The following is a 576716-nucleotide window of genomic DNA, read 5'->3' as shown; positions in this document are numbered from 1 at the left end:
ACTTAGTACAGAGCCTAGAAGGTGAAATGTACTTAATAAGTAGTTGTTAACAATGAGAATCAATGAATGAAGTCTTGTAGGAAGCCAACTCCTTTGGGTGAGTTTTACATGTGCAGAAAATAAATAAGGGTAGAATACTCAATTAACTGTGTTTCTGTGACAGAAACACAGTCATTATAAGGAACAAAGGCCAATCTAACAGTTCTAACTTGGAATCAGAAGGGTAGGCTCTAAGGACCATGTTCTTGATTTCCTGATCATGTGATCCTGGGCAAGTCAATTAAATCCTCTGAGCTTCATTCACCATATAGGTTGGTACAAGAATCAAATGGGATAATGTACATGCAAGCATTCTGTAAACTGGATATCCCTGTAAAGAGTTACTGTAAAAGATTTCTCCCCAGACCATATCAATCCGGAAATACAGTCGGGGTATTAGTTTAATAAGCCTGTCATTCTCCAGGGGGTGTTTCATGAACCGTTGCCATTCCCACCATCCTAAGTGCCTGTTAGATTCCTTGTTGATGACAAATACTTTGTGTGAGCGGGGAGAGTTGGGGGGTTGGATAGTGGAGACAGGAAGTAGAGGCCGTTTGTGCTTCACTTTGCCCCCAAATTCCTAGAGGACAAATAAAATTGAAATTCTCAGAAAAGCTTTAGAACTGCCAAAAGTACATAAAGTCAGCTACAGAAACTATAAAGCATAAGCAATGATTCTATTCATTTTGGCAACGGTGCTAGGAGAAGAAAAACCTAAAATTGCTTAATAAGATAAGGAAAAAAGCAATACAAATAGTTTCATCTTATTTAGAGGCCACCTACTGCCTCCTCCCACCAATCAATTTGGTTGGTTGATTTATTATTAATTAAATAATTTGTTTATTGGTTCAACCAATAATCATAGATATATACCACTTAATATGTTCAGGGCCTTGTGGCTATACTGGCAAGCAAAAGGGAGCAGAATGTTACATCTCACAACTCACAGCCTGAGGGACACACACTGGGCTACCCTTGTGATTCTAATTCCGGTTTGGACCAACCCTAACATCTGAACTGGAGACAGTCTTTCTTCATTAAAGACGTCACCAATGGGAGATGGTGTCCTTTCTATAGAGAAAAATTAGACAGACTTTTATTAGAACATATACTCAATTTGGAATACCATTTCTGAAAAAGAATGTGTGTTCTGGAAGGAAGGATATAAGTAGTTAAATTTAAAAAGATATAAAGAAAAATTAGGACTTCCCTGGTGGCTCAGATGTTAAAGCGTCTGCCTACAATGTGGGAGACCCAGGTTCAATCCCTGGGTTGGGAAGGTCCCCTGGAGAAGGAATGGCAACCCACACCAGTACTCTTGCCTGGAAAATCCCATGGACGGAGGATCCTGGTAGGCTACAGTCCATGGGGTGGCAAAGAGTTGGACACGACTGAGCAACTTCACTTTCACTTCAAAGAAAAATTAAATCACTTGTAAGACCTAAACAGCGGAAATCAAAGTTTGCTTTCATTTCTGCATTCAGTAAAAGGTTTCATGTAGGAAATAACCTTGAATAATGTAGGAGAATCATAGTCCTAACCTAAGAAACACCTTCCTGACATTGGATGATAAAGGACTAAACTGGGAAACTGAGGAACTTGGAGACTCTCACTTCTAGGAAATCCACGAATTAAACATCAAGTTGCTTCGTTGCAGAAGCGTAAGTAAAACCATCTCTCCTGGTGCTTTTCAGCTTTGTAGATAAGTGATAGGCCAATTAAAATAGATGGCTACTAATTCCGTGTAGAGAAAATAGCATAGAGAAAATGAATTTGTTTGGGTTCTGTTGCAAAAGCTAGACAAGCTCCTATAAATCACTTCAACATTAGGGGACCCTTTTTATGCATCAGGCATGGTACTAGGTGATGGAAATCCATAAAGATTCTTCTGTTTCTAGTACATGTTTTATTTACTGGGGAGATAGAGCCCATAACTAGCCACTTTCAGATAACCCCTTACTATGCACCAGGCATTTTGTTTAGTGTTTTAAATGATTGATTTTATTTAATTTTTATAACAAGCCTAGGAGGTATCTATTATCATCTGCAGGTACAACATTCCAGAACCTTTGAGAGGTTAACTAAGTCACCAAGGGCTCAGAGCAAGTCATGGAGCCAGGATTCAAACCAGGTCGATCTGATCCAAAGCCTGTATGGTCTTGATTATTACTCCCCACTTTGTGCTACACTCCAAAACAAACATGATGCTGACGATGATAGTAAAAACCATGGCAATCACAAATGATAGTAACAATGGTTGTAATGATACTAATAACAATGCTTATTGTAAGAATGGTATTAACAAAAGTATTTGGGGATTAGAGAAAATGGAGAAATTAATTTCCATTGGTGATCACTAGAAATCTTTAACAGAAGGTCATTTTAGAAAGACAATTGTCAACCAGTAAAGATATCCCCACTTTTGTGACAGAGCAGTCATGTCCAAGGAGCTCCCTAACCAACCCACATTCCTTGCCCCTCTGCCGTGACTAGCTCTCCTCAGTGGAATCTGAGTGAAAGTGATGTGGGTCCCTCCGTTTCCAAGGCAGTTGTGTTTTTCCCACATTCTCTTTCTTCATGCTGACCAGGATACCTATACAAATGTTATCATTGCTGTTGTTTAGTTGCTAGGTTTTGTCTGACTCTTTTGCGACCCCATTGACTGTAGCCTGCCAGGCTCCTCTGTGCATGGGGATTCTCCAGGCAAGAATACTGGAGTGGGTTGCTATGCCCTCCTCCAGGGGATCTTCTCAACCCAGGGATCGAACCTATGTCTCCTGCACTGGCAGGTGGATTCTTTACTGCTGAGCCACCAGGGGAAGCCCACCTATACAAATGATGCATAGCAAAACGTAAAATTTTATTCTGTTAAGCCACTGACATTTTAGGGACTTACTTTTTGAAGCCATTGGCATTATACTAAATAATACAGAAAATATTCTGAGCAAGGAGTAGAAAATAAGCAATATCATAAAGGCATGGTGTGTGCAGGAAGAGTGAGTAATTCAGTTCTTTGGAGGATGGATATCAAGAGGAGGACAATGGCTGGAAAGGTCATTTAGGACCATGAATACCAGGCACGAAGTTCCAGCTCTCAGCAGTGGAAATCCCATGAGATGAGGCAGGTGACAAGTGAATCCTATCTCATTTAAAGTTAATGAAATGCTTGTAGTTTCCATTAGAAATATGAGCAGAAAGAAGTTTGGATCATGGAAGGCTAATTGCTCTCCTCTATTAAATAAATAAGACTATGTTTGGTTTTAGGTGGAATATACACACTCCCAAAGTCACACATATGCACAATTGCACACATGAACATACACACACATACACACATGCATGTCTGCAAAGCACAGACGTGCACACACAGGCCAGTGAGTGTATAAACACACATGCTCATATTCACCCACATGTGCACACACATATTCACACGTGTGAATTCACACACTCACCATTTTTCTCCTCAAGCAGTGTCAGATGTTTTTAAATAATCTCCTAACTGTATGTTCATGTAGTTCTCTATTCATTTCTAGAACTGCATCTGTTTGGACACCTGGCTTACATATTTTTGTGAGGAAGAAAAACATCAGTTTATAAAATCAGAGAGCATGGCTGAATACTTGTATTCTCTTTGCCTCTGTGGTCTCCCTTTCCTCTTCTTTGCCTCGTAGGAGTAAGTCAGAAATGGAAGGGGTGCAACTCAAGAAAAGAGAGAAAGCATATCTTTTTCATTTCTCTGTCTCCTTGTCTTCTTATTCTTTAAACACTTTCTTCTCTGGGTTTCTACTAACTCTCCTCAGGTGGGTTCAGAAGGTCCCGAGAGCTGCCAACACTTCTCCTCCAGTAAGAAACTTGTGCAAAAGGCCGGCTGCTTCCCAGAGGGATGTGACAGATGGCAGGATCACTGTGCGGAGCTCGGATGGTTCACCCAGGTGGAGAGGCATCAGGGAGCTGGAAGCACAGCTCTGGAAATAATTCCTGGCCTGTTGCAGCTCCTCATATTAACAATTCCACACCCTTCTCAGCTGTGAATTTTGGAGGCTGTAGAGCCCAGAGGCATGCTTTTTTTTTTTTCTTTGCAAAAGCAAATTTGTTTGAGTTTTCCAAAGCCACCATGTTACTGGGGATATTGTCTTTACTGCATTGTATTCGGCTTCCCTGGTGGCTCAGTCGGTAAAGAATCTACCTGCAATGTAGGAGGGTTTGATCCCTTGGTCGGGAAGATCCCCTGGAGAAGGGAAATGGCCACCCACTCCAGTATTCTTGCCTGGGAAATCTCAAGGACAAAGGAGCCTGGTGGGTTCCAGTCCGTGAGGTTGCAAGAGTCAGACATGCCTTAGTGACTAAACCACCACACTATTTAGTAGTATCACTGATGGCTAATTCAGCCTAATTTTCCTTCCTGGGTATGAGGCTGACTTAGTAATGGTAATCCCAGAGTAACCTCAACCAGCTTATTAAAGGGGCTCCTCAACTACCACAGTGCAGCCAAAGCTAAGAGGGCTTATGGGATAACATGCCTGATGTGTAGCCTGCAGAAATCGAGGCTCTGCAATGGGCCTGATGGAGGAGTGGCCAGTGTGGAGTGCTCAGAAATGGCAGCTTAGCTAGAGATAACAAGTGAAAGTGAAGGTGAAGTTGCTCAGTCATGTCCAACTCTTTGTGACCCCATGGACTATAGCCTACCACGCTCCTCTGTCCATGGGATTTTCCAGGCAAGAGTACTGGAGTGGGTTGCCATTTCCTTCTCCAGAGGATCTTCCCAACCCAGGGATAGAACCCAGGTCTCCTGCATTGTAAACAAGACCCTAACCGTCTGAGCCACCAGAGATAACAAACATTTCCCCTATAGGACATATTGTTTGTGTCCTTCCTCCCTCCCCGGGGGCACGAAGAAATGCCAGGCAGGCAGCTTTACTCTCAGATACCATCACTGGATGAGAAAGCCTGACAAGGCAGCAGTTGAAGCTCCACATCTAAACTTTACCTTCAAATAACAGGAAAAAGTAGCAAATGTCAACCCCCTTATCACTATAGGGTTAATTAGGCTAACCTTAGCAAGTTGCTAGATTGAAGATGTTTATTGCCAGAAAGCAGGAATTCTGTTTATCTGTTGCTTTCATGTTAGTAAGATGCTGACTACCATAGTTGTGCTGTGTCCAATGGTTATAGCCTGTTCCTTTGTCACCAAAGGAACATCAGCAGAAAAACAAGGGACTGACACCCCCAGGGGAGTATATGGAAGCTTGTGTCAAGGTGATGAGCACCTGTGTTAAATTTCAGACACTTAGTACCTGAAGAAGCTCCACAACAGAGCCTTGATGTGATTTTCTCCCCAAAATTAGTGACCTTGAGCTTAAACAGTGTACCGTATAGATGTGAGTAGATTTTAGTAATATATGTTCCAAGACACCTGGCAATGTTGGAGCACAGTTCACGGACTTGGAAAAGTTCTGTTTATGTTAGATGCTTTAATGCTCAGCTAAGTGGCCTCCAAGGGGATCAAACCCACAACTTTGGCAACAGTATAACTATATCCTGCCTAAAAGACTTTCAAATTTTTTTTCTGCATAGAAGGACCTGGAGAACTTGATAAACTACAGATACCAGGGCCTCCCTGCAGAGTCTCTGATTCGGCAAGTCTGAAATGGGGAGTAAGAATCTGCATCTTAATAAGCTCCCCAGGAGATTCTGATGCAGTAGTCTAGAAACCAAACTCCAGAAATGGAGTTAATTGAGCCAAATGCCAATTTGAAAGTTTGAACTCTCCTTTGAGGTTATAGAGAGAACAACATGGTTACTGTCATCATGGAATCTTATTTGTTATGATGAGAGTGAGAAAGAAAAAACGTAGGAAAGTGACAAAGAGAGAAAGCGGGGATGTTTTATGTTGGGTTCCCTGGAGGCCGAGGCTGACGCAGAATTCTTGTGCAGGTGAAAGGGGTGAAGGATACAGGCTAGAAGGAGAAGGAGACATTCAGAGAATGAAAGTCGGCTGAAGGCCAGTTTCAGCCGGACCCCACAGGGAGCTCTAGAGCATGAATCACACACACAGTTTGAGGCCCGGCATCAGTTTTTTGTAACTTCATATCAGTTTTTGTCTTGGGCCATGGGCCACCCCTGGATGTGGGGCTTAAGCTCCCAGACACCTCTGTTTGGGGTGGTTCCTCCCAGCAAGTAATAATATTCTAGAGAAAGAAACAGCTGTGAATTACTCAGCCAATACTTCCAGTAGGTGGGGGAAGGATGCACCGGCCCAATAAAGGACATTTTGGTCGAGCACCAATAGCATCAGATACAGGGAATGACAGAAGTAGGGGAAAGGGACAGAGAGTGGCAAACACTTCTCAGCTAAGAATGGTCCAAACAAACATAAGTTCTACTGTTCAGACAAAAACCCACATGGCACCAACAAACCAATAAGTGACTTTCTGTGGGACGTTACACTGAGTGCTCACTGTTTTAGCGTTCTTGAGCACCTGCAGATTTGGGGCTAATGTCTAGATAGCTGTTTCTAGAGTAATCTGTGTTCATGAGATTTGAGGGCACGAAGTTACAAGAGGAGATAAGACTACACACCAAATCATAGAATCCTAGAGTTCAACAGTTGAGCAGTTCAACTATTCCTCTCCAAAGCACAAGTCATCATACTCGACTTGGCATCATCTACAAATCTATTAGCAGTAAACACACATTTTCACCATAGTTAAATGGAAAGGCAATGTATCAGTCAAGATCACTGATTTAATCAAAATTTCAAAACCCTTTGTGCTGGATAAAGCACCACTAGGATAAACTGGTCTAAATCACATTTTCCATCTTACCCCAAATTCCATGCATTATTTTGTCCAGTACATGCCTTCTGAAATTAAATATGCCTTTACTATGTCATTTCACTATCACTCCAATTGCTTCATTTGAGAAGGAAATTAATTGGATAGTATTAGTTAATAGCAGATGAGTCAACATTTGCTCCAAGTATCAATACGTTTTTAAAAAATAAGTATTAATGAACCACAGATATGATCATTTATTTCAAAAGCATTGTCAGGATTTGATGGTATTTTACTGAAAAAAAAATTTTTAGAAATTCCACCATTTACCCCTTTTTAAAAGCATGCCATAACGCCATCTGAAGTGCTTTGGTAAGTCTCTCAATCACTATGGCTTCTAAAAGAGCACTATGGTGTTCTCTGTGTGATCTCCCAGTACTTTACAATTTAATTCATCTGAGACTTTACTCACATAAAGCTAATAAATGTTTCTTCACAATTCATTTGCTCGTTTAACCTGGGCCTCTATATCCTTTTAATGATCTTTGTTCTGACTTGTCAAGTTTGAAGATGGTCTTTCTTGCTGGTAAATATATAATCAAAGCAGGGTCCAAATAATTTTTCTATTACCATGGGCATATATCTATTGGAGCATTCACAGATGCACTTATCTTTTTCTTATTCTCCTTACTCTCCAGAGAGAAGCAAGGCCTTTGGGTTATATGCAACTGTTATTGAAGCTTACTTTTCACCTTGGACTTTAGCCTTTCTGATATTCTTCTCCAGATCGACTCTCTGCTCCTGTGTGCATCTGGGCCAAGGCCTCTCTCCATTTTTGAAGATACCCTTCTACTAGATGACTTTATCAGAGAGCTTCTTTTTGGCTGCATTGTTAACTTTAGGTATCACATTTCTGTTTCTTACTTACGCTCATTTGTGTTGTTACAAATTCTACTTTTCCAAGATTCCTCTTGAGCCACGTGAACTTTTGACTTTCCTGACCATGGAATGAGGCTTGCCCTTGTTATAAACCCTAGGCAAGGTATTTCCTAAAGCCTCAGATACAGTATAGAGTGTCTCCTGTGATTTTTTTAATTTAGTATCTCAAATGATTTGACTACTTCCTACAAAAGTCCCTATCATGTCTCTATCACAAACAGTTCTTTCATAATTTTGTCCACAATATTGTTTTCTTTCCTTGTTTCTTCATCTTTCTGAGCTGTCAGCAAGTCTAGAATTTATCAGATGCCCTGCCTTTGGTAGAATAAGACTTCAGCAGACATTCCGACGGTAGTATTTTCCCTTCTCTTCAAGGCCAGTTTTGTAATCTGCGTTCGGAAACCTTTATCCATATCCTCTGTCTGGTCTGTTGGTCTGCAGAATACTTCAAGAATAATATCACTTCTAATTCTCTTTTATCTTATCCTCCCTGAGAGGAAAATTTGCACTGTCCATTCTTTGTGCAGAAGGGAAAAGAACTTTTTGAGTCACAGCTGTCACCTGGGTTTCCACGCGCTGTTGAAAGTTTGCATGCTCAAAAGAGAGGGAACTCAAAGGCCAATAAAACATATATTTTTGACAAGGCAGCAAAAAATCACTTGTCATTTTCTCTTGAAAGCTCCCCATACCAATGACAGTCTCTGTCCCACATCATAGTAAAACATACATTAACTGAATGAAAGTAGGATTAATTGAAGTATTACGTGGGGGAAAACAGAGTTGTTAAAAACAGGAGCTTTGAGGCCCTGAGCAGAATTGATGTTGATTCCCAGCTGCAGTGCCTACACTGTGTGTCCTTAATAATTTTTCTAAGTCTTAGACGTTATCTATATAATGGATTTATTATTAGTACCTATCTCACAGGATGACTGCGAAAATTATTTTCAAAAGGCTGACCACAGTATCTGGATTTCAATAAAGGTATTTAATTAAAAAACAATTAACAACTGCTTAATATATGCCAAGAAATACTCTATGTATTGTTCAGTTCAGTTCAGTTCAGTCGCTCAGTCGTGTCCGACTCTTTGCGACCCCATGAATCGCAGCACGCCAGGCCTCCCCGTCCATCACCAACTCCCAGAGTCCACCCAAACCCATGTCCATCGAGTTGGTGATGCCTTCCAGCCATCTCATCCTCTGTCATCACCTTCTCCTCCTGCCCCCAATCTCTCCCAGCATCAGGGTCTTTTCCAATGAGTCAACTCTTCACATGAGGTGGCCAAAGTATTGGAGTTTCAGCTTCAACATCAGACCTTCCAATGAACACCCAGGACTGATCTCCTTTAGGATGGACTGGTTGGATCTCCTTGCAGTCCAAGGGACTCTCAAGAGTCTTCTCCAACACCACAGTTCAAAAGCATCAATTTTTCAGCGCTCAGCTTTCTTCACTGTCCAACTCTCACATCCATACATGACCACTGGAAAAACCATAGCCTTGACTAGACGGACCTTTGTTGGCAAAGTAATGTCTCTGCTTTTAAATATGCTGTCTAGGTTGGTCACAACTTTCCTCCCAAGAAGTAAGCATCTTTTAATTTCATGGCTGCTATCACCATCTGCAGTGATTTTGGAGCCCAAAAAACTAAGGTCTGACACTGTTTCCATTGTTTCCCCATCTATTTCCCATGAAGTGATGGGACCAGATGCCATGATCTTAGTTTTCTGAATGTTGAGCTTTAAGCCAACTTTTTCGCTCTCCTCTTTCACTTTCTTCAAGAGGCTCTTTAGTTCTTCTTCACTTTCTGCTATAAGGGTGGTGTCATCTGCCTGGAAAATCCCATGGATGGAGGAGCCTGGTAGGCTGCAGTCCATGGGGTAGCTAAGAGTCGGACACGACTGAGTGACTTGACTTTCACTTTTCACTTTCATGCATTGGAGAAGGAAATGGCAACCCACTCCAGTGTTCTTGCCTGGAGAATCCCAGGGATGGCGGAGCCTGGTGGACTGCCCTCTATGGGGTCGCACAGAGTCGGACACGACTGAGTTGACTTAACAGTAGCAGCATCTGCATATCTGAGGTTATTGATATTTCTCCAGGCAATCTTGATTCCAGCTTGTTTCTCCCAGACCAGCATTTCTCATGATGTACCCTGCATATAAGTTAAAAAAGCAGGGTGACAATATACAGCCTTGACGTACTCCTTTTCCTATTTGGAACCAGTCTGTTGCTCCACGTCCAGTTCTAACTGTTGCTTCCTGACTTGCATACAGGTTTCTCAAGAGACAAGTCAGATGGTCTGGAATTCCCCATCTCTTTCAGAATTTTCCACAGTTTATTGTGATCCACACAGTCAAAGGCTTTGGCATAGTCAATAAAGCAGAAATAGATGTTTTTCTGGAACTCTCTTGCTTTTTCAATGATCCAGCGGATGTTGGCAATTTGATCTCTGGTTCCTCTGCCTTTTCTAAAACCAGGTTGAACATCTGGAAGTTCATGGTTCACGTATTGCTGAAGCCTGGCTTGGAGAATTTTGAGCATTACTTTACTAGTGTGTGAGATGAGTGCAATTACAACAGTATTAACGGGTATTGTAAAAATCTTGACCTCACCAGGAGAGAGTCAGAGGCAAACTACAAAGTCATCCATACATAAAATATATATAAATTATGCCCAACAGTAAATACAATGAAGTACACAAAAATACATTAGAAAAAGAATCAGAAATAAACTGCGTTTTTGTGGGGTGGGTGGGGGACAGCTACTTTAGCTAGAATGATCAGGAAAGGTTTTTAGGCTTCTCTAAAGAGGTAATATTTTGATTGAGCCAAAATGGTGAGTAAGCATCAGCATTAGAGAAATCTGGAGAAAAGTATTCTAGACAGAAGGATGAGCAAGTGTATATAATAGCAAACTACTTCTCAGTACATGTGTTTCCCTTAAGTAGATTTTGGCCAAGTGTTTAACATGATTTTATTTATCTGTTTGGGCATTACCAATTTTCACTTCAAAATGAGCAGATTCCTCTCGATCATCCTCTGTTATGCCATTCAATAAATCACCAATATTTTAAGCTTTTGCAAAGTGCAAGTTGATGTTTTACACACCCATGTTTTATCACCGAGAGATGGGGGCCGAATGCCATGTAGATGAATTTGACTCTGGAAAGCATGTCCCTCCAATTATCTGTTAAATGCCTCGTTTTACACCCAACCTGCTGACAAAAATGAGAAAGCAAACAAATGAGATGAGTTGCAGTGAGGACACAGGAAGCCAAGAGAGCAGAGGATCTAATTGGAAGAGCTCGGGAGAATGTTTAAAATAAGTTTCAGAATAGCGATAAGGATGAAGATGATGTTATCTCTTGGATAGAAGAAGCTATTAAAATACACCAGAGTGTTTTCAATCACTTAATCAGAAAGTCCTTTTCCTGAGAACTGTCTTTTGTCCGTGTGCCATGAACAAACATAAATATTTTGGATTTCCTGCATCCTTCACCCTGATAATGGGCTCTTAACTGTAAGCTCTTCCCACCTCAAAGAAAAAGCTAAAAACAATGATAAAACATGAAAGATAGATATAATGTCTTTTTCAGAAGAATTATTGTATCCCACAAATAGTTTTTATTGTTATTCCTTTTCTAGCTTTTACTTTTTTAAAATAGGAGATTTTACATTTTTTTTACATATAATAGAGGATGCATTCTGGATTTAAAGCATGACACACAAGGTAAACATGTACACAAGAGCTGAACTTAGGGAAAAGGTAAGCTTTATGAAAAATTTTATGTGAATTTCTTTTAAGATGACACAAAATTGTAACATTTAATTTGTATATAAATTTTCATCTCACATTTAATATTTGAAAAATTCCTAAAGAAATAATTTCATAAGTTATTGATATAAAATGTTCATTTAAGGCTTAAATAGTTTTAAATTCTTAACATCAATATATGTAACTATGTCGACATGTTTTTTAACAAAATAATTTATGTTGAAATCAAGATACCAGGAAAACCCTATGTTAACAGGACTATTTAGGAAAAAATTTAAACTATGGATTTTTACAAATGATAATTAAAACAAATAATTTGACAGAAAGCACTTTTGTTGTTATGGGAATAAAGTTTCACGAGATGTTTACACCACACTTATGAGATTTTAAATAGCATTTTCTGGATCCAAATAGAGATGTGTCAATCATTTGAATCATAATAAACCAGAAGTTCTCTTGTGTTAAACAAATAAACTAAAGTGAAATTCTACTTGGGTAAAGGGTGAAATTAAGTTGAAGTGACCATATTCATGAATAAAATCACTGTGAGGTACAATTAAATGCATTTTTGCTGCTATTATAAATGACAAATTTTCCCATTATACCTATATTTTAATTTATAATTGGAAATTGAAATCCTAGTACTCCAACTGATCCCATCCCAAGTTTTACTTTGAAGTCTGACCTCAGAATTTGCGCAATAATATCAAGTAGATGATAAAATTTCAGGGGAAATTGTGTAATAATAGCACTCCTGTAGAACTCCTTACTTGCACAGCCCTGAGTCTTGTATACCAACCTGGCTTTGCTTTCCATAAGGATATAATACCCCTATCTATTTAAACCTCATGTTACCACGGCCCTAAAATACAAATCTGGTTTAATTAAATGGCCAAGTCCAACAGAAAGGATCCAATCAATATGAATAATATTCCTGCTTCTCTCTCCAAAACAAAATAGACTGTTTGAATGTTTTATGTCCAAGGACAGTAAGCCAGTGAGTGCCAGGTTCTGAATCAGATGATAAGTCAAGGGTTAAAAAGGACAAAATTATTATTTGCTTATGAGGAAAGCTGCTACCTGCTTGCTTACTGACCCTGTGTGTGCTCTTGGGTAAGATGTACTTTTCTTATAATAAGATGAGCAATGGATTTATCTGGATAGACCCTTAGAGGAATCTGATGGTCTCATTAGTAAGGTGGCTTCCTGGCCATCAACACTGCCTTCTCTTACTGAGGAAGCCACTGCTAATCAAAAGTGCTTCTGGAGAACTACAACAGGATTTGGCACTAAATTTCGAGATAATGATGGTCAAGTAGGGCTCGATTTATCCTATGCGGTGCTTTTATTCTCTTTATTGATTCCTACAAAATAAAGATGGCCGGGCCTGTTACTGAATCTGAAATAATTGGAACCGATGCTATTTACATATGATTTCATTTTTGCAGAAGTTGGGGAGTGGGTGGAGAGGGGGTGGCTGGCAAGGGAAGAAGTGTCCTTTGAACAGCTAGCTGCCTTTGGAAGAAATGTTCTGGTAGAAAACTGCCTCCAGCATTTGTCTAAAATAAATAAATAAATAAATGCCGCATCGGGTGAATCACATCAAAATCTCAAGACAATTCCAAGATGAACCAACTCAGAGAGTAAATGACCTCTTCATCTGGGTGATAAAGTTCCAGCCAAAATATTCTCTAGGCCCGAGACGTGATTCATTAGAAATATGTGCATGGTGGGGCGCCCTTCTCTCTATCTGGCAGAGTCCGGTCTGCACACTGATAAGAAGCAAATGCAAATGTCCTGATAAGAACTGAATGCAAATATTTATGATATGATATTCCCTGGGAATTATGTGCAGATAAAACAAAGTGTATTATTTTCCTGCTTCCCTTTCAGGTTTGCCAAAATGCCCTTTTTCGCTTTTGGAATTTGCATTTCTTCAAAATTGATTCGGCTTGCGTATTATGTTAAGCTATTTGTTTGCTAAGGATGGTAATTAGTTACTGTAATTACAGCAATGACAGTTGCTAAATTGTTTTTAAAGCATTACAGTGGGCCTGTGCCAGAAGATTGCAGTATTTTTTTGGATTTAAGCAGAGGCTGGAAAAACTCCCACTCTAGGGCCAGCATGGGATTTTCAACTACAAAGCTGCTTTTCCTGATTGAAATTTTTTTAAAAAGTCATTAATTTGCATTGATTGCAAGTGCTAACTTTACATGTAGGTTTATTCACATATCACAGAAATATTAGTGATAGTGGACTTTGGTGTGAAAGAGACACGGGGGACACCCGTCGTAAATAAAAGTGAAAGCTGATAGCAGAGGAAAAATGGTATAACTATTACTTGGAGCCTGTTAATTAAACTTTTTAGCCTGTTTTTAGATAAATTAAAAACAATTAAAAATGTTTCTCTGAAAGTCATTCCCAAACTTTTCTGAGTGCTCCTGGTTAAAATGGGTAATGTGGAAAAAAATAGTTGGGCCATACGCTGTTCTTGACATGTGGAAAGTAAAAGAAAAAAGAAAAGGAGAAAGGTTATTTACCCAAATACTTCTTACAGATTTAGTTTAAATGAAAATCATTGATGAGGAGAGACTTGAGCTGTAGTGCACGTCTAAGATGGCTCAGATGATTGATGTTTTATATCAACATCCCCTGAAGACAGAGGTTAAAAGCCAAGAATGTGGTTCTCTGTGCTGCGTTGTCCTAATACATGCATGTATGCATGCTAAGTCACTTCAGTCGTGTCCAACTCTTTGTGACCCTATAGATTGTAGCCCATCAGACTCCTCTCTGTCCATGGGGTTCTCCAAGCAAGAATACTGGAGTGGGTTGCCATGCCCTCCTCCAGGGGATCTTCATGACCAAGAGACTGAACCCTTGTCTCGGTCATTTCCTGCTTTGTTAGGCATGTTCTTTACCACTAGTGCCACTTGGGAAGCCCAATGTCATAATAGTACCTCCTAAAGTCTAGAAAACTCATGTGAGCTCATAGTCTGTCCCCTGCCAATTGAAGTCAAGATAATCCAAAACATGATTGCACACTGTAAGGTTTCAGGGTTTTATAGTCATATATTCCCACTCACAAATGTTACATAAATAATAAATTCTATATTTTAAATGTTGACCTTCCTCTACTGGAGAAATAACAACAATAATAATTCAACCAACATTTCTTGAGATCTTTGCACATTCCAGGCACCGTGCCAAGCCCTGTAGGTACATTCTCTCAACAACTTACGGGGCATTATTATTACCACTTCCAGTTTACGGGAAGAGATTCTGAGACTTAGAGATGTTAGAACTTGCCAAAGTCACACTTCTGGTAAAAATCGAACACGGAATCCAGTCCCCAGGCAGCTTCCATCCACGGCTTGCTCTTAATTTGAGAGGATGTAACTTTGTATTTGAATGTAAATAAATAAATAGTATTTGAAAGCCATGACCCCCTCCTTTAATCAAAAACTAAACTGAAAGCTGAAGCACCTAGTGTCGGACATCAGAAATCGAATTCTCATCTCAAAGCTTTTTGTCCTAACATTTTATTCTTATTATAGGTATAAATATGATTTCCTTGAAAATGACTCCTTTAAGTACTAATACTTGATGAGAAGTTTGAAGTTTTACACAAGAAATAGTCTCCTAGAAATTGACTACTTTTGCTCTGAAAAAGATTCAACGACTTAGTTTGTATATTTATCATTATTTAAGAACTATAAATCCCAGTTTGTGTAATGTGGCTCTTATATTTACATGAATACAGATTAAATTGATAAATAGGCATTTTATGGCATTTTGAAATTGTTTTGAACATTATCTCATGCTGTGCATGCTTATGTGTGGTTCTCATTCTGTAACAGCTGTTTCACACATGACCCCAGGTATATATCTCCAGTGTGGGATGCACATATCTCACTTGGATACACACATGTGAAAGCATAGATCAATACAACTTATACAAGTGATGTGTCCAAATAACACATTCAATGATCCCTGTTTATGAAGTCATTCCTGATATACTTTTATCCCCTCCAAGCTGTACATTATCTCTTCAATTTTCCAACCACATGACACTGTAATTTTAGCCCTTATAGCACCAATTCTTACATGACCCTGGTTCACTGTATATCTGTCTGTCTCCTCCAGTAACTTAGAGGCTCTTTGAAGGTTGAGTCTTTTGTATCTCCTGCATCTAGCACAAAGCTTGTTACCTAGTAAATACCCAAAAAGACTTACTGAATGAGGAAATTCCCTGGTGGTCCAGTGGTTACTACTTGATGCTCTCACTGCCAGCCCTGGGTTTGATCCCTGGTTGAGGAATTATTAATAAGATCCTGCAAGCCACATGGTGTAGCCAAAAAAGAAAAAAGAAAGAAGAAGACTATGGCTAAGCACTGAATCCATTCAAACAAATGCAAGAATTCAGTGGCACAGTCTTGATATCTCTCCCATGGGCCTGCAGAGTAGTGAGGATACCTCTACTTCAGACTGGGGCTTAGCTGGGTCTGCATACCTGTCTGAATTTGAGTCCAGGCTAGGTTGTTCAGCAGTAAAGAATCTGCCAACAATGCAGGAGACACAGGAGACGTGGGTTTGATCCCTGGGTTGGGAAGATCCCCTGGAGGAAGGCATGGCAACTCACTCCAGTATTCTGGCCTGGAAAATCCCAGACGGAGAAGCCTGGCAGGCTGTCATCCATGGGGTCAAAGAGCCAGACTCGAGCGAAGTGACTGAGCACACGTGCACAGGAGCATAGCCACCCGGGGCAAGTTTTTCCCATGTACATGTCAGAAGATGCCAGGTGGGTAAATGGAAATATGTGATGTCTTTTAAGGTTTAGACTCAGAACTGGTACCTTTCATTTTTATCTACATTTCATTCTCCAAAGCAAGTGAAGAGCCAAGCTGAAAACCAATGTGAGGGCAAAATATACTCTTCCCTTGGAGGTGTGGAAGGTAGATGGTGGAAGAAGAATAAATGTTTGCTGACTAATATACAAACCACAAGCATCAAATATGCATATAATAAAAGGATTTCCTTTCTTTAATGTTAAGGAATCTAAAAGAGATGAAGAAGATGGATAATTGCCTCATTAGCAAGACCCTGGAAACCATTTCATGATTTCCATTGATAATTATTTTTTAATTCAATAGTGACATGAATTTTCTTTGCCGATTCATCATTCACATTATAAGCTACATATTGGTGCTTTTCTCATTTTATCGTTTGCATGTCTGGAGAAGTAATCAAACCTCTTCTTCCATACCTGAGGACCATTAGTCAATCTTCCGCTATGTTCCCTCCTCCAGGCTGACATTTCTTTCATCCTCCCCCCTCTATATTTCACTTGTAAAACCATATCCCACTTTTGTGGCCCTTCTTTGGGACTCTCCCCAACCCATTTTGAGCCAAAAGCTATACCCAGATCTCTTCTTACCATCGATCAATCAAAACTGGAAAGGGAATCTTGTTTCCTTGGAGAAAGATACTGGCAAATTTCCAGGGGAAGAGAAACACACAGTTCATACGCCCACTCTCACATTTTCCTAACCCCTACTCCAATCTACAAACATATCAGAGTCAATTTGACTAAACTGTATTGGATCAAAGAGGAGCTCCAAAGAGTGTGAAGCCAGGCTTCAAATATCAGCTAAGCTCAGTTTGGTTACAGAAAGGAAAACATCCCTCCTGGAGTGAGACATCTTTCTTGTCCAGACGTTCAAAGAGTGTTATTCATTATGAAGTTTATGGTACCCACACAGGGAGCAGAGTTCATTACTTCAGAATTCCTGCCTGGTTTAAAGGAAGGTCTCCTGTTAGCTGCCTCGTGCTTTCCATGGCAGATTCAGCCTCAAAAAATCTAAAATAGATCATTGGACGCTCTCTAGCTAGCCTTGTTCATATGGTGACTGTAAACATTTTCCCTAGAGCCTGAAACTTTCAAGATTTTCATTCAAGTTTTCAAATTAGGAGGGTAATTTCTTTTGCATTCTAGAAAGTGAGATTTAGGATCACACTTTTTTTCATTTACTTTACCTGTTTAACCAAAGTCTACTAAAATAGAGAGATGATGTGTTAATATTAATGTACAGAAAAATCTCACTTTGGAACATAATTTAGTATAATTCATGGTGAGATGAAATGAAATGAGAGGGTATCACAAATTCTAATTTATATCAGGCATTTATATATTTAAGTTCCAAATCACAACATAAGGACCACGTGGCATATTAGTCAGGATTCTCCAGAGAAACGGAATCAATAGGATATATAAATATATAGTAAATATATATAGAGAGATTCATTTTGAGGAATTTAATCATGCAATTGTGAGAGCTTGGAAGCCTGAAATCTGTAGGGTAGACTAGCAGGCTGCAGACCAGATGATGTTGCAGCTCAGACCCAATGGTGGTCTAGAGGCAGAATCTTCTCCCTTACCCAGGGGACTTCAGTCTTTTTTCTAAGGATATGGACTGCCCATGTTATGGAGAGTAATTTGCTTTACTCAAAGTCTACTGATCTAAGTGTTAATCCCTTCTAAAAACAAACAACAATTTCACAGCTACATCTAGACTGGTTTTTGACTAAATATTTTGGTACCTTGGCCTAGCCAAGTAGACTCATAAAATTAACCATCACACATGGCTTATAATTATCTTTGCTCCATCACTTACTTGATCAATAAGGACCTACTGAACATTTACTACATACTTGGCAGTACCCAGGATCCCCAGGCACATTGCAAAATCCATGATTCTGAATTATTGTTCAAATGTATTGATTTTGGGGCTTCCTGGGTGGCACCAGAGGTAAAGAACCTGCCTGCCAATGCAGGAGACACAGGAGATGAGGGGTCTATCTCGGTGTTGGGAAGATCCTCTGGAAGAGGGCATGGCAAAACAATCCAGTATTCTTGCCTGGAAAATCCCATAGACAGAGGAGCTTGGTGGGCTACAGTTCATAAAGTCACAAAGATTCGGACATGACTGAAAGAACCTTAACACATTGATTTTCAGGAACGTTAGGAAATGACTTGGAGTCATACTTAAATTTGATCTTTCCTGAAACCTAAAAGAAATTAGCACAAATGTAAAAAACTAGTTCTTACCAGACACAAATCTCCTGGCACTTTGATCTTGAACTTCTCAGCCTCCAGAACCATTAATATTTATTATTTAAGACACCCAATCTATGGTATTCTTCTTTTAGTAATCCATACAGACTAAGACAATATGGGTATGTATATATGTATGTGTGTGAATTTGATAAAATGTTCAACTGAAATTTACTAAAGGACTGCTATGTTTGAGATACTCTCCAGACACTGACAGCCTAGTGGTAGGCCAAAAATCATAGTCTTAGTTCCCATGAAATTAATAGTCTAATGTGGGAGAAAGGAAATAAAATTTATATTATGTTTAAAATTCTGATAAGGCATCTGAGAGAGAAGGAGTAAATGCTAAAAGTGTCTTTAGCAGGGAAAGCTAATTTAGCCAAGTTAGAATAGGCGTCCCTGAAAAAGTAATATATAGATTCTGTCTTGAAATTTAAAGAATAATTGTCAGGTGGGGCTGCTCTGATGGCTCAGACGATAAAGGCATTCTTGTAATGCAGGAGACCTGGGTTCAATCCTTGGGTTGGGAAGATCCCCTGGAGGCAGGCATGGCAACCCATTCCATTATTCTTGCCTGGAGAATCCCCATGGACAGAGGAGCCTGGCGGGCTACAGTTCGTGGGGGTCACAAAGAATTGGACACGACTGAGCGACTAAACACAACACTACACAAGAAAGTCTGGAGATAGTGTATTTCAGGCAGTGGGAACAGCATATGAAAAACACATTTGAGAGAAATACAAAAGTCTAGTGTATCCTCAAAAGACACTTTAGGTCACAGTAATAATTTTAGTGCACAAGTCCAGGATTTTAGAAAGGCGAGTAACATGATAGTATTTGCATTCTTGAGTGACCGTTCTAGCTGCTGTATAAAGAATGGTCTGTGGGAAGCAAAGATGGGAGGTCACTGGGAGTGAAGTGAAGGAGCTATTGTAGCAGTTTAGAGCAAAGATCGTGGAGCAACAAAAGTAGAGAAAATAAAGGAATACACATGAGATGTGAGTCGTTGGTCAAATTCACTAAAAATAGGTCATTTTTTAATGAGTATATAATGTGGATGAAGGTGCTAAGTTTGGGTTCCTGAATTCTAGCATAAACAACTAAGTTAGACAATACAGGATGAGGATCAATACTGAAGATATGGGTTTGTTTTTTTTTAAAAATGCTGAGATGTCTCTGAGACATCCTAGATGAAATGAGAAATCATTAGATACACAGTTCTGGAGGTAGTTAAGACATATGAGTTACAATTATAAATTTAGAAGTCATCAGATAATATATGAAGGCATGAGAAAGAACGCACTCATGTTGAGTAAAGAGAAATAAAGGTCCAGGGAAATCTCCATAAAATTTAGGTCTAAAAGGAAGACCCTCAGAGAGGAAGGAAAGAAAGAAAAAGCAAGAGTATGGCAACATAGAAGCCAAGAGAAGAGTATTTCAAAAGGAGGAGTAGCCGATCATATCAAACGATGGTAGGAAGCAAAGTAGTGTAGTAGATGACCTAATGTGTCACTACATACCCCTTCCAGAACTGAGCTTCTCATTCCTTCAGGTTTTGGGAGGTTGGACAGCAAAAGACTCTCAGCTGACCCCTCCCTGTGAATTGCCTTCACCCATAGGAGACTTAAGGGCTTCCTAGGTGTTTGAGTGGTAAAGAATCTGCCTGCCAAGCAGGAGATGCTGGTTTGATCCCTGAGTCAGGAAGATCCCCTAGAGAAGGAAATGGCAACCCACTGCAGTATTCTTTCCTGGGAAATCTCATGGAGCTAATGTGTTTTCTGTACATGCTTAAGAAAGCCAAACACCTTTATTTCCCTTGGATAATTTAATTTTTATAATACTGAAAGCTTATTTAAGGAAATACATTCTCACTGCAGGCAACAACTATATCTAGGGCAAATGTGCTCAGATAGTTGGTTTTCTTTTAAACAAAATACAAATACAGTTAGTTTGGAGCTTTGTAGTTTTCTTTCCTCTTCATTTATTGAGTGTACAGAACCTTATTATATATGACTCATAATGGTTTTGCTTCTCCAAGAAAAAAGAACAATTATAACTAATATCCAATGTGAACGAGGTGCTACGTTAAGCACTTTGCATATATTTCAGTAATTAATACACGTAAAAATTCTGTGTGGTCTTTTGCCCATTATTTGGTTGCTTATTTGTTTCTGCCTTTTATCTATGCATAAGGGTGTTGTATGAATTGAAAAGATCAGATCCTTACTTTCCCAGACATATCTCAGCATGGCCATGCAACCAAGGCTTAGCCACCTGGCTTCTCCTGCCTGGAACTCCAGGTTTGGAGTGTGTGATCGAAGAAGCCATTTACGCTAGAGATCATGCAAAGGGCAGAAGGGGCACCCTGACCAGACTACTCCCACAGAGGACTTAGTTGTGTTCCTCCTCCAGCATAGCATGGCTCTGGCCCAATTTCTGAGCTCAGTTCTCCAGATTTCTGATGAATTCTATGAACTCTCCTATAAATATACTCCTTTTTGCTCAGCTTTGCAACCAAAAAACCCTGACTTGTAAGCAGTTACAACTATTACCTATATTTTACAGATGAGGAAAATTAAAGCTCAGAGAAGTATTAATAAATTGATATGCAGATATTTCCAGATTCAAAGCCAATGATCTTAGCCACTTTTCTATGATGGCTCCCTTATTTACTTATTTATTGTGTTTGATTCTTTGATTCTTTATCACTTAGACTCATTCTTATTGGCTCCACATTGAAAAGCAAAATGTTAATACAAAAGCTACAAGTATAAAATATATACATAACAGACCATCTTCCCCTGTAAATCTATTGAAACCAGTATTTACTATCATTTAATAATTATGTACTCAATACTTACTTTCATTGAGCTTAAATTTCTTGATGGAAGTGACATTATCTTATTGAATTAATGTAGAAATTTGGATCTTACAAAATATAAAATAAAACAAACCAAGCAAAAACATTCGTGCCACACTAGTCCCTATTTCTTAACATAGTTTTTCAAGAACTATGATTAGCTTCTGCTGCATCATGCAGGAGTATACACACTGCCAGGAAAAGTCTCTGCTTTCTTTCTTGTGGACATTTGCAGCTCTAAATAGAAAAGCTGAGTGACTTAGGGCACAGGTGGTGTGTTCATCTCCAATCCCTGTATAAGGTCATGGCTTTGGAAAGAAAGAAAGCGGACCAGCTGGACCTGCGGATGGTGCTGAATTTCAGAATCTGCTCTCAGCACCTGGCTTCTAGCATGAGAAAGACGAGCTCCAGGCAATGGATTCAGTGCCCTGTCTTCTGAAGACAGCGAAGGATGACTTCTGGCAGCTGCCTAGCTCAACTGACCAAGATAACTCTGATCAGAAGGGGCAAAAGAGAAAAACTCACTGATTATACTCTAAAACTGCTATCATGCATGCATGCTAAGTCACCACGGTCATGTCCGACTCTTTGTGACCCTGTGGACGTAGCCCACCAGGCCCCTCTGTCCATGGGATTTTCCAGGATCCCTGGAATGGGATACTGGATTGGGTTGCCATTTCCCACTCCAGGGGATCTTCCTGACCCAGGGATTGAACCAGCATCTCTTACATCTCCTGGCAAGCAAGTTCTTTACCACTAGTGCCACCTGGGAAGCCCTAAAACTACTATCATGCAGGTCAAACTCTGTAGAGAAAATGCAATAATATTAGAAAGGCTACAAGTCCATTTTCAAGAGAATAACGCAGAAAAGGAGATTTGGAGCAATATTTAGATTTCATATACCTTTTATCAAATTTACAAAAATGAGCTAGGCCACAGAATCTGTCAATAAATTTAAAAGGATTGAAATCATACAAAGTAAGTTTTCTGACTGCAGTGGGTTGAAATTAGAAATCAACAACAGAAGGAAATTTGGATATCTGCAAATATTTGCAAATTAAACAACAGATTTTTAAATAACCCATAGGTCAAAGAAGAAATTACAAGGGAAATTAGTAAGTATTTTGATCTGTATGAAAACAAATTTACAGAGAATGAATAATAAAGTGAACTTGAAATATTAATAAAATAATATCACAGATGATAGCTGACTTGCTTTGAGTATTTGCTGTATGTCTTGCATTCCGCATACATTTTCTTTGATTCTCCCCACAACCCAAAGAGGTAGGTATTAATATCCTTACTCTTCCTCTAAAGATGTGGACAATGAAACTTAGGAAATGGTGGGGTAAGGCTTCAACTCAGGTCTGTCTGACACCCAAATCTTGTTTCAATCACTAAATTCTGCTGCCAACACAAGATTAATGTGGGCTATAGTAGTTGCTTAATTTTAACCTAGTAATTAACTGAAAATATACAAGAGGAAGTGGCATTTTGTTTCAAGAGGTATCTTTGCATTTAGAAATCCATGTTCTTGAGCATGGAGGGTATGCTGAAGAGCATTCAGTGAAAATAAGAGGAGGTAGACAGAGGAGCCTGGGGGGCTACATACAGCCCATAGCCTCACAGAGTCAGGCATGACTGAAGTGACTTAGTACGCAAACACTCACGCACACACAGAGGCATTTTATGGACATGTGTTACCCACTGCTCAGCTGGAGAGAAGATGGGTAAATTGGTAAGAGACATTTCAAAGTTCTCCCAAGGTAAGATATGGAAACATTTACTGAATAATCACAGCTCTTGGAATACAAAGAAGAATAAAGCTGATTCTGTGCCTTGAAGGTGCCGACAATTTGCTAGAATTAGATGATGAAGATGAAAATACTGATGATTTAAGTAGGGTCCCCCAGGAAACAGGCCCCGAGATATAGATTGGAGTACAGGAAGTTTATGGGGAGTGCCCTCAGTAGTGAAGGCAGCAGGATTGGTGTCAAGATGGTCCTGTCATTATCACTCTTCAAAAGATGGCGATGATGAAATTTAGGAGGCCGCAGGCTAAGAAAGCTGTGTAGTAAGGTTTCAATTCAGCTCTGACTGACACCCAAATCTTGTTTTCAGTCACTACACAGATAAACATGTATCCTCTGTATAGCATACACAACGATGGATAAGTTTCACCTTTTGTAACCTTTCATTCCATTTCACTAAATGTTAGAAATTTCTTTTTACAGGAAACCTCAATCTGTCCCTAGCTTTAAACCACTGGTCTTTGTACTACCTTCAGAATGTCTGTAGAATTTAAAGCCTCTTTCTTCTGTATCACAGAGTTTCAATTATTTGAAGCTCTCCTTCAGGTCTTTCCTAGATTGCATCTGACTGAAGATGACGATTCTGTTCTGCCTTTCTACGTATCAACTGCTTTCCAGACCTTTCCAGACCTGCTTGCCACCCTTCTGATTCTCTTGCTAGTTAAGAACACGGATGACATCCAGATACATGTTTCAGGGTGGGTCAGTCATGAAGGGTTCAGCCTGCAACGATACTAGCCCACCAAGAGGCAGCAGGCCCCATAGACAAACCTTGGGAGGAAGCCTAGACTGTAAGATACAACTGTGACCAGATAACTTAGAAACAGGCAAAATCTAGAGTGACATTTTGAACCATCAGTTAAACAAGTGGTTGACAAATTCCATGGACAGAGGAGTCTGGAATTTTCCAGGCAAGAATACTGAAGTGGGTTGCCATTTCCTACTCCAGGGGATCTTCCCAACCAGAGCTCAACAGAGGAGCCTAGCGTACTACAGTCTATGGGGCTGCAAAGAGTTGAACGTGATTGAGAGTGTGCACACGCGTGCATGCACACACTCACACACACACACACAGAGGTGAGCTGTCAAGACTAGAAGAAGGAAGCTTTAAATTCTATAGACCTTCAAAATGTTAACACCAAAAAAAAAATTAAAACACGAAAGATTATCTCTGCAACTGAATATGCTTTCTACATTATAAAAGTCAGAAAACCAATTAAGAGTAAGTTTACTTGTGAGCACTAAGTAACTAGTATTTTATCCTATTTGAAGAATTTATAAACTACATCCATTGAAAAAAATACATGTAGCAATGAAAACACATTTTTTTAAACACCATATTAGGTGAGAATAGAATCCATCCAATACACTTTTCTATCTTTGGAACTGCTCCTTGGAAAATGCATTTTTAGAAATGAAGGTTTTATAAAGCTCAGTTTCAACAGCACTGATAAAAGAAACAAATTTGTTATAACAAAGACAGACTATGGAAGGCAAAAGAATCTAGTGAAGTCTCTATAAATTCATATGTTAACTGAATTTTTATTCTATTTATATTACAATTGGAGCCTGAATATATGAAAATTTAAATGTGAAATTCCCCAAACTGTGTAGGATTTTTAATACTTTCTGCTAAATTAATCATCTCTAGTTACAACTTCTTCCCTAAACTCTAGACTTGCATCTTCAGTTAGCTATTGAACATTTCCACTTAGATGTTTCATAAACATCAGAACTCACTGAAGTCAAAGATAATAATCATGTGGTCTCCATGTCTGAACTCAACCATCTTCCTGTGCTAATTCTATGAATGGTCCCACTATACCCTAAAGTCAAAAATGTTCTCTATTTCCCACATTCTCAGCAACAATGAAAGATCTGACATCCTTATTATTATGTCTTACTGAATCCTATTCTCTTTATTCTCACTGCTACCACTTTGATTCAAGCCCTTATTTTCCACATCTGTATTATATCTATACCTGCAACAGTCTCCTCATACTCTTCCTTCCTTATTTCTGGTCCAGGGTTTTTCTTTCCAGACTGAGGTTTTAAGTTTTAAATATATTTTAAACTTTGAGTACTCCTTAGCCTCCTTCAATGGCTTTTACTGCTCACAAAATAAAGTTCACCTTCTCAAGACATCACCCAGTGGCCCTTTTCCAATATACCTTTCCATGACATTTGCCACCTCTCCACCTTATGATTTACAATGCAACTATTCTAGAGTATACGTGTTCCTGGAAATATCTTGCTTCAAATATTTGTTTCTTTTAATGGAGTATACTTCATCCTCTTCTTTTACCTGCATAGTTTGGGTTTATCCTTTAAGACTGACTCAGCTTAAGTGCCAACTGGCAAAGAAGACTAGTAATGCAGTTTGTAGACCAATAATATAGTACAATCACTATTTCAACTTTAGCTTCTTTTAAAGGTGCTTGGGGAAGGGCGGGAGGGAGGCTCCAGGGGGAGGGGATATATGTGTGCATATAGCTACATAGCTTATTTACCATGTCGTACAGCAGAAACTGACACAACATTGTAAAGCAGTTATACTCTGATAATAAAATTAAAATCAATCAATAAATAATTTTTAAAAAGCTGTCCAGTCCCCTCCATCTCCAAGATAGGCAGCATAATCTCAACAAGGAAGTCAGATTTTTACAAAGACAGAAATAACTGTTCATTCCCAGTAGCTTCTATTTTCTGCTCTGCAAAAATACCAAGGCAGTGAATTATTAAGGGCTTTCCTCTCATGCAGAAGAGAAAATTATATAGAATATTGTATTTCAAAGAATTTTCCTTCATAGTGGCATTAATGCAAAAATGGGAAAGAGGACATGGGATGTGAGTAAAAGAAATTGTAATGAACAGCTTTGGTATGTTTTCCTGGCATATAAATCAATGCCTTCTTCTGTTCTCTTTAATTGCCCCTACCTACATGACCAAAGGGATGAGATTCTAGTAGCCATGTGTGTAGGGCATTACCTCGTCTCTTGGTTGATTACTTCAAAAGTGGGAATCTTACCAGAGTGGAGCCAACTGAGATCTCTTCCCTAACAATCTGCAACTGAGATGAAGTGAGACTTAATCTGTAACGCATGAACTCAAGGAGTTGTAGAACAGCTGTATTTTCAGAACACAGGTCTGCAACTCAGAGAAAGCTTGCCTGAAGAAACAGGTAATAAAAAATGAAGCAAACACACAGAAAAAGAGAGAGAGAGAGAAATATGTCTTAGTTGACCAATGCTTTCCTGTTTTCATTTTCATTTTTCAAGACCTGAACAACTTTCATGACTTTAGGTTCTGCATATTTATAATAATACCTCTACATTTTGTTTATTTCTGTTGCTTGCAACCAAAAGAGCCTTAAATAATAAGAAAATAATTGGGTATAGTTCCATATCTTACAAGCTTCAACCACATTCATTCTTTAATAGACATTTTTGAATGTCTTCTATGTGTCCGGTGCTATGCTGGGTACACAAACACAGACTCATAATCATCCTGGGACAAATCTCTCAGTCCAAGCCTCAGTTTCCTCTTCTATTTAATAAGGAGATAGATAATGATAACAGTAATATCAGACTCAGGAAAGGTTCCAGTGCAATCAAATATATGAAAGAACTTTATAAACTACAGATATCAAATGAATGGGTTTTCTTTATATTCATTATAATATATTTTGGTTTTCTCCCTTTTTTATCATGTTTGTCATCTCTAGGATGAGACTGTTCCCAGTTTGAGTTTTGTCTCCAAAATCTGTTCTTACTAATAAAGGCATATTACTAGCATATTTCCAAGTTGACTCCAGATCATAAAGCTTCTTTACTATAAGCATGAGGGACTCCTCAGAGGTCAGGGACACAAAGATCATCAAGGTAGACCACAGATGAAAGTTGCCAAAATCAGCTTCGTTTAGTTTCAGGTAAGCTGGCTAAGCTCCCCTTGTCAATAATCAAGCAGATAACTCTTTCCTGTTTTACAAGTCCTGTCCTACCTTAAAATCCAAAGTCACCCCAGCACTGAGTGACAAGATTCTCTGAGAGCAATTCGGCCACTTACATTTCAAAATTTCTCTACTATTTATTTCCTACTTTCTTCTTCTTTACTGTTTGCTTTAGTATACGTGGGACTTATCATCATCATTTTCATAAATTTTGTAACATGTTTTATTTAAGTATTGAAAAGCATGGGGTTTTACTTATGTCAGATAATTGTCTATATTTAGCACAGGGATGGTTAAGGTGATAGTTAATGTTAAGGTGACAGTTTTATAACTCTGTTCTGTGATTGGTTAATGAAAAGTATGAAGACCTCACTGAGTCAAGGCTTATGGAAGAAGTTCTCAGAGTCTCAACTTCTAATAGCATTGGATGTATCTAAATCTTTGCAGAAATGTAACTATATGGTACTTATACAGTATAATTACTAATAGACACCCCATACTCCTTGTCAGTTTTTCAAATATCACCCTATAAATCAATGATAATCAAAAAGCAAATCAAGGGTTTTCTAGGCTGCTAAGCAACTTACTGACTAATGGCCTAGTCCTCTCCTATGAAGGTTATCGATCTTCACTCTTCTTTCAAGTCTTATGACTTTTATCTGTGGAATACATTTTAGCCACAGCATTAACGAAAAACATATAGAAGACTAATACAGATTTCAGATTACTAATCAACACACATAATTCATCACTAAGTACTAACCTAGCCTATCTTCTTAATATACAACTTAGTTAAAACAAGAAGGACTATATAGTGTACATTAACTCCAAAGGCTTATGGCATCTCCAAAGAAAGATGGTTGTACACAATTTATTAACAGTAGGTTTCTGATTCCCAAATGGCGTGTTACTGATTATAAAACAATTTGACTGTGATCATTCTGTTGCAGTGCTTAAAGCAATGCACATTAACAGAAGAGGAATTCCTTTTTTTTTCTAGTAGAGTTAAACAGTACAAATGTAAACACTGAAAATTCCCTAGGCTGATGCAAAGTAAATATCACACTGGGTAAAGATTCTCCATATGGAACTTTGATGTGCAGGGAAAACTTAAGTGCCACCATGTGACACTCACATTTGCTTTCTGGAGAATACATCAGAAGGCAGGGTAAGGCATAGTGTTTAGCGAAAAATCTCTCATCCTATTTACTCTGAAAGTACACAACCCCACTGGTTTATAAGGCATGAGAGAGATCTCTTAAGGCAAGGAAAGGGTAAATCACTTTCAAATAAAAATGATTCTGTAAAACTTGACCATTGTTTTCTAGAGATTTGGGTTATTATATTTGGGATACCATGGACTGACACACATCAGGCTTTCCTGCCCTTCACCATCTCTCGAAGTTTGCTCAAACTCATGTCCATTGAGTTTGCAATTATGTGACTATAAATCTCTGCCCAGCACCAAACAGAAAATCGGCAGAGCCATTTTTCTCCTATGGAGTTTCTCAATGAATCCTAATCTCCAGGAACCTCCTCTGCAATTGGACCTGCTAGAACCCTGGGTTCCCTGAGATGCCTCAAGGACCATCAGAGAAAGTGGATCAGGGCAGATGCTAAGTTTCTCACTTGCCCTTTAAGTAAAAAATCTCTACTTTTATTTTCCAAGAATTTGCAGTCTATTTCCCAAGAATGATTCCTCTGCCAAGTAAGTTGGAAGCCCATTGTTCTTAACAAAATAGTTGATTGCCCCAAAATATCAGACCCAATATATGCCTCTTTTCCTTGGGCCTCTAAAGATGTGGCCAGGAAAGGAAGCCCCATTAACGCTTGCCCATCCAGCTACTGCTTCCCTGGTAGCTCAGCTGGTAAAGAATCCTCCTGCAATGCAGGAGACCCCAATTCAATTCCTGGGTTGGGAAGATATGCTGACGATGGGATAGGCTACCCACTCCAGTATTCTAGGGTTTCCAGGATGACTCAGACAGTAAAGAATCCGCCTGCAATTCAGGAGACCTGGGTTTGATCCCTGGGTTGGGAAGATCCCCTGGAGGAGGGCATGGAAACCCATGCCAGTATTCTGGCCTGGAGAATCCCATGGACAGAAGAATCTAGCAGGCTACAGTTCATGGGACACAAAGAGTCGGATGTGACTGAGTGACTTTCACTTTCACCCAACTACTGCACCAATGATGCATCAACATACGTCTAAAATTTCAGTCCTCCACAAGGTTATAGCACTTCACCTTTATGACTTTAGTCTATTTTAATACATGCCTTTTAAAATAACTTGAAAATGAGAACCATCTTTCTGCATGTGAAAAATAATGTGAAAAAATCTTAATATTAAATATAATATTTTGTGTTTTATATCCCTGTCTACTTCCAAAATGATTATGAGCAGATAATCAGAAAATGGGGAACTAGCTTAAACATTTCAAGTCTTTCTCCCCCCTTGAAAAATAAACTAATGGGAGAGGAAATATATATTTTAAAAATTTGAAGCACTCAAGAAGGACTTGTTTGATTATGAGATGGGTGATGCTCAAGTATAAAATAGTTGAGTGATTTTCCCAGCTTATAATAATAATAATAACATACCATTATTAGAAACTGAGTTACATGATATCAAACAGTATTGAAGCTATGCTAAAGGGGGAAATTCTCTGAGAAAAAGGAGATGTTCCTTCAACTGTTTTTGCTATTAATATTGGCATCTGGGCATGCCCACATTTTGATCACATGAAGTATTAGTTTTATCAAAATTCTTTCTTGAGTGAGGGATGTGTTCTAATCACTTCTTTGTTCACTGGAATAGCTTCATCTGGTTCCTTCCCTCCCCAGTTTGCCCAGGTGTGGGGGGATATTCCTCTCTTGTTCCCACCACCTCCCTCATTGTCCAGAACGTTGAACACTGGTCTGAGACCGATGAAGATGTTGTCCATTCAGAGTAGATCACGGAGCGAACTGAGCATAGTGGCAGGATACAAGCAAACTCCATTCCTGAGCGACAGTCAAGGATGCTGACAAGATGCTGCTGATGGCCTGTTCTCACTCCTTTGCTGGCTCTGGCCCAGGCAGTGGACAGGCTTGCTTTAATAATATGGATCCATGAAGCTTTTGAATACCAATTCAGAGGACATGCACTTCAGAGTCTCTTCCAGTTGGAGTGTGCCTGCGTGCGTGCTCAGTCACTCGGCCGTGGCCCACGCTTTGTGACCCCATGGACTGTAGTCTGCCAGGCTCCTCTTTCCATGGGATTTTTCCCAGCAAGAATATTGGAGTGGGTTGCCATTTCCTCTGGAAGAGGATCTTCCCAACCCAGGGATCGAACCCACATCTGCTGTGTCTCCTGCACTGGCGGGTGCATTCTTTACCACTGAGCCACCGGGAAGCCCCTGTCAGCTGGAGAGTTATAGCCAAATCTTTGACTGACTCCATTTGATAATTATTCTCACTACACCTTTCTAAAGAGGCCAGAACTGGCATTAGAACCTCTTGTAGGCTTTTGCTTTCTCTTTAATTCAGTTTTCATGCTTGGATACCCAAGAAAATTTGGAATGCCTTCCATACCTCTGGGAAATTCAAGGCTGTGTCTTGCTTTCTTCTTTCCAGACTCTTAATTCTCCCAGTTTTATTATATGATACTTGAAATTATACTGTGGTTGCCTTCTCTCTGGACCTTATAAAGCATATGAAATAGATCCTCCCTTCTCTTGGACTGAGGATTGAAATGTCTACGATGCTTCCCACATGGTACAAGGGGGAAATTCTACATCGAGAGACAGGGGCAGGATGGAGAACCCCCCATATTAACTCTGTTGCATTCAAACTATCTTTTCTCTCTCCTCTCCTCCCAAATGCAGAGGGCTAGCCTATAATGAGTTTGGATGGAAGGTGTGTGGACACGGATTACATCTGATTTTGATCATTCTTACTGCTTCCTGCACCCTTGAATCTATTACGTTTTGTATTAGTTAAGATTCTCCAGGGACTTCTCTGGTGGTCCAGTGGTTAAGAATCTGCCTTCCAGTGCAGAAGACACAGGTTCGATCACTGGTCAGGGAACTAAGATCCTACATGCTGCGAGGCAACTAAGCCCAGGCACCACATTTACAGAGCCCACATGCTCTGGAGCCCGTGCACTGCAAGGAAAGATTCTACATGCCACAGCTAAGACCCGACACAGCCAAAAATAAATACATAAATATTAAAAAAAAAAAAGATTCTCCAGAGAAATGAGATATGTGTATATACACTGAGACATTGTAAGGGGTTGGCACATGTGATTGTGAAAGCCTGGCTAGTTCATAATTTAACGACAAAGGGCAGCAGGCTAGCCACTCAGGAGAGTTGCCATCTGCTGAATAATCTTCTTTTGCTTGGAGGAGGTCAACCTTTTACACTATTCAGGCCTTCAATTGATTGGGTGAGGCCTACCCACATTATGGAGGACAATCTGCTGTCCTTAAATCCACTGATTTAATGTATATCTCATGCAAAACTATCCTCACAAAAACATTCAGAATAATGTTTGACCAAACGTCTGGGCCCTGTGGCCCAGCAAATCGATACTTATCATGAACCATCACACATTTGAACCTACAGGGAGAAAATAGCTTTTTCTATTGTTTCAGGTTTTAGTTCTAACAATTATCCACCAGGGCTAATGATAGATCTATGTCTCTTAGAAAAGAGAGAAATGATAGCCGTGGTTGGAGAGGTAAGGAAGGGAAAAAATAGTCTAGTTGAAAGACATTGAGCAAATATTCAGCAGTTATCTACCACATACCAAGCAGTATTCTAGACACTATGTTTCAAATGATTGTCACATTAGCAAATATGAAATGTGGTTTTCTTTCCCTTAAATTGTATTGATCTCAAATCTTAGAGCATGCCAAAGATATATATATACATATATATATGTATATATATATATATATGTATATAAGTTTTAGTTGCTCAGTCATGTCCAACTCTTTGTGACCCTATGCACTGTAGCCCTCCAGGCTTCTCTGTCCATAGAATTTTCCAGGCAAGAATACTGGAGTGGGTAGCCATTAACTTTTCCAGGGAATCTCCCTGACCCAGGGATCAAACCCAGGTCTCCTGCATTGCAGGCAGATTGTTTACTATTTGAGCCACCAAAGAAACCCATATGTATATATGGGCTGACTTTTAGTTGCACAGTGCAATTGTATATATATGTGTGTGTATATATATCTATACATATTTATATATATATTATATATGTGTGTGTGTATGTATTTATCTGAAGTTTTCTATCTCACTTCATAGATTCATGGTATGAATTAATTCAAGCTCTGTTGAGAGGAAGTTGAAAGGCCTTTATATTCCCCAGTATTTATTTAACTTCATTCCTAAACAGGACCTCTGGTTATAGAATGTTATTAACAAACCAAAATTCTGCCCCAAAATGTAAGACAGGATGAAAAATCTATAAACTATACGGAACAACAGTTACTTACCCTGGGAAGTAAATTCAAATTGAAATCTGTGTCCCTCATTTTCTTTGCTGTGGTGAAGACTGGAAGTACATGATAATTGCCCCTTTAGGAAATATCAGCTCAGTCTTTAGACTCAAATGCTTGCTTAGTAAATTGTTCTGAGATACCCGAAGAAGTATTTTATAAGTAATCTCTCTGAGTAATTTCTTGAACTTACATCTTTATGTGGAGAAAATGGACTCCACCTAGGACAGATTTTGCCTGTAAGTCTCTGCCAGACACCCCTCACTTTGGAAAGGTTCTTAGTCCTTTCTCCTATCAATAAGGAGATATTGTCTTTTCAGGGTTGTTAGAACAAAGAGATTGTTTTCTTTTCCTGGGAAGCCACTCAGACAGGATTAAGTAGCACAATCCAATGGCCATAACAGAGATAGATGTGTGGATCACAGGCAACCGATGAACTGCCTTCATGCCTGGAGATACGGTGTCTATCACCAGTGACAGAGAAAGCTTGACTGTTCTCAGAGGCTAACTAGAGATACTGACCGCTACTTCCATTAAGAAAGCCTTAGGCCACTTTCTACTATACAGGCATGTTGATGCCATGCTGCAGGAGAATTTCTCAAAATATCTTGTTGGCAAGTCTAAATCCATGCACAAAATGTTAATAACTTGTACTAATGGTTCTTATACACTAGCAATTTTCGAACATTTCCATTCATGAAAATGTAAAAAAAGCCTATAAAGCCTCCTTACTTAAAACCTTTCTAAATGTAAACTTTTTACTAAACAGATTGTGTCTTTTAGATACATCAGTTTTGAACATTCATTTTTTAAAAAAACCTACATTTCCAAGTATATGGAGTAGATGCTCAGGAATTATTTGTTAACTTGCTCCAAAATCCCTCACACCTTTTTGTAACCAAGCAGAACCCTTTGGGGCCTTCCAGGGGCAGACCCCTCCCCCACATCCTCTGCTTTGGCTCCTCTCTGAGGTACCTAGACAATATTATCTGAGGCACATCTCCTGAGTTGTTTTATAGATGTGAAAATGTTAGTCGCTCATTCGTGTGTGACTCTCGGTGACCTCATAGACTGTAGCCCTCCTCTGTCCATGGAGTTCTCCAACAAGAATACTGGAGTGGGTTGCCATTTGCTTCTCCAGGGGATCGAACCCAGGTCTCCTATATTGCAGATGGATTCTTTACCATTTAAGCCACCAGAGAAACCCTTTATAGATCTGAAAACCCACACCAAATGGAAGATGTTAACCATCTGATGACCATCAGTACAAAGCCCCCAGGCCTCCTGGAGCCTAAGGATTGATAATGTTAACCCCTATGACATCACCCTGTTACCTCACCATCAACCAATCAGAGAATTGTGCATGAGCTCATCACCCATCCTAAGATCTTTCTGACCCTCATCTGGCCTTTAAAAAATGCTTTCCTGAACCCCATCAGGGAGTCTGAGCGTTTTTAGCACTAGCCGTCCCTGCAATAAATACTGGACTCTTCTTCACCACAATCCAGTGTCAGTAGATTGGATTTCCTGCAGACGGGCAAGTGAACCCAAGTTTCATTTGGCAACATTCTCCACCATCTTGTTGATTGTCCTCCATTGGAATTTTAACTCTCTCTTTTTAAATTCTTCTTATTGTTTTAGGATCAAGGGGTTTATTTCAAGTTATTGCAGTTTCAGGCAGTCAGAGGCTGAACTACTATGGTTTAAGGCATTGTCTCTGTAAAATAAACTGGTATCTTGTCGTCTGAATAGGAAGGGAGATAGTTAAATACCAAATACACGGAACTCAAATCATGAAGTGTTAACACTGTCTTCTGAAGGCAAACTTTCTATAAAGTGTCTTCCTTGGAATAAATCTGAATCTAAAAATGTTATAATAGAATTTCTTAGATGTGTTAAAGAATTTTAATCTTGTAGTTGTATGACTCATATACACTAGACAACTTAACCAAAGGCCCTAACTCCTTTTTCCAAAATGTAAATTAAAATATCCATTAATAATGTTTCTCTTTTTCAAAGTGTCATTACATAAATTAAATGTCCTGATCACTTGTTAAGAAAATTGATTTTGAAAGCTGACCTTTTAGTTGCGCCATGCAATGTTGAACCAATTTAAATATTAAATGTTTGAAACAGCTTAGATACTCTCAATATCTGACTTGATAGCTAGAGGAGTTCATGTGTTAATGGAACAAATGTTTATTGAGCAGTTATTATATGCAGGCATAGAGCTAGATGCTGCACTAGTTATGATGATCAATTAAAAATAATAGCCTTTGTCCTCAGTAATTCAACATTGCAGAGTTGGAAGAAGGGGAAAGCAAGCAACCATATAAGGTCATATTTAATGTATTGAATAGAGATACAAGTGAAGTGTTACTACTGCAAAAATGAAGAAAGAGATGTGGGGCTTTTTAAAAAAGAGATAAAATTGTGACAAGTTTTATAGACTAAATGACTTTTAAACTGTACCTCGAAAGACACGTAACAGAGTGTCTAGCACATAGTAGGAGGTTAATAATTATAAATGAATGAATGAGATTTTGAGGATGGAAGTTTCTAGGCAAAAGGAATAGTATTAGAGCTCAGAAGCAAGAAATGACAAAGCAAAACTGGGACACAGAGAATAGTTGAGATTACATTTATGATCTATAAAAGGAGTAGAGTATATAAATCTACACATGGATGTTTTTGTGACAGTATAACCCAGGGCTTTTAATAATCATCCAAGGACTTTTTATTTAATTTGAGAGGAAATCATCATAAGAATATTAAATGGAAAAAAATGGAAACTATTTCTAAATCTTTAAACTTTCCCAAATTTGTTCATATTTAGTATTGTAAATTGCAAAGTCTATCTGAAAATATTGTGGAGTAAAAGCTCTCTGAATGTTCTTAAACTCGAGTGTCATAACTTTTTCATGATGCCCCAGCCAATGATTTTCACTGTGCTTCTGAAATGTTTGTTCACTTGTTAAAACCCATGTCACAAATCTTCAGTGTAGCAGCTAATATTTTACAATTGATCAAATAGTCTTGGATATATATTCCAAATATGTGGCTTAATAAAAACAACCTAAAGATTTATGCTTCATTTAATGTACTTAGCTAAACTCATGGGATTTCAAAAGAAGATAAAAAACAAAAGGCAACATGGGTTAATGCTTAGTTATCTTTTGGTTAACTCAAATAGCTTAGCAATCGAAGAACATGAAAGAGGAATCTTTGATAAAGCTCAGTTTTGCTTTTTAAAATCCATAAAAGGCAACTGCTTTTCCAGGAAGGACCATATTAACACTGGAATGCACAACTTTTAAACAAAAGCTCTTGCTAAGCTTCATTTGTAATTGACAGTCAAGATATTAATACAATTTTTTAAGCTATTGCCACTCAATGACACTAGGAAAATGAACCTAGAGTAGGAAGACTTTAAAAAAAAAAAAAACGTATTGCATAAATGAACCATCAGGGCCTTCCTTCACATTCCTTTAGGGACTTTAGGGGTTGATAAAGAGCAGGCTTGACTTTCTGGGGGCACGCTGATGATAGGTGCACATTTGACAGAACAGAGGTCATGACTAGAAATTGTCTAAGGGTATCCATTTTTTTCTTAGGGTTCTTTCTGAAACTAAATTAGGCCAAATGTTGGGTTAGCTGAAAGGTTCATTTGGGTTATGGACATCCTTGAATGAACTTTTTGGCCACCCCCAATGTTACAGTTTTCATCATTTTCTCAAGTATATGATCCAAGATACATGGATCAGTCTAAAAGGTTTCTATAGCACTATGACCACCATCACAGAACTAGGGTCCCTTATTCACCAGGTACACACCTGCCTATATCCCAAACTATTAAGATCTTATTCTTATCCCGGGGAAATGAAGCAGGGAATCATAACTCAACGTTAAGTTAGCTTGCGACTTAGTCTTTGGATGGCAGTTATCTGGCACTACCAGCGACCCTAGAGCACTTTGAGTCTCTCGGGAAATTTACCATGAAAGGGAGCAGAACTTGGACCACAGGAGGGTGAAGTGGCAGGCTGTGAGCTGTGAGAGGGAGTGGCAGGTGCATAAGTGGGAGAAGACAGAGAGGGTGGCTCAGTATTGGAAGAGCATCACCAAAGTTTCGTGGCATCAAAGGGCTGAAACAGGGTAACGGTGGCTGATGAGAGAGAGGACTTAGCCACCAACCATCATAGAACTGGGGTCCCTATCCCAAGCTATTAAGATCTTATTCTTACTCTGGGGAAATAAAGGAAGCAGGGAGCCATAACAGCATTAAGCTAATTTGCTGCTTAGTCTTTGGATGGCAGTCATCTGACACACCCTGACACATCCCTCAGCACTTTTGTCTATTGCACTCCCCAACTCTACCCTTAAAACTGCCTTCCCTGGAAGTTTACCCAAGGTCCAAAGTTCCTCTCATGAAATTAGATCTCAACACAAGATCTCTGGTGGAGACACCCAATGTGGAAAAAGCCACTTGTCTAAAGGACCTCTAACTAGTGCCTCTTAGAAAATTCTTTTAAAGTTCCTACCTGTCTTGCTCAGAGTCCTTGCTAGGTACCTGGCACTGCTTATTTTTGTTGTAACTGATTCCCAAGACCCTGAGTCACTTGATGGTCTTCCCAAACTCCTTACCTAACCCTGATGGCTTTGTCTCTTCTTTGTCTATGGGCCCTAACCTCCACTGTCTGGGCCCCTCTAAAGCTTATCAACTTGCATTCTGTCAACATAAGTGATGTGCCCTCTGTGAACACACAGATGATTAAGGCAGGAACTGGAGACATCACTAAGGGTCAACACCCGACTTGAAGGGTGGTTTAGGAGACTTTATACAGATGGAACTAATCAGTGCTTGTTGAGTATGAATTGCCTAGTCATACAATCAACAAACTGGCATCTGCAAAAAAAAAAAAAATCTTTATTTTTCCCAAACTTGAGCCCTTCTTTCGTCTGATACAGAAAACTTAATCTAGTCATTTCCAAATAGGTTCATCAAATTCAGTGTCTTTTCAGTCATTTTGGCTTTAAAATTCATCTATATTCAGTATTCCCCAAACTCACCACCTTTTACCTGAAATTGGTGCTCTGCTCTGGTGATTTCCGTGAACACAGACCTTGGGAGACTTATGTCTGTTTCTCCAAAATTGGTCTACCTCAGCTCTATGCAGACCTCCATCTCCAGTCCAATCCTTATGTGTATTCTCTCCCACAGGAGCAATCCTTTGACAAATAGCCACATTCTAAAGCAACCCCCTGGAGAAGGAAATGGCAACCCATGTCAGTGTTCTTGCCTGCAGAATCCTATGGACAGAGGAGCCTGGTGGGCTACAGTCCAGGAGTCGGCCACAAGAGTCAGACATGACTTAGAGACTAAACCACCAACCACCACCAAAGCAACCCCCAGCTTGGCTTCCTCTGCTCTGAGCCTCCCTGGCTGGATACTGAGATCCTCCCCACACCCACTGGTGCACTCAGATTTGCTCAAGCACACTATTTCTCTGTCTTGGCTAATCTCCAGACACTTTCTCCCAAGCACAGGGAAGGCTGACGCTCTGTCCCTCATCCTCCTGAGGCCACAGGGCCTCTGGGCTGTCCAGGGGGTGCTCATCGGCTCTGCCAGACTCCACAGACATCCCGGCTCAGTTGTTCTTGTGTCGCATCTCGGTACATTTCCGTGAGGCCGCCAGAGCTCTAGGGGGAAGGAGCCATGAGACCTCTCCTCTCTGTCCTCAGTGATTTTCTCAAATCCATCTGGGATCACATACTTGTGTGCGTGCTAAGTTGCTTCGATTGTGTCCAACTCCTGAGACCCTCCGGACTATAGCCCACCAGGCTCCTCTGTCCATGGGAATCTCCAGGTAAGAATACTGGAGTGGGTTGTCATGCCCTCCTCCCAGGGATCTTTCCCACCCAGGGATCGAAACTGCGTCTCTTAAGTCCCCTGCATGGACAAAACGGGTTCTTTACCACCAGCGCCACCTGGGAAGCCCACCTGGAATCACAGAAGTAGGCAAATCATCAATTCTTCCTTCCTTTCGTTTTTCCTTTTACTCCCTAGCTAGTGATTCTTTAGCTGATCTGGAGATTTTAAAGGGGTGGGCGGGGGGAGGCACAAAAAGCCAATTCTGACTCCTTGGTTTCAAATATTTCTTCTCTCACATCTGAATCAAATAAAGAATTTGGAATCTTCATTCTATGGCTCTTCTGTTAACAAACTTCAGTGGCCTCTCATCTAGCCACCTGAACCAGGGGTGTTCACTTAGTAAACAGAGATTTCAAAAATTCTCATATTTTGTCACAAATTCTATGGGAGTTAAAAAGCAACACTTTCTCAAAGTTTCATGGTCATCTTGCTGAAGTGATTGTGGAGATGGGGAAGATGGAATATTTAATTCAGGTCTTGAAGGGTGGATGCGAAAAACATTTTAAAGCTCATTAAATGGAAGTCTTGGTCTATCATGCTCTGGGTATGTGTGAGTAGGTGTGTGTGTTTTACCATCAGATTCCCCCCCCCCCCGATTTTACATATTTCCAGTGACATTAGTGGGCTTCCCTAGTGGCTCAGGGGTAAAGAATCCCCCTACCAATGTAGGACATGCGGATTCGATCTCTGGGTCGGGAAGATCCCCTGGAGAAGAAAATGGCAACACACTCCAGTACTGTTGCCTGGAAAATTCCATGGAGAGAGGAGCCTGGGCTACAGTCTACGGGGTCACAAAGAGTCAGACATGACAGATCATGCACACACAGGCACCTATACAAAGAGAAGCCCCTTTCCTTCTTCCTCCCTCCCTCCTTCCCTTCCTTCCTCTTTCCTTCCTTCCTTCCTTTTATCCTTCTTTCCCTAACTATTTATCGAGTGCCGATTTCTGTTCATGGTACCAAGAAGAGAAGAATTAGCAAAATAGACTAAATCCCTGTCTTCATGGAAATTAGATTCTTACTCTTCCCGCTTCAGTTCAGTTCAGTCACTCAGTCGTGTCCGACTCTTTGCAACCCCATGAACTGCAGCATGCCAGGCCTCACTGTCTATCACCAACTCCCGGAGCCTACCCAAACTCATGTCCATTGAGTTGGTGATGCCATCCAACCATCTCACCCTCTGTCATCCCCTTCTCCTTCTGCCCTCAATCTTTCCCAGCATCAGGGTCTTTTCAAATGAGTCAGCTCTTTGCATCAGGTGGCTGAAGTATTGGAGTTTCAGCTTCAACATTAGCCCTTCCAATGAACACCCAGGACTGATCTCCCTTAGGATGGACTGGTTGGATCTCCTTGCAGTCCAAGGGACTCTCAAGAGTCTTCTCCAACACCACAGTTCAAAAGCATCATTTCTTTGGTGCTCAGCTTTCTTCACAGTCCAACTCTCACATCCATACATGACCACTGGAAAAGCCATAGCCTTGACTAAATGGACCTTTGTTGGCAAAGTAATGTCTCTGCTTTTTAATATACTATCTAGGTTGGTCTAAGCTTTCCTTCCAAGGAGTAAGCCTCTTTTAATTTCATGGCTGCAATCACCATCTGCAGTGATTTTGGAGCACCCCAAAATAAAGTCAGTCACTGTTTCCACTGTTTCCCCATCTATTTGCCATGAAGTGATGGGACCGGATGCCATGATCTTAGTTTTCTGAATGTTGAGCTTTAAGCCAACTTTTTCACTCTCCTCTTTCACTTCCATCAAGAGGCTGTTTAGTTCTTCACTTTCTGCCATAAGGGTGGTGTCATCCACATATCTGAGGTTATTGATATTTCTCCTGGCAATCTTGATTCCAGCTTGTGCTTCATCCAGCCCACCGTTTCTTATGATGCACTCTGCATATAAGTTAAATAAGCAGGGTGACAATGTACAGCCTTGATGTACTCCTTTTCCTATTTGGAACCAGTCTGTCATTCCATGTCCAGTTCTAACTGTTGCTTCCTGACCTGCATACAGGTTTCTCAAGAGGCAGGTCAGGTGGTCTGGTATTCCCATCTCTTTTCCACAGTTTATTGTGATCTTCCCTCTAACAGTTCTCAATTTCAGCCAAGCTTCTTCACCCCTCATGTTGACAGGACTGAAGTGACTTAGCATACATGCATGCCCAACCTTTAGAATGGATGACATCAGCCTAGAATAACGTCCCTAGCCCTCCTACGGCTGCTTCCTCTACTTTATTGGTCTTGATAAGTCCCTTCTTTTATAAACACCTTCCCCAGTTGCTTTCTTTAGATTCTTTTCCTGTTAGGTAACACTTTACTGAACTTAAATCTTTCAGTTCTTGGATTATATCTTACATTATTTCTTATTCTTTAATGTACAGAGCCATCCACCCAATAGATTCTAGGTTCTTTGAAGGCAAGGACTATGAATTATGCCTTTTTGAATCCCAACATTTAGCCAAGGGCGCTGCACATACAATGTTTATGGGACAGGATGGCAAGGTCCTTTCTACTTGTGCTCTTTCTGCCGTCCATTCCAACATGATGCTAACAAGTCAAGCCAGTTACAACTCTGAGATTCTCAATTCCTTCTCAGATAAACTTCAAATGCCTTTATCCAGACTCTCCACAATTCTGGTCCTAAATTCCCTTTCCATGGAGAACTCACACAAACTTGATTTTCTTAAGAATATTTAAAATTGTGTGCTGTTTTTCTCTCCCACCAGAGTGGGAATCAAAGTGCCAATTACTTTGAGAAATTTTGTTTCTGTGTTTGTTTTTGTTCTTAAAGCAAATAATTCTTGATAGACACATCTGGACCATTTCCTTTTTGTGTGTGTATGTTGACCTGTATACTTGGCTTCATGATTGCTCTGTCATTTTATATGATAGAAGGTCCTTAAAATAGGAACGATTGCTCATTTTTTTTCTTACTTATATATTATGAATGAGGAGAAAGAAATGGAACTCTGCAGGGAGGAGAGAATGATGAAATTGCAACCTTGCATTATTTGAACAGCAATTTTTGTATGAGAAAGACTTTGAACTAAAGTTAGTGTATCTCACTCACTATTTGGTATGGAATCCCTACATAACAAATTATCATGGATTTAGTGGTTTAAAGCAACACACATTTATTATCTCACAGCTCCTTGGGTCAGGAGTCTGGGCAGGGCTGAGCTGGTTCCTCTGCTCAGGATCTCATAAGACTGAAACAAAGGTGTTGACTATGTGTTCTAATATGAAGAATTGACTGGAGAAACTCAATTCAGGTGTTGACAAAATTTATACCCTCTGGCTGGTTGACTGAGGGCCCCATCTTCTTCCTAGCTGTCTGCTGGAGAATGTTCTCAGGCCCGACAGGCTGCCTGCCGTTTCCTGCCACGGTGCCCTAGCAAGTCAGTAACTTACAACATGGCCATTTACTTCTTTAATGCCATCTGGTAGATCTCTCTCACTCCAGTCTACTAAAATTAACTCAAACATAGAAGTAATATCCCATCTCCTTTGTCACATTCAATCAGTTAGAAGCAAGTGACAATTTCTACTTATACTCACAGGAAGAGGAATATGGGGCTTCCGGTGGCGCTAGTGGTCAAGAATCCTCCTGCCAATACAGGAGGCTCCAGAGATGCGGGTTCCATCGGGAAGACCCCCTGGAGTAGGAAATGGCAACCAGATCCAGTATTCTTGCCTGGAGAATCCCATGGACAGAGGAGCTTCGTAGGCTACACAGTTCATAAGATGGCAAAGATTCAAACTTGACTATGCATGCATCCCCCACAATTTGCGAAGGGTCAACTTAGGGTATTTCTGCCACAGTGGGCCTTTGTGTGAAATTTTAAAAAAGAAAACTGTGAATATACTTTAGATAAAACTATTTAATTGTATAAAAAGGAATATGTACTATTAGTTCAACTGGTTTACTGTGGCTGAGAATGATGAATGCCATCTCATATTTAATTGATCTAATTCTTTTGGCTGACAATATTTTTACTGCCAATTTTTAATTAAATTGTTTCTCTCAGGTCTCCTTGACCTCTGGATGCTCTGTTCTGAAGAGTTATCTGGAAGCCCTCATCTAACTAATAATGTCTACCAAACTCAGAACTTTTACTAGGTACAAGCTCTTATACTATGTATTTATTGCCCTATGACAAATACTTATTTATTTGTCTTATGACAATAAATACAGGCAAAATATATTAGAATCCCTAATATACTGACCCAGTCAGAATTACTACTTCGAAAATAGAAAGTTTGTTACCCTATTCTTGGATTATTTCCCTACAGAAAGGAAAATAAGCCTTAGGAGGACTGTGTTTTATAGCATCTAGAACCACACTGGGACTTTCCTGGTGGGACAGTGGCTGGGAATCTGCTTGCCAATGCAGGGGACACGTGTTCAATCCCTGGTCCTGGAGGATCCCACATGCTGTGGGGCAACAAAGCCCATGCACGACAACTACAGAAGCCCAAGTACTTAGAGTCTGTGAGTCACAGCCGCTGAGCCCTCATGCTGCCACTACTGAAGCCCATGTGCCTAAAGCCTGTGCTCCACAACAAAAGAAGCTGCAACTACGAGAAGCCCACACATCACAACTAGAGAATATCCTCTGCTCTCTGCAACTAGAGAAAGCCCACAGGCAGCAATGAAGCCCAGCCCAATCAAAAATAAAATAAACAAATAAATAAATTATATAAAATTGAGAACTACAATGCACTCAAAGAGAGATTAAGCAATCCTGCTGGCATAGTTTGCAGACTATTAAAACATTTCTTTCAGTGGAGATACTATACTAAGTTCTGCTATTCAATGAATTCATAGGCAAAGAGGTAAATGAAGAGTTAAATTTCTGGTGTGTTAAATGCCTGGTGTGCCTTCCCCTAGAGTATGCCCTTTTTCCTTTCTTTCAGGGATAGGCAGATAATAGGTCTCTATTTTTTTTTTTTTTTGTAAAATTTTCCTATGTAATTAAACATCCTTCCTGAGAAACTATTCATAGTAACTGGTTTATAGAATCCTGTTAAATAGAAAGTATGGTATTCTGATTATACAGCCTTAGGTTGACTATTAGGAAAACACTTTACAGTTATATCTTTTCCTATCTGACTACTCAGAAACTTAATTATAGATGTGGCATATATTGTCCTGATCAAGTACTTTGTCCTGTAATATATAATGCAAATTAATATTATAACCTTAATTTCCCTATCATATTTTAAGTGTTCTCACCTCTGGCCCCTTTCATAACAGAGATCTACATAGATATTGAACAATGTGCTTCTTTTTGGAAGAAAATAAAAATTTTCATGAAATTTTGTTTTAAGAACCTCAGTTAATACATTCTTATAGCTTAACTTTCCTCTATGGCCATGAAAATTTAAACACCCTTAGTTTACTGCTGTGGGTATAAAAACCTAATTGATAATTATACAACTAAAGCCATCTCTGACACTTTTCTCTGTTTTCCTTTGGGTTAACATTTTCATCGTTTATTAAGTTACTGATAACCATGATGATGATAATGATAGCTAATATGTGTTGAGCACCGTTCTTGACATAAATTATTTCACAATATCCTATAAGGATATCCATTTTACAGATAATAAAACTGAGGTTTAGAAATTAATAGCACGCTCAATAGTCATACAGATGGCAGATCCAGAACTCAGACTCAGCTCATTCTAGCATCAGAGTATATTGGCATCTTTCCCCAGTCTACCACTATGCATTTTTAGTGATTGAATTTTATGAATTGGTGATATGTTAGTCACAGGAAAATATAAGAATCTTCAACACATTTAAAATGGAAGCATTTTAACAGTCTGTGTATGGTTGCTACAATACCTGTTTTCCATAAGTTTGATAAAATTTCCACAAATATGGCACTATATTTGATAACGAACCAGGTTAAAGTAATTTTAGCATCGAAATATTTGTGTAAGATATGATCTTGCTCTCACAGCTAGCAGAATGTGCATATCCTCCACTTCGTTAAAGGTGTCACTATATACCATGGCCATCTTGTAGGGATCTCCCTAGAGAACATAATAGCTAGATACAATGATATGCACATTACCAGTAAAGAGTATATATTCAATGAGACACCTATTTTGCAATATAAACTGAAGAATGAATATTGACTGTCACAGTATCAACAATACTCTTTCCTTTTTAGGATTATAATCTTCTTTAATGGATCAATGAAACCTGGATGCAAGATTATATTAAAGGCTGTATTAGTTTTCTAAGGCCATCATGATAAAATATCATAGTCTGGATGGCTTAAGTGATAGAAACTTATTTTCCCCAAATTCTGGAGGCTAGAAGTCCGTGATTAACATGTAGGCAGGTTTGGTTTCTTCTCCTTGGCTTGTAGATGGGGGGTTTCTTCCTCACGTGGTCTTCCCTCTGTATGTGCCTGTGTCCTAATCTCCTCTACTATAACGATATCAGTCACATTGGGTCAAGGCCAATACATATGACCTAATTTTATCTTAATTATATCTTTAAAATCCCATTTCTAGATATAGTTACATGCTGAGTACTGAGAGTTAGAACTTCAGCATATGAATTAGGAATGGGGACATAATTCAGCCCACAGCAGAGTCATACTTTAATGTCTGTTTAGGAAGTAATAAAAATATTCCATTGGATTGTTGCCTAGTAATCCTTCCCTTTTCTTGCTGTGATTCCCTAACCACAATTGTCAATACGTTATTTCAGGAAATAAAAACATGCAAAGGCTCATAAAAAGTAGCAATTTCCACCTCCAAAAGAAAACAAATCAGAAAGCAGTTAATAATTCACAAAAGGCAAAACAAATTCTCCTAAATTTGTTAAGTACTCTAGAATCTCCAAACTAGGTTTCAACAGTACGTGAACCAAGAACTTCCAGATGTTCAAGCTGGATATAGAAAAGGCAGAGGAACCAGAGATCAAATTGCCAATATCCATTGGATCATAGAAAAAGCAAGAGAATTTCAGAAAAAAAACATCTACTTCTGCTTCACTGACTACGCTAAAGCCTTTTACTGTGTGGGTCACAACAAACTGTGGAAAAATTTTCAAGAGATGGGAATACCAGATCACCTTACCTGCCTGCTGTGAAACCTGTATGCAGGTCAAGAAGCAACAGTTAGAACCGGATATATAACAGACTGGTTCCAAATCAGGAAAGGAGTATGTCAAGGCTGTATATTGTTACCCTGCTTATTTAACTTATATGCAGAGTATATCATGTGAAATGCCAGAGTGGGTGAAGCACAAGCTGGAATCAAGATTGCAGGAGAAATATCAATAATCTCAGATATGCAGATGACACCAACCTTATGGCAGAAAGTGAAGAAGAACTAAGGAGACTGTTGATGAAAGTGAAAGAGGAAGAGTGAAAAAGGTGGCTTAAAACTCAACATTCAGAAAACTAAGATCATGGCATCTTCTCCCATCACTTCATGGCAAATAGATGGGAAACAATGGAAACAGTGACAGACTGTTTTTCTTTTTACAGCTCCCAAATCACTGCAGATGGTGACTGCAGCCATGAAATGAAAAGACGCTTGCTCCTTGAAAGAAAAGCTAGACAGCATATTAAAAAGCAGAGACATTACTTTGCCAACAAAGATCCATCTAGTCAAAGCTATGGTTTTTCCAGTAGTCAGGTATGGTTGTGAGAGTTGGACCACAAAGAAAGCTGAGCGCTGAAGAATTGATGCTTTTGAACTGTGGTGTTGGAAAAGAATGTTTGGAGTCCCTTGGACTGGAAGGAAGTCAAATGAGCCAATCTTAAGAAATCAACCCTGAATGTTCATTGTAAGGACTAACATTGAATGAAGCTGGTGCTCCAATACTTTGGCTACCTGATGTGAAGAGATGACTCATTGGAAAAGACTCTGATGCTGGAAAAGATTGAAGACAGGAGGAGAAGGGGATAACAGAGGATGAGATAGTTGGATGCCATCACCATCTTGATGCACATAAGTTTGCGCAAACTCCAGAAGTTGGTGATGGACAGGGAAGCCTGCCGTGCTGCAGTCCATGGGGTTGCAAAGAGTCAGACATGACTGAGCAACTGAACTGAACTGACTCTAGAATCCACCTCATCCAACTCACACTGTCTAGTAAATGATTTTGACAGATTGTTCAAGACAAGTTTTGACAAAAGAAATCGCAGTTTCTCCTATTGAATTTTTATATGCAAATACAATATATTGTTTTAATGTGAATGACATGACTAAAACTGCTTCCCTCATAGCTCAGTTGGTAAAGAATCTGCCTGCAATGCAGGAAACCCTGGTTTGATTCCTGGGTCAGGAAGATACGCTGGAGAAGGGATAGGCTACCCACTCCAGTATTCTTGGGCTTCCCTTGTGGCTCAGCTGGTAAAGAATCTGCCTGCAATGCAAGAGACCTGGGTTCAATCCCTTGGTTGGGAAGATCCCCTGGAGAAGGGAAAGGCTACCCACTCCAGTATTCTCACGTAAAGAGTCAGACACGACTGAGTGACTTTCACTTCATAAGGGGAAAACTTTAAGGTGAAATATTTATAGAAATTATAATGAGAAAACATTATTATCCTATATATTTTCTCAAATTTAGTAATTAAAATATTAATCATTACATAAGCATATGACATAAAATGACTGTTTACACAAATCTCCTATTGAATTTTAATATAAAAGTTAGATATGTCTCATGGGCACCAGGTACTCCATTACCTTTATTTTCTGAGGGAACCTCAGGACCAGTCATCGCTTAACTGTTGTATTTGGATCAGTTCCATCTATTTCAACCTGTCAAATAAGCAAGTGAAAAGTAGCAGTGACTCAGTGGCCCCTACATTGCATAGTAATTACAGATTTGTTTAGTTTTGCAATTAACACTTAGTATAGAGGCCCTTCCTGAAATTTGTGATTGGGACTCCACAGACTTAATTATTTGCTAATTCAGCCTCATTTCTCACTTTGACTAGAATTTGGCAAAGAACTTATGGTAGCAATTTAAGTTTAAAATTGGGAATTTTGATAGCATTAAGTATTGATGAAGAGTAAGATGAATATTTTTGAATATCATAAACCAGGGGTTATTGTTAATCTTTTTTAAAAATCATAGACCACTGTGAGGAATTAATGAAAGCTACAAAGGAGAATTTGCTTACAGTAAACAAAATTTTACACTACATTTTAAAATTTAAAGATGTCTTGAATACCAGTGGAACTCAGGTTAGAATTTCTGGTTTGGAGGCATGAGTATCATCAACTCAGGGACACAGAGAGTTGGAAAGAAACCAACTCCTGATTGGATTAACATTAACTTCACACTAATGATCTAGAAGATGGTCAAGTGTTCATCCAAGCATGAAAGTTCTCCAAGTATAAAAGCCATTTATATCAGTCTCTAACACTACATAAGATGTTTGACCTTCAACAGAAAATGACAAAGTATACGAAATGTTAAAAGAAAACAAGCTTTCAAGACACAAAGTAATCTTCTAAACCAGACCTAGATATGACACAGATGTTAGTACTAACTGAAAGGAAATTGTTAAATAGCTATAATTAATATACTAAAGAATCCAATGCCAAATGTGAATGAAATGCAAGATCATATGGGCAGTATCAGTAAAATGATTAAAAGTACAACAAAAAAAGAAAGCATAAGTGCCAGGCATGTATAACACAGTAACAGAATTGAGGAATGTCTTCCATAAGCTGATAGATAAACTTAACACAACCAAACAAAGAATAATTAGATTTGGTTAGAGTTATAGAAATTAACCACCTTGAAAGACATTAAAAAATATATATGGGGGGGATCAAATTGCCAACATCTGCTGGATCATCGAAAAAGCAAAAGAGTTCCAGAAAAACATCTATTTCTGCTTTATTGACTATGCCAAAGCCTTTGACTGTGTGGATCACAATAAACTATGGAAAATTCTGAAAGAGATGGGAATACCAGACCACCTGACCTGCCTCTTGAGAAACCTGTATGCAGGTCAGGAAGCACCAGTTAGAACTGGACGTGGAACAACAGACTGGTTCCAAATAGGAAAAGGAGTACGTCAAGGCTGTATATTGTCACCCTGCTTATTTAACTTATATGCAGAGTACATCATGAGAAACAATGGGCTGGAGGAAGCACAAACTGGAATCAAGATTGCCAGGAAAAATATCAATAACCTCAGATATGCAGATGACACCACCCTTATGGCAGAAAGTGAAGAAGAACTAGAGTCTCTTGATGGAAGTAAAAGAAGAGAGTGAAAAAGTTGGCTTCAAGCTCAACATTCAGAAAACTAAGATCATGGCATCCAGTCCCATCACTTCATGGGAAATAGATGGGGAAACAGTGGCTGACTTTATTTTTTTGGGCTCCAAAATCACTGCAGATGGTGATTGCAGCCATGAAATTAAAATACGCTTACTCCTTGGAAGGAAAGTTATGACCAACCTAGACAGTATATTAAAAAGCAGAGACATTACTTTGCCAACAAAGGTCTGTCTAGTCAAGGCTATGATTTTTCCAGTGGTCATGTATGGATGTGAGAGTTGGACTATAAAGAAAGCTGAGCACCAAAGAATTTATGCTTTTGAACTGTGGTGTTGGAGAAGACTCTTGAGAGTCCCTTGGACTGCAAGGAGATCAAACCAGTCCATCCTAAATAAAATCAGTCCTGAATGTTCATTGGAAGGACTGACGTTGAAGCTGAAACTCCAATACTTTGGCCACCTGATGCGAAGAGCTGACTCATTTGAAAAGCCCCTGATGCTGGCAAAGATTGAGGGCAGGAGGAGAAGGGGACAACAGAGGATGAGATGGTTGGATAGCATCACCGACTCAATGGACATGGGTTTGGGTGGACTCCAGGAGTTGGTGATGGGCAGTGAGGCCTGGCGTGCTGCAGTTCATGGGGTTGCAAAGAGTCGGACATGACTGAGCAACTGAACTGACTGACCATAAGGGAGTATATGAGAGCTATTTTCTGTTTGTTCCATTTCGTCTTTGTTTCCATTTAAAATATTTTTAATTTTCTTAAAGATTTTCTCTCACTTATGCATTATTCAAAATGAAAGGTTTAATTTTCAAATATTTGAATATTTTCAAATAACTTTCTGTTATTGATTTGTAGTTTAATTCCCATAGGTCCAAGAACATACTTTATATAATTTCCTTTAAGTTCTGTGAAGTTTGTTTTATAGAACAAAATCTGGTCTATATTGCTGAATTTTTCCATGTGAATTTGAGAAGCATGTGTATTCTGCTGCTATTGGACAGAATGTTCTAGAAATGAATATCAGGTCACATTTGTTGATAGTGCTGTTCAGATCATTTACATCCTTCCTTATATTCTGCTTACTTATTTTCCAGTTGCTAAGAAACATGTTGGTGACTCCAGGTATAATTGTGGATTTATTTATTTCACCTTTCAGATATATCAGTTTTTCTTTCACGTAGGTTGAAAATCTTTGTTGTGTAAATACGCATTTGTACTCTTGGAGAATGCTTTCTCAAACTTCTTTAGATTGGTGAAAATTTGAGACACAAAACCAAAACCACCAGTCATAAAATAAAAAATCAATATACAAAACTTTGTAAAATCATAAAACTTTTTCTCTTCAAAAGATACTCTAGGAAATTTTTTCCAATCCACAGAGTGGGACAAAATATTTGAAAACACACATGTCTGATACAGGATCTGTATCTAGATATACAAAAAAGTGCTCAAAATTCAACAATAATAAAGCAAATAATCTGATTTTTTGCAAATGGGTAAAAGATATGAGCAAACATGTCACCATAAAAGAGATGCAGAAGGCAAATAGGCTTATGAAAAGATACTCAGTTTAATAGCTCATTAGATAAATGCAAATAAAACCACAATGATTTTTCACTGCTCATCTATTAGAATGACGGTATAGATAGTATTCAAATGTATAATACTATACAACCAGCAATCTAGGTATTCACTAAAGTGAATTGAAAACATATATTCACTCAAAAACCTGTGTATGAATGTTTATAGCAACTTTATTCATAATATCCCAAAACTGTAAACTCTAAATGTCATTCAACAGAAGAATGGATAAACAAACTGTGGTATATCCATACAAGGAATACTACTTATATATAAAAAGAAATGAACTACTAAGTCTTATGAATTAGTAGGATGAATCTTACACACATCCAAAGTAAAAGAAGCCAAAACTTAAAGGCTATATATTGTGTGTTTCCCTGCAATTCCTACATTCTTGAAAAGGCAATGTAAAGGAATAGGAATCAGATCAGTGGTAGTCAGGGACTGAGAATGGAGGAAGGGTTGATACAAAGTGACAGCATAAGGAAATTTTTCATGCCATGGGACTATCCTGTATGGTGCTACGGTGGTAAATATACAACTATATATTTGTCAAAGCTATGGTTTTTCCAGTAGTCATGTAAGGATATGAGAGTTGGACAATAAAGAAGGCTGAGTGTCAAAGGATTAATGCTTTTGAATTGTGGAGAAGACTCTTGAGAGTCCCTTGGACAGCAAGGAGATCAAACCAGTCAATACTAATGGAAATCAACCCTGAATATTCATTGGAAGGACTGATGCTAAAGCCGAAACTTCAATACTTTGACCACCTGATGGGAATAGCCAACTCATTGGAAATGACTCTGATGCTGGGAAAGATTAAAGGCAGAAGAGAAGGGAGCCACAAAGGAAGAGATGGTTAGATGGCATCACTGACTTAATGGACATGAGTTTGAGCAGATTCTAGGAGATAGTGAAGGAGAGGGAAGCCTGACATGCTGCAGTCCATGGGGTCACAAAGAGTCAGACAAGACTTAGCAACCGAACAACAATATATTTGTCGAAACCCATAGAAATAATCACCATGAAGAATGAATTTTACCATAGGTGAATTTTTTAAAAATCAACCACATTTTCAGGAGATCCCAAGATGGGATGCAGACCATAAAACCATACCAGGTAAAAAGTTAACATTAAAGGAAGCTTGGTGAAGACTCTTTGGGAACTCTGTGTAATATTTGGCAACTTTAAAGTTATATAAAAATTAGAAGTTAAAGAAAAGCGAACTACCTAGTAGCATCACATTCACTTAATACAATACCACCTCAACACCAAAAAAAAAAGAAATATGTAATCTCATAACAAAGTGAAGTTCCTACAATTCCTAACTATGAAGTTTAAAACAAAAAAGTTTGGTAGTCATTTAGAGCTCCAAAAGCATCATTTTTCCATTTTGTTTCCTGGCAGATTTTAAACGATCATTTAAAGGGAATTCATCTAGGAAGTGCTTAAGAAAGATTTTTCAATGAATTAATGAGTTAACAACATTCAAATTAACAATATTCAAATATTCAAATATCATCTTCCCCTTAGCCCCAGCGCCTTCTTCTAATTTCACAATTTTAGTTGATGGTGATTTTATCATCTCAGTGCCCCAGACTTGAAACCTTGGCATCTTTTTAAACTCTAGGCTTTCATCTCAACATTTCTCCCCACCCTACAAACATCAAGGAAGTCATCAACCGTGTCATTTCTATCCTTGCTTTTCGTTTGCTGCTCTTAATCACAGTAACAAAGCTCCCATATATTTTGTACGTGTGACTACAATATGACTTTGAATGGCCCCCTTTTATAAAGTGGTTGCCAGGTAGATCTCCCTTCCTTACTCTGACTATGGAATGATAGTGCTCCAAAACTTTCAATGATTAATCATTTTATACTAAATAAATTGTACCCTCTTTAGGGCATTTAGTGGCTTCTAGTATTTATTAACATAGGAAAACTGAACTCGTCATTGTCTCCCAAGGACAATATCATTGTTCACAGTGTTCATGCCATTCTTGCTTCTGTTTCTTCCACTGGAGTGTGTTTTTCCTGTCTGTACATAGAAATCCAGCCATCTTAGTTCACATTTCATATTCTTCGTAAAGTTTTGCCTGATTTCCTAAAAAAGTGAATGCAAACTCCCATGCCCTCCAAAACTCCATGCCATTTTGTATAAACTTCTCTTATGAGTTTTATCACATTTTCACCTTGTATTATGATCATTTAACCATCTTATTTCTTTCCTCTTTTAATATAAAAACAGGGGCTGTGATTCATCCTTATTTTTCTTTTTTGTGCTGAACCAGAAAAAGTGCTGATATGTGACCATAAGATGATAAACACAGAATAAATAATTAAATAAAATATCAATGAATGAATAAGTGAATGTTAACTAAATTGTGATGAAGGAGGAAGTGAAATTTGGACTAGAAAATGGTAGTTGTTTCTTTTCTCCTATGATGATGACTATTGGGGAAGAAAACCAGCTTAACTGCAAAGAACACCACAGGCTATTCACAATGTCTCCTGGCTACTGAATCTCCTATTTTAGCCACAGGCACACTGGTGACTTTATGACTTTTTCTAGAACTTCCATGACAACAAAAGGGACAGTCTCCTTCAGGCCCTAGAGCTGACTGTGAACTCAGGCAATGGCTCTTGATTCTTAGGAATAGAAAAGCTTCCATCAGTTTTCATGTACTGAAAGAAAAAAGCATTATAAAGACATTTGATTTATCTCTTTTACATGAAAGAAACTAGGCCATAGAGAAAGAACACTAGAGAATTTACTCAGATAATAGCAATCTCAGTAAAAAGCACCTGCTGACCCATACAAAATTAAGACATAACATGACACATACATTAAAGATACACATCAAATTAAATTCTAATACTCCAAATGACACTCTTCTTTATTAAGCACAATGGAAAGCAAGAGCCTGTGAGTGACAGATATTTTCCTACACAGCCATGGGTAAAGGATATTTTCTGGCTGAAACATCTTTTAAACATCACATTGAAAGTTCTAAACAAAGCATGCCTGCAATTTTTTTCTTAAAAAGAATACAAGTCTTTCTAACTTCTCTTTTCCTGCTGTGAAATATTTTGCATATTTACACAAAATTACTTAAAATTTTTCACTTAAATGGGCAGTTGTTGCCTAAAATCATCCATAAACACGAGAAAAATAAAGAAATCTTCAGTTATTTCTGCTACTTTGTTCTTAGGATACATGTGTTCATAGGACAATTAATATAGATAAATGAACTTTATGTGGTGGCTAAAGTTTTAGAAGACTCAAGCATTAAAATGTGAATAACTTATATGTGATTCAGTTTGGCCTTTAAAACGTTGGATTGAACATGTCCGTACTCACTTTTGACTACTTACATTTTCCCTTGAATGAAAAACAACAGTAGAAAATTTTTAAAAATTCAACTATGCATGGAATTTCACTGGATATAGATTCTATGGAGAGCCAAACTCTTTATTCAAAACTCATTATCTGGTATCATTTAGAGAAGCTATTTTTTATAGTCCTGGGTACATGTGCAAAAACTGACTTTCCATGTCTGGATTATAATAGCTTATATATTTAGCTAGCTCTTTCAATGGTTATCTATATTGTAGATTTCTCCAAACTCTGGATCACTGAAATCTATGTTAGTATCCTCAAGGCTTTTCATATTTTTGATAAATCTAAACTATAAAGACTATACATGTTCACACAAGTTTTGGATTAATTTACATTAAATGTGTAATAACCTTTAAACCCTTATTCTGAACACTGCTGAATTCTCACTTTAAGAAAAACTTCAATTTATGGGAAAAAAAAAAGAGAGTTTTTAAAGGAAGTCTCTAGGGAATCCTTTGGCAAAGTGAGTACTCACATTCTAACTTATCTGTTTTGCAAGTTGAGAAACAAGATTCTGGTTTCGGTATCTCTGGTAGAGGAGATGAGAATGAGGGCAAAGAGCATCTCTTGGACGGCCCAAGAGGAAAGGGTGAGATGAGAGGAGAGGGCAGCAGCCCGGGGTCTCTCCCTGGAAAGTGAAATGTCAGCAGGGTTAGGCCTTGCCAATATAAATACAATCACAATGATGATATAAAAAGACATGCATTTTCACCTCTATTGACTTTTCACGTTCATGGGATAATTATTGTAACATTTTCTTAAAGGGCAAAAAGCTTTTGATGATGAATACATCTCATTACATGGAATTTTACGTGTAATCCTTACATGAATCTCATTGTAATTCAATGGATGAATTACGTGTTAATGCTAGCATAACAAGCCTTTAACCTATTTGACTTAATTACAGGCATATCATCAGATTTACTGGGGAAAGGTTTCTTCCCTATGCTCTAAAAAGTCTTTTCACTTTTTTAACCCTTTGGTTAAACCTTTTGAAGGCAATATCAGCCTCTGTCATGAACAACCTGTTTCTTACAACCTCATCCTATGGATTTCACCTATAGAAAAAAGAGGGACAGAGCAGAGAAGACACCATTTTCCTTAACTTTGTGAGTGTCTGTATAGATGTTGGGGGCTCCCAGTATGCTATGTCTTTTATGAGCAAGATCTTTTTCAAATTAAGAGATGTGGTGAAATAGAAAGACTTGGGCTGGGAATTGGAAACCTAGTTCTGACACCCCCTAGGAGGGTAGCTTTAGAAAAGTCAATTAACCAGCATGAACCCTGGCTTTCTTTTCTGTTACATGGTGATATGATAACCACTTGCCCACCTGGTGAAGATCTAAAGCTATAATGTATGTGGTATTTGGAATAGTGTTGTGTAAAAAATAAAACACAATACAACTAAAGCGTATGGAAGAAGAAGAAGGATTAGAAGAAGGAAGAGAAAGTAGTAAGAAGAAGGGGAGGGGAGGGAGGGAGAGTAGAAGGAAAAGAACAAGAAGCCAGTCAACAGAAATACAACAAATTAACACTTTAAAGAGCGTTAGTAAACGTCCAACACACATGCATACAAAAACAGGAAATGAGTAGTATACCCAAGGAGCACATAAGAGGGATACCTAACTCAGAAGGGTTCGCAGAGCAAACAGTAATGAATCTGAGACTAATCAGGATAAATAAGAAAGAATTAGAATTGGAGTTGTGTTGGGGGTGAAGTGCATATGGAGGTAAAAAGATGAAAGGTCTTCATGAAAGAGATTATAATTTGTGCCTTCCTACAAAGTCAGGACCCAGCAAGTTTTTTGTTGAATGAATGAAAAGCAAAGCATATCTGAGTGTAGAGTGCAAGATGAGATGGATTGGAGATATGATGAGAAGGAGGTGAAAGTATGACTAATGGGGCTCAGTTTTAGGACAGTGACTCTGGTTACTACATGAAGAATGCTATAGAAAGGGAACGAGCAGAGAAGCCAGACAACATATGACTGCAGTGAGTCCATGGCCTTGAAGAGTCAGAGAAGCACGTGACTGTTGATCAGGTATGGGGTGTGAGGATAGTCTGAAGAAAGGGTTAAGGAAACACTGGCATCCCAGATTTACAGAGAAAGGAAGCCCTAAGCCAGAGATTCTAAATCTTACCCCTCAGTTACAGGAGCATATGTGAAGAAAGGCTTCTGAGGTCACACTAGTGATAAAGAACCACCTGTCAATGCAGGAGATGCAAGAGACTCAAGTTCAATCCCTGGGTCAGGCAGATCCCCTGGAGGAGGGCATGGCAACCCACTCCAGTATTCTTGCCTGGAGAATCCCATGGGCAGAGGAACCTGGTGGGCTACAGTCCATAGTGTCTCAAAGAGCCAAATACGACGGAAACGACTTAGCACATGGAAAGAAAGGCCAAAGTCTTAGTGTCAGTTAGCACGCTTCCTGAAAGAAGCTCCCTTAGCTGAGTCCTAACAGACAAAGAAAAGTCCACCAAGTGAACAGTAGAAAGCAGGGAAGCACTTATTTCTCATGTGTCTGCAGCCACCAGGGGGAGCTGAGTTTCAGGCTATCTGGTGACTATAGTCTTCTTGCTGAAGCTCTGCCCTTCAGCCACTTTCCTCCACTTGTGCTTGTTCTAGAGCCTGACCTGAAAGGACAACTCCACCTCATGGTAATGACAGAAGCACAAAAGGGCCAGTGGAAACATGCAAGGCTTAGAATTGGCACAGTATCACTTCTGTCCATGTGCCATCAGCCAAAGCAAGTCATACGTCCAACACCTAAATCAAAGAGGGAGCTACACTCTGCCTTTCGTGCGGGGTAATGCAAAAAGTGATATAGCAAAGGGCACAGATCCAGGGGCCAGGATGAGAAGCGATGAAGAACAAGCTCAAAAGTTCCATCTATCCCAGGGGCCTCTGCATGAACCTCAGGAGAGGGCCTTCATGAATGTAGAGAACATGAGACGATAGACAAGAAACCAGTTAAGTTTCACTTTAGTGGACAATGGAGGGGAGAAAGGGAGACAGAAATTGGGATGAAGAAAGGTGGGCATGGGCTTCATGAAGGGCTTATTGTAAATCATGGAAGGTACTAAAGTGCTAAATGCCAACAAGCACAGGGCATTCTGGGAACAGTTAAGGAGCAGATGGGCCCCTAACCCACTCTTAGGGGCATTGAGGGGAGACCTACCAGGCAGAGAGATTGGAATGAGCCAAAACTGTAGGACTACAATCCCTTTGACAAAGCTGGGGCTCACTGATCCAAGACACAGTGTCTTTGCGAAGCTATAAAATGTATTTCAGGGCTTATAAAACTCAAGGTTTCTACCTGAGCAAAGTAGCCAAGCTCTTCTGTCATGATTGGTGGATCCTGGGAAATGTCCCTTACCCCAAATTTAGAGGGCCAACAGAGTCCAGAGTATGCTGCCCAAGAACAGAGGAGAGGTCGAGGAGTCTGGTTCCATGCTGTACTGAGCCCAGCCCAGCCCACGGCAGGTGCTCCAGGGGGATTAAACTGTTTGTTCTCCTGTCAGCAGGCTAGTTAATCCTCCAAACCCGTGCCAGGGATATGCACACAGCAAACACTCTGCTCTGTGAGAGCTGTCCTGTCAGAAACCAAGAGAGCTGACTCCCCTGCAGATCTGAGCACCCCTCTAAGTCCTCTTTCTCTGCAATTACCAGAAGGGAGAATTGATCTCCCCAAAGGATGCCAGATTTCACAGAAGCCTTACTAATTCCTCCCCTTTTTACTGGCCAACTAAAAGTTGCATGTGTTGTGCATGTGTGTGTTTGTGTTGGGTGAGGGGGTTGATTGAGTGAGTTCAACAAACTCCAGAGAGGTCATACAGAGTCAGTGGCTCAATATGAATTAGCAAAGCCTCATGCCCTGTCTGGTTCCCAATCCTTTTTTATCTAACCACAGAACAAGTGGCCATATGAAGAAAACATAAAAAGCATTAACCTCTGATGAGTTACATTTATTTTTCTTGTGCATTTGGCATTCATTTTGGTTGTTTCAATTTGTGTGGCTTAGTATATAGAGTCCTGTGTGTTGTCCTCTGAATTCTGGGTCTTTTATTTCTGTTGGCATTTCCCTTATTCTTTCATTAAAGTTACAGTTTTCCATTTCAATAAAAGTGGTCTCTTGGTCTCAAATCTGTCCTTGGCTTTCATGTCATGGCAATGTGGAATTTAGCAGGATTCTCTCCCCTCTAAATAACTAAAAGTTATTTTCTCATTAGCCGTTAATTTTTTTCTTCCAATTTTATTTAGATGTAGTTTACATATAGCACTGTGTCAGTTTAAGGTGTGCTGCATAATGATTTGACTCACATACACCATGAAATGATTACTGCGATTTGATGAACACCCACCATGTCATCAGTTCAGTCCAGTCATTTCAGTCACTCAGTTGTATCCGATTCTTTGCGACCCCATGGACTGCAGTACACCAGCTTTCCAGTCCATCACCAACTACCGGAGCTTACTCAAACCATATAGATACAAAATTGAATCAATCCCGACACCATATCATACAGATACAAAATTTTAAAAATAGAAAAATGTGGTTTATGGTCTTCCTTGTTATGAAAATTCATAGGATTTACTCTCTTAACTTTCACATATAACATACAGCAGTGGTAATTATATTAATCATGCTGTACATTACATCCCTAGTACTTATTTACCTTATAACTGGAAGTTTGTACCTTCTGACCACCTTTTTCCAATCTCCCCAACCACCATAAGCCATGCTTGATCAACTGATTTGAATGTTTCGTGGGAGAATAAAATGATATTTTCTCTGGTTGGTTGTTTCTCCGGTGAAAGTCTCTGGCCTTTAAATATGCCCTAACATTGTCCACACTCAAAGTTTACAAATTTGGTACATTTCATGTCTGGGCATGACTGCAACTAGTTCTCTTTGAAATGCAGAGTTGTTGACTTCAGTGTGGCAGCACCACAGGCTGGATGCAGTGTTGCCAGAGTCACCAAAAGGCCATTTTCTGAAAAGACAGCAATGACCCCCCAAAAATAAAAGGCTTCCCCTGATGTAATCTAAGCAGCCCATGCTTATCTGTTTTGCACTAACTATCAAGCATATACGGTGAGATCCATAGATTGCCTGAGTGCAAATGAGCAGAAAGATGAGCTCAATTCCCTTTGCTGCCATGTTTTTCCAAAGACTGCAATCCACTTGAGAAGTAGGAAACAGTTCTCTGTAAACTATTCTAAAGATTACTGTTTAAATAATCATGTCAAGCTGGAAAAAAACAAATAGCATCACAATTTCCAATAAGGTGTTTTATCATTAAATAGTCAGGCTTCTAAATTGGAAAGAAAGTCGTTACATTTCATTGTGATGGCAGAGTATTAATGAGCTTCAAAGCTATCCACATCTAAGGACATTCTTGCCTGCTGTGCTTGCAGGGCTGGACCTAGAGTGTGGTGACTGCCTCGGCATAAAATTTAAGAGGGTGCCAGAAACTCAGTAGTCAAGATAAATATTTTAATGCAATAGTTATAAAACCAAAATTAGGGGAAAAAATCCACAGTGAACAAAATATCAAAATTGATTGTGAGCAAAGTGGATTGATTGTTAGGTTTCTGCCATTCAGATGGGTGTAACACCAGAAGACAGCCAGAATAGTCAATCAGTTGGAAATGTGTGATTACTGGAGTGATGACCTATATGTTCCAAGAGACTTCACAGAGAGAGAGAAAAACAGAGGGAGAAAACCTATGCATGTTTAGTGTTGTGTTTTATCCACCTTAGATTAAAGGACACTGGAAAAATGGAGAAAAGAAAGCCTACGGGAAAAGGAAAAGGAATCTGTGCAGCTATTCAAGACAGTCATTAACCTTGATCTAGTCCATCTACTTAGGGCTCCCCGCTTTGAAGAGGGGATGTAATTCTCTGACTTCAATCTGTGCTCTGCAGTTGGCTTCATTCTTTTATTGGCACCCTGGGAACGATAGTCATGTTCGTTCCATAACTCTGTGATCTCTGAGAGTCTGGCTTTCAAGTCAAAGGGACATGGAAATCGGCAATAGTTCAGGTAACTAGGCTAAAATATCTGACCTAAATTATCCTGAGAACCATCTTGTGGAATATATTAATCACTAAAATTGTATTTGGAGATAGTGGAGAGAAAAATGTTTGGTATGAAAAGACTGGGTGTTCTAATGCATGATGTGTAATGTTCAAGTGTGAAGTGTTACCCATCGCAATCATTAGAATGGGGAAAGTAACACACCAAAACCCTTCTCAGGGAGGGGGAATCTCTGAGCAAGTGGGCAAGCATGTGTCCCAGGCAGGGCAAGATGAGGCCACGGTCTGGGTGCCACTTGATATTTTATTAATTTCCTCTGTGAGAACTTCAGATCTTTTCATTATTTGTACACTTTATTGAACGAATGCCTCCCAGTCTTTTTAAGTAAAGGGCACAATTTTAAAAAAATTAAATTATCATGCACTAAAAGTTGTTCTTACCACGAATATATTTTAAAATGGGTGGCTGAAGTTATCACATAAATCTCAAACTGAAGTGAGGTGAAGAGATTATTTCTGAGAACAGGAGACACTGGAGAAAGAAGTCAGATGAAAGCAGACAAGGTCCATGTTGGTCCTTGCTCTCATGGAGCTTACTATCCTGTGCAGAAGACCGCCTTTAAGAGAATCATCATGCAAATAGATGTAGTGCTGTGCTGTACTTAGTTGCTCAGTCATGTCCCACTCCTTACGAGCCCATGGACTGTAACCCACCAGGCTCCTCTGTCCACGGGGATTCTCCAGGCAAGAATACTGGAGTGGGTTGTCATGCTCTCCTCCAGGGGGTCTTCCAACCCAGGGATCAAACCCAGGCCTCCCACGTTACAGGTGGGTCCTCTACCATCTGACTCACCAGGGAAACCCTAATAGATGTAGAAGGATAACTATTATCTAAGCTAGGGTTCAGGGAAGAATTTTCTGAGAAACTGAGATGTATCTTCTGACCTGGATGGACATATTACAGCTAACTTGGTGAAAGGGTGTCTGCATGGGAATAAGGGAAGCACCTGCAAAAAGGTGCGAAGAAAGAGCCTTTGACGATGGAAAATGGCTATTTTAAAAAAACTGAAGTATAGTTGATTTAAAATATAGTTACAGAAAAGGAAAAAGGGATAAATTATGAGTCTGGGATTAACAGAAACTGGTCAATTTTTTAAAGTTTTAAAGTGAATGCAGAGAATTAGCAAGTGATGTAGGCAGATGTGGGTCAATGCAGGAACTAGAGCTGACAGAAAAGTGAGAACTGGTGGACAAGGGAAAATCTAGAAGGACACAACTCGAAAATCTGAGAAAAGTTCACCAACAGCTTCAGTTTGGGGGACTGGAGTGCAAATGTGGGAACAAACTCTCAGGGAAGCTTATAAACCCATCTCCATACAGAGTGAGAGTATCCAGAAAGGTTTGTGAAGCTCCTGGGTGTAACAAAACCCCCTCTCTGAACCCCACAGCTGCTTGGGCATAATTTCTTCAGTCCCCCTTCCCTTTCAAATCTCATGTCAGGTCCTGTGGTCAGGAATTTCTAACTTGGGACCCAGAAGGGAAGGAAGAGTCCAGAAATCATGGCTCCCAGTCTTAGGCAGAGGAGTGGTGATGGGAACAGGAAAGAGGCACAGATCATTTAGAGCTTAGAATTTGAGATTCAGTCCTAAAATCAGTGGGAATCCATTGTTGGGAAAAGTGTAAATTCACATCTTGCATTTTACGCTGGCTGTACAATATAGTACAGGTGAGAAGGTAGCTCTGTGTGTGCGTGTGTGTGTGTGTGTGTGCGCTCAGTTGCTTCAGTCATGTCCAACTCTTTGCAAACCTATGGACTGTAGCCCTCCAGGCTCCTCTGTCCATGGGATTCTCCAGGCGAAAATACTGGAGTGGGTATTTTCTTCTCCAGGAGATCTTCCCCCCAGGGATTGAACCCCTCTTACATCTCCTGCACTGGCAGGCAGGTTCTTTACCACTAACATCACCTGGGAAGCCTAAGACGGTAGCCTGAAGAAGCAGAAATACAGGTTAGAAGACTTGTAAAGCAAGAACAATATAAAAGATCAAGATATAAGATAGGACTTTGTTATGAATTGAACATGAGTGGTAAAGAGGAGAGAGGAAGAGTAGGAATGCACGTGGGTTTCATCGTGGGTGCAATTCTCCCACTATCTTTAGATTCAGAGACCATCAGGATTGCAAGGACCTTCAGGTCCATTTGACAGGCCCAGTCCCTAATTCTGACATTACTGTCTTTATTCAACACTTCTGTCCTTGATTAGGGGAAGGATGCATGCATGCTTGTTTCAAGAATTATTGACAGTCCGTGTAATTTTCATCTCTTTGCATGAAAAAGTCACTGAACAGCACAGATTTAGGAATTATAGTGCAAACATTGTCTCTTTTTATGGCATAGGGGTTGTAGCACGAGCAGCAAGCTAGACAGGAACTAGGACAAGTGAAGATCAGCATTTGGTGAAGACAGATCCCTCCTTTCTGAAGCTGTGTCTGGATCAGTCATCAGAAGATCAAGTTTAGAGATGGGTAAGAGTGGAACTTAAAGGGGATTTGAAGGTGATGAGAAGAAACCCTATCTCTATATAGATAGAGACAGATAGCGCAGACAGCCAAGCCAGCGCTCCTCATCATCTCCTTTATCTGTCTTGGAAGCTCTGTGGATTGGCAGGAGCTGCTTCACTTCGAGAGGAGTGCTGAGATAAGTTAATTATGTGTTTGTATTTGATACCATTTGTTAGGAAAAAATGCCAACATTTTACCATTCGGCAATGTAGCTATTGTAAATGAGAAACCCTGGCGATACATGTGTGCCTTTTTCTAAGTAAATCTGAAGGTAGACTTTCAAGTTTTATAAAATCTTATCCAGTTAGTAGGAATTTACCATCTTCCTGAGACCCTGAACTTGGGGATTTCGTGAATCAAGAGTGAGATGGTGAGATCTCCTGGAAAATTTGAGGGTTGCAGCCTAGTAAGTGTGTTCATTGAGCTAAGTCACTTCAGTCGTGTCTGACTCTGTGTGACCCTATGGACTGTAGCCTGCCAGGTTCCTCTGTCCATGGGATTCTCCAGGCAAGAATGCTGGACTGGGTTGCCTTGCCTTCCTGCAGAGGATCTTCCCCACCCAGGGATCGAACCCACATCCTTTGTCTCCTGCATTGGCAGGTAGATTCTTTACCACTAACACCACCTGGGAAGCCCTGCAGCCTTGTATACATACAGAGAATAATGACCTAGGTTTGGTTTTAACTTTTAAACCAAGAAAGGATGCAACAGGACTTCCCTGGAGGTCCAGTCATTAGAAATCCACCATCCAATGCAGGGGACATGGGTTTGATCCCTGGTCAGGGAAGATTCCACATGCAGCAGGGTAACAAAGCCCATGTCCCACAACTACTGAGCCCGTGCTCTAGACCTGTGCTCTGCAACAAGAAAAGGTACGGACAGTAATGAGAAGTTCATGCACTGAAACTAGAGAGTAGTCTCCACTCACCGCAACTAGAGAAAGCCCACTCAGCAATGAAGACCTAGTGTAGCCAAAAGTAAATAAATAAATACTAAAAAAAAAAAAAGAAAAGAAAAAAGAAAAAGATGCAACGAAGTTTTGCTGGGTTTGTGTGTAAAATCAAGGAATTGACCAGAAAGAATAAAAATATGCATGTGTGCACCTGATTCAAGAAGAAAATAAAAGGGAGAGGGACACTAACATTCAGAAGAAAGGATATCCTCAAGTTAAGAAAATGTCTTAAGGGCAAAGTAAATTTTTAGTTAAAACTTTCTTCAGCCAATAAATATTTTATAATCCAGAGATATACTATGAGGGCATGTAGATCTAGAACTAGCAACAGCTTAACCACTTTTGGGGCTTCCCAGGTGGTGCTAGTAGTAAAGAACCTGTCTGCCAATGGAGGAGACATAAGAGGCACACGGGTTCAATCCCTGGGTCGGGAATATCCCCTGAAGGAGGGCATGGCAACCCACTCCAGTATTCTTGCCTGGAGAATCCAATGGACAGAGGAGTCTGGTGGGCTACAGTCCATAGGGTAGCAAAGAGTCAGACATGACTAAAGCAACTTAGCATGCACGCATGTAACCACTTTTACCCTCAAACACTTCAACTCTCTCTATTTGTGAATTTTCCTCTGAAGGAATTTATTTTTAAGTTTATAGCAAACTCCAATCAGAAATGACATTCACCTTCAAGGAAAATGTTTAATAAAAAACTTCATTATAAGATATATTAGAGTTTTATAAACATTTTATAGGCGTGTTATAGGAGATATGTGTTTATTCTTACAAAAAGGTCTAGAATAATCAATCTTCCCTAAAATATCTCAGAACTGTATGAGCATTTCGATTTTAAAATAAAAATGTGATGATATGCAGTTACAAAAATTGATTCTTCATCACTGTTATTCAGACATGCAATGCCTCTCTCGTCTTTATGACTCCTTACTTAATATATAGCTGTCAACCAATGGAGCATGAAGCATTGAATAAAATTACTTTCAAATATAAAATAACAATGTATTTGGAAAAATTAATTTTATTTTCTCTACTGAAAGCAAATTTTCAAAAATTGTGATGTATTATTCAAACTCAGAAAGACCAATAGTGAAAATTTGAGAAAAAAATTACTGGAAGCATCTAAAATAACAATTTTCAAGTTGATGAATGACACAAAACCATTTGAGAGGATCTCCTTTGCATCCTGAGTGGGATGGGAGTTTATAGCACGTGGAATGATAATGCAGTAATGCCCCAAGGTAGTCTGACATCATCAACCCTCACGGACTTCTTAACAACTCCCCCAGGTCACATTCCTGCTGCATTTCTAAGGCTGTGTTATATGAAAATAACAAAATGGAAACAAGCTCTCAAGCTTTACAAAGATTAAATGAGATAATGCATGTAAGGCTGTAACAGGATACCTAATATAAAGGAAATGCTTAATAAACAATTACCAGCATTATTTTAAACTTCCTGCCAGCCAGAGAAATCCCATTAGACCGGAAGACAATTTTTCAATTGGGGATTAAGGTGCTCTCAATAGTTTATACTCTGTCATCTTCATCTAATGACAATAAAAGAGAATCACCTCCAGACCAGCTAATTATTCTTTGTGAGTGAATTTTGGGGAGGGAATGGGTAAGCCATACAAATATCCCAAATCTGGAAGAATTTCATAAAATGCCTCCAGGTTCTAAAACTTCAAAAGCTACTTAAGAGTCCACAATAATCTGTGCTGCCTGTGTGAGCTGAATCAAACACAAGGTTTAATTCTTAATTTATAGAGTAACTCATATGGGACCATGAGAATCACCAGCAGATGTGTTTCAATCTGTAAAATAGGGGCATTAATCATATATTACCTTGTTAAAAAAACTTTCACCGAGGGCTAGAACTTCAGACAACCATTGCTCTCTTCCTTTGTCTCTTATCTTTTACTTCTTTTCTATAACTCAATATGCCAGAATAGTCTCCACAGATGAGTTTGGCCAAAATAAAGAATACCTTTATCTCACAATTTTAAAGTAAAGCAAAGTGGTTTGCATGAGGCCATGAGGCCAAAGTCACTGTGTAGTTTGTGTAATAGAAAAATCCAGAAATAGATCCACGTCCAGCCTGTTCTGATCAGGGCTCTACCTCTGGTTTTGCACAAATGAATTGTCTCTGTGACCTTCTTTACAGTCATCCTTACCTTCAGGCTAGCTTCCCAAATGGGGCCAAAGAGTATCATTACATCCAGGTGTTACAGCCACACACGACTTCCAGAAAACAGGATTTTTTTTCTTCCCCTAGTCATCAAATACAAGTCCTGAGCTTTACTTCAAATGAGCCACTTTTGTTCTGTGCCTTCTTGCAAATTGATCCTTATGGCAGAGAGATGAAACAATGCTGAGTGACTCAGCAGGTGGAGGCAAAATTACTGCTACCCACAGAGGGCTTCCCTGGTGGCTCAGATGGTAAAGAATCTGCCTGCAATTCAGGATACCCAGGTTCAATCTTTGGGTCACGAAGATCCCCTGGAGAAGCAAATGGCAACCCATCCCAGTATTCTTGCTTGGAGAATTCCATGGACAGAGGAGCCTGGCAGGCTACAGTCCGTGGAGTTACAATGAGTCAGACACGACTAAGCAACTAACACACATACAGCAAGGCTATGATACAGTGAGGAAGTGATGGATGTTGAGACAACCAAAAGTTGTACCACTTGTTAGATTCTATCAGAGGGACCAGAAAGTACTGGATTGGCCAAAAATTTCATTTGAGTTTTCATTATGCTTTATGGAAAAACCCAATCCAACTTATTGGCCAACCCAGTAACTTCAAAGGACTTATCCAGAATCTGTTGTGATCCAACGCAGTTATATTTCCCACTCCTGACGTCTACTCAAGTCCCAGATTGCCAAAGAACGGTCTGAAAAATACATTTCTTTCTCTGCTAAAAAGTGGCACTTCTCTGACAACATTGTCCTGAGACCAAGCTTGTGTATTATTTCTATTTCCTTTTCACTTAGGATGAATTATTTTCATAAGATGCCTTGGTCTTCTTTACCTTAAACAAATAGACTGCCAGCTTTTTTCTCCAGCAAAAACTGATTTATTTGGGTCAGCACAGAATTGCAATTCAAAGTCTGCAGCCACAGTGAACCATGCAAGTACCGCAAGTTAGGGATAGGAAAACTTTTATTGAAGAGGAAAGGAAAGTGAGAGCGCCGTGGTAAACAAAGAGTCCGTGGCTTTTCATTGGCTGAGTTTCGACAGCCTCTCATTGGCCGAGCTCTGGCCAGGCAAGAAAAGGAAGTCTTTCTTCTTCCAGTTGGTCTCTGCTATCATAGAGCATGATAGCTCCCCCTTGTGGACTCCCAGCTCTATTTTAATTGTGTTTTCTGTTTATTAATTTTCATAGTCCCTTATACAAATAGGCCTTTGATTAATCTCTCCCAGACTGCGGGGTATGTGGCTTAAATTGGTGTCTAAGAACGCTGATGTTCATTTATACTAAAACCTTTTATGGAAGTAAATAATTTTATAAGAACAAATTGAGATTCCAAGTCTCTGGATAAAAGTCAATGAATGAGTGCATGCATGCATGCATGCTAAGTCCCTTCAGTCGTGTCCAGCTCTGTGCGACCCCACGGACAGCAGCCCACCAGGCTCCTCTGTCCACAGGATTCTAGAGGCAAGAATACTGGAGTGGGTTGCCATTTGCTTCCCCCAGTGAGTGAGTAAGAAAGTGTAAATAAAAATCATATGGATTTGTCCCTGGATGGATTTTAGCACACAGCACCATGTGTCCATATTTTTAAGCCGATGATGTAGGAAATGCTGTAATGTCATACCACACTTTGTCTGACCCTCATTTTTAAGATTGAAGGGAATAACCCAAAGACCTTCAGATCATGAAATTTTCTCAAGAAAGAACTTGAATGAACTACTTTAACACATTTAAATCCTTTTCTTAAGAATTGCTTTACTTTGTGGAGTTTAACAGAAAAGGTAATGAGACTCTTCTTTTTCATGCGTTTAATGTGTCAAAAAGTATCATTTTGCCATTCATCTTGAAAGAAATAAATACAAATCAAAAAGAAAGACAAACACCAAAAATGCAGCTTATTGAGAGTTGAGGGAGGAAAACGTAGATTTTTTCCCCCAAAAACTTTCTCAAGCCACACAAGCTATCTGTGGAACAGAATTTTATGTCTCTGTGTGTGTGTGTTCATGTGTTTAGATAATTTTGAGTTTTCATTAAAAACTGCATAACCCTTTTGAGCTATGAACTACTTTGGTTCTCTGGTGAAACCTATGAAATCCTCTTCAGAAATATAAGACTAGTAGAGAAATGAAGTATATTAAAACACAGTGGTCAAACCAAATATGTGAAATAATAATGTATGTACTTCTTTGTTAATGTATTCAATAATCAGACTGTTATGGACTGAAGGTTTATTTTCTCCCCAAATTCATATGTTGAAATCCTATCCCCAATATGATGGTATTAGGAGATGGGGTCTTTGGAAGGTAGTTAAGATTATGTGGGCTCATGAGGGAAGGGTTTTCATAAATGGGATTAGTGACTTTAGAAGAATCACAAGGATGTTTCCTTCCTCTCTCTGCTCTCCGCCATATGTGGATACAATGAAATGTCAAACTTCTGCAAGCCAGAAGACACCCTCCCCAGAAACTGCCCATATTGCCATTCTGATTCTACAATGGTCTGTTACCAAGGCTAGGTGACCCAGCTTAGATTCAAATTTCAGACAGTCTCATTCTAGAGTCTGCTGTCTCAATCATGTTGCCATTCAGCCTAAAACATACCTGCAAGATAATTTAGCTCAAATCAATGATTTTGTAAATAAGGTAACTAAGGTTCAGAGTGCAAAGAAAACTTACATCAGCAGCTACAATTAAGGAGTGCTTGATTTTGTTTTGTGGCCTTCAAATATACGGAATTTCACAAACCATAATTATTGCTTCAAGACATAACCATCATTACTGGCCTACAAGTAGTCCTCCTTACTTTAATTAATGAAGTAATTTAAATAAAATAATAAATATTCATAAACTCACCACCCAACCCAAAGACTTGTCATTGACAATAACTTACATCTACCACCCTTGGATGGCATCACCAACTCGATGGACATGGGTTTGGGTAAACTCCGGGAGTTGGTGATGAACAGAGAGGCCTGGCGTGCTGCAATTCATGGGGTCGCAAAGAGTCGGACACGACTGAGTGACTGAACTGAGCTGAACTGATGTAGCCAAAATGTTTACTGTTCTTTTATACACACACACACACACACACACACACACTTTTTAATGACAATATAAGCCTGCTTAAAGAATATTGTTTAGTTTTAGTAGCTTTTGAATTTTATTGTACAAAGGGCTTCCTTGGTGGTTCAGTTTTTAAAGAATCCACCTGCAATGCAGGAGACCCCAGTTCGATCCCTGGGTCGGGAAAATTCCCTGCAGGGGGGCATGGCAACCCACTGCAGTACTCTTGCCTGGAGAATCCCCATGGACAGAAGAGCCTGGCGGGCTACAGTCCGTGGGGTCTCAAAAAGTCAAACACGAGTGAGCAACTAAGCCCAGCACAACACATACAATGGAGCTTATGTTTCATTCTCAGCATCACATTACTAGGATCCATCCATATTCTTGGGCACACATTGGCTAAAATAATTTTAAAACCTGACAGTATCCAACTCTATGCTATTTATAAGAAATAAGTTTGAACCCCCATCTCCTAACTGAAAGACCAGCACTTAATCCACTACTATAAAATGGCCACTCTTTCCCTCCAAGCAGCTCTTCCTCCTCTGAGTTACATATTTACTCAGAGGGAGCTCTTTGCAGGAGCCCTGAATCACAATAGTAGGTGCTGCTAACTACCACTTTTGGATACCTGTGGGTAGGGCTGGCTTCTTATCTGAAACACATAAATAAATCGGCGTTTGAGCATCTCTGGACAGAGAAAATAGAAAATCCAGCTCACAAAGTGTGCAGAGGCCAGGGGTATGGGCCTACCTGGGAAGGAAAGGTAGCTCAAAGTCAGAGCTGATTGGGCAGTGAGGAAAATCCTCATGTTGCTTTACTTGGGCTGAAACCAAAAGCCAAGCATGGCTAGACCTTTGGGGGCAGGACTCAGTGCCACGTTGCCATGGTGATTCTTCCACCAGCTCAGAGGCTCCCTCTGCTCTCTAGCAGAGCCCAGCCTCCAAGGTGGGAGGGGGTGAGAGTGGTGGGGAGAGAAAGATAGGGCTGCCGAAGCCAAGGACAGAAGAGTTCTACTATGGGAAGACCATGAGATGAAAATGCCCTTCTGCTGTGTGTGTATGCACATATGCGTGTACATCTGTGTGCACGTGTGCATGAACCCACACTGGGGAGGGAGGAGGGATGAAGGGTGATTTTTCTCTGCTATATGCCCACTACAGAAGCGTAGCTTTAACTAATTCATTTAGAACTTTACCCTCTTCTCAAATGATGATAACTCAGGTGACTTTATGTTGCAAAATTCCTTTTTTCCTGGACTATGTCTTATGAGTAGCCCCCTCCACACCACATGCGCACATGCACACCCATACACAACATAGACCCTTCTGCCATCTTTTCTAAACAAACAACAGATTGCATTGCTGCTGTTCAGAGTATTATGCCAGAAAAACAAGGAGGGGGAAAAAAACCCAACTTCTTCATCAAGTTTCAAACCAAATGTATGTGCCTACCAAGTGATATACTGCATAATTATGAGCGTTTCATAAAGGTTCATCTAAGCCCATGCCTGCAAAGATTCAGGGGAATCGCTGCCCAGCTTGTTCTCTAGAGAAGGGCCATACGCGAACGTGAGTCATCTTTACCATCTGCCCAGTGCATTCCAGAACGCTCAGCAAGTATTCTCTTTAAGGTCACTCATAATCCCCATTTTACAGATGGACAATCGGAGTGAGAAAGAGAGGTGATGTGCTGCCTTTCTCCACTGCTTCTCTCAGGATCCGCAGAAATAAGTAAGCCCTTTTTACACATTGAAATCATTAAAAAAAAAAAAAAAAAAAATCAGCAACTTTTGCCAGATAGCAAGGGCAGATTTCAGTGTGTGATCATTTTTCACCAGGAAACATGGCATCTACCATGGCTGCCACGAAGTTTTAAATGAAGAACATATTTCTTTCTCCTTTCTGTAGTAACGCAACTTGAAACTTCCAATGGCAGGTACTCATAGACCCCTGGACCAACCAACAGCTCTGGGTAAGCCCCTGAGAAGAACTAAAGCCCTATAGTAATATGGCATCTTTGTGATATTTTAGAAGTGAAATAAAAGCAAGATGTATAAAACCTATATTTTTCAGAATGGAAACTTACAGCCATAGCAAAAAAAAAATTAATAAACTAAACCTAGAAATCTTCCTCTAAGCAAGAGTCTCTGATGACATTCCCAGGGTTATGTCATTATTTCATATGTGACTTCATGCAAGTTACTCTAAACTTCCTCATTTTATCATCTGCAAAATGGGGCTATAAATTGTATCAAACTCTCAAGTGATTTTGATTATTCAATGAGTTACTGTGCACCTAGAGAACCTGGCACAGTGCCTTACGCAGAGTAAGAGTTGAGTAAATGTTAGGCATGCTCACACTTGCCAAGTTCCAATGTCTTACTTGAACTGGAAAATGACTACCTTTCCCAAGGGAAGTGTAAAGAGAGCCTACCCTTGTGAATTAGAGACAGGCATTTTAACAAAATACTGACCGTTGACAAATACATCCTCAAATGATTATCAAGCTTATATATAAGCTTTTTACTTATATTTTACTATTTTACAGCTTTACTTACATTTTACTTGAAAAAGGACCACTGTACAATTTCTAACATCATGACAATACTTTCTGCCCCAAAGTGAACTCTGCCTCAGACTTCAGTGAGCTGAAGTGGAGAAACCATATGCAGAGAAGGATCAGGTTGTTTCAGGGCATAGATTCCAACTTTGTGGCATAGATGTGGGCAGCTGGGCAAGTTGTATCAGCTTGGCAGCGGCAAAGCCAGAAACAGCTCCTTTGAATAAAGGTTTCCAGCTGACTGCACAGCTAAATGGCAAGGTCGTGAATGGCCTTAGGTTCTGGGAGACAAGGCTGTACCCACAATCGAAGATGAGCCTTTACTTCAGAGATGTACAAAGAGGAGGGCATACCCCCACCAGTCTCTTGAGTCACAAACACATATGCTTGGAAGGAGGACGGCCCTCAAATGCTGTCACCTTTAAATAACAGAGAATGGTCAGTTATTATGGAGAGTTCCATAACTCAGTGGGTGTATTCATTGGTAAAGCTCTTGAGGTAACATGATTTCTCCCTGCACACATCCTAAGAGACAAATTGCTATTCATCTCAATCAGCAACTGATAAACATGAAGTAATTAAATTAGTTTGTGGCCAACGTCATCATGGAATCCTAGATTTGTAAGCAGCTGAAGAGAATTTAGACATCACCTAATTCACTGTCTTCATTGGAGGAAGAAAATGCAGTCAAGAGAAATTTGTTGACTGGTCCAAGCCCTCATAATTCATCACACCAGATGAGAATGCAACAATTCAGTGCTGCTTCCAGAACTCACTAAGATTAATAATTCAGTTGAGAAACTATCTGTCACTACCACCCAATCTAAGGACCATGACTCAAATATTTTATCAGTTTAACCATAAAGAACACTCTATCGACCCCCACTAATTCTAGGAAATGACCAGCCACAGACTGAACAGCCTCTTCCTCTCTGGAAAAGTCCCAAAACTGTTATTCTGTTCAGTTGCAATCAAACAAGGAAAACAAATATACCTAAAGGCCAATCACAAACTTCCCCACACTCCTTCTGAAATTCTTAACCTAATAGACTGTCCCCTTTTTACTGTATTTAGTTCACTCTCCTTTCAAACCCCCTTTGAACTCCTGCAGAAGCAAAAGTGATGGGAGAGGCTTCTTTTGCAAGCATTTGAATAATTGGCATTTACTAATTTGGTTTCTTGCTTTGTGTTGGGTTTGGCACAATAGAATTTGAATATGAAAGTGTTAGTAAAAACAAAAACAAAAACAAAAAACCCTGTTCATTGAATAACAAATTGAAAACATAGATTTTAGAATTCAGTGGCTCTTCGACACCTTAACAGCTATCCATCCAAGAGCTACTTGCATTGGAGCAGTACAAAATTCACGTATGATTCTCCAGAATCTTTCTTTCTCTGTTTCAGCTGCCAAGAATATTTCAGAAGTTCTCTGTTGTCTTGTGTCCCTGAGTCACTGATCATGCAGAAATTCATACTGACTCATTTTTCACATGTAGTAAAAGTGAAACATAAACTTGTGTCCATCAAGTAATGGAAATTTGGGGAGATTGTTGTTACAACACTATAACCTATCTCATCCTGACTAATACACATAGAACGAGTGCACAAGAAAAATATATCCTTTCAATATTGTGCAAAAGAATCGACAGTTGATTTTTCCAGCTGATGACCCACATCATCTGAAGTTTAGGAAACTTTAGCCCAGGCGTGGGGACTAAAGAAGACATAAGGGAGATATAGACACAGACAACCGTTAACACAAAGTCAGCCCATGGTAAATGCTATAATAGATTAATAAATGAATTGCTCTGAGGGCTTAGAATTGGGCTGGATTAACTCTGATTAATGGAGGACTCAAGAAGAATATATCATTAAATCATTAAATCTTTGCCTTGAGATTTTCTGGGTGGGGATGAGAAGCAAGGAAAAGGAAACATTATGAACAAAGGTTCACCCTGCACTTCTGTTGGGCCACAGGGCTAAAATAGTAATTAAATAAAAGCCTACAGTTGTCTTCTGTGGTTTTGGCAACTAATAAAATAAAGAGATCATTTTGTAGTTGCTAATTGATCTCACCGGATGTAGACTTGAGAAAGATGACACTTCACGTAGGAAGCTGATGGATGGATAGCTGTTAATGTATCTGTTAAGAATCTGGAGCCACTAGATTCTAAAAACTGTACTTTAAAAATATATTTCAATGAGTAGGACTCTTAAATAACACCTTCAAATTCAAATTCTACTGTGTCAAAAACAAATTTTAGTTAGAAACCAAATTAGTGAAGGCTGTTTTATGAAACACTTGCTCTAGCAAAGCAATCATCTACCATCCCATCACTTTAATTTACATCCATGTCCACCAATCCCACACTGTGGGCTTACGACCCTCCCAAAGGGCTCCATCAATGTGGTGTTCTTCATTACTGTGGTAAACAGTAAACTCAGCTTTGTCTTATTGAGAGGTAATTTTGGGGAAGCCAGCCTTCAACAATGACCACCTTTCTAGTTGTCAATATCAGGTTAGTTACTACCTGTGACCCGGTCACTGAACCAAAGTGATGTATTTTTGTTCTGCATCACCCTATTTCAGGTACCAATTTCTATATTAGTCAAGATGAGCTGATTATACTGTGGTCACATAACCCTGAAGTCTCAGGGACTGAATACAACAACATTATATTTCTCACATACACGTCATGCCCAGTGTGGCTTTTCCTTCATCTAGTTACTCATGAACACAGACTGACAGAGGCACCGCCATCTGGAACGTTGTTATCCTCCAAAACAGAAGACAGAGACACTGCAGAATCTTTCACGGGTTTGTTCTTGCTTCAGGTTAGCACTAACAAGCACCATCTCATTGGCAAGAACTATCCGGATGGCCCACTTAACATCCTGGGGCCCAGGAACATGGGAAGAATATTTGATGATAGTAATCGTCCCTAACACACTAAGGTTGTGTAGAGATATCACCAATAAGAAAAAGGAAGAGATTGCCAACAAGGGGCTTCAAATCTGGTGGGGCGGGGGGAGTGGGGAACACCACTATCAAAACACAAGACACAGGATAAATACCATTTTGAAGTTACTTCCTTCAGGAGCTGCCTCAAAACCCAGCCACAATTATTTGCAGAGAACTATCAGCAGATTGGCTGGATTTAAACACTCTTTGCCACACCCTGCCCTTTGCTTTGCTCCAATCTAGGCAAAAAAGCAAAAAGAAAAGAAAAAAGGGTCTGGATCTTTTGTGAGTGTTCTGAATCACCCCTTCTTTACCCACTCTAATTTGAACTTGAAAGATTGGAGAGTTTGACAGAGGAGGAGAAATATTGTATGATATCCCTTACATATGGAACCTAAAAAGAAATGATATAAATGAACTTACTTAAAAAACAAAGAGACTCACAGACTTCAGGAATGAGTTTACAGTTGCCACAGGATGAGGGTGGAGAGAAGGATGGAAGAGGGGATAGTTAGGGAGTTCCCTGATAGCTTAGTTGGTAAAGAATCACACCCCCTGCATTGAAAGGTGAAGCGTTAACTCCTAGACTGCCAAGGAAGTCCCAAGAATAGGTCGTTAACGCTTTCAAAAACTGTTCTGAATTAATAGCCATCTCTTTTACATTTGTAGTAACTTAGCGAACTTTTGATTTTGATAGTTGGGAGGGATGCCTGTGTTCACAGAAGGATGTGTAAACTGTTATATTATTTTCTAGACCTTCCCTGATGGCTCAGTGGTAAAGAATCCACTTTACCTGTGCAGGAGACACAGGTTCAACCCCTGGGTCAGGAAGATCCCCTGGAGAAGGAAATGGCAACCCACTCCAGTATTCTTGCCTGGACAGAGGAGCCTGGTGGGCTACAGTCCAGAGGGTTGCAAAAGTCAGACACAACTTAGCAACTAAACCACTACATGCTATTTTCTAGATTAGTATGCAATTTGATTTACACCCTCTTGTTTCACACTTTCAGTAAGGTTGCTTATCATCATATTTTCTATCAAGTCCATATATATAATTGTTATCATTCACTATTTTAAGACCATCACACTTACATATCACTATAGAGTCCATCTTAAGGCCTTAGATTTATATAACATAAAAGTGGGGAGTATTGCATCATGGAGAAATGAAACCAACTGTCAACCAATTGAAACCAAACTTAAGGTGAAAATACCTAGAACCCATATATAGTCATTCATATGTCCTCATTCATTTGGATAGTGAAAGACCTATTGGAATTACTGTGGTCCTGAGACTCTGGCTGGCAAAGCACCAGCAAATTGAGATAAACCATCTGAAAACCATAATGAGTGACAGCCCACTTTCAGAAAGCCCCTTGTGATGCCATGTTCCCTCCACAGACCCTCTCCACCTTTGTGCTTGTGCTCAGCCATGTCTGACTCTTTGTGAGTCACTGTAGTGACTGTAGGGACTGTAGGCCACAAGGCTCCTCTGTCCATGGGATTTTTCAGGCAAGAATACTGGAATAGGTTGCCATTTCCTTCTCCAGGGGATCTCCCCAACCCAGGGATCAAACCCACATCTCCTGTATTGTCGGCATTGGCAGGCAGATTCTTTACCACTGAGCCACTTGGGAAACAAGGCCCTCTCCATAGTACTAGTCTCACGTCTATTCCAAATCCAAGAATAGCTGCAAGTGAAAGAAAACATATACCCAGAATCTAAATGCTTTCTGTCTGCCAAGAGGACAGACTGCCGAGCTGTGGGTGCTTAGGAAACCCAAGTCAGCCCTCTCCAGACTAGCCAAGGTTTGGAAAATAACAATCATACTTGCATTTTTCAAAAATAAATATTTAAAGTGTGTGCTTTCCCCCATGTACTTCACATTTCTTTTTGTCTTTACTTCCATCTTCAAAAGGCAAGCCGTGCTGGTGGTGCTCACAATTATTTCAACCCCTGAAAAGGCACCAACTTCATCTCTGGAAATCAGCCTGTCATGCTGGACACATCTAATGAGTATGATATCCAATCCTTTTTTATTGTATTGTACAAACAAAATCAGATTGAAGAGCAAGTGCTCATACCTCTGGTAAGGAGCAACAGTAGGAGCCTCATGGAGAGGCAGAGTCTGATCATATCAAGACAGCACAAAGCTGAGAGGGAAGGAGAAGAAAGTGAAGGATTTCCTGGAGGATGCAGTCTGGCATTTTAACGCTCTATAGCTGAGGCTGCAACTGTCAACCTCAAAGGAGGGGGAAGCAGTAGGAGGAATGGTACCCAGAGTCTGTACTGATGACAAGTGAAAACCAAGAACTCACAGAATGCATCCAGCAGAAAGACATTTTGGAAGCTTCACTCCCGTCGGCTAAGAGGACCTTAAAAGAAATTGGTTTTTAGCAACAACATCAGAGAAATACTCAGCAGTAAATTGCAGAAATAATGCTAGGATGAGGGAGAAAGAGACCAAAATTCAGGCCTGAAAATAATAGAATCTCAAAGGGAGATCATTTATTCCATCTGTTAATTTCCTAAACAAGGAAACTCAGGCTCGGGAAGATGTGTTGTTCAAAGCCACAGAGTTCCTAGAATATCACTTTGCAAATATGTTTTAGGTCAATTCCCATAAATTTCTGCTTTAAAAGAAAAATAAAAAGCACATGCCACTGTAATATTCATAGTTTTGAGTTCTCCCAAAAATGGACCTTAAGACAAGAACTTGTTGGCATGTTTGGGAGCTGCAGGAAATGCTGATGTGGGAGTGGGGTTGTAACATAGATGGAAAGAGTGCCAATAAAGCAATAAGACAATCAAGGGTGTATTGATGTGTTAAATCCAGCGAATTGATCCTCTTGGCACTTAGAGATAATCCAACTGGTCTTGTTTGGGAGTGGAATAGAATGAGTGCATCAGAGTTCTCTCACTTGTGGAAAAAGAAGCCAGAGTATTTTTTCGTCAACTCCCATCCATCACTGGGTGGAGCATGTGTCTAAAAAGAGATAATTCTCTGGCCCTTCCATCCTGCTCTGCACGTGGGCTGAGTGGACTTCCTTAGCGGAAGTCCTTAGACAAAAAGTTGGAGATTCTGATGACTGGATATCAACATGAATGCAGAAGATACAAAAGTCTGAAGAATATGTACAAGGTACCAATAGTGTGTGCTATACCAACCTACCATATATTTAGCTGCATTTCTGCTCACCTCTACTCTAGAGATTAAGTAGTATAGATCCCATTTTTCTCTTCTTCACTGTGTGATGTGATTCCTTACAGACACAATAAGGATGGCATACATGAAAATGCTACCCTATAACTTGTCCTTCATCCGTTTTTGAAAATTCTGCACCCTAAATGCTACATCATTGGCTTGAAATATGCATAACATATTTTATATCCAAATCCCCCTGTTTATCAGATTGTATTATCATAACGCACAGCATGAACACACAGGTGTGCAATTTATTTTGTTAGCTTTCAAACTGGTATAAATATGTCCTAAACTTCTGAAAATTATAGCATTTTAAATTTAATGGGCTATAAGAAGATAGAATTCAGAGCATGGAATTTGGAAACATGACCTAATCCTCAGTGCCTTCGTTAATATATCAAAAAGATACATAGGCATATGTCACATCAGTTTTACAAATAAACATGTATAGCTCATTGAATTTAAAAAAGAAGCCTGTATCTCAAATAAAATGGTATGTCTTCTACTGGAGTTGCCTGAAGTACTATTTGGAAAGTTGATTTCCAGAATAGTTAAATTTAAAGTCTTTTTAATGTACAAATCTCTGACAAGAACTAGAAGTCCAACCTATCACCCTGAAAAAAAGATAAAATAAATGTAGATTAAAAAAGGACTTGAATTTCTTTAAAGCTCTCAGAAAAATGTTACCATTTAGTAATGACATTCCCTATTCATTTGACCTCAGCTTGACACACTGTATTGGTCTGAACATCTGTGGCCAGACACATAAGTTCTACATCTTAACTCTTGCTTTTCTAATTTGTACAAAAATGCACAAAAGAATGCCAAGGCTAGAGCCAGAGACAATAAAAGAAGCAAATTCATAAGTAATTATAAAATCCACCTCTCCTCAAGCAAAGAGGTTACCAACACCGCCCTGCCAACTTTGATAACATTTCACGTGGAAATAGCTCAGACTTAGAGAGATGTCATGCTTCTTACCTGATTCCATGGACTCTGAATGCCTCAATTAATGATAGCTGAACCACGTTTCTCAAACTAAAATAAAATCGGAACATCCTTGTGACAGTTAGACTACCAACTAGATGGTCATATGATGGATTATAAGAGGTGTGAGTTATAGAGGGAGTGGTGTTAGATTATTTCAATACAGACAGACACATTCAGGAAGTGAGCAAATCTACAAATTAATTTTCATGAATATGTTACCTGTTCCCCATAATGTGACACTAGTGGACTCAGGCCCAGAAAGCTGGAGGGGGACAATAGACTTTGTGGTCACAGGTTTTGGCGATTCTTCATGTTCTCAGCCCTGGCCACACATTAGAATTACCTGAAGAACTATGACGAAGCACAGTACGCAAGTGTGACTGACATCTCTGAGGTTAAACTCAGGAATTGAGATAATTTTAATGTTCAACCAGAGCTGAGAATTACCAACCATTTTTGTAGTAAAGAACAATTATGCAAGGGGCCTTAAAAAACACCATTTTTAAATTAATTTCCTAAAAAGTCATGATTGAAATATTCAATTGTCTATAAATATAAACATTTGATCTTAAAGGTAGATAAGTAGTATATTGAATTATTCAATAGAAATTCACTAAGCACCTACTGTGTGCTAGATATAGTAAAAATAATACATACATAAGGATTAGTAAAACATGGTTGCTGACCTTCTGTATAGATGGAACACAGTTGTTGATAGGATGATCATAAAATGCTGGAATAAATGTCTTAAGATGCTATATAAGATACAGATGAAAAACAGAAAAGAAAGCAGCTCATTTTACCTAGGGGAATCAGAGAGAGTTTCATAGGAGAGGCAAAAATTGGACGTTCATTCAAGGAAAGTTAAATCCTGGAAAACTTGAAAAAAGTGAAATAAAGATCAAGTTTTTAAAATATAGTCTCATATATGGATGTGAGTTGGACGGTGAAGAAAGCTGAGTGCCGCAGAATTGATACTTTTGAACTGTAGTGTTGGAGAAGACTCTTGAGAGTCCCTTGGACTGCAAGGAGATCCAACCAGTGCATCCTAAAGGAGATCAATCCTGGGTGTTCATTGGAAGGACTGATGTTGAAGCTGAAACTCCAATACTTTGGCCACCTCATGCAAAGGGTTGACTCATTGGAAAAGACCCTAATGCTGGGTAGGATTGGGGGCAGGAGGAGAAGGGGACGAGAGAGGATGAGATGGTTGGATGGCATCACCGACTCGATGGACATGGGTTTGGGTAGACTCCGGGAGTTGGTGATGGACAGAGAGGCCTGGCATGCTGCAATTCACGGGGTCACAAAGAGTCAGACACGACTGAGCCACTGAACTGAACTGAACTGATGGATAAAGGACTTGAATAGATATTTCTCCAAAAAAAATATGCAAATGACCAATAAGCACATAAAAAAAAATCCTTCATATCATGAATCATTAGAGAAATGCAAATCAAATTCACAAGGAGCACTACTTCACATCTGTTAGAATGAATACTACTAAAAAAAAACCTCAGAAAATAACAAGTGTTGGCAAGGATATGGGGCAACTGGAACACTTGTGTACTGTTGGTAGGAATATAAAATGGCACAGCTATTGTGGAAAGCAGTAGGATATCTCCTCAAAAAATTAAAAATAAAATTACCATATGATCTAGCAATTTGGCATATGTCCCAATGAATTGAAAGAAAGGTCTCAAAAGAGATATTTGTATACTCAAGTTTAAACAGCATTATTCTCAATGGTTAAAACATGGAAGTAACCCAAGAGTCCATGGATAAATGAATAAATAAGCAAAATGTGATTTACACATACAATGGAATAATATTCAACCTTAGAAAGGAAGAGAATTCTGACAGATACTATAGTATGGATGAAATTTGAGGACAGTATTCTAAGTAAAATAGGCCAGTCACACACACACACACACACACACACACACAAACAATGATTATATGATATTATTTATATTAGGTACATATGATATAGTCACATTCATAGAGACAGAAAATAGAAAGGTGGTTTCCAGGGACTGGGAAGAGAGGGGAATAGAGAGTTGTCATTTAGTGGGTGTAGAGTGCCAGTCTTACAAGCTGGAAAGAGTTTTGTAAGATGGATGGTGATGATGATTACACAAAAATATGAATGTACTTAATACTACTGGACTGTACACTTAAAATAGTTAACATGGTCAATTTTATATTATGTATGGTTGTCATCATTTAGTCACTAAGTCATGTCCAAACCTTTGCAACCTCATAGACTGTAGGCCTTCAGACCCCTCTGCCCATGGGATTTCCCAGGTAAGAATACTGGAGTGGATTGCCATTTCCTTCTCCAGGGATTGAGCCCACATTTCCTGCATTGGCAGGTGGATTCTTTACCACTGAGCCACTGGAGAAGCCCATATTGTGTGTATGTGTTAGTTGCTCAGTCGTGTCTGACTCTTTGCTACCCCCGTGGTCTGTCCATGGAATACTATAGGCAAGAACGCTGGAGTAGATTGCCAGTCCCTTCTCCAGGGGATCTTCCCAACGCAGGGATCGAACCTGGGTCTCCTGCATTGCAGGCAGATTCTTTACCATCTGTGCTACCATGGAAGCCCATATTATGTGTATTTAAACACAATTTTAAATTTTAAAGGAGAAAGGCCATAGATTCCTCGTACTCTCTCAGTAGCAGCAATTCCTCTTCAGTTTGGAAGTTTATTCTGGGGCTAACCAGTGATTCTAAATACTCAGTTTTTACAAGGTGAGAGAGGTGGCCCAGGTAAGTACCAGTGGAGTGGACAAGATTAATTCAGGGTGGTTTTTGCTGGACAGAAGTGTCTACACAAGATATGGTATTCAACTATGGGATATGAACTTGGGATACCCACAGCCATATTGGTAGAACTTTAGAGTCAGTTTTTAAAAGCTCTGAATTAAATAAGATGTATCAAATACAAAAACCAACTCCAAAGAAACACAAGAAGAGATAAAGTCAAGAGTAATAAGAGATAGGATGAAAGTGAAGGATGACTGGAAATAGGAAAGGGAAGATATTTGGGGGAATTTCTGAAAATCCTGAAGGGAGATGGGATTAAGTCCCTTTTCCTATTTCCATTGTCTTATGCATTAGAATTTACTAAGGGACTGGTAGAAGTCTGGTATTTATCCGACTGCGTACCCAGCTTCTCATCTTGAGCAGCTGGAGCTTAGGCCCAAGAACGCAGGCTGGAAGACAAAACCGAGTTGTCTGACTAGAACAGGAAGAGGTCGATTTTCACGGACAAGGACAGGTGGAGAAAGAAGACTATGGCGTTGATGTCTTAGTCACTTTGGAGGGCCCCCTATCCAGAATGTTCTTCTAATTTGTAGAAGTCAGTGCTTATCCATTCAACAAATCATCTGTATATGCATTTATTACTTGTAAGGTACAAAAAACAAAGTACCAGTTCTACCATTCCTGAGTTTACAATCTAGTGGCAGAGATAAAGAAATATGCTCAGTAAATGACATGAAGATTAGAATTATACTTTATACATATGCTTATCCCCTTGCCTCCTTTCATCCCATTCCTACCACCATTCCCACCACCACTTCCAAGTGTTCAGAAATTTAATGAAGTAACAAATATATATATAAATGAATTATTTAAGCTTGTAACATCAGAATTCTGTATGTAAAAAGCCTGAGTTGAAAGAAAGCCAAAAACTGTGTAGAACAAACATCTTACTTTGTAAGTGAGAGTGTGATATCAAAAGAGATTGAATCTTAAAAAAATGGTCCAAATGAACTTATTTACAAAAGGGAAATAAAGTCACAAACGTGGAAAGCAAATTTAAGGTTACCAAGGGGGAAAGGGGAGGAGAAATAAATTGGAAGATTGGGATTGACACATGCACACTGCTATATATAAAACAGATAACTAATAAGAACCTTCCATTTAGCACAGAGAACTCTACTCAGTACCTTGTAATGACCTAAATGGGCAAAGAATCTAGAAAGAGTGGATATATGTGTAAATATAACCAATTCACTTCACTGTATCACAGAAACTAACATAATATTGTTAATCAACTATATTCCAATAAAAATTAATTTTAAAAATTTTAAAATAAAAGAAATTGTAACTAGTTTAAAGTCATAGCTAGACTCTGCATGTTCTGTTTCATCCAGGACTTTTCTTTCTTTCCCCCAAAAAACCCTTATATGTTGTCAGGCTTCCCTGGTGGCTCAGATGGTAAAGTATCCTCCTGCAATGCAAGAGACCTGGGTTAGACCCCTGGGTTGGGAAGATCCCCTGAAGAAGGGAATGGCTACCCACTCCACTATTCTGGCCTGGAGAATTCCATGGACAGAGGATCCTGGCAGGCTATGGTCCAGGGGTTGCAAAGAGTCAGACATGACTGAGCAACTTTCACTTTCACTTATAGGTTGTCAAAAGCCTTCCTTATAGCTTCAGTGAAAGTTTCTCTTTGGGGAAACATTAAACATGAGAAATACATAGAACACTATAAGCTACACCAATATTTGTCAAAGTAATAAACAGTGATATATAGCTAAAGACATTTTGAAAAAGAAGCTTAATGAAGGAAGGGAAATGCTAACTTTCCCAAATCTCAATGTATTATAAAGCCACAATGACTGAAGATATAGATAAAGTAATGGAAAAGAATAGGTAACCTAGAAACAGAGCTACGAAAATAACAAAAGTTAGTATGATATAAAATGGGTACCACCTACCCTTACATTTGTCTGGGATAGGATGGTCTAGAAAAAAGCCTGACCCAATGGACTGGAGGCCTGGGTTTTGGTTCTGTAGATGAATTAAGGACAGAATCCTAGGAAACCACAGAATAGACTGGGAAGGAAGGAAGAAGAAGGCTCAAGGAACGCAGGAGAGCTTGATAAAAACTGGAAAAAAAGGAGACTGGTAAGCAATGTGATTAATTGATAGGAAGACAAGCCTTACAGAAATCAAGATGGTGGTAAAAAGATGATAGTTAAAAGCAATAGCCATAATATTGGCAATTACGAGCTTATTGGAGAATTTATAAAAAGTGGTGTCATTAGAATAGGAGGAGCATAAACCATACTATAGCTGGGTGCAGAGCCAATGAGGACAAAGTAAAATCATCAAACTTAAAACAGTTTTTAAGAAATTTGGTGATGAAGAAATAATGGGGTTGCTTTGAGGTTAATTGATGAAGTTAAAACATGAACAAATAAGTGAATATCTGCCAAGATAATACATTTTCATTTACATGCTATGACAATTACTCCTGAGTGTAGTGTTTTAATGTCATTTTTAATAACCCTAGGATGCTAATGTCTATTATATTTTTGTAAATGGACTCAACAGATCTCACGTCCTATCCCAGTTCTTCAAGGCAGAATTATTTAACATTCACTAAGCATCAGTAACTATATTTCAAGGCTTTTTGATTTTGTCTTGTCCATGTAATCCTTGGGAACATAACCCTTGCCATGTAACTCTTTTGTCAGCCACACTCTTCTACAAATAGCCTTTAAAGATATTCCTTTCATATGCCATCTGCCTTGCAGGAAAAGCACCCTTATTATAAGGTTATAGGAAGAAATTTAGTTAACAGAGACAATTCATTGCAAACAAAAAGGCTAAGTGCTCAGAAAAGTCATATCCTTCTTGTGTAAAGATTTTCATTCAATTCCCAGGTAGTAGAGGAGAGAAGGGCATGGAACCCTGGTCTCAGGCTCCTCTACATAGCATGCACGCAGTCTTACACCTTGCTTTTGTTTATAATTCTTCCGCAGCTGTCGTCTTGCTCCCCATCACCATTTAGTCCATCTCTGCTTATTATGCATCCTTGGCTCAGCCACAATCAGAGAGCCTGTAGAGGAAGCTGTAGCCCCATGTCAACTCAGAGTAACTGTGTCCATTTTGAACATGGCTAGAGGTTTGGGACTTGACCACCTCTCAAGAAACACATGCAATCCATGTGATATCAGAATTTTGTTAAGAGAAATGACTGCCTCTTGTAGAACATCCCTATCAGCTGTTCTTGTCCAATATAGGGCAAAGATGTTGCCTGACAGAAGTTCTTATCTAACAGAGTCCAAAACTTCCCTTCACCAAGAGTATACCAGGACAATTAATCCAGCACTTGGACTCATAGTCCTCAAAATTCAAGGCTTCCCAAGACTGGTCTTGGAAAGCGTGGAATGTCAAAGGGCCTATTCTATTAATAGGAAAGTATAAATATGCCAGGAAGACTTGAATCTAGACACTGTGGTTATGCTATGGTGCCATCTGGGTGGACAACCTGGCCTGTGCAAACCTGTTAATAAGGTGTAGAGACTGTTGGTGAGCACATCCATAAGAGGAAATGGTTCAGGTGTCAAGCACAGACCTAGACAATCTCAAAAAATACTGACCCCAGAATATTCCCAAATATTATCACATTACACACTGCATTTCTGACGGCTTCTTCCTCAACCATGAGAGCATCCTGATAGCTTTGGTACATTTTGAATCCTCATCTCCCCTTTTCCTTACCTCTTTGACTGTGTGGATCTCAATAAACTGTGGAAAATTCTGAAAGAGATGGGAATACCAGACCATCTGACCTATCTCTTGAGAAAACTGTATGCAGGTCAGGAAGCAACAGTTAGAACTGGACATGGAACAACAGACTGGTTCCAAATAGGAAAAGGAGTATGTTAAGGCCGTATATGGGGAAGGCAATGGCAACCCACTGCAGTACTCTTGCCTGGAAAATCCCATGGATGGAGGAGCCTGGTAGGCTGCAGTCCATGGGGTCGCTAAGAGTCGGACATGACTGAGCGACTTCACTTTCACTTTTCTCTTTCATGCACTGGAGAAGGAAATGGCAACCCACTCCAGTGTTCTTGCCTGGAAAATCCCAGGGACGGCGTAGCCTGGTGGGCTGCCGTCTATGGGGTCGCACAGAGTCAGACACGACTGAAGCGACTTAGCAGCAGCAGCAGCAGCAAGGCCTTATATTGTCAAGCTGCTTATTTAACTTATATGCGAGTACATCATGAAAAACTCTGGGCTGGAAGAAACACAAGCTGGAATCAAGATTGCTGGGAGAAATATCAGCAACCTCAGATATGCAGATAACACCACAGTTATGGCAGAAAGCAAAGAACTAAAGAGCCTCTTGATGAAAGTGAAAGAGGAGAGTGAAAAAGTTGGCTTAAAGCTCAACGTTCAGAAAACTAAGATCATGGCATCTGGTCCCATCACTTCATGGATAGATGGGGAAACAGTGGAAACAGTGGCTGACTATTTTTCTGGACTCCAAAATCACTGCAGATGGTGATTGCAGCCATGAAATTAAAAGATGCTTACTCCTTGAAAGGAAAGTTATGACCAACCTAGACAGCATATTTAAAAGCAGAGACATCACTTTGCCAACAAAGGTCCGTCTAGTCAAGGCTACATTTTTTCCAGTAGTCATGTATGGATGTGAGAGCTGGACGGTGAAGAAAGCTGAGTGCCGAAGAACTGATGCTTTTGAACTGTTGTGTTGGAGAAGACTCTTGAGAGTCCCTTGGACTGCAAGAAGATCCAACCAGTCTATCCTAAAGATCAGTCCTGGGTGTTCATTGGAAGGACTGATGTTGAAGCTGAAACTCCAATACTTTGGCCACCTCATGCGAAGAGTTTACTCACTGGAAAAGACCCTAATGCTGGGAAGGATTGGGGGCAAGAGGAGAAGGGGGCAACAGAGGATGAGATGGTTGGATGGCATCACCTACTCAATGGACATGGGTTTGGGTAGACTCCGAGAGTTGGTGATGGACAGGGAGGCCTTGTGTGTTGCGATTCATGGGGTCGCAAACAGTGGGACACGACTGAGTGACTGAACTGAACTGAACCCACCTGCTTTCTCTATCTGCAGATTACAGTTTGCAACTCTGCTTTAGTAGCATTGTTTAAGGCCTTTCAGATTCCTGTTTACTTAGCCATTGTTTTCAGATGAACACATGAAGCATATTAGTCCCTAGGGGCCTTGCAGGTGGCACTAATGGAAAAGAACCCTGCCAAAGCAGGAGACATAAGTGATGCAGGATGGATCCCAGAGTTGGGAAGATCCCCTAGAGGAGGGCATGGCAACCCACTCCAGTATTCTTGCCGGAGAATCCCATGGACAGAGGAGCCTTGCAGGCTCTAATCCATAGAGTCTCAGAGTCGGACATGATGTGACTTAGCATGCACACTTTAGTGCCTAGAAAAATTCCTCCATCATTATGGTACCCATCTGTGATACAATTGTCCCACCTACCTCATCCTTAAATCTGCTTCTATCGACGCTCCAGTTTCACAGTAGTACTGACATCCACCTTGACTTCTATCATTTATCAGCATGTCTAGTCCAATAACTCCCAGACCTGACTCTGATGACCCCTTATCAGGAATCCTAGTACAGGTAGGGAAAAGCTGTCAGATCCTGGTCCCCCTTGGAGTACAAAATAGAAACTTACTGGCCTTTAGTATCTTCAGAAATCTTAGTGTGATTCTAAGGGAGTAGTCAAAAAAAAAAAAGGTACAAAGTTAACTGGTGCTGATCCCTTTATATGATTTCAGCTCATCCCCACAAGGTACCATCAGGACAGCATTTTAAAAGCTTTCTCCACTTGGGAATTGCTCCAAGTCTATCTTTCTTCCTTTGGTTTTTCTACAATCTCATTCCTAAGCTTCTCTCTGTCACAAGCTCAAATGTCATCATCACTTGGTTTACTTGCCTGTTCTCGCTTTTTGTTTTCATTCTTTCTCTATTTCTCTCAACTCATTTGACTTGATGACCAAGTTTTCTATTATTTACCTTGTTCATGTTCTGGGATTTTGACACTCAGTTCTACATCCCTCAAGCTCTGCGCTTTGCTCAGATCCCCAATTCCCCATGAGAGGGAATACAGGTAGGTCCCCAATCTTGGAATCATCAAAGTAAGAGAGGAAAGTGCCATTCTGCTTCTTCCCAGTGCTTATCAGTTTTGTTAACCAAACCTTCCCCTTTCTCAGAAACAGTCCACAAACTTGGAGTTAGCTCTCTTTGTCCCAGCTCTGGGCTCTGTGATATGAAGGGCCACTATCTACCACCCATCACCATAAGATCAAATGAAGAAAGAGATCAGTCATAACCCTCCTAGATTCCAATCTCAGCCCTTCCACTCATGAGTTTTATGAAACTTTGTGACTCTACCACCACGTCAGTAAAATAAGAATAATAATATCTTTATATAATACAAATACTATTAAGGAGAGTGAACCATTTAGAAATCCATGTAATTCATTCATCTATACATACTAAATGCTCAATAAATTATAGCATCATTCTTATTTCTGCTCACAGACTTTTGCTCCAAACATCATTGACACGAACCATTAAATGCTAGCATCAAGTAAGCATTGCTAGATTTCATGCAGTTCAAGAAAATAATAGAAAACAAGAAGCAAGAGCCAATGGGGTTCTCCTTCAAGTGACTCACCAAATTTGTTTTTAGAAAAAAATAATTACCTAAAGAATCTCATATCTTAGGACAACTCTTTCAAAGCTTTTTATCTGTTTGCATTTGTTTCAGGAAAATTGAACAGTCTCCCTCCCCCTCCCCACTTTACCCAGCTTCATCCTTTTCTCTAGAAAGTTATATTTTTAAAAAACACCTCAGAGACAACCTATATTAGGTGAATAATTTGGAGCCAAAAAAGTCTATTTCCTTTTGTTTTCCTCTAGTTTGATAAAGTGGCAAATATCACTTGATTTGTCCTTAAAGTATTCAGTGTTGGATTTCTTTTCTTACTGAGAAATAGGAATATACAGTTATTCTTCCTCTACTATACATAAATTCCAAATGTTATCCTAGCAGGATTATGAAATAAAAATGAATGCTTTTTTAAAGCATTTATGGAGACTGGGGAATAAATGATAGAATTTTCTTATATTTCTTGTATATGCAGATAACAGATACATTTAATGCAAGAAGGAAATAGAATTTTAATAGAATTTTTAACTAAAGATCTTGAAACAAAACTAGACATACATTTTAATTGAATTTCTGGCTCAAATTACAGCAAACCATTATAAATCATTAGGAATCAGTTTTAAAACTGCTTTCACTTTTCCCCGTATTACAAACACAGAGGTAAGCTTTTACAGCTTCAGATAAGTGTTAATAAATTACCCGAATTTCAAAATTAATGGCTGCCCGGCTGCTTTAGGGAGATATCATTGTGTTTCATGAATATTTTGATTTTGTGATTAGATCAAAATGCACTGAATTCCTAAACAGTCATAACCAAGGTCTGCTGATCATAAACTGTTCTTTTTTAATAAATTATATTCCTCACAAATCTGCTGATATGGAATAATTAGAAATTGGTTGCCTGCATTTACTGTAATATTTGCATGACTTTAGATCTCCACCTACTGATCTAGAGGCTGGCAGGAAATGTACATTTTGTACATTTCTAAATATACCTTGCCTGCAGAGATAATGGTTTATATTGTGATGGTAAGAAGGTTTTTATTTGCAAAAAACAAAGAGGTGTCACTTGCCAGTTCTGGAAGACATTGATTAGGCAGTTTATGTCATTCCTATTCAGAACTTATTATTTACAGCTTTCTTGTTTCCCTTCCTTTGTAGGAGATAAAGATCTGTATCTTGTAAACTGCTTAAAGAGTGTCTATTTTGTCTTTTTAGGGAGTCCTGAAACACATTTTATAGAATGCAAGCATCCTGAAACTAAACGTAAACTGAGTAAAATACAATATCTCAATTTATTATAATATCTCCAAGTACGATCTTTAAATTAACTGCTTCAAAAATAGTTACATGGTATTAAAAAAAAAAAAACCCAGGTGTAAATCTATCCTTTGTCATGTAAAGCACATGTATCTATATTTGAACCTGCATAACCTACACTATGTAATCTGATAACTAATCAGTCATATGGTAGAAACCACTGATTGCTAACACATAAGACTACTTTTATTCCTCTAAATTTAATGATATTTTATAAAGTTGAGTGACTCCAGGAGTTACAAGTTTGTGTTTTAGAATAGTCTATTACAATAAGATTTATGGAGCATTTCTGCAAGGCTGTTTGTGAGAGAGGTTTTCACCAAAGAACAAGAACAATTCTTGATAAAATCCAGAGAAAGACTCAGGTGAAGGGGACAGGAGACTTCAAGGTCTTTCCTATTATCATTTCAAGGCCCCAGGGGAATAAAGAAGGGACTCCTGAGGTCATGGTTTACTCCAGTGATGGTACAATTGGCTTCCTCTGCATTTCATAAGCTAAGGCCAAAAGGTTCCCTAGCCTCTTATAATCATAACACAAAGCAGTCCTTCCGAGGGTCTCTGATGTTGGTGGCCTGGGCTCAAGTCAGTTGGCTTGGTTATGATCCATGGCACCTGGCATTTCCTCAAAGAACCTGAAACCTTAGTCAGTTGTACTTACTTACCCTTCAGATTCGTTGCAATTCCTCAATTAACCACAAACACAAGAAGAAGTAAAAAGAAAGGTTACCATCAAACAGTAAGTCCACAGGACGATTTTTAATAAACAATGTTTAACCTTAAAGAAAGATTCTACCAGTCCAGCATAGTAAATGCATAAATGCTTGTAGGAAATATAGAACTAAGATAACAGTCATATTTATAATTTAAAAGCCAGGCCTCCGATGGTTTAGCACGTTAGCAAATTTATCCAAGAATCTACCCTCACATCCTGATTAGAGTCCAAGAGTGCTAATATCAAACTCAGAGCATAAACTAAAATCTAGCTTACCTCCCAGGGCTGCTATGTGGATAAATGAGATAAGGTATGTAAGATTCTGAAGTGCCTGGAGTATAGTAAACAATAAATATTATATAAAAACACAAAACAAATCACAGCCATGGAAATACTAATGTTTTTGTGGAGACAAACTTCCAGCATGAATTTTTTGTTCTCATCTGACCTCTTTTACACATTCACTCTGTTTCAGCCATCTGCAATTTCTACATAAATCTTTATTTATGCTTCTATTTGCATTGAAAATTTCAGCTGAGAATCTTTTTTTTTAACTGAAAACAGCAACTACATTAGTCATACATGTCAGAATTTGCATACACAAAGGCCTCTCCATAGCCACAAGCAGCTCTATGCTCCCCATGTAAGGGGGAATCTACACTGTAGAATCACATTTTCCCAAAATCAACCCTGTCATCAGGAAGCTTAAATCAAGTTAAAATATATTCTTCCCTCTGAGTATGTTTATGTACCACAGATGCATGTTTTTAACATTTTAACTAACTCTTCTCCAAACATCTGGTCACTATTATAAAATAAAAGAAGCATTTCTAATAATAGTGGCTTTCTCAAAAATGATTTACCGACTTAATAATTATTTTTATTGAACAACTGTTCTATGCTAGGCCTTTGGGATATAGAGATGAATAAGGCCAGGTACCACCTTCAGGAAACTGAGTCTATTGGGCAATTACAGTTCAGCATGACCAGTTTGGTGATGGAAGCATGCACAGTGTACTATGGGAACAAAGGAAGGTCTCTAAAACAGGTCAAAGAAAGCTCTCTGAGATGCTTGGAGTTTGCTAAGACCAGGAATAATGCCATGGACTGGATGGACTGTATTGTGTTCCTTCAAAATACATATGCTGAAGCCTTAACCCTCAGTATGATAGCATTTGGAGATGGAGGCTTTTGGGTGACAGTTAGAGTTAAATGAGGTCTGATGCACACACTTATCCCAGTTTGTAAGCCTTTTATGTTTGAGCCTTACCAGTTTTATCTGACATTCTCCCCTTGTTCGCAGCTGGCTTTCCTACTTGAGTGTGACAAATTATTTTCTGCCTTATGACCTTTGCATACTCAGCTCCCCTAGCTTTGAATTCCCACTCCCTACCTTCTTACCTAACCCTCCTTTCCCTCCCTTCTATCTGACTTGATCGACAGTATAAATCTATGAAGATTTACATCTATAGACCTAGGAGACATATACAAAACAATCCACCCAACAAGAGCTAAACATACATTCTTCTGAAATGTACATAGAATGTTCTGTAGAATAGACCATGCACTAGATCTAAAGCAAATCTCAATAAATTTAAAAAGATAGAAATAACACAAAATATCTTTTCTGACCACAGAGGAAGGAAATTAAAAGTCAATATCAGAAAGAAATTAGCCAAACACAGAGATATGTGGAAATTAAACAACACACCCCTAAAAAATAATGGATTAAAGAAGAAATCAAAATGGATATTAGACAATTTGAGATAAATGAAAATAAAGACACAACATACCAAAACTCATGGGATGCAGTTAAAACAGTGCTTCGAGGGAAATTTATATCTATAAATGCTTATGATAAGAGGAAGAAAGATCTCGAATCAACAACTTGAACTTTTACCTTAAGATGTGGGGGAAAAAAAGAAGAACAAACAATCCCTAGGGCAAATAGGAGGAAGGAAATAAGAAAGACTAGAATGGGAATTAGTAGCAATGTCTGAGATTAAGGTTGAGAAATATTCTAAGACCACTTCGAGGCCAAGAAGAAAAAAGTTCTTGTGGAATTATGTGGTGAGAGTTTTGAGGTCAGGTCTGGGGGTAGAGTGAAGCCATAAAAGTATATTCTGAATTCTGGGACTTGTTAACATAAATCTTCACGAAGAGTTCCCTCTTTTATGCTTATATCACGAGCATAAATATTCTGCTTATGTCTCTAGGAGCATGCTGTCCTGCTAGGATCCTTCAAAGCCTTCTTTAGTGGGCATGTTACCAAGACATCCAAGTCTCCCTGGGAAGAGTGAATTACTTTAGATAGTCCAAATATTGCTGCTGGGTCCAAGTAGAACCACAAGAACTGTCTGATTCCATCCTCACATGGTACTGGGCTAGACTGAACTTCTTTAAAATAACTCCTATGGCACATTTTGGTTACTAGGATATTGAACAGTTCCAGCGCCACTTCTCTGAAGCTATTAGATGACACCAGTCTTGCCTAAATTCTTGTATTCTTTAGATACTTACTTTGATGTCTGAAATTATCATACTAATTCATACATTTTGTAGCACAATATACAGTGGTGCTTACTAACTTGCATTCTGAATCTTGATTTCCTGAGTTCAAATCCTGGTTCTGCATCTTAGCTAATTGTCTGGCCTTGGGCAAGTTACTTAGCCTATCTGTGCCTCAGTTCCCTTATGTAAAATGGTGATATAAATAACCATGTGCAGTTTTTAAGTAATTAAACTAACAACAACTTTAAAAGTCTTTAGTAGGATGACTACCATGCAAGTGAATACATGCTGGTCATAATATTTTCTGTGAAGAATTTACACATAATCTTATTTAATTCCATAACCAACTTTGGAAGTATTTTATTCTTGGTTGACAAATTGAAAGACAGTGGTCCAGAAGCCAAAGTTTCTCATGGATCCACATGTGGAAAATGGGTTTAGATCCAGGTTTTTTCCTCCCTGTGAAAGTGTGAGTCACTCAGTCGTGTCCGACTCTTTGTGACCCCATAGACTATAGCCCGCCAGGCTCCTCTCCATGGGATTTCCTAGGCAAGAATCCTGGAGTGGATTACCAATCCCTTCTCCAGGGGATCTTCCTGACCCAGGGATTGGACCCTGCATTGCAGGCGGATTCTTTACCTTCTGAGCCACCTGGGAAGCCTTTTTAGCTCCTTAGTCCAATGCTTTTCACACTGCCGTGATGTTAAAAGGCAGCTGAATACACTGAGACAAGTTCGTGGGTTCCATAGCCAGGTAGGTTTTGATTCAACCTCAGCTTGCTCATCTTCTAGTGGTGTGTCTTTGCCCAAAGTACTTCACCTTTAAGCTACGTTTATAAGATGTGTGTGTGTGTACTTAGTCGCTCAGTTGTGTCCGACTCTTTGCAACCCCGTGGACTGTCGCCAATGGGGCTCCTCTGTCCATGGGGATTCTTCAAGCTAGAATACTGGAGTGCATTGCCATGTCCTCCTCCAGGGGATCTTTTCAACCCAGGGATCAAACCCAGGTCTCCCACACTGTGTTTCAGGCAGATTCTTTACCGTCTGAGCCACCAGGGAAGCTCCTATTAATAAGATGAGCATACTAGTCCCTACCTCATGAAGTTATTATAAAATGACTGAGGAAAAAATATCTAGCCTCATGCCTACTGCATATTATTAATGTATGATCAGCAAATGCTAATTTTCTTTCTATCACATCTCTTAGCAAGGAAAATATTCTCTCTTTACAGTAAACTGTGCTCAGGAGGATCCCTCTGTGGCTGTCGGATCAAGAGAGTCAGCTTTGAAATGCTCTCAGTGCTTTGTAACGTTAAACATTTAATACAATTGTTGTAACTAAGATGTGCTTATTATTACTGAATGGGATGAATGTGAAAAAATGAGACTTAATAGCAAGTGTGCTACAATTTTAACTCATTGAAATGCCATGTGGGGGGGCAAATTGAGGTCTCATTTTAATTTGTGTTTTGAATGCTACAAAATGCTACAAAACAAAGAGCAAATAAATTTTAAAATGAAAGCAGAACAAGTGGCAAGGGTCCTAGGGGAGATAACACATATCTCGATAATCTAGTTACGGAGAAACATCCCATACTCCCAGCCTTTCTCATGGAATTTGAATGCCCAGGTTTGTGTGACCAAGTTGAATATTTACTATAAATTAGAAGATTTATATGGATAGAGGGAAAAGTTACTAAAGATATAAAACAAAATTTCTGTAATTGCATACACTTTTCCTGTCATCAGAACAAAGCAAGAGAAGAGATTTGCAAGTACTTGCCAAATCAAAAAACTAAAGCAAAGGGAAAAAAGAAAGATCCAGTTTATATTGTTTTCCAGCTCTCCAGGGGGGCCCTGGTAGAAAAAAGGAGCAGCCCATCTGCCCTCCCCAAAACTGAAGTTTGCAGTTATTTCATTTACATTGAGAAAGAAGGAAAGTAAACAGTGGTTCAGAACAGAGGATATGGAGAGAGTGAAATGTTAGGTTTCAACAAGGGAAAATATGCATTTGCCAAGAAATCTGGAAAAATGGGATTTGATTAAAGGCAGTCATCAAAAAGATGGAAACCTCCAGGTCATTTCTAGATTTAGTTTTCAGATTGCGGACCCGGACCAGAATCATCAACATCAAAAATACAATAATCTTTTTTTGCCTTCCATGATTGCCTGCATTTGAGCTGGAAACAAGACAGCAATATCCAAGCCTTGGCTCTGTGGCCATACCTGAGTGACTCCAGAAAAATAGAACTCTGATGGTCATGATACAATATAATGCGTTTCATTCAACTTCATTGATAAAGCTCTCCTTCTCTCTTAAATTTTCAAAGGTTATTATCCACACCTTACAAAATGGACTGAGCACTTGCAATGGTTCCATTTCCCAGGCATTAAACAGGAGCCAGGGACACTTGCAGAATTATAAGAGGTCAAGGGAATATTTTATTAAGATAAACTTAAACTTCATTCTGAAGTTTGAATCACTGCCCTCTTCTTGTGTGATAGGAACACAACAGAAGATCTGTCTTCATAAGTTTTAAGTATACAATACATGATTGTTGACTATAGATATAATATTATAAAGCAGACCTCTGGAGCTTACTCATCTGAATTCTATTCACTCTTTGATTCTATGAATTTGACTATTTTAGATGACTTCTATAAGTGGAATCATGCAGCATTTGTCTTTTTCTAAGACTAATTTATCTCATTTAACAAAATAGCCTCAATATTCATACATGTTGCACTATTTCCTTCTTTTTTAAGACTAAATAGTATTTCATTGTATATATGTAAAACATTTCTTTATCCGTTCATCTCTCAATGGACATTTAAGCTGTTTCCACATTTAGGCTAGAGAATAGCCCCCACTCACCACAACTCGAGAAAAGCCCACACAGCAAGGAAGACCCAGCACAACCAAAAATAATTAAATAGTTATGTAGAACTGAAAGAGGCCTTGAATCACTAGTATAAAGTATATATTATACCACTACAAGTCTTGGTTTTGTCTATGATTCTTACTTCAAGTCAAAATTGTAGTCAGCATACAAAATGCTATCAACTCATGTTTTCAATATCTCATTTTTGTCAACTTGGAATGATACACATTGGTATAATCCTTCAAACTATCTAAGGCTCTAGCATTTAGTTAAAAATAAAAATGTCTTTAGTCATGATAAGAATGAAATTTCAGAGAGCCTAGGGCTTTCCTGGTAGCTCAGCTGGTAAAGAACCCACCTGCAATGTAGGGGACCCTGGTCAGATTCCTGGGTTGGGAATATCCTCTGGAGAAGAGACAGGCTACCCACTCCAGTATTCTTGGGCTTCCCTGATGGCTCAGTTGGTAAAGAATCAGCCTGCTTGTGGGAAATCTGGGTTTGACCCCTGGGTTGAAAAGATCTCCTGGAGAATGGCTACCCACTCCAGTATTCTGGCCTGGAGAATTCCATGGACTGTACAATCTATGGGGTCATAGAGAGATGGACATGACTGAGTGACTTTCACTTACACTTCACTTTCAGGGTATAACAGGATAAGAGACAGGCAGAAATAATAAAAATATATATTTATATTAGATATATATATAGATATATATATATGTAAGATATAAAGTAATCTGTGCCAAAAAGAAACAGTGAAATAGAAGGGGAAAGATAGGAATGCCTGAATTCTCTTTGCCCAACAATTTCTTCTGTCTTGGAAGCACTGAGGAAGCAATACATACAAGAGACAAAGATGAACGGATACATTATCACTTTAGAATTAGCTGAGTTAGGGCCCAATACCTTAGTGCAGGGTTCTCTGATAAAGCTGGTTTGGACTATGTGTTTGATGCCCAAAACCCATACAGGGCAAACCATGCCCAGTCTTAATTCCACAACTAGTCATCAGAAGTGATGTGGATTTAGAAGTTTGTAAGAAAAGAGGATCAAGAGAGACTTTTAAGAGAGCCTTGCTACAGCTTACCAATTACATCTCTTGAAGAAAATCGGAAGGAAAAAGAGGTTTTGGCACAAGAGCATATCAATTTGCAAGAGTAAATCCATCCACTAGTAAACATGGTCCTATAAATTTCTTTAATCCAACCAGAATTGGGGTATTGTAAAGAATAAGCGAGATAGAAACACTTACCTCCCCAAAAGTGTCAAACACTTTGGGAACTCAAAGAAAAGAGGGACATTGAAATAAAGCGTAAAATGTGTTTCTGACAATTATTTCTTCCCTATTTACCTCCTCACCTCATATTCCTCCATCTATCCCTTTAAGCTTTCTTCCAGGGTACACTGCATTGCTATAGACACAATCTAGGTATAATATACCACCTGTGTTCAGATTAATCTCAACTCTAAGACTCAGTTCACACTTGCTCCTGAGCTTCAGGTAGTATGCCATGCATCTTACATCTTATTTAACGCATTAAGTAATGATGAGATGATGAAACGGCTTAAATTATCTTTTAAACTTTCCTTCTCACTTCTCCTGCTCCCCATGCATATTTTTTTAAAATCTCACTTTTTAATACCACTATCCAGCCAGTTGTGCAAACTGAAATGTGGGTGTCATCACTGCCTCACTCTCTTCTAACTCCCAACATCAATGTAAAAAGTACTACCAATATTAGCTACTAAGTATTTTCCCCTCCTTTTCACTCTCTCTCCTCCATAGATGACGTTAATATTTTCCATCTACTGTCATTGGCTGTGGTCTTTCTTCCTCAAATCATAGCTTCCTGCTTGGTCTATCTAAAATGCAAATCTTGCCATGTCATTTGGAAGAAAAACTTATGACAAAGCAAGTCAGTATATTAAAAAGAAGAGACATTACTTTGTTGGCAAAGGTCTGTCTAGTCAAAACTATGGTTTTTCTAGGAGTCATGTATACATGTGAGATTTGGACCATATAGAAGCCTGAGTGCCATAGAATTGATGCTTTTGAATTGTAGTGTTAGAAAAGACTCTTGAGAGTCCCTTGGACTGCAAGAAGATCAAACCAATCAATCCTAAAGGAAATCAGTCCTGAATATTCATTGGAAGGACTGATGCTAAAGCTGAAGCTCCAATACTTTGGCCACCTGATACAAAGAGCTGACTCATGGGAAAAGACCCTGATGCTGGGAAAGATTGAAGGCAGGAGGAGAAGGGGATGACAGAGGATGAGATGGTTGGATGGCATCACTGGCTCAATGGACATGAGCAAGTTCCAGGAGATGATGAAAGACAGGGAAGCCTGGCGTGCTGCAGTCTATGGGGTTGCAAAGAGTCGGACACAACTGAGTGACTGAACAGCAATTGACATATTGGTCATCTCCTCAGGACTGTGAGAGCCTTCAGGGCAGCAGAATTGCATGCCAAAGAGAACATAATAAATAACTGTTAATATATCTGCTTATGGAAGGAAGGAAGAAAGGAAGGAAGGAAAGTAGAAACAAAGAAAGGATTATCTTTTTTAGTGAAAATCATTTTGGTAATCTATAGATATATAGAAACAATTAGAGTTAGAAAAAAACTCATGAGCAAAAGCATGAGATGTGAAACTCAAGGTAATGGGTGGAAAAACTCCGGAAGAATATATATGGCAGGAAAATAAAACTGAAAGATAAGTATGGGCAGGTTGTAAAGGACCAGAATACCAGATTCAAGAGTCTGAAATACATCAAGAAGATAGATCACTGAAAATTTTTGAGCAGGAATGACTATATTAAAGTAGCTTTATAAAAGCAATTAATGTTTATGAGTAGGATATGTTAGAGGAGTAAGTTTGGGGAAAACAGATGAAAGTGTATTGCAATACTCAGAATGACATAGAATGACAAGTTGAATTGTGGAAGTGGATTTGGAATGGAACAAAAGGATAGATTTGGGAGAAATTTCAGGGAAAAGAATTGCCAGAGAATAGGCAATGAATTTGAAGTGGAGGGGAAAAGTAGGAAAATTAGATGAGTTAAGGAATGGTGATATCATTAACAGACTATGAAATTCCCAGATAGTACTAGTGTAAGAAGGTTAATGATGAATATAGATTGAGACATTGAACTTGAAGGTTCTCTGAGAGATGTATTTGGGAGATACCTAACAAGTCATTGGAAAAATTCAGTCCTAGAACTCAAAAAGAGTGACCTTGCCTTCAGAAATAAATTAGGAAGTCATTTGCACAGATATGGGAATTAAAAGAGGAATGTGGATGTCTCTACGGCCCATCATCTTGAGGGTAAAAATTGTAGCTAAATTACATTTTATCACATTAATAGCTAAAATGTGCTAGCGCAAAACTCTCATGAGATAACACAAGAATTCAGCATTTCTCTGTCATCTCTATGCTCTTTATTCTGGATGTGTCTAGGAATGTTTTACATATAGAATCATACATTCTGCATTCTCCTGTGCAACCTCTTGTTGATGTCTACTTCCTACAAGCTGCCTGAGGGAGCAGACAGACCAATATTCAGAGAAGGTCAAAAGTAATTTCTCAGAGTTCGGTAATGGAGATGGGATGATTCCAACTAAATTTGCCAGTGTAACATTGCCTAAGAACATTTGAAGTGAAATAAAACAGGGTCAGTGGAAGTTTCAAAAACATGAAATGTGAAATTGTTATGGTAGAATCATCATCAAGGTGGATATGGAAGTCACCAAGGACTTCCTGAGACTAATATAAGGACAAAAGTTACCAGTTGCTAAAATCAACAAGGATGTTGTGTAAAGTATCCTTAACATTTCACCAGTGAAACTGGCTAAAGAGTGAAGTGAATAGACTTTGAAAGAAGTACATGAGGAATAACCTGGAAGTTACCATGAGGAGCAAATATTATATTCTCTCCCTCTCTCTCTCTCTCTCTCTCCCTCCCTCCTTCCCCCTCTCAGAAAAGCCAATATAATTCCACTTTATGAGACAAATCTAGTTGCTGTGATTTCAAAAAATGAAACTTTTATATGTGGAGGTCTATTTTCTTATCTTTTATGTACCTAGTAACTGCTAGAACACAGAAATTAACAAATATATTTTGATTTCATCTGATCCAGAGATAATGGTGCACTTATAATTCAATACAAGGCAAAAATAATTCTAAACCCAAACCCAGAGGATGCAAAATAGAGGGTAAAATGTCACAAAACATTCAGTGTTACCAATTATTCATAAGAATTCCTACACTAAGGCCGGCTCTTCTCATTCTCTTACAGTAATAAGTTGCAACACTGTAATTCAAAGACAACTTAAAGGGTCTGCAAGAATGGTGGTAGAGGTTCATTTTCCCTAGGGCTATGGACATTGTAAGAAATTTGGACTGTTCGGCTTATCAGATCTTGAGCATCTTTCGGAGTCTCTGTGCTGTTAATCAAGATAGATGGCAGACTAGTTAATGCTGCTGTTAGTGAGACTGTGGCAAAGATTAGAAGGTTATCAGACAGATATAAACAGGAGTTCTAGGATTCCTATCTAACATATGAAATTAACAACTAATAGGTATCTCTCTTTGATAGTTGATTTGATTGAGTGCATGTGGATAAAAGTCAACAAGTGAACAACTTGATTGTCTGCTGAATTAATAGAATGGAAGAACTTTAAATGGTTCTGAAAGCTAATTTAATTCAGAAACCTCAGTGAGGTTCCAGCTCTTTTGTGAAACTAGTGAATACAATGTTGGCAGTTCATTCAGAATAAAAATGTGAGCATTAGCTTCTTCTGTTCCTGAAATAAAAATTAGTGTTTAAAAATGTTTTTTTAAAGAGGGAGCATTAAACTTATGAATATGTTCATATGATCCTCTGAATAAATATTGAAAATTAAAGGAAAGCTGCCATTTGAATTTGTCTTGAGTTTACAGTCATTTCTATCAATATCTCAATCTCTCTTTTGCATTTGTCTTCCCAGTTTCCTTTATTTGTATTTCCTTCCTTAACAATTAAAACTATTCCTTCTCTAGGCCCATTTAAATTTCAATTGCCAAGATAACTCAGGTGTTTCAACCCCTGCTGGGCATTTTTGGCTTCTATTGAGGTATATTCAAATGATATAGAATAGGATAGACCATAGTATTTGTCCAGAGTCACCTCAAATCACCTTACCACTATGCTTTAACCACCTTGGCCTCTCTGTTTCCCAACCCCAAGCTGAAATCCTGCTTGGGGAAATTATATGTACTTCTTTGTCTAGCTCCTTACCTGCTTTTCTCCTGGACAGATTCTAATCAGCCTTCAAGCCTCAGGTAAAATATGTCTTCTTCAGAAAATCTCTCCCTAACCTCCCACTCTCCACCAGTTCCTGCCCCAAGACATGTCACCTGCTTTTCTTTCATAGCACTTCCACCTTTGTACTTAGCTAAGAAGCCAAGCAGCAAATTGTGGTTTAGAGCCTTTCTCCTCTACTAGATTATAAGCTCTATGAAAGCAGAGGCTAGGTGAGTCTAGCAGAGTGCCTGGCCCACAGAGTGAGCTCAGTAAAGGATTGTGTTAAATGAATGACACTACAGGACAGGGGAGAAGCTCAAGGTCAATTCCAGAGCAAATCCAAGACTGACCTCTGATTTGGAAGCTGCTAGGGCCCACTTCGGACCCCCTCTAGAAAACAAATGAAAAGTCAAGGGTCTACTCAGTTTAAACATCTGCCCTATATCAGGCTGTTTACCATGGCTCTTAGACTTCCCTTGTGGCTCAGCTGATAAAGAATCCGTCTGCAATGCAGGAGACCTTGGTTCGATTCATGGGTTGGGAAGATCCCCTGGAGAAGGAAAAGGCTACCCACTCCAGTATTGTTGCCCGGAGAATTCCATGGACTGCATAGTTCATGGGGTCGCAAAGAGTCGGACAGGACTGAGCAACTTTCACTTTCACCATGTCTCTTAGAAGTTTTTCATGAGTGAACACCTACATATGGTGGGCCTGCTATACATGAATTGTATTTTTGGCAGATTCTAAGCTATCTTGTATATCTTCTCCCTTTCCACAATTTTTTTCTTTGAAGATCTGTAACTTGGTGTTTTTGTATCCTTTTAGTTAAATCAAGCCTTTCTTCTCAGTAAAAGAATAACAGGTCAAACTATAATTTCCCAAAATTTCAAGCAGTTATTCACATGCTAGCTTGAACAAAGTATGAGACATGATGTTAAATGGAAAAAGCAATATTGGAAACTTCTTGTATTGTGTAAACCCTGTTATGTCATTCCAGATACCACTCTCTTAGTAAAAAGAAAACAATGAAGAGAAATACACAAAAATGTCAACTGTAGTTATCTCTAAGCTGTGAATTGTTGTGTTATCTTTTTTTTTTTGTATTTCCCAAGTTTTTCTTGATGATCATGTGTTATGTCTATAATCAAAGAAATTAGTTACTTAAACATATAGATACAGTCTAGCACATAGACTATACCAGGTAACAACTCACCTTCTCCCAACACTCCCTTTCTCTTCAAAGTTTCCAAGTCCATGCTCTCAATATTGTATAGGTCCTGATAGTTTTCCTTCCCTCTTTGTATGGAAAGAACATGGACTTTGGTGGCAGCCTGCCAATGGTTTACTAATTTTATCATCTTTAAAGAGTTATTTAAGCAGTTTTAGTTGACTCATCTGTAAAGGAACATGATAATAGTTCCATTTACTCCCATTTAAACAAATATCCTTGTGTTTTCCAACAAATGGCCAGAGGCACTAGTTCCATAACTTTCATGGTATCCTCAGAAAGGAATATTCCGTCTGGAAATTGAGAGAAGGAGCATTTCTGGCCTTGGGCAGTAGTGGTATTAACCCTGTCTGATGCAGTAGGAGTAAGAGTTGCTTTGAACATACAGATATTGAATGTCAAGTAACTTCACATCATGAACAGAAACCTACAATTCAACATACTAATGTTAAGAATATTGTCAACATCTGGATAGAGGCCTAGCCATGGAGGAGAGGGGGAACTGCTTCTTAGCAACAAAACAAAAAACCAAAATCATAAATTTTTGTCGTAAAGTTCAGAGGAGAATTTGAAATATTTCTAGTTGAAAGATGGTGAGTAAAGAAACCATTATTGCTAATTTTAAAATGTGGAAAATATGTCTAGAAGTCAATTTAGCATTCCATTTCATTCTTTTTATCTCCTATTATTTTTGTCTTACATCACTTACTATAAATTTCTTCTTTTTCTATACCAGTTTTCATAGGTTCCCCAGTCCTGTTTTCTTCACCAGCTTTTAATTTCCTTAATTGAGGATCCTCTTATCACAGATGTTTCAGTAATTTTCATGTCTGGACAATACAATCTTGCAATTTTTAATTAAATAAAGAATAAATTAAATAACAGCATGTATAATGCTTAATATGCCAGCCATTCTTTTAAGTGTGCTGCAAACTTTCATAAAATTCTATCAGATAGGTACACTCATGAGTGAAGACCTGAGACTCAGGGGTTAAGTGACCGGCCAAGGGCACACAGCTAATAAAGGCTGGAACAAGCTAACAAAGGCTGGAACAAGGAATGGAACCCAGTTGTTTTCAGGCGACACTCTGTCAACTATACTAACTTTCAAATAAGATGAGGACTTGTTAGACAAGAAGGGCTTTTAAAAACATTTATTGAACCTTAGAATTTTAGATCAAAACAAACCTAAAAAAAATCTAGTCCAACCCCCAAATCACACAAGGAACTAATAATATAGATGTCAGGTAAAAACCCAGGGGCAAATCTGTCTGATTTATAAGTGAAAAACTGGTCTTTTATGGTAAGCAACACATGCATAAGTCAAATTTCATTAAATTTACACATATTTTGAGTGTTCTAAGGGATCTCCTGTTCAAAAGACTCCTAAGTCTTTTTATAAGTAAAAACTCTTTTTGGCAAAGCAAATGCCCATAATTTATTTTTTAAAGATTTTCAAACATTCAACTTAGGTAAAGCACGATAAACTTGAATTTAATTATTTACAATATAACATTTTACTATAAAAATCAGTAAAGTACAATTATTATAGATCATTGACAGATGTGATTTTTAAAATATTTTTATTAAAATATTTATTACAGAATATTTTACTAACAAACATAGTCTAGGTTAAGTCCAAATCCCATTGACATTAACTCAAAACACTCAGCTGACATGCTTTCCTAAAAATAAGAAACTTAAAACTTCAGTATTAATGTCACTAAATTAATTCAACCCCAGACAAGAGTTGTTAACACCCCAAAGTTTAGTTAACCCCCTGAACCAAAACAGTCAGGAATAATTCTCCCTGATTATTCTTTTCCCTGTGTATATTTTTACATTTGTTGTAACTTAATAGATATTATGAACCAAAAACTTATATATATATATATATAATATATATATATATATAAATTGATAGATAAGATATGTACTCTCTTCTTCAGTGAATACTCCAGGACACTGTAATTAATACTGTATTGATCTAGAAATATATGTTCTGATATCACTCATTCCAGAAGTACCATTAGATAAGGCAGAAATGCATGAAACATAGCACTTACATAAGATGTCTCATCATAATAATAGTGATGCGGTTATTATTATTATCACAACATCATTGTAAGTAGTACTGGCATCATAAGAGTTTCTCCAAGCTCTGGTTTTCTTCCCTTCTAAGGGTCTTGAGTAGTTTCTTTTTTCTTCCACGCCAAGAAAGCTATGATTTCCCAAATCTCTTGGACCATGGGAAAAAGGGGATCACCTTTCTTTGGGAAGAAACAATAAAAGTGTTAATTTTCCATGTAATATTGTAAGAGCAATAGTGTCCATGTCATAGAGTTGATATGAGAAGTAAGTCATGCTCATGGCAGCGCACTAAGTGCAGAGTAAACACTTGTGTTTTACACTTGTGTAAACACACTTGTGTTTTACATAGTAAACACATAGTAAAAACTTGTGTGCGTGCATGCTCAGTTGCTAGGCTGTGTCCAGCGGTTTGTGATCCCGTGGACTGTAGCCCACCAGGCTCCTCTGTCCATGGGGTTATCCTGACAGGAATACTGGAGTGGGTTGCTATTTCTTCCTCCAGGGTATCTTCCTGACCCAAGGATGGAACCTGCGTCTCCTTTGGCTACTGCATTGGCAGGCGGATTCTTTACCATGGAGCCACCTGGGAAGCCAGAACTTATATTTACTATTCTTATAATTATCACTCATGATCAGATATAAAGAACAGAGCCTCAAATCCCTGAATAAAACTCTTTAATGTAACATTGTCTTCAAAAAACAACAACAAAAAACCATTGTTTTTAAGATCAAATTACCAATGGAGCAGGATCGAATATTGGGCATACCAACTGACATTACAGTTTCATTTATTGCTGGACTGCCTCGTCTATTCTTACTTATATGTTCATGAGGAAAACCTAGACTCTGATGTCTCTATTCTTCACCATAATTTTTCTAAATTCAAAAAAAGTAACCTATTTTAATGTATTGCCTCCCTGAAGATAAAGGTTAGCGAAAAGTGAAACCGTGTTAGTCACTCAGTCATGTCCGACTCTTTGCAACCTCATGGACTGTAGCCTGCCAGGCTCCTCTTCCATGGAATTCTCCAGGCAAGAATACTGGAGTGGGGAGCCATTCCCTTCTCCAGGGGATCTTCCTGACCCAGGGATTGAACCTAGGTCTCCTGCATTGCAGGCAAATTCTTCACCGTTTGAGCCACCAGAGAAGCCCCAGGATAGAGGTTAGGCTGTCTATAAATAAATGATTCTTCAGTTCTAGTCTTTCCATCAATGACATTTTATTCCCACAAATCATCAATAATATACCAACAAACTAACCTTTATTGAATGATTATCATTTGCCAAGCTTTGTCCTGGACATTTTAAAACACGTTTTCTCTAGATCTTATTGTGCCCTGTCGTGTATCATTATTGCCATTTTACAATAGGAGAACAGAGAGGTACAGAGGAATTAAAACCTCTCAACATCACACAGTGAGAAAGTGATGGGCTCTCTGAGTCCGTAATCCAGATGCTCTTCCCTCTAACGCACTCCTCCACAGACAGAGCACACGGACCACTGGCTCTTTTATGGGTCCTTGGAATATTCCTGATGCATGTGTACTGAAATAAACCTAGTCATCAGCAAACAGTTTCCTTAATGCCTATGTTTTCTGAATGTTTGCTTTCAAATGAAATGGACAGGAAAGAGTTACATGAATGATTCCTATCTCAGCAAGCTGTTGCTGAAACTTAGGACTCTTCATAGCAGTTCTTAGTGAAGATGTATCGCGTGGGAGTGAACTCAAATGATACTACAGCTGATGGAGAAGATCTTATAAAGCATAACCTGAGAGTAACAGTGAAATAAAAAATCAGGACTGCATCTCTGCCCCGACATAACCTATTTTGTTTTGTTCTAGAGTTGTTATATACTTATTCAAACCTTTGCATTAAACTTTCTTTTCAAAATAATATATTTATTGAGTGCTTATACTGTGGCCCACATGGAACTTAATATTTTGCATTTCAAAAAGAAATATTGATCTTCCACCATATCTCAGTAAAGGAGATATTACAATTCTGGTTTTGCCAATAGCTTGTAAGATACTGGCCCAATTCATCACATATCTACCAAGAGGAAGTACCTGGATTCAATTCTAGTCATGTGACCACCAGGCTCTTCTGGGTATAAATTATTGCTTTTTATTCCCATTTGCTATTTAAATCAAAATAATGTGAGCTTTGAACTAGATTTCCTACCTTCTTTCAGCTGAAGGGCTATGGAAGACAATCTAAAAAGTTCTCAGTAAAAAGAAATAACAGCCACGTGCTGCAGACAGGCTAGAAAACTACTTAGAAGGCACTGTCTGGCCTTCTAGTTTTGAAAGGCCAAATTTCACTAAATAAAACCTTCACTTTGTATATGTGTGTGGAAGTGATTAGTCATTTAATACTGGAAGCTCTACCTGGAACACATTTCTTAATACACTTTTTTTTTCACATGCATGATGTCTTTCCACAATTTATTGCCACATTTTATTAAACTCTTGTTACCTAGCGTGTAATTGGAATCATCACTGATACATGAAACATGAGTATACAAATCTGAAACAGAGTGGAGGCAGGTCAGAGAAATAACAGCAAAGCTAAATTTTAAAATGGGGAGAAAGATATAGGCAGTAGTGTTATGAATTGTGACACTCTTTACCAGCCCAGGGCAATTCCTTCCAGAAAAACATCATCTTACACTCTAAACCCACACCAACTAAATCCTCTGTGAATAAGAAATGATGGGGTAAAACATTAAAAACTGACCCAAAACTAAAAGAGAAAGAAAATAGGCGAATCACCAACAATAGATGCCGGTACATATGCTGACTCTACAGAAATAGAAATTTTACCAGAGTCAAATATAATTTAACTTCACCTTCTGCTGCACGTGGCTACTCTGGTTTCTTATGATGTTCTGGAAACTGATTTCATAAACTCCAACTTGTACCTTTGCTCTGAAATGTAATTATGTCTTTTTTTGGATCATCATTCCTTTCTGTGATCCCAAAACAATGCTTGGCACAGTAAAGACCCAAAAAAACATACTTTATGAATGAAAGGGTATATAAATAGGAAAGCTAGAAGTGGAATTTTTAAAAACTCTATTAAACAAAGCATTAGGGGCTCATTGCAATCTCACAGAAACTCTCACAAGGAAAATCAGGTACCAGGTTCCTTTTGTGAAATAACTGTCTCTTTTTGGGTTTCAGTCTTTTAGAAGATTCTTCTGAATTCAGTGTCCTCTTCTTTCATCTCCAGGTTGCAGACTTATTTTCAATTATCTCTGTTTCCAGGTATACTTAAGGGCCACACTAGAGATTTCACAGTAAAGATACTGTCACCTGTAGACAAAAAAAAATTACATTTATTTTAGTGAGGGACGGGCAAAGAACAAAAAAAAAATGAAATAGAGAAAATGAAGAATTTTTCTTACAAGTCCTGTCATAATCTGGCACAACCATTTCTATTTGCTAATTACTATGCTTATTATTATCATTGACACAATAAATATTGTCATCATCCATTGCTTCACCATGGCTAAGTGTAAATTATAGTACATTATTATTAATAACTGTCATCCAAGTATATACGAAGATATATAATCAATTTTTTTTGTCTGACCAAGGTCTTACAGAATTTTTTAAAATATTGTTGTGATTCTAAAAAGAAGGGTTTATGGAAGAAAATACATAAAATGTGGAAATTGTGGATAAAAAGACTCAAAGTACCCTTTATTCCATATCCACAAAGAGCCACCATTACCATTTTACATCCCAGAGGGCCCTAGTGGTAAGAACTCACCTGCCAATGCAAGCGACATGAGATACAGGTTCAATCCCTGAGTCAGGAAGACTCCCTGAAGAAGGGAATGGCAACCCATTCCAGTATTCTTGCCTGGAGAATCTCATGAACAGAGGAGCCTGGCGGGCTTGGATTGCAGTCCATAGGGTTGCAAAGAGTCAGACACAGTAGCTTAGCATGCACACATATAGAAATTGCAATAATGCCATTGCATAATGTAAGTGCTGAAGGCCCTTTCCAAAACATGACCACACAGTCAAGGACAAGAGTCAGTCAACAAGCCTCTCTTGAGTGGACCCCGTACACCAGTAGCTGTTCTAGGCGCCCAGGACTCTATTTCTGTTGAACAGAAATAGAAGTACTCTCCCAAAGAAACCTATGCTCTACTGGCTAGAAAAAAGTAAATAAGCAAAAGAAGAAGATATATGTTATGAAGAAGAAAAAGTGGCATCTGTTCTTCTGTCACTAAGTCGTATCCAACTTTTTGTGATCCCATGGACTGTAACCTGCCAGGCTCCTCTGTCTGTGGGATTTTCCAGGCAAAAATATTGGAGGGGCTTGCCATTTCCTGCTCCGGGGGATCTTCCCAGATCAAGGGTCAAACCCGCATCTCCTGCATTGGCAGGCAGGTTCTTTACCACTGAGCCACCAAGGAAGCCTTTTGTGGCACAGAGAGGTAGAAAGTCCTTTGGAAGCTATCATGAACGCAATTTGAAGGCCTCTGGGGAAAGAGGACACTTCGGTTCAGACCTAGCTCTCAGGAAAAACATTCCAAGCAAAAGGAGTATTCATATTTGAAGAGGAGAAATAAGATCAGTGTTTCTGAAATGTGAATTAGAGAAATAATGGAGAAAGATAAAGTTGAAAAGTTAGAGACGGGTCAGACCAAAGAGAGCCTTTTGGGAGTTTAGATTTCATTCTGGTTGCAACCGAATACTTTGGAAAATTTTAAACAGAGACCACGTATAGATAATAGACTCTAAATGGTCACACACAAAAAAGGCAAATTGGTAACGATTTTAAATAATAAAGTTGAGCAGTTGTAATAAAACAGATATTTTCATACTTGCTGGTGATAAATACACACTAGTATAAACTTTGCAGTGGAAAGAAAGAGGCTGAAATTTGAAAGTATAAATCAAAAGCTATAATCTCGATAGCCTTCAATTACGTATTCTTTTCTATTTATTGAAAACATTTTTGTTAATCTGACCTTTTTCTCAGAGGGGATCCTGGAAAATATCTCAGATTTAACATAATGTTCTCATTGCTATTATTTTCTAAATTGTCCATTAACTACACTTTTAAATTCTAAAGTAGTCAAGAACTATTTAGAATATTTAAATTATAAATGGTTGCATATTTGGAAAAGCTTGAATTTTATTTCAGTGTCTTTTTTAAAAAAGTGATCTATTTAAATTGTTTTGGAGAATATAATGAGGCATTTTTTTGTCACCTAATATGTGATCAGTTTTATAAATGTTCCATGAGCCACGGTGAAAACAAGGTGAACTAGTTTCCATATTTAGTACACAAAATTAAACTTGTATTATTGATTATATCAATTTTATACATACTAACTGAATCTTTAAATAATTATTGGCCTAATTTTACCTATGAAACAAGGATGCATTTAAGTCTTCTAGTACTATGTTTCTGACTGCTATTCTTTATATTTTGACAGCTTTTCTGTTTCAGTTATATATCTAACCACATTTATAAATACTATGCATAAGTCTATATTGATGTGGTTTCAATGCTTACCGTAAGTCAGTTCATTTGATTCCTTTCTCACTTAGTAGAACATATTTTTGAATAATTCTTTTCGAAAAGGACATGTGTAGTAATCTGATTATGTCTTTCTATTACCTTCACATCTTAGCAACACTGTAGTGTAAATCACTCAGCTGTGTCCAACTCTTCGTGATGCCATGGACTGTAGCCCGCCAGGCTTCTCTGTCCATGGAATTCTCCAGGCAAGAATACTGGAGCGGGTTGTCATTTCCTTCTCCAGGGAATCTTCCCCACCCAGGGATCAAACCCAAGTCTCCTCTCCTGCGTTGCAGGCAGATTCTTTACCACCTGAGCCACTAGGGAAGTCCTAACAACAGTGTATTGTTCAGTTGCTCAGTCGTGTACAACTCTTTGTGACCCCATGGACTACAGCACGCCAGGCTTCCCTGTCCTTTACCATCTCCCAGAGCTTTCTCAAACTCATGTCCATTGAGTTGGTGATGCCATCCAACCATCTCATCCTCTGTCACCCTCTTCTCCTCCTGCCTTCAATCTTTCCCAGCATCAGGGTCTTTTCTAATGAGTCGGCTCTCACAACAGCAGTGTAGCTACATATGAATTTCTTGAGCCACAGATTTTTCCCTCAAAATTATACAAACTTTCTGTCATTATGTCCAAGCATTTAATGTCAAGGAGAAGACCACGGCAGGCCTGAATTTTCTGCTTCTATAGGTAACTTATTTTCCTGGGAATCTTGTATGATTCTTTCTTTTACTTTGTGATCTTCAGTTTTCTATAGCGTATGGTTAGATAATAATCTCCTCTTCCTAATTTTGTCAGGTACACAGAGGTAGGTTTCATTCTACAGACACTCTTAGATATTTCTTTAGCTTATTTTATTCCATTTATGAGTTTTGCTTCTTTTCATTTTAGAATCATTTTAGAAACATAAATTATCTTTTGCCTAAATTTCTATTCTCTGTGCTCCATTAGTATACTCTTCTCATTGATTATTGCTATATATTATTGCTATATATTTTGGTTTCTTCTATCTTCTATGGAATTTCATATTTTTCTCCAAAACAATTTGACTTCATGCACTATAGATTTTGTTATTTCCAATTTCCAGTTAATATGCTAGCTTTGTTATTGAAGTTTATTTCCCTTTAAATCTTGCTGTATTGTATATAGCATCATCTTTTCAAGATTATATTTTTATCTTATTCAGAAATAAAATGTGTATCACATAAAATTTACCTGTTAATTTAGCAAGTTGTTTTCAAAAGTATGTTCTTTCCTGTCCACCTTGAGAATTATCATCCACCTTTTATTTTATAGAATTTTTCCCTGGATCCCCTTTCCTTCTCTTCATGCCTCCAAAAATAAGGGAAAAGCAATGAGATAAGCTATTTTTCTCTAAATTGAACTGATAGACTATTCTCAGCTCCCTTCACTTTCTTCTTCTCAGACCTTAAGTCAAGGAATGATTGATATAAATTAGTTACACCAGTTAAGCAATTCTGTGACCTGAAGAGAATAAACACAAAGTCAAAGCTATGAAAATTCCAGTGATCCAAAATGTTGAGTAGGCATTAGTCAAATGGACTGGAAAGGATTCAAGTTAAGAGAAGTTTTAAGGGAATTTTATTCCATTTATGGTTTTGCTTCTGTTCCATTTATTCTGGAGCTACCATCTATGGGGTCGCACAGAGTCGGACATGACTGAAGCAACTTAGCAGCAGCAGCAGCAGCATTAGAAGCATAAATTATTTTTTGCCTAAATTTCTATTCTCTGTGCACTATAGAGAAAATTTTCTCTTTAATTATTGCTAGTCATTTGAATTTCTTCTATCTTCTGAGGAACTTCTTGTATAGCATGGATAAGAAAGAAAGCATAATGTGTCAGGGAAATGCAGACTAATGACAGTAGGTTCTAGATTATTCTAATCATTCCTTGCTTTGCTCACAAACTTGAACTGCAGTATAAGCCAGTATTTCTAAAGGTGCATTCCACACCAAATTATTCATATGAGACACTCTATGAAAAAGAAATAGCTTCCATAATCAAAAAGTTTGGGAAATCTTACTTTTCATATCTTTCCCTTTCTAAGAGATTCATAGTGAACATCAGCATTGCACCTACTGTATGGGATTAACAGGCATACAAAACTATATATAAAATAGACACTATATTCAATTTCTTGTAATAACTTATAATGCAAAAGAATTGGAAAAAATGTTTATATATATATATATATAATTGAAGCTCTTTGCTGTACACCAGAATCTAACACAATATTGTAAATCAACTATACTTCAAAAAAAAAACTACTGTAAAGAAAAATGCTTAATCTTAACTTAGAATTTTCCACATCTTTTCAAAAATATTTACTAACAGTTCATGGCAGTTATTGGAATAAACTTTGGGAACTGCTGTTATGTTCAATGGGGAGTCACTGAATGGTTTTTATCAGCAGAAAGATATAATCAGATTCGCGTTTGTAAAGATGACACTGATTTTTGTGAGAATAAGATTGTAAGGGTGAAACTAGAGACAGGAAGATCAAGTTAGCAGTTGTTTTCATAATACAAAGCAGAACCTTAACTACGGAGATGGAGGAGTCTGTGGATGTCCTTTAGTGTCACTGGGGAACTTGAAAGAAGAGGAAAAAAATCCATCATTTGGGGCCCACAGAGAGAGACAAAAGTCAGTTACAGATGCTTTTTCTCTGTCTGTGCCCAGATATTATATAAAACCCATTTCCAGGAGAACTGTGACCAGAACTTCAACCTTCAATTTTGTCGCTTCAGATTTCTTCCAGGAAAGAATCCCAGCACATTCCTAGTTGTTTCTCACTCCTTAAACCGGATAAAGGGCAATTTTGTCCTCTGTGTCTTCTTTTGCCATCTGCAACTACATTTTTTCCTGAATCATTCTATCCGTTTTTCTTTAAGAGAGTTATCTTATTTTTGTTCTTGAAATGTTCACCGTTTTCTTTAAAGGCAGAGCACCGTCTGTAGCCAAATAGCCCAGGTCACAGAGATGGCTAGATCCATTTTATTTTTTTAGTCAATTCTACCAAATCTTTTCAATATTACTCTGGCTCCAGTTGATTTATTTTTGCTCTTGATACTAAAAATCTAAAAGTTTCTCTACATAAAAATGTTCTTTGTACCACTCCCCTCCAGCCAGGCATTCAGGAAAATAATCAATGTGTACATCCCCAAAAACAGGATTAAGAAGAACGATTAATTATTCCTGTCATATTGATTCCATTTCATTACTTGTTTTTTAGACTCTAGTTTCATTTACCCATAACTTTATAATAGTAAATAAATCCTTAATATGCATATGTGAACAAAAAGTAAAGGGATCGAGTAATTTTACCTAAGTAAGCTTATCATTATAACATGCTCATATTAAGGAATTTTCAGGTAGTCCCAAATGTTCTTACCAGAATTTAGGACAATGTTTAGACAAGAAGATCTATTTAAAAAAAAAATAAAATTTATTTTGTTCTGACCTGCTTTTGCAGAAAAAAAATAATAAGATCTAGTCTAAAACCCAAAGAATATGTAAGCTGTGAAATCTGTGACTAGTAGTTAGTTACTCAATCTCCAGGGGTCTTCCCTGTTATGAGTCAGGCCTAACTACTCTTCCTTGAAAGAGTTGTAATCATCCCCTGCTCTACCCAACCTTGCCATCACTGCAATATCAACACAAATGTTTACTAACCACCCACCCTTTCTAGGGCTTCCCTGGTAGCTCAACAGTAAAGAATCCACTTGCAATGCAGGAGACACAGGTTCTATCCCTGAGTCAGAAAGATTCCCTGGAGAAGGAAATGGCAACCCACTCTAGTATCCATGCCTAGAGAATTCCATGGACAGAGGAGCCTGGAGAGCTACAGTCCATGGCATCACAAAGAGTCAGACATGACTTAGTGACTAAACCACCACTGACTCTTTTTTATTTATTTATTTTTAATTGAAGGATAATTGCTTTACAGTATTGTGTTGGTTTCTAATAAGCATCAATACGAATCAGCCACATGTTAACTCCAACTTGAACATCCCCCTCATCTTCTTCCCCATCTCACCCCTCTAGGTTGTTACCAAGCCCTAGTTTGAGTTCCCCAAGTCATACAGCAAATTCCCATGGCTATCTGTTTTACAGATGGTCATGTATGTTTCCATGTTACTCTCTCCAAAGATCCCACCCTCTCCTTCCTCCCCTCTCAACCAGCCATGCCCATAAGTCTGTTCTCTATGTCTGCATCTACATTGCTATTCTGAAAATAGGTTCATCAGTACCATCTTTCTAGATTCTATGTATATGTGTCAGTATACAATATTTGCTTTTCTCTTTCTGACTTACTTCACTCTATATAATAGGCTCTAGGTTCATCCACCTCATCAGGACTGACTCAAATGCATTCCTTTTTATGATTGAGTAATATTCCATTAGCAGTGGCCACAGGACTGGAAAAGGTCAGTTTTCATTTCAATCCCAAAGAAAGGAAATGACAAAGAATATTCAAACTACTGCACAATTGCATTCATCTCACACACTAGCAAAGTAATGCTCAAAATTCTCCAAGCAAGGCTTCAACAGTATGTGAACCGTGAACTTCCAGATGTTCAAGCTGGATTTAGAAAAGGCAGAGAAACCAGAGATCAAATTGCCAATGCTGGATCATCAAAAAAGCAAGAGAGTTCCAGAAAAACATCTACTTTTGCTTTATTGACTATGCCAAAGCCTTTGACTGTGTGGATCACAACAAACTGTAGGAAAATACTTCAAGAGATGGGAATACCAGACCACCTGACCTGCCTCATGAGAAATCTGTATGCAGGTCAAGAAGCAACAGTTAGAACTGGACATGGAAAATAGACTGGATCCAAACTGGGAAAGGAATGCGTCAAGGCTGTATATTGTCACCCTGCTTATTTAACTTATATCATGCGAAATGCCAGGCTGGATGAAGCACAAGCTGGACTCAAGATTGCCGGGAGAAATATCAATAACCTCAGACATACAGAAGACACCACCCTTATGGCAGAAAGTGAAGAAGAACTAAAGAGCCTCTTGATGAAAGTGAAAGAGGAGAGTGAAAAAGTTGACTTAAAGCTCAACATTCAGAAAACTAAGATCATGGCACCTGGTCCCATCAGTTCAAGGCAAATAGATGGGGAAACAATGGAAACAGTGAGAGACTTTATTTTGGGGGCTCCAAAATCACTGCAAATGTGAGTGCAGCCATGAAATTAAAAGACACTTGCCCCTTGGAAGAAAAGCTATGACCAACCTAGACACCATGTTAAAAGCAGAGACATTACTTTTCCAACAAAGGTCTGCCTAGTCAAAGCTATGGTTTTTCCAGTAGTCATGTATGGATGTGAGAGTTGGACTATAAAGAAAGCCGAGCACCGAAGGATTGATGCTTTTGAACTATAGTGTTGGAGAAGACTCTTGAGAGTCCCTTGGACTGCAAGGAGATCCAACCAGTCCATCCTAAAGGAGATCAGTCCTGAATGTTCATCGGAAGGACTGATGCTGAAGCTGAAACTCCAATACTTTGGCGATGCAAAGAACCAACTCATTGGAAAAGACCCTGATGCTGGGAGAGATTGAAGGTGGGAGGAGAAGGGGATGACAGAGGATAAGATGGTTGGATGGCAACCCTGACATGATGGACTTGAGTTTGAGTAATCTCTGGCAGTTGGTGATGGACAGGGAAACCTGGCATGCTGCAGTCCATGGGGTCACAGTGTCGGATATGGCTGAGCAACTGAATTGAACTGAATATTCCATTGTATACATTTACCACAGCTTCTTTATCCATTCATCTGTTGATGGACATCTAGGGTCACTACCACTCTTTTTAAGGTTCTTACACTTTGGATAAGATAAATGTTAGGTTTAACATTTAAAAGCCATCATGAGGGTTTTTTTCTTAGTCATATATCTTCTTATGTTTTAAATAGAGAGGATCCACCATCTACTTCTACAACCTGGGCTGAAGGGTAGAAATTCTTTTGAATTGGGTGGTCAGAAGAAAGCCCTCTATAAAAAGATGGCATTTGTACCAAGAACTGAAGGAAGTGAAAGGGTAAGCTGGACAGCTATCTGGAGGAGAGGCATCCTGGGCAGAAGGAACAGGAAGTGCAAAGGCACTGAGGCAGGGAGTAGCTTCCTGATTTGAGGAGCAGTAGGAAGACAAGTCTGGCAGGAGCAGAGGTCATGCACAAGAGGACTGAGGGAGCAAGATCAGAGAAATAAAGAGACCAGACTGAGAAGGGTCTTGAAGGCATAGGAGAAATTTTACTCTGAATGAGCTGGGAAGCAAGTTAAGCATTGTAATGAGAACAATTGTTGTTCTTTCAGGAAAATAAAAACGACTCTAATGTTTCAGCAGGAAAAGATGTATGCATGGAAATTTGTGTTTAGAAAATCATTGGCAGGGCTGGAGTAATGAAGTTCAGAGAGGGCTGCTGCCAACAAGTTCTTAGGGTCATGTCTAATTTTCAGAGTCATTCAGAAGTTATGGGAATTGAAGGAACAGCTGAAAAAATACCAGCATAGAAACAAGTGATGCCCAGGACAAATAAATACAGATATGGAGTAGAAAAGACACAAAACTAAATTTTATCTCATTCTTTCTGTATCAATTTTTAGAAGATAATTGATAAGAAGTACTTATATTTATTTCTAGGTCTATTATAGTTTTTCCCTTCCAACAGTTTTTGGGTAATACTAGGCATTTTTACATACAAAATAATTAACTTTGCCAACTTTCTTTAAACTATTAATTTCTCTGGTTCCCACTCCCTCAAGTTCCTGACCACTACAATTTAACTTTCTGCTTTGATGTGTTCAACTACTTTAGATAGCTTGTATAACTGAAATCATGCAGTATTTGTCCTTATGTGACCAGCTTATTTTATTCAGCTTAATATCCTCCATGTTCATCCATGTTGTTGCATAATGCAAGATCTTCTTCTACTTTAAGGCTGAATTATAGTCCATTGTATCATACACCACATTTTCTTTATCCATTCACTTATCTATAGACATTTAAGTTGTTTCCTTATCTTGGTTACTGTGAATAATGCTACAATAAACAGGGGAATGAAGATATCTCTTTCAGATACTGACTTCAATTCTTTTGGATATATATCTAAAAGTGGGATTACTAGATCATATGGTAGTTATATTTTTAATTTTTTGAGAGACCTCTGTACTGCTTTCCAGAGTGGCTGCACCTATTTTATATTCCCACCAACAATGTTATAAGACTTCCAATTTCTCCACAACCTCAGTAATACTTGTTAAATATTGTTTTTCTAAGATAATAACCATTCTTCCAGGTGTGAAGTGATATCTCATTGTGGTTTTGATTTGTATTTTCCTGATGATTTGTGATTTTGAGCACTTTTTCATACCTGTTGGCCATCTGTGTGCCTTCTCTGGAGAAATGTCTATTCATGTCCTTGCCATTTTCTGAGTTAAAAGTAACTTTTTAAAATCTCACAGATAGAACTGATAACTTATAGAATCATAAAAATATAATAAGTATAGCACATCTGAGTACAATCAAAATTTTTGACAAATTCTCTTCTTTATCTTTATGTAAATATGAAAAAATATTCATGGAATGAAGTGATAAGCATGGTTATATAGCTTCCAAAATATGCTAATAAGTCTAAAACAAATAGATCTTTTCATATATGATGTGGGTGAAAATATAGATGACCTGTTTACCAAAATTGCAGAGGACATGAAACTCAGAACCTGAATTATATTGGTGCCATAATCAACATGTAAAGAGGTTTAAAATGAAGGACTGAAACTAAAAAACAACAACCGCGGCAACACACACATAATATTTAAACATTCTAAATATCAAGGTTTTCATTTTGAATATGAAAAGTTTCCTTCAGAGAAGCAGTGATAAAAAATAATGAATTTCAAATAGGGATTAGACTTTATACAATCATGAACACTAGGGAAGAAGTCTGATTCTGAGCTCACCGAAGGTCATCAGAGTAGCTAATCAGAAAGGAAAACTCTAAGTGAAGAGAGAAGAGTGAGGACAAATTGGAACTTGCCCCCGTTTCTTACCACCTGCAACTCAATGTCATGGGTGATCTGACAGAAGAAGTTGGTTCCCTTCTCTCTGAAGCTGTCCATTCACTAGGGCAGAACTAGGTGAAATGGAAAGAGGAGATTGCTCAGTGAGGGCTGGAGGAGTGGGCAGAGCCAAAGGGTGTCAAGCTCACAAAGTGAGTTCACGAATCCACACCAACGTGTGTGAGGTGCAGTGGCCCCAACACCCTCAGGAGCCTCATAGCATAAAGGCTGCTGCTTCACTGTGCCTTCCAAGCGCCACACACTTTCCTTAAGGCGGCCAGACAGCTAAGGGAATTCTGGAAACAGTAGTTCCAGCTTAGCTCATTTGAACTGCACAAATTCATCACAGTCTAACCTTTTTTCATTAAGAAGTTCTTTTTTATTTAGATGTTAAAAAAATAAAAACCTCATTTAACCTTCTTTAACATCTAAATAAATAGCAAAATTGTGCTTACACCTGACATGACTCAACTGTCCCTCATACAAGTGAAACATGCAAATTCTCTCAACAGAAATGATAGAAAAAGGTCTCCTCATCCATTTTGGGGTGATGTCCTTTCCACCTCTAGCTGAACGTCCCACTTGAATATCCTATAACTTAATACTGAAATTATTAACATGATTCAAGTTAAATGATAGGAGGGTGAGAGAAGGTGAAGAAAGAATTAATTAACATATAGCCTGATATATTCATCTCCATATAAGGAAATAATATTCAAAAACTGTCTATACAGCCTTCCCAATTATACTCTAGAAATGGACTAGAAATAGATCCTGTTTGCATTATAAATTGCAATACTTATTTGAATTATAATTGTTTATGAATCTCTTTCTCCACAAGATTGTGAACTTCTCCTTGAAAGAAACTATAGATGGTTCATGTGCATAATTAGCACAATGTCTGATATGTGTTCAATATATATCTGATGAACCCTGCATTGCTACAATTTTATTATTAATTACAGTATTTCTCAGTGAATAAAACACTGCTGACATAGGGCTTTTAGTTCTTTGATTTCCAAAATAAGACAGAAAAATTGGTTGATAAAGACCAGGGTAGAAATCTGAGGAGAGAGCCATCCAGCTGCCCAGGCTTCATCCTTTATAAGTTGAGAAGCCCATGGATCCAACCTTCAAGAAAACATCTATTTTTAAAAGCCAATGGAATACAGGTTTAAAAAAAACAACCAAAAGCACTAGGAATTGGAATACTCAAGTTCTAGTCTCAGCTCCCAGTTTAGCTCACTAAATGACCTTAACAGTTTTACTTAGCCCCTTTTGGTAAAGAATCTGCCTGCAATGTGGGAGATCTGGTTTCAAATCCTGGGTCAGGAAGATCCCCTGGAGAAAGAAATGGCTACTCACTCCAGTAATCTTGCCTGGAGAATCCCCTAGATAGAGAAGCTTGGTGGGCTGCAGTCCATGGGGTTGCAAAGAGTCTAACAGGACTGAGAGACTAACACTTTCTTTCTATCTTTCTGGTCTTCAGTTCCATCTAGATAATGAGAAACTGATACATATAATCTCTTAGATCTTTTCCAACTTTAATTCTATTATATATACTAAAGTCTTTTTTTTTTTTTTTACTTTCCTATTCTGAAATTTTTTTGCTACTGGAATTCTCTTTCAAATTAGACCAAAACACTCAGGCCCTGATTACCGGAAGTCATTAATCTTTACTTGGGTTAGAATGAATGCTTTGATTAGAATATCAGATTCTCTACCTAGCAATTTGGAAGTAAAAAGATATAGTAAGCTTGAAATATTATTTTTCAAAGTGGAATGACTGAATTGAATCTACATAGATCCCCACATATCCCATCCCAAGTTTGAATAGACAGAGCTTGACTGCCCACATAAGAACTATGAAGGTGTAGGGACCATGGTTGCAACAGGCAGACCCTAGGTGACCAGGAAACATCTTAAAACCATAAAGAGGAAAGCAGATCCTTGTGAAGTCCTCCAGAAAGACCTCTAGCCCTAGATTTTCTGAAATTATATGCAAATAGGTGACAAAAAGTTTGGGGACAACAAGATACTAGCCAGGAAGTGTTATCAAAAGATAGTGCCAGGAAGAGTCACCACCATGGAGACCCTATTAGGTATCAGGTTTTATTCTGACCTTTAAAGGGATCATATCCCATAATCTTTCCAACATCTCAATTAAGTTGAAATTGTGATTCTGTCTATAAATGAGGAAATAAAAGTTAAATAACTCATTCAATACAGGGACAACCATTTTTACCAATCACTGACAAAGAAGAAAATAATTTTTCAACTGATTTAAAATTCACTGGAATGAAGGTAAAAAATAGCAAGTCTTGGTAGAAAATCCCTAGACACCTCTTTCTCCCGGAGTACTAGCTCACTCCCTGCAAGAGCCTCCCTGGGATGGAATTTTCTTCTGTTGATCACTAGATTGTCTCCTAAGATATTTGACAACATAGCAATTTGATTTTAGCTTTAAAGGTATTATTTAATTTTAATAACTATTTTAAAATATTTATTTATTTCATTAATTCGGCTGCACCAGGTCTTAGTTGTATCATGTGGGATCTAGTTCCCTGACCAGGGATTGAACCCAGGCCCCCTGCATTGGGAGTGTGGAGTCTTAACCACTAGACCACCAGGAAAGTTCCCTAAAAGCTTTATTTAAAATGACAGATGTGATTGTCACTTAGCATAACTTTTAGGAATAAATAGATTATTTTTCCTGAAAATGGGATGATGGTTAATTTTTGTCTATATGGACTCAAATTTTTAAGGACTTCCATGGCCCAAACCACCCCTAGACACCAGTAATTTTTTGACCTGATTAGACTTCAGGCTGTTGCTGCCTGGCCATTACCATGAAGTATAGGTATTTGCATGTGTGTGTGTGTACCTGTGTGCATATGAGTGTGTTATGTGTATGAAATACAATCATGACTGTGGGATCTCATTCATTTTAGAAATTAAAGTTTACTTAAATTTATGTTTATACTCTATAAGTCTCTTCTTCTGTACAAATAAATGTCCATTCATTTAGAAAGGAAAGAATCTAGTCTAAAAGTACTTCTGGAGCTAGATAGCATTTCATTTGACTAACACAAGGCATCTTTTAAAACATAATATAAATCTACATAAAAGTTACATTCAACTTATAAACACTTTCTGCTTTTGAGTTTTTAGTATCCCATCCATTGTAGAACAGAATAATACCTAGACAGGTAATAAAAAGCATACAATGGATGAAAAGGACAAAGTGTGTTCTCAACAGACAAAGTAGGCTCTGAAGTTGTTAAGACCTAAACAGAAGACAAAACAAAAAAGACATAAGAGAAATAATAAAGAAACAAAAAGAAGCCTTCAAAAGTATTGATCAGGTAAGGATAGCATGATAGAATAGGAAAAAAAAAAAAACAACAGAATGAAACCAAAATTTAGTCCAGAATGAAGTCTTCCACCAGGAAAAAGGGAGCTTAAGGACTTAGTTCCATAATGTTGAAGGCCTGGCCCTGTCAGATGGCTGGAGGGATGGACTGTACCCCAGTTGCCTATACTCTGAAACTTTCTGATGAGCGGAGCAGTGTAAAGTACCACACATTTCAAATCACCAGCGTTAAAAACTTCTACCTCGTGAGAGCTGTTCACAAATATGTCCTCTAACAGGAAAAAACTCACCATGAATCTTTCTTGCAGGCAGTGCACATTTTAATGAATGCTAACATGTTTGCAAACATAATGAAAATAGTATTTCCCACAGAGCAGTGTGAGATTATTTGAATAAAATGTCTGCCTTTGGACATGAGACTCTGCCGATGATCGCGGTAGGATCTGTGCTTTATTGGGGGATTAGAAGCCACAGTGAGGTACGGACATGTGCTTTATGAGGACTGGCTGTGGAAACCTCTCACCCGCTGACATCTGCCCAGATTGCCACTGGTTTTAAATCTCTGCCTCTGAATTTTAGGAGCTGAAACTTTGGCACTGCTCAAGAGCCGCATCTCTAAATGAGAAAGTCTCAGGAGGAGATGAAATTCAATACCAGAATTTCAAATATTTTATCATTGTAGAACAGAAACTGACACTAAAAAAGGAATACAATGAAAATGACTGGATCACAGGACCCCAGCAAACTGAAAAATGGTGGCATTTTAAGATAACAGAAGTACTACACCCGTGGGAAGGGTGAACACATGTCTCCTAGACATTTGCTCTGATGGGAAGATACCTCTTCATTTTCAGGAAGCAGGTTCTAGATTCCATGGTTCTTTAATGCTGTATGAGACTGTGTATTTTTACTCAAGGAACACAGAAATCTAGAAATATTTATTTCTGCTAAAAACTGCTTCAGACTACAGCCCACATCCCAGTGGCCAACCACACCTAAAGTGCAGATCAGGTTGCAAAGTATAGTTTGGTATGTGCTTAGAGAGGTTGTCGAAGCCAGGACACAGTCCTTGAGACACCCAGTTCATTTGAAACAGATTCTTTGCATATTTAGGAGAAACTTGAATTGATCTATAGTACACGCAAATTAGTGACAAATAATGGTAACAAAGCTGATGATAGATATCAGATTTTTAGATTTTTAATCTAATCCTTTGATTCTCCAAAATTAGAATAAATTGAAGTACAATGACAATGTACAATGCTGTATATTCATTCAGGGCCAAAAGCTTGTTATCCACTATATCCTAATATGCCCATCTTGTTATCTACTACATCCTAACAACACCTCATCTGATAAATGTGTGTGTTCAAGAAATAGTTCCTGTATAAATACAAGAAACCTCCACTTTAGACTTGAAATAAGAGAGGTATACTCTCGTTACTTTGAGGTCAAGAAAAATTTTTTTCTGGGAAACCAAGAGCTTCTTCTTTGCCTTGAGGGAAGCATAAACCTGGCTTCCATGTTTTCTGTATGTCACGGGTCTCTCCATTTCCGAGAAACAGACAAAGGCTAGTCTCATGAGCTGAGCCCAATAGACTTCAACCCGTCACCTTAAACAAGGACAGGGAGCTGGAGCATGAGTTCTTGAGCTAGACTTCAGAATCCACATCTGACTTTATCAATTTCTATCATGTGAGCTGACTCAATATTGTTAGTTTGACTCTGGTTCAATTTCCCCGTCTGTAAATTTGGAATCCTAGAACGCTCTGCATATTATTTCCGGAAGTACTAAAATAATGAACTAATAGATGTAAAAGCATTTACAAGAGACCCTATCCAACAGTAAGGACTTAATAGATATTCACTATAAGTGATGGCAGGGACATGCCTTTGCAGAGGCTGGAGCTGATCTATGGTCAGCATTGCCCTATCCTCAGTTTCCAATATTCACAAATATCTTTGTCAGATTCGCCATGTTTTCAGAATTATGGCTGCATTTAAAGTAAGCATTCCTCTTTATCCATTTGACATCCACGGTTGTAGGAATAAAAACAAACTTGGGAGAGCACTTACTATTGTCCACATAATTTATATACATGTCCTTATTGGTATTTCAGTGAAGTTTAAGTATTTGCTACAGGCGTCACAGTAAATATGAGAGCTTAACTGGAAAGTAGAGACTTTCAGACTAGAATCTGTGCATTTTTCAGGAGTTAGGCATTGTGATTTTCTCCAGATTCTTGGAATAGACAGAAACAGCATGTTATCCTCTGCATCTTCTACAGCACCACCCAATGCACACAAGCATAGAGCAGAATCTCAGAGAATAGATGGATACACAGGTGGGTGAGTGGATGGGCTGTAACTTGATATATGAACGATGGCATGACATTCACCCTCCCAAATTCAGATACCAGGAAATTTTATCACAACAAATTCAGTTTAGAAACCTCTGAGTGCTTTATACCGTGATTGACTCAAGAGCACAAATGGAGTGAGTAGCATTAACAAGGAGGAGTCCATCCTAAAACAATTCAGAATGTTTTCGCTTTCTTCAACTCCCTGTTGGTAAAGCAGGCACTTGATTGCTTAGCACACCTATCTGTTGAATATTCACACTGATGGAGGGGGTAGCGATGCAGAAAACACATAACATCAGATAATCCAAAAGTCATTTATATTTGGCATAGGAATGCTTTGCATAATAATTTTGCAGCTGATTGATCCTCTTGGGTTTGTTTGTGCTGATATTAAGGCAGTTTTCATTCTGAGAAAATACCGATGGGAAATACTGGGGTGTATGGCTAAATATAAACATAAGAAAACTGTTTATTTATTTATTCATTCATTCATCAGACCTTGGATGAGAGTTTAGTTATGCCAGGCACTGTATTAGGTACTAAGAATAAAAAGAGAATGAGGTATTTATAGGAGGAACATAAATAAATATAAATAAGAGCTAGCCATATGTCATTTTAGTCCTCTGAATGCGTGTGTTATTGTGCTCCAGATTCATCCTTCAATATACAAATACATTTACCCTATCAGAAACTAAAGTTGGCTTAGACATAGATATTTTAAATGTCAGGTTATAGTATTTCTTCTGATGAAAAATTAATAATAGCAAGCATATAGAATACTACCACATTCTAGGACTTTTATAAATGCTTTGTATATACTAATTTAGCTTGACAAAAATATCTACAAAAGGGACTATTTTATCACCCCCATTTTATAGATGAGAAAACTGAGGCTCGGAAAATAACAGCTAAAGCAACAAAGTTTGTAAGTGGCAGATCTGGCATTGAATCTAGGCAGCCTGGCTCCATAACCTGCATTCTTAGTTATCATACTGTTGCCCTCTTCAATCAAAATGCCAAATGGAGTGAGACCTAAAGAATATTCTGATTCTTACATAAAAAATTAAATCTATATCTGCACCCCTAAAAAATTAAATTTTGGACTTCCCTGGTGGTACAATAGATAGGAATCCACCTGCCAATGCAGGGGACAGGGGTTCAGTCCTTGGTCTGGGAAGATTCCATGTGGAACAACTAAAGTCCACACACCACAACTACTGAGCCCATGCTCCAGAGCCCGTGAGTCACAATTACTGAAGCCCATGTGCCTACAACAAAAAGAGAAGCCATCACAATGAGAATCCCCTGCACCACACCGTAGCCCCTGTTCACCACAACTAGAGAAACTGCATGCTGCAATGAAGACTCAGCACAGCCCAAAATAAATAAATAAATAAGTTTCATTCGTTGGAAAACTTTAAACATTATGAATGTTAAAAGATATTATAAATAGATTTTGAAGAACAATAGCAACCTGCTAAAAGAAGAAATTTGCAAAATATGTCACACTGAAATAGTTGCCTAATAGGAAAGTAGAAAAATGGTACAAAGAATTCACAGAAGAAATTCAAATGGTAGTTAAATCTTTAAAGTGATGTTCAAACTAATAGTTATCAAGGAATGGGAAGTGAAAAAAAACAAATAGGCAAAAATCTAAAATTTCAACCCCACCATACATTGACGTGGATGTGGAGAAACAAGAACTCTCACTCATTGAGTAGAAATGGACAGCAGGCTTTGGAGAGCAATTTGGCAGGATCTACTAAAAGTATACACCCTGTTAGCTCCTCATTTCTATTAACCTTGAGAGGAAACCTCACCTGAAAGAATCGCTTGAATATGTAACAATATTCATTGCAACAGTGGTTGTAATTATGACAAATTGGAAAGAACTTTAACACCCAGCACCAGGGAAAGGAGTAAATAAAAGGAGATATTTTCTCAACATGGGAATACTAACACAGTAATAAAGTTATAAACTCAAACATTCATTTCCAAACCTAGATGCTCCCTGATGGTCTAAGGTTAGGATTTGGTGCTCTCAACATCTATATAGCTCAAGACTACAATATTGAATGGAAAATAAATGCAAGAAGTTTAATACTGTGCATGTACATTTGGAAAAGCAAGAAAAAAACAGTCCACATGGATACAAACACATTTTTGGAAAAATATTAAGCAAGAGCTGGAAGGACACATTTCAAATTCACGACAATCATTGAGACTGGATACAGGCCCAGGTAAGCGGAATTGAAAGATCAAAGGAAGCTTCAACTTTGTTTTAGATTTTCCATAAAAACACTCACATTGATACAAAGAATTTTTTTTAAATATAATCAGTCTGGAGTGGCAAAAATCTGGTGATTAACCTGTATACTTTGTATGTTTTACGTTGTTGTAAGATAAATAATGAAGACAAGGATATTCTCTTGGGTGATGATGTTTTTATTTAAATTTGAATGTGAACTAATTTTCATCTACTACCTGGCACATATTACTTCCTGCTTCTGATTATAATGATTTGTATGTGTGTCTTACTTCTTGTATTTGCCCAAGCTCTTTAAAGGTAGAATTCATGTTAGTGTCAGCTTTAAAGTTCTTCTAATTCACACACATGCACACACACCCATTCTCACTCCCATACTTGCCCATGTGCTCATTATTGTTGTTTTAGTCACCAAGTCACATCCAACTCTTTAGTGACCCCATGGCCTATAGCCTGCCAGGTTCCTCTGTCTGTGAGATTTCCTGGGAAAGAATACTGGAGTGGGTTGCCATATCCTTCTCCAGGGGATCTTTCTGACTCAGGGATCAAATCGGGGTCTCCTGCATTGCAGGCAGATTCTTTACTGCTGAGCCACCAGGCAAGCCCCTATGTGCTCATACATGTACACAAAATCAGCCTCTCTCAGTTTATTGTGAGCAGTGTGCTTTCAATATGAAATGAATAATGAGTTTGGTTAAACTATTCTTTCTTTGGATGACTTGGTTTGGAAATTTATTCTGCTACCCCAAAGCCAATTTTGGTAGAGATGGAGCAACATGTAGCTAATCAAATCCTGTCTCACTCTTAAATCATTGATTCAGGGGTTTTAAAGTGTTTTTAGCAGTCATTATTTTTTCAAATGGCATCTTGCTTTGAAGCATAAACAAATGAAACATAATAGGATATCTTCTCTGGTTGAACCAGGAAAGCACTTCCATACCATTCCCAAACACATGCATCCCACAGTTCTGGAAAAAGTTCCAGAAAACCTTTTTGATGCAACAAAGCAGTGTGTAAAACATTGCTGTATTTACAGTGAAATAGCATCATGTTCCAATGCACTGCTAGCAACTGGCTGGTGTAAGGAGTGTTGGTATTTTCCTGTGTCTTTTGCTACTCTGTGCATTAACGTGGCCTTCCTTTCAGCCCCACCCTATCTCTCCTTTGAAACCATTGTCTCCTTGACATGAAAAATGTACTTCAGAAAGCCTAATGGCTAATTACATCAAAGGGAAGAAAGTCCAAACCTCAAACAAGGAATGATTAACTGCATACACTTTAACGGAAGCTATCACACCCTCGAAACGACTCCTCTTCTTTAATAAAAATGTTTCCAGTAATTTATTTTCTGACAAAGTTTGTGTTCTCTGCCCAGGAGTGACTCCTGTTTTGTTCACTCCACGGTTGTACCCTATCTAGGGCTGGCCTTGACCATGGGCAAAGCAGGCAGCCACCTACATAATATGATTTATGCAAATACAGCACATTGAGGGAACAGATACCAGGCTTCATGGGAGAGGAAATCCTGCCTCCTTCAGTGATGTTTCCTGGGTTGTTTTCCGTGACATCTTAGTGGGTTTGCATGAAATGCAAAAAACAATGGCAAGGGAGGTTGTCCTATAATGAAATAACAGTGAGAAATGCTAGATTAAGCAAAAGTAACAGGTTTAATTATCAATGGAGATTTTAATACTCTGTTTTCTTAAAACAGGCACCAGGATCTATTACTCACACATGTGTCTTCCTTCTAAAAGTTCCTTGAGGGTAAAGACTATGTCTGTGATAGTCAACACCATATCCCCAGCAGTCAGCATGGTGCTGATATAACAGACACTCAATAATGTTTCTGAGTCAATTAGTCAATCACTAGCCACCATTGTTATGAATCAAATTTTACACCAACACAATGACTTGAGTGCCTACATAAGCTGTGTCTCTACACTGTCTCAAAAGAATCCCTAAGAGATGCAAGACAAGAATAAAAATCTACATCCCACACATTAGGAAGATGGGATCAAAAGGAGCATGAAAGATGAGAAAAAGGAAAGAAACTATAATTTTTGCAGCCCTGCCCTGCTTCTCTATTACTATAGGTGAATCTACTGTACGGCAGCTATATGCCAAGTTCTTGATATACATACTCCCATCATATCCTCACAGCAGCCCTATTAAGTGCCTGTTACAGAGGAGGAAACTCAGGATTTTGAGGTCAAATAATTCACCCAAAGACACACAGGGAGGCAATGAGAGCATTAGGGACTGTCCGTGTGTATTCTGATCCGTGACCTAGTTTAACTGGACTCTTCCTTACTAAATGGACATCATGCAATGAGTATTATGAGTAAAAGAAAGCAATCTTTCATGAGACAATCTTGTCTAAAATACCATGCATCTAAATTTAAACTTAAAGCAACCTTGTAAGATAGCTACTTTTCATGTGCTCTTTATAAAGCTAAGGAAACCAAAGCAGAGAAGGGTTGATTAATTTGGCAGGGATGACACAGATAGTAAGTGCTGGGACCAGGAAAAGAATCATGTTACTCTTCTTCACACTAAATTTAATTAGCACTTGATTTCAATGGACTTTGATATAGATAATCTCTTTTTTCCTAACATCAGCCCTGTGAGGTTAGGCAAGTAGGCATTATTATCCCCACATTAAAGAGGAAGAATTTGGGGCTGCGTCCAAGCTGAGATCACACTGCTAACAGTGAGAAGAACCAGAGGAGACCCAAGTCTCCAGACTCTTAGTTCATTCTTTTTTCTATTTCACATTCTTTTTTGCTCAGAACAAACTACTGGACAAGACTTACGATTGAGGCCACATACGCTATCCCAAGTCTCTGTACTCAGGGCAATAGTCAGACGAACCTCCCTGTGTGACCTTGGGTATGTTACTTAGTGCCCCCGTATAATCTCCCCTCTTCTCCTGCCCCAAAAGGCAATCCCTTCAGGGGAAATCTGTCAGGTATGGGGTTCCCTGGTGGCTCAGACGGTAAAGAATCTGTCCGCAATGTGGGAGACACAGGTTCGATCCCTGGGTTGGAAAGATTCCCCAGAGAAGGACATGGCAACACACTCCAGTATTCTTGCCTGGAGAATTCCAGGGATAGAGGAGCCTGACAAGCTACAGTCTATGGGATCACAAAGAGTCAGACACGACTGAGCGACTAACACTTTCACGGCATTGAGAAACCAAGGAAACACAGCATCTGGGGAAGGAGCATGTGATCAACTATATCAACTTCTGTTAAGAAGTCAGTAGACAAAATTTGAATAATGTTCATATCAACCTATAACAAACACCTACCAGTATTACTCACTTCACACCCACCCTCATATCTATTGCAAAAGCAAGTATCTGGCATGGCTTCCCAGAATCCTTGGTAAGGGTCTTAGAAAAGAGGAAGAATTTTCACAACCAACTTCTGACATCCCTGAGCTCCTAATCTTGTTCCTTTCTTTTGGGGTTAACCTTACTGGCGGAAATGTTGTCCTAATGAAGTCAGCATATATCTTTTCTTCTTCCATAGAAGAGTAAGATTTCCCACCGATCTGAAACTAAATCCCAGACATTTGCCTGCTGACCATGTAAGATTGTCTGGGTGAAATCATGAAAAGTGGTGCCCAGTATACAGCAAGTGCTTAATAAGTGCTAGCTGAATAAGTGTCTTTTAACAGCTTGAATAGTCAAGATTCTAACATTTTCTCATTTCAAAATGTTTTTGTGTGTCCAGAGAAGGTCATGAATAACCTCAAAGGCCATGAGCACCCATGCTCACACACAAGAGTGAGACACACTTATGCCAGGTATGACAACTGGCAACGCGGAACAGTTACTGACTCAGAGGATTGAATTATGAATGATACAGCCCAGAGGAAACCTGAAAGAACACGGTTTTAAATGCAAGGTCTGAGTGCTGATTGACACACTTTGTACGATAGTAAAATCTGGCAGGTGCATTAACTTGCATTCCTCTGATCTGTACACATCCACACTTGTCTTCTTAGGGTACTTGGTAATAAGCTTCTTTAAAGATCCCTGAGTAAGCACTGAAGATAATATCTGGAGTATGTAGCACTCAGTCCTTTTAGAATGGCTTTTTCCTGCTCCTTTCGTTTTCTTAAGAAAATGTCAGTTTAATCATTTCCTAATGCTTTGATAATGTGTTTCTTTACATAGCTGTAGAGCACTCACTTCACTGTTTTAAACGCATAAATATAGATGTAAAAGTGCCAGTTAAATGAGATTACTTTTTCCTAATGAAATAACCAAAGAGGAGTTTAAAGTTGCCTAAACTTACGTGACATTTTCAGAGCAAATAATAAAGTCCTAGCCTTCCAGTGGGTCTCTTATTTGATAGATTAGCATTTCAATATTGTATCTTGCTGGAATATAGCCAATGATTGGAAAATAGGAAATTCATTTATGTGAGGCAATCGGTCATGTCTTAGGTGGGCCTGCCTCCGGGTGAGTGGGGACTTCAGCAACATGGGACGCTGAAAGGAGGACATGGGACCAGATAGGAGGGAAGCTATTATCACGGACCCTGGTGTGGGACTGACCTCCATAGGAAGTTAGCACACTCAGTGTTTGTGGAGGCAAGTGCCAGTATAAGACATTTAACCCACTAAGTGAAGAACAAATCTAAGAGGCCACGTGGCAGAAAGACTCAACGAGAGGAAACTGTGTTTCTGCTCAGTCTGCCGTGAACATCCATTGCAGTTGGGAGCTGACATCTCCCCTTGGAGACAGAAGCCCAGTCCCTTGCAGGCTGGATTGGGGTAGGAGTAGGGGTATGAGTAGAGAAAAAAGGGCAAGCTGCTTCCACAAGGCTCAGTATGGTGAGCAGAGCAGAACGGCAGAAGCCTAGCAGGTCAGCATGAAAAACAATGGGGTCATGGTCCAGACCTTGGTCAAGAGAGATGATCCAGCAAAGGTTAGGGAAAGTGCCAATTTCTTGGTTAAGCAAGTTGAAGTTCAGGGTAGGGCCTTGAAATTTTACCAATTTTAAACCCAATCTGTTACCTATCTGAGTTAAAACTCCACTGCTGGGGTCAGCGGAAGCTCTGGGTAATCAGGAGTCACCCCAACACTTTAGATGTAGAGATTCAGTTCAGTTCAGTCGCTCAGTCATGTCCGACTCTTTGCGACCCCATGGACTGCAGCATGCCAGGCTCCCTTGTCCATCACCAACTCCCAGAGCTTGCTCAAACTCATGTTCATCGAGTTGGTGATGCCATCTAACCATCTCATCCTCTGCGTTCCCTTCTCCTCTTACCTTCAATCTTTCCCAGCATCAGGGTCTTTTACTATGAGTCGGTTCTTCATATCAAGTGACCAAAGTATTGGAGTTTCAGCTTCAGCATCAGTCCTTCCAATGAATATCCAGGACTGATTTCCTTCAGAATTGACTGGTTTGAACTCCTTGCAGTTCAAGGGACTCTCAAGAGTCTTCTCCAACACCACGATTCAAAAGCATCAATTCTTCGGTACTCAGCTTTCTTTATAGTCCAACTCTCACATCCATACATGACTACTGGAAAAGCCATAGCTTTGGCTAGACAGACTTCTTGGCAAACTAATGTCTCTGCTTTTTAATATGCTGTCTAGGTTGGCCATAGCTTTTCTTCCAAGGAGCAAGCATAGAGATAGTGTCAGTGAAACTTATCCTCGCCTCCAACAAATGCTAAGCCAAAATATTAAAAAAATTCTCCCAGTGTTGGTAGGATTCAGCTTGGCAATGGAACAGGGCAAAGCCTGCCATGGTAAATAGACAGGAACCAAGGAGGACAGGTACTCATGCACTCCTGTATTTTTATGTGAGCCCCAGAAATCCCCTAAAAGAGCATCTTTGCCACTAAGATAAGAGAGAGAGTGATGGATTAACACAGCATCTTCCATATTGCTGATTGCTTAACCATATTAAAATAGTTAAGTCATAGTACTTTGTAATACTTTTGTAATACTTTGAGACATTACAATTCAGTTTCTTTCAGTGACTGGACCTTTAAGAAAAGCTCATTAGTGTCTTCCTTGTAAGTAATGATATCTAATGATACAGGTAACACTGTCTTGTGAGCCATTGAAATATAGGTGTGTGGCCACTTACTCTGGGTCTGAATTTCAGAAAGGACAGTGGAAATTGTTTGCCCTTCACATTGGCCTTTGGAATTCTCATGCTTTTAGATTTCAAGAAATGCCTCAGAACTCCTTGTTGATAAAAGTAATATAATCACAGCTAAGTTTTTCTACCCTCTTCCCAAATTTAAACAGCCTTAACTTTCATCCAATCATCTCTCTCTGAGTCAGGAATGAAAGACTAGATACCCAGTACTTACAAGTCATGTAGATGGCCATGTCCTAGAGAATGTTGTTTTCTCTTACCTTCTGCCTTGCTGCTAAGTCACTTCAGTCGTGTCTGACTCTGTGCGACCCCATAGATGGCAGCCCACCAGGCTCCGCCGTCCCTGGGATTCTCCAGGCAAGAACACTGGAGTGGGTTGCCATTTCCTTCTCCAGTGCATGAAAGGGAAAAGTGAAAGTGAAGTCGCTCAGTCGTGTCTGACTCCCAGCGACCCCATGGACTGTAGCCTATCAGGCTCCTTCATCCATGGGATCCTCCAGACAGGAGTACCACTGCCCTCTCCCCTTCTGTCTTGATTGGCTTTCTAAAAGTATCTCTTATAAAAGATGTGGTCTTGCATTGGAATACAAGGCCTGGTAACAATGACTAGTTGAGCTGCCCATGGTCATTTTCCTCATCCCCTTTGGGATAGATATTCTCTGAGGTCAGAGGGCCAAGGAGACGAAAGTTTGGGGGTTTTTGCCCTGGCTCCTATGGTTTGTAGATCTGGTTGCCAGTGGCTGCCTTCCTGCAGAGTTTCTGCCAAGCTGCCTTGTCTCCTAGTCAGTTCTTCTTGGTTCTACTCACAGCTCTTCCTTTTGCTCCATCCCTAAGGGGTGGGAGGACTCCTGGTCATTGCTAACCCTAGAGCGTTTCCTGTTTGATTTCCCTTGACCTTGCTCACACCTTTGAAAATTGTCCCTTCATTAACATCTTGGTAATCACTTTCCGAGTGTACCATCTGTTTCCTGCCAGGTCCCTGAATGATACAGCCTCTTCTGTGTATGTATTTCATGGTTCCCCAATGCAGGAAACACAGGACATGCTGATGAATCAACATCAGAAAAAGGAGATACAGCACCTTCCTGGGTCTCCTATAAGGACTGCAAGGCAGTTGGTTACAATCGAGGGTTAAAATGGAACCCACGGATTATCTGTGTGTTTCAATTATCATTGCTACCCTCATTTTATCTAGCACAGAGAATTGGGAATTGGCTATGTCAAGACTAAGTTGACACACATCAGAGAGGCTATACAGCAGTCTATCTGCTCATTAAGAGTTTTTCACTGAGTATGTCCCACTGATCTTCCACTTCTCGCAATGCTTTTGATGTGGGTTTAATTCTCATTTCTGACAGACAGAAAGGGTCTCACACATGCAGTCCCCAATGTAATCTTCACGTGACTGTCAAAAATGCAGCTATGTGTCCCCAGGCTTAAAGTGCCAGCTCCAAGAAAGGTCAGGAATTCTTCCCAGGAACATCTACAACATGCAAGCATATACATTACTGAAGATCTTCATTTTGTCTGGCACTTTCCTTCAATCTCAAGTTTATTTGGATATCAGATTTCCAGAGGCCCAATCTGTGCTGAGCACATTCTGCAAACACAGTTCTTATTTCCTTTCTAAAGCCACACGTCCACCTGCTATGCTATGGAGACACTAATGGACCAAATTTAAAACCAAGAAATGGAATGAACAATTCACCTTAATGAAAGGCAGATTTTTTTCAGTAATTTTCACATGTAATTCTTAGAATTTACATCCTCAATAGTTTATGATTTGATGTAAAAAGCAAGATGAAGAAATAAAATCTTTTAACAATAAATCACAAGTCTTTTCTAATTAATTATCAAGCAAATAAAATGGTTCTCCATAGATTGAAGAGTTTTATAAACTTTGGGTCAAAAAATGATGTAAACAATGTATGCTTCCCTAGTGGCTCAGATCATAAAGCCTCTGCCTGCAATGTGGGAGACCTGGGTTCGATCCCTGGGTTGAGAAGATCCCCTGGAGAAGGAAATGGCAACCCACTCCAGTACTCTTGCCTGGAAAATTCCATGGACGGAGGAGCCTGGTAGGGTCCATGGGGTCACAAAGAGTCGGACACGACTGAGCGACTTCACTTTCACTTTCTTAAAAGTAATAAAATTTCAATATTCAATTGCTTTAACTGGAGTCTCCTTGAAATTCAGAATTTCCCTAGAAATGACACTTGTAGACAGCACGAACATCACTAATCAATTTTCCCTGATGACAATTCTGTGAGATGAGTAACTACTTTTCCTGATTTAGAGAAGATTGGTAACTTGGCCAAATTGTGTTTTGAGGTTTCACTGGAAGCTCCACAGTTTGTATTGCTATGGTCATGTTCAATTCATAATTCATTTTCATCTTCTCCTTCTCTTTTAAACTGCTGGACTTGAGATTAAGGCAAATTGTGTCATTTGTTTGGTCCTAAAATGAGCTGAAATTGCATAGGACCAGCTTCTTCAAGTGTGGGCTTTTGGAGTGACCACACATGGCTCAGTTCCTAGTTATGCAGCTAATTACGCAACAAGTTGTACAGCTAATTATTAGTTGCTTTACGATCTCACGCACAAACACGTACACATACACATCCCACAGGATACATATGACTAGAATCACATTTAAAGCTCCAGAATTTGTTGCCTTTGTGTAAAATATACTAACATGTATTAAACGGGTGTTGGCCGCTATGGCTGTTATTATTATAGATATTCTTTAGGAATTCTGTGCACAGTTAATCAACTACTTCCAAGCAGGGCGATGCTGTTGAATTACATTACTGGATGATGAGATTCTCACTCCAAAACTATGGAAGAGAAAAGAGCCCCCACAAGTTATTCTTTCTATGAAAGATATGATTGCTTAAACATTTTGTGGAGGAGGTTTGCAAAACACAAGTAGTTACAGTATCATGTAAGGCAGTGGCCAAAATGTTGGGTCACAGCTCCAATTTTGTCAATAAACACCCTTTTAACCTTGAACAAATCAATAAAATATTTGGGGGCTCAGTTTTCTCCCCTGTTAACAGAGGCTGGATTTAAATGAGTTCTGAGTTCACATTATGATTAATTAAATTTTATTATTGTTTTAGCATTATGATTCAACTCTTGATATCTACAGCATAGCAATTAAACCCCAGGGCTTCAGGGTCTCTGCCAGAGTGTAAATTCTCACTCTGCCTCTTACTCTCTGAACATGGATGAATTACTTACTTCCTAAGGTCTAAGTTCTTCATGAATAAAAGGGAGAGTCAGTGGCTTACTGGAGCTGACATGGGACAGGATAGCCCGTCACAACCTCACCTTCAGTGGCCCCATCCTGGCAGCTGGAATCAGCCATGATGGGAAAATTTACACCACAGAAAGGCAATTGGCAAAAGCCACAGACAGAGGTACCTGTTCTCCTGGTTGGCCAGTTTTTGAACATTTACCAGCATAGCACTGGATATAATGAGTATTTATTTAATAATGTTTTATTTAGGTTTACACCAAATAACACATGTAAATACTAAATAAACACAATACCACTCAGTATCCATATCATACTTTCCATAAGTAACTATAGGCTATAGTCTATTTTTAAGGTTACAGGAAAATGTGATACTATTCTCACATATCTTGCTGATGCTAAAAACAAGTCTAAGGCTCTATTAAAATTCACATGAGCCTGGCTTTTGCTCAGTTATTGAGTTCCCAAACAAGAAAAAGAGTTGCGCATCTAATTCTGTATTTACAGGTCTTCTGTTAAGCGCTATCCCCAATAGACAGTTTTTCTCTGTACAATTTGAACAGGGAGTTTTCCTCTTTGATTCTGGAATCTGCATAAACCTGGTAGCAGCTCAATGGTATTTTTTTTTCTAATATGGAAAAAAGTGACAATTATTTCACAGGCAATGCTGGCGTCCTCTAGTGTTCTCTGTCTCAATCCATCTTGTTCTAGCCAGAAACCTAGGAGACTCTGATTCCTCCTGCTCCCTCCCCTCTCATCCCAGTCGATTTTGCCTCCAAAATATCTCTCCATTCTGTTTGCCTTCTTCATCTCTCTTCCCCACTCCTCATCCGGGCCATAGGGCTGCTCCAAAGACTACTGAAGAGTCCCCTCCTCGCCCCTTTGTTTTTCCAGAGTGCCCATCTGCCCACGTCACTCTTTGGTGTGGAACCTAGCAGGGCCTTCCTGCTGCTTTTGGGATGAAAGTATGACCTTCCCCTGGTGCACAGGCCCCCACTCAGGCAGAGCCCTGACCACTCCTCAGCCTTCCGCTGAGAGCTGGGCTCCAGCCACAGCGGCCTTCTTCCTGGTCCTCGAATGGGCCAAGTTTCCTTCATCTGCAATGCTCTTCTTTCCCAAACTGCCTCCCTTTTCACTTTATTCCTGAGACCTCACTCAAGTCAGCATCATTTCATCTAGTAATCCCTTCTCGGTGTTCAAGGATTTGCACCTGCCTATCAAAAGAAGTCCCAATGCCTCAGAGCACATATCTGTTTTACATTCATTCCTTTTATTATTTACTAAACATCTCTCCCTCTCTCTGGGCCATGAATTCCACAGACTAAATTTATTTAATCACCATATCTTCAGTGACAAACCAGATGGCATATATTTGGTTGAATGAGAAAAAAAATTATCATAAACTGTGGTACATTCAAACAGTGGAATATTATTCAGCACTAAAAAGAAATGAGTTAACAAACCATGAAAAGACATGGAAGAAGCTTAAACGCACATTACTAGAAAAAAGAGGCTAATCTGAAAAGGCTACATACTGTATGATTCCAACTATGTGACACTCTGGAAAAGGCGATATGGAGGCAATTAAAAGATCAATTGTTTTCAGGGGAGGAAGGAATGAATAGGTAAAACATGGAGGATTTTCCAGGAGAAATATCAATAATCTCAGATATGCAGATGACACCACCCTTATGGCAGAAAGTGAAGAAGAACTAAAGAGCCTCTTGATGAAAGTGAAAGAGGAGAGTGAAAAAGTTGGCTTAAAGCTCAACATTCAGAAAACTAAGATCATGGCATCCGGTCCCATCACTTCATGGCAAATAGATGGGGAAACAGTGGAAACAGTGTCAGATCTTATTTTTTGGGCTCCAAAATCACTGCTGATGGTGATTGCAGCCATGAAATTAAAAGACATTTACTCTTTGGAAGGAAAGTTATGACCAACCTAGAGAGCATATTTAAAAACAGAGACATTACTTTGTCAACAAAGGTCCATATAGTCAAGGCTATGGTTTTTCTAGTAGTCATGTATGGATGTGAGAGTTGGACTATAAAGAAAGCTGAGTGGCAAAGAATTGATACTTTTGAACTGTGGTATTGGAGAAGACTCTTGAGAGTCCCTTGGACTGCAAGGATATCCAACCAGTCCATCCTAAAGGAAATCAGTCCTGAGTGTTTATTGGAAGGACTGATGTTGAAGCTGAAACTCCAATACTTTGGCCACCTGATGTGAAAGCTGACTTGTTTGAAAAGACTCTGATGCTGGGAAAGATTGAAGGCAGGAGGAGAAGGGGACAACAGAGGATGAGATGGTTGGGTGGCATCATCGACTCAATGGACATGAGTTTGGGTAAACTCCGGGAGTTGGTGATGGACAGGGAGGCCTGGCATGCTGTGGTCCATGGGGTTGCAAAGAGTCAGACATGACTGAGTGACTGAACTGAACTGAGCTGGAGGATTTTCAGGCAGTTACACTATTTTTTATGACATTATAATGCTATATGTATGCCATTATACATTTGTCAAAACCCTTAGAACATACAATGCAAAGTAAACTATGGACTTTGATTGACAATGACATGTCAACATAGGTGCATCAGTTGTAACAAACAGACCACTCTGGGGAGGTGTTGATAATGAAGGAGGCTCTGTATGTGTGGGGTGGGGGGACAGGAATATGTGGGGAATCTCTGTACTTTCTACGCTATTTTGCTGTCAACCTCAATGATTCTAAAAAGTGAGTCTGTTAAAAAGACAAATGGGGACTTCCCTGGTAGTCCAGTGGTTCAAACTCTGCACTTCCAGTGAAGAGGGCATGCGTTCGATCCCTGGCTGTGAAATAAGATCCCACATGCTGCATGGCATGGCCAAAAGATGAAAGAAAGACAAAGAAGAAAATTTTAAAAAGACAAATGAAAAAATGAGTGCATGAATGGATAAATGAATGAATGAGTGAATAAATTAATAGATCTCATCCAGGTCTCTCTTTCCAGTGTTTCCCATAGCACTTAAGGTAAACTCCAAATTCCTTTTCCACTATTAAGGGGACTTCATGTGATCAGAAGTCTGCCATCATTTTCCTCCTGCTCATTAAACCCCTGGGACCTTGACCCTATGTATGGTTTTCATCACACCTATTTTGGCTTTACTTGCTCTAAGGAGAGTCTTCCTCTAGATGTCATATGGCTACCGTCTTCCACTTCTCAGGTAATAAAATTAATTTGAAGATCTCAACCTGCAAAATGAAGGCCATCTCAGTGGCCCAGACAAATCACAAATCTCAACATAGGCCAACCTGCACTTACAGGAAATGCCTCACTGTCAAGGAAACTGAACACCAGTCACGGCCCTTTAAATTAGCTTTAGCTAGCTTACCTCACCCTAGAAAATAGGGCACACTCGACTTATAAAGACACCCCCACCTCCTAGCCAATCATGCCCTATTTCCACATTGCCTCTTCTACTGCTCTATAAAACTCACTCTTGCCCAAAATCCCTCCAAAAATTGTCCACTGCTCATGAAGAACTGTAGCCCCCCATTCCATTGACTGTTTCCTTTGAATAAAGGTTATCAAATTCACCACTAAATTATTTTTAGTTTTGTCAGTTGACATAGGTGTTAAGCTTCAAGAAGTCTTCCCTGACCATCAACCCACCAGTCCCCCTGATTACCTAATTTAAAACAGCTCCCTTCCACCCTGCTTTATTTTATTTATAGGACTGAACTCTGAGAAATTTGTGAAATTTTAATTATGTATTTATTTTCTTACTATCTTACCTACTGGACAGTAAATTCCACAAAATCAGGGTCTTTATTTGTCTCCTTCACTGTTGTATACCCAGCATCCAGCCAAATAGTAGGTGCTCAATAAATATTTGTTTAATGAATAAATAAATGTGCTTTGCTGCTTTTTATTTTCTTGCACTCTTTCCTTTATTTCTTCTATTCTTTCCCCCTTTCCTCACAAAACTTAAATCTTCATAATGTCCACATTTATCTCTAATATTGGTTTATTAAACTCAATCTTTTGTTGCTGGCTTTGCACCTTCTAAGGGTTTTTTTTGTTTAAACAAACCAGCTTTTTATTAAGAAAAAATAATCCTTATAACAGATGTTTAAAAACATGTTTAAGATATTTTTTCTGTATAATTTCACAAATGCCTAAAAACATTTTATTTATAAAGAAGTTTAACCTAAGACAGGACAGGGGTACTTGGTTTCACTCAGCTGTAAGTAGTAGTTGTGCCCCAAATATAACTTTTCGTTAACATAATCTGAAGCATACAGAGTAATGTAATTGGCTTTTTTTTCTTACTTATGTAACTTTAATTTTAGCCATGAAATTAAAAGACGCTTGCTCCTTGGAAGGAAAACTATGATAAACCTAAACAACATATTAAAAAGCAAAGACATTACTTTGCCAACAAAGCTCTGTCTAGTCAAAGGTATGGTTTTTCCAGTAGTCATGTAAAGATATGAGAGTTGGACCATAAAGAAGGCTGAGTACCAAAGAATTGATGTTTTCAAACTGTGGTGCTGGAGAAGACTCTTGAGAATCCCTTGGTCTGCAAGGAGATCAAACCAGTCAATCCTAAAAGAAATCAACCCTGAATATTCATGGGAAGGACTGATGCTAAAGCTGAAGCTCCAAAAGCCACCTGATGGGAAAAGTCAACTCATTGGAAAAGACCCTGATGCTGGGAAGATTGAAGGCAAAAGGAGAAGGGGGCAGCAAAGGATGAGATGGCTGAATAGCACCACCAACTCAGTGGACTTGAATCATAGCAAACTCCAGGAGATAGTGAAGGACAGGGTAATCTGGCATGCTGCAGTCCATGGGGTCACAGAGAGTCAGACATGATTTAGTGACTGAAAAAATGTTATTTGGAAAAAGTTAAGGTGCCCCTAGCATGTATTAGACATTAGGATACAAAAACAAAGCAATTCCTGCCCATGTGGGGTCTATAGTCTGAGGACGGGATTTCTAAGCTAAATTTTTCTTCGTAACTAAAATAGCAATTTTTCTTCTTTATCTCTTCCATTTACATTTGTTTATATCCATATCTTCATACAAGTTTCCACAAATCAAGATACAACTGGATTTAGACATTTTTTTTTCAATGTATCTTGTTCTCCTCTCTTTTTTCTATTTGAGACAATCACATGATCTCTTAGGAATTTGGTTTCTTTATACACAAAATTGGAGAGTTATTAGTCTTCTTTTCAGTTCAAGAATACTTAAAATATAATAATACACTAAGAACATATAGAATAGTAAAATGACAGTAAGATGTTATAATGCTGAGATATTCTATGTTTTCTGGCACAAGTTTCTCTGGAGTTGCTTTTTAATCCAAACAATCCACTGATCTTATTGCAAATTTTTCCTATTTCCATTTGCTGATAAACTTTGGTAACAATTGTTCATTTACTCATCTGTTCCATCGTTGCCCAATTCTTGGGCACATACCTTGCACAGAAATTCTTAAGACTTAAGTTAGCACACACAAAAAATCGTAGTCTTAAATGAGTGTACCTCCCATCCATAAATATGTAATCCAAAAAAGGCTGAGTATTTTCATTTAAACAGATCTTTAAGTAAACACTCACTTATGACTTTAGTCCTTGAATAGGCTAACTTAGGCTGTAATGAAATGCAAATGACTATGTTAATGCAAACGCTAGAGCTACAAATTTAGACATAAAAAAGTCAAGAAATGCAAAACTTAAGGTTCTCCTGGAAACATTAACTCACTCAAATTGTACATATAGAATATTTCCAATTATACAGAAGACAGCAAAATGCGATCCCTTAATGTACTGTATGTACAACCCAGGTAAGTTAATGCCATTATGAGAACGTTAAATTTTACAACCCCCGACTTTGCTTCAAAAGTTACTGCCTGAATATTGCATCATTCCAATCCTCATAACACCATCTTACTAAAATGAAAAGAAAACAGAAGAGGAACAAGTGTCATTGTATTTTCTATCGATAGAGGATTCTAAATTTAGGCAACACTCAATTAATAGATGAGACAAATACCTTTTTGGAACTTTCTGAAGTTTTTTCAACTGAAAAATTTCCACTTTGCTTGGATTAACTAAATGGCATATTAAGAAATTATTCCAGACTATAGATTTGTAGAAATGTATGTCAAGGCTATGGTTTTTCCAGTAGTCATGTATGGATGTGAGAGCTGGACTGTGAAGAAACCTGAGCACCGAAGAATTGATGTTTTTGAACTGTGGTGTTGGAGAAGACTCCTGAGAGTCCCTTGGACTGCAAGGAGATCCAACCAGTCCATCCGAAAGGAGATCAGTCCTGGGTGTTCATTGGAAGGATTGATGTTGAAGCTGAAACTCCAATACTTTGGCCACCTCATGCGAAGGGTTGACTCATTGGAAAAGGCTTGGAAGGATTGGGGGCAGGAGGAGAAGGGGACGCCAGAGGATGAGATGGCTGGATGGCATCACCAACTCGATGGACGAGTCTGGGTAAGCTCCAGGAGTTGGTGATGGACAGGGAGGCCTGGCGTGCTGCAATTCATGGGGTCGCAAAAAGTCGGACATGACTGAGCGACTGAACTGAACTGAACTGAACTGATAAGAAATATGTGTGAAGTTATATTTGCTCTATTTATGTGTAATATGTAAACTAGTCAAAGAAAATTTTTTTCAGCCGAAGAAAGAGAACTTTTATAAAATATAGATTTGGGAGGGAAATTTTCAAATAACTTTTTTTAATAAAATTCAGTTACTTTTTCCCCTCATCTAGAACTGTGGCCATTTTTAGTATAATTTTCTTCAGGACTTCCTAATTTTGGAGGAAAGCAGAATGTTTTGTTTAAATATTTTTGAAAGCTGAAAATAATATGCAGCTGGCCTTCTGTATCCACAGCTTCTGCACCGAGGATTCATCAACCAAAAACATTCAGAAAAAAATTCTAGAAATTCCATAAAACAGAACTTGAATTTGCCACACACTGGCAATTATTTATATAATATTTACATTGTGTTGGAGGTGAAAGTGTTAGTTGCCTAGTTCTGTCTGACTCTTTGCGACCCTGTGGACTGTAGTCCACCAGGTTCCTCTATCCATGGAAGGCTCCAGGCAAGAATACTGAAGTGGGTTGCCATTCTCTTCTCCAAAGGATCTTCCCAAACCAGGGACTGAACCCAGGTTTCCCCCGCATTGCAGGCAGGTTTTTTACTGTCTGAGCCACCAGTGAAGCATTAGATATTGTAAGTAATTAGAGATGACAAAGTATAGGATGTGTGTAGGTTATATGCCAATAATACACCATTTTTAATAAGGAATTTGAGCACTGGAAACGCTGGGATAAGAGTACAATTTCCCCACTGATACTAAAAGATGAATCTATTTCACTACGTTCTAATCGAGCTAGTATCTCCTATAAATAATCAGTGATGCGATAAAATATCTTATTAGTTGCATAAGGTTTGATTGAATAACTCTGTCTTAGTTAAATTGACGTGTTGCAAAAATAAGGGAAATGAAAGAAAGACAATAAATGTGCAAGCCAGAAAAATCTGCAGTAGTGTTGTTTGGAATGACAGTCTCTTTAGTGAAGACTGACAGGGGTCCTGTATTTCCTAAGGTCTCCAAGTGTCCCTTTTGGAACTCAATGCATGAGACGCCACACGACACAGCTCCCATACAGGGAGATGCTCTAGTAGACGAGTCTTCAAAACTGGAAAGGAAGTACAGGCATGATGACCAAAACCCCCCAAACACACTGTAACCAAAGCACACAGTGTTCTAAATTGATTACTCATTTCCAGTTAGTTCTTTGCTGAAAGCCCTTCATTACTACAGTTTTCTACAGCATTAGTACCCCCATTTAGCCAGTTCTCTTTAAAAAATTTGTCAAATTTTGAATTCCCCATATTAACCCATATTTTCTTGTCTTCTGCTAATAATTATTCAATCAGACTTCTTTTGTGAAGACTGGGAGATAAATACCCACACAGTTCGAAAACTATAGTGTCATGCCTGAACAGATTGATCTTAGACTTTATGCTACAAATAAATTGGTATGTTCTTAAATAATTACCAGGTAGTTTGTCTACCGCCTCTCCTGACTGCTGAAAAGCCTAACATTTTCTCTAGCCTGACAGCAGAGTCTCCTGGTCCCATGCCACGCCTGTTTGCTCTTTGCAGGACTTTTGCATAGAATGGTTAAAATCTGGCTGGGAGATGGGAATTCAAGCTCTAAACAGTCCACTTAACCTCTCTGCTCTTTGCCCATAAAATCAGTGTCACAGTATGGATTTTCTAAGAGACTGTATTTATCAATGTTTGTTCATGCAAGGGAAATCCCAATCTGTATCATTTATTAATTTCTTACTTGTTCATTTGTTTCCTGCCCCCTCCATTTGAAGCCTGGACTGTTTGACTGTTCATGGCAGTCTTTTTCTTTATTTGCAAAATATTTATCCTAGTATTGAAGGGTTAATGGTATACTGCCTGGAATTGTTCAGGGGCTGCTACAATTTTAAAGACTTAAATTGATGTTAAAAGTGGAGATTTCACAAAATAGAAGCAAACCAAAAAAAAAAAACAAAGAAAGAAAAGGAGGAATTAATAAACAAAGAGGCAAAGGGTAAAAATCGTTTCCTCTGTTTCTAGTTGGAACTGCTGTTTTTCACAGCTAACTGAAATATTGCAACATTTGAAAAACATCAAAATAGCTAGAATTCATAAGTCTGAGAAGAGGAAAAGAAAGCACCTTGCAAAAGTGAAGGAAGTTCAGCATTTGCAACGTAATTCCAATTGTACTTGTAATTCAGGTCCTGGAATTAACCCACTCAACCAAAGCTTGAAAAGATTCAGATTTACTCAGACTAGCAACAATACAATACTCTCTCACAATTGCCCAGCCACCCTGTCTTTTGGTGATACATCCAATACACTCTAAATTATAATTCTCAAACTCAGTTTGTTGTTAAAAAATACATCTGTGCATCATATCAGAGTTTGTCTTGTTGCAATTTAAAGGGAGGGGAGGAGACACACCACCCATTTTAATCAGACTAGGATAACACCTGAGCTCTTCCTATAATCACTGTTTGAAAAATGACTTTTACCAGAATTTTTAACTATAGAGAGGTGAATTTGGAATAGAATCCCTGTATTTTCAGCCTATTGACTACAATAAAAAGAATACCTTTCAAGGTATTGTGGTGTTTGGGGTACATTTCAGGTCATCTGAGCTGTCATTTTATTTTTCCGAGGTTGATTGCACCGGGGTTACATCTTGTGGGTGGGAGGGTGACTGGAGGGGAGATGGATTCACGGTACTGCGTGTTAGACTGCCTGTCCATGAAAGTTGTTTGAAGGTTTTCCATGCAAGCAATTTAGGAAAAGTCAGCCATTTCTACCTTTATCTAGTTTGGCAACAGTTCAAAGCACACAGAAAAAGTTCGTTTTTTTTTTTTAAAGGAAAAAAATTGTCAAGCCTTTTCAAGGATAGTTCTAATTTCCTCATTTTTTTTTTTTTTAATCATGGACATTTTTTGACAACTACAAACAAAATTTAGGGGTATCTTATATATTTTACAATGAAAAAAACTTTGTAAAATTTTAAAACAAGGCTTTATTTTCATTTACTAGCATGCAAAAATAGAGAAAATATTACTGATATAATAGTAGTGAAGACAATCAGGTTGGTACTTACCCACCAGATACACCAATCAAGTTAGAAATACAGAGGCAATATTTTGAACTTAATCTCGCAAGGTTTGTTTTTTTTAAAAAAAAAGGCCAGCAAAGCAGCATTTTTGTTATATTCTCAAAGACTGATATGTGACAGTATAAAATACCTTCACCTTCTAAATCAGCTCTTTGGTAGAGCAGAAAAAAAAACACCTCTAATTTTCCTTTTTTAATCCTATGCAAAGCAATATAGTCTCATATTTATTTAGCTTAGTGCTTTCTTTCTCTTTAAAACATTTATTAACCACAGAGACCTCAGTGACATGTAAATTTCATTTTCTATGCCCTGTAGATTAAAATACATCTGTTTCAGCCATCATTCAGGAAAGAAATAATTTTAATAGTTCATTTTATTAAAAAAAAAAAGATTTATGTCAGCATTCAGTTACGACAAGAGAAGGCAAGTGACTTGCACATATTGCTAAGAAGCAGCTTTTTTCCTTCCAGAATTTTATCCAAATTGAACAGAACTATGTCCCTAAAATACATGAAGGGAGGCAAGTAACTTTGCCTCCTGGTATGTTGTTAGTGATGATGATTCTTCACTAAAGCAGCAGGTAAATCCCTCTTTGTTAGGCTTCATCTGTGACATTCTAGTATTTGCATTATTTCATACTTAAAATAATACAATGCTTATTTGAAAGGACTTTCCTCTTGTGTTAAGGAAAAATATTTGAGGATGCATCTTTGAGTCTGGCATTTAATGAACTTTCTTTGCTTCTAATTATGTGCAGTATAGTTTAAAAGTAAACAATGTTTACATAAAATATCCAAAACTGGCAAATCTCCAGAGACAGATTAGTGTTTCCCTGGGGCTAACATGGGACAATTGACTGGAAAAGGGTGGCTGCTAATGGGTAGCAGGATAGAGGATTTCTTCATCAAGTGATGAAAATTCTAAAATTGATCATAGCGACGGTTGTACATCTCTAAGAATAAGCTTAAGGCCACTAAATTGTACACACAAATGAGTGAATCATTTGATATGAATTTGTATCTCAGTAAAACTTTTATATTACAAAAACAAACCAATGAAATCTGAATCCAACTCCATGACCTGATTCCCAAAAAAACTATCTGCTGGGTAGGCATTCAGATGTGTAAATACATAATTAAAACGGCAATCTGATGAACCTGAATCCACAAAAAATACAACTCTTTGAAAGTTGTATTGAAAGAGTTCCCTGCCTAAGAGAATCCCTTACAGGAGAGATACTGTTTGAACCACATCTCAATATCAGGGTTGAGAAGGAAGAGCTTTTCAGGCTGAGGGAACAGTGTATGAAAAGGTTGGAAGGTAAAGCAGCAGAGAGCATCAGGTTTCAAGAAAGATGTGAATACTTTAGCTGTGAACCTCAAGGAGTCAGCATCTGGGAAGAGGCAAGAGGTTTCAAAGAAGCTATGGGAAAAGGAATTGCCTGAATGTTCCCATCTTTGTTTAAAGTTATAAAGGGAAGCGAGGGAAAGAATTAACATCTGTAACTGTTGAAGGTTAATGATAAAAGCATCAAACTGTAATTAGGTGCTTATTTTCTTTATTATCTTGTTCTAATTGCATATTCTATACAGGAAAATTAGTAGCCTTGGCCTATGTTTATGCTTAGTTATTTTAATAAGGAATTCTATTTTTCTTCAAATGCATTAGTAATAGTTACATGGGAAAAGCCTGTCCAATTGTTTCTTTCTTTCTCTTGGGAGATTAACTGTTTAACCACACTCGTGATGAAGTTGGCCCCTTGAATCATGAGACCACACGTGAGACCCCACAGTCCTCTTCACAGCAGCGTATGTTCATAACACGGAGACATAAACAGCCTACTAAGCACCACTCCAACAAAACCCAAGCCTTTTCCATCCTGGCAAATGTAATTGGAGTTTTTTTAATATCAATTTGAAAGGAGAAGCACAGTCTGAGAAGAAATGTCTTTCACAATAGCAAAGCTAAAATGACTATAATAATATAACAAAAGAATGTTAATGCCCAGATCAGAAAAGGCTTATTCCACGTGGATCACGTCACTGTTGATAATTAACACCTACCTGACTCACCACAGTACCTGGAGAATGAGACCTAGACACAGGATACCGCTTACTCCAAATCCTTTGTTAGGGTCAGAGCCTTTCCACTTTTGGTCCCTACTCATGTCCTGTTTCTCAACACTGGGATCAATGAACAGACATACATGGAAATGGAATCTCACCTGTTGTCAAAAGCATCTCATGAGCCCTGTGATAAGCTCTTCACATGCACTGTCCCTCTATATGAAGTTCCACTGTTTGAAAGCAATGAACCACCCACACAAGGTCCTTAACATTAAGTATTCATGTCAGGCATCTTCTCATTAATCTTTCACCAACCCAACTAGGGAAGCGTGATTATGATCAACCCAAACACATAGATGAGGAAAATGAGACTGAACTAGACTAAGCAGCTTGCTTGGAATCAGATACATGGAGATGGCAGACCCTGGACCGGTGCCCAGGTGTGTCTGAAGCCCACATCTGAATTCTCAACCATCTCACTGTTCTGCTTATTACCCAGAAAACCCAGGCTTCATGTCAACACAAGCAGAGGGCAACTGGGAGACGAAGAAGCCCCCAAGGAACTGAGAAGCAGAGACATTAGAAATAGCCAGACACTTCAAGATGAGGTTACTTGCAAAGGAAGCTAGACAATGCGATGATATGCGGGGCATGGTTCCTCCTTGGCACCGTCACTCACGCCCACCTCCAAGCTTTCAGGGCCAGAAAAACTGGGACATCCTTGCCTGCTATGGTTGAAGATCAGCATTGCTTCTCCACTGCTATACCTCCTTCCTCTCTGATCACATTCTTTCCCTCCTTTCATTTCTTTTCATTTGATGTCATCATTCCACAAATATTTATTAAGACCTACTCTGTGCCAAATTCTCCTCTAGGCATAACAGTGAATAAAACAAACTGTGGTTTGCTGTCACACATCTTGCATTGTCGTGACATTAAATCATACACAAATGAACAAGAGTATGTATCTCATCATCTCATCTGCCTCTGGGTCACAAGAGTATCTGAAGATGTCATGAGGGAACCCAGTGTTTAAGACTCGGTGCTTTCACTCCTGGAGCCTGGGTTCAATGGCTGGTCAAGGAACTAAGATCCCACAATCACGTGGTGTGGCCAAAAAAGAAAAAAAAAAGTCATGAATTCTTGTAAGATCAGATATCCAGATTTCCTAAGTTTTAATAAAGAATATACAGGAAGATCCCTAGAGAAGAGCATGGCAACCCACTCCAGTATTCTTGCCTGGAGAATCCAATGGACAGAGGATCCTGGTAGGCTACAGTCCATAGAGTCACAGAGTCAGACACGAATGAAGTGACTTAGCACACACGCATGCATATACTACTTTAAAAATCTAGAGTCAAATTATAAAATATGTGCTCAGGAATCTTTCTTGATCATCCTGTAACAGGGCTGGGAGCCTAGAACCACTTTTAGATACTCCATGGATCTATTTGTTTTTAAAAGCCAACAGAAGGCCACGTCTCACGGATTATTAAACCTGGTTATTACTATTCATGCACACAGACCTATATAGTTACCATTGTTGAAAGAATCAATCAAATTATTAGGCTTCATCGGATTTTGTTTTTCCTTTTAAATCAGCTTATTGATCTCAAATGGAATGACAACTGATCTACATTTTTCCCATTATTAGAGCATTTAAATATACCAGTCTTCTAACAATTGAGAGGTACTAAACAGACATAACTTCCAAGAAATTCACTTCTTAAAGTGAAGAGACAATCATTTCAAGCTTAAAACAGATGGTGTCAATATTGTGCTAAGTGATATATGACCAACTCTGGGAAAATTTTGATAAGTAAAGTGGAGACACACAAAAAGTTTGTCTAAACTGTTTCCCATACAAAACTGAGGAGAAAAGTCTGTTTATTATGGAGCAGACATGATTTATATTCTTTCTTATGTGATAGTCATAAAAAGAACATTGTTTTTGAAATGTGTAGACAGAGGAATCTGATGATCTTCTAGCCAACTGTACCTACTGTCAGGAAGGATTAAAGAAAATTGGAATCCACTTCTTGAAAAACAGATTTGCTAAAATTTGGAGTATAAGGTTCAGAAATATTTTCATGGTTACCATCTCTTGTCCTCTCCCACCTCTTTTTCACTTCCAAGGTAAATTTTGGTGGAAAACTGCAACAAGAAAAAATGCTACAAAAGGAATTTTTCTGACATAGCAAGGTTGACATTAAAAAAAAAAAAAAAGAGCATATTTTTGAATGAACAGGGACCTACATAAGAAGCTGAACTTAATATAAAAGAGGAAATTCAATGAAATGAGGTTATTAACTTATTAATAGTTTAATAAAAGACTAAAGAATTGCTTTTTAAATTTTACAAATCAATTACTTCAGTTAAATTTTAAACCAGGTCTTATAGCCAAAAATCAAAGTTTTTTTTTTTTAAAGAAGGAGATCAAAATCCAACAGTTCATGTTGGGAACCAATTAAGTTTCATTTCGAAGGCACAAGAGATATTCTTGCTTTTTTTTTAATTTAAAGGTGATTCATTAAATGTTACGTTAGGCAGCTTCTCCTATTTTCAATGTTACATTTGCTAAAAGCCGTTATGAGGAGACATTTGTGATAAGAAGACATGTACCGCAATTGAAGGGTCATTTCATTGAACAGATCAGAGAAAAGTCAAAACATCTAGACCACAGTTTTGTGCTTTTGTTTCTATAAAATGTTAATATCTCTGAATTAAATTGCTGGGGGATTTTAGTTAGATGATGACACGATTAATTCTGATCAAATAGGCCGAAATATCCACAACTACCCTCATCCATGGGCATTTTGTTTGGGGAGCAAAATAAAGTGGAATCATTCCGTTCAACTTTCAGAGGCTGTTAGCCAATACTTTTAGCAATAGTAACAGTGTATTGAACCACTTTTCTGTGTCAGGCCCTGTGACACACACCTAGAATTTCCTCATTTAATCTCAAGTATATGTGTGTTCAGTGGCTCAGGCATGTCCGACTCGGTGCAACCCCTGGATTGTAGCCCACCAGGGTCCTCTGCCCATGGAATTTTTCAGGAAAGAGTACAATATTTTTATTCTCATTTTTTAAGGGAGATGCCCCGTAGGGGTAGCAGATTACCCCAAGGTCACATCACCAATTCACAGCAGGGCCAAGATACAAACCATGTTCCTGACTCCAGAGGCTGCACTGTTAACTACTGACATGGACTACCTTCTCGTGTGAGCCAATGAAAATCACCAATTGTCTTTATTACTGCCTCTTTGTCAAAATAGATCAAATAGGAGCCATCTGTTTATTAAAAAAAAAAACAAAAAACTCATCACAGACTTTTTTTATAATTTAGGAAGGAGAGTTAAAATGTATGACTGCTCCCACCAAAGCAAGTGATGAAAGCCAAGGTTGAAATATGGAATTGCATCTTAAAACATCATTTAAAAAAAAAAAAAAAAGATGAAAAAGAACAAAGGCTATTAATGTTTTAAGTGGGGCTAATTTTTAAGCACCACAATGACAGCACTTAATTTCTCTTTTTCCTAGCTTTGGGCTAGCACAATGTACTGTGGTAATATTCGGAGTTTGTGCTTCAGAAATTTCCATGGACACATTAGCTTAGATGTTTTCATTACCCACCCTCATTATTGAGTAGCATTCAATTACCGAGTGTTGTAATGCCAAAGAGCATAAAAGAGAGACAAAATCTCGGTAAGATCTAAGGGTGAAATGGCATTTTTATATTGCTATAAAGATTACTTAACTCTAGTGCAGTACTAATGATCATTTCTGTGACTAAAAACATCCCCTTATGATTAATTATGTAAACTCTCATCATTTCAAGCCCAATAAAGACTTAAAACATTTTTCATGCATCTTGTATCCTGGCGTTTTTGTTTTTTTTTTTCCCATTTATCCACATAAGAATCAACTCTAAGAATTGAAGTAACTATTTTCCATCACATTAAAATGGTGTATCACCTGGGAGTGTGCAGGTATACATGTATAATTCAGGTAAATATATGCAGGGAGTGTTTTAACATGGGGGGATCTTTTGTATTCTTCGTAAATGTTGTTTTTTGTTCTTGATTCCTATGAAAGACGTAGCTTTCTCATATTGGAAAGAATCTCTCAGCAGTCAAGTTCTTCAAACTGAATATATATGAAAATTAGAATATACAGTTAAAATCACTTTCAAATGTTGACTATAATTTTGTTTGTATCATCAATAAAATTGATGGTGGGGAGGCTTCTGTTCAACATTATGAGATTGTTTATAATAGAATACAAAGCAGCTATTAAATGTGAAGTTATATATAAATATTTACTAATATAAAAAGTGTAATATACCATTTTGTGAAAACAGAAGCCATAAAACAGTATGACTCCTATTTTTGTAAAAATGTCTTATTTTAATATATATCTTTGATCAAAAGATAAACAGAAGCATTAAGAGAGATTTTGTCTAAGGTGACAAGATTACAAATAATTAAAAATTTTTTTTATCTTGAACTACCCACATTTACTGCCCTTCCCTGGTAGCTCAGTCAGTTAAGAGTTGGCCTGCAGTGCAGGAGACCTGGGTTCGATCCCTGGGTAGAGAAGATCCCCTGGAGAAGGAAGTGACAACCCATTCCAGTATCCTTGCCTGGAAAATCCCATGGACAGAAGAGCCTCGTGGGCTGCAGTAAATGGGGTCGCAAAGAGCCGGGCACAACTGAGGGACAAACACACCTGCATCTACAAGAATCCTTCTCTCTAACGAAGATGAGTTTGCTTTTGTTTAAGAAAAAGAATTATAAGGACAAGCACTCCGGGAAACCAAATAATCTCCTTTGATGAAATGATCATTCAGAGTCTGCAAGTGGAGACATTTCTTGAATAAGACTCCATACTTACAAAAATTGGTTCAGAGTTACATCCACAGGACAAAATTCCTTCTCAGCCACACCAGGCCTGGGCACCTATTTCTCAGGCCAGATAGAGAGACAGCAGACAAGTGTCTACCCTGTGCTCACTGCCTGGAGTCTGTGGGCTTTTGCCTCCCTGGCTGCCCTATGGGTTGGAACTGTGAGGACAGGTAAGGGCAGGAAGAAGTGAAGTCTATGCCACTCTTTATTATGCAACTCTGAAGAAGCTGAAAAGCAGAACACAAAATGGGAAAGCAGAGACCAGCCTCTGCCTGAACCTTTAAATCACGCAGGGTCAGAAGGTTTGAGGTGGGGTCTTGGGGACTGCAGGGCCTCCAGGTTGGCTCACTAGAGTGTCACTCCCACCGGCGCGAAGGCTCACAGTTCACAGTTTTCTTTTCTTCTTTCCCTTCCTTCCTTCCCCTTCAGCTGGCCCCTCTGGAAGCACACGAGTCCCTATCTACTTAGAACAGGATTTCAGTTCTCAGAAATGTAGTTCTGGGTACCTTCTGAGCAGAGACTGGATATAATCCCAAATTGCATGTTTTATTATGTGGGCTTTATTTGTGTTTCTTATGAAATGAGCTGAGACACTCAAACTCATTTCAGATAGCAGCCAAAGCTAAATGGCCACATTGTCCCTGGGCAGAAGGTCAACACATCACAGGCAAAACTGTCCAGCACCTGAGTTTTCTCAAAAACTTATTCACGAAGACGAGCTGCTTTAGTCATTGTCTTCAGCATTGCCTGAATGGCAATGACTGCCTTGACAAATAAAAGAAAACAAAGCTTTTACCTTATACTTCTAGATTTCTCTATAAGGTCAAATTGTGATTAAACATAAAAATCACTTTGGAATTTCATTCATAACTAAAAAAGACAAGAAGCTTTAGCTTTCACTGCTATAGTTTTGTCAGTCAAAGAGATCGAAATCGCTTGTTCTATGGAAATAAAACAGTTGAGTTCACTTGTTGGCTGCAGTGGAGCCATTTCTGATGAGGATTTCCTCTTTTGATCAGTTCTAAGGTATAATGACAGTCTCCACAACCAGCCACACCCAGTGGGGCAATGTGAATAAACATGGTACCTTCTGCCAGAAATAAATACCAGATTAATAGCATACAGCCTGCACATCAGGGGTGATTCTACCGCCCTGGGACCCCCGGATGAGAAATTAATTAAGCTAATACATTTAAGACTAAATCTGTTTTACTCCAAATTAGCATCCCCAAAAAGTTTAGCAAAAAAACGTGAAGTGCCAAAATTGTAAACTGCATCCTATGTGTATTCAGACCCTTGGTGAAGCAGATTCAAATAAAGAAAACCTGAGATAAAGAAAGCCAACAAGCCATGATCGACTCAAGATCTCCATCTAGTGACACTATGCTGAATAGCAGGTTGTTTTCCACATTTCTGGGGAGCCCGGTGGCTGTTGCTGTTCAGTGGCTCAGCCGTGTCCGACTCTTTGAGACCTTTGAGACTCTTTGAGACCTCATGAACTGCAGCACACCAGGCTTCCCTGTCCTTCACCACCTCCTGGAACTTGCTCAAATTCATGTCTGTTGAGCCAGTGATGCCATCCAACCATCTCATCCTCTGTCGGTCCCTTCTCCTGCCTTCAAACTTTCCCAGCATCAAGGTCTTCGTCTCAGGTGGCCAAAGCATTGGAGCTTCAGCTTCAGCGTCAGCCCTTCCAATGAATATTCAGGACTGATTTCCTTTAGGATGGACTGGTTGGATCTCCTTTCAGTCCAAGGACTCTCAAGAGCCTTCTCCAGCACCACAGTTCAAAAGCATCGACTCTTCAGCTCTCAGCCTTCTTTATGGTCCATCCCTCACTTTCATACACGACTACTGGAAAACCATAGCTTTGACTAGATGGACCTTTGTTGGCAAAGTAATGTCTCTGCTTTTTAACATGCTGTCTAGGTTTTTCATAACTTTTCTTCCAAGGCTGCAGTCACCATCTGCAATGATTTTGAAGTCCAAGAAAATAAAGTCTGTAGCCTGGTTAAGTCAAATAAATTAGGCATTTACTTGATTTCCTGTTGGGAAGTGAGCTGCCTCCTCTTATTATGCCTTTGTAAAAAGTATCCTCTCCTGAGGGACCAATTTACTTCTTTTACTAAATTATTGTGATTCACCGCTGGGTCTGGTTCATCTGTTTTCAGCAAGGCCTATTTCACTGGATTCACTTTTATTTTCTAACTCTTGTGGAACTTCATCTAAGAGATTGGAGACTCTTGACGTGAGTTTAAGTCACGTGAGTAAATTGTACAGTTGCGTGTGACAGCGCACCTAGCAGTCACACAGTATGTGCTTCATGTCAGGAATTGTGCTGATGGCACTAACTGTAGCGAGTAAGAAGAGAGATATAGACCAGGCAGTAAAATAAGTCATTACAGTGAAGTGAACCGCAGGACCTCTCCCACCAGAGCCAAAATGTGCATGCTACCGGAGTCCATTATATGAGGTTTAAAAACAGACAAACCCCACCAATGGTGATAGGAGTCAAAATAGCCGCCCTCTGCAGGTGAGAGTGAAGGGAAAATTGATTAGAAACGGGCACAAGAAGATGTTCTGAGGTGCCAGAAGGTTCTATATCCCAATCTGGGTGGTGATTACATAGGCGTGAACATACATACAACACTGAACTGTATATTTGTGATCAACATACTTAATTCATGTTATACATTTCTGGTATGCATGGTCTATCACAGTAATAAGTTTGTTTTTGTTTTTTTTTAATGAGACACCATCATTGTTTTCTTACCCCTAATCCTGAGAGATAATAGCCAAAGGATAACACTCTTGTAGCCTAGTAAGAGCCGAGTCCCACACAGATTTCTTATGGATACTCAGGAAATTAGGTGAGAAGTTGAATATCTATCAAACCTGTGTGTGCTCAGTCATGTCCCGACTCTTAGCAGCCCCGTGGACTGTAGCCCTCCAGGCTCCTCTGTCCATGGGATTTTCCAGGCAAGAATACTGGAGTGGGGTTGCCTTTCCTTCTCTGAGGGATCTTCCTGACCCAGGAAACAAACCCGTGTCTCTTGCGTCTCTTGCATTGGCAGGCGGATTTTGACCACTAGCACCACCTGGGAAGCCCATCTATCAGGTCTAGACATCATTGAGTAAAGAACTTGGAGTCTTACCTCTTCTGTAATTTAACTGAAAATTTTAGGGCTACCCCTTAGGCCAGATTATAAGCACAAGAAAGCAAGATTGTAGGCACACAGATTTGGGGCGCATAGACTGTCATCACACATGAAGACAGGTCATTTCTGCGAGGAGCTATGAGGACGTCTTCTGATACTCACTAGTTGGATGAAAGGGCAGAAACAAAGGCAAGTGGAAAATTGAACAGGTGGGTTAGTTTGTAACACAACCACCACAAACAAAACCTGCTGAGCTGCTTCAGGGTGTGGCTCCTATCATTTATAAGATATGGAATGTTAGAGCTGGAAGGAAACTTTGCAATCTCCTTGATGATACCCATGTTTCAAGAGGAAGTCCAGACAGCTTACATTCAAGCAAAGCCGCAAGGACTGGTTCATGACAATGAGCCCTCCTCCACCCCATCTCTCTGACCACTAGTCTTGCATGTTCCCAGGGCCCCAAACACTCCCTAAAGCCCTGTAGGTATAACATAGTGCAAGGCCTTCAAAATCTCTGCAACTACTTTCAGAGATAGTACCTGCTAAATTCCTCCATCACTTTTCTTTCAAGTTTTTTCCCTCTTGCCTTCTTACATTCCTTCATTCTTTTGATCCTTCCTTTCTGCCTTCCTTTCTTCTTTCATTTTACCAATTCTTTATTTCCACTTATATTTTCATTAGTTTCTCTTTTTTCCCTCTCTTTTAATGGTATCCAATCAGCCCTCCACAGTCATGAGTTCCTCATCCTCAGATTCAATCAACCACTGATCAAAAAATATTTGGAAAAAAAATTAGAAAATTTTTTTCTGAAAAAAATTCAGAAAATTCCAGAAAACAAAACTTAACTTTGCTGTATCCTGGCAACTATCTACATAGCATTTACATTGTATTTACAGTGATTTACATATAATTTGCATTATATTCGATATTATAAATAGTCTTAAAATGACAAAGTATACAAGAGGATGTACATATTCTTGTTGTTCAGTTGCTAAGTCATGTCTGATTCTTGGCGACCCAATGGACTGCAGCACGCCAGGCTTCCCTGTCCTTCACCATCTCCCAGAGCTTGCTCAAACTCCTGTCCATTGAGTCGATGTTGCCATCCAACCATCTTACCCTCTGTTGCCCCCCTTCTCCTGCCTTCAATTTTCCCAGCATCAGGGTCTTTTCCAATGAGTAACCGAAGTATTGGAGCTTCAGCTTCAGCATCAGTCCTTTCAATGAAGATTCAAGATTGATTTCATTTAGGATTGACTGGTTTGATCTCTATGCTGTCCAAGGGACTCTCAAGAGTCTTCTCCAGCACCACAGTTCAAAAACATCAATTCTTTGATGCTCAGCCTTCTTTATGGTCCAACTCTCACATCCATACATGACTACTGGAAAAACCATAGCTTTGAATATACAGACCTTTGTCAGCAAAATCATGTCTCTGCTTTTTAATATGCAAATACTGCATGGTTTTATATAAGGTAGCTGAGCATCCTCAGATTTGGGGATCTGTGGGTTCCTGAAATGAATCTCCCAGGGATACTGAGGGGATACGGTGTGTGGGTTGTGTGCTTAGTCGCCTCAGTCCTATCCAACTCTTTGCAAAGCTCTGGACTGAAGCCCTCCAGGCTCCTCTGTCTATGGAATTCTCCAGGCCAGAATACTGGAGTGGATTGTCCCCCTCCAGGGGATCTTCCTGACTCAGGGATCAAACCCGAATCTTTTATGTCTCCTGCATTAGGAGGCTGGTTCTTTACCACTAGCACCACCTGGAAAGCCCATGACTGTATTTACCAGCAACCAAAGTTTTCATCCCAGTTTGCTTATCAGAAGTCAGGGAGGGATTTCTCTGGTCATCTAGTGGTCAAGAATCTGCCTTGCAATGCAGGAGACGTGGGTTTGATCCCTGGTCAGGAAACTGTGATCCTACATGCTGAGAATTGGCTAAGCCCTCGTGCCACAACTACTGAGGCTTAGTGCCGCAACCCGAGAGTTCATGCACTGCTACGCAAAATCCCAAGTGCCATAGATAAGACCCAACACCGCCAAATAAATAAATATTTTAAAAAGAAAAGAAAAAAAACCAAAGAGCAAATATGAAATTCAGACCACTGGTTTCCAGATTTTACCGGTGAAGCAGGCTCAGGGTGATACAGCCCCTGCTCTCTCTCCTGCCCAAGAATAAAATCATGGCATCCGATCCCATCACTTCATGGCAAATAGTGGAAACAGTGGCAGACTTTATTTTCTTGGGCTCCAAGATCACTGCAGATGGTGACTGAAGCCATGAAATAAAAAGACGCTTACTCCTTGGAAGAAAAGTTATGAACAACCTAGACAGCATGTTAAAAAGCAGAGATATTACTTTACCAACCAAGGTCCATCTAGTCAAGGCTATGGTTTTTCCAGTAGTCATGTATGGATGTGAGAGTTGGACTATAAAGAAAGCTGAGTGGCGAAGGATTGATGCTTTTGAACCGTGGTGTTGGAGTAGACTCTTGAGAGTCCCTTGGACTGCAAGGAGATCCAACCAGTCCATCCTAAACGAAATCAGTCCTGAATGTTCATTGGAAGGACTAATGTTGAAACTGAAACTCCAATACTTTGGCCACCTGATGCGAAGAACTGACTCACTGGAAAAGACCCCAATGCTGGGAAAGATCCTGCTGCTGGGCAGGAGGAGAAGGGGACGACAGAGGATGAGATGGTTGGATGGCGTCACTGACTCCATGGACATGAGTTTGAGTAAACTCCGGGAATTGGTGATGGACAGGGAGGCCTGGTGTTCTGCAGTCCATGGGATTGCAAAGAGTTGGACAGAACTGAGCAACTGAACTGAACTGAACCACAAGCAGACCAGCATATGTTCAGCATTCCATAGGGTCAGCTTCTCAGGCCAGTGCAAAAGCAGCTTCTGTGTCTACTGCTAGGAAGGAGACAAGAGAAGTCTCCCAGGACAGAGTGGTTGCTGGGCTTTATCTTACAACAGGGCTCTGCAGTTCTGACCATCACATGGTGACTGGCTCCAAGTCTTCAAGCTCCTTTTGAGAAACACCATCTGACTCCGAGAGGGTCTTCTTCCTCCACCACCTGTCTACACCCAAATCAATCCACAAAGGGTTATTTATGCCTTCTGGGTTCTCAGAAGTGTCTAAGAATAGAGGTCAATCAAGTAAGTTCTTAGCAATGCTTGGTTTCTATCCTCAAATAATTTAGAATCTAGTTGAATTCACAAAGATGCTGGGGAAACAGTATAAGACAGACTCATCACCAACGATAGCTTTAACAGAAAAGCTTTATTGAACACCTGCCTTGGAAAGAACTTGGGGGTTAACTGCCCCAGGAGTTCAGATAAGAGAAAAAATTACTGTGGGAAGAGGGCAGAGTTCATCACAGCAGGGAGAGAAGGACCTGATCCAATGCCCCATGGTACTTAGATAGATATAAATATATAATTCATTCTCATTCTAAAAAGTCTTTCAGATAATTCTTTAAATTGAAAAGGAGAAAGTAAAGATCACTTTAGTTTTAATATTACCAATGCCCCCAAAATATCTACCTTTAGTATTTTGGTATAATGACCTCCTGACCTCCTCTATGCATATTTTAAACTTTATTCAAATCAGGAGTAATTGACAAATACAATTGTATATACTTAAAGTCTACAACAAGATTATAGATATATACCAGTTTAAGATAATTAATACAACCATCACCTCACATAGTTTACATAGATAACTCTTAGTGTGTGTATATGTGCATGCGTGAGTGGTAAGAATGCTTAAGATCTACCAACAACTTTCAATGTATAAGACTGTATTACTAACTACAGTCATCACGCTGTATATTACATTCTTGGCTTCTTATCTGTCTGCATATTTTATAAAGAGGGAAAAAATAATTGTGCTATGATTGTAGCAATTTGGAAGGTTAAAAAATACACTTTCTAATATTTTCTAACAAAAAATATACAAGGCTTGTAATTAGTTGTGGTCATTCACATTTTTTTCCTATGAGATTTTTTTCTCTGTGTATTTTTAGTTTATTCATCGAATATGCTAATTCAAGTCTATTTTTATGACTTAACAAATATCTTAAAGACCATACTATGCTAATATTGATGTAAACCTATATCATCATTGCAAGGTCTCCATCATATCTCTGGGTTCATTTGCATATAGACTGATGATTGGAAATACGGATGCTCCATAATTTATTCACTTCACTTCTTATGAATATGTTTGTACTTTCCCACGTTTTGCCTATAAACCCATCTGAGATCAACTTCCTCACACAAACATATTCATATTCATCCTTCCCTTTGGAGAAATTCCTAGAAGAATTGCTGACTCAAAGGGCAATAGTTGTCTTTTGATCCATGGTACTAAACTGCCCTCCAGTACGAACTGAACACTTGTTTATATTCCCACCAGCTTTACTCACCAGTCCTAGATATTATCTTTCTTTTCTTATCTTTGCCAATCTGATCATCATAAAATGGTAAATGTGGTTTTAACTTATATTTTTTGATGGCTTGGTAATATTTTCCACCTGTGAACACTCCCGCCAACCTTTCTACCTGATTCATCCCAGTAAACTGCATCTCTAATCATTTCTCCCATGACTTTCTCCTGGTGCTGGATGGGACATCTCCAGGTGAATTTCTATTTGATTCCAAAGCTACTGAAGTTGTCTTGAAGGCATCCCTGGCTCCATCTGCCACTCACAAAAATGCTGGAAGTAACTGTCCATGTCCCTCCTGCACGTGAAGCTTTGTGAGGCTGAAGACAGAAGGTCTGGCGTGATTAGAGAAGTGATTCCTGAAAAGGAGTGAAAGAGGAGTTGGCCTGTCATGGGGCCGGAATGGCCATTCTTCAGCTCCACCAGCCTAGTTCAATTGTCCCCAAGAATAACTCCCCAACTCTGATGATTTTTCTTTAAACTGAACTTAACTTTGACACTGAGCCTCATTTGAGAGGCAAAAACTGCCCCCGGCTCGTGGGATCTAAATTGAGTTGGGTGAGGGGGGTCTGCTGTACATAGTGTTCTGCTATGGGGATGCGTCTCCGGTCAGTCATGCTCCCCCACGGGCGTTGGCATCTGCATAGATGTCTTCCTTCTCATGGGGATCTGGCTGTCAGTCCACACAGCACAAAGTTTTGTCGTCCACGTTCCCAGCCACAGGGGCCCTGGAGTCTAACAGCCCTCTGTTCGTCCTGTCCAAGCTGCTCTGCAAGAGACACCTACTTACCCCACACCTTCCGAGCTGCAGGCGCTGCTTTGGGGCCCTTCTCAGTTCAGAGCATCGTTAGACTGCCCCCACAGCAAGTGGAAGCACAGGGAACTCTTGTCTGGGGCCCAGGCCATCCCTGATCTCAGTTTCCCCAGTTGAATCTGGATTGCAGGAGCATACCTCACCCCCGGGACACAGGCTCTGGAGGGCCAACTTCTTAGGGACCCATCCACCTAAACCCTCCACCCTTCTGATTCCCCTTCTTTCCTCCTCACCCACCCTGGGAACTGTGATCTATTAGCATTTTTTATTTCACAACCTACTTAGCGTGCAGTTATCTAACTGTCTTATTTTTCCCCAGGCCAGGCTTTTGAAACAAATCCCAAGTAGTGACTACTGCCATTGGACCTGGGGGTGAAAATTGCAGGCCTAACTGCCAGAACCGGAGGCAGGGCTAGAAACGTTTAATGAGAAATGGGGAAGGGAGCATTTGCTTGTTTCATTGGTGGGAAGAAGGCATCCAGGTGTGAGAAATAGTGCAGATGAGAGATAGGAATGTGCTGGAGTCTGGGTCTGGCTTTCCTGGAGCAGAGACCTCCTCTGTGATCTAGAGGATGACAGAAACCTACGTGATCTGTACACAGATGTGTGGAAATTGCAACCCACTCCAGTATTCTTGCCTGGAGAATCCCACAGACAGAGGAGCCTGGTGGGTTATAGTCCATCAAATCACAAAGAGTCAGACATGACTGAAGTGAAAACATGAGCATGTGTGAGGTGGGCCCAGACCTTGCAGAATGTTCCCAAGTAAACAGAGTGATGGTGGGCATGCCAGCTTATCTCAGTGCCACTTAAAGTTCCATTTAACTTGATCACAAGGCAGCTTTTTTTTTTTTTTACTACTGAAGGAAAATGAGAGAGTGAACAAGATGTGGGCTTTGAAATCCTGGGGCTGAAGCTAGACTCAGCTGCTTACTGTTTTTCAGGTTGGGCAGCAGCCCAATGAGAATAATAAGACCTTTTTCATCAATTGCATGCATATGAGAAAACAGATATGAAGCAAATGGACCTAAAAAAATGTTCTGTTCTCACCTTAGTTTCCCTCTTCCCTTTCCTATTTTTAGCCCCAATCTTCAGACTAATTCATAACATGCCTTTGTTGTTGTTGTTTAGTTGCTAAGTCGTGTCCAACTCTTTGTGACCCACTGGACTGCAGCACACCAGGCTTCCCCGTCCTTCATTGATATGCCCTATTCTGACCTAAATGAAACTACTGCTGAGATTCCTTGGATTACTAGAAATGCATTCATGAATATGTATGAAGTGTACACACTGGTCTAAATGCAAGTGGATCACGTGTTTCATATCTTCCACAAGAAACTCTGCTATGCTTTTGAACAGTGAGATTTTAAAGAAATATTGAGGAAAACATAAACTAGTTGGCCTTACAAAGCTTCCACAGGCTCTTCTGTCCTTAGAGCTCCAGCCTCCTCTCTTCACAGCTCTTTCTCTCTCCTACCCATCTACCCCCAGGGAAGAAACCCAAGGAGGACCACAGCCAAGGGCGCCCTCAGCCAGCCAGCCATGCTGGGGGGCAGGGCTTTAGACAGGCCCGTTAAGGAGGCTGAAGCCATGGCTTTGATGTGAAGAGGTCTCCCTGGCTTGGCCATTTGGAGAAGGTATCTTCCATGGAGCTGCTGAGGTGGTAAAGACCAAAGACAAAGAACCTTCTCTCCCAGGAGACACCCCTACTTGGGAAGACCACAGATGGGTGATCAGCTCTGCTCCAGAGCAAAAGCTCTAAAAGTGGAGACTCATGGTTTACTTTTCCTTAAGGCTCTCTCTTCACCATGGGAGAGGTAAGAGTGCAAACACAAGTCTAGGATCTGGATCTAGGGAATTCTGTCTCTCACCATCCACTTAAGTCTGTTTAGGCAAATCATAATCATAACCATGAAAATAATTAATAATAGTAACCACAACAGCAACAGCTGTAGTTAATATGTGTCAAGCAACAACTCCGTGCCAGGTATTGAGCTAAGTGCTTATCACTTTCTTTAATCCTCACCACAGCCTTATGAGTTAAATGCTGCTGTTACATCTTCCCTACAGATGAGAAAACTGAGGTGCAGTGAGCTCGTGTAACCTGCCTGAGATTACAAAGGTAGGAAATTATGGAGCTTGGATTCAGGTGCAGGCAGCCTGATTCTAGAGTCTTCGTGTAGCCCAACCCCACTCATCAGAAGGAGGGACGCAGTGTCGAAGGTGCCTCAAGGATCCTTTCTTCAAGAACGTATGGGTGTGTTAAAAGAGCTGTGGAAGGGCTGGGAATCCTTGATCCCAGAAATCTCTCAGCCTCTCTCATCCTTTTCCACCTTTGAACAGGCGACCAAGGAACATCAACCTCCCCACAGCTGTGTGGCTTGGCTTGGAGCACAGTGCTACCTTGGAGAAAATTTTGAGAATGTCTCATAAGAAAAGAATGTCAGGACTCTTCTTCTACTTCCTCATCCCCTGAGCAATGCAAACATCCCGATGCATCTTTGCCACAGCAGAGACAAGATGGAACGTATCTTGCAAGGACACTTGTGAGGGCCTCATGGCTTCCCAACGAGGTGATACACACCGTCTGCCCGTCCATGAAAAAATAATTTGTATTATCCATATTGATGAACTCTGATCTTTCATGAGGAATGTCAGGAAACATCAGGAGAGGTGTGATTTATCCCCACCCCACTCCTCCAGGAGTCTCTAGAGTTGGCTGTGTCTTAAAACACACCCAACCCATTCCTTCTTTACTTCTCTCTACTTCACAATGACAGCTAAGGCTTAGGAACTCTCAAATTTAGAGCATGGAAAGCTGTCAGCAACAGTCAAGGCTATAGAACTTCTCATTTTGGCCCAGAGGAAGGGAGATAGTCTCTCACCTCAGTCATTAAACAGAAAATAGTGCGTATGTGATCAATTGCTTAGTCATGTTTGACTCCTTACAACCCCAAGGACTGTAGCCCACCAGGCTCCTCTGTCTGTGGGATTATCCAGGCAAGAAAACTGGGGTGGGTTGCCATGCCCTCCTCCAGGAAATCTTCCCAATGCAGGCATCAAACCCGAGGCTCTTACCTCTCCTGCATTGGCCGGTGGGTTCTTTACAACTAGTGTCACCTGGGAAACCCAAGTGTGTGTAGTCTGATTGTATTTAACACTCACAACAGTACTTTGAGGTATTGTTATCATTCCCATTGGAGGTAATGTTGTTGATGTCCTGCCTGTATCCCCTGAGTGCTCACTGTTATCACATGTGTCAACCACTTCCTCCTGCAAGAGCCAGCCCTTCTCTGCCTCAGGAGAAGTCTGCAGGTGCCCAGGGCAACCAGAACTGCTGTGGAGTTGATGTCACTGGAAGTAGCTCTCCATCATATAGAATGGTGCTCAATAAATAAGTACTTATCAAATACTTGGAAAATAAGTACTTGATAAATCAATATCTTCCCCACCCCTGGGTTAACTCTGAGGCATGTTCTATATATGCCAGGGTCAGAGGATCCCAGTGGGATCCAGTCACAACTGCCCACAGTGTTCACCTACCTGTGGACACACCTGCTCAGGCTTCCTTTCCACCCTTATCTCACTTTCCCTCCGCCTCTGCTTCCTAGGATCTCAACACTGTTTACACTCACATTTTTGTCTCAGGGTCTGCTTCTGAGGGTGTCCACTCAAGACATCCATGTAACAAGTAGAGCAACTGGGGCGTAACAAGTAAGTCACTAGCTCAAATAACACCACTAGTAAGTGAATAAGGACTGATTCCAACCCACAATTGACCCCACTTAATCGGTGTACAAATGTGACCCCAAACTCAGCATATGCACCACTGGAGGTCCTTGAGAAGCTTTAAGGTTTCCTGGACAGATTGTTTTGTTTTTAATTTAATATATATTACAAAAGCAATGCAATATTTTATCACATTTAAGATGCTTTCAATTGTAACATACACCAGGATTTTATGTACTGCTAGGAAAATAAACAAACAAGCAAACAAACACATCATGACCCAAAGTTATCATTTAATATTTCTATTTTACTCTTGCTAAAAGGACTCTTAAGCTTCTTTGGGCATAGTATTTTAAAATAAATTACATGTGGTCATACATATAAAGAAAAATATAAGCAAATTTAATTGGCTAAAAGATTTCTTAAATTTCTTTACAATTAACTGTCAGATTCTTCTGAATTGCTTGTAAACCAAGGTCAACAACATCCATGGTTTCCCCCATGATATTATCATCCAACCATGTCCGTGGGTTCACCCGTGATGTCATCATCCATGCCTTGGAGAGCATGCCCTAATAAATCTGTGTTTCTGCAAGGATTCTCCCCCATTGTCTGTAGCATTTTCATCCAAGTCACTGACTAAAAGTGAGAGTGAAAGTGTTAGGCACTCAGTCATGTCCAACTCTTTGCGGCCCCATGGACTGTAGCCCACAAGGCTCCTCTATCCATGGAATTCTCCAAGCAACAATGTTGGAGTGGGTTGCCACTCCCTTCTCCAGGGGATGTCCCCCACCCAGGGATCGAACCCCAGTCTCCCGCATTGCAGGCAGATTCTTTACTGTCTAAGCCACATCCATTCTTCAAATTTTATCCAGTGCCTTCTTCTTGCAGGAAGGTGTCAGGCAATGACAATTACATCCTGAGGGCTGACTGGTCAGCAGAAAGCACACGGATGGTCTCTGGTATTCATTGTCAGAGACATCACAACTTCAGACATGTTAACAATGTGAAAAAATGGAGTCATAGATCTGACAAAATGACGTATGTGCTGTGCTCAGTCATGTTCGAGTTTTTGCAACACCACGGACTATAGCCTGCCAGGCTCCTCTGTCCATGGGGATTCTCCAGGCAAGAATACTGAAGTGGGTAGCCTTTCCCTTCTTCAGGGGATCTTCCCAACTCAGAGACTGAACCCAGGCCTTCTGCATTGCAGGGGGGATTCTTTACTGTCTGAGCCACCAGGGAAGCCCAAGAATACTGGAGTGGGTAGCCTATCCCTTCTCCAGGGAATCTTCCCCACCCAGGAATTGAACTGCAGTCTCCTGCACTGCAGGCAGATTCTTTACCAGTTGAGCTACCAGAGAAGCTCAAAATAATGCATACAAAGGGCATATCACGTCTCCCATACATGGATAGTACTACTTAAGATGAGGCCAGAGTAGTAAGTAAATGTTTAAAATATGAGTTAATGTAAGCAACAATTTTAAATTAGAAATTGTACAGGCTGGGAAAGATTGAGGACAGAAGGAGAAGAGGGCATCGGAGGATGAGATGGCTGGATGGCATCACTGATGCAATGCACGTGAGCTTGGGCACACTTTGGGAGATGGTGAAAGACAGAGAGGCCTGGTATGCTGCAGACCATGGGGTCAAAAAGAGTCGGACCTGACTGGGTGACTGAACAACAACAGGCAATACACTGAAGGGGCAAAAATTGTGAAGCAAGTCAATAACTGAAGTTTGAGAAGCCCAGCATTATACCATCCCCTGGTCCACGAAGAGACCTGCAAATCCACAGTCATCTGTGTGCCCAGCAATGACTGAAGCCCGTCCACTGTTGGCGAACACTCATGATACCATGCACTGGGTCTGATTCCAGGAGTCCCTCAACAATTGTACCTACAGCATGGAATTTAATCACTTTAAATTAAAATATTAATTAATTTAAAATCAGGGAGTAGGGTAGAAGAACATACCAAAAGAACAGAGTCAGAACAACTTGATAGACCAGTTCTAATTAAGATTAATGTTTGTGAGTCTAAAACAATGGCCAACAATGTTCCTTTAAAGTCATGTTTACACTTCTTTTCAGCTGGATGTATTTTTATGGAATTGCAGGCTCTTTTATGGATGGTAGGATCACCTTTCATCACTGAAGCAGAATTGTACACCATACTTGCCAGTGTAGTACATAGCCTTAGTACTTTCCCATGACAGATGTTTCCGTGGCAGAGGGACTTACTTAGACTAATAAATAGTTATGCTCATTATCCTTAATAATCAAACTCAAACAGAACCCCAATTAAGAGATTTTTCTCACCGTTGTCCCTTCAAGACATTAACTCAAGTTCAGAAACTATAACAGACATATGTTCAAGTTGAAATCTGAGCCGAGCACCCACTAAAATGCATGATTGTCTAAATCTACAGTGATGCCTGAAGGAGGTAAGGACTGTGAAAGCAAATGATTCAATGTGTGAATGTCCCATCTGCCGGATACATTAAGGTCTACTCCCTAGAGCTAATTAAAGGAAACCAAAGGATGGAAAAGAAAGAGATCAGGTGGCGGGCCTTCCTCAGATTTTAGGTAAGTTGCATGTTGTAACCTTCTTAAGGCTCCTGGCTAAGATAGAAACTTCACATTTCTTCTCAACTGAAAGCATTCTGGTCGGCTTACAAAGATTTCTTCCCAGATCCTTCAACTGATGATGTGAATCACGACAAGGCCTAAGATGGATCAGTTGTAGGATTTAGAACTACATTTTTCTTTCTCTCTCCTTGCCCTCAAAGCAAACCAGCTGGAAGTGGGAATTTTTCTCTTTCAGAGTCTGGGTTCTTACTTTCCCCTCCTCACTGCCTTTCTGCAGTAATCACCTTTTTCTCCATCCTGTCCACTGTCACTGAATATTCAGGCATTCAAGTGGCATTCAGTGAATTAACAACCAAATGATGAACAGCAGGATGAACAAGAAGTTTATTCTGCTCAATTCTCCCTTCATTACACCAAATAAGCATATTGAACTTAGAACTATAATCACAGAATGTAGTCAGGGGCTTGTAAAGTTGCACCAGCTGCATTTTTACTTAACTCTTAAGCTTTCTCCTTTCTGTTTTTTTTTTTAAATACATAAAAAGGGAGTGTGCTTCTTCTCCAGTCGTCACCCCAACTAGATTAAATTCTTAGAGGAGAGATTCCCCCACCTTCCTCACTTTTAAACTTTTAAAGGCTCCTAGCACAGTTCTCTACTCAGAACAAGCACCCAGTTAGCACAGGTTTATAGAAGAAATGGTTTCCCAGGTAGCACTAGTGGTAAAGAACCCGCCTGCCAATGCAAGAGAGATAAAGAGACATGGGTTTGATCCCTGGGTGGGGAAGATCCCCTGGAGGAGAGCATGGCAACCCACTCCAGTATTCTTGCCTGGAGAATCCCATGGACAGAGGAGCCTGGCGGGCTACAGTTCATAGGGTTCCACAGTTGGGCACAATTGCACAAAGAAGGAATGAGTAGGGGGAAAAAAAGAATGAAAATTTTTATCATTTCACCAATCGATAAAATAAATACTTAAAATCAGAGGAATGCCACTGACTCCTTCATATCCTTTCTGGCAAAACTCCATGAAATTTTACAAAATCTGTGTGTTATGCTCTCAAGCTATAAATCTCGTGGCACTCAACCACATTACACAATACAGGAGAATGTCTATAACGGATATTTCTACATCTTCATTTTGACACACAAATTCACATGTGAACAGGGACTAAGAAAACTCTCCAATTCCCACCAGTGAATTTGGCTATGTAGTTGCACAAATACAGTTTGTAAATCTCAGATGTATTGGTTGCAGAAACAGATCTTCTTGACAGAGCTGAAAGTCAGGATGATGTCTGTGACTTGGAGGTGAGAGAGCTCCAGAAAATATGCCTGGTCCAAGTTAAGTTTCTTTGTAGAGATAATGATACATGTTGTTTCTGAGCTGAAAGACAGGGCCCACATTACTATATCAGTCTGTTCTCTAAGGATCAATTCCCGATGATGGCATAGAAACTATGAAAACGCCATGTTGCTTTTCCCTTGTCCTACCACTGCCCAGCACAATATACCTGTCTGTGCATAAATTTTGCCCAGGAGATCCACTTCTCTGAGTCGTAAACCACATGTATTCATTCATCTCTTCACCAAACATTTTTTAAACATCCACTGTATTCTAAGGATTGTGCTAAGGATGTGCTAAAGCAAATGAGACCTGATCCCTACCCACAAGAGATTTAAAACTAGTGAAAATACTGTTAAAACAGAAATATTACTGAAAAAAATAGCACATTAAACTGCCATAAATACTATCTTGTTGTAGGTTGGGTTTTTTGGTTTTTACGTCTCTGAAGACAACAACAACAACAGTAATAAGCTGCCTGCTAGAGGCTAAAATAATTTTCTCTGGATCCTATTTGCCTGCAGTTTGAGGTTTGTAACACCAGATGGCATAATTGAGTCTCGAACCAAGTCATTAAGTTCTGAAACATGAAAAGGAAAACAGCATGGCTGAACATACGTCCTTTTAAATATCATTTATCCACATAAGTTGAACAAAACAAAAATATATATCTTCATATGAGATAATTAAGTATTAAAATATTAGAATAAGAATTCAACAACTATACCATAGGCCCTTCGAAAGGACTTTTAATATCCTGATCACACTATTCTTTAATTCGATTCATTTGGAAACTCCCAGGTCTTTCTTAATTAGGCGTCAGTCTTTCCCTCATCCCCTCCTTGGCTCCTTAGCACTTGGTGCTGGTTATGCTGTGCTTTTCTGCCTATGTCCCTGGCCTGCAATGCTGTTTCAGGTTCAGTTCAGTCACTCAGTCGTGTCTGACTCTGCAACCTCATGGACTGCAGCACACCAGGCTTCACCGTCCATCACCAACTCCCAGAGTTTCCTCAAACTCATGTTCATCGAGTCGCTCGCTGATGCCATCCAACCATCTTTTTTTTTTTTTTCAGGTTACTATCCTATAAACCTAATTCATTTATTAAACTCTGTTTCAAAGTAGGGCTTATATTCTCCGTTCCTATTCTTGACATTTTTTGACCATATGAACTCTGTTTTAAATTTATTTTATAATTGGAGGAAATTTGCTTTACATTGTTGTGTTGGTTTCTGCCATACAACAATGCAAATCAGTCATAATTATATATATATATCACCTCCCCTCTTGAGCCTCCTTCCCCTCCCCTTATCCCACCCATCTAGGTCATTATAAAGTGCCAGGCTGGACTCCGTGTGTTATACAGAAACTTCTCGCCAGCTATCTGTGTTACACATGGTAGTGGACGTACATCAGTGATACTTCCTCCATTCATCCCACTCTCTCCTTTCCTTGCTGTGTCCACAAGTCTGCTCTCTATGTCTGTGTCTCCATTCCTTCACTACAAAGAGTTTCATCAATACCATTTTTCTAGATTCCATATATGTGCATTAATATACAAATTTGTTTTCCTCTTTCGGACTTCATGTGAAAGTGAAAGTGTTCGTCGCTCAGTCATGTCTCTTTACAACCCCATGGACTGTATAGTCCACCATGGGATTCTCCAGGCAAGAATACTGGAGTGGTTTGCCATTCCCTCCTCCAGGGGATCGTCCCGACCCAGGGATCAATCCTGGGTCCCCTGCATTGCTGGCAGATTCTTTATCGTCTGAACCAGCAGGGAACTTACTTCATATAAACTCTTTAATCAGTGTTTCTTGCCTGGAGACAGTTTTGCCCCCCAGAGGACATTGGCAACCTCTGCAGACATTTCTAATGGCCCCAAGTGCAGAGGGGAGGGAGGGATGAGAGTGCTGATGTCATAGAGAGGAGAGAGGCCAGAAATGCTGCAGAACATCCTAAAATGCACAGGGCAGTTCCCACCACAAAGAACTCACCAGCCCTCATTATCAGAAGTTGAGACACTCTGACTCTGCAGAGGCTACTGGAGGCCCTATGATCACAGGCATCCCATCAACCCTGGGCATGCCAAGAGAATGCACGCGTCTTCCCTCTGCGGTAGAGATTTCCATGTAACAGTCCAAGTGAATTGTCATCCGTCAGAAACTTCGCTTTGAAAGATGACCATTAAAATGGGCTTCTCCTTCCTTTAAAAGTCATAATATAGTCTAAACGTAACCGCACAAATACCATTTTTAAGCAGATCAGAATCTTAGGTGTTTCACACTTTATTAAGAATTAGTTGATGACTAGTGGGGAACAAGATAGGGTGCCAGCTGTGTGAAAAGAAGCCTTTGACTGAAGGAGGATTTTGTGCTTAGTGAAACAAGTTGGAGAAAGACAAATCCTGTAGGTTTTCACTTAAATGTGTAATCTAATAAGAGAATGAATAAATACCATAAAACAGAAACAGATTCACAGATACAGAGATCAAATTAGGGGTTACCCTTGGGGGGAAGGGTGGGGGAGGGAGAAATATGTGAAGGGGGTTAAAGGGTACAAACTACTAGATATAAAATAAATAAGTTACAAGAATGTAATGTACAACACAGGAAATATAGTCAACATTTTATTGTAAGTTTCTATGGAGCATATTCTTAAAAATATCTATTTACTAAGTTGTATGTGTGTGCACTTAGTTGCTCAGTCGTGTCCAACTTTTTGTGACCCCAGGGACTGTAGCCCACCAGGCTCCTCTCTCCATGGGGAGTCTCCAAGAATACTGGAGTGGGTTGCCATATCCTCTTCCAGGGGATCTTCCCAACCCAGGGATCGAACCCAGATCTCCCTCATTGCACACAGATTCTTTACCATCTGAGCCACCAGGGAAGTACTATATTGTATACCTGAAATTAATATAATATTGTGAATGAACTATACTTCAATTTTAAAAAGAAACTTTTTTAAAACGAAGCTCTTCACTGCAGAGGCGGGAAATAGCAGCATACACATATTTGCTTTATAGTTTTCCTTTGACAGTGTTGAACTGTACCTGAGCCCTGAGTTCCCAGGAAGCAGCTACAGTTAAGAAACAGCGCAGGGGTCCACTGCTATCATGTTCCAAGAAAGGGTGAAGCACAAAGGATCAACCTACCCTGGCAGAGATTCCTCATGACCCGGATAAGACTCACTTGCTCCCACCTTTCCTCAGGACACTTTGTTGTCAACTACAAATTGTAACCTTCCATGGGCACTTGCCATCTATACCTCTACAAGAATTAAGTCACATGCTGCTGCAGCTGCTGACCTTCAAAACCCCCTGAAGGAGTTCAGAGTGGAGAGCAGAAATGAGGCACTTTCTGCTCCAGGAAAATGGCAGGACAGGTCTTCAGATAGTTTGATACCTCAGGAGCTGATTTTATGAGCCCAATTCTTGTATCTCCTCTAGAAAAGCACTAAAATCCTTCAGGGTAACGACTGTCGTGACTAGTTAAGATTTCATGAGACTAGTAGAAACCTTTTGGGAAAACGTGTGCTTGATTGCATATATGCCCCTTCACCAGAAATCACATATATACTGACCATTCCCCTCTGCCTCTTTGGAGCAGTTTCCCAGAGCTGTCTGAGGTGTTGTTTCCTGGGCTGCAGTCCTCATTTCACCCCAAATAAAACTTAACTCACAACTCTCACATTGTGCATTTTTTTAGGTCGACATTGTTTATTTGCTTTTCTCTAAAATTCCAGGTTTTCTTCCTTTTCTTTCAGATGGTCCTCACTAGTGAACATTTTCTCCATTGTGATATCTTAAATAAAATCGTCTCCCTGGTGGTTTTTCACACCCTCCTGCCTGGGTCCCCTGTTCCTCACTAAAAAGTGACTGGACCTCAGGGCTGCTCAGAGGAAGACGATATCTCCAAACACTCTCCAGCCTATGCAAACCCTGCCGAGAGGAAAAATGAGCTGGATTCCACTTCCACATCAGCCTGTCACGATGATGCTACAAAACGTTGCTCTGGCAGATACCAGTCACTAAGCCATTTGTCATGAGAGTCTTGTCCCAGTCCAGACGCTGGGCTCTCTCCTCTGCGAAAGGAAAATCAAAATGGAGTCAGTATTGCTAAGAGCTCTCACAAAAGGAACCAGATGGACATTAAGGAAGTGTGGCTTATGCACATCTCCGCCTGGATAGAATCTGAATTGTGACCACTTATTGTCTTAAGACGGTCATCCAGAACATCTGCCCAGCGTTCTGGAAACTCAAGGTACTTATCGGACCATTAAAAATTAGTGACTGCTTGTCCCTTTGGGACGACCATTTCCTTTCTTGTGTTGGAGCTAATCAGTATTCCTGCCAGACAGCTTTAGCAACCTTGTGACATTTGCCTTTACAAGCCCCTGATTCTTTCTCTTCCCCGGAACACTAGATTTTACCCGGATGTGTGTCTCCTGAATTACAATTCCTAAGGCCCCAAATAAAGAAAGCTCTCTGCTCTTTGCAGCCTCAGTGCTGGTTATTGCTGGACACTCCCACACTACCGCTGCTGCTCCGCTGAGTTGGGGGTAGAAGGTAACATGCAGGGTAGGAACTTCATGGGATAGTGCATTGCTGTGCTTTGTCGCTCAGTCATGTCTGACTCTTTGCCATCCCATGAACAGCAGTCCGCCCATGAACAGCAGTCCGCCAGGCTCCTGTGTCCATGGGGATTCTCCAGGCAAGAACACTGGAGTGGGTTGCCATGCCCTCCTCCAGGGGATCTTCCCAACCCAGGGATCAAACTCAGGTCTCCTGCATTGCAGGCCAATTCTTTACCGTCTGAGCCTCCAGGGAAACCCAAAAATACAGGAGTGTATAGCCTATCCATTCTCCAGGGGAACTTCCTGACCCAAGAATTGAACCGGAGTCTCCTGCATTGCTAGCAGATTCTTTACCAGCTGAGCTGCTACAGCTGCTGCTGCTAAGTCGTTTCAGTCGTGTCCGACTCTGTGCCCTGGGGATAATTCATGGATGAGATGAAATGCATGGGTGGACCAACCTCCTCCAAGGACTATGAGGAATACAGCGGGCTGAGTGGATGGTAGGGGAGGAGCCAACTCCTTGGCACTTGCCATTTTCCCACCTTGTTACACAAGCCCCTTAAAGAGCTTCCCAGTTCTCTCCCCACCTAATCCCCGTGATCTTCGCCCTCTAACTCTCTTTCAAGTCTCTTTCTAATCTTTATCATTGCATAAACAGAAAGTCCTACCTGCCCTAAGACTTTCTCTTTTGATTCTCAAAAATATAGTTTGGATGTCAAAAGAACTGAAAGCTAAATATTTTTCATTCTTACATTGAAATCCTAATTCCTGCCACCCCCTACCCCTGGAATCCAATTCCCCCTAGTCTGTCTTAGGTCAGAAAGTGTGGACAGGAAAAAGAGAAGATCACCAAGATTAATACTAAGTGAAACCAAGATGCTGATTCTTTCAGAATTCAATGACCTGGGGTTTCCCAGGTAGCACTAGTGGTAAAGAACCCGCCTGCCAGTGCAGGAGAAATAAGAGACATGGGTTCAAGCCCTGGGTCGGGAAGATCCCCTAGAAGAGGACATGGCAACTCACTCCAGTTTTCTTTCCTGGAGAAGCCCCATGGACAGAGGAGTCTGGTGGGCTACAGTCCATGGGCTCGCAAAAAGTAGGACACGACTAAAGTGACTTAGCAGACATGCACACACGTCAATGACTTAATACTAAGCATTTACCCGATAAGCATTGGTAACTGGGTGGATATAGGCACAAACAAAAAGGAAGAGGGAATGATGATTCCAAAGTTTTGAGCCAGACTGACTGTGAGGATGAAAGGTAGGGACATTGGCAGAAATGGGCAAATTGGGAGGTGAGGTGGGTCTGGGAAAGATGACAGGACTTGTCAGCTTGAAGTGACAGGGAGATATCCAGGCAGAGATCTTCTGAGCTGAGGGATGCAGAGTTAGAGCTCAGGCAGTGGCTAGGGCTGCAACATTATCTCTGCAGGCTTTTGCTCAGCATCACACATCAGCAGTCACCCAGAGATAAATGGGCGCTTTCCCCATGGCTCAGCGGGTAAAGAATCCGCCTGCAATGCAGGAGACAAGGAGATACAGGTTTGATCTCTTGGTCAGGAAGATCCCCTGGAGAAGGCAATGGCAACCCACTCCAGTATTCTTGCCTGGAGAATTCCATGGACAGAGGAACCTGGCGGGCTACAGAGATAAATAACAAAGGAGTCAGAACTGTTAAAAATCAAAATGGTGACAGCAGAAACTAGAAGAAAATGAAAGAAGAGTATTTTCATAAAAATCCAAGAAAAAAAAATTGTTGTCATATTGGAGGAAACAGTCCCTGATGTCCAAACGCTGCAGAGAAGTTGAGAGAGGTGAGTTTGAGGAAAAGCAAATTGAAGTTGGTCATCAGAATATCACCAGGGATCTCGGAGAAAGGTTGTCATGGGGGGAGGGAGAGTGTTTGTTCATCAAACCTCTGAGCCTGCTCACCCTCCTGAGCCTGGGGAATCACCCTGGGAGTTTGGGAAGCTTCTAAGGGCATCATTATTTACAGGAGTCTCTGTTAAACAACCTTCTTTTTTACCTAAGAACAACTTTCTAAATAAAGGTTTATATTCCCAATTTGAGTTTGAAGAGAACTCAATGATGAGGTAATGATGAGAGAAAGCACCGGATTTGAATTCCAAGTCCTTAGATCAGTTGATGTTCTAGTTCTGCTTCTACGAATTTTTTGGTCCTTTATTTCTTCATCCAAGGGAAGGGGGGGGTGGTTATTGAAGGATTGCTACTCAATAAGTTTGCTTTGTTTTGGTTTGGTTCTTATTACAGCACAATACCTCTGTGTAAGGTATTTAATATGCAGCTGTCCTAGAAAATTGAGAAAAACGAGTCTAGAAACAGAAAAACTGAAGACTTCGTTTCAAATTCCACAATGAAATGACAAAATTCCCAGTCTTCTAAGCTTGGAATAAATTAAAGTAAATGTCTCTCATTAAGAGGTAAAAACTTACAGTTACAAAAATGAGTCACGGGGATGAAAGGCACAATACAGGGAATACAGTCAATAATAATGGAATATCTCTGTACAATAATAGATGGTAACTAGATTCATCATGGTGATTGTTTTGAAATGTTCTATGTGGTGCACCAGGGACTAACATAATGTTGTAGGTCAATTATACTTCAACAAACAAACTCATAGAAAAAGAAATCAGATTTATGGTTATCAGAGGTGGAAGATGGGGGGGAATTGGATGAAGGCAGTCAAAAGGTATAAACTCCCAGTTATAAAATAATTAGTACTAGAGATGTCATGTACAACATGATAAATATAACTAACACTGCTCTGTTGGTAAAGAATCTGCCTGCCAATGCAGGAGATGCAGGTTTGAACCGCGGATTGGAAAGATCCCCTGGAGGAGGAAATGGCAACTGACTCCAGTATTCTTGTCTGGAGAATCCCATGGACAGGGAAGCCTGCAGGGCTACAGTTCATGGGGTCGCAAGGTCGGACATGACTTAGTGACTGAGAATGCACGCGTGTGATTTATAAAAGTTGTTAAGAGGGTAAACCTTGAGCTCTCATCTCAAGAAAAAAATTATTTTTTTCTATTTCTTTAATTTTATATCTATATGAGATCACAGATATTCACTAAACTTAGTGGGATAATCATTTCATGATGCACATAAGTCAAATCTTTATGCTGTACACCTGAAACCTACACAGCAAGTGTATCTCAATAAGACTGGAAGAAAAAAACCAAACAAAATGAAGACATGCTGCCTTTCATACAGAGAGTGTGTAGACCCAAAAGAGAATCAGATCCTTTAGCACAAAATCCACCTCTGACTGAATTATTTACTCCATGTTTTTTCCATTGAGGTCTCCAGCATCTCAACTGGGTACATCTTCCATGGGACAAGGAAGCATGCCCTAGGGTGCCTAAATAAATTCGCCTTCATCGAGGCTGCCTGGAACATCAGTTATGTTCAGGTTTTGAGCAGCGGTACAGGGTATTTTTATTTTAAAAAGGTAGCGAGGTACACTGTGATAATAGAGTGCAAGATGTACATGATGTTTGGGGCAAAGCCCAGGACTTCAAAATAATTTCAAAATCATAGTAGGCCCTTTGAGGCCACTCAGGCCCAGATCAGTGGACCTTTTGTTAAACTCTTATTTGCTGTTATGTGTAATTCAGTGGGAAAGTCTGAATAGCACTATTACATTGTTCCTTATTCTCCTTTTCATTGAAGGCATAATTGTAGAGCCGACTTTACCTCTCCTTAGGACTGATGTTCAGCTTTACCAGCTGCCTTCTGTTCTCACTGTTAGTGGCCTATGTCACACCAATAGTTAAGTAGCTTGAAGATCTTGCCTGACATGCTTATTTGCATATTTGTCTTGTTCTCTTCTCCTTTGGCTTCCCAGGTGGTGCAGTGATAAAGAATTCACCTGCAAGGGAGGAGACATGGGTTCCATACCTGGGTTAGGAAGATCCCCTGAAGGAGGGCATGGCAACCCACTCCATATTCTTGCCTGGAGAATCTGACAGAGGAGCCTAGTGGGCTATAGCACATAGCGTCGCAAAGAGTTGGACACAACTGAGAGACTGACCATCCACACACTTCTTCTTTTATCGAATCTTGTAAATCTCTTTTGAAACAGGGGCTGTGCCTAACTTTTCCGGGGTACTTGGGCAATGTTCACACTAGTATCTTGCATGCAATAGGCACGTAATCAATTACACTGAACCAAACCGAAGATGGCAGAAAGCTAATTACTACCATTCATTTTAATAAGTAACTTTACAGAAACTTACTACTTATTAGTAAGCAGGAGATAGTGGCTGGGGAGAGATAAATTAGGAGCTTGGGAATAATGGATACACATTATTATATATAAAATAGATAAACAATAAGGATCTATTGCTATTGTACAGCACAGGGAACAATATTCAATATCTTGTAATAATATATAATGGAAAAAGAATCTGTATCTGTATAACTGAATCACTTTGCTGTATACCTGAAACTAACACTACATTGTAAGTTAATTGTACTTCAATTTAAAAAGGGTTAAAAAAGAAAACTTCCTATTTAAAAGTACTGTTTTAAAGGAAACTATCTCATCTTTATTCTCATAAGAAATTTTTAATAGAAGTCAAAACACAAGATACCAAGTTAAAACTAGAAATCATGTCTCCAGAATGCTTTTCAATTAGGAGATAAATCCAAAAATATTTATTGAGGACCCACTATGTGCTGGGTTTCCTTGTCGGAGCAGCGGTAAAGAATCTGCCTGTAGGGAAGGAGATACAGGAAATGCGGTTTCCATCACTGAGTCAGGAAGATCCTCTGGAGGAGGGCTGGGCACCCCACTCTGGTGTTCTTACCTGGAGAATCCCAGGACAGAGGAGTTTGGCAGGGTACGGTCCATGGGGTCGGACAGGACTGAAGCGACTGAGCAGGCACGCACAATGCGCAAGGCGCTCTTCTGGGCTTTGGAAAATATGACAGATAGATGGATAGATAGATAGACAGGGATACAGAGATATAAATATATCTCCCCACAGAGGAAGAACAGACATTTAATATAATTAAGAAGACGTTCAGGAGCCACAAAAGCAATGCATAAGGAGGCTCTTATTAGGATTAGTGAAATCCAGCTTTCCACCTGCTCTCTACAAAAGTTCCCTTTAGATGTCTCTCTGCTATTGCCATGGGTCCATATTATTAATACCTCTGGAGAAGAAAATGGGCCTAGGAAAATGCCAGAACTGAAGAGGAGCCAAATAATGGGAACAAATACTCGGCCAAAGATCTATTTAACAACTTAGCCTGTCTCACTGGGGGAGGACAAGGTTCAAATATGGCCTCATCAACATGAGAATGTTTCTTCTTTATTATCTTGGCTGCTATGGACTTGAATTTTGATGGGGCAATTTTCAGCACTTAAACACTTGATTGCTACTAATAACCAAAGTAATAGCACAACAGTGTTTAGGTTTAATTTATGGGCATTTAACATAACTTCAAGTATGTATTTCTCCAAAGGCAGCTGCTGTTTTATTGGAGCTAACTTACAAGGACATCCAATCCTTTCGGAATAATCAACAAACAATGCAAATGATCCCACACACTTATCTCGACCCTACAGATTCCCAGTAATACAGAGCTTGATGACCACGCATTACTAACACCAGTTTGACGGGTAGTTTCCCCCTGCAGTCTTGTTTTAGTAAGACTTCAGTAGTGGGGACAAGCTAAATTTGTTTTTCTTTACCCGCCGCTGGCTTTTTAAATGAGCCCTCTCACCTTCATTGCCTCGCTGCTTGTCTGCCGGTGGACAAGCGAACTTCTTCTGGAGTCCACCAGGGGCCGCTGTTCTGCAAGCAGTGACAGCAGCGGAGACCTTGCCTTCCACCGCCAAACAACGAAATTACTGGTGGATGCAACAAAAATGCTCCTTTCAAAATACGTTTTTCAACCTTGAAAACACTATGCTAAGTGAAAGAAGACAGACACAAAGGTCACATGTCGTATGATTCCGATTCTGTGAAAGATCTAGAGAAAGCAGATCGGTAGAGACAGAAAGCAGATTCGGGTTTTAGGGACTGGAGGTGTGGGGGTGAGAAAGCCAATGACTGCTTATTAATAGCTTCAGGGTTTCCTTTTGCGGTGGCTCCACATGGTGACTATGTTTAATGCTCCACATGGTGACTATGTTTAATTTCATTGAATTGCAAAATTTTAAGTTAAGATGGTCAATTTTGTCTAGTGTACACTTCGTGAGAATTTAAAAATTATTTTCCAGTGTTGCATGTTCTCTGGAGTTTATACCTGTCCTATTTCATATAGGGGGCTTCCCTGGTGGCCCAGATGGTAAAGAATATGCCTGCAATGCAGGAGACCCTAGTTCGATTCCTGGGTCGGGGAGATCCCCTGGAGTTGGGATGAAAACCCACCCCAATATTCTTGCCTGAAGAATCCCGTGGACAGAGGAGCCTGGTGGACTACAGTCCATGGGGATGCAAAGAGTCAGAGAAGACTGAGTGGCTAACACTTCAGTTCAGTTCAGTCACTCAGACTCTTTGCGACCCCATGAACCGCAGCCCGCTGGGCCTCCCTGTGCAGCACCAACTCTGGGAGTTTACCCAAACTCATGTCCATTGAGTCAGTGATGCCATCCAACCATCTCATCCTCTGTCGACTACTTCATATAAATCTCCTATTTAGAGATCATAAATGGATCCCACGAGAAACGACATCGGGTCTGTGTTTGTCAAACTTGCTTCATTCTGGAGGAAGCGCCTCACCTGAGTCCCAGGTCCTGACACCTCTCATCCCCACCTCACACCATTTCACACCCTCTTGCCCACCTCTGACTCTGGCCCTGGCTGCGTGGTCAGTGGTTAACATCCCACCTCAGCTGCACCGGGAGCTTGTCCACTCGGCGGAGCGGCCCTGCGGGACTCTGCCCAGCACAGGCACCCCCAAAGTGCCAGGACTGGTGGGCAATGCCACCTGCCTGTGTCCTTCACCAGACAGTCCTGAGGTGCATTCCAGTGGCTCCTCCAGAGGCGCCAGTGAAATCAAGCAGAGTGCCAGTCCCTCCCAGCTGTGACCCACTTGAGACCGCAGCTCGGGATGGTGCCCCCGCCCTCCCCCTCCACCCTCCGCAGTCCCCACCTCTGTTCTCTGGAGTCCTCCCCCATGAGTAAATGCAGAAACACAAGCCAGTTGCCTCAGGGTCTGCTTTCCAAAGGGAAGACCAGGACTTCAGAGAGTCTGCTGTTGACAGAAAACAGATGGAAGAAGGAGATGACTGAGGTTTTCGGCTTCTAATACAGCTCCTCACCTTGGCATTGGATGCTAGAGTCACCATCCACCATTTCTGTCACATAACCTACCATCCAACACACACACACACACACACACACACACACACACACATTGCTATCCTTGTTTCTCTCTTTCATTTTGAAAAAAATTTTATTGAAGTATAGTTAATTTACAGTGTTGTGTTGGTTTCAGGCGAACAGCAAAGTGATTCGGTAATACACACACACACACACACACACACACACACACACATATGTGTGTATATAAGCATATATATTGGAGAAGAGCATGGCAGCCCAGTCCAGTATGCTTGCCTAGAGAACCTCATGGACAAAGGAGCCTGGTGGGCTACAGTCCACAGGGTCGCAAAGAGTTGGACACGACTGAAGCAACTTAGCATGCATGCACACACACATATATATTCTTTTTTTAGTTACTTTTCCATTATAGATTATTACAAGATACAAACTATAGTTCCTTGGGCTATACAGAAGGTCTGAGTTATCTATTAATATTCTTTATATAGTAGTGTTGTATACATTATTCCCACTCTCCTAATTTATCCCTCATCCCACCCACTGCTAACCTTCTTGGTAACCGTAAGTGTACGTATGTGTTAGATTAACCTCTCTCTTCCTCATGTTACTGATCTGTATATCAGGAGTTTAGTCACAGGATCCTTTTTCTAATGGACACGATAGTATACAGATCAAAATGGAGAAATCCTAGTGGGAGAAGAGGATGGACCTTCTGAGGCTCCCACAATCCCACCTCCCTCAACGAGCCTTTGATGCACCTGCGAGGGACCCCTAGACTGGATCACGTCTGCACTTGTAGGCAGAGCTGACCTCCCCGCCTACTTCCTTGGTGCTCAGAGGGCAGCTTCCCCAGGAATGTATGTGGCCCTGAAGGGCCCAAACGTCCGAGATGAACGGGACTTGGATGTAGACACCACTTTCCTCTTCATTGAGTCATCCTGGAGAACAGCATGGGGAATATGAGACGAGAGCTAGAAGAAACTCAAGAAATCATAACCCTGTGTGTAACATCAATAAAAGCATAACTTGAAACTTACCAAAAAATAAAATTGAAGACAAGTGTGAAGGAGACACAGGGGGATGTCTTTGCTTTTCCATCTTGAGATGCCATGTTGTGGGTGGTGGGATCTGTGTGCAGATGGACCTGCTGAGTCTAGTGTGGGCTGGATCGTTAGGACTCTGGCTGGCTGCACAAAATGACAAATCCAACATCCAGCGGTTTATCCAAATCACACAAGCACAGGTCAGGAGGTCAACAGAGTAGGGCTGGTATGTCAGCTCCATTATGCTATTAGGAAGGATTTTTACTCAGCCACCCTTGACATATGACCTTTGTCCTCACTTCCGTCATTTTACGCCACAATTTTGGCATCATGTCTGGGTTCAGTGTAAAAATAAACAAGGCGATTTCTGGTCTCTTTCTTTTACCAAGAGGCCAAAGGCTATTGAGCCCCTAGAATACTTCTCTTCAGTGTCTTCTTCAGAATGCAGAGCACATTCCTTTTAAAACTCTCACTCAGGACATCTCTTCATTTACAAATCCAAGCAGCTGTCTTTTATTGAGCAACTACTGTGATCCAGGAATTCTGATAAACACTTTGCATGTATGACCTCATATCTTCCTCATCTTTTCCTCCAACAATTATTCAGTAAATGCCTACTGTGTAAAAACAATAAAACTTAGACTAAGTGCCAAGAAACACAGTCAATTGTGACCCAGAAATCTTACATTTCTAAAAATGTTCACTCCTAAGAGCTAAACCATAAATGAATGACAGGGCCTTCTCAAAAGTTTTCTATCCTGAGATAAACCACAAAAGAAGGGGAAAAATGCCAGGAACATTCTGTTAGGGAGGAGGTGTTGTTTTTCAAATTTATTTTAATCAAGGACAGAACTTTCTGTTTTCAAAAACTGACCCAAAGTGTATTTAATCAAAATTGCTGACAATCATATAATAATTTTCACCTACATGTATCACTTTCTATCTTTATTCCGAGAGCCAACTAATTGGAAAGCTCGGCTATTTTGCATATGCTTTACATCTGCAAAGAAAAAACATAGACTGCAACATAGTCCAAGTGGTTTTCTTTTGAAGTACGTGCCAGGAATTGAACAAAGCAGCCAAGGATTCTGCCCCTAAGAAGCTTATATTTGGTTGAGTACCCAGAGTCTGGTTACATTTGCATATATTTTTATGTAAAAATTACAGTGTTATTATTCTATATTCACACCTCATATATGTCACTACTACTGTTTATTTAAACATCCTAAAGTAATAATGTTAATTGATTGGACTAGTTGATTCCCAAAGCACTTACAAATGCATCCAGGCATTCATCTACACATCAAGGTAAATATCATTTTGTTATTTAGTCACTCAGTCATGTCCGATTCTTTGGGACCCCATAGACTGTAGCCTGCCAGGCCCCTCTGTCCATGATATTTCCCAGCCAAGAATATGGAGTGGTTGCCATTTCCTGCTCCAGGGGAAACTTCCTGACCCAGGGATTGAACCCTCATCTCCTACATTGGCAGATGGATTCTTTATCATTGAGCCACCAGGAAAGCCCAAGTACCATGAATCTAATTTTACAAATGAAGAAACTGAGGCTCAGAGAAGCTTAGGGATGTCTTAGGATCAGAGAGCCGGTAATCAGGGGAGTGGAGGTTGTAGCTGGATCTCCCAGCTCCTTGACCAGGGCTCCTTCTGTCCTCACTCTTCCAAGGACACAGCCTGGGAGCTCCAGGCTGCCCCAGTTATACAAATCCTGTCCCCTTGTCCCCACTGCTACGCTCACACTTGACTCATCAGGTAACCCAATTTTCAGTTCAGAGAAAGTGGTCACAGGCTTGATTGTGCACCCAGCAGTGCTGACCACTGAGTCCTCAGGCAATGCTCCCTCCCAACAAAGAGAAGTGGCAGCAAGCTTTCCAAATCAAGCCACTCTCGTCAGAACTAGAAGAGAAAAAAGGAAAAGGCAGCAGTATTCCCAAGGCCATTTGCTATGCTGGTTGATTTAGTCTGTTTATATTCCACTGACAGAGCTTTTAAAGCTCTACTTGATGAACCAGGGTCACAGGTCCAAAGGCAGAAAATATCCTCTTGTTCCTCTCGGTCTCACCATTTTTTCCTCCTGGCCTCATTTGAGCAGTGTTTTCCTCTTTGGCAGGCTTTTTCAACATCAGCAGAGTGGCCAGATCATTCTTTGTTCCTGCGAACTGTCCTGTGTACTGGAGAATGTCTCCTAGCATCCCTGACCTTCACCTACTAGATTCCAGCATTTCCCTTCCCTTTGTGATATCCAAAAATGCTGTAGATGGAACCAAATTCCCCTGGGGAGCAAAAATCACTCCCAGTTTGTAATACTGGTCTACCTACAACTAGGAGAGAAGATAGGAAAGCACAGCTAGACTGGTTTATCTTAGTAAAGACCAAGGGTAAAACAGAACCGGACCCTATGGTCCCTGCCCACACCCACCTCCCATGTCCTCTGCTTGCCTTTTGTCTGTAGAAAGCTTTGGTCAAAGAATAAGTTTAATCAGAGAAGTGAGAAATGTTGAAACAAAGGAAAACAGTCAAAGGAGACTAAACAATAATAATGTAGTCATTAAACATAGCCAAGGACATTTAGGTCTTTCTCAAGGGCTGTAGGTAATATTCTGAGCCATATCCTGTGAGCTGTCTCATAGGTATCAAAACACCAGGTGGAGAAGTTAACTACACGATGACTGGACTGTACCCAGGACATGAGCTGCCACAATTCCAAGAATTAACTACAAAGAAATGGGAACAAATGGACCCTGGAGCTGAAGATCAACTGTACCTAAAGCAATCAAGATGATGCTGGTCAGACCACTGATGACTAGTTTGAGGATGACTGTTAGAGATGACTGTGCTGTTTCTGCATGTAACCCTGCCCTCTCAACTCTGTCTGTAAAAGCTCTCACCCGCTGCTTGTTGGGGTACAGAAAGTCGACCTTTGGACAGATGTCTGCCATCCTACCCCTGCAGTTGCCAGATCTGAAATAAAGCACACTTTCCTTTCCACCAACTTGGCTTGTTTATTGGCTTTTATTAGCCAGATCCCCCTACACACACCTTTTGATAACAAGGGCAGAGTGGCTCTCCCCCATCTACTTAGTTGTGACAAGGCTACAATGCAAGAACTAAGATTTAAACATCTACTGTACACCAGGTACACTTCTAATGCTTTATTTAAATAGCTCTCATTTTTACCATATTCCTGCCGAGAGCATATTTCCAGCCCCATATTCAAAAGTGAGAAGAAAGAGAAAGGCTATGTATACAGTTCAAATTTCTTGCCCTACACTAGCTGAAAAGTGGCAGATTCATTTCAAATTTGGGCTCTCTACCTCTAAATCCCATACACCTTCAAATATACCCTCTGACTTTAATCAGTTGGTTCATCTCTGCTGCCTGTCATCTCATTGCTCCTAAAAGCTGAGCGTCTTACCCAAAGCCACAATGCTTAGAAGGTCAGTGTGTGTGCTCAGTTGCTCAGTCAAGTCTGACTCTTTGCGACCCTATGGACTGTAGCCTGCCAGGCTCCTCTGTCCATGGGATTTTCCCAGCAAGAATATCGCAGTGGGTTGCCATTTCCTTCTCCACATATCTTCCAATCCAGGGATTGAACCCCCATTTCCTGTGTCTCCTGCATTGCAGGCGGATTCTTTACCACTGAGCCATGGGGGAAGCTCAAGGAGGTCGGTGCTGGGATGCAAATGCTCTTTGTACAACTCAACCCAAGAGAAGCTTATAAACCTCAAGCTCTGAGCTTCCCACATCCCTTGTCTTTGGACACCCCACATGGGCATGTGATGAGAAAAGCAGCCAAAAACCAGAGTGTTTGGTAGAGGTTCTGACTGTGAGGTCAGACAGGCCTGGAATTAAGCCCCATCTCTTCCACTTTCCAAGTACATGAACTTAAGCAAGTTCTCTCCCTCTCTTTGTCTTAGTCCCCTCATACTTTCCATAGGTGATTGAGTTGATTAAATTAGGCAATTCAAATAAAGCACCTCACATGATGTCTGGTATATAGGAAGAGTTGAAAAGCTGTTAGCTCTTATAATTAAATTTAATTAATATACTATTTCTCCTGAGTCAGCTTTATCATCAGTGCTCCATAATGCTGCTTAAAATTCCTGTACTCTATCCACAGGCTGCTCCTGTTCACACTCCTTATCACAGAAGTTCAATATTTCTGTTAGGGGAACCACTCACCAAAACTACCCACCTTGACCAGGCACCACAGTAACCATTTACATGAGTTATTGTACAACAAGAGGTCCTGGTAAGGAACGCAGAATTAACTAACCACCAACAACCAGAAGAATTCAGGAAAGATCAAAAGGAGGCACAAGTCCATATGTCCTAACAACTTCCCAGAATTCTCCTCGCTGGAATCCATCTTGGCTGAGCAATGTGTGCACCAACAGGAAGGACCCTGAGTCAGAATGATTGCCCAGACACAACCTGGAAAGTAATCCCATCACCGTAAAATCTGGGACTGCAAGTCGCATGGCAGAGCAGTTCTCCTGGGTTCCTTGCCTCGCTGCTCTCCACTTCTCCCAATAAAGTCTTTGACTTTGTCGGTACGTGTGTGTGTGTCCTCAGACAATTCACCTCCAACAGTTAGAAAAGAGCCCACGCTCAGGCCCCGGAAGTGGTCTCCCTTCCTACAACATTTCCACAGATCTCTTCAAATCTCTAACTCCTTACTTACTATCCCTTTTATTTAAGCCAGACTGTGTCTTTTGGTTCACAATGCAGATGAAGGCCATGTGAAGTATTTTCTCCTCCACCCCATCCACTCAAAACACATTTGCAGCCCCTTGGCAACAGATATCAATATCTGTATATTTCCACATTACCGCCTTTAATTCTTTCTTAGAGGCAAAATGACTCTCCTCTCCGAAACCAATGTCTTATGTCACCTTCTAGGACATCTTCCCATCAGTGAGCCCCTTCCTCGTCCCCCAAATCTTTCCTCTCCTCCTCTCTGCTAGGTTTTTCACCTTCACCAGCAAATGCAGGAGCTAAGAGACTAGCCTTCAGGCTAAATTTGCAGAGCAATTGTAATTTTTTACCTGTACTGTATGTTTATTTGGGATGTTTTGTGAGGATATTCAGACTGAGGAAGAGATAAATCATGCCCTGAGGTCACTCTCCGTATAAATAAACTTCAATCTTCTTGAAAGAGAAATGTGCATTTACTGTCTCAGCCTCTCTCTCTCTCCCATTCACCACTCGATACAGTAGAAAACATTTAGGGTAAGTGCTCCAGTCACAGATATCCCCTCAGTGATCCTGTTTGACCTGTCCTGCATTTTTGGAGAGAAATTTCTCCCTATCTCAACCCTTCTTCTCTCCAACGTGAGAGCCAACATCTTCTTACAGGAGGACATCTACTTAGTCCCAGGGTTTATTATACCGTCCTATGGCCTGTGGCCATATGAACAAGACCAACTGATCCTATGGCCAATGAACAAGGCCCTGACTGCAGTGACTGGTTCAGTTGACAGTCAGTCTCATGACCCAAATAAGACCAATCAAATGCCTTCCTTAAAATTTTCAAACTGAAGCTGCAATAGCAAAGGTTTTTTTTCCTTGAAGAGTTGAACATGACTGAGGATGCACGCACATAAGAAGTAGGAAGCTGAAGTTGCCAGCAGCCTAGTCCTCAAAGAGAAATTTGTTAAGAGAATAAAACTGGCACACACAGAAAAACTGAGCTGAAAGACCAAAGATGGATCCATTTGAGTTCTCGTGCAACTGTTTCTTAGGCTGCTGCATTCCTGCCCTACCCATGTTTTACATGAGCCGGTAAGTCTAAACCAATTTTTTATATCCTTTGTGAACTAAAAAAAAAAAAAAAAATTGTTGTTTTTCAGTCATTAAGTAGCGTCTGACTTTTTGCAACCCCATGGACTGTAGCAGGTCAGGCTTCCTCCACTACCTTCCAGGGTTGGCTCAAATTCATGTCCATTGAATCGGTGATGCTATCCAAACATCTCATCCTCTGTCGTCCCCTTTTTTTTGCCTTCAATCTTTCCCAGTATCAGGGCCTTTTCCATTGAGTTGGGTCTTCACACCAGGTGGCCAAACTATTGAAGCTTCAGCATCAGTCTTTCCAATGAATTCAGGGTTGATTTCCTCTAGGATTGACTGGCTTGATCTCCTTGCAGTCCAAGGAACTCTCAAGCATCTTCTCCAGCACCACAGTTCGAAAGCATCAATTCTTTAGTGCTCAGTCTTCTTTATGGTCCAACTCTCACATACATACCTGACTACAGGAAAAACCATAGCTGTGAATAGATGGACCTTTGTCAGCAAAGTGATTCCTCTGCTTTTTAATACGCTGTCTAGTTTTTTCATAGCTTTTCTTCCAAGGAGCATGCGTCTTTTAATGTCATGGCTGCAGTCACCATCCCAGTGATTTTGGAGGCCAAGAAAAGACAATCTGTCACTGCTTCCATGTTTTCCTTTTCTATTTGCCATCAAGTGATGGGACTGGATGCAATGATTTTAGTGTTTTGAATATTGAGTTTCAAGCCAGCTTTCTCACTGAAAAAAAAAAGCACAATGTAAAAGTTGAAATTATGCTTTATTCTATGGGTTTGTTGAGGACTTAAGCCCAGGGGACAGCCTCTCAGATAGCTCTGAGGGACTGCCCCAAAGAGGTAAGGAAGGGGCCAGGATATATAGTGGGGTTTGCCCACACACACACACATACACACACACACACAAACCCAAAATAAAAACAAAAACCAGATAGTCATAACATCAAAAGATTGCTGTTAAAAAAACAAGACATCTCAAATTAATAAATTTGTATGCTTTTCTATGTGGTAAGATGCAAGAATCTGGGCTGATTGAAATTATCCTTTGATATGCACCTTAACTATCTAAAGCCAGTATTCTGCTTTTTTCCACCCTGAATCCCCTCAGGGTACACAGTCAGTAGGCTGCAATGGCTGATGGCTTGATGGCTGCAACATCTTTCATTTACTGATGTGGCAGATGGCATTCTGGGTCCACACCTAAAGCTAGTTTGGGTGGGTTTCTGCCACTTCTAAACAGGAGATTCCAGCTTCTCCTCTGGTTATTGCTCTCACTCTCCTTCTCTTTGTCCCTTTACTTCTTGACATCGAAATCAACCCTTGCTATCTCTCATCTTTCACCTTCCGTTCAGGGCCAAACTGATTACAATATGACTCCCATCCCTATATCTCTAGTCAAGTGGGACTAGCCAGAATGATTAAAGACCTGCTAATTTAGAAATCCAATAGCCTGTTTGAGGATTTTATCCAATTTGATCTCAGCACAGAGTTGACTGTGGGAAAGATTGAGGACGAGAAGGGGAGCGGGTGGCAGAGGATGAGATGGTTGGATGGCATCACTGACTCAATGCACATGAGTTTGAGCAAACTCTGGGAGATAGTGAAGGACAGGGAGGCCTGGCGGGTTGCAGTCCACAGGATTGCAAAGAGTTGGGCACAGCTGAGTGACTGAACAATAACAACAGAGTTGACACTATGTATCAACAAGTTTCTCCTAATCTCTCTCTCCAACTTGTCTAGATCTCAATGCTGGCTGTCACTGCTTCTCAAGCTTTTCCACAAGCCCCACTCTGCCAATTTTTTAAGGCCTGGTGTCTCTTGGAAGTCTACCACTAGTTCTCTGCTCACTTAATGTATTCTCCCTGGAACATCTCATCTCAGCTTCAACTTCTCTAAATTTCTTTATATAATCTCAGCTGTGTTCTGGCCTCTAAGCACCAGATCTCCACAGTGAACATTTCTACCTGCGTGTTGCAAAGACAGCCAACAATAACCTCATCAACCAGTTCATGACACTGCAGTTCATCTTGTTCACTTAATAAACATTTATTGACTGTCTACTAAGAGCTAAACACTCTTCTTGGTACTGAAGGCATTTCCTTGAACGAGGTTCTTACTCCAGTGAACCCTGTTTTCTGGCTACAGACTTCATTTCCTTCTTCTTTCTCTTTTCAATCCAATTGGTCTCCATTCTATACATTTTCATTTCAGAACCTGTTCTAAATTCTGCCCTTCTTCCTGTGACTACTGCTATTTCATTCTCTCACTTTTCAATAGCCTCTTGTTTGTCTTTGAGGACCTTGATTTTGCAATTTATTTTCCACACTGATGCCAAAGTTTTCCTCATAAACAGAAAACTTGTTTATTTTCACTCCTTTGCTTCAAAATCCCTGTGGACTCACTAGCACTGGATGATAACGTTCAAATTCCCTAATTAGGCACATAGAGTTCTACACAATCTGGCCAGAATCTAACTCTTCAAATTCATCACTGCTCCCCGTCCTATACCTACTCTGCTCCCTCCCACTTCCACCCAAGAGCCACCAAGCCTCTCACGCTTCTCTAAACAGCATGCACACATCTTGGCCCCTTCACAAATACCAGGCCCCATTACTTGAAAATGTACCACTTCTTCCCTTTTAATCCTTCCCTTCTTTCCACCTATTGATCTCCAGCTCTTCACTCCCAGCACTATAAAATCCCATCCCTCTGATTCAGCCTGTCAGGCCATTGCTATTTACCTCATCCCTTGGTTCTCAAGGGCTTCCCTGGTGGCGCAGATGGTAAAGAATCTGCCTGCAATGCAGGAGACTCAAGTTCGATCCTTGGGTCGAGAAGATCCCCTGGAGAAGAGAATGGCTACCCACTCCACTATTCTGGCCTGGAGAATCTCATGGACAGAAAAGCCTGCAAGGCTACAGTCCATGGGGTCACAAAGAGTCGGACATGACTGAGCCACTAACATTGTCACTTTCACTTTGGTTCTCAAAGCACTTTGGTGATAACACGGTGCTTAGATCATCTTAAAGTGTATCCACTTGCAAGTGTGTCTCTTCCTCAAGACAATAAGCTCCCCAGGAACAGGACTGTGCCTCATTCCTTGTTGCATTCCCTACAACCTATATAGAACCTGCATCTAGATCAGCATTATATTGTCATAATGAACAGGAAGACTAGCTGCATTCAGTTTTGTTTCAATTACAGTTTTAAGTAGCAGAAATTGTTATTACCAATTTCAACATAAAAAAATATATACCAGGTATGTGAGGCTTCCACATTTACTGGAAGGGCTAGAGGAGCAAACTCTAGACTAAACTTTCAAGAACAGCTCCCAGCCCCTAGAACTCCCATCATGAGGAAAGTGAGTGCTGCTACTGCAAGAAGCCACTCCTTTGGGGAGCTGCTGACAGCTATCATCTTGTCTCATCACAGTGTGTGTCAGCAAAACAGGCACTCAGCTTCCTGAAATCTCTCACTCTCCTTAACTCTGTTCCATATTCAAGTGTTATTTGGGTGCGTGTAGTTGTTGAAACTGAAATCAAACCCAGAACTTAAGCTGCAAGAGAGTCTGAGAAATGTCTTTTTCAGCTTTCTACCCTCTGCAATGAAGGGGTTACCCCATAGTGGGGTTTGGAGTGAGTGTTGAATAGCCAACCTGCAGCATCCACAAGTATCTCCTGTGTGGCAGGTACTTTGCCACCTGGGGAAGGTAGGTACTATACCCCTACTTTTCCAATGAGCAGACAGAGGCTCAGAGAGAGTAAAATCTTGTTCTGGATGACCCAGCATGTAGGAGTGGGCTCTAATTCAAAATCAAATCTGCCTCATCCCAAGACAGTGTTCTTTCTACCACACCAGTTAATTACATGTGCCTTAGTTAGTAATACCTCACATAGGTCTGCAGTAAACGAAACAATAAAATGTTAACAAAGTCTATCCCTTGTTGTTGTCATCATGTTGCCGTTGCCCTAGATCTTGGGAAATATGTGTTTGTGGAAGAAATCTTTGGCTTTTTTACCAAGGTCTAACAACAGTGTTGGGTCAGTGTAAGATTGCATGGACTCTGATAAATCTATTTTTCACTAAAAATTCCTAAATTCCAAAAGTAAATTGCATGCCATTGACTCCTGAAAGCAGCTAACCTTATTTCCTGTTGCTCTGTTCATGATGTAAAGCAAAGCACATTCTCATTCTGACTCAAGTCCATGCAAAATTACCCAAATCAATATCAGTATCACCAAAGAACAGATCTTCTGCTTCTGTGCTGTCTTTTCTGTGGCTTCCTGAGTCATTTAACAGTCAATCTCAGAATTAGGGAAGTCAGTTGAGTTGACAGATCTTAAACAATACAAGCAAGAGAAAATTCTCAGAAATATATCAAGGGCTGAGTAAGCCAGGCTACTTAGCTAGAGAAGGGCTGAGAAAGAGTGACAATGGACAAGTCACCTCCAGAGTACTGTCATATCACTACTCCAGGCAACTGAATGAAGGTCTGGGAAAGTCAGTGGAACCCAAAGAGAGAACTCTAAAGAGGACGTGACCAGGGGGCAAAACAGGGTCCTTGTCACAGACAGAAAGCCAGGCTCTCAAGCATGTAAGGGAGCATGGCAGTGTGTGTGAAGAAAAGTACTGAAGTGGAAGGTGAGAGATCCAGTACCCAATGGCGGTGTTATGGTGGCTAAGATATGTCTAATTCTTGTGACTCCACAGACTATAGCCACCAGGCTCCTCTGTCCTTAGGATTTCCCAGGCAAGAATGCTGGAATGAGTTGCCATTTCCTTTTCCAGGGGATCTTCCTGACCCAGGGATTGAACCTGGGTCTCCTGCATTGCAGGCAGATTCTTTACCAACTGAGCCACCATACCTCTTTGCAAAGACAAAGGTAGACCTAGGTAAGGAAGCAATGTTGACGTGTATAAGGGCCAGAGATTCATTTAGATAGTTCCCTGGAGCAGTAGGGAAATACCAAAAGGAGGACAGAAATCATCTTATCATCAAGGTTCAAACCAGAGAGCCCAAGTTCTAACAATACAGTAAGTCCCCTACATAAGAACCTTCAAGGTTTAAACTTTCAAAGATGCAAACTTACGTTCCATCAACATCAAACATGAGTGAAATTGCAGCTTACCCTCCATCTCCAGATGATCTTTCAGCTCTACCATCTCCCAGTCCCTCTCCCTCCTCCAGTCAGTAACTCCTCTTGCCTGTTCACTCAATGCCAGCCCCTATATTCCAGTTGTTGTACTACACACTGTATTTTTCAAGGTATTGTACTATAAGATTAAAAATGTTTTCTTTATTTTTGTGTTTGCTTTTTCATGTATTAACTCTGTGAAAAGTATTGTAAACCTATGACAGTACATTTATATGTAGCCAATTATGTTAGTTGAATACCTAGGCTAACTTTGTTTGGACTTACAAATGTGCTCTCAGAACAGAACTCATTCGTATGTAGGGGCCTTATTGTAGTTCAAGGGACATGAGAGAAACTATAAACTGGAACCACCAAAATAAGCAAGTTAGAGGCTAAGCAGAGACTATAATGTGAATGAGAAATCATTCCATTTTCAGATTACCTGACCCATTTATATTGATTATTGAATATCTGAGTTATTGCCCTGACTTTACAATATCAGGGCAATAAAATCCAAAATCCTAATTCAGAAAAATATCACTGTGATAAAACCCTCTTCTCCTTCCAGTTGACCTGCACAACCAGCTTCGCTATACCTTTTCTTAGATGTCACCAGAATCTTCAGTAGCCCTCACATCTTTATTAACTCTATATCTTTTCAATCACCCCCTTGTCCACACACTCAATATCCTGGCTCATTTGCCCTTTCTTCATCCACTCTTCTGTCTAACTTTCATCTGTGGCTGTGTTGCGGGAAGGAAGATCTCTTCCAGGGCCCAAGAGTGAGCTCTTGTCTAGCTCTCAGAAATAAATTGTCTGAGGAAACACACATGCTGATGAAGTGGAGACTTTATTGGGAAGGGGCACCCGGGTGGAAAGCAGGAGGATAAGAGAATCCAGGAGAACTGCTCTGCCACGTGGCTTGCAGTCTTGGGTTTTATGGTAATGGGCTTGGTTTTCAGGTTGTCTTTGGCCAATCATTCTGACTCAGAGTCCTTCCTGGTGGTGCGTGCATTGCTCAGCCAAGATGGATTCCAGCAAGAAGGATTCTGGGAGGCGGTTGGACACATGGCGTCTCCTCTTGACCTTTCCAAAACTCCTACAGTTGGCGTGTTTCTTACTAGGACCTCCTGTCATAAAACAACTCACGCAAAAGGTTACTATAGTGCCTGGCCAGGGTGGGTGGCCTCAGTCAGTGGGCTTCCCCTAACAGCTGAGCCCACCTCATTGATTTCTTCATACCTCTCAGAGGACGCAGAGACGGACACTGCACAAGTGGAAAGACTGGTATCAACAAAAATTCATAGTCAACAAACAAATGGGTGCCCAGAAAAAAAAAAAAAAAACCTGATAAAATCTGAGATGGGGCTAGGCATGTGTGCTTGAAAGCTCTGCAGATGATTCTGATGTGACAAGAAGACCTCTCAGAGAAGTTGCTCTCTCCTGCTCCCTCTTTTTTTTCTCTACCGCTCTCTCTCAAATAATTACAAAAATCTAAACTCCTAGCTGCCTCAATAATCTTTATCTGAAGATAAGCATTTGAGGAAGACAACAATATGAAAAAGAGAAAGACAGTCCTGAAAGGAGCAGCAGCGTCCAAAAGCCCTGGGGTGTCCCTGGACAGCCAGCACCCTGGCGGCTGTGGGAGGGAGCACCAGCAAGAATTAATATCACCTCAACGTGCTCCTCCAGAAGGCAGATCTCCAGACACCCAATGGACTCAATCAAGGGGCCATATTGCAACCAAGTAGGACCCTATGGGGTCTTCCCTGGTTAGACTCTTCCCCCACAACCTTTGCTCTAGCTCCTCTCTGAAGTATTTCCTGAGTTTTTCAGATGCTAAAAAACACCAAATGGAAGAAATTAACTACTTGATGATCATGAGCACATAGCCTCCAGACCTACTGGCGCCTAAGGATTAGTAATGGTCAGCTGCCCTGTTACCTCAACATCAACCAGTCAGAAAACTGAGCACAAACTGATTACGATCAAGTCCCCTAAGATGGCCCTCCCTCATTTTGCCTTTAAAAAAGCTCACTGAAACCCTTCAGGGAGTTTGAGGTTGGGGGTGGGGGCGGATGTGGGGACAGGGATGAATCACAGCACCTCCTTACTTCCCCTTCAGTAAACATTTCTCTGCTCCAGACTTCAATGATTTGATTTCTTTGGCCTTGCTGGGCACAGGGCACACGAACTTATACTCGGTAACAATTTGATCGTTGTGTCCTCTGGGTAAACCACTCAACCATGACCAACCCAAGTTAGAAACAGCAAGGTGAGAACAGAAGAAAATATTGCTAGAAAATAGGTGAGATTAGTGAATATTGGAATTTACTAGACATTGATGGCACCCAGCCTAGGTGGTGTCCTCTGAGGAAAGCAGCCTGGGCAGAGCCTCTCCTAACAGAGTGGAGCAGAGAGGGTCAGAGGAGCCTGGCCCGTTGCATCTTATCAAGTGTCCCCAAAGCAGTTCCATCATGTCCTGAAGAGGAAGATATGGTAAAACTCAGCAAAACTCAGAATCGACGCAAAATGCATATCCTAATCAGAACTGGATGAACCCATTGTCTGATAAATTCCAAGGATTTGGACTGGGGAAAGGGCATTCTGGGTTGGCTCTGAGACCAACAGGCTCAAACTTCCAAGAGAAGGTAGAAAAAGCATTTGGTGAAGTCTGAGAGGAAAGCAGAGAGCTCCCCACCTCCCAGTGAGAGGTCTTGAACCTCCATGATCCCTCCTTGTTTTCAGCACTATTTTTAGGGAGTTAGATGAAATCTGAGCCTTTCTTGTTATGTCAGCCAGACCCCTCCCCACCAGCACCAATAAGCACATGCGCTTTTGAGATTGTGTGTTCAGAGTCTAATATGTTCAAAACAAAGGCTCAGGGCCAGGGCAATGGGATGGCCCAGAGTGATGGGATGGGGAGGGAAGTGGGTGGGGGGTCCAGGAAGGGGAACACATGTAGACCCATGGCTGATTCATGTCAATGTATGGCAAAAACTATTACAATATTGTAAAGTAATTAGCCCCCAACTAAAATAAATAAATTTATTAAAAAAAAAAAAAAAACTTTCTGTAACAGATCCAACCTACTTTGGGGAGATTAGCCCTACTATTTAGATCCATTAACAACAAAAGTCAAAGAGACTTTGCTTCTAATCCAAGTTCTAGCACCATCTACCATACCCTCACTACCATTTTTTGAGCCCACCTTTGTGGGCTCAAAAGAGGCCAGGCTCCTCATCTATAGTATCTTATTTAATCCTCACAACAACTCTATGAATTAAACTCAAATATTGTTTTTGTCTTTCAGATGAGGAAATTAAGGCACAGAAAAAGTAAGTCACTTGCAGTAAGTCACAGTAGCTATCAGAATGTCAGAGGCCAAGTCTGACTGCCCAGTGTCTGTTGTCTTAATTACCATGGCATATGGCTTCTGATCACTCTGAAAACAGTAACAACCACACTGGAAGAAATACAACAACCCTCACTAGGCAGCAAGCTCCCTTTCTTGAAAGATAAAAGAAATCATGGCAGCTCTAAAGCCAAGTAAGCCATAGTTCTAAAGAAGTTGCATATATTTTGCCTCTCTTATATCTGCCTCTTGAGTCTGGTTTTTACAAAATCCTGTGCTCTAAACTCAGAAGTGTTTCTCTTCCACCTGTCTCAGTAACTGATGTACAGGAGAAAGTGGTCAGGATAATAACAGCTCAGTTTGGGGACATTGGCCAGGTGACCAGTGCTGTGCGTCAGTTAACACATATTACCTCATTTATTTTTCCAACAACCTTAAGAAGTTGATAGTTGTGGATTCCTGTTTTATAGATAGATATGCAGAGAAAATGGATATACAGAAAGGTTAATAACTTGCCTCACATCATATAGCTAGTAAGGAAAAGAACAAAGACGCAAACCTGGGCAATGTGATGCCATGGCCTATGATCTTGCACCTCCTTAAGAAGTTTCTGGGGCAAATGCAAACTGGATATTCCATGACACTTTTGTTTTCAGCAGAGGTTCCAAATATTCTCACAATCTGTGCAGGTCCCGCTGGGACACTGTATTCTGCCCCCTGAGCCCACTCCCCAGCTCCAGTCTGTGTAAGAGACACTCAGAAATTCATTGAGCCTTACAGGAGGCAAATTCATGGAGGCAAGTAGTGAGGATGACTTTGGGTCATGTGACCCAAAGTAACCCAGGTGACCCTTCCCTCTGGGTTGCCCAGGGCAGAAGGTAAGCAGGCAATCTTGCCCTTTGCCAGGTTAAGCCAAATAAGGGGGCTTCAAAAGAACTATTTAGGGAGTGAAACATGTAGTCTTTCGAGTTTAAAGGCTGTAGGGGCCAGCCCCTCAATTATGTCTGAGAAGTCTAAATAGGAAAGTCTGGACTACCCAAAAAGGCCTCTGACAGCCTATTCCAGAGCTGGGGGGACTCCCAAGGAACTTCTGTAAGGACCCCTGGGATAAAGAACAAAAAAATGCTGGAGATTTCTTCTGTCCACAAGAAAGACCAAGTTATAAGTGCCTCGCCTGTCCTCTCTGATCCCTGTAACCAAATCTGCAGAAACCCACAAAGTAGGTGCAGGTCACTGGGGAACCAGAATGAGAAGCTGACTATCCCCACCCGACCGACCCCAGCTTTCCCAGCAAGAGGTGAGACCAAGATGGGAGAAGGCCAGAGTTTCGACTTAACAAGACCCCATGACTATCAGGATGAAGAACAATGCTCTTCAGTGCCCCATGAAGGAATAAGGTATATTTAGATTGAAATTCTGCTCACTCACATGCTGGCCCAGTAATCTTGCACAAGGAATGTACCATTGTTAATTTTCAGTTTCCTTTAACCAAGAAAAATAAGAATTTGGGTTTCTTGTGAGGATTACATGAGATGCTGCAGACAACCTCTTCCATTGCCTGCCACGCAGTAGGCAATCACTACATGATACGTGTTATTATTATCACTGCTTGTGATGTCACGTTTCATTCTGCCAAGAAGTCTGTCAAAAGCTCAAGCAGCTTTCTACAGAATAGCTCAAACTGTAAAAGCAGCATAAAATGATGTGGACTTTAGAGAAACAGTTCTGGGCTCATTGTAGCTTTTCCACTTATGGATTATGTGATCTCAAGCATGGTATTTACTTTCTGAGACTTAGTGTCTTCATCTGGGTTTTTTCTGTCTTATTCACTGTTTTTTTCTTTTTCCTCCAGAGCCTGGATCACTGTAAGGCAGAAAGAATAAATATTTATTGAATGAACCAATTCTTCCATAAAATCATAATAATAATACTTATCTCACACTGTGATTTGGAGGATTAGAGAAGCTAGGGCATATGAAACCATAATACACTGGCATATTAATTTCTGTCTTATTCTTAATTCTCTAGGAAATTCCAGAAAATGAAGAGCTGACTTTTTTCCCCCTCCTCCTCCTCTCTCCCATGTCTTAGCAGAAGAGGCCTTGGTCTTAGACTTCCTGGCCACAGAAGGAAAGAACTTTTTCTTTAGTTGCATGAGCTTCCCTGAACACAACCCACACATAGGACAGTCTGGGAGAATTGAATGCTTGGAGGGAAGTTGTGGACAAGAGATAAGAAGGAGGCAGGTGCTTTGATGAGGAAGGAATAACCCAGGCCCAGATACTGAAAAGACTGGGGCCTGGAGGAGAACCAGAAACCCGCTCCTAAAGATGGCAGAAACCCTAATGGAGGTGCCCAATGGATGAGTGGGGATTTGATATCAGCCCCTAACTTCTCTGGTAACTTAGACAGTAAAGAAATTGCCTGCAATGTGGAAGACCTGAGTTCAATCCCTGCATCAGGAAGATCCCCTGGAGAAGGGAATGGCTACCCACTCCAGTATTCTTGCCTGGAGAATTCCATGGACAGAGGAGCCTGGTAGGCTACAGTCCATGGGGCAGCAAAGAGTTGGACATGACTGAGTGACTAATACTTTCACTTTTTTCACTTTTTCACCTCAAGGTTGGAAGGCAGGAGCAGTGGCCCAGGGACTAAGCTGGATGAAGAGAGGAGACACAAAATAAATGTCTTAGTAACAATGAGCCAAAGACCAGAGGTCCTTTCTAAGCCTCCTGGCTTGTGCAAATCCTGAAGCTATGGCACACCCACAGGGGAAGGGAAGAAGCTTATTCTTCCCCAGTAAAAATTCAAATTGAATTTCTCACCAATCCTAACTGGTCTTATTGTTGTTCAGTAGCTAAGTCGTGTCCAACTTGTTGTGAGCCCATGGACTACAGCACACCAGGCTTCCCTGTCTTTCACTATCTCCCAGAGTTTGCTCAAACTCATATCCACTGAGTCAGTGATGCCATCCAACTATCTCATCCTCTGTCATCCCCTTCTCCCCCTGCCTTCAGTCTTTCACAAAATCAGAGTCTTTTCCAATGAGTCAGCTCTTCGCATCAGGTGGCCAAAGTATTGGAGCTTCAGCTTCAGCAACACTCTTTCCAATGAATATTCAGGGTTGATTTTCTTTAGGATGGACTGGTTTGATCTCCGTGCAGTCCAAGGGACTCTCAAGAGTCTTCTCCAGCACCTCAGTTCAAAAGCATCAACTCTTTAGACCAGTCTATGGCTGGTATGGGTCAATCCAGATCTAATCTAATTTAATAAGAGAAGAAATAGAATGGTTGGACACACGAGTGTTGTGGAGATAAGTCATTAAGTCCTGTATATGCACAGCCTCTGATCTAATGTCTGGCACTTGGGAGAAGCTTAAGAGATGCTACTTTCCTCTTCTTACTGACCAGCAAATTCTGTAATCATCAAATCTGTTGATCTTGGAGATGATGGATGAAGGCTCCTGCTCAAAATAGGAACCTTCTGTTCTTTATTTCTCAACATGAGTCAAGTTCTTTGACCTCATTATCTCTACTCTCTGCCTCTCCACTCTTAGAGACAGCTGAATGTTCCCCACAAACTATACCAGCCACTGTCTTCTTATTCCTTAAAGTCATTTTGCAAATATCCATCCTTCTGCCTTTTCCCTGCATCCATCTTCAGAATATCTTCCTTTCTTTCCATTCCTCTAAGTCCTGTCCATCATCCAGGTATCACCTCCTATCTTTATTCCTTTACAGACTTCTCAGTGCCTACCAAATGCAGTGCTTGCACATAGAGGCTCCCTTCCTTCAGACATGCTTGTTGTTCAAATATTTATTCAATCATTTAACAATATTTTTTTCAAGTGCCTATTGCAGTTCAAGCTCCATCAAAGCCAAAATTGTTTGCCTAATTTGTTCACTGCTACATGCACAATGCCTGTTATAGTGATTTATATTTTTCAGATGTCGATAAATATTCATTGAAAGAGTAAATGCTGGGGAAACATTGGTGAACAAAAGAAATAAGACTCTTGCTACTAATTTTGGTTGTCTTATTAGTGATAACTGTACTGAGTTTTTCTTTTCCACATCTCAAAATTGATAAAGTCCACCAAGGGTCTGTTCTAGACGTTTTTTTCTTAATCCAGTGGCAATGCCATCCACTGCTGCAGCTTCAGCATCATCTCTATACAAGTACATCTGTCTGATTAAAGATTGATTTTTCTTCAATAACTTCTTTTCTGTCCATTTAAGTGGACCTAATCCAGAGACACACATCCTCAGGCTAAGGGTACAACCCAACTTTCACATCATCAACTAATCTCTCAAGACATATAGAAGAAGAAAAAAGAAGATCCATAGACAGACAAGTAAGGACTGCAGTTTCTCACCACTCCTAGTGGCAGAAGAAAAGGCGTTCTGTGTGAGATTTGGAATGGGCAGGAGAGGGAGGGTGTCTTGGAGCCCATGGCTGAGGATCTGGGCCACACAAGAAAAGAAACTTCTATTAAGAGTTCCAGAGTGTAACAAAATAGCCCAACCAGGTATTTCATGCATACTAACTTAGTGAATACAATCATTCTGATGTTACTGTTCCCAACTTACAGATAAAAAAATTGAGGCAGAAGGAAGCTCAGTAATACCCCCAATGTTTATGGAGTCTGTAAATAACTGGGTAGGACCCAACTGAAGCCAAAGGGAAACTTTTAACCACTCTTACCGTATTGTCCTAGTAAATACAAAGTGATAGTTGCCTGGAAGGGCAAAGCCTCCAGGCATGGGATTATCACAGACATACCTCAACCAAGACAAATACATGTTTCTAATCCCCACCTGCTTCCTAATTTCCAGACTATGTTTATATCTCAGTTCTAAAGAATTTCACCAGATTTTCTCTCCAGAATGTCAAACAGTATGTCTAAAGCTGAAATCATTACCTTGTCTTCCATACCAGTTTCTCTTCTTGAATTCTCTAGGCCTGTTAGCATTACCCCTACTTTTTCATTCATATTGTCTGAATATTAATATCTGCTTTCACTCTTCCCATTCCTTTTCACTTTACCCCCAATTAATTGTCATGTCCCATAGATTGACTTCTGTAATATCTTTAAGACATGACCTCTTAACTCCATTGCTACAGCTTCAACCCTGATAACCATTCTTCACTGCATAATAGCTATGATCCTTCCAAATGTTTATCCTGAATCACTCTTTATCACATTTATCCAGAAAATCTTTATTATAGTCGTATTCTCGGAGCACAATTCAAATCACATGCTACCATAGTCAAAAAATCAAGCCTTCCATGACACCCTGACCCCCCATAATTATATGCAAATGCACCCTGTGAACAGAAACTCCCACAGTCCCCCTCTCTTTCCATTTAATTCTCAGTGTCTGGTCTGTTGCAGTTTTCTAGTGCTTTCCTACATATCTCATGCTATGCTATGCTATGCCAATTCAATACTTTCCTTGGAGATTTTCCTCTGAAACTGTTCTGGCCTTTGCTTCTAACTGATATGTCCTTGTCCAGGTCACCTCCAGGTGTATATGAACTCCCACTCCTCAGAACCATATACTGCTTAGTTTGCATCCCTTTTAAGACACATATCACATACTACTTTGCATTTTCATGTTATGATGTAGTTACTATTCCATTACCTTGTTGGAAGTTGAGACTCTGTTAAAAAGTGCCCTTAACCAGGGGCTCTGGCATCCTGAGCAGCCCCCGACCACTTCTGGTCATGCTCAGGCGGCAAGGAATTTGCTGCCATGACGGTATTTCCTCGGGTGACAGAAACACTGGAACAGAAGCTCTCTTCCAAGCTCCCATACCACAGTGCTCCCAGCACTCTGTAACTGGTCTGGCCTTCCAAAGCCATAAGCCCTTGTTGATTCAGCTCTTTATGTTTACACAAACACACACGCACACACACACTCCTTGGCCAAGCAGTGTTCTAGCATCAGCCATGCACTGATCCATGTCTATTTCTAATGAGGATGCTGCCTCGGACATTGCCCTAGACTGCCTTTCTCCTTAAAGTGAGTTTCCTCTTGAGATCTTCATTTATAAACAGCTGTCCTCGGTCATGGTCACTTCAATCCATCAGACATAGAACACTGGATTTCAATGCAAAGTGATACATTCCCTTCCTCCAAGAATCCTCCTTGGTCCCTATCCACATCAGCTCTACATCGGTGTTTTTCGGTTTGATTTTTGAGGAGGCCACACTGCGTGGTGTGTGGGATCTTAGCTCCCTGACCAGGGGTCAAACCCCGCCCTCAGCAGTGAAATCGAGGAGTCTTCCCTGCTCGACAGCCAGGGAATTCCCTGCCCAACATCTTAATAACCAAACGGCTCCACCAAAGTTGGCCCTTTCCAAAAATAGAAGGGATGTTGTAGAGTAGTATTTCCACCTCTAGCTACCAATAACTTCTTAATGACAATTTTCTCCTCTTAGGATTCTTTTGAGTACCATATACTATGCACCTCCTTCAGTTACTTCATAGGAAATAGACCTTGAAGGAATCAGTGAATTGATAAATCTTTTCTCCTTTGGTTTCTGTGGCCCTCTCACTCACGGCCTCAGAAATTTCCCCTGCATCTAAGTACTGTGTTTCATGGTATTTATATTTAATGAAAGTAAGTGGAAGTCTCACATTTGGCCTGTTGATGTTGGGTATGTTGTTCAGGCTTTTTGAAACTCAGGCTGGGGAATCTGAACTTAACTTAGGAAGTGATGGGGAGGCACTGAACTTGAGCACTTAATTTGAAAGTAATAAAAAACTAATTCTCTGCTTTATCAAGACTATATATTCAGCCTAATGTATACCTGAGTTTTTTCGAGCAATGGATAGCTCTGTTAATTTTTTTTTTTTCCATTGCTACTGGAAAGCAATTTATGCCTGCAAGGCAGGATTGGGGTTTCAATAAACTCCTGAAAGAAAAAAAAAAAGCAGCTCCAGATTGGAGAATTTTCAAATACTCCTCATTTTTGCAAATCACATTTCAAAAGGGAGAGAATTTGCATATTCGGGGTGAAAGCCCATGGAACTCTGCCTCATGCCCAGTTTTATAGAGTAATTATTTCTACATTTTTGAACTGGCACCACCTTCAAAATATGTCAGCTCAAACTGCACACTAGACATAGGTATTAATTAGCCAGGCTAATTATCCGAACTTGTTTAGACTAATCAAGTGATGAAGCAGCTTCAATCTGTTGAATTTTTCTTGAACAACTTAACAGTGAAACATGAACTTGTTATGACTAGTAAATTGCACAAGCACAATTTGCAGCTGAAAAAGACCTTCCGCATTGCCTGACTAGGGGTTCTTTCTCACAAAGCCCAGTCCACCGGCCGACTCTGCCTCCAAAGGTACTTTGAAAAAAGGCCTTTCTGCCTCTTTCTAGCAGAAAATCAATACTGCACGCTGGAGGGGAAGACGGAGAGTGAAAACGTCCTCTTCACCTGAGTGAGTAAACACCAGCTCTGTGCTAGGGATGGCGCAGCACAGAACTGCAGGCTGTGAGACAGACTGCAAATAAAACCCTTCCCAGAGCCGAGAGCGGCCAGACCAACGCTGAGCCCTGAAGCTGGCACCGTGGAGCCCTTGGCCTCATATAATTTCATTTCTCTGCGACTGAGATCAGTGCGTGCCTGCAAAATTGCATAATGTGCCATTTGTGCAGCTGTTATCCGGCAGACCTATTCTTTGCACACCGATTAACCCGCCTGCCTCATCAATCCCCAGGAAGGGCGAGAGAAGCAAAGTTTCCAGCATCACATTGCATTCTCCGCCTCTCCTGCATCGCAAAACCCCTGCCCCTCCCACGGTGAGAAGAAAATCATAGGCCTGGAAGCTTCAGTGAACAAGAGCTTTGCGTGGGTCCTGTGTTCCCCAGCTTTCACCACTTTCTGGGAAAGATAAATGTTGTTCACATCCTTTGTGTCTTAACCTGGTTCTGTCTCCCTCTCTCCGGGTTTAAAACAAAGCTCCCTTGCCTCCTGGCTGCTCCTCTGTTTTTTCCTGAATTGCTCTGGTATTTCTGGCTTCTCCCCATGTTGAGTCAGATCCGAGGATGGGTGGCAAAAAGCTTCTAACGTCATCATGAAATACGAAAGAGGGGCAGGCTCTGACAGCTTTTAGCAGCCCACAGCCTCAGGCTAGTATTTTTCCGCTATAATGCTGATAAAAGATAAGACATTGTTCAAATGTGCCTATGCTGGGAACCGTCTAAGGCAGGGCTTTCAAAATAGAAACCGGAGCTGGTTCCCAGGGACAGAACTCACATCTTCCTTTGTTCTGCTACAAAGCTCTCAAGCACCCCGGTAGAAGGGAGCCCTCATTACTCAGGGCACTTCTGAGGAGCTGTGAGAAGCACAGAAGGAAGTGGGACTGGGAGCCATGCCCTGGATGCATCCGAAATCAAAATGAACTGCCAGCATCCTTTCCTTCCAGCACTCCCTGAGCTCTCCTTGAAGGGAACCACTTGCTTTTTTCTACTGATCTTTCTCACTAGTAATTAAACTAGATTATAGAGTAATTTCTGGACTATTCATCTCTCCTAATATTAAACTATCTATGTATATGTGTTATTTAAGTTATAGCATATAAACAAAAGGAAATGTGCATAGGTAGTTGAATTTACACTGTATGCTTTTGTGTGTGTGTGTGTGTGTGTGTGTTGTATTTGATAAATCAAAGTCCTTGGGAGCTTCGCCATTTAAAGACATTTTACTGTATGAAAGTGAAAGTGTTAGTTGCTCAGTTGTGTCTGACTCTTTGGGACCCCATGGACTGTAGCCTGCCAGTCTCCTCTGCCCATGGGATTGTCCAGGCAAGAATGCTGGAGTGGGTTGCCATGCCCTCCTCCAGGGGATCTTCCTGACCAAAGGATCAATCCGGGGTCTCCTGCATTGCAGGCAGATTCTTTACTGTCTGAGCCACCAGGGAAGCCCATTTCACTGTATATCTGCTTTCAAAACCCATAATGCTTTTGGTCATGTGGTTCTTCTCATGCATTTTTCTCCAGGTGGGACGTGTTTTCTCAGCTTAAAATGAGCATAAGAATACATTTCTTCAAATAGCTGCTGCTGCTAAGTTGCTTCAGTCGTGTCCGACTCTGTGCAACCCCATAGACAGCAGCCCACCAGGCTCCCCCGTCCCTGGGATTCTCCAGGCAAGAACACTGGAGTGGGTTGCCATTTCCTTCTCCAATGCATGAAAGTGAAAAGTGAAAGGGAAGTCACTCAGTCGTGTCCGACTCTTAGCGACCTCAGGGACTGCAGCCTACCAGGCTCCTCTGCCCATGGGATTTTCCCGGCAAGAGTACTGGAGTGGGGTGCCATTGCCTTCTCTCTTCAAATAGAAAATTGTGAAAATTTTCCTAGATTCCTATCTATCAGTGCTCCTCAAGGCTAGCTTTTGAATAACCTATGGTCCAAGGTTTGGAATAATCTCAGATAGAACTTCTGCATCCCAAAACATAGCATCTTTGCTCTGGGCTGAAGTGTACTTTGATTCAACCATCTTTGCAGCATTGTTGCCTTTTGTCCAGAATTGCAACTGCAGTTTGGGGGTGAACTATAAATATAAATATGATCTATAAATATAAATGGGGAGAAATTTCTGAGGTACCTGATACCTTTTCATCCTAATCACTGGGCAGCAGTCTCTCTCTCTCTCCTCCTCTCTCTTGTACATGTACATGTACATATACATACAAATTTTAAAAAAATCATCTTATTGGTTGGTCAGTCTCTAAGGTACTTCTGCAACATTCCCGATAAGTGCTCATCCAAATTTTACCAGAATCTCTTCACTGAGAAGAACACTGGCATCTCAGAAGTAAAATTCCATTTTTACAATATATATGTATATGTATTGCTGTTGTTGTTTAGTTGCTCAGTTGAGTCCAACTCTCTTCGACCCCATGGACGGTAGCCCTCCAGGCTCCTCTGTCTGTGGGATTTTCCGGGCAAGAATCTTGGAGTGGGTTTTCATTTCCTTCTCCATGTATTTACTGTACATGTATTTACTGTACACATATATGTACATGCAAAATACACCTAACATAAAAATTACTATCAGTGACATTTAGTACTTACAGTGGTGTGCAACCATCACCACCATTGAGTTCCAGAGGATCTTTACCACCCAAAAAGGAAATCTGTACCCATTAAGGACCCATGACTCCATCCCCATCCTCACTCCCCCCTCGCCAGACCCTAGCAACCATTAATCAGTTTTCTATCTCCCTCTATGGATTTTTCTGTTCTTGATATTGTATATAAATGAAATCCTACAATATGTGGTCTTTTGTGTCTGGCTTTATTCTTTCGGCATCAGCAGCCCTTCTGGGTACAACTCATCTCTAGTTAATTGCTTTGAGATCCATCTTCCACTTCCCTCCTCTCACCTCCCTCCCCAGGCACGCACCCATGTTGTTTGCATCTTATTCAGCGTGGAGCCAAGGGTCTGAGATGGCCACCCCCGTGGAGCACCTCCGAGACACCACACTGACAGCCCTTCTGCCAATACTTGTTTCCCGTCTGGCTGGGGCCTCCTGGGGAGCTGAAAGAGCAGCAGATCATCCTCAAACTTCTCCAAGGTTTTTTTTTTTAATTTTAAAATAAAATGCGAGAGGCGCTTTTTCCCTTCCTGACAAATTTAAGTGATAATTAGCTGGTAACAGAAAATCTCCCCTGAAGTGTCACGATGAGCTGGTAGTTAACAGAACCAGCCTCAGAACTGCACCAGGGAGCAGCTCCATGTGGAACTTGTGGCCGGAAGAGCTGGCTCTGGCCCCTGTTGCAGACATCTAGCCACATGCAGGGTATGCACACAGCATCTGCACTGCCTTTGGGTTCACAGATGCTGCATAAGAAAGAGCAGCCTGTGGTGCGCTGGGGACAGGGCTGGACTCCAAGTAAGAAGATCCAGGTTTGAATTGTACTCGCGGCCATTTACTAGCGTGACTATGAGCAAGGTATGAACCAACCCAGCCTTACGTTTAAGAGGAAGGTCACGTGAAATGTGACTAACCTCACCAGATTGTGGTTAAGATAGAAGAGAAGAAAACAGCTTCTTATTCAAGACAAGAAAACAACTTTTCTTCAAGAGAAGAAAAAAACTATACAAACGCTGTCTGTAGTCTGTGACCATAGTCTCCAGATGTCCATAACATGAAAGTATCATGAAGGCAGGAACTTGGTCCTGATTTCTGCTGCCACGCCTAATGCTTTGCTCAAGACATAGTAGGCACTCGGTAAGATTTCCATGAATTTGTGAAATGAGGAATCATGTTATTTTTCTCAGTAATCAGAGTCACACAATTAGCTGCCAAGGAGCATCATCTCTAGGTAACTATCCAGATCATTTTTATTCGTGGTAACCAAGTTACCATAAAACAGTGTCTTACCCCATTGTATTTCTTCTAAATGACCCTAGACTTGGAGAGGAAATGAGAAACACTGTTCTACTAAAGAAGAAAACAGGAAAGAAAAGGTGTCTTCAATTTGAGATGAGCTCTTATTGTGAACCTAAGAGACCTGACTCAAAACGTACCTCTTCAAGTATTCATGCTGCTTGGTCCCTACCCACTCTGTGATTATGTTTTACTTCACACCGCATCACAAAGAGAGTTTATTCACCAGTGTGTGTAATACTGCAAATGCTGTGTTTTTAACTCTAGAAGTTTATATATAAACTGGCTTGGAACCATGTAACTTCCTCTTTCTTTTCTTCCTCCTTTCATTCGTTTCTTCCTTTCTTTATTGCTTCAGCAGTAACTTAACTTTTCGTTTTCAAATAAAGTTGTTGAGATGTAAGTGACAATATTTTCGTGTAAATCCTTGACATTGTATTATTTCATCCTAAATACTTCAGATTTTACTATTCTTTTAAAGTTATTTTGTCATACAACCACAATATAACCACAACATTTTGTCATACAACCACAACAATGCTGTTGTTCAGTCACTCAGTTGAGTCCGACTCTGTGACCTGATGGACTGCAGCTCGCCAGGCTTCCCTGTCCTTCACCATCTCCCAGAACTTGCTCAAACTCATGTCCACTGAGTTGGTAATGCCATCCAACCATCTCATCCTCCGTCATCTCCTTCTCCTCCTGCCCTCAATCTTTCCCAGCATCAGAGTCTTTTCCAGTGAGTCGGCTCTTGGCATCAGGTGGCCAAATTATTGGAACTTCAGCTTCAACATCAGTCCTTCCAATGAATATCGAGGGTTGATTTCCTTTTGGATTGACTGGTTTGATCTTCTTGCTGTGTAAGGAACTCTCAAGAGTTTTCATACATACATATATTTCATACATAAATAACAGTGATTTCTCATTTCATCTAGTATCCACTCCAAGTTCAAAATAATTTAAAAGAATGAAAATGTCCTTTTACTTTATTGCTTAATTTAATTCAGGGTCTGCTCACAGCCTAATAAGTACTGGGCTTTGTTACCCTACTTCTTGGCCTTAGTGCAGCTTAGGACTGCTCAATAGGCACTCAGTGGAACACACATTTTTCATGAAACAAACATTTATTGACACCTTCTATGTGCTAAACAATGTCTTAATTGCTGGTGATGGAAATATAAATAAGATATATTATTTTTCCTTAAAACCTCAAAATTTGGGCAAACCAAAATGAATATTGAAGCAAGCAATGAAGATAGTCAAGATGAACCTACAAAGCCTAGCATTTGTTATTTTTCCTTCAGAGAAGGCTTTTCAGGCAGAGTGTGATGACTTTTCCAAATAGCAGCATGACTTTATCATTTCATATAGCTAAAAATGTGGGTTTCAAGCTCCATTGTATGAGCAAAACCCCAGAAACTTTGCTGAACACACATTCTTTTTTGTTGGTGGTGGTTCAGAACTGATATTTATGTTTAATTTTCAGAAAGAAGCTGGATATTTAAATATTCGATTAGCCTGCTCAGTGACAAACCAACCCATCCTGTAGTGGCTGTCACCTACAAGATAAAGGGTCACCTCCTTTAGCCACCTGCCAGACCCTCTATAATCTGACCTTGCCTGTTTCTCCAACCTCATCTCCTGCCTCACATCTTAAGGTTCTACCCAAACTGAACAACTGATTTTACACCTCGAAATCCTCCCATATTCCTCTTAGGACTTATGTACTTGGCCTCCTCCAGGCCTCTGCAAGGAGTACTCCCCTTGCCCTTTCATGTCCTCTGCCCCAACACCTAAGCTCTACACATCATTGAAAACTCAGTTCAGGTGGCCCTTCCTCCAGGAAGCCTTCCTCGACGCCCTGAACTTGACTGGGTACCCACTTTGGTCTTCTAGGATACCTTGTATAAATCTCGTTTAGCACATCCATAGCACATGGTGCTGAAATAATCTGCTGACAGCCTGGCATCTCCCTCTTTCCACCCCACCCCCACCCCCCATAGCACACATGACCCTCTCCAGGGCCAGGACTGGGCTCTGCATCTCAGTTTCCCCAGGGCACAGCCAAGGCCTGGCAATAGGAGGCCCTCAAGTATCCCTTGGGCAGAATTACTAGACGATTAGACGATGACTATGTGAATTAAGTACAGAGTTACAAATTTTTAAGAGATAAAGATCATGATGTTCTTTTCAATCACTTCCTAATGTTGCAGCTGGAAGGATGTAAGGGAATGTTCTACTATAGCCCTCTTTTTTGGTAATAGAAGATACAGGGGGAGAGAGGACATGAATGTTCATGGACACCCAGGATGTTATTCAAGTCCTGACAAGAAAGCCACAATGATGCCCTTTAGCAAAATAATTCCAGGGGAGTTTGTTGTTTGTTTGACAAAAGGACTCTTTACAAAGAAAGAGATGGGTGTAAGCGCAGCACAAGAGGTGATTTAGTAACCTGAAGCTAGAAACAGCAGAGGAGCTAGTAACCATTCCTAGGATAGGGGAACCAGCTCGTCCCTGTTTGACCAGGACTGTCCCAGTTTTAAAACTCAAAATCCCGTGTCCTAGGAACACCCTCAGTTCCAACAAACCAGGATGGTTGATTACCCCACCTAGAGTGGAAATAGAAAACAAAGAATAGTTATCAAAACCTAGGAAGAAAGATGGCCCCCTTCATAAGGAAGTGAGTGATCTTCGGACAAGGCCACGTTAGACTCAAAGTGACCTCAGAGGGAGGAGGTCAGGGAACAGAAACCACGCTTTCCTCTCTCCTTCTCACTTCCTGCAGAGGCTCTGCATTGAGCTCCCCGTGAACCAAAGCCAACCAGAAGCCAGGCCTGCATTGGTCAGCATCCAATGCAAGGCAGAGGGCAGAAGATGCTCACAAAGCTGCAGAGCACTCGGCTCAGCCCGCAGGCACACGGAAGAGCCTGAGGAAGACGTCCAACTCCATTTAGCAGGGACCTCAAAAGTCTCAATGCAAGTAATAGGATGGTGTTGATATTACTCAAGCCCTCAGATGCTTTTGTTGTTCAGTTGCTGAGTCGTGTCCGACTCCTTGTGACCTCATGGCCTGCAGCATGCCAGGCTTCCCTGTCCTTCACCATCTCCCAGAGTTTGCTCAAATTCATGTCCATTGAGTTGATGATGTTATCTAACCATCTCATCCTCTGTCATCCCCTTCTCTTCCTGCCTTCAATCTTTCCCAGCATCAGGGTCTTTTCCATTGAGTCGGCTCTTCACATCAGGTAGCCAAAGTATTGGAGCTCCAGCTTCAGCATCACTCCTTCCAATGAATATTCAGAAGTGATTTCCTTTCTGATTGACTGATTTGATCTCCTTGCTGTCCAAGAGACTCTTAAGAGTCTTCTCCAGCACCACAAACCTCAGACGCTCCATGATTTCCAAACAATTCCAACAATTGAGGGTTGTGAGGAGAAGGATGCCTTTAAATTCTTATGCTCCCCTCTGGCCCCCACCTCTTCTTCAATCTACTCATCACCTTGCCTTCCCATGGAGATTATCTCTAGTTTGCATGGCACAGATTCAGATGTAAATTGCAGCCCTTGCCTCAAATTCCACAAAAAACCTCCACTCACAAAGGTAGTGTTTGCGTTTATCAGATTGTATTGGAGATTTGGAGGGAGATCAAATAAAATTTACATCTCAAAGAACTTCGAGTTGAACAAAGCATCCTTGTGCTTGGAAGCCCTTCAGCCCAACCACCAGAAGACTTGATGGGCTACATAATCCTCCAAGTTGCTCAGCCTCACACCATGCCTTTTCCACACTGTCCACCTCTCCTCTCATGTACTCCTTCAATAGCACAAAAAGTGTAACTTTCGTTAGCCACTTCCTTCCAGGCTTCTACAGAACCCATCAACACGCAACTCCTCCAGATCTCACCTTCTTCCCCATAAGTCAGTATACCTGTGCCAGCTCCTCTCTTGCGATGAATTCTGCTGCCAGCTGTCAGTGGAGAAGTTTTCTAGAGAAAGCTGTGCATTTTGTTGTAATTCTTTGAGAAGGTTATTAATCAATTTGCATAAAAGCCTCTATCGATGGCTTTCTTGTCTCATGGAATCCAATTCTTCCTCTGAACATGTCACAGTGGGCAACCTCACCCAGAGTCAGCATACGTGAACATCTCGTGGTCAGAGTAACACAGTCATGGCATACTGGGCATGTCTCTTTCTTTTAAAAGGCTGATTCAGTCAGCTTAGGATCTCAGCTCTTTCAAATTACACTGAGATGAACCTGACTGTATACAAGCTGCCAGTTCAATCATAATTTTGATTTCCAAATCCCATAAGTTTCCATTTCTTCAAGGGTTATTTTCAAAATGCCATCTGCATGCCCAAGCCCTTTACAAACTTTACCTTTGCCTCTAATACAGGAGCAATTGTGAACAAAAGGCCAGATCCTTTCAAAGAAGCATAGAATGTTAGTTTCATTCTCTATACCTCTAGACTTGATAGAGAAAGGCAAAGGGAAGTGATTGGATCCAGCTCATGGCACTGGGGAAGCGCTCCCAGCTTATTCTGATTCTTTTGTGGGTAATTAGAGAATGTGCTCACTCATGGCTTGACTTCTGGGTAGAGGAAAATCTAAAGGCAACCGGGGGCAAATTAAATTATTATTAAGTCACTTAACTCACAGAGTATGAGACTGTAAATTTCTCACATTGTTTTACCTTAATTCAGACTTCAGTGTTATATATAGATACTTGCATCTTTAGGACCTACTCTCAGCCTTGCATTTGCTGACTTATTTCCTGGATTTGGTCAATTCTAAAGATTCTTAAAAATTAAACATAATTTGAAGTTATGCCTTTTTCATTACTACTATCCACACATCTTATTGTTCAGTTATAGAAGGAGTCTGTGTTTCTTTAACTTTATAAACTTTATATACAGAGTCAGAAAGGGATAAAGGAAGAAGGACCCTGTAGAGATGACTCCTTGGCTTTAGAGTTAGCTCTCTGAACTTTGGAGTTTGAGCTTTTCTTTAGAAGTTGTTAGGCTACTTTTAGGGCTTCCTTGATAGCTCAGTTGGTAAAGAATCTGCCTGCAATGCAGGAGACCCTGGTTTGATTCCTGGGATAGGAAGCTCACCCGGAGAAGGGAAAGGCTACCCACTGCAGTATTCTGGCCTGGAGAATTCCATGGACTGTACCGTCCATGGGGTCGCAAAGAGTCGGACACGACTGAGCAACTTTCACATTTTTCAGGCTGTTGTTAGCTATAGATTATAGAAGCACTACTGGAAACACCTACCTAAGGAAACAATAAATGTCTTTATGGCTTAAACCCCTTTTAGTTGGGTTTCCTGTTATCTGGCATCTCTGGAATTCCCTTGAAGAGAGACTTACCCATCATAGTCACAAGGTGGCTGCCACAGTTGCAGCCACTGCACTTGGCTGTAGTTCCAGGTAGGAAGCAGGTGGGTAGCCAGGGCAGGAGGAAAGTACTATCCCTGTATCTTACTCTCTTTTTATCGATGAGGAAAAATCCTTCCCAGAAATTCCCTCACCCAAATCATTGACCTGAACCAGGTCAGGTTTAAGAGGAGGCTGGGACAGTGGGTAATTTTATCAAACTTTATAGTGGCAGGCAGACAGGAGAGAATGTTTTTCAGCATAACTGGAACAGTTGCCATTCCTGAAAACTTCACAGTACCCAATGAGCCCCCTCCTGGGAAAATGCTCTAGACCTGCTATATTTAAACCATTCCCAGAGCCTCATGACTGTAATAATACAGAAGTATATATCAAATCAAGCAATAGCCCACATAATTCACATGATGACTATAAAGAAACCTTCCTAAAAGGAAATAATTCAAAAAGAAAACCAGAAAATGGGATGCAGGAGAAGATTCACAAGTGCTTCAAGTTGCCAACAAAATGCTATCCTAGGCCTTTCATCATCCAGACCACTTACTAATAAATCAAAAGTGGAGGAGTGAGCAACAATGCTTCCACAAAATGACAACACGCTCTGCATTGGGAATAGACTGTCCTGATGAAATTAAATTGGAAAACACACTGGTAAAATTCTCCCTTTGCTGCCTGCCCTCTCCTTAGCCACTTCCGGACCCACTACCTGAGCACAGACCCTGAGGATTCAGGTGCCAAAAGCTGAATTAGTCGAGGCAGAATTTAAGCTCCAGCTTAACAGTAAGCATTTGGTGACTCGTTGAGACATGCCTCATGAGAGAAATGTCACCAACTTGGCAGACACAAATGTCTTGAAAGAAAACATTCCAATAGAATGTACTGAAACACACAAAATCGGAGCACTGAGCCAGTCTTTCTGAAGCAATCCAAGTATATCCAGGGGGTGGGAAGGCCAGAAAGATTTTATATATATTTTATATATATATATATATAAATTACACGTATATGTAATTTGCAATTTTATTCTAAGTATCTTATACATAGAACAAAATTCCAAATTCATGTGTCTTTATTGGTATATGGAAATATCGCATCTGGGGTGGCAGCCGAACATGGCACATCTGTGCTAAGTAAATTTAAGTTGTGTATTCTTTAAATGCTTTTTGACGACATGATAGGATTTTTTTCTACCAACACTTAGCCATCCCTTCTCAATTTACTCATCCTGATCAGAGATAATCCAATCCAATCCAGGGTCTAACATTTCCCCCTGCAGTTCAACAGCTACATACACTTGCTGTTTATTTAGCTGATAGACACAGAATCACAGGAGAACCACCAGGGGCCTGTCCTTGGCTTTTTCTCCTGGACACTGGAAGGAGCATAGCAGCTAAAGGGGATAAGATGAGCGTATAGGAGGCCAAGTCCTTAGAGGCAGGAGTTAGTAAAGCACAGGGCCTATTGGAAGAGGCAGTGCACCAATCCCATCAGCTGGGGGATGCCAGCCAGCCAGCATTGGGACCCCAGGAGTCTCCAGACAGAGTGCTTGCCGCCCAGAGCTTCAGATACCCGCATGCAGCTGCCCTGGGAAACTAGTGGCAGAGGAGCTTCTGCCAGCCCGGGGCAAGCAGAGTGGAGCCCGGAGACCCTTGATTCTCAATCAGGAACATTTTGTCCCCTGACAATGGCTCAGCAGGTAAAGAATCAGCCTGCAATTCAGGAGACAGAGGAGACACTAGTTTGATCCCTGGGTCAGGAAAATCAGCTGGATGAGGAAATGGCAACCCACTACAGTATTCTTGCCCGGAGAATCCCATGCACAAAGGAGCCTGGCAGGCTATAGTCCATGGGGTTGCAAAGAGTCGGACACAGCTGAATGGCTAAGCACACAGGGCATATTTGGCAATGTCTGGAGACATTTTTGGTCACCACAATGGGAGGAGTGCTGCTAGCATCTAGTGGGTAGAAGTTACGGATGCTGTAAAGATCCTGCAACACACAGGACCACCACTCACCCTGACAGAGAATTATCCAGCCCGTCACGTCACTAGTGCCCAGGTTGATAAGCCCTGCCCTAAACCCGAGAGAGGAAAGCTGAGGCTGGGAACACAGAGGAGAGCTGCGTGGGACTCAGCTCTTTGTCATTAGCACTCAGTAAGTTACAGGGATTGTAATGCATTCATTCTAAACCCAGTTGTATTGCTAACATACAAGCTTTGAAAAGCTTGAATTTGATCAAATCCCTTTATCTCACTCTGTCCCTACTTCCTCACTTATACGCTGAGGATGATAAGAATACCTACCTGATAGGGCTGTTGTAAATAATTCATATATCATTTTCTGAGCTTCATTATGGACTTTCACGAATATTATTTACCTCCCAGAATTTTTCAAGGACAAGATGAAATAATGTATGTGGATTTATTACAAAATTTTAAAACACTACACAAGTAAAGGGTTAAAGGATTAGAAAGCTGCCTCCGTGGGCTTCATATACAACTCACTGCAAATATTTTGAGAGGGAAAAAACAGTGTGCCCATTTTCTTACTGATAATTTTCGATTCATTACAGTAGGATAACTAAGCTATTTAAAAATATATCCCCCACTCTGCTGCCCATGTAAGAGAGTAAAGGCTTCTTCAGGTGTGATTTTAAATGGGGCTCAGTCTTGGGACTTCTTTTCTCTGTCTATATCCATTTCCTAGACAAACTAATCAATCTCAAGATTTAAGTATCAGCCGATAGAAAATAGTTGCCTATTTTCTGGAGACAACCATTTTCTCCAGTCCAAAGCTCTTGTTTGAAATACAGACTCATAGATTGTCCTAAAATATCCAGTTGGCATCTCAAGCTTAGCATGTTTTAAACTGAACTCAATTGCCCCTAAATAGTCATTCCATCATCTGGGCAAAAAATGTAGGAGCCATCTGTGCCCCCATTTCTCACATCCCACATTCAATAGGTCTGTAAACATATCCAGAATCAAAAGACTTCTTGCTTCCTCCACAGTATTGATCTTTTTTTAATATTTATTTTTATTTATTTAGCTGCACTGGGTCTTCTTTGTGGCATGTGGAATCTTAAGTTGTGGCATGCAAACTCATAATTATGGCATGTGTGATCTAGTTTCCCGACCAGGTATCAAGCCTGGGCCCCCTTGCACTGGGAGCGCAGAGTCTCAGCCATTGGACCACCAGGCAAGTCCCCGCCACATTGATCTTGATCAAAGCTACCATCACCTTTCTTCTGGATTATTGCAATAGTTTCTAAATAGCCTCCCTACAGCTGAATTTCAACAGATTAGCCAAAATAATCTTATTACAAATTAGTGAGATCTTGTCAGCCTTCTGCTAGAATCCCTGCACTGCTCCCTGTTCCGCTCTGAATAAAAGCTCCAGTCCCCAAAGCATCCTCCAACATCTCCCCATCCCCACCCCTTCCTTGCCAACTTGGCCATATCTCTCACTTTCTTCCTGACTCCACTTTTCCCCAGGCTCTCGAGCCTTTCCTGGTGGCCTTTGCATTTGCAGCTCCTCTCTCTAGAACATTCTATCCTGACTCACATCAGGGCTCATAGGTCACCTCCTCACTATTCTATTTAAAATTGCAAACATCGTCACCCCCCCACCCTACACTTGCATTTGCTCTTCTCTGCTTTGTTTTTCTCCATAATAATCCTTTGCATCTGACAAGCTATTCAATACTTCTGTTACTTAATTATTGCTTTGATTCTCTTCCCCTACTAGAATGAAAAAAGCCCCAAGATGGTAAGAAGTTTTGTCTTCTTTGTTCATTACTTTATTCCCAGCAATTACATTAGTGTTTGATGCCTAGTTAAATATTTATTAGTAAATAAATGCATGGAATACTAGAACACAGAGACACACACATTCCAAGGATTAATAATAATTCTTGGAGGGACAGTCTAATTTTATGTTAAAAAAGAAAATTTTTCACTAATGTTACCTAACCTGTATAACCTTCCCATCTGACAATAGATATGCCATTTAACATTGGGGAGGGTGGGGTGAATCGGGAGATTAGGATTGACGTATATACACCGTGTATGTCTGTGTGTACTTAGTTGCTCAGTCTTGTCCAACTCTTTTCGATCCCATGGACTATAGCCCACTAGGCTCCTCTGTCCATGGAATTCTCCCAGGTAAAGATATTGGACTGGGTTTCCAGTCCTTTCTTCAGGGGATCTTCCCAACCCAGGGATAAAACCCAGGTCTCCTGCATTGCAAGTGGCTTCTTTTCCGTCTGAGCTACCGGGGAAAGCCCATATATACACTACAATGTGTGAAATAGATGGCTAGTGGGAACCTGCTGCATAGAGCCAGGAGCTCAGCTTAATGCTCTGTGATGACCAAATGTGTGGGATGGGGGGAAGGAGATTCAAGAGTGAGGGGTATATGTATACACATAGCTGATTCACTTCATTGTACAACAGAAACTAACAGAATTTTATAAAGCAATTATACTCCAATACAACAACAAAAACACTGGCTTAGAGAGAAGCTTCAATTCCCCTTAACTGGTTTCAGTCAATGTCCTGGAACTTGCAGATACGTAGAAAACAAGAACCATTATAATATCCATCCAACCAAAACTTTATCCTCTACTGCCTTCTTTTGCAGAAAAACCTCGCAAAAATCTGTAGTTAAACTTCTCCTTTACTCTGTGTGTGTGTTCGTGTGTGTGTATGCTCAGTGGTGTCCTACTCTGGAATTTCCCAGGCCAGAATACTGGAGTGGATTACCATTTCCTTCTCCAGGTGATCTTCCTGAACCAGGGATGGAATCGCTTCTCTTTGTGCCTCCTGCATTAGCAGGTGGATTCTTTTACCACTAGTGTCACCTGGGAAGTCCCACATCGAATTCGTTAGCAGAATGTTTTCTCCGATGCTTCCCAAACTCTTTGTCTGCTGAAGGGCTGTGGTGTAAGAATTTTAAGTTGTCCAGAGAAAGCATTCCAGGTGTTGGGATGGAAGAAGAGTTCTTCTAGATGCCTGTAATTTGGCCACACCTCTATTTATATCCTGTATTTTGAAATGTTAAGAAACCTCAAGAGATCCCCTGCTTCAACCCAAATGAGTAAACTACGTGTCCTGAGGTCCGCGTGGGTTGGTGTAATTGTTCCAAGTTTGGGGTCAAGTTTCTTAATCTCTAGAAGCCTCTGTTTGCTGATCTACAAAACTGAGATGTTAATACTATCTTAGTACCTGTCAGGATTAAAGATTGCTCTCTGTCTAGACTTAGCCTTTTTCACTTGATTTCTTTTAGTGCAGAGAGCAGGAAATTGTAGGACTCGAAAAGTCAAAGAGAGTCAAGGAAGTTTCCTCTCCCTTTATTTCCCATCTGAGAAAATGCTATGAAAATTCACATTTTACCCTCCCTACACTCATCTCTCTGCTGAGGTTGGACTACTCTGCTGTTTGGCAGTCAGTCCCAAGACTCGGAACTGGAACAGCTTATTTGATCAGAGAGAAAGACCCAGAGGAGTTTCTCTGTGAGGAGTTTTTCTGAAACCCTCACACAATTTTGATACTATCTGACAACTGCTTCAAAGGCAGAGGGTGTTCTGGCCCTTTAATAGGTTCCCTAAAGGAGATGGTGGCCCTATGGAGACAACCGGTCATCTCTCTCTCCCATCATTTGGGATATATTTATTTTTTGGTGTTCTGTTATTTAATAGAGATGGGGAAATCAAACCAGTATACTTTTAAACACAGAGTTTTTCCCAGGAAATTTGCAAACACTACATTCTTTTAACTACATATGGTTCTGTCCTCTTGGAAAAGACACACAGATCTTTATAAGAAAAGCAACAATCGCCACAGCCTAGTAACCCTGCATTCCAGGAAAAAAAGAAAGAAAGAAAAAGAAATTACATGGTGAGCACATGTGGTGAGGGTGCAGGCAAGGAGGTGCTTAAAGTTCCTGAAGAGGTTTTTACCACAGGAGCTAAGTAATAATCACAGATTTCACAGGAGTTCTCTAAGGTTTGAGTGAAATCAAAATATGAATTCATAGTCGAGTGCCTAAGAACTTTGTGCTTAGTGGATGCTAGGTCCCTCTGCCCCTTTCTCTTACATTCATATCGGAATGATGTCTAGTGAAGTTGAATACTTCACCAGCTCCCTAACGCCTCTCACTGTCCCTAAAAAACGGGGAAAAACATGATGATGCTCTTTATTTAAAAAGCAAGCAAGAATGGGGTGAGGCAGAGGCTGTGGAGACAGGATTTGTTTTCTCTGTGGACTGTTTTCAATGTATGCAAATGATGCCACAGGGACAAGTTAGAGAAATAGCTGGCGAAAATAGGGCTATTAAGACATTTTTGTTGCTATAGAAACAATTATTCTTTATTGAAACAGGAGCAATTAAATGAATTATGATACATCTCTTCCTTAGAATACCAACAATGAGATAGAGCTCAATGTAGAAATTTAATCCTATTTCACACATATATGTATGATATATGTGATATATATATGATACATATATGCTGCTGCTGCTGCTAAGTCGCTCTGGTTGTGTCCAACTCTGTGCGACCCCATAGACGGCCGCCCACCAGGCGCCCCCGTCCCTGGGGTTCTCCAGGCAAGAACACTGGAGTGGGGTGCCATTTCCTTCTCCAATGCATGAAAGTGAAAAGTGAAAGGGAAGTCGCTCAGTCGTGTCCGACTCTTAGCGACCCCATGGACTGCAGCCTACCAGGCTCCTCTGTCCATGGGATTTTCCAGGCAAGAGTACTGGAGTGAGGTGCCATTGCCTTCTCCACATATATGTGTATGATACATATATGTGTGATATACTTATGCAGTTACACACAAGTGTGTAATATACATATGTGATTACACTTCTGTGTATATGTAACATATATACACAGTATATGTAGGCATATGTCCTTGTGGGATGAGTGTGTTTATCTGCAAGGCCATAATTCAAGCAGTTAAATATTAAATTTTTGATGGAAGGAGAAAAGTGGACATTCACTTGTAATGCTATGCATGTGGCAGAAATATTTAATTCTCATCAATTTTCATTGGCTATCCATAGGCTTCTCCAATCTTCCATTTTCCCATGCAGGTAGGTGGAACTGTGTGACTGGTTTCTGCCCATGAAATGTGAGCAAAAGTGACATATGTCACTTTCTGTCTGGGATATGTAAGTTGTGAGTCCTCCAACCAATTTCCCTATCACAAAAACATGGAAGCAGCCTGGATCACTAAGTTCCCATGGAGGACAGTTTCCTGGGTGCTTAAGTTGAACTGATGAAGACGTAGTATGAGCGTGTGAATGTGTGTGTTGGGGGAGGAGGCTTATTGTGGAAAGCCACTGAGATTTAGGAGTTAATTAATATAATGTATTATCTGTTGGACATAATGAATTTCCCCCACCCTTCCAAGCTTAATAGGTAGAGGCAACAAACATTTATAATCTCACTGGTCAGGAACTCTGAAGTAGATCCCATTGAGGATCACTATGAGGCTGCAATCAAAGTGTTGGCCAAGGATGTAAACATCTCAATGCTCTGCAGGGGCAGGACAGTCTTCTTTCTAGCCCACTCATGTGACCATGAGTCTTAGCTTCTTGTGGCAGTTGGCCAAAGACATAAATGGCCTCTCTGGAGGGTTGCTCAAGGCCAAGCAAGTTGCTAAGAGAGAGTGAGATATAAGAGAAAGAGAGATTCCAAGATAATATAATTTAATATTATAATATCAGCCATGGTCTTTTTATAACCTGATCTCTAAAGTTATAAATGCCCTATTCTATTTGTTTGAAGTGAGTCACTAAATCCATTCCAGATTCAGGGAGATAAGGATTTCAAGCCTGTGAATACCAGGAAGTGGCTCACTGGGGCCATCTCAGAGGCTGATGACCACGTGCAGCATTACCCAGTCTGCCCTGAACAATACAATATTCTCTTCTACTACATGACATTTTTAAGCATGAGTTACCTTTATAATGAGTTACCTTCATAAAGGCTTCCCTGGTGGTTCAGACAGTAAAGAATCTGCCTGCAATGCGGGAGACCCAGTCTCGGTCCCTGGGTTGGGAAGATCCCCTAGAGAAGGGAATGGCTATCCACTCCAGTATTCTTGCCTGGAGAATTCCATGGACAGAGAAGCCTGGTGGTCTACAGTCCATGGGGTGCCAAAGAGTCGGACACAACTGAATGACTAACACTTCCACTTTTTCATTTCACTTCTATAATGCATCAACAAAAACCAAACATTAAAACCTTCTTCTATACCATGTTTAAAAAAAAAAAAAAAAAGCTACCCAGCTAGAATCTCGGTACTTTTCCTTTAAAAATAAATAAATAACCACCTAATGTGATGGCCAGATGGTAAGATTATCCTCACTTCAAAGTGCCTCATTACTCTCCAGTTCTTAAACACACATCTTGGAAGTGACTCATTTTATCCGTGCTTCATTTGCACTTTTGTCACACTCAAAGATATCTCCTTTGCTATAATCTAAACTATTGGGAGGTCACCTGACCATTCTCTCCAGGAAAAAAAGAACTTCCTACATGTTAATTGTACAGAGACGGACATGACTGAGTGACTAAGCAGAGCACAGCATAGAGCAGTAGCCACTGAAGCAAAAATACAGAGAAAACCAGGTAGTAATTCCCCTCCAAAGTCAGGTTCCCAAAGCTTACACCAAGCCTTGGAGATGCTACCCGTCAGTAATTAGCTTCACTTCTGCTCAGGGCTGCTACTGTATAGACACCTCACTGTTTCTCCTCATCTGTACCATAGCTCTTCAAAATTCTAAGATAATAAGGCAACTGGGAGATTAAGCTAGACTAGGACCTGTCAGCTCACCAAGCCAGTAGGATTTGGGTCCGTCTTATGGGATTATCACCCATCTCAGGTCACTGTCTTGATGAAACAGGAAAGGACGAAAGTGAGTATAATTACTTACTGAATGCCTTTACATGAAAGTTAAGGATAAAAACTTCAAGGAGTTTCCTCTATATTTGGAAAGAGAAGACTTACATACGTGAAAGTCCAGAGACATCTTTGGTGAGGGAAAATCCGGAGGTAAAAATAAGCTGACATAGGAGACAGGATCCAGGAGGTAGGACATAAAATCAAACAGAATAGGGGGTATTGGGGAGATAAGATTGACCTTGATGGTTAGTAGATTTCAGCTTTCTAAACAATAGTCATCAAATTCCATCCATGCCATTTTGAGAGTGGACTCACTTTGACCGTTGTACTCTTTTTAAGAGCTGGGTAAGATTCAAGTGAATCTAACAGCCTGGTAAAGTTGGCAAGTGAGGATAAATCATTTTTAATAGTTGCAGTTTGTAAAATAATGGTTCCTGTGGGAAGAGAGTGAGGAGTTTTTACCACAGCTGGGTAGTCCCTATAATTTCCTCAATTTTCCTCTAAAATCCCACATCAGCAATGTAATTGTCTGCCCCACTGTCTCCCTTCCACCCCAGATGGAAGGGAGCGAGAACAGTGAAGAGAATAATAATGTGACATTCAATAAAGTGTTCTCGCCAGAGCCCCAGGTCAGACTGAGGAGTAGGGCAGAATCCAGAGGGGATGGAAATAAAGCACCACTTCTGGGCACAGTCCTGGGTTTCCAGAGGCCAGAGTTACTCAGCAGAGGGCCCCTTTTCGGGGGCCAGGAGAGGGCAGATTTACAACGAGGGACTTGATATCGTCCTTCTTTCAGAGCATCTTCCCTCATGTTGATCTTACTTACTGGCCTTCACTCAGGTTTCATTTGAAAGAGATTGGAGGTTTAAAAAAAAAAGGAAAGGAAAATATGTTTTAAAGAGAAATTGTCTAGTGGAATATCCATCAAAGATAGACAGAAGAAAGGGGGGAAAATATCAAAACCAGAAACAAGCTCATATTCTAACAATAGTTTAGGAACCTTCCAGGAGACATAAAAGCAGTCCTGCTGGGCTTTCTGTATTTGCCTTGTCTCCCTCAACTCTTCTAGCCTCAGAGTCTATGGATGGATAAAGATTTTTCCTGATTGTATCAGGATTAAATGAAACTGCCTGTGACAGATAATCTACTAACAGTGGTCTGAACAGCATAGAAATATAAAAGCTCCACAACGTCATTAGGGACCCATATGTCTTCCAGCCACTACCCCACTATCCCCAGGGTCTGGCCTGCATCCTCACTCCCCACAAAAGTAACTAGCTCAGAGACCAAATCTGGTTTTCCAGACAGCAAATCAAACAAGGGAAAAAAGGACAGTTCTTTCGGGGTATTTCTGGGGCTGCTTGTATCAGTCAGCTACTCCCCATGATGCTGTGTTGCGTTTCTCTCATGCTCCTGGCCATCTGACCTAGGTTTGGGCAGCAGGGTGACTCTGCTTCAGACTGCAGACCTGACCAGGCTTGGCACCAGACTGTAGTTTGGACATCAGTCTATGTTTTAGATGTTCATTCTGTGGCCCAGGGTTGATAGAGTCAGCAACATGAAACATGAAACATGTTTTTCCCATGGTGGAGGTCAAATGCTCCCAGAAGGTCAGGTAGAAACATACAATGCCTCTTAGAGTCTCAACTTTGAACTGGCACAAAGTCACTCCTATCCATATGTCATTGGCAAAAGCAAGTCCTAAGGCCAAGCTCAAAACCAATCAGATGGGAAAGTATATCTTCCCATGAAAGCTGAGGGAGAGGAGTAAATATTTTCTGAATAATAACATAATGTATTACTCTACCTGTGCCAGGGGTCCCCAAGACCACCCACTGATTTGGTGATTCACTACAAGGACTTATAGGTCGTTATACTAGGTTACAGTTTATTATGGTGAAAAGATAGAAAGCAAATTCAACAGGGGGTGAAATCCAGAGGACCCTGATGCTCACTTCCCAGAGTAGCTCCCAGCGGAGTCCCCTGGGACCCACAATTCATCCACACAAAGTGATGTCAGTCAGGGAAGCTTGACTGAGTTGAGGGGTCCAGCATCAGTCATGTAGCCTGTGGGACTAACAGCAGATACTGAAGTCCCAGACCCCAAGAATGAAACTGTTTGCACAAAATATCTAGATGAGCTAGTACAGTGTGATTGAAAGCCCAGAGCATGCAAAACACTCTTATCAGTCAGAACATTACAAGAGCTCAATTCCCAGGAAGCAGCCAAGTGCCAGGCATGGAGCAGACCCTTCTTGGACATACGCAAGGTTTGAGCAGTTGGGCCCTGTTCAGTTAACACTTTCCTGCCCACCATCTCACAAAGCTTCCTCTGAGAAAGACCGAAAGGTGATAACATTGGCCACACTTAGTGCAGGGGCATCTGGGAAGCATCATTTTTACTCCAGGTGAGTACACACCAAGATAAGAAAAAGGATTGCTACTCTCAAACAATTGGGAAAAGATTTTAAGGTGCCACACTGACCACTTGAGGTGAGATGAGAAAGTGGAAGTAGAAGACAGAGTCAGGGAAATACCACTGCTTGACCAATGACAGGGCTTCGCTTGTGATTCAGCTGGTAAAGAATCTGCCTGCAGTGCGAGAGACCTGGGTTCGATCCCTGAGTTGGGCAGATCCCCTGAAGAAGAGAAAGACTACCGACTGCAGTATTCTGGCCTGGGGAATTCCATGGACTCTATCGTCCATGGGGTCGCCAAGAATCGGACACGACTGAGTGACTTTCACTTTCACTTTGACCAATGACAATGATAGCAATACTATATTTTACCTCAACCAGATGCCATTAATTATAAGACATATCATGATTTTAATACTGCTAAGAAAAAGGGGAAATGCAGCCAACTAAATAAGGATATAATGCTTTCACTTTACATATTTATCAAAAAATATGAAACCCATAAACATAGCTCAGTGAATTTTTATAATGTGAACTCATCCATGTAAACAATACTCTAAGAGATAGAACATTGCCCTGAAAGACCCTTATGCCTGTTCTCAGTGGCTACCTCCCTCCAAAGGTAACAATTATCTTGGTTTTTAACAACACTGATAATTTTTAACTAATTTTGAATTTTATATACATGAAAATGTACATTATGTACTCTTCTGTGTCTGAGTTTGCTCTACATTATGTTAATGACATCCACCCATATTGTTATATATAGTTATATATATATCTGTTATCATTGCTATGTAGTATTCTATGCATGAATATACCACATTATAATTATCCATTGCATTATTAATGAATATTTGGGCTGTTTACAAGTTGAGTATGCTACAGATAGTGCTACTATAAGCATTCTTGTTTTTATGTGATGGAAATTTAGATGCATATCTTTTGGGTTCATGACTAGAAGAAGAATCACAGGGTCAGAGTAGATATGTAGTGCATGCTAAGTTGCTTCCGTCATGTCCGATTCTTTATGACCCTATGAACTGTAACCCATCAGGCTCCTCTGTCCATGGGATTCTCCCTGGCAAGAATACTGGAGTGGGTTGCTATTTCCTCTTCCAGAAGACCTTCCCAAGCCAAGGATTGAACCCATGTCTCCTGCATTGCAGGTGGATTCTTTTACTCCTGAGCCATCAGGGAAGCCCCCCACCACGCCCCCATGACCAATGTGCACATTCAATGGATTCAGAGCCTTTTTGAAAGACCAGCACTTTCCCATTGTACTGCAACGTCACCTTGTCATAATCATCATTTAGAATTTGTTTTGTGATTGGAGAGCACTTCTGGTTATTTTGATAAAACTTATTACACATCATTGTTTTGCATTTAATAGATGCAAAAGGAAAACAAAAGCAAAATTAATTAAATATTCCTGAAACTTTCATTCCTTCAAAGTCTGACTCTTTAACCTTTCAACTCAGTCACTGATGACTGTTTTTCCACAAAATGGGGTCCTCTGTGCCACCAAGAATGCTGGCAATGCAGCAGAAGAATGCTCCATTGTTGCCCCAGGATTTTCTTCATGCTTTTATTTCAATGTGCAAAAGATGACATTAAACAACTTCTGTCAAAGCCACAGTGATTCTAAGATATGTCCTGATTTCAGAATTGTTCAAATATGAAAATATGGGTGGCTTAAAACCAAAGAAATACAGTTTTTGTCTTGGGTCAGGCTACTAGAGGCCTGAAACAGATATTTAAGTGCACGTGGTTTATGAAGGAAGTGCTTTGTAGGGAGAAAAAAAGAAATGCCCCATAAGAATGGGAGAGAAGGAGGAGGAGAATGGGAGAATGAGAAAGGGGAGGAGCTAGGCAAAAATGTGATCTCCAGAGACATTTAGCTTTTGCTGGCTCCATGCTGGGGAATGAAAAGAGGGCAAGTAGGGTGGGATGGCCTGTATCCTTTTGTAACCCATGTCGGTAAATCATTGGCTGCCAGCAGCACAGAACAAGGTGAGTTGCCATCTCCCCATGGAGTTTCCCCTCTCTTGATAAGAGCAAGTCCTTAAAGATTAATTGTGATCTTTCAGTATCAACAGCTCACTGTAGCCATAATACTTAAAATTAATTAAGCACTTACTACATCCATAACAGGTACTCTCCCCTTTTAACAAATAGGAAACGAGTTTGGAGAGGCTAGGGGTGATGATAAATACTTACAGTAAAAGGTAGATGGTAAAGTGCCAGGGTCACACAACTAGTCAATGACAGAGTTGAATATAGGCAGTCTGATTCCAGGGCCCTCATTGTTAATTTCTATAAGTGTACTACTTCTAAATAGGTCTTCCCTGTTAGCTCAGCTGGTAAAGACTACACTTGCAATGCAGGAGACCCCAGTTCAATTTCTGGGTTGGGAAGATCTCCTGGAGAAAGGTTAAGCTACCCACTCCAATATTCTTGGGTTTCCATGGTGACTCAGTTGTTAAAGAATCCGCCTGCAATGTGAGAGGCCTTGGTTCAATCCCTGGATTGGGAAGATCCCCTGGAGGATGGCGTGGAAACCCACTCCAGTATTCTTGCCTGGAGATCCCCAAAGACAGAGGAGCCTGGTGGGCTGCAGCCCATGGGGTCGCAAAGAGTCAGACAAGACTGAGCAACTAAGCACAGCACAGCACTTCTAAGTAAACTCAGACAGGTAGGTAATCAAGTGCATTATTTACATGATGGAAAGGAGAAGCCCCTTGGGAACTGAAAACGGGCCAAATAAGCAAGACAGAAAGATTATATTCAATTTTTCCAAAGGCAAAGTTTTGTTTTGTTCTCAATCCTGGTTTCTTTAGATTTCCAGAGAGATTCTCATCTCATCTTTGGTGCCACAGGAGATTGATAAGTAATTAATACCTCACCATGTACCTTTATTTGTAAGCATTTATCATCACCTTGGTTTACCCTCCTGGACACTTAGGAGTTACTCTCCAATGTTTCCCATGTGGAAGGAACAGTTAAGGCTTTATCTTGGGATCGTGGAAGATCTTTGCAACTCACATAGCTGATTTTCCTATTGTGGCAATGATTACTTTGGTTCTTTGTAGTTTTGGTTTTCATGAATTCCCTTTGACATTCAAAACCATTTTCTTCCTACATTTCTTCTGCAGCTTTAAATAGCACTTCATAGGCACAGACAGCAGAAAGCTGAGACTCACCTTTGTGTCTATTTGATTGACTTGCCCTCAAAAGAAGCACAAAAGTTTGCAAAACTGCTTAGTCTCATATTAAAATATTCATCTCATTTTTTGGCCCCAACCATTGCTGATTCATATTTCTTCTTTCCCATCCCTCCCCACCCTCCATAACCTCATCTCAAAAAATAAATCAGCATTTTAAAGTGACAAACCTCATATAAACCAAGTCAACATATAAATCTGTAGCCTAAAATACAAACCAGAGACCAAAGAGACTTGTATTAGGATCCCCAGATCATTTCTGTGGTAGCCCCAGGCTTCTCCTGCAATTAGCAATGCTAGCTCAAGATTATCAGGGCTATCCAGGGATTGTACTAAATCCTAAGGTAACTCTTCTGGTTACACTTGGCAAAGATCCAGACCCTCATAACTAACTTCATCCTTCATAACTGAACCAAGAGATAAGCAATCTAAAGCCCACAATGATTTCCTAATAGCACATATCAGAGGGGGAAAAAATGGTGCTAAATGTTGGCAAGAATGAACACTGGCAGTTGGTTAGGGGCAGAGCTTTATAAAAGTCAAGACGCTGTAAGGACAAAACTGATCTTCATCTTGAAAATTCTGTTTAGGCTTCCCTGATGGCTCAGCTGGTAAAGAATCTGCCTGCAGTGAGGGAGACCTGGGTTCGATCCCTGGGTTGGGAAGATCCCCTGAAGAAGGAAACAGCTACCCACTCCAGTATTGTGGTCTGGAGAATTCCATGGACTGAATAGTCCATGGGGGTCACAGAGTCGGACACGACTGAGCAACTTTCACTTTCATCTAGAGAAATGTAACAACTCACATCAGTGCTTCAGTGCCTGCTGTTCAGTGTCTTTCACCATGCTTAGAAAGATTCAGGGCTGGGGCAAAAGAGATTGTTGCTCTGCTGGACCATTCAAGGTAATAATCAAAGGGGATAAAGTTGACCTCCAGCATCTTCTCACTTCCTCTTTTAAGTAATTCTTTTCTTTATGCAGCCAGTGCCTCTACCTCTCCAGGGTCACTTGGTACTCCTGACCTCATTTTCCCTTCTTTGTGTGACAATTCTAAGAGATTTGAGCAGAAATTAATGTCAGAACCTTTGGAGAGCAGAGGGGCCTTCAGGGTTTGTGTTGATGATACTGCATGTGCAGTAACCAATCTCAAGAAAAACTCTGCTGATCTAGCACGTAATGGAGATGACGATATTTAAGAAGTCTGAAATCCTTATCTCTTATTCATAGTTCTGTGTTTTTCCAGTTGCCACTGTTGTGTTTTTTAATCTCAATGGGAAGGAAGACAGTTGAGGGTTGGATTCCCTAGCTGATAAATGTAGATACAGAAGAGTAAAAGGATTTGTTTCCTGGTGTGAGGAAATGGAACGGTGTTGAATTTTTTTCATGGAGATTTGAATGAATCTGAGTGCCTGTGTTTTGTAAGCTAATAGACAAATCCCCTTAATCCTGGAATAAATGATTCCAATATTTATAGAACACTTAGCAAAGTGCCTTCTCAAATATTTTCTGATTTATCTTTCTATTATTCTGTGAAACAGAATGACCTGTTTATCATTATTCCCACTTGGTGATTAATTGTCAGGCCAACACTTACATAAGAGTTAGTGGATAGGTCAGAATGTAGCCCAGTCCAATGGCTACTAGTTTATGGTCCTGCCAAATCTCTCTAATCAGTAGGGTAACACAAGGACTTGATATTTGTGCTACTAGCTGCAATTCTGAAATTTGAGCACACCCTGAAATCTGTGACAACATTTACCTCATCTTCTGTTTTTATGAACCTGGTATTAGAGGCTGATCTGTCGACAAGTCTATTCAACCAATTTCAAGACACATGAATTGCTCTTTCCTAGAGCCATTGGTTTTGCCTCAATTGGCTCCCTTGGTTCACCGTTTCTTGTGTTAAGATACAACTCACAGATGAATTATCTCCTCCACCTGGGAAAGCAGCAATATGAGACAGTGAAATGACAAGACAGAGAAAGAGGAAAACAAGACAGAAAATCTCTTTTTACTACCTACAAGTCAAAGGAGACTGCTTTTATGATAAGGTTACTCTGAATACCTTCTTTAAAGTCCTAGTAAATAACAATGAGCAATTATTTTAGTGAAAGGACCATTTTGACTAATTCAAGAGTGGACATACAAGAAGGAGTCAAATCTAAGGAAAAATATGGTTGTTATGGGAAGTATGTTGAATGAGCTATCCTTTCTTTCCTGGAAATCCTGACTTAGCTAATGGCTAGTACAGAAAACAAGCATATTCTATGCTTCATTGGTAGAGTGGGTGCTTCATGAACAGAAAAGATGAGACAGACAATGAACCACAAAGTAATGAATAATTCAATTTTATAGTGTTTTACTACTGTGGAAAAAGAAAAGATAGAGCACAATATGAGGAATCAGGAGTGATAGTATTTATAAGTTGATAGGGTAGGTCTCAGTGAGAGAGCGATACTTAACGCAAAGACTTGAAGGTGTGATGGTTAGCCAAGAGAAGCCAGTGCAAAGGTCCTGAGGCAGGAATATGCTTGCAGGTTTGAAGAAGAGCAAGGAGGCCAGTGTAGGGCTTCCCTGTGGCTGAGACAGTAAAGAATCTGTCTGCAATGCCAGAAACCCGGGTTCAATACCTGGATTAGGAAGAACCCCTGGAGAAGGAACTGGCAACCCACTCCAGTACTCTTGCCTGGGAGAATTCCATGGACAGAGGAGCCTGATGGGCTACTGCCCGTGGGGTCTCAAAGAAGTTGGATACGATTGAGCAACCAACACTTTCACTTTCAAGGAGGCCAGTGTGGCTGAGGCAGAGAGAGCAAGATGAGGCAGAGAAGGAGATGAGATTCAAGGCGAAATGAAATAAATGAAACCTTTGCCAACCTCAGAAACCACTTCAAAGATTTGGGCCGTCACTCAGCCAGAGCCGAGCCTCCCTGTTTCTGAGGAGACAAGAGGCCTGATTGCCCTGGATCATGCTGGCGGCTGTGCTGAGACCACCAGGGAGAAAGAGGAGACAAGATGAAATCGGGGAGACTGGTTTGGAGACCACTTCAGTTAGCAAATTCTCCATCTTTTCTTCTGTAGTCTAGATACAGCTGATAGAACAAGTTTTTACTACACCCTTTCAATAAATTCTTAAAAAATGGTCTAACATCTGCCTCAGAGAGTAGAGACACTTGGAATCTATTGTTCTCAGCTTTAAGACTTCAGATACATTTGAGTCAATTCTAATGAGGTGTATGAAACTGGGGCCTATTATACAGAGTGAAGTAAGTCAGAAAGAAAAACACCAATACAGTATATTAATGCATATATATGGAATTTAGGAAGATGGTAACAGTGACCCTATATGCTGCTGCTAAGTCGCTTCAGTCATCTCCGACTCTGTGCGACCCCATAGACAGTAGCCCACCAGGCTCCCCCATCCCTGGGATTCTCCAGGCAAGAACACTGGAGTGGGTTGCCATTTCCTTCTCCAATGCATGAAAGTGAAAAGTGAAAGTGAAGTCGCTCAGTCGTGTCCGACTCAGCGATCCCATGGACTGAAGCCTGCTAGGCTCCTCCGTCCATGGGATTTTCAAGGCAAAAGAGTACTGGAGTGGGGTGCCATTGCTTTCTCCAATGACCCTATATGCAAGACAGCAAAAGAGACACAGATGTAAAGAACAGACTTTTGGACTCTGTAGGAGAAGGCAAGGGTGGGATGATGTGAGAGAATAGCATTAAAACATGTATATTACCATATGTGAAATAGATAACCAGTCCAAGTTCGATGCATGAAACAGGGCACTCAAAGCTGGTCCCCTGGGACAACCCAGAGGGATGGGGTGGGGAGGGAGGTGGGAGGGGGGTTTGGGATGGGGACACACATACACACATGATTCAGGTCAATGTATGGCAAAAACCACCACTATATTGTAAAGTAATTAGCCTCTAATTTAAATTAATTAATTAATTTAAAAAAAAAAAGACTTCAGGCAAAACCTCAAGGCAGGAAAAGTCCTTAACACCCTGGGCCACTCACTGTATGATACTGGAAAGAGGTTCTCCTCCAGCCTGGCTCTCCCAAGGAGCATTGCCCTTTACATGTGCTGGCTGCAGGAACAACCTGGCCATTTCAGAATCAGCAAATATTGCTCTACACAGGTCCTAACTGCATCTCACTTATTGCTGCTTGGATACCAGGTCCTCTGTGAGGAATATTTAAACACATCCCCCACTGGGGGCTCAGCAATAAGGAATAGCCTGCAATGTAGGAGACACAGGAGACTTGGGCTTGATTCTGGGTCTGGATTCTGGGTCAGAAAGATCCCCTGGAGGAGGAAGTGGCAACCCACTCCAGTATTTCTTGCCAGGAAAATCCCATGGACAGAGGAGCCTGGCAGGTTACTATCTTTATCTTTAGGGTCACAAAGAGTTGGACATGAATGAGTGACTGAGCACACACACACAAAAATGAAAAAAACCTCTAATCTTTAAGACACCAGGGTCTAGTAGGAAAAAAGATTTGTAAATAATAACTACAATAGCAGGGAAAATGATGGCTTTGTCAAGAGATGGATGAATCAAGTGCTATGGGAACAGAAGTAGGGGCTGGTGCCTCATTCCGCCTGGCTGATAGAGAAGGACTCTTCTGAAGAGGCAGTTTTTGAGCTTTGTCTTGAACATTCCACTGGGTTTAGACAAGTGGAGGCAGGAAAACATTTTTTAGGAAAAGTAAATAGTTTGACCTGAAGTGTGAAGGCTGTCGGTTATATACATTCAAGGGGAGAGGGCTCATGGGGCTGCCTAGTGATCAAAACAAGGGCTGGGATGTAAGATGGGTGAGGGGGCACAAGATAGGGGTGGGGTCAAGAAGTGTGCTGGGTGAAGGCCACTCAGGGCACGCACGTGATGCCAGCAGTGTGGAGCCAGCAGCACTATTTAGGCAGGGGTGGGGTGGGAGAGTGGGGCGGGGGTGATAGGACCATATTTCAGATTTTAGGAAACGATCTGGAAGATGATTAAGAAAGGGGAAAGAATTCCAGAATGGCATCTTTTAAGATAAGCGATAACAGGAGCCTCTGCTAAGGCAGTGACCCAAGACACGGAAAGAAGGGGACAGAGTCAAGGGACATTTTGCAGGGATGATATAAAAAAGCTGAAGTAGGATTATCATGTAAATGGTAGAGAAAAGAAGAGATAAAAATACGCAACAACATTGCAGAAAAGTGATACCGCTAACAAGCTAGTAAACACTAAAGAGGGAGGTCAAGGTTGATGATCATGGCTTTCTGCATATTAACACTATTTCCTTCCCTTGACAAACTCTTATTACCGTGCAGTGTTTCTGTACTGCTACTACATATCTTGCTACCAGGCCTTGAATGCAAGAAACCAGATGAACAGGTAAGCAGAAAGAAAAGGCAAAACTGGGAAGGTGTAGGTGGGTCAGAGGCCACAGCCCCAGAAACTGGTTACAGTCTCAAGTGCCCCTAGAAATGTCCCAGGCAAAGTCAAGCGGGAATCCACAGTCTCTAAGACCCAGCTGAGCAGGTGGAATCATTGCTCCTGGATCTCAAGACAATGGCGTCCCCTGTTGTGTTCCTTGCCGCCCACAGAGGATGGACGACCCTGGTCAGTGGGTGTCTGTGGTGGCAAAAAGTAGGTCGGAGCCTGGGATGGAGCCTGCCCTTGCTCCCAAGAAAGGCTCTTTCTACCAGACTTGCTCTTCCACATAGATCATATTTTGTCATGCAGTGAAACCAGTATTTTCCTTTTTGAATATTTTAAAACATATCAGCACACGTGAAAAATACAGTAAGTGTTAGTTGCTCAGGCGTGACCGACTCTTTGTGATCCCATGGATTGTAGCCTGCCAGGCTCCTCTATGAAATTCTCCAGGCAAGAATACTGGAGTGGGTTGCCATTTCCTTCCCCCGGGCTCCTGTAGGGGGAAAAATACAGTACTGAGTTTTAATTACAGAGAGCAACTTCCCCTGAGAGTGGGTTCTGGAGAGCACAGGGAACAAGGTTTTCAGGCTGTGGGATTCCCTTACTGACTTTCTTGGTTCTTTCTCATCTTAGGAAGAGATGGAGGAGACAAAGAGAGGAAGAAACACTTCAGGGAGAGAAAGATGTGGGTGGACTAAAAGCAGGGAGGAAAGGCAAATCGGAGGAGAGATTCGGGGAGAGGGCGGGGAGAGCAGAGAGAGGCAGCGCCAAGGCCAAAACGCCTCAGAGCAAATTTTGCATGGAAATGAGGAAGGGAGGGAGGAAGGGAGAACAGCAGAACAGAACAGAACTGAACATAGCACAGCATAACATAGCACAACAGGACACAGCATAAGGTGAGATGGAAGCTGCGGGAGTGGACCAAGCTCGAAACCAAACGGTGATTATACACTCTCATTTCACAGGAGGCTGACCTCAAGAGTCTACCCAGGGCAAGTGAGAGAAGTGGGACCTGCAACTCCTTTTGAATGGACAATGCCTAGAATTAGACAAGACAGATGTTGCCTTATTTACCCCCGATTTTAACAGTTTCAAGCCAGGATTTCCGCTGTACATCTGCCAGCTGGCCATCCTCTCCTGCTGACCATCCCCCACCCACTGCTCCAGAATGAGCAGGCAAAGAAGCAAGTCGCCTCTCCTGCCAGATGCACCCCCCTACCCCCGCTCCCCTCTCCCCTCCCCCATCGCTCCCCTTCCCCTCTCTGGGCAAAGCCCTGCATAAATTTATAGTTTGACTCCTGGCCTCCCTCATCTTCCCTTTCTACTTCCCTCACCCCACAGCCTCACCTGTCCAGGTTCACTCACACTAAGGTATTAGGTGGCTTAATGAGTTGCCTCTCTTGAGCAGATTTGTACTTTTAGAGAGAAGGATCAGCTAAGCAAACATCTACCACAAGGGTGCGACAGGAAGCTTAGATGCCAGTCTTGCACCAGCAAGGGCAGTGATGGGCTCCTGACGATCACAAGCCAGAGAATTTTGTCTTCTCTACCCAGGCCCTGTGGGACCTGTACCTGACACCAGTTCCTCGGCTGACAACTCTTTCTGTATCTCCCGTTACCTGTCCCCCACCCAGACCTCCTTTCTCAGAAATTGCCCTATCCTTCTGGGGGCGTGGGGTGGGAAGTGACCGCAAGAACCCCTTCCACAGCCTCCCATCTGTCCCCTCTTTTCTGTCTCTCTGAATCACACCAGGTTATGGCTAGAAAGCAGCAGCTTCTGAAAGCATGTAATGAAGTTAGGCGACAAATGGGATGTCTTGATTGCTGCTTTGATGAGAGGGCCATTCCTCTAATACATAGAACTGCAGAAAGCAGTTGAAGGCATTACATGACCTTCCATCCAGCCCCTAGGACAACAATATAATTAACTTGCTTCACCACCCGGCTTCCCCTGAAAAAAAATTTAGAACTCTGGTCTATGGGCATATTTATGGCCTGTATTCCTTGGAATAGGGAGTTGTTATTTTCCATGAGCATTGCAAACATCTTTATGTTTATTTTAAACTGTCTATTCTCTGCATTCGTAATTCTTTAAGTATTAGTTATGGCTTATCTAGGACTTATGAACAAGAAACAGGCTACTACTTCGAAGCGCAGTAAATAATGTCATATGTAAGCTCCAACTGGGTAAAGAAATTGTAAAGCTGAAGAATTCAATTTAGTTTCCAACTCCCTCTGGGCTATGTAACCTTACAACCCCTTTGAGGTGGGTTTCAGAATTCCAGCAGGGTTGAACTGAAATAATTTTTAAAACATTGCTTGAATTAAGTGGGGATGGGGTCCCTAGGATTCCACAGGAGACAGTCCAAGGTTATACAATCGTTTTCCTGCAAGGAAACGTCTTCTGGATTCAAGAAACAATCCACTTCTAAATGAATGGTCTCTCAGAAACTTAGTGAACTTACGGTTGCCTGTACACACTACTATATTTAAAATGAATAACCAACTATGAAACTCTGCTCAATGTTATATAGCAGCCTGCATGGGAAGGGAGTTTGGGGAAGAATAGATGTATATGTGTGGCTGAATCCCTTCACTGTTCACCTGAAACTATCACAACATTCTCAATCGGCTATACCCCAATACAAAGGGCTTCCCCGGTGACTCAGTGGTAAAGAATCCACCTGCCAATGCAGAAGACACAGGAGACATGGGTTCTGTCCTTCAGTTGGGAAGATCCCCTGGAGGAGGAAATGGCAACCCACTCCAGTATTCTTGTCTGAGAAATCCCATGGACAGAGGAGCCTGGTGGGCTACAGTTCATTGGGTAGCAAAGAGTCGGACATAACTGAGCAGCTAAACAGCAACCAATACAAATAAACAGTTTTTTAAAAATTTAAAAAGAAAATAAATGGTCTCAGTCTATTGAAGAATTCCAAAGTCATTTTCTCCCCAACCCAGTTTCTTTATAGAGCACCCATTGCCCGTTATCATTGGAGCTTAAAATTTTCAGTTCATTTAATGTTTTCTGTACAGACTTGCTCCAAGATGCCTCCAATGACCTAAATACTGTGATCACAATCCGTTGTTGTCAGTTATCTGGGAAGCTCCCAACACAGCAAATTGAGGACAAACACAAAATTCTTTCAGACAGTCATCTGGAAGGAGAGAGGAGGACCATCCTGTCTCACAGGGTTGAAGCTGTAATTTGGCATCTTGCACTGCAAGCCTAGCTGCTTTTGAAAGGCACCCAATGAAGTGGCCAGAAGTGAAACAAAAATGGTTCTGCTCTTCTCTGTCTTGGCTGTGTTGGTGAGTACCTCTCTACAGGAGAAGAGCTAAAAATATTTTCAAAGTGATAGTAGCTCCTTGCCCTCAAGCACAAAGTGGTTGCCTACAACACATAAGCTACCTTACTGTCAAAACTCCTGCATAGCTGTTTATGCTGTTATGAGAACAAGGTGTACTCTCATACGTTATCTTATTCAATCCTCATAATAAACCCACGAGGGCAGATATTTGACCCTTATCTTGCAAAGTTGCTGCACAAGGTCGTACATCTATTAAAAAGTAAAGAGCTGGTTGGAACCAGTGGATTCTCATTCTGGTTCTTGTTTTTGCACTACTTTTTTTTTTTTTTTAACTCTGCATTGCTTCCCAGCCTGACTTTGCAGTAATCTCCTTGAGAAATCCAGAGTCACGGGACTTCCCTTAGTGGTCCAGTGGCTAAGACTTTGCACTCTCGATGCAAGGGGCCTGGGTTTGATCCCTGGTCAGGGAACTAGATCCCATATGCTGCAATTAAAGGGTCACGTGTGACACAATGAAGATGGAAAATCCAGCATGCTGCAACTAAGACCTGGTACAGCCAAATTAAGTAAATAGTTTTAAAAAAAAGAGAGAGAGAGAGAGAAATCCAATGTCAGGGAATAAGACTGCTGCCATACTGCTGAAGACATGGTTAACTGAAATGAAGAAGAGAGATGGCCAGATGTGAAAAAGCCCTTAAGGGATGAAGTGAGTTATATTTCTAGATGGTCAGAAGAACAATTTGCTTAAATGAGTGCATGATTCACTGTTAGATTATGGGATTCAATACAGATTAGGTGCTGACAGAAAGTTGCCAACTTGGAAACCAATCAAAATAAAAGTAATGACTTAGGCAAACATTGTAGGATTCTGTAGATTGCATGGTTAAGGATACTTTCATTGGATGGTTCTTAGGAGATATGACTGGACAAGTCAAATGGACTGGTCAGATTCAAGGGAGATAGGGATCCTATCATTTGCTTCTAATCTTATCTTTATGGTGTACAGCATAAAACCAAGCCTAGGAATTTCTACCAGTTCTAACCTAGCAATTTTTTTACTGACTGAGATTTTTATATTATTTCAGGCAACTGTACTTTTAACAGAAAGCACGCTTGATCACTTAGTTTTGTCTGACTCTTTGTGACCCCGTGTACTGTAGCCTGCCAGGCTCCTCTGTCCATGGGGATTCTCCAGGCAAGAATACTGGAGTGGGTGTCCATATCCTCCTCCAGGGGATCTTCCTTACCCAGGGATCAAAATGGAATCTCCTGCATTTCAGGTGGATTCTTTACTGCTGAGCCACCAGGGAAGCAGTGAGGAATAAAGATGTTTATAAAGTGGGTAAATATAAAGGTTTTTATATTATTTCAGGCAACTGTATTTTTAACAGAAAAGATGAAAGCAATTACTTTTTAATTTGAAACAATTTTGTAAGGTGTAAGCAGTAGAAAGGAACACTGGTAACCAAGAAAACTCCATGCTCTTCTCAGAAGACCTGAGGGCTGGGTAGCTCAGGGTCTGCTAGTTACAGCCTAGGGTGCAGATTCTTCCAGAAGCAAGCAGATACCCCAGGGTAGGGGCTACTCTTCACCTATTGTTTGCTCAAAGGAGCAGACATATTTTTCAAGTCACGAGAGAGGAGTATAGTCTACTCAATTTTTCTGATGTATTATATTTGTTTAGAGGCAAAACCCTGTTATGAAGAAGGGAATGGCAACCCACTCCAGTATTCTTGCCTGGGAAATCACATGAACGAGAGGAGCCTGGTAGGCTGCAGTCCATAGGGTCGCAAAGAGTCAGACAGACTTAGCAACTAAACAACAACAAAAGCCCTATAAAAGTATAATATTTTTAAAAAATCTTTGTAAAGTTTAATATGTATATAGAGAATCGCACCTATCATAATTATAGGCTCGATTTTTACAACTTGCATGCTCTAACCAGCACCCAGGTTAAGAACACTGTCAGCACCCAGATTTCCGAGTCATCTTTCCTTCAAATCAGCACTCCTTCCCCAAGGGTCACCTCTCTCCTAACTGCTAGGTTGGGCCCTTTCCTCTAAAATAAACTAATCTCCTATTAAAATATCTCATTTTGAAACATTTCTTATCTGTGTGAAAGATTAGAAAACCTCAAATACACCTCTATGCTAACAACCAGTCTGTATAGTAGAAGCACAGAAGACCTATTTTCTAAGGCTTTTGATTCTTTATAGAGACCACAGGGGAGAGATACAGACATGCCGTATTTGCAGACAGTCAGGCCTGACATCTGAATCTTCAACTTTTTCACAGAAAAAAATTCTTTTGTAAGATGATAAGCAAGAGTAAATATTTTCAGACCGTTTCAAGAAATGCTTTTGAAATCTCTCCAATAGCAGGATGGGTCAAGCTCTCCATTTCTATCCATCTTCATTCTTTTTGTTAAAATCTTGATCTATTGTTGAGCAGAAGGATTATTCCCCTGTCAGACTCAGAGCTACATACGTGTTGTTAGGAAAGTAGTTAGTATTCAAGACACCAGGAGAAGCCCTTTCTAAATTAAATGAAATTTCAGTGTGGTTATATAATACCAAATCAGATTGCCTGATTTTAACAGAGATTTGGTTAAACTCAATTTTATATGTAATTTTCTATTTGTAGAAACTAATAGAAGGAAATTGTAATAGACATGAAAGAGAACAGGAATCTTACAGAGTTTGTCATATTCTGCTATGTATTAAAATGATAACACTGATTTCATGGTCCACTATTTCATTAAATTTCCTGCTGTCATTAATGCTTTTATAATTAAAATAGCCTTAAATTTAATTCAGAACTTACTACCTATTTACAACTTTCCCCTAACATTTGGCAATCAGATTTTAGAGGGTTTTCCCCTTAAAGGGATGTGATTAACCTTTGCGCCAGAGCCTGTATTTGATTTTGGCAGCCCGGAGAAGCAGGAAAGAAGAGCTTATTTGATGGGAATTTTGCATAAAGTATTTCCTAGCAGGCAGGATTACCTAGTATGCTCTAAGGGATTTCTATTGAATTATTAGTCTGTTGGGGGGCTATCATTTCATTAAATGCAACCCTGACTCCCACCTTTTGAAGCTCACACCTTATTATTAATATATGTGTGTGCATGTGTGTATGTAAAACCATACTCTATATAAACATACATATGTGTATCCCTTCTCTATTCACTCCATTCTCCATTCACTGTAATATTTCTTTCATAGTAAATGTTTGTGTATAGATATATATATGTATTTACATATATTTGTTGTTGTTGTTTAGTCGCTGTCATGTCCGACTCTTTGCGACCCCATGGACTATAGCCTGCCAGGCTCCTCTGTCCATGGAATTTCCCAGACAAGAGTACTGAAGTGGCTTGTCATTTCTTTCTCCAAGGGATCTTCCCAGTCAGGGATTGAAGCCATGTCCCTTGCATCAGCAGGCAGATTCTTTGTCGCTGAGCCACCAGGGAAGCCTGCTTATGTAGAGGTATATATGCATTTGTGTGCATGTGTGTATATGCATCATACATATTTATTTGTGTATATATACATACAAGTATGTACATATTTTTATGTGTATTCATTATATACACATGAGTATATACATATACCATGTGTATACATATGTGTGTGTACAAACACACATGTATACACTGTGCTGTGCTAAGTCGCTTTAGTCATGTCCGACTCTTTGCGACTTTATGGACTGTAGCCCACCAGGCTCCTCTGTCCATGGGCTTCTCCAAGCAAGAATACTGGAGTGGGTTTTCATGCCCTCCTCCAGGGGATCTTCCTGATCTAGGGATCAAACCTGCCTCTCTTACGTCTCCTGAATTGGCAGGAAGGTTCTTTAGCACTAGCGTCTCCTGGGAAGACCTTGTATATACTATATAGATACAAAAAAATTGTGCAAATACATATATACACTATACAGATACAAAAACGTTTTTAATAAAGGAAATATCACAGATGAATAGAGAAGGCAAATATATATGTTTAGATATGGTATGTTTATGTATAATATGCTTATACACACACACATACATATAATAAGGTGACTTCTATAAGTCAGAAGTATTTTTCTGTAAATCTCTTTGTGCCATATGTTTATTAGTGCTGGTAATCTCTTTTTTAAGGTATTAAATAGCTATTATAATTATTGTCAAGAACCATGCAAGGTCTGAGATTCGACACTAATTACAGGCCAATGGCAACCCACTCCAGCGTTCTTGCCTGGAGAATCCCAGGGACAGGGGAGCCTGGTGGGCTGCCGTCTATGGGGTCGCACAGAGTCGGACACGACTGAAGCGACTTAGCAGCAGCAGCATGCCAATCTGTCACTGTTTCATGAATGCTGACAGAGGACACGAGAATCCTGGGTCAGAAAAAGAAGTTTACTGCTCATAACAGAAGCAGTAGCCAATGTGTCAGCACCCTGCTTGTGTGACTTCTCCGTCTTCCTAAGAGATGAAGTGGATAAGGAAACGGCAACCCACTCCAGTATTCTTGCCTGGAGAATCCCATGGACAGAGGAGCCTGGCAGACCATGGTCCATAGGGTTGCAGAGAGTTGGACACGACTGAAGCGACTAAGCAAGCAAGCAAGCAAGGGATGGAGGGAAGGACTCAGCCTGGATGACTGCACACACAGTGGGCAGAATTTACAGAAGAACTCTGAGATTGGGATATTCTTCACCTGAATAGTAAGCAGAAGGAAGCCTGCTCTTTCCGTGGGTGGAGATGTTACCTCTTCCCTTAAAGTAGCTTGCTGCAAACCAAGCCTGAGAGCTGGGTAGAATAAAGCATGGCCAAGCCAGGACCTTGAATTTTTGGCACATCCAGCAAGAATATGCATGGACACTTAGGGCTGGTGGCAGATCTTCTCTCACAAAAGTTGTATGTGAATGTTCTTGGGCTTTCAGGACTTGTATTATATGCAGCAAATTTGCTAACTCTAATTTTGAATGGCTTTTCAGTTGATTCTTTTGGATAAGGTACAATCATTATTTCCTTTGTATATATTTTTTAATGGTTTATATCAGTGTGGTCAAATAATTGTCTATTTTATTTGAAAATATATTCTTACAGTAGTGTTTACATTATCATATAATGTTGCCATCATCTGTTTATATACATATCTTTGAACTTGGATTCTTCTTTGAACAGAGGCTGAGTTTGTGCATCTCTGCAGCCCTGGTATCTTGTAGAGTGCCTGGAGTGGGCCAGGATAGATGTGGATGAATGGACAGATAGGTGGGTGGATGGGTGGATGGATGGATGGATGGATGGATTGATGTATGGAGTGATGCACATATGACTTCATCTTTGATCTACATTCTCATTATATCTAAGAATACTTCTTTCTTTGTCAAACTTGTTCTAAACAAATTCTCTGTCTAAATTTTATTAGATTGTTTCTGGATAAACGAAAGCAACAGCATGAGTTTCTGAAGTGTCCTGACAAAGATGAATTGATTTGCTTGACTTTAATGAAAACTAGAATGTTGGATGGGGCGAATAAATATGAGTCCTCACATTTGCTTTTATTTAATAAAAATATGAAACAAAGTTAACAATTTTAAGCACCACATTCTGTTTTAAAATTTAATTTATTCATTTTAATTGGAGACTAATTACTTTACAATATTGTGTTGGTTTTTGCTAAACATTGACATAGATCAGCCATGGGTGCACATGTGTCCCCTCATCCTGAACCCCCTTCCACCTCCTTCCCCACCCCATCCCTCTGGGTTGTCCTAGAGCACCAGCTTTGAGTGCCCTGCTTCATGCATTGAGCTTGCACTGGTCATCTATTTTGCATATGGTAATATACATGTTATATGTATTATATATACATATAATGTATCATATCATTGCTACTGTATCATCGTAGATATCAATGCTATTCTCTCAAATCATCCCACCCTCACCTTCTCCCACATAGTCCAAAAGTCTGTTCTTAACATCTGTGTCTCTTTTAAGCACCACATTCTTGGCTTTTATTCCTTGATTACCCACAACCTTCAAATCAAATGAAGGCTTAAAGAGCCTGTCCCTCAAAGACTTTACAATTTGCCTTAGCCTAGTAGTATTGTAACAAGGAGATCCAACCAGTCCATCCTAAAGGAAATCATCCTGAATATTCATTGGAAGGACTGATGCTGGAGCTGAAACTCCAATATTTTGGCCACCTGATGCAAAGAACTGACTCATTTGAAAAGACCCTGTGGCTGGGAAAGATTGAAGGCAGGAGAAGGGGACGACAGAGGATGAGATGGTTGGATGGCATCACCGACTCAATGGACATGAGTTTCAGTAAACTCCGGGAGTTGGTACTGGACAGGGAGGCCTGTGTGCTGCAGTCCATGGGGTCGCAAAGAGTCGGACACAACTGAGCAACTGAACTGAACTGAGCAGTATTGTGCATTGTCAAAGTGGGTTCTCAAAAGTGTACATATGATCATGTTACTCTTCTCTTTAAGGAGAAAGCACACACACATCTTTAAGAGGCTCCTTTTGCCTTCAAGATACTGGCAAAGAGCTTGACAAGAAATCAAAGACTCTCTGATCCTCCCACTTCTCAAGCTTTTCCATTTAGCATGGCATATCTCAAACCCAAGCTTTAACAATGTCAAAATGATTGGCGTTTCCCAAGCAAATCCAGGCCCCCAGGCTTATGCATACCCTGCTTCTATCTGGAACATCTTTCTGTGTGCCACTTCCTAGCCACTATTTAGCCATCTTTCAATTTTTATTTCAAATTTCACATTTCACAGAAAGCTTTCCCTGAATAATTCTCATGGAAAATTCACCATACTCATTCTTACTTCTCCATTGAACTTTAATCATATTTCGTTTGAGCACCCATAATACATTGTTTCAATTACTAAATTGCAAATCTGTGCATTCCTACCATGTCCAATTCATTATTTGGCTCTGGAGTCTAGTACAAGACCTGGCATACAGTACGTATGTTTAACTGTTAGTTTCTCTGATATCTTATTATTGGTGAGAATATTCATGAGCAATCAACTCAGAGACCTAAATCCTGTGAAAATACGTGAAGAATTGGCATGGAAAGTAATTTAATGTGTTCTGTGAATGCTCTTCAGCAACCAGTAAGTCAAAAGAAAAGGCTTGATAAGTTATATATGACAACAAAGTTCCTAGGAGTATGCGGCAGGCGGGGGGGCGGGGGCATGTGCCCACATATATCTCAGGACGTAGAGTGTTGGTAATGGCTCAAAAGCAGAGTCTGTCTTGGGAGTGCCTCTAGATACCTCCTGGAGTATGAGGGGCTGATGGCTCAGCTGAGTTCCTCTCTGGAATTTGTCATCATTCTGAAGGGTCATCCCAGTTCCCAAGCTCTCTGTGGGACTGGCTGAGGATTTCCTCATTGCCCCAAAGAACTGCCTTCAATAGACTTCTGGCTTAAAAATCTCCATCTCAGAATCTACGTCCTAGAGAGCCTCACAATAAAACAGAGGACTTACAATGTGGCAACACTTTCCGTTTGTGAGCTCATGGAATGTGCCCTATTTAAAATATTTCTCAGGACTTCTCTGGTGGTCCAGTGGTTAAGAATCAGCCTTGCAATCAGGGTGCGATCCTTGGTCAGGAAACTAAGATTCCGTATGTTATACAGCAACCAAGCCCATGGCTCAGACAGTAAAGCGTCTGCCTGCATTGCGGGAGACCTGGGTTCGATCCCTGGATCAGGAGGATCCCCTGAAGAAGGAAATGTCAACCCACTCCAGGACTCTTGCCTGGAAAATCCCATGGATGGAGGAGCCTGGTAGGCTACAGTCTATGTGGTCACAAAGATAGGACATAACTGAGTGGCTTCGCTAAGCCTGTAAGCCCATCTACTGAGCCTACGCTCCACAACTACAGAGTCAATGCACCACAAGGAGATCCCACATGACGATGCAATGAAGATCCAGTGTGCCTCAGTTAAGACTAAAAGCAGCCAAATAAATAAATATTTTTTGAAAAATAAAGTAAAAAATAAAATATTTCCCTGGTATCTTTGTGTTACTGAAGGCTTTGGGGTATTTTTAAATCTATCTACATGCTTCTGGGAGTGATATATGAACTCCCTATGACATAAAGCAACCAAATGAATGAACAAATGGACCTTGTGTTTTCATTTTCTTTCTTTTCTATTTATCTATTTATCAACAGTATAAATCCGAATGATAATTTCAATTCAACATGAGTGAACCAGTGCTAAAAAAAAAAGTGAGCTGAAATACTTATCACCAAAAAATAAAGAAACATAATTTTTTGTTAGCTCATGAACTTTTATTACAAAGTAAATATACAGTGTTTAATCCTGATTTTTTATTCAGTTATTTAAAATAAAATGCAGAGTTCCATTATTACCTCCATGTGTCCCAAGAATAGACTCTAATCTCTTCCGTTTTATTTTAAGAAATAAGGAAGCTAAGCAAGGAAGAAACAGAAGCCAAATGATGATGCTTCATCACCAGGACCTCCATCTGTGATTATCACACCTACAGGTAAACTGAAATAACCTGCCAATATAAATGAACATGCGTGTGTTCTTTTTTTAAAATTAATTAGCTTATTTTAATTTAATTTAAAAGCATTACAATATTCTGATGGTTTTTGCCATACATCAATATGAATTGGCCATAGGCATACAGGTGTTCCCTCCCTCCTGAAATCCCCTCTCACATCTCTCTCCACCCCATCCCTCCAGGTTGTCACAGAGCACTGCCTTTGTGTGCCCTGCGTCATACATCAAACTCCCACTGACTATCTATTTTACATATGGTAATGTATATGTTTCAACGCTGTTCTCTCAAATCAAAAAACAGTGGTTAGATACCACAAAATAGGTGGCAATGCCTTAACCATATGCATGTTCTCAAGCCCGAGAGCCTCTTCCAACTTTGTCAAGGAAGTTCTCACCTTTTCTCCTTTCACACAACATGCAAGTGTTCTTTTTAATTGATTAATTAAGCTCTCTTTTCCTTGACATGGACTGGTTCTTTATTTAAACCAGCAAAATATCAAGGCCAGAAGATCAATATCAACTTATTGACTGACTTCAATATTTGAAGTGCTAGAAGGAAAACAAAGCTTTCTGCAATGGTTTTATGAAACTCTATTGATAAAGATGACTTTGGATGAAGGTACATTTTCACTGGCACAGCCAATTTAGAGCAAAAGTGTTGGGAAGCAAACTGTTTTTTGAATTCTCTACTGTCTTTAAAAAAGTTACCTTCTTTGCCCTCTTTCTGGGTTTCCTTCCTTGGTAGTTCAGATGGTAAAGAATCCACATGCAATGCAGGAGACCTGAGTTCAATCCCTGGGTCAGGAAGATCCCCTGGAGAAGGGAATGGCAACCCACTCCAATATTCTTGCCTGGAGAATTCCATGGACAGAGGAACATGGAAGGCTACAGTCCATGAGGTCGCAAAGAGTCAGACACGACTGAGCAACTAACACTTGAGAACTTGAACTCTCTTTCTGGAATCTTCATTCTAGAAGAACCCAGTACAGTTCTACTATTTTGCCCTTCCTTTCTTCCTAGGAAGACAAATTAAATGTGGAGGCATGTCTGGGAGTCTGTAAGAAATTCCCAAATCATTGAAACACCTATAAAGTTTTGTTTTGTTTTTTATAAATACAGATGCAGATTCATGTCATTAGATCTTCTGACTCCTCCACAAGTCTGGGCTAAGGCCCTGGAATCTCTATGCTTAACAAGTACCCTAGGGGCTTGGGATGATCAGCTGGATTTGGGAACCACTAATCTGTGAATCTCATTCTTGTCAAGAGTTTAAAACTTCATGATTAGCCTTCTCAGAGGATTTGCCTTTTAAGGAGCATCTTAGAGAAAGGCAGTGCTTAAGTGAAGGGAATAAATCAGAGCAAAAAGTGGAGAGAATGTGGGGAAATCGGACAATCCATGTCCAACTTATCAACTCAAGCCCCACAGAAATCATCTTATTCCATCTGCCCTTTGAGGTCCACTGAGGTCATTTGTGTCTGTCTCAAAGTCCAAGATAAAGGAGAAACGGAAGAAAATAGCTGCCTCTCTTCCCTCCCTGGCAGCTCCCTCTTCCTCTTTATCCTCATCCTTTCTTCCTTCCTCTCTTTCATTTCAGGGATTTGTGTACTAGTCCTTTCCTTTCCAAAAAAGAAAAACAATCATCACAAGATGCTGCAATTTATAAAGGCATTCGAAGGACAAAATTAAACTAAAGCACTCAAAATTAAACTGTATACATAAGGGCAGAGAACCTAAAACAGCTCAGTTATAAAAGACTGCCAGAGAAGGCGGCAGCCACTTCCTCATGACTAACCCCAGACAAGTGGCCCCCATGCTCTGAAACTGCGTACATTTGTCCTCTCTGCCCACACTCTGATTCAGGCAAACAATGCTAGGTCTTGGCACCAGTTGTTAAAAATAAACTGAGAGCTCTCAGAGGAAAGACAGTCTTTGCAGGGAGACACACCACGAGGGCTTGAGCAAAGAAACTCTGCATCCCCAGCACTGGGAAATATCTCAGTGGGCACAACTGGCCCACCAGCCCCCAGGAGAAACCCAGCCCGAGATCGCTGCTTCAGAGCCTTCAAAGGAGCAACAAAGAAGCAATATTGTCAAGTTCCCTCTGTGATCCTCGTTTTTTGTCTCAGGATTTTCAGGAGAGACCACACCAGACCTGATGGGGGTTAGGAGTCAAGCACCTGTAATTTTCTTGCATTTGACACATGGGTTCAATAAACGTCCCTGCAATTTTCCAAGGATATTTTTCTCTGCATCTTGAGCTCATGGGTAGTTTAAGGGAAGATTAATCCAAGGGCTTGCTGTATTATACTTAACCTCATTAAAATATTGCATTGGAAGACGTGTTTAATACCCAAGGATCTTGCTGATCCTTTTTATTAAGCCCTTTAAAGGAACTCCTTAAACAGTGAGCAGAGCTGAATATTACAGTTTTCATTTAAGTTCAAGCTTCACTGTACTACCAGGGTGCTTATGATCAAGGTTTGGGGATCCCTGAGGACACTGACACACAGGCTCTGTAATCTACATATTATCCCGGAATTTTACAAGGATAGAGAAATGGGAAGGGTCTGTAGGGAGACAAAAGCAGCTGAGTGGCCCCATCTCTCTCCTCAACCACACTAAGTGTTCCCACAGGATAGAAACCAAACTAGCAGATGTTTATGAAGCGCTTATTAGGTAAGAAATATTCTGACTCATGTAAACCAACAATATTATGAGGTGGATGCTATTGGGAACTCTGTTTTACTGATGAGGAAACTGAGGTGAGTAACTTGCCCTGATAACTTGCCTGGGAGCCACTAAAAATTAACCATGTGGTCATTCATGGTGGTTTAGTTGCCAAGTCATGTCTGACTCTTGAGACCCCATGGATTGTAGCCTGCCAGGCTCCTCTGTCCATGGGATTTCCCAGGCAAGAATACTAGAGTGGGTTACCATTTCTTTCTTCAGGGGATCTTCCCAACCCAGGAATCAAACCTGAGTCTATTGCATTGCAGGCAGACTCCTGACTGAGCTACAAGGGAAGCCCTGAGGTAATTCAGGATATCACCAATTAATCAAATATCCCCCATGGGCCATCCAGCCCTGAAAGATCTACCTAGCTTGTTGTCGACATGCCATCCTTCCTTACTGAACTCCAATCTCTTGCCCCTGTGATCCCTTTTCCATCTTAAAACTATAGGTGATCCAGAGGAGTGTCAACACCTCCCAGAAGAAAGGACTTTCCTTGCCTTCAGGAGAACCTGCTCCATTTCTGGCTTTTTCTGGAGTCATCTTGAACAAGTCTGAGCCTCCATACTCTTATTTTCAAAGAAGATTGTTATGAAGCTCCAAAGAGTTAAGATATGTGAAAGTACAGTGACAGCACACTCAGTCGTGTGCGACTCTTTGCAACACTTTAGACGATAGCCCACCAGGCTCCTCTGTCCATGGGATTTTTTAGGCAAGAATACTGGAGTGGGTTGCCATTTTCTTCTCCAGGGGATCTTCCCGACCTAGAGACCAAACCCAGGTCTCCTGCATTGCAGGCAGATTCTTTACTTGTTGAGCCATCAGGAAAGCCCCAACATACAGGAAAAACCAACTGTAAATTGTAAAATGTTGACCAACATTGGTCATAACTATTAATAAAAATGTGAGACATAATTCAATGGCCATGAAAGAAAACATAACCAGTTCTGATACAGTCAATATATCTGGTGCAAAATCAGGTTATGTTGATAGTTGAATAAGGAATAAAACAGGCTAAAATATAAATATATTCCTAGGATCCTGAGTCAGAAATATTGAAAGCAGGTAATGAATAAATCTTTGTGATCATCATAAGTTGATTCTGTATAATATTTTATAGTTTATAGAGCTCTTTGGTGATGGTGTTTATTTTACTACATAAAGTTATGTAATATAGAGTATTGTCAAGTGGAATGTGTGAACCAGGAAAATGATTGCTGTGAGCAGACATGTCCAGGTAAATATTCACTGCAGTGGACTAATTACAGCTCCTCAGGGCCTCCTGAGCCCTTAGAGTAACCTGATTGACTTTTTGAAATCTGAAGGGAAGGGAATGAGACTAATAGAGGAATCTCAGAAATACTTCACCCATTCTCACTCCAAGTCTTCATTTTCAGATGTTTTTATGAGAGGGTGGTCCTCTAGGAACTATGTGTACTATTTTCTATTGTCTGTGTAACTCACCAGGCTGAAAATAAAGATATGAAAAGTTCACAACTGGTTTCCCAGGACCCTTTAGGTATGGACTTCAGGATGCTTCTTCTCAGGAGAAGAGATTTTTTTTTTGAAGGATCCTGGGAAAAGAAGATTCATCCCATGATGGGAGGAATATATATTTTAGATGGCACAGGCTCAAGTCTGTTTTCTAAAGAAGCCTCTTGAAGAACTCTAAGGCTTTGAAAGAGCAAGGACCAGAGTGGCAAGCATGTTGGTCAGGGTGTTTTCATCTGCAAATAACAGAGCACTCAACTAAAAGGTATAATTTAAACAATATAGATATTTAGAATGTTACATAATAATTACATGTAAAAAATGTAAAAAAAAAATGTCTGGCTCTGTAGGAGTATTAATTCTCATTATTGCCTGGAATAACAATAACAGCTACTGTTGTGCGTGCTTGTCATTCAGTCATGTCCAAATCTTTGTGACCCTACAGACTGCAGCCTGCCAGGCTCTTCTGTCCATGGAATTTTCCAAGCAAGAATACTGGAATGGGTTGCCATTTCCTCCTCCAGGAGACCTTCCCAACCCAGGGATCAAACCTGCATCTCCTGTGGTGGCAGGTGGATTCTTACCACTGAGCCACTTGGGAAGCCCACAGTTACTATTATTACTATCATTATAACAAATAAGTCAAGGAAGGAAAGTTCCAAGTTGGGTGCAACAACTCATGAACCTGGAGTTCTTCTTTGTGCTTTGACACCTAAGATGTGACATTGATGCCTCCCCTCAAGACCTCAAAAAGGTTGCAATGGTTCCAGAGGTCACATGTTGACAAATCACATTCAGAAAAGAGAAAAGGGATGTTTCCTATTCCTAGGAAGAAAAACCATCTTTTCCAAACCCTTATCAGACATTTCTTCAGGTTCCATGGGTCAATATTGAGTTACTTGCCTATATACTAATTGTAAGGAAGACTGGGAAAAGAGTAACTGGTGTTTCCAGTAGTAAGAGAAGGGCTTGTCCAATACAGAAAGGGAGAGGAAAACTCCTGGAAAGGCCACCCATTATATTCGGGTAGCTCTCCCAGTAGAAACCGCTCAGAAAGGGTTGGGGAGCTATCAGTCCTATAAAATTGGGCCTTTATTCAGAAGTAGCGAATTCCTAGGAGAGGAAAAAATCTACTATTGGACAACCTGAGGTTGGCATGAGGAGCTTTATAATTTGGAGTCTGTCTTTTCCTTTCTGCCTTTATTAGGAAAAGGCATTAGGAGCCTGAATGGAGGGTGTCACTCACTTCCCTAGCCAGGGATCATTATAACAGGAAGAGAACTCCTTGGGAAATGGCAACTTTTCTAATGGAAGCTCCTGTAAACAGAGCAGACCACTTGCATCACAGCACCCGCCTGAGCCCATCACACAGACAGCCATGCAGGGCAGCAGGACCCCAGAGAAGAGGGACTCGGCAGAACCCACCATTACTGGAGGACAGGGAATGGTCAACGTCCAGCAGCTGTGGGAATCCTTATGACCACACCTTTCACTGTCTCTTAGCCTTATCAGCCCCGGTGTTCAGAGAAAAAAACAGTGCCAGCCGCTGATGAAATGGAAGAAATACATCAATCTCTAGGTGAAAGTGTTGTTCTGCAAAGTCATTCCACCGTGGAAATGACTGAATTGAGGCAACCTGGTTCAGACAGGTGATTTGAGGAAGCAGATATTGGGGATTGGATTCCTATGGCTCCAGAGTGAAGTGCTACTCAAGTTTATTTCCACAATACTCACCCTTAAGGGATGTTTATCGGTGATTAGTCTACAGTCAGGCTGAGCGCATTAATGGAGAGTCTAGATCTCAGGGAGACCCAGGCAAGCAGTTGACTGGACGTGAACCTGAGTGCCAACTACCACTATGTAGGAAGGACTAGTTCTTAACCAGCGAACCTGGCTCTGGTTAAGAACTAAGGCTCCACTGTCAGGTTTTACATCAAGTCTCACTTATTAATGACATACGTGTGAACTCTGACCAGTTACTTAACCTCTCTAAGCCTTAATATCCTTACATACAAAAAGAAATAATGCTTATACATACCTTCCTTAGAATGTTGATGAGAGGATTAAAATAATTACATATACATTTCTTAGAATAGTACCTTGCATATGTAAATATTAGTGACTCACTATTAGAGGGCAGGTGAGAAGACCTATAACTGGTCTGAAATCAAATAATGAATAACTGACTTGATTAAGGTGAGTCAGTTAACCTAAGGACACAACACAAGCAGATGGGAAATCTTGGGGAGGGGTACAACCTTTTTTGCCCATGATATAAATTAATTTTATTCCATTAATTGGGCTTTTGTAAGGCTACTTACTTCCCCGTGTTGGAGATGAAGGTCAAATATCTATGGAACAACTTGGAACATTTCTGAGATGTGCAGGGCAAAGAAGCTGAGCTGGAAAAGGTTGAATCAGTTGCAGCATTGATTACAATTCCTGCCAACCTGAATGGAGACGAGGCACGTGTGCTCTTTAACCTCCCTTATGTTTTCTTGAGAAACAAGACCTGTGTAATGTAAGGATGCACATGGAAATGAGGACAAGGATATCTGTGGAACCTGAAGATATTGGAAAGATAAGGCAACCTTGAAAAGGAACGAAGCTCATGAGCTGGGAGATTGTCATGGGATCCAAGGCAATTCTAAATCCTGGTTACCTTATCATGCCCTCAGCCCCTGAAGTTCATAGAATTCTACCAGTATAATGAGTCAGCATTTTACTGTCTCTCTTTTTACCTCTCCCAGTGTGACAAACAACTACTTGTGGCATCTGTTTCCACTTACTTATCACTCTGGTTTACTCAAGATGTCTGCTTACTCACCGTTTCTCTTGTTCATGATCTTTCATGGCCCTTCTGCACTATGATCTTACTGGCTTCATTCTCTAGGTCTCATTTCAGAAATTCTGATTAATCCAATTAGTCCTCATCATTCTGGTTGAACAACATTCTTGCTCCACACCTCATAGCTTATAGACTGTCCTTGGCCTGATGGCCACATCTGGTCTAGTCAGCCAAGGCCAAGAAGACAAGCCAATGCCTTGGCCAAGGTCACATTGTGACAGGAACATATTTGCCTAAAGAACTGCCTAGAATGTTTCCTCAATGAGGAAGGAAGGTGGCCTCTGAAAGAGGACCCTAGACTTTGCAGGCACCCTGAAGCTTGGGCTAAACTCTGCAGCAAGTTTCTCAAACTAGAAACTGGAACTAAGTAGGAGGAAATCATCTAAGATCTTTAAACTCAGAAAAGGCTTGAGATTTTGTGCAAAAAGGACTTTAGCACTTGACTGAGCATAAAAGTACCTTCAGAGGGCCAGGAACACAGACAAAACCAGACAATACCAAATCAAGCCACCTAGGCACTGGAAGAGAGGAAAACCATAATTTGGTACCAACTTTACATTAGAATAAAGACCTTTGGGAGTTTAGTGCAGCAAGTTGACACTTCTATTGGGATAGGAGATAACAAAGCTATTTTTGTTGTTGTTCAGTTAGTTGCTCAGTCATGTCTGACTCTTTGTGACCCCATGGAATACAGCACACTAGGCTTCCCTGTCCCTCACCATTTCCTGGAACTTGCTCAAACTCATGTCCATTGAGTTTGTGATGCCACCCAACCATCTCATCCTCTGTTGTCCCCTTCTCCTCCTGCCTTCAATCTTTCCCAGCATCAGGGTCTTTTCCAATGATCTGGCTCTTCCCATCAGGTGGCCAAAGTATTGGAGCTTCAGCTTCAGCATCAGTCCTTCCAATGAATATTCAGGATTGATTTCCTTTAGGATGGACTGGTTTGATCTCCTTGCAGTCCAAGGGACCCTCAAGAGTCTTCTCCAACACCACAGTTCAAACACATCCATTCTTCAGTGTTCTGCCTTCTTTATGGTCCAACTCTCATATCCCTACATGACTACTGGAAAACCATAGCTTTGATAGATGGACCTTTGTTGGCAAAGTAATGTCCTTGCTTTTTTAAAACACTGTATAGGTTTGTCATAACTTTTCTTCTAAGGAGCAAGTGTCTTTTGATTTCATGGCTGCACTCACCATCCACAGTGATTTTGAAGCCCAAGAAAATAAAGTCTGTCACTGTTTCCACTGTTTCCCCATCTATTTGCCATGAACTGATGGGACCAGATGTCATGATCTTTGTTTTATGAATGTTGAGTTTTAAGCCAGCTCTTCACTCCCCTCTCTCGCCTTCATCAAGAGGGTCTTTAGTTCCTCTTCTCTTTCTGCCATAAGGATGGTGTCATCTGCGTATCTGAGGTTATTCAGAAAATTTATTATTATTGAGTTATTTTTTCCATATGTATTTTTATTGGAGTGTAATTGCTTTGCAATGTTGCATTAGTTTCTGCTGTACAATGAAGTGAATCAACTATATGTATACATATATCCTCTCCGTCTTGGACCTCCCTCCCACCCCACACCCATCCCATTCATCTAGGTCATCACAGAGCACCGAGCTGAGCTCCCTATGCTATATAGCAACTTCCCACTAGCTATCTATTTTACACGTGGTAGTATGTATATATGTCAGAACTACTCTCTCAATTTGCCCCACCCTCTCCTTCCCTACCTGTGTCCACAAGTCTGTTCTCTATGTCTGTGTCTCTATTCCTACCCTGGAAATGGGTTCATCTGTAAAGTGACAGTAAAAGTCGCTCAGTTGTGTCTGACTCTTTGTGACCCCATGGACTGTGTCCGTGATATTCTCCAGGCCAGAATACTGGAGTGGGTAGCCTTTCCCTTCTCCAGGGGATCTTCCCAACCCAGGGATCGAACCCAGGTCTCCTGCATTGCAGGCAGATTCTTTACCGGCTGAGCCACAAGGGAAACCCAAGAATACTGGAGTGGATAGTCTATCCCTTCTCCAGAGGATCTTCCCAACCCAGGAATCAAACCAGGATCTCCTGCATTTCAGACAGATTCTTTACCAACTGAACTATGAAGGAAGCAATTCTAAACGAATGAATAAAGAAGCTATGGTATATGTATACAATGGAATACTATTTCATATATTTTAGATTTTCTCATTCCTCACTTTTTAATCTTCATGTGTGAAAGTTACAGTCTGTCTTACCAATGCTGAGGGACAGATCAATGTAAGGGAAGAGAGATACACGCCCAGTGTGAGGCTCACAGCGAGAAGGCGAATCTCCGCACTTGTGTCTCTTGTCCTTGAATTTGTTCTTTGGGTGTCTTACTTGTTTGGGGTTTTGTTTTACACAGCCAAGTGTGACCTAATGGAGACATGACAACTAAGTGTACTATGTATCTTGGATGGGATCCTGGAACAGAAAAAAGGCACTAGGTAAAAACAAAGTAAAATCCAAACAAGCTATGGATTTTAATTAATAATGTATCAATATCAGTTCATTGGCTTCCCTGGTGGCTCAGATGGTAAAGAATCTGCCTGCAATGCAGGAGATCTGGGTTTGATCCCCGGGTTGGGAAGATCCCCTGGAAAAGGAAAAGGCCACCCTCTCCAGTATTCTTGCCTGGAGAATCCCATGGACAGAGGAGCCTGGTGGGCTACAGTTCATGGGTTGAAAAGAGCTGGACATGACTTAGTGACTAACACACACACATTGGTTCATTAATTGTAACAAATGCACCATATTAATGTCAGATGTTAATAAAAGGGGAAACATGGTGTGGGGTAGGGAGAGGCATATGAGAACTCCCTGCTTAAACTAGTTGCTCAATTTTTCTATAATTCCAAGATGGAATTATAGAAAATTATAAAGTTCTAAAAATAAAAAATAAAAAAAATTTTCTAAATGTTCTAAAAAATAAAGTCTCTCTATATATATTAAAGACCCATTTCTAGCATAATTTAGACACTTATCTAAACACTTATCCAGTTCACTTGAATGATGAGTGATTTAAGACACTGCAAATACTCCTATATGAGGATAAAAGATGAATTTATGCAATGAGAAGAGGACTGTTAGAGAAAACATTAAGATCATCATTTGTTGGGCCACCATTTGACCTCATCGACCATCAGTATCCAAACTGTCATCCTTTATTCTTTGAAGTGCAACCTTAACTTACTAACAGAAAAACTTAATCAGGAGAAACAGCAGGCTGTAATTCTAATGCCAGGACTCTGCACCTCAAATCCTCATGTGGGCTACTTAACTTAAGAAAAAAAAAAATAATAAGAATAGAAAGTGCCAAACAGGTGGTACTTGATGGTGGGCTGGAACAGGACAGACTTCCTCATAATGAGAAAGCCTCTAACAAGAGCTGTTTCAGATATAATCAGCTCAGGAAAGAAACTCGGAAGAACAGAATGAACATTCTAATTCAATTTATATTATTATATTGATGATGCGTTTATATAGTGCTTTTTGTCGCCAAGGCTGTCAAGCACATCAGGCTAAGTTCTGCACAACAGAATTCAGAATATTGAAAAGAGAACTGCCTATAAAACTCCTCACCTTCAAAAGTCTTTCAGGAAACACATACAAAAACACACATTTTGGGGTAGATATGACTTAGGAATTGCAGCTGCCTCAGGAGAATGTTTATCAAGATTTTACTTCTCATTTTTTTCCAGCTTGCTCTTGAGAGAACAGCCGCCCCAGTTTCCCAGTTGTTGTGGCCAAGGATGAAAAAGTAAAAGCTCTGCTGGGCGTTTGACACGCTGGCGAGTCTCTCATGGGGGCTGTGGATGACCGTGAAGTGATGGCAGCCCACGCAGAGTCCACTAGGGCTGCCCTATCCTTTTGCTTGTTTCCGGGGATGCTTTTCTGTCTTTATCAAGGTTATCACAATGAATATAAAGTATCTCCAATCCTGGGTTAAGAGGCAATCTTAGTTAACAAGTAAAACAGAAAATTCATGGAAGTTCTAAAAGTCATAAATGGAAGATTCAGACCATTCAGGAATGGGAACCGGAGGGGCCGAAAGCAAAGCTACGCCTTCCGTTCCAGGGCGGGTCCATCGGCTCTCACCTCCGCTCCCCTCTGGCCTCTGCCTTCCACCCTTTCCCTCTCCGCAAACTGCCTCTCAAGCTTATTCTGGGCCTCTCTGCTCTGCCACAGTTCAGCTTACGAGTGGCTTTGGCTGGTCCCAGTGCTAACTCTGGATTCTACCCTGCGTGGCTTTTCAGTTTGGCACTCACTATGTGGCTCTGCCTTTCAATGTCTCAGCTCCAGGGCCCCAGGGGCAATGTCCGGGATGGATGGGGTCCATCCACCTCTTCCAGGGGCTGAGGGTAAGAAGAAGGTAGTGGGGAGAGTGGAGTGTCTAGGAATGAAATATGAGACAGCAGGAACTGACTTATGGGTGTTGTTAAGAGTGTCCCCATCTCCCCTTTAAAACTCAGTTTATATTATTATGCTATTAACTTGTATTCCTTATAGAACAATAGACATCCAAGATAGGCAAACATATCTTTAAATACTTCCAATCCCAAATGGGCTTCCCTGATGGCTCAGTGGTAAAAAATCCACCTACAAATGCAGGAGACTCAGGTTAAATCCCTGGGTCTGGAGGATCGCCTGTAGTAGGAAATGGTAACCTGCTCCAGTATTCTTGCCTGGAGAATTCTATGGCCAGAGGAGGCTGGTGGGCTACAGTCCATGGGGTCGCAAAGAGTCAGACATGACTTCTTGACTAAACAACAACAACATTGCAAACATTTTGGCACAACTTTTCAGAATTTTAAAAATGCTGTATTTATATGTATGAATTCATATACATGTTAATATTTTTAATAAAAACAAAATCACTTTATACACACTGCTTTAAAATCTTCTTTTTCAGTTAAAATTATATGTGAGTATGTTGAATATATATCCATGCCCATGAATATAAATCAATAAATATCAGTGTTAACTGCTGCATGATATTCACTTTATGGATATGCCATAATGCAAACAGGAACCTCCCATTGATACTTAAGTGATTTCAATTTCTTTCTTGTTATTAACAGGAATACTGCAGTCAAAATCTTTATATACATATGTCTGTACAATCTCCTGAAACTTTCCTGAAACTTTGAAATATAGATACTTTCAAGTAGATTTGCTTGGGTAGAAGACATAGGACATATGACCAGAGTATTTTGCAGAAAAGTGGTTCTGATATACATTTCCACAGGTACTCTATGGAGAAGGAAACAGCAACCCACTCCAGTATTCTTGCCTGGAGAATCCACATGGACAGAGGAGCCTGACAGGCTTCAGTCCATGGGGTCACACAGAGTCAGCCGTGACTGAAGCAACTTAGCACGCGTGCATGGGTACTCCATCTATATGATGTACCAGTTTCTCCACATCCTGAGTATTATCATTCTCTTTACCTCAGTTTCTCCTTAACTGACTTATTTTTCCCCTAATTTGCCATCCATGTGGCAACTCCCTCTATAGTCATATAGGTTAAAGGTCCCTTTAGACCAAAGGCACCACATCTGACTCTCCGTGGCCAGATGTTTCATTTGAGAGAGCATTATTTTTAGCTTGATCTTCCTCTTTCTCACTGTCTTTGTGATTTGCTAAAATATTTGTATTGAGCACCTGCCTTTCCTTTACTGGCTTTCTTTCTCTATTTAAATCCAGAAGTATAGTTTTCTTTCTCTATTTAAAGCTGTCAAATATACCATTACCAGGTTTAGCCCAGAGAATTTACTGAATATTTATCTTTGGTCAAATAGCACAGGCATATCTGCTGAAAGAAACTGATAGCCTGGTAAATTATCTGAGGGTCTTATACTGAATCAGGCTTTGCCATGATGGTATCTGCTTTTTGTCTAGGGGAAACACATTCATTCACTTACCCATTCATTTATTTATTCATTTATCCATTCATATTTCCCAAGGAGAATTAAGCTATAAGTCTCCAGACTTTCTCACGGAAGACTTTTTGATCGAGTCATCTTTAGATAAATCTTTTAATACTACATAATTTACCAACAAGGACAAATGAGAAACAGGTAACTATGCAACAAATTCATGTGATCAATGATGAAATATTTTAATTATTTTTAATAAAATAAAACAAATCCAAGAAAGAAAAAAAGCCCTAAAGAATCATCTGTAATTATACAATTCAAAGGTAATCAACAGAAATTCAAAGGTAATCAACAAAATTTCTAGTTTCTGAATGTTTGTTGTTGCTCTTGTTATTTAGTCACCAAGTTATATCTGATTCTTTGTGACCCTATGGACTGCAGCACACCAGACTTCTCTGTCCTTCAATATCTCCTGGAGCTTGCTCAAACTCAAGCCCATTGAGTTGGTGATGGCATCCAACCATCTCATCCTCTGTTGTCCCCTTCTCCTCCTGCCTTCAATCTTTCCCAGCATCAGGGTCTTTTCCAGTGAGTTGGCTCTTCACTTCAGGTGGCCAAAGTATTGGAGCTTCAACTTCAGCATCAGTCCTTCCAATGAATATTCAGGGTTGATTTCCTTTAAGATTGACTGGTTTGATCTCCTTGCTGTCCAAAGAACTCTCAAGAGTCTTCTCCAGCACCACAATTCAAAGACATCAATTCTTTGAGGCTCAGCTTTCTTTATGGTCCAACTCTGAATCATCTTCAACATAATCCTGAATAATAGCTGCCAAAGAATCACTTCCAAAGGCCTTCAGGATGCAATTGAAAACACCTTTAAACTGGTTGTTTATATAAAATGAATGATAACCACTAGGATGCAACAACGGTGGACGTCTGGACAGTGTTAGAGAAAGGGCCGGGGGAGGGAGGAAGGAAGGAAGGGAGAAGAGAGAGGGAAAGGAAATAAGGTAAGACCATGGAGAAGTGGAGAGGAAATAAACTGAAAAAATTATCCACAAAAGAATGAAGATTGCTGGTGATTTGTAAAAGCAAAGGAAACAATATAGAAGAAGGAGAGGCAAGGAACCAACATCAGAGCAAATCCTTTTATAATCAGGGTTCTTTTAAAGGTTGAAAGTGATAAAAACTCGATGTGAAGTAGGATACACAAAAAGTGAAAGATTACTTAGACACATTCTGGTGTGTTTCTAGCAACCAATGAAAAGATTAAACAAACAAATCCATGCAGAGTTAAGCTGTGCCTCCCAAGTAGTGGGAACCAGGGATTGAAACCCACTAGGATTCTTTTAGTGCATCTCTTATCCTTCCTTTTCTCGGTGTATCCTGTCCCGCTGCAGACTCTGATACCATGTCATAGAAAACACAGCCACCCCAAATTGGCAGGCTTCCTACCCCAAGTCTCCCACAACTTGAGAGAAATTCACTCTTTTTTCCTCAATTCCAGTTAGGAAAATCCCAGAAATTATTTCGAGTTGCCTATTTTGGATAATTTGTGCACACCTGAACCAATAAGCTGTGGTGAGATGGATGATATTAGCTAAGAACATGGTGACTCCCTCTAGAACCATGTAGCTAGAGGGGAAGGAAAGGCAACTCCCAAGAGCGTGTGTGCTAAGTCCAATAGTGTCCAACTCTTAGACCCACTGGGCTGTAGCCACCAGGCTCCTCTGTCCATGGGATTTGTCAGGCAAGAACACTGGAGTGGGTTGCCATTTCCTTCTCCAGGGGATCTTCCCGATCCAGTGAATGAACTCATATTTTGTATGTCTCCTGCACGGCAGGCAGATTCTTTATCTGCTGAGACATGCTTGTGTGCTAAGTTGCTTCAATTGTGTCTGACTCTGTGTGACCCTATGGACTGCAGCTTGCCAGACTTTTCTGTCCATGGGATTCTCTAGGCAACAATACTAGAGTAGGTTGCCATGGCCCTCCTTCAGGGGGTCTTCTGGACCCAGGGATCAAACCCACATCTCTTAGGTCTTTTGTATTGACAGGTGGGTTCTTTACCACTAGCGCCACCTAAGACATCAGGGAAGCCAATTTCCGAAAGAGAGTGGGGTTATTTCCAGAAGGCTCTGGACAAGCTAGAGATGCTACTGTTCTCAGAGCATCGAGATTTCAAACCATTTGGAAGCAGTTTGAGAGATAAGAGCAGACCACGGTAGCTTCCTGTTTCCCAAGAAAGTGTAAAACAAGCCGACTCCTCCATGGTTCACCCCACCAGTGTCTGATTTGGGGGTTCCATTCAATGCCTGACAGTAGCCTCCACAACACTGGCACGGTGTCAAGAAATATTGATTGAGCACCCAGAAAGATGGGTTCCTCCAAGGCCAATGTAAGAGTTTTCTTTTTTCTTTTTTTGTAGCTGATTAACAATGTTGTGGTAGTTTCAGGTGGACAGCAAGTGGACACAGCCGTACATACACATGTATCCATTCTCCCCCAAACTCCCCTCCGATCCAGGCTGCCACATAACTAGGCGCAGAGTACCCTGTGCTATACAGTAGGTTCTCATTAATTACTGCTGTATACACAGTAGTGTATATATGTCAGTCCCAAGCTCCCAGTTCATCCCACTCCATCTTTCCTCTCAACAAATGGGCAGAAGACCGAAATAGACATTGCACCAAAGAAGACATACAGATAGCCAAGAGGCACACGGAAAGATGCTCAATTATTAAGAAATGCAAATCAAACTTACAACGAGGTATCATCTCACACTAGGCAGAATGGCCATCATGAAAAAGTCTACAAATAACAAATGCTGGAGAGGATGTGGAGAAAAGAGAATCCTCTTACAGTGTGTTGGTGGGAATGTAAATTGATACAGCCACTGTGGAGAACAGCATGGCATTTCCTTAAAAAACTAAACGTTTGAGCTATCATATGTGTTTTCTTGTTCAAGAGCCTTGCACAACGCTCAAACTTTTGAAACTGATCCCCTAGTATTATAGTTCCTGAGTTACCCAGACCAGTAGAGGGCATCAGCAAGGCATGGAGGGCTGGCGGAGGGCGCCATGGTTGCTTGGTAACTCCTGTTTTGAACTCATGCCAAAGCCCCAGGGACTGAGTCATGAAGAGATGGGAGAATGGGTTAGGGAGTCAGGGTAACATGGGCGAGGAAGGGAACCAGCCTGTGAGTCAGGTCTTCACTGGGAAACAAGAAGCCCCGGCTTTTGGTGGCATGACTCCAGGAGTATTGCATTTATCCTCAGAAAATGCCACGTGCCCTGGTTTTGGTTTTGGTTTTTTGTTTCTTCTTCCTTTTTTCTCCATCTCAGACTAGGCTTTTGTTTTGCCCTTCACTTATCTGGTATTCTTTGAGTAAGAAAAGTAAGAGTTTGCTTCAAGGACATTCCAACGGTCTCTATTTTCCAACATTAAAAAAAAAAACACCAACAGGCAATCACTGTAGTCCATCTGTCCTGCTGAATTATAAACTCCAGGAGAGCCAGGGATTTGTTTGATATCATCTGTACTACTCTCTCTCCTACCTGTCCAGGCTCTTGGTGAAGTGTGGCCAGGAAGACTATGTAAATATTTGTTCAAGTGAATCAACATATAATCATATAATGCTTTGACGTGGTAACAATGTCTACAACTAAAGGAGACTTATAGCACATTCTCTATAGAAGATTTTTCTAGTTCAGCCTTTCTGTTTTTAAATCTTATTCAATTCACTTGAGCCAATGTTTATTGAGGGACTTAAACTCGATACAAATCATTGTGCTAGACACCCACAGCATAGGTTCAGTGAAATTATTGCTTGCTGCTCCAAAGAGACGTATGCTCATAAAGAAATGTTAGACTGCTACAGAAATAAGGAGCAAGCAGACTAAAATGCAGCCACTATTTGCTGTCAGGATGTGGGGGATGAAGCTGACAACCCCAACAGATTCCAGCCCCCTTCAGTGACTCTTACATCAGGAAACCCAACAGGCTGAACCCAGCATTTTGCTGCTGCTGTTGTTGCTGTTTTAAGAACAAACTGGTGAGTCAGAAGGGCCAAGTTTTTTTTTTTTTTTCCTCCAGAGTGTTCTTCAGAGAAGGGCATGGAGAGTTACTCCATATGAAGAGTCGCAATTATTGTGGAGCCACTGTGTTGTATTAACTAGATTATTCAGGAACGTTTTGCAGACCGCTTAAAACTCTGGCGCACTTAATTGCACATGTGGACAGTTAACAGCACGGTCTAGTTTTGTTTTGTTTTCCTTATGTCATTCCCTTTTTGGGAGTTGAAATGTTCTTTTTTCATTTGGCCAAAGCCAGTTTTGTTTTTTTAGCTCAATGTCTATGCATTGCCAAAGAGGGAGTGCTTTCCCTTCTCTCCAGACAGGAGGCTCCCGACACTGAAAACATTTCAGGGAAAAAGTAACAAAGGCAATTCAAACAAGAAGCCTAAATATCCCAGGCCATCCAGCTCCAGAAATGACATGAGACTGAATTTTTGCTTCTTAGTCATCCTGGAAATAAATGAGGATGACACAGCTATGACATTAAGAGGAAAGATAGACTATTCAATAGACCTATCACAGACCTTTCATCACCCTGATGGATGTGGGACCCAGGAAACAGTCAACAAAATGGTTAAGTCTGAGCACTTCTCACTTTGACCAAGTCAAAGACGAGGTCACCATGATGATGCTAAAAGTGCATTTTTATTCCTGTTTCCTGCAAATAGAAGCCACTATGTGTCTTTCCTTATTTTTCCTCCAAACATACCCTCTATCTATGATATTCTTAAATAGGAAGGCTTTAGCATCTTCAGTCACAGGTTAGTACAGAAAATAATTTTGAAATGTGGCTAATTACATTAAAATCAGTTCTACTGATGAACTTTTTTTTTGCTAATCTTGTGCTAATAGCCATTTAAAATTAGATAAAAAATAGCCCATTGAAAAAAATGGAGTAAAACTTTGTAACATGATAGCTGTATATAGTTCACAGTTTAGTGTTTCCAATCAAAATAGTATTAAGATCCAAAATCTTAATTTATGCTTCTTACTTTGTACAATGCCTGGCTTTGTTGGCATTTGCTTGCCTGAATTTTATTTTTATCAACTCCTCACCATCTGAATAGTTATTTACTTCTCAAGTTTGATCATAAAAGAAATTATTTGAAATATGGCAGTGAGTCATTTAACAGAACAGGCCTTTCATATATTTGAGGGAAGATTGCTATGTGTTTGGCTCTGGTTGTCAAATCAAAGCAGGTTATATGCTAAGTTGCTTCAGTCATGTCCGACTCTTTGTGCCCCTATGGATGGCAGCCTGCCAGGCTCGCTCTCCATGGGATTTCCCAGGCAAGAATACTGAAATGACCTGCCATTTCCTTCCCCAGGGGATATTCCCGACCCAGAGATCGAACTCAAGTCTCCTGTGTTTCCTGTATTGCAGGTAGATTCTTTAGTACTGAGCCACCGGGGAAGCCCCCAAAACAGGATATAGCGCTAACCAATACAATGATTGTATCCCATCCTAATTATGAGACCCAGGAATGCAATCATCCCTACATAGAAACTTTTAATAATTTTTCTCAGTAAAAAGCAGAGACATTACTTTGCCAACAAAGGTCCGTCTAGTCAAGGCTATAGTTTTTCCAGTAGTCATGTATGGATGTGAGAGTTGGACTATAAAGAAAGCTGACCGCAGAAGAATTGACGCTTTTGAACTGTGGTGTTGGAGAAGACTCTTGAGAGTCCCTTGGACTGCAAGGAGATCCAACCAGTCCAACCTGAAGGAAATCAGTCCTGAATATTCATTGGAAGGACTGATGCTAAAGCTGAAACTCTAATAGTTTGACCACCTGATGACCTGATGTGAAGGGCTGACTCATTTGAAAAGACCCTGATGCTGGGAAAGATTGAGGGCAGGAGGAGAAGGAGATGACAGAGGATGAGATGGTTGGATGGCATCACCGACTCAATGGACAATGAGTTTGGGTAAACTCCGGGAGTTGGTGATGGACAGGGAGGCCTGGTGTGCTGCAGTCCATGAGGTCGCAAAGAGTCAGACACGACTGAGCAACTGAACTGAACTGATCTTTTTGTTAATTTGGCTACAATGAAATGTCCTTAATTTAGTCCTAAGCTCAGCAAAAACAGCTGATTCATAATGCAATCATCTTGTGACTTTGCTTATTCATGAATTCAGTGTTTCTCTTGCATTCACCAGTGATCCTGACCACTTCCTGGACAGAATAAAATGCCAATAACTTGGATGCAGCAGCTTCACAGGAACGTACAAAAGACATACAACATGGAAAACTTATGGAAGAGCCAAGTCCCAGTGAGAATACATGCTAAAATATGGTAAACATGGGATATGATAAAAACTGAAATCCGTGAATAGTAGTAAATCTAGTATTTTTTGACAGCTTACCATTTTCTATCTTCTCAACAATCCTTTAAGTCTTATTATCCTTATTTTATAGACAAGGTAACTGAAAAATAGAGTTTGTGTAACTTTCTTGATATTTTATAGCTAGAAGGGGATGCAGGGCTTCCCAGGTGGCAGTGGTAAAGAATCTGCATGCCAATGCAGGAGATGCAAGTGATGTTAGTTTCCATCCCTGAGTCAGGAAGATCTCCTGGAGAAGGAAATGGCAACCCACTTCAGTATTCTTGCCTGGAAAATTCCATGGACAGGGGAGGCTTGTGGGCTACAGTCCATGGGGTTGCAGAGACGGACACTACCGAGCACACACGCACACACACCCACACAGAAGTGGATGAAGCTGGGACTCACACCCGAGCAGCCTGCCTCCAGAAGCCAGGCTCTTAACCATTGCGTTACACTGATGAAGAGTCTACCCCAAAATGAAGCTGTATGCGTGTTGCTTTCCATGGAATTTGATGTTCTCTAATCCAGCTGCCTCAGGTGACCCCAAAAATTCCCTACAAATCTTGAAAATGATTATACTGGTATGACTGGGGTATGTGTAGAAATAATATAATCTTTTAAAAATTCTTTGTTTGTGATTTTTCTTGTTGCTTGCTTTTCACCTTTTGCTTTTATCTGGCTTTATTTTTATGAAATACCTGTGCTCGTGGCCTATTTAATGAGTGAAAGAATGACGTGCTTTCATGATTATTGCAGTAGTCATAGTCTCTTTTATGCTGTACAGGTGTGTAATCAGTGCACCTTTTAAATTCTATGGAATGTGGTCCTCCTTCTAATTGCAGTAAATTGGTCGCACTAATCACTTTGAGTTGTTGGCCAACACAGTTATAGATTTCTACCAGGTGTTCTACCAGAAGATAATTGCTTAACAGTACAGAGTATTTCAACAGTGCTGAATGTAAAACAAATCCAAGGGTAATTCCAAAAGCTGGCTTCCTAATTCATTCATTCATTTATTCATTCACTCACTTTAGAAAAATGCATTATTGTGCATTCTGTGTGTGCCGGCCACTGAACTAAAGACCAGGAAAACAAAAGGCATAATATTCACTCCCTTCCCTGCCTTCAAGAATCTCACAATTTAAAGGACAGTATAAAGAAGTAAAGTATTATATGACCCATGAGAAAACAGGGATACGTGAAAATTTCCACAAGAGCCCAAAGGAGTGAATGACGGGCTCTGCTTTGGAATTATAAACTCAGAGTCAAAAAGGAGACAATGACACTTGAGCTAAGTCTTGAACAACACGCAGGAATTTGCCAGTTGTTTCTGCTGCAGCTCCCGGAAACATTGGTACATTTTATGTGTTTGATACACAGAGTGCAGACCATGGGAAGGGCTGGAGAGGAGGCTGTGTGGTAGAGTGGATTTATATTGTGAAGGATCTTTTATCCTAGGAGAAGGAAAACTCTTGTTCTTAGGAACAGTGAAGAAACACAAAAAAAGTTTTAATGAGAAAATATATAGCACATGGCCTCGTAATTTTCTGGGTACAAGTCTGTCTCCCTCACTAGACTTGTCACAAGAGCCTTCCTATCATAGGTGCTCCATATAATCAAGTGAATCCTAAATGGTTGGATTAATAAATTGATGGGGATTTTTTAAAAAGATAACTTGGTCAGCCATGCAAGACATAGCTTTGATTAGGGTCAGAGAGAAGGCAAGCAGATCATTCAGAAAACTCATGTTTCTGCAGCTGTGACATAATGAGAGACTGAACAAAACCATGATAACAAACATCATGCCAAGCCACCATTGTAGGAAGTGGGCCACAAGCCACTCTAATGAATGACCTTGTGATGTCCTATGAGCAGGCGTGAGGACATACTTCAGGCCTGGAAAAGTATCGTGCCAATCACCAAGCTTATTGAGGGGAGGCACTCTCTTGTTCTGCCACCACCTCCTTAATGTCCCATAATCTTGTTTGGGGGCAATGCTGGCAAACTCTTCATAAGTAAATGATGCTAGCCAGTCTTCCATGAACTTAAAACTGTGTCCCTTGTAATCCACATTGTCAGCAAACACTTTAGGTTATAATCACATTGCTTTAATATGAAGTCTATCTGAGTAGTCAAAAATTCAAACTCTGTCTTTTCCTGGTCTAACAACAGTAATTTCCAGCATCAGCAAGATTCTGCCGCATCAGTTGCAACAGTAATACTAAGCCAAAAGGCTTATAAATAAGATAGGGGTAGTCATCTCAGATTTGTCATTTTACTCATCTCTAATAAAGGATTTTTTGGAGTAAAAAAAAAAAAAAAAAGATAGGGGCTGATATTTGACAACACATGGAGAATGTGGAAAGACAATATAGTGAGGGCATGGCGCACATTTAAGTACCATGCTTTATAGCCAGAGCAGGAATCTTGATGGCCCAAAGAGCTAAGGGATAAACAAAACTATTGCAAAGAAAGTGCTTTGAGAATGTAATAGCCCAATATTAAAAACCATTACAGAAGGGAAACTACCCTTTTACTATACTCCTATTAGCACTATCTATTTATACAGGTGGATAGAAATTGTTCCTCACCTAATTCTTGGAGATACCTTTCGAAACAAAAGCAGCAGAAACCTATTTTTAAGCTATACTGCTTTCATTCTCTAAAGCTCTTCTTATGGACTCAAACTGTTCTTTTCCTTTCCAAACTCAAGCCAGGAGTATGGGCAACTCTTTTTCCTCACTCCCTGTATCCCCCCACCATCTTTAGAAGCTCGAACGGCCTCTCAGTCATACCATTACCAGCTAGCTTGCCAGTGACAAGTGAAAATTATGAGTGGAAGGAATCAAATGCTAAGAAGTGAATGTCTTTCCATTTTAGGCACAAACATGATTAATTCTCACATCACATACTCATAAACAAAAGCACGATCAATATTAGACTGCTATGCTGAGACAGAGGCAAATGACATTTGAAGAACCATCAAACTTTAAACAGAAAGAAGAAACCAAGAGCTGGTCTTGGAGGGATAGGATGAGTTTGGCCTCAGGCAATGATGTTTTTGAAGGAAGGAAAATACTCACATCTTGGTAAACTGTCTTACCTCATCCTCTATTTCATTTTTGATAAGAGTTTATCAAAATACAGAATAAAAATTAAAATGTATTTCTGTTTTCAGTCTGCATTTTAAGAAATTAAATAAACAAGAGTACTATAAAATAATTTCATACGAAATTGAGATTTTTATGGAGGACTCTCCTGACAAAAGTTTCCATTTCATCACTTGTTCTTAAGGTCTCTACAGCTTGATATTTCCCTCATCAGAACTACACTCTTGAAGATTCACAGGAAACAAGACATTTTCATGTTTAAAACCTAAAACTCACCAACCAAAAGATACACACCATGACAATTACAACAGCTCCTTAAGTTGATGAATAAAAACAGGACTGTACATCTGTTCCAATTGGCATTCCATCTCAGCTGACTCATTTCTGGGACCTGACACACTGTGGTCTGCAGCAGGTTTACATGCCAGGGCTTGAGCTAAGGTGACACCATGTAACCTTTCTCTCCGTGGAATCAGCAGCCTGTTCATTTGAATAGATGTCCAGAAATAGGTTAACAGACTTTCTTGTGAACACCCAGCAGGAAAGCATATTGTTTCCCTTTGCTTGTTAGCATCAAACCATAATGATGCCTTTAATTATTTGGGAGAAAAGGGTCACATTCATGAACTCACATGTTGGCTTATTAGTTTTTTGTTTTACCGATGAATCAGTTGATATGGAGATATTGCTTCATTTGAGCACCTATATGTCAATAAAGTACTTTTAAAAATACCAAATATTCACACGAATCATCTCTCTCTTTCGCAAATGCATATAACACACACTTAAATGTTCTGAGTATCTGTTTATGCATGTGTTTTAAAAAAAATATTTGTTTTTGACTGAGATGAAGGAACGATATTCTGATAAAGATGTCAAACAGGTGGTGGGATGTTGGCTCTGCAGTTAAGGAGGGAGATACAGTATGGGATAGAAAGAAGGCATAGCATTAACAATTGAAGACTGTCAGAGAATAAAATCACAAATGGAAGAAAAAAGTGCCGTTGTGAGTGTCACTATTCTAAATTTTGTTTATTTCATAGAAACAAACTGAATTACTAATGTAGTGAGCATTCTTTTTTGGTTCTGTTTGGGGGAGGGTTGTTTGTTTCTGTTTTTGCCTGGTCAGCATCCAACCTCACTTAGGGTTAGGGAAGATAATACCTCACTTTTCTGAGTGAGCACACCTACAACTGGTGCCAAGAAAAATTAGTCCAAAGACTTCTGTTATCAGGAGAGATGATCCACTTCCAGTTGCTAAGCTAGAAGACTGTGAGACTGAAGCTGTTATTCATTCTCAACTTCTCCACCTCCTGGGGAGAGCTAGCCTTGAGGTGATGTTAACACAGAAGAAAAAAAACACAGAAAGGCAGAGGGATGGCTTCTTGGTATCATCTTTTGGTCTACATGATCAAGGTGTGCCTGAAGCTGAACTACTCTGAAGCTATTCACTCTATATATAAAAAAGAAGAAGAATGAAGAATTTGTAACTACTACTGGTTTATGTTATTAAGCCAGAAATAGTCCTAGTTAATATTTTGGTGTTTTTCCTTATCTTTTACATATATGCATACATACACCTTGGTGGCTAAGCAGAAAAGAATCTGCTTGTGATACAGGAGATGCAGGTTCCATCCCTGAGTCAGAAAGATCCCCTGGAGAAAGGAAATGGCTACCCACTCCAGTATTCTTGCCTGGAGAATCCCATGGACAGAGGAGCCTGGCAGGCTACAGTCCATGGAAGTTAGACATAACTTAGTGACTAAACTGTTGTACATACAATTGTATATTTGCTTATATAACATATGGTCTCAAAATTATATTACAAACATTCCCCATACATTTAAAAAATTATTGGAAATATGGTTTTAATAATTGCATTAAACTCTATCATGTGAATGCTTCAGACTGCATTTAATCTCTTAGCAACAATAATAGTCAAAAATATTTATTGAACACATACTATATACAGGGCACCAGTGCTAAACTCTGGAGGGATAGAGCAGAGGACGTTGTAGATATGGTAGGCATGGAGCTTGTAATCTCTTCTTGTTGAACATTTGGGCCATTTGCAACGTCTTACTATTTTAAGAAACAATGTGATGGACATATTTCTACAAAAGTCTTTCTAGAAGTTTTATAAATAATTGTTAAATAAGTCAGTAAGAAATATAGCTTTATCACAAATATATACTATCATATGAGTGGCATACACAAATATATATATGCAAAGTAATGAAATGAAAATCTTTTAAAATAATACTGCTTCCCTGGTGGCTCAGATGGTAAAGAATATGCATGCAATGCAGGAGACCCAGGTTTGATCCCTGGGCTGGGAAGATCCCCTGGAGAAGGGAATGGCTACCCACTCCAGTATTCTTGCCCGGAGAATTCCATGGACAGGGGAGACTTGCTGGCTACAGTCCATGGGGCTATAAAGAGTCAGACATGACTGAGTGACTAATACTTTCACTTTCTTTCACAATCCTAACTATATACAACATGTTCTTATTTTTCTATTATAGTCTATTATTTTTAAATTTCTTTCTCCAAATAACTAGTTTTGATCTACCACATTGAGTAATTACCCACTAATGAATAAAGACTCACAATGAAAACCACTGCCTTAGAGCATGATAGAGTGCCATGGTTTTCACTAGAGGATCCAATATGAACTCTAGTACTTACTAAGCATCAAACGCACTTATTGGCTATAGAGGAAGCATGATGTTTTCTAAAAACAAACAAAAAAAAAGAATCCAGCAAAATCTAAGAAAAGTTGCTGTTAGGGAGATTGTTACAATCAGACAAAGAAGCCAAGCACCAGAAGAAAATGCCATCTCCCAAAGCTGTTATGGGGCTTCCCAGGTGGCACTAGTGGTAAAGAACCTGCCTGCCAAAGCAGGAGACACAAAAAACATGGGTTTGATCCCTGGGTCGGGAAGATCCCCTGGAGGAGGAGATGGCAACCCACTCCAGTATTCTTGCCTGGAGAATCCCATGGATGGAAGAGCCTGGCGGGCTACAGTGCACAGGGTCGCAAAGAGTTGAACACAACCAAGTGAGCAAAGCTGTTACAGATAATAAGATCTATTAAAGAGAGGAGCCTTAAGGGAGGAGTCCTTGCTAAGAAGAGCTTGTTCAGTGAGAGTAGGTGCCAGGAGCTTTCACTAGCAGGATTCTCATTTGCCAAGAGCAAATGAGGCAACCCTGACATGATTTGAGGTTAACGAAATCATCCTTAAAACATGAGAGAGAGTGTCTGAATGGAGGAATTCAAATTCCCAGAGATCTTTAGATTCCTTTCTCTTCATAGGCCTTGTCATCTTTGAAGTTAGGGCAATTGTTGAGTTTCTCAACACAGTTGTCACCAAGCGAGAAGAATAACAATTTTCTGCCTGGAAATCCAATAGGGTTAGATGCCCAGAAAAACCACAGAGACAAAAGTTGTCTGCCTTTTGATTTCCTGTGGCCCAGGAAGGAAGGTCAATAGGATGCAATCTGTAGTAAGAGCTTCACAGTGAATGCAGTGGAGAGCTCGGTTTACTGTTTCAATGAGTAGACGAAGGTAGGGTGATGATAGGTGAGGACACAGGAATATATTGAGAGTTAAATATTTTAGGGAGAGCTAAATATTTTAGAATTGAAAGCAGAAGATAAAGAGTATAGGATTTCTAAAGTCAGGCATCTAGAATGACCGGGTTTGCTTGGACTGTCTTGGCTTTAGCACTGAAAGTCCTGCATCCCAGGAGCTCCTTAGGCCTGAGAAAACTGGGGCAGTTGGTCACCCTGAGTTTGGGTGCATTTAGTTTGCTGCTAACGAGAGGTGTGACCTATTTACTCAGACTCTCTGAGTAATTTACTCAACATCTCTGGGTTTCGGTTTCTCCAACTGTAAAGGGGATGGTAGTGCTTACCCATCACCAATAAAAGGAGAGTAGAAGTATTTTTTTAGTAGTTCTATTCCTGCACAGATGCAGAGGCTTCCCTCTTATAATAGAAATCAAGATAAGAATGCAGACTTCTGATTGGGTGTCTTCAGGTGATGTGGGATTAGAATTATAGTACTTGGTTTCCAGCACCCATGGCAGCCTCTCACACTCCTGAGAGGTTGGAATTAATCTGGGCAGTATGCAAATGTCCTGGAACCCAAGGTTTCCTGAACAAGGGAAAGATCAGTTCAGTTCAGTCACTCAGTCACGTCCCACTCTTTGTGACCCCATAGACTGCAGCACACCAGGCCTCCCTGTCCATCACCAACTCCCAGAGTTTACTCAAACTCATGTCCATTGAGTTGGTGATGACATCCGACCATCTCATCCTCTGTCATCCCCTTCTCCTCCTGTCTTCAATCTTTCCCAGCTTCAAGATCTTTTCAAATGAGTCAGTTCTTCACATCAGGTGGCCAAAGTATTGGAGTTTCAGCTTCAGTATTAGTCCTTCCAATGAATATTCAGGACTGATATCCTTTAGGATGGACAGGTTGGATCTTCTTGCAGTCCAAGAGACAGAAGCTTGAGAAAGAAAAGTAAGTTTATTATAATTTTGTACCTGTGTCCTGAAATATCTGTGACAAATATGCAAGCTATATAGTTTGTTTTTCCTCATAAACAGAACAAAAATTGTGGATAATTCCATTATATGTAGCCTGTCAAGTGTAAAGAACATGATCTTACTCCAAGAGAGATTTTACACACGATTCATATTATGTTCCATTTACTGTGTCTCTCTCATATTGGAGGTAGCTTCTTGCTTTGCTTGGTCTCATAGAGTCAGCCTTTTTTAAAAATCTGAATTCACTTTGAGATTCATATGTTCCAAACAAGTTAATGGCCCTGTTTCCATTACTGATACAGGTCATGGCTAAGCCACTGCATGTTTGTATTTTTACTTCTTATCACAAATGTTCCTACACTATGACTATAAAAATGATTCAAAAACAGTCCAAACTTCCTAAGGTAATAAGAACATTCTCTCAAGGTTAGCAGAGTGAAATGTAAGCCATTGAACAAAATCTTTGGTTGGGGATGAGGTGTGGGAAGATTCAATGAAGAGAAAAAGTGAATCTTATCAGCTACTACAATGACTAACAGAATTTCCAGAGAAGTGATACATAAACCTTAGGAAATTAACAAAGATCTTAAACCGTACCTGAGACAAGAAATGAAGAGGAATAAAATTTTAACATAAATACTGGGAGAACATCAAATTTAGGGAGAAACAAAATGCCACAATCAAAAAAATCCCAATTATAATATAATACTTATAGAAAAGGAACTCAAAGATAAATATAATATGATTCCAGTCATATGTGGAGTATAATCAATGAAACAAATGAACAAAGAAAATAAAACTTGTAGTTACAGAAAACAAATTCGTAGTCATCAGAGGGGAATTGGCAGAAATGGGTGAAGGAGATTAATTGTACCGTGATCGATGGTTACTAGACTTATTGTGATGATCATTTTGTAGTGTATACAAATACTGAATTACTGTATTATATACATTAAACAAGTATAATGTTGCATACCAGTTTCATCTCAATAAAAGCAGCTCTATAAAAAATAAAATCATGATTTGCACCTCATCCTATATGCCAGGCTCTGAATTAGCTGCTCTCTTCACAAAAAATCATGAGATAGGTATTGGAATCCACATTAAATCTTAAAAGAATGAAAGAAAAAACTACTGAAGATTACAAAGCTACTAAATGGCTGGTAAGCTTTGAACCTAAGTCCATCTGTCTCCAAAGTGCATACATAACTCACATTAGTAAAGATGAACTCTTTTCAAAAATTAATTTGCATATAACTTTCATTTTTTTAGGACTTAAATATGGTGATTTAAAACTTGACTTCTTTCTTAACTTCTAAATCACTGATGTTTAGGCCCATCCTCAGACTGAGCATTCATTCCTACCACATAAACACACAGCTTTGCTAGAGGTTGGAGGTCACATCAGAATGCAGCCTCAGATTTTTGATAATTAGTATCAACCGTGGGAAGAGTCAACCTGGGTTTGCATCCCTTTTCTAATAGTTGTGAGGCCTGAGCAAGTCATTTATTCTCTCCAAGCTAAAAATGAGGGTAATAATAGCATCCTCATCTGAAAAATGAGGATAATAATAGTATCTATTTCTAGATGTGTCTAACGATGAAATTAAATGGTATTAAACAATTATTCTAGTGCCTGGTGCCTGGACCAATATATGTAGTCATCTATGGGGATCTAGGCATTAGATCCTTTTTTAAAGCAAGCTACAAATATCCTACACTGAAACAGAAATCCCCAGGATTAGTTCAGGTTGATTTAATGTCCCAGGAGTTATGAGTAACGACTGAGGCTGCTCTGGCGTCATACAAACCAGCAATGCCTGGAGAGACTTAGATAAAGATCATTTCATGTTGGGACTTGGGTACTTGTTTAGACAGACACTAAAACCTAATTACACCCACCTTAGCAAGTTTAGCTGTAAGAACAACACAGCAGCTGGCAAAAGAGAATGCTGTTACGAATCTTCCACAATCTGTGACTGGGGCCACTGGGGCCTTGCCCTTGTTAATCCCTCAGTATTTAAGGATCAGAGTCATGCTATTTGGGCTTCCCAGGGAGCTCAGTGGTAAAGAGTTCACCTGCAATGCAGGAGACACAGGAGACGCAGATTCAGTCCTTTGGTAGGGAAGATCCCTTGGAGGAAGGCATGCAACCCACTCTCATTCTTGCCAAGAAAATCCCATGGACAGAGGAGCCAGGTGGGTTCGCAAAGAGTCAGACATGACTGAAGCGACTGAGCGTGCATGCAACCATGACATGCTGTTTACCTAAAAGTCTGCATCTTAAAGAATATGCAATAATTCATCCAGGCACCGTTCTAGGGACAAAGGTAAGTGAGACAAATATTCTCCTAAGCAGCTCCCACTCCATTTAGAGACATAAATGACTAAAAAATATGATTTTGAATACCAATCAAAGTTATGATGGAAATGAGACAGGACACTGGAATATAGAATGGTTGAGGGGTAGGTATAGAGTCATCTTAGAAGGCAGATCTAAGGAATAACATCTGAAATGAGACCTCAATACTTTAGAAAGTAAATGGTGATATAGGAAGAAAGGGAAGTGAACATTAGAAGATCAAATTACGTAAAAAACCACTACAAAAGCCCCTGGAGTGTCTCAGAAGTATTTATAGGATTGTAAAATTAATGCACTTAAATACATTCATAATTAAGCGTCTTCTATCACAGTTGGAAAGTTAGCTATAATGATGTGTTTTGTCCTAACATGATTTGTCTGGATGTGGCATTCTGTCTGTCTGCTTCTATCTCCTTCCATCTTTGTTAAAAATCAAAATACTGTCCTTAAATGAAAAGACTTTTACAGCAATAGGCCTCTGTACTCTCATCCATAAATGGAAATAATAATGCCTTAGAGTTTTTCCATGGACTCGTGGTTAGGACTAAAAGAGAAAATGTGCACGAAATACCTAGGTCGAAGTTGATCAACAGTGGTGGCCACCTACAGAGCATATGCTTCCCATCTGCCTGAGAAAAATGACAAATTTGTGTGGCTTTGGATAACATGGGAGAAACTCGGAGCTTTGTGATGTTTTTTTAGTGTATCCATGTGGGACTTTTTTCATGAAATTTTGAATCTCTGAGATGTTTATAATAACAGAAATATAAGAACCACAAGGCCAAATAAGAAAGAGAAAAACAGATGAGCATGAGTGAGTCAGAAAAGAATGGGGAGAATAAAAAATAGTGACATCAAGGATTCAGAAAAAAAAGGGATGTAGGTCCCAGAAGCATCTTGAGGCTACCTTGCCATCCAGGGAGAGCACCATGTTCCTGAGTCATAGAATCTCACAGGACCTGTTCCTGAAAGATGCATCCAGGAACCTTACTAGAAAAACGAATAGTCATGGATCCACATTTTCCCATACACAACATTACTCTCCACCTCCTTTGAATCAAATTAACATGTATATTTTGTGAGCAGAAGCATTACAGCAAAGCATTATGGGGGATAGTTTTCATTGATTCCACAAACCCGTTGAGACAGGTGTGTTATCAGTTATCATTACCATTACTATTCTTATTCTGTGTTAGGTTTAATGAAGGGCTCTGAAGTTGGGAGGTTTGGAAGCTTCTCTTCACTCACTCTCACCATGTCAGGGCAATGCCTCTGGGTGTGAGTTCCTGATGGGATAAAATCAATTTACACAAGGGCTTGTGCACAAGCTCCTGAATGAATTGTGAATTAAAACAAACGGAGTACTAAGCCCTTGCTGTTAATAGTGAATTAGCATATTCTCTTTGGAGTGTGGAAAGGAAAGTGAGAAGCCTGGTTAATTCTCAGTGTCCCAAAGGAGCTTCAACAAAACTAGTCAGTTATTTAATGACTTAACATTTTTCAATGCTGTTTAACATTCAATAACTGTAAAAGGAAGCCAGCCCTGGCTACTACCTGTAAAACTAACAGAGCACTATCAAGAAAGATTTATAGTTTTAGCATCGTCAAAACATGCATTTCCAACAAAAATAAAAATAAAAATGGAAAGAAAGAAATGCTATTTGGAGCTTAGCAAATACTTTGGTATCATCTATAATTCACATAACAAAACCTTTCAAAACACAGAGCATATCAAAAAGCAAAACATCCACTCAGTAGTGAAATCGATATAGCGTATACCATTTCAACATGATGCATTACAAATACCTCGGCTTTCTTTCCAATAGTCTTAGAATCTGCATTTTAAATGGTTGTGTTTTCAACCTGAGCTAGGCTTATGCATTTTTTTTTTCAAATTAGTCTTTGGTAAACCTCAGTTTTCCATCATTGCCACTTGTTTGGTTCAAATAAGTCTAAACTCAGGTAATTACTTAAAAATATACCTTTTGAGGTGGAGCAGAGAGGCTCTTACATGCAAAACATGTTAACAGGAATTTTCATTCTAGGTTTTAATGAGGGAGTCATATACACAAAAACATAACAGGTTTATTTATAAGTCACGTTCATAGAACTTTAAAACCTTAAAAAAATAAAATTCTATTCATAAAGCACAACAGTAGATTTAAGCATATGGTATTTTACTTAGTCTTTAACAGTGGAGTAGGTACTGTGATTCCCACTTTACAAACTGACAAAACTGACAAGCTGAGTGCTTTAGCAAATTTCCCAGTTCATTTATCCGGAATTCAACTCCATGTCTGCCTGGCTCCAAAAATCTATCTATACTACGCAATTCCATGTGGTTTAGTCGCTCAGTTGTGTCCGACTCTTTGCGACCCATGCATTGTAACCTGCCAGGTTCCTCTGTCAATGGGATTTTCCAGACAAGAATACTGAAGTGGGTTGCTATTTCCTTCTCCTACTCATATTATCATGGCTCCCTTTCAATCTCCCCCACTCAATGACACTATGGAATAAACCAAACCATACCCTATTGTCTATAGAATTTCTCTAGAACTAGGGAGACGCAAGAGATGCAGGTTCGATCCCTGGGTTGAAAGATCCCCTGGAAAAGGAAATAGCAACCCACTCCAGTATTCTTCCCTGGGGAAATCCCATGGACAGAGGAGCCTAGCAGGCTACAGTCCATGGGGTCACAAAGAGTCAGCCACCACCCCAAGACTGAGTACACACACACAAAGAATTGGGATAGTCTCTAGAAATAATCTGATTAGGAATTTGATCTCAGATGAATTTACAGCATTTACCTTCAATGCCCAAAGGTGAGAGTAATACTACCTACATTTTCAATTACATAAATTCTTTTTCTAAAATGTAGAAACCTGTTTATTTCAAAAGCTAAGTTGTTGTTGTTCAGTCGCTCACTCGTGTCTGACTCTTTGTGACCCCATGGACTGCAGCACACCAGGCTTTCCTGTCCATCACCATCTTCCAGAGCTTGCTCAAACTCATGTCCATTGAATTGGTGATGCCATCCAACCATCTCATCCTCTGTCATCCCCTTCTCCTCCTGCCTTCAATCTTTCCCAGCATCAGGGTCTTTCCTAATGAGTCAGCTCTTTGCATCAGGTGGCCAAAGTACTGGAGTTTCAGCTTCAGCGTCAGTCCTTCCAATGAATATTCAGGACTGACTTCCTTTAGGATTGGCTAGTTTGATATCCTTGCAGTCCAAGGGACTCTCAAGAGTCTTTTCCAACAGTACAATTCAATAGCATCAATTCTTCAGTGCTCAGCCTTCTTTATGGTCCAACTCTCACATCCATACATAACTACTGGAAAAATCATAGCTTTGACTAGATGGACCGTTGTTGGCAAAGTAATTTCTCTGCTCTTTAATATGCTGTCTAGGTTGGTCATAGCTTTTCTTCCAAGGAGCAAGCTTCTTTTAATTTCATTGCTACAGTCACCCTCTGCAGTGATTTTGGAGCCCAAGAAAATAAAATCTGTCACTGTTTCCATTGTTTCCCCATCTATTTGCCATGAAGTGATGGGACTGGATGCGATGATCTTCGTTTTTTGAAGGTTGAGTTTGAAGCCAGCTTTTTCACTCTCCTCTTTCACTTTCATCAAGAGGCTCTTTAGTTCCTCTTCGCTTTCTGCCATAAGGGTGGTGTCATCTGCTTATCTGAGGTTATTGATATTTCTACTGGCAATCTTGATTCTAGCTTGTGTTTCTTCCAGCCCAGCGTTTCTCATGATGTACTCTGCATATAAGTTAAATAAGCAGGGTGACAATATAGAGACTTGATGTACTTCTTTTCCAGTTTGAAATCAGTCTGTTGTTCCATGTCCATTTCTAACTGTTGCTGCTTGACCTGCATAAATGTTTCTCAGGAGGCAGATAAGGTGGTCTGGTATTCCTATCTCTTTAAGAATTTTCCAGAGTTTGTTGTAATCCATGCAGATTCCTTTTCTAAAATGTAGAGACTTATTTATTTCAACAGCTAAGTGATCACATATAATTAATATGATAATTTTGGAAGAGGATTTTAATAACACATTTTTAAAAGAAACATATATGTATACATATGTATATAGACAGATCTATGAGAGAAAGGAAGTATAATAAAAAATACTCTTGACTACAACTTCAGAAAGTGTTCATTTGTGTGATTACCATCCCCCCACCACTTCCCAAAGGATAACTCAAGAATACAATGGAAATGGTGCTCTCTAGAGTCAGACAATACAGCAGCACAGGCTTAGCCACTCCAGGCAAAAGGAAAAGAAAGTGAAAGCATGGAGAGGTGATGTAGAAGGGAGAGAAAAATGAAGCTGTATTAGACAGCAAAGATGAACAAGCTTAGATTTTGCTAGCAGAGCTCAGTGTGTTTTTCTCCAAAAGAGACATGACAGATTCATGACACACTCCTATGGGCATACCATAGTTTGATGAAGTCCAACACTGTAATAATTCATGATCACCTTTTGGTAATAACTAACTGTCAGCTTCCCAGGTGGCTCAGTGGTAAAGAATCCACCTGCCAGTGCAGGAGACTTGGGTTTGATCTTTGGGTCAGGAACATCTCTTGGAGAAGGAAATGGCAACCCACTTTAGGATTCTTGCCTGGAAAATTCTATGGACAGAGGAGCCTGGCGGGCTACAGTCCATGGGGCCACAAAAGAGTTGGACACAGCTTAACAACTAAACAACAAAACAAACAACAACAATCACCACATTAGTAAAGGTAGTTGCTTGCAAAAGACTCCAGCCTACCTAAGACTGACCTCAGATTATAGGTAATTCTGCAAGACTTACTGGTAACACTCAAGAAACCACCTCAGAGGCAAGCGAGATTGACAAACTATGGAGAATCAATCTGCTGATGATTCATGTTGAAAAAAATATTTCACAAACTCCTGCACTTTATTACAAGCAACCAATTATGTGAGACACACCTAAATGTGACTGCACAGACCTAGTTGATTACAACACGCCAGAGTGTTGCGACTGCACATTGGACAGCCTTACAGCAAGTAGTAGGGTTCCCAGAAGAGTTGTAAGTGTGTTTGTTAGAAAGGTAATTACATGATGCAATTCATGTTTTAGAAAGCCCTCTCTAACAGTAGTGAAGAGGATAATGTATATCCTGTCTCAGTCCCAGCCTGACACTCTAACCACCATGCACACAGCCATCGACCAATAGACATGAATCATAGATCATCTTTGTCTGTTCCTCAAACGATCACTCCCTGACCTACCTCTTCCCAACTCTAAATTCTTCACTCCCCCCCTACTTTGAACCCTATCTTTGGCACTTTGGCCTTGGTATTTGGACCCTCTAACATTTAACTCTCCACATTCCCCAATGGACTCATATTTCAGTGAGCATGTTTACTTCCTGCATTTCTAGACCACCTTTGGCAGGAGAGTTTGCGCTGGTCTTGTAGTCTCATACTCAATTCCCACCACTGTCCTCTTGATGGAAATCCCATCTGGGCCAGTACCAGGCCCTTTACAAAGAAGAGGCTAAAAGTGATGAGATAAAGGAAGCAGAAACTGGAGGCAAAACAAACAAAAAGCTAATGAGAGCAAAACTATAAGAATTCTAATCAGAGACAATGGAGGAACAAGCTAAACTTGGAAATGTAACACAGAAAAGGGCTGAGTTGACAATGACTAATTCCTTGCTGAGAAATGAATTGTGAAAAGTATACTGAAGCGCTAGCTTAGGCAAATATATACTACATACACATAGAGAATAAATAACATAAAATGAACTTTTGGTATTAACTCTAATCCCCCCACATTTGGGAATTAATGGAAAAACAACAACAACAAAAAAAAACCCTTAGCCACACATGCCTTTAAAATATAATATGATTCAGAAATATCCTTCTTTTATTTTGTTTGCCTCCTTAAGACAGAACAATTTCTAATTTCAGGGCTTTCTAGTCATTGTAGAAAATTCTCACTGCATACAATTGCTCAAGTTCAAATTCTAAGCACAGAACCTTAGAGGTCACAAATCGACCTCCATGTGTTATATAGGGTCATTTTTTTCTTTTAGCTCAAATTTTATCTTAAAAGGCATCATAACTTGATGGGTGTTGTGCTTGGTGGCAATAAAGACATCAATATCTTACTTGCAGCCTGCTTCACACTTTATAGGATCCTCTTGGTCTCTGTCTACATTTATATTATCTGCTTGGCTCCTGCACACATTTCGGTTTACTATCTCTGATATTATTTTCAGAGCTTTACCTATATATCTTTCCATTTGTTCCTACTTGGACCTAGACATTATGGGATTTAAAATGGCTTCACGTTCCTCCAATATTTACTCTCCAAAGCTGTCTGCTTCTGCTGCCTTTTATCTAGGCATTCTCTTCCCCTGCCTCCTCCGTCCTTCCTCTCCCTCCATGTGTCCCTCCTTTGTCCATTCCCACACATTAGTCAAGGCTTATAAAGAATTTAGACTGAGTACTACTGAAAAGTACAACAGAGGATGAGATGGTGGGATGGCATTGCCGATTCAACAGACATGAGTTTGAGCAAACTCTGGGAGACAGTGAAAGACAAGGAAGCCTTGCGTGCTGCAGTCCATGGGGTCGCAAAGAGTCAGACACAACTTAGCAACTGAGCAACAATTACCTGAAAAGTAACCCCCACAGTACCAATCCAAGGGCCCCACCTCTCTTGCTGGGTTACATTATCAGGAACCAGACCCCCAAGAGGGTCCTGGCCAACCCAACCCACCGATGGACAAAATTCAGTAGTTTCACGGCCTTCCATCTATCTACAAAGCCTGAATAAAACTATTTTTCAAAGAGGCAAATTCACTACAGCATTTGAAAAAATCTTTCACCCAACTCAGTTCATGTGTAAACCATGAGATTATGCAGTATTAACCATGTTTGTAATCAAGCATCTAATCTCATCATATCCCATACACACCATCAGTATCACACATTCTTTATATTATTTATCTTCAGACATAACCTATCTTTTAAAATGTATCTCTCTACTTGGGAGGAAAGAAAATGTAGCAGCGCTAATAACATTTTAAGTTTGGGTGAGGGTAGAAATGGACACTGCTCACTCTGGCAATTACTCTACTCTCCTGGTAATAAATGCAATCATCATAAAAATCAAAATTAATAAACTGTGGTTGCAAACCTAATAACTAGTCATCAGCACATTAATTTCCCTATATGCTAAGCTAACCGTATTGTTTATTTGTCGGTGACTCTGAATGAAATGAGTTGCATTAAGGCAACCATCTGCTCTGTTTGATTTGATAAGTGGAATTAAGACAAGAAGCAGCCAGTTTATAGTCAGTGTGACTTAAATTTACATAACAGAAGGTAAATGGTCCTTCATTTGGAGGGACAGAACAGAATATACTCCAAGGATATAACTTAAATTAATGCTTTTTCCAAAGCAGTTCAAGGTAGATTTTTCATGTGTCTCGAGTGGACATAATGAAAGCTGAACACTCACACTTTGGGGATTGAACATTGGATTGTTGCATTTCATCACTCTTCCATGCTTCATCTGTGATAAGAAACAGTAAATATTATATAAAGCTTTCTAGTCCAATTAGGTTATTCAATAATCATTTTTACTCTCTGTTCTGTGCAGACTCTAAAAAAAAAAAAACTTTTTATTTCGTATTAGGGTATAGCCAATTAACAACAATATTGTGATAGTTTCAAGCAAGCAGCAAAGGGTCTCAGCCATATATATACATCAATCCATTCTCCCCCAAACCCTTCTCCCAACCAGGCTGCCACATAACATTGAGCAGAGTTCCCTGTGCTATTCAGTAGGTCTTTGTTGGTGATGCATTTTAAATAGAGCAGTGTGTACATGTCCTTCCCAAACTCCCTAACTATCCCTTCCTCTGCTCCCCCTCCCCGCAACCATAAATTGGTGATCTAAGTCCGTAAATCTCTTTGTTTTGTAAATAAATTCATTTGCATTATTTCCTTTTAGGTTCCACGTATACAGGGTGTCATACAACATTTCTCCTTCTCTGTCTGACTTACTTCACTCAGTACGACAATCTCTAGATCCATCCATGCTGCCCTGTGCAGACTCTTGATGGCATCTTGTTTATAGAGCTTCTTGTTGACTACGGATACCATAGAGGATTCTTTTGATTCTTTCATGGCAGGAGTGAGGCTGTTCCCAATTTTTAACATGAATGACTATCCTCCTGCAGGCTCTTGCTATAGATCATCAGAGTCATTCTGGCAGAGGTAGAACTTAAAAGCAGTAGGAACTTGCTAGAAACAGCTGCTTTGCTCAACCAAAGAAAGAGCCATCAGAATCAACAACACTGGACAAGCTGTGCTGTTGTTCACAAGGCATTTTTCCACAAGATTCAAAGAATTCTTAGATGTTTTATGTATGTGCACCCTGATTTCCAGGATTAATAGGGTTTTATCTCTTAACTAGTTATAGTTTTTCTAGAGCTTTAAAAATTATGTCTTTTTCCACTTTTATGGGTAATTCCTTATTACTGCCTGCAAGAGTAATCAAATTATTTTTATCACTTCTTCCAGGTCATTAAAAAGGACATCCAGTATAAGTGGCTTCATAATAATAATCCCACTAGCGTTCCCCTAGGCAACCTCTTGCTCACTCAATTCACAACAGCACCATCTTTCATTATGTTTTATGTGCCTTGCCCACCCCATCCATTCTCCACATGCCAGTTCCCAGCAATCTTTTAAAACATGTCACTCCTCAGCTTAAAATTCTTTATGAGCCTCCCATTATACTTAGGAAAAAGTCCAAAGTCTTTAACCCCTTCTCAAGGGCCCTCCATGACTTTGCTCCCACCTAACTCTCTGACCTCATTTTATACCAGTTTCTTTCTCATCTAATAGTTTAGGCACCTTGGCTTCCTTTTATTTTATTAAAACATACTAAAGTCTACCTCTCCGGAGGATCTTAACATATACATAGGGAATGCCAACCAAATCCTGAAGCTTGAGCTTTATTAGCTTTACATTTATTTCCTCCTTTTCCCTCTGGATTTCTTCATAACATGTGACACAATTTAGCTAATTATTTGTTGACTGTATGACCAGTTTTACTGTGAACTCCATCCTATTTATGACTATAGCTTCTTGTACACATCATAGATGGGGCTTCCCAGGTGGCTCGGTGGTAGAGAATCTGCCTGCTAAGCACGAGAGTGAGTTTCATCCCAAGGTGGGAAAGATCCCTTGAAGAGGGAAATGGCAACCCACTCCAGTATTCCTGCCTGAGAAATTTCATGGAGAGAGGAGCTTGGCGGGCTCCAGTCCACCGGGTCACAAAGAATCAGATTGGATTTAGTGACTAAACAGCAACAGCAGCAGCACGCATAGTAGGCACTCAACGAATATTTACACCACATAAATATTTATGAATTTGTGTGAATATTTATGTGAAAGTGAAAGTTGCTCAGTTGTGTCTGACTCTTTGTGACCCCATGGATTATAACATGCTCTAAGTTTATACATGGCTTATAGCATGTTTTAAGTCCATGGAGTTCTCCAGGCCAGAATAGTGGAGTGGGTAGCCTTTCCCTCTTTCTGGGGATCTTCCCAACCCAGGGATCGAACCCAGGTCTCCCTCATTGCAGGCAGATTCTTTACCAGCTGAGCCTCAAGGGAAGCCCAAGAATACTAGAGTGGGTAGCCTATCCCTTCTTCAGCGGCTCTTTTCCACCCAGGAATCGAACCAGGGTCTCCCGCATTGCAGGTAGATTCTTTACCAACTGAGCTGTCAGGAAAGCCTGAATATTTATGGAATGTATACATTTTTCAAGAATAAGTCCACATCTGAATCATTTAGCATTTTATTGTAATTTTTTTTAAAGATAGAGAAGACATTGTTTGGATTGTTGTAGTGCCAAATGTTTCACTTCAGAAAAACATAGCTCTTTCTCCTTCAGTAATCTCAGGAGAATGTACACAACCCCACAAACTGACACTATATAGAGAATACATTTGTGACACAAAACCAGGGTGATATTTCCATTATGCTTGAGAGTTTCAAGTTTTGATCATATGCTAAGAGGACAGTCTCGTTCTCCCTGTCATCTGCCATACACACAATAGGTTCCATTAGGTCTTCTTTCATCTCTCATAAGGTTGCAAAAGATATAATAATTTGTGCAGTCTTTGAGCATAGAAATACTGAGTTAAGCAGAGCTGCATCCAGTGATAAACTAGTCAATGCTTAACAGCCAGCTGGGTAGAGAGAGAGAAAAGCTATGACCCGAAGTACTTGCTAGCTTCTGGGATGTAAATACTTCTACCCTGGCTAATTTCAAGCTGTGTTTAATAACCGACTTGCAACACTCCTGAAAATTTAACAATTGGCTCTTATAAGCTCATACAAGCATCTCTAGCAGAGCACCAGCTCTATCTCTCTGCAAAATAACCCTGCTTTTTTCCACATACACACACAATTGCATAGGACACAAAATAAATTTAATTCACTTGCGAAAGATATGTTCTGTGTGATATAACTTGGAATATGGAAAAAGAAAAATAACCTGTAGGTACAAAGAATGTATTCTGTCAGTTTACTGTGATAAAGTTTATTTGTAATCATTTGATTTCCCCATCCTATTCCCATCTAGAGTCCACCTCAAAGCAATTTCACTGCTGAGACCTCATGTGTTTCACTTTATTCTGAACTTTTAAGTAGTCAAATTTCAAAGGTTAAATATCATCATAACACTCTCCTCCTAGTTACTAGAAACAACAGCTGATCCTTCTGTATTGTGCCCCCACTCACTGTTCATGCTAGTTCATTCATCATGGCATAAATGTGCTTGCCGTGAGCCATTTGGTGGACTGATGGACTCTGGAGGTTCTGATAGACAAACCCCCAAGGTTCAAGGAGCTCTGAGCCAGATAAGGAGATAGGCAAGGACATTTCCATGCAGGAAGCCCTAGGACAGAGGTAACCACAGGCGCCCAGAGAATACACAGAATGTGTATGTAATGCCATCCAAATTGAAGAAGACAACACTGAAGCTGAACTTAAAGGATGACTAGGAATTGACTACGGCAAAAAGGAGGGGAAAGGCATTCTAAGCAGAAGGAAGAGCAAGGACAAAAATATGAAGGTGCAGTCATGATGAACGTAACTGAAGCACAGAGTGTAGGAGGAGGGAGGGACGGATCCTGAGGCTACGGAGACAAGCACAGGTACAGGCTGGGCTTCATGAGGATCCTCGTGTGCCATGCACAGGAGCTTGGCTTTTTCGGGGAGAATTTAAGAATTTTAATAGCTGAGTGATGGGACTGATACTTTAGAAAGAATATTTGGACAACAGTGAGGACACTGGATTGAAATGAAGTGAGGAGGTGGAGACCGCCTGCTAGAGTCACGCCCTCGCCCAGCAATCAACTCTCCTTCCATCATCGTTTTCCCCTGAGTTCTCTGTTCACCTGAATTCTCTGCAGCTTCCAAGTCACTTCCTTATACGTTGAAGAAAAACGGTGCCACTCTGTTGTTTCCTTTGGTCCCTAATTCGCTTTCAGGCTGACTTCCCCTGAAAACATCACTCAACATGAGTTAGCATTTTGCATCATAAACGTCAGAAACGAAAAAGGCACAGGCTGCACAAAGTAAAAGATGCCCAGCACAAGTTTAAGTTTTGCCAAGGGAATATCATGGCTGCTCCAGTTATTTATTGCTAGATCAGATAATAAGCCAAATTTAGTGGTATCAGACTACAACAGTCATCATCATCTCTCATAGTTCTGAGGATGGACTGGAAAGTGCAAGTTGCTCAGTCATGTAGGATTCTTTGCGACCTCATGGACTATACAGTCCCTGAAATTCTCCAGGCCACAATACTGGAGTGGGTAGACTTTCCCTTCTCCAGGGGATCTTCCCAACCCAGGGATTGAACCCAGGTCTCCTGAATTGTGGGCTGATTCTTTACCAGCTGAGCCACAAGAGAATCTCAAGAATACTGGTGTGGGTAGCCTATCCCTTCTCCAGCGGATTTTCCTGACCCAGGAATCAAACCAGGGTCTCCTGCATTGCAGGTGGATTCTTTACCAGCTGAGCTTCAGTCTTCAAATGGTGGCTGGAGGCAGAGGCATCTCCAGGGCCTCTTCATTCACATGTCTGGTGGTTGTTGCTGACTTATTGGTTGGGATCTTGATAGAAGCTGTCAACTAGGCCTATCTACATGATCCAGGCTTCCTCAGAACATGGTGCTGGATTCCTAAGAGAGTGTCTCAAGAGAGAAAATCAGGCCTTTTCCTAGAAACCTGGCTTAGATTTCACATAGAGTCACTTCTGCCACATTCTGTTCTTTAGAGGTGAGTCACTATGACCACTTCATAGGGCAAGAGAATAAGAGTTCACTGCTAGATAGGAAAAGTGTCAAAGAATTTACAGACGTGTTTTAAAACCATCACAATCATTTTCATGTGTTTAACCAATGAAAGGGATGTCCATTTTCATTCTGGTGCACCAAGTAGGAAGTGGAAAAATATAAACATAACCAACAATTTCTGGAATACATTGAAAGGGATTGAAACTTCCCTGATTGAAACCCTCTGATAGAGGTTCAAGTCTTAAGAGTCTTGACTGAAAGATAAAAGACACAAGCAAAAGCTGAGACCAGGTCTTAAGTGTCCCTCTCAAGAAGCAAACGTATAAGGGGCAGAAGGAAGACAATCTAAGACTGATCCCTCAGCATGGCAGAAGGGCTATTTCAATTTCCAAAGTGAGAAGATGCTAAAGACTGTCAACAGCATCTTTTTACTTTGAGATATATACTTATGTATTTGTTGCTGTTGTTTACTCATTAAGTCGTGTCTGACTCTTCTGCAAACCCATGGACTGTAGCCTGCCAGGCTCCTCTGTTGATGAGATTTTCCAGACAAGAATACCGGAGTGGGTTGCCATTTCCCTCTCAAGAGGATTGTCCCAATCCAGAGATCAAACCCCCCCGTCTCCTGCATTGGAGGCAGATTCTTTACCTCCGAACCACGGGGGAAGCCCATATCTATATGTAGCAGGTTGTAAATACTTGTCATTATAGCCTATGAGTTGAATAATCCTTCAAAAATTCCCCTTATCACCTTCACAAAGGTGATAAATAACATCTCTACTTGTTACATATATAGATACTTGGATCCCAAAGTGAACAAAATGAGGTAAGAAGCTTTCCTAACAGAAGTTTCTCTGAACAAGATTTGTTTATGCCCAGGTGTGATATACTTTACACATCTAACTTATGAAATGAAGAATATTTGATATTCACACAGCTTACAAGTAGGTTAGACTTATGTGACTTACAATACCTATACACACAACAGTTGTGGTTTAAAAAAAAATCTGAATAGGAAAAAAGTGAGTACACTAATTATAAATGTGAAAAGAAAGACTGAAGGTAACAGTTCCTTCCACTTGGAAGAGATGAAACACTTCTATTCTTACCCTTTTATAGATTGTTCAGTTTCTCAATTTGTTCTTCAAATAAGGCAATTTGGTTTAAAAGAATAGACTCAGAGACCATTCTCTAAATTCAGCATATCTGGTAGCCCTATATGTATTTATTTAGTAACGATTATTTTGATAAATGATTTTCAAATTTTAAATCTCTTAAGAATCATCTATGGAATTGACTTAATTGACAGATAAATGGATAAAGAAGCTGGGGTAGGTATATACAATGGAATATTACTCAGCCGTAAAAAGTTACACATTTGAGTCAGTTCTTATGAGGTGGATGAACCTAGAGCCTATTATACAGCATGAAGTAAGTCAGAAAGAGAAATATAAATATCATATACTAATGCATATATATGGAATCTAGAAAGGTGGTACTGATAAATTTATTTGCAGGGAAACAGTGGAGAAACAGACATAGAGAACAGACTTATGGACACAGCCAGTGGGGTGTGGTGGGGGAAGGAGAAGGTGAGATGTATGGAGAGAGTAACATGTAAACTTACATTACCATATATAAAATAGAAAACCAATGGGAATTTGCTGTATGACTCAGGGAACTCAAACAGGGGCTCTGTAACAACCTAGAGGGGTGGGATGTGGAGGAAAGTGGGAGGGAAGTTCAAGAGGGAGGCGGCATATATACACCTGTGGCTGATTCATGCTGATACTTGGCAGAAAAGAACAAAATTCTGTAAAGTAATTATCCTTCAATTAAATTTAACTTATATGCAGAGTACATCATGAGAAATGCTGGGCTGGAGGAAGCACAAGCTGGAATCAAGATTGCCAGGAGAAATATCAATAACCTCAGATATGCAGATGACACCACCCTTATGGCAGAAAGTGAAGAAGAACTAAAGAGCCTCTTGATGAAAGTGAAAGAAGAGAGTGAAAAAGTTGGTTTAAAGCTCAACATTCAGAAAACTAAGATCATGGCATCTGGTCCCATCACTTCATGGCAAATAGATGGAGAAACAGTGGAAACAGTGTCAGACTTTATTTTTTTGGGCTCCAAAATCACTGCAGATGGTGATTGCAGCCATGAAATTAAAAGACGCTTACTCCGTGGAAGGAAAGTTATGACCAACCTAGATAGCATATTAAAAAGCAGAGACATTACTTTGCCAACAAAGGTTCATCTAGTCAAGGCTATGGTTTTTCCAGTGGTCATGTATGGATGTGAGAGTTGGACTATAAAGAAAGCTGAGCGCCTAAGAATTGATGCTTTTGAACTGTGGCTCTTGAGAGTCCCTTGGACTGCAAGGAGATCTAACCAGTCCATCCTAAAGGAGATCAGTCCTGGGTGTTCATTGGAAGGACTGATGTTGAAGCTGAAACTCCAATACTTTGGCCACCTGATGTGAAGAGCTGACTCATTGGAAAAGACCCTGATGCTGGGAAAGATTGAGGGCAGGAGGAGAAGGGGATGACAGAGGATGAGATGGTTGGACGGCATCACCGACTCAATGGACACAGGTTTGGGTGGACTCCGGGAGTTGGTGATGGACAGGGAGGCCTGGCGTGCTGCGGTCAATTGGGTCGCAAAGAGTCAGACACAACTGAGCGACTGAACTGAAATGAAAAAAAATTAATTAATTAAAAAAAAAATAAGAAAATTATCTGGAATTGACTTAAAATGTAGACTCCTGGGTTTTATTACAAAGATTCTGATTCAGCAGTGGGTTTGAGATGAGAATTAAAATTTATTTAAGTACCTTCTATGTGTCAATATTCTAGGTAGATGGGATACAGCCGTGAACTAGAGAAAGTCTCTGCTCTCCTGCAGCTGACATTCAAAACAGGGAAATGATAAATAAAAAAATAAATGCATTACACAATTTTAGAAAATGATGTGCTATTATGGAAAAATGAGCATTCTAAGTAGATGAAGAGTAGTGAGTCATACTATCTTATTCACTTTAAACGGAAGTGTCTTTATTGTTCATTATAAACATTAACACACCTAAAGAAAGAAAGCAAAACTCTGTATGTATAAAGTAGAATGTGAAAGTCCTTAAGAAATGATAATTATTAAATTATACTCATTTCTCTATCCTGTTTCACGTGAAACATTTGAACATAATTGTGCAGCGATCCTAAGACCCGTTTGTTCATTTAACAATTATTTATTGGACACCTATTATGTGCCAGCTGATGTGCTAAGAGCTGGGGACAGGGCAGTCAGGAGGCAGAGACTCAGACTGACAGTTTTTCTAGTGGGAGACTGTGATAAGTGTTACAAGAAAAAATGAAGTCAGGATGGTATTGAAGAAGGTGTAGGGAATAAAGGAAACCAAACATGAAAAGATTTCTTGGCAAATAAAAGCAAGAAATTTTATACAAAAAAACAGGATAAAAACAATAAAGAAAGAGGAAGATTAGAGGCATCTTAAGTGAAGAAAGGGAACCAAGTGCATGCCTGTCAGTCAACCTTGGCCTTCTCACTCCAGGAGAAGGTCTTGTCCCAGAGAGCTGATGGAAACTGGAGAGAGACCTGAGGAGCCTGGGGTGAAGGTCAACTTTAAAAAGACTGTGGTGGGAAAGCTGATTAAGAATCAACAAGTTAGGAATCAAGAGATCACTCAAGAGCAGAAAAGTTCTGGAAAGCACCTCCAACCTGAAAAACTTGGCCCAAGCTCCTGCCACCTCTGCCTGAACCACATCCATCTCATCTCCCCACATCCCCTGAAATCTCCAACATCAGCTCCAGCAGACACTCCATTCTCTTCTTCACCCTGCAACCTGGACCATGTGTCTCAGTTCCTGTCTTTTTTCACCCATCAGGTTGATTTCTCACTGAGTTCTTCCCTGAATCTAGAAACTCATGGCCTTCAGGCTACAGTCCATGGGGTCGCAAAGAGTCAGACGTGACTGATGTGACTTAGCACACATGCACACACAATGGGAACAAAAGCCTGATCGAATGTGACTGGGGAAGAATGGCAAGAGAAAGTACTGGGAGATTTTCCAGGCGGGTTGCTAAAAGGGAAGCAGAGGTATGGGGAAGCAGCTACGTGGAAAGAGCAGTCTAAAGAATAGCTTAGGACTGGAGTTAATAGAACATTTTTCTATATCAAAGGGAATGATCCAGTTGACAGAATTTGATGATAGAGAAGATTCAGGGGGATAACTGTGATGACCAGTTCTTGGGAAGGTTAAAAGTGATAAAACCGAATCACAAGTGGAAAAGTTACATTACAGAGAAACAGGGACAGCTCATCCATTGTAACAGCAGGAAAGGCATAAGAATATAGACTTTTCATGACCCTAGGTGATTCTGATGCGGGTGGGCCCCTAGCCACACTTTGTGAAATACTGATGTAGAGAAACACTTCTTATACAAGGAAGAAAATTAGAACCATGGGCCAATGGAAAATAAGGATGGGGCAGGAGATGTGAAAAGAAGAAGTGACTCTGCAAAGAGCTGCTTCATTTAAGTGCCACCAGGGCTCTCAGCAGCAACCCTAAAACGGAGATGCACCTCAGAAGAAGAAGGGGTACCATGAGATTTTGCTCCCACCAATCAAATACTATATGGAGTCTACTCTGCCCTTTGCCCACCACCACCTCCTAGAATGGGGCCAAATCTTGCCCCAGTTGCTCCAAACCAGCAATACCTAGCTTTCTTGAGGTCACTGACTGAAATGAAGTTGTAATAAAAGTTTTGAAATTTCTCCCCAGTTTAAACAAAAAAAAAAAGTTATACACTCACTAAAACTCTTCAGTTGCAAGTCCCAGAACCACTTTTGATTACACAAACAAAAATAATTTATAGAAGCATGTGGGGAATTCAGAGATACAGAGGGGAGGCTGACAAACTGACTAAAAATTAGGAATTACTCAGACATCTCTGCTAAATCACTCCAAGAGATTTCAGTTTTGTGTTACTTGGTTCACTATTCAAATTAGAAAATGTGATTATTTAATAAGTTTCATATGCTTAGACTTGGCTGGTAGTGTGGGGCACCTTCATTAATAGTCTACCAGAGTTCTTCCAACAAGGAAGAAGTTGTACACCAAAAGAATATAACTCATCAATGAGGCTGATGCGGTTACTAAAAGAATGTGGAATGCAGAAGACTGGAATACCCCAAAAATCTGTTTCAATTACACAGAAATAAAAAATTTTACATAGAACTTTGGAAAGTTCACAGATCTTCTGAAACCCACACAGGTATCTTCTGGGATTCTGGTACTGACCAGATCAAGAATCCCTAGTATAAACATAACTATTGAATATTCTTGGTCATCACTTTGTTGAATGCATGGTTATTCTGGAAAAAAGAAAGTGGTGGCTTTTTTTCCCTAACTCCTCCCACCTCTCCTAGTTGCAAGATCTTGAATTGTCCACACTCTCCTGAAGGAGAAAGATGGCATTGAACTACTGGCAAATCTTTATCGTAGCCCTACATAGTACAAGAAAAAGGCTCAAATTCTGGAACAAGAAGATATGAGTTTGAAGCCCATTCCTGCAACCTCAAGCCAAGAAAACCTCTTTGAGTTTCAGATGTTTACCCTTAAACTTCCCTACTTTCCTCAACTTTTATTTTGTGGTTCATGTAATTATCTCAGGATATATTTTGTATACTATAAGGTTATGAACAAGTTTTAGATATAATCTCTATATCTATATAGATCAACAGATTATAGAGAGTGAGAGAGGGATATAGATAGAGTACTTCAGTGGTTGTCAAGTCTGGTTAATAATAGAAACATCTGGAAGCTGTTTTTAATTCAAATACTCAGGTTCCTTCCTAGACCTATTAAATTAAAATCTCTAGGGTTGGGGATATATGTGAAGACATATATGAAAGCACTCCACATTATTCTGCAATTAGCTAGATTTGGAATCCCACCACATTTCAAACCAGAATTATCCATTATGACCTGCTGTTTGTTGGTGATTCTAAAAAAATGCAGTATTACTAGTTGTGAGACTATCTAGATTTTTGCTACACAAAGAAAAATGCTATTAACTTGTTCTACACCATAACATATAGCCAACCACACAAAGTAAGGGAATCCAACAGCCCCACTGAGTATGGTGCAGTATAGCAATAACTTGCTCAGAACAAATTCTGCTCTCATTTATATGCTAAGAACCATTAAAGTAAGATTTTACAGCTCATGATCATTTTAAGCACCATCAATTTATGAGCATGACTGTTTCCACCATTTCAAAAACTTTGCAGAGAAGTCTATAGCTTCCTGCAGTCCTTGCATATGGAGATGATGTAATGTATTCTTCAGTTGCGGGAAACTGAGAGAAATTAATAAGAATGTAAAATACAAAATACTGGTGCCAGGCTTAGCCATAACGGCATTTTTTTAACATTGGAGGTAGCTTTATAGTTAAGGTATGAGAATTCATTTTTTCCTTTAGTCTTCCTTAGAGGAGAAAGAAATTGCACGAAATCTTTAGAAATCAAGTCAGAGGAGACCTTCCATAAATACCTTCAGTTTCCTCAAACTTCTCTAGTCCCAGCTTGGCAGTGTTTTGTAGTATATCTTAATGATGTCCTCATTCTGTTTTGCATTTTTTAAAATGTTAACTCTTATAACATAAGCCATAGATAAGCATGACACAGGCCCTGTCATCTTTCTTGTAGTGGGTATTAAGTTTTCTTCCTGAAGACAAAGCTGAATTCAGTTCTATTTTCCTGAGAGACTAAAGGCAGCATGTTTCCCCTGAGCGCTTTGCCTAGGTGGTTGCTTCCAGAGACGAGCACCAATTCCTTCCTTGCTAACACCTACTAGACAGAGGCCATCTTAGAGATGCCAGCATGGAGTCAGAAGTACTGTAAATCAGGATCTCAAGTCAATCAATAAAAACGTTTCAAGTTTTAACATTTTAAACAAAACAGACTGCAGATGAAAATTGAGAAATGAAAAATACTCCCTTGCACACATTAGATATCTCCCCTTGCATACATTAGATATCTCCCCTTGCAGGCTGAAGTACAAAAGACAGCCCCCAGTGCTGCAACACTGGGACCATCTCATCACAGATCAGAAAGAGTTCAGTCTCTCCTCCTCCCAGATCCCCCTCTCCTGAATGTTCAAAAAGACCCCCAGACTGCCTTCTGGAATCCAAAGTTCTATCTGATCTAATCTCAAGTCACATTGAAGCCAAACTCCCTTCAGGCTGATGGAAGCTCAGCATTCACGAAGGCTGCATTTCTTTCTCCAGAAGGTAACGCAGTGCTGTTTTGTCATCATCAGGTTCACAGCACAATGGCCCCGGACATTATCACTAATTGCTGGTGCTGTCACCACTACTGAGAGCTCATAGTCATCCCCTATAGAGACTGAAAAGGCCATTCCTGCTGGTTCTGACCCTGTTGTTAGATCCTTGAAACTAGAGGATTCTACCACCTCTACTGGAAGCTGTTTGCTCTAGCCAAGTGGTTCTCGACCTTTACCACTGATCAGAGTGATCTAGCACGTGTGCTAAGTCACTTTAGTCATGTCTGACTGTGCGACCCTATGGACTGTAGCCTGCCAGGCTTATCTGTCCATGGGATTTACCAGGCAAGAATACTGGAGTGGGTTGCCATGCCCTCCTCCAGGGGGTCTTCCCCACTCAGGGATCAAATCCACGTCTCTTATGTATCTTGCATTGGCAGGCAGGTTCTTTACCACTAGCACCACCTGGGAAGCCCCCAGAGTGACCAAGAAGACTTGCTAGATCCCCACCCTTAGAGATGTTGATGCAACAGGTCTGGAGAGGGACCTTAAAACATGCATTTCTAACAATTTCCCAGGGTGTGCCACTCCAGGGACCACACTTCCCCAGAAGAGCAACCTCCCAGAAGCCCTTTCCCAAGATGGTCTGAAGGAATTCTCCCTTTGTTTCTGCTGTTGCTTTTCTAAGGGCATAAATTTGGCTGGTCCACCTCCACTCTGGTGGAGACTCCTGGCTAGACCACACCGAGCCTTCTCTGGTCTGGGGTCTTTGCCTTGCAGTTTTAGCAGCTGCCACTCAAGTCTGACATCTGAATGTAGGTGGCTCAGTGGTAAAGAATCCACCAGCCAATGCAGAAGATGCAATTTCAATCCTTGGCTGGGAAAGATCCCCTGGGGTAGGAAATGGCAACCCACTACAATATTCTTGCCTGGAAAATTCCATGGACAGAGCACCCTGGTGGGCTACAGTCCACGGGGTTGTGAAGAGTCAGACATGACTGAGCAACTAACATACACACATACATAGGTTCCAGTGTCTACTGCCTCATTGACTCCAGAAAAAATCATTGTTCTTTAACCATCTATCTTGTTACCCAAGCTAATTCCGTAGTTTTAAGTCTTTTTACCTTCTTTAGTAATTTTATCTCATAATTTTAGTAGTGAAGTTTCTACACCTACACCAGCATTGGACCTTACTCAGGACCAACAAGTCTGCCTCCATAGATTTTTACAATATAGCACTAATTTTTGTGACATCTCAATCCTTTCTGTCCTGGAGGGAACCTGGGTTTCTAATACAATTTAGTTCACCCCTGTCTAAGCAAACTTTGAGCTTGATGTTTGAGATGCTGGAAAGAGACTAAGTGTGGCTCAGGGCTGCTGATAGATTTCATCACTTTAGGTGATAACCTCTAATTAACACAGTACATTTTTTGTGGAGACATGTATGCATGTGCACACACACACACACACACACAGGAAAAAAAATTACAGAAGAAAAAACATGCAAGGTTTTCCTTTGTTATGAGATCACTGTACACCCTGACAGTCCCAGGTGTCACAGTGGGTTGAGCATTAAGTTATTCAGGAGCCAATAGTTTTCAGCAACATTATATAACACATTCCAACCCCTAGCACTTAGCAATAACTATCGTGATGATGTCAGCACAAATATGAGCATCATTACCAAGTAGATAAGTAGATGGTAAATCTTTCTTCTTGATTGTTGACCTTTGTTATTTCAGCGTGGTGTTTTATTATATACATACCCCTAGTAGGCTTGGAAATGAATATTAATAGTAACAAAAGCCTTGCATTCTGGTCAACATTTACTTATTTGGTATGTATAGAGTTTTAAAAGCTTTATAATGGCAAAATTTGTTCAAGGTTATTCACTACCAATGTTTATGCTGTAAAGTGCCTTAAGGCACTCTCAGCATAAAGGGTATTATATAAAATATTACTTTCTGTTCCTGTCACTAACCTAATAGTTAGAATACCTTCTGGTGTGGTTTAAGGTAAGAATAAATCACTGATCAGCATCTTTCACAGGTAAACAGCAATGAGGTAGCAAATTAAAAATTAATAAAATATAAGATTTTTTGATAGCATCACTGACTCAATGAACATGAATTTGAGCAAACTCTGGGAGATAGTGAAGGACAGGGGAGACTAGCGTGCTGCAGTACACGGGGTCACAAACAGTCAGACATGACTTCGTGACTGACAACAACAAAATTTTTTCCATTATAGATAAAATCACATCTGTATTTCATAGTTTAAGCATCTTTACTGCAACCTTAAAATCTCATCAATATTTTTAATTTCCTATACTTTTAAAAAATATTTTGAATAATTTATGCTTTGATTTTGTTTTCATGCTATTGTACAAGTAGTACTCAATTATGCATAGGTTGTGCTTTTTGAATTTTTTTCTTCTGTGAAATATAACAAACAGCTATATGCACAAAATAATAACGTGGAGTTCAATGAAATTTATATAACTATAAGCCAAGTCAAAGGAGACTGTCAGGATAGGGGGACACTGCCAGCACCCCAAAACCTCCCACCTGTCCACTGCTGAGTACTAACCTCCCTCCTTCAGAGATAACTACTATCCTGACTTACACAGTCATCACCTTTCTGCCTGTTTTCTGACAACCACCTGAGTTTGCATCCCCTAAACCCTAGTGTTTAGCTTCACCTCATTTTTGAACTTTATATAAATGGGATTACACACCATGTGTTCTTTTGTGTCTGGCATCCTTCATTTATCACTGTGTTTCTGCAATGCATCCATGATGCATATGTAGATGCAATTCATTCATTTTCATTGATTTGAAGTATTCCATCTTATGAAGTAACACAATTCATGTGTGCATTCCAGTGCGGGTGGACATTAGAACTGTTCACAGTTTGAGATTGTGAAACACTAGGTGTTTGCAGCGATACGTTTTTCAGTAAATGAATAGCAGTCAGCAATGTTGCCCATCTCAATGGCAAACCCTCAGTGTTGAGCTCTAATGAGGTGGCATAAATGTGAGCATCATTACTAAGTATATAAGTAGACAGGTAGTCCTTGTACATAATTGTACAAGACACAAACTTGCTGGCATTTCTGTTGAGCATATAGCTGAGCAAGGATTTTCTAAGTCATAGGGCACATGTGTACCTAAAACTTCCCAGTTTATACCGAGGTGCTGTATTAATAATACACTTTCACCAGCATTAAATAAATGTTCCTGTTGCTCTTCATCCAGGTTTCAGCTCAGATTTTATCTCCTTTGAGCATCCTTTCCTGGCCTTTCTAGTTAAAGTAGCTGTCTATTAAAGCACCCCACACCACCCCACCCCAATTCCCCTTACTTTTTTGTCCATTACTTTAATTTATTTTCCTCTTGCCTCTTTTCACTATCTGAAATCATCTTATTTTTTCCCACTCTCCTCCACTGGGATGTAAGCTCCATGAAAAAGAGACTTTATCTTGCTAGTGTCTGTCACATAACATCTGGAACAGAATCAATTCTTGATAAATATTTGTTGAGTGAATAGTTGAGGACTTTCTGTATTTAGTAAATATTCTCAATAATGCCAGAAGAAAAGACTTTACAGAATATAAAGTTTGAGATTCTTTTTGAGTAAAAGTTTCATGCTCCATGTAATATGTTTAATAGCCAGTGTTCAGGAAAATAATTATTCATTCAAATTTTCCTATAGTATAGCCATAATTATATGTGTTGAATAATTTTCCTTTTCTTATGAACACAGTGGACACCAGCATTGCATATCCACTGTGAGAAAACAGATGCCTATAAATCAAGGTTTCTTACTTTTTTGAAGCACAGTCCATAATAATCAATTGACAAGCCTGCTATAAATAATAATGCATGGTTTCTCAAGGAACCTAGCATGTAATTGATTCCCTGGTCTGAAGAAGCTATAGCCCTGTGGATTTTTCTGATATCTATGGAATCCTTCAACCAACTTTATTGTCTTGTTTTTAGCTAGCTCTTGAAATAAAGGTTCATGAATCTTTATTGTGCATCCAGCCTCTATGGAATAGAGAAGTAGTAGTGTGTGACTCTTGGAATATGTGCAGCCTTATCTTTGCATTTCTACTATGAAGCCACGGTGACAAATAATACCCAGTGAGGTAGCCAACCGTGAGCTTCTTTTCTGTCCAGAGCTGTCCTCAAGTAGACCCAAAGGCTGGAGGTAGGCAATGATGTATCAGCGTATATTTTCTCATACACACACACACACACACACACACACACACACACACACACACTAAATAGGCTATCCCCAAATCACCAAATACTCAGCTAATGCAGCTATGGATCAGAGAGGGATGTTTATGTTCCAAGTTCTTGACTGTCCATAGTTTCTATTTTTAAGGAAAGCTGACCCTGTGACCTAACTACTCTGGCTGCAGTCAATTGGAACAAGGATGGGTAATCGGACGCAAGGCTGGCAAGGGATATGTGAAATGACACGAGATCTCTTCTAACAGAGCTGCTCTAGGTAGGAAAGTCACCAACAAAATAAATCAGGTTATCTCTGTTGTAGAATTTAAATGCAGGGCATCTGCAGCCTTAGAGGGAGGTGGGGAAAACGCGATAGACGATGTGATTTTAATTACACAACTTGGGAAATATAAATCACAGTTGTACCTCCTCTATAATCCTGCAAATATTAAAATTATTCATGAGGATAGAAAATAAAAGCAAATAAAAACTATGAGCATTATCTAGTTCAGAGATCTCCTAATCTCTGACTTAAGACTGTGTGCAACTTTCTCCAGGACAATGACAAAATCATCAGTTGAGAAGAAAAGCAGGGCAGACATAAATTCAGAGAAAAGGCAGGAAGCACAAGCATGAGGCAGTACCAGCTTTAAGGTAGTAGAAACCATAAGTGAGCAAAAATCAGTAGGTAGAAGTAAGAAAATAGGTTCTGCTGCTGCTGCTGCTAAGTTGCTTCAGTCGTGTCCGACTCTGTGCGACCCCATAGGTGGCAGCCCACCAGGCTCCCCCATCCCTGGGATTATCCAGGCAAGAACACTGGAGTGGGTTGCCATTTCCTTCTCAAATGTATGAAAGTGAAAAGTGAAAGTGAAGTTGCTCAGTTGTGTCCGACTCTTCGCGATCCCATGGACTGCAGCTCACCAGGCTCCTCCATCCAAGGGATTTTCCAAGCAAGAGTACCGGAGCGGGTTGCCATTGCCTTCTCCGGTGGTAAGGACTAAAAAGATTTAAAAAAAAAAAGCAGAGTGACAGTGGTGAGAAATCAAGTAACAAAACTTCTAATTAAACAAATCTATCACTAGAATCACATTGACTCACAAAAGTTGCTACTGTTTTCTGTAAAGTCTGATAATGTGGTTGCAGCATTTATTGGTCTTCCTTTAATTAAAAATTTGGTGCACTCCACAATCATTTAGGGTGAGAATTCAAAGTCTACTACCACCAGAAAGAGAAAAACACATATCATATATTAACACATATATATGGAATCTAGAAAAATGGTATAGATGATCTTATTTGCAAAGCAGAAATAGAGACACAGAGGTAGAGAATAAATTTAGGGATACCAAGGGAGGAAGGGGAGTGGGGTGTGAAGAATTAGGAGATTGGAATTGACACATACACACTATTGATACTTTGTAAAAAAATTGATAACTAATGAGAACTGGAGAGCTTTGACTGTGTGAATCACAATAAAATGTGGGAAATTCTTAAAGAGATGGGAATACCAGACCATCTCACCTGCCTCCTGAGAAATCTGTATGCAGGTCAAGAAGCAACAGTTAGAACCGGACATGGAACAATGGACTGGTTCCAAACTGGGAAACGAGTACGAAGAAATATCAATAACCTCAGATATGCAGATGACACCACCCTAATGACAGAAAGCGAAGAGGAACTAAAGAGCCTCCTTGATGAAGGTGAAAGAGGAGAGTGAAAAAGCTGGCTTAAAACTCAACATTCAGAAAACAAAGAACATGGCATCCGGTCCCATCACTTCATGGCAAATAGATGGGGAAACAATGGAAACAGTGACAGACTTTATTTTCTTGGGCTACAAAATCACTGCAGATGGTGACTGCAGCCATGAAATTAAAAGATGCTTGCTCCTTGGCAGAAAAGCTATGACCAACCTAGACAGCATATTAAAAAGCAGGGACATTGCTTTGCTGACAAAGGTCTATATAGTCAAAGCTGTGGTTTTTCCAGTAGTCATGTATGGATGTGAGACTTGGACTATAAAGAAAGCTGAGCATCAAAGAATTGATGCTTTTGAACTGTGGTGTTAGAGAAGACTCTTAAGATCCCTTGGACTACAAGGAGATCAAGCCAGTCAATCCTAAAAGAAATCAACCCTTAATATTCATCAGAAGGACTGATGCTGAAGCTTAAACTCCAATACTTTGGCCACCTGATGTGAAGAACTGACTCATTGAAAAAGACTCTGATGGTGGGACAGATTGAACTCAGGAGGAGAAGAGGATGACAGAGGATGAGATGGTTGGATGGCATCACCAATTCAATGGACATGAGTTTGAGCAAGTTCCAGAAGATGGTGAAGGACAGAGAAGCCTGGCGTGTTGCAGTCCATGGGGTCACAAAGAGTCACACACGACTGAGAGACTGAAAAACAACAATGAGAACCAACAACAATGAAAACAACAACACAGCAAACTCTACTCAGAGCTCTGTGGTGATCTAAATGAGAAGGAAATCCTAAAAAGAGGGGATACATGTGTATGTATAACTGACTCACTGTGCTGTACAGCAGAAACTAACACAATATTGCTATTCACTGCTGCTACTATTGCTGTTGTTTAACTGTCTTTGCTATAATTAACTCTTACCTATGTGCGGTCAATTATCTTGACATTTTTCTCCTTTCCACTATATCTCTTGATACTGACTTCTTGCCAAGACTAGGTCACATGTTGTTGGCTCTTTTCCTCCAGATGCTATATTATAGACTGAGCTCTCTCCCAGAAATATCCTGGTGCTTGACCTATACTATGATCTGAACGTCTGTGTCGCCCCAAAATTCATATGGTAAAATCCTAAAGCCTAATGTGATGATATCGGAGGTGGGGCCTTTGGGAGGTGATTAGGTCATGAAGGGGTAGCTCTCATGAATGAGATGAGAACCTTATAAAACAGGCTCGAGAGAGCTTCCTCACCCCCTCCACCAGGTGAGGTTATAATGAGAAGTCTGCAACCAGAAGAAGACCCTCACCCAACCATGCTGGCACCCCAATCTCAGAATTTCCAGCCTCTCGAACTGTAAGAAATAAATTTCTGTTGTTATAAGCTATGTAGTAAATGGCATTTTGCTATAACAGCAAAATCTAAGACAATTCACCACCTACTACTTCCTGAGAGTGTTACCTGTCCTACCAGGTAGGAGATAGTAGGGCATTCCTACTCACATTCCCAGATAATACAAATTCCTTCTCCCTTCCCAGGCATTTCTGAAGGTTTAACTGAACAACTTCCTTCTTCAGAAACCCTTACATAACCTAAAAGGTTTTCCCACTCTCTGGAATTCTTACTATATGTAGTCTGAATAATTAATCTGCCAATTAATCAATTACTGTCTTGTGGAATTTTTTCAGCAAGTCTCTCAAATTGTTATTTAAATCATGTATTATTAATTAATTAATCACACATCTGTCTTGTGTACCCAAAAAGATAGTACCCTCCTTAATGATAGCAACTACATCTTACTCATCTTTGTATGCCCCACAGCTAAGCACGATGCTTTGCACAGAGCTCAATAAACGTATGTGATTTGATTTGAAATGCTTAAGTTAGAATACCATAAAAGACTACTGCTCTTCCACACTCTGAGGAAGTCATTAAGATTTAAAGAGGCTATTAAGGACTAATCCCATAACTGAGAAGAGAGTAAATTGCTTACTTTTAGGCACATGGGCTAACTTTCTAGGCCACTGAGGTTCTATTTAAGCAATTGACTAAAAGTAAATTACTAAATGGATCCAGGTAGCTCAAAAAGGTTACCTGTAACTTCCTCCTAAGAGGAACCTCAGCCAAATCCATCTAGTGCTGATAAGATATGGAGAATTATATCTATACAAAGTAACCATTTGGACTGAACGTACATAGCTGAACAGAGCACTTGTGTAAACTGCCTGATGGCAGCACACTGCTGCTACCCAGTCTCTGCTGACTTGCTATGATTTGAACATCACTTTTTCTTTCTTACCTCATTTTCTAAAAAGCTCATATGTAACATGGGAGAAAAGGAAAAAGAATTAAATCAATTGCATTCACTGTTAATTGATGCCGAAACTGTACTCAGGAGTAAAGATACAAAGAGACTGAAAACATCATACCTGCTTTGTGGAGACGGAATGAAGCAACAGAGAATAGGATGGTTGGATGGCATCACCGCCTCAATGAACATGAGTTTGAGTAATCTCTGGGAGCTGGTGATGGACAGGAAAGCCTGGCATGCTGCAGTCCATGGGGTTGCAAAGGAAAGGATGTGACTGAGTGACTGAACAATAACGACAAAATCCTATTTGAGGGTGAAGAACTGGGAAAAGAGTTGAATAGGAAACACATAAGCATTTATGTACAGTGTGGCACATCCTACGAGTGACACTTGCAAAGTGTTTGGAGAAGCAGAGTGAGGAGTCCTGTGGGCTTTAGGGGAGAAATAGGAGCTGCAGGTATCTGAGCTCTGCCTTAGGTATTGTCAGGAGGTCTCCAAGGGAGTCCAGGGGAGAAAAAACTTTTCAGAGAGAGGTGAACAAAGAAATGGCTTGACTAGAAAATGGCAAGAATCATGGAAATGACACTTGAGATATACTTTAATCCAAGCTCTGAATTTTATAGACGGAAAGACAAAAACGAGGTCAAGGGATGTTAGGCAATATGTAGTTGTTGCTGTTCGTTCAGTTGCTAAGTTGCATCAGACTCTTCTGGATCCCATGGACTGCAGCATGCTAGGTGATACATTATTACACAATTAAATAGCAGAAAACCTAATCTTGAACCTGCATCTGCCTGACCTAGGTCAAATTTAATGCTTAGTCTACCTTAATAAGCTGCATATTTAATAAAAGTTCAATGCAAAAAGAAGAATTGGTGGGGACTTCCCAGGTGGCCCTGTGGTTAACACTCCAAGCTATCATTGCAGGACGCCCAGGTTTGATCCCTGGTTGGGGAACTAGATCCCTCATGCAGCAACTAAGAGCCCGAATGCCTTAACTAAACAACCTGCATGCCACCACAAAGACCCTGTGCAGCCAAATAAACAAAATGAAAAACAAAAAGGAGGATTGGTAAATCAGGTGGCCATTCCCCACCAGCTGTGTTCATTCATTCATTCATTCACTCACTTACTTACTCATCGAATACTTCTTGGCATCAGCTAGGTGCCAGATACTCTACTAGGAGACAGGAAGCTAGCACTGTCATAGTGACCAGGACAAGCACAAACTAGCATCTCTCAGAAGTAACAAACTCATAGAGGATTTATACAAGTAACAAACGGGCAGTTAGAATTGGGCTAAGGGTCATGGCAGGGTAGGTAGAGTGTGCTATGAGAGAACAAAGCACTCAGGCTAAAACCAGAAGATTGAGAATTAGGCGAGGTGCTCCTGGAAGAGGTAACAGCATATGTCAAGGCCCGAAGATGAACAAATATTCAAACATAAGAGAGCACAGTGCACTTAAGGAGAACTTGTACTTTATTTTTAAAAAATGTAGATCATTTTAAAGTCTTTATTGAATTTGTTACCATAATGCTTCTGTCTTATGTTTTGGTTTTTTTGGCCACAAGGCATGTGGGATCTTATTCCCCCACCAGGGACCAGGGATTGAATTCCAACTCCTCGCATTGGAAGGCTAAGTCTTAACCACTGGCCCACCCGGGAAGTCCCCTGCTGTACTCTAAAAGACAGACATATGACGTATGGAAGTCTAACTGGCTTCCTTTCTCCCTGCACTGCCCTTCAGCCAACTCTCATTTATCCTTCAAGTTGCGAATAACATGTTACTGCCTCCCTTTCCCTGACACCTTCAAACTCTGGTCCCCTTAGTGCCAGGGCTTCTCTTCATTGTAGATTTCAGTTGCTGGTTTATTACCTGGCTTTCCCACCCAACAGTAAGTTCTTTGAGGGCAGGTACCATATCCCGGCTCATTGCAGCTGCTCCCATACCTCACACAGGGTCTGGCGTGAATGCATGTGGAGCTAAGGCATGCACATTGTGATAGACAGGAAAGTGTCCCCCAAAGAGATCCTAGCCCATCCCTGGAAGCTTTACATGTTACTTTATAGGGAAAATCTTAGCAGATGTGAATAAGTAACAGTCCGGAGGTAAAGGGATTATTCTGGGTTATCCAGGTGACAGAGGACGAGATGGTTGGATGGCATCACCAGCTCAATGGACTTGAGTTTGAGCAAGCTGCAGGCAATGGTGAAGGACAGGGAAGCCTGGCGTGCTGCAGTCCATGGGGTTCCAAAGAATCGGACACGACTGAGTGGCTGAACAACAACAACAATCCAGGTGAGCCCTAATTGCAATCGGAAGTGTCCTTCTAAGAGAGAGACAGAGGGAGATTGGACTGCAGACAGAAGGGAAGGAAACCACATGACCACAGAGGGAGCAATTGCAGTGATGCAGCTACAAGCCAAGGAATCCCAGGGGCCATCAGAAGCTGGAAGAGGCCAGGAATGGGTTTTCCCCTAGAGACTTTGGAGGCAGCACAGCCTTGCTGGCAACTTGATTCCAGCCAAGTGATAAAGATTTGGGACTTCTAGCCTCCAAAACTGTGAGAGAATGCATTTCTGTTGTTTAAGCCACCAGGTTTGCTGTAATTTGTTAACGCAGTCAGTCACATATGCTAAACAAACACTGATACACATCTTTCACCATAAGGACTGTTTTGATTTTCCTTCTGGCGATTAATTCCTTTGGACAGATTCCTAGAAATGAAATTCTGGGTCAAAATATATGACCATTTTTTAGGCTCAATGAAGATTACTAAATTGATTTTTAAAAACAACTTATATAAACACCAGTGCTGTAAGAGAATGTCTATTCGCCATAACACCTCTGTCACTATTTTCATTCATTCTCATGTATGCTATATATTGATATGCAGAAATAGCATGCCAATCTTTTATTTTTTTTTTTTATAAATTTATTTATTTTAGTTGGGGGCTAATTACTTTACAATATTATAATAGTTTTTGCCATACATTGACATGAATCAGCCATGGGTTTACATGTGTTCCCCTTCCTGGACCCCCCACCCACCTCCCTCCCCATCCCATCCTTCTGGATCATCCCATTGCCCCGGCCCTGAATTTATATTTATTTGGCTGCTAATGAAGACAAACATTTTGCCATATTTGTTTATCATTTTTATGTTCTGTAGGTGTGAATGAAGTTAGTGTTTTAGAGAGATTTGTATATATCCTTCCTTTAGTAGATATTAAACTTTGTCTCTTAAATTAGATAAAAAATGCTTTACTCTATTGTTTGCCAGCTTATTTAGGAATTTGTTTTTAAGAGGCTGCACACTTTTAGCTACACAAATAAGACAGAGCTGTTGTTCTTTTCCTTGGTGCTTTCTTCTTTTGCTTCTAAGCTTATGTAAGTCCTCCCCCTTCCGGAAGCCCAGTAACAAGTAAATTCTATTTTCTTTTAGATTATCCATGAATTGACTTTATATTTAACACTTTTGCCTGCAATTTACTTTTGCGTATGATGCAGAGTGAGTAACTAAATTGATTGTTTCTTCACAGTATAACAATGCCAATTGTCACATCATTTATTGACTAATTATTTTGTTCTCTACTTCTTTGTAGTGTCTCTCTTGTTATGCATTAAATGCTTATATATATAATGGCATCTGTTTCTGGTCTACAAGCTGTGTTTCTCTGATCTGACTGTCTATTATTGTATTGGTATCATACATTGTTAAATACTGCATTTTGAAATTTGTTCTCAAACATGGTAGGTCTCATCCCTATCCATATTATTAATACTTCTGTTTTCAAAGTATTTCTCTGCATCTTTAATCTTGCACTAACTTTTCAAAGAGCATTCTAAAATAATTTTATATTCCTTTGAAACAGATTTACTCTCTAGCTTTCTCCACAAAAAAAATAGTCACAGATCCATAATAAGTGCTTAAAAAATACTAGCTGTTATTATTACTGCCGAACAACAACTGTCATAAACACTCACTTTTGTCTATTTGGTTTCTGAGCTATGTCAAGTAGTTTTTCACCATGTCAGTTAAAAAACAACCAAGCCTAAAAATTATAGCCAATCTTCTTTTAGTGAATAAAACTATTGCTATCATCCCTCACACACACACACACACACACACACACACACACACACTCATACACACATATACATACTTGCTAAGTGGTGTCTGTTTTAAAAGACTTTAAAACATATGGTTAAGAGAGCAGCTCTTCTCACAGTAGGCTGAACAGACTCAGAATCTTTTACAGGACTCTTACTCTTTCCAAAATTGCTGTTTGCCCTGTGAGCCCTGAAACCACATGTGCTCTTTACTAAAAATTAGGTCAATGGTGAAGTTTGACTAGCGTGAGAAACCACTCACTTCTCCATATTACTCAACATCTTGCAATAACTTTCGAACTTAAAGGGCGCGCTATTGCTTATTAGAGATAGCTGATCTAGACTCCTCATCATCTCTTGCCATCCAAGAGAAAGCTAATCCTTAGGGATCACCTGTTTGTGCAGTTAAATGTTAAATGTTAGTCCTTCTACATTTGCTTTTGTTTCCTATGAGCTAAGTGCTGGAATACAAAAATTAATTAGCAAGAGAAGTAGACAAGTAAACAAAGACAATGGTACCCTGAGATAAGAGCTCATTTCCATCAAATGGAGTCAGCAGATGTTTTTGTCTTGAGAATAAGACAAGGTGGAAACCACAAGGATCCCTCTCCTAACCATATTTAGTTTTCTTTGAAATAACTACTGCCACATCCCATGATGACAGCATATGTGCCTGCTCAGTCGCTTCAGTCACGTCCGACTCTTTGCGACTCCATGGACTATAGCCTGCCAGGCTCCTCTGTCCATAGGATTCTCCAGGCAAGAACAGTGGAGTGGGTAACCATTTCCAATATAATAGGATGCAAATTATGATGGTGGACTGCAGTTAAGATGATATTTAAACTTGGCCTCAAAGAATAAGTAGGAATTTTTGTTTGTTTTGTTTGATTCTTAAATGTGGAAAAGGATGGGAGGCATTTCAGAAAAAGGGAACATGAGCATGAGAGAGAACATGGAATATTCTGGGAAAAGAAACTAGTGCAGGACAGCAAGCGTGTAGAATGTCAGTCATACACACATATGGAGAAGACACGATAATCGAAGGGAGTCAAGTCTTAAAAAGTAAGTTGGAGCTAGGGATTGTGAAAATCCTTAAATGAAAATTTGGTCTCCATACTGTTGTCAATAGGAGTCATATTAGGCTCTAAAGTAAGACAAGTCATCAACCCAGTCCTTCTGGCTTTCACTGTTCCCATTTGACGCAACTATGACTGTCAAGGCCACAAGCAGTTTCCATGTGGCAGATGAGAGTTTTTAAAAGTGTTTTAAGAAAAAATAAAGATGGTGGACATCTGGAAGGCTGATTAGAGAGGATTAAGACTTGTGGCAGCAGTACCAGTTGGGAGATTTTTGCCACAGTGAAAGCAAGAAATGCTGAAGGTCTGAAAGAAGGAATTGGCAATGGTTTACTGATTGTAGAATTATTTATAACATGTAAAACAGAGAGAAATCGGTGACTTGTAGAGGAATAAAGAAAAGAAGGAAGGAGAAATGAAGGATGGGGAGGAAGGAAAGGAGGGGAGGGAGGGAGGCAGAGGTAAGGAGAGAGAAAAGGAGCCAAGGGAGGAGAGAGAGACAGACTAGTACAGGTAACCAGAAACTAAGGGTTTGGTTTTCAGGAAAGCATCACAGAAAATTACATAAGGGGAGTAGCTTTAGTTTTTATATTAATAGCTCTTAAGACGATAACGGAAGAACTTCTCTGAGCAGACATTTGGGATTTGCCTTATGACACCAACACTCACACAACAGAGAGAATTCAGGCTGATAATTAAGGCTGGCAATCAGGGTTTTTTAGCTCTTGTGGATTTAACAGCACTTAATTTGCAAACGCTTGTGCCAGAAAGACTGCGTCTTCATAAAAATCAAAAACATGAAAACATGACTAATAAACAAGCACCAATATTTGATTAAATATCTGAAGAATAATGAAAACCTCAAGAAAACATTCCAATCATTCAGTCTAGCCTCAGAAGGCAGTCAGGAAAAGGCAGATTAGAATGCTTTGCAGGATGCTTTAAAGGTTACTTGGGAGAATGGTGGTTGTGCCAAATCTCACCTTCTCTCCCAAATTCTCAAAGAAACAAGAATCCTTCTTCCTTGGTCTGGGCTGACCTCTCCACCTGGGTTCCTGAATCCATGTCTTCCCATCTCCTCTGGTGGCTAGCTATGAAGGTATTTCCTCTTTCTCTCGTATTTCAGCATTTCATTCTCTCCTATGCTCCTTTCAGAAGGCTAAACCAGCTCAAGTTCCCGTTCGAAAACACTCCATGGCCTTTAATTCCCCACCAATAATCTCCATCCCTTCTCAGCAAGCTTTGCCAAATAATAGTTTGTCTTCTCTTATTGATTCTTCAGTGAACCGTAGTTAATACTGTGCCCTTCCTACCCCCATGACTCTGTTCTGGCAGAGGTCATCTTTGACAGCCTAACACACTGATCTCTTTTTATTGGAAGTCTTGACCTCTGTGCATCACTTGACATCTTCCTATCACTTGACGTCTTCCTGCATGGAATAACTCTTCCTTTGGTCAACTGGAAATAGCTCTCTTGAGTTGCATGCTACTACTCTTACTACCCCTCTTGGTTTATATGACAGATCTATTTTCTATCCAGTCTGCTAATGGTGGTAATTGCCAGAGATGACTTCTCTGTGGTTTTCCAATATTAACTTCCTTTCTAGTGATCTTATCAATTCCTGGAGCTACAACAGCTTGACACATACACGCTGCTGCTGCTGCTAAGTCGCTTCAGTCGTGTCCGACTCTGTGCGACCCCATAGACGGCAGCCCACCAGGCTCCACCGTCCCTGGGATTCTCCAGGCAAGAATACTGGAGTGGGTTGCCATTTCCTTCTCCAGTGCATGAAAGGGAAAAGTGAAAGTGAAGTCGCTCAGTCGTGTCCGACTCTTAGCGACCCCATGGACTAGTAACAGCCAAATCCACGCCTCTATATCAGACCTCTCTCCTGTGGTCCAGAAATACCTATTTACTGCCTAGATTACTCACAGACATCTCAAAATCATCTTTAATCTATATTCTATGTTTGGTCCTCTTCTGAAATTTTCCCCATGTTAGTGAATGGCTGATACTTTATCTGGTCATTCAAACCAGGAATCCAGGAAGCAGTTTAGATGCCTCCTTGTCCTTTATTCCAGCTCACAGCCAAGTCTTGTTGGCTCTATATTTTTAAAATCATTTTTCCAACTTGTCTCCTTCTTTCCATCCTTGTGGATACTGCCTTCTTCAGTAGCGTAGGAACAGTACTCTAAGGTTTTCTCTGTCTCCAATCTAACATCTTGTTTATTCATCCACCGTGTTACAGTCAGAAAGTTTTTTCTCAAAGTGCAGTTCCTCTAAGCCCTATGTCTTTATACTTCTGTGTCTGCTCACCCACATGCCTTGGCCTGGAGTGTCTCAGTTCTTTACTCACAGAGCATTTACTCATTTTTCAGGCATGTTTTGAAGATCCCCCTTTTCCAGGGGGATTTCTAGCAACCCCATAAAAATTGATGACTCATACTTATGCCCCCATCATATTCTATGCAGACAGCGACCGTGCCATTCCAAACACTTTATTGAATCGTAAAATGATTCTACAGGATTCTAAGTTTCCCTAACTTTACTTTAATTTCTTTGATGTCAGAACCAGAACTTATTCATCTTTCTGCTCCCAGCACAAACACACTGACAACAACAGGATAAGCTTGCTGAATGAGTGAATAGCCCTTACATTGTCAAGAGAATAAAACTCTCTCCAAAGACAGCTCTTCTTGTCTAAAAATGGCAATAACACAGCACATTAAAAATTCACTACATCAACACCCATCCCTACTCAAAATTCAGTTCTGCCTTTAAACTATAATCCTAACTATAACCATAATGAAATATTAAATTTTCCTTGAATAATATTTTCCAAGGCAGATGGAAAGCGTGGGTTTCTGATGATTGCCTGGAGATTTGCTGAACAATTCAGGAAGGCCCTTCCATTAACTTCAGCCCTCTGCTGCTGCCCCATGTAGGAATAGCATCCTGACCTCTGAGTGCTCCATCTGACCTCTGAGTGCTCCCTCCAGCTACAGTTACACACCCATGGGCCCTGAGTCACCAAAGCACTGCTGGTGCATAAGAGTGCAGACAGCAAAGAGCAAGGGCAACATGATTTCACATGGGCACTTTCTGCTTTTCAAGGCATCCCTGGTCTGGAATCAAGTTCACGCTAGGATTCTACAGAAATGTTATCCAGCACTCACGACCTTGTCTCACTTAGCTTTTTCTTCCTCCCTCAGTCTAGTCTGAGGATCTCACTCATTTCTTGCCCTGACTTTTAATTCATCCTCAGAGTAATTCCAGGAAGACATGCACCACATCCTATAAACAAAGGGAGAGAGCAGCTAAGTAAGGAAGAATTCACTGAAATTTGCCAAGAACAACCAAACCAGAGCCAGAAATGGGGATCCCCTATTGCAAACATCAGAGACCAAGATTAACAAGGAGCTACTTGCAGTGAGGATCATTTTTCAAAGAATAGAAATACCAAATCACAATGCTGTGCACCAGGAACTAACATAGTGTAGGTCAATTACACTTCAACAAACAAGCAAACAAACTCATAGAAAAAGAAATCAGGATCATGGGTATCAGAGGCAGAGGATATGGGAATTAGATGAAGTTGCTCAAAAGTAGATATAAATTTAGTTACTGGGTGAATAAGTACTAGGGATATAAAGTACAAATGATTAATATAATTAACACTGCTGTATGTTATACATAAAGTTAAGAGAGTAAACCTTGACTTCTCATCATAAGGAAACATTCTTTTGCTTTTATTTCATATCTACATGAGATGATGGATATTCACCAAACATACTGTGATAATCATTTCATGATGCATGTAAGTCAAATCATTATGTTTGTACACCTCAAACTTACACAGTGCTGTATGTCAGTCATATCTCAATAAAACTGGAAGAAAAAAAAAGGAGCTACTTGCAGATGCATTTCACTGTCAGCTACAGTTCCTTGAGAAATAAAAGATTATATGATCCGAGGAGGAATTTGTTTCAAAAGTAGAAAAAGAGAGAGTAGATCTATCAGAACCAGGCAGAACATTCCAGAAACTGGTCAAACCCCCAAGAACAGATAAGTGTGGAGTCATCACAAGAGCCCCATTGTCAGAATCCCAAGCTTTTGCTTATGGAGTGAGCACCTGGAAACTGCAAGGGTGTTGGTGAAAATCAAAGCCAAGGTATCAAACAGGTATCAAGGTTTGATACAAGGTATCAAACAGTGAACATCATGTTCACTTTTCTTACAAATTTTTTTAAAGACGTTAGTACATTACTGTCACTACTTTTTCCTTGGGAATTCCACCGTGAATTTTGCTCTGTGCAGAGAATTTTCTGGTATACTCAGTCAATCTTCAGTATATTTAAATAATGTCATTGTGATTTTAAAATATGGTCCTCATCCTTTGGTGACTTCATTTTGTTTTGTTTTAATGATAAGCTCCTGGACTGTTTCTGGATACACTTTCTTGGTGTCAATGGGCCTCTGTTCCTCCACTTTGACCTTTAACTCTTAAAATTCCGACACTGATCCTCCTCACACTCTGAAGAAGTGAAATATAACATCTTGTCAGAAGCTTAGTAAAGTTTTAAAATAATTTTAAATGGCTAAATACTCCAGTGTAATAGTATGCTTTGCTTCCTATACACATACACTAAAAAACACATGCAAAACGTGTCTTATTAGCATGTTTGATAAAATGAAGAGATGAATTTACAAGATGAATAATCTTATGAAAAATAAATTGTTCTATCATAAGAGCATTAAGAACCAAAACATCCTTTAAATTTTTGTTATACTAACACAAAGATACGTACACACATTTTGAAGAAGCTTAGAAGACATCAACAAGACAAATTTTGTTCAGCTTTCTTACATTCGTATTAATTTTGCATAATTTATTCTACAAAGAAATAAAAAATCAGCAATGTTAAAATACACTCTGTGTCATACACATTGTCACTCGATAATACACAATTATAAATTCAGCAACATGGAATCCTTCAGATGAGTAAGTATATTGATATTTTACCAAAATGATAGTCCTTTTAAAAAATTTTGATTATTATATTATGATATATATATAATATATATATTATGATATTATGATTATGATATTTGGCAATTTTGAAGGCTGAAATCTGAACCCCTGAAAGACCATTTATTTGTTGTTTGTTTTGTCCGTCTGAACTTTTGCTGTCATTCCATGTGACATGTGCACGAGTGAGGGCAGAGTTTCTAGCAGCCGGGACCACAGCTACTGGAGTAACACATTACCCAAGTAACCAGGCCTCAGATCAAGTGCCTAAAGAATAATTCTTTTATTGCTAAAACATACTGTTGACAGTAAATAGTTATACTCATTCTTAAAAGAAAAGAGCTAGGAAGAATTTGGAGCCCATAAATGGACACTTTTTTCAGATTCTTCCAAACTTGTAACTTTGGGTCACAAACTTCCTAGCATTATGTCAATGAAGTCATGATGGCTTACATTTCAAACACTGAAAAAACTGACCAAAATGATTTATCTACTGAACATGGGAAAAAGAGAACAAGAATGATATAGACTTAAAAGATTATACTTATTTCACAGATTAAAAAATATCTTTGCAATTGCTAGTGACATTTGTTTCCAGAGAGCAACCCAATTTCTGATTTCAGCACGCTTGGTTGGACTGTCTTTTGTTACTATTTCTCAACAGTCCGCAGTTACGCTTCATGGTATGAAATGGTTTTTCAGTGTTTTTAATGGGCTTCTTCTGCAGCCTTCACTTGCATTCACTTCCTTTAACTTTTATAGACAGTAAGTGCTTAGAGTTCTTACCACACAGCTCTCACATCTTTCAAGACCCATTAAGAACACTACTTTTTAAGAAATAATTTTTCTACTACTGTTAAAACCATGAAACTTGAACCTACAGGACCCAATTTTGCCACTTAACCAGCTTTGTAAATATGAACAAATCTTGGCTCTCTCTGAATCTCAGTTTCTTCATCCATGAAATGGGAACTGTAAAGACATCTCCCTTACTTATCCAACTTCTACCAGGTTGTTTGATTTTGGAGCATTACCTAACCTTGCTGTATTTCCATTTCCTCTTTTACAAAAAACTGAAAGTAGTATTATAATATTATAATATTATTTAAGGATTAAATGAGATACTGCATGCCAAATATATGAAATAGATACATGGTAATTGTTTTTAAAAATGTCAGTTCTTGCTATTATTGAAAAGATAAAATGAATTAGTGCATGTATCATGACAGAGTTGAAAGAGAAAGGGCTTCAGAGTTCAACAAAGTTGGGTTCAAATCATGCCTTCCCATCTCTTGGCTGTGACATCTGACATAAGTGACCCCACCTCTCTGAGCCTTCGTTACCCTAATTTCAAAATTCAAAATTATAAATATTAACAATAGCAGGCATAAAGGGCAGCATGAGTATTTGAGAAACAATGGTTATTATGAGTATTATGAAAAACTAACTTGCAAAAACAAATTGTTACTCAAATAGTACTTATAAGAGAGTAGTATTCAGAGATATGTGAAGACCCTATCCCAAGATTTAGCAGGAAGAGTAACAAGAAAGCATATAATAAAGAAACAGGAAAAAAAAAACAAACAACAACAATGAAATGGAACAAGACTCTTATCATCACAAAATAATGACTATGCCAGCAAAATTTACAAAATGAAGAGAATGTTCATTGGTCTCATAAGCCAATCCTCTGTTTGGTAGGTTTGCCAAATAGCAACTGGTAAGTTATACATATATTTCTTTCTAAGAAAATTATACTTAGTGAATGAGTGACTCTCACCATAATCCTAACACAAATATTTACTATCCAAAGCTAAAAAGGGAAATATGTATGTAGCATAATGCAATTGAAAAAAAGTCAGGGTGGTACCTTCTTTTTGGCCTGGTCTGACATGCTAGGCTAGAGTGAAGGTTATATAGTGAGATATCAAGTCCTATTTGCTATACTAAAGGTGGTAGAAGTAGGATCTCATTTTAGAAATGACACATCTCTCTGTCCATGATGACATTTATCATGACATAGGAAAATTGCTCATAATCATTTCCATTGTTGCTATTATTAAATGCAAACACCCAGCGTTCATTGCCACAAGACAACTTCCTAAAGTTATTTTTATATTTTAAGACCAGGAAGTAGGGAAAATACAAACAATATACATCTTCAGTGAAAAGACACACAGAGGAAGCATTTGTTCTATAACATGTGATATACATCTTGTTTAATGTATTATATGTGCTGTAAGGAAAAATGAGGCAAAGCGTTATAACTATTAGACAAATATACTCAATAAACATGGGTAGAACGTCAGTGACCACAGCTATCATGCCCCCTGTCCTATAACTATCTGCTGGGCTAACTTTGTTCCTGATTCTAAACCCAATCTTCATTCCTATATATCAGGACTATAAAATTCTCTAGCATTAAGTCAAACTGAACATGGGGTGGGTGTTCCTCCTGGCTCCCCACTCAGGCTTCCACAACATTCTTCCTTTCTCCTCCATTTCATTTTCCTCTAACTTTGATTCTCATTTGGTTGCTCAGACAGTAAAGAGTTTGACTGCAATAAAGAAGACCTGTGTTCGGTCCCTGGGTTGGGAAGATCCCCTGGAGAAGGGAAATGGCCATCCACTCTAGTATTCTTCCCTTGAGAATTCTAAGGACAGAGGAATCTGGTAGGCTACAGTCCATGGGGTCACAAGAGTTGGACAGGACTGGGTGACTAACATTTTCTTCAGGCTATACCACTGTGATGGTTAACTTAGTAAGTATGGTTAATCCATGATGGTCAGTTTGGTTAATCTAGACTATACCACCTTTCACTTTTCACTTTCATGCATTGGAGAAGGAAATGGCAACCCACTCCAGTGTTCTGGCCTGGAGAATCCCAAGGACGGCAAAGCCTGGTGTGCTGCCATCTATGGGGTCATGCAGAGTTGGACATGACTGAAGTGACTTAGCAGTAGCAGCAGCAGACTATACCACTGTGATGTATCAACTTGGCTAGGCTCTGGCACGCAGATATTTGCTCAACCAGTCTAGATGTTTCTGTGAAGGTATTTTTGAGGTGAGACTAATATTAATATTTAAGGAAGTAGACTTTGAGTAAAGCAGATTACACTCCATAATGTGAATGGGTCTCAACCAATCAGTTGAAGGTCTTAAGAGCAATGATAAAGTTTCTCCAGGAAGAAGGAATTCTGCCTCTGGACTACCTTTGGAACTCAAGGGGCATTCCCAACTCTTTCTGGGTCTCCAGCCTGCCAGCCTTCCCTGCAGATCTCAGACTTTCAAACATGCCAGGCCCACAGTCACATAAGCATTAGCCAATTCCTTAAAATATAATCTCTCTCTGCCACCCTCTCTCTCTCTTCCTATTGCTAAAATCTCATAAATATTATCTGTTGCAGTGGAGAACTTGTGCCCAGCTTGGGGTACATGATTAGGTCACATTTAATTTTGTTTAAGACCAACCAATTCAGATACCCATTTCCATGTATCCAATAATGCATTTCTTTCAACAGACAGCCTCTTTCCCACTCCCCAGTCACAAGAGAAGTTAGAAACTCACCCCACCACTCCATTGAATCTAATCCTTTCAAGGTCACTGAAGTCCTCCATGTTTTAAATCTAATGTTCAAGACTCAGCCCTCATTTTAATTGACTTAGCTAGCAGCTTTTGTCACAGTTAATTGTTCTCTCCAACTTGAAACACTTCCTCTTGGTTTCCAGGTTACGGGCATTCTCCTGGTTTTCTTGAGAAGGCTCCTTTTTCTCAATTTTCTTTTGCTGATTCCTTGTCTTCTCTAAAATGAGAAGGATCCAAGGCCAAGGACCCCTCTCTTCCTTATCTGTTCTCACTCCCTTGATGATGTCGCTCAGTCTCCTGACCCACAAGTTTACAACCCCATCCCTTTCACTCTGGCCTTGTGTATCCACATGGCTCACTCTCTTACCTCTTTTCATTTTCCTACCTTCTCTGTAGGGCTTTCATTATATAAAACCGAACATGCCCCTCCCCATCCTTCCCTGACTCTGACAATCCTTATCCCACCCTTCTTTCCTACGTCATTATATTCATCACATCTATCATGATCTCACATACCATGTTTACTTATTTGTTTTGTTGTGTGTCCTTCTCCACTAAAATCTACATTCCATAAGAGCAAGGATGAGGTCCTCTTTGTCCATTGTTTCATGTCCAGAACTTAAAGTATTTGACACGTTGCAAGTGCTCACTATGTTTGTTGAACAGTCTTGTTTAGCTTCGTTTCCCATCATCCCAAAAACTAAGGAACTGAGATTTTTTGTTCAGTCTTCCTACAAATTAGGGTTTTCAAAATCTGTTGATAGACTTCTCTGATTCTGATGCTCCTGCCACCTCCACTACTTAGTGGCCTGCCATCTGGAGTGCACCAATTATGTATACCTTTTATGCATGACTGGGCTCTTCTGATCATGTTAATGGTACTCATTTCTGTCCCTAAGTCAGAGAGTTACTGGCTTGTTCAAGGAACATCAAGGAGGCCGGTGGAGTGGGCTGGAGCAACTGAGCCAGGAAGACAGTGGAAGGAGATGATGTCAATGTGGTAACCAAGGGGGAAGATGCAGATCAAGTAGCAAGTTGCATAACTCAAAAGGACTTTAGCTTTTTTTCTTAGGAAGTTCTTGGACACTTTGGATGTAGACATAACATGTCCAACATGTTTTTAAAATTTCACTCTGGCTGCTGGTTGAAAATAAATCACGGTTCAATTTCATTTAATTTTTCTGTACCTCATTCGCAAAACCAGTAAGTTAGATCATTTTAGGTTGCATCAACTTTTAAGAAGTCATAAACATATGAGTAAAAAAGGATTTTGTTAAATCCCTAGAGGAATTAAACATTTTGTGCTTGACAACAAACAATAAACCAATTGCTTAACTTGACACTGTTTTTTTAATAAATACTTGGCAACAATTAATCTGTGATGATCTAGGCTGCTCATCAAAGTGCCCTTCACATCCTTAGACTCTGCTATTTGCCAGGGACTTACAGATATTTTCACATGTCCCCCACTGAAACTTGGCTTGAAGAGCTTCTGAAAGGAAAAATGGCAGAGATTCAGCAGATGCAAAATTTATTGTGACTCAAATTTGGATAAAATTAATCAAGTCTTGGCATGAGAAATTGGAAGTACAATGTTTTGAGATGTATTCTTTTCCTGATAACACTTTCAAAAAAATCCAAATGCTATCAGCCTAACCAGACCAAGCTATCAAATTTTGAGATATTGATGATTTTTCTGAATTTGACTCTTAGTGTGAGAACAGGCTATGTCACAGTTCTCCAGAGAAACAGAACCAGTAGGATGATAGACAGATTGTTGTTATTGTTCAGTTGCTCAGTCATGTCCGACTCTTTGCAACCCAGTGGACTGCAGCACACCAGGCCTCCTTGTCCTTCACTATCTCCCAGAGTTTGCTCAAACTCATGTCCATCAAGTTGATGATGCCATCCAACCATCTCATCCTCTGTCACCCTCTTCTTCTCCTGCCTTCCATCCTTCCCAGCATCAGGGGCTTTTTTAATGAGTCGGTTCTTCACACCAGGTAGCCAAATTATTGCAGCTTCAGCTTCAGCATCAGTCCTTCCAATGAATATTCAAGGTTGATTTCCTTTAGGATTGACTGGTTTGATCTTCTTGCTGTCCAAGGGACTTTAAAGAGTCTTCTCCAGCACCACAGTTTGAAAGCATCAATTTTGATAGATAGAAAGATACAAAATATTTTAAAGAATTGTCTCAGGTGATTGTGGAGGCCTGATACATTCAAAATTTGTAGAGTTGGCCTGTGGGCTGGAAACTCAGGCAAGAGTTGATGTTACAGTCAAAATTCCACAGGGTAGCAGGATTAAAACTCAGGCAGAATTTCTTTGTTGCAGTCTTAAGGAGAATTCCTTCTTCAGGAAACCTCAGTTTCTGCTCCTAAGACCTTTAACTGATTGGACACTGACCATTCATATTATGAAAGATAATCTGCTTTATGCAAAGTCTACTGATGTAAATATTAATTACATGCCAAAAATATCTTCACAGAAGAATCTGGTCTGGCTTTTAACTAAGCAGACACCAAATTTGGCACCATAACCTAGACAAGTTGACATATCACATAAACCATATACCATGTTAACCTCCAGTTTAATGATCCTTCACATGGTAGGTAAATGTTGACCTGAATAATATTAATTTTCAACAACATGGATTATCCCACTCTTCCGAAATTTTGCAAGATGTTCCAATTACATTGTTCTTTACTTTTCTCTTTTTGCTAGAAACAAAACAAGAGCCACAATTCAAAGTTCTATTATTAGATGCATGCATGAGAATAATCAGTATTATTAACAAGGAAGGAAAGGACAAATTTTCCTCTAATTCTCCATTCTTACAATTGAGATGTAAGTTCTACTGAGAATTGCTGGGACTTTCCCAGTAGTCCAGTGAGTAAGTCTCCACCTTCCAATGCAGGGGATGAGGGTTCAATCCCTGGTTGGGGGCTAAGGTCCTGCATAATGTGGGGTGTGGCCAAAAATTAAAATAAATAAATAAAAAATATTCAACTTATTTATAAAAGAAAAAAGAAAACAAACTGCTCAAGTGAAATCTCTAAATTAGGTTCAGTTACTAAATGTGCAAAGTTACCTAATAAAGCAGAAAAGTGTTCTACATGACATTGGGTCTGCAATGTTAGAAGTGACTAAGTATATTTCCATGGGACTTGAAGCTCTCTTTCCCTCACAGCTGGAAACACTAGATTCCCACAAACTAGTGGGGTTTTTTAGAAAAATCCTTCCTTAAAAGGAATGTAGGGAGTCATACCCTAGCATCCTGTTACACACCATTTGCCTCTTTAGCCTCTATTAGCTCTCACCCTGTGCCCTCTACTAAGAACCTCCCTTGCTCTAAAACTACAAATACACATCTTGAATATCCTGTTAATTCAACACTGATTATATATTTTCAGCCTAACTGGCATCCCAGTTAGGTATCTTTCTGGGATTGATTGAAGCCCTGTTCTTGCTCTTGTGAAGCTTCTTTTCTGTTCTTTTTTTTTTTTTTTGGTTAATTGGAATAGAATTGCTTTAGAATGTTGTGTTAGTTTCTGTTGTACAATGAAGTGAATCAGCTACCTGTATACATATATCTGTATATATATATGTATACATATACATACAAATATATGTATACAGCTATCTGTATACATATATCAGCCCCAGGTGACTCAGTGGCAAAGATATCAATGCAGAAGATGCAGGAGACACGGGTCTGATCTCTGGGTCAGGAAGATCTCCTGGAGGAGGAAATGGGAACCCACTCCAGTATTCTTGTGGGGAAAATCCATGGATAGAGGATCCTGGCAGGCTACAGTCCTTGGGGTTGCAAAGAGCTGGATGTGACCAGGCACGCACACGTGAATACATATATCCCATCCCATATATCCCATCCCTCCTGGACCTCCCTCCTACCCCACCTTCATCCCCCCCCTCTAGGTCATCACAGAGCACCGAGCCTGAGCTCCCTGCACTATCCAGCCTGTTACCACTAGCTATCTATTTTTTTAAATTTATTTATTTTAACTGGAGGCTAATTACTTTACAATATTGTAGTGGCTTTTGTCATACATTGACATGGAAGTTTGAGCTTTTCTTTCCAGGGATGGGATGCCTGCCTCTGGATTGAAGATGACTAACTAAGGTGCAAGTTAACTGCTCGGGATTCACTGCCTCTTTGGATTTTCCAGTCCCAACTGCTGGCCTCCCAATACCAGCTATGTGTTCTCCATCTGTCGAAATATTCCTGCTGCCTCAGCCCTTCCAGCTGATGCTACTTTTCCAAGATATGACATTGTCTCTGTTGCTATACGCTTCATATTCCACATCTTTCCCAAGAGATTGGACTTCCTTTCTGAAAGCCAAATCCTCTTTCCTCCCCCATCTCCACCCAAGTTTCTCAGTCTAGCTCTGGGTCCTCATTACTCCCAGATTGCCTGTCTTCTAGCAGAATCAGAATTCACAGTGTACTATCACCCTTGCATAAAGGAGCCTGGGTTTCTCACCTGTAAAATTAGGAGATTGGACTGGAGATGACCCTTTCAGCTCTGACAGTCTTATGATCCTATAAATGCCTCTTCTATTTAATGGTCCTTGACAGCACCTCAGAGAAAATAAAATCACACCAGGTCCTGAGTGGATATCTATTCCTATATATCCTAACCTAGTTCTTTCTTTTCCTCATGATCAGTTTCTCACCATTCCTTTGAGGTAATGCTTCTGTTACTTAGAGAGTATTCTTCCTTAAATACTCTAGTTATTATCAGACAACTAAGGAATGTATTGAAGATCTTCCATCTGCTTTTCTTAAGAACAAATGTTGAACTTAAATGGAAAGCATTGCTAATCTACTGATTCCTGTCCCTCAAGAGGCTTGTGTAAGCTTTCTGGCCTCTGATACTGGGCCTTTGCTGGTGAGATGTATGAACTTGTCCACTTACTTTTCTTTCTTGGTAAGAGAATACATTTACACAATGCATTTGTTAGAAACCTTGTTACCTGAGGCTTAAATATAAATAGGGGATTAAGAGCACTTAATTAATTGACATGAGATACAAACATACTCATGAAAGCATAACACATTTTAAATGATAAACTGAGCAAAAGTTAACATGTTTTCAGTTACATAGCAGAACAAGCAAATTCTCTCATCATTTATCTTTACTTTTAGAAACGAAGTTCATAACAATTAAATTTTTCACTCACTCAGCTACTCTTTTTTTTTTTTCTAACCAAACGACTTCAGCAAAAACACTTTCAGGAAACATGGTATCCATATCATATGCATAAATCGAATCTTAAAAATGATTAATGCAGTTGTTTCCCTTTCCTAAACAACTGAATTAAATTAAAAGCATGATCAAGCTACTTGGCTCTACAGAAGTCAGTCATTAATATTGTGGAAAAAAATTCAGTAGGAAACAGCTGATTCAGTGGACATGGAAATATGGCCCCTGTGGACTTGAACTTATCCGTCCCAAACCACATTTGACGTTATTCCAATAGCTCCGAGCAAAATAGTGACAGAGTAATTGGCATTAAACAAGATAAAGGATATGTGTGCCTTGGCTATTATGTTAGCAACTAAGTACATTGAAATACTATCAGCCAAAAATATCATTTCCAAAAAGAACATCACTGATATAATAAATGTTTGTGACCTTTCAGTCTCCTAAATGTTTAGTATGGTTCTAGGGGGAAAAATCAGTCATGCTAGAACTGCTGTATCTCCTACCTTAGGCAGGGGTTGCTTTGAGGTAAGAGGTCACCTTGGAGGGGCATCTGGAAAACCTCCTTGGCCTCAGTTCTCTGCCCCATCCACTCACATTTCACCTTCAATCATCCACCAAGGACGTTTAACATTTTCTCTCCCGTCCTCCTGGGAGAGAAACCATATCTGGCTTCAAAACAGATTTACTTCGAAGGTTCTTTCTTGAGAATCATTTCTGATGGAAGAAAGCTGAGGGTCAGAAAGCACAAACATGTCAGAGGCCCACAGCTGGGAAAAAAGAATATAAGCAAGGCTCAGGAGGGGAGAAGGGTAATCAAGAAAAGGAGGGTTGGGGTGACGAAGACGAACTTTATAAACTTCAATATTTGTGTCTAGGGTCCATGTGAACTTAGACATTCTTAAGTTTATATTCATAGTGTATAATGCTGGGATAGAACAGACTGAGGAAATTAGGACAAAATTCTTAAAAATATAACAATAGGATATGTAGATCATCAAGAATTCAGCTTTGGTCTAAATTAAAGGCTAAACAGGTACCTGTAGAATTCTTTAGATAAGGACATTAGACTTTCTTGTAGCCAATTATTAGGTTGGCCAAAACATTGGTTTGGGTTTTTCTGTAAGATGTGATGGAAAATATATTAATTCCTCTTCACATCTTGGCCCTTTATCACTTGCATTATCCTTGGCACTGACATATTTTACCTCTCCCTTCCCTGTGCTTGGATCTCTGTACTTGGTTTCTGTGACAACAGACATTTCTCCATTTCTTCCTACCTTTTGGCCATTTCCTTTCATTCTGCTCTTATTGCTGGTTCCTCTACTACCTCTCCTTCATGAACCACTGATGCCTTTCATATTCTCTAGGGGAAGAAACATCCTCTCCAAAAGCAGTCTCAATCAATGCCAGTGGTTTTCTATCTTTGGCCCATTTTTCTCCCCTGGCTATATGGTATTGGACTTCTCTACCTGAATGTTCTCCTCAAAGTTATACTTACCTCTTTGCTCCACCTCATTCCCTTTCCCTTATTGCATATCTTAAGGAAAGGTATTATCAGTTGCTCAAACTAGAAATCTGGAGAAATGGATTACCTTCTGAAAAACTACCAATGGTGTTACTTACTCTCCATTCCCATTGCCACTAGGCACTCCTAAGTCCATCCCATTTCTCACTACTACAATATCCTCCTCTGTGTGTGTGTGTGTGTGTGTGTTAGTCGCTCGGTTGTGTTTGACTCTTTTTGACATCATGGACTGTAGCCTGCCAGGATCTTCTGTCCATGGAATTCTCCAGGCAAGAATACTGAAGTGGGTTGCCATTCCCTTCTCCATGGGATCTTCCCAACCCAGGGATCAAACCCAGGTCTCCCGCGCTGCAGGCAGATTCTTTACCATCTGAGCCACTGGGGAAGGCCAGTATCCTCCTTACAGGTCTTCAAATCCCTTTCCTCTCCATTCCAGGCTCCATCATAGAAAGCCAGGACTCCATGGCTTATAGTTTTTCAAGGTTCTCATCTCTGGCATTTTATAGAATAAATTCTACATATATTTATGCATGTCATTTAAGACCTTTAATGATGTAATTTATGATTATATGTGTATTTCCTCCCCAACCCAACACACACACACACACACACACAGGCTACTTTTAAATCAGCAATACAAAGTATCAATACTTTACATTGACAACTCGATTCTATCTATTCTGAACATACTCTATTCTCCTCTCCTGTTTCCAGTTGATTTCTTATGCCTGGAATGCTTTTTCATGACCCCTTACCTACCTCCCTTTTTATTGTCAGTCTCCTACTTATGTTTTGCTTCTCAAATCAAGTTTTTTTCCTTTGTGAGGCCCTCTCTGATTTTCCCTGTGGTTCTGGTGTATCTTATGTACATGTACCCCTGCCATGGCAGTTACCATGTTCATTCACTGAGCAGCTCCAACATCTGAAAAAAATTACTGACACATAGTAGGTGCTCAATAAATATTTGTTGAATGAATGAGTGTTGCTTGTATCTATTGATTTATCTGTTTCTTCACTAGATTACAAGCTCCCTTGTATCTGTAATAACTGGTCTGCCAGAGTAAGATCTCTACCTTTAAGTGATTGAATTAGGTTATATGCACTGCATTTTATAGTCTTTACGTATCTCAAGTATTCAAAAATATAAAGTGAATTCTTACTACAATTTCAACAATATTCTTGTTAATTTTGATAGAATTGATTTTGTTTTCCTGAACAATCAACTTAAGCAAGTATATATAAATGGAGAGAAGGCCATATTGATAATAACAAATGATAAACAATATTTCAGAATTTGGAAGTTGGAAAGTACTCTTTGTACTTACATTTTAATATAGGAGTGACTGATGACCCAGAAATTCAAAATACACTAAACAAATCTTGAATTCATACTGGCCACCTGGGTTTCCTTCTCTGCTCTCTGATCCTGACTTCACACTGGACATTGGTTTCATCACCTCTTAGACTGATGTTAAGGAACAGTTTAACTTCATAGACAGTGGAATTGGAATTTCTCTACACACCCGAGGCAAGGCATTAATTCATAGTCCTCTGAAGGAGAATGCTTTAAAAAGTCTTCTTTTCTAAGGGTTTCTGTTGGTTTAGAGAACAAAGGTCCTGTTTATTTTAATAATCAATAAAATAAATAGTGCCCAACTTATAGATCATACAAGGCCAGCTGAGGCCATAAAAGTCCATTTAACCTATAGTAGAATGGAAATATTAAACACTGGAAATAAAATTATAGGAAACTGGCTTCAACACCAGAATATGGTTTTTGACCTCCTCATTAAGGTTTTTAAATTAATAATAAATTTTAATCAACTAATTATTTTTATCATTTCTTTTGGCTGCGCTGGGTGTTCATTGCTGCAGGCAGGGGCAGGCTTTCTCTAGTTGTGGGGAGTGGGGGCTACTCTCTAGTTGTGGTGGGCAGGCTTCTCATTGCAGTGGCTTCTCTTATTGCAGAACATGGGCTCTAGGGAGGGTGGGCTTCAGTAGTTGTGACACGTGGGCTTAGTTGCCCTGCGGCATGTGGAATCTTCCTGGACAAGGGATTGAATCCGTGTCCCCTTAACCACTGGACCACCAGGGAAGTCCCTCTCACTTTTATGAGATTTTTTTAAACCTCATAAAGTAATATCTTAAGTCTCAGCACACAAGGTGAAATGGGCCTCATCCTCCAAACGAGGTTTATCGGCTTTTCCTAAAAGACCAAGACTTGATGTTTCACTCCATTTTTGCCTGAGCTCCAAAGCAGGCTGCCTTCTCCACAGACTACCTAGGCAGCAATAACAGGACAAGCATGGGTCCTTTCTCCTCGATGTTACACTGCCCAACAGCTTTGCCTCTCCTTACCCGCCAGGATCTGTTTCATTTCTGAACCCCCTATTCATTCACTTGACGAATGTTTTCTGAGCATCTACTGGGAGACAGGCCCTCTTTGAGGTGCTGCAGATGCAGTGAACAAAACTTATAAAAGACCCCATCTCACTGCAGCTTTCTCTTCTTTCCTTTGTCCATCACCCTCGGTGAAGATGGGAGAATCTGAAGATGCTGGTTCCACTCTTCAGATTAGCAAATGCACCAGTCCAGGGGTCACCGATGGGATCAGTGAATTCTCCCATCTTCACAGACTGACCCAGGTCTCCATTCTGAGTGAATGAAGGGTACGCATTAAGTGGTTTGCCAGAAGAGGTCTGAAACCTGTACCAGGAGTCTCCTGAGGGGTTCGGTCAACTGTCCTGATGAGGATGAACACCACAGAGAACAGACTTGTTGGACCACAGCATTCTCCCACATACCCTGGTCCCTGGAGTCCTGAAGGTTAACACTGCTGGGAGTCCGATCCAGAGCAAGCACCGTCAGCACAGCTGCCCTGGGACTGTGTCCTTTTTCACATTCACAGGTCAGCTGAAGCGGCTGCCATGTAACTAGGTCTCTACCTGCCAACTGCCAGTAATTGCCCTTAAATCATACATTGAAAGAGTTAAAGTATTTTATACAATTTTGTATATATGAGTATTTGTAAATAGGAGTTTCCATCTCAGGAGTATCTACACTTAAGCAGAGCTAGCCACAACATGGAAAAAGGTTGTGGTGACTAGAGTTAAGTGCCTGGTGACTAGAACCAACTGACATAATGTTCTGAAGTGTTTAACTTTTTTTTTTTGTTTCAGTTACTTAATTCATTTTATTGAGTATGAGAATAAAACTTTTATATTGAAATGCTTTTTGACATCATTTCTTTCACATCTCCTGCTGTGCAAGTGAAGCCGTCAACTACAGAAATCGAAAGGATTAGACTGTTCTTTTCCATCACAGCTGGTACATATTCAAAATGCAAACCCGTCTGGGTATTTCCAAGGAGAATATTCTTTCAATGATGAAGCTGGAGTAATCCATTCTTTAGTAGAAATGACCTCTGTTTTCATGGCCCGATAACCGAGCAGTTTCATGTGATTTGATGTATTCTTTGGGATCAGAAAAATCTGTCATAGATCGTCTCTGAAGATTAGGGCAATAAGCAACCTAAGATTCTCTGATCTTCAAAGGAAACTATAAATAATGACTACACGGTCACCGAAAAAAATTTCTTAGTACAAGCAGCAAAAAGCCAGACTTATGTTTCATCTAACTGATGCTTGCTTCATGTTTTCCGAAAACTCAAGGAAATAAAACTTTAAAAAGTGACTTTCCTTTTTAAAAAGAAATCTAGATGAGGCTTATGTCTAATTTAAACCAAACTCAGAGTAGTATCAGCTACTTCTAGGAAATAAAAGGAAGACAGAAAACTACTATGTATACTGCATTTTAAACAGTAAGAGATTAAAGAATAAAAACTGTTTTGCTTATGTCATTTATGTGTTTAATAACAGTGATGCCATTTATTGAGCACCTACTAAGTTCCTGGCATTGTCTTAAGCACTTTACATAAAACATGCTAAAATGATTAAAGTATGTGTTTGAAGTCAGACTGCCTGAGTTTAAACATTGAACAGTTATTATCTGTGTATTCTTGAGAAAACTACTGAACCTCTCTCTGCCTGTTTGTTCAGCTGACAAGTGGAGATAATAATAGTATGGACATCATAGGATTGTTTGAGGACTGAATGTGTAGCATGCTGTAAGTACTCAATGTGTGTGTGTGTATCAAGTTGCTTCAGCCATGTCTGACTTCGTGTGACCCTATGGACTGTAGCCTGCCAGGCTCCTCTATCCATAGGATTCTCCAGGCAAGAATCCTGGAGTGGGTTGCCACGCCCTCCTCCAGGGAAAGTAATCAATACATGTGAGCAATTATTCTTACCTTATTTTAGGCATGCAGATAATCTAATGAGGCCCCTGTATGTTCCCAGTTTTTGGTGGTAATACGAAGTACAAAAGGTTAGGTTACTTGACCACAGTTAATCACCTAGGTCAAACTCACCTCTGTTAAACTCTAAAGGCCTATACTTTTAATAACTACAATATATTAATTCTATATTGCCAAATACACTGGGAACGCCAAATCCTTTTTCCACTTGGGCAGAGTACAAACAGTTAAGTTATATATGCCTGAAATTAGCAATATAAAATTCCTTGGGTTGTCATCACTATTGCTAAATTCACTTCTGATGGACTCATATAAATAAGATTCCATCCAACCAGCACTTCTAGTTAATGTTCTCAATCAATAATGGGAAGAACTTAAAACACACAGTTATGTACATTTGAAAGCTCAGAGTTAAACAGCAAAAACACTCAGAGTATCTGTCTATAAATACCAATGTCTGCAGTCAATTTTCCTTTCCCTCCTTTTTTCTTGGTAGGGGCAATTCTTTCATATGGCTACAAGAGATAGATGTTATTAGCCCTGTAAATTCATGCATGCTCTGCAATCAGGTTTTACAATTAAGAAGTTGAGCTTATGAAGGTGAAACTAAATCTGTGTGGACTGGAGATATTTAATTTAGAGCCAGGATTATGTCTTTGACTACTTGGTACAATGCTGGGTCTGCTGTCAGAGCACAGAACACAATAAATAATAAACACAATAAATGTGCTAGGGAACTGGTATAGAAATTGCCTAGATTGATGGATCTCATTTGCTACCCTCTATTATTCAATTCCAATGGAAATTACAATTTGCTTGTAAAGATCTCTCATTTAACTTCAATCTTTAAAATTCTTTTCTTTCCCTTTTAGTTATTTGTATGTGTTTATCAAGTTTGTTTTTCTTTTGTAAACATAATATTCCTTTGAGGAGGAGTTAAGAGATTCAGCATTGCCTGGCAGCATGCCAAGCAGAAAAACTACTACCATCAATTTTCTTTCCAATAAAAGATGATGCGCACAGTGGTAGACTTAATTTCCCAGTCTAACCTCACTGGGTGTTGATGAGGTTCTTAAAGGCTACTAAATGAAGCAAGGTCTATACCAGGAAGGAAACAGTTTTTATTAGTGACAAGAGTAAAAATTAAACCATCATATATGGTGATAGCTAGAAAAGGAGGACAGAGAAGTGCAAAATCAAAACAAAAGGATTATTTATGGGCACATCTCCATGAAGTGGAAAAGCATGGCTCTTTTCATAATAGTCAAGGGAAAAAGTACACAGTCCATGTACTTCTCCACTCCCAAATGCATGTCCTCGAGGATCTTGAGAACCATTTGGAAAAAGATTAAGAAGAAACTGAAGTAACTGCTCCATTCAATTTTTCTTAAACATTTTAAAAAATGATTGACACAGTCCTTCAAGAAACTGCTGAAAATAACAAATCTTCTGCCTATAAAAATATATAAGCACAAAATTTCATACAATTTCAGGATCCTTGAAACACATCTATGGACTCAGGGACCGAGACTAAGAACCACTAAGAGTCTCAGGAGCATGCTTTATGCTTTATAGGGTGTAGATTAGAATGCTGGCCAAGTTAAATCAGCACTCCAACTGCAACCGAACTGTTACCAGTACTGACCAATTTATATAGTTTTTATAGATTTCTAAGTGCTTTCTCATATATGGGATATTTGATGTATTGGTGTGGTCCAAAAGTTTGTTTGGGTTTTTCCATATTAGCTTAGTAGTAGAAACATCTAGTTTCTCAGCTCAATAGACATGGTGAGAAAAAGGATAATACTGAATACTAGGCCCGGGGCCAGGCTTCCCAAGTGGCTTAGTGGTAGAGTCCATCAGCCAAGCAGGAGACACAGGTTCAATTCCTGGGTTAGGAAGATCCACTGGAGGAGGCAATGGCAACCCACTCCAGTATTCTTGCCTGGAGAATCCCAGGGACAGAGGAACCTGGTGGGCTACAGTCCATGGGGTCTGCAAAAACTGACACGAGAGCATGAGCCTGAGGCCTGGGCCGGGTGAGCAGCATGGGTCTGATGTTCAATTAGGACTAGATTTTGTAGAAATAAAATGTTCCCTCTAGAAACATAAATATGCTTAGTTGACTAACATTTAAGTGCTCAGCTGCTAATACCCTTAGAATGAATATTTATTGTATTGTTTTCCAATGAGAACCAAAATACTTGGATTTTTGACCATAGTAAGATAGACACCTAGATCAACAGTTTTCAAAATTTTATCTGAGGACCCTGGGGAGGTACACAAGGTCCTCTCTTTGCCAATCACATATCTGTATGAATCTGGATTTTCCTCACATACTTTAACCAAAGGAACATCTTGCAACAGACTGGATGTAGAAGCAGATATGAGAATGAGATTTATAAAGATGGAAACAATGACACACTTTTTACTAAAGATTTTTGTTTCGGAAGAGTTAACCTGTAATGCACTTTTTAAGTGAATTTACACATATTTTAAAATTTTTTTAATTCCAAAATGGTAAATATCGTATTTAACTTATATGCAGAGTACATCATGAGAAATGCTGGGCTGGATGAAGCACAAGCTGGAATCAAGATTGCCGGGAGCAATAACCTCAGATATGCAGATGACACGACCCTAATGCCAGAAAGTGAAGAACTAAAGAACTTCTTGATGAAAGTGAAAGAGGAGAGTGAAAAAGTTGGCTTAAAACTCAACATTCAGAAAACTAAGATCGTGGCATCTGGTCCCATCACTTGATGGCAAATAGATGGGGAAACAGTGGAAACTGTGACCGACTTTATTTTTGGGGGCTCCAAAATCACTGCAGATGGTGACTGCAGCCATGAAATTAAAAGATGCTTGGAAGAAAAGCTGTGACCAACCTAGACAGCATATTAAAAAGCAGAGACATTACTTTGGCAACAAAGGTCTGTCTAGTCAAAGCTATGGTTTTTCCAGTAGTCATGTATGGATGTGAGAGTTGGACTCTAAAGAAAGCTGAGCACTGAAGAATTGATGCTTTTGGACTGTGGTGTTGGAGAAGACTCTTGAGAGTCTCTTGGACTGCAAGGAGATCAAACCAGTCCATGCTAAAGGAAATCAGTCCTGAATATTCATTGGAAGGACTGATACTGAAGCTGAAACTCCAACACTTTGGCCACCTGATGCTAACAACTGACTCACTGGAAAAGACCCTGATGCTGGGAAAGATTGAAGGCAGGAGAAGGGGACGACAGAGGATGAAATGGCTGGATGGCATCACCAACTCAATGGACATGAGTTTGAGTAAACTCTGGGAGTTGGCGATGGACAGGGAGGCCTGGCGTGCTGCAGTCCATGGGGTCGCAAAGAGCTGGACACGACTGAGCAACTGAACTGAACTGAAATATCAGTAGATATGACCCACCTAAACAAAAGCTCTTTGGAGTTTTCAGCAAATTTTAAGTGTTTCTAAAGGGGCCATGGGGCTTCCCTGGTGGCTCAGATGGTAAAGAATCCGCCCGCAAAGCAGGAGACACAGGTTCAATCCCTGGATCAGGATGATCCCCTGGAGAAAGAAATGGCAACTCACTCCAGTATTCTTGCCTGGAGAATTCTATAGACAGAGTAGCTGGGCAGAAAACAGTCTATGGGGTCTCAAAGAATGGGACAAGACTGAGTGACTCACACACATACACAAAAGAGGTCCTGAGACCAAAAGGTTTGAGAACTTGGTAGTGTCAGAAGACAGGTGGGGGGAGGGGTGCTGAGAAAGTGCAAAGGTGAGAGGGCGTGAAGGGAAGTGTTAAGGAGGAGAGCATTGTGAGTCTTGTCTGGGAGACAGGGTTCCTTGACTGGGAGGAAAAGGGCAGAGAGGCAGTACCATGCAGTCTCTTCATTTTGTTTGTGACCTATCCTAAACACAGCGGTCTGCATCACAATTTCTGGAAAGAGATCTCAAGAATCAAGCCAATAGAGTCTCCACTCATAAAACTAGGCAAGACAACCGCTGGTTGTTAAATGAAGAACATGAAAGCTGCGCCTTTTTTCTCCAACGAGAGTGCAAAGTATTTTTGGATATCTAGATTGTGTTTGCTTTGCCAGGTAATACAAGATTTGTTATTACTGGGTTTTGCATTGTTTGTTAATAATTTTTTTCACCGTTTGGAATACCATTTCCAGGAAAAAAAAAAAATCGGTAGGGGACAGAAAGACTAACTGTCCCTTCAAAGAAATTCATCTTAAATCTTAATATTTACCTGCTAAGCACTAAGCATTGTGCTACAGAGTAGGCTGCAGTAGACAGGAAACAGCCTTGAATTTGGGATGAGAACTACTGTTTCAAACCATTCATTTGTTACACTCTTCTGGATAATTGAACCTGAGCCTCGTTTTCTTATCTATAAAATATGTATAATAAAACTTATCTCACAAGGTCGTTAGGGATTAAAAAGAGATAACCAATGTCAACTGGGCAGCACGGAGCATGGTAGGTCTTCCTTCAACAGCCCAGAGAGTGCGTGTAAAGGCCAGTGATAATCTACTAAGGGAGATAAGACGTGTAGACAAACACTTGAAAAAGACAAGACGGAAGGTCTGACGTGCCAGTGGCACAACAAATGTATTTGCAAAGTGCTACGGTGATGCAGTCATACTTGTTGGGATGGGGGAAGATGCTCAGGGAAATGAAGGACTGCCCAGTGAATCCCTCTCCCACTTCCCGGCCGCCAAGTTCGGCTCAGGCTGAGCATCCCGGACGCAGCTCTAACTCCCCCGCAGGAAGGTCACACCGCTTCCACACCCATCTGGAAGTGCTCGGTACTCCAGCCTTGCCCAGCTCATTCCCGGGCACCTCGAGCGTGGCCGTCCGGCCCCAGGTCCCCGGCAGCATCCACAGCGACCCGGCGGCCCGGGTCCCCGCACTAACCTGCACCCACCTACTCCGAGCTCCGCGCCGGTATTAAGTGGAGGTAGGGAGGGTAGGGAACCGCAACTCGCAAGTTCCCAGCTTCTGGGACACCCACTCTCCTCGTTCAGGAGGCCACTCTCCGCCTCCCAGCTCGCCCTCACACCACCCCGCGGGAAGCTGTCCCGAGGCCTCAGGCTGCGGCGGAGCTCCGAAGCCGGGTCCCCACTCTCTCCCCACCAGCCTGGGGGACCCTGCGGCCAGCGTTCTCGCGCTCGCTCATCGATTGGCGCTGCCTTGCTCCTCCAGCTCCCGTCGCAGGGAACGCGGCCGCCGAGACGGAGAAAGTCCGGCGGGGGGACGGGGGGCGGGGACCAAGGCAGGCGGGCCAGGGGATCGCCGATCGAACGGATGGGCGCGGGTGCCGGCTCGCGCTGTCTGGCGGGTGGCGGCGGGCGCGGGCCACCCGGTGCGGCGTGAGGCGAGGCCGGAGTCGCGCGTCTGCCGCCCGCTTGCCTCGCCTCGCTCAGGCGCCGGCTACCCCTGCCCTTGGGAGGGCCGTCCCGCGGAGGCGGAGGGCTCTCGCGCGGACCCCGGGAGGGTGGGGCGGGGGGAGCCGGCGAGCTGCCGAGGCGGGGGCTGGAGGGAGGCAGCGAGAGGGAGGGAGCGCGCGCGGGCGGCGGCGGCGGCGGCGGCCCGGCCCCTCCCCCTCCCGCCGCCGCGGAGAGCGCAGGGAGCCGCCGGGGGCTCGGCGGCGGCGGCGGCGGCGGCGTCTGGCCACGGCTCCTCCTCCTCCTTCTCCTCCTCGCTCTCTCCATCTGCCGTGGTTATGGCCCGTCGCTGGAGCACAAAAGAGTCTCCGCGGTGGAGGTCTGCGCTGGTCTTGCTTTTCCTTGCCGGGGTGTACGGTAAGTGTCCGCGTGTCCGCTCCCCCCCCCCACTCCCGGCCCCGCCGCTGACAGAAAAAAAAAGCTGGGGCGACCCGGAGCCCCGAGGCCTCCAGGACAGGGGCTCCCCGAGGAACCGGCTAGAGACCCCGGCTGCCGGCGGGACAAAAGACCCGGCGAGGGGTGGATGCAGCGGGAGAGGTGTTCGCCCCCACACGGAGATGCTGTGGGTCCGCTCGTCCGCCTCCAGACCCTCGGGGGTGTTGGAGAGCGGTTTGGGCGTCCCCGGACCCAGGGAGAACCCCCCAAACCCCCCCGAGAAGCTCGAGGGTGGCGGCCGGACTTCCCGATCCGGGCTGGAGGGCCCCGGCGGCCGGCTCCTTGGGAACTCGTCGCCCCTTGCACACTCCACACACGACAAAGATGTATACGGTGGGGGAGAGAGAAAGGGAGGTCGCCCCCCGCCGCCGGCCGGGACGGTCCAACCCCCCTCGACCCTCCCGGGGCCAGGAAGTTCTGTCCGCAGTGGAATTCCCACTGCACCGACTCCTCGCCTTCCCCAACTCGCTGGTGAAGCAGTCCTCTATTTTCTTCCCATCCCTGCACCTCGGGGGCCGAGGCTCTGCTGATCCCCGGGCTTGCAAGATCCTGCCCCTTACTCTGGAGCAACGCGCGGGAGAAGGCCAGAAAATAGTTTCAAGCCCTACCTCAGTCTCTCTCTCGGGGCGTACATGTCTGTGCTGACTCCCGGTTCGTTTGTCATCTCATCCATCATTGTCCGCTGATGTGGTCACTGTTGCTTTATTGCAGTCGGTGGGTTGTTGTTACGTGTGTATATATGCCTTTGAGGTTAAGAGAAGGCTGAGGCTATGAGCGAGGACCAAGCTTTATGTATTACACAGGGGTCAGAATAAGAGCTACGTGGAATTCACTGGAAAGAACATTCATTGCTTGAGAGACTTTGAGTTCCACTTCTGACTTGACTATTCTTAGTTCCTTCAGTTAAAAAACACTGAATCGTTGTTTCAGAGAACAACGTTAACCTTTACTTTGGGGAGTTGTGGTTTGATTTCTTCAGAGGGAAATAATTGGAAGTTGCCATTCTTAGGTAAATTTTACTTCTAAAAATTGCCACAAACGCATGTGATTTACAAGGGAGCATTATCTCTTTTGGAAGCACTTATCAATGAGCTTGAATGTGACCGTAACTTTTAAAAACCCGAGAAATTACAGGAAATGAAGAATTTAAGTGAACTGAAATGGACCTTTACTGACAACCAAGAAATTGTAGTTTTTCTGTATGGTTCACAATGCATCGCTGCTGCCTGAGCTGATTAATATATTATTATTTTTGTTTGGGGGGAGTTGGTCCACATTTGATGTGGTCATTGCCAACGGTGTGCTTATTTGTGACCATAAAACCCAGTGCAAGACTTTTGAGTGTTAGTTGCATCAAGTGGCTGTGATCCCTACTTGCCTGGTGACTTGTGGGTTTGGGTCTACACCAGAGATCAATAAGCTATTATGTGTTTCTTCTAGCCTGAAGGTGGGTATTGTTCTGCACTAGGTTTGGTGTAATGGTCCAGGAGAGAGAAGAAAGAGAGAGATATCTTTAGTGTGGTTAAGAGTGTCCAGCTTTGTCCTCTGTAATCAGAATTGAGTCAGTGTTGTCTAATCAGAATGGACAAACAGGTTCTTTTAGCTCTGCTTTCGTTAAAAGCTGTGCTACTAGTGTTTGAACTAAAAGTCTTTTGGCCTCTAGGGATAAGAGGCCATGAACCCCATAATTTTGTCTTGGTGCACAAGAATGACTTTCTAGTAGGTGCTTATCAGATATTTATGTTTGGGGAATTTGTGTTTAGTAAGAAGTTGTTAGTAGGCAAAGACTGAAGCTCCTTTTTCCAACAATGTGGCGTCAGATTATAAAACTAGTGAGTGGTTATGCGAAGGGTTGATATCTCAAGCTACAGAGCAAGTTTCAAAGTATAAAGAAAAAGGAGGTAGTAAGCCAGCAGAACATGAAACTGTGAGCAGAGATTAAAGGAGCCCTTCACTCCTTCATTGCAGTTGGGGAAAATCTCTTTATTGCTGCACTTTTTGTCCTTTTCTGTCTCTTCAGTCCTCTGTGGATTTGTATTAGAGGGAAAAAGCTGGAACAGCAGCGTGGGAGGGGGTGTGCATTCATAATAGTACTGAGGTTTTACTTGTGTGTGCAGTAGTTGTGACGAGTAGTGGATGCATCCTGAGAAATACCTGTTTTGAGCCTATGGAACAAATACACCCATGTAGTTTATGGAGCTGTCCCTTATACATCAAAACATGTGTTTTCCAAAAAGTGGCTTCAAAAGTAATGAGAAACCTCTGTTAATGCAACTGAATATTTGGAGTAATGCTTAACTTAGACCTAGTGAAAAAAAAAAGACAGGTGGATTGGCTATTGGGGCAGTTCCAATACTAACTCTTCACAGAGTGACTCTTTTCTTGTCTATTAAAATGTAGTCGTAAATGGCTCCAGGTTGTGCCATGAATCTTTGAAACATTTCAAATGCCTTAAAAAACAATCTGTATTTTGGTGTTTAGTCTCTTCACATGACCTATTAAATGTGACTATTTTAGTGGAATAGTGTGACTGTTTTCCTTCCAAGTTACTTTTCTGAATGCTCGCACCTCATTTGAAACTCTTGATTATGATATGGAATACAGTTAAATGTTTTATAGGAGTAGTTGTTCAAAGACCGATAATTATCTTCAGGAGCTGCTGTATCTTAACTGCACTAAATGTTCCTAGCAGGAGAAGGTGAAGGTTGACCTCTGCTGTTGGAAGTTTGTAGGAATAAGAACAGTTAGTGAGGGCAGCTGTGAGCTTTGCTGGGCACTGTGCTGTTGTTCAGTCACTCAGTCGTGTCCGACTCTTTGCAACCCCATGGACTGCAGCATGCCAGGCTTCCCTGTCCTTTTCTATCCCCCAGATTTGCTCAAACTCACGTGCATTGAATTGGTGATACCATCCAACCGTCTCATCCTCTGTCCCCCTCTTCTTCTGCTTTCTATCTTTCCCAGCTTCAGAGTCATTTCCGGTGAGTCGGCTTATTACTGTGTTAGGCTGGCTGTAAGGGGAGAAGGCGTTTCTTCCGTATCTCACATGGAGACATCTGGCTGTTAGAATGTATGCAGGTCTCCCTGACTGTCTCCTAGTCCATGCAGGCTATAACCATCATTGGGTAACTGGCAGTTCCACCGCTTTTCCTTTCTCACTTGCGTTTGTCTCCCAGATCAATGTTTTGTCATCTTTTTTTCCCCCACTCAAACCTAAAATAAAAATAAAACCATAAAATACTTAAAATATTGCATTTTTTTTTATTACTCCCAGAACAAAACAAAGTTCATGAAATAATACTTGTTGGTACCACCTGAGATTCTCTCTGATGTGTTCTAGTCTACTCCACCTCCCTTCTGTCCTGCTTCCTTTCTTCATTTACTGGCTTGGACCCACTTACAGAATACAATTCTTGGTTTGTAAAATTCTGCCCTAGGTGAAGCCTTAAAATGTAACTTAAAGTGTTTGTTGTATTTGTATATCATTTTACAGTAGCCTTGAAGAGTTGTAGGTGGTTAAGTCTTCAGTTACTTGCTCCTAGAACGTTGCAGAGCCCTGAGAACTCTCCCTGACGTATACTGACTGACTTCTGACAAAATGTTATCTTTAAACTGGTTTTCAGCTCATTATAGTCAAAAGTTGTTTCTGTACGCACTGCTGTTCTAGATGTTGTGGCAACATAACATATCTTGCAGTTTATGTCTGATGGGTGAGTCTTTCCCAGTGAATTTTATGAAACTTTCTGCAGCATTTTATAAATTTCCAGTTTAAGGATAGATGAGAAGTTCCAATTTTAGAAAGATTGTAGAAATAACTAGAACATAAGAAAAAAATCTAAACTGGATTTTGGTTACTTCTAAGAAAGTCAAGCTTGATTACATAAAATGTTGAATAAAACTAAATTAATTGCTTAATACTGTTTTTGTTTCTCTGATCTGAGGCGTTTTTGTATTTGGGGTTTCTTTGTTGCTTTTTCTTTTGTCATATCAATGAAATTACAGTTAAAAGAATGAAAGGCAAAAAGGAAATGAAAGGTAAAGATACATTTAATGTAGATGAGATTTATGTGGATTTAAATAGAAAATGTTTTATTTTAGGATGAGTTCTGATCTTGTTCCAGCTGCAAGTCTTTATAGGTAATTGAAGGTTGTTCTAAGCTTAGGAGTTGAGGTTGAATTAATGATTTCTAATTTCTCAGATTACTTTTCCTTCCAGTTTCTTAATTTCTCTTCATTTTCTCCTCACCCCACCCTGTCCTTTGTGAGAGGGGTAAGATGTATCCTACTTATTCCTCATTTTCTAAGGTGCAAGACTAGATCCTTCAAATGCAAGTTACCAGTCTGTCTGTTCAAATGCATGTCATTAGTCTTTTTAAGTAGGTGCAACAGTAGGTGTATACGTAGATAGATAGGTCTGTTTGTCTCGTTAGTTTCAATACAGAATTAACTTAGAGAATTCTTATTCTCTAAACTACAGAAGAAAGGGAAAGAAACTAACCTTTACTGAATTAAGTTCAGATACTGTGCTTGGTCTTCATTCAATGCCCGTTAATCTTCATTAGGTCTCATTTAGAAATCCTACAAGGTATTATTTCTTTTTTTTTTAATAGAATCTCAGAGAAGTTGTGCCTTGTCTAAGCTCATACCACTAGGAAACAATAGAACCAAGACTGAAGCTTAATCCTGTCTCTCTCTTCACTCACTCGTTCATTTAGCAAATATGCCTGGAGTACTTACTTGCAGTATGTAAGACGCAACAACCTGGTGAACGTGGTTTCTGCCGTCGTGGAGCTTATAGTCTAGTGAATAACTTGTGTGCTCTAACAAAAACAAACAAGGGTCAGAGACAGTGAATAAGAGACACAGAGTAGTTAGAGGAAGGCTTCGTTGTAAAGGAGAATAGGAGACCTGAAAGATAGCTAGCCATGTGATGATTGGGATAGGAGAGCTTTGGACATGGAAACAACCCATGAAAGATCCAGACCTGGAAAAGAGCTGGTGTGGAAGAGCTGGTGTGTTGCAGGTAAAGAAATAAAATCAGTAGCTGGAACACAATGACGTAAGAGTGATGAGATGAGTCTAGACTCTCAGGCAGGAGGAGCTCAGGGTGTTGGAAACCAACATAGAGAGTTTGGGCTTATTTTAAGTGTAACTTATTGACACAGTTTAAGTGACATAATGTGATTTATGTTTTGAAACAGTCGCTTTCGCCACTGTGTGAATTGCTGAGAAGTAGGTAAGGGCAGAGGTGGGATGATAGGTTTTGGCTGAGAAACACAGGAGCTTGGACTGAGGTGGTAGCGGTGGATAGAAGGAAGAGTATGGATTGCCTTTTGATAGGGAAGAAAGGGGTACTTCCTCTCTTGCCGAAAGAGGGAAGAGGTCCGTAGGTTTGGAGGTAGGATGATGGAGAATTAACAAAACATGAGATCATCCGGTGAGATTAAAGAAAAGGGCTGAGGGATTGAGGGTCATTTCTGTTTCCATAATTCAGTAAATCAGTATAGACCCTAGGAAGTTAAGTTTCTATTTTTTAATCTAGAAAAGAGAAGGCTAAAAACATCCAGTGCAGCAAGATATATTGTGGTGAATAGTTGTGCAACACAGACATGGGGAGTGGGCTTAGATTCAAGTTAAAAGGGGAGAGGCTTAAGAAGTTTTCTATGGAGAACTCAGTCCTAAGGAGTGTCATTTTTGTTGATGAAGTCAGTACAGAACAAAACTTCCTACAGTGTTTTAAAAGTGTTTCAGGCAGAAAATAAAGGGTAGAACAAATGTTAGATTTCAAGATCTTTTTGCCCAAGTTAAACGCTTTGTACTAAGTGATCAATTAAAGATTGTTGTTTATCTTAGGAGAGTCAAGAATACATTGGTGGATCAGATAACTTCAGAGTTTTTGGAAAAATAAAATTTCCTTTTATCTCCCCCCCCCAGACTGAATAGTTTATTTATAGAAGATATAACTTTAGAAGGTCCCTCAACTTCAAAATAAATGAAACCTACTGAATAGTTTTTTAGTTCTTGAATATTTGATAACTAAGACCGAATAGTTTTCTTCTTGAATATTTGATAACTCATTTCCCTGCTACTATTAGTTTTGTGAAGACATGAAATTGTTTTGCATTCATGTTTTCACCACTGCGTGAAAGTAACTTAATACTTACCTTGAATACACTTCCATTTCAGTTTTTAGAGCTGGGACATGGTGCTCATCTTTTCATGTTAAATGGAGCACAGTAGGATGTGTCTTAGTTGGAATGTACTGTTCAAATGTAATTATCTGACTTAGCTTCATTGATTGTTAAGCTATCTTTTAGGTTTTAGTAAGTTGGAGAAGACATGAATCTTTTTGTCTGGCATATTCTGAAATAGAACTCAGATTCTTTTATTTATTATTGCCTGTTCCAATGAAACTAAAACCTTTTACAAAGAGTTAGAATACAGAAGTCCTTTTGCGAAAAGATGCCTTGTTTAAATCCTCAAAATAACTCTGAGTTGGTTATTATTAGAAGAAACCAAAGCTTTGAGAATAGTGATTTTTGCCTAAGGTTCACATCTCTTTACTGCTGTCCTCTTCACACTGAGACCCATTATCTTTTAATCTCCATTTTTGTAACGGTCCCAGCTAGTCTTGAGTCTTATCCTGATTCACTCATATCACACGGAGCAGCCACAGAGGGACTCTTCTAAAGTGAGTATATGATTATGTAACTTTCTTGCTTAAAACCTACTAGTAGTTCCCTTTTCTTAAAATAGAAGCATCACTAGGCCCTTCAGGATCTAGCTGTTTCTCCCGTTCTTGTCTCCTGTCACTCCCTCCACCATGCCCCTCCTCCCCCACGGTGCTCCTTCTTTGCTATTCTGAACACGGTTCTCTGTCTCCTGGCCTTTGCACACACTCCTGTTTGCCTGGTTTTATCCGGCTTCCTCCACCACTTTCTTCTCTACGCAGACTACTGCCATCCTTGGGCTTTTTTTTTGATGTTATCTCCTTTGGGAGGTCTCTCCTGGATGCTCCAAACTAGGTGCCTGTTACCTAAGCTTCTCAGATTGTTCTTAATATATGCAAATTTGGTATTTTCCTGTTTTACTTCTCTATATTTCCCCCTGGAGCAGCTCTGCGTAACAGATGTATCATGTGAGCTTCAAGTATAAGTCATACACATGGTATTAAACTTTCTAGTATCAACATTAAAAAAAAAGTGAGATTAATATTAATAATGTACTTAATAGATCTAAAATATTTTGATGTGTAATCGATACAAAATTATTAATGAGATATTCTGCATTATGTTTATCATGCTAAGTGTTTACAATCTAGTGTAAATTTTATTCTTGTAGTTCATCTCAATTAGATTAACCACATTCAAATGCTTAACAGCCACTTTGAAAACAGTATCTGTTATAAACAAGCCCTGTGATCCAGCAGTTCTGCTCCTGATATAAACTCAGTAGATTCAAGGATGTCACGTGCGTCAGAAGACATGTACGAGGATATTCATAGCATCCTTACTTGTTTTAATTCCAGACTAGAAACAGCCCATATGTCCATCAGCAATAGAATGGATGAATAAATTATGGTATACAGTATATTCACATAAGGGAAAACTGTACACCAGCAGTTCAAACTTTTGGGACTTGGGGCTCCACAATTATTTTATTTTTTTACATGGGGTGGGCAGGGGTGACGTCCCTGCTGCTGCTGCTCTTGGTTCCCACTCCCACCCGAGGGCTCCACAATTACTGAGGGACTCAAAGAATGTTTTTTATATGACAGAAATACATGTTTTTAAATAATATGATAAATTAAAGTTGAAAAAGAAACCCCATTTACGTGTGACCTTAAGTGGCATACGATTTAAAAATATGTAAAGTGACAACTAAAATTTCCCCCAAAAAAGTTGAATAAGAATAATGGCGTTGCTATACATTTTTGCAAATCACTATAATGTCTGGCTTAATAGAAGACAGCTGATTTATCATGTCTGCCTCTGCAGTCAGTCTGTTGTGACATGTTTTGCTTGAGGTATAGGAAGAATAGCTGGCTTCACATAGATAACTGTGTGAGAAGAATTTTAGTAGCTTTTTCAGATAAATGTGAATATTCTTTGATGCTGCACCAAGACTTGACAAGTAGTAGGTTTTTAAAGTTTAGTTGCAGTGTGGAAACTGAAATCAAATTAGTGAACTCTGTATTCTGTTAAACTCTGAAAGGGTGTTGAAAATTTCCAAGAGTCCACTGACTGCACTTTAAGGACAGCTTGCTCTCATTACAAGAACAAATAGAAAAGAGCAAAGTTTTAAAAAGAAGGAAGAGAACCAAACCACTGCTGCAGGTTGAGTTCAATTCAGTCGCTCAGTCGTGTCCAACTCTTTCCGACCCCATGAATTGCAGCACGCCAGGCCTCCTTGTCCATCACCAATTCCCAGGGTCAACCCAAACTCACGTCCATTGAGTCAGTGATGCCATCTAGCCATCTCATCCTCTGTCGGCCCCTTCTCCTCCTGCCCCAAATCCTTCCAAGCATCAAGATCTTTTCCAATGAGTCAACTCATCGCATGAGGTGGCCAAAGTATTGGAGTTTCAGCTTCAACATCAGTCCTTCCAATGAACACCAAGGACTGATCTTGTTTAGGATGGACTGGTTGGATCTCTTCACAGCCCAAGGGACTCTCAAGAGTCTTCTCCAACACCACAGTTCAAAAGCATCAATTCTTCAGCGCTCAGCTTTCTTTATAGTCCAACTCTCACATCCATACATGACCACTGGAAAAACCATAGCCTTGACTAGATGAACCTTTGTTGACAAAGTAATGTCTCTGCTTTTTAATATGCTATCTAGGTTGGTCATACTGTCCTTCCAAGGAGTAAGCATCTTTTAATTTCATGGCTACAATCATCACCATCTGCAGTGACTTTGGAGCCCCAAAAAATAGTCAGCCACTGTTTCCACTGTTTCCCCATCTATTTGCCATGAAGTGATGGGGCCAGATGCCATGATCTTAGTTTTCTGAATGGTGAGCTGTAAGCCAACTTTTTCACTCTCCTCTTTCACTTTCATCAAGAGGCTCTTTAGTTCTTCTTCACTTTCTGGCATCAGGGTGGTGTCATCTGCATATCTGAGGTTATTGATATTTCTCCCAGCAATCTTGATTCCAGCTTGTGCTTCCTTCAGCCCAGCGTTTCTCATGATGTACTCTGCATATAAGTTAAATAAGCAGGGTGACAATATACAGCCTTTACGTACTCCTTTTCCTATTTGGAACCAGTCTGTTGTTCCATGTCCAGTTCCAACTGTTGCTTCCTGACTTGCATACAGGTTTCTCAAGAGGCAGGTCATGTGATCTGGTATTCCCATCTCTTTCAGAATTTTCCACAGTTTATTGTGATCCACACAGTCAAAGGCTTTGGCATAGTCGATAAAGCAGAAATAGATGTTCTGCTGCGGGCAGGGTGGGTTAATTTCACATGTTGATTAAAAGAATTTAAGCAAACCAATACAATATTGTAAAGTAAAAAAATAAATTTAAAAAAAAAGGAAAAAAAGAAGTTAAGCATACAGTTATGGCTCCTGTATGATTGCAGTGTTAGAAGTTAGACTAATGTAGGAGAATAGTTGCCTCTTGGAGTGGGGTGGAGGTGGGTAGTGATTGAGATGGGTACCAAGGAAGCTTCTGGGGTGCTGCCTAATTTATTTCTTAACCTAAGGGGGTTTATGCAGATGCAGGTTTTTTTAGGTCGTAACTCACAGAACTATAAACTTGGAATTACTACATTCTTGTATGTATATTTCAAATAAAAGTTATTAAGTATTATCTTAAAAAAATAGAATAATGCTATATGATAATATCTATAGAAGATTTTCTGATAAAGTAGATTCTCTTTTGTGTTTGCATTTAATTTTTGTTCTTTTTTGTTTGATTTTTTCCCCATTATGTTTGATAATTAAAAACAATTTTGAAACTCTGTACTTTGGAAAATTTCATACGTATTCAAAAGTAGGGCACTAGTATAATTAACCAGATATACCCAACATCCAGCTTCAACAAATGATCATTATATGGCCAGTCTTGTTTTATGCCCTCCTCCACCTGCTCCCTAAACCCAAATGATTTTGAAGCAGATTCTAGATATCTAGTCTAATAATATTTCAGTGTGTATCTCTAAGATGTGGAGGCTTCCAAAAACAAAAAACAGTAAAAATCATAAGCCCAATACCACTAACTAAAAAAGTTCACAATTCCTGTCAGGACATATCTAACCATATGGGCTTCCCAGGTGGTGCTAGTGGTAAAGAACCTGCCTGCCAATTCAGGAGACGTAAGAGACTTGGTTCGATCCCTGGGTTGGGAAGATCCCCTGGAGGAGGTCATGGCAACCCACTCCAGTGTTCTTGCCTGGAGAATCCTCATGGACAGAGGAGCCTAGCGGGATACAGTCCATAGCATCACAAAGAGTCGGACATGACTGAAGCAATTGAGCATGCACACACACATCTAGCCATATATATTTATTGTTCTAGTTGTAACATAAAGTTTCAGAAATTGTTTGAATCAGGATCCAAATAAGGTGCATACTCAGCAGTTGAGATCTTTTTAGTCTTTAGTGTTAATGGTTCCCATCCCCCACCTTTTTTTTTTCCCTAAAATATTTAAGTGTGATGTTTGCTATATGTTTCTGATAAACTCGTAATCAAATTGGAGCTACTCCATGAGTTCCTATATAAAATAAGTTTCTGGGAATAGACATTTAATTTTGACACTTAAGAGTTGTCATTTCTGAAATGATCATAAGTTATTTATGAGGGCCAGAATTATGTAAGTGAATCATACCTAACATAATACAGGACAGCACTTGTTGAATAAATGAATTTGTTTATCCATGAATGGAGTAAATTACATTCATGTGAACTATTGAAGTTCAAGTAGTTCAGTGTTGAACTCCTTTTGCATTTATGAGGTAGACCATGACAAGTTGGTAATGATATATTATGTTTTAATCTGCTGGAATACATTTACTAATTTTTTAAGGCTTTATATTTGTATCTATGAAGTCAGTTTATAGTTACTGACAACTTTCTAACTCTCTCCACCCCTTTTCTTTTTCTCTCCTGTAAACTGACTCTCTCTCTCTGCCCATTTTTTCACATCTGTTAATCTATTCTTTTAGATACACTTAAAACAGATACACCTTTTAAAATTGATTTCAGCTGTCAGGAAGAGTGTAACACATTTTATTGTTTCAGTTGCAATTATTTTGCCTTCTCAGATTAGAGAGTAAGAGCTTAGGACCTATATAGCTACAGTTACAATAAGAAAGCAAAAATGAACAACCTTGTTCTGCTGACAGGAAAAATGTTTTCATTCCTAGTGCAGATAGACTTTTGTTTCACTAAGCAAGATAATAGAGATGAGCCTGTGAGAGGTCAGCCCCTTCTTATGAGTGAGCCTTATGACCAAAGAAGCAAGTGAGATAGTTTGGTGGAGATGGACGGGTTGCATAAGAAGTAGAATTCCACCCGAAGGTGGGGTCTGTGGAGTAAAATAGAGATGCTGAATGAAGCCTGAGCTCAAATCCAGGGATAGGACCGCTGTGTTCTGCCAGAGGGGCACTTCTAGTCTGTTGGGGATGATTATACTTGACGACCAAACTTATTTGCTCAAAAGGTAGCAGCCATAGAATTAACCAAGATGTGGCCCAGTACCGTGTAAGCCATGACCGTGTGGTGTCCCTGACATGATTACTTGTACGAAAGAGTATCCACGCTGGTACCAAGGGTGGAAGATGGAAGGAGAACCTACTGTTTGTGCTGCTCTAGAATCACTACACAGAGTTTAGGTTCTAATGTCAGTGAGTAAGGCTAAAGTGTAGGTCATTTAAAACTCCCTGAAATCATCTTCAGGTATAGTATACATGTATTACAATATTCAGTGCTTCTTTAAGTGCCAAACATCCAGTTTTCTCTCTGGCACTGGTACAGAAGTGTTTTGAGCACCAGATGAAATGGTTGTATTTAGAGGCCATATGAAAAATGTGAGTGAGTGTAGGTAAAATTGCATAAATTGAGTCTGAAGAGGATTCAGCTCCACATTACTTTTCCTGCTGCGTTACAACAAGGAACTGAGTGCTTGATTTGATTGAAGTATGTGGGTGTGTTACAGAGAATTCAAGTTAAGATATCTGATTTATTCCTACTTTTTGTTTATTTTGTTTATTTTTTTAAAAATTATTCTTTTGTTTCCCTGACCTAAGTAGAGGGCAAGCTACAACAGAATTTAAAATAATAGAAGTTATGTTTTTTTATAAGTTCTTTTTAGAACTGTACTCTGCAACTCTAAGGGCGTGGTACTTCTGGAGAATAACTTTATCTTTTCGATTTCTACCTCTTTGAGTCAATTTTGTTAAAAATACCAGGTCATATTTTCCTAGAATATCATAATTTCAACTCTGTTTCCATATTTGCTTTAAAGTTATAAGAAATGTGCTCTCAAAAATATTTTCTACGTGTGTCCTGGCTTTCCTTTTTGTCCCTTAGTTTTTTTATTGTTGCCTTTTTATTCTAGAATTTAAAGATTCTTCAATTTAGTCTTCTCAGTTGTAACTTGCCACAATATAGTTGCTTATAATATAGAATTGTCTAATTCTTCAGCTTAGTCTTAAAAGTTATAATTGTCTGTCATACATGTGTAAAATAGTTGCCTTTACAAATAATCTTTCCTGTTTATAATGTGACAGGTTTTTTTCAGTTAGCTGTGAAACTGATTTTTGCCTTTGTCACCTCTCCCACAAACTTTTTACTGTCTACCTTTGCCCTTTTCCTGCTTGCACCCCTGCTCCTGAGAAGATGATAAGAGCTGTACATAGGTCCTTTTCTTAGAAACTAATCCACGTATACACATTCACAGAAAATGTTGTATGTGATATTGTGTGATTCCAGAACTCCTTAAAGCTTGTTCATGACCCCCAATAGCGTTGTTCTTGAATCAGCTGCATTGGTACTACCTAAGAAACTTGTTGTAAATGGAGAATCTCAGGCCTTGCCCTAGATATTGAATTAGACTGTCCATTTTAACAAGATCCCTAGGTGATTTCTTTCATATTCAGGTTTGAGAAGCACTGCTGCAGGAAATTAGAGACCTCTGTAGTGTTGTGATGTGATCTATATTGATGGTTTTATTCTTGATATCTGTGAGCTTGGAAATACACACATGCATACACATATGTATCTAGATTCCACTTATGAGAGATATCATATGGTATTTGACCTCTTGCACTTAACATAATGCCACCCATGTTTCACAAAAGGCAAGATTTCATTTTTTGTTGCTGAATAATATTCTACCATATATCTCACAATTTCTTTATCCATTTATTTATTGATAGATATTTAGTTGTTTCCATAGCTTGAATATTGTAAATGCTACAGTGAACATAGTAGTGCATATATATTTTAGAGTTAGTGTTTGTATTTTCTTCAGATAAATGCCCAGGAATGGAATTGAATAGATCATATGGTAGTTCTAATTTTAACTTTTTGAGGAACCTCTATACTGTTTTCCATAGTGGCTACACTAAATTACATTTCTACCAACAACACACTAGATTTCCCTTTCTCCACATTCTCACCAACATGTATTATTTCTAGTCTTTTTGATAATAATAATGCTGATGGGTATGAGGTATATCTCATTATGGTTTTTTATTTGCATTTCCCTGATGATTAATGAGGTTGAGCATCTTTTCATGTACCTGTTGGCCATCTGCATAAAATATCTACTCAAATTCTCTGCCCATTTTGTAATCTGAGTGTTTGGAGTTTTTGTTGTTGTTGTTATTGAATTGTTTGAGCTTTTTATATATTTTGGATATTGGCCCCTTATCAAATATGTGATTTGCAAATATTTTCTCCCATTCAGTAAGCTCCTTTGTCTCTTATTGATGATTTCCTTTGCTTTGCAGAAGCTTTCATTTCGATATAGTCCTGCTTTATTTTTGCTTTTGTTACTTTTGCTTTTGGTACCAGATTCAAAAATTGTCACCAAGACGTGTCAAGGACTTAGTGCCTATATTTTCTTCTAGGAGTTTTATGGTTTCAGGTCTTATGTTCAAATCTTTAATTCATTTCGAGTTAATTTTTGCATATAGTGTAAGGATAGAGGTCCATTTTTCATTTTTTTGCATGTGGCTGTTCAGTTTTCCCAACACCTTTATTGAAGAGACTGTCCTTTTCTCATTGTATATTCTTGGCTCTTTTGTGGTAAATTAATTGATTGTACATGCATGGGTTAATTTCTGGGCTCTATTTCATTCCATTGATCTATGTGTCTGTTTTAATTACTATAGCTTTGTAATATAGTTTGAAATCAGGGAATATGATGCCTCCAGCTTTGTTCTTCTTTCTGAAGATTACTTTAGAGTTTTCTTTTTCTTCTTTTAGATATTGTGTCTGGCATGTCATCAGAAGTACTTTAAAAAGAATTGTACCTTGATTAACTAAATTGTACATAGCTAATTAAAGTAGGAATATTTGGGAAAAGTCACACAATAATACAGTATTTGAATAGCAAGCTCTGCTATATGAACTAGTAGGAGACAAGGAGGGACAGATTTATAAACTCGCTGATGTTTGTAACAATAGCAAACATATAGCAGTTACTGCATACCAGGCAATATTCTAATCACTGTGTTTGTGTATGTATATGTGTATGTACATACACATATGTATATATATATATGTGCATACACTCACTCACTTCTCATAACAACCCTGTAGGCTTAGATTCTATTATTATTTCTGTTTCACATATAAGGAACCAGAGACACAGAGAAGTATTTCAGCAAGATTGCATAATTAGTAAGTAGAAGAGCTTGGATTTGAACCCAGGTGGTATGGCTCAGGAGTTGGTGCTCTTAACCTTTACACTATGCTGCTGCTTTGTAGTTTTACTCCGAGACTTCCCTAAATTCAATGTAGTTTATATACAAACTGATTAATTCCCGATATATTTGCTTTTTTAAATTTATTACTATAACTCATCTGTTTGTGATGCTTATAGATGAGCCACAGATGCCAGATCATTAGTGTTTTCTGAATTAATTTAGGTTTGCTATTAATTGAGATTTCTAAATGGCAAGATGTTGGATTATTGGATTTTATGCCGCATACCCTCAAGGTTTGTTGTGAGCATATTAAATAACTTATGCAAATACTTTTTATATGCAATATTAATTTTATTTCTTCCTCAGTAGATGGACATGAGATAATTTATAGAAATAGTAATTGATGGATATTAAAATTAGAAACAAAAATTAACTTCACAAAGAAGTACAAATAAATACCACATACTAATTTAGTAAATGTGTAAAAGTCAAAGTGTTCTGTTAAGTGTTCAAAATATTCAATACATAAGTGTTCACATGTTCAAGACATAAAAATCAAAATGTGGTTAGGGTACAAGGGAATGAGCATTCATACTTGACTAGCAGAAATGGTACCTTTGGCTGATGGGTTTATTAGTATTACCTGACATATATCATGGGCTTTTCCATATCACTTTTTCTTCATAAACTGTTTCCTTAATGTTGAATGTTAGATTGTTTACAGTTTTGTTCACATTTATAAATACTCTAATTGATATGCTTTAAATTTATCTTAATTTTTAAATTATTTTCTTTATGGTTAAGTCATAAAAGTAGAATTACTGGGTCAAAGGTTGTAGTATTTTCAAAGTTCTCATTAAAAATAGTACCTGATTGTTACTGAGTTTTTACCATATGCTAACCATGGCTTTTAATGCCATATATGTAAAATCATTTAATCTTTATACTAGTACTATGAGATGGTTGTTTCCCAGAAAGAGTATACTACTTTAAGCTTCTGCCCATTAATTCAAGATTATATTTTTTTATTATCAGTGAAATGTTGTAATAACAACACAGTAACATTGAGCACAACTAGAACTCTATCATGGTAAATAACATTCCTCACTGAAAGGATCCAGAGATCATAGAAGAATGGCTGATTTCATTCTGGGGCAGAAAATGCCAGAAAATGAGCCTGGGACGTTCTGTGTGTCAAAAAAGCAAGGAAACTCTCAAAGACTAGTTAGTGGTTCATGCCAAAAGGAAACAGGGACCAATGTAAAGAGACTCTCATTGACCAAAGATGAGAGAACTTAAGTATCAAAAAGAGTAATAAAGACAGCTGATTGAATATAGAAAACTCCTTGGTTCATAACAACAGACTCATAATAAGACACACACCAGTACAAATTACCAGATACCAGTGGTAACAAATAGGGCATTAACTCTATACTCTGAAAATAAGCAATTATAAAGAAAGAATTAAGCAATCGTCCTCCCTTTTTTTCTGTATGAACTGTGTTTCAGGGTAAGTGAATAACATTTGTTGAGGGAAAGGTCTTTACAAAAATTTAGCTAATGAATGTATAAAGAATGGCAGGATTAGAAATTCATTTTTCCACCCTAATGAAATAATTTATTCAGGCTGTGATCATCAGTAAATGAAACTATTAGACAAAAGTTTGGGAACGTTACAGTGGAAGCATCAGGCTGCCCTACCTGGACCTGTTGCTGAATTTCAGACTGATGAGAAGTCTACAGTGTGCTGCAGGGGTACGTATAAAGCAAACAGCACCCTCTCTGAAGGAGAATTCCTGCCAAAAATGTTGAACCTGTGTGAAATCAGGCTTCTGCAGCAGGGGTTAGCAAATTATGGCCTTTGAGCCAAATCCAGCCCACTGCGTGTTTTTTGTTTTTGTTTTTTTCATAATGTTTTATTGAAACACAGCCCCTCTGATGCATTTAAGTCTTGTCTTTGCCTCCTTTCATGCTATAGTGACAGAGTTGAGTAGTTGTGACAGAGACCGTGTGGCCACAGAGCCTAAAAATATTTGTTATCTCGCCTTTTACAGAAAAAGTTTTCTGGCCCTTGAGGTAGATGAACAAAGTTAAGTGACACCAAAAGGAAGTGACACCACAGACTGTGGGCCTGTAGCAGGACAACTGATCTGGTTTCTATAACAAGTCAGTGGCATGGAAAGTAAGGGAGTATCACTGTGGGTTAAGAGACTGAGACACACTCACAAATGAAGTGTGGAGATGTTTAGATCCTGCTCAAAATAAGCAACAGTAAGAAAACATTTATGAGGCAACCAGGGAAACCTGATTATGACCTGGCTGTGTTCAGTAATACCAAGAATTATTATTAATTTTGTTAAAATAAGAGCATGGCAGTTGGTAAGAGAATGTTTATATTTTTAGAAATGCATATTGACATATATAGAGGTGAAATGATATATGGAATATATTTTAACATACTTCCCAAAAAGAAGAAAGGAAGTACCAAAAGCAGACTCAAACTCAAGACTCTTTGATATCAAGACTCATATACTTTCTACCATATGATCATGCCATAATATACTTTCTATAACAGATTTTAGTATATGGTGTTCTGGGTTGCTTTTAAAAACTACTGACCTGTCTTTTTCTAAATTCCCTCATCTCTTGGAATCCTTGTCAATATACGTGCAACTCTTGATTTTCTCCTATTCCATAATATCTATAGACATCAGTAACAGAGGAACAAGAATAGATATATTTACATTACATAATTGTTTAAAGATACATGAAAAGGATAATCTTCTAATTCATATATGATACTTCTATAGAAAAATGCCTAGTTGACAGGATAAACTGCAAGTTACTATTTTAAGATTCTGTGAAAGAATAGGTAAGTTATGAGATGAGCTCTGGTAGATGTGGGTGAGAAGCTAGCCATTGGTCAGAGGAAAAAGAATTCTTTAAATATATCTATTAGATTGATGGTCTCTAAGCTGTTAAGAACTGAGGAGTCATTGAAGATCAAAAATGGTAAAAGCATCATGCTTTTGACTTGATGTCCTCTCTTGCCGACCTGCAAGTTGCTAATGCTAATAGAGTCCCTTACAATCTAAAGACAGAAGCTGCTCAAGAGCTTTGAATAGTCATTTGCTAATATTTTCCATTTTGAAGTACAGTTATAAGAAATAGCTTTCCAAAGCCTGTTGTCTAAGTGAACAGTTACATCCGGAATCTCTCTTTCCCTTCATCTCTTTCTAACTTCATTCACTAATGAAAAAAAATGCCTGTCTTCCACTATATTTCTTCATCCTTTTCCTTCTTTCCTCTTACTCTCTGAGAAAACTACAACATGAAAACCAAATGACTGTTTGTACAAGGGGTGTTCCATGCTTAATTTCAAAATCTGGAATTTTGATTCTTTACATGAACAGCTACTGAAATTTCACTCTGTCAGAAACTTAAGAGATAGGTTTTGGGAAATAGGAAGGCAGGGAGAAGGAGAGTGAAAAAGAAAGAGGAAAGAAAGGAGGGATAAGACTTTCTTCACCTCAGGACACTCAAAATTTTGGGTGAAAGATGTGCTCATAGCTCAATACCAAGATGATGTCCTGTGAAAATATCAAGAAGGACTCCTAACTCACCCTGAGATGGATGGAATTCTGTTTCCAGAATGGAGTTGAAGGAGTCCATAATGCCTTTGGAAAAGGCGTATCTGATATGAATCTTCAGTGAAACTGTTGATGTGTGCTGGTGGCAGTGTGCTGGACTGTTGCAGGCAGAGACTGCATCATGTTCAAAAACATCAGTTTCCAAAACTGTACATATTTAAGCTGTGTCAAAACCAGAATATATATGTATGAAGTAAAAGCAGACCAAGAGTATTAAAAGTTAAGGGTGAAGAGATACAAAAGAGCCAGATGATAGTGGGCGTCAGAGGCTGCTTAATACATACAAGGAGTCGAACCAGTTACAGATTTATAAGCTGAAGATTCATGTTAGATATGCCTTTTCCAAAGATCTCTAGTAGCACTATGAAGAATGGATCAGAGGCTGCAAGACCAGAAGTACAAAGCTTGCAAGCTAATTCATTTATTCATACATTCAGCAAATATTTATCAAATGTCTGCTGTGAGCCAGGCATTATTTTGCACTTCTGTCCTTGTGGGGCTTAGATTTAATGCAGTGAAACTAGAAAGAAGTATCAGTGACACAAAGGAAAGAATCATGAGAACTGACTATATAGTGCAAAGGGAAAGACGGATTTGGTGAAGAAGAAATCTGGACTGACTTCCAGGTTTCTCTGTGGACAAGTGGGAGATGTCATTCACCCAGGTAAGGAATACCAGAGGAGAAGATTGAAGGCAGATAAAAAAAAGAGTTCCATCTCAGACATAGTGAGTTTGAGATAGCTAAGTAATATTAAGGTAGTACTGAATTCCTGTTTAGTGGGAAGTTAAAAGACAACTTTTAGGATGACAAAATAATAGCAGCTCCTTCATAGGGTGGTTATGAAGATTAAATGTGCTGAAGCATGGAAATTGCTTAGACCATCATCTGGCACATATTCCAAACTCATTAGTTGCTGCTGTTTTTATTTTAAGAGTAAGGGCTTTGAGCTAGACAAATCTGCCTAAATCCTGGCAGTGCCACTAACCAGTTGTGTGGCTTTGAGCAAGTCTTTTAACCTCTTTTGAGTCTAAATTTCTCAGCATGTAAAATGGCATAGTATCTATTTTACATTGATGCTGTAAAGATCAGTAATAGTATATGAAAAGCACCAACCACAGTGACTGGCAGTAAGTGGCCAGTGAATGTTGGGGGAAGTTGGTGTCAAGTAAGAATTTGCACCTCGAGAAAAATGATTCTTATTATGGGTAAAATTTTGAGAGATAGCAATGTGGAGGACTCAAACCTTTAAACATATATGCTGAGGAGTTTCTAGAAAAGGAGAGAATACTATGTCAAAAGATCTCTGAGGAATTAGGGAGATAATTTGCTAAGAGTATTTATTGGTCAAGGAAATTGTTTGAAGGCTCAGAGAGAATAAAGGACTAACGTAGTTTTTGAGGGAATTAGAGCTGAATAAAGCTTTATTATAAAGTTATACTCCAGTAATAAATATCTAGTTGAGATGAAATCATGACTATATCGTGACATAATTCCTTGTAATTACATGATTTTCTCCAATATCGGGAAACTGGGTCCAGTGCTGATGTTTTTGAGGATTGTGTTTGATAGGTAGATCTTTGGTAATCTTTGCTACATGAGATTCAGACATGCACTGAGGGTAAAAACGTAGCAGGTTCAGGAGCAAATGATGGGTACAGAAGTTCCATTAGTGAGTGTAGATTGTTTCAAAGAGTTTTTGACTGAGAAAGTAAAGACCAGGATAGGAAAGAAGAAACAAGAAGGTGTACTGGCAAAAAAGTTTTTCGTTTATGGATGAGAAAGACCTGAATAAATCAAGAGGAAACAAATGAACCAGAGAGAAGGATCTTACGGGGAAGGAAAGAAACAGGGCTAATGAGATTGCAGGATCCACAGTGCTTTTAGGCTAACTGTTCATTTGGGTTCTTCGGGTCCCATGATAGAGCCTCTGATAAACTTGAGAACAACCTTCCCTCCCAGTGAAATAGTTACCATTCACAATGTCATGTTCTCTGGCTTTAAACATTACTGGAAGGAGAAACAAATCACCTACCATCTCATCCTTCATAGATAATTGTTTTTTAGTCACCAAGTCATGTCCGACTCTTTGTGACCCTATGGGTTGTAGCCCGCTAGGCTCCTGTGTCCATGGGGTTTCCCAGACAGAAATACTGGAGTGGGTTGCCATTTCCTTCTCCAGGGGATCTTCCTGACCCAGGGATTGAACCCATGTCTCCTGCATTGGCAGGCGGATTCTTTACCAGTGAGCCACCAGGGAGGTTCCTCATAAATAATAATGAGAGGAAAAAGAACAGTGTGGTCATTTGATGTGGAAAAAAAGAAAAAACAACACCTGGTGAATGTCAAGAAAAACCTAAATCTACAAATAGTATCCCCAATGATTTTAACAATTTAGTGATTTCTTTTAAATGTTGTTAAAAGTATACTTTAAAAATTTAGATGATTACTGGTTTTAAAATTCTGCTTCCGGTATAATTTTCCTTTAAAAGGGTCTTTTCCTGTAGTCTAATACAAATACATTAAGAATCATCTATCTTTGTTATTATTGCAGAAGCAACACTGTTTCTATTTGTGTGCTTTAGTCTGTGCATAAATGCCATAGTGCTGTTAGTGACATCAGCAAGAATAAGAAAGTTGCAGCCACATATCCATCTTCTCATTATTGAATCTCATATATGAGAACATTTTTTAAAGTGACCTGCTATTATGGAAGAGAACAATGAATGTTTCAGTGTGTGTATTAAGTGGTAGTTCTTATACTGTTTTGTCAATAATATTAAGAAAACATATCATTTGTAATTGTTTTTAATTATTTTTATGAAGAAAAAACTTGAAACCATAGCTATAGAATTTTATGTTGTATTAATTTTTTTCAGAAGGTAACGTTTTAGTTCATAGTATCAATACACATGAGTTAAAATTCAAAAGTAACATATGCTTTAATAAGTCAAACATTACAGAAGTGTATCAAGAATGAGAGCTAATCATCTTTGTCCCCCCTTCTTTCTACTTTGGGGCTGCAGTTAAGGGAGTAGAGTAATCATTGTTAGTAGGTTTTCTTTGTATCTTTCCGTGTATTTTTCTAGGCATATAACTTGAACTCACAAAATGCACCAGAGGTCACAATTTCAAGTGTTGACAAAGACCAGGAAAGTAACACAAGTTAACTTAGAGGGCGTAGGATCAGTGCCAGATGGCAATAGAAAGTAATGGAGCTGTTGGGTATCTTTAAAAAAAAAAATGCATTCTTCTACTGAAGGAGACAAGCTCAGTAGATGTGTATGCATGAATACTCATAGACAGTTACAAATTTTTTTTCAAGGGAAGTCAAGAAATTCAGTATCTTCTAATTAAAACTCTGTTTTTAACATTGGAATTAGGTAGTGCTGGCTTTGAGTCTGTCTCAGAGTAGGTGGTGGCACCTTCTGGCTTAGAGACACTTGCACAGTTTACCTGACGTGAGTCAGTCTCCTCGTCCGCAGTCTGGGGGTGACAGTGTCCTTAAAGTTTTAGGAGGAAAATTAAATAGTGTATTGGGTTCAGTGCAGTGCCTAGTACTTACAAATGATTACCTTATAAATGCCTGAGACCGTACATTGTCTAGGGGTAGAGTGTGGGAAAGGGATTCACCAGAGAGCCTATTGGGGTAATGGAGATGTGTGTCTTGATTGTGGTAAGGATTGCAATACCATATATGCTTGTTAGAACTCATCAAACTGTATACTTTGGAATTAATGAATCTTTTGCCTGTAAATTATGCTCAACAAAGTTGATTTTTAAAAATATAACTGCTTTTCCCTTCTCTCTATACTTCAGCTTCATCAACTGTTAAAATAGGGTTGACATCAAAAATCCAACATTTTTATCACCTGGCTTCTCCTACTGTCCCTTTCCAACCCCAGTCATAGGCCATCCCCACATTGCATAAGATTTTTCCTGTTGGAAAATCAGGAAGAAAGAAAGAAAAAACACCTTTATTTGTTGCACTTTACTCCTGTATAAGGTGACCATGTACTGGATTTATCTGTCTGGGTACTGTGCCTGATACATCATTTGAGTAAAACAAACCACTAGGCACTTTGCAGAAGCATGATAATGTAATCAACAAACTACATAGTTCAGTAATAAAATATGAACTTTAATAAACCAAGAAGAAAAATTAGAAGCAAAAGCAATATACTTGTTGTTTCCTTAAATGAGAGTAAAATACATAAGTAGCAGCACACAGTGTGTATGTGAGTGTGAATATATATCCTTTAAAAACTCATCCCAAGTCATTCTTTGAGGCCAGTACTACCCTGATACCAGAAAAAGGAAACTACAGACCAACTTTCCTTACTTATGTAGATGCAAAAATCCTCTTAACAAAGTGCTGGTGAACCAAATCCAGCAATATATAAATAGGATTGTAAACTGTGACCAAATGAATTCTTCCCAGGAATATGAGGTTCAACAGAAGACATCCATGTGATATGCCATGTTGCTAGAATAAAGGACAAAAATCACAGAGTCATCTCAATAGACACAAGCAATTGACAGTAACCAATACCATTTTATAATAAAATACTAAAAAAAAAATTAGGAATAAAAAGGAACTTCCTCGGCCTGAAAAACAATGTTTGTGAAAAATCCACAGCTAACATCATACTTAACAGTAAAAGACTGAAAGCTTTCTCTCTAAGGCCAGGAGCTAGACAAGGATGGCCATCTGCTCTCACTACTTCTATTCATCATTGTATTGAAGGTTCTAGGCAGGAGAAATAGGCAAGGGAAAAAGGCATCTTAATTAGAAAGGAAGAAGTAAAGCTATCTCTGTTTATAGATATGACATACTTGTGTGTAAAAATCCTAAGGAATTCATAAATGCCCATGAGAGCTAATAAATTCAGCAAGATTGCAGAATATAAGAAAAATGATTCTTATACACTGGCAATGAACAACTGAAAATCAAGTTAAGAAAGTTTGATTAGCAATAGCATGAACAAGAATAAGATACTTCAGAATAAGTATAACAAAATGCAAAACTAATACTCAGAAACTACCAAATATTGTGGGAAAAATTAAAAAATATCTAGTAAATGGAAAAGGTCACTTTTCATTCCAGTCCCAAGGAAGGGAAATGCCAAAGAATGTTCAAACTACTGCATAATTGGACTCATTTCACATGCTAGTAAAGTAATGCTCAAAATTCTCTAGGCTAGGCTTCAACAGTACGTGAACCAAGAACAGCCAGATGTTCAGGCTGGATTTAGAAAAGGCAGAGGAACCAGAGATCAAATTACCAACATCCTTTGAATCATAGAAAAAGCAAGAGAATTCAAGGAAAGCATCTACTTCTGCTTCACTGACTATGTTAAAGCCTTTGACTATGTGGATCACAGCAAACTGGAAAATTGTTAAAGAGATGGGAATACCACACCACCTTACCTGCCTCCTGAGAAATCTGTATGCAGATCAAGAAGCAACAGTTAGAAGTGGACATGTAACACTGAACTGGTTCAAAATGGGGGAAACAGTACGTCAAGGCTGTGTATTGTCACACTGCTTATTTAACTTATATGCAGAGTTCATCTTGCGAGATGCCAGGCTAGATGAAGCACAAGCTGGAACCAAGATTACCGGGAGAAATACCAATAACCTCAGATATGCAGATGACACCACCCTTATGGCAGAAAGCAAAGAGGAACTAAAGAGCCTCTCGTTGAAAGTGAAAGAGTAGAGTGAAAAAGCTGGCTTCCAGTTGAACATTCAAAAGACGAAGGTCATGGCATCTGGTCCCAACACTCATGGCAAATAGATGAGGAAACAGTGGGAACACTGACAGACTTTATTTTCTTGGGCTCCAAAATCATGTGGACAGTGACTGTAGCTGTGAAGTTAAAAGACACTTGCTCCTTGGATGAAATGACAAAGACAGCATATTAAAAAGCAGAGACATAATTTTGCTGACAAAGGTCCATATAGTCAAAGGTATGGTTTTTCCAGTCGTCATGTATGGATGTGAGAGTTGAACCATAAAGAATGCTGAGTGCCCAAGAATTGATGCTTTTGAACTGTGGTGTTGAAGAAGACTCTTGAGAGCCCCTTGGACTGTAAGTAGATCCAACCAGTCCATCCTAAAGGAAATCAATCCTGAATATTCACTGGAAGGACTGATGCTGAAGCTGAAGCTCCAGTACTTGAAACACCTGATGTGAAGAGCCAACTCGTTGGAAATGACCCTCTTTCTGGGAAAGATTGAAGACAGGAGAAGGGGATGACAGTATGAGATGGTTGCATGGCATCCCCGACTCAGTGACTTGAGTTTGAGCAAGTTCCAGGAGATGGTGAAGGACAGGGAAGCCTGGCATGCTGCAGTCCATGGGGTCGCAAAGAATTGGACACGATTGAGTGACTGAACAACAACAAATACATGGAAAGATGTCCATCATATTTATGTATCTGAAGAATTAATATTGTTAGGAATTAGTATTGTTTATACTCCCCAAGTTGATCTACAGATTCAACATAATCTATACTAAAATTTCAACTATCTTTGCAGAATTGACAAGCTGATTTTAAAATTCATTTAGAGGAAATAACCTGGTGGTCCAGTGGTTGGGACTCTGCACTTTCATTGCTGATGGCTGGGTTCAATCCCTGGTTGGGGAACTAAGATTCCACAAACTGTATGTCATGGCCAAATAAATAAATTAAATTATTGATATAGAAATTCAAGTGATTCAGAATAGCCAAAATAATCTCAAAAAAGAATGAAATTGAAATACTCATACTTCCTAATTTCAGAAGCTACAGTATCAATACAATAGCAGACTACAGTAATGATAAGTGTGTGGTACTAGCATAAGGATATATACTTTAGATCATTTTAGATCATTTTAGATCAGTGGTATAGAATTGAAAGTCCAGCAGTAAATAATTATATTTATAGCCAATTGATGTTCAACACAAGTGCCAGGATAATTCACTGGGGAAAAATAATATTTTCATCCAGTTGTGAGACAGCTGGTTATCCACATGCAAAAGAACGAATGTGACCCTTTTTTTACATTGTATACAACAGTTAACTCAAAATGTACCAGAGACCAAATATAAGTGCTAAAACTGTGACACGCTTAGAAATAAACATAGGAGTAAATCTTTGTGATCTTGAATTACAAAATGGATTCTTGGATAGGGCTCCAAAACACTAGCAACAACAACAAAAGTAGATTCATTGGATTGTCTCAAAATCAGAAAATACCTATACTTCAAACACTTATTTCAACATCAGAAAACATCTTTACATCAGGAAAGTGGAAAATTAAACTACAGAATGGGAGAAAATATTTGTGAATCACGTATCTGATAAGGGATTAATATGCACAATATGTAAAAACTCTCACAACTCAACAAAAACAAAAAGATGATTCAGCTAATTAAGAAATGGGCAAAGGATTTGAATAGATGTTTGAATAGATGTTTCTCCAAAGAATATATTTACGTCCCCAACAGACACATGAAAAGAACCTCAACGTTATTACTCATTAGGGAAATGTAAGTGAAACCACAGTGAGATATCACTTCACACCCACCAGAATAACTAATAAAAAGACCTTAAAAAAGTATTGGTGAGGAAATGGGGAGATTGGGACCCTTACACATAGCTGTTGGGAATGTAAAATTGCACAGCCATTTGGAAAAAAGTTCGGCATTTGCTCAGAAAGATAAGCATAGAGTTTTCAAAAAGATCCAGCAATTCCACTCTATGAATATACTCGAGAATTGAAAACATGTCGGCACACAAGCTTTTATAGATATCCATAGCAGTATTCACAAAAAGTGGAAACAAACCAGATGTCTATCAGCAGATGAATGGATTAGCCCAATGTGATTTATCTGTATAATGGAATACTATTGGGCCATGAAAAAGAATGAACTACTGATTTGTGGCACAACATGGATTACCCATGAAACGTTATGCATGATGAAAGAAACCAGACACGTAAGATCACATATTGTATGGTTCCATTTATAGGAAATGTTTGAAATAGGAAAACCCCATAGAGACAAAAACTAGATTAGTCAATTTAGGGGCTGGAAGAAAACAAAAAGAGGAATATCTGTTAATAGGTACACTTTTTCTTTGGGGTTGATGGAAACATTCAGGTATGAGGTAGTAGTGATGGTTGCACAACTTTTTGACTATAATGAAAAAAACCACGGATGGTACACTTTAAATGATGAATTAAATGTTGTGTGAAGTATGTGTCAGTAAATCACATTGGAAATATAGGTGTATAATTCTGGTTTTTCCTGAATTTCTGAATCCATTGAAACCTTCATATTTACTCTTGTGAAACACGGAAGTCACAGGTAGGAACCTTTGAACCCATATAGTCTTTAACTGAGTCCCTTTCTAGTTTGTTTTGTGAGTTCTTACATCAATGATTCAAGCTGTTTTACAGTAAAGATTATTTACATCTGCGTGAACGTGGTCACTGAGGTACTCAGCAGTGGGATTCATAACTGTCTTGCATGTTCTTTCATCAGGGATATGATTTATCCTCTGAATACAGGTAACTTGTGTTTGTTTAGTATTTGTTCTTTGACTAATAGTTCATTGTCATCATGCCCTTATTTGAAGATATTTCCAGCATAAAATCTTACAAACATAATATAGGAAGCCTAAACAAAAACAATGAATTCCCAAATGTCTTTTAATGCGCTTTGAAAATTAGAATGTTTATTTCCATAAAAAATAATGTTGTAAATGATCATTATTATTATTTTAAGTAGCAGGTAGGTTCAGGCCAGTTTATAAAAGTCTATTAAATCCATAATGAATGCCTACAATTAAAAAGCTATAGAAATAATAGTTTTAGAATACCAGTAATTAAATAAAGCAGGAAAGTAAGCTCTGTCTCCAAGGGATTTCTTAACCTTTTTTTGCACAAAACGTCTCATTATAGATATTTGTTAGATACTATGGATCCTGTTTTCAAAAGAGTGTTCTGAATTTTTTATACACTTTTAAGGCATTCACAAACATCTTTGTTTAGCCATGACCTGGGAAAAGTGTGTTTATTAGTCTGCTTGGGCTGCCTTATCAAAATACCAGAGACTGGGTAGCTTGAAATTTATTTTCTTACAGTTCTGGAGGCTAGAAGTCCAAGGTCAAGGTGCTGTCAGGGTTGGTTTCTGATGAGATTCCTCTTCCTGGCTTGCAGTGTCCATCTCACTGTGTCGTCACACGGTCTGTTCTCTTTGCACAAATAAAGAGATATCCGATATCTCTTCTTAAAGAAACAGTCTTATTAGATTAGGTCCCCACCCTTGTGACTTCCTTTAACCTTAATTATCCCCTTGAAAGCCATATCTCCAAATACAGTCACATTGGGCATTTGGGCTTCAACATATTAATTTTCAGTGGTACATTTCAGTCTGTAACAGTGTACTTTCTCTATACCTTACTTGACCAGGTAGAAATAACTGTATTATAATCACTTTAAAAAAAAATGAGATTGGGAGACTTCCCTGGTGGTCCAGTGGTTATGAATCCACCTGCCAATGCAGGGGACATGGATTTAACCCCTGTCCGGGAAGATCTCACATGCCATGGGGTAACTAAGCCCATGCACCACCACTGCTGAGCTTGCGCCCGAGCCCACACATCCTAGAGCCCATGCTCTGCAATAAGAGAAGCCACCGCAGTGAGAAGCCCACACACCAGAACAAAGAGTAGCCCCCCACTCACCACAGCTAGAGAAAGCCCACGTGCAGCAGTGAAGACCCAGGGCAGCCATGAGTAAATAAATAAATATATATATATATATTTTTTTTCAATGAGATGGGGCAGAATCAGAGCTTAAGACCTAAATATTCTAAAGTAATTTAGACCAAAAAAAAAAGTGCCTCAACATGAAAATCTGGAAAGAAAGTCTGGGGAGATTATTAAGATCTCAAAAGTGATTTCTGGTTATTGAAATCACAAACTCCCAAAAAGGAAAGAATGGCAGAAAAAACTGAGGAAATTAAGTGATTCCTCAGTGACTTCAGCCTAATTAAGAACATGTTCCTAAAATAAAAAGAATATTTAATGACCAGAAATAAAAGTATTACTATTGGTAATATAGAGAAAACACAAGATTGAGTTCAGCAAAAATACCAAGGACAACAAAGCAGCCTTTTAAACATTTTGTAGAATAATGAATAACAGAAAAGAATATGTCTGTTACTTTGACAGATGGTGTAATGCTGTTGATGTTTATGTCCCCTCTGTCAAATACACTGCTCTTCGCACTGAAAGGGTAAGAGTAATTGTATCTGAGAACCTTCTTGAAGGACACAGGTACAAAGATTATGGGACTTCATCCAGATACTCTAAATGACTCAACGAGTTCTGACTTAGGTGGTAAAATAATTCCAGGGACTGAGAGAAGGAAAGAACCGATGATTGGAAACCAGAAATGCAGTTTTGATTTTCCAAAATGGGGTAAGAAGGATGAGTTCTCCACACCAGTCATTACTAATAATGGCTCTAGGGGAGATCATAGAAAATAAAAGAATACCTGGGAAAAGAAATCTGTAAGCCATATGAATTTGGTTAGAACAGTGTTACCAGAACCTTATTTTCTTTACAGATTGGTAGTAGAAGTGTCAGAGGCAAGTGTTACTCACTTCTACAAGGGTATAACAAATTATCTTATACACTTTGCACAATTTAGAAAAATTTCATTTGGATACTAGAACAACATCTAATACAATAATCATCCTAACCAGAAACAACTACTTCTTTTAAATTCGCATGGTTGACTTTTTGCATCCTTTAGTGAATAACACACACAAAAAGGGAATTTGAATGAAAAGGAGTGAAGATAGTTTAAGAGACTTATGGGAAAGCATCAAACAGACCAATATATGCATTATTAAATTGTGAATAGAGAAAGAGAGAATCTTAAAAGCGGCAAGACAAAACTTGTTACATGAAAGCAAATCCTCATAAGACTATTAGCAGAAATTTTGCAGGCCAAAAGGGAGTAGCATGCTATATTCAGAGTGCTGAAAGAAAAAAAAAAGCAACTGCCAACCATGAATAGTTTACCTGGCAAACTTGTCCTTCAGAATTAAAGGAGGGATAAAGAGTTTTCAGATAAACAAAAGCTGAAGGACTTCACCACTATACCACCTCACAAGAAATGTTAAAAGGAACTTCTCCAAGTTGAAATGAAATAATGCTAATTAGGAACAGGAAAACATAATAAAAGTATAAATCTCACTGGTAAAGGTAAATATATAGTTAAATTCAGAATACTCAAATGTTGTATTGGTGGTTAGTAAATCACTTATAACTCTAGTATGAAGGTTTAAAAACGAAAGTATTAAAAGTAACTGTGACTAAAATAATTTATTATGAATACTCAGGGTGAATAGATACAAATTGTGACATCAAAAATATAAAATGGGGGGAGTAAAAATGTAGAGCTTTGGTGTGCATTCAAAGTTAACAGCTTAAAATAGACTGTTACAAACATAAAGATATTTAAGCCTCATAAGAACCACAAAGCAAAAACCTATGGTAGATACACAAAAGAGAGAAAGCTTATCAGACCACCAAAGAAGATCATCAGATCACAAAGAAGAAAGTAAGAGAAGAAAAAAGGAACAAAGGAATTATTGAAAAAACTAGAAAACAGTTAACAAAATGGTATTAGTAAGTCCACTTTGGATTTCTTTCTCTTTTAGTTGGTTAGAACTGCCTATTGTCTCATGTCTGAACTTTTGTTATTTTTTTTTCCAACTTTTTCAGACATGGGACAGCAGGCAATATAAAACTGTGATCTCTGAGAAATAAAGATCTCTGGGAAACAAATAAAAAGAGTTCTTTTATTGCATTAGCTTTCTACCTGGAGAAAGCTGGTCCGTTATCCATTGCTTCATCAGGACCAGCAGCAGGAGTTCTGTTTTTGAGTTTTTAAAAATCTTTCTTTGTTGCTATTAAAAATTGTATCTTCTTTATATTCTGACTGGCTGTTGCTTGTTTCTGTAAAGGTGTTTTATTTTTGTATGCTTATTTTATATCTTGCTACTTTATTAATTTATCATATTTTTTATAACTTTGCTCTTGACTGGCTTGGGTTTTTCAAGTACATATACAATCATATCAGATACAGATAGATGTCATTTTACCTCTTCTTTTCCAGTCCTTATGCCTATAATTGTCTTTTTTTGTCTAATCATGGCTATCATGGCTAATATGGTGGGTACTCCTATCTGCCATTCCCATTTTTAGTAGAAAAGCCTCCAAAGCTTCCTACCTGAGTAAGAAGCTTACTGATTTTATTTTGGTTTTATATTGTTTGCTTCTGCTTCATATATTTTAAATTATTTTCTCAGTAGATAATCAACTCTTTGGTGGCAAAGACTATGCCTTTTACTTATGTATCATTAACCTACTGTTCATTCGTTTATTTGATCAGATTTGGACTAAGGATCTCCTGTTGTGTGTTGGGTTCTGTGCTAGTCACTGGGTTACAAAACAGAACAAACCCAGCTATGTCCCAGCACCCACCCACCTTCCCCCACCTAGATTAACATCACACATTAGACACTACACAGATAATATAAGTGTGATAAATTTTCAGAAAGTGATAGTATAAGATACTATAGGAGCCTGTTAACAGAATTACCTAACCTAGTATGAGGGAATCAGGAGATACCTTCCTAAAAAATAATATGTTAAAGTCCAAAGGCAAAAGACACAACTGACTCTTTTCTAAGTGAAATCTAATATTTTTGGAAAGAGGAGATGGAGTGGAAAAGTGAATCACAAGAGAGGAAACTTTTGGAGTAGTTGGAAAGGCTCATACTTTGGAGAGTTTGGTAAGCCCTATTTACAATTTTGAAATTTTTCTTTAAGTACAATAGAAACAATGTTTGCTTTGGGGATATATATATCTATGTACATATTTTGATATTTGATACTTCTCACTGCACAGTGAAAACAGAATTGTAGAATGCTGATGATATAAGTGACTTGTAACTGCTGCTCATTAACTTTTAAACCAGTGGTCTTCCCCCATACAAATTGGAGTAGCTGTGGCAGGTGGGTTTTAACTCTGAAAATTCAGAAGTTAAGTACTGTTTCTTTTGCAAGCAAGTATATTCATGTCCGCATTCTTCTTTTTTTTTTTTAAGTAAGGAGCACAAACTTTTTAATGACTGTGAATTTGAATTTTTAATCCATCCAATTACTTGCTTTTTGAAAAAAAATTACTAAATTGCTATAAGCTGGTTTTCTTGCCTTAAAGTGAACCGCTTTTTTAAGGATAAGCTGAGGGAAGCCTTGTGAGGCACTTAGGGTGTGTCTGGCATGTATCTATCACATCTTAGCAGTATTTATTAGCTATTTTTTAAGAACTTTAGTTCTTAGAATAAGAATAGACAGGAAGAAAGATACAAAACAACAAGGATGGAGAGACCATAAATTAAGACATTCTCTAAATGATGATATTCTGTTTATGCAGGTGAGTAAATCTTAGGAGAAATTGTTTAATTAGGGTTCATGAATAAAATAAACAGTAAAGCTAAGGTTTGATTCCACAGAGTCTGGTTCCAGAGCTCAAATTCACCACCCTGTGGTCTCTTTTCCTAAAACAGTACATATCTCTTTTAGAAGATTCTCTCTTGTATTGCAGAAATTACAGAACCATGTTTTAACTTGGTAAGAAGAATTATAAGTGGGACCAATTATCTTTGGAATTTGGTTAATAGGAATGAAAAAAAAAGTTAAGTCTTAAAAATTATTTCCTTGTTTAAGTGATAATAAAACTTTTTCTTGTTTTCTAGAAGTTCTAGCTAATTAGCTGGTCCACTAACTAATTAGTCAGTTGCTAGGTGGCCTAGTAATAAAGAATCCACCTGCCAATGCAGGAGATGCAAGAGACACTGGTCCAATTGGTGGGTCAGGAAGAGCCCCTGGAGGAGGAAATGGCAACCCACTCCAGTATTCTTGCCTGGAAAACTCCATGGACAGAGGAGCCTGGCAGGCTACAGTCCATGGGGTCGCAGAGAGTTGGAATGACTGAGCGCGTGCACACACACACATACCATGTATGGCTATAGAAGTAATGTTTTATCAGACTGTGTATTATTCCAGTATATAGCCACTTTAAAGGGTGACTTATGTGAGAATTTCTTGCATGGTTGCCTCTGTAGTTGCAATGAGGAGGTGGTGTGTGTACAACCTCATATGTATGGGGTTTTCTTCTCGTGGGTGTTGGAGGCTGGGCGTTAGGGGAAATACAATGAACTTTGTATTAACAAAACAATTTAGGGCAGTGCTCTCAGCTTATAACATGTGTTTTGTAAGTGACATTTTTGTAAAAATGACAAGTATACCTCAATTAAGCAGCCTGCTTATTTCATGTGATACTTAGAGTAGGAAATATCTAGTATAATGTAATCCTCAAAAAAGGATAGTTATTTGATGTTATCAGAAATTATCATTTTTTTAACTTTTAAATAGGATTGTTTTTAAATTAGAGTAAATTTATGGGAAGTTAGTAGTATCATGTTTTATGACTTAAAGTATTGTTATGTTGGTTTTAAAAATCAATACTTCTGAAATTATAATATTTCATACAATATTTATAAGACTTCTGTTTATTTAGAATGATGGGAAATGAACTATATGTATTCTCTTCTATTTTTTTGATAATATGAATAAATTTTTTTAAAAGGAATCTGTGCCCGTTGTAGTAAATGCGGTCAATGCTGAAGTACACAAAGCAGGTCTTCCTCTTTAATTTCAGTTTGTGTATACCCTTAGACACACACACACACACACACACATATATATCTTATGCTTATATAAACATATGCATTAACTATATATGCATCATTTAAAAATTAAAATTAGATCACATTCTAATGTTATTCTGAAGCATATTTAACTTAGTGGGCATATCTTTTTACGTGAGTACATACAGAATTAGGCTTCCCTTGTAGCTCAGTTGGTAAAGAATCTGCCTGCAATGCAGGACCTGGTTTGGGAAGATCCCCTGGAGTGGGAAATGGCAACCCACTCCAGTATTCTTGCCTGGAGAATCCCATGGACAGAGGAGCAGGCTCCTCTGTCCATGGAGTTGCAAGAGTTGGACATGACTTAACAACTAAACCACCACCACATATAGAATTAGTTCAGTTTATTGAATATTTTATTGTAAGGCTGTTTTTAACTTGTTCATTTACATGCTAATGAGGATATAGATGAAATTCTGTTTTTTTCTACTAAAAGAATTCTCCTAAACCCTATAAGATAGGTATTATCTGCTCTGTTTTAAAGATGAAATTAAGACACAAAGAGGTTATGTAACTTGCCCTAAATTGCACAGCAAGTAAATATTGGAGCTGGTGTTAGAATCCAGGCAATCTAGTCCAGAACCCACAGTCTTGAATACTACATTGTTACTGTTTTCCTTCTGCTTGTCTTTATTCTGTTTACTGAATTAGAATAAAAATTTAATGTATAAAATATATCTAATATTAAAACTCTCCTGAGGATAATTTAATATGCTACCTTAAGGGTATTTGAATCTTAGGGTCACAGATTATACAGCTTTAATTTGGAGTTGTAGCTACTTTAGGAGTAGGAGGTTTAAACCCTGCCTCTCAAATGTTAATGTGCATTCAAATCACTGGGAGCAAGGGAATGATCTTGTTAAAATGTAAATTCTAATTCAATAATCTGGGGTAGGGCCTGAGACTCTGCCTTTATAATAATAAGTTCCTTGTAATGCCAGTACTCCTGATCTTCTTGTAAGTACCAAAGATTTAGGCAGTTTATACTGACCTTTAGCAAATCTTGTTAGTTGTTTATTGAATCTATTTCTTATTTACTGTTTTGTTTATGCTACCAATTTTCGTAAGTTGTACACATTAAAGAAATGATGTAGAAGCTTTCTAGTAGTTTCATTTCTGTGTCTATATCATTTAATATTGCTGGGAAAAATGTGACTTCTGTGGTACTAATGTTCAGTATTTATATAAATAACTGATCTGATTTATTTGTGTACTGAATACAACTTACACACCTATGCCACCATTTCCACTGGATCATTTTAAATGGAGTTTAATGGAGGGAAATATTAACACCTCTTTCCATTTTGAAGACTATAGTTGTAGTTGAACTAAGAAATTTGTTTTATCTCTATTATTCTTCAGTAATAATTAAAATATATTTTGCCAACTGCCAAGTCGCTTCAGTTGTGTCTGACTCTGTGCGACCCCATAGATGGCAGCCCACCAGGCTCCACCGTCCCTGGGATTCTCCAGGCAAGAATACTGGAGTGGGTTGCCATTTCCTTCTCCAAAATATATTTTACATAGCTATAAAAATGAATTTCTGTTAAGTGCTATGTGTCTGGCACTGTTGTTGTTCATTTGCTAAGTCATGTCTCACTCTTTGCAACCCCATGGAGTGTAGCACACCAGGCTCCTCTGTCCTCACTATCTCCTGGAGTTTGCTCAAGCTCACATCCGTTGAGTTGGTGATGCCATCTAACCATCTAATTATCTGCTCCCCCTTCTCTTTTTGCCTTCAATCTTTCCCAGCATCAGGGTCTTTTTTAATGAGTCAGCTCTTTGCATCAAATGGCCAAAGTATTGGGCCTTCAGCATCAGTCCTTCCAATGAATATTCAGGGTTGATTTCCTTTAGAATTGACTGGTTTGGTCTCCTTGCAGTCCACGGGACTCTCAAGAATCTTCTCCAGCACCACAATTCAAAGGCATCAGTTCCTCGGCACTCAGCCTTCTTTATGGTCCAATTTTCACATCCATACATGACTACCGGAAAAACCATAGCTTTAACTATTTGGACCTTTGTTAGCAAAATGATGTCTCTGCTTTTTAATATGCTGTCTAGGTTTGTCATAGCTTTCCTTCCAAGGAGCAAACATCTTTTAATTTCATGACTGTAGTCACCATCTGCAGTGAGGGAGCCCAAGAAAAATCTGTCACTGCTTCCACCTTTTCCCCTTCTATTTGCTATGAAATGATGGAATCGGATGCCATGATCTTAGTTTTTTGAGTGTTGAGTTTTAAGCCAGCTTTTCCCCTCTCTTTCACCTTCATTAAGAGACTATTTAGTTCCTCTTCACTTTCTGCCATTAGAGTGGCATCATCTGCATATCTGAGATTGTTGATGTTTCTCCCAAGAGTCTTGATTCCAGCTTGTGATTCGTCTAGCCCAGCAATTCATATGATGTTCTCTGCATATAAATTAAATAAACGGGGTGACAATATACAGCCTTGATGTACTCCTTTCCCAATTTGGAACCAGTCCGTTGTTCCATGTCTTGTTCTAACTTGCTTCTTGACCTGCATACAGATTTCTCAGGAGGCAGGTAAGGTGGTCTGTTACTCCCAACTCTTTAAGAATTCTCCACAATTTGTTGTGATCCACACAGTCAAAGGCTTTAGCGTAGTCAATGAAGCAGAAGTGATGTTTTTCTGGAAACTCCCTTGCTTTCTCTATGATCTAACAAATGTTGGCAATTTGATCTCTGGTTCTTCTCCCTATTTGAAACCCAGCTTGTACATCTGGAAGTTCTCAATTCATGTACTGCTGAGGCCTAGCTTGAAGGATTTTTAGTATAACCTTATTAACATGTAAAATGAGTGCAGTGGTACAGTAGTGTGAACATTCTTTGGCATTGCCCTTCTTTGGGCTTGGAATGAAAACTGACCTTTCTCAGTCCTGTGTACCAGGTGCTTAATTGGCATTTCATTTCATTGTCATGGCCCTCCCATGGCCTCCCTTCATTCATTAGCTCTTTGAGCACCTGCTCTGTTCTGGGAACTGTGCATACAGTGGTGAAGCAGGCGGACACAGATGCTGCTGTCCTAGAGCTTAGTGCCTTGGGGGATGCTAAACACTAATCAAGCAGCGAAATGTGGTAGTTTAGAAGATAAACTATTAATTATAATATTTGCTATTGTCTTCACTCTTTGAACTCTCAAAGAGAATTCTGCTTTTGCCATCGAAGTTTCTCCCACCTAGCTTCCTCTGAACCTGCCCTGCACTAGGGAGAATGCTTTATCAGCTGGAAATTGACCTAATGCATAGACAGAGACAAAAAACTTCAGAAGTAAACATGAGCAACTTGTACAAGAAAAGTAGAGGTAGATGGAAATCATTCACAATACAGCTAAATTAAATTTTTAAGAATAATACCTGAGGGACACTGTTTACTAATTTAAAGGAATAAATAGCTTCTACTTTAAAAGGAGTATTTTTTAAACACTTTTTCTAGCTGACACTTGGTAACTAATTTCAGTTACTTGAATGCTTCCAGGTGCCCAACTTTGTGGTAGGAGGTATATAAAGTCAGGGGCTACCAAAATAAGATATAATTATGTCTCTACTCTAAAGACGATTGATTGGTTGATTGAAAGTCGCTCAGTCTTGTCCAACTCTTTGTGACCCCATGGATTATATAGCCTGTGGAATTCTCCAGGCCAGAATACTGGAATGGGTAGCCTTTCCCTTGTCCAGGGGATCTTCCCAACCCAGGGATCGAACCCAGGTCTCCTGCATTGCAGGAGGATTCTTTACCATTTGAGCCACAGGGGAAACCCCTAAAGACTATTCAGTTCAGTTCAGTTCAGTCGCTCAGTCGTGTCCGACTCATGTCCAACTCTTTGTGACCCTGTGAACCGCAGCACACCAGTCCTCCCTGTCCATCACCAACTCCCGGAGCCCACACAAACCCATGTCCATTGAGTCGGTGATGCCATCCAACCATCTCATCCTCTGTCGTCCCCTTCTCCTCCTGCCCTCAATCTTTCCCAGCATCAGGGTCTTTTCCAATGAGTCAGCTCTTCGTATCAGGTGGCCAAAGCATTGAAGTTCCAGTGAACACCCAGGACTGATCTCCTTTAGGATGGACTGGTTGGATCTCCTTGCAGTCCAAGGGACTCTTAGAATTGTTGATAAGAAAATGTTGACAGACTTAGAAGACAGTGCAATGCAAGACCTTTTTAAGTACCAACATGTGTGACTGTAGCAATGACACATTGTGGACTGATCAAGCATGCTTTTAGAGAAATGCTGTTTCAAAAAGTTTATGATTGTCTCTTTTCTAGTAATTGTACTAAGTTCTCTTTTGACTGTTCAGTTGATAGAAAACTCTTTCTGGTATTAATCACATCTATATATTTGGCCTTTATATTGCACTACCTTGTTATGACTTCCAAAACATTTTGTTGTTCTTACTAAGGTTATGATTTGGGGCTTTGTAGTATTGTTTTGAAGATTATTATGAGACTTTAGTTTCTGAATATTATAAGTAGCTCTAAGTACCTGTTTCTCTATTAGAGGGAGAATCTGAAAATTTTTAAAAAATTTTATCTTGGAAATTAGTTTATTCATTATGTTTAATTTTAGGAAATGGTGCTCTTGCAGAACATTCTGAAAATGTGCATATTTCAGGAGTGTCAACTGGTAAGTCATTTTTTGTAATGTTTAAATTTCATGCATGACTTATATGGTAAATATTGAAAGCCACCTGGTATCTTATGAAGTGATATTTGGCTATAAAAATTATTACTGCTTTTTGCAGCATGTAATAAGGAAAGAACTGGAACATGGAGAAATTCTCACAAGATAAAATTGGTACTTGCATGCCTGTGGATTGATTATACTTTTCCAGACGGACTGCATAATTATTTTTCTGTACAAACATTGAACCAAGAGAAAAGTTAGCTCAAGTTGAATTTGTGTTTTCTTTCCATACAAAGTTATATGAAATGAATTTTATTAAAATGTAATTTTGAATGCTGTTCATAGCATTGGAGCCTTAGAAATTAGCATTTTTACTTGACTATTTAGATGAAATGCTACCATACATAAAACTATAGTACTTGAATGCACGATTTATATGTTACTAAAAAGCACCCCAACAGCATATTTGCATCTATGAGATTCAGAAACTTAACTAAGGTAAATGCATTTTTCCACCCATTTAAGCTTTTATAAATTAATAATAACTTAAGGGCCCGTAACTATTAAAATGTTCATTCTTAAATATACAAAATAAATAATAAGGGCAAGGAACTATATTCAATAACTTCTAATAAACTAATGGAAAGGAATCTATCACCTAAAATTACAGCACTGTAAATCAACTATAATTCAATTAATTTTTTTTTTCATCCTTAGATGATTTCTACAACTTTGATACCATTTTTACCTTATCAAGTACAGTTACTTGGAGAGCAAAATCTTTGAGTTTCACATATACTGAAATAGAGTTTCTTATTATTCCCTATATTCTCAATGAGTTTTGTGTAGTTAAAAAAATTGCACTTGGTGTATTTGTCAGTTTACTGCTTGATTTCTTCATGTTTTCTTACAATTTTGTGGTTAATTTTTTTCTCATTAAGCAAAACTGAAGGTTTCCTCTTTTGTTTTATATCTGATTTTATATTTAGAAAGTTAATAGACTTAACAAGTAGTCTAGGAGTTAGCCTGTGCCAGGCCAAACAGATCGGCAGGTTTGGTTTCCTGAAAGTGAAAAGCAGGTGCCTTTGCAGCCTATGTTAATTCTTCTACAGTGTATTTCCCCATTTTCATATGCTTTCAAATGTCATACAATTGTGTATATCAAGTTAAAAAAGGTTTATTTAGGGTTGACCTTAGTTTTCTCCCTTTTTCTACTTTGGATATCTAATGAGAATTGTGATGATTTTTCTAAGTTGTTACTATGAAGTAAGAAATTGTTTACAAGTGTTTAATTTACACAGCCAAGTGATTAATATCTAATTCAGTGATTTTCAAATTTTTCGTCTCAGGACCCCTTTTAAGCTTTTAACAATATCAGGGACTGTATTAGTCTACTCAGGCAGCTACCATAACAAAATACCATAGGTTGAGTGGCTTAAATAATAGATACTTAGTTTCTCACAGTCTGGAGGCTAGAAGTCCAAGTTCAGGGGGCTGGTGGGGTTGGTTTCTGATGAGACCTTTCTTCTGACTTGCCGATGGTGCCTTCTCACTGTGTCCTCACATGACATTTCCTGGGTGTGCTCTCGGAAAAAGTGAAGTACTCTGGTGTCTCTTCCTCTTCTTTATAAGGACCCCAGTCCTATAGGATTAGGGTCCCATCCTTATGAGTTACAGCCTGGCTTCCAAATACAGTCACATTTGAGGATTAGGACTTCAGCAAATGAGTTTGGAAAGGATGCAATCCAACCCATAACAAGGACTTCAAAGAGCGTATGTTTATATAGGCTATAGCTACTGATATTTACTGTATTAGAAATTAAAACTGAAAAATTGTTTAAAAACTTCTTCATTTACTTGCATATGAAAGTAGTGAATCCATGGCATCTTTACATCAATAACATAATTTTATTAAAAATGCATTTTCCAAAACAAGAACATCAGTAAGAAGAGTGGTATTGCTTTACAGCTTTGCAAACTTTTTAAAGATTGGCTTATAAAGGAGTACCTGGATTCTGACATCTGTGCGCTCAGCCTTTTGTAACATATTGCTTTGTTTGACAATATGAAGACAATCCAGCAGTACACCAGTGTCTAATTTGAAAAGAAAGGAGTATTTCCATAACTTTTTTCAGATAATTGTGAAGATTCTTCTTTGATATGATGCCAGAACTCAACAAGTGGTGGTTTCTTAAAGGTTAGTTTCAAGTGGGATCTGAAACCGCATCAGTGAAATTTTGTTCCCTGTTTTACGAAAATCCAGTGACCGTTCTTGCCCTTTAAAGGGGCTTTTTTCACCATGCATGATTTTGTAATATGAATTAGATATATGAAAATATTGGCTGGCTGAGTTATGTGGATTTATAACATAGGTTTATTTTCTCATAGTTCTGAAGACTAAAAATCCGAAATCGAGGTGTTAGCAGAGTTGGTCTCTTCTGAGGCTCCTTTCTGTGGCTTGCAGATGGCTGTCTTCTGTCTGTATCTTCCCATGGTCCTCACTCTGTGTGTCTGTGTCCTGATCTCTCCTTATTAGGGCACCCATCACATTAGATGGGGCCCACCCATGTGACTTCATCTTAATTAATTTAGTTGCCTCTTTAAAGATCTTGTCTCGAAATCCAGCCACATTTTGAGGTACTGACAGTTCGGACATTAACATAAGAGTCTTAGGGGTGACACAGTTCAGTTTGTAACAAAATGAGTGTTTTAATTAAATGTATTTATACATCAATAAATTTCAGAGCCCAGTGAAACCTTATTAATGGCTTATTGTTTTTCCTGAAAGTTTGTCTTATAAAATCTTTCTTTTGCGGAAAGAGAAGATTAAGATGAAGTCTATCCCAATCATATCATTAAAAATATAAATGGATGCTCTCTCAAAACGTGATTTTGGAGGTACAGATTCACTGCAGTTTTTCTTTAGTCAGTATGGAGCTTTAGAAGGTGTAATGCTTGGTGTAGTATAAGCCTTCTGAATTCCTTGTATCCCTAGTTGAAATGAGAGCCCTTTCAGTGCTCTTATAAATGGGAAATTAGCTTTTGGAAGAATCTCTAAATGTAGGACTTGCTCTTTCTTGGGACCAGCAAGCAGCAAAAGTGATGAGGTGGCTCAGTGTTCTTTGGAGCTGCCTGCTTCTGCTCTTCACCTGCTCTTTTCACCTCTGCTGCTTTATTTGACAGTGCTTAGCGCCTTAGCTCATTCATTCTTTACGTTCTGGAAATTTTAATGACATTTTTGAAGAATTTTAACTTATGTGCAATAGTATTTTCAGGTAATTTATTACCCAGATCAGGACACCTTGAAAGCAAAAGGGTACACTGTTTTCAATATGCTGATACCACAGGCAAACCAGAACTATCCTAGACAATTTGGAATGTACACTCACCCTAACTGTAATGAATTAAATTCCTTCAGCTTGTGTTAAACACCTGATATGTACCCTGTGCCGAGAAGGATGGGAGTAAGCAGTAAGTAAAAATATTCCTTCCCAACTGAGCAGGCTCATTTTCTGCTCAAGCCAAGGCCTCCTCTGCCCACCCTTGCAGGTTCCAGGGTCCTGAGTGCCACCACCACCAAAGCCTCCTTTGACCACGTGTGGGGCCCATGTGGCCCGTCCATGCCAAAGCCTCCTCCAGAATCTACCCTGGACACCCCAGCATGAGAGCAGAAGCTGCCATTGCTGGTGGGGGCTGAATGCTGAAACATGGGGTTAGGAAAATGGATCTAGGGAGAGGACTACTGTTGGCTGTGCAGAGACAACATGAAAGGATGGGAAAATCTGAACAGACGAATCACAAGTAGGGGCTTCCCAGGTGATGTTAGCGGTAAAGAATCCGCCTGCCAGTTCAAGAGACATAAGAGACCCGGATTTGATCCCTGGGTCAGGAAGATCCCCTAGAGGAGGAAATGGCAACCTGCTCCAGTATTCTTGCCTGAAAAATCCCATGGACAGAAGACCCTTGTGGGCTACAATCCATGGGATCACAAAGACTCTACACAACAGAGCACACACACAAGCACAGTCAGTCACAAGTAATGGAATTGAAACTGTGATTAAAATCTTCCAGGAAACAAAAGTTCAGAACCAGATGGCTTTACAGGTGAATTCTGTCAAACATTTAGACGAGCTAACACCTATCCTTCTCAAACAATTCCAAAAAATTGCAGAGGGATACACAGTCCCAACCTCATTGTATGAGGCCACCATCACCCTGACACCAAAACCAGACAAAGATATCACACACAAAAAAGAAAATTATAGGGCAATATCACTAATAAACATAGATGCAAAAATCCTCAACAAAATACTAGCAGACCAAACCTAACATGTTAAAAGGATCATAACAATGATCAAGTGGGATTTATCCCAGGAGTGCAAGGATTATTCAGTGTATGCAAACAAATCAATGTGATACACCATATTAACAAATTGAATAGAAAACATGTTCTTCTCAATAGATGCAGAAAAAGCTTTTGACAGAATCATCATCCACTTATGATAAAAAAAAAAAAAAACTCTCCAGAAAGTGAGCATGTAGGGAACCTACATCAATATAATAAAGGGCATATGTGACAAAACCACAGCAGACATCATTCTCAGTGGTTAAAAACTGAAAGCATTACCTCTAAGATCAGGAACAAGACAAGTATATCCAGTCTCACTACTTTTATTCAATGTAGTTGTGGAAGTTGTAGCAACAGCAATCAGAGAAGAAAAATAAAAGGAATCCAGGTTGGAAAAGAAGAAATAAAACTCTCACTTTTTGCAGATGACCTGATACTATACATAAAAAGTCCTAAAGATGCCAATAGAAGACTACTAGAGCTCATCAATGAATTTGGTAAAGTTGTATTATACAAAATTAATAATCAGAAATCTCTCACATTCTTATACACTAACAGTGAAAGATCAGAAGGAGAGACTAAGGAAACTATACCATTTACCATGCAACAAAAAAAGAATAAAATACCTAGGAGTAAACCTACCCAAGGAGGCAAAAGAGCTATATTCAGAGAGTTGGACACACTGAGCGACTTTCACTTTCACTTTCAAAAGACTAAGTTACTCATGAAAGAAATCAAAGATGACACAAGCAGATGGAAAGATATACCATGTTCTTGGATTGGAAGAATTGGATTGTGAAATTGACTATACTACCCAAAGCAATCTACAGATTCAGTGTAACCCCTGTCAAATCACCAAGGACGCTTTTCACAGAATTAGGACAAAAAATTTTACAATTTATATAGAAACACGAAAGACCTCAAATAGCCAAAGCAGTTCTTTTTTTTTTTTTTTTTACGATTTATTTTATATTTTGGCTGTGGTGGGTCCTTGTTGCTTCACTTGGACTTTCTCTAGTTGCTGCCAGCAGGGACTATTTGTGGCAGTGCTCAGGCTTCTCACTGTGGTGGCTTTGCTTGTTGTGGAGCACAGGCTCTAGGCACACAAGCTGCAGTAGTTGCAGTACACAGGCTTAGTGGTTGTAGCAGATGGGCTTAGTTGCACTGCAGCATGTGGGATCTTCCTGGATCAGGAACCAAACTGGTATTCCTTTCATTGCAAGGTGGATTCTTAACCACTGGACCATCAGGGAAGCCCAGCCAAAGCAGTCTTGAGAAAGTAAAACAGAGCCGGAGCAATCAGGCTCCCTGAGGTTATACTATACTACAAAGCTACAGTAATCAAGGCAGCATGGTACTAGCACAAAAACAGGAATACAGATCAGTAGAACAAGATAGAAAGCTCAGAAATAACCCACGCATCTATGGTCATCTAATCTGTGACAAAGGAGGCAAGAATATGCAATGGAGAGAAGACAGTATCTTCAATAAGTGGTGCTGGGAAACTGGACAGGTACATGTAAAAGAATGAAATTAGAACATTCTCTAATACCGTATACAAAAATAAGTTCAAAATGGATTAAAGATCTGTATGTAAGGCTAGATACTATAAAATTCTTAGAGGAAAACATACACAGAACACTCTTTGAGATAAAGGACAGCAAGATCTTTTTTGACCTACCTCCTAGAGTAATAAAAACAGAGAAACAATTGGGATTTAATGAAGCTTAAAAGCTTTTGGACAGCAAAGGAAACTGTAAACAAAATGAAAAGACAACCCTCGAAATGCAAGAAAATATTTGCAAATGAAGCAACTAACAAAGGATTAATCTAACAGTGCATGCAGCTCAATATCAAAAAAACAAACAACCCAATCAAAAATGAGAAGACCTAAATAGATATTTTTTCAAAGAAGACATACAGATGGCCAAGAAACACATGAAAAGATGTTCAGCATCACCAATTATTAGAGAAATGTCAATCAAAACTACAGTGAGGTATCACCTCACACCATTTAGAATGACCACCATCAAAAAATTCACAAACATTAAATGCTGGAGATGGTGTAGAGGAGAGGGAACCCTCTTACACTGTTGGTGGAAATGTAAATTGATACAGCCATTATAGAGAGCAGTATGCTGCTGCTGCTGCTGCTAAGTTGCTTCAGTCGTGTCTGGCTCTTCGCGACCCCATGGACTGCAGCCCACCAGGCTCCTCTGTCCAGGGGATTTTCCAGGCAGGAGGACTGGAGTGGGTTGCTATTGCCTTCTCCGGGAGAGCAGTATGGAGAGCAGTATGGAGGTTCCTTAAACTAAAAAGTGGAACTACCATGTGACCCAGCAATCCCACTCCTAGGCATATACCTGTAGAAAACCATGATTCCAAAAGATGCATGTACCTCAGTGTTCACTGCAGCGCTGTTTACAACAGCCAGGGCGGAAGCAGCCTAAATGTCCACCCCCGGAGGATTGATAAAGATGTGGTGGTACATACGTACTACTGAATGTTACTCAGCCGTAAAAGGAATGAAATTATGCAATTGCAAAGATGTGGAGAGACGTAGACACTGTCATATAGAGTGAAATAAATCAGAATGGGAACAATTATCATATACTATTTATATGTGGAATATAAAAAAATGATGCAGGTAAACTTATTTGTAAAGTAGAAATAAAGATGCAGAAGTAGAGAATGGATATATGGATACATATGGACAGGAAGGGAGGGGTAGGGTGAATTAGGAAAATAGGATTGACATATACACTAATATGTATAAATTAGATAACTAATGAGAACCTCCTGTATAGCACATGGAACTCGACTCAATGCTCTGTGGTGTCCTAAATAGGAAGGAAATACAAAAAAGAGGGGAGATCCATATATATATATATATATATATATATATATATATATCAGCTATATATATAGCTGATCACTTTGCTGATCAGCAGAAACTAACACAACAATATAAAACAGCTATACTCCAATAAAAATTAATTTTAAAAATATTCCTGTCTCAAAGAACTTACCATAGAATGGAGAAGATAGACATGCGAAAAGTGTACCTGTAGTGTGTTCTTAATGTAGTAAATCCTGTGGTAAATAATGACCGCATTAAGGTTGATCATGAATTTATAAAAGGCCTAGTTACAATGTCTGGTGTGTAGTAAATGATTTAATATTTTTCTTTACTTAGTTGTGAATAGTACTAAGTACTTAGTTTTGTTTACTCATGTGAATTTTTATGGGAATTAATAATTTTTGATTAATAATATAGCTTGGGTTCTTAGGCCCCAGATAATTTATTTCTATTTCTAGCATTCTGGTCATTTTCATCTTCATCGTCCTCAAATCTTTGCTAAGAGATATGTTTTTATCCTTTTGCTGGTTCTTATGCTATAGGAATTGTCATGAGAAAATGGGAGTTACCAAAAAGTATACATCTAGAGGTTGTATAATGGAAAAGAATGATAGGATAAAGTGTTATTTTTTATATGCTTTCTTTCTTTAGAACTTTTAATGATTTACATACATGAAAATCATGAAAAATTTTTTACATGATTTCATACATAAATCATGAAATTATATCATAGAAATTGCAAGTAATTTAATTGTATATAAGAAAGTAGGAAAGCTATTTTAATATACTTTTTTAAAAATGCCTAAATTAAATGCCTCCTGTTCTGTTTTGAATGTGGCTAATTTATTGTTCATCTGCTACATAGAATGAAACATTTTTTAGATCAGATTGATTTATATACATTAAACAAATATATTTGATTTTTAATATGTATCTACTTTAAATTTTACTATGTCATCTATATTTATTTGAATCAGATTAATTCCAGGTGCACTCACCCATAATGGGAAAGAATCTAAAAAAGAATATATATATATATATATATATGTATATATCTATATACATACACACACATATACATATGTATAACTGAATTACTTTGCTGGACACCTGAAACTTAATATCATAAATCAACTGTACTTCAATTTTTTTATAAAAGAATATTTTTAGAGGTAATTTGATTATGTCCTCATTGCTCTTAATTACTTCCAAATCATTTTTTTCTTGTTTTCACAAATTCTGTTTATACATTATATAAATTTCATTAAATATTTATAAAAATTGGAAAAAGAGCAAAAAGATTACAAAAGTCACCCACTAACCTTGCATTCTTAGTAATTAATATTATAATTTATTTCATTTGTACTCTGTGTATACCTTTAAAAATAATTGTATATGCATTTGGATTATAACTAACTGTATCTCCTGCCTTTTCTATTTAACATTGTATAGAATACATTTTTTTAATAGTTGTTATTCTAATACCTATATAGTAAAGTTTCCATCCTGTGGCTATATTGTTATGTTCTTAAACATATCATTGGGTTTTTTTACAGTGGGTTCTCCCTAGTCTGGATCATGTTGCAAGGAACAGTTTAATATATATTTAGCCCTTTTTTAAATTTCTGCGATTATTTCTTTGGTGTAGATTTCTAGAATTGGAATTACTGTATCAAAGGTCATAAAGAATTTAATGACTCTGAAAACCTTTTGACAGATTGCTTTCAGAAAGGATTGTACTAATTTACAGAGCTACGTTCAAGAAACGAGAGCACTTACACTGCATATAATCATGTTTTTCCTGTTTAACTTGTTTCTTACCTTGTTCCTATTAAAGTCCTAACCTTTTATTTTCCCCAGACTGTTCAGAAATGTAACTGTTTACTTCTTTTCAGATTCTTGGCTCAGAGTTGTGACATTGCAAATAATAAAAGAATGAGATTGGCTTTCTTTAATGGTTAAGTAGAAACTACCCTGAAATTTAAGACTTTCTGGTTGCTAACAGGTACAGATGTTGAAACAAGTGCTTTCTGAGCTAGAAAGTTTTTATTTATGAAATTTAACAAGTTATTCCCAATTCACCAATGATACAGCTGCTGAATGTTCCTACCTTATAATGTCTGTAGCTAAAAGCTCTCAGGTTAGCCCAGTCTTGAATCTTCGTTATATTTGACTTCAAATCTTTGTCAGGCAAGGCTGACATTTCAGAGAGCAGAGAAAGACAGTTATCTGCTTAGGAGGTTTCTTTCCTAATATGTGTTCATATTAATTGAATTACCAGAGTATAGAAAATAGTAGTTGTTACCTGTTATTCTTCCTATATTCTGTCAGAATTTTTATTTTATTAAAATCATTACCCTTTCTTGTTTTTGTGTTTTTTCATTTTATAGTTCCTATTCTTGTCCTCAATGGCCTAGCATGCTACTGATCCTATAAGTCTTATAAAACTAATAATTTAGTTGTGGGCCTTTTAAAGTAGGAGATATTTTCTTATTTATTTATTTATTTATTTTTGATGTGGACCATTTTTAAAGTCTGTATTGAATTTGTTACATATTGCTTACGTTTTATGTTTTGATTTTTTGGTTGCGAGGCATTTGGGATCTTAGCTCTCTGACCAGGGATTGAACCCATACCCCTGTCTTGGAAGGTGAAATCTTAGTCATTGGACTTCCAGGAAAGTCCCTAGGAGATATTATTTCTAAGTTGCAAAAATTTGCCTACAAATTATTGAGCAACATTTTACAATAGCGTGAAGCACTGTAGTAAAATAGCTTTAGTTTTATCCAGTTTTAGGCTTGAATACTATAATATGGTATATTGAAGTTTCCCTGGAAGAACATCTTGGTCTAGCAATACCTTTATTGTCCTAGAATTTTCAGATCTTACCAAAAAAAAGTCTGAAAGGAAATGAAGCTTAAACTATAATTATTTGATAGCAGTTCACGGTTGTTTTTTAAACATAGAAAAGTTGCATGAATAAAGCAGCAGGTACAAGTGGTTCTTTGTACCTTTCCTGTTATTTTAATGTTATTTTCAATTATTCAGTTAAATACCTGGACCTCTTGCTAAACTTATAAAAAAGAACTTCACCAGTTCTTTTCACCAGTGCAGTATCTTTTATTCATGTTCCAAATGGCGTGGGGGTAAGGAAAGTTTATGAATTTTATAGTTTTTAGGATTTCAAAATATAAAAACAGAACTTTGTGTGAACCTAGGGAATTGTCCTTCAAATGAAGAAAGTGAGTGGAGAATACAAGACAGAGTACATTAAAAATATATATATATTAGTTCAGGAAACAACACCACATTAATTTTTAGGATTTCAAAATATAAAAACAAAACTCAGTATGAACACAAGGACCTGTGCTTCAAATGAAGAAAGTAAGTTGAGAGTACAAGACAGAGTACATTTAAAAAACAAAAACAAAAACAAACCACATTAGTTTAGTTTATAAATAATGACTATACAAACATTGCCTGCCTTCAGAGAGTTTATTTTTGAAACACTTGAGCTTTTAGAGTAGAGCATTCCCTGTTAATTTTAGCAAAGAAATAATGGTAGTATTATAATGTTTATATATTATACTTTTATATGTAATATTATATGCTACATAATTAAATCTACTGTAACATTTTATACAATAATATATTTTATGTGAAGCATTTACCGAATCATAGCATTTCATGTGTTATTAATATCAAATGTTTACTGAGCACTTATGTTTATAGCAAGATTATTACATCTTATAATTGTATGTTCTTAATAAATAAACTCAACATCAGAACATTAAATGTAGCAGTACCATAGACAGAACAGGGTGTAATGTGACAGAAGTGTGCAGTGTGTAGATGGCAGAAGTGAGCATCTGCTCAAGTGAGCAGGCCAGCTCTGCTGAAGGTAAAAAACAAGTTGAATTCAAACATTTGACATTTTCTTTTCTACTCTGTTAACTTTGAGAATAATTTTTTTCAAACTTTGTGACAGTAATTATTCAGTGTGTTGTTGTTCATTAAGTCATGTCTGATGCTTTGTGACCTCTTGGACTGCTGCACTCCAGGCTTCCCTGCCCACCACTCTCTCCCAGAGTTTGCTCAGATTCATATCCATTGAGTTAGTGTTGCTATCTAACTATCACATCATTTGTCTCCTTCTCCTTTTGCCTTCAGTCTTTCCCAGTATCAGGGTCTTTTCCATTGAGTCAGCTCTTTGTATCAGGTGGCCAAAGTATTGGAGCTATACAAACCTTTGTCAGCAAAGTGATGTCTCTACTTTTTAATAAGCTCTCTAGGTTTGTCATAGCTTTCCTTCCAAGGAGCAAGCATCTTTTAAATTTCTGGGTGCAGTCACCATCCTCAGTGATTTTGGAGACCTGAGATCATGTTAATTATTTGTACTTTTTCTAAGGCATGGATTTGAAAATACTGTGCATCTGTTGTGCAAAAGCCAGTCACTTAGCAGATGAGCAGCGTTAATTAACAGACCCATATGAGACTTCCCTGATGGCACAGTGGTGAAGAATCCACTGCCAATAGAAGAGAGACAGCTTTGATCCCTGGGTCAGGAAGAGAAAAAAATGGCAACCCACTCCAGTATTCTTGCCTGGGAAATCCCATGGACAAAGAAGCCTGGCTGGCTGCAGTTCATGGGGTCGCAAAAGAGTCAGATATGACTTAGCAACTAAACAAACAGATTGATACAAGTTAGGGGGTGATTTAATCTTAAGCTGCAGTAATAGAAATATAATATCCAGAACGTAGTCCATTAAACTCTTTACTCCTCCCTTAAACATAATCTGAATATTAGGTTTATTTCTGGATATCACCCTTGACAGAGGACACCAAGACTGGAATACTCTCAGAAGATGTGTTTTACAAAAATCTGTATCAAGGCTGATAGAAATGGCTTATTAAATTGTGAACTTCAAGGCCAGTTTATCTTGGCTCTGGTGCTAATTTCTGCATTTCTTCTATGTTTACAGCAAGAATCACAGTAAACTTCAAAAATTAGTAGTTTTTCTCATTCTGGAAATAGAAGTAGTAGCTTTTTTAGCATTTTATTCATCTAGAGTGCTTAAATTTAGAAAATGTGAGTAACGTATCAATCGTTTTTATACCCTTCCAGGAAAAAATTGTCCTTTTACGGCCTTTTTAAAAAGGTATAAAAGGTTGAATCGTCTGTATTCATTTTATCTTGTGCTTTGCCAGCAAAATTCAAAATTATTCTTGCCCTTAGAAGTTTTAGGATAAAACTAGTTAGGTAGTTCCATTAAGAGTACTCGGCTGATCTTATATTCATATTGTGCTGTAACTCGGTTAGAACTAAGAAGACTGTATTTTTTTTTCCTTCTGTATTTTTCCACATTTTGTACCTATTTTGACTCTTTAAAATGTATTGTATTTTACTGCCATGTAGCCCCTGATTATTATTTGTTTGTTCTGGACATCGTTGTCAGTATTGTTTAGTCACTAAGTCTTTTGCAATCCCATGGACTATAGCCTGCCAGGCTCCTCTGTCCATGAGATTTCCCAGGCAGGAAGACTGGAGTGGGTTGCCATTCCCTTCAGGGGATCTTCCCGACCCAGGGATCAAGCCTGGGTCTCCCACATTGCAGGCAGATTCTTTATCACTGAGTCACCGGGGAAGCCCTGGACAGTAGTGACCTTTAGGAAGCCAAGAAGTTATTGCCTTGAATAGAGCTAATGACCAAGTGAATATTTTGGTCCTTGAAAAAATCATTAAACATAATAGGAATAAGTTTATTGCCGTATCCATTCTTAAATATCTGCTCTAATGTAGAGGAATGAATATCCAGTTATTATTCATTCTGGATGTAGGATATCCTGGGTATAGGATTTCCTGCTTTCATAGATATGTGTGATTCCCAAGTCTACGAGTAATGAGAGAGTATCCTAAGTGTGAGTGATAGATTAATATAAAATTTTCTGCTTATACTGATTCTTACATTTTAAATGATAATTAAAAGCTTTCCCATGTTAGACTAGTAAGCATTGCTATTAGAGTGCTAGTAATTATTTCCCTAAAGGGAAAAGGTCAGTTTGCTGACCTCTTGAAAAACTTAGAATGAAATATGAAGTAATTCTAAGGGGTCCTACTTATATCCAACCTATCTTCTTCCAGCTCAGTCCATCCTCAGAATGTTGACTCTTCTGGCAGTTTCATTATGACTGAGCTCAGGTATTAAAGGAGTCTGGACAACAAAGGTCAAAAAAATCAAGATGCTAAGTGTGAGCAACAAACCCAGTCAAGTTGCAGAAGTAGAGTTTCAAACTGAGTTTCTTCCTGACCATGGCTTCTGTGTTCCCTGTTGAGTTGCAAAGCTGAGCTGTGTCCTCCCAGGGGCATCCTGCCAAAGGGCCATCTTGTACTTACATGTCATTCATTGTGCAGATTCTGCCACTCAACGTGGCACTTGCCCTGTGTTCTCAGCAATCCATGGTCTTCATGCTCAACATGCTTGCTTTCTAAACTCTGCCTATTTGTCCAATATGAAGAATCTATAAGAACACAACCACTTTCCATTAGTCATCCAGCCCTCTCTGGTTTCCTCTTCTCTACTTCCCTTTCCTTTGAAATACCTCCCTCGGCATTCACTGCCTACCCTTCCTGCTTCTATTCTGCCCCATATCCTAATCAGCTTACCTGAAGTAAATGTATATACGCACATACTATTATTAAAACAACTTCTAGAATCCTGTTTACAAAGCTGTTTAATTCCAAAGAGACTAGGAAGCAGTTTTGTCCTGCCTGCAGTCCCTGTATAGATTTGTAACCAGTAGGAATCAGTCTTTAGAAACTTGTAAGTATACCCTCTTTATCTGTGCTATCATAGATTCTGTACCTTTTCTCTCCGTGTAAATATAGGACCAAGACATATTTTTTACCAAATGAGACCACTTTTTTATCTTTATTGAAATTCTATTGAGGCCTCTTCCCCCCATCCCCTGATAATATTTCCAAGTGTCATAGGGAGCTCCCTAGTGGGCAGTAGTGTGTCCTGGCAACCAAAAATCCCACATGCTGCTACTAATACCTGGCGCAGCAAAATAAATAAATATTAAAAAAGAAAAGAGTGCCGCTCTAAAGCCTACTGCCCGGACTCCAGTCTGTGCCATTTACTTTTTTGTGACTTTAGGAAAAATACTTAATTTCTCTGTACCTCCATTTTATAGTCATTGATTAAATAGGGCTAATAATAGTAATGATTAAATGTGAAAAGACATGAGAAAAAGAAGTACCTGATGGGCAGTAACATTATCATCAGCCAGGGGACCCACAGATCTGACCACACACTCCTCACTTTGAATATATTCACAGATCTTGAATTTATGAACCATAAGCTTCTAATTAGTGACAAAAATCTCATCTTTAGCACTTTTCACCATACTTAGCTATAACTTTTCAAACTGGTGCCCTTCTTTTAAATTAACAGTGGACCAGTTGGCATTTGGTTTCCAGGCTAATCATCTAATAACTATACACTTTAATTTTCCATGTCTTGGTGCCTTTTATTGCTTGCATAGGCATAATGTTTTCCATGTTTTACATGATTCACTTATTACCCTCAGGATCATTCATAGGTTCATCACACATGGCCATTCAACAGTCACCATTTGCTTGTGAATTTTTTTACTTTGGATGTGGTATTTTTTTTAAGTTCATTTATTTCCTTTGGAATCAAACCCTTTTTATTTGTATTTTCAACATGTGGAATTGCTTTTGTATTCAACAGTTATAATGGAGTTAATATTTATGGAGCACTCTATATACTGAAAAAATGAGATGGCCAAATGATAGTGACCACCATTGACTATAAATACTTTGAAACAGAGTGAGCATGCTTTTGTTTCATACTGCAACTTGATAAAGTAAAATTTTACAAGTAGAAGAGTTTCTGTACTTGCTTTTTAGCTGATCTCTTTGCTGCACCAGTTTGCCTTCCCCCAGGTTGTATACAGCAAGGTAATGTTTACACAGTATTTGTATCATATCACCTCTTTTAGCAGTAGCGCACCTTGCCTTACCTAGTATCTATAGAATTGAGTCACTAAATTCTTCTAATTTGGAATGTGCTCTTTAGTCTGATTCTTCTCACTTCTGTTCAGTGAAAGAAACCCTTTGTTAACAGTCAAACTTGACTTACATAAGGCCCAATGGTGAGCCTTTGTTTCTGTTTAATAATACCCTATGCCCATGGAAAAGAAATGCAAAAAAGCAAAATGGCTGTCTGAGGAGGCCTACAAATAGCTGGGAAAAGAAGAGAAGTGAAAAGCAAAGGAGAAAAGGAAAGATATTCCCATCTGAATGCAGAGTTCCAAAGAATAGCAAGGAGAGATAAGAAAGCCTTCCTCACCAATCATGCAAAGAAATAGAGGAAAACAACAGAATGGGAAAGACTAGAGATCTCTTCAAGAAAATTAGAGATACCAAGGGAACATTTCATGCAAAGATGGGCTCGATTAAAGGACAGAAATGGTATGGACCTAACAGAAGCAGAAGATATTAAGAAGAGGTGGCAAGAATACACAGAATAACTGTACAAAAAAAGATCTTCATGACCCAGATAATCACGATGGTGTGATCACTCACCTAGAGCCAGACATCCTGGAATGTGAAGTCAAGTGGGCCTTAGCATCACTGCAAACAAAACTAGTGGAGGTGATGGAATTCCAGTTGAGCTATTTCAAATCCTGAAAGATGATGCTGTGAAAGTGCTGCACTCAATATGCCAGCAAATATAGAAAACTCAGCAGTGGCCACAGGACTGGAAAAGGTCAGTTTTCATTCCAATCCCAAAGAAAGGCAATGCCAAAGAATGCTCAAACTGCCGCACAATTGCACTCATCTCACACACTAGTAAAGTAATGCTCAAAATTCTCCAAGCCAGGCTTCAGCAATACGTGAACCGTGAACTTCCAGATGTTCAAGCTGGTTTTAGAAAAGGCAGAGGAACCAGAGATCAAATTGCCAACATCCGCGGGATCATCAAAAAAGCAAGAGAGTTCCAGAAAAACATCTATTTCTGCTTTATTGACTATGCCAAAGCCTTTGACTGTGTGGATCACAATAAACTGTGGAAAATTCTGAAAGAGATGGTAATACCAGACCATCTGACCTGTCTCTTGAGAAACCTGTATGCAGGTCAGGAAGCAACAGTTAGAACTGGACATGGAACAACAGACTGATTCCAAATAGGAAAAGGAGTGTGTCAAGGCTGTATATTGTCACCCTGCTTATTTAACTTATATGCAGAGTACATCATGAGAAATGCTGGTCTGGAAGAAACACAAGCTGGAATCAAGATTGCTGGGAGAAATATCAATAACCTCAGATATGCAGATGACACCACCCTTATGGCAGAAAGTGTAGAAGAACTAAAGAGCCTCTTGATGAAAGTAAAAGAGGAGAGTGAAAAAGTTGGCTTACAGCTCAACGTTCAGAAAACTAAGATCATGGCATCTGGTCCCATCACTTCATGGGAAATAGATGAGGAAACAGTGGAAACAGTGTTCCAAGTGCTCCAAAATCACTGCTGATGGTGATTGCAGCCATGAAATTAAAAGACGCTTACTCCTTGGAAGGAAGGTTATGGCCAACCTAGATAGCATATTTAAAAGCAGAGAAATTACTTTGCCAACAAAGGTCCATCTAGTCAAGGCTATGGTTTTTCCAGTGGTCATGTATGGATGTGAGAGTTGGATGGTGAAGAAAGCTGAGTGCCAAAGAATTGATGCTTTTGAATTGTGGTGTTGGAGAAGACTCTTGAGAGTCCCTTGGACTTCAAGGAGATCCAACCAGTCCATCCTAAAGGAGATCAGTCCTGGGTGTTCATTGAAAGGACTGATGTTGAAGCTGAAACTCCAATACTTTGGCCACCTCATGTGAAGAGTTGACTCATTGGAAAAGACCCCAATGCTGGGAAGGATTGGGGGCAGGAGGAGAAGGGACGACAGAGGATGAGATGGTTGGATGGTATCACTGACTCGATGGACATGGGTTTAGGTAAACTCCAGGAGTTGGTGATGGACAGGGAGGCCTGGCATGCTGCGATTCATGGGGCCACAAAAAGTCAGACACAACTGAACGACTGAACTGAACTGAACTGATGCCTTATGACACATTGTTTATAAATACGCACTATGTCATTTGGGACTATATTGTCTTGTATGCAAGGTCTTCCCAGGTTGCTCAGTGGTAAAGAATCTGCCTGCCAATGCAGGAAAACTGGGTTCAATCCCTGGGTCGAGAAGGTCCCCTGGAGAAGGAAATGGCAATGCACTCCAGTGTTCTTGCCTGGGAAATCCCATGGACAGAGGAGCCTGGCCGGCTGCAGTTCATGGGGTCTCAAAGAGTTGAACAGGACTGAGCAACTGAGCAGAAATATGTCTTGTATGCTCTCATAACTATTTATATGTTTATTGGATTCAGTTAATAAGCATAATTCAGTTTTACAAAGCTTCAATGTCCATGAGAACATTAATTTTCTTCATGTTCTTTTGTGCTTTTCGTATGTATCTCGTGTACTTAAGGTGGCCAGTAAGCACAGCTGATTTTTACTTGCATTTTAGCTTTGTGATTTGTTAAAACCAAAGGCACAAAGATTTCATATCACCGTTAGTCACAAATTGCCAAAAACCCTTGTCAGTTTTGAAAAGAAACCCCATTCTTCATCTGTGGAACAGGAAATTGTACTTTTTCCCTTACGAGTAGAACTGGAAGTTTCCTTGCGTGTCTCTTTTTTTCAGGCCTTAAAAACCATGAAATATTTTGAAACTGTCCTCTTCTCTCCCATGTGGCCTCTAAAATAGAGGTTGTTTGCACAGTTTCTATTCTTTAAATGGTTACTTTAAAGATAATAGGTATGGTGTACAAATCTAATTTTGAAATCATAGTTACCTGCTTTTTCTGTGGGATTATTGAACTAGTATCAGAATAAGCATGAAGAAGTTTTGAGTGTTTGTCAGTTAGTTTTTCCCTGTTTTCTCAACTCTACAGTGAGATCTTTGTATTTTAAACCTGGAAATAATCAAAATTTTATTAAGAATGCCATCAAAGAATCTATCTCTACCTATTTACTTTTCGGTTAATTCTCCTTTTCTTAGTTGAGAACATATACGATCAATTAAAAAGTGTATTATTTAGTTTAGCCTTTAGTGCATTTTAACCACTAGCATTGTAATAATGCTATTGTCTTTTTTCATTCCGAATGTCTGAATGGAATAGGCTTTAGGGGCTCTAATCAGATAACCAGAGGCTTCCCTGGAGGCTCAGACAGTAAAGAATCTGCGTGTGATACAAGAGACCTGGGTTCGATCCCTGGAGAATGAAATGGCAACTCACTCCAGTATTCTTGCCTGGAAAATCCCATGAACGGGACCCTGGGCAGGCTACAGTCCATGTGGTCACACAGAGTTGGACATGACTGAGCAACTAGCACTCTAATCACTGCAATTTATGAAGAAGATGCTCTTGGAGTTGAAAGTTGCTAACTTTTTTGAATGAACATTTGGGACTCTTAATTTGGGAGCTTCTATTTCTGAGTTATAGGAATTGTGTCAAAAGTAGAGATATATATTATCATCACCCAAAATACTTGAATATTTGTTTATAACTAAAGATACTGACTTGGAGAAGGAAATGGCAACCCACTCCAGTATTCTTGCCTGGAAAATCCCATGGGCGGTAGAACCTGATAGGCTACAGTCCATGGGGTCACGAAGAGTCGGGCAGGACTGAGTGACTTCACTTTCACTTTCTTTCAGACAAATTGGAGAAGGAAATGGCAACCCACTCCAGTATTCTTGCCTGGAGAATCCCATGGACAGGGGAGCCTGGTAGGGTCGCACAGAGTCTGACACGACTGAAGTGACTTAGCACGCACGCAGAGATACTGACTAAAGTAAAATAGATATTTTTTGTAGGTATTTGTGTTCTGAGAACAAAAAGTTGATACTGATTATTAAGAGATATTAAGAGATTATTAAGAAAACAAAATGAACAAAGGCTAAAATATAGTCATTCTTGCCATAATGCCATGTATGCGTTCCTGGAAAATCTCATATTGTGCGAAACAGAACACTAAACTAATGGCTTAAGAGAAGGTAGTTTTGGTACAGATTGCTTACAACTATGTAACTTTGTAAGTACAGCCCTAACAAATATAATATTGATCCAAATGCCAGGACAAATATCTCCTGACGGTTACACATAGACTCGGTCCATACTTTGCAGCCACATACTCTGAAGTTCAGACTTCCTCCTTGAAAATACATGCTTCTTCTAATGGAGACCAGTTTAATCAAAACTAAAAACATAATTCAGAGATACCCTTCATCAATTAAGCTGTTTTATTTTGATAGTGGGGAAAGGTGTTCACATCTCCATCTATACTTGCAGGCTCCCAAGATGGCTTAATACAGAGGAAAGTCTAGCAGTTCTTTAACCAGTAAAAGTAAGCACTTCTTGCAGTAAAAGAAGTTACTTCCTAGGGGTTTTCTCCTGCTCCTGGTTACTTCAGATCATTCACATGCTGGAAATAAGATCTTTCACAACTTTGCATTATACTGATGAGATTCCTCTGTTTGCTAGTTACATATAAACTAACTCTGTTGAAGAAATAATCAGAGAATAGCTAAAATAACTGTGTAAACAATAGAGATGATATGGGTAGAAAATATGGAAGTAAAAGAAGATTAGGTTTGGTACATTCTAGATTGGAGTATAGTCAAAAATCTAGAAAGGCATTTCAACTAGCAGAATCGTGTACAAATTTTGTTTAAAACAAACAAAAATTCATTCCCTAAAGCAACATTTTATGAGTGTATATCCCAACTCATGTCAGATAACCAGTTAATTATGGCATAATTAACATTCTTTCCAGAACATGATAGTGCCCAGCATATATTAAATGAACAGTCACTGCCCTCTTTCACATTTAGCCTGGGCACTGCCTTAATCATCATCTCAGTATGGCATTCCAGGCATTACTGCCAACCAGTCTGCTTTGGTCTGTTGTGTGCTGTTATTTACCAACAGGTTGCTGTAATCCAAACAGTGGGCTAATCTCCTTACCAAAATAATTGTATTTAATTCTTGCAGCACTGTTACGTGGTAGGTAGTGTTTTAATCCCCATTTACAAGTGAGGAAGTAGATGCTAAAGTATTATCAAATTGATTGCAATAGTAAGTCACCTCAAATCTTTTATGTAAAAGGGTATAATATAAAATGAACAATAGTATAAATACAGCAAAATAAGAAAACAATGAGATTACAGTTGATTGTAGATACTTAAACTGACATGTTATGATAAGTTGGGAATGAGAAGTCATTGTAAGATACTGAAATGATGGAAAAGTAGAAGACTCTGAAAGCCAAGTTGGAAGATTAGGACAGACATATAGGAGACAAAGCAGGCCTTTTAAGAGGTGATAAAGGCAGCCTCAGGTTGTGACTTTGAGATTTCTAGTATTAGTTGCTGTGAGTTTTATTTCCTGTACTTAAGAAATCACTGAGATTGCCTGTGGTATTCTTAAAGTAAGTTTACTTTTTACTTGAATTAGGTGAAATGACTATTGTTTTTCCCAGATAGGATGTCTATGATAATAACAATTCAGAATTTAAAGAGAAGGATTTGAGACAGTTCTGATCATATTGAATTTGTAACGTCCAGTGGACCTTTGATTATGCAGAGTCTCTGGGTTAGAGATTTTTTAACTTTTCAACTATAGATCGTAAGTGGAGATGTAGGCATGAATGAGATCTCCCATAGAGAGAAGAGCATAAAACTGGGGAATGAACCATGAATGACATCAGTATATCAGGAGCTGGCTGAGGAAGAAGGATCCAGTCTATGAACAGTCCCAGAAGAGTCTGAATTAGGAGAACTAAAAGAGTGATGTCAGCAAAGTCAAGGTAGTACAGGACCAAGAGGAAAAAGATCACTGTCAGATGGCCTAAAGAGATCAAGTACCATGGAGAGTGAGGGGACATTTGATTTGGTGGTGGCTTTGCTTGCTAACACAGTTTTGATGAGGTTAAGGTAAGAATATGAAAATGTGATCTCAGTGGGTCAAAGAGACAATGCAAAATGATGAAACAACAAAAAAAAACCAATGCATCCTGATAAGTATTAGAAATATAGTAGAAATGTATTATGATGATGAAAGAGGGGAATGATTTAGGGCTGAAATAGGCCTTAGAGATTATTCAAACAGCAGCTGCTTATTTTAACACATGAGGAAACTAAGTCTTTTAAAGGTTTAGCAGTTTATACTATGGCAAAGCCCGTAGTGGCAGATAGAACAGGTGGCACCTAAATCTTCTGATTCCAAACCTACCAGTGTATATAGGCAAACTCGAAGCTCAAAAGGGAGGGGAATTTTCTTTTGATTTCTAACGTTTGTCGTATTCTTTGAGCATTTGAATGTGTTCTTTCTCATATGTAGAAAGGGATAAATTGTGGTTATGCTAGAGTATATTAATCTACATGTCCAGTGTATTATACATATAAAGATGTTGGTAAAAAGCCACTAGTTGAATCTAAAACAAAATACCAGACTCAGTCATGTTGCAAAATTTAATCAAAATATATATTCATAGCCAATTAAGAGAGAAAATTTAATTTTTGATCAGGTAGAATCATTAAATAATGTTATAGAAGTATTAAGTGAATTAGAATGTTAAATACTGAATATTAAAATAACTGCTCTTATTTATGAATGGTGTGTCTATCCTTTGTCAGCTGTATGAAAATAACTGAAAATAAAATATTCACAACAGTATTTTTGAGCATCCATGCCAGATCATAATTTCTTTAGTTTTTAATATAAGAGCACCACCTATGGGTTTCTCAGGTATTTGAGGGAAAACTTTTTAAGCAAAATCTAATAAAACAAAAATGTAATAGACTTCTTTTCTGTTTTGCTCTACAACTAGTCTCTCCACCTCAGTTTATTTAAAGGTTAGGAGTTATTTGCTTTATCATACGTTATTCCCACCTGGTTTTTGGATGTGTCCCAAAACTGTTAGATCAGCTGATAAGTATTTGAGTACTTATATGCCATTACAGTGTTATAATTGTAAGTTAAACACAGTTTAACATAAAATTATATTATTCTCTTTAACGTAAATGAATCTTTTAATGAAAATGAACGGTTTACAATATCCTGGGGGAGACATGGTGGTAGTTTTTGCCAGTTTCTTTGTATGTTTGTATCTTCATGAACTTAAGAATTTGTTCAATATACTGCTACAAAATGCTTTGGCAAGAGAGTGAAGAAAGGAAAAAGGGCTTATAAATGACTTAGGATATCTTTTCATTAATTGCTGAGATGATAACTCATTAGAACAAGGTTGGAAACAAATTCTGGCACTTCATTATTCAGTCATTTCAGTTCAGTTGCTCAGTCATGTCCAATTCTTTGTGACCCCATGGACTGCACACGCCAGGCTTTGCTGTCCATCACCAACTCCCAGAACTTGCTCATACTCAATGTCCATTGAGTTGGTGATGCCATCCAACCATCTCTCATTCTCTGTCATCCCCTTCTCCTCCCACCTTCAATCTTTCCCAGCATCAGGGTCTTTTCCAAGGAGTCAGTTCTTCGCATCAGGTGGCCAAAGTATTGGAGTTTCAGCTTCAACATCACTCCTTCCAGTGAATATTCTGGACTGATTTCCTTTTGGATGGACTGGTTGGATCTCCTTGCAGTCCAAGAGACTCTCAACAGTCTTCTCCAACACCACAGTTCAAAAGCATCAATTCTTAGGCACTCAGCTTTCTTTATAGTCCAACTCTCACAGTCCATACATGACTACTGGAAAAACCATAGCTTTGACTAGACAGACCTTTGTCGGTAAAGTAATGTCTCTGCTTTTTAATATGCTGTATAGGTTGGTCATAACTTTCCTTCCAAGGAGTAAGCATCTTTTAATTTCATGGCTGCAGTCACCATCTGCAGTGATTTGGGAGCCCCCAAAAATAAAGTCTGTCACTGTTTCCACTGTTCCCCATCTATTTGCCATGAAGTGATGGGACCAGATGCCATGATCTTAGTTTTCTGAATGTTGAGTTTAAAGCCTGCTTTTTCACTCTCTTTCACTTTCATCAAGAGGCTCTTTAGTTCTTCTTCGCTTTCTGTCATTAGCGTGGTGTCATCTGCATATCTGAGGTTATTGATATTTCTCCCGGCAATCTTGATTCCAGCTTGTGCTTCATCCAGCCCAGCGTTTCTCATGATGTACTCTGCATATAAGTTAAATAAGCAGGGTGACAGTATATAGCCTTGATGTACTCCTTTCTCAATTTGGAACCAGTGTGTTGTTCCATGTCCAGTTCTAACTGTTGCTTCCTGACCTGCATACAGATTTCTCAGGAGGCAGGTAAGGTAGTCTGGTATTCCCATCTCTTTCAGAATTTTCCACAGTTTATTGTGATCCACACAGTCAAAGGCTTTGGCATAGTCAATAAAGCAGAAGTAGATGTTTCTCTGGAATCTCTCGCTTTTTCGATGATCCCGCGGATGTTGGCAATTGGATCTCTGATTCCTCTGCCTTTTTTAAATCCAGCTTGAACATCTGGAAGTTCACGGTTCACATACTGTTGAAGCCTGGCTTGGAGAATTTTGAGCATTACTTTCCTAGAGTGTCAGATGAGTGCAATTGTGCAGTAATTTGAACATTCTTTGACATTGCGTTTCTTTGGGATCAAAATGAAACCTGACCTTTTCCAGTCCTGTGGCCACTGCTGAGTTTTCCAAATTTGCTGGCATATTGAGTGCAGCACTTTCACAGCATCATCTTTCAGGATTTGAAATAGCTCAGATGGAATTCCATCACCGCCACTAGCTTTGTTTGCAGTGATGCTTCCTAAAGCCCACTTGACTTCACATTCCAGGATGTCTGGCTCTAGGTGAGTGATCACACCATCGTGGTTATCTGGGTCGTGAAGATCTTTTTTGTATAGTTCTGTGTATTCTTACCACCTCTTCTTAATATCTTCTGCTTCTGTTAGGTCCATACCATGTCTGTTGTTTATTGTGCCCATCTTTGCATGAAATTTTCCCTTGGTATCTCTAATTTTCTAGACGAGATCAGTAGTGTTTTCCATTCTGTTGTTTTCCTCTATTTCTTTGCATTGATCACTGAGGAAGGCATTCTTATATCTCCTCGCTATTCTTTGGAACTCTGCATTCAAATGGGTATACCTTTCCTTTTTGCCTTTGCCTTTCACTTCTCTTTTCTCAGCTGTTTGTAAGGCCTCCTCAGACAACAATTTTGCCTTTTTGCGTTTCTTTTTCTTGGGGATGATCTTGATCCCTGTCTCCATACAGTGTCACAAACCTCCGCCCATAGTTCTTCAGGCACTCTGTCTATCAAATCTAATCCCTTAAACCTGTTTCTCACTTCCACTGTATATCATAAGGGATTTGATTTAGGTCATACCTGAATGGTCTAGTGGTTTTCCATACTTTCTTCAATTTAGTCTGAATTTGGCAATAAAAAGTTCATGATCTGAGCCACAATCAGCTCCCAGTTTTGTTTTTGCCAACTGTATGGAGCTTCTCCATCTTTGGCTGCAAAAAATATAATCAATCTGATTTCAGTGTTGACCATCTAGTGGTCTCCATGTGTAGAGTCTTCTCTTGTGTTGTTGGAAGAGCATGTTTGCTATGACCAGTGTGTTCTCTTGGCAAAACTCTGTTAGCCTTTGCCCCGCTTCATTTTGTACTCCCAAGGCCAAATTTGTCTGTTACTCCAGGTATCTCTTGACTTCCTGCTTTTGCATTCCAGTCCCCTATAATGAAAAGGACATCTTTTTTGGGTGTTAGTTCTAGAAGGTTTTGTAGGTCTTCATAGAACCGCTCAACTTCAGCTTCTTCAGCATTACTGGTTGGGGCATAGACTTGGATTACTATGATATTGAATGGTTTGCCTTGCTTTATTAATATTTCAGTGTTAATGAGCCCCAAATAGAATCACATTTGAATAAATATAGACTTTTTGTAAAATATCAAATTAAGTATTTTTTTGGTAAGGGGCAAGCAAAAACAATTGGAAACTTTGTGTGTGGGCAATAAGATGTATGCTAAACTCAATGTATTATATACCTATATTTCATGCCATGAATCTCTGTGTTGGAAAAGTGATCAAAAACAAGATCCCTTTGGCTGTATACCCTAATTTCAAACTAGGTGCATTTTAGGCATGAACCTGCAGAGGTTTAAAACCTTGATTGCATGTTTTCTGTTGGGAATGGCTAATTCTGTAGAAATAAGGATTGACTCTGTGAGCAGTATAGTTTGCCATATGTTGACCATTATGGATAAAAACTTTGTAAAATTACTCCCTGGCAAGCATACTTAACCTAAATTGAACAGACCATAACCTCTATAGACACACACAAAAAATGGTCATTTTGGCAGCTACTTTCCCCACTTGTACTTTGCTCCTTTTTATCTGCTCTTACTTTAAAAATTAGATTGTCCAGTCTGTCAGAGTTGTATCAAATAAGAGATTCCAAGATTTTAAATTGTATTGAAGGTTTAAACATTCATTGCATTTTTTTTTTTTTCGCCTGTGACTCTTCAGGGAGACTAACTTCTGGGATTATTAGCTGAATTCTGGATTGTTAAAATGTGAACTGTGAGAGTTCAAGATAATGAAGGGAGAATCAGTTCAGTTCAGTTGAGTCGCTCAGTCGTGTCCACTTCTTTGCGACCCCGTGGGCTGCAGCACGCCAGGCTTTCTTGTCCATCATCAACACCTGGAGCTTGCTCAAACTCATGTCCATCACGTCAGCGATGCCATCCAACCATCTCATCCTCTGTCGTCCCCTTCTCCTCCCACCTTCAATCTTTCCCAGCATCCAGGTCTTTTCAAATGAGTCAGCTCTTTGCATCAGGTGGCCAAAATATTGGAGTTTCAGCTTCAACATCAGTCCTTCCAGTGAACATTCAGGACTGATATCCTTTAGGATGGACTGGTTGGATCTCCTTGCAGTCCAAGAGACTCTCAACAGTCTTCTCCAACACCACAGTTCAAAAGCATCAATTCTTAGGCTTAGGCACTCAGCCTTCTTTATAGTCCAACTCTCACAATCCATACATGACTACTGGAAAAACCATAACTTTGACTAGATGGACCTTTTTGGCAAAGTAATTTCTCTGCTTTTTAATATGCTATCTAGGTTGGTCATAACTTTCCTTCCAAGGAGTAAGCATCTTTCAATTTCATGGCTGCAGTCACCATCTGCGGTGATTTGGGAGCCCCCAAAATAAAGTCTGTCACTGTTTCCATTGTTTCCCCATCTATCTGCCATGAAGTGATGGGACCAGATGCCATGATATTAGTTTTCTGAGTGTTGAGTTTTAAGCCAACTTTTTCACTCTTCTTCTTTCACTTTCATCAAGAGGCTCTTTAGTTCTTCCTCGCTTTCTGCTGTAAGTGTGGTGTCATCTGCATATCTGTGGTTACTGATATTTGTCCCAGCAATCTTGATTCCAGCTTTTGCTTCATCCAGCCTGGCATTTTGTATGATGTACTCTGCATATAAGTTAAATAAGCAGGGTGACAGTATAATACAGGCAAAGTGCTGGTAGTAGTTTGAATTTATTCTCTGTTTATTCTAAGATGTCTAGATATCTAACCACATAATGATAACTTTAATCACTGACTGTTTCAAGCCTTTATTTTAAAAATAATTTAGGAATCATTTATGACCTTGTAATAAAGTTTGGAAGTGTTCCTGGAATGAATTAAAGAACTACTTTGAAGTAATGTGTTGCTGCTTTTATCCAATCATCTACCCAGTTCTTAACAACTCAGCATCTTACTGTTGTGTTTATATGTGCTTTCCTTTAATTATTTTGTTCAGAAGACTATATGATTTTTTTTTTAATTTAAAATATCCAAAAAGTAGTTCAGTAAAGTTGATTTTTAGGTAGTTATAATAAATAAATTTAAAAGGTGAGTCTTGGAAAAAAGATAGATGGATGGATATACCGGTTGATCTCCATGGCTAAAGTTAGCAGTCTTGACTCTTAAATTGTTATCCAGAGATCCAAATTGAAAACTTCCACGCCTCCTCAAAACTTTATACTTAATTAGGATAAGATAATTTGACTAAAAGGAAAGAAAACAATCTAATTAGGATAATGAAAGTTTTTAAGGTTGGCCATACCATATTTATTGTATATGATTTGACGTCTGATGTGTTTCTTTTAGTAAATACTAATTTACTTAATGCTTTATTTAAAATACAATAATTTTCTAAGATTGCTTTGATTATCTTCCAGCCTGTGGAGAAACTCCAGAACAGATTCGAGCGCCGAGTGGGGTAATCACGAGCCCAGGCTGGCCTTCCGAGTATCCTGCCAGAGTCAACTGTAGCTGGCTCATAAGGGCAAACCCAGGGGAAATCATTACTATAAGGTAATTCTGACAGCTCCGTGTATTATTGTGTGATATTTTATTACAAAATATAAATCTACTTTCCAAGTATCATCGCTCAACATGCAGTAGTGTAAAAAGATGATTTTTAGAAAATATAATAAATTGTATTTATCACTACCATCTTGAGGGGAGGAATAACGGCCCATTCTTCCCCTTCTATTAGGGCATGTGTTTTGAATATTTTCTAATGGTGGTAATGAATTTGTGCTGAGCCATCCATATTTTTCTAGGCAATTTTTTAACAAAAGCTACACATTTGCAGAATAGTTTATTAGAATCAAGAATGTAATCTTTGGCAATGAGACAAATAAACAGACTTACTAATCCACTTGGAGATCTAGCCCATAATCTTAGTCTTGAAAGTAGAGTTCTCTACCTTAATGAATTAAAACATAATTGTAGACTATGCCTGTGTATATGTTATGTGTGTATAAAACTTGAAGTAAGCTGATGATGGATAAATACTATGTCTAGAAAAAGCTCATTTTTCATAACAGTGAGACAATAGATCATTTGTTAAGAATACAAAATGAAATATAATCCTAGGGAAAATAACCGTAAATTTAAGACCCTAAGAATAAATAAGATATAAATAAGGAAGATTAACAGTATTTTAAAGACATTTAAAATTGTAGAGAAAAACTGTGAGAATAAGATACTAAGGAGGAAATACCCAGTAGAACCAATTATTGCTTGCTTAAGGAAATTATATCGGGGTTATTAGGGGAAAATTTTTGCCTGAAGGGGAGGAAAAAGTGTACCTAAACAGAGAACTATAACACAATTAAGAATGCCGTTTTTATCACAGAGATATTACAAAGGCATCTTTAACATTTCTTTCATTATTTACATTTTTATGGATAAGATTCATGGAACGTTAGATTCAGAAGAGACCTTGTAGATCATAGACACATATCCCTTCATTTTTACATTTTTTAAAAAGTGAGATTGTAAATTAAGCCTATGTTTGAACCTTTCAGTCTTCCTTTTTTTTATATTTATTAACTAACGAGAGGAATAGTCCCTTGAGGAACACAGTTGGTGTCTATCCCCTTTTTTCTGTGGAAGCCATAAAACAGCAACATATAGTATGTTTTCCTTTGGTTCCTCTCTGCCCTGGGCCGTATCTTCTGGAACACTGAAGCTGAGCATCTGTGGAAGCAGTAACACTCCTCTGTGAGAAGTACAGTTCCCTTGCCTGATGAATGGGTGGGACGTGCCATTAAAGTTACCCTTCTGCAACTGTACCAACCTTGGAATCTGAACAGTATGCCTGTTTTCTGCTACTAAAATGTGACTTAAGTACAAATGTGTTTCCAAAGTAACATTTTACCATGGGGGTTCCAAATATTTTTTCAATATGAAACTAGAATTTTTAGAGATTTTTTTTTCTTTTAACCTAAAATTTCAACCCCAAATTAAATTTGCAGCCTACCAGCTCAGTTATGTAAAACCTGGCATTCTTGCCAACGCAGAGGAGATGACATAGAATACTGCCATCTGGTTCTGATCATGTGTTGGCTCCTTGAGATGTCACAAAGCTACACTAAAAATCAAGCACAATATTGAAATGCAGAGTATTAGAGGTGAGCCCGACACACCTAAGGGAAGATTTCCTAAATTCTGAACCGAGTTAACAAATTTGTATTTACACAGCCAGTCTCATAAAATCAGAAAGTAATTTTAGTAATTGTCCTAGTTCTTACTGAAACCATTATCGTGGTAATAACAAACTTTTAAAAGATGACATACTGACATAATGTGCAAAGAAAGTCAAGTTTCACTTGTGAATATTGGTGTAATATCTTAAATAAATTGTTCAAAAGAAATTTATACCATAATCAAATGCAGTTCATTTAAACATACAAACAAGTCAATATTAGGAAACATTAAATTAATTTACCATATTAAGTCAGAGAAAAGGTGTATGATTATCTACACACAGGTTTTAAAGCTTTTCGGTAAAATGAAAATCAACATGCATTCCTGAGTTTAAAATAATTAAAATATAGATAAAAGAAACTAAAATTACCTACTATAAACAAACAATACTTAGAACTCTCCTTGTAAAGCATTTTTATCCTTTCCTTGGAAATCTGCTAAAATTCATAAAGGCCACCTTATCCTCTGTCCACCTTTATACACAGAGGATTGGATTCTGGTTCCCTGCTTGAAGCCAAGGACAGAGTCAGGATATTTTGCTTAAGAAAGGAGGCTGAAGAAGACTTCTAGTAACTACTGCTTGAACTCTCATGGAGCTGAGAGCTTAGAAAGATAGGTTGACATACCATAATAAATGGGAATTTTACTAAATCCCTTACTGATTCTGTGACACGATTGTACTTCTACTCTAAACTGCCGCGTTAGGGCTGGTTTTAGAAAGGAGACCTAAATGGAGAAAGTTACAGAGCAGCTGCTATGGGGGAATATAGGGAGAAAAAAATTAAAAACAGCACCAAAAATCCTCCTCAGAAGCTTGCAACCCCAAAATTTCTAGAATGTATGAAAAAAATTAATATTAATCAAAACAGCCAACAAAATCAAACTGTTAGTCACTCAGTCGTGTCCGACTCTTTGTGACCCTATGGACTATAGCCCGCCAGGCTCCTCTGTCTGTGGAATTCTCCAGACAAGAATTCTGGAGCGGGTAGCTGTTCCCTTCTCACAGGGATCGAACCTGTATCTCCCGCATTGCCGGCAGATTCTTTGCCATCTGAGCCACCAGGAAAGCAAGTTGGAACACAGATTTACTACAGACGTTATACACTGCAATGTACTGGGTTTTTTTTTCTTAACCTTCTTTATGCCATGAGCACTTTGGTAGTTTGGTGAAACCTATAAATCCATTCCCAGAATATTTTTAAATGTGTGGAATAAAACACATAGCATTACAAAAGAAACCAGTTATTCCTGAAACATAGCTATCAGATATTTTTACAAATACATATATGCTTATTAACAATTAGTGAGCAAGCCATGCTTTTAACAGTCACTATGATTTCAAAGTGGTTTTGAGTGTAAGTAGTTACTCTAGATATCTACTAAAACTGAAATGTAATATGAAATTTTCTATGATTTCTACGGGTGACAGTGTGAGAAGCATTATAAAAGCTATTCATAGTATGTTTATTTTCATAAGTGAAGCAATGTTAATGAAATGTTAAATTTCAGTTACAGATGGGTGAAAATAAAATTGTCAATTTTTCTACTGAATTTGAGAGGGGATTAGAAACCACTAACTGCTTGTAGTAGGGCTTTATTAGACCAAAGCATCCCTGGTGGCTCAGTGGTAAAGAATCCACCTACCAATGCAGGAGATGTGGGTTTGATCCCTGGGTCAGAAAGATCCTCTGGAGAAGGGACTAGCAACCTGTTCCAGTATTCTTGCCTGGGAAATCCCATGGACAGAGAAGCCTGGCAGGCTACAGTCCATGGAGTTGTAAAAGAATCAGACATGACTTAGCAGCTAAACAACAATAACAAAGACCAAAGCAGAGGGAAAGAAACTTTTTAAAAACCTGTTAATATAGAAGAGTACAGGAAAAGAGGAAAATGAGAAAACCCTATCCCCACCCCAAATAGAATTAAAAAAAAAAAAAAATCTCACTTAACATTTAGAAGATAGACTATCCAGTCAGGTTTATTGATTGGTTAACTGGTATGATCCTTCTCTATTGGGCTTATAGGAACATACCTAAAAGAGTACCAATACAGAAAATCTAAATAATGAAGATAGGAAAAGATAAGCTATGAAATACTGATCAGAAGAGAGCTAGTGTAGGAGGGTTAACACCAGTTGTAATTGACTTCAAAACACAAAATATTAGTAATAATGGAATAAACCCAGTAGGACGATATAATCGTGGTTATATGTTATGTACCTAATAACATAGCGTAAAACCAAGCAAAAGCAAACTGTAGGGAATTACCAAGCAAATATGACCAAATTTTACTATCCACAATTACAGTGGAAGTTTGTAAACATATTTGTTATCTGAATTTAAACAGGAAAACAGTAAAAATAGAGAAGTTTTGATACTGATCCAGTAGACACATATCACATATGTGTGTAATTTTTATACCTATCTCAGTGGATAGAGAATGCGCATTCCTTTTAATGACATGTGCAACATTTATTTAAAAATTGATTATACATTAAATAACAAAGGAATTCGCAATGTATTTCCAGACTTTACATCATTCAGATTGTGTTCTCTGTCCATAATACAATTAAATTGGAAAACAACAGTTAAAAAGCCCATATGTTCAGAAACATATTCCTAAATAACAACTGCACCAAAGATGGAAGGCACAGTGGAACTCAAAATATTTTTAAATAGCCGTAATGAAAATATTAGATATTAAAACTGTTGAGCTACATTGAAATAGCAGTTAGCGAAAAATTTACAACTTTAATGCATTGAATTAAACATTAATGCATGGAAAGTAAAGTGGAAAATATATTAGCTCAGCATTTTCTCAAGAGTTTAGAATAAAAACTACAGGGTAAATCTTTATTTACCAGAAAATAAGCAGAAAAAAAAATAACCATAAACTGGTTTTCTGAAAAACTGAGGAAAACAAACAAAAGATCTCAAGCCCAGATTGAAGGAAAAAAAGATACAAAAACAAGAACAAAAATGTCTACAGTTATAAATACAATAATAGAGATTTTAAAAGTCACAAAGAAATATCTTGAATGGTTTATATTGATACTTTTATAAATTAGATGAAGTGAACCATTTTCTGAATGTGTGTTACCAAAATTGATTCAAGAAGAATTAGAAAACTAACTAATGCAATAGCCATTAAAGAAATTAAATCAACAGTCAAAATAAGATTCTACACCCAGATAATTTTACAGGCAATACCAAATGAATAGAGAAAGAAATTTTCTTAACTTGATAAAAGGTATCTGTTCAAAAATTTTAAAAATCAAACTTAATATTGAAGTTAATTTAGCATGAAGGACCAAGACAAGGATACATACTTTTCACTGCTTGTACTTGAACCCTCAGTCAATACAACACTCCAACAAATAGAGATTAGTGATATAAAAAAAAAATGAAGAAGTGAAACTCTTATTTGCCAGTATTATACTTACCTACAAAGAAAACCCAAACAAATTTAAAGACCATAGATACGAAAATTTAAACAATTGTGTGAAAGTACTATGTAAAGCTTTGCTGTGATAAATTTTACTTTCAAGGGCAAATGATTTCTAAGAAAATTTAAATTATCAAAATTGACTTATTGAAAGTTTAGGAAAAGCTGATTAAACCAAAAAGCATGAAGAAATTGAAAATCTCTATCCTAAGTCGTCTGTACTGTGAAGAAGCACAAGGTGCATATTTATAAACAATCTGTTACATTAACTATTACAAAGCATAAAAAAAGAAAAACTGAAAACTCTTTCTACTTATAAATGTGTTTAAAGCACCCTAAATGCATATTGGAAAACCAAATCCTCAATAGTGTATACATGAAGAGACAATTACTGATTATTTCTTTTGTTCTGGATCAGGTCCCTGATTTCATGAATCTTAAGTATTTAGTTGATTAAAAGTTAGGAGTTCCCTGGTGGCTTAGTGGTTAGAATTCCAGGCTTTCCCTGCGATGACCCAGGTTCTTTCCCTGGTCAGGGAACTGAGATTCCACAAGCCAGCATAAACATTAGGGGTACATATATCTTTTCTAATTAGTGTTTTGTTTTCTTCCATAAATACCTGGGAGTGGAATTGCTGGATCATATGGTAGTTCTATTTTTAATTTTTTGAGGAACCTCCATACTGTTTTCCATGTGGTTCCACCAACGGTGCACAAAGGTGGTTCCCTTTTTTCCACATCCTGACCAACACAGCTTTGACAATAACCACTCTGACAGATGTGAGGCGGTATCTCATTGTGGTTTTGTGTTGCATTTCCCTGATGATTAGAAATGTTGAGCATCTTTTCATGTGCCTGTTGGCCATCTGTATGTCTCCTTTGGAAAAATGTCTGTTCAGATCCTCTGCCCATACTTTAATTGGGTTGTTTTTTGATACTGAGTTGTATGAGTTCTTTGTGTATTTTAGATAATTAACCCCTTATTGGACATGTCATTTGCAAATATCTTCTCCCATTCAGCACAGCCACTGTGGAAAACAGCACATAAGTTCCTCAAAAAATGAAAAATAGAACTACCACATGACCCTGCACTTCCACTCTTCGTATGAAGAAAAAATGAAAAAAAAAGAAAATGAAAAAAATAATTTGAAAAGAAATGCATCCCAGTGTTCATAGCAACATTATTTATAGTAGCCAAGACATGAAATACAGATAAATGGATAAAAATGATGTAGGGTGTGTGTATGGTGGTGAAATATTTCTCGGCCATAAAAAAGAATGAAATTTTGCCAATTCCGACAGTGTGGATAGACCTACAGGATATTATGCTTAGTGAAATAAGTCAGACAGAGAAAGACAAATACTGTATATTTTTAGTTTATGTGGAATCTGAAAAATAAAACACATTAGTGAATATAACAAAACAGAAACAGACTCACAGATACAGAGAACAAACTAGTGATTACCAGCGGAGAGGGATAAGATAAGTGGAGGGCTATTGAGGTACAAACTACTATGTATAAAATAAAAAAGTTACAAGGATGTAACATACAGCACAGAAATATAGCCAATATGTAATAATAATTTTATATGGAGTATAAGCTATAAAAATATCAAGTTACTGTGTTGTATCCCTGAAACTAATATAATGTCAACCATACTTCAAAAAAACCCATCTCATTAACAGATACCATTAAGAAAGTGAAAAGGCAACCCATGGATAGAGAAAATATTAGCAATACACATATCTAATAAAGTACTTGAATCCAGAATGTAAAAAGAATTTTTATAGCTCAAAATTTTTTAAAAGGACAAGAGACTTGAACAGACACTTCAAAGAAGACATAAGAATGGCCAATAAGCACATGAAAAGACGTTCAACATCATTGGTCTGTCAGGAAATGCACATAAAACAACCATGAGAGATGCCATTTCATGCCCAGTAATGGCTGAAATTCAAAATAATGTTAGCACCAACTAAATTTAGCATCAAATTTAGCACCGCAGGTAGCACCGACTACTGGAGAGTGTGGGTGTGAGTGGTTATACATATATATCTTGTGTAATATACATGCCTCAAAAAGGTACATTTAAAAGTGAAAGTGATAGTTGATCAGTTATGTCCGACTCTTTGTGATGCCATGGACTGTAGCCCGCCAGGCTCCTCTGTCCATGAAATTCTCCAGGTAAGAATACTGGAGTGAGTAGCCATTACCTTCTCTAGGGAATCTTCCTAACCCAGGGATCAAAACTCAGTCTCCTGCATTACAGGCAGATTCTTTACCATCCAAGCCGCCAGAGAAGCCCCATATGTTTATAAAGAGCTCTTGAATAAGAATGCATTTCAATGTACGAAGGATATAACAATGCGATTCACAGGAAAAGAAATAGAAATATCTAATAAACAGGAAAAGTGTTTCAATCTCAGTAAATAAGGAAATGGAGACTAGAAAAATGATAAATTTATTTTATGCACCTAATTGGCAACAGATCTTTGGAAATAAAATGTTTCCTTTTGCCAGAGTTGTAGGGTATAAGGTACTTTTTCACACACATTCGGTGGAATTGTGAGTTGGTATAAACATTTTCTCAATGCTACCATCAACTTTAAAGTGGAATTGTATGCTTGGATCTAACAATTCTACTTCTAGAAAAATCTGTCCTACAGATATACTTGCTCATGTATGTTGGAGAGAACATGTATGAGAATTCCTTAAAGCATCGTTCATAATAGTGAAAAACTGGAAGCAAAGTGTCAGCCTTTGTTCTAGTTACTCAGAATATTAAAGAGGAAATAGCCTGGTGTAATAATCCTCTGATAATTAACTTTATCATCACTTGGCTTAAGGCAAAGGCAAGGAATCTCACTTTTTGGCTAATTTTGTATGTGCTTCTTATTTGACTGTTTTGTCCTTTGTGTACACGCTTGGTTCCTCAGCCATGTTTGACTTTTTGTGACCCCGTGGACTATAGTCCATCAGGCTCCTCTGTCTGTTTTTCCCAGGCAAGAATACTGGAGTGGGTTGCCATTTCCTCCTCCAGGAGATCTTCCCAACCCAGGAATCGAACCCACGTTTCTAGCATCTCCAGCATTGGCAAGTGGATTTTTTACCACAGAGCCACTTGGGAAGGCCTTTCTGTCTTTTATTTGTGCCCGTGTTTTACAAACTATAAGATAACATTTGGCTATAAATCATTTATGTAGAAAAGTATTCCCAAACTCAGGGACTGTTCACTGAAGTTTTTTGTTTGTTCATTTTTAACTTCTTTACTTGGCTCAGGTTTGTGCTATTTGCTCTCCTGAAAATGTAAGCTGTAAACTTTTCATTAAGCAAGCAGATGAACCAGTCTAATCTAAGGGAAGGCTGACTTTCTCTGTGTCCTTCAGTTCATTGAATTATGGAGTGGTGTTTCTGGTCCAAACAGAGAACGATTTAGAGTATTAGAAATTAGAAGTGGTCCTTCCTAAAGACATACAGGGAGAAGAAAAAGGTGCCAGCTATCTCCTGTTTTTTTAGCATTATTTTGGAACTTTGAGTTACTTATGAAGAAGTATTATTCTGGAATCTGGAAAAGAGATATAAATATTAGGAACACAGAAGTATTATTGTTATTATTTTTTGATGATACAGTTGTGTACTAAGAAGAGCCAGGAGAATCAGTGAATATTTAGAGGCTTATGATAAAGTTCTCAGTTATTTTGATTTTGGTTTTTTTTCTTTTAATGAAATTTTTTTTCCAAAATTTCCTTTCAGCAGCCTTTTTTGACTTTTTATTTATAGTTTTCAGGATTTTGATATTCAAGGGTCCAGAAGATGCAGTTTGGACTGGTTGACGATAGAAACATACAAGAATATTGAAAGCTACAGAGCCTGTGGTTCCACAATCCCACCGCCGTACATTTCTTCCCAAGACCACGTCTGGATCAGGTTCCATTCCGATGACAGTATCTCTAGGAAGGGTTTCAAGCTGGCATACTTTTCAGGTGTGTTTTTATATAAGAAGAAAGATATGGAACAGAATTCTATCATATTAACTCCTTAGTCACTTCAGGACTTGCCTTCTAAGCAATGTCCATTTTATTGTGACTAAGTACCAAGACAGCTGAGATTGAGAAATTCGAGGCCAAAGGTGCCCTAGAGTTAGGTCTCCAAAAGGCATTTTGTATAATCCTAATAAAACAGTTAATTTTACACACTAAAGTCAGTCTTTTTAAGTATTTTGAATATATTTATTTTAAAAGGAACTTTTTCCCCCTCAAGTGTTCACCCGTATCCTGCATGTTACTTCAGAATGTATTTTTGTGTGTGTTACCATTATCTTTACACCTTCAAAGAAAAGACACAGTTTTACTTTCATAGTTTGTAGTATCAGAAGTCTTCTTTTGCTAGTTCTTAAACTTTATCCGAGTAATGTGACCAGATCATAAAAATATGAGGAACTCAGAGCGTTAGAGTCCTGTAAATTTTTGCTGAAAAGAATTTTACATTTTTCTGAAATTAACATGGTCACCTTTAGCAACATATGCTACTTTTTCTCTTTTTTATTAAAAGCACATCTTTGTAATAATTACTTAGATTCTGAAGCATTTTCTGTCACCTGTTTGCCAGTAAATAAGTTGTTGATGGAGAGGAAAGCCTTTGGCTGACATCATCAGTATGGACTGTAGGATTCTAATGTTTAGTTTTCTTTCCCTATCTCATTCTTTATATGTATTTAGGATAGTCTGCTAAAACAATTAGAATTCTATGAACATTTCAGTTCTTTTCTCTCTCCTTCCCCCTACTCTTGAGTCTAAATAATGGACTTGCAAGATATTGTGTATATGTACATATATATATATAAATAACTAGAAAAGAATATTAAAATGGATTTGAAAAGGTGATAATTATGGAGGAGTTTTTCTTCATTTCAAAATGTTTATTCAGTAGGATATTTAAAATTCTTAGGCAGTATATCCTACTGGCTCACATACCTTACATCACTTTACTAAATGTTCTGTAGCAAAACAGCTTCTGCAGAAACAGAATTGGTTCTTTCTCTTCAGATCAGCTGTAGAGATCTTCATGGAACAAATCATAAGTATTATTTAATTAAAGTTTTGAGTAATCAGTAAGCCAATATTAATTAAATTTTTTGCTTAAGCCCAACTATCACCTGAGCTAATTAACATTTACGATAAAAATACCACTTGCTGTTACGTACCCTTTAAAGAGTATGTTTTTTTTCCCTCCTTACCTCTCCATCTCCCTCCTCCCACTGATCTCCCAGGGAAATCTGAAGAACCAAACTGTGCCTGTGACCAGTTTCGCTGTGGAAATGGAAAGTGTATACCAGCAGCCTGGAAATGCAATAACATGGATGAATGCGGAGATAGTTCTGATGAAGAGATCTGTGCCAGAGAAGCGAATCCTCCAACATCAGCCTCCTTCCAGCCCTGTGCTTACAACCAGTTCCAATGTCTGTCTCGGTTTACCAAAGTCTACACCTGCCTCCCCGAGTCTTTAAAATGTGACGGCAACATTGACTGCCTTGACCTTGGAGATGAGATCGACTGTGATGTGCCCACTTGTGGGCAGTGGTTAAAATATTTTTATGGTACTTTTAATTCTCCCAATTATCCAGACTTTTATCCTCCCGGAAGCAATTGCACCTGGCTAATAGACACTGGTGATCACCGCAAAGTCATCTTACGCTTCACAGACTTTAAACTTGATGGTACTGGTTATGGTGATTATGTCAAAATATATGATGGATTAGAGGAGAATCCACACAAGCTTCTGCGTGTGTTGACCGCTTTTGATTCTCATGCGCCTCTCACTGTCGTGTCTTCTTCTGGACAGATAAGGGTCCACTTCTGCGCCGATAAAGTCAACGCGGCCAGGGGCTTTAATGCTACTTACCAGGTAGATGGCTTCTGTCTGCCGTGGGAGATCCCCTGCGGAGGGAACTGGGGCTGCTACACCGAGCAGCAGCGCTGTGATGGCTACTGGCATTGCCCAAACGGGAGGGACGAGATCAACTGTACTGTATGCCAGAAGGAGGAGTTCCCGTGTTCCCGGAACGGCGTCTGCTACCCTCGCTCCGACCGCTGCAACTACCAGAACCACTGCCCAAATGGCTCCGATGAAAAAAACTGCTTTTTTTGCCAGCCAGGAAATTTTCATTGTAAAAACAACCGGTGCGTGTTTGAAAGCTGGGTGTGTGACTCTCAGGACGACTGCGGTGACGGCAGCGACGAGGAGAACTGCCCGGTGATCGTGCCAACCCGGGTCATCACCGCAGCTGTCATAGGGAGCCTGATCTGTGGCCTGCTGCTGGTCATTGCATTGGGGTGCACCTGTAAGCTTTATTCTCTGAGAATGTTTGAACGAAGGTCAGTATCAAGACAGAGCTATGGTGTTGCGTGCTCTGTACAGTAAAAACATGGCCCAGATATTTACAACACAGTTTTTAAGGAGATGAGCAATGTTTTTTTGTTACACTATTGGAGACAGAGCTACATATTGTCTGTGATTTATAAAATTACTATGAAAAGCGTGTGACTCAAAACGTTAATAAGCGCATTAAAAAAAACAAACACTTAAGAGTTACGAGGTGAGAAAAGGCAATCTGTATTCAGTTACTGTTTGCGGATTAACGTGTTTTGTAGGAATTTTGCAAGCTATAATTCTTGGTCGTAGTGCTTTTAACCCGAGTTTTTATAAAGATTAATTCAACAATTCCAGACATTTGAGAGCCTTCTATGTTCAAAGCAGCATACGGGTGAATAGAGCAATGAATAGGTGTAAGCTCACAGGCAGTTTACAGTTAGAAGGAAGGAACTGGTGGGTAGGATTAAATGACCAAACATATAAATGCCGTAAGAGCTATAAAATAAAGTGGTATGAAAGGCTGAGGATCTCAGTTAAGTAAGAAATGGTTCAGTGTGAAAGGGTGGCCCTCAGGGAGAGCCGTCTTCCACATGGCAGAGGAGACACCTGGAGAAGTTGATGGCAGAGAGGTCTTCTAGAAAGCTCCTGTGGAGACCATGACCATCAGCCCCGGGAGAGTTGCAAGTAATACATACAACAAAGAAGTCACGTACCAGACAGCCAAGAACAGATGCACAGTATCAAAACAACCATATGCTTCTTACTTGGCATAAGTGAGCATAAGTGGCCAGAAATGTTTTACTACTTTGCAACATAAAAGCAAGTAAGAGCAACATAAAGATGGTAAAGATCCCACTTGCAATGCAGGACACGTAAGAGACATGGGTTTGATCCCTGGGTAGGGAAAATGCCCTGGAGGAGGGCATGGCAGCCCACGCCAGTATTCTTGCCTGGAGAATCCATGGACTGAGGAGCCTGGAGGATTACAGTCCATAGAGTCGCAAAGAGTCAGACATGACTGAAGGGACTTAGGACACACGCGCACAACAGAAGAGCACAATGAAGACCAGAGGTCTTGAGTTTAAGAACAGGTTATTCCAGAATGGGTTTTGGCAACTCATTTCACTGTTTTCCTTACCTGAAGAGTAAATGTGTTGGACTTGATGAATAAAGTATCTTCTAAGAATATTCAAGTACATTCACCTCAAGTCTCAAGCCCCTATGATCTCAGAAGTTTAAAGATCTAGTACTTTTATCTTTTACAGGGATATTTAATTTATTAAAACAGTGATCCAGTCCCCTAGTGTAAAACCACATGAGGCTGGACTGTCCGCTTCATCTCTATGTTCTCAGTGTAGGGTAGTATAGATACTCACCAAATGTTGGCTGATTCTGCTTTACAAATGAACAAATAGATTAATTACTTGTTGATAATTTAAAAATTACTGTTTTGGCTTGCCTTTTTTTTTTTTTAACTCCTTTTATCCCCCTGTTTCTCTCAAAGATCATTTGAAACACAGTTGTCCAGAGTGGAAGCAGAATTGTTAAGAAGAGAAGCTCCTCCCTCTTATGGACAATTGATCGCTCAGGGTTTAATTCCACCAGTTGAAGATTTTCCTGTTTGTTCACCTAATCAGGTATGTTACAATTTATGATTTCTGTTTCAGTACCTCTTAAAATGAAGTCTATACTTACATGTAGTGGTGAAGGACCCTTGATTGTGTCAGAATTTTTGCAGTCGAGTCAAAAATTAAATAAATGGAAGATTTGAAATTATACAGTTGACGCCTGAACAATGTGGGTGTTAGGGGCATCAGTGCTCCATGCAGGTGAAAATTCACATGTAACTTTATAGTTGAGCTTCCCAGGTGGCCCAGAGGTAAAGAATCCACCTGCCAACGCAGGAGATGCAGTTCGATCCCTGGATTGGGAAGATCCCCCGGAGAAGGAAATGGCAACCCACTCCAGTATTCTTGCCTGGGAAATTCCATTGACAGAGGAGCCTGGTAGGCTACAATCCATGGGGTCACAAGAGAGTCAGACATGACTGAGCGACTAAACAACAACTTTATAGTCAGCCTTCTGTCTGGGGCTCAGCGTCCACAAATTCAACCAACCATAGACGATGTGGTGCTGTAGTATTTGCAACTGAAAAAAAAAGATCCATAAATAGTGAACCTGGGGAAGCCTATGTTGCTCAAGGGTCTACTCTAGTTGTTTCATTATATTTTAACAAATTCAGAAGTATACTTTTCATTCTTTACTTCTTATTTGGTTATGTGATTCTTAAGCATTTTAATGTTTAGGATGTGCTTAGTCGCTCAGTCATGTCTGACTCTTTGAGACCCCATGGGCTGTAAGCCACCAGGCTCCCCTGTCCATGGGGTTCTCCAGGCAAGAATATTGGAGTGGGTTGCCATACCCTCCTCCAGGGGATCGGCCCCACCCCAGGATCAAGCCCATGTCTCTTATGTTTCCTGCATTGGCAAGCGGGTTCTTTACCACTAGCACCACTTGGGAAGCCCTAATGTTTAGAATAATTTAGTACATTGAAATTCAAAAGTAAAGTCTGACAACTTATTTTCTTCTTGAACTGTTTCAAAGATTTAAGAATAAATACTAAAGTTGATACACTTAGAAATATGTTAGTAACACGCAAGATTAAAATAAAAGTCATTGAAATGAAGTTAATATTTCCACCTTCCTTGAGAGAAAACCTCTTCACAGCTGGATTTTACAGTGCTTAAAAATCCATATCATTTTCTTTAAATAGTAACTCATTCTTTTTTTTTAATTTTTATAGTTTATTTTGGAGTATAGCCAATTAACAATGTTATCAAAGTTTCAGGTCGACAGCAAAGGGATTCAACCATATATATTTATATATGTATCCATTCTCTTCCAAACTCCCCTCCTATACAGTCATTCTTTATTAATGTTGCTGAATTCTTTAAATTTTTGTTAGCAATTTTTTAAATTGAAGTGTAGTTTGTTTACAGTGTTGTCTTAGTTTCTGGTATACAGCAAAGTGATTCAGTTATATACATTCTTTTTCATATTTTTTTCTGTAATAGGTTATTACAAGATGTTGAATATAGTTCCTAGCAATTTCTTCTTTAATTTCTTTTTCAATTCTTAAAATTGTGCCAGGGTTCATAAGGCCATAAGGGTGTATACATTTAAAATGTAAATTCATCCTGAAATAATTCTAAAAATTGTTCCCAGTATCAGAATTAAGAAAAATTGTTAGACATTGTTTTCCCAGTGATTGAAAGTGAAAGTCGCTCAGTCATGTCTGACTCTTTGCGACTCCATGGATAGTCCATGAAATTCTCCAGGCCAGAATACTGGAGTGGGTAGCCATTTCCTTCTCCAGGGGACTCTTCCCAACTCAGGGATCGAACCCAGGTCTCTTGCATTGCAGGCGGATTCTTTCCCAGCTGAGCCACCAGGGAAGCCCAGTGCTTAACTCTGTTCAAAATGAAAGTCCATTTCCTTTTTGGTAAATGAGATTCCTGATTGCAATCTGTCACCTTATTTCAGTCTTTTTAGGAAATCTCTGTGAGAATTTGTAGTTTTAAAACATTTCTCTTGATATAATTTGCTAAGTAAATAATTCAGAATTTCCACTGGTTAAAATTTTGTGTGCAACACATTAAGAACCTACCTTGTGGCTTTTTCATAATATATTGTTGGTCCTGCCATGGGGAAGGGTTCTTTTTAGGTAAGAATTCAGAGGATGGTTAATTCCATGCACCCCCTCTACCATCTGTCACCCACCACCTGTATACTCTGAGGCTACCTTCAAGAGTTTAGTCAACTGTGAGTTACATGGAGCATAGTCCACATATGATAGCCCTCACTTCTAATAACAATTGTAAGTTCAGGGGCTCCCAAAACCATCCTTCAGTTTGATAATTCACTAGAAAGCCTCAGAGCTCATTGAAAGCTGCTATATACCATGTTGTAACTTTTATTGCTGGGAAAGCACCCAGATTAAATCAGCCAAAGTAAGAGACGTATAGAACAGGGTTCAGGAGAACATCAAACACAACCCTTCCAATGGTCTTTTCCCCATAATGTCAGGACAGTGTAACTCTCTCAACACCAGTGAATGACCATATGCATGAAACATTGCCATCTAGGGAATCTCACCCAAACTTGGTGTCCAGGGTTTTTATTGGAGCTCCATCACATAGGCACAATTCGTTGCACACATGACTGATCCCGGTTTCTAGCCCTTCAGAGATTGACTGATTCTGCTGATTGAGAGCCCTCACTGTGCATCACATTCTTGTGGCTCAGAGCCTCCACCTAAAACACACTATTCCTCTCTGGCTGGCCCAAGGCTCCACACAAGGATACTTACTTCCATCAGAGACGACGTTCCAGGGATTGAGATCTCTTCCCAGAAGTAAAGGGCGAAGGTCAGATTTCACTTGGGGTAAAGTTTTGTTAACTCCCCATAACCGCTTTCCTCTTGGGTCGTAATTTATCCTGAGAGAATTTTGATTCAACAAAGTTTTAAAATAAAACATGTTTATAAACTAGATTTTATTCAGTTAATAAGATTAAACTCTCCGGTTTGAAACTTTTGTTAATAAATTATCAAATTTCTATATTAGTTTTTGAAAATAATTATTTTCTGAATTACCATCTCATTCAAAATAGCGATCCTTTCTGAGGCATGCTTGCTTTCTTCTGCTTCATAAACTGAAGAAGTATATGAAATTATTCCTAAAACAATCATGAGATCCCCTTGTAGAATCGAATTGGCAGTCATTTAATTAAACAGACTTTGAAACGAATAGAGAACTTCATCTCACTGTGTGGCAGACTGTACTGTTAAAGTCGGCTTTGAAGGGTGCTGAAGGCGTTGCGGATGGCGACTGCCTAAGAGGGGAGCATAGCTGAAGAGCCTGTATTCCTTGCTGGATTTAATGGCAGTGCTCACACAAAGCCTTAGAACTTGAATGCCAGATGAGGAGAACCAAATCTGTGGAGTTCATAGGGATGTGAACCACTTTTAGTTTATATTCTTAATTGGTGAAAAATCTTTAACTGGCATACTAAATTTATATGTGCTGATATTCAGATTTCTTAATGACAATCTGTTCTTTATTAAGGCAAGACTGTGAGATATTCCTGTGATAGTAGCTTCCATATTTCAGGGATTATGTTCAAAGAGTCTATATGGAAATCACAGATAAATGCAGTACCAGTCACAGAGAGAGATGGAGAACATACTATCACATTTTTGTATTCTCGTCCCTTCTTTTCTTCTGTGAGGAGGAGGGGCAAGAGTCATTCATTTTGGCAGACAGAAGCTGTATCTTCATTTGAAAGGGAGTATATCAGCTTACCGTTGTTTCTTGGAAATACTGTGTTTTAAATACTAAATGCCAGATTGATGAAAGCTGTGTTTGTTCCAAGTTTGATAACTCCTTTTTATAACCACTAGATGGAGCTTAAAGACTGTTTTTATAACAGTAGCTTGTTGGGTTTTTGTTTTTGTTTTTTTAATAATTCTGATAGTCATTCATCTACCAAAAAAACAGTAGGTTTTTCTTTCAGTAGAGCAATATGGTCACCTCCCAAATGCACTAGTTAAAAATCATCAGTTTTCAAAGAATAAGGTTATAATTTATGTTTAACATGACAGTAAGACTTAAATCTTTAAGATTGAGAAGAAACCCAAATGTCTCAGATACCACTGAATAGTGCTATAAACAATTATTTTCTTTGACTTTTTGTTTTCTGTGCTGCATTACAAATATAATAATTCCTCTGTTTATGGTAATATAAATAAATTCTCAGTATCTACTCATTCAACAAATCCTTGGTTTTAACCTTGTAAATCAAGTTTTATTTGTTCTGTTCTAAACAAACAGATAAACAGCCTGGTTTTCACACTCCTGTAAGTCATTTACAGAATTATGGTAGAGATCATTCTGTGCTCCTAGCTAAAGAAGTATCAAATAATTTCATTTTCATCTTTGATACATTTCTGGGATTGGATTACTGTGTGAAGTTTTAAAATTGCTGTTGTGATTGACATTAAGTATCATTTTAAAGTTCATTTATAAAGTATCAAGAAAATCTTAAACACAGTGAACAGTGGTTCCAGTTATAGGTTAGTTTCTGGAGCTGGATGAACCTGTATCAATAAGAGAGTTTAATTTATCTTTCATAGACCCTGCTGCTGCTGCTAAGTCGCTTCAGTCGTGTCCGACTCTGTGCGACCCCATAGACGGCAGCCCACCAGGGTCCGCCATCCCTGTGATTCTCCAGGCAAGAATACTGGAGTGGGTCATAGACCGTAACAATGACTAATAGAATTTTTATCCACAACACAGTTTTAATACCTTGTTTTCAGCTGTCTTAAGATCTTTTTTTTTTTTGCAGGCGTCTGTTTTGGAAAACCTGAGGCTAGCTGTACGGTCTCAGCTTGGATTTACTTCCATCAGGCTTCCTATGGCAGGCAGATCCAGCAACATCTGGAATCGTATTTTTAATTTTGCAAGGTCACGCCATTCAGGGTCGTTGGCTCTGGTCTCAGCAGATGGAGATGAGGTTGTCCCTAGCCAGAGTACCAGCAGAGAACCTGAAAGAAATCACACTCACAGAAGTCTGTTTTCCGTGGAGTCTGACGACACAGACACAGAAAATGAGAGAAGAGATACAGCAGGAGCATCAGGCGGGGTCGCGGCTCCTTTGCCCCAAAAAGTCCCTCCCACGACAGCTGTAGAAGCAACGGTGGGAGCAAGTGGAAGTTCCTCCACTCAGAGCACCCGAGGGGGTCACACAGAGACCGGACAGGATGTGACCAGCGTGGAACCCCCCAGTGTGAGTCCAGCACGGCACCAGCTCACAAGTGCGCTAAGTCGAATGACTCAGGGGCTACGTTGGGTACGTTTTACACTAGGGCGATCAAGCTCCGTGAGTCAGAACCAGAGCCCTTTGAGACAACTTGATAATGGGGTAAATGGAAGAGAAGAAGATGATGACGTCGAAATGCTAATTCCAGTTTCTGAAGGAGCTTCAGACTTTGGTGTGAATGACTGCTCCAGACCACTTCTTGATCTTGCCGCTGATCATGGGCAGGGGCTCAGACAGCCACATAGTGCAGCAAACCCTGGAGTGAGGCCCAGTAGTCGTGACGGCCCGTGTGAGCGCTGTGGTACCGTCCACACTGCCCAGATCCCAGACTCTTGCCTAGAAGCAACGCTGAAAAATGAAACGAGTGATGATGAAGCTTTGTTACTTTGTTAGGTACGGATCCCATCAGGGAGCTTGGATACAAGTTGGAGCAATATCCATTCATTGTTTTGTAATTTTACAATTAAACTAGTTTTCATTTAAAAAGAAAAAAGATGCAGGGCGATTTCTTATTATCATATGTTAGCCTGCATGGTTAAATTAAACAACTGTAACTCTATGAACTTTAGAGTTTACTATTTTAGCAGCTAAAAATGCATTATGTATTCAGATTGTTCAGTAATGTTTTTCCATTTGTTTCTAATTGTTTTCATTCCGGTACTGTGGTTAGCAATAGAGATGTGGCTGCTGAAACTCATTTGACTGTCAGTTTATCTATCCTATGTTAAAATATTTCTTTGTTCAGAATAATACCTTCTTTTAATTAAACCCTTTATGCTTTTGCCAACACATCTTGTAAGTTAATATACTAGATGTTAAGGTTGTTAATATAAAAAGTGAAAATTCCTTATAGTCATCTATTTTTATTTATATAACATTTGTCTAAGCATTATTGGATTTCATCATAACATGAGCTTGTCAAAGGGAAAAGAAACTTTGTCTAAAATTTTTTCTCTTATGTTTAACATGCAATGATGTGAAATTTAGATAGTTAGATAAATTAATGGCAAAAAACAAAACTCTTTTATAGGTTTTCTAATGTTGACTTTAATACTCTAATATGGTACAAACCAAATGGTAAAAATCCCAAGTCATTTCTTTTTCATCTCTATTTAAGGACAAAATTAAGCAGATGAAGATATTCTACTATGCATTAAATCTTGAACTTTATGTGTACAAAAACTGTACAAGACAAGTTCCAACTGGTAATGTCTTTCCCTGATACAGGGTTATGCTTGTATTGGACCCTAGGGATTTGCACTAAAATCATATTAAGGTCTCAGATGAGTTTAGTGCAGAAGCACTATCACTTTAAATACTATTATTTGCTATCATGATGACTGTATTTCCATAGCTTTTTGGAGGGATGAGGGGGCATTTTTATTACAACTTGAGATTGCTTTGCTGGTTTCATATTTATTTGTTGTATTTAAAGACTGCATTCTTGTAAGAAAGTGATTTTTTTCAATATATTTTATTCATGAGGGGAGGATCATGCTACATGAAAAGCAAATTAATAAGTCATTCAGATCACCTCCCTTTTTAAAGTAAAGTGAATTGCAAAACTCCACATATTTTTTTATTGTCGATTCCCATTTATTTATTCTTTAGCTGTCTGTTTTAGTAGCTTAATGATTGAGTATGAAAAACGTATTTGTGTGTGATTATTGCTATTTATTAAATTTTAAATACTTTGCTGAATGTCATTTTAAAGCATGTTTGAGGTCTTGTGTATTTGTCATGTTATGCTGTCAGGAAGAACTGACTGAAATGTTTTAATATGTATCAAAAATTAAAATTACTTTTTTTGTATTGCCTTGAGGTACTTTTTAACTCGAAGTTGCTCTTTATTTTTGTTCATTTGGTGTATATACAAATTCAGGCCATGAAATATGCAGTATGTCTAGAAGAAAAATTAAAGGGAGATAGTCTTTCTTAACTCCCTTATCATAAAGTAGTAGCTTATACCAGTTTTCAAAGGTAAAAATCCCTAAGGATCTGAATATTATTTTGCCTTTGAAAAAGTTGATGTATCTTAGAAGATTCAGCAACTCTAGCAGTTTTCTTTTTATATTATTTTCAGACATTTTAAACTCCTATGCAATATTTTACTGTCAGAATTTGGTTTACCAAATTAACCTGTTTGAGTCCTATTAATTATATACTATTATGTATAGGTTTTTGGTTTTTGTTTTCTGGCATGTGTTTTTAATTTCTTTGTTTAATTAACTAATACATCTTCTTGGTTTAAACATTAAAAAAATCAAGTCTCTCTCCTACTCCTGACACTCATCTTTTAGTTCCCTTTAAAAGAAAAAGGTACCAACACTACATTCTTGTATACCCCCAGAAATACCATATACATACATAAATGTATCCATGTGTATAAATGCTATATGATATAATACAAATTGTAACATAGTATGCATTATTTTTTTCACTTCTTTTCAAAGGCAAGGTGGATCTACTACTGTTTGAATGTTAAAAGTAAAGTTGGATATTTCTGTTTTTTGACTTTTCACATTTAAACATTTTATCTGTCCTGAATTTAAGACTCCACTTTTTTTTTCCTAGGTAACTACCTAGTTACTGCAAGACTGTTTATTAAATCTATCCTTTCCTCACTTTTGGAAATGACCCTTTTATCATACAGATTTTCATATTGTGTAGATATGTTTCTAGACTCCCATTCCATTCTCTTCAGTTGACCTGCCTTTCTTTTTTTGTACCAATCTTCCACTGTTTTAATAACTGTGATTTTTAAGTGTTCAAATATTCTTGCTTATTTTTCCAGTTGAACTTTAGAATCAACCCTTGTGTTCCACCAAACAAACCCATAGAACTTTTTTTTTTTTTTTGACAGTTTTATAGATCAGCTTGGGGAAATTTGACATCATTATCATGTTAAAAATTTTGTCTAAACCATCCAAAAATGGCTCCCATTTGTTCAAGTCTTTTTGTTGTTTCCTTTGAAGATGCTTCACGTTTTACTTACTGAGATCTTGTAATGTTCTTCAACAGTTCAAGAAATTTTATTATTTTTGTTACCATTATTAAGTCCTTTCCATTTATAATTTAGTCTTATTTTAGTATATACAAAAGGTAAAATGTTTTCTACTCAGCTACCAGACTCTGATTTTCTTATGGTTTCTGATAGTACTTCACTGAGTATTTTTGTGTTTTCCAGTTTTACAGTCATGTCTTCCAGTTTGCATACCTCTTTTTATGTCTTGCTTGCATTGTCTAGTATTTCTAGAATAATGTTAAAATAGATTGGCTATAATGAAGTGGGTTGAGATATACACATTTAATTAATCATATTGAGGATCTGTTGACCCCTGTTTTTAAAAAAAATTAGTCAAGATTGCGTGTTGAATTTTATCACATGCCTTTTCATTTTCCATGGAGATGATCATACGATTTTCTCCTTTGACCTTTTAATATGGATTTTATTAATATATTTTGTACCATCCTTAAATTCCTGAAATAAACTCTACTTGACCATATGTATTATTCTTTCAATGTATTTCCAGATTATTTCATATTTTATTTAGTAGATTTGCATCTGTATTCATCAGTGTAATTAATCATATGTGTGTGTGTGCATGCACCCTTGTGCACTACCTTTAAGAAGCTTTGTGATTGATCTTATGCTGGTAAATTGGAAATATTTTTCTTTCTCCTGAGTTCTGGAACAGTTTGCGTAGCATTGGAATTTTCCTTAAGATTTCAGTGAAATTATCTGATGCTGGTCAGTGTTTGACAAATAGCTCTTTAACAGCTCTTTTGGTATTTATGATAACATGTGTGTAGTTTCTATGTCTTAGCTAGGACCATCAACCATCCATACTGTCCAGGTTTTCAAGTTAATTTCCCAGTGGTGAGCAGAGTTACCCCTTCCTCTTTTGTGTGTATGTCTCTTTCCCCTTAGTATGTATTATGCTTGCTCCCTTATTTTCTTAATTAAGATAGCTAGTAGTTGACCTAATTTGCTGTTTTTGTTTGCTTGTGTACCCCAAGTGGTATGCTTTGAGTGTCTCTTTTATTATTTTTCTGTTTTCCAATTAATTTATTTCCTTTAAATGTCCTACTTTTTCCTTTCCTTAGTTTATTTTGTTGCTCTTTTCTTAACTCCTTGTTAGCATTCAATTTAATCATTTTTATTGTTTCTTAATTATTAATATGAGATTTAATTCTGTTGTTCAGTTCAGTCACTCAGTCATATCCGACTCTTTGCGACCCCATGGACTGCAGCACGCCAGGCCTCCCTGTCCATCACTAACTCCCAGAGGTTACCCAAACTCATGTCCATTGAGTTAGTGATGCCATCCAACCATCTCATCCTCTGTCGTCCCCTTCTCCTCCTGCCCTCAATCTTTCCCAGCATCAGGGTCTTTTCAAATGAGTCAGCTCTTCGCATGAGGTGGCCAAATATTGGAGTTTCAGCTTCAACATCAGTCCTTCCAGTGAACACCCAGGACTGATCTCCTTTAGGATGGACTGGTTGGATTTCCTTGCAGTCCAAGGGACTCTCAAGAGTCTTCTCCAACTCCACAGTTCAAAAGCATCAATTCTTTTGTGCTCAGTTGTCTTTATAGTCCAACTCTCACACCCATACATGACTACTGGAAAAACCATAGCCTTGACTAGACAGACCTTTGTTGACAAAGTAATGTCTCTGCTTTTTAATATGCTGTCTAGGTTGGTTATAACTTAATTCTGAGTGCTGCTTAAATAGGCCAAAATACCTAGGTGTATTAGTGTTGTCATTACTTTTATATTCCAGGTGTTCTGAAGTTTGTTTTTATTTCCTCCTTAACCCACAAGTTGTATAAAAGAAGGCTTTTTCCTTTTTTTGCTATGGATTGTTTTTTATTTTACCAAATAATAGCAGATTCGGTGTGGGTATTGGTATTGTTGTCTGATTGCTTTATTAATTCTTTTTTTTTTTTGGCACCAGAATCAGCAAATGTTATGTGTATTATATTTACTGTGGGTAGTTTATTGTCTTTTCTTAATTTTTAATATCCAGGATCATTTTTTTGAAGTATATTCCCTGTTTACAGAATGTAGATTTTATTAGATATTACTCAGTTTATCATGTACCATTTAGATCTTCTCCCCTGTATTCTGTCTTATCAGTCTGTCCGTCAGAGCTCTACTGTTGGTATCAAGGAAGAGGGGCAACCACAGGGCTGTGTCACACGGGCTCAGAGGTCGCAGCCCTGCCTCAGCTCATGTCACTCACTAGGACCAAGAACATAAGCACGTAATGAGGGGAGTCTTCCAGCAAGATGTTGGGGTTTCAGCTGCTACTACTGCTTACCACTGTCATCCACTGTTAAGCTGGAAATAAATGCATATGACGTTTAGAATAAAGGGGAAAAGAGCAGAATGAATTCACTAGGTGTTCACTGAGTCTCTACCACAGACCCAGCGATACTGCGGTGACCTGCCTGCTGCTCACCACTCAAGTTGCTTGGCCATTCCCTCACCCTTCCTCCTGAATTCCAGGGAGAAAAGGACCACAACTTGACCCATTTTACTCAAGTGGGTCCCTGTTTAAAAACTGATGGACATCTCTGCATAAGCTTCTTAGGACCTAGTCTCAGAAGGGCCAAAATATCACTTCTACCGTATTCTGTTGGTCCAACAAACCACTAAAGCCACCCCAGATTCCACAGAAACAAACAGACTCCACTCTATAGTTGACATAGCAAAGAATTTGTGACATCTATAATCCATCTCAGGAGAGTACTTGATATGTAAGAAACACCAAGTTGCCAGAATTAATATCTTAAGCAGAAAGACAGTGCTGTAGTCCTAGTAAGAGGGTCGCTTGTGAACTTCCCTGGTGGTCCAGTGGTTGGGAGCCTGCCAGTGCCAGGGACACGCGTCTGATCCCTGGTCCAGGAAGATCCCACATACTGCAGGGCAACTCAAGTCTGCTCGCCACAACTACTGAGCCCACACACCACCACTACTGAATCCAGTGCTCCCTAAAGCTGGTGCTCCAAAACAAGCCACTGCAGTGAGAAGCCCACACTCCAAAACCCAGAGTAGCCTCCGCTCACTGCTACTAGAGAAAGCCCATGTGCAGCAAGGAACACCCAGGGCAGCCAAGAAAAAATAATTTTTTAAAAAAAAGAAACTCATTTGCTAAAAGACTATCACATTAACTCAGCTCCTCTATCATATGTCAAGTACATTAATCGTGCATATCTTGGTTTATTAGAAATACAACAGTGTGACAATTAGCCTTAGTGTATTTGGATGAGAAATCAGAGCATTGATGCAAATTTAGATAAGCATATTTAGGCAGTATGAATGTTAAGGTTATTAAAATTTTTCAACTAAGTTTATATTTGTTATTGTAACCTATGGGCTTCCTTCATAGCTCACTCGGTAAAGATTCTACCTGCAATGTAGGAGACCCGGGTTCAATCCCTGGGTCGGGAAGATCCCCTGGAGAAAGCAATGGCAACCCACTCCAGTATTCGTGCCTGGAAAATTCCATAGAGAGAGGAGCCTGGCAGGCTACAGTCCATGGACTCGCAAGACTCTAAAATATTTTTAAATTTTTAGAGGCAATGTCGTGGATAAAAACAGAGCCACATTGCCTGTCCTACTCCTTCCTATCATGCAGTCTTCAGTAAGTCCCTAATCACTCTGCACTTCAGATCTTCATCTATCAATGGGGATGACGGGCCTCTTGGAAGATTACTGTATGTAAAGCTCTTGAAGCAGTGCCTGGCTGATCGTAAGGACGGCATCTTTGCTATTACTGTCACTCAATGTTAAGCAGAAAACATCTCTGAAGTTTGAATTAGATGAGATCTTGTATGTGAAAAGTCCAGAAATATTCATGGTCTCTGAAGATCATGAAGATGTGCTTCCTGGGTGCTTCTGAGGGCAACCACTTCCCCTGGGATCATCGTGGACATGAACCAGCAACCCAGAGTAAACGTCAGAATGGGAGCAAGGGGGAAAGAAACAGTAGCAGCCCATTTGTAATGAGTTCAGGGGAGTTCCAAGACCCAAGAGACAGGACCTTGCTGAGCCTGGGATCCGAGGAAATGGCCATAGTGACTGAATCTGGAGAAGGGTCTTCACGGGTCTCCTAGAACAGCAGTAATTTTTAGATCACTTAGTTCCCTGTGGAAGCATCATTAGTGGCTTCCCTGATGGCTCAGATGGTAGAGAATCTGCCATGCAGGAGACCCAGGTTTGATCCCTGAGTCCCTCCTCCCTGGAGGAGGGCATGGCAACCCACTTCAGTATTCTTGCCTGGAGAATCCCATGGACAGAAGAGCCTGGCAGGCTACAGTCCATGGGGGTCTCAGAGAATCAGACATGACTGAGCATCTTTCACTTCACTTTCAATCCCCTCACTGGAGCAAGTATGTGTGTACTCAACATCCAGAGGAGAGAAGCCTCCTTTTGAGGGTTTGGGGAAAGAATAAAACAGACCTCTTGTCTCTGAGCAACTGCACCAGCCTTGGCCTAACTCCTTTGACTTCTAGTTCCGTGAAGCAAGTGTAGTTAAGAGTCTCACTCATCCACGGAGTATGACATGCGTAACTCCTCTGCAGGTTCTTAAGTGGGAAATAACAACAGTAGTTGACAGGATTAAATGAGACAATATATGTAAAAGCTAGTTAGAATAATGACTGTGAAATGCAGTGTAAGTGCTCCATAAACAATAAAGGAGGCTACACGATCATGTTATCAATGCACTGCTCACCCTGCTGTCTTTCAGCACCAACTATTTGTCTCTTGGACTTTCCTATAAGGTTTTGTTTGAAAAAAGTGGTATGAGAATTTATAAATTTTGGAAACCAGTGCTAGAACATGACAAGACTAAGTTGCCCTAATTAGGGCACGCATGGTTTGTTGTCGTTCAGTCACAAAGTCGTGCCTGACTCTTTGCGACTCCATGGATTACAGCACACCAGGCTTCCCTGTTCTTCACTGTCTCCTAGAGTTTGCTCAGATTCATGTCCACTGAGTTGCTCATGATATCTAACACCTCATCTTCTGCCACCCCCTTCTCCTTTTGCCTTCAATCTTTCCCAGCATCAGGGTCTTTTCCAGTGAGTTGGCTCTTTACATCAGGTGGGCCAAGTATTGGAGCTTCAGCTTCAGCATCAATCCTTCCAGTGAATATTCTGGGTTGATTTCCTTTAGGATTGTCTGGTTTGATCTGCTTGCTGTCCAAGGGAATCTCAAGAGTCTTCAACACCACAATTCGAAAGCATCAGTTCTTTGGCACTCAGCCTTCTTTGTGGTCCAACTCTCACATCTGTACATGACTACTAGAAAAACCACAGTTTTGACTATAAGGACCTTTGTTGGCAAAGTTATGTTTCTGCTTTTTAATACGCTGTCTAGGTTTGTCATTGCTTTTCTTCCAAGAAGCAAGTGTCTTTTAATTTCATGGCTGCAGTGATCTTGGAGTACAAGAAAAGAGTCTGTTGCTGCTTCCAATTTTTCTCCATCTATTTGCCATGAAGTGATAGGACCAGATACCATGATCTTAGTTTTTGAATGTTGAGTTTCAAGCCAGCTTCTTCACTCTTCTCTTTCACCTTCATCAAGAGGCTCTTTAGTTCCTCTTTGCTTTCTGGCATTAGGGTGGTGTCATCTGCATATCTGAGGTTATTGATATTTCTCCCAGCAATCTTTATTCCAGCTTGTGTTTCATCTAGCCCAGCGTTTCTCATGATGTACTCTGCATATAAGTTAAATAAACAGGGTGACAATATACAGCCTTGATGTACTCCTTTCCCAATTTTGAACCAGTCCATTGTTCCATGTTCAGTTCTAACTGTTGCTTCCTAACCTGCATATGTGCCTTGGAAGGAATATTCCCGTGTGCTCAAGAGAAGCTAAAACCCAAAGAAGCTTAATATCCTCCCAGAAAGGAACATGTAAGCTTTACTAAGGAAAAATAATAGAGTGTAATGGGAAAGCATGGGCTTTGGAGTCAGACACATCACAGTTTGAATCCTGGCTCTGCTACTTTAGGTGTTTTAGAACTGAATGAATCACTTGATCTCACTAAATCTTACTGTGTCATCTGGAAAGTGGGATAACATACATATTTAAGGATTAAATGAAAGAAATAAGAGGTTGAAATAAATTTTAGTTGTCATTATTACAGACTCATTATCCAAATTAAAATGATCTTTTTTCCCAAACTCCCCTCCACTGGGTGTCATGCACTTTGTATATTAGTAGAGTTTTAAGAGCATATTTCTTATAGTAATAAATATGTCCTGTTTTTCTTGATTACACGGCTGTATCTCAATGAAAAGTAGATTCACTAAACAAAAGAGTGAAATTTTAGCATAGACCTCTTTATTTTATTGTAAGAAAAGGCCAAAATTATGAACTTCCATAGAACCCAGACCAAGAAATATATGGTTGCATGCTATGGACGTAGAACATGTGTTGAGCAAGTATAAATAAAAGAAATACAGAGAAGCTATTTCTATTCAAAAATTATGGTAACATATTAAGCAATTTTCAAAAACTTTTCTCCATTTCACTACAGTATCAAATTTTACTTGAATATTTATATTTAACTCATAAACTGAGTTCTGATTTCAAGGAACGTAGAAATCTCTTATCTAATTTGGCTTTTAGATTTAGTTTTCCAAGCTCTGAAAGGAAAGTGTTAGTCACTCAGTTGTGTCGAACTCTTTGTGAACCCATGAACTGTAGCTTGCCAGGCACCTCTGTCCATGGAATGCTCTAGGCAAGAATACCGGAGTGGGTTACCATTTCCTTCTCTAGGGAATCTTCCTGACCCAGGTATCATTTGATCCCTAGGTCAGGAAGATCCCCTGGAGGAGGGCATGGCAACCCACTCCAGTATTCTTGCCAGGAGAATCCCATGGACAGAAGAGCCTAGCGGGCTACATCCATAGGATCGCAAAGAGTCGGACTTACCTGAAGCAACTTAGCACTCACAAGCTATTACTCTACAAATAATCTTCCTTATTTTTCAGAAAAGTAGTTTTATTAAATTAAAGACAGAATGTATCATCTTCATCTACTTAGCAGTATAATGAAGTGGTAGGAGGCACCATTGGCTTTGAGATCTGAGTAACTAACTATGTTACTTTGGCAATGAATCTCTCCAAGCCATAGTTTTTACATCTGTAAAACAGCAGTAATATTTCCTACCTCATGGAGTTCTGTAGAGATGAGATGTCGTATACAAGGGCCTTGCTTAGCCCAGTGCCCAGTGTATTAAATAGTCCATAAATATTTATGGAGAGAGTACTGTACACTCAGTAATCATGGTCAAGCTATATGCTCTTTAAATCATAATGTGAAAACTTGGTTTAATTTGAAGACTGTATTTGATAACCCTAGCAAGTCATAATTTTGTAATATGAAATTGTACATTACAGATGTCCACCAAGGATGCATTAGTCATATTCAAGAGAACAAAGTAACAAGCTGTTTGCCTTTCCAACTTTAAAGAAAGGATAATAGCTGTCTATCACAGAGATAAAAGGTCACCAGGAATGGCTTGAAAGAAGTGAATGTGTTAGGCACATAGTTGTGTCTGACTCTTTGTGACCCCATGGACTGTAGCCTGTCAGGCTCCTCTGTCCATGAGTTCTCCAGGCAGGAATACTGGAATGGGTTGCCATTCCCTTCTCCAGGAGATCTTCCCAACCCAGGGATTGAACACGTATCTCCCACATTGCAGGTGTATTCTTTCTTGTCTGAGTCACCTAGAAAGGAGTGGCTTACTGTTTATTTATAGCAAATTGCTGAGCAGACCAAAGAAATCTTTGGTCTTTACAAGAAACCATCTTAGTGGTTTATTTCAGCATTACAGTTATTTATTTTGCAACAGATAGTTGAATACTTGTTTTCATAACACTCAGATGTACTTTGAATTCTTATTGATACAAACCAAATGCTAAAAAGTCCCTCCATAGAGTCTTGCATGTGATGTTGACAAGGTGAAAATTAAGTTAGTGAACTCCTTATGCACCGCTGTGGTCTGTGATAGGTCTTGGAATACAAAGATAAATACCACACAGTTTTCATTTTCCAGAAACTCACAGATTAGTGCCCTTAGGTACACAGTTATGCAACAGATGGGTAGTTGGTATTATCCTTGACCTTAAACCACATTTTCACTGTGTTTGCCTTGTCTGATGCTCAATATCTCTCACAACAAAACAGTAAATTTTCTCCTGAGGTGTCTGTAAGACGAATAAAAGTTTTAATACAGAAGGGAGATTTCACCGTACAACGTAATTACCCTTCCAGTTACATCAGAGAAATAAAGTATGAAACAAGATGGCACAGACAGTACAGACGCAGAAAGGTTCTGTTTCAGAGGGTGTGGGCCTGGGTGGGACTGCTGTTGTTGTTTGGTCACTCAGTCGTGTCCGACTCGGCGAGCCCATAGACTGCAGCACGCCAGGCTTCCCTGTGCTTCACCATCTCCTGGAGTTGGCTCAAACCCATGTCCATTGAGTCAGTGATGCCATCCACCCATCTCATCCTCTGTCGCCCCTTCTCCTGGGTGGGGCATGTGCGGGTAAAGGGAGCTGCACCTTGACTGCTGTCTCTCTATATCTCATGCTCTTCCTTGAACCCTGATTCCTTCAACATTCAGGGCATCAGTCCATCTACATAACTGGAGACAGTGTCCTGAGGACTCCAGAACAGAACCTACTGTCCCTGCTTCAGCCCCAACTGAGGTCACGCCCAGGACCCCCAGGTCTCCTGGGAAAGTGGAGGTAAATGCTAGTAAGGGTCATCTTGAATCTCTTTAGCTTTAGACCTTGACAGCATCAAGAGCTGGGCATAGGAAGAGTTTTATACTAAGTTTCAGAACCAAAGAAGGTGAATTTTCCTGAAGATACCCTGCAGCTTACTTTGTATCCAAGTCTCAAGTCAACAAAATACAAAGGACTGAAAGCAGGTCCTTGTTGCCAGGGGCCAAGGCTGGTGAGAGAGGACTGACTGCAAAGAGGCAGCTGGAAACTTTTTGGGGTGATGGAAATATTTTCTATCTTGATTGTGGTGCATGGTTACATGACTGTATGTCTCTCTCAGAATTCATAGCACTGTACACTTTAAAAGATGGATTTTATTCTCTATGCTTTATGTTTGTTAAGAAATTAAATACATGAAGTACAATATTCAAACCCTATTTGGTCTATGTAGCAAAGTCCAAATGCCTTTTAAAAATTATTTCCTTTTGCTTCTTAAAAAACTTTTTCAAAATGAAAATTTCAAAGATAGTGATTTCTACACCCTCATGTTCATTGCAGCATTGTTTATAATAGTCAAGATATAGAAGTCAAGACATCAACACACGAATGGGTAAAACAATTTGGCATATACTTGTCGTTGTTGTTCAGCCGCTAAGTCTGACTTTTTGTGACCCCATGTGTATGTATGTGTGTTTCATATACTAAGTATGACTCTTTGTGACCTCATATGTGTGTGTGTGTGGCATATATGTACTCAATGTATAAAAAATGAATAAGCAGTAACGTCAATCAAATAGAAATGGGAAACCAGAGAGGGAGCTCTCACGTCCTGCGGTGACAGCAGAACCCAGGGCAGTAAAGACTCCTCTCCTTTCCTGTCAAGAACTTAGCCAATGAAAAGCCATGGACTCTTGGTTTACTGAGTCCCACTTCCTTTTCTTCTCTATAAAAGCCTTCTCCTTCCCTTGCCCTGTGAGACTTGCCTGTGGTTCACCATGGTTGGAGACTCAAATTCTAATCCTTTTTGATCCTAAATAAACCTGTCTTTGGTAGAGAAACATCTGGCAGCCTATTTGTTACAGGACAACAAATGGAATTTTTTTTAATTTAATTTTAAAGTCATTTAGTCATGTCCAACTCTTCTGTCCATAAAATTCTCCAGGCAAGAATACTCAAGAATACTGGAGTGGGTTGCCATTCTCCTCTCCAGGGGATCTTCCCAACCCAGGGATTGAACCCAGGTCTCCCACGTTGCAGGCAGATTCTTCACTGTCTGAGCCACCAGGGAAGCCGCAACAAATGGAATTGTATTCAGACATGAAAAAGAAGGAAATCGGGCTATTTGCAACACCACGGATGCACTGTGAGGCTATTATGCTAAGTGAAACAGGTCAGTGAAAGACAAAAACTGCATGATATCGTTCATAGGAAACAGAAAACAGACGGGTGGTTGCCATGAGCAGGGCTGTAAATGAGTGAAGGTTGTCAAAAGGCACAAACTTCCAGTTACAAGATGAATAAGTTCTGGGGACTTAATGTACATTAACTATAGAATAGTGACTATGGTTAACAATACTGTATTGTGCACTTGAAAGTGGCTAAGAGAATTAATTTTAAATGTTCTCACCATATACACATACACTATGTACATACATCAAATCATTCCGTGTAGCCCTTAAACTTACACAATGGTTATATGTCAATTATATTTCCATAAAGCTGGAAGAAATTCTCCTGAAGATCAGTATAATAATTTCATAAGCTTGTGGATCTCACATTTTAAAAAGCAAAACTATGGGGCTTCTCTGGTGGTCCAGTGGTAAAGAATCCACGTCCAAATGCAGGGGACATGAGTTTGACCCCTGGTCTGCGAAGATCCCACATGCCAAGGGGCAACTAAGCCCATGTGCCACAACGACTGAGCTCACACCCCAGTTACTGAAGCCTGCACCCCTAGAGCCCTTGTTCTACAAGAGAAGCCACCAAAATGTGAAGCCCGAGCATCACAAGGAACAGCAGCCCCCTCTCGCTGCAACTAAAGAAAGCCAGGGCAGCAGTGGAGACCCAGCACAATCAAAAATAAATCAATAAACCTTTCTTAAAGTGAAACTATTAATAAGAAAATGCTAGAATAGAAATGAAACCATTGGTTAAAAATAATATCTGACAAGCACAATGCTACAGACTTTACATGAACTACCTAATTTAAAGTGTACAGCCCTTATGGGTTGCTACCACTATTCAAAAAAAAAAAAGAGGCATAGAACTGTTAAGAGGGTTAACCAAGAATCCACAGATGACAGATGATAAAGCCAGAACTCAAATCTAGAGCAGTCTGGCTTCAAAGTACAAGCTTTTTAATTTTACTTTATTATATTCTTTCCTGGTGGCTCAGGCGGTAAAGAATCCTGCAATGCGGGAGACCTGGGTTCGATCCCTGGGTCAGGAAGATCCTCTGGAAAAGGAAATGGCAACCCACTCCAGTGTTCTTGCCTGGAGAATCCCATGGACAGAGGAGCCTGGCGGGCTACAATCCATGGGGTCACAAAGAGTCAGACATGATCGAGCAACTAACACACACTCATATTCTTTCTAATCAAGGGGGCACTTCCTTTATTTCCTTAAGTATTACTATATTGCTGAAGAAAGCTCAAAATAACTTGGAAGCCATAGCACAGTGTGAGTGAGGTCAAAGGACAGGAGTTTCTGGATGTACATATTAGTGTTGCTGGCAAAGGGGCAGAAGAAACCTCTGAGCTGTGGCATCTTTTTGTTCAAGGGGGACAAAGATAGGCACTTTCATTGGCTAAATTATGGGTCCCAGAGATACCTGGATGTCCTTCTAGTCTCTGGAATGTTGCTTTCTAGGGCAAAAGAGACTTTGCAGAGGTGGCAAAGTGAAGGATTTACTAAAATGGAGAGATTATCCTGGATTATCTCAGTGGCACGTCCTACAAGTTTCCCCCCAAGGCAGGTCAATGTTGGTGTGTTGGACCCGGACCCCCAAATTTGTTAACTTGTTAGAGGAAGGAGCTTTTTTGTTTTTAATGCTCATGACATTAATTATCTGAGGAAAAACGGATGACCCCCTAATATTTAGCTAACAGTCTGAATGAAGTTTGCAGCCCCCAGTCAGAAGTGCTAGAGGTGTGAAGAGTGATGGATGTAGGAATTTTGTGATTGTAGGAGTCAATGCTCATCTATTTGTGTAACCTGAAGCCCAAGTGTGGCCAGGATTTGAACTTGGCATTAGAGTTTGGTCTCACATAATGAGTAAATTGTGTGTGTGCTTGGTTGCTCAGTCGTGTCCAACTCTTTGCGACCCCCAGACTGTACCCGGCCAGGCTCCTCTGTCTGTGGGATTCTGCAGGCAAGATTACTGGAGTGGGTTGCCATTTCCTTCTCCAGGGGATCTTCCTGACCCAGGGATTGAACCCGAGTCTCCTGTGTCTCCTGCACTGCAGGCAGATTCTTTACCCGCTGAGCCATCAGGGAAGCCCAGTGAGTAAATTACAGGTTCCGAAATGAGTGGTTTACCTCCAGCGTTTACTGTTATGTGACCTTGAGCAGGTCATTTTACCTCAAAAAGCCCATCTGTTAAAGGGGAAAATAGTACTTACCTCAAAGAGGTGTTGTGGAGGACAAAGGAAAATAATGCACGTGAAGCATTTGGCCCAGGACTGACTTGATTCCAGTACTCAGGAAACCTCAGCTTCCTCTGCTGGTATTTCCTCCCTCTGCCCAGGAGGTTCAAGGAAGAGCTCCCACTAGAGGTGAGCAGTGGTCAACTCTCTCTCTAGCCCTGCAGAGTCAGGGGACCACTCCAGCTGTCATGCTGAGCAGAGAGAAAGATGTTGTCCCGGCTTATCACCAAAAGTTCCCACCAATAACCTACATCTGGATTTACACTCTTTATGTGGAACTCTTTCCAAGTAGATCCCCTCTGGCTCAGTAGAGGCCCCAGAAATAAAGCAGCCCCAAATCTAGAAGGCAAGTGCTTCTTGGTCTGCGATTCACTTACCTAGACCTGAGAAGAGTTTAATTCAGGCCTATCCCTGGCACTCTCTGGATGAGCGTCTTGTCCATGTTCGCAGAATCACAGGACTGTAATAGTACATGTAGTAGTAGTGAAAGTTGCTCAGTCGTGTCCGATTCTTTGTGACCCCAGGGACTGTAACCCAACAGGCTCCTCTGTCTATGGGATTTCTCAGGCAAGAATACTAGAGTGGGTAGCCATTCCCTTCTCCAGGGGATCTTCCCGACCCAGAGATCAAACCTGGGTCTCCTGCTTTGCAGGAAGATTCTTTACTGTCTGAATGACCAGGGAAGCCTTACAAGCTCTTATCAGCCTAGCTCCTCATTTTTCAGTTGAGGAGCCTGAGAGTGACTTGCCCAGACTCACACCAGAAGCTGGCATCAGAGCTTGACTAGACTCCTGATTCCCTTCCATGCCACCTACCCGCCTCTTCTATCGCTGATTCAGGTTTAACCTCATTCCCCTGCCAGGGACTTTGATGCCAGTGAGGGCCAGGCGGCCAGGGTTGCCCACAGCTCCCAGCTGGGCCATACTGGAGACGCCCAGCTCTCCCCCACTCTCTCCCTGTTCACTTTGGCTCACACACCCTCATCGTCTCCTCTTTCTGCCCCATAGACAACCTTTCCTCAAGCTGGAAACAACATCCTGAAGAACCCTCATAGCCACAGGGGCCTGGCGCAGGAGTGAGGATGGCTTAGGAGAACAGGGAAAGCAAACTCAGTGACTCCAGGCTTGTGGAGGACCTAAATATGCCTGGACCTGGAGGGTTTGTTTCCCCCAAAACCTGAGCTGCTCAGAAAAGGAAGTCACTCTTTGATGCTCAGCCTTTCTGTCCCTTGAGACCATCAGTCAGAGCTGGGAAGGCCTTCCTTTTTGACTACTCTCACCTACATATTGGAGAAGACCCTGACGTTGGGAAAGGCTGAGGGCAAGAGGAGAAGGAGCCAACAGAGGATGAGATGGTTGCATCACTGCCTCGATGGACATGAACTTGTGCAAACTCCGGGAGACGGTGAGGGACAGGGAGGCCTGGTGTGCTGCCATCCATGGGGTCGCAAAGAGTCGGACACAACTGAGCGACTGAACATCAACATGTTTCTGTGGGTTAAGCATCCACAATCCTCCTTTAAAGTGGGTCCTCTGAGGAGTAGTGGTTCCTCAGACAAACTTTGGTATATCAGTCAGTCAGACTGATTCTCCAGCAAGAAGGCAAAACAGCAGGAATCTTGCTTCCCGCCGTCCTTCAGTGACGACGCCATCAAGTTGCTGTTTCCTGTCCAATGGGGACCCACAGGTCTGAGTGCATAGGTGGCTGAGTAGGGCAGAGAAAAGGTAAGTAAGGGGTTTCTCAGGACAAGCTTCCCTTCTGAGAACACCTCCTCCACCAGGCAAGAGGGCGGATGCTGTCCGGCATGTGGACAGTGGTGACCAGAAAGGGCAACGACTCCTTCTGTGAGCTGGCTTTTCTCCTTAAACTCACCCTCCCTTCTGTGCGGTCAGTGGCTCCCTATGAGCTATTTCCTCCTGCTTCAGTGACATTCTACAAACCCCCTCTTCTCATACAAATTTGAGTTAATTAAATGTGGACCGTTTGCATTGGCTTGTGTTACAGGGCGCTTTGTGATATCAAGTGTCTGAGATAAAGAAACCTTTGAAGTCATTCATCTGAGTAGTTTCATAAAGGATGTCACAACCACCCGGACACCAATCAATCTTATCTTCCTAGAGTGTTGTTATGTGTGTAGCTTATAATTATTCTTTTCACCTTTCCACAATGGCCTTTTGATAAAAATCGCATTACCTTCTTGGGTTTCTTGTTCCTGGCTTGACTGCCAAATCTATGGCACTTTATTGATGTTTCCTAATTTTTAATCATTTTGAGGTTTGTGTAATCTGAGACTTGAGGAAATTTGGTGTTGTTAATACCTTGAGTTCCATTATTAAAAATGCCATCTCCGAGGTCACATGTGACTACTTAGTCCCCAAACTTGAAGTGCCTTCCCTTCCTCTGTCAGCTGATGGTTGAGAATGACAAAAGATCCAAAGGAAACCTGCTGAAGCAAACACCGGGGAGTCTGAAAGAGGGGTCATCAGGCACGGTTGGTTTCAGGAGTGCCAGCCCGTCATGAGAATGCAGTCCCTCTCCATCTCGCTTCCTGTTGTCTCTGTTGGCTTTGTTCGTGGGACTATTCCCTGTTGTAGTTTACTCCCTCCAGGATTCAAGTCCAACAGGAAAGAAAAAGCTCCTCTGCTCAACAAAAACAAGTTAGGATCTGCTGTCACTGAGCACAGTTAGTCTTCTTGGGACCCACGTCATCTCTGAGCACATCACTGTGGCTGTGAGGACTTCCTGCTGTGATCGGGAGCATTGAGGTAAGTAGATCAGTCCCAGAGCCCGAGGTGCCATCAGTTCCACCAAGACAGGTGTTCTGAGAATGCACGAGGAGGATTTCCTGCCAAAGAAACTCCACTGACTACCGGCAGAAGGAGGATGAGAATAGATGGCGGAACAGCACGCGTCCACCACTCTCCACCCTTCCTTTACAAAGGCACTTGATTTTGGTGCCCTTGAAAATCCCACATTGCTGTCTTCCCTCACACAGGGCTCCCTGAACTCCCTTCTCGCTGACTGTCCCTTTTGGTCCCCTCTTCCTGCTCCTCCCCTGAGAAGAAAGGGCTGGTCCATGATTGTCCACCCTTAACTCCTCAGCTTAACCACATGGGGGTCAGACTCAACTTGCCATCATCTCCTCCGTGCCTTTACCTAGCTTGTTCCTTCACCTAGAAAGTCATCCCTCTCCCCACCCTTCCTCTCTCCACATTCATGTCCTCTATGCTAGAGTTCAGGCTTCCCTGGTAGCTCAGCTGGTAAAGAGTCTGCTTGCAATGTAGGAGACCCCGGTTCGATTCCTGGGTCAGGAAGATCCCCTGGAGAAGGAATAGGCTACCCACTCTAGTATTCTTGGCTTCCCTGGTGGCTCAGATGGTAAAGCATCTGCTTGCAACACGGGAGACCCGGGTTGATCCCTGGGTTGGGAAGAGCCCCTGGAGGAGGGCATGGCAACCCACTCTAGTATTCCTAACTGGAGAAACCCCATGGACAGAGGAACCTAGTGGGCTACAGCCCATGGGGTCACAAAGAGTCGGACATGACTGAGCGTCTAAGCACAGCATGGCACATGCCCGAAGTCAAATACTCTTTGTGAATCTTCCATCTTTAATTTTCAAGGCAGATATAAACTCTCCATTTCCTCTATTTCATATATTTACCCTCTCTCAAAAGTGGAAACTTCTGGTTTATGTAGTTATAATTGAAATATGCATGTGTGTTACTGTTGTCTCTTAGTTTCCTGAGGGTGAAGATGTCATTTTTCGTTGTTCCTCACATAATTAAGAATATTGAAAATGAAATCCAGATCAAGTGGGTCTTCCAGTCATGGGTATTTTCATTGCTGCAGAGATGTCTGTCGTCTGTCTCCCTTCCTCCCTCCTTCTGCCTCTGTCTGTGTTTTGGTACAGACACATTTTTCATAAAGAGAAGAGATGAGGGGAATTTCTTTCCCAAAAGTGCCTTTTCTTATAAAGGAAAACAAATATCCCTTGCCTTTAAAACTACCTCCATGAAAAGGAAACCCTCCTACACGCTATGAAAAGGAAACCCTCCTTACATTCCTACACTTGGTGGGAATGTAAACTGGTGCTGCCACTATGGGGAGCAGTATGGGGGTTCCTTGAAAAACTAAAAGTAGAGCTTCCGTATGATCCAGCAATCCCACTCCTGGGCATACAGCCAGAGAAAATCATAATTCAAAAAGATAGATGTACCCCAATTCATTGCAACACTATTTACAACAGCCAGGACATGGAAGCCACCTAAATGTCCACCAACAGAAGAATGGATAAAGAAGATGTGGTATATACATATATACAATGGAATATTACTCAGCCATAAAAAAGAATCCAGCAATATGGATAGATCTAGAGATTGTCATACTGAGTGAAGTCAGAGAAAGACAAACATGTGATATCACTAATATGTGGAATCTAAAAGAAAAATGATACAAATGAACTCATTAACAAAACAGAAAAGGACTCACAGACTTAGAAAATAAAGAGTTACCAAAGTGGGGAGGGAGGATCAGAAGGCTGGGATTAACATATACACACTATTATATATAAAACAGACAACCAAGAAGAACCTGCTGTATAGCACAGGGAACTCTACTCAGTACTGTGTAATGACCTATATGGGAACAGAATCTAAAAGCGTGGATACATGTATCACTGACTCACTTCACTGTAGAGCAGAAACTAACACAACATTGTAAATATCTTACACTCCGATAAAAGTTCATATAAATATAAGTTAATATAAATAACTTTTATATTAAATAAAAGTATCCAATAAAAGTTCATATAAATAAACTTTTAAAAATAAATTAATAAAACTACCCTCAAGATATTTCCCTTCTAATGACCAAGACCTACACATACATCAGGATTCAGAGCAGCAGTCTGAGTTGCACTGACTTTTGGTTGCACCCTCATCCTTTGGGTGCAGGCCCGGCCCTGGGTTGGCGGGATGGTGGTTGGAGGTGGATACTCCCCTTCTCCCCGCCCTATCCCGCCCCGCGGCCGAGTTGATAAACCCGGACGCGGGGCCCTGGGCTGTCCCCAGGCACCGAGGAGGAGCGCGCCCCTTGCCATGGCTGCGCCGTCGCACCTCCTGATCCGCGGGGGGCGCGTGGTCAACGACGACGCCACGCAGGAGGCCGACGTGCTGGTGGAGGACGGCGTGGTGCGGGCGGTGGGGCGCCATCTGCTGCCGCCCGGGGACGCGCCCGCCGGGCTGCGGGTCCTCGACGCCGCCGGCAAGCTGGTCCTGCCCGGCGGCATCGACACGCACACACACATGCAGTTCCCCTTCATGGGCTCGCGCTCCGTGGACGACTTCCATCTGGGCACCAAGGTACCCGGCCCCCGCGCGCCCTTACACCCCGGACGCCCGCCCAGCCCTCGGCCGCCTCTCCGGCGGTCCCCGGACCTGGAGGAGCAAGCCGGGGGCGACCACGCAAGATGCCGGCCCCCAAGCTGACCTCCCTACTTCTGGGTGATCCTCCTCGGGGTGGGGGGCATCAGCTGAGCTTCGGCCGAGCCAGACACCCCCCGACCCTCTCTTTGGGTAATCTGACTCGTTTAAAGCAACCTATTTCCTCACCCTCGTTTCTCTACCCCCCTCCCCCGAACCCTTTCTTTTCGCTGGGTGTTCTGTGGAACTCCGAAAGTCCTCCGTAATATCTAGACTCCTTGTAGTCGACGCTCTCAGCCAAAACCAAATGAAATATCCATTCACCCAGTAGTTACCTGCTACTGCTGCTGCTAAGTCGCTTCAGTCGTGTCCGACTCTGTGCGACCCCATAGACGGCAGCCCACCGGGCTCCGCAGTCCCTGGGATTCTCCAGGCAAGAACACTGGAGTGGGTTGCCATTTCCTTCTCCAGTGCATGAAAGGGAAAAGTGAAAGTGAAGTCGCTCAGTCGTGTCCAACTGTTAGCGACCCCATGGACTGTAGCCTACCAGGCTCCTCCATCCATGGGATTCTCCAGGCAAGAGTACTGGAGTGGGGTGCCATTACCGGCTTGACTCCAAGTTAGCAGCGCACGGCGGGTGATGGTGATGAGCCCACCACGTCCACAACCTTTGCTGCCACCCGCCAGCATAAAAAGTATTCATGCAAGGCTGACGAGGGTTTCCAAGAGCGCTGTTGCAGAAACGGTCTCCCAGCGCTAGCTCTCGACCTGACCCCACCCCTTCTCCGACCTGCTTGCCTGGGGACATCAAATTCAGACCCTGATTCTTGCTGATTGAGCACCTGCGGCTTTCACAACGGGGTGGAAGGATCAGATTACAGATCGCCCCAAGTGAGGGAGGCCTGGGTTTCTCTAGACACAAAGGCCTAAAGACTCAGCCTATGAAAAGAATTTAAACGAATCTCCAAAGCTCCCGGAAGAAAAAAACAAAAATCAGAAGATGAACAGGGCAGCTTGAACCTGAAGTTAAAACTGCACGCAGCCACTTCGGCTGGAGCCTGACCTGCACCCTTCTCGAGGCTCCGTTGGGGCTGTGGTGGGAGAGCCGGCTCCTTGCAAAATGCAAGTAGTGATATCCTGAAGGTCTGAGCTCTCTGTGCGGGTTTTTTCTCGTTCACCGTGCTCTGACGTGTATGAAGCAAATTGGGCTGTTTAGTCCAAGTACAGGCTGTGCAGTTTGAAAGCAGCTTTGAGGATTTATCCATTACCCTACCGATTTCTAACAGCTTTACGCTCTCTACACCTCTCTCCCTCCACGTTCCCAATCCCCTATGATTGACCAAAATGTTTAAGAAAAAAAGAACTATCTGACCCAGAGAGAAGGTCTGGGGCAGGCTGCTGACGCCATTTGCAAAGCTTCCTCCTAGTTACTAATTATCAGGACAATGGTCAAGGTCTTTTATAGGAAAGATCAGTATCTGTTGAAGAGTATTCACTTTTCCCTTTTGCTAAATTTCAACAACTTTATTTTTGTTGACATTTAAAATACATTTTTTCAGATATCTAAGCAATACACGATTGTAAAAAGTTGGGGGAAAAAAATAGGAAAGTAGAAAGAGGAACAGTATTACCCATAATCTCTCACTCAGTGACAATGTTTTGGTTTAATGTCTTTATGGTTTTCATATGCTTTATTTTACATAACTGAGGTGGTATTGAGCATGGTGTATAAGCGTGTGTACCTGTATATAGAAATCAGGTACCCTGTTGTATTCAGTTATCGTATATGTACTTTCTGTTGTCACGGACTCATGATTCATTCAGTGCATTGCTGATGGCAGGGCATTTCATCGACACCCCCATTTACCAAGTAGAGAGCTGCTGTTGCTGATCATTAGTCAGTCACCAGGCCCACTAGCATCATTCCCCTTCATTATTTCCCTTTCTCTAATCCCAGATGAAGCAGCCAAGAAGGGTTAGAATGCTGTAGGGAAAGGACGTTCGTTCTCTCTCTCAAGATGATTGGTACATGCCTGAAGACCCAGGGAGGTGGTTCTCAGTTTTCTACCTGTTCTTGTCCATTTTGGGATTCCATTTTGGAGAGATTTATGATTCCATACTTAGAAGACAGCTTTTTGTAGCATATTATTTAAAGAACTTACTGGTTGATTCTCTAAGCATTTCGCACTTAACATTTGTCCAAACAAAGGAAAATATGTTTTTCATGAGCTTAGAATTGTGAGCAGAAAATGATATGGTCAGAGATAAGGTCAAAGATTGAGCAAAGACCAAATGCATGTTGAACATTAAACAGTACTCACAAAAGGGCAAAGTTGCAAAAGTTTACTTCAAAATCAGTTGGTTGGATCTCAGGAGATACCCACCCTCCCAACCCCACTCCCTAAACAGATGAGACTCCATAACAGGGAAACAGACAGGTAAATATAGATAAACATGAGGATTACAGTATTGGCCTGAGTTCTGAAAGAAGGCCATTATGAAGTTATTTTGTCCTCTTTTCTAGAGTCTTCACGATAATTCCCAATGCAGGGTTGGTGGAGTTTTGGGTTTGGGGAAATAGGGACAAAGAGTCTTTTGTAAATGCTGGTCATATTTTATACTAAACTTGAAAGGCATGAGTACTGTCGAGCAGCCTTTGCTTCATCAAGTCTGTGCTATATTTTAGGCACCGTGCTAAGCTGTGCTTTGTCTTCCAACAATCCCAGGCGCCACTGTCTACCTTTTGCAATTAAAGAAACTAAATGTAAGTCACGTGGCCATGGTTGCACATCTAGTAAGTGGCAGGGTGGTTCTTCAAATTCAGGACCACCTGCCTTCTATACTAGGTTCTCTTCCGTTCTGAAATGACGATCTAAAAAAAAAAAAATCTAATGTTTAGATTCACCAAAGTGGCAGTAGGTAGATGAAAAACGTATGTAAGTAAGGGGTGCGTTACTGTGAGATGTCTTTTGTCAAAGAGAGAACAAAGTCAACCTTAAGATATACAGTAGCTCTTCACCTTCCCAATGCTGGAGGCAGTTAAGGTTGTCAAAATAAATATACACCGCAGGGAGCGGGTTTGTGAGACATTTGTACCTGCATTTATATAGCCACATCATCTCCAAGGGTACAGAAATGGGTACCCTAAGTACAGAAAGCCATAAAGTAAGAATGATAGGTCATGCTTTCAGGAGATGGGCCCCAAAAGGTTAGACCATTGTGTGCTTCCTGCAAGCACTAGGCTGATCATTTATAACATCCGACAAACAGAAGGGATACTGTTTGTGGTGTTCTATGTATTGATCTCGAGGTTGTGATGGAGCCCAATTTAACAACTGAAATACAGGTCAACCAAAGGTTACATACGTTGGAAATCTAATTCATGTCTGAGGTAGGTTTAAAGCTTATAATTGATTTACTTAATTACAGGTAAAAGCCTTCCATCCGATATAACTAATGGTAATAGCACTCTGCTTTAAAGAAATCACATTTCATTTTGTTATTCTGTATTAGATATACAGTAGTCTTCCAATAATTTAATATCTGTTGTGAAAGACAATGGGATTCTTTATTCAAATGGGTATTGTAAATTAGATAAACTTGAAGGAATTATGACTGCTTTTACAACATCCTGTGATAAGAAAGTGAATTAAAAGAACTCAGTCAGTTTTCAAATATATATATATATTTGTATTCAGACATAGACACAGCTTGGAGTGGGTGGACTCACATTAAAAATCTGGCAGCATCAGTAGCTGGCAAAAAAAAAATCATTTTTTTTTTAAATTGAGAGAATGCAGAACACCTTTTATGTGAAGGACAAAAAGTCCTCAAAATTATCAAGAGAGAAAATTATACTTTGCTCTGGAACTTTTTGGTAAAATGCCATGACGGTGATTACTTATAATAAGGGAGTAGAAGGTATATGATTAAGCACACATTTACAGTTGTATTTATAGAGCTTCCTCACCTTGTAGAAGAGCTGTGATTCAGAGAGTTTGGTTGCAAACCAAACCTCTTTTTCGGAGCTCCAGGATGGGTTTCAGAAGCTGTGCGGGCTGACTTCATGACCTTGGGCAAGTCAGTTCCTCTCTTGGTGTTGTCAATGTTTCCTTATCTGTAAAACAAGGCAATAACAGTGAGAACATCTTCGATTAAAAAAAATTTTTAAGTAATGAAGAATATATATTCATCATTCAGGGAAAGGCTGGAAATTATAGTCACTTAATATATATGAGTTGAATTAAGAAACTGCTTTTTTTTTAAAAAAAAAAAAAAAGGAAAATACAGAAGAGTATAAAGAAAAATAATAGCTAGATTGCCTATAGTTTCAACATTTTGCTTTTAACATTTTCCTTTCAGATTTTTCTTTTCTGGGAGGGACATATAAACTTTTTTACTTGTACTAAATTGTGCATGTGCTTTGGAATCAGCCTTATTCATGAAACCTTTCCCCAGGATCTTCACTGTTGTCAGAGAACATGATTTCTGTGTCCCACTGTCTTGTCCAAGACTGAGTCCCAGATCTTTCTCTCTGGTCTTGTATCTCTTCCACATCAGGCTTCCATTTCTACCCATCTGAATATGTCCCATAAGTGCCTTAGACTTCAAGTCCTCAAATTTATCCTTCTCTTTTGGTGCTTGACCCATTTTCCTTCCTCTGTTTCCCCTTCTGTTGACAGCTCCACTCTCTCCTTGTTGCTGGACATTTTGGTGGTGTCTAGCTTTTTTTGGCTTGTGTGCAGGTTCAATGTAACATAATTCATCGCTCAGATGCTTGATAATTGACATAGAAATCACCCCTCAGGGTGAAATGCCTAGGCCAGCATTGGATCCATCTTTAAAGAGTCTAACACACCCAGATTGCCTTTCAGTTAATGCCCCAATCCCCACCCACCTCCGCAGCAATACCTCCCAATTCCCATCTCACTGCCACCTAGCTGATTGTAGATGTTGACTTTTTAAAAATTGATGCTAATTTAATAGGAAAAGCATAGAATTTCTTACTGTTTTTAAACAAGCATTTCTTTAACTGCTGGTAAGGCTGAGCTTTGAACATTCTTGTGTTAATAGCTTCCATGTTCCAGCTGTAAGAGTGTGTAATTCTATGATTTCCATCAGTGGCTATTTACTGATTACAAATTTAATCTTTGCACTAATCAGAAGACAAAAATAAAACCATCTCAAAGATTAATTTGAAGCCACTTGATATTAAGTAGGGCTTTGGCTCTATTGAGGGTCTTGTGTGTTAGGAAGCCTTTCACTGAATTTTACAGAATCTGGGACTTGCCTTCTTTCAGTTTTCATATTTGAGTTTTGCATGCTTTTCACTTCCACTTCTTGTTTTCTCCTTCATTTATCTGGATCACATGTCTTCAGTGTCTGACAGAGGTAGTCAGGAATCATGGTTTCCTTGATGCTGCTATCAAGAAGGGAAACTTTTCCTCTAACGACTTATGTTTAGTTTGGTGGGTAGCTTAGTCGGTAAAGAATCTGCCTGCAGTGCAGGAGACCCAAGTTTGATCCCTGGGTTGGGAAGATCCCCTGGAGAAGGAAACCAAGGCAGACCACTCCAGTATTCCTGTCTGGAAAATCCCATGGACAGAAAAGCCTGGTGGGCTGCAGTCCATGGAATCGCAAGAGTGGGACATGACTTAGCGACTAAAACCACCCCCACGAACTGAACTGACAAAAGACAGATTCGAAAGAGAAAAGATAGATTTTTAAAATTCATGTACATTCAGTCCAAGTTCACAGAAAAATGTGGTTCAAGAAGGTAAGTTAGAATTAGGGGCTTCTAAATCACCCTGGAGCTTCCCCATGGCTCAGTGGTAAAGAATCCATCTGCCAGTGCAGGAGACATAGGAGATGCAGGTTCAATCCCTGGGTTGGGAAGATCACCTGGAGGAAGTGGCAACCCACTTGTTTTCTAGCCTGAAAGACTCCATGGACAGAGGAGCCTGGAAGGCTATAGTCCAAAAGAGTCAGAGTCAGAGTCACAAAGAGTCAGATATGACTGAGCACAGGCACACCTATCACCTTAACATGGGAAGGGCACTTATGGGAAAACAAATGGCTTTTAGGAGAGACCAATGGGCTCTTAGGAGAATAGATGGAGATATGATATTTCACGACAAGATCTATTTAGGTGTGGTGCAAGCTCCTAGTCTCAAGTAGTAAGTGTCATCTTCCTGGAAGGGGATTTATGACAATTCAATTCTTCTTTGAAAAGCTCTGCTTTCAGGCAGGTAAAGGAGTTCAGGGGTGGGGGGAAAGGCATCTATTCTCGGAATGCCTTCAGCTCAAAATGATTTTTATGCCACAATGGCATATTCTGGACCTCATCATTGCCATTTAATATGGAATAACCCAATTAGGTTCCATGAATTCAGGCAACAAATAGTTCTTGGAAACTCCCTAAGTGCCAGTCATTGTGGTTGGGATTATAGAGATGAAACTGTGATCTTTGTTCTCAATGGCAGACAGACTGGAGGTATATGGGGCTCTAATTTCTCTTGGCTTTGGTAATAAATTATATGCAGTGAACTTTTGGATGTGTAGGCTTAACTTGAATTTTGTGTGACTATTTTTGAGTGAACACTTGCAATCTGGCATTTTCCTTTGTGCTTAGTCATAATTGCTGACATCACTGGGCTACATTTCTGATAAGTGAGCTTCAGCACCCGCCCAGAGCCTTCCCCTCAACACTGCTGTGTCCTCTTCTTTTCAGATGTCAAGTAACAATTGAGGAAAGACACCTCACTTTTTCTGTTACATTTCATTGCCTCTAATAGAGAAATTGTGTGTTACAGTGATAGTAGTCATGAGTTCCTGAGCCCTGAGGATCTGTTCACCCATAAATGCTTAAAGTAAAATAAAGCAAATCATAATCTTTTTTTAAAAAAAAAAACAGGAAATTATTGGAGGCATAGATATAAAAACACACTGTAATTCTGTTTTGTTAAAAGTCCTATTTAACACTGATTAAGTAATAGGCTTGGGACAAAACTGAGCATTCAGCTTTCAAATGTGCTTAGAGTCTACATTCCATGTTAACATTTTCATAGAAGGATCTTGGAAACAACACAGCCAGGGCTAGCAATTTTTTTTGAGAAATGTAATCGTGCACGAATATGCAATCTGCACAGCTTTCCCACTTTGCTGTTGGAGAAGTGAACCATCCTAATTATTCTGCCTCATAATTTCTGGGGGAAATTCATTGGTCTCTCTTCCTTTCTCCCTTAAACATTTAAAGAATATTTATGTACTGTAACAGGCATGAGGCATATGGAGATGAAACTACATCAACTAAATAAATAAAATCTCTGGGGGATGGGATATAAGTTCCCTAAAGCAGGCCAGTATGCAGCCAGGGCTAAGAGTCACTGAACTGGGGACTTCCCTGACAGTCCAGTGGTTAAGACTTTACCTTTCAATGCAGGGGGTGCAGATTTGATCCCTAATCGGGGAGCTAAGATTCCACATGCCTCGCAGTCAAAAAACCAAAACATAAAACAGAAGCAATATTGTAAAAAATTCAATAAAGACTTTAAAAATGGTCCACATCAAAAAAAAAAAATCTTCAGAAAAAAAGAGTCACTGGATTAGAGAAAGGACAAGGAGAGAAGAGTGTGGGTGACTTGACTCTCTGATGTGGAAAGGAACTCAGATCATGCAGGGCTTTATGAAGCTGTGTGATAACTGTTTTTCCTTCATCCTAACAGCAAAGGGAAGTCAATAAATGATGGAAAGTGGCTAGCATGACTGGGGACAAGGCGACAGTACAGAGGCTAACTGCTCTAGTCTAGTCAGGAGATGCAGGTAGCACCCTGAGGGGTGCTGGAAGTATGGTGACTCAGGGTGTGTGTCGGGGAGGGGATACGTTTGCTGACGGATTGGACTTGGTGATACCAGGGAAGAAGAGAGGTAGACGTCAAGGTTACCTCTTGAGTCTGGTTTGCCCAGTTGGATGGGTGATGGTGTGATTAATATTTCACACTTGGGGAGGCCAGAATTATGGCAAGGTATATCTGTGGGCTATACCTGTGGGACATCTCTTTTAAAGTATTTTTATTTATTTTTAATTTCATTTATTTATGTTTTATTTTTGACCTTGCTGGGTCTTCATTGCTTCATTCAGGCTTTCTCTAGTTATGGTGTGTGGGCTTCTCCCTGTGGTGGCTTCTCTTGTTGTGGAGCACCGGCTTGAGAGTGCATGGGCTCTGTTGCCCCTCAGCATGAGGGATCTTCCAGGACCAGGGATCAAACCCATGTACCCCATACTGGCAGGTGGACTCCCACCCACCGGACTACCAGGGAAGTCCCTGTGGAGGACATCTTTTTACAAAGCTGGTTATGCTCCTGAAGTTAGAACATAAACTGGAATCATGAAATTTGCTTTCCTAAGTCTCAGTGACTATGAGAAAGTTGAAAATTCAGCCAAGTGTTTTTCTCCCTAAGGCTCAAATGTCCTGTTGGATTTCTTTTTGATTCATTTGGGTTGAGCAAGTCCTGTGATAAATTTTAGTGAAACAAGGTCACTTGTTCCAAGATGAGCTTAGAAATGAAAATTCAGCGAGCCCATAAAAGGAAAGAAAACGCTTGAGAGGCTTTCAATAATAATTTACAACCTAATACAGTCTTAAGTAAAACCTCGTGTTATGTAATATTATAACCCTACAGTTGGTTAGAGTTTATCCCAACTTATGTTCTGTCACAGCAAGGAGATCAAACCAGTCAATCCTAAAGGAAATCAACCCTGAAAATTCATTGGAAGGACTGATGCTGAAGCTGAAGCTCCAATACTTTGGCCAGCTGATGTGAATAGCCAACTCTTTGGAAAAGACCCTGATGATGGGAAAGACTGAATGCAAAAGGAGAAGAGAGAGGCAGAGGATGAGATAGGTAGTACCGCTAACTCAATGGACATGAATCTGAGCAAACTCCAGGAGATGGTGAAGGACAGAGGAGCCTGGTGTGCTGCAGTCCATGGGGTATCAAAGAGTCTGACATGACTTAGAGACTGAACAACAAGGTTTGCACAGAAGATAGCGAGTGCATGCTCTTCTCTGCCTAAGAGAAGGTTTTAGACAAATTAGAAGGTTTTCAAGGGAGAACAGCCAAAGTAATTAGGAGCTGAAAGAATTGATTTATGAGCCAAGATTAGAAGAGGTAAATGCATTTTGTTTGGCTAACTGACAAATAAAGGTGAAGTCAACCAGTAGTAAATACAAAGGAAACAATTAGGTTTTGTATGAAAATATGAAAGGAATTTTCCCTCTTTCCTGGTTTTCCTTCCCCTAAACTCTCTTTATTCTTCAAATGTTGATCCTGGTGAACATTTTTTGAAATGAATGTAAAGCATCTGATGTTAACAGTAATTCAGTGAATACTGAAAATCTACAAGGTGAGCTAGGAATGCGATGTTCTGATGAGTTATTTGCTGGATAAAGTTAATTACCCCGTGAATAATAGCTGTGTGGAGGCAAAAAGCATCAGGATAAGGCTTTCCCTTGTAACTCTTTCAGGAGCACATTATTTCAATGGCATTTCTCAAAATGATGAACATGACATGAGCTTAATAAAATTTCATTTCCTTTGTGAATTTACAATATAGTTCAATGGGATTTGTTTTGTTTTGATACGGTCTTGGGTTTCCTAAATGGTTGATTTATTTTACCAACCTATGCATTTCTCCAAGTAAGGTTTCACAGATGAACTGGGACAATAGGCTGGAAATTGTCATACTAAATTGAAGACTGAGTAAGGGGAAAAGGCCTGCATGGGGTTGAGGCCCAGAGTAGGCAGAATGTAAGACCTGCTCAAAGCTGCAGCCTCCTCAGTGTTCCCAATGAGAATTGCCAACTGTGTGACCCTAGAGAGCCATTTGACATCTCTGAGCCTCAGTATCCTCAACTGTAAAATAAGAAAAGCAATTTCTATCTCAGGACTGTAGCAAGGCATCATTCAATGAGTTAATGTATATAAGATGCTTAACACGGAGAGAACAAGATGGCGGAGGAGTAGGTGGATGTGGAGTACATCTCTCTCCAGGGATACATCAGGGATACACCTTCAGACACAGAAGTGCATGCAGAACACCAGCTGAGAGCTGGCAGGAGTGCCGGACCAGTGGAAAAGAAGATATAGGACCACGCAAAATTCAGTAGGACAAAGGAACCAGGGGGAAAAACAGGAGTATTAGTAGGACTGGACCTGCCCTCAGCGGGTGGGGGAACTGAAGCAGGGATCCGATCCCCACAGCGGGGCAATTGTCTGTGTCAGAGGAGAAACATTTAAGGCTGAGAGTGAAATAGCTGATCTGTGGCAGCCTAAATGGAATGAGAATCAGACAGCTCTTGCCACAGCCATACATACCCCGGATAGGAACACTGGTCTCCCGGAAGGTGCAGCAGCTGGGAGCTGGGGTTTAGGGATTGTAGAGCAATCCCAGGGCAAGGGCTGCTGTTGACTGCGGAGAGGCAGATTGAGGGGATGTGAGGGAGGAGACTGTGGTGGGAAATGCCAGTGGAGGAAAGCCAGGCAGCCATGGAAGCAAGGCGATACTGCTGAGTCATGTGTCAGAGGTGGAGCCACCACCATAGCCTCTCTCTCCCTACATGCCTGCATCTGCAGCTGAACAATAGAGAGGCTGGCCCATCAAATGCCTGACACACTGAACTACAGAGTAGGACCCCAGCCAGAGGAGCCTCTCTATGTTCCTGATGCATCAAACAACAGAGAAGGACCCCAGACCAGTTCAATTCAGTTCAGTTGCTCAGTCGTGTCTGACTCTTTGCGACCCCATGGACTGCTGCATGCCAGGCTTCCCTGTCCATCACCAACTCCCAGAGCTTGATCAAACTCATGTTCATTGAGTCAGTGATGCCATCTAACCATCTCATCCTCTCTTGTCCCCTTCTACTCTCACCTTCAATCTTTTCCCAGCATCAGGGTCTTTCCTAGTGAGTCAGTTCTTTGAATCAGGTGGCCAAAGTATTGGAGCTTCAGCTTCAGTATCGGTCCTTCCAATGAATATTTAGGGTTGATTTCCTTTAGGATAGACTGATTGTATCTCCTTGCAATCCAAAGGACTCTTAAGAGTCTTCTCCAACACCACAGTTCAAAATCACCAATTCTTCGGCTCTCAGCTTTCTTTGTAATCCAACTCTCACATCCATCATGACTACTGAAAAAGCCATAGCTTTGACTAGACGGACCTTTGTTGGCAAAGTAATGTCTCTGCTTTTAAATATGCTATCTAGGTTGATCATACGTTTCCTTCCAAGGAGTAAGCATCTTTTAATTTCATGGCCGCAATCACCATCTGCAGTGATTTTGGAGCTCAAAAAAATAAAGTCTCTCACTATTTCCATTGATTTCCCCATTTATTTGCCATGAAGTGATGGGACCAGATGCTATGATCTTAGTTTTCTAAATGTTGAATTTTAACCCAGTTTTATCACTCTCCTCTTTCACTTTCATCATGAGGCTCTTTAGTTCTTCTTTGCTTTCTGCCATAAGGGTGGTATCATCTGCATATCTGAGGCTATTGATATTTCTCCTGGCAATACTAATTCCAGCTTGTGCTTCATCCAGCCTGGAATTTCTCATGATGTACTCTGCATATAAGTTAAATAAGCAGCATGACAATATACAGCCTTGACGTACTCCTTTCTCAATTTGGAACCAGTCTGTTGTTCCATGTCCAGTTCTAACTGTTGCTTCTTGACCTGCACACAGATTTCTCAGGAGGCAGGTCAGGTGGTCTGGTATTCCCATTTCTTGAAGAATTTTTCACAGTTTGTTTTGATCCACACAATCATAAGGCTTTGGCATAGTCAATAAAGGGGAAGTAGGTGTTTTTCTGGAACTCTCTTGCTTTTTTGATGATCCAACAGATATTGGCAATTTGATCTCTGGTTCCTCTGCCTTTTCTAAATCCAGCTTGAACATCTGGAAGTTCACAGTTCATGTACTGCTGAATCGTGGCTAGGAGAATTTTGAGCATTACTTTGCTAGCATGTGAGATGAGTGCAATTGTGAGGTAGTTTGAACATTCTTTGGCATTGCCTTTCTTTGGGATTGGAATGAAAACTGAACTTTTCCAGTCTTGTGGCCACTGCTGAGTTTTCCAAATTTGCTGGCATGTTGAGTGTAGCACTTTCACAGCATCATCTTTTAGGATTTGAACTAGCTCCACTGGAATTTCATCACCTCCACTAGCTTTGTTTGCTGTGATGCTTCCTTAGGCCCACTTGACTTTGCATTCCAGGATGTTTGCCTCTAGGTGGATGATCACACCATCGTGGTTATCTGGGTCATGAAGATCTATTTTGTATAGTTCTTCTGTGTATTCTTGCCACCTCTTCTTAATATCTTCTGCTTCTATTAGGTCCATACCATTTCTGTCCTTTATTGAGCCCACCTTTGCATGAAATGTTCCCTTGGTATCTCTAATTTTCTTGAAGAGATCTCTAGTCTTTCCCATTCTATTATTTTCCTCTATTTCTTTGCATTGATCACTGAGAAAGGCTTTCTTATCTCTCCTTGCTATTCTTTGGAACTCTGCATTCAAATGGGTATATCTTTCCTTTTCTCCTTTGCCTTTAGCTTCTCTTCTTTTCTCAGCTATTTTTAAGGCCTCCTCAGACAGCCATTTTGCCTTTTTGCATTTCTTTTCCTTGGGGATGGTCTTGATCACTGCCTCCTGTACAATGTCACGAATCTCCGTCCATAGTTCTTCAGACACTCTGTCAAATCTAATCCCTTGAATCTATTTGTCACTTCCAAATAGATATAATCGTAAGGGATTTAAGTCATTTAAGTCATACATGAGTGGTCTGGTAGTTTTCCCTACTTTCTTCAATTTAAGTCTGAGTTTTGCAATAAGGAGTTCTTGATCTTAGCCTCAGTCAGCTCCCTGTCTTGTTTTTGCTGACTGCATAGAGTTTCTCCATCTTTGGCTGCAAAGAATATAATCAGTCTGATTTTGGTATTGACCATCTGGTGATGTCTATGTGTAGAGTGTTCTCTCATGTTGTTGGAAGAAGGTGTTTGCTATGACCAGTGCGTTCTCTGGCAAAACTCTGTTAGCCTTTGCCCTGCTTTATTTTGTACTCCAAGGCTAAATTTGCCTGTTACTCAAGGTATCTCTTAACTTTCCACTTTTGCATTCCAGTCCCCTATGATGAAAAGGACATCTTTATTGGGTGTTAGTTCTAAAAGGTCGTGTAGGTCTTCATAGAACCATTTGATTTCAGCGTCTTCAGCACTCCCCAGGCAAGGGAGCCCTCCAAGTGCCAGAACAGGTGGAGCTACAGAGAAAGACTGACCAAAGAGGCCTTCTGATCGCCAACTACAAGAGGCTCGAAAAAAGACTCTGATAGGGCCATAACTCCTGCGGCAGAGGCAGTCCATGTCCCTATGCACTTGGTGCCGCCAGGGTCCCTGCAAGCCAAGTAGCTGCACCATCTTAACACTCAACTCTCATTGGGGCAGAGCTGCCACAGGCAAAAAATAAGTCTTACATCTATGCTTGCAAGGTCGCTTCAGCCGTGTCCAACTCTTTGCGACCCTGTAGACTGTGGCCTGCCAGGAGTCTCTGTCAGAGAGGGGGTTCTCCAGGCAAGAATACTGGAGCATATTGGCCAATATTGATTGCCATACCCTTCTAGAGCACTATATTTCCTGCTGCCCTAGCCACCAACCCCGAGTACTTGGTGCTGCCAGAACCCCTGTGACACAAGCAGCTGCACTGCCTCTACACCTGGCCCTCTCAGGGGCAAACCCAAGCCCTCCAGGGCAGCCTCAGGAGCTAAACCCCAGGGGACAACCCACATGTACAGGTGGAAATAAAACCACAGTTGAAACCCAGAGGTGGAAATAAAACCACAGTTGAAACCCAGGGGCAATGTGTCTAAGGAAGAAGATCCAAAACCTTCCCACCGGCTGTACAAGCTGCAAATTAAGTCCACATGATCAACTAAGCAGACTCTGTGTCTATGGATTATATAAAAGGCCACTGAGAGCTCTCACAAAAGAAAACGCACTAACTCTCATAGCTGTGGACATTGGAGGCAAAAACACACAGGAGTAGAACCAAATTAGAACCTGAGCTGTCCCACAGCAGATCCAGAGATCACCACAGTGTCGGAGGACATCCTAGGGAGAGATCAAGCCCTGAGCATTTGGAGTCGGAGCACTGACTCCAAGACCCTAGACTACCAAAAAGCTACCCCTAGTGAGTATCAAATAGTGGGAGCTCACACAAAGGAAACCACTTGAATACAAGACCTGGCATCACCCAACCACAAGTAGCACCCTTTGCAGGATGCCTCATCTAAACAACAAACAAAACAAAAATACAATCCTAGTCATCAGCAGACAGGATTACCACCTCACTCAGCCTTGCCCATCAGAGGAAAAATAAACAAACAAAAACTCAGCACAAATGTTATCCTATACAAAGCTCACACAAACCACTGGACCAACCTTAGGAGAGCAGAAACCAAAACGAAGAAAAAATTCAACCTTCTTCAAAGAAAGAATTCAAGTTTCCTTGAAGCCTGGGAAAAAGAGACCTCAAACACAATAACTAAAAAAAATAATAATAATGAAAAGACAGAGAAATACTGCACAAATGAAGGAACAAACTAGAAACACAGAAGTCCAAATAAATGAAGAGTAAATAGGCAAACTACCTGGAAAAGAATTCAGAATAATGATAGTAAAGATGATTGAAACCTTGAAAACAAAATGGAGAAAATGTAAGAATCAATTAAAAAAGACCTAGAAGAATTAAAGAATAAACATACAAAGACAAACAACACAATTACTGATATTAAAAATACTCTAGAAGGAATCAATAGACTATCTGAAGCAGAAGAATGAATTAGTGAGCTGGAAAATAAAATGATGGAAATAACTTCTGAAGAGCAGAATAAAGTAAAAAGAATGAAAAGAGTTGAGGACAGTCTCAGAGACCGCTGGGACCATATCAAATGCACCAACATTCAAATTATAGGGGTTGCAGAAGAAGAAGAGAAAAAGAAAGGGTATGAGAAAATTTTTGAAGAGGTTATAGTTGAAAATTTTCCCAACATGGAAAAGGAAATAGTCAATCAAGTCCAAGGGGCACAAAGAGTCCCGTACAGGATAAACCCAAGGAGAAACATGCCAAGACACATACTAATCAAACTAACAAAGACTAAACACAAAGAAAGAATATTAAAAGCAGCAAAGGAGAAGCAACAAGTAACATACAAGGGAAACCCCATACACTTAACAGCTGATCTTTCAGCAGAAACTCTGCAGGCCAGAAGGGAATGGCAGGATATATTTACAGTACTGAAAGGGAAAATCTACCACCAAGATTACTGTACACAAAAAGGATCTCATTCAAAATTGATGGAGAAATAAAAAGGTTTTCAGACAAGCAAAAGTTAAGAGAATTCAGTACCATCAAACCAGCTTTATAACAAATGTTAAAGGCACTTATATAGTCAAGAAATACAACAGAAGAAAAAAGATCTACAAAATCAAACCCAAACAATTAAGAAAATGGCAATAGGAACATATATACCAATAATTACTTTAAATGTAAATGGATTAAATGCTTCAACCAAAAGACACAGACTGGCTGAACAGATACAAAAACAAGACCCATATATATGCTGTCTACAAGAAACCCACTTCAGATCTCAAGACACATATAGACTGAAAGTGAGAGGAAGGAAAGATATATTCCATGCAAATGGGAAACAAAAGAGAGCTGGAGTAGCAATCCTCGTATCAGACAAAATAGACCTTAAAATAAAGAAGATAACAAGAGATAAGGAAGGACACCTCATAATGATCAAGGGATCAATCCAAGAGGAAGACATAACAATTGCAAATATCTATGCACCCAGTGTAGGAACACCTCAATACATAAGACAAACACTAACAGACATAAAAGGAGAAATTGACAGTAACACAATAATAGTAGGAGACTTTAAGACCCCACTCACACCAATGGACTGATCATCAAAACAGAAAATTAATACAGAAGCACAAGCCTTAAATGATACCTTAGATGAGCTGGATCTCATTGATATCTTCAGGACATTCCATCCAAATGCAGAAGAATACACCTTCTTCTCAAGTGCACACGGACATTCTCCAGGATAGACCACATCTTGGGTCACAAATCAATCCTCAGTAAATTTAAGAAAATTGGAATCGTATCAAGCATCTTCTTGACCAGAACACTATGAGACTAGATATCAATTACAAGAAAAAAAACTGTAAGAAACACAAACACATGGAGGTTAAAGAACACGTTTCTAAATAACCAGCAGGTTACTGAGGAAATCAAAAGGGAAATCAAAAATTTTCAAGAAACAATGACAATGAAAACACAACTCAAAACCTATGGGATGCAGCAAAAGTAGTTCTAAGAGGAAAGTTTATAGCAATACAATCCTACCTCAAGAAACAAGAAAAACACCAAATAGACAACCTAGCTTTACACCTAAAACAACTGGAAAAAGAAGAAGAACAACAACAAAAAAACCAAAATTAGTAGAAGGAAAGAAATCATAAAGATCTGAGCAGAAATAAATGAAAAAGAAGTGAAAGAAACAATGGTAAAGATTAATAAACTAAAAGTTGGTTCTTTGAGATGATAAACAAAATTGACAAACCTTTAGCCAGACTCAACAAGAAAAAAGGAGAGAAGAATCAAATCAACAAAATTAGAAATGAAAAAGGAGAGGTTACAACAGACAATGCAGAAATACAAAGGATTATAAGAGACTATTATGATCAACTATATGGCAATAAAATAGATAACCTGGAAGATATGGACAGATTCTTAGAAAAGTTCGATCTTCCAAGACTGAACCAGGAAGAAATAGAAATTATGAGCAACCCAATTACAAGCACTGAAATTGAAGCTGTGATCAAAAATCTCCCAAAAAACAAAAGCCCAGGACCAGATGGCTTCACAGGAGAATTCTATCAAACATTTAGAGAAGAGCTAATGCCTATCCTTCTAAAACTCTTTCAAAAAATTGCAGAGGAAGGAACACTTCCAAACTCATTCTATGAGGCCACCATTTGGTTTTGATACCAAAACCAGACAAAGACAACACAAAAAAAGAAAACTACAGGCCAATATCACTGATGAACATAGATGCAAAAATCCTCAACAAAATTTTAGCAAACAGAATTCAGCAACACATCAAAAAGCTCATACACCATGATCAAGTTGGATTTATTCCAGGGATGCAAGGATTCTTCAATATACACAAATCAATCAGTGTGATATACCATATTAACAAATTGAAAGATAAAAGCCATGTGATAATCTCAATAGATGCAGAAAAAGCCTTTGACAAAATTCAGCACACATTTATGATTAAAACTATTCAAAAAATGGGCATAGAAGGAACTACCTCAACATAGTGAAGTCCATATATGATAAGCCTACAGCAAACATTATTCTCAATGGTGAAAACTGAAAGCATCCTCCCTAACATCAGGAACAAGACAAGGGTGTCCACTTTTGTCACTATTATTCAACATAGTTCTGGAAGTCCTAGCTGCAGCAATCAGAGAAGAAAAAGAAACAAAAGGGATCCAGATTGGAAAAGAAGAAGTAAAGCTCTCACTGTTTGCAGATGACATGATACTGTACGTTGAAAACTCTAAAGACAGTATAAGAAAATTACTAGAGCTAATCAGTGAATTTAACAAAGTTTCAGGATACAAAAATCAATACACAGAAATCACTTGCATTTCTATATACTAACAGTGAAAAATCAGAAAGAGAAATTAAGGAATCAATGCCGTTCACCATTGCAACAAAAAGAATTAAATATCTAGGAATAAACTTACCTAAGGAGACAAAAGAACTGTACTCAGAAAATTGTAAGACACTAATGAAAGAAATCAAAGATGACATGAACAGATGGAGAGATATTCCATGTTCCTGGATAGGAAGAATCAACATTGTGAAAATGGCTATACTACCAAACACAATCTACAGATTTAATGTGATCCCTATCAAATTACCAATGGCATTTTTCACAGAACTAGAACAAAAAATTTCACAATTCATATGGAAATACAAAAGACCCTGAATAGCCAAGACAATCTTGAGAAAGAAGAATGGAGCTAGAGGAATCAACCTTCCTGACTTCAGATTATACTACAAAGCTACAGTCATCAAGACAGTATGGTACTGGCACAAAAACAGAAATATAGCCCAATGGAACAATATAGAAAGCCCAGAAATAAGCCCATGCACCTATGGGTACCTTATTTTTGACAAAAGAGGAAAGAATATACAATGGGGAAAAGACAGCCTCTTCAATAAATGGGTGTTGGGAAAACTGGACAGCTACATGTAAAAGAATGAAATTAGAACACTTCCTAACCCCATACACAAAGATAAACTCAAAATGGATTAAAGACCTAAATGTAAGACCAGAAACTGTACAACTCTTAGAGGAAAACATAGGCAGAACACTCAATGACATAAATCAAAGCAAGATTCTCTATGACCCACCTCCTAGAGTAATGGAAATAAAAACAAAAGTAAACAAGTGGACCTGATTAAATTTAAAAGCTTTTGCACAGCAAAGGAAACTATAAGCAAGATGTAAAGACAACCCTCAGAATGGGAGAAAATAATAGCAAATGAAACAACTGACAAAGGATTAATTTCCAAAATATACAAGCAGCTCATACAGCTCAATACCAGAGAAACAAACAACCCAATCAAAAAGTGGGAAAAGACCTAAACAGACATTTCTCCAAAGAAGACATACAGATAGCTAACAAACACATGAAAAGATGCTCAACATCACTCATTATTAGAGAAATGCAAATCAAAACTACAATGAGATATTACCTCACACTGGTCAGGATGGCCCTCAACAAAAAGTCTACAAACAATAAATGCTGCAGAGGGTGTGAAGAAAAGGGAATGCTCTTGCACTGTTGGTGGGAATGTAAATTGACACAGCCACTATGGAAGATGGTATGGAGATTCCTTAAAAAACTAGGAATAAAACCACCATATGACCCAGCAATCCCACTCCTAGGTATATACCCCGAGGAAACCAAAATTGAAAGAGACACATGTATCCCATTGTTCATTGAAGCACTATTTACAGTAGCTAGAACATGGAAGCAACCTAGATATCCATTGACAAATGAATGGATAAAGAAGTTGTGGTATATATACACAATGGAATACTACTCAACTATAAAAAGGAATGCATTTGGGTCAGTTCTAATGAGGTGGATGAACCTAGAGCCTATTATACAGAGTGAAGTGAGTCAGAGAGAGAATGATAAATACCGTATTCTAATGCATATACACGGAATCTAGAAAAATGGTACTGAAGAATCTATTTACAGGGCAACAATGGAGAAACAGACATAGAAAATAGACTTATGGACATGGGGAGAGGGGAGGAGAGGGTGAGATGTATAGAAAGAATAACATGGAAACTTGCATCACCATGTGTAAAATAGTCAATGGAAATTTGCTGTATGGCTCAAGAAACTCAAACAGGGGCTCTGTATCAACCTAGAGGGGTGGGATGGGGAGGGAGATGGGAGGGAGGTTCAAAAGGGAGGGGATATATGTATACCTATGGCTGATTCATGTCGAGGTTTGACAGGAAACAGCAAACTTCTGTAAAGCAATTATCCTTCAATAAAAAATAAATTAAAAAATACATAAATAAAAGGGATTTAGAAGACAAAAAAAAAAAAAGATGCTTAACTCAGGACTGAGTGTTTGAACAAGCTCTTCCTTGAGAGGCAAATACTTAGTGGGAGGTACATGTCTCCTTCCTACGTCTGAGTGTCCCCTTTAATTGAGATGACAGAATTGCTGCTGTGACATGTGGCTCCCTGGACCCAGTGGGAAGAAGGGAGTATTTCAGCTCTTGAAATCATGTTCAGGGATTTGAAATAACTTTGGGCTGCCAAAGGGCCCTGGGTGACCAGAGAAACCAAAAAGAGGCTTGAGGGACATAAGGAGGGACACTGACCGTGCCCGGCCACTGTTTGCCAGGTCCCAGGGTAGCAGCTAGGATCCTTGTGGCAGATGGGTGGGTGATGCCCTAGTGATTTGGAAACAGACAGATTCCGTTTTCCATCCGTTGCCCACTCGGGCCCGGGCTGTCCTCTCCCAGGCACTTTGTTCCCATTTTGAGATTTGAGGACAAGGAGGAAAGTGAGAAAGAGAAACAGAACAAAAAGAAATGAAAAAAGACAAATGTTGGCTCCTTTTCAGCTCGTTAGGGATGTGAAGCATTTGTGATAAATATTTATTCATGATTAAATTATAGCTAGCCCCAGGAATTTTAGTTTGCTGTAGCTTTAATAAAAGTGGCTGTTTGACCATCACATCTTCAGTTTCATAAGAGACTCATCATTACTTAATTTATATGGCATATATGCATACATGAGTTTGTATCATATTATGTAAAATCTATACATAATATAATACACCAGGCCTCTTTGGTGGCTCAGAGGGTAAAGAATCCTCCTGCAATGCGGGAGACCTGGGTTCGATCCCTGGGTTGGGAAGATCCCCTGGAGACGGGAATGACAACCCACTCCAGTATTCTTGCCTGGAGAATTCCATGGACAGAGGAGCCTGGCGGGCTATAGTCTATGGAGTTGGACACAACTGAGTGACTTTGACTCACACTAAAACCACATAAAATCTATTTTTTCTTCTTTTGAGAGTTAGGCTTTTTTGTAGAAAATGTAGCAACTATGGAAAATAAAAGTTAACTAGAAGGAAAGTTATGACCAACCTAGACAGCATATTAAAAAGCAGAGACATTACTTTGCTAACAAAGGTCTGTCTACTCAAGGCTATGGTTTTTCCATTGGTCATGTACGGATGTGAGAATTGGACTGTAAAGAAAGCTGAGCGCTGAAGAATTGATGCTTTTGAACTGTGGTGTTGAGAGTCCCTTGGACTGCAAGGAGATCCAACCAGTCTACCATAAAGGGGATCAGTCCTGGGTGTTCATTGGAAGGACTGATGTTGAAGCTCAAACTCCAATACTTTGGCCACCTCATGCGAAGAGCTGACTCGTTTGAAAAGACCCTGATGGTGGGAAGGATTGAGGGCAGGAGGAGAAGGGGACGACAGAGGATGAAATGGTTTGATGGCGTCACCGACTCAATGGGCATGGGTTTGGGTGAACTCCGGGAGTTGGTGAATGACAGGGAGGCCTGGCGTGCTGCGGTTCATGGGGTCGCAAAGAGTCAGACACGACTGAGCGACTGAACTGAATTGAACTGAAGAGGAAAATGAGGAAGACCAGTAAGCACGCCACCCGGAAACTGCCACTGAAAACGTTTCGTCCTGACTCCGTCCTGTTTTGTTTTCTTGCTAAGGGCTCATATGTTCAGGAGCGTGTTGCTGTGGCTTCTCTCTCTCTCTGGTTATTTCCACTGACCTCAGGACCCCTCTGGCATCCTCTCCAGGGTCACTGCCACATCTGTCTCCTTTCTTGCTCCTGAGTGTTTTTCAGCGTCAGGGCTGCGCCTCTCTCCGTCTGCAAACAGAGTGGACCTGCGCCCGACCGTCTCACATTCCGGCTGCTCCGCGCGGAACTCGGGCTCTCCCCCAGGTGTGCTGCCCTCCTCTGTCCCCTCATCCACCTCCGTCACCCCAGTCAAAAGCAGCCCACAGACCCCCATCGCCCTTGCAGCCGCCATCGCCCTGCCTTCCTCTGGGAATCACCGCTTCACACGTCTTGGTCATCTTTTTAAATTTATTTATTTTTAACTGGAGGATAATTGCTTTACAATATTGTGTTGGTTTCTGTCACACATCGACGTGAATCAGCCATAGGTATACATGTGTTCCCTCCGTCTTGAACCTCCCTCCCACCTCCCCCTGTTTTTGAGGTACAGTTAGTTGATTTACAATATTATGTCAGTTAACAGGTGTACAGCATAGTGAGTCAATACTTTTGCAGATTATACCCCATTATAGGTTATTACAAGATAATGGCTATAATTTTCCATACTGTACAGAATATCCTTGTTGCTCCTCTAATTTATACATAGTTGTTTGTATCTCTCAATCCTAATTGTCCCTCCCTGATTCCTGCTCTCCTTAGATAACCGCTAGTTTGTGTTCTCTGTGAGTCGGTTTCTGTTTTGCAGATACATTCTGCCCTTTACCACTTTTCTACTGATTCTTCCTCGCGGACCTTTTTCTCGGAACTTCTGCCTGCTCTTGGCTGTTCCCGAGAGCACAGGCTCTGGAACCCAATGACCTGGGTCCAATCTAGCCTTTGTCATTCTCTAGCTGTGAGAACTAGGGAGTTAGTTCATGGTGCTGTTCTTGGTTTCCTCAACTCTAAAACAGGGTTAATGATATGACCTGCTGCAGAGCTGCTGAGATGGTTTAAACACTTAGAACATCAGAATAGTTCCTGGAACATAAAAAGTGCTCTCTACCAGTTAGATTTTATTACCGTTAGTGGCAGCTTTAAGTGTATGTCCTGATATTAATTCAAATCCCAGCCTTCTCTGATCTGTTTCCCTCCTCTGAATTTTCCAGCAGTCTTTTCCCTCTGCCTCTTCTAGCATGCATGCTAAGTCACTTCAGTTGTGTCTGACTCTTTGCAACCCCATTGACTGTAGCCCACCAGACTCCTCTGTCGATAGGATTCTCCAGGCAAGACTACTGTAGTGGGTTGCCATGCCCTCCTCCAGGGAAATCTTCCCAAGCCAGGGATTGAACCCGTGTCTCTTATGTCTCTTACACTAGCAGGTGGGTTCTTAACCACTTAACACCACCTGGGAAGCCCATCTCTTCTAGGAGCTTAGCAATGTTAACTTCCTTTGAGCAATCCCTATACTGTGTTAACTATGGAAGTGTACTTGCTACCTATTATTACCATCTGATTATTTTATTATAATTGTTTGTGTGTATTTCTGTCTCCCCTTCTAGACTGTTTGATTATTCATGTGTCTGATCATTTGTGTATCACATGGTGGAGTGACCAGGTGAACCGCTAGGGGTCCAGTTTCTTCTGTTTAGTTGCTTAGTCCTTGCTCTGTATAAGATCAAGGAATAGGCAATGTCAAAACACAAGAAACTGGTGATGTGTTTTGCTTCCTGGAAGTCAGAATTGGAGGGAAGACTTTTCATTACATTGTGTATAACACCCTTTTCACTCCATGTAATAGCTTACATAGCGTAGACTTTTGGGGGGTAATAATTTTATTAAGATGTAATTCATATGTAATAATATTTATTCATTTGGGGTGTGCAGTTTAATGTTTTTTAGTACATTCACAGAGCTGTGCAAACATCACCACAATTTTAGAACATTTCTATCTCCCTCAAAAGAAGCCCAGTACCCTTGAGCTCTCCTCCCAACTTTCCCCAACCCCCTTAACCCCAAGAAACCACTAGTCTTCCTACTGTCACTGTGATTTATCCCTTTTGGACATTTCATGTAAATGGAATCATAGGATATGTAACCTTTTGTGACTGGCTTCTTTCACTTAGCATCATGTTTTCAAGGTTCATCCAAGTTGTAGCAGATGTATCAGAATCTCATTCCTTTTTATGGACAAATAATATTTCATTGTATGAACACACCACCTTTTGTTTATTCATTCAATAGTAGATGGGCATTTGGGTTGTTTCCACTTTTTGATTATTATGAATAATGCTGCTCTGATTATCTGTGTACAAGTTTTTGTGTGGACATATTTTCATTTCTCTCGGGTATATACCTAGAAGTGGAATTGCTAAGTCATATGACAACTCTATGAGGAACTGCCAAACTATTGTCCAAAGTGGCTGCATCATTTTATTTATACTCCCACCAGCACTGTATTTAGTTTCCCACATCCTGCATGTGATGAGACTTTTAATATGGAAAAGATTGTTCTTTAAGCTTGATTTTCTAGTTCAATAGACACGAAAAAGGTATTTTCTTTCAACACTTTAATTAACAGCACTTTCTATTAGAAAAATGCCCTTCATCCTCAAGGGATATCTGTGAGAAGACATTTTAGAAGGAAGAAGGTGAGAAGATTAATCTGCATTCAAATAAAAATACAGAGCCTAAGGAATTTTTTCTGGTACTCTCATTATACCCATAGGGATTTCTTAAGAAATGCAAATATGTGTTGTTTCACCATGCATAAGGCAATTGTTATCTAAAGATAGAGATAAAAGTACAGAATCCTGTATAAATAGTGAGATTTTTGAAAGCAGAAAGAGTTGGAGTGGGACCAAATGACTTAAGGAAAAAATAAAAATCCACTGAAGTAAGCACGAAAAAAGAGATGGAATACAGCTGGTGTACCTGCTGGAACCTGGGGCGCTCAGTGTGTCTGGGGAGGAAGGCTGTGGGGTGGGGGGTAGGGGAAGGTGACACGTGTGCAAACCTGGGAGAGAAGCTGGGGGCGCTCCTTTCTTTGTTGTAACATGACAACATGTAACTTTGTTTCCTGGTGGTGAGATGAATTGACATATGAAAAGTGGGAAAATGCCTTATTCCCAAAGGCTCATTGTGAGTTGAAGCTTATGAAGCACTTACCATGAACCAAACACCATATCAAGCACTTTATATACATCACCTCAATTTAATCTTCCCAGCGACTCTATGGATTAGGTACAATTATTGTCCTCACTTCACGGGTTAAGAATCAGAGGCACTCGGAGGTTAAGAAGTTGCTGTCTACTTTCCCCTGTTCATTGCAGAATTATTCACAAGTCAAGATATAAATAAATTCACGTGTCCGTCTATGAATGAGTGGATAAAGGAAATGTGTATATATACAATGGAATATTATTTAGAAAGAGGGAAATCCTGCCATTTGTGACAACAGAGACAGACCTTGAGGACATTATGCTGAGTGAAATAATACGATCTCACTTGTATGTGGAATCTAAAAAGAGCCAAACTCAGAGCACCCAAGAGTAGAATGGTGGTTGTCGGGGCTGGGGAAGGGGTGCGGGGAGGGGGGAATGGGGAGCTGTTGATCAAAGAACACAGACTTCAGTTATAAGATGAATAAGTTCTGGGGACCAGATGTTCAGAGCAATAACAACGGAAAGAGAACTTCCCTATTGGTCCAGTGGTAAAGAATCCACCTGCCAATAGAGGGAATACGGGTTTGATCTTTGGTCTGGGAAGAGTCCGCATGCTGAGAGGCCACTAAGCCCACGAGCCACCAACTACTGACGTCCGTGCACACCTAGAGGCTGGGCTCTGCAAGGAGAGCAGCTGTCACAGCGAGAAGCCTGTGCATCCCAACTAGAGAGTAACCCCCGCTCTCCACAGCTAGAGAAAGCCCGCTGGAAGCAATGAAGACCCAGAGCAGCCAAAAATAAATAATAAATAAATTTAATTTTAAAAAGAAAGGCAAGAAGAAGTGAGGGAGTGAAGGAATTACTCGGAGTGCCCTGGCTGGTAAGTGTTGAAGCTGAGCTGTGCCCTGGAACCAATAAGCCTGTGTGGTCAGTGCCCTTAACCCGTGTGCTAGTGTATCTCTGCCTGTGTGTTTTTCTTCACCTGCATCATTTGAATTGTGGTTGTTGTTCAGTTGCCCAGTCGTGTCCGATTCTTTGCAACCCCATGGGCTGCAGCACCAGGCCTCCCTGTCCCTCACCATTTCCTGGAGTTTGCCCAAGTTCATGTTCATTGCATCGCTGATGCTGTCCAGCCGTCTCATCTTCTGATGCCCTCTTCTTCTGCCCTTGATCTTTCCCAGCATCAGGGACTTTTCCAATGAGTCATCTGTTCACATCAGATGACCAAAATACTGCAGCTTCAGCTTCAGCATCAGTCCTTCCAGTGAATATTCAGGGTTGATCTCCCTTAAGATTGACTGGTTTGATCTCCTTGCTGTCCGAGGGACTTTCAGGAGTCTTTTCCAGCACCACAGTTTGAAGGCATCATTTCTTTGGCATTCTGCCTTCCTTATGGTCCAGCTCTCACAACTATACGTGAGTATTCAACCGTTGTTTGAATGCAACAGTTAAAAACATACTTAACCATCTTGTGATAAAATCAGTGTCAATAATTATTCAAAGACATTTGATTTAATAACTTAATAGTTTTTAATCCAGTTATAATGTAACGTAGTATAATATTCCAAAGAGAATAGAAGTCTCAAGGCAGATCATGCAGGGCCTTGTAGACCATGTTAAGGTTAAAGGCTATCCCAGGGGCAGTGAGAGGCATTCAGTTTTAAGTCTTGGAGTAAAGAGTCACACTTGTGCTTTGAAATTTCCTTCTCATTGCAATAAAGGTGTTTGTACTGGAGGAAGTAATAGCAAAACTGGGGGCATAAGGAGCAAGCCAAGGGGTGACACTAAGGCCAGAGCACAGGAGATGGATCAGAGGAGACAGCTGAGGATTAAGGAACGATTCAGGAGTTGCCTGAACGAAGACCAGCTGGGAATCACTGAGCCTTCTGAGAGTCTGCGTGGAACCCAGTGCCATTAGAGATACAGTTCTCCGAGACTGATTCTAATGAAGTGGATTTTACAGTGATGAATATAGTTTTCTTGAGAAGAAAAATGTTTGAATCATCTCCATTTTTCCATTTTGGCTTTTCTGTACAGCCTTCACTCTGTTTTCTTTGGATCAAAGCCATTTTCATTTCACCAGACGTGTCATTCTTTTTGCAAAAGCCATTCCAGCTCTTTTAATGCTTCAGACTTTAATTTATGGAACATCTATTCATGTCTCTCTAGATCTTTTACACAGGCAGCATCTTTGTGCAAATTCGTGGACCCATCAGATTTGCCCAAGTGCTTGCAAATGCATGCTGTTCAAGGAGATAAATGACTCAACTAGAAAACCAATGGCTAACCTGTTGAAACTCTGTTTGTGATTTCAGGCTGCCCTGGCAGGAGGCACCACCATGATCATTGATTTTGCCATTCCACACAAAGGCCACTCCCTCATCGAGGCCTTTGAGACCTGGCGAAGCTGGGCTGATCCCAAAGTCTGCTGCGACTACAGCCTTCACGTGGCGGTGACGTGGTGGAGTGACCAGGTGAACCACCGAGGGTCCAATTTCTTCTAGTTAGTCTTTTAGTCGTTGCTCTGTGCAAAGATCAAGGAATGGGCAACATCAGAACATAAGAAACCAGTGATGTTGGTTGCTTCCTGGTACTCACAATTGTAAGGAAGACTTTTCATTGCATACTCTTTTGTACGATTTGAGTTTTGAATCCTGTGAAGTATTATCAATTGAGAAAACTAAAAAAAAGAAAAAAAGCATATGAAGATAATAGGATAAATCCCTTATACTGATTCACAATAGTCTTTCCTAATATTTAAGTCATGAATGGTAAATACTTTAAATGCAATTTTTAAAAGTACTGGACTTTTCAACTTCAACATCTCCAGGCACTTTTAAGCAGTCTTTTCCCACAGATTAGACTTCAGTTAGATAAATGTTTTTAATATCTGGAAAAAAACCAAGGAAGAGACAGACCAGGAATGTGTTTAAGGCCTTCTCCCAGCTATGCACTAAGCTGGTGCTCTGTTAATATCAACTCCTGGTCAGATCATTTCAAAATAGAGCTTACACAGTCTTCTGTATCTGCTCATTATTTAGACCATGGCAGAAATGATAACATGACTCAGATAGAAGAGATAGTTTTGTGAGATGTTAAAATATACTTATTTTTCCCATACAACATGCTTATTTTTCCCATGAAAACATGTGTGTGTACTTTGGAAGAAACTTTTACTTGTGATTTAAAATCAATAGCGTGTTTTTCCATATTGGACTTAATTTAGAAATCTTTTTTGCCAGAAAGGGCTCACGGGGTGACTTTATTTGAAGTCACCATGTAACTTCTGTCCCTACTTCCTCTCAAAATTTGCGTTATAGACACTAAGTTAATATAAAACAACTAATCAGATAGTTCAGCAAACATAGTAGCAAGGTTTAGAGTCCAGAGAAAAAGTTAATTTTTTTCCAGAAACGGCATTCTAAATGAGGCATCTGACCTCCTTTGTGCGTTTAAGGTCTTCCTGCCTTCCTTAGTCTCTCCAGCCCTTCCTTTCCCTTCTCCCTTCCTCCTTTCCTCCCATTCGTGTTTTATAAGATAGAGCAAAGGTGAAGATGCTTGCCCGTACCAGTGTTTCTCACATTTTAATATGTAAATGATTACTCGGTGAATACTGGTAAAGTGCAGATTATGTTCAGTGAGTGTATTAGTTTGCTAGGACTGCTTTAACAAAGAACTACAAACTGGGTGGCTGAAACAGACATGTACTGTCTCACAGTTCAGGAGACTCACAGCCTGCCATCGAGGTGTTGGTGCAGTTGGTCCCTTCTGAGAGCTTTCAGGAAGAATCTCTTTCATGCCTCTCACCAGCTTCTGCTGTTTGCTGGCAATCTCTGGTATTCTTTGATTTGTAGGAACATCACCTGAATCTCTACCTTTGTCTTTACATGATGTTCTCTCTGTGTGTGTGTGTGTGTGTGTGTGTGGCAAAATTGCCGCTTTTTATAAAGACACCAATCATATTGGATTATGGTCCACCCTAGTAACCTCATCTTAATTGATTACTTTGGTAAATGCCCTATTTCCAAATGTTGACCTGAAGCAAGGAGACTGCCTGATATTTCTCCAGCAAAGATAGGCATATTTGAGATCAACAGAAGAATTGCAGTTCAGGGTCTACAAACATGTTGAGCCACGTGCAAGTCCCCACAGGGCAAGGGAAGGCATGTGCTTTCATAGAGGGGAGAAGGAAGTTGGGAGGGCTCCAGTTAACAGTCCATGACTTTTCATTGTTCTGCTACTGCTGCTACTGCTAAGTCGCTTCAGTCGTGTCCGACTCTGTGCGACCCTATAGACGGCAGCCCACCAGGCTCCGCCGTCCCTAGGATTCTCCAGGCAAGAATACTGGAGTGGGTTGCCATTTCCTTCTCCAGTGCATGAAAGGGAAAAGTGAAAGTGAAGTCGCTCAGTCGTGTCCGACCCTTAGCGAACCCATGGACTGCAGCCTACCAGGCTCCTCTGTCCATAGGATTTTCCAGGCAAGAATACTGGAGTGGGTTGCCATTTCCTTCTCATTGTTCTGGTCCTTGCCAAAAAGAAGAGGACCCTTTCTTCTGCGCTGACATGCAGGTATGAGAGCTCCCCCTTCTGGTCTCTTGACTCTACTTAATTGAGTGAGTGAAAATCACTCAGCCATGTCCTACTTTTGCAACCCCATGGACGGCCAGGGTCCTCTGTCCAGGGAATTCTCCAGGCCAGAATACTGGAGTGGGTAGCCATTCCCTTCTCCAGGGGATCTTCCCAACCCAGAGATCGAACCCAGGTCTCCTGCACTGCGGGTGGATTCTTCACCATCTTAGCCACTTTCTATTAATTTTTTTTACACAAGTCCGAGGTGGTGCTGGGCTTCCCAGGTGATGCTAGTGGTGAAGAACTTGCCTGCCAAGGTAGGCAACGTAAGAGATCCCTAAGTCGGGAAGACTCCCAGGAGAAGGGCATGGCAACCCACTCTAGTATCCTTGTCTGGTTAATCCCATGGAGAGAGGAGCCCGGTGGGCTCCCAAAGAGTTGGACATGACTGAAGTGACTTAGCATGCATGCACAAGGTCACATATGGTCCTGGGGGTTAGGACTTCAACCTATGAATTTAGGGGGACACAGTCAACCCACATCAGTAGGTCTGGGGCAGAGCCCAAGATTCTGCATTTCTAGTAAGCTCCCAGGTGATGGTGCCATTGCTGTTCGGGTACCACACTTTTGGAATAGCAAGGCTTAAACTACTATGCCTGACCGTCATATAGTGGGACTTACCCACAGATGTGGATGTGGGTAACAGGGATGTTTAACAAGGCCATCTGCAGAAAGGCTCTTCTGCTCTGGGAGTCATAGGTATTTCACTTGAGCAACATGGGTTGTAATTGGGAAGCCCGTCGTGTGAATTTTCTAACGCATTTCTAAAGCATTTTTTTCCCCACTATAAAAGTAATAGACTCATGGTAGAATATTTGAACTTAGAGTTTTTAAAAATGAGGCACATCATACCAAATTCTACCCTTGCTGTTGTCACTTAATGCATCTTGAAACTCATTCCATCATTTCAGTGATGTTCACTCTTAACATTTTGGTGTTTTCTGCTCCTTTTCATTCATTATTCATCCAACAGAAAGTTTTTGAGTGGCCACTATGGACCAGGCACTGTTCTAGGATATAGCAACAGATAAACTATACAAGCTTAGCTTACATGCATGCTCAGCTGTGTCTGACTCTTTGCAACCCCATAGACTGTAGCCTGCCAGGCTCCTCTGTGCATGGAATTTTCCAGGCAAGAATACTGGAATGGGTTGCCATTTCCTTCTCCCCGACCCTGGGATTGAGCCCACGTCTCATATGTCTCCTGCTGGGGTAAAGACAGATTTTTTACCCCAGAGCCACCTGGGAAGCCCAAACTGTACAAAGCCCCTCCTTATATGGGGTGGAAATTCTAAAGGAGGCAGGTCATCAACAAGTAAATATATTATATGCCAGCTGATAAAGTGCCATGGAGAAAAGTGCGAAAAATTAGTAAAAGAGTAAACAGTGATGGAAGTGAGTAACTTAACATGTGATATTGTCATTTTTAAAACTCTGCTGACACAGTAGGAAAAGATTGCTTTGTTTTCTTTTGCACTTTTTAATGAATAGGAAGGTTAACATTTTCTCCATGTTTATTAGTCATTTGAATTTCCTGTTTGAACTGTAAATAACATTTTTCATCTAGAATGTTAGGGTTTTTCGTATCAAGTAGAAGCAGCAATAACTAACATTTTTATTAACTAAGCAATAATCCTATCCTTGTTACATATTTTTTATGTTTTGTTATATATTTTTGTTTTACGTTATATTTATATGTGTATATTTTTTATGCGTATGTGTGTGCTTTTCAACTTGTAGAAATTCAGCAGTTTTATTTGGTCAAATCTTCTGACTTTTCCTTTGAAGTTATTAGTCATTGTTGAGACTAGAAATGGACCTGCAAAGATAATTACTAAACTAGTTTTGATCCTATCTTATCTCTTACCATTGGTATGATATTATGATTTATAAGAATAAATTCACATCTGGTCTTTGTTCCCATTTCTGGCACAGAGCTCCTAAAACCCTTGGAATTTCCTACATGATGAGAGCAATGAAAGTGTCTATTATGTTAAGTGAAGTGAAAGTTGCTCAGTTGTGTCTGACTCTTTTTGACCCCATGGACTATACAGTCCATGGAATTCTCCAGGCCAGAATACTGGAGTGGGTAACCTTTTCCTTCTCCAGGGGATCTTCCCAACTCAGGGATCGAACCCAGGTCTCCTGCACTGCAGGCGGATTCTTTACCATCTGAGCCACAAGGAATTAAAGAGGTGATTTTTAGACACCACCTAAGGACAGAGGCTGATTGACCTGGGAGCCAACTGTGTGATTAGATGGTTAAAAATTTCAGTCCCACCCAACTGACCTCTGAGGCAGGGAGAGGGGCTGGAGGCTGGGTGAGTTGCCTGCGGCCAATGCTTTCATCAGTCTTGCCTGTGTGACGGAGCCTCCACGAAACCTAAAAGGATATGATTTGGAGAGCTTCAAGGATGGTGACCTAGTGGAGGTTTGGGAAGAGTGATGCTCTCAGAGGACACACAAGCCCTGTACCTTTCCCTGTTCCTTCCCCTATGATGTGCCTCTTCCATCTGATGTTTGTCTGTATCCTTTATCATGTCCTTTTATAGTAAACCAGTGATCCAGTAAGTACAACGTTTCTCTGAGCTCTGTGAACCACTCCAACAGATTAATTGAACCCGAGGAAGGGGCTGTGGGAACCTCTGATAGATAGCTGGTTGGTCAGAAGAGCAGGTGACAAGCTGGACACCCCATAGGACTGAACTCTTAACCCGTGGAACATGGTGCAGTCTCCAGGTAGTGTTAAAACTGAGTTGAGTTGTAAGATACCTCCTGGCTGATGTCTGGAGACCTGCTTGGTGGTGTGAAGGAACCCCCAGTCTCCCCACTCACACACTGGAATTGGTGATCAGAACCTTTGAGTTGGCAACCCAGAAGGCTCCTGGGGCTTCCCACTGGTCCGGAATCTTTCACCTCCAGGAGCTGCCAGTGGGTCAGTTCACATCTCCCACCACCTCTATCTCCTAACTCATCCTGTGGGGTTCAGATTTGACCCCAAACTTTATACTTCACATTAGCTCTGATTCCTTCTAGAGACATGACTGCTTCTGTTGCTGCCAAATGGTTGTCTTTTCATGTTCTAGAATAATTTCTTCCCATCTCAGTACCTGTTTCTCTAGATACTGAGAATTTCATATCTAAGTGTAAAAGTGAAGTATTTGGGGGAGGGGGAGTACTATTAACTCTTTCATGATTTAAAAGCATCATAGCCACAGCAGTTCATCAGATGAAATGAAGTCTGACCTAGGGGAATGATCGAGACCTTAATTACATTTTTCTGGAGTTCAACTGATGTCCTCATTTTACTTTATTTTCTTCTGAATGCAGCATTTTGGAGAATGCTGGTATTATCTTTAAAGGGTGACGTTTTGCTGTGATTGTGGTGCCCTTTTAGGTTAAAGAAGAAATGAAAATCCTTACCCAGGATAAAGGTGTGAACTCCTTCAAGATGTTCATGGCTTATAAAGATGTGTACATGGTGAGGGATGTGGAGCTGTACGAGGCCTTCTCTCGGTGCAAGGAGATCGGAGCCATTGCTCAAGTTCATGCCGAAAACGGAGACCTCATCGCGGAGGTAGGTAATTACCATTCAGAGCTTCCACAGAAGGGAAACTGCCCATGAGTTAAGGTGAAGATGACTGGCCCCAAGTAGGTAACTTCATTTAAAGGACGGAAGAAAGGAAATTCAGCAACTAATTTTCTGCGACTTGGAAACACTTGACTCCAATTACTTGCTGTCCTTGCTCTGAGTTTTTTGCAGGTGGTATATGCACTGGAATGAGGAGTTCTCTTTTTCAGAGCAGCCATTAGATCTCAAACAAGATTTATTCTAAATGCACAGATATTTTTCTTTGTGTCTCTAGCACTTTTTTTTTTTCATTTAAAGGATGCTCAAGCTGCTGGTTCAGAATGCCAAAGTGTGGGCATCAGCATAATCTGATGACTTAAGCAGAGCATTAGGTAGCTCTTAAGCCCCACTCTTTTCAGAAATAGGGTGTTAAAATGTGCTCTGGAGGAATCTAGATGATATTTATTTCTCATGTTAGCTCCATCATTAATGCCCAAAGGGCACACCATCTGCAAGATTTAAAGAGCTGTCTTTATATTGGTTGATCTTTCTCTCTCCCTGGGCTCAGTTCCCATTAAAGTCAGTGAGAGGGTGGCCACATGGCCAGAAGGCAGGGGGAATGATGAGGAAAGCATGAGCTGTAAGCTCAAACAGACGGGGGTTTAAACTGGACTCTTTCACGTCCTAGCTGTATGACACCAGGCAGGTTGTTTTGACACTCTGTCTTGACTTCCTGCCTTTCTTGTAAGGAAGAAATAACACTTTTGGAGAGGAGAAACACTGGTCTAATATCATTCTGTGGGTTAGAGGAGAAGGCAGTGAAGAATATGAATCAGTAAAGAATAGAACTAACTGTATAATAGTGTGAGTCATTTCAAGAAGAATCTAATATGGGGGACTGGAATACTTTGTTTTGTTTGTTCTGAACCAATGTCTTAAATACGGACACTACTTCTTTTCAAAGGGGCTTCCCTGGTAGCTCAGCTGGTAAAGAATCCACCTGGAATGCAGGAGATCCCGGTTCAATTCCTGGGTCTTTTCAAAGAATGTGATTAGAACAGACCTCATATCGTGTTCATCTTTTCAATCAAAATAATTCAATTGTGAAATATGTCTATGAAAAACTAACAATATGCTATCAGAGTAGTGGGGTTCCCAGATGGCTCAGTAAAGAGCCCACTTGCCAAGCAGGAGACATGTGTTCTATCCCTGGGTCGGGAAGATCCCCTGGAGAAGGAAATGGCAACCCACTTTAGTATTCTTGCCTGGGAAATCCCATGAACAGAAGAGCCTGGTGGGCTACACTCCATGGGGTCACAAAGAGTCAGACACACCTTAGCGACTAAACAGCAACAAATCAGAGTGGTAGATTATTTTTTACCAAAAACACACACTGTATACACACACGTTCACACACACCTATGCCAAACAGATCTAAAATAAAAACCTGACAGTGTATTCATTTCACATAATGATGTAATTTGTCATTAGCAAAACTTTCTCCCATGTATGTTCCTGCTGCCTTTTTAGGGAGCAAAGAAGATGTTGGCGTTGGGGATAACGGGTCCCGAGGGTCATGAGCTGTGCCGTCCAGAAGCGGTGGAGGCAGAAGCCACACTGAGGGCCATCACCATAGCCAGCGCCGTGAACTGCCCTCTCTACATCGTGCACGTGATGAGCAAGTCCGCGGCAAAGGTGTTGGCGGATGCCCGGAGAGATGGTAATTCCTGAACTGTACCCTCCCTTACGACTCAATACTATTAGCTGAAGAGTAGGGTGAAATAATGGCAACCCCTATGAGAAAGCTGTCCATGCATTTCCATAGTTTTTCCTCCTGCCTTTTTATTAGCATCCTTTCTGTCTTCTCCCAGTCTTACACATGTCTGGTTTTGCCCTCCTTCAGTCACAAGCCCCAACCTTCACACTACTAACTACCTGTTCTCTAGGGCTTCCCAGGTGACACTAGTGGTAAAGAACCCACCTGCCAATGCAGGAGACATAAGAGATGTGGGTTCCATCCCTGGGCTGGGAAGATCCCCTGGAGGAGGACATGGCAACTCACTCCAGTATTCTTGCCCGGAGAATCCCATGGACAGAGGAGCCTGGTGGGCTATAGCCTATAGGGTTGCACAGAGTCAGACCAGTTCTCTAGCGAACTTCAAAGAAGCTTCCCTGTCTCTTAGGCACCTCTATTAGCCCTTCCAATACCTGAATCAGGGTCACGCAGGGCACATAGTAGGTGCTCAACACATTTCTTTTGAACCAAATTAATTTGTCTCATAACAACATGGGCATTGGTACAATGGAAATAATCATCCAAATAGTGTTTTTATGATAACTATTTTAATATTTTTAAAACAAAGGTATTTTTACTCCAAATTGTTTAATTGTCTCACTTCTATAATTTAATATGTGGTGGTGGTGGTGGTTTAGTTGTAAGTTGTGTTCGACTCTTGTGATCCCATGGACTGTAGCCTGTCAGTCTCCTCTGTCCATGGGATTCTTCGGGCAAGAATACTGGAGTGGGTTGCCATTTCCTTCTCCAGGGGATCTTCCCGACCCAGGAATCAAACCCAGGTCTTATGTAATCATTTAAAAAGAAAGAAAATCTGCTTTTGGTAAGACTTAAGGAAGGAAATAATTTCATTCATTGGCCAGTACTGGGAAGGGAAGGATGAAAAACAAATAAGGTGTGTTTTATTCAACCCTTTAGACACTCCTGGGAGATGGTTGTGGTTTCTCTCACTTTTAGGAAACCAGATAACCAGAAAGAATTGTATAACTCATCCTAGCTGCATTTTTATAATATAGATTTTTTAAAACTATGAAAATAGATTTAGCATGTCCATAATTGACACTAGGATAAATTTTTTCAACATTACTTCTTGTTGCTTGAATTTCACTAAGAATTTTGGGCACGCTAAATGCATTTTTAAATGTAGTATATCAAATTAAGAGTAACCTCAGTTTCACACAGGAGTTGATAAGATCTGACTACCAGCCCACCCCTCTCTGTATTCTCTGCACTGGAGCAGCTCTCCTTAAACAGCTCTTCATTCCCTGAAAATGTACATTTGTGCCAAGTTTGTCTCCACCTACTCCTTGATCAGCTTCCCAGGTGGCACTAGTGGTAAAGAACCCACTTGCTAGTGCAGGAGACACAGGAGATGGGAGTTTGATCCCTGGGTCGGGAAGATTCCCTGGAGGAGGAAATGGTAACCCACTCCAGTATTCTTGCCTAGAGAATCCCGTGGACGTGGACAGAGGAGCCTGGTGGCTACAGTCCATAACTTTGCAAAGAGTTGGACACGACTGAAGCGACTTAGCACGCAGGCACGCCCTCCTTGGTCAGGAGAACCTCTCCACTATTGAGACGGTCACTGTCTGCAGTGGTACTAAAAAGACCGGCGACGCTGACAGCTGAAGGCCACAGTAGCTCGGCAGCCCCCGTGTTCCCTGACCACTTCACTTATTCCTAGCCACGGCTTCCAGACCAGTGCCATTCAAGGGACACTGACACAGTGGTCAAGTTCACTGGAGCTGCGGCTGCCACAGTAGGGGTGGCTGGCTCCAGGGCTGGAATTAGGACTGTGTTTGGGAGCCTTGGGCTTCCCTGCGGGCTCAGATGGTAAAGAATCTGCCTGCCATGCAGGAGACCCAGGTTCAGTCCCTAGGTCAGGAAGATCCCCAGAGAAGGGAATGGGAACCCGCTCCAGTATTCTTGCCTGGAGAATTCCATGGACAGAGGAGCCTGGTGGGCTGCAGTCCTTAGGGTTGCAAAGAGTCAGACATGACTGAGCAACTGACACTTTCTACTCTCCTTTGGGAGCCTCATCATTGGTTATGGGAGGAACCCTTCTCTAAAGCAGCAGCTCTTCTGTGCCATTCTGGGCTTTGCCCTCTCTGAGGCCATGGGGCTCTTTTTGCCTGATGGTGGCCTTTGTCATCCTCTTCGCCATGTGAGGGAGCCATTTCCACCTCCCCTAGTTCTTTCTCCCATGTCTCCTTTTCCTGTACTTCTCCAGGCAGCCTGGGGAAAATGGTTGCCTCAGGGCTTGAAAGAAGACAAACAAATACTGTATTCATAAGAAAAAAAAGATCTTAGTACCACCATTTCTGGTTGCTTTTTTCTGCCATATATAATTTCAGTATTAAAGAACACAGCACTTCAAAAAGAACCTTTACTTCAATTTTATTAATCATTATAGCTTTAGATTTTGCCACCAGATGGCGCTGTTGCTAGCTCTATGAAATTGGTTTTCTCTATTTTTCTGGTAAGTGATGTACCAGGTCCTATAGCTTGTCAGTGAGGTCTGTAATGTAAGAATATGATTTAAGAAACAGCAGAATCAGCAGAAATGGTCAATCTTAACCCGCCAGCAATCTATGATTTTGACCGTTCTGTCAGGAAACAGTTTCTGGATCCTGAGTATTTATTTTGATTTGGGATAGAATTCCATTAGCAGCAGAATAAGTCTAGGAAAGGTTTTAGAGTGTAAATCATAGGTAGAAAGTTATTAAAATTAATAATGAATATCTTAATATTATTTTACATTATTTTAAATATAATTTTATATTTTGAATATGTAAAACATTTACCTGGTCCAAAAGTCAAAGTGATGCATTAAAAGATGTATTCTCAGAGATGTCTTGCTTTCTTCCTAGCTGCTTCATCCCACATCCCATAGTTAATTATTTCATTAATTTATTTCTGGGCTACCCTTGCAGTGCTGTTTTGTTTTTTTTTTTAAAGAACACATGTTTCTGATTTTTCTTTCTCTCCTACTTGAAATGTAAAATACATAGTGTTCCCTAACATCCCATAGTTAATTATTTCATTAATTTATTTCTGGGCTACCCTTGTAGTGTTTTTTGTTTGTTTGTTTGTTTTTAAAAAAAGAACATATGTGTCTTATTTTTCTTTCTCTCCTACTTGAAAGGTAAAATACATAGTGTTCTCTATCTTGTTTTTTCCTACTAGAAAATATGTCCTAAAGGTCAGCTCATAGTAGATATAGAGAGCTTCCTCATTCTTTTTTACAGGTGCAAAGCATGCCACTATATTTTTCAACTAGTCTCTAATGATGGATATTTGGGTTGTTTCCAATTTTTAGCTGTTACAGATAAAACCACAGTGATGGCCTTATGCATATGTTATTTCATATATGTGGAAGGTATAGTGGTCTTCTATTACTGCTATAACGCATTATAGCAAACATAATGGCTTACAGCAATATAAATTTATTATCATATAGTTCTGGAGGGTGGAAGTCTGAAATAGGTAACACTGGGCTGAAACCAAGGTGTCAGAGGGCTGTGTTTCTTCTGGAGGTTCCAGGGGGAATGCCCTTCCTTCTCTAGCTTCTTGAGACCACCCACATTCCTTGGTTCCTAACTCCATGCCTCTTCTTCACAGCCAGCTATGGTGGGTGGAGAACATTACTTTGTTCTGATCTCTAAGGATCCTTGGATTATATTGAATCCACCTATTTAATCCAGGATAATCTCCCTATCTGAAGATCTCTGAAGGCTCTCTGCTGTGTAGGTAACATACTCACAGGTTGTAGAGATTAGGTCATGGATATCTTTGGAGCACCATTATTCTGTCTCCCATAAAAGGGTAACCTCACTAGAAATGGGACTGCTAGTTCAAATACTTTTTGGATATTGCTAAATCCCTTTGCAAGGTGGTTATAAGATACTTAAAATCTCAACCCAAATGCTCTAGTTGAGTCAGACGTACTGTAATAACACTTATGAAGGTATTCCAGCATGCAATTGCCAGGGGCAGCAGAGGTCCAGAATAAACTAGCATGAGAGATTATTCCGTTGCTGGCATGTAGCCTCTCACAGATGACCAAGCAGTGTCAAACCGTTCACATGGTGACCGCATCAGCCAATCCGAGGGCAGATCCATGGGGAGTACAGAGTGACAAGAGCTGGCGGACACTCTGACCTTTTACAGTAGACTCATTTACTCCGTCCTCATTATCTCACATAATTTCTGAATGTAAAAGAGCAATACACATCTATTCATCATTATCTTGTTTTAAAAAGGAACGATTCAGCCTTACAGATTTGTAATATGAAGATTTCCTATCAGTAAATCCTTTTGTCAGCCCATTCTGTCATCCAGGGCCTTGCCACTCAGAGTGTGGTCCCTGGAAAACAGCATTGACATCCCCTGAGAGCTCGTTAGAGATGCAGATCCTTGGACCTCATGCCAGATGCAGAGTCGGAATGTGCCCTTATAACTAGAACCCCAGGTGATTCATATGCATATTAAATGTGAGAATCATTGCTCCCAGAGGCACAAAAGAGATCCAGTTATTAATTGTCTCTATTGTAGTTGCCTAGAAATACAACACTCTAATTATGTTGGATTTTATTGTTATATTGCCAACTATATACCCAGAAGATAGCAACCTGAGGGTTAACGATTATAACAACCAACTTTGTTTGTTGAGTGCTTAATAAGCGCTTGGCACATATTTCAATATATCTCATTTCAACTTTTATTATATATTATCTCATTAATACACTCTAACGTATGTTATCTTTTCAAATTGTCATAACAACGCTTCAGGCAAAATTTTACCACTGTTTTGTGATTGATGAAATTAAGGATTGGGAAAGTTTGATAAATTAAGCCCAAGTTCACTTTACTAGTAAGTGCTAAAGCTGGAATTCAAGTCTGTTCAACCCTAAAGTCCACATTTTTTATTACTCTTTACTCTGTTCAAGAAGAAATTGGGTTACAGTGTTGGGAAATGCAGATGTCAGGTTTATATTTAATTGGTTTTGCTTATTGGCCTTACATTTTTAAAAAACATATTTAAAATATAATTATCATTCTGTTATTTATCATTGTTAAAAGAAAAAAATGCCAGAAATGGAAATGATGAAGAATGTATTAAATGAGAAGTAAGCATTTTCTCAGCTCAGTCTTGGAACTAGAAATTTTTAACCATATCTATGTTTTTTTGTTGATGGTTTCCTCTAAAATCCTAAACCCTGATTTTGTAAGTAGTGACTTAAAAATTTTTGACAGTATCACTTGATCCTGAGTGTGGAAAAAGAGCAGTCTAACTTACATAAATCTTACCTCTCACCTCCTGAGTTTTGTTAGTAGTAAATGTCACTTCAAATAATATTACTTAAATTTATGTGTTTTGGCTAATTTTTTGTGTGGAATCTCTTTAGTAACTACTAAGTTGAAAAGGAACTGAGAGGCGCAATATTACCCTCTCTGTCTCCTCCTGACTTGTATCAGTCCTGTTATTATCTTTACATGGACGGAAGTTCCAGCATTTGTAGTTGGCTCTATAATTGGGCTTCCCAGGTGGTGCTAGTGGTAAAGGAGCTGTGGTAAAGTGGTAAAGGGCTGGAGACATGAGAGACGTGGGTTCTATCCCTGGGTCAAGAAGATCCCCTGGAAGAGGGCATGGCAAACCCACTCCAGTATTCTTGCCTAGAGAATCCCCATGGACAGAGGAGCCTGGCAGGCTACAGGCCATGGGGTCGCTAAGAGCCAGACAAGACTGAGCAACTTAACACTTTTTCCTGGATTATTTCTGTTTCTTACTGGTTCAATTTTTCAGTATGTGTGTGTGGTTTTTTTTAAACATCTTGGCCCTTCTTTTTATGTTGTTTGTTTTTTCTTCAAGTGTCTGGTGATCCTGGGCTGTCCGTGTTCATGACTGGATAGTTCAGGTGATATAGCAGGGAACTGGTGTGGACTTCTTCCGCTGTTGAGCAAACTCTGCCCCCAAATGAGAGCGTTGGCAATGAGACTATGAGCTTTGTGAGTGTAAATGGGTCATGGTCACTGGTGAGCTTCGGTTTCACGTATGGGGGCTTCACTCTGTAGCATCAGCACCACCTTAGGAAGCTTAGTTCCCTGGGCAGAGGTGGGGATGGGGGCCAAGAGCCCCATCTCATCCCCTTCCCCACGCTCACTGCCCTCCCCACCCCAGGAAGAATGTCTGTCATGACTCTTCTGCCCCTTTGAGTTCAGGCTGTTGCCGCCACTACTTCCCGTTATAAGCACTGCAATCCCGTCTGCTTTCTGTCTTTCTACGGTCTGTCATAACCTCTGGTCAGCTGTGGTTCCTCTTTTGTTCTCAGCACAGCTCTGGATTTTGTTCATCTGTTGTACATCTTCACCAGCATTTGATGTGAGCTGGAAAGGAAGAGAGGGGAATACATGTTCAGTGAATCGACTTTCATTCAAAGCCTGCCATTTCCCTTTGTTCGTACCTTGATATTTCCTTTTAGGGTTCAGCACCTGCAATAAAAAGTGAAAAACAGGTTACAGGAAAAAGATAAAGCTTCCCCATGCAAGCCATTGAAAGCTTGAGTTGCCTTTGACAGTTTGCAAGGAATTTCAATTTCATGTTTATTTCAAGTCTCAGTTACTCTAAGTTGAGCAACTAGATCTAGGCTAGTTCCCATCCACTAGTGCAAAAATGAAGCAAGGGGGTCAGAAGGCTGTCCCTAGAGTGTAATCCTTTTCTTCCAGAAGTAGAATTCCCCCTCCATTGCTCCATACCTCCAGTAAAAAGTTGGGTAAACCAGCTGAAATTGTACCTTGTATAGAAGTTCCCATCTGCCTACTCTCAGATCTCTTTCATTCACTGTTCACTCTTTGTCCAAATGGTACATGTGTCAGTATATGTCATTTGCTTCAGTGACAGAGGTACTTTTTACTTTGGTTTGAGTAGCTTTGGTTATCCATGTTCCTTTTTTTTTGCCACATATTGACATATGGGATTGTTAATAGTGTTTAAAAATTATTGTTCACCTCTCCTTCCCACCTCCCAGTAGAACATGGATGCACATGAATTCAGTATTTTTCTGGTGCTTTGCTTAGAATGGTGGTGATTTCTCTCTGCAACTTACTTGATGCTCTCTTTGGTGTATATCTGTTATAATTTGTTTACCAATTAATGACTGAAATTTTCAATGTTAATTTCTCTATATAACTTGTTTCAATTTATCTTAATAAAGCTTAATTCTGTTTTACATCCATATTCATATCGTTTGGGTATAAATATGATTCTCACTTGAACGTCTTAATAAAATGTTTTGTTTATACTTCATAAAAAGTGAAGTTATTGGATACCTAATATATGCTTGACACTGCTCTTGGCATTGAATTTGCAAAGATGATTAAGATAATTTTGATTCTCAAGCAACTTACAATGAACTGGGGTACATTATGGTTGAGATTTTTTTGTGGTTCGTTGATTTGATTTTGGTTTGACATTTGTAGAAAGCTTTATTTTCCAGGCTTATTGCTGTAAAATATAAATTTCTCTTCCAGGGAGGTTTAGATGTCCTATTTTCCATTTTATTTAAACTCGACCTTCCCCTCCTCACGTATTCCTCTTGTGTTTTGGGGACTAAGGGGGAGGAAGAGCCACCCAGAGGCCTCTCTCTGCCCATGTGTTCATGCTGTCCCCTGCTTTTTGGTGCTGAGTAGAGTGAACCAAATCTCACTTGCACAAGTACAATGAGCTGATGCTTGGTAACCGGTGCTTTTCCTAAGAAAAGATGGATGTGTGCCTGAGTCAAAGTGGATTTGAATCTCAGACTTCCTTTTTTCTTTCCTGTGCATGAACATCTGAACCCTCCTGGTCCTTTAAATTTACAACATGGTGATCTACCTTATGTCTAATTGCAAACCAATTCAAGACTGCCCAGTTTAAAACACTAAAAAAAAAAGAGAGAGAGAGAGAGAATTATGTAACCATAAGGAAACTAACGTTTGCTGCTGCAATAAAGTACCACAGACTGAGTGGCTTAAATAACAGAAATTAATTTCCTTACAGTTCTGGAAGCTAGAAGTTTAGGACCTATGGGTTGGCAATGTTAGTCCTTTCTGCGGTCATTGAAGGAAGGATGTGTTCCAGACCTCTCTCCTTGGCTCGTAATGCTTGTCTCTTCCCTGTGTCTTCACATTATGTTCCCTCAGTGTGTGTCTGTGTCCATATTTCCTCCTCTCACAAGAACCCCAGTCTTATTAAATGAGTGCTCACTTCTCCAAATACAGTCACATTCTGAGATACTGGGGGTTAGGACTTTAACATGTGGATTTTGACAAGGGACACGATTCAGCTCATAACATGAAGTGATTCCAGGATCCCAAGAAGATGCTAAGTACTTTCGTATATGTTAATTTATTTGATCCTCACCAAAATGCCACACTAGAGGGATACTACAATCCCCTTTTGCAGATGAGCAAACCTGAGACCAAGAGCAATGACTCATCTTGCACAAGGTCACCAACTAAAATGAACAAAGTCAGAATTTGAATCTAAATCTGTGTGATCTACTTTATTATGCCCCTTCTATGTATTTTCCTTCTCAATTTTTTTTTTCTTTGTAAGTGTAATGTTTTGAATCTGAAGTCCAGTAATGTTCTACTCTGTCTTTGAAGCTGGGAAGATTTTTTTTCATGAAAGTGTTTGGTCTTCTGTTCGGTAACCAATGTTTCCGCTCTTGTGCACCTATGCCAGCTTTTCTGCATCTTTCAACCTTTATTAAAAAATGCCATGACTTGATTAAATGCAGCTCCCAAATGCACACAAGATGTTAACATATGTTCTCTCACTTTCATCTAATAAACAGTTATTTTATTAGGGTTGTCTGGTCAGGGATGGGGGCAGTTTGGGTTGATTTGACATGTTTCATTACTTAGAAATCTTAAGAATCTCTCAGAGAGCAGAACTCCTTCAACTGGGAGATTGCATCACAAGTGCAGATTCTTTGTTGGTTTTGAGCCAAAGGATGGAGAAAGAAGGAGAGAACATGCATGGGGAGGCAGGGTGCAACATACTGTGAAACTTGCTGAGACAGTGGGAGGACATTAATGATGGAGATGTACTATCTTCCAAGGGTTGTTGAAACCATCTGGTCTCGAATATAATCAAGAGAGAACAGATCTAAGACTTTTCATTACCAACCTGTTAAGTATAGTAAATCAAACCAGTAAGTGAAATTGGAAAATCGCTTAACCGAGTCCACAGATCTTATTGCTGACTTTTGAAAATATATGCTCTTTACCAAGAAATGAAAAATAATACTTTTCCCTACTAACATAGTGCCTATGTGTGGTATGTTATCAGTGTACTAGGGTTCTATAATTCTCCTGTACCACTTACTACTCCCGTGTCATGGACAAATTAGTCTTACAGGGGGTCAGTTTCTTTTTTTTTCAATTTTTATGTGGTCTATTTTTAAAGTCTTTACTAAATTTGTTACAATATTACTTCTGCTTTATGTTTTGGTTTTTTGGCCATGGCTCATGTGGGATCTTAGTTCTCTGACCAAGGATGGAACCTGTACCCCCTGCATCGGAAAGTGAAGTCTTAACCACTGGGCTGCCAGGGAAGTCCTGAATGTGTTTCTTTATCTGTCAAACCAGTGTTTGGGTTTCCATGAAGGTCAAATAAGATATATGATCTTGAAGCTATATCTGCAAACTCCTGAGTGCTATACATAAGTTACATTTTTTATTACTACTTTATTTTTGGCCACCAAATAACAGAATCCACCATTATGCTGAATTATCTAGTTTAATTCTTCAATTTATAGCTTACTTAGGCCCCTTATTTTCTTTTCATTGCTTTCCTGCTGTTAAGTCTTTTGAAAGTGTCTTAGAACCATTGTGAAATACAGGGAAGAGTGGTTAAGAATTTTTACTTTTTTCTTTTTTTTTTAAAGTATTTACAGATACTTAATGGGGAGTCAGTTGAAAATAGCCCTATTAATGGAGAGTTTGTAAAGTGGCATATCACATTTTAAAGGTGCTCAGCCCTTCCAAGGAAATTGCCTGTCATCTGGTTTCAAAACAACCCTGGCAGACTCTTGGTAGATGCTGACACTTTTAATTTTTCCAGAGAACTATTAAAATTGTAGAACTTTTGGAACTATATTGCCATACCACCTTGATGGGCCAAATGATTGAATAGAACGTGTGATAAGAATCGTTCCTCTGTGATGAGGCACCATGAAAAGTCCTGAGTTGGCAACTTGTAAAGTTATTGCAGATCAAGTATCTGAGTTTCTCATTGTCTGAACTATCCATAAAGAGTTCTCTTGAACTAGAAAGATCTCTTTGTACCTGCAAATAAAATACCACGTCTGTCCTGTTATCTCTCCAATAAATAGTGCATTACCTCTTAGTTTGGGGCTTCCCCAGTGGCTCAGCAGTAAAGAATCTGCCTGCAGTGCAGTACAGGAGACACAGGAGATTTGGGTTTGATCCCTGATTCAGGAAGATCCCCTGGGGAAGGGAATGGCAACCCACTCCAGTATTTTTGCCTGGAGAATTCCATGTACAGAGGAGCCTGGCAGGCTACAGTCCATGGGGTTGTGAAAGAGTCAGACACAACTTAGTGACTAAACAACAGAAAGTTCTCAGAGGATAAATTTCATTGACCGTGATTTGATACTGGGTTAGTTAAGAGGCGAAGTTGGTTAGGCTCAAGCAGCTTTGCTTTCAGGATTTTTCAAATTCCTAGGCTCACTGGAGGAAGTTGGCTTGTTTGGGGGAGAAATGATCTGTGTGATAACAGGGTGCTAAGTTCCAATTCAGCAGGACTCGGGCAGCTGGTGGCTATCCACTGTCAGGACTCTGTGGAAATCAGTGGACTTCAGTTGTATATCAGGATTTTAACTAAGATCTGGCATCTGGTTAACCAGAGTGAAGTAACTGGGATGCCAGCCTCTCTCTTCTGTGTATTCTCCTTCAAGACAGCTTGAATGTGATCAGGTGGATGCCAGCGAATCTATTATAGTGCTGACAAACGCTAATCAGAGATAGGCTCCTGATTTTAAATTTAAATTCACTACACGCTATTAACTTTTCTAACATTGTGTGCTTTTGATAGTCTCATTTGCATGATTTTATAAATATACATTTCTGGCTACAATTTTATTATCTGAGTGTTCTTTTATTTAACGTAAGTTTTTAGAGGAGTTTTTTTACCTTAAGAGTGCGGAAAGATGATCAATCTGTTTGTGGTTGGGCTCTATGTCGTCATTATCATCAGAATAGTATAGTGTAGAGTTTAGGATTGATGGAATCAAAATGCCTGGATTCAGATCCTTCTTCCTCCCCTCATTTGTGTTGAGTGCGTGTAATTTAACTGTACAGAGGTTGTTTAACCCTACAAGCCTTAGCCTTGCCTTTTAAAATTTATTTATTTATTGAAATATAGTTGATTTACAATGTTGTGTTAGTTTCAGGTATACAGCAAAGTAATTTAATCATACATATATGTATATATGCTAAGTCACTGCAGTCGTGTCCGACTCTGTGCGACCCCATAGACATCAGCCTACCAGGCTCCCTCGTCCCTGGGATTCTCCAGGCAGAACACTGGAGTGGGTTGCCATTTCCTTCTCCCATATATATATATCTATATATGTATGTATGTATATTCTTTTTCAGATTCTTTTCCCTTCTGCTGCTAAGTCGCTTCAGTCATGTCCGACTCTGTGCGACCCCATAGACAGCAGCCCACCAGGCTCTGCTGTCCCTGGGATTCTCCAGGCAGGAATACTGGAGTAGGTTGCCATTTCCTTCTCCATTTCCTTTTCCCTTCTAGGTTATTATAAAATATTAAATATAGTTCCCTGTGTTATACAGTAGGTCCTTGATGTTTATATATTCTTTATATATATTTAGTTGGCCAAAAGGTTCATTCGGGTTTTTACATAAGATGTTAGGAAAAACCTGAATGAATCTTTTGGCTAACCCAATGGTAGTGTGTATTTGTTAATCCTAAACTCCTAATGTATCCCTCCCCGCCACTTCTCCTTTGGTAACCCATAAGTTTTCTATATCTGTCGATCTATTTCTGTTTTGTAAATAAGTTCATTTGTATCTTTTTTCTTAAGACTCTGCATAGAAGCAATATCATGTGGAATTTGTCTTTCTCTGTCTGGTTTACTTCACTTAGTATGATCATCTCTGGGTCCATCCATGTTGCTACAAATTGCATTATTTCATTCTTTCCTATCTATGGCTGAATAATGTTCCACTGTATGTATGTACCACATCTTCTTTCTTCTTTCATTTTTGGTGGACATTTATATTGCTACTATGCTTTGGCTGTAGTTAATATTGCTGCAGTGAACATTGGAATGCATGTATCCTTCCAAATTATAGTTTTCTCTAAATATATGCCAAGACTCTTCCTTCAATGGAGATAATAATAGCATTTTTCAGATAGGGTTTTTGAGAAGATTCCATTAGAATGGTATATATATCAGCCAGCTTTTGCTAGGTTATGCTCCAGTAACAAGTTAATCTAAAATATCAATAGCTTACAGCAGCAGGGATCTGTTTTTCATTCATGCTCATGTCCATCATCAGCTGGCTCTGCCTCTGCTCCATATTCTCTTCATTCTGAGACACACCTGAAGAAGCAGCTTCCACTGGTCTCATGACAGAGGCAAGACTCATTGTAGCTTTAATAGCTTCTGCTTGGAAGCAGCACATGTCACTTCTGTTCATATTTAATTGGCCAAAGGAAGTCATGAGGCCAAGCCTAGTATCAGTGAGCAGGTACAATCATTTACCACAAACTGCAATGCACATTGACAGGAGCGTAGTAAAGGCTCAGTAAATAGGAGATTTTAGTTTTCAATCCAGAGCTACTGGAGAGATGAAAGGCAAAGGTAGATGAAAGTTTAGCTAGGACAGAGAGATGAATACTTCGGTGTTTGTCAATCAGCTCTCTTAAGAGCAAATGGAGCTGCTGATCACTTCCTTTAAACTTTCCAGGGAAGGTGGTCTACGGAGAACCCATCGCAGCAGGTCTTGGCACGGATGGCACCCACCACTGGGATAGAGAATGGCTCCATGCCGCCCACCACGTTATGGGCCCACCCCTGCGACCAGACCCTTCAACTCCTGACTTCCTCATGAATCTGTTGGCTAAGTAATCAATTAGCAGATGACTGTGAAGTGTTTGGCCAAATTAAGATGTTTTTCAAGTCTCAAAACGTGAAGGATTTGAGTGTAGGAGATCGTGTGATACCATCTGGACCTTCCGTTGACCTCCCAGTCGTCTGTTCTACTTGACCTGACAGGCCCTGGGGAGTCTGGGGACCAAAAAGCATCAGCTTAATTACGTTATGATGTGGTGTCAAAATCTGACCACAGCAAAATCAGATCATTTTTCCTAAAGTTTTCCTCTGCTTTATTTTTTTGTTGTTGTTGTCTTTTCTATCTCTTGTTGCTTAGGGCCAGGTCTCTTCCGTATGCCCTATTTTTATCAGACAGAATATTCTTGAATATTTTCCATGCTGATATAACCCAGGAACCGGATATGCCTGTGGTAGGGATACAAAAGATGATGATCTAGGGAAGAGCCACAGGTGAAAGGCAAAATCCTGCCCTCAGAGCAGGTTATCCCCATGAAAGGCCATTCACACCATTTACAGATGCTTTTTGGCGGCGGGCGGGGAGCGGGGTGCAGGAGGGGACATTATGATCATTTTTGTTGAGAAATACACCATTTGTGGACATTCTGACATCACACATTCACAGATACTCAGATCCAAGTTAACAAAGAGCTTTTCACAACAGACTGTACAAGAGCTCACTTGTCACTTCCTTCCAGCCTTGAAAAGCTGCTCATTCTCCATTGCAGTTTTCTGACTTTCAGTTGGAGAATCGGGCCAGGAGACCAGGGAAAGGTATGGCAGTTTCCTCCTGACATTTTCTGTCTCCTCACCCACCTCTGCTCTCATGCGTGTCTCTTTTACAGTGATGACCTAACCACAACAGGGTCTGACAACTGTACTTTCAACAGCTGCCAGAAAGCTCTTGGGAAGGATGATTTTACTAAGATTCCCAATGGAGTGAATGGTGTTGAGGACCGGATGTCAATAATATGGGAAAAAGGCGTGGTGAGTATCACAGAACTCAGTTTGTTTTGCTGAATTCTTCAATGAGGATCTGGTCTATTTTAGGACCAAAGTTCCAGAAGCCTTCATGAGAAGCTTCTTGATTGTTTCCACTGAAGTGGCCACTGGGAATACTATTGCATCATCACCACCATGCCATCTCCCAAGATAATAAGGAAAAATACTTTTCTTCTCTGCAAGATTTAGAGGATGCTTTGTGCCACGATGCAGATATCAGAGTATAAGTTTAGATTTGGTACCAAGAGGATTATTCTTGAAGTCTTTGAAATGTAATAGCCCTTCTATCTGATTTCCATGTTTGTGAATCCCAGTTCCTCATGTGTCACTGATATAAACACTTGGACTGATTGAAAAGACATGAAGGGTTTTTATTACATTTGTAACTCCTTTTCATATAAAAATGTAGATGTCCCTTTTAAAGAACTTTTGAATATTATGGTTAAAAAGCTACTGTATGAGGACACATAAATCCAAAGCATAGAGATTTTCTTTTAATTTCACAGTTTAAAAGTTTCTACCTGAGGATGAAGAATAATCAAATGGCTAAATGTTCAGACATGAGCTATCCAGGCAGCTGACAAGTGTAGTTGTAAAGATCAGCAGTGAAGACTTGCTCAGTAGGACCTGAGGTCCCCGTTGTCATGTCATTCTCATCCATCTTTCAGAACCCCTCCCTTCAATGATGTAGTAATCACATCTCTGGACTTCCTTGGCGATCTAGTTGTTAAGACTCCGAGCTTCTGATATAGGGGGTACGGGTTCAATCCCTGGTCAGGGAACTAAGATTCCACATGCCGTATGATACAGCCAAAAAAATTTAAAAAAAAAGAAAAGGAATAATCACATCTACACCCAGAATCCCTTGCACATACCGCTCACTGCCAGCTCTAATTTTTTTTTTTTTTTTTAACCAGGTCTTGTCAATTTTATTTCCAAATGCCTCCTTATTTCCACCTTCATCTCTACCATTCTACTTTGAGTCCCATATCTTGTTTGGACCATTGTGGTAGTCTCACAGCTGGTGTCCCTGCCTCCACTCTCTGGCTTGCTACAATCTATCCTATACTCTAGGACCACCACTGCATTTCAAACACCAGGGGATACTCATGCTACTTTCTTCCCTAAAACCCTTTCTCATTTTCTGCATTACTTCTTAGATGATATTTGAACAATTCACTCACATGTAAGGATCTTCAAAACATCTCTACGGCCCTATCTTCTGCCGTTTTTCCTCTCCACCCCCTTTTACCTCTACCTTAACTCTAATCATCTCAGATGGCTTTCCTTCTCTTTCTCTTTGCTTAGACTTTCTTGATAACAACAGTCCAACCTTTCACTTTGAACTTGTGTTAACTACAATGAGTAACTTCATTACAGAAGATTTTTACAATATATAAAGTGTATTAGTTAGTTAGTTAGTTCAATCGCTCAGTCGTGTCCAACTCTTTGCGACCCCATGAACTGCAGCACACTAGGCCTCCCTGTCCATCACCAACTCCCAGAGTCTACCCAAACTCATGTCCATTGAGTCAGTGATGCCATCCAACCAGCTCATCCTCTGTCGTCCCCTTCTCCTCCTGCCCTCAATCTTTCCTAGCATCAGGGTCTTTTCAAATGAGTCAGCTCGTTGCATCAGGTGGCCAAAGTATTGGAGTTTCAGCTTCAACATCAGTCCTTCCAATGAACACCTAGGACTGATCTCCTTTAGGATGGACTGGTTGGATCTCCTTGCAGTCCAAGGGACTCTCAAGAGTCTTCTCCAACACCACAGTTCAAAAGCATCAATTCTTCAGCGCTCAGCTTTCTTTATAGTCCAACCCTCACATCCATACATGACCACTGGAAAAACCATAGCCTTGACTAGATGGACCTTTGTTGGCAAAGTAATGTCTCTGCTTTTTAATATGCTATCTAGGTTGGTCATAACTTTCCTTCCAAGGAGTAAGCATCTTTTAATTCCGCGGCTGCAGTCACCATGTGCAGTGATTTTGGAGCCCAGAAAAATAAAGTCTGCCGCTGTTTCCACTGTTTTCCTATCTATTTGCCATGAAGTGATGGGACCAGATGCCATGATCTTAGAGTGTATAAGTGGATCTAAAGCGATCAGAGATTTCTTCATAACATACAGAAATCTATGTTATTTTCTGAAATTTTAGGATGATTTACTTATGGGAATATTACTTTCAGGATGTGGTTCCTAAAGTTTTATTTATTTATTTATTTTGAGGCAGAGACCCTTTGATAATTAAATAGACCTTAAGGATGCTCTTGCCATATAAGTGTGTATAGGGTTAAACTCTCAACATTTAAAAAAAAATCACTTTAGAGGGATCATATCCCACTGAAGTTTGTCCATATTAAAATCTCTTACAGCAGACTGTCCATGACTGTTGGTTCATGTAGATGTTAGCAGAGCAAAAACGGAACCTCTGGGTTGCTTTTTCTTCTTTTTTAAAAGTGTTGTCACCTGATTTATAGGCCTATCTTATTTTAATTCTGTAGTATCCTATATAATATCTACATGATTATCTTATAAATCTTATCTATAAATCTTAGGTCTGCAGTAAATAATCCAGGTCATAAATGTAGTAGGTGGTAGAAGTAAAAAGAATTGGAAGTACTGTTACCAACATTTAGCTCTTTTCTCTGTGATTCTGGGAAGAATGGGAAAAATTTGTGTGAGTGTTTTGTTAAGCTGATAGGTTTTTGAAAAGTTACTTTCAGGCTTCCATATTTAACCCCGTTCATCCCCATCATTATCACTATGATTGTTTAAGATTTATCAGTATTCAAAGATGTGTTTGGCCTCACAGTATACAAAATTAGGCATGGTTCTATTTGATTCTAAGAGATACAAGTCTCCTACTTTTATTGATAGGAGATTTTTAGTGTTTTATGATTTATTAGAAAAAAAATGTGTTTTCTTCCTTGAATTGTTTTACAGCACAGGGGCAAAATGGATGAAAACCGGTTTGTGGCCGTTACCAGCACAAATGCAGCCAAAATCTTTAACCTCTATCCAAGAAAAGGAAGAATAGCTGTGGGCTCAGATGCTGACATTGTGATTTGGGACCCAAAAGCCACAAGGTAAGCCTAAGTTTTTGTATTACTTGGCTTCTCCATGGAGAAAAAGCACTAACTTGCAAAGAAATTATTCACTGGCCTTAATCAGCCATTTCTTCTTAGGTGATTTATTTAGGCAGGCTCAGGTGTTATAATTTGAGCCTGTGCACAGGGTACAGATTTGACTGTACAAACATTCTTTTGTTCTCCTTGGCATAGAAGATGCAAAAGTTGTGTTGCTTACCTTCTGTGGAAATGCATATGTGTATAAAACCAATATGAATTTCCTAATTCAGTGCTTCGCAAGCGCCTGAGTTCGCAGGGAGGAAAGGTACAGAGCAATGAAGAAAAGGAAAGGCTTAGTTAAAAAAGGGTTGCATTGAAAACTCAAAATAATTATAGCCTTTTTCAAGCTTTCAGATAGAAAAATTCCAGCACAAAGGATGTCACTTTTAGTTAGCCAAATTTTCCAGCTGAGTTCATCTTGAGCCTGTCATTCCCAGTAGATGCCGGCTTTTTGCTTCCAATTTCCATAATTTTATGTTAGTATTGCAGGTTTGGCCAATTCTACCAAATCAGGAAAGCATTCGGTAGAGGCTGAAGCTTTGTTAATTTCTCCTGATAGGATGTTAATGCAGATGACATCTGCATCCTGGTTGTGTTTTTCATAAACTGCAGCTGTTAATAGAGAAAACCCCACATACTTTAACATTGCATGTGTGTGCACGAGTGAGTGTCGATGCACGTGTGTGTACGTAAATGGGGATAGGTAAGACTGTCTACTATTACCAAAGAGACATTTGTTTAAAGGTTTTATGTTGTGGTAAACAAAAGTCTATGTGAACAGACCCTGTTTTATTGGACTTCAGACACCATGTTTTTAACTAATTGAGGGATTGTGGCAAATCTGCTTGGAGCAAGTCTGTTGGCTCCATTTTCCCAACAATATTTGCTCAGTTTGTATCTCTGCATCGTATTTTGGTAATTCTTGCAATATTTCAAACTTTTTAATTATTATTATATGGGTTATGGTGGTCAGTGATCTTTGATGTTACTGTTGTAATTGTTTGGGGATGAACTGAGCCCATGTAAGACAATGAACCTGATACATGCTGTGTGCGCTCTCACTACCCTACTAGATGGCCGTTCGCTTGTATCTCCCTCTCTTCTTGCACCTCCCATTCCCTGTAACACAACGGCATGGAAATTAACCCAGTTAATAACCCTATAGCAGCCTCTAAGTGTTCAAGGAAAGGAAACAGTTTCATGTCTCTCACTTTAAATCAGAAGCTCAAAATGATTAAGCTTAGTGAGAAAGGCACGCTGAAAGCTGAGATAGGCTGAAAGATAGGCCTCATGCATCAAACAGCTAGCCAAGTGGTGAATGCAAAGAAAAAGTTCCTGAAGGAAATTAAGAGTGCTCCTCCAGTGAACACATGAATGATGAGAAAGTGAAACAGCCTTGTTGCTGATATGAAGAAAGTTTTAGTGGTCTGCATAGATTATCAGACCAGCGATAATATTCCCTTAAACCAAAGCCTAATCCAGAGCTGTACGTCTCTTCAATTCTGTGAAGCCTGAGAGGTCTGAGGAAACTGCAGAAGAATATTCATAGTTTGAAGTTAACAACGATTTGTTCATGAAGTTTCAGGAAAGAAGTCGTCCCCATCACATAAAAGTGCAAGGTGAGGCAGCAAGTGCTGATGTAGAAACAGCAGCAAGTTATCCAGAGGATCTAGCAAAAATATTTCATGAAGGTGGCTACACTGCACAACAGATTTTCAATGTAAATGAAAATGCATTATATATTCCTAATATCAGAAGAAGATATCACCTAGGACTTTCATAGCTAGTGAGAAGTCAATGCCTGACTTCAAAGCTACAAAGGACAGGCTGACTCTCTTATTAGGGCCTAATGCAGCTGGTGACTTTAAGTAGAAGCCAGTGCTCATTTACCATTCTGAAAATCCTAGGGCCCTTAAAAATTATGCTAAAGCTATTCTGTTTCTACTCTATAAATGGACCAACAAAATCTGGATGATGGTACATCTGTTTGCTGAGTATTTTAAGTCCACTGATGAGACCTGCTTCTCAGAAAAAAAAAAAAAATTCCTTTTTAAATACGACTGCCCCTGGTGACCCAAAAGCTCTGATGGAGATTCATGTTGTTTTCATGCCTGCTAATCCAACATCCATTGTGCAGCCCATGGATCAGGAATAATTCCAACTTTAAAGTCTTATTGTTTAAGCAATACATTTAGTGAGATTATAGTTGTCCTGGACAGTGATTCCTCTGCTGGATCCAGGAAGTCACTTGAAAACCTTTTGGAAAGGATTCACCATCTTAGATGCTGTTAAGAACATTTGTGATTCATGGGAAGTGGTCAAAATATCAACATTCACAGGAGTTGGGAAGAAGTTGATTCTAGCCCTCATGGATGAATTTGAGGGAATCAAGACTTCAGAGGAGAAAGTAACTGTACATGTGGTGGAAATAGCAAGAGAACTAGAATTAGAAGCCTGAGGTTATGAATTAATTGCTGCAATCTCATGATAAAATTTCATGGATGGAAAGTAGTTTCTCATGAGCGAGCAAAGAGAGTGGTTTCTTGAGATGAAGTTACTATGAAGATGTTGAAATGACAACAAAAGATTTAGAATATTCTGTGAGCTTAGTTAATAAAGCAGAGACCGAGTTTGAGAGGATTAACTCCAATTTTGAAAAAAGTTCTGCTGTAGGTAAGATGCAATCAAACAGTATTGCATGCTGCAGAGACATTTTTTTTTCATGAAAGGAAGAGCCAATCATTGCAGCAAACTTTATTGTTGTCTTATTTTAAGACAATTTCCAGACATCTCTTGTGGTCCAGTGGTTAAGAATCTAACGCGGGGGACACGGGTTCCATACCTGGTCAGGGAAGATTCCACATGCTGTGGGGCAGCTAAGCCCATGCACCACAGCTACTGAAGCCTGCACGCCCTAGAGCCCATGCTCTGCAACAAGCCACCACAACAAGAAGCTCACTTGCCTAGAGAAAGCCCACGTGGAGCAGTGAAGATCCAACACAACCAAAAATAAATAAATAATAATAAAAAGGAAATTGCCACAGCCGCCACAGCCTTCAGCAACCACCATCCTGATCAGCCTGCAGCCATCAACATCCAAGCAAGACCCTCCATCAGCCAAAAGATTAGGACTTTGCTGAAGGCTCAGATGATGGTTAGCCTTTTTTAACAATAAAATAATTTTTCATTAAGGTATGCATAGTGTTTCTTTAGACATAATGCTATTGCACACTTAATAGACTATAATACAGTATGATCGTGACTTTTATTTGTCCTGGGAAACCAAAAAATTCATGTGACTTGCTTCATTGTGATAATCGCTTTATTCCAGTGCTCTGGAACCAAACCTGCCTTCTCTCCAAGGTATGCCTGTATTCTTCCAGATTCATTATTCATGGAGTCTCCTCTTCAACCACCTATTTGACCCCATTTCTCACATTCTGCAGTTTTCACGTTGGAAAAAATGAATAGTGATAGTGCAAAAAATTCTGACTGTGGATTAGAGAAAATTCTTAAAGGGTTGGAGAAGTAATATATAAGTCAAAGCAATCCAAAGAGAGCTAGATCATTTCAGTACATCCTGCCAAGTAAAGACAACATTTCTCTGTGTTTCAAAAGGACAGTAAAATAAGGGAAGTTTTTGTTTTTTTTTAAAGACTCTGAGAGTCAGAGAAATAGAACCCAACTGTTCATCTGCCTCCCTGGTCACCACAGGCAAAAGAGCTGAGAACACCTAAAAATGAAAAAGTATTGGAAAGAATGACACCAGCCAAACTAGACAAATGTAAAATAACCATAGTAATACATATCTTATTTTTGTGTAACACTTTCTTAAGTTATAAAACATTTTTACATTTCTTATATGATTCTAAAAAAACCATCTGAAGTAGGCATAATAATTATTATTAATATCTCATTTACAGATGAGAGAGTGGACATTTAGAGACCTTAAATGATATGCCTGGGTCCCGCAGCTTAGCATTGACGAGCTAGGACCAGACCTACACAGCAGGCTCTCAGGCTCTGCTGGTTTTCATTATGCTTAGCCCTTAGTTATATACAATAAGCAGACATCAAGAGAGAAAACTCAGAACTAGTAATCAAAGGCCAATATGTAACCTTTCCCCGAAAGACACATATTTAAAAGTGTGAATATTTAATTTGCTGTTATCATTACTGTTATAAAGGGAAGGACAGGTATTATATAAGAAATACTAGAGAGCTGCTGAAAAAAAGTGATAGAAACTTAAAAGCACAGAGGCTTTTTGGCTTGACCTTAAGTTAGTTATTTTAGGCTAGAAATTAGGGAAATTAAGCAAGTAATATATAGATCTTTAAAAAGAATAAGAACTTAACATCTGGATCATTACGGGCTATTCTGAAACAAGTGAATAGGAAAGGAAGGACAAAGAATGTTATAGAAATAAGTAGCTAACACTGGTGAGAGAGTGGTCTAAATTTATATAGTCTAAAAACATGACTCAAAGAGACATAATCACAGCCTATAAATATCTCCCAAGCAACAATATATGTGTAAGTGAAGGAAGCGAGTTATTCACAACCTTGAGCTCAGGTCGTTTTTCTTTGTCCCGTTGTCTAAGGAAGACAATGCTTTACACCTGACCTGGTGTTGTTCTCAGACATGATAAGAGCCAAGGAGACTCCTAAGGCTGGTACCACTGGAGGTATCCAGGGGAAGGGTTAAAGAGAAGATCCACAGGGACTGGCCTGGCTGTGGCTGTCCACATGGCTAGGAATTAGACCGGACAGTCAACACTCAGTTTGAGTGTTTTCATTTCTCTCTTGTCTTTGAGGGGCTTCCCTGGTGGCTAGATGGTAAAGAATCTGCCTGCAATTCAGGAGACCCGGTTTGATCCCAGGGTTGGCGAGGAAAATAGGAAACATTTTCTTCAGCAAAGATTAAAATGAGAGGAAAAGTGAGGAGAACAGCATTTCCTCACACTTTTAACTTACTGCAAGTTATCAATAAATAATTGTTGAAAGAATGAATGAATGAAGATGGATAAAGGATTTTCTGAGCAAAGGAGGAAGAACTGCTTTACAGGTCTTTTCCTTGTGTCCCTTTTATTTCGAGGTTGGGAAGCAATTAGCTGTTTAAGCAGCTCTTATAATAGGAAAAGAAAATGAAGTTAACAGAGAGCTATCTTCCTGGTTCACTCACGCATTCACTCAGCAAGGAGCAGTCCTGACAGACGGGCACGAGGGTCAAATTTATACAAGACCCAGGCCCTGCCTTTTGGAAGCTGACGGTCTATAGACAGGAGATAAGATATAAAGTCTAAATAGTCTCAGTCTCAGAAGGAATGTGTTAAGAATATCACATGCTAGACAAAAACAAGACACCACTGAAGTTCAGAGAAAGGAAGATCCTACTTATATTAGTGTAGTCATTGGCAAAAGATCCAGGACCACCATTAAGAGAGGAGAGAAAATGAGACTTCTAATCCTGAGTGTGTGTCAGTCACTTCAGTCCTGTCGAACTCTTTGTGACCCCATGGACTGTAGCCTGCCAGGCTCCTCTGTCCATGGAATTCTCCAGGCAAGAATACTAGAGTGGGTTGCCATTTCCTTTTCGACCAGATCTTCCCGGCCCAGGGATCGAACTCTAGTCTCCTGCATGGCAGGCAGATTCTTTACTGTCTGAGCCACCAGGGAAGCCCCTGACCTGAGAGTCGAGACTAAGCATGGAGACCAGATAAACCGAGGCATGGATAGGAATAGGAGGGTGCGTCTGGGTGGAGGCAGTTCAGTTTCGGGATTACAAGGCAGAAAGAACAGGTTCGGAATGTGGAAGGGAGCAGAAGGATGAGGAGGCCGTGTGCTGCCTCTCTTCCAGTTTTAATTTTGTTTATTACAGATAGAGGCAGTTTTAAATAGACCTCATCTAGTGGGGAAGCATTATTTAATTAAACGAACAAATAGATGTATCTATAGGTTTTTTTCTTTTCAACATATCCCTTTTTATTTTACATGATTTTACTATTATCTGAAGGCTGGTGATGTGAAAGCTTTCTGTCTGACCACACCATTAGAGATTGGACAGAATTTTCCTTCCAAATTTCCTGAAAGGTTTTAGCAAAAGCAATTGCCCAGCTATGTCAAATGAGAGCAATGTGCATTTCACCCAAGAGCCTGAAGGGGGCGCGCACAGCCCACCCTGAGCTAGGGGCCCCAAAGAGGCCATTTGAGCTGCTGGTTATGCAAGAACAAGCCAGCCCCTGGAGGATGGATGCATTTGCTAATGATTTTCGGCTTCATGGTACATAGATGTTTTCCTTTCTTTTTTTTTTTTTAATTCTCATTACTTTTTAATGGCATGTGAGGTAAGTATGCTTGCAACACAATCTGTAACCTTAAAAATGGGTTGCATTAAAGTGACTGAGGGAGATGAGGAGGAAGAAAAGCAGTACACCAAGCTATTTTTTTCCTTTTAAACCTGTAAAAAGCCAGATGATTCCAGAGTGAGGAATCTGACATGTGGTGATGGATGGTGAGACAGGATTGGCAGTGGGAGTCTGTAGAGAAGGTTTGGACATCCTGATGAAAGATTACCTAAGACGTTGCTAGCCTGTAAAAATTTCTGCAAAAATCAAGTGCGATAGCTCTTCTGTGTCATTGCACAATCAAAACAAACTGCATTTCATGCATATGGAGCATTCACCTTTTTTGGAAGTAAAAAAGAGTCTGCTGTATGCAGGGTGACGGCCCATGGAGCCAGGGTCTATTGCTTGTGACAGAGGTATGTGTCCTAACACGTCACAACTTGAGTCAGAGCTTCAAATTTAAGGACACGTTGCCAATCTAAATGTTTGGCCCATTTCTGCAGGATATCTTGGAACTTAGAATCAGGAGGATGAAATCAAGAGTGTGATTTTCATGTGATGTCAAGACAAAATTTGTCAGTATCACATGGTGAAGACAGAGACCAGTCAAATTGGCCAACTTGTTAAAAACCTTATTAGCGAAGATGGCATGTAAGTTACTTGCAAGCCCACAGCAGCAGCAGTAACTCATGGTTCTGGCAATTTAAGACTATCCTATGAGCTTCTGTTCTTCTGTATTCATTAAATAGCACTTAGTTACTATGGCAACTGTCCCTTTTCAGTATTTATGAGCTGCAGGGTATCTCACAGAATCTCAAGCACACAAACACACAGCTAACACATTGAGTGCCCTGGAATATTTCATGAAAACTTCTAGGCTGGACTATGTTTTGCAAAGCAGGCATACTTTGCTCACAGTTATTTGTGTGTATTATTTTTTTAACTCAATTATTGCAGGTTTTGATCTTGAATATGCCATTTTTGAAGGCATTGTGCTGTCTTTCTTGCTTAATTTCCTTCCCTTTCTCATTGAAGATAGAGATAAATGAATTCAACTATATTCAGAGAAGAGTAATGACTTGCAGCTTATGAAAGTGCCCTCCTGGATCTAGAGAGGGCCTAGTGTGTGAAAGAAAGCAGGATAAGAATGATGGTTTCATCCTTGGGCAGTGGGGACTGTGGGACGCAGGGAAAAACAAGAAATAGGGAGTGAGGTGCCCTTTGCTAAAGGGTGGTGACTGTGGTTAATTATTACAGCTGTGTTATCAGTGGCTATTTCATGGAAGCTACTGGGCATTTCCCCTTGAAGTTGCACACTGTGTACCATTTAACAACTTTGGACACTATGATCTTCCTTCTCAAAAGAAGCATCAGCATGCCCACATACTAGCACACACTCACAGACACACAAACACAGCTACCATGTCTCTGCTTGTAAATGCTGGTCAGCCTGAAGGCTCTGCTTTTAATGCCTGTTTCTAAGACTGTTTATAACTCATGCCTCCTCTAGTCCCCAAACCCACACTATCGCAGCACACATCCTGTGGGAGGAGAGAAGAGAGAGCCAAGCCTTGTAACAGATGGGTGACAGGAAACGAGGATGCTTTACGCCATGATTTTTCACCGTGTTGCCTTGCAGACGTTCATGGGGGCAGCATGGCGTCTGGTGAAGGTTGTCCAGCCTCTGCTCTTGCACAGCTATCAAGCACCCATCACGCAGTAGATTTACCATAGATTTATAGGGCAATTATGACAATTCTCTGGCAAATGATAGCAAAGTATCTTGAGGAATAAATGACTTTTGCTAATCCACACAAAATCTAGCCTACCTGCTGGGGTAGGAGCAGAGCAAGGTTGTAAAGAGAAAGCTTTGGCAGTTCGGTTCCTTCTCTGTCTGCCACATACTCACTGGGTATGACCTTGGGAATGTTATTCAGTTTTTCTGAATTTCAGTCTCTTTATTTGTAAAATAGGGATGATGATGATGTCTAATCTCATAGCATTGTTGTGTCTAAGATGGTGTACATAAAATGCTTGGTATAATAAACCAAATAAAAAACAAACTATTTGAAATGTTCTGTACATAATTAATGTTCAGTAGTGCCTGGCATGCAGTAGGTGCTCAGTAGTTGTAGGTAGTCAGTGGCAGTAGATGGTCAACTGATTAAATAAGTGGGAGCTATTGTTAACTATCATTGTGATTCAAAAGCAGACCAAACAGTACTAAAATTATATGAGATCATATACCATACAGTACTAAAGTTACATGAAATTATACTAAAATCATGTGAAAGCTGAATCTCTTGTGTTTCTTACACACCTGCAACCTGCAGCAAGAAGGACTAAAATGAAGACGCTTAGATGGATTCTTTTGGCTAAGATAACCTGATTAAATCAGAACTCATGTGCCCCCAGAGCTGACTCCTTTAAGACGTTATTTGCAGTGCAACAGTTTCAACAAACCACTAAGATCCAATTTGTGACCTTCAGAAGATATCTGCTTTTAAAAAAGTTTTGAACTATATGTGAGAAAAGCTAGCTTCCTGATTACATATGGGTAAAATTTTCACCACTATTTATTCCAGGTTGTTTATTTAAACATGTTCTTATGCAACTGAACCTTTCAAGTGAACTAGAAATGATTTCCAAGGACTTCACTACTAATAACTGCATTTTTTTTTTTAAATTATAAAAGAAAAGCAGCTTGGAAACAGATCACAGTAGCCCATTCTATCACTGGTGGTTTGCCTTTGCCAGAGTAAACACAGTTTATTTTAAGCATTAGATTTTGCGCAAAAAATAAGTACCAAGGGGAGGTGGTTGTATGAAAGGCATAGTCTTTTCTAACTAAGCACCTGCTATATTTTTCTTCCTACCACACATATATCATACATTTTTCTGTCTTTGGCATTTGCCTGTCTTATTTACAGCTATATCCCTAGGTACTAAAACAGTGCCAGGAATACATAGAAGTTCAGTAGTTATTTACTGAGTGATTAAACCAGATATTAATTGTCTTGGGCCAGTGAATAAATGTGACTTTAAATTTTTGCCTGGGCCTGTTTATCTGCTCCTGAAACAGGTTCAAGATCCAGGTTTTGCATTTTCCCCTCTGAGTTGGAAAAATAAAAAGATCCTTGGCACTTCTGTCTTCTCCTACCCCGAGGCAGTGCTTGACAAGGATACATTCCAGCGTCAGGGGCCAGTAGCATTGCCAGACCTAGCCTGGCCATGAATGTGGCTTAAACCAGATTGGATTCTTTTGTGGGTTAAATGATTCTGTGTTTTGGTCGCAGACTCACCCCTAATTCTGGTTAGTTATTTTAAAAACATGGACCCTTGGTTATGGAGGGGTCAGGAGATAGAGTGAAAATGGACAGAAGGAAATTTAATATCAGTACCTGCAAAGAATCCCAGGGTCCTTGTGTTCTTAAAGCACAGCAAAGAGCCATAGCTTCCTACAAGGACCTTTAGAGAAAGCATAGATAACAACGCATTGTTCTCCGTGGAAGATGATCACAGTTGTAGTCTATTTGGAGGCCGTGAGTCATTTAGGAAGGCAGTCTTTTTTAATGACCTGAACAAAACTCAACCCCCTCCTCCCTTACACACAAACCTTAATGTAAGCTGATTTACTTTTTTTTTTAAGAGCTTGGGTCCTCAAAGTGTTGTCCCTGGACCAGCAGCATCAGAATCATCTGGGAATTTATTAGAAATGCAGATTCTCAGGTACCTCCTGGGGACTACTGTCTCAGAAACTGCGTGTGGAGCCCAGCACCCTATATTTTCACAAGCCCTCCAGGGACTTCTGATGCTCAGGTCTGAGCAGCACAGGTTCTCATACTGTATGAGTAGACTTTGGAACTCAAAATCCAATAAATTCCCCAAACGAGTTCTCTATAGCCCTGTTTGATTACAACTCATTTTAGGGAACTTACTACCTAAGCAAAGTATTTAGTCTTTCCTGGGATGGTTTTAATTATTAGGATGTTCTTTCTTTGGTTGCATTAAAAATTACTTCCTTCTAACTCCTAACATGTTTGTCCTCTGAAGCTATAAGGAACGTGTCTACACTCTCAGATAATAGTCCATTCACTCATTCATTCAATCAAACATTTGAAAAAAGACATTGGCTTCAATAAGTCATCCCATCACCAGATAAGCATCCTCAGATCCCTCAGTGGATCCTGAGGACCATAATTAGCAGAATCCCAACGTCCTGGGCACACCTCTGCTCACCTTTCTCTTGACAGACACCTGTCCATATTCTACAAAGATGTAAGTTCCAAAACTGGATCCGACTCTGCTTGTAATACCACCAGAGCAGGAACTTGCGAAGATGACTGGTTTTATAACTAAATAAAGAACTCTTAATTATCTTTATGACATTTTTCTAGAATATATTGGGGTGGCCAAAAGGTTCATTCAATTTTTTCCATTACATTCTACAGTAAAAGCCAAACTAATCTTTTGGCTGACCCAATACCTTTATGAAATTGCCGTTTGTAGATTAAAAATGTGAAATATGAGCAATTGTATGGAGTTTTAATATCTTATCACATTTATTCGGTCAATAATATAGAAACTTGTGTGGGGTCTTCTCTGGTATTAATATTTATGTTAAGATAATAGGATTATACTGAATGGTTGTTTTTGGTCTCACACTCTTAAGTCCACTTGAGCAGATAGTAATTTACAATGTCCATAATCCTTCAAAGACACAATATTTAACATAAACAAAAGGTACAAAGAACAATGCAATTAACACTTGCATATTAACCTTCCCAAACCCATCTCTCCCCTCCCGCCAGTAACTACTTTGAATCCTGGATTTGATGTTTATTCAGTTCAGTTCAGTCGCTCAGTCGTGTCCGACTCTTTGTGACCCCATGAATTGCAGCACGCCAGGCCTCTCTGTCCATCACCAACTCCCAGAGTCTATCCAAACCCATGTCCATCGAGTCGGTGATGCCATCCAACCATCTCATCCTCTGTCGTCCCCTTCTCCTCCTGCCCCCAATCCTACCCAGCATTAGGGTCTTTTCCAATGAGTCAACTCTTCACATGAGGTGGCCAAAGTATTGGAGTTTCAGCTTCAACATCAGTCCTTCCAATGAACACCCAGGATTGATCTCCTTTAGGATGGATTGATTGGATCTCCTTGCAGTCCAAGGGACTCTCAAGAGTCTTCTCCAACACCACAGTTCAAAAGCATCAATTCTGCTTCCATGCATTTCTTTCTATTTGTGCAATACATAAATGCATTCCCAAACACAGTATATACACAATATATGTATTTTGTGTATTTTTGGCTTTATATGAATTGTACCACATATATCATTGTGCCACTTTCTCAATATTATGTTTATGGCACTCATCTGTGTTGAAGTGTGTAGGTGTTTCACTCATTTCCACTGCTGTATCATATTCTATTTTATGAATATAGCATGATTGATTATATATGTTCCAATGCTGGTGGATGTTGAGGTTGTTTCCAGTCTTTCACTATTTCAGACACTGCGTCCATCCTTGGTACACTGGGAAAATTTCTATAGGACATCCATCTAGTCCCTGATTTGTTTTATATCAAATGCTGTCAGATTTTTGCCAGTAGAAAGATATAAATTGCATGATTCTTTGTAAATAAATGCAGAACTTTTCATTTGTCTGTAGTACATTTTATCTTGTCCCACACTCATTTATTCGATCATTAAGAATGGCATATTGGACCTCTTTGTTGTTGTTCAGTCGCCAAGTCCTGTCTGACTCCTTGTGACCCCATAGACTGCAGCACGCAGGCTTCCCTGTCCTTCACTGTTTCCCAGCATTTGCTCAAACTCATGTCCACTGAGTTGGTGATGCCACCCAACCATCTCATCCTCTGCCGCTTCCTTCCCCTCCTGCCCTCAATCTTTACCAGCATCAGGGTCTTTTCCAATGACTCATGTGTCAAAGACCACAGTAGGCAGCTGAAGACAAAAGTAACACATAATCCCACTCTTTACTTGGGGGTAGGGGGAGCAGGGGCAAGGCTGATGGAGAGGTGGTGGCTTTTGCTTTTGCTGCAGTTATTGTTTTCTGAACTGCAAGTGTGACATTCCAGGGATCAGCTCGCATTAGCAGAGCGGGACAGAATGTGGAGCTGGGGTATGGGTGGGAGGAAGTGGAGTTAGACAACTTGGGCTCAGGGTCACTTCCTGTCCCTTGAGATGACGCAGCAAATATACACTTTTAGACCTGGCCCTGTACCTATTTTGTTATTCTAACTGCATCCCTCATCCTTGAAATATAGACTCTTAGCACTGACCCAGAACACATGCACATAGGCATATAACTGTTTCCTATTCATCAGGGACTCTGGTTATAGCCTCACATACTTTGCGCAAACATACATGTTGGTCCTGATTTCCCCACTCTCATCACGTATAAACTGAGATTAAATTTATATTCATATATATACACACATGTATATGTATAGGTTCATGAAGAGCAGGCCACCCCAGACTCCAAGATCACAGCTTCCTCGATGGGCTGTAGAGAAGCAGATTGCACGTGATGTCCTCGGTGACAAGTGTGTGCTTGGCCAGCAAGTGACATAGGTCCCTGCAAATCTGCCAGTGCTCCTGGATTGCACTTCCCAGCACATCCTGCTGGCTGGGGGATTCTCTGAGCACCAGAGGACTGTTGATATTTTCCATTTAAAAAGTTACCTGTGCCTGCGGAAACTCTGCGCCCTCCCAGAAGAGTGGCCAGTGCAAAGCAGAGCGAGCTGGGGAAGGAGAGTTAGGGTACATTAGGTTTATTTTGCAGCTGCAGTTGGAGTCACAATAAACCTACTGCCTGATTTCCTTTGTTTAACTTGATTTCTCTTTGGCTGGAAGGCAAATGGATCAATATTGTTTTTTATGCCGAGATTCTGTTGCCTGAAGGAAATTTTCCATCAGTTCCTTGTGCCTGCCTTGGGTCCTGTAATTGGGGCTGCATGCTGACAAGGCATCTGGGGCCCCCTGGGCATGGACACAAGTCCCACCATCTGCATGGTGCCCATTGAGGGCAGCCTTCTAGGGGAGGGTCACAGGAGCCGTGCCTCCAGGTAGAGCTTGGTGTTTGTGCCAGGCCCTTCTGCACATTCTCTGGCCATACGCTAACACAGACAGCTTCTTTTATTTTTTTCTTTTCTGTGAAGCCCTTTTCCCCCCTACCTTTTCTCTCTTTTCCTATATTTAGAATCCTCTTTGCCTCTCCGAAATTTCTTAAAGGTTGTTTCTTTACATTTCTGTGATAATATTTTCTTCCTGTCTCCCTTCCCAACCCACCTCCAATGGGATTCTGTCCTTTTTTTTTGGTCACCAGGGAAGGAAATACTATGCTCTTGGTTCTAGTCTCCTACCAGGCATTTAAAAAAAGCTAAGAGTCTGGAGGCAGAAAAATGAGAAGGCAGTTTAGCCACACACACAAAATTGGAGCATTCATCTGTGTAGAAGGGTTACTGAATTCTTTATGCGGTAGAGGTGGGAAAGAAAGAAAGACGGTATTGACCAGTTATCTATAAACATGCATGTATTATATGCTCGCTCGATATAACAATGGCATTGCTAAACACTGTGGGGGACATAAATATAAGGTGTAACACCTGCTATCTAAAGCTGCATTCTGGTTGGAAAAATAAGATATAAACATGGGAAAGGATAAGGGAACTCTTGGAAGAGGAAAGTTAAAACCTGTCAACACATCAGTTCAAGAAGAGGGCAGGATCTCGTGCACTTGATTCCTACTAATGGATGGTTCAAATAATTATCCTGAGTTGAGGACAGAAGATTGAGATGGGCTTGGGAAAGGGCGTAGAACTAACTGAATCCTTGGAGGGAGGATCTGGATGAGTAGACAGGGGGCAGTAAAGCCCTCCAGATGAAGAAGTCTGGGCGAAATGAGGGAAAATGGAAAAGATAATTCAATAGGCAATCAAGAGACAGAAGGGGCTGGGCAGAGGGGTCAAGAGGGCAAGCAGCTGGAGACAAGATTAGTCCTGGCCAAACTGCCAAGGGCTTTGAGTGGTAGTTTAAGTCCAGAAGATTTTCTCTTAGGCAGCACGAGCTATTGAATGTCTTTGTGTGAGGATCTGAATTGATCTAAATCTGTGCCTCCCTATTTTTACATGGCATAAGTAGAAAATGGTTATTTGTAGAGTATGTGGCAGTAAAGAGAAGGGGATTTGGAGACTGGAAGGAGAATATAGCAAAGTCAACTTGTCCTGGTTTGCCCGGAACCTTGTCAGTTTTCCAGTAACACTGAAAGTCTCACATCCAGACAAAATCCTCAGCCTGAGCCTACAGCAGGACTGCTTGTCACTTGGGAGGATGCTTTTGGTCAAAGGTGACTAGCTTAGGAGCTCTGCCCACACTTGGTCACCCTGGGATCTCCGCGTTTCAGTCTTGCATCTGGGCTCATCAGTTGGCAAACTTTGATTAAATAGCATTTTAGGGTCATGAGTGTACAGGTTGGGGTGGATTCTGGGAGAACAGTCAGAAGGCAATTGGTGGAGGCTGGCTTAAGTGAATAAGGCCTCAAACAAGGTAATGACAAAGAAAATGGGAGGAAAGGAAGTGATTTAAGATATTTTTCCCTGGGGGACATAAAAGTCTCCTGACAACTTGGAGAAAGACTGAAAATTGAATGAAGTAGAAATGACTTCAAAACAACTGCAGCTTTGTTCATTTAGGACCCAAGCATTTATTGAGTGCCATCTGGGTGTAAGACATCATACTCAAAGCTGAGTGAGAAATGTGTTCCCCTTAAGAACTTAGAACCTGATTGGACAGATTGAAACAAATGTCTTCATATTTACTATAAGGTAAAAGGTAAGGGTGTGTGGCACAGTAGTTAAGGGTCATGAGATTCAGAGCAGAATTGGGTCACTAGATTCAAATCTCAGATACTAGCTACATGACCTTGGATGAGCTACTCACCTCTTCAGGTCTGTTTCTTCTCAGACACACTAATGTAGATGTGCGAATCATAGTACCAAGCTCTGGGGCTTATTGGAGAAGGAGATAATACCGTTCACATGATGTGTGGCATAGGTAAAACTGGAAGCACATTAATAGCTTTATCGGGCTTTCTTGGTAGCTCAGATAGTAAAGAATCTGCCTGCAATGCGGGAGAACTGGATTCAATCCCTGGGTTGGGGAGATAACCTGGAGGAGGGCATGGCAATCCTCTCCAGTATTCGTGCCTAGAGAATCCCCAGGGACAGGGAGTCTGGTGGCTACTGTCTGTGGAGTTACAAAGAGTTGGACACGACTGAGCAAACTAAGCACAACACAGCAATAGCTTTATCATTATCACATACAAAGTGATGAGAGATTTCTCAACTAGCAGAGAAGTGTCAAAGTAAATGACTTTTATGATTTGAGAACCTATGGGAAATAAAAAAAGCTTAGACGAATCACCAGTCGTTTCAGAATTCCAGTTTGTTTTGTCAATCATAGTTTCGATCCTGTTTATGAATCCTCTTCTGCACATTTAGTTTGTCATTGGCATGTCACTGGGGTACAGTTGTACCTGTGGTTTATGTAAAAAACCCCTTAGAGGTCACATTGCAAAGGAGTATTAAGCAGCGATGGATGTCTGACCATGTGGGGCAGTGTCTCCAGAGAAGGCTGTCTGTATAATTTCTTTATGTTAGTTACAACTTGGAATACTTTTACAGTTTTTAAGTCCTTTTCTCTCTCTTTTTTTTTTTGTTTTAAATCCACATTTCTGATTATTTCTATTGGCTGAATTACTAAGAGCAGAATCACTACATCAAAGAATACATGAATTTAAGGGTTCTCTGCATATGTGTTTACCTCCTCATTGTTCCTGACCAACTCTGAGCACAATCTTTTATTTTCTTTGATTTTTGCTGCTTTTTCAGGTAAAAATTGTTACCTTTCAGCTACAAATTGCATATGTTTGAGCACTAAGGAAGTTGAATATTTTTTCATGTTTGTTAACCATTGGGCTTTTTTTTTTCCTTATAAAGAAATATCCATTCATTTGTATATTTTTCATTTGGTAACATATTATTGTTTGTCTCTTCATTTAAATGGTCTGTCTTATTTTTTGAAAACTCCCCAAGTTTCTTTTGAAAAATAAAAGCTGTAGTTACATGAAAGTGCTTTGCATAAACTGTAAAGCCCTATATGCACATTATTATTATTGAAAGATTGGCCTTGTTCATATGTTAGAGTCATAACAAAGAGGTCCTTGCAAATTCAGAAATAGGCTTGGGAAGAGTGTGAGCTTTATTCAGGTTGGAATTTTTGTCTGTTTTATTCACTACTGCATCCCCAGTGCCTGAAACAGTCCATAGCATGGAGTAGTGATCAATAAATATATGTTAAATGAATGAGTATGAGATAAACACATAGATGGATAAAGATTTTCTACAACGTTCCACCAAGGTGACTTCATTTCATTTCTTTTTCGCCTCAAGCTGGAAGCAAATGGAGTTGTGGATAGCTGGCAGGTCAGAACTGTGAAATGGTATCTTATCATTCTGGACTTAGGAAACTCATTTCTTAGAACCTAACTTTCTTTATGGTAACATTGTAAGCCTAATTAGTAATTCTACCTCATTTATTTAAGTGATAAACCAGAGACAAGAAGATTTTAATGACCCAAGCATGGCTTTCAGCAATATGATAAAAGACTCAAGTTGTTGCTTTGTTTTTATATAAGAGCATTTCTAATTCCTAAATATATGACAAGCCTCCTAGTCTTTCCATGCCTCACTTGTTGTTTTCTGGCAATAATGAGAATAAATTGTTCACAAGGTCTAAAAGAAAACATGACAGTATGCCTTAAAATTGATTCATTCTTTGGTTGCCTGGTTTGGGGGAAAGGTTTTGCATAGAGATTTATGCTAATGAGTTTAATCTCCTGTATAGACCTAAATTCAACTACCCACAGGTGCCTGGGACCATCTTTTCTAAAGTTTCTCTGTTCTATTTTATCTCTAATTATCCTACCTCACATTATGTTTTCCTTTTAAGGTGCTTTAGTGTTTCTGGAAGAAAATGGGGTAAAATTTCCTATAAATGTGCATTTTGCTCCGGACTTGTTTTCTGGATGGATCACTTACAGTGGGAGGCAATACATGGTGGTTAAGTGCTTTGTGTTTGAGTCACATAGACTCTTATTCATGGTCTTAGGTGAGTCACTCAGCTTCCATGAGCCTCAATTTGTTCATTTACAAGATAAGTATTTGGATTGTGAGGATTAAATAAAATAATGCATATAAAGACGCTGGCATAGGGTCTGACAAATAAGCAAGCAGTAAATAGAAGCTGCAACGGAATGTTATTTATTATTGTATGTTCATCATACATGGCTTGGCCATGGCTCCTAGCCACTGAGGTGCTATTAGTGAATGTAAGAAAATCAAGTGAAAATGTCAAAGCGAAAGACAAAGAAAGAGAGAGAGATCCCTATAAGAAAAGATCCCAGAAGTAGCCCATCTAGGATATATCAGTCAGGGTTCAAACAGAGAAGTGGAATCACCTGGAAATACAGATATAGATACAGATGTATACACACATGCATATATACAATGGCAACCCACTCCAGTACTCTTGCCTGGAAATTCCCATGGACGGAGGAGACTGGTAGGCTGCAGTCCATGGGGTCACTAAGAGTCGGACACAACTGAGCGACTTCACTTTCACTTTTCACTTTCATGCATTGGAGAAGGAAATGGCAACCCACTCCAGTGTTCTTGCCTGGAGAATCCCAGGGATGGGGGAGCCTGGTGGGCTGCTGTCTATGGGGTCGCACAGAGTTGGACATAATTGAAGTGACTTAGCAGCAGCAGCAGCATATACATGTGTATGAGCAATAGATATATGCACACATGTATATATAAATATATGGACTTCCCTGGTGGCTCAGTGGTAAAGAAGCTGCCTGCAATGCAGGAGACATGCATTTGATTCCTCGGTTGGGAAGATTCCCTGGAGAAGGATGTGGCAACCCACTTGAGTATTCTTGCCTGGAAGATCCTGTGGGCAGAGGAGCCTGGAGTCAGAGTAGCTGATGGAGGCTGATGAAGATGGAGCAGGAGAACCCAGGGGGGCTTCTCATACCTGGAGATGAGGCAGGAGATCATTTCATCTGCAAATTGGCTGCTGCTTCACTTCTACCCTCTAAAGCCTAGATGCCATGATCAATGCGGGTGTCTGTTTTAAGCCTAGATACCATGAGCAATGCAGGTATCTGTTTTAAGGTAAAAACACTGAGAGATCCAGAGACGTTATTCATTAGCTTCAGATCATATGGCTGAAAAGGGCAGAGCTGGGATTCGGAGCAGGCCTGGTTGGCTTGTGTCTTATCTCTTAGACACTGCAAAGTGACAGCCTCCCTAGAGGGCAGGGAAGGAAGGCGTGCCTGCAGCATAGAAGTTAAGACGTGGTCTCTGGATTCAGACCTCCCTGGACTCAGACCTCTCAGGTTTATAATTTGGCTTCTCCACTTACAGATGGTGAAACCTGGGGTGAGTTACCTAACCTTGGTTTGCTTCAGTTTCCTCGTGGTCAAATGGGCCTGATTATAATCCGGAAGTCAAAGACTGTATGTAGAGTCAGGGCATTAATACAGGTGCAGTCTCTGCAACAGTGCCCAGGGCTGTAAGCACCCCTGAGGGCTGGCAGTTGTTACCCCAGTTTGCTCAAGTCAGCGGGTTTCTGCCTGTCTCTCTGCAGTGGCAGAGGGCTGCCTTCACTGCATCATTATGGATGAGCTGCCCTGAGGCGGGCTCGGTGGTGGAGCACAGTCAGTTTCACCCGCTGCAGTTTGCACAGCCTTTCAGCATCACCACCTTGGATTCTGAGCCTCGCACCTGCTCAAGGAGGACAGAGGTGATGCTGCAGTGACCACGATCAGCCCTGGCGCCTGCTTCTTTGACCCGACAGTGCTTCCTCGAAGCAGCTGCCTTTTGGGTCTGGTCAAGTGGGAACTAGACTTCCTTATTGATAATTGGTACTTTGAGGATGTGCTCACTCCTCCAAAATGCTCTGTTTTCAGAGGGTCGATGAAACGCTCCGGTGCACCCGGACGGAAATAGATGATTAGCTGTCACCAGCGTTCTTGCCCAGATGGAAAGCAGATACTCACTGTTAAAAGTCCAAGCGTTCTAGTAACCTTGTCAGTGAGTGAAGATTGTGATGCTCTCATCCTTGGGGCAGGGGGTGCTCATGGATGGTGGGGTGTGATGGTGGAGGGTGGAGTCGGTCTGCCAGTGTTTATTTCCCGCCCTGCCACATATACTTCCTGTGTGACTCAAGCAAGCTTCTCAACCTCTCTCAGTCTCCATGTCCTCCACAGTTCAACAGAGATAATAATCTGGGCTGTTGCGAAATTAGGTGAGGCAGTGCGCATGCAGGAACCTGGAATATAGTTTAATGGACACTGATCACCCCTGGAATTTGCTGGATGGTCACAGATGTGTCCCCCTCAGCCCACAAGGATTTGGTCGCCCTTTTTGTCCTCCTTTGCGCTTTTAAAATTATTATTATTTTCTTTACCCCTCTTCTTTCCTCTCTCTCTTTCTCCCTGTCCTTCCATTTTTTCTTTCTGTGTCTCTCTCCCTTGTCAAGATTTTAGGTCTTTTTGTTTGTTTGTTTGTTTTCTTTTTGCTACTGGATGCATTTAGAGCTGGAGAAGGAAATGGCAACCCACTCCGGTACTCTTGCCTGGGAAATCCCATGGACAGAGGGGCCTGTAGGCTACAGTCCATGGGGTCACTAAGAGGCCGACACGACTAAGCGAATTCACTTTCACTTTTCACTTTCATGCATTGGAGAAGGAAATGGCAACCCACTCCAGTGTTCTTGCCTGGAGACTCCCAGGGACAGAGGAGCCTGGTGGGCTGCCGTCTATGGGGTCACACAGAGTCAGACACGACTGAAGTGACTTAGCATCAGCAGCAGCAGCAGCATTCAGAGCAGAGGTCAGTGAACTCTCCTTTTGTAAAGGGCCAGAGAGAAAATATTTTAGGTTTTATGGGCCATAAAACCTGCTGTTTTATGGTTGCTACTATTGTTGCTACCTCTGTTGCTACTATTCAATTCTGCCATTGTGATACAAAAGATGCTGCTGCTGCTAAGTCGCTTCAGTCGTGTCCGACTCTGTGTGACCCCATAGACGGCAGCCCACCAGGCTCCTCTGTCCCTGGGATTCTCCAGGCAAGAATACTGGAGTGGGCTGCCATTTCTTTCTCCAGTGCATGAAAGGGAAAAGTGAAAGCGAAGTCGTCGCTCAGTCGTGTCTGACTCTTAGCGATCCCGTGGACTGTAGCCTACCAGGCTCCTCCGTTTTCTCATCCATAAAATGGGCATAATGATAATACATCCATATCATAAGCTTACTGCAAGGATTAAATGAGATAATGCTTTCAATGCCTAACACAGAGTAAATCCTAAGTATTTTGGTTATGGTTGTTATAAGCAAATGACAGTTTTGGAGTTTCTGAGGGCCCTTATTTGAAGTGACTTGGAAATGGAATCACGCAACATTCTATTTGCCTCAGGAATGCTGGTGGCCAGGGGTCCATTCTTAGGTTTGCGGAGCTGGAAATTCCCTCTGACTTCTTCACACAGTTCACTGGCAGCCACGTCCATGGATCTCTTTCCCAGCCATAGACTTTGCTCTTCTTCACTAACAGATCTCACTCCTAGTTGTCAAGAAGTTATCTTCCAGTGTCATACCACATTTCGTCTGCCAGCATTTCTGCTCATTACCTCTTCTTATTCCCTTCAGCAGGGATGAAGGGAAAATAGGTCATCTTTTTCCTTCCCCCAAAAATAAAAAGTTGAGAAGTCCCTCTGACATTTCTGTTATCCAGCATTCTCTTTTTCCATCCCTTTATTGAGAACCCTACTGTCTTCCCTTTATAGTCCAGTAAGCCTTTTTTATTCCTAAAATATGCTATTATAGCTGAACATAATCTTAAGGACCTGGCTTATTCTGATTTTCAGGAAGGATATTATGTGAATTTGACCTAGTGCATTGCTGTGTGGGAGACCTACACAGCTTCCCCAGTGACTCAGCTGTAAAGAATCCACCTGTAATGCAGGAGATGCAGGTTTGATCCCTGGGTGGGGATGATCCCCTGGAGGAGAGCATGACAACCTACTCCGATACTCTTGCTTGGAGAATCCCATGGACTGAGGAGCCTGGAAGGCTATAGTCCATAGGGTCACAAAGAGCCAGACATGGCTGAAGTGACTGAGAGAGCATGTACTGCTGTGTAGAAAACCCGTGTCTTTTTCTGCCCAAGTTGCACCCATAGATAGGGTATCAGTGTCATCTTGCCAAGAGCAAAGCAGCTTCCCAGGAAGGGTAACAATGTAATTACAAGGCCAAGTCCACCTCCTGACCCCAGAAAGTTATTTCTAATTCAGAACCAGTATGTTAAGCCCACAGCCTCACCTTCTGAAAGCTAACAAACATCAGCAATAAGCACTTAACCTGTTTAACATTCATAGGACATGCATCCTAGAATCATGCTAAACTTTTGCTGATTCACATTCAGCTCCTGTTCCTTTGAGACACTAAATTATTTTTAGTTCCCCACTTCCTGAAAACTACTATATAAAACATGAAATATTTATGTTAAGTAGCAATGTCAAAATTAGCTAATAACTTATTTTCAGATAAACAAATATGTATGCAAAGTGCCTGCTCTTTGCTCAGTGCTGTGTGAGGCACATGGGGTGAAAGATGTGGTACCTCCTTCCAAGGTCAACTTGTTGTATTAGTCACTCAGCCGTGTCTGACTCTTTGCGACCCCATGGACTCTAGCCCGCCAGGCTCCTCTGTCCATGGGATTCTCCAGGCAGGAATACTGGAGTGGGTTGCCATTTCTTTCTCCAGGGGATCTTCCCAGCCCAGTGATCAAACCCAGATCTATCCCGCATTGTAGGCAGACTCTACCATCCAAGCCACCAGGGAAGCCCAAGGTCAACTTTCTAAAGTCTAAATCCAGTGTATCCAATGGAATATTACTCAGCCATTAAAAAAAAATACATTTGAATCGGTTCTATTGAGGTGGATGAAACGGGAGCCCATTATACAGAGTGAAGTAAGCCAGAAAGAAAAACACCAATACAGCATACTAATGCATATATATGGAATTTGAAAGATGGTAACGATAACCCTATATGCGAGACAGAATAAGAAACACAGATGCATAAAACAGTCTTATGGACTCTGAGGGAGAAGGTGAGGGTGGGACGTTCTGGGAGAATAGCATTGAAACATGTATATTATCATATGTGAAACAGAACACCATTCCATGTTTGATGCACGAGACAAATGCTCAGGGCCGGGGCAATGGGATGACCCAAAGGGATGGGATGGGGAGGGAGGTGGGAGGGGGGTCCAGGAAGGGGAACACATGTAAACCCATGGCTGATTCATGTCAATGTATGGCAAAAACTACTACAATATTGTAAAGTAATTAGCCCCCAACTAAAATAAATAAATTTATTTAAATTACAGTAAAAAAAATAAAAAATAAAAAATAAATCCAGTGTATCTAACTGCGGTCTATACTACCATCCATGACCTGTAGAATACAACTCCAAGGACAAAATAGCTGGCTTACCTGATCAGTTTATTTCTGTAAGTCAATGTTTGGGCAGCATTTTTATGAATCTGCATTGAATGTTTTGTCATCCATGGAGCACCAATAGAGTTCCAAGTGATTGTCCAATTTAGATTTAATAATGTGGCTGAAGCAATTCCCATTTTCTCTTCTGTGGGAGGCGGTGCAGAGGTCTGAAGAGAGGATGGAAGATTGATGGGTGCAGTGAGCAGCAACTTTGCTTAATAATGAGAATGCACTTGAAGCAGCACCATTTAGCATTTCCAGGGAAGTGACTGCTTTGCTCCCCATTTATATAACTTGTCACATCCAAGAAATTGACAGAGAAGTAGTTTGAAATGGACAGTTGGAACACATGTCAAAAAAAAAAAAAAATCTTCCATCATGATCACCATGAAAACCAATCTCAGTTTAAGGAATTTTTAATAGCATCCTAAAGCTCTTGTGGCTAAACAGAAAACAGACTTAAGAAACACCAGGAAGTGTGGGACGAGCTGCTTCCCATTTGTTTCCTGGTGGAGGCAGAATGTTTTCATTGATTGCTTGCTTTGCAGGTAATTTCTCATAGAGCTTTCAAGGGGCTACATTGTCTAGTGGTTAAGAGTCTAACTTCTTATCTCATGTGAGCTACATGAACTTACAAGCTGTGTAACAGAGCGTAAGTTATTCACCTTTTTGTGTCATCATCCTTGTCTATTGCATGGGAGAAAAAATAGTATCTACCTCATAGTGTTGTTCAGTCAGTCAGTTCAGTCTCTCAGTCGTGTCCAACTCTTTGCGAACCCATGGACTGCTGCCTGCCAGGCTTCCCTGTCTTTCACCAACTCCCGGAGTTTACTCAAACTCATGTCCATCATGTCGGTGATGCCATCCAACCATCTCATCCCATGTTGTCCCCTTCTCCTCCTGACTTCAATCTTTCCCAGCATCCGGGTCTTTTCAAATGAGTCAGCTCTTCGCATCAGGTGGCCAAAGTATTGGAGTTTCAGCTTCAACATCAGTCCTTCCAATGAACATTCAGGACTGATCTCCTTTAGGATGGACTGGTTGGATCTCCTTGCAGTCCAAGGGACTCTCAAGAGTCTTCTCCAACACCACAGTTCAAAAGCATAAATTCATTTGTGCTCAGCTTTCTTTATAGTCCAACTCTCACATCCATACTTGATAATTGGAAAAACCATAGCTTTGACTAGATGGACCTTTGTTGGCAGAGTAATGTCTTTGCCTTTTAATATGCTGTCTAGGTTGGTCATAACTTTTCTTCCAAGGAGCAAGCGTCTTTTAATTTCATGGCTACAGTCACCATCTGCAGTGATTTTGGAACCCCCAAAAATAGTCTGCCACTGTTTCCACTGTTTCCCCATCTATTTGCTATGAAGTGATGGGACCAGATGCCATGATCTTAATTTTCTGAATGTTGAGTTTAAGCCAACTTTTTCACTTTCCTCTTCCACTTTCATCAAGAGGCTCTTTAGTTCTTCTTGGGAAGCTTTAAACGGTTAATATCACTTCATGTTCAATATATAAGGTGTCATAACATAGTGTAGACAGATGAGGTATATATATATTTAAATTAATTTTTATTGGAGTATAGTTGATTATGATGTTGTGCTAGTTTCTACTGTACAGCAAAATGAATCAGCCATACATGTACGAATATCCTCTCCCTTTTGGACTTCCTTCCCATTCAGGTCACCACAGTACATTAAGTAGAGTTCCTTGTGCTATACAGCATGTTCTCATTCGTTGTCTATTTTATACATAGTATCAATAGTATATATGTATCAATCCCAAACTCCCAATTCCCCCCACTCCCTCCCTTTTTTTGAGATAAAATATATTTTTGAAGAAGCCACTTATAGACCTGATATGATTCTTTTAACTTATTTTTGGTTCTCATGGTAAGAATCTATTCATGCCATGGACGAAGTAGCTGAGTTGGAAAAAATATAAGAAAATACCTACACAAGTGACTTCTCTGGGGTCAAGAAGACCCACAATTATTCTCATCCTCTCCCCAGTGTTCTCTCTGAAAGCACACGGACAGTGTTGCCATCTCCCACAGGCTTTGCTTCAGTGATTTTCTCATCTGTAGGAGCACGCAGCTCTTTGATGGGAAGCTATTTGCAAAGGGACAGAATGTTTTTCTGTGGCTGTGATGTCAGTGGTATCAAAGTTATTGACTCAGTTGAAAAACAGCTTAATGTTATCTTCAGGGCTTCTGCTTTCCTGTCAGCTCAAGCCTTGGAGATGTGTATAATTGGGACTCGCTAAGACAACCTTGACACCCCTCTGCAGAGAGACGTGCCTGTTTGATACAGGCTCAAAGCTCGTTTGACAGAGAGCAGCTTTTCCCTTGGGGCAGGGTGACCATGGAGAATCTGCTGATGAAGAGTCAATGGTCCAGGAACCCCAGCCTCACTTCCCAGATGGGAAGGCTTTAATCATTCTTATCTTTCCTGTCACCACCGGAACAGACCAAGAGCCTACCCATCCAATCAATAATCAAAAGGTATTTCTTATAATTACTCCTCTCCTGAGCTGGCTTGCATATCATTAAATTGCAAAAATGTTTGATGATGAATCTCACAGCTCTTTGGTTTGACTTATGAATGGAATCAGAGCATCACCCCACATTCGCATCTATTCTGTGGACAGATTTAATGGAAAGTAGCTTCTGATTTCTTTTTGAGTAACAGACCTTTTGAACTGTGCCTCAGACATCCACAGGCTCTTCATTACAGGAATTACTCTCCAAAGGCCAAGGTCTTTATCAGTCAGGGTCTTTGGCTGCAAACCAGAGCAAGTAACCTACACTCAGGTGAGTAAAGATGGTCTATGGGAAGGTCATGGGGAGCTCACATATCAAAGGAATAGTCTATGGGCCAAGCTTTGAAAGAGCAGAGCCCAGGGCAACCCTGGACAGACTGTAGCAGAAGTTGATCTGTGTTCAGGGATGTACCCTCCAATAACTTTTATTTATTTATTTTGTCATCCTCCCAAAGATTCAAATTCTTGGGAAACATTGTGGTTCCCCATCTCTTGGCCAGAGGAGAACAGGGCACCATGTGTAACCATCTTGCCAGATTAACTCCAATGGGGGAGTAACGTTTCTTTCTTTCTTTTTTATTTGGCCACACCCCACAGCATGCAGAATCTTAGTTCTCTGACCAGGGATTGAACCCACCACCTCTGCAGTGGACACACATGGAGTCCTAACCAGTGAACCACCAGGGAATTCCTGAGAGCGTTTTCTTGAAAAATTGGGGATGGCTGAAACCAGAGGAAGGGAGAGTGAATGTCAAGGGTTGGAACGACAGTGCTTGCTACACTGCATCTCTCGGAATAGGACCACATGTGTGGCTGAAATACACTGCAAAACTCCAATCTGTCACCTGCTCCAGTTTATCTCCCAGTGTTGCTGAACCTTAGGATAATGACACGTTAGTCCAATGACTGACTCCCTTTTAGTCAGAGCCCCGGCAGGTTGTTCTCGCTTTCTTCTAAGATGGCTGAAAGAAAAAAGTGTATCAGGCAGGGTTCTTCAACTGCAAGCAAAAGAAACTCTTAAGCTAAGTGGCTAAACAAAAGAAGAACGTAGTAAAAAGAACTGGTGGCTCAGAGAATCTTTAGGAGGGCCAGAAGGCCAGGCTGAGAGGATGTGTAGCTGGGACCAATGCCCCAGGGCTACCACAGGATAGTGGAGGGCCCCAGGGCTGTCCCTGGGCTCAGTTATCATGGAAGGTTTGACTGAAGCAGGGCTTGAACCCTAGTGCTAAACCTCTATCACAGCTGGCCTGAAAAACAGGATTGATCCATCTCTACCTTCACCAACATGGATTCTGTGGCACCTGCTTCCTGAGCCACCAGCTTGCCACACAAAGACTGGTGTTGGGGCACCATTTTGGAAGGGGCCAGGTCACATGACGGGGTCAGCTACAAAGGCGTCTGAGAAGTGTGTTATGGTTTCTGCCTTAGAGTAGAAGGCCTCTGCCTTGGAGGAAGCATGTTCAAAGGGACAGGCGTCCTTACAAAAGCAATCGTGTGACTTTGAACTTGTGCTTATTCCATCAGTGGCCACATCGTTCATGGTGGTAGTTTAGTTGCTAAGTTGTGTCCGACTCTTGCAACCCCATGGACTGTAGCCTGCCTAGCTCCTCTGTCCATGGAATTCTCCAATCAAGAATGCTGGAGTGGGTTGCCATTTCCTTCTCCAGGGGATCTTTCCAACTCAGGAATTGAACCTGGGTCTCCTGTATTGCAGGCAGATTCTTTACCAACTAAACTATGAGGGAAGCATCTCCCATACTGCACTGGTAATCAGTAGATTTTAAATACATTTTGTAATAATTTTATAAACCTTGTGATGATACTGTATTGTATTTTTTTGTTTAAAACAAATATTGAAAATGTACCACAAGTTTTTAAATCTTCTTACGATGGGGTTACAGATATACCAGTTTGCTCAAAAAGAGGCAGTGATTCCAGCATCTCAGAGATTGCTTCAATATCAAACTGGGCAAGCTCTTACACAGCTGTACAACCTTCTTATCCAGGACATGGGGTGATAATACTTATCTGTGGACTTTGTCATGTTGACAGTGTTGGTATTGCTAAGTATTGTTAAGTGAAAGTGAAAGTGAAGTCACTCAGTCGTATCCGACTCTTTGTGACCCCATGGACTGTAGCCTACCAGACTGCTCCGTCCGTGGGATTTTCCAGGCAAGAATACTGGAGTGGGTTGCCATTTCCTTCTCCAGGAGATCTGCCCGACTCAGGGATTGAACCCGGGTCTTCTGCATTGTAGGCAGACGCTTTACCGTCTGAGCTACCAGGGAAGTCCTGGTATTGTTAGGTATAGATAAACAAATGTTTCCCATAACTGGATACAATACAACTAAGAATGATAATTATAACAATGTTTATTTATTTATTACTAATGAGCTTGTACACTTCACCAGAAATGTTAAGTACACTACAGAACTGTAGGACTGGATGTTTACATTCCATTTAAGTCAGTATTCTATTTCCAAAACATACAAAACATAGTAACTGATTTAGATAATTCTAAACCACAGAGGAAAATGCCAAGTGTTACCGTGGGTCATCAGGGTTAGCTTCTAGAGGAACCAGTATTCTTTTTCTTTCCTTTCCTTTTGTTTCTTTTCTTTTTGTTTTGTTTCTTTTCATTTCATTTCTCTTCTTTTCTTTTTCAGCTTTATTGAGGTATAATTAACATGGGACCAGGATTTTTGAGCAGAGTCTAGTGGAAGGTAAAAGAAGTTGGCATGGCAGGGGCAGAAAGAGGGCAGATGTGAGCAGTGAGAAGGGCAGCCAGGGAAAGAGAAGATTCAGAAGTGTGAAAGCACCTAAAGAACTGGAGACTCGCAGCTCAGCTGGAAGGAAAAGTTGGGTGAGGAATGACACCTTGTCAGACACCTTCCAATGTGAGAGTGGGAGCACATACCTTTTGCTGCTGGTGATAATGCCAAGAATTTACATTTTGTGTTAATTTGACCTCATTTACATAATGCCTTATAGCAAATCACTTAGATGTTGCCTAATTGCTCTCTTTCTCTTGCTAACCCCAACACTGAGAAAGTCAAAAACATGACCTTTGTTTTGGCTGAGGCAGAGAAATCTGATTTGATATTTTGCTGCCACAGACTTTTTGCTTTCATATTTACTTGTTTTTTGCATATTTGTTTTTCCTAGGCCACACAAACACTTTGCTTTGTATATTTCCTTTGCATTTGTCCATATGCATATGTGTTCACCCATGCTTTCTGGGAAGTTAGGAAAACCCACCTTTTTTTCCATTTAAATTATATAATTATCATTTTCTTTGCTTTCCCAGTGTATTCTTAATTCTAGTCTTTCATAGATATGCAATATTCCATTGAGTAACCATTGGAAAATTGCTATGCTTCAGTTTTTCAATAGTTTAGATATTGTAATGGCAATTTTTGTGTATAGAACTTATTTCTTCTGTTAAATTATTTTCCTAACAGCATCTGTAACTCTTAACTTTCTGCTTAGAGAAATAAAGATTTATAATTTAGGATTTTCTCTTTCTTGCCTCCCAATCTTGTGTGTAAATAACCATTTCAGCATGAATTACTATGCATTTTATTTTCTCTATATAGCAGCCTTTCTAATGCATCAGTCTAGACATGCTTATGTAACATACTACAATATAAGCCCAAGAGCTTCTGCCATCAGTGTAACTGTGAAAAGCAGGAACACAGTACCAGACTATGGAATTATCACAGAGAGATTGTGATGGTCATAAAAAAGTCACTGTAGCCTGAAGGTCTAAATCTCCTTTATATTGTTTCCTAGATTTATTTTCTTTAAGTCTGTGTCTTTTATCACCAACTCATAACTTATTCATAACTCATTCTATACCTACTAACCCTTTAACTATTTTATTCATTTCCTTGCATTAATGACATCACTTGCTATTTGATCAGTACTCTTCTTGCCTCCTTAGTGTTTGAAATTATTGTTGTTGTATTTGTACCCTCCTCCCAATCATTAGTGATCTTTTAATGTTTCTCTATATCAGTAAGTTGATTCCTAAGGATACTGAAAGCCGTTTTTTTGGCAGCATACACTGGCCATATGACCTAGCAATGCCATTCATGGGAGTATATAGTAGAGAAGAGTTCACAACAAACATGTACATGAATCTTTATAACATCTGTATTCATAATCATCAAAAAATAGGAAACAACCAAAATGACCTTCAGAAGGTGAATGGAAAAACACTCGGTAGTGCATCTGTACAATGCAATGCATGCATGCATGTGTGCATGCTAAGTTGCTTCAGTCGTGTCTGACTCTTTGCTACCCTATGGACCATAGTCTGCCAGGCTCCTCTGTCCATGGGATTCTCTAGGCAAGAATACTGGAGTGGGTTACCATGCCCTCTTCCAGGGGATCTTCCTGACCCAGGGATCAAACCCACATTTCTTCAGTCTCCTGCATTGGGAGGGGTTTCTTTACCACTAGTGCCACCTGGGAAGCCCATGCAAAGGAATACTACATAGCAATTAAAAAGAAATGAACTCCTGATACACATAACAACTTGGGTAAATCTCAAAATAGTTATGCCAAATGAAAGAAGTCAGATTCAAGAGCTTACCTACTCAATGATTCCATTTGTCTCTTGAAAAGAGACAGCTATAGTAACAGAGAACAGATCAGGGTTTTCCACAAGTTATGGGTGAGGGGAAGTTGTGACTACACAGGGACGGTATGAGTTTTGGGAGGTGATGGGACTGTTTTATGTCCAGAGTGTTGTGAGGATAAGACTTCTATCCAGGTGTCAAAATTCATAGAACTAACACTAAAAAAGTAAATTTATTGTATGTTAATTTAAAAAATATAAAGAGGTTGCAGTTTCATCAAAGTAGTCATAGGTCTTTTGACAAGCTATTTAATCTCTCTAAATCTCAATTTATTTACTTGTCAAGTGTAGAAAATACTCTCTATCTTGAAGCAGTGCTATAAAGATGAAATAGGATGTCATAAAGTATCCACCTGGCATAAGGAAGCTCCTCTTTTTCTTTTCCATGCTGATATTTCTCATTGGTAGCAGATTCTTTTTGTGGTTATTTTCATCTGGACTTTTTTAACAGTTATTTGGCTTTTGGGGAACAGACTGGAGCTAGTGAGGGTTTCAAGCAGAAATGTGGCCTGATCTGATACTCATTTAAAAAAAAAAATCATTTGAACAGCTTTGTGGGGAGTGGTGAAGAGTGCAGGAGGGTAGGAGTGGAAACATGGAGGGAGCTCCCTGGTGGCCTAGTGGTTAGGATTGGTGGTTTCACTGTAGATGCCCTGGATTCTATCCCTGGTCAGGGAACCATCCCACATGCAGCACAGTACAGACAAAATGCTAAAAAAAATAGAGTGGAAGCATGGAGAGGTGTTGGGGTTCTCCAGATGAGAGATGGTCATGGTGTGGACTCAGTGGGACAACAGAGTGGGAGAGAAGTGGGTAGGTTTGGGATTTTTTGAGGCGAGAGGTGGAATCAATAGGCTTGATGATGGTTAAGGATTGAGGAAACGTTGTTGGAGGTATCATTTATTGAGATGGGAAACTCAAGAGAGGAGCAAATTCAAGTGTGTGGACTGTAGTCATCATGGAAAATCAAGAATTTGTTTGGACGCGTTAAGGAGCGGAAACCCAACAGGTAGTTGGGTACAGGGTTCTGGAACCCAGGACCAGGCCAGTGTGATCCCATTCATTTCCACTGGAGGTGGCTCTATGAAGTCTCCCAGCTCTGACCCTCCAGATCAGGGCTGCAGGGGAGCTGTTAGCTGCTAGTCCTTCGACCTAACCTTGGGATTTTTTTTAACAAATCACTTTTCTTTAATCCATTCCTGAGAGCAAGCACTTGTAGAAACTTCAGGTTATGCTTGTATGGTCTACTGCTGCCAGATTTTCTTTTTCATTTTCCATTTAATGTGATTTAAGGAAAGGAGACATCCAGCATTTCCAAATATCCAGCCTGGAAGTCATTAGTCATATTGTATATGATTGAGAAGTATTAATAAACTACTGAGACAGCTGATGAATATGCAAACACATGACAAAATATGCTAAGGGATTATATGCTAATATATTTTGTTATTTATATTGTGCTCAAATTTCCAGTTTTGCCACAGACAAGGGAAAGAAATTCAAGATATAATTTTCCTTGAAAGCTACCCATTGACCATTGCCTCTAGGAATGGAATGGAATTTGGGGAGAGGTATTGAGGAAGTCTCAACCGTGTCTGCAAAAAGTTAAAATTCTGTAGAGTTGGGTATTGGGTCAGTGTGTTCATCAGACTCATCTGTTTGAACTTTATAATTAATATTTTGTTCTTTAAACATATACATAAAAATAACTTAAAATCATAAACATGAGAGACAATGCCCTTCTTCCACCCACTCCACCTCTTTAATCACCATAAAGAGTGATCTATTGGGTTTTTCTCTCAGAAAATGTAATTACTTTGTAATGAAATGTTAATGCTATGTTCTATTCTTAAAGTCACTTGTTCCAGTAATAAAGCTATGGCTTAATAGAGTTGCTAAATTTTCTTCTAAGCCATTCTTTTAATATTTCATACTTGTCAAGTGAGCCAGGCATGATCGGGAGCATCTTTGTTTTTACATCAGGACCATTTCGGCAAAAACTCATCATCAAGCTGTCAACTTCAACATCTTCGAGGGCATGGTGTGCCATGGGGTGCCCCTGGTAACTATTTCAAGAGGCAAAGTGGTATATGAAGCTGGAGTTTTCAATGTCTCAGCAGGAGACGGGAAGTTTATTCCTCGTAAACCGTTTGCTGAATATATTTACAAACGGATCAAGCAACGGGACCAGGTGAGTTTGGGGCTGCAGGGGCTGTTACTACGAGCTGGACTGTCACGTGCTCCTGGATGTTGGTGCTGGTATTATCACATACAATGGGGTAACATATTCCTGGGATGTCTGAAAAGGTTATGGACAAATAAGAGTTTTCAAAGAAAAAATCATTATTGGATGGATGCAGATTAGTACTTATTCAGGGTTTCCTAATGGACCAAGTTGGGTTTTCCTAGGCAAGTTCAGGGCCTAGGCAAGTGGGCCTTTTGGCAATTGCTGTTAGTCAGTGTCCTCTCACAAGTAGCCATCCAGAAAGATAAAAGTGCCACTGATTTAAACCTGAGAGAAAAAACGGGAGGAAAAGTGGGAAAGACTGTGGAGAGCCATCAGACTGCAACTCAAGCCCAGCCCCAAGGAATGAGACAGGCAGACCAAAAAAAGCGTGGTGAGCACCCTAGATTACCATCTCATGTAGACTAACAAAGGTTGAGAAGGCCTACAGGCAGCCCTCAAGCCTGTTCGTGTGTCCAGCTACGTGGCGTGCTGTCATTGGCTGGGAGCAGCAGTGGGCGGTCCCCTACAAACAAACACTCAACAACAGCCCCTTGGAAAACCAAGCTTACTGTAGATGAAGGTCTGCAAGGGCATCCTGGCTTCCCTGGTAGCTCAGTTGGTAAAGAATCCGCCTACAATTCAGGAGACCCCGGTTCGATTCCTGGGTCGGGAAGATCAGCAGGCAAAGGGATAAGCTACCCATTCCCGTATTCTTGGGCTTCCCTTGTGGCTCAGCTGGGAAAGAATCTGCCCACAAGGCGGGAGACCTGGGTTCAATCCCTAGGTTGGGAAGATCCCCTGGAGAAGGGAAAGGCTACCCACTCCAGTATTCTGGCCTGGAGAATTCCATGGACTGTATAGTCCATGGGGTCACGAAGAGTCGGACACGACTGAACCACTTTCACTTTCAAGGTGCCTTCTAATGACCGCCAGAGCAATGGCAGGGTTTGGGGTCAAGTAAATATGAATTCTACCTTGACTTCACATTTCCTGGCTTTGTGGCCAAGAGCAAGTTTCTCGGTCCTCCCTGGGCTGCTTCCTCATCTCGAAAACGAGGATAGTGTTTTCTCCCCAGATTGTAAGAGTCAAGTGAGATTTTAAAATATAAGGCATTAGTGGGAGGTCTATAAATATCAGTTGGGTCTCTTTGTTTTCCCCCTTTGATGACCGAATTTATAATGAAGTCTTTGTAATAATCCTGTTGTTATAAGAGAGGTATTAAAAGCTATGTTCCTTTAATATGTCTTGGATTTTCACGTTTGTTTATTTAGTTCAGGCAGTGTTTTTAACAATTTTAAAAATTCACTTCACTAAATACACTAACATATCAAAAATTTCAGATTAAAATCATCTAAACTGCTGGTTTGGGAGTGATAGAAGGCAACCAGTGCCCTCAGTCTCACATGGTAAGAATAGGCTAGAGCTGGGTGATGGAGCCCTGCAGAGGCAGCCTTTATGACTTTTATCTGCAGGCTTCACTCATTAATGTTCCCAAGCTGACCACCTAATCATTACAGTTTATAACCCTTGGATTAGTTCTAAGGCTTCCTTGTCTTTTTACATTTTAATATATATTTCTCCTTTTCCAAAGTTCTCTAGCTGTTTTTTGATTCATTTCATTTGGATCTTGTAGTCTCTTTGATTTCTTCCCTAGTGCCTTGTGAAATTTTTTTGCTTGTGGATTCTCAGACTTTCTTATAAATAAGATTCATCCTTTCTTCTTATTTTTTTAAAATAACTTCCTAAAGCTTTGATTTAGTAAACAAGTACTCTGGAATGCTGTAAATTCTCAGAATGTTACAATTCTTCATCTGCTGTATTTCAAAATATTTAAGGTTGCCATTTATTTTGCTGGGGTTAATTTGTAAATGTTGACACTGACAGGTGACAGGTAGGTAGAAACTGTAAGATTCCCATGTATTTCTAAATATCATATGGCAAATTACAGCAATACTAACATTTACTGAGCTCTTACTGAGGCAAAGCACAGTGCTAGGGGATCTTGTCACTGTAACAACCCTGTGAGTGAGGCAGTATTTATTATTTTCCCCACTTTAAATATTAGGAAACTGAAGCTTCAGGAAATAAAGTTGGTCATGTCATATAGGTCATATATGGCAGGACCAAAACATAAACTCTGTGGTTATTTGACTCCAAAAGCTATATACTTAAGCAATAAACCACATACTATAAAACATAAAGGTTGACTTAAGTGAGTTAAGCAAGTAAGTGTTAGTCGCTCAGTCGTGCCCAACTCTTTGTGACCACATGGACTGCAGCCCACCAGCCTCCTCTGTCCATGAGATTTTCCAGGCAAGGATACTGGAGTGGGTTGCCATTTCCTTCTCCAGGCGATCTTCCCAACCCAGGGATCAAACCTAGGTCTCCTGCACTGCAGGCAGATTCTTTACCGACTGAGCTACAAGGGAAGCCCTTTAAGTGAGTTAATGGGAGATAAATTATTCTGTACTAGGTTTGGGAAAAAATAATTAGAGACACTGATGGAAGCTAGTTCATTCATGACACTTGCAGTAGTAACACAAAGAATAAACAGAAAGGCGTTGACATAGAAATAGTAGATCCAACAGAAAAAGTGAAAGGGTTAGTCTCTCAGTCGTGTTGGACTCTCTGCGACCCCATGGACTGTAGCTCACCAGGCTCCCCTCTCCATGGAATGTTCCAGGCAAGAATACTGGAGTGGATCGCCATTTCCTTCTCCAGGGAATCTTCCTGACCCAGAGATAGGACCCAGGTTTCGTGATAAACTGTATGTAAAAGACTGACTTTGCCTAAGTCTTCCTCCTATCGGATAATGCTTGAGGCAGCCAAGATCACCAGATGACTGGCTTCATCAGTTCTCTATTTCAAGTTGTTGTTGGGTGTTTTGTTGGCAAAGTTAATGTCAACATCATTTTTTTCAGAGTTCACCATCAGTTTTGTGAGTTAGTTTCTTAATATTTTCTTCTGATCTCAACTTTGAAGGTATTTTAGTCCATGATTGCTTTTACAATAACAATAAGTAATAGTTGTCATTATAATATGTTGTTCTGAGCACTTATGATCTGTCAGGCACTGTACTTGGTATAATTAATAGTTTTTGTTTTATTTAATCTGCACAGCAAGCCATGTGAGAGATAGTATCATCCCTGTTTTACAGAATAGAAAACTGACTCTCAGCAAAATTAGGTAAAATTTCCCTGGGCTAAGCAGTGAGGAATCATAAGAGCCAGGGTTTGTGGTAATGCCTTCTGGATTCTCACTATACTATGGGATTTCAATAGAACAAGAAAAAATAACATAATTGTGAAATTCAAATCATGGGGAATCCATTATTTTTAAAAGTGTTAATGTGGAAAAAGTATCAAATAAAGTGTATAAAATGAGGTTTGAGGATTGTGAGGAGATGTTTCAGACCTCTTTTTTTAATCTCCATTAGGCAAAGATAATTTTATAGAAGAAACATATCACACTGAAGTTAAGAAAAAGAGCTGTTAAGAATCCTAGATTTTATATTCACACGAGGTAATGAGAGCTCTTCCTTTGGTTTTCATTTAAAATATTTAGACTTCTTTGTGAGTGAGGATAAGAGTTTGAAGGCAAGCAGGAAGTGCCCACACCACTTCTCCTGCTCACCTATTATCCTTCCCAAGAACATTAATCACTTACTGCTCTGGACTCCAAAGCACAGATTGTAGAGAAATGGCAGGGTTTCTCAGTCCCAGAACTCAGCTGGTCTCCTGGCTAGAATGTTAGTTCTTTGAGGAACTTACTTTTTTATGCCCAATACTTGCTATCTAGTAGGTGTTCGATAAATAGACAAATTGCAAATGGAAGGAACAAAGACTATGGTTTCAGAGGTCATGGAAAGGAATTTAGATAAATTTACACAGAAGATTGTCCCCTGCCTCGTCCCAAACAGTGGGGTTATCTGTAAACTTGATTTCTATCGATGATTTTATTACTTAATAAAAAACTTAATATCATGCTGTGCAGCTATCACTGTTAACAGATACTATGAGGAATTCCAAAGGAGAGAAATGACATTTTAATGTAGTTTGACAGCTTCAGGAAATTGTTACTGTAACATTTAAAAAGCGGATACTTAAGGGAAAACATTTAGAACAGGAGATGAAATATCAAAATTTATTTGATAAATACAATAATAAAATACATATTTCAATTCAATATAAAAAGTCACTTATGGAAGAGTGTTGGGGGATTCAGGAAAACAAAAATAAAAGAGGAAGAAAAAGAGTACACTGTCCCCTGGTATCTGTAGGGGTTTTGTTCTCAGTATCGGCAGATACCAAAATCCACAGATTTTCTAGTCCCTTATACTGTTGTCCCTTTCTATCTGTGCGTTCAACCAACGATGCATATAGAGGCCTCTGTAACAGCAACTGAGATGTTCAAGAACATTTTGAAAGCACAAAATCAATTTACATGTAATTCATTCTTCACCCCCCTCCAAAAGCTAGCTCTTTAAACTCAAATGGTTTATTATTTCTAGACTTTTTGTGTGTTTAGAATGTTACATTTTTTACCAAAACTTAGAAGTATAGACATTCTTCAGATCATCCCCTTTTCTCTTTTCTCAGTAGTAAGCAACCCAATCTCTTTTGTAAAATAAGGGTCATATTGCATTTTCTGAAGAAGCAGAAATAGCTGTATGGAGTCAGGCATGGTTTCAGAATACTGCTGCCCAAGCTTTTAAACTGGCTGTACCTTTGCATCTATACACATAGTTTGCCATTTAGGTAAGATAAAATTGAGTGAACGGCTGATCTAATCTTTGAAATGGGTGTCCTCCATTTCTTAAATAACAGTTTTTCAATGTCTTTCTTAATGTGGTAGCTCAGGGAAAATATTAATAATTGAAGTCATCATCAACTGCCATATAATTCTAATTTTCCCAGACTGATGGATAGTAATGAATAAAGTAAGTAGATCTCTTCTTACTTACACTTACAAAAGGTGAGCTGTATGTTGGAGCCACATGTATGTATCCCATCCCCGCTCCTTATTCAGTGATGTCAATTTGGTAGCTTGAAATCAGCCATGGTGGGAACATTTACATGACAGAAAGAGGCATGTGCATTAAGTCAGGGCTTTAGGAGTGATGAGAGAAAGGGAAGGTGGGTTGTCAACATTTACCAGCACATCACTGTAAACAGGGACTTTCTAAATGCTTTCTTTTCATATTTCATCTAACCATTCAACACTCAGTAAATATTTGCTGAAAACCAATTAGGTGCTCATGTTGTTCCGGAGAAATAGCTCACAGAGTATTTTGAACATTAAATAGAAACATTTGGTGGATTATAAAACATTATCAAAATGCGAATTTTCATTGTTATAAATCACCTCTATTGAGTCTAGTGATTCACAATCCCTTGGCGAGCTCAGTTCCATAAGGACCTCTGAGAACCTCAACTTTCACGAGGTACTGAGTACCTATCTAAATTCACCAGCCAGGCGTGAGGATTTTATCCTCAGAGAGTCACTGTTCCTTTGGACTGCTTGGTGTTAGGTCAGTGTTTGCTTTTGGTATTTGGAAGTTCTGTTGTCTTTCTTACTATTTTAATATCTTAACCTCCATGGTCAGCATTGTATTAGGAACGCCATGGGGTTCAAGATTCTTTTCTATGGTCTTGCTAGTCAGAAAATCTAGCATCTTAGCATTCCACTCTCTGCAGACAATACAGTTAAATTTTTTATCAACTTTAGATTTCCTCTTTCCCCTGATCAGCTAACCAAAATGCAGTTATGCAATTATGCAGATATAATGATTGCAATTAATATTTATTCATAGCACTGCATATTGTGATATAATTCTATTTTGTCTTTCTATTAACTCATCATAGTAACAATCATCATTAAATACTGTGAACTCAAATTGAACTCTCATCTATGTGAGTAAACCACCAGCACCCTGCTGGGTGAGGTGACATCCATGTTTCCTGTATTACTTAGGACAGCCTTTCACACTGTTTTACTCTCAAGCCATTCTGTTTGGTTGTGAACACATCAAGACAGGAAGAACTGCTAGCCTGGGGTGATCATCTAATTTTCACCAGCCTGTTCTAGGGGGAAAAGATGCCACCACCCAGGTCAGTCTCCCAAAGGTATTTGTTCAGAACCCTAGTCTCTTGAGGTGCTCCTTGAGAAAGCTGTCAAATGATTATAGATAATGCTACCCTTAGGTGATTCTATTGCCCGATATCATCTAAAAAGTTCTGAAAAAGTGCTGTAGTTGAGAAATCTTTCACTTAACAAATGTTTATTAAGCCCCGGGTGCTATTTCATCTTCCATGTGCTGGGGATACAGGTGCAACTAAGATAGCAATTCCTGGGCTCAAAGAACTGTAATCCTACTTCAGTATCAGCTATAGTTTGTTGCTGCTTAAGTTCTCATTCTGTTTGAGATGCTAAATACACCTCCCTGTGAGGCGGTCATTAGCCACTTGGATAAAGGAGTCTGGGATTTGGGAGAGACTGGGGCTGGACGTAAGATTTAGAAATCCTGGCATATATAAGATTTAAAACCACAAGTCTGAGGCCACCAGAGAAGAAAGGGAACTTGTGAAAGATGTCAGCCTTCAGAGGTTGAGGAGAGGAGAGTAAGAGCCAGCAAAGGAGCCGAAGAAAACTGACCAGTGAGGTCAGAAGAACAGCAGGAGAACACAAGAAGAGAATAGACCTACCTACTTACTTTACTCAACCCAGAACCCGCTGATGCTTCATCCTGGCCTTTCTGTGAGCTTTATGCTGCATTAACGTCCTCTAAGTAATAGGTGTGCATTCAGTTGGGAGACTTGGGATGGAGTCCCTGTCATTACTGTACTCATCCTGGATACCTGGGAAAGAAACCTGCTTGATTTTGATTCTCACTCCTAGGACATCCTCTGAGATCATGCCAGATGCTGGTACCCCTAGGACAGTCTCTAGGACACCCCTAGGACGGTCTCTAGGATACCCCTAGGACGGTCTCTAGGACACCCCTAGGACGGTCTCAGGACACCCCTAGGACAGCCTCCGAGGGCATGCCAGATGCTGGTGCCCATGTCTGGGCTGAGATGGAGATTTGCCATTTGTCACCAGGGAGAAGCCGCGTGACTGCTTTTCCTGAGAGCTGCAGGGTCAGTCTACTTAGAAAACAAATGGGCAACTGAACTCTGGAATAATGCAGGGACAGCTTCACATTCTGCAGTCCCAGCACCGTCACCTTTCCATTTCATCACAGTGAACATCTACTGAGGTTCTAAAATGTACACAGAGTACAATGCCCCGGGCGATAAACAGTACAAAGATGAACAAGACCTAGGTCTAGAATTAAAAGAGCTTATGTAACCATGTCCAAGGATAAGAAAAGATGAAAAAGTTGAAAGGACTGCAAGGCTTGAGACCAGAACTTGGATTGTCTTTGATTCCTGTCCACTTGTCTATAAAGGGGAAGGCTGTGAGGTGTGGGGTGGCAGAAACCTCCCCAGAGAAGGTCAGTCTGTGCCCGAGGTGGCCGTGGGGGCAGGAGTGGTTAATGGCCACGGCCATTCTGGTGGGAAACCGGTCCCTGCCCGTCCCAAGCCTCAGCGGCAGATGCAGAGGGAAGCTATGTGCAGGCGACACCTGGCCAGTCGGGTCAGAGCTGTTGGATGGTCAGTGTGACCGGAGTGAGCAGCCATGCTGAGAGGGGCCTCGTGGCATTGCCAGGACAGTGACTGAACAGCCAGAAAGCGGCCTTAAGACAAGTGCAAAGGGCAAGTGCACCCTGGGGAGCAACTCAGTAGTGAAGCAGAACAAAAGAAGATGAGGGAAACTGAGTCAGCTCTGGCCAGGACAACAGACACAAAGAAGAGAGAGGCTCAGATGGGGGATCTCTTCCCCACCAACACCCTCCACCCTCGGTAGGGACTTGTCAGCTATTTACTGAGTACTTGTTATGGAGAAATACAGCAATACGCTGTCCCCGAGTCTGCTGGAGGAGGCAGACTATTACACAAAAACAGAAAACGGTAAGCAAGATACTCTGATGTGACAGGGAGAGTTAAAGCTTCCTGGGCTGAGTTACTGAAGATCCATTGCAGATATTTAGGTAAAAAAGAGGGTGGGCATGCCACAGTAGGAGAAGACATGGCCTCGGCAGAAAGATGCTAGGAAGAATGCTGATTCACCCGGCTTGAGTCATCCCTGAGCCTGCAGTTAGGTCCAGGGAAAGGATCCTTCAAGGGACCAGCCAGCTTGTGGAACAAGCCCTCTCCTGAATGAGGAGGGTAGGGCCCAGGCTTGACAGCCCTGTTTAAATCACTAGTGTTATCCCCAAGGAGTCCAGGAGAGACCAAAAAGTACAGATGAAAACCACAGACAGGTTTCAAAGGAACTGTTGTGGGAACAGGGAGGTGGGAGGAGGAGCTGATGAGGAATACACAGCACAAAGGCAGGTGACACAGATTATCTGCCCACTGATGTCATTTTCTCCAAGGGCTGTGAAAAAGCTGATGATTGAACTGAAATATGCCACGGGTTTTGCCAAGTGCAAATAACAACTAGAAAAGAGAAAGAAGCAAGACTTTAGATTGTCAGTAAGAGAGAGGTTGAAGGAAGGTGGAAACAAACCCTGGTTTGCTTGGACGGTCCTGGATTATGCCTGTCCATTATGTTTAGTACCCTTTACACTCTCAGAAGTGTCCCAGTTTGGATGATAAATTATATGGTTGCCTTAGTTTCAAGTGGGCTTCCCCAATGACTCAGGGGTAAAGAATCTGCCTGCGATGCGGGAGACACAGGACACTCGAGTTCAGTCTCTAGGTCAGGAAGATCCCCTGGGGAAGGAAATGGCAAGCTACTCCAGTATTCTTGCCTGGAAAATCCCATGGACGGAGGAGCCAAGAGTCGGACAGGACTGAGCAGGAGCACGTTGCCAGTTGCAGTGCATGTCTTAGGTTTAAGTATATACATACAGTTGGGCTTGGAAAGTCAACCAGGAGAAGGAAAGACATGGTGACTTAAGACCTGAAAGGGAGGTTTTGGTCAGAGAGTGGGGGAATTACATGAGTTTAAAGTTTCAGGTGTGGCTGGGCTCCAAGTCACCATAATGTCCAGGGGCTGGGTGGCAGCCATGAGAGGTTGGTGTTTCATTTCTCCACGTCGATGTTCAAGGTGATGACAGAATCCAGGGTGAAGGAAGGGACTTAGTTGACAGTGAGCCTAAATGGAGGTTCAGCAAAGCATCCCATTGGACACAGGAAATGAACAGAGGTTTGGACTTGTGTGCTGAGGGCAGGGGTCTTCCTATTCACTGAGTGATCAGCTTGCTTCAAATTCTGCAGCTGTAGGGATGGTCTCCATTTTGTTTTCTGCTTTATCCTCTGTGCCTGGGGCTCGTGTGTACTCAGTAAATATCTATTGAATGAATGAAGAAAATGCTTTGTATCGGGGAAATCGCATGTACCTGGGACGTGGGTTTTATTCCCTCCATTTCATAGATGAGTAAGTAGGCTCAGAGGGGCTTATTAACTTGCTACTTTCCTATAGCCAGTAAATGGCAAAGCTAGTATTCAGACTTAGACCTGCCTTTCTCTAAAGACCACACTGTTGACCACTATAAGATATTAGTTTTGATGGTAAAAATAAGACAAATGTACACACATACACATATTTATTTGTTAAGAGCTTATTATACATTTGGCATTATTCTAAATGCTTTACATATATTTAATCCTCTCAACATGTAATTCTCACAACCAACTTATAAATTAGGTGCTGTTATCATCCTCATTTTACAGCTGAAGCACAGTGTTAAGTAACATGCCCAGGCAAGCTGGCTCCAGAGCCCATGCCCTTAATGATGGTGGTTTACAATTCACCTGACCTGTCAGGGAATTTGTATCCCCACTGACGAACAGTATAATTTACTTCTTATGAGTCCCTTTGTTTAGATAGTCCTGACTTCAAAACTCTGGTCAAACACTGAATTAACTCTGGCCAACTCCAGGGTCCCACTACCCAGTTGGCCAGCAGAGAGGTGTAGTTCCAGATGGGAAATTCTGTGGATGGCCTGTTACAAGCAGAGACGATCAGGAAAATGAGAAAATGTACACAGATTGCTAGAATCTGCAGCAAAATGCTGAAAGTCTTAGGAGATGCACAACAAAGAACTCTGGGAATACAGCCACCTAGGATTGAAACCACAGGAAAAGATAGAATATTGGATAAGCCTGTAAGGTGTTTATAGAACCCAGTGTGTGAGGATATGGTAGAGACCCCAGTGAAAGTTGCGGTGGAAAGAATGGTGTTGAGAAGTGTTCCCTGGGCCTTTGTCTGATGCAGTTTAACCCCAGCAAGAGAAAGTGGGGTAACACAGGTACCTGGTTGCTGGGAACTTCTATGAAAGGATAAGGAGTGGGAGGTACTTGATAAATTCACTGCCTCATTTTTGATCTCACAGTTCATTTAGATAGCAGAACTTAGCTTTGAATTCAAGAAGTCAATAAACCACAAGAGAAAAATGAAATGCTCTCTTTCAGACTTGCACACCTACTCCCGTGAAGCGTGAACCCTATAAAGGAGAAGTCGCCACACTGAAATCCAGAGGGACAAAAGAAGACTCCACACATGAGACCAGGAAGCAGGCCCAGCCCTGAGCCACGTGCTTTCGGTAAGGGATGCTGGGCGGAGCAAGGTTTCCTGCAGCACAACATACAATGTTAGCCTATCTCTTTTTTCCTGAACGGTGGAAGAGTCCAAGATCAAGGTCAAAGACTTTCAAGTGACTTAAGATTCAAGGATAGTTTGGCCAAAGGGCAGACTGATAAAAGACCTCTTGACACAGAACGCCTGGGTGAGCCTCCCAAGTTGAAGAAGGCCTTGAGTTAGCTGGAGATTTATTCTCTGAGATGTTAGGAAACACTGCGCAGAGGCTTAGAAACCAGATATAAGCAAGAGGCTGGTAACAGAGGGACCTGCTGTTGAGGAAGGTTGCCACTACTTAATACCAAGAGTGCCAGTGTATAGTCAAAATGTATAAACTGATTAGGACTTTATCTGGAAGTAATGAACCTTCATATTGTAAAGACAACCATGTTCTAGAAGTTAGAGTGAGTGAAAAGTAAATCGACTGTTGCTTTGGATGTAATTTTTCAGGAAAATTATTTGATAGTATATGACAAGCTTTATTTCACACTTAGTTTCAGAATAATATTACAGATATGGCCATTTTTAAAAGAAAAACTTGAGTGATTCATCAGTTTTCTCTTTTCACATTCAAATCTGTCCTCTTCAAGCACCTAGGATCATCATCTTTGTCAATTTCCTTTTTCTTGGGGTTTAAAAAAAATTTTTTTTTTCAGTTGTTTTCTGGTCCCTCTCTGCCAGGTGCCCCTTTAGTTGGGCTTTGCTGAGATTTAAACATTTCTCTAACATCATTTCTATTGATTTCATGAAATCTACATGTTTTGTTTTGCAACTTCACTAGCCTCTATGTTTTTTTTTTCTTTTTATTGTGTGATATATCTTCAGATTTGCAACACGTCACATCAGAAAAAGGTTACAGAAGACATTGACATCATGGGCAGGGAAAGATGTTTGTGTTAATTAGGGACACTGTCTGTCAAAGGACTCATTTTACATACAAATCCACTTAGGCGTTGCTGGTTTGCACATTATGCTAACCTGTGCTTCCTGACATAAACCCTGAGACTGTGATGGGGTGCTGTGTACTCCCAGCTGTGTTCTCTTTCATCTGAATGTTGTTGAATATTTAATAATTCTGTACAGCCAACAGTTCCAGCTTTGTTGTCATTTCCTGACAGTTGAAATTATTCTTCCAATCCAGGAAAATTGTGTTAAAAATTCAGAGGAAGATTAGCAAGAGGAAGACATTCTATTGAATGTTGTAACATGCTATTACCAGCATTTGTAGGAGTGAGATTAGTGTTTACTTTGATTATAACATTTCTTGGGGATTAGGCTTCGGTTCTGCATCTCTTTGTGAGGGAGAATGTTACACTCAGTTCCTTTTATTCTATTCAAAGGTAAAATCAGAGAAAAGAATGCCGCTGTTCCCATCCCAGTTAAATGCTGTCAGCCCGTGGAGAAGCAAGCCTTATTTCAACTTCCTAAGATCCTTTTGAAAAAATAATCTCTCTAGGCTTCTTTGATTTCCTTTCAGAAGCAATTGCTGTCTTTCTTACTGTGACTTTGTTGCTGTGTAAGATTGAAGATATAAATGAATATTATTGTGAGAGAAAAAGTCTGTGTGAAAATTCATTCATGATACTTTAAAATGTCATCTTTGCTTGTACCAGATTTCTTACTTTGAATTTTTAAAAATCACTTTCCCGTTTAAAGCTTTATAATGACTACATTTATTTAAAAATAGCTAACTCTGTGATTTTACATTCTATTGTAATTCATAAGCATTTAGATCTTTATTGTAATTAATAAACATTTAGATCTTCATTTTATATCCTGTTATCCAGTTATGTGTGTCTTCTAACTAATAGGATTGGGAGTCTGGGAGGTTGGTTTTGATTCAAAAGCATAATTTCCTGAGAGACATCTGCTTCCAAACTCCTGGAAATCAGATTTCTCAGCAAACCCCATGTAATCAAATTGAATACTCAACCTTAGAATACCTCCAAGGCAAATTATCCAATCACACCAATGAACACAGGATTTGAAGGCATTAAATGGAATCGATGTGGCTGAAAGATGCTATAATGAAACCTTCCCTCCCCAAGCTTCCTGGTCTGTGCTGTGATCCTTCATGTATGCAGAGAAGCTGAGCTTATATTTTTTCCCCTTTGGTAACTAGGCCAAGAGGGATTTTAAAAACATGCAGTAAAGTCTAGGCACTTATGTTCTCACGGCAGGCAAATCTGCCCCAACTTACTCGCTTAGATGTGGGATATATTCACACTTTTGATAAAGGGTGGCAGAAATTCAGTTTTGTGCTGTTGTTCAGTTGCTAAGTCATGTACAATTCTTTGCAACCCCATGGACTGCAGCACACCAGGCTCCTCTGTCCTTCACTATCTCACAGAGTTTGCCCAAATTCATGTCCATTGAGTCTGCGATGCTATCTAACCCAGAGAATCATCTTATCCTCTGCCTCCCCTTATCCTTTTGCCTTCAATCTTTCCCAGCATCAGGGTCTTTTCCAATGAGTTAGCTCTTTGCATCAGATGGCCAAAGTCCTAGAACTTCAGCTTCAGCATCAGTCCTTCCAATGGATATTCAGAACTGATTTCCTTTAGGATTGACTGGTTTAATCTTGCAGTCCAAGAGACTCTCAAGAGTCTTCTCCAGCACCACAATCCAAAAGCATCAATTCTTCAGTGCTCAGCCTTCTTTATCATCCAACTCTCACATCCATACATGACTACTGGAAAAACCACAGCTTTGATAATATGGACCTTTGCTGGCAAAGTGGTGCTTCTGCTTTTTAATATGCTGTCTAGGTTTATCATAGCTCTTCTTCCAAGGAGCAAGCATCTCTTAATTTCATGGCTGCAGTCATCATCCACCAAAGAGATTTTGGAGTGCAAGTAAATAAAATCTGTCACTACTTGCACTTTTTCCCCTTCTATTTGCCATAGAGTGATGGGACTGCATGCCATGATCTTAGTGTCTTGAATGTTGAATTTTAAGCCAGCTTTTTCACTTTTCTCTTTCACCCTTAAGAGGTTGTTTAGTTTCTCTTCACTTTCTGTCATTAAAGTGGTATCATCTGCATATATGAGGTTGTCGATATTTTTCTCACCAACTTTGATTTCACCTTGGGATTCATCCAGTGCCACATTTTGCATGATGTACTCTGCATATAAGTTAAATATGCAGCCTTGATGGACTCCTTTCCCAATTTTGAACCAATCAGTTGTTCCATGCAAGATTCTGTTTCTTTTTGACCCGAATACAGGTTTTTCAGGAGACAGGTAAGGTGGTCTGGTACTCCCAGCTCTTCAAGAATTTTCCACAGTTTGTTGTGATCCACAGAGTCAAAGGCTTTAGCGTAATCAGTGAAACAGAGGTAGATGTTTTTCTGGAACTCCCTTGCTTTCTCCATGATCCAACAAACATTAGCAATTGATCTCTGGTTCCTCTGCCTCTTCAAAACCCAGCTTGGACATTTGCAAATTCTTGGTTCACATACTGCTGAAGCCTACTTTGAAATTAGTAATCATTCTCTACTCTTCCACAGTAGCATATCCAGCATCGTATCTTTTTGCCTTTCATACTGTCCATGGGGTTCTCCAGGCAAGAATACTAGAGTGGGTTGCCATTTCCTTCTCCAGTGGACCATGTTTTGTCAGAACTCTTCCCTAAGACCTGTTCAGTCTTGGGTGGCCCTGCTTGGCATGGCTCATGGCCTCATTGAGTTATACAAGCCCCTTTGCCACAGCAGGCTGTGATCCATGAAGTGGGGGATCCAGTTTACTCAAAATGTAATTTATCTTGACTATACAACAGAAAGGATGATGAACTATTGGGTTGGCCAAAAAGTTTGTTCAGGTTTGTTAATAAAATCTTACAGCCAAAGCTGAATGAACTTTTTGGCCAAACCAGTAAGAATGGATACTTTTGATTTGGGGTGCTGGAGAAGACTCTTGAGAATCCCCTGGACTACAAGGCGATCCAACCAGTCAATCCTAAAGGAAATCAACCCTGAACATTCATTGGAAGGACTGAAGCTGAAGCTCCAATACTTTGGCCACTTGATGTGAAGAATCTCCTCATTGGAAAAAATCCTGATGCTGGGAAAGATTGAAGGCAAAAGAAGAAGGGAGGTGGCAGAGGATGAGGTGGATAGATAGCATCACTGACTCCGTGGACATGAATTTGAGCAAACTTTGGGAGATAGTGGAGGATAGAGGAGCCTGGTGTGCTGCAGTCCATGAGGATGCAAATAGTCAGACACGACTTAGTGATTGAATAACAACAGAAACACATCTATAGAAGAATCACAGGGGTTTTTTTCCTTGGGTGAGAGATACGTTAATATATCTTACTACTTTTCTTCTCCGTGTTGGTTGACAATAAAAAACTGGACAATATGATGACAAAATTCTCTGAAAAGAAAGTATTGTTACTTTCTCCTCTAGAAACCAATTTTTACTCATCCTTTAGAATTCAGCTTAAATATCACCCTCACTCAGAGGCTTCCCAGACCCACCATGGTAGGGTTAGGTCCACTTTCTGACCCTCCATATCAGGGCCACCATGTACCTGATCTCAGCACCACGTACCTGATCCCATAGTACCATAGCTACCTGTTTTACTTGTCAGCCTCCTCCAGGAAACTGAAAACTTGTTCAGGGAAGGACTGTCTGGTCCACTGTTACTTCCCCAGCCTCTACCAAAGTATCAACTGTTGGGCATTTGATGGATCATTATTGGAGGACATGAAGGAGTTCCTGCTAAGTTCCTAGATTGATACTGATGAAGTCAGTGTGAACTTTCAACAAAACAAGGATAAATTTTGTGGAGTATTTTAGTGTGGTGGTGGTGGTTGATTTAGCCGCTGTCATGTCTCACTCTTTGCAACCCCATGGACTGTAGCCCTCCAAGCTCCTCTGTCCATGAGATTTACAGGCATGGAGTGGGTTTTGTTTCTTCCTCCAGGGGATATCCTGACCCAGGGATCGAACCCGAGTCTCTTGCATCTCCTGCAATGGCAGGCAGGTTCTTTACCACTTGAGGGACCAGGGAGGGCTTTAAATGAAAAATACTGATTCATTACTAGTATTTGATGGATTTCTTTGGGAGAATGAAATAACTGTAGGATCTGCATCAACAAAATCATTTGAAATGAATGTCAGGATCCCTTTGTTGCTCTCATTAGGTTTTGTCATGATAATGTCTGTAGAAACATAGTTCTAAATAATGACATAAGGCAATGGAAAAACATAGTGCCATGTTTTTCAGGATTGCTTCTGGCATACAAAATAAGGGTCCCTTAGTCACTAAACAGTTACATTCTCAAGTCTTGTCCAAAGACTAGACGGAATTAGTAGCATTTTTTTTTTTAAATATTCACTACTTCCTCTGATAAGCAGCATGATATACTGGGACGCAAAAGTATGGGATCTAAACTTCTGTTTCCTAGTTTGAGGACTTAAGCAGTTTTTAAAATTAAAATACAATATTAATTTATCAAAACATACAAAAACCAAAAAAAAAATTGACATAATCACACCTATATACCTATTACCCTGTTTAAAAAAGATAAGCTTACAGCCGAAGAGCCCTGGGTGCCTCTCTATTCATTTCTCCTTCCTCCCCCAAGGTCACCAGTGTCCTGAGTCTGGTGTTTTAGTCCCATGTAACAACTTTTACATCTTTGCTATATATGTACGTATCTCTAAGGATTGTTTTATATGTAGTTAAATTTCATAACAGCGTTATAGGGACTTCCCTGGTGGTCCAGTGGTGAAGACTCTGTGGGGCCAGTGCAGGGGACTGTGGGTTCAATTCCCGACTGGGGAATAAGATCCCACATGTTGCTCAGCCAAAAATTTTTAAAAAGCATTATATAGGATGTATAGGTTTTTTCTAGGCTTTCTTCAGTATGTATTGTTTGGTTCACATATTTGGAAGTTATTCGTTCTGATGGGTCTAGCGCTAGTTATTATCCATTGTATTGCTATCCAGTATTCCCTAGTATAACCGCACCTCACAGTCTACTTACCCACATTCCTACTGATAGACATTTAGGTTGTTTCCATTATCTTGCTGTCACAAACAACACTGCCATAAGAATTTTTGTACCGGCTTCCTTGTGTTCACTGGACATTTCTCTAAGGTGAATGCCTTGAGCAAGACTGTTAGATAGTGGCAAATTCTTCTTCAACGTGGAAACTTATGCCCTCCATAACGGGCTAAGAGTTTCTCTTCCTCCAGATTCTCACCAACATTAGATAATGTCCAACTTACCAGCTTTGCCAACCAACAAAGTTATCTTATCCTGTCAAAGTTATCTTATTGGAGATTTAATTTGCATTTTCTTGAGTGCTAATGAGGTCGAACTCCTTTTCATCATGCAGTTTAATTGATCTTACTATGCGTCAGTTCCTTCATTTATACGATGAGAATAATAGCATCTTCCTAATGCACATGGATGCTGTGAGAGTCACAAAGCCCATACTGTGTGGTCAGCACAGACTAGGTAGAACTACTGCTAATAGGGACATGATGAATTAATAAACAGTGCACTGCCCAGAGACTGCCAAAGTCTTGACTGTTCCCTTTCTGTGGGGAAGCAAACCAGGCTCAAGAGTGCCAGATCCTTTGGCAGCTGGAGGAGCATGGAATCCGAGACTGGAAGGACAGAGTGAACGGGTACAGGGTGAGGGGGTAGCACGGGCCTGGAGAGAACTCTGAGGGCAGTGGGCATGCGGCCCTGAGGCCTGGACCAGCTGAGCAGTCAGCAGAGCTACAAGAGGAAACATGGAGGACGAGCAGAGCCTGGCTCTCAAGTGACGCCTGGAGGTCCAGCCGATCCCAGGGTCGGCATCTGCGGCTCCACCTGGACCCTCTTGTCTCAGCCTTTTCTCTTCCCTCTGCCCGTCCACCGAGAGGAGGCGGCATCCTGTGCGGGGAGAGATCCTGGACCTGTCACAGGCTTCTAAGTCGCAAAGCTGCATTTGAACCAGATGATCTACATACTTGACCTTCCTGAGTCTGTTTCCCCATTGGTAAAGTGGGAACAGTTAATGATACTTCCTCACTTGGGGAGCTTTTGAAGGGACCAATTGAGATGATATGGAAGGTGACTTTTGTCCTCATTGCCCCTCCCCCACACCTGTTTTTACTCTTTTATTTGCCTTGTTTCTCATTTATGTGCTATTGAACCCCCCCGAAAGCACAAATAGATTAATTAGATTTCTTTGTATCAAGCCCGCTTTCTCCCTTTCCTTCTTTTCAGACAGTATCTGTGGACAAGTTAAGAAAGAAAAAGGCAGTGGGTCTATCATTTACTATTAAACACCTACTGTTTATAAAACACAAACCAAACCCCTCAGTTTTTTGTTTGTTGTTTTTTAATATTTATTTATTTGGCCAAGCCTGGTCTTAGTTGCCGCATGTGGGATCTTCAGTTGTAGCATGTGGGTCTAGTTCACTGACCAGGAATCCAACCTGGGCCCCCTGCATTGGGAACTCAGAGTTCTAGCTACTGGACCACCAGGGAAGTCTCCCCAAATCCCTCAGTTTTGTCTGCCACTGTCCCTCACATGTACAGTGAGTAGCACAAAGAAGTGCTCAGTGAATTCATGTCAGGAAAAGAAGACAAAGAAGATGATGGTGATGCAGGAAGAAAAGAGAAATAATTCACAACTGAAGATGAACAGCATAGCAAATCATTATTTGTATTCAAGGGTCAGGAAGGCATTTATCTCAGGAGCTATCTGTAGGGTGTTAGGGAAGCTTGTAAGAATAAAAATGACCAGTTGTGAAATATATTTGCCCACTTTTTAACTTAGCCTATACAATAATCTAGCCTGATAAAATAGCTATGTTATATTTATTGTTCAAAGTATTTGCAACTGCATTGTAATTGTAAGTTCCTCAAGGGCAGGGATGGTTTTTTAACAGCTCATGCCCCAAACAACACCAGCACAATGATTTCCACAAGGCAGACCTTCACAATGGGTTTGGTGAACAAAAATTAAAGTACTGTGGCTGAGACGATTTAAAGGGAAATGTCTGAGTTTGGAAAGATATGCTGAAAGAAAAGGATCTTAAATCCTGTTGATGAAGACAGTCACACTTGGCAGAGGAGAAAAAGAAGTACGTTCTAGGAAGAGGAACAGTATGGCAAGATGCCAGGTCAGCTCACCCAGGGCCATCAGCCATGCAGGTTCACTGGGGGACAGGCCACTATGGCTCCATGGGCCAACGGAGGTTTCCATAACAAGCTGTTGGAGTTAGGAAGCATTAACAGGGCTTTTTCAAGCATTGCTCTTCACCTTAGAATAGGATGTAGTCGCCACAAGAACACAGAACCTTCGGCATTTTCTTTAATGGTTTCTATAAACATGCTCGATTGATCTATAATGGAATATTTATTAGGCCCTTATTGAAACCATGCAGGACCCTCTGGGGTTCCTGGGCATAGAAGCCTTTCTGTGCTCCCCGTTTCTTGTTTATAGGGAATAGATACCAGCCCCCATGACCTTCCTTGAGTTGCAAAGGGCAGATTGGAACTGTTGCTAATCAGGGAAGGGAGGCGATGCAGAGACAAAGGAGAAGACCACTCGAGCCAGATTAAAGGAGTGTAGGCCCTGCACACACCGTGATCCTTATTGGCAACTCCACCCTTGAACCACTGATAAAAAACTCTGCACCAAATCCTCCCAAGTTGGGACACAGAGTTTTTGAGGCATGAGCCCTGTTGTGTTCCCCTTTGCCTGGCAAACAATAAAGCTATTATTTTCTAAGATTTGATTAGGTACAAGTTCACAGACAAAGAGTTTTCAGCATCACTGTTAGGTGTCTAGACCATCATTGGAATCCCCCACACCTCGTGTTTGTGCCCATCCTATTCATCACCCAGTGAGACTCCAATGGTCAAGTCACCAGCTTGACCAGGCACAGCCCCCACAGGGCTGAGTGGGCACCCACCCCACCCCCTCCAGGAGCATTTCCTCCCATCAGTACACCGGGAGCTGTCCAAGCTCCACTCACAGCTTTGCAGACAGACATTTGGGAATTACTTACTCTCCACTCCCCCTTCTCTCAGGGCCTGTGTTCTTTTCTTAAGCGGTTTACAATTCTCTGAGTTGCTTTACACCTTATGGCCAACTTGCCGTCAACTCGCCATAAAGCATTCTCTCATCTGGGGAATTCTAGTAACAAGACCGCTTGCTTTCTCTTTTCTAAAAGAACACGCTGCTCCCACTCCAATCAATATTTACTGAGTGTAGGTCTGCTGAGAGGGAGAGAGGTTTACAGTGCATTAAGAAGATGTAGACACAGCCCTCAGGAAGCTTATAATGAAAATGTTATGGGGAGAGGAGTCAAAAAATTACTAAGATTCTTCGGAGTGGATACTATGCCAGCAGTGCTGGGATTTTGAGGGAGTTGTCAAAAAAAAGGATTTTCTTGTGTTTTGTTTTTTTTCTTCTCCTCTTCCCTTTTCTCCTCCTCCTCCTTCTTGTAGGCAACAAAAGAAAAATGAAGGTTTCTGAAACCTAGAATCTACCTTTATGCCATGGATCTAATTAGAGAGGGGAAAATTGAAGGTATTTCTCTTTATTGAAATTTGTTGGAGGACAATGGTTTAACACCAAGAAGAAAAGATTCTTAGAATAATTTGCGAAGGCAGGAGGGGTGGTGAAAACAAAGACTCAGAGCCCCAAAAGTTGTGCCTTATGCACCAGAGGACACATAACATGGACAAGGAGCCCAGGATCTGGGGTGAGAGGACAGCTTCCATCACAGCGTGTGCTCTGGGGCAAGTCTCTCAACCTCTTTGAATATTAATTTCTTGATCCATAAAATGGAAATGGCAATATCTGCCCTGCTTAGTTTACTGTGTTGAACTGAGTGAAGCTTGTGGACAATAAAACAGTATGAATGTAATGAGTATAATATGATTATAAACTCAATTTCAGGACCAAAAAGTCAGTTATTCTAAAAGTTGAAAAGTCAAAGTGTTAGTCGCTCAGTCATGTCCAATTCTTTGTGACCCCGTGGACTGTATCTGGCCAGGCTCCTCTGTCCATAGAATTCTCTAGGCAAGAATACTGGAGTGGATTACCTTTTCCTTCTCCAGAGGATCTTCCTGACCAGGGATTGAACCCAGTCTCCTGCATTACAGGTGTATTCTTTACCATCTGAGCTACAAACCAATTCTGAAAGATGGTTTGTAGTTAAAAAAAGAAAAAAAGACTCAGAATGATAGAGATCGTAAAGGCCATGGGAGACTTAAAAATAGACTGGTGAGATCACTGTAATAACAGAAGGGCACTTTTGAAGGGAGGGTGCTAAGCAAGGGAGAAAATAACTGAGAACTGAACAAGTTTAACAGGCCACAGAGAAGGAGGAAATGTTGCTGGGTCCCACTGGAGGAAGCTGGAGGTATAGTTCACTGATATGCAGAGGAACTGTGGTTAGGCAAGAGCTTATAATGTGAGCATTTACTGTGAGTCATTGTACCATCCCTATTGAGTGCCACATGTAAAAGCCAGATCCAAGAAGAGGCATGCCAAGTGGAGGCTAGGACGGCATTCGAGAACTGAGCTGGGAGGACCAGGACAGTGAAATGAGTTGGACCCTGCAGGCAAGTTCTGAGAAAGCTCAACAGGAGGCCATGGCAGGAAGGAGGTTAGGACAAGCACATGGATATCTGAGCCCAAAGGCTGCCAAAAAGTACAAAGATCTGATGTAAGGATGGAGTTGGAAGCCAAGAAGATCAGTTCAGAAGGAGCTGGAATCCTAGGCAGGGTGGCAAGGGTGCTACTGGATCTGGAAGGAAGCTTGGCAGACACCCTGGATTAGGACCAGAGCTGCCAGGCACAGAGAGGCTGGATTCCCAGGAACAGGACATGAGGATAGTGTTTAGGTCTTGCTCATCCAGAGATCACAGGCTCCTTGTGACCTGGAATCATGTCTCCTTCCTCTCTGTAGCCTCACCCGCCTAGCATAGTGCCTGGCGTCCAGAAGGCACTTGATCAATGCCTGTTGGAATGAACCAACGAATGAAAGACAAATGAGTAAAGCCAAGTTCAAAATACCCAACAAGCTGTGAATTTGATTCCCCTCTTTGGTGGCTTTGGACAGCCTCTGGCTTTCTTTCTAGTGCCACATAGCTCATGTGGAACCACCCTCGTGATCCCTCCTGAGAACTCCTGACCATCCAGCATGTCTCCTTCCCTTCCCTTCACACGGTGTGTGCGCTCGAGATGGACACGGTCCACTTAGTGGCTTGTTTCCATGGCAACTTGCTCCCTCATTATGCCACACTCACCCTGCCTCTCATTACCAAGCATTGCCGTATCTCTTTCAGATGTCTAACCCTGGCAGTTCCCAGCGTGTTTACATCCTGTCCTGATATAGGATGTCTTACATTAAGGGAACATTGTCTTCTCAGAAAATTAACTTTAAAAATTGCATTTAAACACATTATGGCATGATTTCTTTTTTCCAACTAGAAATCAAAATTTTCTCGACAACTTCCTTGCCAAGAAAGAAGTTCCCTTGTCAGCCAGCCATTTTCATTGATTCCTTTCAAAACTTTTTTTCTCCACGTGTATTGTAAAGCCCCGGAAAGAGTCTCCAGGAAAAGCATTTGGCTCCTGAAGTAACCTGTGGCTCTCAAACTCTCACCTACATCGGCAGACTCTGCCTCCTGCTGGTCACTGCCATGGCCGCAGCCATCCCACCCTGGGCACTGATGAAAATCTGAACACCTTTCCAAGAAAAAGGAGGTACAGGAGTCACAGTGCACATGTGTTTCTTTTTCCTTTTGTACCTGAGAAGGTCCGTTTTTTAAAAAAATTTATATATTTTCCACTTCTTGTATTTATTTATTCATTTATGGCCATGCTGGGTCTTTGTTGCTGCGTGCAGGCCTTCTCTAGTTGCTACGAACGGGGGCTACTCTAGTTGCGGTGTTTCAGCTTCTCGTTGCATTGGCTTCTGTCCTTGTGGAGCATGGGTTCTAGCTGCGTGGGCTTCAGTAGTTGAGGTTCAGGGGCTTAGTTCCCGCCCCACCCCCACCCCAGCATGTGGAATCTTCCCGGACCAGGGATTGAACCCATGTCCCCTGCACTGGCAGGCAGATTCTTATCCACTCACAGTGCACATTTAATTTCATTTTATTGTGTCATTTTTATTAGACTGGTCCATTTGTGTCTTAAGGCTCCCAACATGGTTTCATCACTTTAATGAAGATGGATCTAGCCAATCTGTTCTTAGAATCCATCTTGGTCCCCTTGCAGCATGTGTCACGACCTCAGTCTCTTTCTCAGCTGTCACCTAGATTAAGAAACACTCAGAGGAGGCCCACTAATGGCGGTCCAGGATCACATGATCTTTTTTTTTCCAAGGTGGATTTTCACATCTGCAAGGAGAACTGTCTGCTACACACCTGCCACATGTTGCCAGTGTGGGTGGGCTTGTCCTTGGTCCAGCAGCTCATCCTGTTCCTCGCTTGGGCCCTTTCACCACTCCTTGCCTTCCTGTAAGATACCAGATAGATTGCTACACTTGGTATCTCTCGCTTATAAGGTCCCTCAGCTCAGTGGATTGCTGGGATCTTTCATATAGAGCTTTTCCTCAACTCCCAGTGAGCCTCTACGTAGCAGACCATTTATTGTGGCTAAGATACAATTCCAAGTTCCATAGAACAACTTTCCTCTGGCTGTACATCAAAAATTCAATTCTGAAGGACCTACTGTATAGCACAAGGAACTCAATATTTTGTAATAACTGACATGGGAAAAAAAAAAATATATATATATGAATCACTTTGCTTTATGCCCCAAATTAACACAGCATTATAATTCAGCTATACGTCAATGAAAAAAAAAGAAAAAGATTTCAATTCTGATTTCTCCTAACCTCTTCATATCTGAATTTAGCAGTAGAGTGCATCAGAGGATAATGTAAAGTTTATCCTAAAGGTGCACCTAAGCTATGAGCCAGTAAGAGATATCTTTAAAAGAGCTGGTTTTGCATACTGTACATACCATACAAGGGGTAATTTCCTATATGGAGAAGAAATCCTAAACAGAGGGAATGTATGTATATGTATAGTTGATTCACTTCCCTGAACAGTAGAAGAACTGAACACAACATTGTAAAGCAACTATACTTCAATAAAAATTAATTTAAAAGTTTTTAAAGGCTTTAAAATAATAGTGAGCTTCCCTAAAGCTCTGGGTGTCTAGCAGATCTGGGCAAGTCAGCTGACCTGGGAGGAAGAAGGTGTTTGGATGAGGTGGGCACACGCTGGTGTGCCCCTCCACCTGGTCGGCTTCCCTAACTTATATTCTCTACCTGGTCCCTGCCCGCCATGGAGTCTGCCAGCCCTAGGAGTGGGGGAAAGTCAGGGGCCCTGAGCCTGAGCCCAAGCCCAAGACCAGAGCTGGGGTTGTTAATGGCAGGGGTGAAGGGAAGCCGACAAAGGAACCGAGGGACGAGGAGGACCAGGGAACCTAGGTCACAGAAGCTAAGGTCTTGTCCAAAGATTCAGGGACAGACTTTTCATCTATTTTTAGATGAAGTAACAGGATGTGGAAACCAAAAAAAAAAAAAGTGGTCAGTTCTCCCATACTGCACAATGGTGATGACTTATGCAAAACATCCTCCTTTCCTATTTTTAACTAGATCACAGAAGCTGCGTCAGAGGACTGGCTGCTGACTAATCCTGTTGAGACGCCTTTCTCTGAACTGCATAAATGCCATCTATGCTAGAGAACATTCGCGAAGAGGGGGAAAACTGTTAAAGGCTACTGCACATGGGGCATCCTTATAAATAGTCTTCTGAGTGGGATTGAAGTTTTCTGGGCCACAGCTTTCTGGGAGTTGTCTAGGATTTCATGGCTGAATGAGGCAGACATTCAAAGAGAAATCATTCATTTATTTAAGTTGAATTAATGGTCCCATGACTTTCTCACATTCCAAAGTACAGTGACAACTATTTTTCAGCAGATTACCTGGAGAAGAATGTTAGTTTTTCAGGAAAACTATTACCTTGTGGTATAAACATCTCCACACCAGGAACTGATATTTTATTAGAGAAAAGGAGTCAGGAACAAAAGCAAAGCGTTCTCAGTGCTTTATGGATGAGAACCATGTCATGACAATGGCGACCCTTGAACATCAGCAGAGGCCTGAGCCATCACGGAAGGCAGCCCCTCTCCATTGAACTGAGGGGGAGATGGTGCTGCTGCAGATGCTGCAGGGACCGGGTTTCTCCTACCTCCCCGGGCTCACCACTTCCTCGCTCAAGCAGACCCCCAGCGACCAGTCTCTGCATCTCTTGGCCTGGGAGCTTTTTTCATAACTGAAGGAAGTCAGATGTGCCAGGGAATACATACCACCCAGAAGCAGCACCAGCCCACAATCAGCAATTGGCAGGACTTGGTGTATAAATACCCCTCAGCGGGATAACCCCTAGGTATGGGGGCTACAAGCTGCTAACACAAAGAGAAAGTGGGCTGCAGGCTTTGGTGGGTGGATATTGGCTAGAAGTTAATATAATAATGTTGGTTTGCTTTCAAAGTATGTATATGAGTCTCTGTGTATATCTCTATGGGGTGTGTGTATATATATATGTATATATATACTGAGTGTATTATATATACTGAGTATGTATACACAATAAATATTATACATGATGTTTATGTATGTTACCTTCTATTTACAGAAGGTGATACTGTTTTTCTATTTGCAATGATGTTAAAAAGTTTCCCTTTAAAATAAACTTTTTTAAGAAAAAATGCTGGGTTGATTTAAAGAACACGCAAGTAAGTACATGATAGAACATGAATTATACTATAAATGATAAAAAACAGGGAAGGTTGTGCATGAATGACTAAAGTTAGTCTGGTGTCTCCTGCTTCAGATTCCTCTGTTGCTTCAGGAACTGTGGAGAGGAAGGAAAGTTGGCTTCAGGTCACCTGCCTCAGTTTCAAGCAGAGCAACTCTGTGTTTGTTGGGTTTGGAATTGGTGATTTAAAAAGTGAATTAGAAATACAAGCTACTAGGTATAAAATACAAACAACAAGGACCTACTGTGTAGCACAGAATTATATTCAACATCTGAATTACATTCAACGACGGAACTATATTCAACATTCCATTATGATAATCTATAGTGGAATATAATCTGAAAAAAACCTGAATCACTTTACTGTATACATGAGACTAACACAATGTCATAAATCAACTCTACTTCAATTTAAAAAATCCAACGTTGGCATTGAATTGTACATCTAAAAACTGTAAAAATGGCAAATTTTATGTTATATATATTTTACTGCAATAAAAAATACAAAATATAAATATATAATTTTTTTTTTAAAGAATGAATTAGAAGAAGGGGGGGCGGTTACTGCTTAAAGGAATAGTAGTTGATACATTTGCAAATTTCAGGAGTCCAACAACTCAGTTGATCAAGAAATTGGAGCCCAGAGAGATTAGATGACATTTCCCAGCTCCCACACAGAGATTGTGACAAAGGCAGGGTGGGCCGCATTCTCGTAACTCCCTCCGGTGCTCTTCCCACTGTGCTCACTTCCTGAGGTGGTGGGACTTCAACAATAGGAGGAAGTGAAAGAGGAGAAAAGACTGGAGAGTGCTTTACAGGTGGGGAGGTCCAAGAGCTCAAAGGTGTGAAGGTGGAATGCAGGTGACTCTTCCCAAGCCAGGTGGGAAGAGCTTTTTGACTGAAGGGAGGGTTGGGGCAGAAGGGGAGTGAAGAATAAGGTGAGGAAATAGATTAGGATCAGACTGGAGAGGAGCTCAAATGCCTGGAGCCAACTCATTGGAAAAGACCCTGATGCTAGGGAACATTAAAGGCAAGAGACAAAGGCGGCAGAGGATGAGATGGTTAGATGATATCACCAGCTCAGTTGGACGTGAATTTGAGCAAACTCTGAGAGATAGTGAAGGATGGGGAGCCTGGTGTGCCGCAGCCCATGGGGTCACAAAGAGTCGGACATGACTGAGCGACTGAACAACAAACAACAAATGCCTGGTGTGTGTAAGTCGCTTAGTTGTATCTGACTCTTTGAGATCCCATGGACTGTAGCCTGCCAAGTTCCTCTGTCCATGGAATTCTCCAGGCAAGAACACTGGAGTGGGAAGCCATACCCTTCTCCTGGGGATTTTTCCCAGTGCTTGGTGAGGAGAATGCTAACTCCCCAGGATTTGTGATCCAAATCTCTGAGCTGGGAATCAACAGATCAAAACCAGGCTGTAGCAGGCAGCATGGTAGAAAGTAATGGTGATCAAATATTGCTTCATGAATACACAAGTTACTTAGCCTGTCTGTGCCTTAGCGTTTTCATCTATAAAACAGCAACAGCATCAGAACTTCCCTCTTGAGATTTTGGTGAGGATTAATGGAAATTATACACCCCAAACAATGTCTGATATCTAGTAAGGGCTCAGTAAATAATAGCTCCTATGATCTCTGAGGGGCTTCCCAGGTGGGGCTGGTGGTAAAGAACCTGCCTGCCAATGCAGAAGACATAAGAGAAGTGGGTTTGATCCCTGAGTTGGGAAGATCCCTTGGAGGAGGGCATGGCAACCCACTCCAGTATTCTTGCCTGGAGAATCCTGTGGACAGAGAAGCCTGGTGGGCTACAGTCCCTAGGGTCATTCAAAGTTGAACACAACTGAAGCGACTTAGCGTGCACAGATGATTTCTGAGGACTGAATTGACTCTAGAGATGGAAATGCCTTGGCTGAGCTAGCTCATAGCAGAGACAGAATTAGAAGTCAGATCCTATAATTTCTAATTCAACATTCTTTTTCTTTCATTGTTTCATATTTTAAAACAGCAGATTATTTATTTTCTGATATGATTATTTATTTCTGATATGCATTAGCATTTCTACTTGCAAGACAGTGCTCTTATTCTTTGTGGGCAGTCACTACAATGGTTTCCTTTTAGAAAAAGAATTTTGATCAATTTCTTTCATTCTCTAATTAATATATTACATTTAGAGTGAGTGCACTGTTTGCTTTGAAAAAGCCAGACTTTCCATTTTCAGCCAACTGACATTGCAGCCTTACTTTAAACCTTATGAAATTATGACATTTAGAATATAATAACTATTCTGATTGCTTCTTTGTGTCTGTGGAGAAAACATTTATTTTGACCAAATGCTATCTTTTCCCTCTTTCATCAAATGAATCATACTTATGACCCAAGTGCATCTGTTGTTCTTTATGATTCATTGATCAACCATGAAAGAACAAACAAATCAAATGCTGAAACTTGGGTGACAGGTTATTGGTGAGTCTCTCCAGGAGACTGCAGTCTCCTAAAAAGTCATAGACCCGAAGAGATGGCTTCTCACTGAGGAACAAAAGGATTAAACCTCACAGTGGGAAGCCTCCACTTTTAAGATCTGCACCTGAGAGATGGGCTCCCAAGACATCTAGCTTTGAAAACCAATACGGCTCTGTCCACAAGCCCCACGAGGCTATAGGGAGGTGGGCTCTTAAAGGGTTCCTGTCCGGGGACGCAGCAGCCTGAAAGCTCAGGGTGTAGGGCAGACACAGGGTGCTTGAACTTTATGAGAGAGAGGCCCATGTGCTGGTCTTGTAGTTTGCCTGGGGGCAGGTATCTGATCTGACAGGCACTTGGGGGCCTGCTGGCACTCTGAGGGGGGAAGTTAGGGGTCTGCTGGCCACTATCTTGGCTCTCCGCCCACCACTTCCAGAGGCTGGGATTCCCCCAGTGGAACTTTTAGAGGCATCTGGCTCCCAGTCTTTGTGGCTGCGGCCCAGGGGCCACTCCTTGATCGCTTTGATAGGCAGCCAGGCTTGGCATGCCTGGGTCCCAGGGTAATGTGGCAGTCTGCGAGATGGTTCTTGGTTGGTAGCCACCCAAGGCAGTGCATAGGTGGTGATCTGAGGTGCTCCCCCAAGTCCAGCACCAGGCTCTCTGTCCGGGTGGCCTCTTTGCTGGTCCTGGAGGTTTGACCCAAGGGACAGGGCCACCTGTAGGCCCTGTGGACGCAGATGTGCTCTCAGAGCAGGTAGGCTAGTGCAAAGCATCGCTGCGCCCTCCCACTGCCTCACTGTAGCTTGCGGGTATCTCCCAGATGGAAGCGCATATGCTCATCTGGAGCCCCAGTTTGGGGGGTTGCTGCCCAGGGGACACCTCAAGATGATGGCCAGGGAGACATACCTTTGCAGTCCCGTAACACTGTATAGACTTACATGCTTTAAATGTTGCTGCCTGACAGTCTGGCTTCTTAATCACATACCACCACATAGCATGCTGTTGTTGTTGTTCAGTCACTAAGTTGTGTCCTACTCTTTGCAACCCCATGAACTGCAGCACACCAGGCCTCCCTGTCCTTCACTATCTCTGAGTTTGCTCAAATTCATCTCCACTGAGTCAGTGATGCCATCCAGACTTCTCATCCTCTGTTGCCCTCTTCTCCTCTTGCTCTGAATCTTTCCCAGCATCAGGATCTTTTCCAATGAATCAGTTCTTTGCATCAGGTAGCCAAAGTGTTGGAGCTTCAGCTTCAGCATCAGTCCTTCCAATGAATATTCAAGGCTGATTTCCTTTGGGATTGACTGGTTTGATCTCCTTGCTGTCCAGGGGACTCTCAAGAGTCTTCTCCAGCATGACAGTTTGAAAGCATCAATTCTTCGGCACTCAGCTTTCTTTATAGCCCAACTCTCACATCCATACATGACTACTGGAAAAACCGTAGCTTTGACTATACAGACCTTTGTCAGCAAAGTGACATCTCTGCTTTTTAATACACTGTCTATGTTTGTCATAGCTTTTCTTCCAAAGAGCAGCATCTTTCAATTTCGTGGCTGCAGTCACCAACTGCAGTGATTTTGGAGCCAAAGAAAGTGAAACCTGACACTGTTTTCATTTTTTTCCATCTATTTGCCGTGAAGTGATGGGACTGGATGCCATGATCTTCGTTTTTGAATGTTGAGTTTTAAGCCAGCTTTTTCACTCTCCTCTTTCACCTTCATCAAAAGGCTCTTCAGTTCCTCTCCACTTTCTGCCATCAAAGTGATATCATCTGCATATCTGAGATTGTTGATATTTCTCCCAGCAATCTTGATTTCATCTTGTGAGTCATCCAACCCAGCATTTCACATCAGGTACTCTGCATACTAGTTAAATAAGCACGGTGACAATATACAGCCTTGACGTACTCCTTTCCCACTTTCGAACCAGTCCGTTGTTTCATGTCCAGCTCTAACTATTGCTTCTTGTTCTGCACACAGGCTTCTCAGGAGGCAGGTAAAGTGGTCTGCTATTCCAATCTCTAAGAAGTTTCCACAGTTTTCTGTGATCCACTCAGTCAAAGGTTTTACCTTAGTCAATGAAGAAGAAGTAGATATTTTTATGGAATTCCCTTGTTTTTCCGATGATCCAGTGAATGTTGGCAATTTGATCTCTGGTTCCTCTGCCTTTTCTAAATTGAGTTTATTCATCTGGAAGTTTTTGGTTCTGCTGAAGCCTAGCTTGGAGAATTTTGAGCTTAATTTTGCTAGCATGTGAAATGAGTGCAATTGTACAGTAATGTGAACATTCTTTGGCATTGCCTTTCTTTGCGATTGGAATGAAAACTGACCTTTCCAGTCCAGTGGCCACTGCTGAGTTTTCCAAATTTGCTGGCATATTGAGTGCAGCACTTTAACAGCATCATCTTTTAGGATTTGAAATAGCTCAGCTGGAATTCCATTACCTCCACTAGTTTTGTTTGTAGAATGCTTCCTACTGCCCACTTGACTTCACACTCCAGGATGTCTGATTTTAGGTGAGAGACCACATCATCATGGTTATCCAGGTCACTAAGACCTTTTTTATATAGTTCTTCTGTGTACTCTTACCACCTCTTCTTAAACTCTTCTGCTTCTGTTAGATCCTTGCCATTTCTGTCCTTTATTGTGCCCATCTTTGCATGAAATGAAAACTCTAAATATGAAAAATAATCTTCCACAATCTCACCAGGAATCATTGACTTTTTCATTCATGCCACTCTCTAATTTGTCCAGTTTATTTTCAGAATCTGTAATGACTTTTGTCTTCTTATATGGTGATTTTAAAATACTATATTTGTTCAGTCAAAAAAAACTCTCTTAAAAAGTTATGCATGTGCTCTACTAAACACAGCGTTAGTTTCTAATGTGTATGTCATTGATAAATTTACAAATATCCTGGATTACCCTCCTTCTTTTTTTCTTGTGCTCTCCTGCAATAGTTCCTGGACTGACTTTGCTAATTGGTGCTTGTCAAAATAGATATTTTATATTCACCTCTTCAATTCATGCTTACTAAACTTCACAGATATAGTGGTTCTGAACCATGATATATTACTAAGAACAAGCAATTAGCTTGTCATTTTATTTAAAAGTGCAAAGTTCTAATTTCAAAAGTTCTGCATGTATTTACCATAATTATATGAGAATCTTTTCAAAGCTGCTTTTTAATCTTTTGAGTTTCCCTGTCTAACTTTGCCCAATACATGGATTGTATTAATAAATCTTTACAATAATTAATTTTAAACAAATCTGCTTAGATTTTAAGACAAGTTTAATTTTTGTAAGCAATTTTATAAATATAGAAAGATACTGGACATTTTTGAAAGCAATGATTTAAAAAGCTGACCTAATAAATTCTCTGGTGTATGAACTTTGATTAATTTATATATGGTGTATGAACTTATATAAATGCACACCACTACATCTTATGTTATCATAAGGCTTAATGATTATGGTCTTAGGATAACATGAAAGGTTTCTTTTAAGTAATACCCAACATCTTTAAGAGAACAATTAACTTTTTTACTTGGAGGCAGTGTGAAGGATTGGTGACTCTAATCATTTTTATCAGATTAATTAAAGTAAGTGAGTTAACCATATCATTAAAACTTGTTTTGCCTTAAATGCAATAATAATAAAAATTGACCTCAGTGGTCTTTGTCAGTATTACTGACTGTGTGAAAAAGTTAGTTCTGACGTCCTTAGGTGTTAGATATTTTTATTTCTTTCTCTTACGTGAATTAAGACAAAAATGTATAATATGTGAAGATGTCAACCTATCCCATATTATAATTAGGATTGAGTAGGTTCTAACAGAAAAAGCAGCAGATAAAGAATCTAAGAGGAAAGACAATATTTAACATCCTCAGGATAATGGTAAAAGAAATGTATTAGTATGAAGATTTTTAGAATTATTGTACCTTACTGTCAAAGAGAAACACAACTGATAACAAATATGGAGTCAATGAGGGCATCATAATGACACTTATAGCAAAATATGGCCACCAAGTACAGATTCATGAGATGAGAAATAGTGATTTAGACCATGTGATACAGTTTTATAAGCCATTAAAATTAGAGGTGAAAGGAAGTTGTATTAAACTACTTAAGGCAATATCTTTCTGCCTCTACAAGATTAAGAGAGCGCACTTCACAATAGATGTCTCCAGAAATTTAACTGACCATTCATTTAAATCTAAAGTGGATAAGCTGAAATTTAATAAGCATTTTACGTGCTACATTAGACTGGCCCTAATAAGCAAGTCTGAATCTTGTTTTCAAGATCAAAATTGCCTTTGGTGACCAGCACCTCTTTGCCCGTCTGTCCTTCCAGTGGGGACAAGCTCTTCAGAATAAGGGCAAGCATGCCTAACAGATAATAACAGCAGGACATTCTCCAGGTATCTGGCGAACTGTTCAAAGTCATGGTCCATTAGAAACAACAGGGATTTTGCCACTTCAGAAAGGCAATTTGGTTTCAAGGAAATTAAGACCCCTTTATCAACCCCTCTAGCGTCCTTCTCACAGAGAGGAGGGGTAAACAGAGCGTTCAGTTTAGAGCGTTCAGATAGGGGCAGAGAAACAGGCCACTGTTCCCTGCAGGCACTGCCTGCTCCATGCCCTTGGGATTTAGCAAAAGCTACCACATATTGTTATTTATTGTCTAAGCATATGTCTGTCTTCCTGACTAGACTGAAAGCATCCCAAAGACAGGGACGAAGGTGAGTTATCTGGGCATCCCCAGCACCTTCTATGCGCCTTGTTCAAATTTTTGCTGTGGATAAAGGTGATATTTTTAGGTGAATAGTAAGCTCATTAATTAATAGAATTTAGAAAGGCTGAGGATCCAATTTTTTCTAAAAATTGAGTAATTGATTATTTTTAATTTTTTATTAAAGTATAATTGATTTATAGTGTGTTAATTTCTGCCACACAGCAAAGTGATTCGTTATATATACACATTCTTTTTAAAATATTCTTTCCCACTACGGTTCAGCATAGGATATTGAATATACTTCTCTGTGCATGTTTGCTAAGTCTCTTCAGTCGTGTCCAACTCTGTGCAACCTTTGGACTGCAGCTCGTGTCCAACTCTGTGCAACCTTTGGACTGCAGCCTGCCAGGTTCCTCTGTCCATGGGATTCTCCAGGCAAGAATATTGGAGTGGGTTGCCATGTCCTCCTCCAGGGGATCTTCCTGACTCAGAGATCAAACATCTCTTACGTCTGAGCTGCAATGGCAGGAGGGTTCTTTAGCACTTGGCCACCTGGGAAGCCTGTGCTGTACAGCAGGACCTTGCTTATCCATTCTGTATAGAGGAGCTTACATCTGTCACCCCCATCTCCCACTCCACCCCTCCCCAACCCCCTCTCCCTTGGCAACCACAAATCTGTCTATTTGTCCTTGAGTCTGCTTCTGTTTTATAGATAGGTTCATTTGCGTCATATTTTAGATTCTGCACAAAAGTGATATCATATGGTATTTGTCTTTTTCTTTCTGACTTACTTCACACAGTATGATAATGTCTAATTGCATCCACGTTACTGCAGATGGCATTATTTTGTTCTTTTTTATGGCTGAGTATTATTCCATTGTGCTGATACATAGGTACCACATCTTCTTTATCCATTCATCTGTTGATGGACATTTAGGTTGTTTCCATGTCTTGGCTGTTGTAAATAATGCTGCTATGAACATAGGGGTGCATATATCTTGAATTATAGTTTTGTCTGTATATATGCCCAGGAGTGGGATTGCTAGATCATGTGGTGATTCTATTTTTAGTTTTCTGAGGAACCTCCATATATTTTCCATAGCAGCAGCATCAACTTACATTTCCAGCAACAGCGTAGGAGGGTTACTTTTTCTCCACACCCTCTCCAGCATTTGTTATTTGTAGACCTTTTAATGATGACTATTCTGAACTGTGTGAGGTGGTACCTTATAGTAGTTCTGATTTGCATTTCTCTAATCAACAACATTGAGCATCTTTTCATGTGTCTACTGGCCATCTGTATTTCTTCTTTGGAGAAATGTCTATTTAGGTCTTCCGCCCATTTTTTGACTGTATTGTTTGGGTTTTTTGTTGTTGTTGTTGTTGTTGTTGTTGTTGAGTTGTGTGAACTGTTTGGAAATGAAGTCCTTGTCATTTACAAATATTTTTTCTCATTCTGTAGGCTTTTTGTTTTGTTTATCATTTCCTTTGCCAAGCAAAAGCTTGTAAATTTGACTAGGTCTCATTTGTTTATTTTTGTTTTTATTTCTATTGCCTTGGGAGACTGACCTAAGAAAACACTGGTACAATTTATGTCAGAGAATGCTTTGCCTATGATCTCTTCTAAGAATTTCATGGCATCATGTCTTACGTTTAGGCCTTCGGAGTTTATTTTGTGTATGAGTGTATTCTAACTTCAGCAGTTGATTTTTTGCCTTAGTTAATGTGAGGCCATTCCCTTCTCTAGGAGAAATAAGTGCCAAATGAATTAAAAAAAAATCACATATCATATCCATTTATTAATATATATATTTGTTTAGAAAATACAGTAAAGCATAAAGTCATTAGAATATTTATAAAATCCAAAACTACAAATTTCTCTTCACCATAGGTCTTTTTTGGTCAAAAAGTTATATTAATTAAATCAGCATTTATCAGAGGTTGGGCTCTAGAGCTGGTCCTATGTGCTATTAATAGTTATTACAATTAAAATTGTACCACAGTTTAATAATTTGAGAAAATTTGGGGTGAAACAAAATTATATGATATTCCTTTATTGCAGGGTTCCTCAAAGATCTATTATTATAGGGTTTCTTTTAATTCTTAAAAATTATGCCAACATGCTTTACGGATCTTCAAGGTTGGAAGGCAGCTGATATGGATTTATTAACATCATTTATCTCTTTTATGAAACAACTAAGGGATTAGTGCTTTGAAGAACACACTTTGGGAAATGCTGACTCAGACAGAATTCTAATGTAGGCTCCTTCTGCTAGAGAAATTTCACCATTGACGACCTGTATTGAAAGAACTGCAATATAAAACTTCCTGGAATGATTGTTCTCAGTGCTGGTTGACCATTAGAATCATCTGGGAACTTTAAACATGCGGAAGCCAAGACCCCATCCCAGGCGAGCTAAGTCAGGGTTTCTGAGGGTAAGTTTTCCCATCGAGAAGATAGAAATAATACTACCAACCTCACAGGATTATTATGAAACATAAATGAGATCATATGTGTAAAATGCCTATTCCAGTAAAAGTTGTCTTTGAAAAAAAAAAGTTTCTTTCTAGGGATAATGTAGAATTTCAATTTAAAAATGTAGACGATATTATAAAAATAGAAAATCACTATTTGGCTGGCACTATTTTGCATCCTTGAATGCAAAAACTAAAGGGTAAATGTATGATGAGAAACAGGATGTTTGCCTAGTCTCAAAGTACTTCTTCACAACATACTTATCCATTACAAAGGGAAAATAATGACTTCAATAGTGGAAGAATCCGTGGACCCCATCTTAACTAAGTGAAGAAAGGTCGCCTCACTAGTAACTAGGCACGTCAACATGACCTACCCCTGATCTCGTGCATTGAAAAGAGCACGTCAGCACTTCTGTAGTACAGTTGCTAAAAAATACGTCTCCAGGGTTTCCTTACAAGGAAACATCGGACAAACCCAAGTCAAAGGACATTTTACAAAATAACTCGCAGCACTTTTCAGAAGTGTCAAAGTCATGAAAGAAAAAGAAAGACACACTAAGGAACTGTCCCCGATCAGACGAGAGTAAGGAACTATGACAAACAAATGCAATGTGTGAGGCTGGACTGGATCAAGGACCAGTCCTTGGGACGTTAGTGGGATATTAGTGGGACAACTGGTGAAAATCCAATGAGTTTTGTAGATTCTACATTTTCCAAATGCTATTACCTGGTTTTGACAGTTGTGCTGCAGTTATATAAGATGGTAATATTCAGAGATGAGGGGTGATGGGTAGATGGAACGCAGTACTATTTTGCAGCATTTTTGTTAAGTCTGAAAAATCTTCAAAATGAAAAGTTTAAAAAATTTAATGTTTATTTCTTTCCTATTTGGACACTATAGAGAAAACAGAATCAGTATTTTTTTTTTCTCTTAGGTATTTTGGGTATAGGGGAAATATGTCCCTATACTGTACAGTGTATGTTGAGTATAGTGAAAAAGAGGCCCAAGGTGAACATTGTAACCAGCCTTTCATATGATTTTAATAAATGTTTTCTCTAAATAAATGTGGCTAGAGGATTTGGTAGAAGAGGAAAAACCAAAGAGATCCAGGAAAGTAGAGGGTAGGAGAGAGGCGATGGTGAAAAGAAATTGGGAGCTGCTGGAGATGGGTTTTGGAAAGAGTTCTTGAATAAGGGTGCAGGAGGCAGACCGACAGTTATGAGAATAGGAAATAGCCAGAAGGATATTAAGGAGGGCAGAGAAGGGACAGAAGCACTGAAAGATATTTTGCTGGCATCATACATGTATGTTCTCCTTGATATTCGCTTGTGAGTCTATAGTAGAGATTTTTATTTTTTGTAATTTTTTTCTTTGACTATTAATCTATGCTGAGACTCACCCTTGAAGGGCCTGCGCTATAGTCCTGTTACGCTGACACACAGTCCAGACCACGTGCCTGGTCTGTGAGACAGACCGCTTAACCATGTACCTGGGAGCCCTTTATGGAAACAAATAGCTTGACCCCGCAAATTCAAGCCACTGAGGGGCCCTGCTGTGCAGTTCTCTCCTGCTGGGGATGAGGAAGGGCCGCAGTCTGTAGACTTGAGAAGAATTGCTGGCACAGGGCGGCTGAAGAGCTGTGTGGGGTCTCTTCTGGGGTGTCTTCACCGGCAATGTCCATTTGTTTCTTCCCAATCACTTCCAAGACTGGAAGCCAGAAATGAATCTAAAAAAACACAAAGTTGGATGAATGAGCATTAGAATTATTTCAGCTGCCACTGACATAAACTTTTCAAAAGACTTTGAAATGGCCAGAAAAGCTTATCCTTAAGGATTGTTTTGGTTTTTCATTGTCTATGAAATATTTTCTGATTCCGTAAGTTGTAGATGGCTGATGGCAATAACGCAAATGATTCTTGTCCATGGACATGCAAATGAATTTTCACCCAGTAGAATACAACTCATCCTCCCATCCACCCTGTTGGAAGAAGCCAGTTTTGCATCTATTAAGCAAATTAATTTTGGTCTTCTCAGTGGTTTGTATACATGTGTGTGATTTAAATTGCTCTTTGAACTGGTTGGAATTTCTTACTGTTCCCTTTTTAATTAATAAGTTGAATAAAGTCTTTGACAAGTATTCATTTTATATGTGTATGAAAGTCATTATGTTATCATACATATGTATAAATGTGCATATATCATATAAATATCATCATATATTTTTAAATAACTTTAATGTTTATTTATGTGGCTGCACCAGGTCTTAGTTGCAGCATCTAAGATCTAGGGCCCTGACCAGGGATTGAACTCAGGTCCCCTGCATTGGAAGCTTGGAGTCTTAGCCACTGGACTACAAGAACAGTCCCCATGTCTTTTAATGCTGGACAATGAGCAAATTCTTTGGAGTTTACCAAGTTGTAGCAGATACTTCCCTTCTGTTCTTTATTTACTCTGGTAAAATAACTCTCTCTGGGCATTGTCCTTTAGCAGCCATTAGAGGAGGCATTCCCAGTGGCTTCTCTATGATAAGACTGAAAAACTCACTTGGAATCAGCGTTTTGAAGGCTTATTCTTGCAGAATCTTCTGGACCAGCATTATCGTAGAATCTTCTGGACTTAGCCATGTATGTCTGTTCCCCATCCCCACCCCCTCACCCACAGGGTCTCCGCATCTGCTGCTGGGGATATAAGCCTTAATGTAAACTTGAAGAGTGCTTTGAAATTCCATTTGCCCTTGAAGCTCAAAATTTCCCTAGTTACAGGCTACACCCCCATCTTGGCTTTACCTTTGTAAAGTACAGACTCAGTTTCCCTTTTACTTCTCCCACTGGCTGCTTTGATCTTTTCTTCAGTATCTTCGCATGGAGGTATTGCATGCGTTCCCTCTGCACGCTTGGGTAGAAGGATGCTGACACCAGGATTTTAAGTTGCATCAGGATGGAGGACAACAGTCCTAGCGTCACTAGTATCACAAGAATAATGCTGAGAGGAATCCAGGTCTTAGACAGAAGGAGCTTCGGTTTAGGGATGCAGGTTGGTTCAAACAGAGATATATTAAAAGAAGAATCATGGATGATGTCTTGAGTCCCTTGTTCCTAAAATGAAAGAATAAAATCATCAAGATCCATGCCATTTTCATACCCTGTCCTAGTCTTTCTCTATACTGCTCTGCAGCAGGTAGCATTTATCTTAAAACACTCAGGGAGCTTTAGTGGAAGGAGCTATTCCAACTCCTTTTATGTGCAACAATTGGAGAAAAGAAGGGAGGACTTTTAGTCTTAGCTACTGCAGTGTTTTCCAAAGTGGGTTTGGGGAAATACAGATTTCCTTGAGAGAAGGATATCAGGTAAGTTTGTTTGCTCTGTCTCTTCTTTAGAGAGAAATGATGCCCACGAGACTGTTGAAGGCTCTGAGAAGAAAGCAGAGAAATTTGTTTGCTTCAGCAAATCCTTCTCCTAATAATGTTTGAAAGGATTTTAAAATTATTTATCTATTTTATTTTTGGCTGCACTGGGTTTTTAATTGCTGCACACTGGCTTTCTCTGGTTGTGGCAAATGGAGGCTACTCTCTAGTTGCCATGCCTGGGCTTCTCATTGTGGTGGCTTCTCTTGCTGCAGAGCACAGGCTTTTAGGGCACTGAAGTTTCAGTAGTTGTGGCACACACATGGGCTTAATTGCTCTGCAGCATGTGGGATCTTCCAGACCAGGGCTCAAACCCATGTCCCCTGTACTAGCAGGCAGATTCTTAACCACTGGAAACTTCTTTTCCTTCCCCTCCAGGGAAAAGAAAAAAGTGAAAGCTGCTCAGTCGTGTCCGACTTTTTGCGTCACTTGGACTGTGTAGCCTGCCAGGCTCCTCTGTCCCTGGAATTCTCCAGGCCAGAATACTGGAGTGGGTAGCCGTTTCCTTCTCCATGGGATCTTCCCAAACCAGAGATCAAACCCAGGTCTCCTGCATTGCAGGCAGATTCTTCACCATCTGAGCCACCAGGCAAGCCCGGACCACCAGGGAAGTCTTCTAACAATTTTGACCACATAACCCATGTATGGAATACCTGTTTCTATACTTCAGAGGATGTGGGATTCATGAAAGATGGTTTTAGCTCAACTGGAGGAGATTTTTTGTAGCAGAGCCCATCAAGACCCAGTCATAGACTCTGCATCTTGACAAACACCCCGTCAGCAGACCACAAGGTCATAAAGATGTGGAGGCATTAAATTATGTTCTCAGTCACCCTTCTAGAGCTTGAAGTGGCGGGGATGGGGTGGAATTATTCTTGATGCAAGGATACTAAAAAGAGTATATTTACTGAAAGTGGCTCTAAAATCCTATTTATAGAGGTCTCAAAATAGGACAATTTCTCATCTCTCTTGGATGCTAGGAGGGGTGCATTCCTTCCTGCTTGAAGGCAGCAGAATAAACCAGCTGCCCTCATCAAAATGACCCAGAGGGCAGATGACATTGGGCCACCCAGACAAGCCACCAGCAGGAGACGTGTGTGCTGATTCAGCTCTTACTTTTCCCTGACCTGAGAAAGTCACATCATCTCTCAGTGGATCTGTTTTCCAATTTGGTAAAACAGGAATTAACGGACCAGATCCTGCCCACGAATAAACTACTCCCAGTGTAAATTAAGCACCTTGGGGATGGAGCATTAACCTTACAGACTGGAATACTTAGTAAGTTATTATCACCCTAGTGCCCCAGAGCCCTGGGGCCCAAAAGCCAGAAATGACTTCTGAAAAGAACCCAACCACACCCAGAGAACACCATGCACCTTGGATTCACCCCAATACCAGTGAAAAATCTGGAAACCTCAATCCTGGGACTTTAACACAAATGTCAAGTCCAATCTGCAATTTCCCCAACACTGTAGCTAGGCAGGAGAAAGCATTCTTGTTGCCTCTCCTTTTCTCTTATTAAAAAAAGACAGTTTGCCTGCAATTAAATAGAGAGTTTTCGGTCCCCAGAGCAAAGGCATGCACTCTTTTTAATACCGTTGAAGAAACAAACATATTGATTGAGTCAGTGATGAGAAATCCTGCAATAAGAAAGCAGCGGGTGTCCGGACTGAAAAGAAGTTATTTAGTTTAGGAATCTAACCGGGGATTTTGCAGTTGGGAGTCAGGGTTGAATCAACACTTTTGTAAGGGCTTGATAGAGGGCAATGTGGAAGACAAACTCTCAAAATACAGAGCGATGTTAAATGGTATCCCAGTGTTTTAAAATGTGTTTGTCTCTCCCAAGTAAACAATTTGCCTAAACGGCATCGAGTAACAAATGAAAAGATTCGCTCAGGTAGCAGACAGTCCTGAAAAGTTAATGCAGACTGGTGCTGGGCACACAGTAGGTGTTCAATAAGTAGTGACCTAGTAGCTATTTTTTTCTTACAGTGCCCAGCCATCCAGCGAGGTCTAGTCATGTTATCTCCCATCTCTCTTCTTTATTTAAAATCATATGAAAGTGGGAGGAACCTTGAGACAGTGTTTCTCGTCTTGCTTGACTGCTTTGCAAATCTGCCCCAACGGAGGGACCAGGAATCTCCAAGGGCATCCAGGAACAAGAGAGGCACTGCCAGTCACGTGGAAGCCGGCCGCTGGAGGCACGGTCTCCCAGGCTCCGCAGGAGAGAGTCTGAGAGGAGCCGGAACAGCAGTCTGGTACTCTCATCTGTTCCAGCGTCCACCACTCTGCCGTCCTTGTGAGTGTCCGAGGCGGCCTCCCCCCACCAGATCATGAGCTGCTCGACGGCAGCCCTCACGCTTGAGACATCTTTGCATCCCTAGGACCCTCGCAACACCCCAAAATGTATTTGTCAGGACACTGTCACTGGGAAGTTTCTGGGCCTTTTGTGAAAGGCAGAGATCGCTTCCCTCTCCCACCCCGATCTCCCCACCCCGCCCCAGTCTAAAACAGTGAGAATTCACAAACCAGGCATGGGTTTTGGCTGAGAGAGAAACAGATGAGAGAGGAACAAAAAGAGAAAGAAAGAGAGGAGCTGGTTAAAAAAGGGAGGACGGGAAGGGGATGGGCTGTGGGGGAGGGGAGGAGGGGTTCTTTTACCAGCTGCCCCCCAGGATCCAGCCGGCCTGGAAATCTTGTTAAGCTTCCATCTGAAACTCTGCTTCCATTATCCACTCTGCTCCAGATATCTTGAGCAACGGGGGGTTCTTGTAATTAACTGAAGTCTTCAGGGGAAGGGAGTGCTCAGAGTAATCAACTCTGAGAAGCAGCCCGGGAGTGGGAGGGACAGGGGCCAGACAGCACCTGCTGACCAGGAGAAAAGGGAGGGAGAGTGTGGACACTGCAGAAGGAAGTGGGATTTCAGAGGAGGGTTTCCAGGTCCCCTTCTGCCCTCCGCCTCCGAGATTTCTCCCTGCAGAGGCACAACCTCCTGTAGCTCCATAAAGAGGAAAGAAAGTCAGACACTAGGAAACAGTGGATGGTGTTTTCACCAGCCCAGGCTAGTGCACACCACCCAGCATGCGTGACATTCCTGCACGCACACAAAAACACATATATACACACGCAAACACATACAGCTACACGCATTGTCTGTGCACATGCACACAGACACATACACTAGACTCAAGTGCACATCCCACCTAGCTCAGCTCCACAATGACTGGGTTTAAAAACAAGTAAGACAAGTATTTGACAGTATGCAGATCCTCTGAAATGTCCAGAATGGGTTCAGTCGTGTCTGACTCTGTGACCCCGGGGACTGTAGCCCTCCATGCTCCTCTGTCCATGGCAAGTATTCCAACCAAGCATACTGGAGTGGGTTGTCATTTCCTATGTTAGGGAATCTTCCCAACCCAGGGATTGAACCCACGTCTCTTACATCTCCTGCATTGGTAGGTGGGTTCTTTACCACTGTGCCTGGGAAGTGGCAAGGGAAGCCCCCTGGGAAGCCCCCTGAAATGTCCACGTAATCATAAACTGCCACAGGGAAAAAATGGAAAAGAGGAAAGATGGGATGAACAAAAACCACGGTCCTCTCTGTTGGGACACGGCTGCCCCAGGAAACTAATGCAGTGATCAAAGATGTTCAGAACGTTATCATATAACACTGGGGTTTCAACTCAGTTTAACCAACTCGTTTGGGGCTCTTCCTACATTCCAGGCTCCATGCCAGTCACTGGGGATCCAGGAGGGAAATAAAACACTGCCCTTCCTTGGGACGTTTACGATCTTTTGCAGACAGCTAGGATACCGGGTGAGACGGACCCATGAGCACCTACCTGTCTGTGCAGTTTTAAGTGCACCTCGAGCCCTGGCAAGCTTTGGAAATGTTTGCTCATGGAGAAAATGAGCCAGTATAGCAGATAATCTACGGCTGCAAACAGCAGCCAGATATAGAGGTGGGTAAGAACCGGGAGGAAAAACAGGCCCAGGTTCCTTCTGTCTTTAGGAGTCAGGCAGAAAGATGGGATGACGACATACTTCTTCCTCTCCTGCTTATTCAGCGGGAGGACACAGGGCCTCTGTTCACGCCTCTCCCTTTCGTCCAGCTGAACAAATTGTCTGGTGAGGTAGATGTTCTCAAACTTGCAGCCACAAGGGTCCAAGAATCGCTTCATGAAGAGGCCAGTGCCAAGCAGCAGCAGCAGCAGCCCCGTGAGGGCAAGGAGCTGCCGCCCCAGGGAGCACAGCACCTCAGTCGCCGTCACCATCTGGTACAAGACACCCAGGGCTTTGTCCGTGGTGTCGTTGAGCTGAGCCTCCAGGGCTTGGCTGGGACTGAAAAGAGAGACCTCCAGGGTCTGGTTCCAAGAAACAAGATCATCAAATAGACTCAGGTGAGTGACAAGGCCGTACACCCACCGAATTGCTTCGATATATTTTTTCAAAAGTGGGAAATGGATGGAAAAGCTCTTTGCCCTCAGGTTGCAAGTCATACTGTCCAGGAGCCCCTTGAAGTTGTGAAAGATATTTTCCACGTGTCCGAAGATGACCACCCCTGTGCCCGCAGCGATCAAAGCGTTCCTGCCTTCACGCAGACCGCACGAGAGGAAGAACAGCAGAATGAAACACCGTGCATGCTTGGAGCAGCACAGCAGAACACACGTGGCCATCCAGGAGGTGATGAAGATGGTGAATGAGGACAGAAACCAGTAGAAGGCCCCAGAGAGGAGGCCCACGGAAATGAAAGCGGCAAAACAGCAAACACCCACGTGTTGGGTAAAGGCCATCCATCCAGGGCTTCTTGGAGACACATATGTCCCCCAGAGGCTTAAGAAGATGTCGGTGCCTGAGGTCCAGACACCCATGCTCCCTGTGTCCCTGGAAATGAAAAACAAACCAGGGTCAGATGCTACTTTTAAGTGTCCTCTGTCACTTTGCAAAGGGCATGGTGATAGATTGATTGCAAGAAGAATGGCTGTAATTTTTTACCCTTCTCAGTCTCCACACTATTATCAAACTTAAATTGGGTCCACTCACCAAACACAGTAAAGCTAAGCTACTGGCACTGGATTGTGGGAAAGGGAAGTACAGAGTTTATCCCAAGGTCCCCAGTGTGGGGCCACGCAGAAGAATGGGAAGCTTGTGTTTAAAAGATCCAAACTTGATATAAATGAACTTATTTACGAAACAGAAATAGACTCACAGACACAGAAGACAAACATGGTTACCAAATGGAATCATGGAGTGAGGGTGAAGGAGAGATAAATTAATAGTTTATGATTAACATATACACACTTCATGTATAAAATAGATAAAAAGTGCGGACCTACTGTATAGCACAATTAACTGTATTCAATGTCTTTGTAATACCCTAGGGAAAGGAATCTGAAACAGAATATATATGTGTGTGTGTGTGTGTGTGTGTGTGTGTGTGCATTTTCAGTCGTGTCTGACTCTTTGTGACCCCAAGGACCCTATCCTGCCAGGCTCCTCTGTTCATAGGATTTCCCAGGCAAGAATACTGGAGTGGGTTGCCATACAGTTAACTTGTGTATATATACAACTTAATTACTTTGCTATATACCTGAAACTAACACAACATTATAAATTGTCAGTCAGTCAGTTGGAGAAGACTCTTGAGAGTCCCTTGGACTGCAAGGAGATCCACCTAGTCCATCCTAAAGGAAATCAGTCCTGAATATTCATTAGAAGGACTGATGTTGAAGCTGAAACTTCAATGCTTTGGCCACCTGATGCAAAAAGCTGACTCATTTGAAAAGACCCTGATGCCGGGAAAGATTGAAGGCAGGAGGAGAAGGGGGCGACAGAGGATGAGATGGTTGGATGGCATCACTGACTCAATGGACATGAGTTTGAGTAAACTCCAGCAGTTGGTGATGGACAGGGAGGCCTGGCGTGCTGCAGTCCATGGAGTTGCAAAGCATCGGACAAGACTGAGTGACTGAACTCAGTCGTGTCCGACACTTTGCAGAACTTCAATAAAAAACATGGCTAAAAAAAAAAAGGCCATAACTCCCCAGTGGCTTTTGGGGAAGGGCTGTTAAAGGCAAGATGGGGGAGAGGCTTGCAGGTGCCTGATCAGCTCGTGTAGCTCTTGATTGCTCAGTGGTGAGTGTGACATTCTGGGAATTAGCATCATCAACCTGGTTCCAGCCAGTCTGAGGCCCACCTGCTGTGGTCAGCCTGCAGTTAACTTCTTTCACCTGATGGAGGTTTTAATGTCTGCAAAACAACTCAAGGATATGGTGCTAAATATTATGTATAGCCTGTAAGGAGGAACTAAAGGGCCCTGACTTTGTTTTATGGCTAAACTCATTATTTTATTCTGCTTGACTATTTTCCTTTGTTTCTGTAGTTTCTCGCTTTTCTGATTAAATTTGCTCTTTGGACTTGGAGAAGGCCTAGGAGGGTGAAACTCTTCTACAAACAAGAGTCGGGGCACATGGGGTTGGCTCCTGGGAAGGCCCTGCAGAGTACTGCTCAGTTTCAACACCTCCTTACAAGGTGACTTTACAGCTTCTCCCATCAAGAGGTGAGAGAAATAGAATCCGATGGTGGGGTTTATTTCCCTAGCCCTTGAATTTGACACCACTGGCCAGCAGAATGTGGCAGAAGTGACAGTGTGACTTTTCTGAGTTTATGATTCCCTCCTGCCTCTCTTGGAACCCTGCTACGAACTTGTTATCAAGTCCAAGTGTATTAGCCTCTATTACTGCTAAAGCAAATTTCCACAGCTAGTGGCTTATGAAAGTGTGAAAGTGTCAGTTGCTCAGTCATGTCTGATTCTTTGTGACCCCATGGACTATAGCCGCCAGGCTCCTCTGTCCGTGGAATTCTCCAGGCAAGAATACTGGAATGAGTGGGTTGCCATTCCCTTCTCCAGGGGATCTTCCCAACTCAGGGATTGAACCTGGGTCTCCTGCATTGCAGGCAGATTCTTCACTGTCTGAGCCACCAGGGAAGCCCTTGTTAACAAGTCCAGGTGTATTTGCCTCTATTACTGCTATAGCAAATTTCCATAGACTTAATGGCTTATAGCAACACATATTTATTCTCATACAGTTCTAAATGTCAGAAGTCTAAAACTGGCCCAGAAGGCTGGAGTTTCCAGGGGAAAATCCGTTCTGTTGCCTTTTCCAATTTATAACACTGCCTATATTCCTTGGCTTGTGGACTCTCCATCTCAGAGAGAGCAATGCTTCATCTTCCTTTCTCTCCGACCTCTGCTTCCATCCTTATATCTTCTCTCAAGACTCTGATCCTCTTGCCTCCCTCTTATAAAGACCCCTGTAACTATACTGGGGCCACCCAGATAATCCTTCCATCTCAATATTGTTAACTGAAGCACACATGTAGAATCTCTTTTGCCATGAGAGATAACAGAGCCACAGGTTCTGGGCATTAGGACACGGACGTCTTTGGTTGGGGCTCAGGGGGGTCATTCTGCCTGTTACACAGGTTGGACTGCTGAATGACAAGAGGCACATGACCAGTCTATTCCATCAACTCAGCCAATGGCCAGTCCACTGCCTGATATGTGAAGCAGGGTATCACATATCACATACCACACATCACATATCGCATAGCCAGTCCTCAGCCACCAGATGATCACAGATACTTGAACAGTAATAAGAAATGCTTGTTTACTCTCAGCCCCTGAATTCTGCACTGCTTTGTTAGGCAGTGACAGTTCCCTGATAAGAGCAGCGGGACTGTGCCACGGGTCTTATTAATTGAAACAAACCCTAGGTTGATGGACAGGCTGCAGTTTTCACAAACTGCTGGAAGTGAGATCGCTTTCAGATAATCATCTATTTTCTTGTGCTCTAATTTTACAAACAAGAAAGCAAACTGAAGGCCTCCGAATTCAAACGTGGCATTGGACTGGGACCGATGCAGTCAGCTCTGTGCCACTGTGCTTTCCCTCCCTAGCTCTTACCCTCCCAGTGCAGTTCCCTCCTGAGAATCTTATAAGGAAAACAAGAATAATTTGTCACTAAGTTAATCATCTTTTCTTTTTTCCCAGATCTGGCATAACTAAAATGAAGGTGCTAAGGGGTTGCTACTGCCCTGACAGTCATGCAGATTTAGGTCCATGATGCACTCAGAGAGACTTGGGTTCACTTGGATCAGTAGAAAATAAATTTGAGCTCTCTTGATTGACATGAAAATATCTAATGAGCATTATACTGTACGTATGGAATTTTAATGAAGACATTGATCAATTATTAAACCCTCTCAAATAAATCCCTTCTCACATCAAATATTGTGGGGCTGGATTTATGGAGTAGCTTAATATGGTTCCAGACAGTGAATTACACTCGTGATGTGAGAAAAGCGTCTGGGCATTGGCTGGAGGGCGTGAACTGAGCAACCTGAAATGAGGAAATGGCTTTCATTCTGGGTTCAGGCAGAATGAGGTTAATGTAGGGCAGAAATGAGATGGGGGAATAGGCAGGGTAGGAACAAACCTGTGGAAATTTCTCCAGCAATAATATAGAGGGCTTGCAGCTCTTGGCACATAATCTGAATGGCAAAGTTCAGGGCAGAGAATAGAAATGGGGAGACGTTGTGTTGAAGAAGGGGCATTACCGTGTGGGACTGGCCTTAGGAGAAATTCAAGGTCCTCCCCACGAGGGTGTTCTAACTCCATCTGGAGGAAAGGGGATGGGAATAAATGGTCATTAGAAGGGTAACCAGCAAAAGAACAGAGTTCTTTTTTCCCCTAAGCTTGCTTCTTTTCAGAACTGGAGGTTGGCTTGGAGGTTGGCAGTGAACTTTCCCATTCAGATTATGTACCAAGAGCTGCAAGCCCTCTATACTATTGGAGAAATTTCCACAGGCTTGTTCCTAACTTGCCTATTTCCCCATCTCATTTCTGCCCTACATTACCCCCATTCTGCCTGAACCCAGGAAGAGAGTCATTTCCTCATTTCAGGTTGTTCAGTTCATGCCAGTTTGGAGGCTGGAGGACTGATGCTGACGCTGAAACTCCAATACTTTGGCCATCTGATGCGAAGAACAGACTCATTTGAAAAGACCCTGATGCTGGGAAAGATTGAAGGTGGGAGGAGAAGAGGACAACAGAGGATGAGATGGTTGGATGGCATCACCGACTCAATGGACATGAGTTTGAGTAAACTCTGGGAGCTGGTGATGGACACAGAGGCCTGGCCTGCTGCAGTTCATGGGGTCTCAAAGAGTTGGACAAGACTGAGTGACTGGACTGAACTGAGTGATCCCATGCTTCCCTGGTGGCTCAATGGTAAAGAATCCGTCTGCAATGCAGGAGACCTGGGTTTGATCCCTGGGTCAGGAAGATGCCCTGGAGAAGGGAATGACAACCCACTCCAGTACTCTTGCCTGGAGAATTCCATGGACTTCAGAAGAGCCCGGCAGGCGGCAGCCCATGGGGTCACAAAGGGTCGGACACAACTGAGCAACTAACACACACACTTTGAGTACTCCCATGCACTGACTCCAAATGCACGCCTCGCTGACCCTCAGAAATCATGTATGGCCCCTGTGTTCCTGAACCGTTCCCAGCCTTGCCAGTGCAAGTCAGCCCTGCTTCACTGCTGGGCGGGAGGACTTGATCAGCCAGCAGTGAGCAGATGGGGAGTTCACACAACGCCAGCCCCAGTGCCTTTGGGAGGTGCCGCCTCTCCTCCTAGGCGTGGCCCCATTGCCTTCTTTGTTAGGGCTTTGGATTTGACCTCAAACCATTATGGAAGTAATTGGTGCACTAATGGGTATTAATTGCCTTTTGTGTCCTAGCAGCACTTTACAAATAGTCTCTCTCTGTATCCCCTCTGAAGTCTCTGGAGACAGATGTTCTTTGCATTTCACATAATAGACACTGAGGCCCAGAGTGCTTGCTGAAATGTGTCAGTGACCACACAGAGCAGGTGGCACAACAGGATTCAGGCCAGATCTTCCTGTCCCCCTGCACCATGCCCAGATTCCACGGCTCTGGGCTCTGTTGTGTGACAGGGTACTCAGTTCACTCTATCTGCTGGAACTCATCACACTTCCTGTCAGTGACTCTTTAAGACATTGTTTGTATATCACAAACCCATTTCTAACTGCTCTTTTTTTTTTTTTTTTTTGCATCAAAATAGTTGACCCTGTGGGCTTCCCTGGTGGCTCAGACAATAAAGAATCTGCCTGCAATGCAAGTGACCTGGGTTCGATCCCTGGGTTGGGAAGATCCCCTGGAGGAGGGCATAGCAACGCACTCAGTATTCTTGCCTGGAGAATCCCCGTGGACAGAGGAACCTGGCAGGCTGCAGTCCATGGAGCGGCAAAGAGTCGGAGATGACTGAGCAATTAGGCACAGCACAGCACAGTTGTCCCTATAAGCATGTTTCTCAAATCAGCAGATTTTTCTCTACAGCAAATCATAAATCCCAGCTGTTTTATGTTTTCTAATATCCTTTATGAGGTACCATGTTGCTTGCTTTCTAAAAAATTAATAATGCATATTTTAGATTTGTTTTCCCCTTCTCTTGCCTTTATCCTTGTACAGTGTGTTCTTAATAAAGAGATTTCTCTGCAAGTGAGAAACAGATTTATGGATCCATTAAAATTTTAACATTTGCCAATAAAATCTAATAACAATTATGTAAGATATATGCCTGCAATTTTGTCTTGTAAAAGGCACATGTTTTCTTAACAAGCAACAGATCTAATATTATTCCCATTTGTTTTGGGGTTGAAAACAGCACGTCACCAAAAGACACCAAAACTTTCTGCAGCAAGAGACCATACACCTTCCCTCCTATTTTATATTAATATCTCAAGCCACAGGAGAGAGCTTTGGACCATGAGCCCAGGACTGGTTTTCCACTCTGCCCTTCCCATCACTGTTGAATGTGGCCTTGATTTCTTCACCAATCTCTCCTCGTTTTCCCTACTTGAATAGAAGACTTGCCTGAGCTCCTTCCTGGTGAGGTTTAAGGAGAGGAGATTTCATAAGCAGGTTAAGATGCCCTGGAGATAAGGTACCCAGTAAATGCAATCCATTTCTTCTTGTTTCGTTGTTGCCACAGAGAATTGAACCTCTGTTCTCTGAAGCTCTTTAGGCAAGGCTTGAATGCCCTAAGGATGGGAGGCTCAGAGGCAGGAGCTGGACTGCTCCGCCTTCCCAGCACTGACATTTGACACGGTGCCTTTATTAATAGATGTCTGTTGATTTCTATCCTCTGGTCCTGCAGAGGTGCAGTCATTCTGCTCATCTTTCTTCCAGCGGCCCCAATCCTTTCTTTTTAGAAAAAAAAACAAAACAGGGAATCAGGATTTAGACAAGTCGATTGCTTCTTTTTTCTCAAAGACTTTTTCAGGCAGATACCAGATTTTTTTATTTTATTTTTAGAGCTGGAAGAAATCTTTTAGGTCAAAGTTTCTTAAACTTGAGTATGTTATGGCTGGGGGAGTCGTGTCAAAATGCAGATTTTGATCCCAAACGTCTAGAATGGCACCTGAGAGTCCACATTCCTAACAAGTCTTGGGTGGTGCTGATGCTGCTGATCTGAGGACCAGATGTTGGGTGGCAGTCTTTAGAATCCAGCACTGTCTGACAGCACCTTGGGTGATGATGGAGACATTCCGTATCTGAGCTGTCTGATGTGGTCAGCATTGGCCCTATGTGATGACTGAGCACTTGACCTAGAACTAGTGCAACTGAGAAGTTGCATTCCTAACTTTAGTTTTAATTCATTTAAATTTAAATGGTCTCACGTGGCTGGTGTCTGTGTACTGAACAACACAGCTCTAGATGACTAACACCTGGCCAGCTGGTTTCCACAGATGAGCAAATGGAAATCCAGAGAGGCTGCTGGACTTGCCAAGGCCTTTCCAACACTGGAGGCAGAGGTGGGAGGCAGACCCCAGTTTCCTGCCACAGGGTGACACATTTCCCATTCCATCAACATCTCATCTCTGACTCTTCATGAAGCCCATTTTAAAATCCCTACCAGAGTTCCTAAGCAACAGAGTATCACATTTCCCACATACCAAATTTGCCTTCAGCTATTACTAAATAAATAATTAGAAAAAGAGGAACAAGCAAAATAGTAATAATAATAGATAATATTAATACTGATCAGGTTGTTACCAAGAGTCTGGCCACTGTTATGGCATCTGAAATACAATATTCTCAAGCTTCACCACAGCTCTGTGTGATCATATTGATACAGTTTAGATGAGACAACTCAGGCTCAGAGAGGCTGAATAACTTGCCCAAAGTCACATAACGAATAAGCAGAAGAAACAGAATTCTATCTCATGTTTAAGTGCTACTGAGGATTCAGGATAGGCAAGCTTCTCAGATTCTCTTTAACATGATCCTCAAAGAGTAGTTTCTAAGTCTGGTTGAACTATATTCCCAAAACCCCAATCACGCACGCATCATCAAGTGCATATTCAACAACACGGGTATACGCTCTCCTTGCCTTGTCCTATACATTGGGTGTCCTCCACCTTCTCTGCCAGCACAGACTAGCTGAATCCTCCAGAGCTGACAATGGATTTCCAGCTGGGGGTCAGGCCCATCCTGGTCTGAGGTCCAGGCTGCAAGGCACTTGTTCTCCCAGGGTCAGGGGATGAGACCTGCATTCTGTTGGACTGGAAGTCAGGGTCGGGGTTTTCCCTGAGTTAGGGCATTAGGGCAGCGTGGGCAGCACTGAGGTTTTCAAATGCCTGCAGGGGTCAGACAGGCACCATAAAGAGTGAGGGAACTCAGGAGACAGAGACTTCTTGGAGGGCAGGGGTATGGGACAGTGAGTCTTGGGGGGTTATGAAGCCCACACCCCAGTTGAAGTTGCTGGAGCAGCAGCCACACCCCAGCAGGTTTTCTTCGAGGTTGTACACAGACGCCGTGTGGCCAGATTTTCTGATTTTTTTCAAGAGAAACCAGAAATCTCACTTTCTTTGGGTAACACCTCCTGAGTTTTTTTTTTTTTAAGTTGGCTCAATTTATTTTTAAATAGTCTGACAATGCTTTTGGCCACTGGTCATCGTTTGCAATCCTTGGCCTTTGGGGAATCCGCACCTGACTTCCTCCTCCTCTCTCTGCTCCGTCTTCCTCCGCATCTTATCCTGCTTGTTCTCCTGTCATCTGAATTGCCTGTCTCTCTTTTTATCCTCTGAGACATTTTAAAAAATCATGCTGTAGGCCAGATTCCAGTCTCATGCATAAAGGTTTTTCTTTATGCCTTGGGAATATTTATTTCTGCCCAAAGATCTCCAGCTCTATTTTATTCCCTTCTCTTGTGCTACTGGATTGAGCCCCCGCCTCCATTGCTTCTTCAGCAGCACCTAAAAGTCTCAGCCGATCTCTTTAACGTGGTTCCCCTGTATCATGCCTCCATTAGCAACACTGTTTATCTGCTGACTAGATGTCAGTGTCTCCCCAGGACCATGTACCTGTTCTTTGCTTTTACCAACAGCAATATCCAAAGAACAATGATCATCTTTCTGCCTTTACCCCTAAACTCCAGTTTCACCATACCCTGGGTCCAGGAACCCATAGCTGGAGTCCACAGGAGACTATCACTGAGGACCCATGTCTCTTTCACCAGATGAAAGTCATTTTTGTGTGGCTGGGTTGCTGTGCTTAGTCATCATTCAGTTGGGTCCGACCCTTTGCGACCTTATGGACTGTAGCCCACTAGACTCCTCTGTCAATGGGGATTCTCCAGGCAAGAATACTGGATTGGGTTACCATGCCCTCCTCCAGGGGATCTTCCCAACTCAGGGATCAAACTTAGGACTCCTGCACTGCAGGTAGATTCTTTACTGTCTGGGCCACCAGGTAGGAGGAACAGGTTAAGAAGCAGGGGCAGTGATGAGAAGCACTTGGTCCACGCAGGGAGCCATGAAGAATGTGCGGTTTGTGTACACAGCCTGAGCCCTCACTTATCTGCTTCCATGCAGAGCTGAGCTGTTGCCATGGGAAACAAAAGCAGACAGGCTCCTCCATCAACCTGCACACACCAGCAACCACCAGCGGGGAGGTGCATTCACAGTGGATTCAATGGTCTTTCCTAGGGGGTGTTAAATGTCAGTGGTCGCAGCAAAATCCCTGGCATGGAGGCATGGGCTCCTAGCTCCCAGGCCCTAGCCCCAGAGCTCTGTTTACCCACTTTGTTGGGGTGTCAGGGAGATGAACATTCCAATGTTGTCCTGTGATTCTTTGGGGCCCAGATTAACTCGCAAGGTGCAAAATATGGATCCTTGCTTCAGATATGAGGCTCAATCAACAGCCATGACAAAAATCACTACAGCCTCTGAAGTGGCCCACTCTGGGAGCCTTCTGGATGGAAAGGTATTGAAGATGCATACACATCACCAGTGCCGCTCTGGAGCTGACAGACAGAAACCCAGAGGCTCACTGCTTTTGCAAGTGCAGGAGAAACCAACGCAGCCTTCTTTGGGGAAAGATCTAGAGGACGAGCACCTCAGCATTGTCCTGTTTCTCCCCTCCTTCCCCGTGTGGGGAGCACTCGCCTGGCCTGACATCACAAGATCTCCAGTAAGGGAGACCAGCTCGGATGGCGCCTGCTCACCAGGCCCGCTGCCGATGCACTTTCTCTGCTCCTCCAGCCCGGTCTGCTAATCCCCTGCGGAAACCTAATCTGGACCCGTCAGCCTCTCAGTGACTTCAGGGCTTGGTGGAAATTTCACTCTAGAGGCAATCTGGAGAAAGGGCAGAGGAGACATAAAAAAGAGGGTGAGGCTGGGAGACAGCAGACCTGTGACCTGGCCTGCTCCCCCGACCTCCCTCGCTGGGAAACGCAGAGGTGACGTGGGCTAGCTGAGAAGCTCGGTTCTAAGGGTCCTCTAGCCCACAGTCTCGGGAAGGAAGGCAAAGGAGAGCGGCCAAGCCCGTTCTGGGCGCTGGCATTCTGCAGCTGCCCAGGAGGCCCCAGAGAGGGACATGAGGAGAATGGAGTGTTTCTTGTCCTTTCTTTTTTCCTTTTTTTAAAAAACTCTTGCAAACTTCATAAATTGGTTGGGAACGCACTGTTCTCTGAGCCTGCCAAAATAGCTCGAGCAGCGCCGAGAGGTGCAGCGCCGAGTTCCTCATCATTTTGTTTTCATCGCTCTTGCCTTGGGAAAGCCAGCGAACGCCTTCCTCTCTGAAAGCAATCTTCACACAAGAAAGGAAAGATTAATGAAAGCTATCGGGGTAAACCGAGCAGTGTCTACAGAACAATTCAGTCTGGCTTGGCATTGTCTGTCAGGCCTGGCAGCCCTTTCGCAGCCAGTCCTGTTCCTCTCCCCGACCTGAGCCTTGGCTAACAGATCAATTCTTCAAAAGCCCGGGGTGGCGCAAGTCCACGCCGCTGTTCTGTTAAGAAGATGCTAAAGCTTCCATCCTCCCTGTGATGAGGGATTCAGATCCCTCAGACCATTGTTAACAAAAGCTTTCTTTCTGCTATTTCTGTTCATGGGTAAACTGTCAGGGATAGAAACAGGGGCTTCAAGTTTCCTCTGGTCTCATCTGTTTATTCCAATTTACTAATACTTAATTTTTTCTTAAAAAAAAAAAGCAATTTCAAAATCAAGATTATTCTGAAAGTTTACTTACAGGTTCCTCTCAGGTTCTTCTCTGAGTGCAGCAAGGCCCTTCCCAAGGGCTCTGAGTCTTGATATACAAGAGGGAAAAAGGAAGCAGAAGTAACGGGAGGGTCACATCGCCATGAATCAACCTCTTTAATTCTCCACAGAAGTGACTAAGTCATTTAATATTGACAAAGAGGGTAACTGATGCAAAGGAATTACATATTTCTTTCTAATGTTTTCCTTGGAATAGATGTTGCAGAAATAAATTCTAGAAAATAATGAAATAGGATGTTTTCAAGCACCAGGTCTCTTGCTTTCTTCCTCTTCTTCCCTTACTCATACTCCCCACCCCCATCCCTACCCCAGAAGGGGGACCAAACATTCACCATCCCCACTCCCATCCACAGATGAAGAGGCAAGAAGGAGCCTCCTCGGACTTGATGACCCAAGACAGGTGTAGCAATCTGTACCATATGACTCCATCTTGCTAGGACTTTCTGTCTTAGACATTTAGCTTCAGTTCAAGAGAACCAGCTTGTGGGGTTGCAAGGAATTAGGAAAGCCCAAAACACTTCCACAAAAGTACTCTTCACTTATTCACTGAAACCCAAAATAAGCCTGCAAGAACTTTTATCTTAAAAACACACACATTCCGGCCAAAATGCAAGCATTCCTGAGAAGGGTCGATGCAAAGGAAAATCTAAAACAAGTAACTGTATAGCTGGGACATTGAAAACTCATGTCAAGCTCAGTGAAGATACACAAACATCTGATGTTTGGGAAACACAGCTGTCCATCAATAAGCAATAGGGATTCAGCAAATTTTCTGAGTAAATCAACATTACAAAAAGCCAGTGAGCCTCACTGGAGAGGGTTAGAGGGGAGTGAACACAGGAACAGGAAGCTGAGTTAAGAGGTAGGACAGTGTATTAGTCAGGGTTCTCCAGAAAAACAGAACCAATAGGCTGTGTGTGTGGAAAGAGAAAGGTTTATTTTGAGGAACTGACTCACATGACTGTGGAGCTGGTACCTCTAAAGTCAGCAGGGTGGGCCAACAGGCTGGAGACCCAAAGAAGAGTAATGTTGCAGCCGGGGTCCAACAGTGGGTGGCAGGCTGAATTCCCTCTTCCTTGGAGGACCTCAGTCTTTTCTCTCCTAAGACCTTCAACTGATTGGACAAGGCCCACCCACATCCGAGAGGATAATCTGCTTTACTCACAGTCAACTGACTTCATTGTCCATCTAGTCTTAAAAAACATCTTCAGAGTAATGTCTAGATTCATGTTTGACCCAATATCTGGGTACTGTGGCCTAGACAAATTGAAACAGAAAATGAATCATCACAACCAGATTGAGTAATAGTAAGGAAAGACAAAAACACAGGGCTTTGCTTGTTCACTTGTTTAGATTGGAAAAGGTGAATGGACAGAATTTGGTAGCTGGGGGAGAGAAAAAAAAGGAATCAGTGATGATCAGAGCTTTCTACCTGAGCCAGGAAGAGCATGGAAGCACTGTTTCCTAAGGAATGTGGCTGGAGAAACAAGGTCCCAGACAGATGACCAGATGGAAATATCCATCCTCTGAACATGCAGGAATGTGGACCTGGGTGTAGGAGAGGACATGAGG

The 576716-nt window shown here is 40.3% G+C and overlaps 3 protein-coding genes, 3 long non-coding RNA genes, 1 other non-coding gene and 1 pseudogene across 8 annotated transcripts; 3 read left to right on the top strand and 5 right to left on the bottom strand.

Moving 5' to 3' along the window:
• Nucleotides 1–43613: 43613 nt before the first annotated feature.
• On the bottom strand, nucleotides 43614–95953 carry LOC145509425 (uncharacterized). Its single transcript, XR_014056077.1, has 4 exons — nucleotides 95733–95953; nucleotides 86753–86887; nucleotides 47087–47468; nucleotides 43614–46704 (listed from the first exon to the last, which is right to left on the bottom strand). It is a non-coding gene; the product is annotated as an uncharacterized LOC145509425 (long non-coding RNA).
• Nucleotides 95954–171473: 75520 nt separating this feature from the next.
• LOC145510608 (uncharacterized) lies at nucleotides 171474–184498 on the bottom strand. The gene is made up of 7 exons (XR_014057140.1): nucleotides 182006–184498; nucleotides 180724–180873; nucleotides 179496–179597; nucleotides 178122–178248; nucleotides 177200–177305; nucleotides 176085–176259; nucleotides 171474–171870 (listed from the first exon to the last, which is right to left on the bottom strand). It is a non-coding gene; the product is annotated as an uncharacterized LOC145510608 (long non-coding RNA).
• A 59474-nt stretch (nucleotides 184499–243972) lies between these two features.
• Nucleotides 243973–244097, bottom strand: LOC145511848 (U6atac minor spliceosomal RNA). The gene has a single exon (XR_014058220.1). It is a non-coding gene; the product is annotated as a U6atac minor spliceosomal RNA (small nuclear RNA).
• A 73303-nt stretch (nucleotides 244098–317400) lies between these two features.
• LOC145510606 (uncharacterized) lies at nucleotides 317401–332452 on the bottom strand. Its single transcript, XR_014057139.1, has 5 exons — nucleotides 332384–332452; nucleotides 322909–323176; nucleotides 320562–320786; nucleotides 319333–319430; nucleotides 317401–317547 (listed from the first exon to the last, which is right to left on the bottom strand). It is a non-coding gene; the product is annotated as an uncharacterized LOC145510606 (long non-coding RNA).
• On the top strand, nucleotides 331504–417642 carry LRP12 (LDL receptor related protein 12). Of its 2 annotated transcripts, XM_081502269.1 has the most exons (7): nucleotides 331504–331697; nucleotides 369733–369789; nucleotides 397315–397450; nucleotides 406360–406562; nucleotides 407849–408953; nucleotides 410456–410588; nucleotides 415357–417642. In XM_081502269.1, the coding sequence occupies exons 1-7, from the start codon at nucleotides 331619–331621 to the stop codon at nucleotides 416221–416223; spliced, it is 2580 nt and encodes an 859-aa protein (XP_081358395.1). In that variant the 5' UTR covers nucleotides 331504–331618; the 3' UTR covers nucleotides 416224–417642. The 2 variants fall into 2 exon arrangements, with proteins under 2 accessions (XP_081358395.1, XP_081358396.1); XM_081502270.1 differs by lacking the exon at nucleotides 369733–369789.
• Nucleotides 417643–436267: 18625 nt separating this feature from the next.
• DPYS (dihydropyrimidinase) lies at nucleotides 436268–533378 on the top strand. Its single transcript, XM_081502266.1, has 10 exons — nucleotides 436268–436588; nucleotides 463553–463711; nucleotides 469264–469443; nucleotides 470968–471157; nucleotides 484235–484391; nucleotides 485223–485364; nucleotides 488327–488469; nucleotides 520676–520883; nucleotides 531443–531573; nucleotides 532949–533378. Exons 1-9 carry the CDS (start codon nucleotides 436325–436327, stop codon nucleotides 531557–531559), a joined length of 1560 nt encoding a protein of 519 aa, XP_081358392.1. The 5' UTR covers nucleotides 436268–436324; the 3' UTR covers nucleotides 531560–531573; nucleotides 532949–533378.
• Nucleotides 471725–473400, top strand: LOC145509306 (ATP synthase F(0) complex subunit C2, mitochondrial pseudogene; annotated as a pseudogene).
• A 23603-nt stretch (nucleotides 533379–556981) lies between the features above and the next one.
• Nucleotides 556982–564374, bottom strand: DCSTAMP (dendrocyte expressed seven transmembrane protein). Its single transcript, XM_081502268.1, has 3 exons — nucleotides 563339–564374; nucleotides 558880–559188; nucleotides 556982–557819 (listed from the first exon to the last, which is right to left on the bottom strand). Exons 1-3 carry the CDS (start codon nucleotides 564365–564367, stop codon nucleotides 557625–557627), a joined length of 1533 nt encoding a protein of 510 aa, XP_081358394.1. The 5' UTR covers nucleotides 564368–564374; the 3' UTR covers nucleotides 556982–557624.
• Nucleotides 564375–576716: the final 12342 nt, after the last annotated feature.

This window comes from Giraffa tippelskirchi, chromosome 6 (assembly GCF_054371585.1).
Source record: "Giraffa tippelskirchi isolate mGirTip1 chromosome 6, T2T-mGirTip1v1.2.pri, whole genome shotgun sequence".
Taxonomy (NCBI): domain Eukaryota; kingdom Metazoa; phylum Chordata; class Mammalia; order Artiodactyla; family Giraffidae; genus Giraffa; species Giraffa tippelskirchi.
Note: the sequence above shows the minus strand (reverse complement) of the source record. Positions and strands in the feature narration are given on the sequence as shown.

What these genes read in the sequence shown, in the direction of transcription:
- LRP12 (XM_081502269.1), top strand. Translation starts at nt 331,619, where the DNA reads ATGGCCCGTCGCTGGAGCACAAAAGAGTCTCCGCGGTGGAGGTCTGCG. An exon ending in TTTCCTTGCCGGGGTGTACG is followed by an intron (nt 331,698 to 369,732) that starts GTAAGTGTCCGC and finishes GTTTAATTTTAG; the next exon opens with GAAATGGTGCTCTTGCAGAA. An exon ending in CAAGCTGGCATACTTTTCAG is followed by an intron (nt 406,563 to 407,848) that starts GTGTGTTTTTAT and finishes CTGATCTCCCAG; the next exon opens with GGAAATCTGAAGAACCAAAC.
- DPYS (XM_081502266.1), top strand. Translation starts at nt 436,325, where the DNA reads ATGGCTGCGCCGTCGCACCTCCTGATCCGCGGGGGGCGCGTGGTCAAC. An exon ending in ACTTCCATCTGGGCACCAAG is followed by an intron (nt 436,589 to 463,552) that starts GTACCCGGCCCC and finishes TTGTGATTTCAG; the next exon opens with GCTGCCCTGGCAGGAGGCAC. An exon ending in TAATATGGGAAAAAGGCGTG is followed by an intron (nt 485,365 to 488,326) that starts GTGAGTATCACA and finishes ATTGTTTTACAG; the next exon opens with CACAGGGGCAAAATGGATGA.
- DCSTAMP (XM_081502268.1), bottom strand. Translation starts at nt 564,367, where the DNA reads ATGGGTGTCTGGACCTCAGGCACCGACATCTTCTTAAGCCTCTGGGGG. An exon ending in ACTTAAAACTGCACAGACAG is followed by an intron (nt 559,189 to 563,338) that starts GTAGGTGCTCAT and finishes CTTTCATTTTAG; the next exon opens with GAACAAGGGACTCAAGACAT. An exon ending in TGAGTCTGTACTTTACAAAG is followed by an intron (nt 557,820 to 558,879) that starts GTAAAGCCAAGA and finishes GTGTTTTTTTAG; the next exon opens with ATTCATTTCTGGCTTCCAGT.